At 53.0% G+C, this 561,420-nt stretch overlaps 22 protein-coding genes and 1 pseudogene across 41 annotated transcripts in view; 12 read left to right on the forward strand and 11 right to left on the reverse strand.

The window, feature by feature from the left end:
- Positions 1-5,596: 5,596 nt before the first annotated feature.
- On the reverse strand, positions 5,597-17,270 carry ICOSLG (inducible T cell costimulator ligand). Of its 2 annotated transcripts, XM_055414969.2 has the most exons (7): positions 17,053-17,270; positions 15,671-15,711; positions 14,420-14,782; positions 13,111-13,392; positions 10,627-10,797; positions 9,665-9,700; positions 5,597-8,848 (listed from the first exon to the last, which is right to left on the reverse strand). In XM_055414969.2, the coding sequence occupies exons 1-7, from the start codon at positions 17,064-17,066 to the stop codon at positions 8,838-8,840; spliced, it is 918 nt and encodes a 305-aa protein (XP_055270944.1). In that variant the 5' UTR covers positions 17,067-17,270; the 3' UTR covers positions 5,597-8,837. The 2 variants fall into 2 exon arrangements, with proteins under 2 accessions (XP_055270944.1, XP_088690886.1); XM_088834760.1 differs by lacking the exon at positions 9,665-9,700.
- An 8,766-nt stretch (positions 17,271-26,036) lies between these two features.
- Positions 26,037-38,883, reverse strand: DNMT3L (DNA methyltransferase 3 like). Of its 2 annotated transcripts, XM_055415010.2 has the most exons (9): positions 38,758-38,883; positions 38,571-38,683; positions 37,364-37,535; positions 35,411-35,498; positions 34,190-34,278; positions 32,119-32,194; positions 31,512-31,651; positions 28,290-28,375; positions 26,037-26,510 (listed from the first exon to the last, which is right to left on the reverse strand). In XM_055415010.2, the coding sequence occupies exons 1-9, from the start codon at positions 38,773-38,775 to the stop codon at positions 26,345-26,347; spliced, it is 948 nt and encodes a 315-aa protein (XP_055270985.2). In that variant the 5' UTR covers positions 38,776-38,883; the 3' UTR covers positions 26,037-26,344. The 2 variants fall into 2 exon arrangements, with proteins under 2 accessions (XP_055270985.2, XP_088700751.1); XM_088844625.1 differs by lacking the exons at positions 32,119-32,194; positions 34,190-34,278.
- Positions 38,884-52,300: 13,417 nt separating this feature from the next.
- Positions 52,301-53,418, forward strand: LOC148778644 (microtubule-associated protein 1 light chain 3 beta pseudogene; annotated as a pseudogene).
- Positions 53,419-62,367: 8,949 nt separating this feature from the next.
- Positions 62,368-72,432, forward strand: AIRE (autoimmune regulator). Of its 4 annotated transcripts, none has more exons than XM_088827564.1 (14): positions 62,368-62,730; positions 63,217-63,391; positions 63,635-63,790; positions 64,175-64,249; positions 64,779-64,892; positions 65,682-65,824; positions 65,998-66,078; positions 66,956-67,071; positions 68,065-68,167; positions 68,660-68,833; positions 69,596-69,717; positions 69,852-69,987; positions 71,085-71,153; positions 72,157-72,432. In XM_088827564.1, the coding sequence occupies exons 1-14, from the start codon at positions 62,581-62,583 to the stop codon at positions 72,235-72,237; spliced, it is 1,695 nt and encodes a 564-aa protein (XP_088683690.1). In that variant the 5' UTR covers positions 62,368-62,580; the 3' UTR covers positions 72,238-72,432. The 4 variants fall into 4 exon arrangements, with proteins under 4 accessions (XP_088683690.1, XP_088683940.1, XP_088701191.1 ...); XM_088827814.1 differs by having other exon boundaries at positions 63,256-63,391; XM_088845065.1 differs by having other exon boundaries at positions 62,593-63,391.
- An 8,776-nt stretch (positions 72,433-81,208) lies between these two features.
- Positions 81,209-107,577, forward strand: PFKL (phosphofructokinase, liver type). The gene is made up of 22 exons (XM_055414947.2): positions 81,209-81,366; positions 86,602-86,675; positions 88,749-88,826; positions 91,856-92,045; positions 92,699-92,864; positions 93,452-93,496; positions 93,755-93,863; positions 95,535-95,630; positions 96,660-96,752; positions 97,962-98,087; positions 99,115-99,179; positions 99,793-99,856; positions 101,617-101,763; positions 102,125-102,195; positions 102,659-102,746; positions 103,218-103,370; positions 104,650-104,814; positions 105,391-105,452; positions 105,659-105,770; positions 106,343-106,442; positions 106,530-106,635; positions 106,986-107,577. The coding sequence occupies exons 1-22, from the start codon at positions 81,282-81,284 to the stop codon at positions 107,131-107,133; spliced, it is 2,343 nt and encodes a 780-aa protein (XP_055270922.1). The 5' UTR covers positions 81,209-81,281; the 3' UTR covers positions 107,134-107,577.
- A 4,451-nt stretch (positions 107,578-112,028) lies between these two features.
- Positions 112,029-123,036, reverse strand: CFAP410 (cilia and flagella associated protein 410). Of its 3 annotated transcripts, XM_088834772.1 has the most exons (8): positions 122,949-123,036; positions 122,002-122,008; positions 121,008-121,026; positions 119,623-119,669; positions 116,868-117,097; positions 116,515-116,686; positions 115,306-115,399; positions 112,029-113,242 (listed from the first exon to the last, which is right to left on the reverse strand). In XM_088834772.1, exons 1-8 carry the CDS (start codon positions 123,019-123,021, stop codon positions 113,111-113,113), a joined length of 774 nt encoding a protein of 257 aa, XP_088690898.1. In that variant the 5' UTR covers positions 123,022-123,036; the 3' UTR covers positions 112,029-113,110. The 3 variants fall into 3 exon arrangements, with proteins under 3 accessions (XP_088690898.1, XP_055270973.2, XP_055270967.2); XM_055414998.2 differs by lacking the exon at positions 122,002-122,008 and having other exon boundaries at positions 115,306-115,396; positions 122,811-123,024; XM_055414992.2 differs by lacking the exon at positions 122,002-122,008 and having other exon boundaries at positions 122,811-123,021.
- A 6,358-nt stretch (positions 123,037-129,394) lies between these two features.
- TRPM2 (transient receptor potential cation channel subfamily M member 2) lies at positions 129,395-183,616 on the forward strand. Of its 4 annotated transcripts, none has more exons than XM_088834777.1 (34): positions 129,395-129,632; positions 130,132-130,275; positions 137,490-137,749; positions 138,434-138,522; positions 143,438-143,606; positions 144,833-145,013; positions 145,537-145,703; positions 147,587-147,767; positions 148,295-148,356; positions 150,214-150,414; positions 154,300-154,402; positions 156,226-156,347; positions 156,542-156,877; positions 159,988-160,125; positions 161,336-161,465; positions 161,622-161,767; positions 162,619-162,731; positions 163,096-163,309; positions 165,048-165,166; positions 165,754-165,886; positions 166,369-166,540; positions 168,857-169,040; positions 170,071-170,252; positions 170,467-170,599; positions 171,426-171,513; positions 171,676-171,763; positions 172,366-172,523; positions 173,028-173,176; positions 173,343-173,444; positions 174,904-174,990; positions 175,429-175,534; positions 176,998-177,099; positions 178,354-178,470; positions 179,116-183,616. In XM_088834777.1, exons 3-34 carry the CDS (start codon positions 137,576-137,578, stop codon positions 179,239-179,241), a joined length of 4,572 nt encoding a protein of 1,523 aa, XP_088690903.1. In that variant the 5' UTR covers positions 129,395-129,632; positions 130,132-130,275; positions 137,490-137,575; the 3' UTR covers positions 179,242-183,616. The 4 variants fall into 4 exon arrangements, with proteins under 4 accessions (XP_088690903.1, XP_088690907.1, XP_055270907.2 ...); XM_055414932.2 differs by having other exon boundaries at positions 129,396-129,632; positions 173,100-173,176; positions 179,116-183,615; XM_088834781.1 differs by lacking the exon at positions 130,132-130,275.
- A 7,096-nt stretch (positions 183,617-190,712) lies between these two features.
- On the forward strand, positions 190,713-195,894 carry LRRC3 (leucine rich repeat containing 3). Its single transcript, XM_055415019.2, has 2 exons — positions 190,713-190,856; positions 191,546-195,894. The coding sequence occupies exon 2, from the start codon at positions 191,682-191,684 to the stop codon at positions 192,462-192,464; it is 783 nt and encodes a 260-aa protein (XP_055270994.2). The 5' UTR covers positions 190,713-190,856; positions 191,546-191,681; the 3' UTR covers positions 192,465-195,894.
- A 10,706-nt stretch (positions 195,895-206,600) lies between these two features.
- TSPEAR (thrombospondin type laminin G domain and EAR repeats) lies at positions 206,601-305,039 on the reverse strand. Its single transcript, XM_088834813.1, has 13 exons — positions 304,911-305,039; positions 303,989-304,099; positions 269,906-270,126; positions 230,890-231,128; positions 229,310-229,400; positions 228,136-228,292; positions 226,773-226,904; positions 225,868-226,094; positions 223,469-223,655; positions 222,289-222,518; positions 210,495-210,713; positions 208,052-208,153; positions 206,601-207,154 (listed from the first exon to the last, which is right to left on the reverse strand). Exons 3-13 carry the CDS (start codon positions 270,056-270,058, stop codon positions 206,822-206,824), a joined length of 2,070 nt encoding a protein of 689 aa, XP_088690939.1. The 5' UTR covers positions 270,059-270,126; positions 303,989-304,099; positions 304,911-305,039; the 3' UTR covers positions 206,601-206,821.
- LOC129548574 (uncharacterized) lies at positions 236,561-242,896 on the reverse strand. Its single transcript, XM_055415085.2, has 2 exons — positions 242,137-242,896; positions 236,561-237,268 (listed from the first exon to the last, which is right to left on the reverse strand). The coding sequence occupies exons 1-2, from the start codon at positions 242,833-242,835 to the stop codon at positions 236,561-236,563; spliced, it is 1,407 nt and encodes a 468-aa protein (XP_055271060.2). The 5' UTR covers positions 242,836-242,896.
- On the reverse strand, positions 252,145-261,436 carry LOC129548532 (uncharacterized). 4 transcript variants are annotated; one of them, XM_055415050.2, is made up of 3 exons: positions 260,383-261,436; positions 260,245-260,301; positions 252,145-252,974 (listed from the first exon to the last, which is right to left on the reverse strand). In XM_055415050.2, exons 1-3 carry the CDS (start codon positions 260,897-260,899, stop codon positions 252,451-252,453), a joined length of 1,098 nt encoding a protein of 365 aa, XP_055271025.2. In that variant the 5' UTR covers positions 260,900-261,436; the 3' UTR covers positions 252,145-252,450. The 4 variants fall into 4 exon arrangements, with proteins under 4 accessions (XP_055271025.2, XP_088690923.1, XP_088690925.1 ...); XM_088834797.1 differs by lacking the exon at positions 252,145-252,974 and having other exon boundaries at positions 260,198-260,797; positions 260,846-261,436; XM_088834799.1 differs by lacking the exon at positions 252,145-252,974 and having other exon boundaries at positions 260,198-260,501; positions 260,562-261,436.
- On the forward strand, positions 283,337-284,109 carry LOC129548552 (uncharacterized). 2 transcript variants are annotated; one of them, XM_088834811.1, is made up of 2 exons: positions 283,337-283,743; positions 283,837-284,109. In XM_088834811.1, exons 1-2 carry the CDS (start codon positions 283,390-283,392, stop codon positions 284,107-284,109), a joined length of 627 nt encoding a protein of 208 aa, XP_088690937.1. In that variant the 5' UTR covers positions 283,337-283,389. The 2 variants fall into 2 exon arrangements, with proteins under 2 accessions (XP_088690937.1, XP_088690936.1); XM_088834810.1 differs by having other exon boundaries at positions 283,337-283,649; positions 283,710-284,109.
- LOC129548582 (uncharacterized) lies at positions 294,818-295,562 on the forward strand. Its single transcript, XM_088834812.1, has one exon. The coding sequence runs from the start codon at positions 294,842-294,844 to the stop codon at positions 295,490-295,492; it is 651 nt and encodes a 216-aa protein (XP_088690938.1). The 5' UTR covers positions 294,818-294,841; the 3' UTR covers positions 295,493-295,562.
- LOC129548543 (uncharacterized) lies at positions 304,005-304,790 on the forward strand. 3 transcript variants are annotated; one of them, XM_088834806.1, is made up of 2 exons: positions 304,005-304,479; positions 304,585-304,790. In XM_088834806.1, the coding sequence occupies exons 1-2, from the start codon at positions 304,005-304,007 to the stop codon at positions 304,788-304,790; spliced, it is 681 nt and encodes a 226-aa protein (XP_088690932.1). The 3 variants fall into 3 exon arrangements, with proteins under 3 accessions (XP_088690932.1, XP_088690931.1, XP_088690934.1); XM_088834805.1 differs by having other exon boundaries at positions 304,005-304,465; positions 304,556-304,790; XM_088834808.1 differs by having other exon boundaries at positions 304,005-304,346; positions 304,515-304,790.
- An 11,473-nt stretch (positions 305,040-316,512) lies between the features above and the next one.
- Positions 316,513-317,222, forward strand: LOC129548604 (keratin-associated protein 12-2). The gene has a single exon (XM_055415152.2). It carries the CDS (start codon positions 316,566-316,568, stop codon positions 316,938-316,940), a length of 375 nt encoding a protein of 124 aa, XP_055271127.1. The 5' UTR covers positions 316,513-316,565; the 3' UTR covers positions 316,941-317,222.
- Positions 317,223-330,307: 13,085 nt separating this feature from the next.
- On the reverse strand, positions 330,308-331,024 carry KRTAP12-2 (keratin associated protein 12-2). Its single transcript, XM_088837963.1, has 2 exons — positions 330,905-331,024; positions 330,308-330,589 (listed from the first exon to the last, which is right to left on the reverse strand). Exons 1-2 carry the CDS (start codon positions 331,022-331,024, stop codon positions 330,308-330,310), a joined length of 402 nt encoding a protein of 133 aa, XP_088694089.1.
- Positions 331,025-343,147: 12,123 nt separating this feature from the next.
- LOC129548595 (uncharacterized) lies at positions 343,148-344,053 on the forward strand. Its single transcript, XM_088834803.1, has one exon. It carries the CDS (start codon positions 343,148-343,150, stop codon positions 344,051-344,053), a length of 906 nt encoding a protein of 301 aa, XP_088690929.1.
- A 5,723-nt stretch (positions 344,054-349,776) lies between these two features.
- LOC129548564 (uncharacterized) lies at positions 349,777-350,496 on the forward strand. The gene is made up of 2 exons (XM_088834809.1): positions 349,777-350,127; positions 350,206-350,496. Exons 1-2 carry the CDS (start codon positions 349,777-349,779, stop codon positions 350,494-350,496), a joined length of 642 nt encoding a protein of 213 aa, XP_088690935.1.
- A 39,111-nt stretch (positions 350,497-389,607) lies between these two features.
- On the reverse strand, positions 389,608-415,884 carry UBE2G2 (ubiquitin conjugating enzyme E2 G2). 2 transcript variants are annotated; one of them, XM_055415166.2, is made up of 6 exons: positions 415,755-415,884; positions 407,784-407,819; positions 407,644-407,689; positions 398,976-399,094; positions 394,545-394,669; positions 389,608-391,356 (listed from the first exon to the last, which is right to left on the reverse strand). In XM_055415166.2, the coding sequence occupies exons 1-6, from the start codon at positions 415,795-415,797 to the stop codon at positions 391,045-391,047; spliced, it is 681 nt and encodes a 226-aa protein (XP_055271141.2). In that variant the 5' UTR covers positions 415,798-415,884; the 3' UTR covers positions 389,608-391,044. The 2 variants fall into 2 exon arrangements, with proteins under 2 accessions (XP_055271141.2, XP_055271151.1); XM_055415176.2 differs by having other exon boundaries at positions 391,110-391,356; positions 394,529-394,669; positions 415,755-415,880.
- A 3,283-nt stretch (positions 415,885-419,167) lies between these two features.
- Positions 419,168-428,922, reverse strand: SUMO3 (small ubiquitin like modifier 3). Its single transcript, XM_055415190.2, has 4 exons — positions 428,701-428,922; positions 424,020-424,148; positions 421,791-421,862; positions 419,168-420,462 (listed from the first exon to the last, which is right to left on the reverse strand). Exons 1-4 carry the CDS (start codon positions 428,719-428,721, stop codon positions 420,370-420,372), a joined length of 315 nt encoding a protein of 104 aa, XP_055271165.1. The 5' UTR covers positions 428,722-428,922; the 3' UTR covers positions 419,168-420,369.
- A 12,137-nt stretch (positions 428,923-441,059) lies between these two features.
- PTTG1IP (PTTG1 interacting protein) lies at positions 441,060-457,477 on the reverse strand. The gene is made up of 6 exons (XM_055415204.2): positions 457,269-457,477; positions 450,620-450,672; positions 448,766-448,874; positions 445,122-445,296; positions 444,400-444,446; positions 441,060-442,778 (listed from the first exon to the last, which is right to left on the reverse strand). Exons 1-6 carry the CDS (start codon positions 457,366-457,368, stop codon positions 442,732-442,734), a joined length of 531 nt encoding a protein of 176 aa, XP_055271179.1. The 5' UTR covers positions 457,369-457,477; the 3' UTR covers positions 441,060-442,731.
- A 30,984-nt stretch (positions 457,478-488,461) lies between these two features.
- On the reverse strand, positions 488,462-518,503 carry ITGB2 (integrin subunit beta 2). Its single transcript, XM_055415215.2, has 16 exons — positions 518,340-518,503; positions 505,945-506,005; positions 505,520-505,608; positions 500,770-500,950; positions 499,614-499,784; positions 499,199-499,440; positions 498,178-498,333; positions 497,091-497,186; positions 495,221-495,310; positions 494,388-494,528; positions 492,078-492,265; positions 491,742-491,986; positions 491,380-491,599; positions 490,994-491,196; positions 489,110-489,276; positions 488,462-488,935 (listed from the first exon to the last, which is right to left on the reverse strand). Exons 2-16 carry the CDS (start codon positions 506,000-506,002, stop codon positions 488,873-488,875), a joined length of 2,310 nt encoding a protein of 769 aa, XP_055271190.1. The 5' UTR covers positions 506,003-506,005; positions 518,340-518,503; the 3' UTR covers positions 488,462-488,872.
- A 23,252-nt stretch (positions 518,504-541,755) lies between these two features.
- Positions 541,756-561,420, forward strand: part of SLX9 (SLX9 ribosome biogenesis factor) — a 25,637-nt gene continuing 5,972 nt past the window's right edge. The window contains exons 1-4 of one of the 3 annotated variants that reach the window (XM_055415243.2): positions 541,756-542,033; positions 545,789-545,897; positions 553,067-553,135; positions 561,141-561,291. In XM_055415243.2, coding sequence (XP_055271218.2) covers positions 541,896-542,033; positions 545,789-545,897; positions 553,067-553,135; positions 561,141-561,291 — 467 coding nt within the window. In that variant the 5' untranslated portion in view covers positions 541,756-541,895. The remainder of the gene's footprint in view (positions 542,034-545,788; positions 545,898-553,066; positions 553,136-561,140; positions 561,292-561,420) is intronic. The other 2 variants (XM_055415228.2, XM_055415233.2) reach the window with 2 other exon arrangements.

A 561,420-nucleotide genomic window follows, 5' to 3' on the forward strand; every position in this document is an offset into this window, starting at 1 on the left:
GGAAGAGTTCCTTCTGCATGGTCCCATGGCCCAGGGCCCCTCCTGTGTGCTCTTGTCTGAGCAAAGGAGCCCGATCTCCTGCATTGGCAGGCAAATTCTTTACCACTGAGTCACCTGGGAAGCCCTCGATCTCTTCTTTACGTGGTGAGACCAGGAGGTCAGCCCAAGTCTAGTGGAAGGAGACCAGATAGCCTGGAATTGTTTCAGAAAAAAGCTGCAGGTGTTTTGGAATTTGACACAAACAATTTAAAAGTAGTTTGTATGTAGGGAATTCCCTGGCGGTCCAGGGGTTAGGACTTTCAGGGAACGGGCTTGATCCCTGGTCCAAGGACTAAGATCCTGCAGGCTCTGCAGCACAGCTCCCCCCGCTAAAAATGGATGAAACTAGTCTGTGTATGCATCTAATCACCGCCTTCTGTCCCCTGTCATTTCCCTCTACACCTTAACCTCCATGTCTCTCTCACACCTGTACATGCCTCCCTGACCTACCTGCCTAGGGACACATGTCTGAGTTGATCAGTGACCCACCCCTGCCAACATGCCCAGGGCTCCCGGGACCCTGGAGCATCCAGGCTGCATGTCCTGATGGGCAGTCCCTTGGACCAGACCCACCTCCTCTGAAGGACCTCGGTGGGGGTCTGGGAGGAACGAGCCATCGCTTCCCCCAATCTCATGGGCCACCTCCTCATCAGACGCCTTGCACCCTCTCTGGGAAGCCCCCGGGAGTGACGTCTAGGGGGGGCTGGGCAGCTTAGAGCTGGAACTGACAGGTCTGGGCACGGATTCAGGCAGCACTGAGCCACACCTGTGTGACTGAGCCTACTTGGCAGACAGGCCACCCCCAGCTCTGACCAGAGGGTCTGCCTCTGTGGCTGGGCCTGGAGGTCCCTCCCCCAGGCTGGGGGCTGTCACAGCCCAGCCCAAGGACAGCTGGGCCCTGAGATGGACAGGCTCCTTCTCCCCCACCCCAGTATCTGACAATCCTGTCCCCCATAGGCAGGCCACCCTGACAGTCACAAAAGCAGATCTAGCATCCTAACCGCATCCTGTCCCTTCCCCCGAACATCGCAAGGCCTCTCTCCTTGGTCCTCACAGAGCCGTGGGCGGGGGTGGTGGGAGTGGGGGAGGATGGGGTGGGGAGGATGTGGGGGTGAGGCAGAGCACGGCGCCATCCCCCGTGGAGGGGCCTGGCTGACCCGTCTCAGCCCCAGGCCAGCACCGCGGCCTCCTAGTGGCCCTCACACCTGGGGGGCATTTCCTGGGGGGAACCAGGCCTGCCGTCCTCCTGGCTCTGGAAGGAGTGCCAGGCTTGCTTCGGGAGCCCTGCAAGCGTAAGAGGCTTCTTTCTGACTTGGCTTCTTGATTACAAAAGTGTCACTTCCTTTTTTAGGCCCTAAAGGCAGACAGGAAGTTTGGGAGGTGATCTTACCCGCGTTCTTTGCTTTGCCTCTACCCCAGCTGAACTTTACTGCGATTCTCCCAGCCGGTGGGCCCGTGATCATCAGGGACGCCTCTGGCTCCTGCAGGTGTGCCCGATGGTTAAAGCGGGTGCAGAGTCACCCTGTGACTCCCCACCAGTCAACCCCAGAGCCCAGGCCCTGCCCGGAGCAGACACCCTCATGGCACCCACTCCCCCCATGGACAGGACCACTGTCCCCGAGAAGAACAGCGGCAAATGCACTGCCGGGCCAGGGCCCCGGTGAGCAGCTGCTCCACAGAGACCTTCCAGGAACGTCCTGCTGAAGTCACAGCCACTCATTCTGATTCTGTGTCCAGAGTCACCCCCTCCTCAGTGCCCGACGGGTCCCCTCTGACCTTGGGGTGTCCTTCTGCCCTGGGGCTTCCCTCTGGCTGTGGGGTGCCCCCAACCATGGGCCTCTCATCTACAGCCAGGAGCCCTTTCCAGACCTGGCTCTTTGTAGTTGACAGCTTTTTCCGTGCCCTTTGTCACAGTTCTACTTTTGGCTTAATTTTATTATAGAAGGTGAGGGATTCCCGGGTCTCTCCCATCATTAAATAAAGGTTTATAAATAGCCCTTGAAAGCTGGGGAGATTTTACTGTCCTCCAAAGCTAAACTTCAGGTTTTCCTGTCATCAGCCCCTGACCCTGGCCAGCCCAACCTCCTAATCCCCTTCAATGACTTTTCCCGCCTGCCTCAACCCCTGGGGATCCATCCGTGAAATCCACTTGGTGACATGAAGCCTCTTCCTTCCCAAATGGGGCAGGGTGGGGGTGGGGGGTCTGCTTAGACTCCCAGGAATGAAGTTTCATTTTCTAATGTGGAGGTTTCATTGGAAGATAGACAGGGAGCCCAATCGGTTAACTAAAGTAGAAAGTTCTAAGAGGATGCTCACAGACACGGGTGTAAACGGAAAACGGCTCTGTGGGTCAGGTGCTTCACGCCTCCATGCACACAGCCTGCGTGTCCAGCAGTTGAGGGCAGAGGTGGAAAGTCCCTGGCGACTCAGGTGCGAGGCACTCGGTCAGGCTGAGCCGTCGGGACCTGTGCCTTCCTGTGTGCTGGCCATGCAGTGCTCTGTCCTGAGTCATGCCAGGCTGTCCCAGTCCTGTGGGAGCAACCCTCGAGCCGTTGGTGAGGGTGGGGGTCCCCCATGTCATCCAGGTCTGGACACACCAGCCCCAGTGTGCTCCGTAAGGCCGGCCTCTCCTGGATGCTAGCTGTGCCTCCTTCCACCCCACCCCCAACCTGGCCATGTTTCACTCACAAATGAGTAAACATTTGGTTAGAGTCCTTCCAATAAATTCAGGACTGATTTCCTTTAGGACTGACTGGTTGGATCTCCTTGCAGTCCAAGGGACACCCAAGAGTCTTCTCCAACACCACAGTTCAAAAGCATCAATTCTTCAGCGTTCAGCTTTCTTTATAGTCCAACTCTCACATCCATACATGACCACTGGAAAAACCACAGCATTGAATAGATAGATTTTTGTTGGCAAAGTAATGTTTCTTCTTTTTTTAATATGCTGTCTAGGTTGGTCATAGCTTTTCTTCCAAGGAGCAAGCTGAAAAACCCTAGCTCGGGGAGTTGGTGATGGACAGGGAAGTCTGGCGTGCTGCAGTCCATAGGGTTGCAGAGAGTCAGACATGACTGAGCTACTGAACTTGGTTAGAGTCCAGGAGTGGCATTTCCATCCACTCCTGTTTTTTAGGAAGTGGTTTTGGTTTTTATTTTTTAAGTAATTTTTACTTTAAAAAACTGAAGTGTGGCTGTGAAGCCTCTTGGATTTGGCATCTGGAGTGAAAATTCCAATGCTGGAGTTTCCTGAGTCAGCATAGGGGCTGGCCTCCCTGGGCACCAGGCCTTGCAGGGTGGGTGGTCTGCAGTGACCCTGGGCCTGGCCAAGTGGGGACGGGTGGGAGACAGTGAGGAGGTGGTAACTGGCATTCAGGGTTAAATGGGATCTGTTGGATCTCGTTCTCCTGAGCCTGAGCCCCGTTGTTCTCACGGCCCTTCCCCTGCAGCCTTGGCCACAGCTGCGTCTGTCCTGTCCCTCCTCCAGGGTCAGCTGTTTCTCCTCCCAAGGACCCCCTTGTCGGCCTGGCTTCCAGCCTTGGCCCAGTCCGCGTGGCCTCTTGAGACCCAAAACTCTGATTCCCAGCATCCCTTGTAACAGGGCCATGTCTGAGTGCACGTACTCGGGCAGGGGTGCTGCCCACACCTCCAAAGGGCTCTGACCCAGCGGGCAGGGGGCATGGGTCCCAGGGAAGACTCAGAACAAGGTGGGGGCCTGTCCCTCCCCAGGCCGCATGGCCTCTTTAGCTGCCCTGTGGGCTCGGTGCTGACTGTAGGCTGACCTGAGGTCCAGAGCTGGACACCGGCCAGGATGGGGATCATGGCAAGGAGGACACGGGGCAGCAGGGATGTGCGGGCCCCCCTGTGACACCCCACGAGGTGCTCCTGCAGGGACAGAACTCCGATCGGCACAAGAGTGGGGGCCGGTGTTCACCCACTGGGCCCAGCTCCTGCAGGTGCTACTTGCAGGGGAGGCATGAAGAGGGCCATACTGGGTGCGGTCATCACAGGGGGAAAGGGCGGAGGCCACTGGGTCGGACCTCAGCCCTCCCTTCTGCTCAGTCTCTGCCCTCTCCCAGCCCCCCTGGTGTCCCCTCCCCATTGCTCCATCTTTCTCTCTCCTCCTCCTGAGAGCTGTAGTGAGTTGCTCGGAAATGTGCAGTTGCCTCAGTGGTGTCCGACTCTTTGACCCCTTGGACTGTAGTCCGTCAGGCTCCTCTGTCCATGGGACATTCCAGGCAAGAATACTGGAGAAGGTTGCCGTGCCCTCCCCCAGGGGATCTTCCCTGGAGTCGCACAGGGTCCCCCAGATTCATGTCAGGGAACCTCACTGGGAAACAGTCTCAGCTCATGTCACTAGTGAAGATGGGGTCACCCTGGGTAGGGTGGCCTTTAGTGCAGTGACCCGTGTCCATGTAAGGAGAGGGGAGCGCCAGAGATGGCTGTGTCAGCGATCACCTGCAGGCTCTGGAAGCTGGAGACACAGAGAGGTCAGGCAACCAGTCCTGCCCACACCCTCATCTTGGACTCTGGCCTCTAGACCCAGAGAGAGTGGACATCTGCTGTTCAAGATGCCTGGGCCCCCTCCCGGGAGCTCACTGCCTCACAGCTTGGGTGAGTCCCATCACCCTCGCCCCAGAGGAGGCAGACCCCGCACAGAGGTCCTGCCTGTCAGGGCCCCTGGGGCTGGGCCCAGCAGCCCTCTCAGGCTTCATTTTAGCCAAACCGCGGTGTCACTTTCTGGGTTTGGGTTCGGGGTCCCACCCTGGATCTGCTGTGAGCCCGTGGGGAAGTGCACGGGGTACCTGAACCACACGTGCACAGCCGCGTTCTCCAGACCTTCTCCTGTGGACCAGCTGTGCCTGACTCCTCTCCTGCCTCTCTGATCACAGCCCCCTGCCTTGGGGAGACCACTCCCTCCCCCAACCTGGGCCCTGGTGTGGCAGTGCCCCCGCTTCCTGGTCGGCCCACTCCCAGCAGCCTCGGGCACATTCGACCTGGGGATGAATCACCCGCAGGGGGCGGGGGTGGGGTGAGCTCAGGCCCCAGGACACTGTGAGGGCATGGGGGCTGGAGCACGGTGAGGAGGGAGGGTGGCAGGGGAGGGGAGGAGGATCCTGGCCAGTTCCTGCCCAGGGCACACCCTGCCCTTGGGGTCACACCCCCAAGACCCAGGTCTATGCGGGTCCTTAGGAGACTTCGAAGGTGGGGTGGCCGCGGTTCTGTTCCTGACATGGGCTGGCTGGCCAGGGCCTGTACAGCTCCTGGGCGTTGGGGCCTGTTCATGGGGGTCTCGTGGGGACCCAAGCCCCCACCCCTGACCCCCCAGGAAGTGTGCACTGTGCCCTCCCAACAGCAGCAGTGGCAGAAGCCCCCTCCCTGGAGCTCAGGCTGAGCTTGGGGGGGTCACTGAGACAAGCCCCTGAATTCCTGACATTAAAGACCCTGGACAAGGTCCAGCCTTCCCCACACCCTCACCACCCTGGAGCTGCCCTACTCTGCCCCTGTGACAAAAGCCCAGTTTCTCACTTCTCCCTGATGACGGCAGGATCAACACGGATTCGAGGAAAGTATGACGTGTTTACTAGTAAGGAAGGAGGCTCTCCCCATGGGACTAGGAGTCAGGAAGGAGCCCTGGGCAGCTGGGGATTGTCGGGGGAAGGGTTCTGAGTCAGGACTGGAGAAGATTCAGGAATGTAGCAGATGGGTGGTTAGCGGTGGCCAGTGGGCCTGATGAGGGTGGGGAACACAGGGCAGGCCTCGTTGGGGGGTAAGACTGCCCCCTCCAGCCCCTGGACCATCTTTGGGCTGGGCCAGTGTGGGGATGGAGTGTCAGTCACCAAGGACAGAATGGTCCTCGGTCAGTGCCTTCTTACTGGAAACGGTCTCTTTCTGAGAAGCTGGGGCTTGGAAGGAGATGCAGACAGGATATGCCTGCTCGGCCCAGGCACTGTCCTGAGCTGCCTGCCAGCTTCCGGCCCAACCAGTGACCAGGGTGTCCAATGCCACAGCTGCCCTCCCCAGGTGGGAGCTGCAGTCACGGGGAGCATCTGAGCTGCAGGGCCCAGGGAGGCAGAACCAGGCTCCAGCTGCCTGCCTTGTGGGAAAGGAAACTGGGGCGTGCTGGTCACCTGGCTTCCCTTCTGCCCCCTGCCCTCTCGACGAGCCTCCCCCTGCCAGCAGGCTCCACCTCCTTGACAGGTGTTCACTGCGCACCCGCTGTATGCAGGGCAGAGAGGGCAGGGGCCATGGACTCCCAGAGACCAGACTCCTGCAGCCTGTGGCCTCCACCCACGGCAACGCCAGCACCCTGGACTCGTGCCCAGCCCCTGACCTGGAGTGTTCCCTGGTGAACTGTCAGTCATCTCTCCTGTACCCCATGCAACTGGGGACCCCTACAGAAGCTCTGCTGCCCTGCCCTCCAGGGAAAGGTGACACAGGGATCCTTGGTCGTGGCTACTGACCTCTGGGCAGGACCGCATCTGTGTGGGACGTTGAGAAGTGTCCTACCCACTGTCAGTAGGAACCCCCAAGAGTGACCAAATGCTTCCCATGACCCCCGGGAGATGGGGCCACTCTGGAGGGGCAAGGGCCAGTTCCCCCACCGCAATTAGGGCTGGCCAAGCGGACTGAGTTGGTTTGCATGCTGACCAAAGTGGCTGGACCCAGGCATGCCAATAGCTTATATTCTCTGGAACCAGGCTTCCAAAAATGTCAAAACTCGGCACTCACACGCTATCCATAACACAGCATGAGACGCAAGCAGAGGCCCCAGGGTGAACTGGCCAGGGGTGACCTGTGCGAGCTGGACAGAGTGGACACTGCACTCCCAGAGGCCCGGAGGCAGCCAGGAGGGTCGGCTGGAGCCCAGCAGGAAGACGATGACTCTGGCACGGAGCCTGGAGGGCATGGCCTCAGCTTTGGGAAGGCCAGGGCCAAGGCAGAGCCCACAAGCAAGTGGGAGAGAGTCCCTAGGGGGCCTCCCGGGCCAGGGTGTCAAGGGGGCCTGAGTCAGAGAGCCAGCCCTGCCTCTTCCCTGAGAATGAAACTGCTTCTGATTGGAAAGCTGGAATCAGACTCGGTCTCCCTGCAGCTGTGCCATCCTGCCAGGCTGAGACGCCCCCCTCCCCATCCCACCCCACCAGGGGTTGCTCAGGGTCTGCAGGCCGGGCCTCTGGCAGGGTGGCAAAGCAGCCCTCCTGGGTTGCTGTCCTGGCGTCACAGCACAGTCGCTGCAGACAGGCCATTTCCACCTGCCCATATCCACTTGGCTGCTCCCACCTGCCAGGCCCCATCTGCCTGCCCCCGCCTGCCGCTCGAGCTTCTTGCCACGAGTCACCCTTCTATCATTCTCTGAGGAACCACAGGTGTCTTCTAATGCTTTCATATTAAAAGTCTGTGTGGATCCCACATCACACTCATGTACAGGCCATGTAAGGGCTTTTGGCACAAACACACACAGGAGCCAACACTGTGGGCTCAGGATCCACACCAAGCCGCCTTGTTGAGTTTCCTGCGAGTCTGGGTGTGGGAGGTGCAGGTCTCACGTGTCCGTGGGTGCTGAATGACCACAGGGCGACAGCCCTGTTTCCTGTTGGGCAGGGCGCCCACCAGATGACCTGGCAGACTCCATCACAGAACCTGTTGGGAACACTGAACTGCTGGATGCAATCCCGGAATTAACGTGGAAACCACCTGGGTAGGGGCAGGGCATCGGGCTACCTGCCCCCGGACTTGGCCATGGCTCCACTCCGGTCACCCAGCAGGCCTGGTGGGCTCCAGGGACCCCCTGGGTGAAGCAAGGTTGCTGCCATGACCCCGCAGGTCCTCAGGGGAGGCAGGTGGGGGCACAGGCAATGGTGTGGGGCTGGCAGGGGCTGCCCAGCAAGATTTGAGGGAATGCCTGCCGTGTTTGAAGAAAAGCCGCTGTGGCTGGGAGGTCACCCTCTGTCCACTCATGGCCCCACTGTGAAGGACCATGACGGTCACTTGTCCACACTGGTGTCCACTGGAAATGCTTGTCCCAGACCTGCCCACGTGTCCCCTGCAGTAGAGTCCGAGCTCTGGGCTGCCCTGTCCAGCTGCTCCGCCCAGCACAGAGCTTCTCCTAAAATTCCACGTGCTTTTGAGGAGGGAAACCTAGCTTCTGACCAAAACGAAGGAGGTCGGGTTTTCCTCCCAATGAGCATCCTGGAGAGATGAATTCAGGGGGGCTTTCCAGTGTTTCCTGTTTTGTGCTTCAGGACACGCACACAGACACGGGGCCATTGGGCTGGGGGTGGGGTGGGAGTCTCACACGCAGACCCAGAGAGTGGCCGCTGCACCTGGAGTGACCACTGCCCAGCACGGGTCATCCGGAAGAAAGGGCTCCCGCACACCTCTTCCTGAACCAGACATTCTTCCTCCAGCTTCAGGAGTTTATCCCACAGTGAGTCGGGTCTGGGGCTGGTGGCAGGAAGGAGCTGTCATGGCCCGTCTCTTTTCTGTGTTTGGTGGCAAAGGTTGGGGGCCCACCTACTTGGGGGCATGTGTAGCCCCAGGGAGCCACCATGCCAAACTTTTGAAAGGTTCATTGGGATTGGGGCAGCAGCTGGCACATGCTCCCGGGATCAGCGTGGTACTTCCAGGGGTGCCTTTCATGTCCCCCCGATGCCAGGAGGCCAGTGTCCGTGCAGCCCCGAGCTTCTGGTGTAGATGGTCCCCTCTGTCCAGCCTGTCCGAGTCAGTTGTCGAGCTGCCATCCGATGTCCCAGCTGGCGGCATCTCCTGGGAGCCCTGGCCTCATCCTGGGCGGTCCCTCATCACACGTGCTCTTGGAAGGAAAGATGGGAGAGGGCGTGAGCATGGAATCCACTCATTCTCATTTCGGTGGCAGAGACTGGTCTTCTCAGGGCCCAGCACAGAAAAAACGGGGTTGAGAATGCCTGCAGGCAGTGCACCCTGGACTCTAAGGTCTGCGGGCCTGGATTCCTTAGCAAGCTGTCTCCCGCATCCTCATGGACAGGCCTCGGGAGTGAATCTGCTGCAGCACCAGGCAGCCGCAGGCCGGGAATCACCCGGGTGAACAGGTGGGCAGGCACGTCGTGTGGGTCGTGCTCACCCTCCCCTGACCACCCTTCTCAAGGGCAGTGGGGGGAATGGGGTTCAGAGAGGTGAGGCCACTGGCTTCAGGCATGGAGCCAGCTGGCGGGACCCCAAAGGCCCTGGCAGCCCGAGGCACCTGCCAGTGGGAAACTGAAACCAAAGGCCCTGTGTGCAATACTTTCCCAAAGCAGGGTGGAAATCACGTGATGTTTGCATGGGAACTGTGAGGTGCTCGTCTGCACAAAGGGTCTGGACTCGCTGAGAGCCCCACCCCGAGGGCTGTGATGGAGGGAGACCAGGGGAATGGAGACGGGGTGTGGGGGGCGGGCGTCATGCTCCAGGCTCTCTGCTTCTGCGAACATTTGGAAAATCCCAGAGTCAGCAGAGGGCAGGGCAGCATGCCGGGAGGGAAGGCCTCCACCAGGGTTTCACCAGCTGTGCACTGGTAGCACCTATTTCCTGGTCATCAAGCCAAGCACCCAGCCACCCTGCCTGCGTGACCCGAGCTTCCTCCACGCGTCTCCCTCCCTCTCGGCAAACTCACCCGCAAGCGCCAGCTCCGGCCTTGCAAGCTGGGCACCTGCGGGAATTAATCATAAATGCTCAGGGTGGGGTAGTGAAGCAAAGCCTCTCTGAAGACCCCAAGGGCCCCATGCTTAGTACCCCCCCCAACTCAACCCTTCTCTGGCTTCCTGCTCAGGTGAGGGGCTTCTCAGGCCACCCTGAGTCCCAGGACAAGACTTTGTAGGAGGTCAGGTGGGAAGCACCTGGAGAGGCTTGAGGGCTTTCACGGCCTGGGTTCCAGGGCACCAGGTGCCGTCTCTAGGAGGTGGAAGCTGGCAGCCAGGGTGACACCCCAGGGCCACAGGTGGAAACCCCTCTCATCAGGCGGGCTTCCCACCATGAGCTGGGTCCTGAGTCCAGCCGCGCTCCCCTTCCTTGGTCTCCAGGTGGGTCTTGGCGGGTCCTGACTCTGTTAATAGGACCTTTGGGGATGCCCACTGACCCCCACCTCCAGGCTGACCTGGAGAGACTGTGCTGGGCCCAGGCCAGCCCTCAGCCCCTCTCGCTGACCCCTGGGTCCACACTCTTGGCTTTCCCACTCCCACTGTGAGCTCTGCTGCTTCGTTTTACGTAGCCAAACCCCAGACTTTCTGTATCTGTCTGAATTTGGCCAGAACTGGACAGAAGCCCTTGAAGGGACTGGAAGGCAGCTCAGCCTCCACAGGGGCACTGCGACCTGACCTCCACATTAATAGAGTCCGCCATCCTCCCCTAAACCCAGGAGACTGGCCTTCTCTTTGGGGGCGGGCAGTGTCAGGATCTCGGAGGCTGAGATCACACCCAGGAGCGTGCTGCGGCTGCCACGCTGTCGCTCGTTAGCGCAGTTAACCTGCATGTCCCGTGGAAGCGACACCTCTCGGAGCTTGTAAACATCTTGGGAAAGGTGGCCCCACACCCCAACCACACAAACGTGCGCTGTCCACAGCACAGGCGTCCCCATACCTGTGTAGCTTCTGGGTGGACACCTGCTCCTGCACAGCCAGCCTGTGGCGAGAGCCAGGGCCACGATCACGGCCAGCACGGCAAGGACGCTAAGAACCGGCTGGTGTTCCCCGCCGTGGCTGCCATCGACTGGGTCCTCCGTGATGCTTTCCTTGGCTCCCGTGAGCGTTTCTGCAGGAGAGGAAAATCACACAGGGCTTATAGACAGAGAGGAAAAGGGGGTTTTTTCATCCTGAAGGACTGGGTGCTAGGAGAAGCACTGATCCAACAAGACTTCCTAGAGGCACTTGGTGGTTTTTAAGCTATAAAGCTGATGGAGACAAAGATTTCCTCTTTCAGGTGAGCCTTCATCTCTTCTTGGGACGCCCCTTCTCCTCAGCCCACCGGTGAGACCTGTAACCCCAGTGCTTGCCAGAGGTTCACACCTGGGGATGGCATGGAGGGAAGCATAGTCTTCCTGGCTTTTTAAACTTTAATTCTTTCTAGCTTAATTGCTGGAGAAGGAAATGGCAACCCACTCCAGTGTTCTTGCCTGGAGAATCCCAGGGATAGCGGAGCCTGGTCGGCTGCCGTCTATGGGGTCGCAGAGTCGGACACGACTGAAGCGACTTAGCAGCAGCAGCAGCAGCAGCTTAATTGCTGGCTTAAAAAAAAATGGTGAAATTCACATAACATAAAATTAACCATTTTATAACCACTCAGTGGTGTTTACTAATTTACAAGTTCACGCAGCCACGACTGTTATCTGATTCCAGAACTTTTCATGCCACAAAGGGAAACCCTCTGCCCACCAGCAGTCACTCCCCACCCCCTCACCCGGGCATGCGTGCGTGTTCAGTCACTAAGTCGTGTCTGACTTTTTGCACCCGCATGGACTATAGCCTGCAGGCTCCTCTGTCCATGAAATTCTCCAGGCAAAAATACTGGAGTGGGTTGCCATTCCCTTCTCCAGGGGATCTTCCTGACCCAGGGATCGAACCCGAATCTTCTGGGTCTCCTGCATTACCACTGCACTACCTGGGAAGCCCTTCCCTCCCCCAGCCCCCGGCAAACTCTAATCTACTTCCTGTCTGTTGGGTTTACCTATTCCGGACATTTGGTATCAGTGGAGTCATATGCCGTGAGGACTGCTGTGTCTGGCTTCTCCCACTGAGCATCATTTGCATGGCTCATCCATGCTGCAGCATGCTCAGAGCTTCGCTCCTTTTCGTGGCTGAGTAACACTATACCTTGTGGATGGACACTCTGTGCTCACCCTTTGGTCCACCTATGGACTCTTGGGCATCCCCACCTTTTGGTTACTGTGAATAAGCTGCTGTGAACATTCATGTACAAGTATCTGTCTGAGTCTCGCTTCCAGAGCCCTTGGCCACACACCCAGGTGTGTGGAACTGCTGGGTCAGGTGCTGATCCCGTGTTTAGCTTTTTAAGGAATCAGCAGACTGTTTTCCACGGTGGCTGCACCACCCTGAATCTGTTGGAAGTGCACGAGGGGGCCAGCCCCCCTGTCCTCGTGTCCTACCATGGTGCCTCTTGGGGAGCGGTTCTCAGGGGCAGACAAGCAACACCCTCCCCGGGCAGCTTGTGACAAGTGCTCCGTGTTTCCCCAAACTTGGAGAAGCTACAAACCAGACAGTGGTGAGGCCCCCCCCGCCATGTGCCTTAGAACCACCTGGAAGTTTTTCAACACATCCTGAAGCTTTTCAACACATTCCAGAGGTGCTGATACAGAGGGTGTGGCCACGCAGTGAGGGGGGACAGGGGTTCCCAGTTGTTCCCCAGAGTAGCCAGGCTGAGACCACGACCCCAGGAGACCCTTCTGCTCTCCTCCCATCCCCCTCCCCTGCCTCCGACTGCTCTGCTGAGACGCAGAGTCAGAGGAGGCCTTTGGTACAGCCAGAGGACCATGGCTGCTGAGTCACAGGGCTGCACCCGTATTCCAGGAGAATGCCCGGGCCAGACACTCCCAGCAGCCAGGGTGCTCTTGGCACCAGGCAGGCCTGGACCCCCTCCCCCAGCTCCCGCCCTCCTTCCCCAGCATCTCAACCCTGCTGACAGGGACTCACAGACCCAAAGAGCCTACGGCTTCTATGAAGGAGCCACCCGCCTGCACCCTTCCACGGGGGGTCTTGGGCAGTGGCTGGGCCCAGCTGGACCCGCTGGTAGAGGAGTTGTTCTGGCTTCTTAGGGGGCACACGTCCAAGGAGTGTGGAAGGGGGCCACGCTGGATGGGGCTTCCATCCCAGGGCTGCTGCTGCCTTGTTCTGTGGCTTCTGAGACTTTCAGAGCCTCAGTCCCCCATCTGTGAAATGGGTCACCAAAACTGACCCCCGAGCACCAGCCAGCGCCTGCCCTGAGCATGCCCTCTCACCTCCCCTCCTTGCCCCACCTCTGACGCCGCTGCCCAGTCTCCTCGCAGGGGCTTTGTCTCCTGCCTTGGCCTGGGGTCAGCCTGCAGCCCCGCGGGGTCCCCTGGGGCCTCACCTGTCTGGCCGCTCGTCAGGTTCTGGTGCAGCAGCACATTCTCAATGCAGCAGCCCACGTTGACACGGGGAGTTCGCCTGATTCTCAGGACACTGACCACATCATACAGGCCCCGCGCGTTCAGGGACACTGTGCTGTTCTGCAGGGCGCCATCCAGCACGCTGTTGTCCGTCTTGTTGATCCAGTACACATTTGGCCGTGGGTAGCCGTTGGTGGACGTGCACGTGAAGGTGAGCTCCTCATCCTGGGACGGGCCACTGACCACGGGCATGCTGTAGTTTGCTGCAGGGAGAGAAATGTGCTGAGGGGTGCCAGGTCCTGAGGGTCAGAAAAGGGGAGACACATGCCAGGGGCCGGGACAGGGGAGAGGCAGCCACTGAGCCCATGATGCTGGAGCAGGGGCAGGACCAAAACTGGGGTCTCGTCAGCAGCACAGGCTCCGCTCTGCCCCAGAGCCACCCCCCAGGTCAATAAGGGGGCTACTGAGTCTGGTGAGCAGTGACCGGTGCCCACTTCCCGCCCCAGTGGGGCTGGCCTCATTGGCCTCGTTTGAGTCTAGTGACACGGACAGCTGGCGATCCCCCGTGTCCACTGAAGGATGCCCTGAGCAGCCTGCTGGAGAGGCTTTCATTTTCTGACTCGCCTGACCTCTTTTAGTGCCTTACAGCACTGGACTCTTATTTCATCAAAAAACCTAGTTTAGGGGGCTTCCTTGGTGGCTCAGTGGTAACAAATCTGCCTGCCACTTCAGGAGACGCAGGTTTGATCCCTGATCAGGGAGGATCCCACATGCTGCATAGCAACTTACCCTGTGAACCACAACTACTAAGCCTGTGCTCTTGCGCTTGGAGCCTCAACTACTGAGCCCACCACGGAGCTGTATCTACTGGGCCCACACGCCCTAGAAGCCGCGCTCCACAACCAGAGAAGCCACACGCCGCAACTAGAGAGTACCCTCTGTCTGCCGCAACCACGGAAAGCGCGCGTGCAGCAGTGAAGGCCGAGTGCAGCCAAAAATAAAACAAGCGAACAATGTAAGAGTCTAGATCGGGTTGAGCTGGAGAGCTCAAGGCAAAGATGGCAAGATGGGGAGCTCCTGTATGGAAGCAGGCAGGCTCGGATACTGGAAAACAGTCTCAATGATCTTTGCTCCCCTCAGCTTTACACACAGTTACACCAGACCACAGAGGGATCGGGGTTTTCTTTCAGGGAACACACAGGTGAAAGAGCCACAGGAAATGGGTCTCACGGACACTTCTTCCTGGACATAAGGCTGGGATGAAATCAGCTTGGCCGCTTCCTATCTTACCTGCCACGTGCAGCGTGACCGCAACTTCCAAAATCTTTTCTAATTCCAAGGATTTCCGAAACACCAGGCAGTTGAACCTCTGCTCGTCCTGGGGGGTGACGTTGCGCAGGTACAGAGAGAAGTCTCCCCGCTTCATGCTGTCCAAGGACAGCTGAGCCCGATCCTTATAGTGGTTGTCACCGTAGCCGGCAGAGCTGTTTCCAGACAGGTGGTAGGTCACCACAGAGTCAGCATTCCCTTTGCCTGCCACGCTGATTTGCCAGTAAACGTAAAGGTCATTTAAATCGAAGCTGTTTCCTTCAGGGTAAATGCAGCGGAGCCGGACATCACTGCCCACCATCGCTCGGACTTCTTCTTGACTCTCTGCAACCACCCACAGAGAACAGAAGTCATCTTCCGCACCTGACCCCCAACTTTGACGTCACCCTATGGGGGGCGGGGGGGAGCTGCTGAGTTGCAAGACTCAAACTCCAATTGTGACTCGTGTCAGTTGGAAAGGAATGTGTTAATAGGGAAGCCGAAGTAATTTAAACATTCGGACCCTGGCGGTACACTGCTCCAATGGAGGGCCGGGGCCAGTTTCCTGTGATCAAGCGGGAGGCCAGCCTTGGGAGGATCAGGCCCTGGGGCACCGGTTTCTGCTACTTCTTGGGATTTTTATAACGAATTCAAAATAAAAAGGTTGAAAAAAAATTTAGACATTTTGAAAGAAAGCATCAGCTTCTCAGCATCACTGTGATGCTGCCTGTGCTCCATCAGGGATGGCCCAGTGAGGCTTCGGCGTGTTCCAACCGCAGGAATGCCCACAGGGAAAGTGGCCGTGTGCCCTGACCCATTCCTCTGTGGGCTGGAAGGCCGGACAAGGCCTCGCTCTCCACTGTGGTGCTGCACCCCGTTTTGTGCTCTCCTGATGCCGGTGGCTTTGGGGAGCACAGGGGCCGCAAGAAACAGGAAGCCCAGCTCCTGGCTCCTCTGGGAAGTGGAGTTTCTGAAACACTTGGGGGGAACTGCACTGTGCCTGCCCCAAACATGAAACAAAACGAAACCTTGGGGGCTGGCAGAGCGCTCCCCTTAGTGGCTGTCAGTCCCACACATTACCCCAGGCTTGGGGGCCCAGCTTTCTCATAAGGACCCCTGGAAAAGCAGGCAGGCCTGTGGGGAGGGTCCCACTGACACCTGCCTCTGCCCCCGGTCCTACTGCTCAGCGCTGAAGGACTTGGAAGCCTCCCCAAGCGTGCCTCCTGCACTTACCGGCTTGCAGGCCCCAGAGCAGCAGCAGGAGCAGTCCAGGACTGGGAAGAAACAACCAGAAAGCCAGGTGAGTCCCGCTTCTTCCAGACTAGGTGAGAGCCAGTTACACACATCATCCAAATGGGAATACATTCACAACCAGCCAGCCCATCAGCCCAGAGTCCCTGGGGCAGCCAGAAACTCAGGGAGAGGAGCCAGGACCGCAGCCTCCCTGCCCAGCACGGCAACCCCCTGCCAGGGACCAGCTCTGTGTTAACAGAATGCCCCTCAGAGCAATTTTGAGAGTGTGATGAAGAGTATTGAGAGGGGTCGCCAGACCCTTGGTAGTATGGTTTTGCATGGATGGGGTCCAAGAAACTGTATAAAATCAGAAAAAAACACTTTCCCAGCATTTGAAATTTGAAAGACAGGATGTAAGATGCTTGCCTCAAGGCAAGGTCAGAGCAGCCCCAGGACAACCTTCTGAAGGAACACAGTCAATCTGGAACCAGATCTGGTGGCTCCACCCCAGCCTGTGGGCAGCTCAGCCCTGGGGGCCAGCAGATGCGTCTCAGTGCTCCCAGGCTCCTGGCACCTTCAGTCTGGGAACCTCTGCACCCTGCACACCCCAGCTGTGCCCCTTGCCTCACCTGTCACCTCCCTGCCCCTGCCCCAGCCCACAGCTCCCTGGGTCAGATAGGAGAAGGCACACACAGGGTCACCTGCTCAGGGGCATGGTGGCTGGTGGCTGTGACATCCCAGTACTTTTATTTTCCTTTCTTGAGGGAATAATCTTTACCTGCATCTCTAACTGGGGAGACTAAGTGGTGGGACCGACGGGACGGGGGTGGGGTAGGGGGGGCTTCTGGGTTGTGTGGTGGGACACCTGGGGATGGGGTACCACACCAGCTCATCAAGTGGGGCACAGGCTGCCTACCCTAAGAGTTCCCTGAAGGCAGCGTTTTGGCCAAAAGTTGGGGCGGGGGTTGGGAGTAGGGGGCGGGTAGTGGGGGGCAACCCAGGCTTCGGGGGCGGTGGGCACCAGCCCACATTGGAGGTAAATGAGCGACTCTGGCACAGCGCGGTCACGCCCTTCTTTCCTCTGGGTAACCGCCGGGACAGGGGAGGGCAAGGGGGGAAGTGAGCGTGGGTCCCTGCGCCTTCTCAGCTCCCCGCTCTCCCTCCCTCGGCGGGGACCCGGCCCGAGCACACACCCGCGCAAGGCCAGCGTCCTTCGCCGCCCTCCCGCCCGCACGTAACCGCACCTGCCGCGGCCCAGCCCGAGGCCGCCCCGCCTCCGCCGCCCCGCCAGGCGACCGGTCCCCGGCGAGAACTTCGGTCCCCGGCGGAGCGCAGCCGCTCCGTCCCGCGAACCGACAGGACGCGGCCGCGCACACACTCACCTTCTCGGCCGCATGGTGGGGGCGGAGACCCCGGCCCGCCCCGGAGATCTCGGGGCGCTAGAGACCGCGGCCAGAGGGAGGTGCCGGGTGGCGGGAGAGCTCCGAGCACGGGCGACCTCGGGCCGCGGGAGCCCTCGGAGCGGCCGGCCAGCACCAGCCGAGCTCCCGCCGCGCCTCGGAGGCTCTGCGCCCTGAGCGGGTCGCGGGCCGCGGGCCGAGCGCCGGGCGGAGACCAGCCTGGCCCCGCCCCGGCCCCGCCCACTGCCTCGTCGGAGCCGTGGGAACCCGAGCGCGGACACTGACTCACCAAAGTTAAGCCCTTCCCGGGCAAGGGTGCAAGTCGGGCCCCAAGGGGAGCAGGCCGGGGGGTCCAGGCCTGGCAGGCTGAGGACAGGGAAGGCCCCATGGAGGAGGGCGGCCAAGGCCGCTGCGGGAGCGCTTGCCTGGCTGAAGGGAGGCTAAATGCTGTCCCCAAAAGTCGCGCAGAACGTCCGCGCCCCCAAGCGCCCAGCTTCCGCCTGCGCCCGCCGGCCGCCCCACCCCTGCGCCCTGAGAGCCTAGCCGGGCCGGCTGGGTGTCAGTCTCCCGCCCTCCTTCCCCCTCTCGGGACCCAGTCAGTTCCTCCAGGGCGAGGTGAAGTGAGAGCTTCACGACGGTTCAGGAACGAATGAATGAGTGGCCCAAAGGCGGGCAGGCAGGCGGGCAGGCTCCGTCTTCCAGTCCAGTCCTAGGTCACCTCCCGCCTAGCCCCCCAGACTGGCTCCTCTGTCCTTCCTCCATCCTGGGCCACTTGCCGCAGCACTCAGTTCAGTTCAGTCGCTCAGTCTTGTCCGACCCTTTGCCATCCCATGGACTGTAGCATACCAGGCTTACCTGTCCATCACCAGCTCCTGGAGCCTGCTCAAACTCATGTCCATCGAGTCGGTGATGGCATCCAACCATCTCATCATTTGTTGTCCCCTTCTCCTCCTGCCTTTAATCTTTCCCAGCATCAGGATATTCTCTAATGAGTCAGCTCTTCCCATCAGGTGGTCAAAGTATTGGAGCTTCAGCTTCACCATCAGTCCTTCCAATGAATATTCAGGACCAATTTCCTTTAAAATTGACTGGTTTTATCCACTTGCTGTCCAAGGGATTCTCAAGAGTCTTCTTCAACTCCACAATTCAAAAGCATCAATTCTTCAGCGCTCAGCTTTCTTTATGGTCCAACTCTCATATCCATACAGGACTACTGGAAAAACCATAGCTTTGACTATACAGACCTTTGTCGATAAAGTTGTCTCTGCTTTTTAATATGCTGTCTAGGTTTGTCATAGCTTTTCTTCTAAGAAGCAAGCATCTTTAAATTTCACGGCTGCAGTCACCATCTGCAGTGATTTTGGAGCCCAAGGAAATAAAGTCGCTCACTGTTTCCACTGTTTCCCCATATTTGCCATGAAGTGATGAGACAAGATGCCATAATCTTAGTTTTTTGAATGTTGAGTTTCCAGCCAGCTTTTTCACTCTCCTCTTTCAATTTCATCAAGAGGCTCTTTAGTTCTTCTTCACTTTCTGCCATAAGGGTGGTGTCATCTGCATATCTGAGGTTATTGATATTTCCCCCAGCAATCTTGATTCCAACTTGTGCTTCATCCAGCCCAGCATTTCTCATGATGTATTCTGCATGGAAGTCAAATAAGCAGGGTGACAATATACAGCCTTGTCATACTCCTTTCTCAATTTGGAACCAGTCTGTTGTTCCATGTCCTGTTCTAACTGTTGCTTCCTGACCTGCATATAGGTTTCTCAAGAGGCAGGTCAGGTGGTCTGGTATTCCCATCTCTTGAAGAATTTTCCACAGTTTTTTGTGATACACACAGTCAAAGACTTTATTTAGCATAGTCAATGACGCAAAAGTAGATGTTTTTCTGGAATTCTCTTGCTTTTTCTATGATCCAGTGGATGTTGGCAATTTAATCTCTGGTTCCTCTGCCTTTTCTAAATCCAGCTTGAACATCTGGAAGTTCTAATTTCATGTACTGTTGAAGCCTAGCTTGGAGACTTTTTAGCATTACTTTGCTAGCGTGTGAGATGAGTGCAGTTGTGTGGTAGTTTGAACATTCTTTGGCATTGCCTTTCTTTGGGATTGGAATGAAAACTGACCTTTTCCAGTCTTGTGGCCACTGCTGAGTTTTTCCAAATTTGCTGGCATATGGAGTGCAGCACTTTTCACAGCATCGTCTTTTAGGATTTGAAATAGCTGGAATTCCATCACCTCCTCTAGCTTTGTTCATAGTGATGCTTCCTGAGGCCCACTTGACTTCACACTCCAGGATGTCTGGCTCCAGGTGACTGATGGTGGTTATCTGGGTCATTAAGATCTTTCTTGTATTGTTCTGTGTGTTCTTGCCACTTCTTCTTAATATCTTCTGCTTCTGTTAGTTCCATACCATTTCTGTCCTTTATTAAGCCCATCTTAGCATGAAATGTTTCCTTGCTATCTTTAATTTTCTTGAAGAGATCTCTAGTCTTTACCATTCTGTTGCTTTCCTCTATTTCTTTGTATTGATCATTTAGAAAGGGTTTCTTATCTCTCCTTGCTATTCTTTGGAACCCTGCATTCAGATGGATATGTCTTTCCTTTTCTCCTTTGCTTTTCACTTCTCTTCTTTTCTTAGCTATTTGTAAGGCCTCCTCAGACAGCCATTTTGCCTTTTTGCATTTTTTTTCTTGGGGATGGTTTTCATCTTGGACTCCTGTACATTGTTATGAACCTCCATCCATAGTTCTTCAGGTACTCTATATAGAAGATCTAATTCCTTGAATTATTTGTCATTTTCACTGTATAACTGTAAGGGATTTGATTTAGGCCATACCTGAATAGTTTAGTGGTTTTCCCTACTTTCTTCAATTTGAGTCTGAATTAAAGACTTATTTGCGAGGAGAACGTAGGCAAAACACTCTCCGACATAAATCACAGCAGGATCCTCCAAGACCCACCTCCCAGAATATTGGAAATAAAAGCAAAAATAAACAAATGGGACCTAATTAAAATCAAAAGCTTCTGCACAGCAAAGGAAACTCTAAGCAAGGTGAAAAGACAGCCTTCAGAATGGGAGAAAATAATAGCAAATGAAGCAACTGATAAAGGATTAATCTCCAAATTATACAAACAGCTCCTGCAGCTTAATTCCAGAAAACTAAGTGACCCAATCAAAAAATGGGCCAAAGAACTAAACAGACATTTCTCCAAAGAAGACATAAAGATGGCTAACAAACACATGAAAAAATGCTCAACATCCCTCATCATCAGAGAAATGCAAATCAAAACCACAATGAGATACCATTTCACACCAGTCAGAATGGCTGCTATCCAAAAGTCTACATGCAATAAATGCTGGAGAGGGTGTGGAGAGAAGGGAACCCTCTTACACTGTTGGTGGGAATGCAAACTAGTACAGCCACTATGGAGAACAGTGTGGAGATTCCTCAGAAAACTGGAAATAGAACTGCCATATGATCCAGCGATCGCACTCCTGGGCATACACACCGAGGAAACCAGAATTGAAAGAGACACATGTACTCCAATGTTCATCGCAGCACTGTTTATAATAGCCAGGACATGGAAGCAACCTAGATGTCCATCTGCAGATGAATGGATAAGAAAGCTTTGGTACATATACACAATGGAGTATTTCTCAGCCATCAAAAAGAATGCATTTGAATCAGTTTTAATGAGGTGGATGAAATTGGAGCCAATTATACAGAGTGAAGTAAGCCAGAAAGAAGAACATCAAAACTGTATATTAACGCATATATATGGAATTTAGAAAAATGGTAACCTGAACCCTGTATAAGAGACTGCAAAAGAGACATAGGCATTTAGAACAGTCTTTGGGACTCTGTGGGAGAGGGTGAAGGTGGAATGATTGGGGAGAATGGAATTGTAACATGTATATTATCATAAGTGACCAGTCCAGGTTCGACGCATAAATTTTCCTCTGTTCAAAAAAAAAAAATAAAGACTTATTTGCACATTTACACATTAAAGGCTCTGAGAAGCCCACATTGTGGAAAGTTGTTCAGTCTTTGCTCCTCCAAGCCTGTAGGACTTGATGCTCTTGTTTTCTGGTCCGGTAACACTGGGGGAGCCCCAGAGCCACACGCTAAGGACAAGCACTCTGTTTATTCCTTCCCTACCCCTCCCAATCAGCTTGGCCTCTCTCCAGGAGTCCCAGCTAAGTCAGTGCTCCCCCTCCCCCACCAGGCAGGTAGGTGCCAATGAGGTGAGTGGATGGAGCCATGAGGGAACAGGTGCCCTCTCTCCTAGGCGTCCCTGGAAGGACCTGAGCTCCTGGGCACCTGCCTTAGGTCCGGAGGGTCATGTCTTGGGTGGAGCAGGCAGGAGAGGTGTGTCCTGCTACCCTGGCTGATGGGGATGTTGAGGCTTGCCTTTGGAGGGGGGGTAGGAAAAGTAGCAGAGAAGGCAATGGCAACCCACTCCAGTACTCTTGCCTGGAAAATCCCATGGACGGAGGAGCCTGGTGGGCTGCAGTCCATGGGGTCGCTAAGAGTCGGACACGACTGGGTGACTTCCCTTTCACTTTTCACTTTCATGCATTGGAGAAGGTAATGGCAACCCACTCCAGTGTTCTTGCCTAGAGAATCCCAGGGACGGGGAAGCCTGGTGGGCTGCTGTCTATGGAGTCGCACAGAGTTGGACGCGACTGAGGCGACTTAGCAGCAGCAGGAGAGGTAGGATGTAAGGTGAGGGCAGAAACAAGGAGGCTCCCCTGGCCCCAGCCACCTCCTTCATGCTATCATTCTTTCAACTAAGGTTTAGTGCCCACCTACCATGGCCTGTGTGAGCTCTAATGATAAAAGCTTAAAATTAGAGAATCTCTGCCTGGTGGAAATGATCACTTCTCTGGAGACAAGAGCAAACAAGACAAAGAAGTAAAAGAGATGGGCTGGGAGGTGGGATGAGAGGGTGGGGGTTGCAGGTGGTCAGGGAGAGAGGCCTGCTTCCTAAAGCCCAGGGGCTTCACTCCTCCCAGGTCAGGATGGGAGACTGGGGTGGAGGATTTAAGGAGGCCAAGGAGGATTTACTCTCCCTTTTCTGTGGTCAGGAGTGAAGAAGGGACAGGAATCCTGGTCAGGGGTCCTGGTCAGGTGTCCAGTGAGGGCACAGAGAGTCTGAACTTGGGTGGGGGACGTCCTGAAGGGGCTGGAAATGGGAGCCAGGAGAAAAGGTAAGATTTGGCCAGGAGAGCTGGCCATGGGCATGAATCAAATCAGAAACGGGATCTCAGGACGCTTCCCATTGCCAGAGCCAGAAAACCAGCGCTCCATCTAGAACACACTTAGAGGGGACACTTGATAACGGGAGTGAGCACCGCATCAGGCCTAGCAGGGCTAGAGAGTGCATGATATCGGTGGCCTTTGATCCTCACCCCCAACAGCTGGCAGAGTAGGACCGCGTTTGAGGAGAGCCAGCCCCAGCATCACCCGCGGGTGAGGAGGAAGAGACAAGGAACCGTCTGCGGTGCTGCTTCGCACCTTCCCGGGTCCAGCCCCGCCCGCAAATCCCGGGGTTCTCTCTGATTGGACAGGCGGAGGGCTGCGCTGCACTGATTGGCTGACGGCTGGGTTCTCCTCCCCCCACCTGGCTCCCAGGAGGATGCCGCCTCTACCCGCAGGGAGCTGGAGCAGAGCAGTGGACCCCATTGCAACCTCAGATTGTTGGAGAGTACCAGGTCGAGTCCCCCTCGGTTAAGTCTCCCTCGGAGGGTGCCGGCTCACGTGGACCTGGGAAGCGAAGATGTCCAGTCGGAGCGCAGCCCTTCAGTGCCGCCCAGTTACTGCCCCAGGGCTGCGGAGGAGGGAGCGCAGTGGGCTTCAAGGGGCTGACACCCTCGAGCTGGCAGATGCTGAGCACTGGTGCCAGGCTCTGGCAGACTCTGGCAGCCCTCCGTGCCAGACCCCAGAAGACCAAGTGTTGCTGCCAGGCCCACTAGAGTGTGGGGACCCCAGGCCCAAGGAACACGCTGTTGGTTGAGCAGGCAGACAAGGGTAGGGAGTGCAGCCAGGCTGGAAGGGGGCATCCAAGCTTCTCAGGGTAGTGGGGCAGGGGCACCCCTGGAGTGGGCAGAAGAGCAGCCCCAGGAACCTCAGACTGGCAAGTGCTCCTCAGGAGCAGAGTGATGTCTAGCAAGTTACTTAACCCCGTTGTGCCTGTGACCCCCGTTTGTGAGGTGGGGATAGCCTCGATGCGAGGTCACCGTGCATGAATACACATGGAGCACACACACGAAGACCCGCACGTGGGTTGTGCACGGAGGATTTCAAGACAAACGGACACACGCAAACGGCCCTCAGGAGGCTTCCTGGGCGTGAGGGAAGGTTTTCCTCTCTTCCCCTTCACTGTGACTGTTTCTCAGGCGATCGGGGTGGGAGTCGGGGGTTGGAGAGAGAAGCCCCCAGAAGGTTGTCTATGCACAGGAACCAAGAAGGATCCGAGGAACCGAGGCTCTGGGGCAGATTCGGAAGCAGGACCCCACTTCCACCAAGTGGGGCCATAAAACAACTGAAATGCAGCCTCCTATCCAGTTCTGGGGGCTGGTTGCCCGAACTAGCCATCCTCAAGGGGCTCCAGGCCCATTAGGCTTTCAGGGCCATGGCCTTATCCTCTGAACGGGGTCAGGTCTCCTCTGCTTCCCCTGACCAGGACCTTCGGGATCACACATATTTCAGCCTGATCTCCCTGCCTCCACCTCCTCACCTCAGCCAAGTCCCCTTTTGCCATATAAGTTGATATTCACAGGTTCTGGGTTTTAGGACAGGGACATCTTTGGCGGGTCATTGTTCAGCTGACCACAGGGGGCTCACAAGGGGACCTTGCAGTTAGGATTAAATATTTGGAGAATTTCAAGGTGTTTGAGAAAAAGCCAAAGATGTAAAGCTGCTTTGAGAGGCTCTGGGCCCCTGCCTGGCAGCAGGTGAAGGAGAGCAGACACCAGCAGATCAGCTCTCTCAGCACTGGCTGCCTTGGGTGGAAGCAGCTGGAGTAGCCTGCTGGCAAACTGCTGTCACCAGACCTGTCCTGGCTTGGACCCAGAGCTTGACCTCCCCAAGGGTCTCACCTGTCCTCGATGCTCCTGTCCCCTCTGGCCCTCCATGTTTTCTGGGGCTGCATGACCTTAGTTTCATTACAAATCTTTAGCCCCTGGACAGGAGACCTGTGACATCAGACTCCAGGATTGTCCTCCTGCCAGCTTGGAGAGAAGGTCTTCATGAAGATGAGGATGTCTGTATCAGCTAAGGCTGTGTGTGTGTATGTGTGTGGAGAGACATAGCAAGAGAATTGATTTCAAGGAAGTGGCTCCTGTAATTATGAAGGCCTGATGAACCCTGAATCTGCAGGGTGAGCTGGCCAGCCATCTTGCTCAGGGGAGGTTAGGCCTTTGATGGCTCAGGAGTCCCCCCCTGGCCCAGTCTGATGGGGCCACTATGGTGAAATCCCACATACTGGGCAGCTTGCAAACAACAGAAACATCCTGCTCGCAGTGCTGGGGGCTGGAAGTGGTGGATCAGGTGCCTGCAGGGTCAGGTGAGGGCCCTTTCCCTGGTCACACCTTCTCGGGTGACCTCACACGGGGAGGGGTGGGTGAAAGACCTCCCTGGGGCCTCTTTTGTAAGGGCACTAACCCCATCTTGGGGGATTCCCTGGTACCTCAGACTGAGAAGGGTCTGCCTGCAATGCAAGAGACCTGAGTTGGATCCCCGGGTCAGAAAGATCCCCTGGAGAAGGAAATGGCAACTCACTCTAGTTTTCTTGCCTGGAAAATCCCATGGATGGAGGAGCGTGGCGAGCTGCAGTCCATAGGGTCTCAAAGTTGTACATCACTGAGCAACTTCAGTTCACCAATCCCATCTTAGCGTCACCTCTCAAAGGCCCCACCTCCTAACACCATCACATTGGAGGCCAACTTGGGTTAGGATTGACAGGTGAATTCTGGGTCACAGACATTCAGATCACAGTGCCCACCTGCCTTGTGAGGGGTTACATGCTTTACTCAAAGTCCACCGGCTTGTCAACCTAACCCAGGAATCCTCTCACAGAAACCTCCAGGTTAACGTAAATGTCTGGGTACTATAGCCAAGTCAACACTGAAATTAACCATCACAACTTCCATTCTATTTCAAAATATTTTAAAAACACCTTTCAGAAGTCCAGTTTTAACCCTCCGCCTTTCTTCCACAAGCCACTATCAGCACCAGCAGATCCCAAGCATGCAGGGTGACGCAAAGGACAAGAGGAACCTGCGTGCTTATCTGAGTCTAGGTCTCTTTGGGGGGTTTTCTGGTTAATCTGAAAAGATCCCTTGTGGGTTTATCATATGTGGTTTGGAGCCAGCTGTGTCAGGACTGCAAACGGGGCAGATGGGGACCCTGCCTCCACAAGCAAGTCCCTCTGGGTTAAGGAAGACAGAGGTCACACGCTTCATGAGTGGACCTGGCCTCGGCCTCCACTCCTTCCCTTCGGCCTGTCCTCCCTTTGCTGACCAAGCAGATATTCCATGCTTTGCAGAGGTTTGGGATGTTTCATGTGCCTCTCACCAGGATGGGTGGTTTTAACCATCAAGGCACATGGCAGTTATGGTGGCATCGGTTACATGTAAGAATAACCAGGTGCGGTGGGGGCTTATAGCCACGTGTCCTGCTCGCCTTTCTCACACACACGCCCCATGACCTACAGGATAAGGTGGCGCCAGTGGTAAAAAGCCTACCTGCCAATGCAGGAGACATAAGAGACATGGGTCTGATCCCTGGGTCGGGAAGATCTCTTGAAGAAGAACATGGCAACCTGCTCCAGTATTCTTGCCTGGAGAATCCCGTGGACAGGGGAGCCTGGCAGGCTACAGTCCATAGGGTCACAAAGAGTCAGACATGACTGAGCGACTTAGCACCTAGCACCACACACAAAAATACCAAAAAAGGACCTGTAATGATCATAATAAATATATTTGTAACTTCTCAACTGGACAGAAATGCTTCCAGCAGCGCAAGGTGCATGGCAACGTCTGGGTCTCGTCCACCATCAGACCCTGGGCTTCGCCTCCTTCCACCGAAGGTCACAGTGGGGGCAGGGCCACCAGATCCAAAGGGTGATGGTGGGTCTTTAGCAACCATGGGAAACCCAAAGTTAAGCAAATAAAATAATAATTTGAAAAGGAAAATAGAGACAATGTAAGGAAAGTTATCTTTGTTCTAGGAAAAGTCTTTTTTTTTTTTTCACGGTATAATGACTCATTTATAAAGAGGAAGTGAGTTCTGTTGAAAAATACTTGAAATACTCTCTCAAGGGGAGAAAGCAATTCTTCACCAGTGTGGCCGGGCCCTGGGCAGGGGGCTTCAGTCGCTGCCTGTCCTGAGCCAGTAGGGAGAGTTCCTCTTGGGACACCAGAGCTGAGTGCCTGCTGTGAAGGAGAAAGGGGCTTGGTGCCCACCCGAGGACCCCACAGACACCCTGGAAGCCAGGGGTACAGCCTCGCCAGGCTACCCGAGGTCTCTGAGATAAACACGCTTATAAGAGCCCCCACCCTCTGTGAGTGTTTCACCCAGTGAGGGGGGCGGTGACAGGTGCGTCCTGGGCAGAAGGGGACAACGGCCCCCACACTTCCCACCTCTCCCAGGGAGAAGCCCGTCCCTGGTGACAGGGGCACAGAGGGTTCCCAAGGACAGACTACTGGCCCAGCTCAGCAGGTCCCACTTTGCGTGTGGAGAGGCCACTAAGGAGCAGACCCACAGAGGCGGGAGCGTGGACTCGTAGGCAAGGCCGGTCCAGCAGCATTCCGAGGCCTCCCCGTGAGTTCGACTGCACCCAAGCTGACCATGGCCACCTGCAGGCCCTGGACTGCCTGGCCAGAGGCCACGCAACAGGGACCCCGTTCACCGTGTGAAGCAACCCAAGGACTCAAGGCTCCCGGACGTGGTGCTGGGCACCTCACTGGACTTGGGGAACATTTCCCAGCTCACTTTGGGGGTGAAGGCCACCCCAGCTCACCCTCCCCATCTGCAGCTCCATGGTCCAAGGGAGTCTGGGGCTATCTAGAGGCGGCTGCCCATTACCTGGGCAGAGAGGTCCCTATGTCCAGTGAGGCAGGTCTCGTTCACTACTGAGGCAATGTGGGTCTGAGGGGAAGCACCCGTGGTGTTTCTGGGGTCCAGGTGTGCCCCCAGGCCCCACCACCTTCCTCCAGGGGCCAGAATGGGGGAGATGCTGTAGATGAGGCTGGGTGACCCTCAAGTCTTCAAAAAGACAGTGCTTTAGGAACCTGCTCCACCTTGCTGCCCACCTCCCCCCACTACAGTCCTGGGTGGGGGCCTGGCAGGCACCACAGCGTGAACAGAGAGAAGGCTGGCATGGGAGGTGGCAAAGAGAAGTTTCCAGAAACTGTCAGGAGGAGGGCATATGACTTACTGCCCTGGAAGATGCAGGCAAGACAAGAGCAAAGGCCAGATACATGAGGTTTGGGGAAGAGACTGCCTTCTCCTTTAGGGCTCTGGGGGGGCAGGCGGCAGGGTCAGGAGGGGAGGGCAGTGTCCCCAGAGCAGTGGGTGGCTGGGCCAGGGCTAGGGGTGTGCAGAGGCAGCAAGGGGGTGTTCCTGGGGATCAACAGTACTGAGAATGTTCCGGGAGCGGAGAGGGGGCTGTGTGTGTCTTCATGAGCACATGTGTGTGTGTGTGTGTGTGTGCGTGCGCGCCTGTGCGTGTGTGTGAAGGCCCTGGGCAGACCTGTTTGAGGGGCTAGAAGCAGCTCAGTGTGGCCCAAAAGTACATGGCGAAACATGAGTGAGAATGCGGGCCTGTGTGGGTATGTGCTCTGTGTGTGTTTGATGAGTGTGAGCTTATGAGAGACTGGGTGTGTTCATGTGGGTGTGGAGGTGTGCAGGGTGAGGCAGGTGCCTGGAGCTTGGGGACAGGGGACTGGGGCACACACGCCAGGTGGCTCATGTCCAGGAGTTCGTCCAGAGGTGAATTGCTCAGAAAGGATCAGTGTGAAAGCGGGGAGGAGGTCCCTGAAGTGGAAAGGGGGCCCGCTGGCCTTGAGCTTGTCCAGAATTTGTGGGGTGCCCCAAGCTGGCCACAGAGGCTGCCTGGGCATGGCTCCCTCAGCCACCCTGGGTTCCCTGGTGATGTGCCCGCAGCCGGTGTGCTTCCAGGCCCCCAGGGGCCTCGCGTGCACAGGGAGTACCTCTTCACAGCAGGGATGTTGCTCCATACATGCACGGCGTTCTGGACAGTCCTGCCACGGACATCCTGGATGGTCACCGGGTCAGTCTGAGGGATGGGAACACGGGCTGTGAGCTGGGGGCACCCACAGGCCTCAGCTACCGCGGGTGCCCTGTCTGAGCCCAGAGCACAGTGCACCCCTCCTGGATGGAAGCTGTCTCCAGTCGACACTGTTCACATGGCACATCTGTTTTCTTATAAATCACCTTATAAGGATAAAACTAAGTTACTATTTTAGACCTTTTAACCGGCAGATTTTTCATTTCCAAAGGTCACATGCCCAGGGACTCCCCGTCTGCTCCACAGCAGAGGTGGATTCCGTGAAGGACAAAGAATTCCTTGATCTCTGAGCCAAGAGCTGTGTCATCTCCGGCAGATAAGAGGATTTGCAGGCAGACAGCAGACTTCCAAAAGGGCTGATGCCTTGCGATCCAAGGGAGCACCTGGATCCTGGGGCCACAGTCTCCCTCGAAAGGTCAGGGGAGGAGGGGCTGGGGGAGCCATGGCAGGAGAGACCGTCCAAGCCCCGACACACACTCCACCTCCCCAGACTCAGAGTGGGTGTGGCAGAGCCGTTCAGGACGCGTCGGCTTCCTCTTGTGTCCACACCTCTGGCGGGGAGGAGAGCTCACGGCTGGATGTACCGTCAGGTACAGGGCAGAGACAGGCAGTCCTGTGTTTGGCATGTCTAGTTGTTCCCTGCCATCAGCAGAAATGTGGATCTACAGCAAAGTGGGAGCAGTCACAGGACCCACGGTGAGTTCTCTTTCCTGCCTACTTTCGATTCGGGACTGATTCCGAGCAGCCAAATGTGCTCACAAGATGGTCAAGAGCCAGCATCTTTGCTGTCCTCCACGTCTGCTGAGAGCTGCTGCCCAGGTTTGGAGACTGGCTTTGGCTGGACTCAGGATCACATATTCATAGACTTTTCAATATCAGGGAACCTTACAAGCCTGGTCCTGACTGCTCTTATGTGGTAACATGACAGTATTTAAAAATTCCAGATTCCCTAAAAAGGAGAAATAACCACAGATGGCGGAAGAAAGAGAATCATGAGGACCCTTTGCTCAACTCTATGAAAATGATTTTAAACTTTACTTAAATGGATGGCATTCTGGGAAAACACAACTTACCAAAGTGATCTCAGAAAAGATCGAAAATCTTAACAGATTAGTTTCTACAGAAGAATTGCTCCCATTTAAAACCTGGGCAACAATGACCAATCCAGACAATTTCACCATTGTCAATCTTTAAATATTTTTACAAAGCAAGCTTCCCATTGGCGTCCAAACCAATAAAAATAGCACGAAGCCAATAAAAACCTCACACGCACCTCTCTTGCACTTGTCAAAGCAAAAAACCTACATGAAATGCTGTTCACCAGAATTCAGCAATCCATCAAAAGAGCTGCACACATGGCTAAGTGGGTGAGTTCAGGAATGCACGGACAGACGACTACTAGAAAATCTATTAGCATACTCTATTGTATAAAGGGCTTTCCCTGTGGCTCAGACAGTAAAGAATCTGCCTGCAATTCGAGAGACCCAGGTTTGATCCCTGGGTCTGGAAGATCCCCTGGAGAAGGAAATGGCAACCCACTCTAGTATGCTTGCCTGGAAAATCCCATGGGCAGAGGAGCCTGGCAGGCTACGGTCCAAAGAGTTGGACACAACTGAGTGACTAACACTTTCACAACAGATCTAAAGAATAAATTTAATTATCTCCATGAACATAAAAAAGAACATTTGACAGAATCCAACAATTATTCTTAATTAAAATGGATCAAAAAAGTAGAAATCAAAGGAAATGACTACAAATTTCCTTTTATAAATTTAACATAGTGAAATTTATCAACTGTGACCTCAAAATCAGCATCAGCCTAGGAGAGAAACACTGGGAACATTTCTGTGAAAGTCAGGAGCCAGGTAAGCATGTCCTGCCACTACTGTGATCCAATATGAAACCAGAGAAATGTGAGAACAGTGAAATTTGAGGTACAGAATCAGAAATAAAAAACTGTCACAGCTTGCAGATAATCTGCTCAAACACCTAGGAAGTCTACCTGAATCAACTGCAAACCACTGTCATCCACAAAGTAGTCCAATAAAGTGACAGGAGCTAAATTAATCTGGACGGATCGATAGTTTCTTAAACACAAGTAAAAACCAGTAAGATACAGAATGGAAAAATCCCAACTGCGTAGGAGGAAAGAAGAGCAGAAGGACAGTTGGAGCCAAGAAAGGAAGGCAGAGAGCTAGGGACACCCTGCGGGCAGGCAGAAGAAAGAGCAGCTCTGCTGTCAGAGGGACTATGCAGACATCCTGGGGGTGGGGGATAGCATCTCTGAAAACGGCACATGGATCCCGCAACCTCTTCCAGAATCCACCCCCACAGACATCCCCCCTCGCATCCCGACCTCGTAGCAATGTTTTTAAGAGCAAGAGATTAGAAACCACCCAACTGTGTGTTCACAGAAACAGGTTGAAGGCAGTTTTTTATGGCCATACAAATAGAACAAAACAAAAATACATAAATTACAACAAAGAAGGAGACAGGCACTTTTCCAACAGAAGGATTTCCAGGGTAACAGGTGAGTGAGAAAAGCCTGTGAGCAGATTTGCAAGTTTGTGGAGATGTCCTGGAGGTGATGAGGGACCTAAAGATAAATGCAGTGGGAGTGGTGGGAGCAGGCGACCAGGAGACATTTGCTGTCAATTTATAAACACCGGAACACAGCAGGGGGACGTCCTGAGATGAGGGGACACCCAGCCTGGCCTGGGCCTGCCCTGTGTTGGGGGTGAAGTGAGCTGGGAAGGATGGGCCGGGTCAGGCCTGGACAGAAGGTCACTGAGTCCAGAAGTGGCCTAAAGGCCAGGACTTGGGCCTGAGGACAGAAAGAGCAAGGCTGTTGATTCCCCAGAATGGGTGTGAGTGTGAGTGTGTACACATGTGTATGTGTGCATGTGTGCAGACAGAGCTGGGTGCAGGGAGAAGACATGACCCCCAGTGGCAGCTTCCAGAATCCAGAGCAAAGCATCTAAAAGGCACCGGTGGGGCCTCAGTGGTACGACAGCCCTTGTGGGCCCTGTGAATTCTGAAAAACCAGTCTCCAGGGCCAGGACCTAAGTGGTCCCCCCACCAAGGGGCCTTAGTGTCCCCTGGAGAGGCCCCGACCTGCACTTACCTCCAGGAAGCGAGTGGCCACATCCAGGTCCTCCTTCGTCAGCACCAGGTTGTCCACGAACATCCAGAAGAAGGGCTGGAGGCTACCAGGCAGGGGCCTAGCGTACTGCAGGATGCGGTGGAACTGGTACAGGTACCACCCTGTGGAGGGCACGTGCAGGTGTGTCTGGGCTCCACCCACTGGGAGGGACCCGGGACAGGAGGGCGGGGCTCCGGTGGGAATGGGGAAGGGAGACCTCAGCTGCGTTGTGACCGCCTGCCCCCCAGCAGCCTGGAGGGCACAGGTGTGCCTGCCGCTAAGACAGCACAGGTGCAAGGGGATGGGTAACGCCCCCGAGGGACACAGCCGAGCAGATGGAGGCCACCCTGGGGTGACAGGCCCGTTGATGTTGTGGTTGTGGTGATGGCTTCACAAGGTACACAAGACCCAGCAGGACGTGCTCACTGAACACGGACACTGATGCCTGTCTCTGATGCCCCAGGAAAGCTGTTTTGTTTTTAAGTTGCGGACAATTTGCAATTCCTGCCCTCCCTAAAGAGTCCTGGGGTGCGTGGGAGGGGGTGGGGGACAAGAGGCCCTGGAGTCCCAGCAGATGGCAGTTTCTTACCCGGGGGGTGGTCGCAGGTGTGGCCCAGGGTGGGCGTGGAGCCATAGGTGAGGTCGAAGGGGCCCCACTCATCTATCTGCAGGAGGACAGGGCAGCTCAGGAGGGCAAAGCGGTCCCCTGGGTTGGGCACCTCGTTTGTCTAATCATGTGATTCAGGCCGACCCTCATGGGAGGGTGGCGGGGCAGTGAAACCCACTGGGTCAGGCCCGCCTCTGTAAGTCAGGGGGTGTGGGGAATCTCACTTCCTCCATCTGGAGGAGGCGGCCCTGGGAATCTGAGTACCATGATTCCTTTGTGCCCTCAAAGACCCTCCCGGGAGGTTGACACATGGGCCCCCCAGATTCATGCGTATTTCCTGTGTTGCTGGAAAATACATGTTGAGCCCCTGATGGGTCAATGGACAGTGGGAGCATGAGCTGCTCCTGCCCCTGCAGCAACACCCCCACCCCAAGGCCCCCCAACCCCTCCTGAGTGGAGGTCGTGCTTTCCCCACCAGGGGCTCCAGTGCCCCTCCCACGTGACCCAGGGCCCCAGTTAGAGATACTGGCCCAAGTTATTCTTAAAAACAAAATAAATGAGACCCAAACACTGGATGCCTGGTTCTGTGACAGCAACCCGTCCAGAGCAGACTTGGCTTCCCTGGACCCTCATCAAAGCAGTGGACAGAAGCCCGTAGCAGACGCCAGCTCCCCACCTCGAGATCTCACATGCCCTGCTGCAGCCAGCTCTGCCTCTGCCCGTGCCCCTGACCAGGTGCACTCCAGGCGCTCTACAGCAGAGGCTCTATCCAGGGGCTCTACTGCAGACTGCAGACTGGGCTGAGTACAGAGAGATGTCTGGGTGGGGAGGAGGCAAGGGGGCTAGAGGAGGTGAGCTTGAGCTGGGGGGCCAGGGCCTGCAGGCTGGGGGCTGCTGTGATGACCCAGGAAACGCCGCGAAGGAAGCAAGGTCTTCCTCCTTCTCCCCAAGAATCCATCAGCAAGCACTCTGAACCCCCTGAGACCCGCAGACATGGACAGCCGGATGTCGCCGTCAGACAGGGGAGCGAGTGGCCGCCGGATGCCCCATCTCCAGGGTGGGGGCACCACAGGAAGGCCTCGGTCACGATCCTCATGAAAAGGACTGGACCTGGTGGAACCAAGCAGTGATGACACACACGGGCGCCACTGTCACCACGCAGACTCAGCTCATCGTGGGAGGGATCTAGACCCTCCACTGCACCAGCAAGAGCCCCTCCACGTCTGCTCTGTCCTGCAGCTCTGCAGCGAGGGGGGAGGCCTCCTATCACCGTCCAGCCCCACGTGGACCATCCTGCCCTTCAAGGGAGGACCCCACCTGGGGAGCCTAGGACAAGTGTGATGCTCCAGAAATGCTCCCTGGTGGGACATCTGATAGGGTCAGTGGGGCAAGAAGACCCTGTTCTGGGCTTCAAGGCAGGGCAGACCCCAGGGGGATGGACTGGTGGGGGGAGTCTCCAGGCTCGGACAGAGAGGAGGGCTGGCCCCTGGACACACCCTTGGGTCAGACCAGGATGGAGGGGGAGTGGAGCTGTAAGGCTCTGGCTGGCACCCTGAGGGCAGAGTGGACTCCCTATGCTGGCTGTTTCCTTGCTGCCGCCTGCAATGGCCAGTGCTCCGGCCCCTCAGGCCCTGTGCCTGGGGCGGCTGGGCTCTAGGGACAATGGGCTTTAATCCCGATGTGAGGGGCTGTGTGGGCCTCGGGTGAGGGCCCAGGTCCTCCTGCAGAGGCCCCCGGAGGAGGCTTCCCATCCCTTTCCCACCCCAGGACGCTCTTGACCGAGCTGGCTGAGTCACTTTTAGGCCCTCCCTCCCAGGCCACATTCAGGACAGCAGGAACAGGCAGCGTGGGGGCCACAAACATGTGCCTCTCACCTCCCCTGCTGTGGGGGTGTTCCCGGTGAGACCCCCCCAGGTCAGCCCTGCAGGGGGCTGCCTCTCCCCCACTTTCTGCCTGGTCCCCTGTCCCCTTCCCCCCAGTCTGCTCTCACCAGGGACCTGGAAGAGCTGAGTCTGCCCTCACCGGGAACCCGGGAGGAGCTGGCAGTACTTACGTCCCTCCTCACTACGTTGGTGACGTCATCCAAATGTTTCAATTTTCCCGGCTTAGAACCATCTTCCAAAAAGCCCAGACTCGTCAGCTCTGGGTGGGGAGCCGAGAAGACACAGAGGGCTGGCGTTGGGTTTTGACCCAATGTGAAATCAAAGGCCAACGGCTGATTAGAAAGTATGGCTGCCATATGGTAGGCAGACTTTATCTTTCCAGCGACATGACGGCGTGAGCAAGCACTGATTTCAGAAAGTCAAGCCACGTGTTGCAAAACCAGCGCTACAGGCTGCAGTGCCACTCTCTGGGTTAGGAAACCACTGAGCAGCGGCAATGTATGCTGATGTCACCCGGTCAGGCTGGGAGACAGGGCGGGGTTGCAGGAGAGTGTGCAGCCGAGGCACTGGGAGATGAGCCCAGAAAGCATCTTGCAAATGAAATAACACACTGTCTGGGCAGGGACTGGAAGGCTGAGTGGCCGTGGGCTGTGACTCCTGGATTTCTTCAGGGGAAGTCATGCCCGCTCTGTGTGTCTCGGTCCCCAGATCCTTAACACAGATGTGCACGGGGCCACTGTGATCACACTACCAGGCACTCTGCGAGCGCCGGGAGCAGGGCAGATAGACCCGTTCCACTTGGCCAGAGACTAACAGAGGTATTTTCACTAATTCCTCTTACATCTGCTGGACCCACAAGAATCCACAGGATTCCCAAAGGTACCGGCAGGTAGGGGTCTGCTTGGGGTCCGCAGGGGCAGGACACCCAGGCAAGGCTGGAATGCAGCATGTGACTGCCTGGGTGATGGGGGCGTCTGGGTAGAGACGGAAGGTGCAGCGAGCCCGGCCAGGGGTGGGGCAGGTAAGAGGCCAGGTGTGTGGAGGTGTGTGAGGCTCAGTGGCTCTGGGCAGGGCTGTCCTAGCAGATAGATGGCCCTACGGCCCCCACTGTGGCATTTCACACCCACCGTCAAGCAACGTGAATTTTCTTTCCAAGGCAGCCCAGCTGAAGGAAGAAGCCCCAGGTGCCCCTGCACAGCATCCCCCCTCGCCTCCTGGAAACGGCTCTCGGGCCACCCTCTTGCCCGTCCCCCAGTCCCAGACATGCAGTGAGTGTGATTCTGGGGACCTTCGCACCCCTGCCCTCACTGCACACACCCTGGGTCCCCTGTGGGTCTCGCTCCAAGCAGACCCCTCTTCTCGCATGAGTCCTAAGGTGTCACTGCACCCACCTTTCTTGATGTCCCCAAAAAGGGACAGCACCCGGATGGGCTCTCTCTTCCACACAGGCACAGTTTTGTACATCTCAAGGGGACTCTCCTATTTATTAAAAAAAAAAGAACAGAACATTCTGATGACTACCTAGTCATGGAGCCCATGAGTGTCAAGACAAGTTCTTTCTGGCCTTGCGCACCTGCTGAGGGGGTTGGCCCCGCCTTGGCCGCACTGACCCCCAGGCCTTCATGAAGATCCGGCCCATCCCCCAGGCCAAGGCTCCTGCCCTCCCGCGCCAACCGCATATCCAGCAAAGGGGAGGCAGATGCTCGGGATTTCATTACTTGTGAAAAGAGATAACTCTATCCCTAGAGAAACCACTTCCCTGTATTTCTTGGGAAGAGTCTCTGAACTGGGGCACTCTGAATGCCCATGGCCATGGGAGACACCGGATCCCTCTCCGTCCCCTCTGCAGACTCTGAACCCAGGCCCCAAGTCACTCGGCACCACCCATGAAGGCTACCAGCGCAGGGCCTCTCCCACGCCAGGCCTGAGCCAGCACCCGTGTCTCTGCGTGAAGGGCCCAGGCTGAGGACAGGAGCCAGGACAGGTCCGGTAACACACACTCTCCCGTGCAGGGCACCAGCTAGCAGACATGCGGTGGATCCATCCAGGAAACGAGCACCCCTGAGTCCCCGACCCCCGGGAGGCTTCCTGGCCTCCTATGAGCATGACATCGAGCTGTGGATGGATGACCAGGCCTGAGCAGGGGTGCTGCCTGCAAGCAGTGGAGGGTGGAGATCCCAGGAGACCCTGAGCTCAGGACTAGAGCAGGTGGACGGCGCCCAGTGCAGGCAAAAAGTGAAGCAGTGGGAGAGGCCAGGCGGTCCTGGGTTTCCTGGGGGCGTGGGGAGGGCAGGGCATATCCGGTGCAGGCGCAGCCCTGACAGACACTTGGGGACACATGTCCTGGTTCCCCATGGCAACTGCAGGAGCCATGCCTCCTTCCCCCTACTCCTCTGGGGCAGTGACAGCGGTTCAGAGTATCTACCTCTTCTCCCTTGGATGAGAAACCCCTCTTGCAGCTTGCTGGCTTGGGGTCTTTTACACAGAGATGGGTGGCTTCTGCCACAAGATGGACCTGAAGAAGGCTCTACCGGGAGGGCAGTCGCCTAGTTTAGAAAAGCACCTTGAAGGCACCTGCTCCATCCAGTGTCGGGGAACGCAGGTTGGCCCAGCAATGCCGGGTGTGCAGTGACTCCCCAGAACTGGCCAGCCTCGAACAGCAGAGAAGGAGCCTGAGGCTCCAGACCGCCCCGTCAGTGCCCACCCTGCCCCGTCACTCAGCCCCCACCCCTCCGTGGGTCTCTATCCCACTCCTTCCTGGTAGATGACACCAATCACTGCCTTTCATGTCACCCCAATCCAGGATGACCTCGCCTCAAGATCCTTCTCTAAACTGCGTCTGCAAAGACCTTATTTCCAAAATAGGTCACGTTCACAAGTACTGGAGGTTAGGACTTTGGGTGTATCTTTGAGGAACAGAGCTCAGACGACTGCGATGAGCCCGCGCTCCTGCCTAGCTCATGGCCCCGGCCTTGACCACGGAGAGGACCCACGTCTGCGCCAGTTGTCCAGGCTGGACGTGGAGATCCTGCCCGGGCGTTTGCTCCCACTTGCTGAGCTCAGAGGCCCATGTTTGCTGGGCCCTCTCCTACCTCCTACAAATGCCTGCTTCCCAGGCTTGGGAGAAACAAAGCTGCTGCACTAAAGGGATTTGTGGAAGACAGACACCTAGTGGGCACTGCTATCAAAGAGGAAGATGAGAAAAGTGCATTTGCTTGAAAGCCTTTAACTTCATCACATAAGCAGAGCAGATGGGCATTTTGCAACCAGTCGCCAGAGGAAACGAGCCAAGTTAAGGCTGGCCGTTCACCCCGTTCTGTCCTCCAACCCCAACTGCCACTCACCGCCTCCCGGTCATAGAAGGCCTTCAGCCACGTCCGCCACTTCCTCCTCCTCTGCAGCAGCCCGCTCTGGGGGAAGGGCAGGCAAAGGAAGCAGACCCAATTGCTCATGGCGTGAACCTTCCCCGAGGTCCCGGGGCCAACCAGGGTGTCGACACACTCGAAACAGTAGCATCTGGAGTCAAACAGAAAACCACAGCGGCAGAAATGATGCTGCCTCGTCGCCAGGTGAAACCCCGGTGGTCCGGCAGGCAGCAGAGAGCCTGCTCCTTGTTCTGGAGTGAGTGAAAAGACTGGTGGAAAGACAAAGCCAGCAGGGTGGGGAGGCAAGGCTGTGGCTGAGGGAGGGGGTCAGTCCCTCTCAGGGACCTGGAGCCACAGGGCCCCTCATCCGCAGAGCACAGGGGGACCTGTGGACAGTGGCAGATTTTCAAGACTCCCCTACGCCAGCTGTTCTCCTCCTCCAAACTTTAGCATCTAAGAAAGCAGGTGAGATCTCCCCATGAACTCAAGTGCAGGAGTACCCACTGAGGGGGCAGGGGGGCAGGTTTGGGGTGGGGGAGCTGTAGGTACAAGGATGGCCCAGAAGGGCTGGAGGGAGGGGCTGCAAGTAAAGCTCAGGTGGACACATAGCAGGGAAGAATGAAGGCACCTGCCTGACCCTGGCCCCGTGAGTGCCCTGTCACTATCCTACTTAACCATCGAGGGAGCAGCTATGCCTTGGCGATAAAAGCAGAAAGAAAAATCACAAGCACACAGCTTTTGACACCCCCTCCCATAGGTCAAGCGCACATGCGTGCTAAGTCACTTCAGTCATGTCCGACTCTTTGTGACCCCACAGATCATAGCCTGCCAGGCTCCTCTGTGTGTGGGATTCTGCAGGCAAGTATACTGGAGTGGGTTGCCATGCCCTTCTCCAGGGGATCTTCCCCACCCAGGGATTGAACCAGCATCTCTTACTTCCCTTTCACAGGCAGGCAGGCTCTTTACTACTGGTGCCACCTGGGAAGCCTCTCCCATAGGTCAAGGCTCTGCAGCAAATGAAATATTTGAGATGGAAACTGAAAGCTCTGGAGAAAGTCATCCTTTGGGGAGGAGGGTGGGAAAGTCCCTTGCACTCCGGAATGCAGAGCCCAGAAGGATGGGGATTCCCCAGGTTTATGGACAGCAGTCCTTCATGACTCCGGATCCCCGGCACCCCTGGCCTCACCGGGTGCAGTCAGGATTCTCGCAGATGAGTAGCGTCTCCCCGGCGCAGCAGATGGAGCAGTAGGACTGGTACCCGTCATCGTCGTACAGGAAGAGGCACTCCAGGAACTTGTCCTTGGCGAGGGCAAAGCCAGGCTGCTCACTCTGCCCTGAGGCCACCACAAAGCCACCCTCACCTCCCTGCTTACCTTGCACGAAGCACACATCCCCCCCTCAAACAGAGGGTGCTGTGTGTGCACCTGGAGACTTCCGCAGCAGATACACACATCTGAGGCAGAAACCCACAGTCAGCGTGTGGCATGATACCGCCAGACAGAGCAACAGACCCAGCGATAACAGAAACAGTGCAAGACCTGCACACTGGAAACCGCAAGCTGCTCTTGGAAGAAAGTTCAAACAGATGGGAGGGCACTCCGTGTTTGTCAGTCAGAAGACTGTGAGTGTGAAAATGCTGTGGGTCCTCAGTCACTCAGTCGTGTCTGACTCTTTGCGACCCCGCAGACTGTAGCCCACCAGGCTCCCCTGTCCATGGGATTTCCCAGGCAAGAATACTGGAGTGGGTTGCCATTTCCTTCTCCGGGGGATCTTCCTGATCCACAGATCAAACCCACATCTCCTGTATTAGCAGGCCGATTCTTTACACTGAGCTACTAGGGAAGCCCATTAAAATGGCAAGCCTCCCCAAATGGGTTTACAGATCTCTCTCAAATTTCCAGCTGGGTTTTTTTTTTTTTCTTTTTTTTTTTTTTTTGCAGAAATTGCTAGCCTGATCCGAAAATCCATATGTAAATGCAGGGGATCCAGGCTAGTTAAACCCATAGAGAAAAAAAGTAGATTCGTGTTTGCCTAGAGTGGAAAGAGGGGAGGGAAAAGGAAGGAGTTACTGTGGGCACCAGTTTCTTGTGCAGGTGATGAAAACGCCCTAAAATTAGATTGTAGTGGCGGTGGCGCATTATGTATGATTATACTAAAAGACACGAAGTGTACACCTTCAGTGATGGGTCAGGGTCTTTAGGGCAGGTGGAGGGGCTACAAGCTGGGCACCAGCGGTGTCCACTGCCCTCCTCCAGGGATGGACAGCTGAGTGAGGCTGCAAACCCCTCTCGAGTGGGCTGACATCCCTTCGCCTGGGCAGGCGTCTGATGCTCACCTTCTATGTCTCGCTGGTTGACCTTGACTTCATATGCAATAAGATCTGGAAAAGAAAAGACATAGTCCCTGCCTCTGCCTGTCTCCTACATCAAATGGGTCAAGAAAGTCGATCTTTTGAAGTCACAGGACCCAGAGGGCCAGCACCACCCTCCCCCCCTCCACCTTTCACCTTGACATTTAAACATCCAAGCTGATTGCTGGGGTGGGGGAGGCTTGGAGTGGGGCCCTCCTGCTCCTGAGTGAGGCTTGATTATTCCAGAAGCCGGGAACCCTGGACAGTGTTCAGGCCTGGAGTTGGCATCCCAAGTGATGGGCCCAGTACTCAAATGAATCCTCACCTCTGCGGGGCCCGGGTGATGGTGGGGATGACAGTTCGCTGGAACCCACTAGGATGACATCCAGACTGTGATCCACCTCCGGGTCCAGGACTAGGGTAGCAGCCAAGGGGACACCAAACCAGGAGACAGGACAGACAGTGGAGAGTGAGAAGGTGCCCCATCAGCCTCCATCTCGGAGCCTGGGAATCCTGGAATCCTCGTTCAGCCCCTACCCACCTCCCACAGTGACACCCACCCCTCCCAACCCAGGGCGGAGATGGTGTCCAGGGGCAGGAACACCGGTGGTGAGTGCCAGCCTTGAGGGATTGCCCATCAGTTGGGCCACTTGGGTCTCACAGGGCCCGAGATCCTCCATGGCACCTCCTCGGTCTGCATCCCCCCAGCTGTGGGCCCCTCAGCCACCCCATGTTCCTGCTGCTCCAGGGTCTCCCAGACCCCACCCAGCCTTGATCTTTCCCAAGAACTCTTGAAGGCAGGGGGGCTCCTGAAAAGAAGAAAGGGCCTCACGGATTTCACAGGGAGAATGCTCTCCATCCAGCGGCAGGGCTGGGTCAGGGTCCGAGCCATCCAGGGTCTCCAGGTTCAGGGTCCCTGGGGAGGAGAGGGCCATGGACTCTGGGAAGGGACCTCTTCCAGAATCAGCAGGAAACCAAGGTGCTGGACTCGTGGGGTGGGGGTTGCGCAGGATGACGTACGGATGTGGGCGGGGAAGGGCAGGGACCCCTCAGTGGCACTGGGTGTTGGGTGGAAGGGTGGAGGGCTCCTGTGGGGGCGCTCCTGCTGGGTGGGGGATTAGGGAGTCCCGGGAGTGGGAGGGGGAGGGGGAAGAGAGTCCTCACAGTGGGGAGGGATGAGAAGACCCGTGTTGGGGAGGAGGGTTTGGGGGCGGAGTGAGGAGGCTCAGTGGTGGGGCCTGAGTGCGGGGGTGGGGGACTCAGGGGCGGGGCTTAGGGCTCTCAGGATTCTCGGCTGGGGGCGGGGCAGGGGGCAGGGGGCAGGAATGGCTGGGAGGGAGTTCAGTGGGGTTTAGGGATCTAAGGGATGCGGTGTCTAATGAGGGCAAAGGTTCTGGTTCAGATAAATGGGCGGGAGTGGGGGCATTTGCTGCGGTGGGAGGGGCCATGGGGCAATTAGTGGGGAGGAAGCTCAGTTGGCCTGGGGAGAGTTCATGGCTCCCTTCTTTCAGCTTGGGTGTGGGCTGGGTGGCCTCACTTCCTTGTGTAAAGCTCAATGAGTGCTTCCCTGGTGGTCCAGGTGCTAAGATTCCAGGCTCCAATGCGGGAGCCCAGGTTCTATCCCTGGTCAGGGAACTAGATCCCACAAGCCCCAACTAAGGCCTGGTGTAGCCAAATAAATAAATAATATATATATATATATACTTTAAAAAGCTCAGCAGGATGTCAGGCAGTAGCTCTGCTGTGAGAAACCTGCCAAGGTCAAGATTGGCAGCAGAGTGGTCAGTGGAGTGGACAGTACTGCTCCTGATAGGGTGAGACGAGGGTGGTGTGTCACCTCGGTTGGCTCCCTCCCCACCTGTGACTCAGCCTCCACCCATGAGAGAAGCACTGGAAGATTCCAGCGGCAGGACGGCCTGCAACATACCTGCCTGTCACACCCAAGAGGAGCCTAAGGAGGCATGACGATTAGACTAAATGGGACAGAAAAACGACCTTAGGGAAAACCAAGGACATCTAGTAAACTGTGGCTCATTAGGTTCCAGAATATTTTATCAGTAGTGATTCACTAATTGTTACAATTGTATCACACTGAAGCAAGATGTTAATCACAGGGGTATGGGTTTGTGGGAGCTCTGTCCTAGCTTCAGAGATTTTCTACAGCTACAAAGTATCCTAAAATAGTTTCTTTTTTAACCACACTGTATTGACTATACTCCCCAGGTGGCTCAGAAGTAAAGAATCCCCTGCTAGGGCAGGAAATGAGAGTTTAATCCCTGAGTAGAGAATATCCCCTTGAGAAGGAAATGACAACCCACTCCAGTATTCCTGCCTGGAAAATCCTATGGACAGAGGAGCTTGGCGGGCTACAATCCAATTGGTTGCAAACAATCAGACACAACTTAGAAACTAAACAACAACAAATTATTGACTGTAGTCATCATACAATACTTTATATCTCTATTTGTAAGTCATTTATCTTTAACTGAAAGTTTGTACCTTTTGACCTTTGCTTTTGGCATCAAATCCAAAAAACCATTGCCAAGACCCCATGTCAAGGAGTTTACCACCTATATTCTCTTCTAGGGGTTTATGGTTTCAGGTTATCTGTTCAAGTCTTAAATCTGTTTTGAGTTAATTTTTGTGTATGCTGTAAGATAGAGGTCCAGTCTTTTGCATGTGACTGTCCAGTTTTCCCAGAACCATTAATTAAAGAAACTGTTCTTTCCCCATTGTATATTCCTGGCTTCTTTGTCATAAATTAATTGTACGTATATACATGGATTTACTGCCGGGCTTTTTATTCTGTTCTATTGATCTTTGTATCTGTTTTTGTGTCAGTACCATACTATTTAATTAGAGTAGCTTTGTAATATAGTTTGAAGTTAGGATGTGTGATACCTCTAGCTTTGCTCTTCTTTCTCAAGATTGCTTTGGCAATTTCGGGTCTTTGTGGTTCCACACAAATTCTAGGATTTTTTTTTTCCCTTTCTGTGAAACAAGCCATTGGAATTTTGATAATGTTTTTGTCAAATCTATAGATTATGTTGGATAATATTATCACTTTAATAATATTAGTTCTTTCAGCTCATGAGCATATATTTCTCAGTATTTTAGAATATTTATTCTAAAAGAGTTTATTAAGACTGTTTTTTAGTGGAGGAAAGAGAATGATGAAACTGACAATGGTGATGAAATAATTTCCCCTGTGTCTGAGTACACTATCATGATTGCTCTCTCCTCCTTTTATTTATTTTAGTTTTTAAACTGGGACACCCTGGTGGCTCAGAGGTTAAAGCGTCTGCCTCCAATGCGGGAGACCCGGGTTCGATCCCTGAGTCGGGAAGATCCCCTGGAGAAGGAAACGGTAACCCACTCCAGTATTCTTGCCTGGAGAATCCCATGGACGGAGAAGCCTGGTAGGCTACAGTCCAGGGGGTCGTAAAGAGTCGGACACGACTGAGCGACGGAACGGAACGGAACGGAACGGAAACTGGGACACCAGATTTAAAAAGATTATAAGGGCCAGGAGGGATTGGGGTGTAGACCTGTCACCTGACCACACACCCCTGCTCCCCACGCTGCCCTGTCTGTGCTGTTCCAGTGGCAGAAGGGGAATGTGGGGGTTCCGGGGGCCCATTCTAGCTCTATTGAAGGGACAAACTTCTTGTTGTTGGACCTGAACAGCAGGGAGGGCATCCCGGGGGGGCAGGAGCACCTGACCTAGCCGTGTGGAGCAGAGGCTTCTGGAAGGGTCCACCCAGTGTGTGTAGACAGGTACAGGTAGGGCCCCAGGACACCCCTGTACAGGTGCTTTTCTGTCAGGATATCAGGTCGCCATGTACCCTGAGGCAGCTTGGGAGAGACAGTGCCATCTGAAGGGGAGCATGGGGTAGTGGGGAGCCTAGTGGATTGGGAACAGGCTTCAGAGGAACTGGCCTGTGGGTGACCAGCTCAGTCTCTGAGGCCCCCACCAGCCTCAGACCCTGACACATCAGGCCCCTCTGCTGGTCAAGGGCACACTGTCCTCACCCGTGGACACCCAAGGAAGCCTGAAGATCATGCATGTGGGAGCAAAGGGCAGGACACAATGCAGGTCTCCATCTCCAAGGGGACCATCTGCCAGCTGCACTTCTCCCCATGGCCTCACACCCAGATGTGCCCTTCTGGGGTGGTTCTGAAGATTCCTGGGTGAACCCCAGCCTCTCCCAGCCCAGCCCAAGCTGCCTGACATCCTGCTTTCCCCAGTTAGGATATCTGTGAGGCTGGCATGGATGCAGTGAGGGCCTGCTGACACCCCTGCATGGAGCCCCCGCTCCTCAGAGCTGCAGTGGGCCTGTAGTTGCTAGGTCCTGCCTGGCCTGGTGGTCATTCTGTGGGTGATGGCCAGATAGGATGACCCACAGCTTGCTCCCAGTTTCGTTCAGAGGCTTTGGGGCCCAAGGGCATCCTGAATGGCATCCAGTCAGGCTCAGCCCTGCACCCAAGGCTGGTCCAAGTGCAGGGGGTGGAGCGGAGGACATACAGCCTGGGGGATCTTGTCCCAGTGACAGGGCACTGACCAGGTTTCCTGGGAAAGGGGAGGGACCCCACCCTGCTGCCCTCAAGTTGTCCTTCTGCACTCCTGTGAGGCTCCCAGAGCAGCAGGGGCTCAGGTCACACAGCAGGCATCTGGAGAAGCTTTTCAGGCACGTGAAATAGAGATGGGGCCTGGCAGAGGGGTAGCCTCACCTTTCCTGGAGTGCATGCTGACCAGGGGGTGCCGACAGGACTGCTGTCCTGCATCAGGGAAGCAACAGTTGTGCGAGCATCCATTGGGGACTGGGGTTCAGGGCTTCTCCTTTGTCTCAGGTGCCAGGTTTGGGCTCCTGGCCACTCGTAGGTCATTCAGGAGGAGATGCAGAGACCACCTCTCCCAGACTATGGGCCTGGATGAGGGGGGGGAGATAGGAGCCCAGCGCTGACCCCCCTCCACAGCGTGGGCTTGCTGCCTCCAGACCTTTGTGCTTTCACTAGATGAAACTCCTGGGGAAATGGGCTCAGGGAGACAGGTTTCTGGGGAGATGGCCTGGGAGCAGTCATGTCACTTATCGGGAGCTGATTCCCTAACTCCTGCTTCACACATAAGTGTTTTTAAATGTCCTGAGAAGAAATCAGTCTCTGTGGAAATAAGGTTGGGGGAAGAGGAGGATTAAGTGGGCAGGACTTAATCCTGCAGGAGTTCTCAGACCTTTATGCAGTGATGGAAATTGTGAAGTTCTAAGCAGGGAGTGGTACACAGCCACCCAGACCCATCCTGTCCCCCAGGCTGCCCATGACCATGCTTCTGGAAGGTGAGAGAAGGGGCCGGCTGCTGGCCTGAGGCTGGTGCTCAGGCTCTGGCCCATTTGCCCACGTACCCCTCCTCCGCCCTCCAGCCTGCAGATGCCTTAACCATTAAAGTGTTAGTCACTCAGTCGTGTCTGACTCTTCATGACCCTACGGGCTGTAGCCTGCCGGGCTCCTCTGTCCATGGAATTCTCCAGGCAAAAATACTGGAGTAGGTTGCCATTCCCTTCTTCAGGGAATCTTCCTGACTCAGGGATGAAACCTGTGTCTCCTGAATAGCAGGCAGATTGTTTACTGTCTGAGCCACCAGGGAAGCCTGTCTTGGCCATTAGTGATGCTTTCCATATGCAGAGAGAGGAGACCCATGGACAGCTTGGCTAGGGTTGGGTTCGCGGCCTAACAGCTTGGGCTCCTGGTACTCCTGGTGGATGCCTGTGGCCACACAGAGCAGAGCCTCGGGCCAGCCCATTGGTGCCCTGATGAGGGGAGTGGAAAAGACACGACCCCATTCTAGTCGCTGTGAGCACAAAAGCAAGGGCCTCCCCCAAAAGTGACCAGGCATCCCCCTCTCCTGGCCAAAACTGTGACTGCGCGTCTTCCCTGCTGCTGGATGAGATGCCCTGAGATGCCCGGTCCCTGAACCTCCACTCCCCAGTGGCACCCCATCTGGAGCCGCCACCTGCCTCGGAGAGGCTTGGGAGCAGGGCTGCATCCAGACCCACTCAGGGTGGCTTCCCTGAGGACATGGCGGTGACTGCACGCTTACTGGGTTTAACCTGCTGTTCCTCCAAGCTCACTTACACAAAGATAGTCCTCTCGTGGTACATTTATAAACACTACACGGAGAACACCAGTTATATTTTCTGTGCACGGGCTACATGTTTTTCTAGACCAATATCCAAAGGTCTCAAAGTTTTCAAGTAGTAGCTTTGAAACATTTTACCACATGAAAAATAGATAACCAGTGGGAATCCGCTGTATGATGCAGGGAGCTCAAACCTGATGCTCTGTGACAACCTAAACAGGTGGGGCAGGGTGGGAGGTAGGGGGAGGCTCAAGAGTGAGGGGATGTGTGTATACCTATGACTGATTCGCGTTGATGTATGGCAGAAACCGATGCACTATTATAAAGCAATTATTCTCCAATTGGAAAAAATTAATCTTTAAAGAAGTCCCAAAGTAGACAATGAAATGGTGCTGGAATCCGATCCCTTACTGCTACTGGGCTATGGAACAAAACTTGAAGGTCAAATCTCTTTTCTTTTTAAACTCTTGAGTATTTGTCTTTTTCTTACTGATTTGAGAACTCTGTATGAGAGATATTAACTCTGAGCTAATCCTCATATATGTGTCACCAATATTTTCTTCAGCTTGCTCTATTGATTTACATTTTTTAAAATATTTTAACACACAAATATCTTTGTCTTTTCTGTAATAGTTTTCATTTTTCCTATCATACTTAAAAAGTTCTTCTCAACTCCAAAGTGATGTTAGCATTCATCTTTATTATGTTATTAGATAATATTAGCATTCATCTTTATTTTAGCATTTTATTTCAGGATATGTTTTTGGTGTGTGGTATGAGTTCTTGCCTGGAGAATCCCAGGGACGGGGGAGCCTGGTGGGCTGCCATCTATGGGGTCACACAGAGTCGGACACGACTGAAGTGACTTAGCAGCAGCAGCAGCAGCAGGAGTTTTGCACTGATTAGCTGGTCGGACAGATTTATCGAGGGGTCCATCTACCCCTCCCTCCTATGTATTCCAGGCGATGCAGTTATCACCCATAATTCGCAGGTATGTTTGGGTCCTGCTCTGAGCTTTGCCATTCACTCCAGCCATCTGCATCTCTGCACCAGCCCTCCTGTCCTCTCTGCAGCTTCTTAATGCTTTGTCTAGGCAGCTTGATCCTCTTCAAAAGTGTCTTATCTCTGGTTCACTCATGTGCCAAAAGAATAGGAGACTCAAGTTCTAAACTCCCTTTAGTAATTTGATTGGAATTGTATTCGTTTTCGAGATTAAGGGCCGCTTTTCAAAGCAGTTTTTTTATTGAAGTATAGTTGATTTTAAATGTGTCAATTTCTGCTGTAGAGCAAAGTGATTCCGTTATACCTTACTTTCTCCATATATCTATCCTTTATACATATTCTTTCTATATATACGTTCTTTTTCATATTCTTTTTCATTACGGCTTATCCTAGGATGTTAAATACAGTTGCCTGTGCTATACAGTAGGTCCTGTTGTTTCTCCAGTCTCTATGGACCAGTTTCTATCTGCTCACCCCAGCCTCCCAACCCCTCCATCCCCCACCCACCTCCCTCCTGGCAACCACAAGACTCTCGAGGTCTGTGAGTCTGTTTCTGTTTTGTAGATATGAAGACCTGCCTTTTAAAATGCAATTAGGAAATTAAATCCAGGAACATGCATCTTCCTGTTTCTTTCTTCTTTTAAAAATATGATATATGCCAATTGCTGCTGCTAAGTCACTTCAGTCGTGTCCGACTCTGTGCGACCCCATAGACGGCAGCCCACTAGGCTCCCCCGTCCCTGGGATTCTCCAGGCAAGAACACTGACAATTACACCTTAATAAAAAAGATACAAGCAAATAAATAAATAATAAAAATAAATGAAATGTGGGTACAGCACAGTTCTTACTATCTTTATTCCCAATGATCTGATACTTTGATTGGTATTGTGGATATTTCCCATGACATTCTATTTCCTACTTTTCATGTAAAAACAAACCTGTGCAGGCAAACCATATTTAAGTGTATGGATTAAGTCCCAAATTCCCTCTCACTGTCCCCCTGCCCTCCCCCCCCACCCCAGGGCTCACAACTGCTAAGGCTCCTCCCAGATGGAGACATTTTCTTTTTCCTTCTCTCATTTTCTTCACGATAACTGAGTTGCTCTGCACATACTGCACTGCTATTTGCAGCAGATAGTAAACACGGTGGGCCTGGACTCACCCCACCTTCCCCTGGCTTAGCCATCCACAGAGGGGTGGGCTTGATACTCGCTGGTCCCCACTGAGGGACATTTTGGGGCTTTCCCTTCCTTCACCTTGCAATCCGTGGGGGACTCCCATCTGACTCTGGAGCAGGTGACCTTTCTGCTTTGTTCCCTGCACACTCAGGGGGACAGGAACTGCTGGGGACCTTCCAAAAAGGATGTCCCCAGAGAATGCTGGTGTCAGTGCGCTTTCCCTGCCCACTTGGGCCTGGGTCCCAGCCCACCGGACTCCCAGAGAGGCCAGAGAGTGGTTTGCATCTGCCTGGGGGACTTGGGACCACAGCGGGAGGCTGAAAACTCTGGTGTGGGGGTGCCCACCACAGGCCATTTGACCTGGAAGCTCACTCCATGCTTTCTGCTCCTGCCCTGTGGGAGCCAGGTCCCCCTCCTGTTACTCCAGGGTCATACTCTTCCCAGCGCCAGGCCATTGGCACTTCCCTGGCTGGCTCCCTTGTCCCCAGAAAGCGGGGTACTCAACTTCTTGTCCACTCAACATGTCCTGAACCTGCAGAGGATGGGCCTGGTGGGGGCTGGGCAGGGCTGCAGCTTGTGGCCAGGAGATTCTAAAATCTAAGATGAGGTGGCCACTCCCAGACTTAGAGAAAATAAGCAAAACACTTTTGCAACATCTGACAAAAATTTGTGTCTGCTGCTGCTGCTGCTAAGTTGCTTCAGTTGTGTCTGACTCTGTGCGACCCCATATATGGCAGCCCACCAGCTCCGCTGTCCCTGGGATTCTCCAGGCAAGAACACTGGAGTGGGTTGCCATTTCCTTCTCCAATGGATAACCACCAAGGACCTACTGTACAGCACAGAGAACTCTGTTCAGTGTCATATGGCAGCCTGGATGGGAGGGAAGTTTAGGGGAGAATGGATATGTGTATATGAATGGCTGAGTCCCCTCCCTGTTTACCTGAAACTATCACAACGTTGTTAATCCACGTACCCCAATACAAAATAAAAAATTGAAAAAATTTGTGTCTAGAGTATGTAAAGAATTACAAATAAATGATGCAAACAAACCAATTTTTTAAAACAGGCAAGAGACTTGGACAGGTAGTTGGCACAGGAAGATACACCGATGGCCAGTTCACACAAGAACATCAGTCATCAGGGAAACGTGAATCCAAGCCGCAGTGAGACACTACCACTCACGCAGCAAAATGGTTGTAACCAGACGTCACCAGGTGTTCTGAGGACGTGGAGCAACTGGAACCTTCACACGTTGCTGGTGGGAACACAAAATGGTACAGTCGCTTTGGAAAATGGTGTCCCTGAATTCACATTGACACTAAGGCCCAGGAATTCCTCTTCTGGCTAATAACTTACCCACGAGAAATGAAAACCTTGGCCCAACAAGGGCTTGGATGAGAAGGCTCACATTAGCCCAGATGCCCTCCAACAGGTGAGCAGATGAATGAGCTCGGGAGTCTAGGAATTATCAGAATGAAGTACCGGTGCTCACAGCCTTGTGGAGGAGCCCAGACGCACCTGGAGTGAAAGAAGTCAAACCCATGGAGGGTTCAGACCAGATGGCTCCCTTTATAGAAAGTTCCAGAACAGGCACAATGAACCCACAGTGACCCAAGCTAAGTCAGAGGTTACTTCCAGGAGGTGGTAGCAGGGAGCTTTGTGGGGAGATGGACATGTTCTGTCTGGTGTCAGGGTATGAGTTACACGGGGCGGGTGAGGGGGCCATCTCAGACAGGCACTCAGATCTGTGCACATCACAGCAGAAATTATATCTCATGCAAAATGCTAGGCTGGATGATGCACAAGCTGGAATCAAGATTGCCAGGAGAAATCTCAATAACCTCAGCTATGCAGATGACACCACCCTTATGGCAGAAAGCAAGAGGAACTAAAGAGCCTGTTAATGAAAGTGCAAGAGGAGAGTGAAAAAGCTGGCTTAGAGCTCAACATTCAAAAAACTAAGATCATGGCACCTGGCACATTGTTTTGTGGTAAATAGATGGGAAACAATGGAAACAGTGACAGGCTTTATTTCCTTGGACTCCAAAATCACTGCAGATGGTGACTGCAGCCATGAAATTAAGACGTTTGTTCTTTGGAAGAAAAGCTAGGATCAACCTAGACAGCATATTAAAAAGCAGAGACTTTATTCTGCTGACAAAGGTCTGTCTAGTCAAAGTTATGGTTTTTCCAGTGGTCATGTATGGATGTGAAAGCTGGACCAGAAAGAAGGCTGAGCGCTCAAGAATGGATGGTTTTGGACTGTGGAGTTGGAGAATACTCTTGAGAGTCCCTTGGACTGCAAGAAGATCAGACCAATCAATCCTAAAAGAAATCAGTCCTGAGTATTCATTGGAAGGACTGATGCTGAAACTCCAATATTTGACCACCTGATGTGAAGAACTGACTCATTGGAAAAGACCCTGATGCTGGGAAAGATTGAAGGCAGGAGGAGAAGGGGACGATGGAGGGTGAGATGGTTGGATGGCATCACTGACTCAATGGACTTGAGTTTGAGCAAGCTCTGGGAGTTGGTGATGGACAGGGAAGCCTAGCGTGCTGCGGTCCATGGGGTCACAGAGAGTTGGACGTGACTGAGTGACCGAACTGATGAAAGGCAAAACGGGACAGACCCACGAAAGGAGCCTGCAGACTTGTCTCGTCACGGCTGTGGTGCTCCAGAATTTCCACCTAAAGTCAAAGTGGGTTTTATAGAACCAGGGATCTAAGAGTGGGACAAGAGAGGGTCCCCACTGATGCCTTTCCCAGCTGTTCCCTCCCAGGCTCGGAGCCGCCTCTCCAGCTTCAGCACCCAGCCTTGTCTCCCACTCCCAAAGGCCTTGTGGAACCATAGGTTGCTGGACCCTCCTCAGGGTGTCTGACTCTGCAGACCCGGGACTCTGCATTTCTAGGTCCCAGGTAATGCGGATGCTCCAGGACCCACACTTTGAACTGGAGGCTTGAGGCAGACTGAGAGACAGGTGGTGAGCCGGCCATGTCACCGGCCAGGCCTGCCCGGGGCCACCTAAGGCCGTTACTGGCTCCAGGCCTCCCTCTCTCCTCCCCCACATGACTGCCCTCGGGGCTGGGTCCCTCCCCAGGTGCACACGTGCTGGGCTTCCCCCAATGCTGCTACGCTTTGCTGGGGTGTGTGCCACACAGCCGCCTCTCCTGGGCTGCACCTCAGTTCTGAAAGGGCTCTAGTGACCCGTGATGGGCCAATGCTCAGTCCCATATCATGTGGCTCCCCCGCCAGCCTGACGCTCTCAAGGTTCCCTCATCTCAGCTGAAGACGACCGCATCCCTCGGTTGCCAGGGTCCTCCCTATGTCTCACACCCACAGCCAACATTACTGTCTCTCCCTCTCTCTTGGTATTTAATTTTTAAATTTTTATTGGAGTGTAGTCAATTTACAGTGTTGTGTTAGCTTCAGGTGTACCGCAAAATGAATCAGTTATACATGTACATATACCCACTCTCTTTTAGATACTTTCCCCATATTGGCCATTGCAGAGTATTGAGTAGAGTTCCCTGTGCTATACAGTAGGTCCTTATAGGTATCTATTTTATGTATGATAGTGTGTTTGTGTCAATCCCAATCTCCCAATTTATCCCTCCACCCCTTATCCCCTTGGCAACCATAAGAATGTTTTCTGCTTTCAGCAAATCTATCCCCAGATACACCCAGCATCGGACCATGCGCATCTCCTCCACTTGGGCCAGGCTGCTGCAGCTCCCTGGTCATTGGGGTGAATTCCCGTTGAGCTTCCCAGTCTGGTTTCACTCTGAGGGGTGTCAGAATCCCAGGCTCAAGTCCACGGCTCTCATCACCTGCCTCTCCCCCTGTTCCCTCCTGCACACACCTCTGATCAGGATACACAGGCTGGCACCCCCACAGGGCTCTGCCCCTGCCGCCTGAGAGCACATCCACAGGGTCTCAGTTCAGGGGCCTTCTCTCAGGCTGCCTCCCCTCCTGTTGCTGCAAAGCCTGACCCCCAGCCCCAGCCCGCCTCCCCTCCTTGCTGCCCTGCTTTCTCATCTGCACTTTCCCCTCTGCACACTCAGGCCTCTTTTCTCTTCTCTGGGTTGTCAGTCTTCTCCCACTAGACGAGGATCTTTTTGGGCAGGGAGCTTGGGCTGTTTTGTTCTCCTGGGACACTGGCTAGCACACAGGAGGTGCTAAATAAATGCTTCCTGTGGGTCAAGGAGTCTCATCACTCATGGGGCTCCTCATGTTCCGGCCGCCGTGGGCATGGGCCGAGCTGGGGTGTCTGCCCGGCCCTACTCCACCTGCCACCTTCACACCTGCACCCCCCTGCACCCCTGGGATACAGGGAAGGGTGTGCCCGCTGTTCTCCCACTGATGGTTTTTATTCAAAGGAGGACGTGAAGAAACCCTAGACCCTTCTATTGTGGCAACACCACCTGAGCAGGGGGGCACAGGCTGGACAAGTGTGCGCCTAACACAAGCTTGAAAACAGCTGTGTCGCATGCCTTCTCTCCATCATCAAGAGACGTGAATTTATTCGGAGAGTCCTTCCTGGCTTCACTGACCCAATAAACTTGGCTTTGTTGGACTATATGTTTATTTTTTAAAAAAGAAGAAGAAAAGAGGGATGTAATTAAGCACCCACCTCAAGAACCTGTAAGAAGGGGAGCAGAATGAACCCGAAGCAAGCAGAAGGCATGGCATGGCAAAGATAAGAGCAGAGACCAATAAAATTGAAAATGGAAACACAACAGGGAGAACCAATGAAATGAAGAGCTCGTTCTTTGAGAATTTTTTTCTTTTAAAAACCAACAAACTTCCAGAAAAACTGACCAAAAATCTTAAAACTGACATAGAAAGTGCCGCTACACACACAGGAGAAGTCGCTGCCGCCACCGTCGGAGCTGTCACCGCCTCCGCCGCCGCCTGGACCCTCCAGCTCGCCGCCCCACCCAGCCTGCAGCGCCACGCCTTCGAGAAAACCTTCCAACAAAGAGTGGAAGATGTCCGACTTATCCAAGAGCAGCATCCTACCAAAATCCCGGTAATAATAGAACGATACAAAGGTGAGAAACAGCTTCCTGTCCTGGATAAAACAAAGTTCCTGGTGCCTGATCATGTCAACATGAGTGAGCTCATCAAGATAACAAGAAGGCGCTTACAGCTCAATGCTGATCAAGCCTTCTTCCTGTTAGTGAACGGACATAGCACGGTGAGTGTGTCCACTCCGATCTGTGAAGTGTATGACAGCGAGAAGGATGAAGATGGATTCCTGTATATGGTATATGCCTCTCAGGAGACTTTCGGAATGAAATTATCTGTGTAAGACTAAAAGAAAAATGCGTCTGTTACAGAATTTTTTAAAGCCTTACCAAGGAATAAAAAAGGGGTTACCAACTGAGGTTGATCGGTTCATCTTTCACCGATCATCAAAACAGTAATTTCCTGCCTAGGAATTTTAGGAAGTTGTTTTTTTGTACTTCAAGCAGAAAAACTGAGCTCCAAATGAGCACATTCAGCTTTGGGAAACTTTATTAACCTAGGCTATCTTGTTTTTAAATTTAATGTTTAAAAATAAAATACTTTGCATTATAAGTTGCCAATAAAAAAAAAAGAAGTGCCACTACAGACCCTAAGGACATCAAAAGGGAAATGAGGGGAGATTATGAACAACTGTGAATTCACAAATTTGACAACTTACATGAAATGAACCAATTCCTAAAAAAGCACAACCTGCCACAACTTACCTGTAGAAAATAATTGGAACAGCCTGTAATTATTAAGGAGATTAAGTTCTTAATTTACCCCTTCCCTTAAATCTCTAGACCCAGATGGTTTCATTGGGGTTTCTATCAAACAGTTAAAAAAGTATTAACACTAATTCTACATATCTCTTCCAGAAAAACAAGGATGGAATATTCTCTGGTTCATCATATGAGGTTAACATCATCCTAATGTCTGAACTGAACTGAATGTCTAAACCAAATAGTCACAAAAAGAAAACTATAGGTCAATATAGTAATACTTTGTGAATATAAATACAAAAGTCCTTAACAAAATTTTGGAAAATTAGATTCAATAAGATATACTATGGACAAGTGGAGTCTAACCCAGGGATTCAAGTGTGGTTCAAAATTCAAAAAAATCAATCCATGTAATTTGCCATATTAACAGGCTAATAATGAAAAATCATCTAGTCATACCAATCAGTGCCAAAAAGGCATTTAACAAAACTTAATACCCATTCATGATTAAAAAAAAAAAACTCTCATAAACATAGGAATGGAAGGGACTTCCTGAACATGATAAAGAACATCACAAATAACCTAAAGCTTTCCCTCTAGGCTTGGGAACGAGGCAAGGACATCTACTTTCCTGATTTTTATTCAGCATAGCGCTGGAAGTTCTGGCCTGGGCAGTAAGACAAAAAAAAAAAAAAAGGAACAAAAGGCATACAGACTGGGAGGGAAGACATCAAATGGTTCCTATTTACAGATGACACAGCTTTCTTTGTAGAAAATCTCAAAGATCTGGTAACAAGACAAAACACTCCTAGAACAAAAGAATCCAGCAAACCTGTAGGATATAAGGTGAACACGCAAAAAAAAAAAAAAAAAAAACACTGGTATTTCTAAATACTAACAATGAATACAAAGACACCAAGATTAAAATTAAAGGCACAAAACTAGGTATGCTTGCTCAAAAAATTAAATTTTAGGTGTAAATATAACAAAACAGGTATAGAACTTTTTGAAACTACAACTTTTTGAAAGATTTTGAAAACTACAAAACACTGATGAAAGAAATTAATGAAGTCCTGAATAAGTGGAGAAACAGGCATATATGAATTGGAAGACTCAATAAGTATATCATTTTCTGCGAAATTGTAATTTCTACCAACATCCCAGCAAGAATTTTGTAGATAGAGACAAGATTATTCTAAAACTTACATGGAAAATCAAAGGAACTAGAGAACAGCTAAAACTATTTTGAAAAAGAATACAATTGGAGGAGTTGGTCTGCTGGCTTCCAAGATTTATCATAATTAATAGTTAGAGTCAGTCCACTTCAGTCACTCAGTTGTGTCCAACTTTGTGACCCCATGGACTGCAGCACGCCAGGCTTCCTTGTCCATCACCAACTCCCAGAGCTTGCTCAAACTCAAGTCCATTGAGTGGGTGACCCCATCCAACTATCTCGTCCTCTGTTGTCCCCTTCTCCTCCTGCCTTCAATCTTTCCCAGCATCAGGGTCTTTTCCAATGAGTCAGTTCTTTGCATCATTGGAGCTTCAGCTTCATCATCAGTCCTTCCAATGAATATTCAGGACTGACTCCCTTTAGGATGGACTGGTTTGATCTCCTTGCAATCCAAGGGACTCTCAAGAGTCTTCTCCAACACCAGAGGTCAAAAGCATCAATTCTTTGGCGCTCAGCTTTCTTTATAGTCCAACTCTCACATGCATACATGACTACTGGAAAAACCATAGCTTTGACTAGATGGACCTTTGTTGACAAAGTAATGTCTCTGCTTTTTAATATGCTGTCTAGGTTGGTGATAGCTTTTCTTCCAAGGAACAAGCATCTTCTAATTTCATGGCTGCAGTCACAATTTGCAGTGATTTTGGAGTCCAAGGAAATAAAGTCTGTCACTGTTTCCACTGTTTCCCCAACTATTTACCATGAAGTGATGGGACTGAATGCCATGTTTTTTTGAATGTTGAGTTTTAAGCCAGATTTTTCACTCACCTCTTTCGCTTTCATCAAGAGGCTCTTTAGTTACTCTTTGCTTTCTGCCATAGGGTGGCATCATCTGCATATCTGAGGTTATTGATAGTTCTCCTGGTAATCTTGATTCCAGCTTGTGCTTCATCCAGCCCGGTATTTCACATGATATACTCTGCATATATGTTAAATAAGCAAAGTGACAATATACAGCCTTGTTGTATTCCTTTCCCAATTTGGAACCAGTCTGTTGTTCCATGTCCAGTTCTAACTGCTGCTTCTTGACCTGCATATAGATTTCTCAAGAGGCAGGTCAGGTGGTCTGGTATTCCCATCTCTTTCAGAATTTTTCATAGTTTATTGTGATCCACACAGTCAAATGTTCAAGCAGGTTTTAGAAAAGGCAGAGGCACCAGGGATCAAATTGCCAACATCCGCTGGATCATGGAGAAAGCAAGAAAGTTCCAGAAGAGCATCTATTTCTGCTTCATTGACTATGCCAAAGCCTTTGACTGTGTGGATCACAATAAACTGTGGAACATTCTGAAAGAGATGGGCATACCAGACCACCTGACCTGCCTCTTGAGAAACCTGTATGCAGGTCAAGAAGCAACAATCAGAACTGTACATGGAACAACAGACTGGTTCCAAATAGGAAAAGGAGTGCGTCAAGGCTGTATATTGTCACCTTGCTTATTTAACTTATATGCAGAGTACATCATGAGGAACGCTGGGCTGGAAGAAGCACAAGCTGGAGTCAAGATTGCTGGGAGAAATATCAATAACCCCAGATATGCAGATGACACTACCCTTATGGCAGAAAGTGAAGAAGAACTCAAAAGCCTCTTGATGAAAGTGAAAGAGGAGAGTGAAAAGCTTGGCTTGAAGCTCAACATTCAGAAAACAAAGATCATGGCATCTGGTCCCATCACTTCATGGGAAATAGATGGAAAAACTGTGGAAACAGTGTCAGACTTTATTTTTTTGGGCTCCAAAATCACTGCGGATGCTGGTTGCAGCCATGAAATTAAAAGACACTTACTCCTTGGAAGGAAAGTTATGACCAACCTTGATAATATATTAAAAAGCAGAGACATTACTTTGCCAGTCAAGGTCTGTCTAGTCAAGGCAATGGTTTTTCCCATGGTCATGTATGGATGTGAGAGTTGGACTGTGAAGAAAGCTGATCACCGAAGAATTGATGCTTTTGAACGGTGGTGTTGGAGAAGACTCTTGAGAGTCCCTTGTACCGCAAGGAGATCCAACCAGTCCATTCTAAGGGAGATCGATCCTGGGTGTTCACTGGAGGGACTGATGCTGAAGCTGAAACTGCAATACTTTGGCCACCTCATGCGACGAGTTGACTCACTGGAAAAGACTCTGATGCTGGGAAAGGTTGCGGGTGGGAGAAGAAGGGGACGACCGAGAATGAGATGGCTGGATGGCATCACCGACTCTGTGGACATGAGTTTGAGTGAGCTCCGGGAGTTGGTGATGGACAGGGAGGCCTGGAGTTCTGTGATTCATGGGGTCGCGGAGAGTCGGACACGACTGAGCGACTGAACTGAACTGAACTGAACTGAACACAGTCAAAGGCTTTGGCATAGTCAATGAAGCAGAAATAGATGTTTTTTTGGAACTCTCTTGCTTTCTCCATGATCCAGCGGATGTTGGCAATTTGATCTCTGGTTCCTCGGCCTTTTCTAAAACCTGCTTGAACATCTGGAAGTTCACGGTTCACATGTTGCTGAAGCATGGCTTGGAGAATTTTGAGCATGACTTTACTAGTGTGTGAGATGAGTGCAATTGTGCGGTAGTTTGAGCATTGTTTGGCATTGCCTTTGGCATCAGACTTTACTTCCATCAAAAGTTGCATCCACAGCTGGGCATTGTTTTTGCTTTGGGTCTGCTTCTTTATTCTTTCTGGAGTTATTTCTCCACTCTTCTCCAGTAGTATATTTGGCATCTACTAACCTGGGGAGTTCATCTTTCAGTGTCATATCTTTTTTCCCTTTTCATACTGTTCATGGGGTTCTCAAGGCAAGAATGCTGAAGTGGTTTGCCATTCCCTTCTCCAGTGGACCACATTTTGTCAGAACTCTCCACCATGACCCATCTGTCTTGGGTGGCCCTACATGGCATGGCTCATAGTTTCAGTGAGTTAGACAAGGCTGTTATCCATGTGAGTAGTTTGATTCGTTTTCTGTGACTGCGGTTTTCAATCTGTATGCCCTCTGATGGATAAGCATAAGAGGCTTGTGGAAGCTTCCTGATGGGAGGAACTGGCTGTGGGGGAATCTGGGTCTTGTTCTGATGGGCTGGGTCATGCTCAGTAAATCTTTAATCCAATTTTCTATTGATGGGTGGAGCTGTGTTCCCTCCCTGTAGTTTGGCCTCCTTCAAAAGCACTTACAGTAGTCAACTATTTGGGGTATGGATGGATATACAGACATAGAGATGAATGGAACAGAATATAGAACCCAGAAATAGGTCCACACAAATATGCCCAATTGATTTTTTAAAAATTAAATAATTTTTATTTTGCTAAAATATACATAACCACTTGAGAGTTTAAAATTCAGGAGCAATTAATACATCACAGTGTTGTATTAATCATCACCACTGTCTATTTCCAGAACTTCTTCATCACCCAAAATAGAAACTGCATATTATTAAGCTTTAGTCTTCCTCACCACCTGGAAATCTGCGTTCTGTCTCCATGAACTCGCCTCTTCCGGGTATTTCCGTGCGTGAACTCACACTAGGTGGCCTCCTCCGTCTGGCTCGTTTCACTTAGTGCAGCGTTGTCACAGCTCACGCATGTTGCAGCTGAGTAATACTTTACCGTATGAATGAACCCCACTCCATCCATTCTTCTGTAGATGGACATCTGGGTTGTTTCCGTACTTCGGCTGTTGTGAATAGTGCTGTTGTAAACATTTGTGTACAGACTTTTGTTCGAGTGTCTGTTTTTGACTCTTTTGGGTGGACACTAGGAGTTGAACTCCCGGGTCGTACAGTAGTGCTGTGCTGATCTCATTAGAAAGGAAAAGCCTTACTCAGTCATGTCCGACTCTTTGTAACTCCAAGGACTGCAGCCCACCAGCCTCCTCTGTCTGTGGAATTCTCCAGGCAAGAATACTGGAGTGGGTAGCCATTTCCTTCTCTAGGGGATCTTCCTGACCCAGGGAGCGAATCCAGGTCTCATTCTTTACCATCTGAGCCACTGGGGAAGCCCTGGACTCATTAAGGAGATGCCAAAGGTACTTCTAGAGTGGCTGCACCATTTTACACTCCCACGTTTATGTGTGAGGGCTCCAATTTCTCCACATCTTCTTTAACATTTGCTATTGTCTGTTTTTGATACTACCCATCCTTGTGGAGGTGAAATGGTATCTCACTTGGCTTTAATATGCATTTTTGTAACGAGTAACAATGTTGAACAGCTTTTCTCAGGAAGACAGGCCCAGAGAAGGTCACACAGCTAGCTGGAGGATGAGAATGTGCTAAAGTCCTGGTAGAGAGCCAGCAGAAGACCCACCACCCAGTGCCCCACCACCCAGGAAGTCCTCAGGGAGCAGGCCCAGGGCCCCTCCTGCACTGACCCTCCAGCTGAGCCTGGACTGGCATTCTGAGGCCCCTGAGATCATCCCAGCTCAGGATTCCTGACCTCTGGGGCCCCATTCCTTTTGGGGGAGCGACACAGACTTCTCTGGTGGCTCAGATAGTAAAGAATATGCCTGCAATGCAGGAGACCCAAGTTCGATCCCTGGGTTGGGAAGATCCCCTGGAGAAGGAAATGGCAATCAACTCTAGTATTCTTGCCTGAAAAACCTCATGGACCAAGGAGCCTGGTGGGCTACAGTCCATGGGGTCTCAAAGAGTCAGACAGGACTGAACGACTGACACACACACAGACTGAAGCTTCTCTCTGGGGCAAGAGGAGAAGACTGCAGTGTCCAGGCTTGCTGGAGGGGCCAAGGCCAAGCAGCCAGGGGGCAGGGGCCCCTCCTGTCCCCATCCCACCAATGGGACCTCCTTCTCTCTGACTTCTGAGCATGTCACACAGGGAGCACTTCCTCTTCCTTGGGCACTGGGAGGGCCTGGCATGACCTGGGCACCCAACAAGCATCCTGAGTGCTGGACACCATCCACCCAAGGCCATCTACTAGTTGTATGACTTTGGTCAAATTCCCTGGGGTCAATCCCTGGGTCAGGAGGATCCCCTGGAGGAGGGCATGGCAGCCCACTCCAACATTCTTGCCTGGAGAATTCCACGGACAGAAGAGCCTGGTGGGTACTGCCCACGGGGTCACAGAGTCGAACGTGATTGAGCACACAGCTGGTTAACTTCTCTGTGCCTCAGTCTTCCAGTCTATGGAATGGGGGCTGATAACAAAGCTGATTGAACAGAGCAGTTCTGAGATTAGGTGAGGGCAGGTACCAGGTACTCAGATCAGGGCCGGTGCACGGTGGGGCTGGGGTGTCTGCTATGTAGCATCACCCAGATGTAGGAAGAGCTCCTGAGCTTGGTCCCTCACAGGTGAGGACAGACGCTCAGAGATGCACTACCAGGGGGCAGGCAAGACGCTGGGCCACTGCCTGGAGGAGGAGCTGAGGCTCAGGCCTCTGGGGCAGTGACCTGGCTGAAGGCAGGACAGACCTTTACTGGGCCCTTCTGTGGTTGCGCAGGCCACCTCCATACACCCCAGGTTGCTCTGGGTTGCTGACAGGTAAGGGGCTGCTGTGGAAACTCCCGGCACAGTGGAAAGTCCAAAACTCTACAGGAGCCCATGTGCTAATCTCCAAGCCAGCGGCCAGGCAACACCCAAAGCGGCCAGGCCAGCCTGACAATTGAGAGCCACCTGCAACGGTGTCGGGGCTTTAAAAAGTGAAGTGAAGACTTTGGTCTTCTTGGCAGTTTGTAAATTTCCCTTGGACAGTTGGCTTGTGGCTAAGGCATCCCCCGATGACCACTCAGCCCCCAAGGAGAAAATCCACCAGGTGCAAAGTGATGCTAGAGGACCACGATGCTGAAAGGGGAGGCCCGCTGGGCCGATCACCCCAAGGCCACAAACATGGCTCCCTGGCATCCCAGTGCCTTTGTATGTGAACTTGGGGGCAACTTAGGACAGGGAACCCAAGCCCCACACCTCCATGTCCGCACCCACAGCAGCCACTGGGCTCAGTGCCCCGGAGGTAGGCAGCACCAGGGCCCTGCTCCCAGGTCAGTTCCCAGAACATTCTACAGGAGAGCTAGCCCAAGAGAGCCACCCTCAAGTTCTGGCCCCTGAGATGACAACAGCCTCCGCCCTCACCATGGCCTTCTGTGCCCGAACCCAGGCTGTTGGAGCTCACCTCTGACACCCCCTCCCCAGGCCTGGAGTAGCCCGAGGGCCCAGGACCTGGAGGGGGAACACCAAGGCAGGGCTTCTGCATCAGGAGGAGGGGGCCCCACAATCCCCCCACCCTGAGCCCTCACCTCAGTGTAAAACATGAAGGCTGACACACATGAGAAGTCTTGGGGACACCACCAGCCAACTGGTCATGAGTCTCCCTGCTGCCCCATGTGGCAGGTCCCAGCCCAGTGCTGGCCCTGACCCCAGGCTTCCCCCGACTCACCTGTTCCCCGGTGCTCAGCTCTTCTCCCTAACACAACTTGGCTGGATGCCTTCCTCCACAAGCCTCCTGGGCTCTGCAGGCTGACCACATGGACAAGCCTTCCCACCATATCTCATGTCCCTGCCCCCCACCCAGACCATGCTACTTGGGCCACCATGGGCTCAGGGTCCGTGGACACCCTGATCCTCTGCCCCTGCCCATGCATTGCTGGTATGCTGTTCCCATCTCATGGACCAGGGACCCCTGCTGCGATACTTCCCCCAGAAGCTTCTGTCCCCCACCCTAGGAAGACCCCTGGGCTGCCCCTCCCTGGACTGTGAACCAGCCAGACAGGGGCTCCCATGGCTAATGCTCAGACATGTCTGTCCACGGGGTCAGTCACCTTCCTAGAAGCTTTACTTCCCAACACACCGGGAGGAGATAGAGGATGGATTGACCCTGGGGACTCCCAGTGGAAAGTGTCCATTTCAAAGATGAGAGAAGGAGAGACACTTGCCCCGCATCACCCAGCCTCCAGGTGATGCCCAGCACTGAACCCACTGACACACTAAGTCATATCCCAGGGCACCCCTTATCAGATGGCACCCCTCATTGGACCTCTCCTACAGCTCCAGACTAGGGATTCTGAGCAGCAGCTGCGGAGGCAGCAGTGCCCACTCCCTGCGCCGGCTGAGCTCCCTGGAGGCTTCCTGCGCTGGCCCCTGGCAGCTGCTGGAGCTGCTGGGTGAAGGACACCCAGCACTGCTTTCCCCCATTTGAACAATGCCCCATGGGATGCTGGCCGGAACTACGTTTTGAGACTTGAGTCTAGACGCTACTTTACAAAGGAAAGAAAAGTCAACAGCCTGCCGGAGGTGTTCAAGGACGCTGGCAGGTGGCTGGGACCTTGGGGAACTCAAGTCACGGGGAAGTTTCCGGCCCCTGAGGAAGCTGCCTGGGCCCTGATTGGCGGAGCGGCCCTTGCTCTCTCCCAGGAGACGCAGGTATAACAGACTCCGGCCCCGAGGAGGCCGGAGGAAGCTCTCAGGGCTCCCTCTCCCCGAGCAGGTGAGCCCGCCCAGGTGTCCCAGGCGCAGGCGGAGCGCGAGGACCAGGAGGCAGACACGGCCCGGACACCCCACTAGGCCAGCGGCGCTCTGAGGCCCCGAGACCCTAGGCGGGGAGAGGGGGCCCCCAGCGCCGCGTCCCCGGACCCCGCGATGGCGGGCGAGGCCCGGGCCGGTGGGGACGCGGCGCTGCGCCGCCTGCTGAGGCTGCACCGCACGGAGATCGCGGTGGCCGTGGACAGCGCCTTCCCGCTGCTGCACGCGCTGGCCGACCACGACGTGGTCCCCGAGGACAAGTTCCAGGTGGGCCGCGACCCAGAGCCGCTACGCGCGGGAGACTTGCCCCAGCGCCGGTCGCTGGAGCCGGCAGGGTCTCGGAAGACACGTTCCGGGGGGACCTCCCCCGCCCCGCCCCGCCCCACTCCCCGCCCTCAACGCCCCTCCCCTCCCCGAAGCCGCAGAGCCAAAGGGTCCCAGCCCCTACCGCCGCCGCCCGACCACGCCCCACCCACTAGCGGAGGGCGTGGTCTCCAGGACAAGTTACCGCCCCCAGCGCCCTCCCTGCCCGCCCCCAGCCGCCTTTAAACTGAGCAGTCCCGTAAGATGAAACCAAGGTGGCCGCCCACGTCACCCCAGCACCCCCACGCCACCCCACACCTGCCCAAGCCTAGGGGATGGACACCGCTGCCTCCTCGGGGTCAGCATTCGCCCTCCGACCCGCGGTGGAAGTGGCAGGAAGTGGGGCCTGGACGCGGCAGGGCAGGGCCCCCACTCCCACCTTTGCTCCAGGAGACCCTGCGCCTGAAGGAGAAGGAGGGCTGTCCACAGGCCTTCCACGCGCTCCTCTCGTGGCTCCTGACTCAGGACGCGGGCGCCATCCTGGACTTCTGGAGGGTTCTCTTCAAGGACTACAACCTGGAGAGATACGCCCGGCTGCAGTCCATCCTGGACACCTTCCCCAAAGGTGGGGGGCACCGGGGGCTGGGGTCCTGGCCGGCTCAGCCTCCCTCAGAGGGGCTGGGGCAGCTGGAGTCGGCTTCTGGGCCCCAACTGGACTGTAAGAGGGGAGGGATGGGGTGTTTAGGGAGCCCCTGACGTTGCCTAGACGTCTTGGGTTCTAAGAAACCAAGGGGCAGGCCTCACTTCCCTGAACAAGGCATCAGTTCTGGGCTTGAGCTCGGCCCTCGGCCCTGCACGTGCCCCGCAGATGTGGACCTCAGCCAGCCCCGGAAGGGGAGGAGGCCCCCGGCAGGTCCCAAGGCCACTGTGCTGCTGCCCAGACCCCCCACCAAGAGGAAGGCACTTGAGGAGCCGCGGACTGCCCCACCAGCAGCCCCGTCCCCAAGGGGCACCTCCAGTCCAGGTACCCCATTTGAGGAGCTGGTGGGGTCACAGATCCCCTGGGGAGCTCCACTCACTCCCCCCCAGACTGCACCTCTCCCTGACCACCCACTCCTGACCAGCTCCGGGAGCATCTGTCCCTCCTATTTGACCAGTCTGGCAGAGGTCCCTCCAGGGACATGGACACCCTGGGTGAGCCCGGCAGTCCATGCTGCTCCCTGACCCCCTGAGTAGGCAGACAGGTGTACTTCCTTTCTCCTGATGTGGACTCCAGAGCTGGGTAAAGCAAGGGGATCCACCAGAGTCTGGGAGTCCCCTGCTGGCACTCTCCCACTACCCCCCAGCCTTGGCCTAGCAGAGGAAAGGGGGCCAGGCTGTCGGTTCTCCCCTCACCCGGCCAACACAGGCTCCCAAACCAAGGCCAAGCCCGCCAAGAAGCCTGAGAGCAACGCAGAACCACAGCGCCTCCCGGTGGGCAACGGTGAGCCAGGCCCCAGGTCCTGGGGTCAGGGGCCATCCTGGGAGCTGGGACCATACTGACCTGGGGTCACCCCACCTGTACCCATCCAAATGTCCCGATCGTCAGGGCCAGCTTGGACTCTGCTTCCTCCAGAGAATCCTCCTTGTCCCTCGGCTGGACACATCCTGGGACCCTAGAGACCTTCCGTGGCTGGCTGGTGCCAACCTGTGGGCAGGCCCTGGGGACCCTTCCCCCTCCCAGCACTGTCCAGGGTCATGTCCCAGGGTCCCTGTTCATTCCTGCCCGCTGACTTCAGCCAGTTCACACCCTACACCAGGCCATTCCACATACACATACACACACACACATCACGGCCATCTCTGCACTGACATGCAGCCTTTCTGTCTGTCTGAGTCTGGTCTGCCCTGGGTGGAAAGAAGGAAGGATTCTGTTGCCCAGACCCCTCTGGTTCCCCACTGCCTGTGCTCAGGGGTCATCACCCAACTGATGACTGTCCCCCCCACCCCTGCTTTGATGCTCGCTTTCCTAGGAATTCAGACCATGTCCACTTCGGTCCAGAGAGCCATGGCTGTGTCCTCTGGGGACGTCCCAGGAGCCCGTGGGGCCGTGGAGGGGATCCTTATCCAGCAGGTGTTTGAGTCAGGTAGACGGCACTGGGAGAGGCTGCCAGCGCATCCATGTCCCCACGCAGCTCCCTGGAGGCTCTGGAGCAGCCGGGACATGGGCAAGGCAGCTGGCATGCCCTGCTCCCCCAGTGGGTCTGCCATCTGTGGAGGGGATGGTCTGGGAAGGGGGGACTCTTGGACTCTAAGGGGGATAAGCGCAACCCCCGCCCTGCCTGACACACCACTGCATCACATCCTTCCTGCCTCCCTGTGCTGGGCACCCACAGGGCACGTGAGGACCCTGGGAGTTGATGCAGGCCCCAGTCTCACCAGGCTCCAGGGATGGTCCCTGCAGTAGATTCTTAGGGCTGTTGTGATAAATCGCCACAAACGGAGTGGCTTCAAGCAACTCCAAAACCGCTGTGCAGGCAGGACCACACTTGCCCCCTCACAAGGCTCTAGGGCAGAATCTTCCCAGTTCCCGCAGCTCCTGGAGTGGCCGCCCCAACCCTGTGCCCTGGCTTGTGGTGTCATCACTCCAGCCTCTGCCTCCTCCCTGTGTCTCTGCCTTCTCTTCTCAGAAGGACCCTGTCCTTGGACACAGGGTCCAGTGTGAGCCCATCTTAACATCTACAAAGACCCGACTTCCAAATAAGGTTGCTTCTGAGGTTCCAAGTGGATGTGAATTTGGGAGACGCGCTTCCTTCCCCCAGCGGAGAACCCCACCTGTGCCCAGGACCCTGGACCCAGAGTTGACTGGGGGTGGGGTTGTAGGAGGAACAGCATGCTGTAGAGCCTCCCTGCCAGGCCCCTCCATCTCCCCCCAGGTGGCTCCAAGAAGTGCATCCAGGTTGGGGGGGAGTTTTACACGCCCAGCAAGTTTGAAGACCCCGCTGGGGGAAAGAACAAGACGCGCAGCAGCAGCCTGAAGACCCTGGTCCGAGCCAAAGGGACCCAGGCCCTTGCCCCTGTAAGCACTGTGGGGACCACCCCTGGGGAAGCCTGGCCTTCGGTCCCCTCCCCCAGCACTCGAGGGACAGTGGCGTCACCTCGGGTCAGGAGCTCTGCTGGGGGTGGGGTCAGCCCCTCCTGCCCGGACTGCCTTCTCTGTCCTGTTGCTGACCTGCCCACATCTCCCTGCAGGGTGGAGGTGACGCGAGGGCTGGCCCACGGGACAGGGCCCCAGCCCCTCCTGCCCTCCCCAGCGAGCCCCAGCTGCACCAGGTAGCGCCCGGAGCATTCCAGGATCCGAGGAGGGGGAGGTTTCTGTCACTCGTCCAGGGACTAGGGGGTGAAGGCCAAGCTTCTGCTCACAGTGTGGAGTTCTTTAATAGTATTTTTTTTCCCCTGATAATACACAACTGTAAAAAGTCACATAAGTCAGAGCAAGTGAGTCCTCCTGGGTCCAGGTGCCCACTGTCCCGCGCTTGTAGTTGGGCCCTTAGATGGGATGGTGGCCCCTGCTGGAAGCCACAGAAGCTCTTGGGTTCCTCGCACTGGTTCTGAACAAGATGGAACCAGCTCTAGAACCTGACACCTCCACCAGGTGCCGTGCCTGCTCCCAGGAGCTCCGAGGCTGGCAGGGTCCGGGGGTGGAGTGTTACTGCGGTCAGTGTGCCCCTCGCTGTGCACATCGGCCCAGCCCTGTCGTCCCGGGGCAGGGGAGGGGGACTTCCGAAGGAGATGACATCCAAGGAGGCGCGGTGGGGACATCCAGCCAAGGGTGCCGGCAAGCATCAGGCGGAGGGGACAGCGGGTGCCCAGGGCCAAGGGGAACACTGCTGGGCCTGCCCTCCACTGCCCTGTGAGGAAGGGGCTGCATGGGGGTGGGCCTGCAGCCTCAGGGCCCTGGAGCACAGGCACCCATGGGAAGCCAGACTTTCTTAAAGACTGTTCTTTCTTCCCGAGAGAGGATGTTGGGGGCTAGAGTCTCAGAGATTGTGGGGTCGTAGGGAGCCCCAGGGAGCAGGCAGTCAGGGCAGGATTTCAGTTGGGAGTGAGACAAGGGACGTGGGTGCCCCTGGGGAACTATTGTGGGGGTGGGGGTCTCTGGGAGGGCCGCCCCATCCTGGGTCTTCCAGACACACGTGTCTCTTGTCAGAAGAATGAGGACGAGTGTGCAGCCTGCCGGGACGGCGGGGAGCTGCTCTGTTGTGACGGCTGCCCCCGTGCCTTCCACCTGGCCTGCCTGACCCCACCGCTCAGCGAGATCCCCAGGTGTGCCTCTGCCCCCACTTCCCCCTAGCCACCCCCCTACCCCCCTGCCCAGAAGTCCCATCGCTCCACAGGTGGATGGTGAGGCCAGCCTGGGAGGGGCCTTGGTTTAGGTCTCTGGGTGGTGGGTCTGGGGCCTGGGATCTTCCCACCCCACCTCCCTGCGTGGCCATGCTGTCCCTCCAGCCTGGCCTATGGGGCCCTGAGACCCAAGGCAAGGAGGTCAGCTCCCCTGAGCAGCTGACCCCCAGCCCTAAGCATAATCTGACTCCAAGTCAGGTTGGGGAGCATGGAGGCCACAGAGCTGCTCCCCAAGGGCCAGACGGTTCCCCATCCTCCGCCTGGCGCAGGGCCCCTGTCCTGGCCAATGGGGAGAGCGCTGCCCTCTACCACCAGCTCACGCAGGTCAGGGCAGCCAGGTCTGTGGGGAGGAGCATGGGGTTGGCATTCTCCACCTGGCCCTGTCCCACTCACCACACGACCTTGACCAGCTCATATATCTGGGTGGGGTCATCCCTGGCTCCGCTCAACACTGCCCTTCCATTCTCTTCCTTCCTGCCCTTGACCAGTTCCCTTTCTGCTGGGCACCGTCCCCCCCAAGGGATTGGGGGAGGGTCCCAAGGGTGTAACTAGGCCAGCCTCGGAGGTCCCGCCTGCAAGGCAGGGTCCATGGGAGCCACACACAGGCACAGGCCACTGCTGGTTCCCGAGTGTCAGGAATTCTCGGGGCTCATCCGAGAAGCACTCAGGGGACGTGCCATGCTGGTGAAGGCCATCCCACCAAGGCTAGCGATCCTGGCCCCCCAGGCTCTCCTGCTGACGAGTGGAAAGGCCCTTCCCCTGGTCTCCACACACTTTCCTGCTGGGCCTGGGCTCCCCCTCTGGGGACCGTAAGGGTGGGTGACCTGGAGGAGCTGTCAGGCCTCCCCTGCGCTGCCAGTGTGGGGGTCTACTGTCCCCTCTGCCCTGCCCTGCATGTCCCCGGCCGGTGACCAGCGGGACCTGGAGGTGCTCCAACTGCGTCCAGGGAACAACAGCCCAGCGGGACCTGCCCCGGGCAGAGCAGCCCCGGCCCCAGGAGCTGCCCGCAGAGACCCCGGTATGCCCAGACCTTTCCCGGCCCCTCTGTCTACTTGCTCCCTGCCTCCCGGCCATCTTGTGGGTTGGACCTGCCCCAGTCATAAAGCCATAAAGCAGCCCTACCCTGGCCCGGCCCCAGCAGTCTGACTTTCTCCTTCCTGTGGGGCCATGGGGGTGTAGCCCATTTGGAAGTGGCCCTTATGAGGACCGGTTTCTCAGTACGCTGATTCTGGGCCCTCAGCTGTCAGCAGACACAGGGGACACACTTCGACCACAGATAACATTCTCCAAAATGTTGTAAGCGTCCTGTTGCCACAAAGGCATGAAGGACATGACACGCGCCCCAGAGTGTTTGCTCTGACAGCCTTCAGGTGGGGAGAGGGTCAGGGGCCACAGACCCAGGAACTGTGCCCACCCAGTGTGGGCCCCAGGCTCCCCATGCTCATGAACCCCGGGGTGGGTCTAGGCAAGCCCCCTTCAGCCCCTCTGAGAGCTGACCCTCTGCTTCCAGGCCTTCCTGGGTCTGAGGTCAGGGGAAGAGGCGAGGGCACTGCCCAGGGAGCCTGGGACGGATGCTGCGGTCACCTACAAGCACCTGCTGGCCCCGCCCTCTGCAGCTCCCCTGCCGGTGCTTGACCCTTCTGCCCTGCGCCCCCTACTGTGTGTGGGCCCTGAGGGGCAGCAGGTGAGGGGGTGCTGGGGTCAGGGAGCCCAGGGTCCACTGGGGCAGCCAGGAAAACCTGAAATAGGACAGTCACGGGCAGGCAGGTGTAAGGAGGTAGGAGTCAGACAGGGGTGGGTGTGGAGCTTTCGGGAGCAGCCAGGCCGGCCACGGGGAGGGCAGGTGGGAAGAGGCTGAAGGGAGGTGCAGAGGTTGTGGGGGCTGTGAGATTACCCAGAACAAGGTGGGGGCTCTTGGGAGAGGGTGGGGGGAAGGGGGCTCCTGGAGGGATTCCAGCCGGGGTGACCATTCTCTCCTTGCTCTTGAAACCAAGTGCCATCCCCCGCTGCCCGCGCCCCCCCCCCCCCGCCACCCCACCAGGGCAGAACAATAAAGCAGGTAGTTCCCAGTCTAACTGGGACCTGGGACCTGGTAGTCCCAGGTCTCCCAGTCCCTCCTGCATCCTCTGGAGCCCGGCCTCTGGGGACCTCTTGACCAGCCCTGGAGGGGGCCTGGGCCCACCAAGGAGGATGGAGATGGGGCACTTTGTTTCTCCAAGCTGCAGCCCAAAGGTGCTGGGGTGCTCTTGACCTCTCCTGGTCTGGATCCCGAAACTTCCGACCCGCTCCCTCACCCCATGCGCCCCTCCCAGCCGTTCAGCCCCGGCAGGGTCCCGGCGGTCCTGAACGCGAGACGCTCAGGCCACCGCCACTTCTTCACGCCCCCTACCAGACCCCTGCCTCGCCCGGGTCCTCGGTCACCCCGCCGTGGTCTGTCGGTCCACAGGGCCCGGTGCCCGGCGCGCGCTGCGGGGTGTGCGGGGACGGCGCGGACGCGCTGCGGTGCGCACACTGCGCGGCCGCCTTCCACTGGCGCTGCCACTTTCCCGGCGGCGCCGCTCGGCCCGGGTGAGTGCGGGGCCCGGGAGGGGGAGGGGGAGGGCCGACGCCCCCCACCAAGACTCTTCGAGACCCGGGTCCCCAGAGGGCGCTCCCAGCCTGGCCCCAACCGGGCAGCCCGAAGCCTCTCCTCCGCTCGCCAGGGCCGCCCTGCGCTGCAGAGCCTGCTCCGGAGACCCCGCCCCGGCCCCTGGGGAGGGGGCGCCCGCCGCGAGCCCCGCCCTTCCGGCTCCCGCGACCCCCAAGCTCACCGCCGGCGCCGTCGGCCCCGGGGCGCAGGTGAGGGGAGGGACGCCGCGGGGCTGGGGGTGGTGGGCACATCGCCAGGGGAGGCCCGGGGCCAGCTTCGCAGTGAGCGCCAAACCGCCTGACGGTTATGTATGTATGATGTTTTTGTTTAAATCGACTTCTGTTTAACTTAAATCTACCTAAAAAGGAAACCCTCCTGGGACTTCCCTGGCGGTCCAGTGGCTAAGACGCTGTGCTCCCAATGCAGGAGGCCAGAGTTCCATCCCTGCTTAAGGACCCTGATGAGAAAACTACGATCTAGCACAGCCAAATAAATAATTTTTATTTTTTTTTTAAAAAGGAAGGGACTTCCTGACCCCATTCCTGTCCCGGAAGAATCCTTGGGGGGCCCAGGGTGGTGATCCCACCTCCCAGCCCCGCCTCCATCTCTTCCCTCCCTACACTCGGTGAGGGGGCTCCGGGACACTGGGCACAGAGGGCCCCCACCTGCTGGTGCCCCGTTCCTTCTGGAAGCCTCACCTCACCCCCAGCCGTCTGCTGTCCCTGCTGAGCCACACCAGGCTGGTGGCACCTGCAGGGGCCAGAACAAGTGGCTGTTTGCAGCTGCAAACTGGGCATTGTCTTATGGTTCCACTTAGTATGGCCTGCTCCCCTCCTAACCTGAGATGGGGGAGTATACCTCATCTCCTGCTCTGGCCCCTCGCCCAGGGGCAGGGCAGGGAACACATGACTGTCGGGTCACTGAAGGGCTGGCTTGGCATCAGACCCTTCCTCTCTGGGCCTCAGAATTCTCATTGGTGGCAGGAGTCTTTCCAGCTGCTCCTTCCCTCAGAGCTGTGGAGGCAGGCAGTCCCCGGGGCCTCGGGCGGCCACTTCAGAGGGGTGGCAGGGCCCTGGGCAGGCAGCCCCCAGCTCACTCATGCCCACTCTGTCTCTGCCCCGCCCCCAGGAGCTGGATGCTAGAATTCAGTTCCCAGGGTCCCACCTGGAGAAGTACACAGCACCCGCTGTCCTGGCATGGCCATTGCCCCCAGCCCTGCCCCCTCTGTAGGGAGTCCTGCTTCTGTGGTGATGACTCCAGCAAGGGTGTGGAAGTTGGGTTGACCCCCTATCTTTCTGGGATCCAGGCGGGAGAGGATTCTGCTGGTCATGAGCCGGTTCTGCACAGGGATGACCTGGAGTCCCTCCTGAGTGAGGTAACGTGTCACCCAGCCCGCTCCTCCCCTCCTCCCCTTCCTCCACGGCCTCTGAAGCAGTCAGCACCCCTATTCTGGGCCCATGGCATTCCATGGGCCCCTATTGCCAGATGGCACTGGCCCCTCCCTGCACAAACAAGTCAGAGGGGGTCCCGAGCTGCCCCCCTTCCCAGCCTCCCCGGAGGTCCCAGGCCTGGGACCCTGAAGGGCTGGTGGTGCGGAATCTGGCACCAGGGCCTCTGAAGCCTGATGTGAAGGCTGAGACTTTCCCCAGGTGCGGGGGGGGGCCGGGCACTCTGGACTCTGCAGATCCCTCGCTCACTGCTCTTAATGCAGGCTTCTCCACCCGATGATGAGCAGCTCGAATAACTGGGAAGAAAAGGTGGCTTTTAGAAAAGGTCACAGTTCTCCAGCCACCCCCAGAACCCAGGTGGCCAGCGTGTGTCCTCCTCAGGACCCTGGTGTGGCACCTTGGGGATCCCAGCTGACCATGGAGGCCCTGCCTTATGTGATGGGCTGGGGGCACGGGCAGGTCCCAGACACTACAGGTGTCCTTAGAGACCCCAGGGCCCCAGGAGGCCAGGGGTGACCTGAGGTGCCGATATAAGAAGACATACAAGCTCCTTGTGGAGCAGGTCACCTTGTTCTGTTGGAATATTGGGCATTCCCATAGTTCCCCCAGTCCTGCTGGAGCACCAGGCAGGCCCTGCAAAGAGCTGGGCAGAGGGAGGGAAGGAGCTGGCTCTGCCAGTCACCTGGGAAGAAGCCACGAGGAGCCAAGCAGCCGTGGTGGCCATGCCCAGGCTTAAGGGATGCTCGGAGGAGTGGATGTGTACGGTGGGGGCTCAGGCCTCAACTTCCTCACCTCTGAGTAGGACAGCTGGGTTGGATGTTGATGACTCAGGTGGCCCTGAAGGCCGGGGCGGACGGGTTGTGGGCCAGGCTGGCATACCTGCCCGCTGACGCTCCAGCCAGGCCCTGAGCCCACTCTCTGCTTCCGCAGCACTCCTTTGACGGCATCCTGCAGTGGGCCATCCAGAGCATGTCCCGCCCGCTGGCCGAGGCGCCCACCTTCCCCTCCTGATCTGGATGCCGGGCTGACCCAGACTGGACTGCAGGCATGGGAGGGGAAGGGGAGGCACCCGTGGACACTGCCGGAGCAGACTTCACACTTGCGACCACCAGCTCTGAAAGGGATCAAGAGGAAGGTTAGGGCCAGGATCTGAGATGTTCCACGTGCCGTCACCACAGCTGATCTGAAAGTAAAGTAACTTCTGTGTGCTCGACATGACTTCCGGTGCAGTGTGTTTGTTTTGGGGTATCTGTTTCTGGTGCCCGTCGTGCAGGCTGTATGGGAAAGAGGGTGCCAGAATGCCGCTGGGAGCGGGAGTCCCTCTGCTCCCCCTCTGTGGGAGCCCCCGGCACAGCCCCTGCCCCACTGGTCTGGCTCTGCCCTCCTCTGCCTGCCCCCCCTCAACCTGCTCCTACCACCTCTGCCCTTCAAAGGCCCCAGCCTCAGGGCCTTTGCACGGGCTGACCCCTCTGCTCGGGGTTCCCCTTGGTACTTTGCCTGTCTCTTTTCTCACCCATGGGAGGTCTCAGCTCCAAAGCCATCTCCTCATTCTTTCATTCAGAGGGTCATTTATTTGGGAAACCCTTACTGTGACTCTTCTATAGGCTGAGCACTAGGGGTCATTCTGGTGGCAGGTCATTCACAAGAGGAGGGTGACCTTAGAAGCAGGACACAAGACAGGGCCAGGAGGGGGCCAGCATGTGTGGGGGGAGGGACTGGGAGTTGGTATGTTTGGGACAGACACCAGCTCAGGGCTGGTGCTGCCGTGGGCTGTGGGGGACAGCGCTGTGCTTATCCTGCTCACCGCACCTGCCACCAGAAGAGAGCCCGTCAGAATGGAGATCTGTCCTGGTGGTCTCTGTCTCCCCCTAGAGCAGCCCCTGGGGACCCGGGACTATGTCTAGTTCTCAGCCATATCCCCAGGCCCTGGCACAGCTGCTGGGTCACTGCTGCTGCAAGGAGATGGCAGGGCTGTCATACCCCTCACCTGCAGGGACCCCTCGGTAGAAGCCCTGATGGGGGTCAGAGCCCTGGGAGGAAGGGGGTGGCCGCAGGCCTGCTGTGCTCTGTGAGTGGGGGCAACAGTGGAAGTGTATGGACTGGGGACTCGTGGGTTGTGTCCCCACCCAGGGTCGGGCAGACAGGGAGCAGTACGGGAGTGGGGGTCCCAGCACAGGACTCACAACCGTTGAACTTTGCGGGGTCTAGCAGCTCACTAAGCCCCTCTGGAGCCCCTCTGTGCTGGGCACACATTAGGCAGCCTCTGCAGGGGTGGGGCTGGGGGTAGCTGACCTGGGACAGCGTTGGGGAGGGGCTGGCAGACACCCTCCGGTGTAGGGGGTAACTGCCCCAGGTCACAGGATGAAGTTGTTTATTCAAACAGGGACCCACTGAGGAGGACGCTAGTGTCACATGAGTGCGTGGGCAGCTGCTCCAGGGCAGCCAGGCTCGGCGGGCAGCAGTGGGACAGATGGCGGTGGACAGTGATTCTAGGATGTGGCCACATGTGGAGCGGCCCAGCTGGAGCCTGGATCACATTTGTGGATGGGGAAAGACCCAGTGGAGGGAGGGACTGGAGACCAGGCTTGGGTGGCTGATGGGGGGAGGAGTGAGCAGGGCCCGTGGCGGGGGCGTGGAATGGACCAGGGGCAAGGACGGAGTGAGGGATTTCGGACTAGTAGGGGGGCCCTGCTTGTCTGAGAGCCGTCTCTTCCCCCTGGAGCCCAGCTGCTGTCCCTGCCCCTGTCCCCCACCCATAGGATGAAGCAGGGCTGGATGAAGGCTGCAAAAGCCAGTGGGGGTGACACCGTGGGTTTGACACAGTGGAGACAGTGGCAGTGGTGGAAGGACATGTCAGGGAACTGACCAGGCTGGACCCAGATGTCACAGACTCCCTGCCCATCATTGTCCACATCCTCCAAGGACCCCCACAGCTGCTGAGAACAGACGTGACCAGACCACTGCAGCCCCCCGCCACTGGGTCTCACCCTGGGCTCTGGAGACCCCCGCCTCATCAGAATCCCTCCGTGGACAGGCCCATGAAGACCCTCCCTTGGGGGCTTAGTGCTCCCATTGGTGGCCTGGTGGCCTTCACTGCACCTGTGTCACTTTCCTCAAGTTCAGGAAATGTCACTCTGAACTTGAGCATGGGGTGGGGTGCGGTGAGGGGCACACAGCAATCCCGAGTGTCTGTCTGTCCATCCATGGTGTGCGTGCAGGGAGCTTGTGGGAAGGAGGAGGTGGGGAGAGGCCACTCCTGCTGTCAGAAGCCTGGGTTGGTGGCACTGTGTTCGTACAGTGATTTAAGCTTAGAGGACAGAAGAGAACGACGGTCCAGAGTGGGCGCTGCCCTTCTGCAGCCCCTGCGCTTTGCTCCTCAGGGGCTGACTGTCCATCTGCTGCTCCTGTCCATCTTCCCGTGGGGCTGGAAGTTGGTCTTGCTCATCTGGCAGTGAGTGGCAGCCGGCTACATAACCCCCTGCAGCATGTGTCCGCCCAGCGGGTGAGAGGCGCCGGCCAGCGGCTACATTTGTACATCCTGTTCCTGGACTCCTTTCCTGGGCAACTGTGACAAAGTGCCACAGACCAGGCAGCTCAAATAACCTTGGCCTCTGACCTTGGCCTCTGTCTTTGATCCTTACAAGTCCAAGCCAGTTTGGGGGAACCCCCTTCCTTGGACTCTGAGCTCTCTGAACATCTGATCTGTTTCTCTTCTTCAGCCTCCATAGCTGATCACCTGGCCTGCACTCAGTAGGGGTCCTGTCAAGGGGCTTTGCTATATCCCCAGTCCCCAGTGTTCGCTCTTTGCAATCTCCATCCACTGGCCCCACCTTGCTCCTTGGCCATAAACCCCCACTTTCCAGGTTGTATTCGGAGTTGAGCTGGCTCTCTCTCCCCCGCTGCAAACCCTACTGCAGGGATCCCCCCCCAAGTGTAGTCCCTTCCATGCCAAGTTACTTCAGTCCTGTCCGACTCTGCAACCTCATGGGCTGTAGCCTGTCAGGCTCCCCTGTCCACAGCATTCTCCAGGCAAGAATACTGGAGTAGGTTTCCATTTTCCTCTCCAGGGGATCTTCCTGACGCAGGGATCGAACCCGCCTCTCTTGTGTCTCCTACTTTTGGCAGGTGGGTTCTTTACCACTAGCGCCACCTGGGAAGGCCCTTAGCACCTTAGCAAGTGTCATGGGCTCCTTTTTCTTTAACATGGGCAGGATTTGGCCACGACATTGCCCTTTTCATCCACATGAGGCTGGCACGGGTCTTGTTGATCCACCCTTGGTTGGAGCCTCAGCTGTCACTGTTCAGAAATTGTTAATGATTTGTGAACAAGGAGTCTGAATTTCATGTTGTGCTGGGCACTGGACAGGGTCAGGGGTCACTGCCAACAAGCATTAAAGAGCCTGGTGCAGGTGGACACATCGGGGCTTACTGGGCTTGGGAGAAGACAGTGCTGTGGACAGTCAGACTCAAGCAAGTGGGCTGAGCTCTTGGCTTGTGGGCTGAACTGGACTGGACACAACCTCTGTCACCCCCTGTGCTCCGAGCTCCATCATCTGACGTCACCCTGGAGCTCCCAGGACAGTTGTCTCACCTCCATTGACTCTCTATGGACTTGAAGGCCATCTGGGTGCTGAGTGGCAGCACTGAAGGTGGGGGTCTCACAGGGGTCCTGGGGACAGGTGCTAGTGGGGCCCAGGCCCCCGGGGGCTCTGACGGCCACTTGGTTTCCACCTGCAGCTTCTGCAGCCTGGCTCTAACCGGATAACAGATGTCCACAGCGATGAACTCCATGCAGCCCCACTGAAGCCCCCCAGGCATCCAACAGAGACCACCCACTACAGGACGCCCGTCCTGAGCACCTTGCACCCCAGTCTCAGGGAAGCCCCTGGTTCTCGCCATGGCCTCGTCTCCACACCTTCAAGACATAGGCCCTTTGTCTGGTCACTTGCTCTCTGACCGTCCCCTCCAGACTGTGTGTTCCAGGAGCAGGTCTGCACAGAGCCCAGGCTGGTCAGTGCTCAGAGTGAGTGCATCCAACTCTTAAAATGAGCTAAACACTCAGTATCCATGGAGAAACAATGTCAGAGGTTGGGATGCTGTCCAGACAATAAGAATGATAAACATAAGCCCAGTAGGTGAACTGAGGTGTATTAAATTATATTTGTATAAATATGTATACACAGAGTGTGTGTATATATACATATATATATGTGTGTGTGTATATATATATAAGTGAAAGTGAAGTTGCTCAGTTGCAGCTGACTCTTTGCAACCCCATGGACTGTAGCCCGCTAGGTTCCTCTGTCCATGGGGTTTCTCCAGGCAAGAATACTGGAGAGGGTTGCCATTTCCTTTTCCAGGGGATCTTCCCTACCCAGGGATCAAACCCAGTCTCCCACATTGCAGGCAGACTCTTCACCCTCTGAGCCACCAGGGAATACATATAGAGAGAGCTTCTCAGGTGGTGCTAGTGGTAAAGAATCTGTCTGCCAATGCAGGAGATGCAAGAGATGTGAGTTTGATCCCTGAGTCTGGAAGATCCACTGAAGTAGGAAATGGCAACCCACTCCAGTATTCTTGCCCAGAAAATTCCATGGACAGCGGAGCCTGGCGGGCTACAGTCCATGGGGTCGCAAAGAGTCAGACAACCGAGCGACTAAGCACAGCAGCACAGCATTCTTTGTCAAACTACCTCCCTATCTCCTTATATATATATACATAATGTGTGTATATGTGTATTTAGAATGTTGTCTGTTCAGCTAACTAGCTACAGATTATATACAGTTGATCCTTGAACAACTCATTGGAAAATCTGAGCATAGTTTTTGACTTCCTTAAAACTTAATTGCTACTATAGATCAGAAGTCTTAGATCTACAGTAGATCAGAAGTCTTACCGATAATATAAACAGTTGGTTAATTTGTATTTTGTATGTTATATGTATGTCTATATATAGTTTATGCATTCATACACACCCTTTCCTTATTTTTTTCTATTTCTAGGCTACATGGTTCTGCAAGTTTTTTTAAATGTCAAAAATCTCCAAAAAAGTTTTCCAATATATTTATTGAAAAAAATCTGCGTATAGGTGGATTAAATTGACGTTTTCAAGGGTCACGTGTATATACACGTACATTTAAAAAGTGCATATTCATACATAGATAGATAGGATATATATAAAAGGACACTATGTGCTGTGCTGAGTCGCTCAGTCGTGTCTGACTCTTTGTGACCCTGTGGACTGTAGTCTGCCAGCGTCCTCTGTCCATGGGATTCTCCAGGCAAGAACAGTGGAGTGGGTTGACACACCCTCCTCCAGGGGATTTTCCCCACCCAGGGATCAAACTCAGGTCTCCTGTATTGTTGGTGTATTCTTTACCATCTGAGCCACCAGGGAAGCCCCCCGCCAAAGATACTATATGTATGTATTTATTTTTTCCCAGCACTAAGTCAAATTCTTTACTTCTTTACTTCCCATTAGTGATGGCTAAATGGAGGGAGGAGAGGGCAAGAAGAGGAAGACAGAGAGAGGGAGGTGATGGGAAGGGAGGGGGCAGTAAACCACTGTTCTGTGGAGTCTCAGGAGGCGAGTGCTCAGGGTAAGACGGAGACCTGGAGAACCGCCCGCAGCTGCAGGGAGCATCGCAGTTCCCTTCCGTGCGTAAGTCCTTAGGGGAAAAGGCTGCCTCTGCACCAGGGTGCAGGAAGGCAAGGAGGGGTCCCTTCGCTAGGGGCCGATCACTTGCCCTTGTTGCCGCACTGGTGTGGACTGGTGGACTTTGTACTTTATTGCCTCTGCCATGCACTTGGCTCAGGCATCACCTCTGTGTGTTAATACCTCATCTTCCATCTTCTACTTCTTGGCTACTCCCAGATTTAAAACAAAACTTTTTTTGACATGTACACACTGCTATAGTATATTTTTGGCTGTGTGAGGTCTTTATGGCTGCACGCAGGCCTTCTCTAGTTGTGTTGAGCAGGGGCTACTCTCTGGTTGAGCGGTGCGGGCTTCTCTTGCTGAGCACAGGCTCTAGGGTGAGCAGGCTTCAGCAGTCGCAGCTCAGGGGCTCAGTAGTTGTGGCATATGGGCATAGCTGCTCCTCGGCCTGTGGGATCTTCCTGGACCAGGGATTGAACCCCTGTCCCCTGCATTGGCAGGTGGACTCTTATCCACTGCGCCACCAGGGACGTCCACCCTTCCTGTCTTGAGGGCTAGTTTGTTCCCATCTCTGTGCTTGCCCATGAAGCTGAGTGTGGGGCCCGGGCCACGCTTCCTCTTTGGATCCCCGGACCTGTTGGTGATGGTGGGCTGTTCTGGTTGCTACTGTGGGCCTGGGCAGCCCCTCCGGCCTCTGCCGCTCCTCCTCCACCTTCCGAGTGAACAACTCCGGGAAATTGATGTTGCTGGAGAGCAAGTTCACACCCCCCCAACATGGGGCTCAAACTAGCACCAGACACTTCATCATCCCTGCTCTTGGTCAGTGTCCGGGTCCCGACAGCCCCATCGCCTTCCAGCCCGGAGGCCCAGAGTATATGTATTTAGCTGTGTGTATACATATATGGCTGGTGTGCTGTGATTCATGGGGTCGCAAAGAGTCAGACACGACTGAGCGACTGAACTGAACTGATACATGTATGCATAGATACAGATATGTGTGAACAGAGGGAAATACTGGAAGATAAAATGGAAAGAATGGAGACAGTTGTGTGAAGATGGGAGTATAGATGATTTTTCCTTTGTAAACTATCCTGTCACCCTGATCAATTTTTAGATAACTTAAAAAGTACAGTTTACAAAAGGCACAGCCACTCCCCCTGTGTCCTCGTGTCCCAGCCTACATGGGCTGGCGCTACAGGTGGCCAGGCTGTGCTCTCTGTGACTGGGTAGTGCCCCCCGTCCCTGCCCCCGCCCCGAGCTCAGGCTTCTCCACAGATCCCTGCCCACTGGATGCATGAAAGCCAAGGGCTTCCTCCTCCCTTGTGTTGAGGGCAGTGCTCTCTCCTGTGCAGGCAGAGCTCCTGGGGCCTGATTCCCTGTGAACAGCTGTCATCCCAGGGCAGCGGACATTACTTTAGGGGGTGATCGAGGGCAGCCCCGGGATGCGACTGGCAGAGCAGCTGTGCTGCCAGAGCAAAAGGGGAAGCCTGGGAGGGCAGAGCGACCGGGGAAGAGGCTCTCCAGCCCTGACTGCCCCTCCATTCCTCAACCCCCACCCTCATCCCCACCGGTGCCCAGACCCTCTTGCTGAACCACCGCCCCCCACCAGACACCTCACACACCGGTCCCCTCTCTACTGGAATACCCATCACTGCCCTGGCCCCTAGACACTCCCGTCCTTCCATCCTCCACCCAGAAACATTTTCCTGAAGTGTGGACACTGTCCTGCATGGACCCTTGGAGGGGGAGGGCCTGGAGAGAAGGGCTTGGGACCATCTTACTGCTCTCTCAACCCAGGGGCACGCCTGGATCCTCCATGGCCAAATGGAAGAGCAAGCCAACGAAGCCCAGACCACAGACCTTTGAGGCTCTCCCTAGAAGCTGAGGGGTGATCGGGACACTTACTCTGCTCCAGCCAGGCCTGCCCTGCCTCCTTGCCTGGAGAAGCCAACATGAGTGTGCACAGTCAATGCCCCCGCCACCTCCCCAGGGCAGTGACTCCCTCACCTCCCAGGGCAGCGCCCCCCTCACCTCCTGAAGCAGCACCCGTCTCACCTCCCGGGGCAGCGCCTCCCCTTTTGGGGCAGACACCCCCATCTCCCCAGGGCACTGCCCCCACCAAGTCCCCAGGGCAGTGCTCCCTAGTGCCCCCTTCCACCTCCCAGAGCAGTGCCCTCTCCACCTCCCTGGGGCAGTACCCCCCTCATCTCCCAGGGCAGTGCCCCCCACCTTCTGGGCAGACCCCCTACACCTCTCCAGGGCAGTGCCCCCCCCACCTTCCCAGGCAGGGGCCCTTCCCCACCTCTCTTTCCAACTCTACACCTCATGCTCAGCACGTGTGTGACCTGGGCCCACAGACCATGAGCTTGGAGCAGGCAGACAAGTCTTGTGGTGGGAGCCCGGGTGTCCTCGTGGTTGATGGGCCAGGATCTGGGGGGTGCGGACAACCAGGCTGGGCCAGTTCAGGACCAATGACCTGACCTCCTGAGGGCAGGGGTCCAGTTTCTTCTGGGGACTGGCTGGATCCCCACCCTGGGGGGAAGGGCTGGATCAGGGGAGGGGCTTTCTGGCTCCCACTGTCCTGACCCGTGAAAGTGCTGTCTGGGGTGCAAGTTTTCCAAGGGTCCGGCTAACATTTCCTGTAACTGGATAGGTGAATGAATGAACGCTGGCCGGTTTTCCTCTTAATTCGTCGTGCCTTAGTCTTGCTCCCCTCCAAGTGGGAGAGCATTCACCCCGTGCCCTTTGGCGGGGTAGGACTCTCTTGACTCCTGCAATGAACAAACTTGAAACAGACCGGCGCTGGAAATTACAAATTCCTGTGAGAAGCAGGGCAGGCAGCGATTAGCAAAAGGACACGTGGGGCTTCCCTCAGGTAGGGTCAACGTGCTTGACCAGCTTTGCCGCAGGTGGTGACCAACAGATCTGGACGGCCACCGTCCGCCCCCTCAATAAACGCACCCCGTGTTAGACTGAACAGGTTTAAAACTTGATCAAAAAAGACGCCCGTCCCTCCGCCCAGGAGCGGGGTGGGGTGGGGTGGGATGGGGTGGGGTTGGGGGCGGGAGGGGTCCGGTGCGCGCCGGGTACCGGGGACTGCCGCGCCGGCACGTCGGCCCCGCCCCCGCCTCGACCGCCCCTCCCCTCCCCTCCCCTCCCCGCCCCTCCCCTCCCCTCCCCTCCCCGCCCCTCCCCTCCCCTCCCCGCCCCTCCCCTCCCCTCCCCGGCCGCCCCGCCCCACCCCGCCCCTCCCCGCCCGCCCCGCCCCTCCCCGGCCGCCCCCGGCGTGGACTGCGGTGACCTCACTCGGCGCGGGGCGGAGCGCAGGGAGAGGGGCGGGCTCGGCGACAGCGGCGGCGCCGGGCGGGAGAGTGAACGCGGCCGAGTCGGCGCCACCATGGCCAGCGTGGATCTGGAGAAGCTGCGGACCACCGGGGCCGGCAAGGCCATCGGCGTGCTGACCAGCGGCGGCGATGCGCAAGGTGGGCGCGGGCGCGCGGCGATTCGCTGGCGGGCGGGGGTTCTGCTGTCCCCGGGTCCCTGCGGCGCGCCCGCCACCCTCGGACCGGATCTGCGGCGCGCGGTCGGCAGGTCCTCCCAGCCCAGGTCCCCGTCCCTGTCCTGGATCCGCCCCGGCGCGCCGGGTACCCGCGTACGTGCCTCCCACCACGGCATCTGCGCCCCGCCTCGCCTGCTCCCCCGGGGGCGTGTCTGCGCGGCCGGTTGCGGCCGGCGACCCGGACGTCTCCCGTCTCTCTCCGCCCCAGGCGGTCCCGGCGCCCCTTCCCCTTCACACGTGTCAGGAGCTCCATTTCCTGGAATGCACGCAGAGCGGAGGCCGCCGAGGGCAGGGCAGTCACCGCAGGCCTGGAGAACCCGTCTCTTCCTGGTTCTGAAACACGACCCGAGGGCTCAGCGCTTCCCCCACACACCACCTTCAGGGCGGCTCTGGGGCATTTCTTTAGTGCAGGCCTGTCCTCTCGCCGCGTATCTAAGACGGTGGCCTTCCTGGGGAACCTGCCCAGCGTCCCGCAGCCAAGACTTGGCAGAGCCAGGCTAGTGCCCTTCCTGGGGGTCTGTCCTGGGAGCCCCCTCCTGGCACCCAGGTCCTGTCCTGACCACTGCTCTCCCTGGAGCATCCAATGACTTGGGATGGCTAGTGTCACACCTGTGGGGCTTGGCCACGTGGCCACACCACACACCTTGAACCCCAGGAGAGACCTTAAGTAGCCCAGGAAGCGGGTGGGATGGGGCCAGCACCCTCAGTGAGCCCGGTGTGCCTCCTTCCAGATCAGATAGTCCAGACGCTTCATCTCTGCCTCAGACCCCTGACTCCTGGTTTCCCCTCAGACGCAGGGGAGAGAACGGAGGAGGGGCCTTTCATGAGGGAGCCAGACCAGGTCGGCAGAGGGATCAGCAGCCGTCTGCACCCCCACCTGCGCAGGTCTTCTGCGGGTTTGCTGAGCCCTCCGTTTCTGAACTGGTGGCGGGCAGTGTGCTCTGCTGCACGTCTGCAGCCCTGCGTGGCCAGAGCGGTTGCCTATTGCTGGGCAGTGGCGGCTGGCGCCCTCTTGGAGCAAGGCTGGTGGGCCGGGGCCGGGCAGGAGGAGAGTGGGCTTGGAGGGTGGTCTTGGGGAAGCATGAGCCTGTGAGACTGGGCCACTGGAAGGGCCAGGTGTGGGGAGGGCAGACACATCGCCAGAGGGCTGGACCCTTCCTCTGTGAGGTCTGGTGCGGGTGCAGGGTGTCTCCACCCAGGCTCCTGTTGCACCATGGTGACAGCATCACTGCAGGGAGGGTTGGGGAAGATACATGAGGTCCACCTAGGCAGGGGAGCTGAGCTCGGCAGGTGCAGAGCCAAACAGGACAAGGGGCCGCAAGGAAAGGACCCTGGCGGCAAGGGTGCTGCTGGCCTGGACGTGCAGGCCAGCTGAGGGCAAAGCCTGTTTGACTGAAGGTCTCCCCTTGGCCAGTCCAGCCCTAGTGCCCCACATGTAACGGGGAGTGCTTCCTGAATGCCCTGGAGTGTGGCCACCCGTGGGCTGACCGTCGGCCCCCTCACCTCACTCACTGTCCGCATTCTCCTAGACCCCTGGCTGTGACGTGGTTTTATGGTTGAGGCTGTGAGAGAGGAGGTTTCCACAGACTTCCCTGATTTAGGGTTCAGGCTGATGCCTGGGGGGGATGTGGGCCAGCTGGCTCTCTGCGGGGCAGAGCCTTTCTGCTCTGTCAGTTCTGAGAGCCTGCCCATGGGTTCCCACCTGAGGCTGCTCCTTCTCGCTAGCGCTGCTCCAGAGAACTGGCTCTAGGCAGTGGCTTCTCAGTTTTCCCCCAGGGACCCCCACCACTGCCTTCCAAACAGAGGCTGACCTCTGGGGACCTGATGGTGCCACTTGGCCCTCCCCACATACCCTCCCATGTGGGGCGGGGCTGACAGCCATGTGGAGAACGGGCCTCCACCCTGACCTACACTTGACTCCCAGACACTCAAGTCTGCTCTTGTTGGGGTGAATGGAGGCCAGCTTTGCGATGGGGAGCCAGCCTTGACCAGCGCTGTGACTTTACCCGAGCCCTACCCTGGGGCCTCAGTTTCCCTCAGCTATTCAGTCCAGCTCCGTATCCTCACATCGACAGATGAATAAACATGGATCTGCTGGGCCCTGTGTCCCCCCAGGATCAGATCACCTCTTTCTTGTACATTTTGTTTCTCTGGAAGCTAAGTATGATGAAAAGTCACCTTCGGAACAGATGCTTTCACCCCTGACATCAGTTTGGTTAGTGTCCATTTCCTCCAACAGGAAGTGATCGGTAGCAGTCTCCCTGGCCCACTCTAGGGCAGTGGGAGGGGGAGGTTGGGGTGAAAGTTCGAGCAAGGGTCCAGAGCTGGCTCATCAGCAGTGGATGCAGCTGCTCTCCTCCTTGCTTCTCTGACCCTGGGGCTCGTGGCTGCCATCCTTGGTTTATTTTGAGAAAGAAAAGCAGCTTAAAGGGCAATTAAAAAGGCTCTCTTAGGAAGGCAGCTTACTGTGAGGTTTACAGGGAAGCCCACACCCTTAGGCCTCCGTCTCCATGGCAGCTGGCACAATCCCATTCGAAGATTCAAGAGTTTTCCTGTAATACGGTCATTTGTTCCCCTTTGCAAGACTGAGAACAGTACTCTTAAGAACAGGGACCTTTGCAGTCCCTGGGGCTTCAGACAAGCCCATCAGGCTGGCTAGGGAGAAGCCCATGACCTCTGAGTTGGATGGTGGCCTGGTTTCCAGCCACTGCCCTCCCCCCAGCCCTGATCCAGAACTGCTGGTCTCCCTCCTGCTGCCAGAGGTGGGGCTTGGACCTTGAGCCTGCAGTGAGGCCACAGTGGGCTCACCCCAGTGGGGGTGACCGGGGAGGCAGATACCTGGGGATGGAAAGCCTGGGCTGGCCAAGGCCCCAGAGGTGGCCAAGCGCTTCTGTAGGACCTAGGGCCTTCTGGGGGCAGGAGGGGCAGCTTTGCAGCTGTCTCATCTCCCTCCCCACCTCCACCTGCTCCACAGCTTGCAGCCCCTTGACCTCTGGCAGCAGGACTGTTGGCCTTCAGATCCGGTTTCTGGATCAGCCAGGGGGTGTGTGTTTGTTGGGGGCTACACTCCCTGGGCTCCTACTGCTAACTTCAGTCACTATAACCCCACTTCCATACATTACAGGAATGTGCGAGTTATGATTTCTTTAGAAACGGAGTTCTCTTGATAAAGGCAGGTGTGTAAGCCGTGAGTGTGGCCGGTTCAGGGCCGCCTGGCCTCTGTGTCCTGCCAGCTGTGATGTCCAGGCGCCCCTGCCTGGGGAGTCCCTCCGGTTGTCAGATAGCAGAAGACTCGGCGGCTGGGTGGGGATGGGGCAGCCTGCTGTGCCCAAGATGGGGGGGGTTCCAGGGTGTCTCTGGGCACTGCCCGCACCAGCTGGGGTCCCAGGAGCCCCCCTCCCTCCCTCTGGGACCCCAGCTTCCTGTCTGGAGAGTGACCTTTGTGCTGACCTCCTGGGAGCCCAGTGCCATGAGCCCCCACTGGGACAGGCTCTGCCCACCAGGCTCTTCCTGAGGTACTGTCTGCTGTCTAACCCTCATGGTCCTTCCACGGGATTCCCAAGCTGATGGGCACCACCCCTCCACCAGCTCATGGGCCGGGAGGGCAGGACTCCTGGGCCCTCGGTCACACTCCAGCTGGTGCCCCGCCCTTCCAGGGAAAAACTTCCACAGCCTAGGGACAGATCATGCGATGTGCATATGCTCTGAGCCAGGACTACCAGCAAGAAGGCCGGGTGAGCAGGGGTTTTCCTGGGGTCAGACCCGGTCCCCAGACCCAGCGTCACAGGCTGGAACCCAGGGCAGGTGACTGGCCAATTTTCTTCCTCTCCAAGGACGTGGGGCCACCCCGCCTGTTCCTAATGCTGATATCTTTTGTGACGGGCAAGAAGGCTTGAGGCAAACTGCCTACAGCCACTGATTCCAGGCTCCTGCTCCTGAACCCGGAGCCCCTCACTTGTCCGTGGGCCCCAGCCCTGGCTACCTGCCAGGCGGCAGGCAGTGTCTGGGCTGGGCCCTCCCCCGGTGCCTGCACAGGGCCACGGACCCGGTACCTGACCTGACCTGTCCAGGCCCGCAACAGCTGCAGCCCTGCCACCGGGCCACTTGGAGGCCTGCTTCCTGGGTGGGGCTGCGTCCCCACCTCAGACAGCAACAGGGCCATCACGTGGGGCCACTGCTGGTGCTCAAGCCTCTCAGTGGCTCCTTCAAGTCGTGCCTAGTGAACCTGACTGTATATGAGACCCCAGGAACCCAGTGAGCGGTCCTCCATGGAGGAACCTTAGGGACACGATGATTCCCCACAGGGACCTCAGGGACCCCTTTGCCTTCCGTGGTTCTCAGTCTCGGGACTGGCCATGAGGGAAGGGGTCCGGGGTTCCTCTGAGATCCTCTGAGCATTTCCAATGAGCTGTCTGCTCCTCCTCCCTATGAACATCTGTCTTTCCAGGAAGTCTGTGCTGCAGGGTAGCTGCTGTCGACGGGGGTGGGGAGATGGGAGACTGGGGGTTTGGGGCTAGGGGACTGGCAAGAGAGGGGATCCGCCGAGCCTGGTGGCTCAGGTGTGCAGTGCAGGTTGGGGGCAGGGGCGTCAGCCAAGTCAGCTACACTGCCTGAGGCCCCCAGACCTCCAACAGCCAGACCTTGACTCTTGGGGGCACTGCCCCCCTCTCTCCTCATGGCCCCAGGGCCACAGGCATGGAGCTCTGTGTGGTGGTCTGAGACTTGGGCAGAGGATGACGGAGAGTTTGAAAGGCGGTTGTCTCCTGCGTCCCGCCAGCCCCCTCTTTGTCTTGGGGTCGAAACCCCAGCCTGCTGGGATTCCCCCAGGTCAGAGCCTTGAGGGCCAGGGAGAGGGCTGTGCCAAGCAGCAGAGGCTGCAGGTGAGCCCTGGGTGAGGATGCGGCCGGAAAGGATGTGACTGGTCTGCAGGTGCCCGTGCAGAGTCAGGAGTGCAGGCTCAGGAGTTGGCCTGGTGGGGGCCTTCCTGGCGTCACTCTGGGGGTGGCATATTTCCAAATGCGAAGCCGAAACAACCTTAGGGGTTCACCCTGGGCTGGACTCAGACCCTTGGCTGGGCTCCCTGAGATGTGGGGAGGGGTGGTCCGGGGTGTCCCCACACTGTGTCTCCACTGACAGGCGTCTCCCTGACCCCTTGCAGGCATGAATGCCGCTGTCAGAGCCGTGACTCGTATGGGCATTTACGTGGGGGCCAAGGTCTTCCTCATCTATGAGGTAAGGTGCAGGGGTCCTCGCCCCAAACTCTGGTGGGTGGGCCTTGTGCTGTGGCGGGCGGGGAACACGGGGGGAGGGGGAAGGGAGGGGAGATGCGGGACCCTGTTCTGTCAGGGTCACTGGTCCTTGCTCAGCCCCTGAGGTCCAGGCCCAGAGAGAGGCTGGTCAGGACAGTGGATGGGGCGGGGCCCCCCGGCTCTGAGCTGTGGGTGGGGAGCCTGCCTTCAGGCTGGGCTCTTGGTCATGGGTGTGTCCCTTGAGAGAGAGGAGGGCGTGGAGCTGTGGTCCTCCTCTGAGGCCAGGACCTCACCCCACCGTCCTCTGACCCCCAGCCCTCCGGCACCCTCCTCGCCTAACCTGAGCTTAAGTCACCCTAGCAAACAGCCTCCCTGTGCAAAGCAACAGAGAATCATTGTTCTGCTTTGTTCTGGCAGAAGCTGGGGCTCCCCTTTGCTCCATCCTGCCCCCATTCCTATCCCCCTAAATCCTGGTTTCAGACTTGCAGCAGTTAGACACAGACACATGTGGGCAGCCCTGGAATTCCCTCACACTGTGTTACTGTGTTACTTTGTTTTCACTCTTTACTAGAATGCAGGAAGCCCAGCCTGCTCTGCTCTCCCCCGAGCTTCCTTCTCCCACCGTGGGCATGTCTGCTTCCCTGTCCCTTCGCCCTGACCCAGGTCGGGCGTGACTTCCCAGCCTTGGCTGAACGGGGCCATCTGAATGGACACAAGGGCAGGCACTTCTGCAGGCCCCTCCCTCCTGTGGGATCCAGACCCTCAGACCAGGCTCAGATGGCCAGAGTCCTCAAAGTCTTCGGTCATGTCTGGGGAGCCATCTCCTCAGGGCCTCAGGAACCCGTGGCCTCAGGAGCTGGGTGGGTGGGACCCATGCCCCGATAATGGTCTAGAACCTTCCAAAGAGCAGGGTGAGATTCTTCATGGAGTGGCCGAGTTTCATGGACAAGTGATCTCCACCCAGGGTGGGGTGGGTCCCAGGCCAGGCTCCCGGAGGTTGTACACATGGTGTTTCGTGATGCTTTGTCTTCTCACCATTTGTCAAAGTGTGTGGCCTGGTCCAGACTGGATAAAGAGCTCCTGCTAATGAGAAGGGCCGGCTGTCCAGGCGGCCAGTGGCTTATGGGAAATACCATGGTTCGTCAGCAGGTTTGTCAGCGGAGCTCAGGGGAGAACCCACCTGCAGGGGCCACATGCAGCCTCCGGGATGGAGACCAGCAGTGCCTGGCACTGGGGGAGAGGCGCCCAGAGGCCTGCCCTGTCTGTGTTGCTGACGGATCAGGTGGCCACAGCACGTGGGGCGCTGTGTAGCAGTGCCATCAGAGGCTGGCTGCACGCCTAGTGACACACTAACGTGTTCTTAGCAGCATTGTATCCAGTAGTCCCAAACCGGATCCCTTTGGAGGTCCACGAACGGTGAACAGACCATATACTGTGGGCCTGTTCGGGGGACTCCTGCACGGCAGTGAGCGCGGTCACAGCCGCACATGGTCCTGTGGGGCCACCAAGTCACCCAGCCGAGAGAAGGAGGCCAGACAGAGTGGATGCTGTGCCTGTCATTTCTGAATCTAGTTGGCACCCTTGGCAGGCGGGGCAGTGGGCACCTCTTGGGGAGAGGGTCCTGGCAGAGCAGAGGGGCCACAGGGCACTGACTGGTTCTGGTTCCGACCCAGCTGTGAGACCCAGGTGCAGCTCATGGACATGCATCAGAAGGCCTGCCTGTGACAGGAGCACTTTGCCGAGCAAGTCACACTCTGTAATACACCATCCTGCAGGCCCTGCAGAGGGTGCTCCGGGAGACCCTCTGGGTGCCAGGCCTCTCCCCCGACACCCTTGATTCCAGCCAACCCCAGCTTTGTCCTGTAACACGCCTGACCCCTGCCGACCCGGCTTCGTCCCCCGAGGCCCTGGGAGTGGAGGGGCCTCTGCAGTCAGGATCCCTGGGCTTGCTTCCTGCCGGATGGGGTTTTGGCCGAGGTTCCATGCGTCCTGCTCCTGTGGGCGGTGTTCTCTGCAGCCATGGGCACCCATCTCACGCCTGTCCCCTCACTTTCAGGGCTATGAAGGCCTCGTGGAGGGAGGCGAGAACATCAAGCAGGCCAACTGGCTCAGCGTCTCCAACATCATCCAGCTGGTGAGCCTGTGACCCTCCCTCCCTGCTGTGAGCGCGCATGCGTGCTGGGACATGCATACAGGCACATGGAGGAACAGCACGGGGATACACAGGTGCACACACACAGACACACGCAGTGACACACGCAGTGACACACACAAGGGGTTACACAGGTGCACACACACAGACACACAGAGACACTTACACACACACACAGACAGACACACACAGATACATAGCAGGACACAAAGAGGGACAGACAGACACACACAGGCACATAGACACACAGACACACACAGAGACAGACACACAGACACACACACAGAGGGACACACAGGGGGACACACAGGGGGACACACAGGGGCACATATCAGACACACAGACACATAGAGACAAACACACACAGACACACACACGGGGGACACACAGGGCACATATCAGACACACACACAGACACACAGACACACAGAGACAGACGCACACACACAGAGACACAAAGGGACACACGGGTACACACCGGGGCACATATCAGACACACAGACACATAGAGACAGACACACACAGACGCACACAGAGACAGACACACACAGACACACACACGGGGGACACACAGGGGCACATTTCAGACACACACACAGACACACAGAGACAGACACACACAGAGACAGACACACACAGACACACACACAGGGGGACACACGGGGCACATATCAGACACACACACAGACACACAGAGACAGACACACACAGACACACACACAGGGGGACACACAGGGCACATATCAGACACACACACAGACACACAGAGACAGACGCACACACACAGAGACACACAAAGGGACACACAGGGGGACACACAGGGGCACATATCAGACACACAGAAACACACAGACACACACAGAGACAGACACACACAGACACACACACAGAGGGACACACAGGGGGACACACAGGGGCACATATCAGACACACACACAGACACACAGAGACAGACACACACAGAGACAGACACACACAGACACACACACAGGGGGACACACGGGGCACATATCAGACACACACACAGACACACAGAGACAGACACACACAGACACACACACACAGAGACACAAAAGGACACACAGGGGGACACACAGGGACACATATCAGACACACACACAGAGACACAGAGACAGACACACACAGGGGGACACACGGGGCACATATCAGACACACACACAGACACACAGAGACAGACACACACAGACACACACACACAGAGACACACAAAGGGACACACAGGGGGACACACAGGGACACATATCAGACACACACACAGACACACAGAGACAGACACACACAGACACACACACACAGAGACACACAAAGGGACACACAGGGGGACACACAGGGATACATATCAGACACACAGACACACACAGAGACACATAGGCACACAGGGGGACATGCACACTTAGGGACACAGCCTACATGCCATCCGTCAGAAGATTGGCTCCAGGCTGACTATGCCATCCAGTTGTCTTGGGGTCACGGGGGTGGGAGGTCGTGGGTTTAAGAGATCACAGGGGTGGGATGGCCCCAGATGTCTAAGCTTCCAGCTGTGGGCTGAGGAAGGCGCCCTGGAGGAGGCCTACCTGGCCTCAGCCTCTCAGCACCTCCCCCGCCTTCTCCTTCATCATCCTACTTAGTGAGGGCGGGGGTTGAGCAGCTCACTGGGGTCAGGGATTCCTAGGCAAGGGGGTCTTTGAACCAGCTGTCTATGGGGAGCCTCTAGTCCTCCCGAAGAGCAGGGCCCTTTGAGGGACACCCGTCACCGCTGTATCCCGGGCAGCCAGCTGATACCTGCTAGTGGAGTGGTCTGTTGCCATCACGAGCCACACGTGGGCCAGCAGAGCAGTTGGTGATGGGCCTGGACCCACGGCTGGCCAACCCCAAGGTGCTACCCACCCCTCCTACCCAGGGTGGACGTTCCCAGGGGACTGTGCTCTATAGGCACCCGTGGGAACGAGCCGGTTTATAAAGCTGGCAGGTCCAGCGGGGCACAGATGAGCCCTGTTCTTGGGCCTTGTCAGACCCCTATCCCCTGTTCCCCTGCTTTGGAGCCGTGCTCCCTGACCCCGTCACGGGTGCGGCTGTGGTGGCCCTGGGTACCTCGTCCTCCACCCCAGGGGTCCAAGAAGGACAGCCTTCCTGCCTCAGGCCTGGGTCCAGCTGTCGCTCTGCTCCCACCCTGTGTCTGAGGATGGCTGTCCTGTCCTGAGAAACCACCCAGGGAAGGGGGGTAAGGCCAAGTGTTAGCTGGGCAGTGAAGCTGCATGAAAGGTGGGCACTACGGATGTGGGAGGAGCTGGTGTTTGGGGAGGAGTGGGGAGCAGCACGGAGCACGGGGTGGGGGGTGGGAGCAAGGGGAAGGGGGCACGAGGGGCCGGAGGGGCTCCTGGAGGGAGCGGGCTATGCCAGGGGCAGCTCTGATTTGCATTTTCCACGAAGTCTGAAACGCCTCGTGGTCTTGGGAGCAGCATGGTGTGGCCCGGGCATTATTCTCTCCACCTGGCTGAGAGCAGGGGATCCGCAGGTGTTCTTGTGGGACAGACCGGGGAGCCCCGGCCGAGGCTGAGCAGGGAGGGGCCACGTGGATGCTGGAGTGAGCTGCCCAGGCAGGTCCCTGTGTTGGCTCCCCACATATCTATCAGAGTACATGCATGTGTGTGTGCGCGTGGTATACATGCGTGCATGCGCGTGTGCATGTGTGTGATGCACATGTGTGCATGTGCTTGCATGTGCGCTCACACACATGTGTGTGTCTGTGTGCACCTTAGAGATCTCGGAGCCTGCTCACCCCTTGCGTTGTCGAGCTCTGAGCCTGGTGGTGGAGAGTCTCCTCCTTGCACACATGAGCAGACATGCCAGGGGGCGGGGGGACACCTGCCCAGGCTGCTGAGGAGCCCCTGGCCTCAGCCCTCTCAGTTCTTTGGGGTCCCCAGTTCCCCTGCCCAGTGCCCAGGCTCCCGCCATGCCCCATTGGCGCAGGCTTCCCCTCCTCCATGCAGGGTGGCACCGTCATTGGCAGCGCCCGCTGCAAGGCCTTCACCACGCGGGAGGGGCGCCGGGCGGCTGCCTACAACCTGGTCCAGCGCGGCATCACCAACCTCTGCGTCATTGGTGGGGACGGCAGCCTCACTGGTGCCAACATCTTCCGCAGCGAGTGGGGCAGCCTTCTGGAGGAGCTGGTGAGCGAAGGTGGGTTGCAGCCCAGCCTGGACACAGCAGCTCGAGGGCAGGGAGTGGGCAGGGCCAGAGGAGATGAGAGGGCACCTGGCTGCTGGCTGGGAGGAGGGGCCTGGACGCTCCAGGAGGCACGGGCCAGGGTGGGAAGTGCTCACTTGATGCTCCAAGTTTGGCCAGTAGTGAGGCCTCCTGGGGCTGGACGGCAGTTCCCAGGCTGACTTACCTGCACTGCAGGATTCGTTCCTGAATGTTGGTTATGGGCTTGTCCTAGTTTGCAGAAGCGTGATAGTTAAAATCTGGTAACATGAGATGTAAAGTCCTGGGGATCCCTGATTGGAAAGTGGCCTATTGGAGCTCCATTGGTTCTGTGCCACTCGTGGGGATGTGGAGGTGAGGGGTGTACAGTCCAGGATTTCCCTGGGGGGGTCTCTGGGTAGGGGATGAGTCTGTATTCGATTCTAGTGGTCCAGCCACTGCTCCTCTCCCTGCACCTGGGACCCCTGCTGCAGGACCTGGGGAGGGGGAAGCCAACCTGAGGGCCTGATCAGGTTGCACTGCAGTGGGCTGAGGGAGTTGACAGGGATCAGGGTCTGAGCCCCACGTTGTGGCCATGGGAGCTGGGTGGAGACACAGAGGCTGCAGCCGGACTGGCCGCTTCTTCCCAGGCAAGATCTCAGAGGGCACGGCTCAGACCTATTCGCACCTGAACATCGCGGGGCTGGTGGGCTCCATCGACAATGACTTCTGTGGCACCGACATGACCATTGGCACAGACTCGGCGCTGCACCGCATCATGGAAGTCATCGACGCCATCACCACCACCGCCCAGAGGTGAGCGAGGCCTCCTCCTGGCCCGGCCACCAGGCACGCAAGCTCGGGGTCCCGTCCCCCAGCCAGGGGCTGAGGTGGCCGCTCTGCAGAGTCAACGGCTTGTCAGTGTGATTCTGTCCCTAGGGGTCTGGCTGCCCTCAGCCCCCAGTCGGAGGGAGATTCACAGTGGGGTGAGCAAAGAGGCCTCTGGCTCTGGTCCTCACCCCCCCAGGTTCCCTTGAGTCCTGGGTGGGCTGCGGCTCATACAGGGCTCCTGTGGCCCTGGGCGATGGTGCATCCCACAGGGGTCCTCAGCTGCTCGCTAAGACAGCCAAGCCCAGGCCAGGCAAATGGCCTTCAGCCTCAGGAACAGAAGATCAGTGAAAACCTGTCTGACACCGGGCGTGAGCCCGACAGAGGTGACTCAGTGCAGAGACTTGGACGCCCTGGAAAGGACAAAGGCTGTCTGTCCTTGGGCTGCCCCCACGTCCTATGTGTCTCCCAGGCATGCTCGTGGCTGAGCTGGGGCTGTGGGTGGCGGGACACAGGAGTCCAGGCTGCTCCGTGAGCCTCGGCACTGATGCCCTCTGACCTTTCTGTGTCCACAGCCACCAGAGGACCTTCGTGCTGGAGGTGATGGGACGGCACTGCGGGTAAGGGGGCGGTCCCGGTCAATGGGCGCCCGGGGCTCCTGGGGAGCGGGAGTAAGACGCGGTTCCTCCTTGGTTCCATGCACGTGGTCAGTGCTCCCTCGACGCTCTGGGTGTGAGAGCCCGGGTGGGGCTGGGGAGCCCTGACTCTGGGGCTGGCTGCCACTCAGAACTGTACCTGCCCTGTAACCCGAGGCCCGGGGTCCGGGGTGCTGGGTGGGGCTCCACCCACTGCAGCCCCTCCCCCTCCTGCCCGTGCAGGTACCTGGCCCTGGTGTCCGCCCTGGCCTCGGGGGCCGACTGGCTGTTCATCCCTGAGGCACCCCCCGAGGACGGCTGGGAGAACTTCATGTGTGAGCGGCTTGGTGAGGTGAGTGGGTGAGGGTCTTCTCCCAGGGTCCCTGCTGTGAGCACAGCAGGAGCAGGGACACGGTCAAGCTGGCTTCCTGGGGGCCCTGACTGCTGAGCCCGAGCTGGGGGCATGGCCTTCTGAAGACGGTGCACAGGGACGTGCGGCAGGGCCTCCGATAGGGCAGGTCATTGGGGTGGGCGCAGAAGCGGGGCTGAGGCTTCATCCAGAAGGGATAAGCAGGGGCGCCTGAGCCGGGGTGCCCAGGACGCAGCTTTCTGGCCCCTCAAGATGAAGTTGGGGCCTTTGGCACAGAACAGGCAGATACTCTGGCCTAGGTAGGGATCCCCAAAGCCCCCAGCTGGGATAAGCTGGCCGCTTGGCTGGCCAGGGCTCAGTGGTGGACGGGAGGGCTAGGACAGGGGTGGGAGGCGCCCTTCCGTGAGGTGGTGCTCAAGGGTTGTGGTCTGGGTTTGAAGCCGGGGAGCCCCCGAGACTGTGCTCCCAGGTTCACGCTCAGGCCCAGTCTGGGGCCCTAATGGGCTGTGTCCACCCACGATGTCCTCTGCAAACTGGCCCAAGGGCAGGACAAGAGTGGAGGCTGCCCGGGGCTTGGCCTGCTGTTCTGGCATCCTGGGGGTGGTCAGAGCCAGGCCCTATGCTTCCCGTGTGTCCCTGTCCCCATGTGACCAAGGAGGTGGCCTCACTCCCATCCACTGGTGAATGCTCCCCTGCCGCCACCCCTACCCTCCAGGGCTTTGTGTCCCTGCCCAGGACAGTGGGCGGGGCTGAGGGTCATGACTGCGTTCTGGAACCTTCCCCAGGGAAGGCAAGGGTGGGACTGAACTGAGCCTGGCAGTGAGGCTGGCCAGAGGCCTGTATCCTCTCCTTGGGTGGAGTCTTTGTACCCCCGAGTGGCCGTGTAGCCTCGACGGGTGGAGCACGGCTCTGGGGGTGATGGTCCCTGGCTGACCTTGGCCTTGGCCTTGACCTGCTCGCTGAGAACTGGGAGCTGGTCTTCCTGGACTCAGGCTCACACACCCTACTGCTTTCCTGCTCTGTGTAAGGCCCTCAGCCCCAACCCAGCCCCACCCCCAGGGCTTCCCTGAGCCTCAGTTTCCCTACCAGTTACATGCAGGTGTCACCTTCTGCCCTGCCCACCTCCTGGGCTGCAGTGAGTGAGGCAGGGAGGTGTGGGGTCCTCTGGCGACTTCACTGCACCGCCACCACCTCCTCCGGGCAGCCCTCCATGCCTGGCTCCCTGCCCCCTCTGCACCCATGCCTCGCAGGAGCTACTCCAATCCTGTCTTTGTCACTTTCTTCTAGTGCTGTGGGGCCAACAGGGGCTGGTGGATCAGAGTGACTCTTACAAATGTTTGTTGAGGAACTAGGTGAAAAGCACTTTTAAATCCCCCAAGACCCTCTCATTTGCAACAATGAGTGATGCTAATTCATCCTCACCAGCTGAGGCAGGAAGGCTTCCCTCAGCCTGGGGAGTGGGAGGTGGGCAGGAATCCTCCAGTCCCCCAGCCCCCTGCAAACTCCTCCTCCCTGACCCCCAACCCCAGGTGGGGCAGCAGGGTCCTGGTTTGCCCACATGAACCCTGAGGCATGGACCCAAGGAGGGCTCCAGGTGTCTGGGGACAGGTGTCTGCAGGCTGGCGGCTGAGCCCTGCGGTGTCTCTGACCCAGACTCGGAGCCGAGGGTCCCGCTTGAACATTATCATCATTGCTGAGGGCGCCATTGACCGCAACGGGAAGCCCATCTCGTCCCGCTACGTGAAGGACGTGAGTGAACCCCTGGGTCATGTGGGATCGGCAGGGCCTTGATGGGGCTCCCCTTTATCTCCAGTCCCCACGTACTCTTGCTGGGGTCCCAACCCTGGCCCCTGGAGGGAGTGTCCTTGGCCCCAATGATTGTCAGATATGGGGTGAGCATGGCTGGGACCCACTGAGAAGCCCTGGGCCCCTAGGCTGAAGTGTGGTCCCACCTTCTGGGAGCCCTGCACCTTCTGGCTTCCAGTCTTCTTTCAGCACAGCCCCCATCCTAGGAGGCCCGTCCAGTCCCCCAGCAGTGTCCCAAGGGCTGAGTCCAGCCCCTGCCAGCCCCTCCGTGACAGGGATGCCCACCGCCCATCCATATCAGATTCATAACAGAACAGCTGGGGCTTTGGGGAATCCTTCCTACCTGTGACCCACACCCACCTGCCTGGTTTTACCCCAGGGCCCTGGGCCCCCGTCCCCCAGTGGAGCACGGCCCCTGGGAGCCTCCATGCCCCTCACTTGGCCACCCACCCTGTCCTCAAGTTCACAGTCAGGTGCTGCCAGGAACTGGCCCGTCTGCCACTTCACTGTGCTCTGTGCTTCCCACTAGTGTCTGGTGGGGCCTGACCCACAGGGGCTGGAGACCTTGACGAATTCCTACAACCTGGCACATGTGCAGGAACACACATACACCCATGGTGACACGGAGACACATGCTCCCATGATGACATGGACACACGCCCCCTTGGTGACACGGAGACAAATGCCCCCATGGTGACACAGACACACGCCCCCATGGTGACATACATACACACCCACACACACAAGAGCATGCATCCACACACACACATGAAAACAGCCCCCTGCATACTCAGGCTGTAGGAGTGAACCCTGGACTAGCTCTGTGGGGCCCCTGGGGTTCTGACACCCTGAAGTCCCTGAGGCATGTGGGGGACGGGGGAGGGAAGAGCACTGGGGGCCTTGAGGTGGCCCTGTCCAGTGGGAGAGGTGTGGCAAATCCAAGGGCCCCTGCTTCTCTGTCTTCACGAGCAGCTGGTGGTCCAGAGGCTGGGCTTCGACACGCGTGTGACTGTGCTGGGCCACGTGCAGAGGGGAGGGACCCCCTCGGCGTTCGACCGCATCCTGGTAGGTGGGGCATCACCCTGGCGCTGGGTGTGTGCGCAGGGGTGACGTGGCGTGTGTGCATGCACGAGTGCGTGTTTTTCCACTGCTGCCGGTATTCACAGTGAGACCGAGGCCTGGCAGCCCAGGCTCCCCAGCCTCCGGGCGATGACTTTGGTGGGACCTTGGGGAGGAGGGCTGGGGGAGCAGTGCGTCTGATGTCTGGTTGTTCTGAGCCTGGCCGGTGACCTGGGCGCCTTAGCTCCAGGGCCCAGGCACTGGGTCCTGGCCTGAGGGTCATCAGTGTCCTGATCATTGCTGGTCCTGCCTCACCCTCTGCAGGGGGGGATCCCTGCTGCAGCCACAGGGGTCAGGGACTCAGTCAGGGAGGCCCCTGGGTGGTAAAGCGCCTGCCTGAGAGACCCTGGCCACCTGGGGAGGGGTGGAGGCCACGGGGCAGGTAGGAGCTGTGCCTGGGCCTCCGGTTCTGTGGATGCTGGTGGAGACACAGGATGCCTGGGAGGGAGACAAAGGAGGAGCAGCTTCGTGCTGGTCCCTGAGCTCAGGCCCACGGGGGCTTACAGCAGGGGGGCCGGCTTGTGGTGTTCCCGAGGGACGTGGGGCCTTTCCTCCGAGGCTGTTCCCGACCCTCACCCAGCCAGTGAGGGAGGGCCGGCGTGGTGCAGGCAGGGACACACTGTCTCACCCAGCGGAGCCACGGGACTTGCTCTCCACGTACCTGTGTGTTCCCGCTGTCTGTGCTAGGACCCAGGTTTGTGGTTTGTCCCCACAGAGGGCAGTCCTTGCCTGTTTTAGCTGGTCCAGCCCACCAGAGCATGCCCCCGTTTGCACCCACACCAGAACAGCTGTGACAAAGGAGCCCAAAATGAGACACCTCATCATAGAAACCCAGGTCCGGCCTTGCCGCTGCAACCTGGAGTGCAGGGGCCAGAGCCCCTAGCAGGGCTGCTGAGACCTGAGAAATGGTGCCGGTGTAGGGAGGCAGTGGGTGTTGTGAAAGATGACCATGCAGAGTCAGCATTTCTAGAAGAAACAGTGCCACTTATTCTAGAAGCTTCTAGCACACATGTGCGTGAGTGTGTGTGTGTGTGTGTGTGGTGGGCAGGCTCTGAGGGCTGAGGGCCTGTGGGTCTGCCGAGGGACGTGTGTGGCATGGGGCTGGCTCCCTCCCAGCTGCACCTGCCTGAGCTCTACCACCCTCTCCCCGTTCAGAGCAGCAAGATGGGCATGGAGGCGGTGATGGCGCTGCTGGAGGCCACGCCCAACACGCCAGCCTGCGTGGTCAGCCTCTCAGGGAACCAGTCCGTGCGGCTGCCCCTCATGGAGTGTGTGCAGATGGTGAGCACTGGCCTGCCGAGGGTGAGGGTGTCCAGGGAGGTGCCCGGGGCCTCCATGCTCTGCTGGGCTCTGCTGTGGCCCCCTCCCCACCACAGCCCGGAGCTGCCTGCCCTCCCAGGCCTCTCAGGGCCCAGCCAGCAGGCCTGCTGTAAAGGCCCCCAGCCCGTCCCTCTCGGGGTCCTGCTGCTTCCCCACGTGTGTGACAGGGAGCAGGCGGTTCACTCAGCACCACCTCCTGGTGTGCCCACCCGGGTGCATTGCTGCCCACCTCAGCAGGCCTCAGGGTATCCAAGGCCTGCAGCCATCCAGGCGGGGAGGGAGGTGTCAGCAGGTGCCTTAGGTGAGACAAGTCCTAAGAGAGGTGTGGGGGCTGCAGGGAGCCGGGAGCCTGTGGGGTCTGCTGAGCTGGAGTTCGCGCGACCCTCGAGGGAGCCATGGTCACTTAGCCTCCCTGAGCCAGTGGCCTGGGACAGGTCTTGCACTGGGCGGGGTGGGGATGAGAGGGTGAAGGGAAGCGGGGTGCCCGAACCACTGGGACATCTTGTGTTGTCAGAGAAGGGGCCACTGCGGGAGGGGGAGCAGGAAGTGAGGGCAGAGAGGGGCTGGGAGGCTGGTGGAAATGTGGGTGCTGGCTCCCCTTCTGCAGCCGGGGGTGGGATGGGGCCTGCCCAGGGGAGGCAGGCAGGCAGCAGAGAGGGGCTGCCCTGGCGCTTCTCCTGGAACACCGTCCTGCAGTGACCTCACAGGGCCTCGCTTCGGGGCAGGCTGGTCATCGGTGGTGTGAGCCTGGGGCCCAGAACTGCCTTGCCTTTTGTTCTTAGACCCTGGCTGGCCCCCAGGGCTGAGAAGGAGCGAGGCCCAGGTTCCCCTTCCAGGGAGGGGAAGACCCAGCAGGCCAGGGGTTCCCCTTGCCCTTAGACCTCCCAATTGCCAGCAGTGACGGCTGCCCAGCAGGTCTGGGCCAGGCCCCTCTCACCTGAGCGTGCCAGACTCCTGCCTGAAGCCTGTGCTTCTTGTTTGCTTTAAGACCAAGGAGGTGCAGAAGGCCATGGATGAGAAGAGGTTTGATGAAGCCATCCAGCTCCGAGGCAGGTGAGGGCCTGGCGGGCCCCACGATGGGCAATGGCGGGGCCCCCAGCAAACTCCGAGTGGCTCCCCCATGGCCACCCCCTACCCCTGACACGCGGACGTGCCCACCTGCCGAGGTGGTGCTCTGAGGCCCCCTCCTAGGGCATGCATCATGCAAGAGATGGGGCGTGATGGTCCCTGTGACCGGGAAGCAGGCAGGCAGCCTTCAGGGCTGGGGGTGCGTGCGGAACACAGCACGGGTAGGGTCAGGAAGGGGGCCTGGGGAGGGGGCAGGGGAAGGGGAGACCACAGGAGGAAGCAGTGGGGGCAGGCCCAGGGCCAGGTCAGCTGGACCCACAGGTCTGTTTCCTCTGGTTCCCTTGGCCTTGAAGCTGCAAAGACCATGCCAGCTGAACGTGGGCACTCGCTTAGCTGAGGTGGTATTGGGAATGCGTGTTTAAAGGGGTCTCTGCCGCCCGGCAATGGCCCCCAGCCAGGCTCCATGGCAACAAGAGTGGGGAAGTGGGCCATGCCTGTGTCTGGCCCCTTGGAGGCTGCATGCTGGGCTGGGCTGTGGCTGTGCTGGGCCAGGCTGCTCGGCTGTGGCTGCGGTGTGCACGACCCGCTTCCTTTCCAGGAGCTTTGAGAACAACTGGAACATTTACAAGCTGCTTGCCCACCAGAAGATCTCCAAGGAGAAGGTGAGCGCGGGCTGCAGAGCCCATGCCTGGCTATGCCTGCAGCCTCCACCTGCCAGCTCCCCCCAGCCCGGCTCAGGGAACCGGGACCCTCCCTCCTCTCTGGGGTCTGAACTGCGGGCTGAGAGGGCAGGCTCGGCCTCTGTTTGACCAGTAGGTCCCAATAGTCTGTGTCTGGGCCCGGGGATCATGCTGGTCTGTTGTTTACCAAATGGCTGAAGGTTAAGTCCGGCCCACAGGCTTACCTTAGGAGAGGAGGGCTCCAGTATTATTTTGTTGTTCGTTGCTCAGTTGTGTCTGACTCTTTGAGGCCCCGTGGACAGCAGGACTCTAGGCTTCCCTGTCTTTCACTATCTCCTGGAGTTTGCTCAGACTCGTGTCCATTGAGTCGGTGATGCCGTCCAACCATCTCATCCTCTGCCGCCCCCTTCACTTCTGCCTTCAGTCATTCCCGGCATCAGGGTCTTTTCCAGTGAGTCAGCTGTTCGCATCATGTGGCCAAAGCATTAGAGCTTCAGCTTTAGCATCACTCCTTCCAATGAATGTTCAGGACTGATTTTCTTAAGAATTGACTGGTTTGATCTTGCTGTCCAAGGGACTCTCAAGAGTATTGACATGTTCCCAGACAGCTAAAAACTTCAGGAAATGGTCTCTCTTCCAAATAAGGACAACAGCAGGATCCATCACTGAAATCACAGGACAAAGAAAGGATCACACCAAGACAATCTTGGACGGTGGGGTCCTGGCCCCCCCCAATTTATCCTGAGAGCTTGTTGGGGGTGGGCAGCATTCCCAGGCAAGGCGGAGTGGTGTCCACATCTCCTTCCAGAACCCTCTGGGTCATGACCACTTCTGGGGCATCAGGCTGGTGTTACCAGGACCCACCAGAGCCACACAGCCCAGCAGAGCCAGTGGCCATATGTGGCCGCTGAGTGCTGGGAACGTGGCTATCCCTAGAGGGGTGCCTGCGTGCCCCACAGGTGTAGGGTCTGAGGAGCAGCAGGGGAAATGGGTGTGAAAGATCTGATTTCTTACATTGATTCCGAGTTGAGGTGATGACACATTGGTTCTATCAGGTTAAATCAACCATTGTATTACTATTAATTATTAACATTAAAGGGTTTCTGTGGTGGCTCAGTTGGTAAAGAATCCACCTGCAATGCAGGAGACTCACGTTCGTTCTTCAGTCAGGAAGATCCCCTGGAGGAGGAAGTGGCAACCCACTCCAGTATTCTTGTCTGGGAAGTCCCATGGACAGAGAAGCCTGGCGGGCTACAGTCCATGGGGTTGGAGAGTCAGACATGACTTAGCGACTACACCACCATTAATACTAAATTGGCATTGCCTGCTTTGCACTTTGTTGTGGCTGCAGAGGCCCCCTTCTCTCTGTGTCACCAAGGATGTTCTGGGGCGCTGAGCCCTGAGCACGGGGTGAGTGCCGGAGGTATCCAGGTAGGCGCTGACTGTGGCCCGAGCTGCACTTGGCCAACAGCGGCCAGAGTCCCGCTCCTGCCTTTTGGACGAGGACTTTGCGGGTTGTGGGTGGGGTCTGCACAGTAGCTTGTGTGGTCTTGAGCTGAGCGTTATGGCATCATGAGGACAGGTGTTTGTCACGTCCAGGGGAGTCCAGTCCCAGGACGGTGTCCAGGCTGGCCCGAGAACTGGAGCCCCTTCTCTGGAAGCTGCTGTCTGTTGACTTCCGTCTGGGTCAGCAGTCCCCCCAGCCCCATGCTCACGCGTTTGTCTCTCCCTCTTCTCTGAAGACCAACTTCTCCCTGGCCATCCTGAACGTGGGGGCCCCGGCAGCCGGCATGAACGCGGCCGTGCGCTCGGCGGTGCGTTCTGGCATCTCCCAGGGCCACACGGTGTATGTCGTGCATGATGGCTTTGAAGGCCTGGCCAAGAATCAGGTAGGTGCGGCCGTGCCCGAGGCCAGCAGGGGGGACCTGGCCTGTGGAGGTGGGCCTGTTGGCCTTTGGTCAGCTTAGGCTACGTCCCCGGCTGGCTTACAAACACACAAGGACCGAAGGACTCACAACATGGGCAGAAGGGAAAGGCCAGGCCTGCTCCCTGGAGTGGAGGGGGCACAGCTGGATCCACCTCAGCCTGGGCCAGCGCCCGAGACCCTGCTCCGACCTGCGGCTGGAGGGTCAGTCCCTGGCCTGGCCTCTGTCCCCCCAAGGACATGCTCTCCTGAGCACAGGCCTGTCATCTGTGGAGAAGTGGGCAAGTGCCCTGGCCTGCTCCCTGAAGCCGTGCCTCCCCCTACAGGTGCAGGAAGTGAGCTGGCATGATGTGGCCGGCTGGCTGGGGCGTGGTGGCTCCATGCTGGGGACAAAGAGGTGAGCAGCTGGCCACCGTGGGCTGTCGGGGGGGATGTCAGGGAAACCAGCCCCGTGGTCACAGGCTGGGTCCTCCCTGGCTGGTGGCCTGTCCAGAATGGGACAAAGACCCTGCTGCCTGGGGCTTCCCTGAGGGCACCTCCGTAGAGGATGGCTATTCAGGTTACCCAGACTGCAGGAGGCACCCCCTCACTTCGGGCAGGAAGTGAGGCTTACAGCCCAGGTGTGGGGACTGAGCAGGTCCCAGGCCACCTGTGAGGGCACTGAGCAGGTCCCAGGCCACCTGTCCTGCTGGTGGTCCCTTCACCCACACCCACCCACCTCTGCCTCTACCTCTAACGGGGAATAATCGCATGGCCAGGTCCCAGGCTCCCTTCTCCAGTGGTCAGACAGTGTGGACGTGTGTCCCTCCAGCCTGGCATATTGTGCAGACTCGCGTATCCTTCTGATTTATCTTCTGCAGGACGCTGCCCAAGGGCTACATGGAGAAAATTGTGGAAAACATCCGCCTTCACAACATCCACGCCCTGCTGGTCATCGGGGGCTTTGAGGTGAGGGGGCCAGGGGGAGCATGTGGGGGCCGCCTGGGCAGGAGGACCAAGTGGCCGAGGGCCTCGGTCTCCTGCTGACCAGGGGCCAGTCCAGAGGGCTCTCAGCGGAGTTCTGAGTAGTGGGGGCATGTCCACGCAATGCTGGTGCTCGGTCAGCCCCCCTGCATGACAGATGTCCACTCCTGTCCTCTCCTGGATGAACCTGAGCTCCTGCAGAATGGGTGGAGTGGGTTGGGGTCAAGGCAGCTGGCCTCCTTCCTGCCCTCCTTGGAGTCCAGTTTCCCTGGGGACGGTGGCTACAGAGCTCCTGGGTGGGGCCCACCCGGTCTCGACCCTGCGGGTAGGGGCAGGTGGGCTCAGATGCCCAGCCCCGCACACACGGTGGGGAGCAGGACCCAGGGGCCGCTTCTCTGGCCTTGGCCCCCCGACCAGCCTCTCCAGGGCCGGGCCTGAGCCCCCCTTTCCCTACAGGCCTATGAGGGGGTGCTGCAGCTGGTGGAGGCCCGTGGGCGCTACGAGGAGCTGTGCATTGTCATGTGCGTCATCCCCGCCACCATCAGCAACAACGTGCCAGGCACTGACTTCAGCCTGGGTTCCGACACGGCCGTCAACGCCGCCATGGAGGTGCGGGCTGGGTGCTGTACTGGTGTGGACATCCAGCCATGGTTCTGCTTGGTGAAGCAGCCACATGTGGCTCTGGGGGTACCCAGGGCTCTGGCTGGGACGTGGGAGGTGGGAGCCTTGTTCTGGGGTGGGGGAGGGTCCCAGCAGGCTTGCCCCACTGAGCTCCCCAGGGGCAACCCCTGACTCTCTCACTCTCCAGACCTTTCCCACCCTATCACCTCTTGTGAACCCAGCTCCCCCAAGGGTCCAGCACCTCCCTTTGGGGGATCTGAAGCTGGAAGAGAGTGCGCTGCTCTAATAAGTGCTACATGTTATTAGATAAAGAAGAAAATACAAGTGGAACAAGAGACTAAAGGAGACCCCAAACCCCCCACCCCTACATCCCCCCTCCCAGAATACCACGATCCTCAGGGGTTTTCTTAGAATCCAACCTCCATCTGCACTGGCTGTGGGTCGCTGCACCACACTGTTCTTCTGCAACTTCTGGTGCCCCTGAACCTCACCAGGTGGGGGAAGATAGGATTCTATTTCAATTCGCGATTCTGATTTCTGGTGCAGTTGAACGTTTTCCGTGCATTTATTGGTGGCCATTTGTGGGTTTTGGAAAATTAGCTTTTCCCACCATTTGCCTACTTTTCTCTGGGCACGTTTTCTTTTTTATTTGTGAGTGCTCTTTACATATGTAGGACACAGACTCTTTGCAGACACTGTGGCCGCTTCCTCCACTTTGCTCTTCATCTGTCATCTGGGGTTGATCCTCACAGTTTAGACACCAGGGACCTACTTATCTGTTTTGGTTCTCTTTCCTCAGTTCTTTATCCAATACTCTAATTTCCTTGAACCGTTCAGAGCTGGGATTGTTATCAGGTGTCACGTTATCCTTAGTGTGTGCAGAGCACTTACTTCATGTGTTGTCTGGGCCCCCGTTTATGACCCTGATGTGGCAGGCGTGTCTCCCCCTTCGGCAGATTAAGGCCCAGTATGTCCCTGGCCCGAGGTCAGGGAGAGCCTCCTAGCAGCACCCCTGGCCTCCACCCACCACACACTAGTGACCCCCTGCCTCGTCCTGGGGGCCGAATTGCCCAGACTGAGAATTCGATTCTGCGTGGCCAAGAGGAGGGTTCATGGTGAGGGCTGCCAGCACCCTGGCACACAGGGCAGGGGCTGTCCCTCCCTGCCTCAGCCTTGGTCCTCAGCTTGGGCCAGAGACCTGAGTCCCTGTAGCGTCGTGGGTCCCTGCGGCCTGCAGGGAGGTCTCTGACTGCCCCCTGGCCCCCAGAGTTGTGACCGCATCAAGCAGTCGGCCTCGGGGACCAAGCGCCGTGTGTTCATTGTGGAGACCATGGGTGGCTATTGCGGCTACCTGGCCACTGTGACTGGCATCTCTGTGGGGGCCGACGCTGCCTATGTCTTCGAGGATCCCTTCAACATCCAAGACTTAAAGGTGAGCGGAGCCCCCGCCCTTCTCTCGCTGCAGGCCACTTGGAGGGGCTGGGACTCCAGCCAAGGAGCCACGGCCCACAGGCTGGGGACTCACTGCCTTCAAGGGGACCCAGCCCATGACCCCCTGCACTCCTTCCCCAACAGTGCAGTCTCCCCACCCCTGTGCAGTCCCCCCACCCCTGTGCAGTCCCCCAGTCCGTGCACTTCCCTTCCCCCCCCCGCCACGGAAACCCTGTGCAGTTTCCCCCAACCCCCACCCTGGGCAGCCCACCCCTGCCCCCACCCTGTGCAGTTCCCCTTCTGTGCCCTCACCTCACAGTCCCTCCCCGCCCTGTGGCTTCCCCACCCGGCTTCACCGTCCAGCCACAGGCCCACACCCGCACCAGCCCTCCTAGTCCTTCAGGGCCTGCAGGACCCCCGACCAGCCTGCCCCCGCAGGCTGACCTGGGTCATGTTGGCTCTGCCTGTCGTGTATTCTGGAACATTCCTTCCTGGGCAGCCCGCAGCTGCTGGAGCGGGTGGGCAGTGCCGGCGGCTGCACCGACCTCACTCACCATGGTTGGTCCTCCCTCTGCAGGCCAACGTGGAGCACATGACCGAGAAGATGAAGACGGACATCCAGCGGGGCCTGGTACTCCGGTGAGGCTGCAGGCGAGCCCGCAGGGCCCGGGGGCGGGGGGCTTCCTGACCCCTGGGCTGCAGGTCAGGGCTGCTGAGGGGCAGCTGGGCAGACAGAGGATGGGGGTTTAGGCAGTGGTGGTGGGGCGAGCTTTCCTTTGAGACGGTGGGCCAGCCCAGAGGGGCTCAGCATCCTGCGAGGCTCAGGTCCCACATTCCTCTTCCAGGAACGAGAAGTGCCATGAGCATTACACCACAGAGTTCCTGTACAACCTCTACTCCTCCGAGGGCAAGGGCGTGTTTGACTGCAGGACCAATGTCCTGGGCCACCTGCAGCAGGTGTGGGGGGGTGGGGACGTGGATTCCAGAGGGCTGCTCCCGACACCTGCGCCCAGGGTCCCAGGGGGCTGCAGCGGAATGAGGACACTTCTCTGTGCCCCTCCTCGTGGGGCATCTGGCTGTAGGGGCGGCTTCTTCCTCACACCCCTGACCCGAGTGCTCATCACCCACTGCACAGGCAGGAGATCCTGGCTGTGTCTTGGTGAGACTCATGCTGTGGGTTCCCAGCCAGAGGTGACAGCTGTGTGCACCCACAAGGCACCGCTTCCCCAGGGGTCTTTGCTCACTAGTGGTGGGACCTGTGTGCTGGATGCAGGGGCCCACAGAAGCCCCTCAGTCGATGAGTTGGCAACCCACTACCCGGCCTCTGGAGGTGGCTTCCAGGCCAGATATGGGATGGAGAAAGGGGCTGGGTTGCTGCAGGCCGAGGGGATGGGGTGTCAGAACTCTCTGGGAGGATTCACCTAGGTCATGGTCGGGCCAGGATACTGGGCTCAGGCCAGGGCTGGGGCTGCCTGTGGCCCCACGGCTCCCCAAAGGCCAGAACCTGGCCTCACCCACTGTGTTTCCAGGGTGGGGCTCCCACCCCCTTTGACCGGAACTATGGTACCAAGCTCGGAGTGAAAGCCATACTCTGGATGTCGGAGAAGCTGCGGTCAGTCTATCGCAATGGTAAGTGGGGGGAGGCAGCAGCCGGCCCAACCTGCCCTCCACTGGCACCCCTGGTGTGGGGCTTCCATCACATGCCTGTGTCCACAGGGCGGGTGTTCGCCAACGCCCCTGACTCGGCCTGCGTGATCGGCCTGCAGAAGAAAGCGGTGGCCTTCAGCCCTGTCACCGAGCTTAAGAAAGACACCGACTTTGAGTGAGTCCTCTATAGAGAGGGTGGACGGCAGGGCCCAGACCTGCCTGGGGCGAATGTGCTGGGAGAGGGGTGTGGCCACACTCAACCCTGACCCCACAGGGTTGTCCTGTCCCCCATCAACAGGGTAGAGGGTGAGGGTGAGAGGGTAGAGGTCAGTGATGGTCAGGTCTGAGGGTGTACTCGGTCTGCTGAGCCTCCTGGCTCTGGGCCCCAGAGGGACAGGACCCCAACACAGTGTCTGGGTGTCCCAAGGGGATGTGCCTGGGAGCTGCCCCGCCCCTGCCCCGCCGCAGGCACTGCCAGCCCCGCCCCTGACCCCGCCCTCTGACACTGACCCTGTCCTGCCCCAGGCACCGCATGCCCCGGGAGCAGTGGTGGCTGAACCTGCGGCTCATGCTGAAGATGCTGGCACACTACCGCATCAGCATGGCCGACTACGTGTCCGGGGAGCTGGAGCACGTCACCCGCCGCACCCTCAGCATCGAGACGGGCTTCTGAAGCCGCATCCACTCCCTGCTCACCCAGCACCCGCCTCCCCCAGCTCCTCAGGGCCAGGCTGCTGGACCCTGCGGGCGCGTGGGCAGGGGCTGCGGGCAGGGGCTGTGGGCCGCGGGGCCGTGCAGGCTTCAAGGTTCTCACTGCCCCACTTCCTTCCTGCCGCCCTCTCGGCTCTCTCCTGGGACAGAGCACCATGAGCATACCCTCCCAGTGCAGGGGCATGTGCTGGCATCTGTGTTTGGACATGGCTGCCCCTCTGCCTCAGCACCCTGTGAGACCTGGAGCCTTTCTCCTAGGCGGCCCTGCACCCTCACCTGCCCTGGGTCCAAGGCGGTGGGAGGGCATACCCTGTGGACCTCACTGTGACCCTGCTTCTGTGTGCACTGGCCGCTGGGGCTGAGCAGAGCTTGTCACCTTTTCTAGGAATAAAATCATCTGACTGGAGTGCTGTCAATCTCTGGAAACCTGGGGAGGCTGGGCGGGCTGGTGGTTGGTCATCCCCCCACCTGTACGCATGAGCCTGGGGTCCTCCTTTGGCCCCTGGGCTGAGGCTGTCTCAGGGACATGCGTCCTCTGGGGCCACACCCCTTCCCTGGACCAACAGCCCCTCACCCCTGTCTGTGTGGTGACCTGACCCCCATGGCAGTCTTGGGAGGACTTGTGAGTCTGACCTGGAACGTTCCCCAGACTCTGCCTGGGCTGGGATCTCAGAAGCAGAGCCAAGGACCCTGGGACAGGTGGTGGTGGGAGGGACCACCCAGGAGACACAGGCAGCTAGACACTTGTCACCACTGGGGGCTACGGGTGGGCTGACCCCTGGCAGTCCCTGACTTGCGGTAGCGCCTGGCTCCACAGCAGATGCTGGCACCCAGGCGCCTAGAGGAGGACAAGCAGGATGTGGACCACACGGCTGTGCTTGGTCGGTCCCTGTCATCTCTGAGCAGGCTGCCCATCCATGTTTCCATAGTGGTCACCTGGGCACTCCGTCCAGGGCTGCTCCGCCTGCACTCTTGCCCTTGGCACCCACAGAGGTCAGATGAGGTTTCCTGGGGACGCCCCGACCTCGGAGGGTCCACAGGCCCAATTGGGGGTCCCCGGGTTGGGGGCCCTCCCGGTCAGGTCTTGACTGGCTGACCGGCTCTAAAGCCGAGGCTGGGGCCCACCTTCTCTGGTTTTTTCACGTCCCCACAGACCCTGGCTTTTTCCAGGGTTTTTGGGTTGGTTTTGCTTAAATGTGCAGTCTTCAGATGTTGGTAAAACCCTGGAATATTGGCCTCACAGGCTCTTTCTCGCTTCTCCAGGCTGGGCACTGGGTGTCCTGGGATGGCCCGGCCCCTATCACTGCAGGGGTCAAGGGGAGCTGGGCGCGGGTGAGGCCAGCACTTGGCAGTGCTTGGGCCAGCGTGGCGTCCTGGCAGGCAGCAGTTGCCTCAGCAGCAAGGGAGGACCCTGCCCCATGCTGGCCTCTGCCAGCTAGGACATATCCTCCAGGCCTGCCACCTGCCTCCTTGGAGCCGCTCAGCCTCCCTCCTTGGGGCATGCCAGTGCGGGGCACATAGGGAGCGGCCTCCCAGTCTGAAGGACGTCAGCGGTGCCACCAGCCAGCTGACCTGCAGCCGGGACGCTGAGGGTGAGGCTGCAGCACCTGCAGGAGAGCCTAGGGGTCTGGCCCAACCGCTGCCCTGCTCCTCCCATCACCCGCCTGCCTGGGCTCCCCAAGCCAAGGGGCCTCCCTGTTTGGCCAGGTATGTTCTCACCAGGACCTCAGTGAGCTGCCTGTTGACAGAATTCCAGTGCTTGCAGCTCCTGAGCTCAGGGAGGGAGGGACCACAGCCTCCTAAGCCCTGATCTGAGGATGCCTGTCAAGGGGACTGAGGTCACCTGATTAGGGCAAGCCCACCAGGACACTCCCTTTCATTAAGGAAGTCACCTGATGAGGGCCTTCACTACATCTGTGAACCTCTTCACCTTGGCCATATAAGGCAGCATATCCACACTCAGATTGCCCTCCCACTTAGGGTGGGGTCTTGTCTGGTGGACACACCAGGGGTCAGGACCTTGGGGCACCTGAGAATCCCGCCCCTCCCCCAGACAACAAGCATGGGCCTCACTTGCAGAGGAGTGTGTGTGCTGCAATTTCTCAGAACAGGGTGGGGTGGTGTGTACGGCCAAGGACACACCGCAGGGGACACAGCCCAGGAGCAGGGTGAACCAGAGGTCACACATCACCCTCTGGCTGCCTGAGGCTGAGGAGGGGCCTGGAAGGGGCTGAGTGAGGTCTGCTGCACACAGGGGTGCTGGGCAGGTGTGCACATGGTCCAGAGAGCAGGGGCAATCACTCTACCCGCCTTAGGAAGCAGCCTGAACCGCCGGTGCCCACAACTCCTGCTCAGCCCCCTTGGTCTAGGGCTACCCCGCTGGGAAGGGAGGGGAGTGTTTGAACCCAGAGCCCCTCTCAACACTGACAGCTGCCCCCAGGCCAGGGCAGCTCTCCACAAGCCACGCCCCCTCCCTGAGCCTGGTGCCCACCAGGGAAGCAGCCAGGAAAGGCTCTGGGACGCATGTGACCACAAGTGCATCGTTTTTCTGTCTCAACGTTCTCGAGCTCTTTCTTACGATGTGAAGACTATTATTCCAGGCCCTACCAAACCCTGCGATTTCCACAAGGCTTCCAAGGAAGGCAGCCCATAAGTCATTCTCGTGGGGGTGATAGAACTTTGAACAGCATCCACCGAAGCAGACGTTTGTGCAACAGGTTTAACTAGAGCCCTTCTCTGTAATTCTGCCGGCGGCAGTCTCAGCAGGTGCTGGAGAGTGTTTCTGGCTGGTCGTTCCAGAGGCTTCTGCGCAGGTGCACTCCGACTGGGCCTTGGGAGGGGCCCCCCCTGAGGGCCTAAGTGCAGGGGGCGAGGGAGGCCCTCAGACTCTGTTGCAGACCCGGGAGTCCGGCCGGGGGACATCAAGGCCACAGGCAGAGTGTCTGTCTCAGTCCGATGGTCGAGTTGGGGGGCCACCTGTCGGGGTCTGCATCTGTCAGCAGTCCCGCCCACTGGGTGTGTGGGGACGGTGAGTGACACTCTTGGCTTTCCTGCTTGTTGACGTCCTGAGGAAGTGTTGATGCAGACACTACACCCCTGGCCTGGCTAAGGTTCATCGGTTTGTCTCTTCAACCCTGCCCCTCCCACCAGTCCCCCGAGGGTGGGGAGGGGTATCTGTGGGGCTCCTCAGGCCCAGCCGTGGCCGCCCACCTCTCTCGCCTGATGCTGTGATGGGCAGCTTTGTCTTTATGCAGAAACAGTGCTTTTTCCTAATGTCAAAAGCGGCAATCCTGCAGAAGCAGAAAGACACCGACTTCGCAGGGAGCAGGCCCCTTGTTGAACAAGCATGAAGACTCTCAGGTCGGTGACGGCAGAGTGGGGACCCAGCTCGGGGTTCCACGTGCCCATGTGCCCTGGCTGAGAGGCCACAGGAGCGCAGGCCAGGCACAACTCTCATACTGGCAGTACCGTTGGCATCACTCAACCGGGCCACCGTGCACTGCCACTCCCAGCTGGGCTGGCACTCTTCTTGGCCTGAGAAGATCTGGTGAGTGCCATGGGCGCATCTTGCCTGCACGCCATATCCAGGTCCTCCCAGGCTTTGGCGGGTCCCTTTGGAACCACAGGCTTCCCAGGAAGACCCTGGAGCCCGTGTCCGTTCACAGTGCCCTGGAGAACCACGGTTTTGGGAGGATGTTGGCACCAGGACCCCTTGCTTCTCGTCTGGTTTCCCAGACGGTTTGATGGGGGAACTGTGAGTGTCCCACGGGCTCAGGGACGGAGGCATCCGTGAGTGCTGCCCCAGGGGATGACTATCAGAGGGTGGCCCAGCATCCTCCTGCAAACAGGGCAGCCCTGGGCTTGGGGGGCATGGTGGGTCAGTGGCCCCTGGAAGGCTTGTTCCCTCCTGCTTCTTCTGGAAGGTGCCCCCAGTCAACACGATCAGAGGGCACCCAGAGTGTCTCCCCAGAGCTCAGAGCTCCCCTCCTGACTCAATGTTGGGGTGGAGCAGGGCAGAGGGAGGGGCTGCAGCTCAAAATTTAGCTGTAGGGGCTCTCGGAGTCCCCACCCACCTGGAAGTCTGAGATAGGATGTCGCCTCCACATCCTGGTCGGAGGCTCTGGTCGGGGGACATCAGCCATCCCCTGGCTCTGGCTGCACTGTGGCCTGGCCCAGTCAGTGCCACAGCCAGGTCAGGCCTAGACCCCACTTGTCCTGCCAGATGTGTTGGGCCCTCCATGCAGCATGCTGGCAACTGGCTCGGTGGACCCCGAGGTGGGGTCTGAGATAGCGACCGCCCTTGTTCCTGCGCAGCAGCTCACAGGGAGCGCGTGGCGCATGGCTGGCCTCCGGCGACAGTGACGAACACTTCAGATGAACAATGTGTCCTCTTGGGTCTCAGCCCTCCCCTCCATAACTGGGACCAGCAGGACACACACACAGGGTATAATGCCAACACCTGCTTTGCTCAGAAACCCTGCTCTCAGCGTCACCTGGGGACAAGCTCAGAGTAGGGGCTGTGACATGAACATTACAGATCGGATGCCTGGGATCCTGGCCAGGGGTAGAAGCGCTGTCCTCAGTCCAGCCTGAGGGCTTCAAAAGGGCACTGAGTAGCAGGTGACTGTGAGTGGGGCCCAGCGAGTTGTCGGGAGGCCCTGACTAGGCTCTCGGAGAAGGTGGGATGTGGGGGTGATGAGGAGTCAAGGGGCTGAGGTGGGTATTCATTCCAACCAGCATGCAAGTCAAGCGTCCCAGACTGAGGTGCACCAGGTTGCGAGGCTGGGGTGGTGGGTGTGAGTGGTGCCCGGCGGGTGGGGAGAGGGAGGGTGTTAATATCACGCAAACACACCCAGCTTGTTCTCACCAGGATGGACTTTATTGGGAGCGTCCATCTCATAATTACAAGAGAAGGCACGTGCACAGCAGAGGCCATCCGCTCTGGATGCCCCCACGTGGCGAGTCCCCGCTTCCCAAGGCCAGAGCCCACCCCTGCCCTGAGAACTACAGGGGTCCCACAGATGAACCACGCCTTCCCCGGGGCTCCCAGGGGAGACGAGCCTCAGTGGGTGCAGCTCCCTCTTCCCGGAGTCAGGGGTCTTCCAGGTGCGCAGCCAGCCCGCCTTGGGTCTGTGCACCCTCAGCTCCCACTGGACGCCAGTGCCTGCCACTTCCACCCCAGCAAGAACAGGCAGGCGCTCCCTAAAGGCTCAGACGGCCCCTCCTCCCACTACACTGTGGCCCCAGGACAGCCCCTGGGACTACAGCTTCCCCGCCAGCAACGCTTCCCAACGGAAGAAAACCTAAGGCATGATTTCCAGAAGCTGTCCCCTCCCATGCAGCTGTTGCTTCTGACTGGGTCCCTGTCGTCCAGTCCCCTCATGCAGGGGTGGCACAGACCCCTGCGTCGTGTGGGACTCTCGACAAGGGACACAAAGTGCCCTGCAGACAGAATGTCCTGGAGGCGGCAGGCAGCCTGTCCCTATGGCTGCCTTCATTCTGGAAGTTCTCTGCGGTTGACAGAAATCCATCCCGTGACCGAGTCACAAGTGGCATGCAGAAAACACATGAGCAACAACCTCGCCTTAACAGGAGCGCACGTGTCGCGGAGGACACGCATGCTCCCACGCCAGACTTCGGGAAAGCCTTTATTAGGAGGACAGCTGCAAAGCCCACCCTCAAGAGGAGCCACACGAAGGTGGTCCTGGGAGACAGAAGGCACCCAGCCACGACCCTCCCAGCAGAGGGCACAGGGCGGTCTGCCCAGCAGACCCTCTGTCCCTGCCAGGTGCCATCTGCAACAAGAGTCCCGCTTCCCAGGGATGCAGCCCTGTGCCTGGGCACAGCCTGGGGTTCTCCAGTAGAGGCTGCGTCTGGGAGCCCCCTTCCCAGGTTCGGGAAGACACTGGGCTTCAGCGCGGGGTCCCGCTGACTTGGGGTCACTCCATGTCCTCCTGCAACTCCTGCTTGTGCAGGGCCTGGAGCCGGCTGACCACGGTCTGGTGGACCGCCTCCAGTCCCTCCATGTCCAACTCTCGCAGCAGCATCAGGATGGCCGTCAGGATGTTGTTCTGGGGACACAGAGAGTCACTGCCTGAGTGCCACGCCTGTGACGCTGGGCCACCCACACCACACACATCACCGGAGCACAGCCTTCAGGGGGCAGCCTTCCAGACAGACCCGGGCGGATGGAAGCCGTCGCTGTGGCTGGGGTACAGCGCTCGCCGCCTGCAGGGACTTCCTACGAACTGACTCCCCTGCTGCTCACAGCCCGGAGGCCCAGAGAAGCTGAGTAACGGGCCCTCATCACACAGCTGGTCAGGGATGGAGCAGAGACCAGAAGCAGGTGCTGAAATGCACATGGGCCTAGTGTGTGACGCACACGTGTCCACATGACCACATTTGGGCCCCATCTGCATTAGAGCAGGGAAACGCCACTTCTACTGGGAATACCTGGGAAGGATTTTACACGAAGGGGCTATTTGAGCTGATCCTTCCTGCGGGATGACTGGAGGGATGGCCATAAGCCAGAGCACGTGGCCCATGTGGACACGCTTGGGATGCTGGCCCCTGGCCTCTGCAATGCCCTAAGGCTCCTGCTCCCTCAAATCTCGCTAGCTCCCCGTGTCCCCAGGTCTGCCTGACCACCAGCACCCTCACTCAGAAGCTTGTGGGGGGGCTGGATGCCACAGGGCCACCCAGCCTGGGTGACCACAGGGAGCCCTGGAAGCAGGGCCAGACCCTTCTGTCCTCTGCTTTCAGAGAAAGTATTCTGTTTGAGCAGGTGTGACAGTCTTTTGTATGTATCTGTGGCAGGCACGGAGCTGAACCAGTACCTTCAGTCCCTGGTCCACTCTCCTCGGCAGAGGCCCTGCCATGGGGGTGGGGTGGGGAGCTCCTGGCCTTAGCCCAGCCACTGGGCAGACCTGCAACCGGCGACAGTACACACTTTGGGCTCCTCCTGAAACATGTGGAAGGTGTGTGCAGGGACCTGGAGCTGTCCCACACAGCCACCTCACAGAAGAGCAGGCTGTGGTCCCAGGGGACAGTGGCCCACTGGGGCGGGGCCAGGTGAGGGAGAGTGGCCACAGGCCCACTGACTGCTCTCTGGACCGGCCTTCGGCCCGCCGTCACACCCACCACAGCCCTGGGGGACGCCTTCTGGTGGGGACGGGGCCTCAGTGTGTCCACCTCTGTACCTCCAGTGAACTCTGCGCCCCTTTCAAGTCATCGCTGCACAAATGGGTGAGGGAGGCCCTGCTGTGGCTATGGGCAGCCCTGATTGGACGGGGCGCCAGCCTTTGTGAGCCCACAGGGAGGTCACAGCACCCTATGGCATGGGTCAGGCTGAGCAGGGGCTGGAGCAGGTGCTGGGGGTCCCAGAGACCCCCACAGACCCCAGTCCTGTTTGGACAGCCCCTCCCCCCGTGCCCGGGTAGCGAGGTCCCCTCCAAGTTCTCCCTGCCAAAGACCAGGTCAGGGGATGACTCCGAACCTGCTGGCAGGAAGGGGTACACAGGGAAGTGGCTGTGCTGGCCAGAGGACTCAGGGAGAAATGGCTCCGCCTTTTGGGGGCATGGTGGCCCGTGAGCAGGGACCAGGCCAGGAACAAGCCACAGTGACTCAAGCAGCAGATGGAGGAGACCCTGGAGGGAGCTGGTCTTCACCGATGTACCCCCGCCACCCACATGACCTACGTTCAGCCAACACCCGTGATCCTCACAGTGAAGCCTGTGGAGCCTGGGGGCTTGCCGCGTGGTCCACGCAGAGGGACACCACCCCGCCCCTGCCCCAGCTGGAGCATCCCCACTTCCGACAGCAGGCACGAGGGCTCTTCCCAAGCAGCAACCTCTCTGGGTGGAGCACTTTCACACCCCAGGACCCTTGGCATAGCCCCCTGTGCTGGGGACCACACCGCCCACACAGGCACCCCTCTCTGCTTGCCATGTCCGACCAGCTTAGATCTGGATGCAGACATTGGACCCAGATGGCAGGCTTCCCGCCCCCTGGGACCTGGCTTTGCGCTTCACTGTAGTGTCTCCAGCCCAGTCCCTCAGCTCTCAGCCCCCAGTATCCACACTCTAGAGAGGGGGAACCAGGGCCACCTCTGACCAGGTGGCCTCATCACACTCACCCTGCTCGTGCGACTGCTTGCGGCCTCCTGCTGCAAGAACGGAGGAAACCGGTCCCGGGAGGTGGGCTTCAGGCCAAGCTGCCCCTGGTCGCTGCTGGCAGGACGATGACAGCGGGGCGTGAGGCCTAGGCGACTGGAGCCCAGCCCTCACTGTCCACATGTCTGTGGGTCCGGGCCCGGTGCTCCAGGGCCCAGGAAGGAAAAGACTCCTGAAAATGGACCCTTCCCATCTGCAGGGAAACAGCCCCTCCAGACTCTGCTTCTGGGGGTTGGGAGCAGTGGACAGGGGGGTGGGGCAGCACGACTTCTCTCAGCCCTGGGGTCACCACCCTCCCCCTGGAGCTCACACAGGATGGGGCACTAACACACACGACATGTGAGCCCCGGACATGAAGGGGGGCTTGCAGCTGCCCAGGCCAGGCAACAGCCATACGCCCTCCTGCCACGCCGTGGGACAGCCAGTGCCCTCCTGCCACGCCGCGGGGCAGCCACGTGCCCTCCGGCCACGCCACAGGGCATCCACGTGCCCTCCGGCCACGCCGTGGGAGAGCCAGTGCCCTCCGGCCACGCCGCGGGAGAGCCAGTGTCCTCCTGCCACTCCGCGGGACAGCCACGCGCCCTCCTGCCACGCCATGGGACAGCCACGCGACATCCGGCCACGCTGTGGGACAGTCACGTGCCCTCCGGCCACGCTGCGGGACAGCCACGTGCCCTCCTGCCATGATGAGGGAGAGCTATGTGCCCTCCTGCCACGCTGCAGGACAGCCAGCAGGTGGCCCTCATTTGCGAGTGGATGCCTGGCCTGGGCCCCACTGAGAACAATGGTCTCCACCATGTTCCCCCACATCCAGTTTCTGCCCACAAACATCCATCAGCTGAGGTACCCTGTGGGTAGAAAGGGCCCTTCCTCAGCCTGCATGCCCTGCCATCCCCAGGACTCCTGACCAGTGGTTTGGGTGGCCAGGGTCACAGGGCTTCCCTCCTGGGCAGCCAGCCCCATACCTCTACCAGCTCACCGCCCAAGTCCACTGCCTCCCAGGAGGGCTGGTCTTGCACTTGGCACGAGCTCCCTGCCCTGGGCCTTCTCTCAGCCATGCAGCTGACACCTGGCTGGGGCCCAGAGCCAGACCAGAAACAAGCACACACACACCCCACCCCCAGTCCCAGAAGTGCAGTTGTGGGAGGGCTGGGGAGGCCCAAGGGCCACACCTGGCCTCCCCTTCGCCGAGGCTCAGAGGATCCTGTGTCGTCTTAGTGGCGGCGTCCACAGCACTCAGGGTGTAGGACAGCTCGGGTGGGCTGCTCCCCAAGCCCTCTCTGCTGGGGGCCATGACCTCCTCTCCCTCCATCAGCGCCCGGGATACCTCTTCCTCTGTCACAGCTGGGGGGCGGGGGGGAGGGCAGTGCAGAAGCATCAGTGGCCTCACTGCACATGAGCCCACCCAGCCCAGCCTGGCTGTCCCCTCGGCTCAGCACAGTCCCCTTTGGAGAGGTGGCTCAGCCCTCAGGAGGCTGGTGTCTCGGGCACCTGTGATGGGGCGGGGGGATGTAAGGGCACCCACCCTGGTTGTCCAGCTTCTGCAGCTGTGGCAGGGTGCGCAGGACGGTCATGCGGTAGAGGTGGGGGCAGGCGCCACAGCAGGGGTTCTCGGCCAGCCAGAGCACCCGCAGGCGCGGGAGGCCCTTCAGGTGGATGAGCTCCGCCAGGCTGGGGATGCGGTTCTTGCGCAGGTACAGCTCGCTCAGCTGCCGGCAGCGGCTCACGGGCTCCAGGCTGGAGATGCTGTTGACGCTGCGTGGACATGGCCATCAGCGCCGGCCCGGGGCCCCTACCCCACCATGCAGATGAGCGTTGCCGGCCGGTGCCCACCTGCCCTCGCCTTAGGGTGGAGGGCAAGGGAGCCCCCAGGCCCAAGAGAAAGCTTCACCCTCCAGCTGCAGTGGGAGCGGCAGCTTCTACTCTGTTGAGGCCTCGATGAGTCCATGTCAGGGTGGGAGTCCAAGTTGGGGTAGGAGCCCTCCCCCCGACAGGACAGGGGACTGAGGACTCCATGGGACACACCAGTGAGCCCAAAATGGGCAGTAGCCAGGAAAACCCACGGTGAACCTAAGCAAGCCCACTCAAGCCCCACACGACCAAGACCTTAGCACTGAACTTCCAAACCCCATGTTCACAGAAGAATTAACTACAGAATTAAACTGAGCGAACCAGAAAGCGGAAATCACCCAGACACCAGGCAGGGACCTGCAGGTTTGAGCTGACAGAGTAGGATCACCTCCTGCACACCCAGATGGACCAGCCATTAATACAGGCTCAGTTTGATGGGGGTGGCTGACCATAAGCCTCAGGCCATGGGGAACCTCCCCATCCTGCCAGACTGTCTGGACCACTCTCAGCTGGATGCTGGGCTGCACTGGGCAGGGACGTGCTCACTTGCCCCGAGGGTCACTCCCACCACACCCGACACTGTCACTGAAGCAGCAGGACAAGGGTGCCACCGTCTCGGCACAAGTGAACCCAAACTCTGGGATCCTCGCGGTGGGGGAGCCACACAGGCCTTCGTGGTGGAGGCTTGAGGTTGAGGGCTTGAGCCGGCAGGGGCCGAGAGACCCCTCCTTGACTACTGGGCTATGCCTGCTGTTGCGACAGACCGACTGTGTCCCCAGATCCACACATTGAGATCCTGACCCCCACTGCAGTGGTGTGAGGAGGCGGGGGCCCCATGAGTGGCACCAGTGCCCTTATGAAACAGACCCCTAGAGCTGTCTGAACCAGCCGCCAGGCGAGGACACAGGGCACCCTCACCAGACACTGGTCTTGGACTTATGGCCTCTGAACTATGAGGGACAAATGCCTGTGAAATCCCATTAGAGTAGCCAGACCCGACTAAGCCTTCCCACCCACAGGCACCTCAGTGCCAAACCAAAACGATGTCACTGCACAGGACTGCCGCCCAGTGGCCTGGGGCCGGCGGCTTAGACACGGGGCCCCCCAGCTCCAGAAAAGCTAGGAGTCCAGGCCACAGCCCCAGGCACTGTCCCCCTTCAGACCTTGGGCTCAGAGGCTGGGGACTTTCCCCAGAGCCCTCAGATAGCGCTCGGCAGAGCCGGGGTTAAGTCCACACCTGCTCCAAGTTTCCTACTATTTGGGGAATGAAAAGTAAGGCCTTTTTTGTCAGGTAAGGCCTTCTAGGCGCACATCCCCCTGACTGTCAGCTTCACTGACAATCATGACAGGTAAGTGACAGCAGACGCCAGGTGCTTGCACACACCGGCTGCTCCGTCATCCCCTCTGCATCCACTTCTCCTCACCCCCCACCTCGACAGCTCAATAGTCACCGTCTTACAGCTGGGGGAGCTGAGGCACAAGGGCTGAGTTGGGCCCAGGCAGGGAGAGGGGCTCCGGGCCCACTGCTTCATTCATCCCTTCATCCTGAAAGCAGGTGCCAGCCCCAGCCTGTCGGGTTAGGGCTGGGGCGGGTGAGCACAAGGTGGGTGGCAGAAGGCACCCAGGGCGCCCTCCGAAGGCACAAAGAACAAGCGGGGTCTCAGGAAGGACAGGGTGGCCAGTGTGACGAGGAAGGTAAGTCTCAGGACCTGCACGGGACCCAGAGCCTGCGACCCCACACGACCCCACACACAGGGCAAGTCCCGAGACCTTCCGAGCTGCCAAGCAAGGAGTTAGCCTTCATTGCAGCGCTTCAATCTCCACCAGGTTTACATGCAGGGACCTGCAGAAAGCACTCCAGCATCTGCAGGGGCAGCCTCTGCCCCAGACCCAGAGTGGGTGGGTCAGAGTTCAGGTGGGGAGAGCTTTCCTCCTTCCCTCACCTTCTCAATGCCCCCACCCCACCCAGAGACCGGAGCCCCAAGCCCCAGAGGCAGCATTTGGTTTCCTTACTCTGTTAAAAGGTGTATGACCCTGGAAAAGTAACCATTATCAAGGACAGAGCATGCGGCGCAGGGGAGCTGGCAGAGCTCCGGGCACTGACGGATCCAGGACAGAGACAAGGCTGGGACTGGGAGCGCTGGGACAGACACAGCCACACTGGGGTGGCACCCCATGACCCCGGGACGGGCGGGGCAAGCTCAGGGGGAGGCCTGGGTGCCCTCCAGGAAGGAGGAGGAGCTCAGGAGTGGCCAAGCCCTGGTGCCACCTTGGTGTGGCCTGCAGAAGCAGCCATCCCAGACCACGGTTGGGAGTTATCAAAGGATAATCAGTTATTCAGGTTATTGACCAGCCCACGGGAGGGATCTGGACACTCTCATCTTCCAGCCCCGGTGACTTAGGAGGGGTGGCCAGCCGGGGTTTGGTACCTGAGGGTGATCACTTCCAGGCTGGGCATTTCCCGGCATATGGAGATCTATGAAGGAAAAGAACGTGACTGCAAACATCACAGGATACTTGTATGTGACATCACACCTCTCCAGCAGCCAAAAGAACCCAGGGGGAGCTGCTGCCCACCCTGACAAAGGCCCAAGCAGAGGAGCCTCCCCCTCCCAACTAGGAACACGCAGGGCTTTGCAGCCCGCTCCCCTCTGCCTGATGGAGAGATGGCACCCTCTCTGCAACACGAACCAGCATTATTACCACCAAACGCTGCCAGCCATCAAGATGGGGCATTTCTAATTGTAGATATCCTCAAAGGACCTCAGTGAGGAGACCTCAATGGACAGAGAGCCTTTCTCCCTACTGTCCCTGACATCCAAGGAAAGGACAGAAACCCCTTCTTGACATTAGAACCATTCTGATACAGAGACAGGCTCAAAACTAGACCTGAGAACACGTTAACAGTGACTTAGGGGAAAGGGGCAGTGGGGCACAAGCTGGTCCATGAAGACCCGTAACCTGCAAGGCTGACGAGCAGTGAAGCCCCGAATACGTATGTGTCTGTCCGCCAGACAGCGGGCAAGGGGCCAGAGGGGGCTCCTGACACCAAGCTGTCTGCTCAGAATGCTTCACATTTGCACTGGATCTGTTGTCTATTATCGTAGTGTTTTGCTTTGTTTTTGCTGCTACAGAATCAGGCGCAACAGGCTTTTCTGGAAGGCTCCGACACTCAGCATGTCCCACTTTGCTTTTCAGGATAGGTACAGTTCAAGTTCCAAAACAGAAGTCGATAAGAACCAACTGCTGGGCACCCCACTCTGTGTGAGCTGGAGACATTCGTCCTAGGCCTTGGGGGTGGGAGGGGGTGGAGTTGGGAAGAAACCAAGTCACAGACACTCAGCTCCTCCCAGCTCCTCTCTCTGCTGCTGCCCAGCCCTCATCTCTTCCTGCCACGGAATAGGGGGTAAAGGTAGATCTGACCAGGGAAGGGGCTGAAGTGAGGAACCTCCTTAGGGACATGAAGTCCAAGAACCTATTAACAAATTTTTAAAAAGACCCCCTCCCCCAAGCCAAGTGCACTGCTCCTTAAAGTCAACCAAGCCCATGGGGCCCTTCCTCAGGTAGGAGAGGTCTGCATCCTGGATCAGCCCCCTCCTCCATGAGGCCTGCTTCTCATCTGCAGGAGGATGTGTGAAGGGACTTTGGAATTAACTTGGGGCTACAAAACTTCTTTTCACAAGTGGTTCTTCCTTACTAAAGCTGCTAAAGCAACAAATGGATGGGGGCCTGGATGGGATGGGTGTGGGTCTGTCCACTTAACCATCCTCCCAGGGATCAGGGACCATTTGGAGATGACCAGCATGGCACTTACATCAGTGAGACGGCTGCCCCTGGGGAGAGAAAAGACATATGCACTTTTAGTTTGTCAAAGCTGAATAAAAAAACTAAAATAAAATTAATGACAAATGTCTACCAACTTTAAAATTCTATGACTTTGGACTCCCCTGGTGGTACAGTGGATAAGAATTCGCCTGCCAGTGCAGGTGACATGGGTTGCATCCCTGGTCTGGGAAGATTCCACATGTAACTAAGCTTGTGCTCCACAACTACAGAGCCTGTGCTCTAGAGCCCGTGAGCTGCAGCCCATGCGCCTACGGCCCATGCTCCGCAACAAGTGAAGCCACCGCGATAAGAAAAGCCCACGTACTGCAACTAGAGTACAGCCCCTGTTTGCCACAACTAGAGAAAAAGCATGTATGTAGCAACAAAGGCCCAGCGCAGCCCAAAATTAAATACCTGAGTTTTTAAAAAACAATCTGTATGTGAGAAAAAAAAAAAAAGGTCTATGATTTCAACGACAAAGTAAAAGAAAACTTTCCCAGATAGCTGACAAAGGTGCCTAAAATCATTTCCTGGTTGATTTTGGACAAAACGACTTGATGCTGGTGGCTGCTCTTCAGAATAAGCAGTGGCAGAGGCTGCCCCGTCTGAAGGACACAAAGATTTACTCATTCTCAAGGCTCCTGTGCCCAGAGATAATTCCCTGACTAACATACATAAACAAGGGAGTCTTTGTAACAGGACAAGTTCAAAGGCTGAACTTATGACTTATGAAACACACTTCAGAAAGCCTGAAATGGGGTCGTTGTGCCTCCCTCCTGAGGGGAAGGCTGACAGCTCATGCAGAACAAAGGCATGCATTGTTGAAAACAAATGACAGGAATGCTGTGGCCAAAATACCAGATGTGCGGGGCAAAGAGAAAGGCTTTTAATGAGCAGACAAATCTCACTGCAGTCAATCTGCCTGACACCAGCAGGAGGATCGTCTGCTTCTGGCTGAGTGCCACCTGAACTGTCCAGGGCACGGAGGCGCTCGGAGCCCTGCTTGGAGTCCCCAGTGAACACGGGCAGACCTTTCAGGAGTTCCAGGAGCACTCCTGGTCCTTCCTTGGCTCAGCTAGCCCTGACCGCCCTGTCTTTGAGGCTGCACTGACCCCACCGCACCTGTATCTCTAACCATTACCTCCTAGACAGTGAGTCCCCTGGGGAAAACGTATCCCCACCCAGGGCTCAATTACAACAGTGTTTACTGAAGCATCACTTTGGAGTCTCAGTTTCCTTTCTTTGCCCTAGAAAGTGTGTTAACCACCTTGATCTCCCATCTCATCAGCAGGCTTGGCTCCCAGTTCTGCTGGCAATTTCAGAAAAGACACCTCTCCACAGATAACTGTCTGCCCCACCACAGCCATCTAGAAGCACAAGAGCCAGTCTTCAAGGGAACTGTAATTGGCCTGGGCAAGGAGGGCAGGTTTGGAGCTGTGTGTGAAACACACCGGTCAGGAGGGATGAAAATTCTGGAATGCTTTTGCCAAAAGCCCCCTGAGCTTAGGCAACACCTCCCAGGGGCTGGGTGGACCAGACATGGGCCAGGAAGGTGAGGCCCAGGTGCCCCCCGTAGATTCCGAACCCCTCTGCATCGTTCGCAGGCCCTTGCAGGCCCCGCTCCAAAGAAGAGGTGGCGGGCAGGGGTCCCCGCTCCAGGGCGAAGGTTCTGGACAGGGGTCTCCATTCCTAGAAAGCTCTTCCCAGCCCTGCCCCAGGGCGGGGGTCCGGGGAAGGGTTGCCGGGCAGCGGGGAGGAAGCGTGGGGACGGGCTTTGGCCCCTGGCCCTCACCAGCAGTTGAGCTTCCTCACGCTGTGAAGCTCCGAGGCCTTGGCCCGGGACAGGACCATCTTCCGCGTCAGCTTCATGGCGGCGAGCCGCCGGCACCCCAGACCCCCGCAGAGGTCTCAAACCTTTCGCTACCTCGGCGGTGTTGGCCAGGCCGGCGCGCGTCTCCAAGGGGCGGGGCCCGCGTCGTTAGGTGCGCGTCCTGAGAGCCCATTGGCTCCCTGTGAGGGGACGGGCCGGCGCGAGGGCAGTGGGGCCGCTTGGGCTTCCGCCTCGCGTCTTGGCTCCGCCCCCACCTGCTCCGACCAGCCCCTGGAGCCGCTGGCCCCGATCTGCGCTTGCGCAGTGGTGGTGACGCAGGGCTCTGACGTAGCTCTGCGGCGACCGGATTGGAGGCGCCAGTCGGCTACGAGAGACCTCACCCGAGGCCTAAATCCTAAGCGAGGCCCCCATCCTCACCCGGAACCCCGAACTCCAACCCCGGGCCCCAGTCCTGGCCCCGAGGCTGGTGAGTTAGAAGTGATGGTCTCTTTCGGTTCAGTTCAGTCGCTCAGTTGTGTCCGACTCTTTGCGACCCCATCAACCGCAGCATGCCAGGCCTCCCAGTCCATCACCAACTCTCTTAACTGCCTTGAATTAAGAAGATTTGAAGTGTTGAAACGAGAAGTCTAGAAGAGTTCTAGGGCTGCGCTGATTCCCCTCCCTCTCAGCGTTTAAGGAAAGAAGGCAGGTGCCAAAGGTAACAGAGACCTCACAAGTAGACATTTTAGAAATCAAAGGGTTGCTTGGGCTGCAAAGTACATTAAGACAGGTGTCCGAGATCTCAGACCTCAGAGGTGACAAGACCAAACTCAGCCTCCCCTCGGACCCTGCTCCTGTGTTTGGCCTGTCCAGCCCAGTCTCAGCAAAGATCCTGTTCTCACCCCCACCCTGATCTCTGCGCACCCGCATTGTCTGATTTTGTTCCTCTTCCCTCCCTCACAAGTGGTATCTAATATTCTTGGCCTGTCGTTTTAAGATCCTCCGCCCTTGATGTCTCCTCAGTTCAGTTCAGTTCAGTAGCTCAGTCGTATCTGACTCTTTGCGACCCCATGGACTGCAGCACGCCAGACCTCCCTGTCCATCACCAACAGGAGTTTACTCAAACTCATGTCCATTGATTCGGTGATACCATCCAACCATCTCATCCTCTGTTGTCCCCTTCTCCTCTTGCCCTCAATCTTTCCCAGCATCAGGGTCTTTTTCAATGAGTCAGCTCTTCACATCAGGTGGCCAAAGTATTGGAGGTTCAGCTTCAACATCAGTCCTTCCAATGAACATTCAGGACTGATTTCCTTTAGGATGGACTGGTTGGCTCTCCTTGCAGTCCAAGGGACTCTCAAGAGTCGTCTCCAACACCACAGTTCAAAAGCATCAGTTCTTCAGCTCTCAGATTTCTTTATAGTCCAACTGTCACGTCCATACATGACTACTGGCGGAACCATAGCCTTGACTAGACGGACCTTTGTTGGCAAAGTCTCTGCTTTTTAATATGCTCTCTAGGTTGGTCTCCTAGTAACTTTCCATCCACTGGCCCCTCACTGCTCCTTTTCTGTAAATTCCCCTAGTCCTTGTTGAATTTAGAGTTGAGCCTGGTCTGTCTGTAAGTGCAATAGTCTTGAATAAAGTCTTCCTTACCCTTTTAACAAGTGTCAGGATAATTTTTTTCTTTGACAAGGGTCAGAGATGGCTTTGCCAGGGTGTCATGGCAATATCCGAAGCCCAGGGCCCTGGAGATTGGTGGAGGACTTGCCCGTATGAGGGACTCCTGGCACAACCAGGGGCCGTGATTCAGTGGGGGAGAGTGGAGTTTTGCTGTGGCCCCGCTATTTTTATTATAGAGACAATACTGGGGATTCTAAAGGAGAAAAGCGTCCCCACAGTAGTTTAGCTGCTGCATTTCCTGTATTTCGTCCGACGTGCTGTATTTTGCAGGGACATGTGGTGTTATGAAGGGTTTATCAGTCAAGTCTTGGCCCGAGCCCCCTCATCCATGCCTGGGTTCTGCTGTACAGTGGGTGGGCCCAGCAACAGCCTTAAGTGAGTAGAACTGGTGTGAGGGGTTCGAGCAGAGAGCATGGCCAGTTGGAGCACAGGTGTCCCAGGCCCACATGCCACCTGCACTGGTTTACTAGCCCGTGTGGCCACACGGGGGCTCCTCTGATCAGCTGGTGAAGGATGGCTGGCTCAGTGCTAGCTGCAGAATGTCTCCCTCTGGTGGCCCCGAAAGACTCATGAAGGCCAGTGCCCTCAACAGGCAGCGCTTGGAGCAGGGTGCTGGCCTGGGATTTGGTTTGATCCCGCCAAAGGTGTTAGTCACTCAGTCCAGACTTTGCGACCCCATGGATTCTAACCTGCGCCAGGCTCCTCTGTCCATGGGATTCTCCAGGCAAGAATACTGGACTGGGTTGCCAGGCCCTTCTCCAGGGAATCTTCCCAACCCAGGGATTGAACCTAGTCTCCTGCATTGCAGGCAGATTCTTTACCATCTGAGCCACCGGGGAAACCCTTGATCCCTCTAGCAGGCTAGTGAGTCAGCCTGTTACTCCTTTGTGAGTGCCGGCAGGAGACTGCAACTCCTCGGTCAGAGGCAAAGGACGGTTTATTCCTCGTGGCACTGACACATATGCGTCAGCACCCCCACAGCCGAGTTTCACAGGAGCGACTCGGTGGGCTCCGTGGATGCTCACTGCCTGTGCCATGGGTGCGCACGGTACCGAGAGGAATCAGGGAGCTGTGGATCCACCGCTTTTCCAGCCAGTAGTGAGCGATGCCCATCTTGGTCCGGGGTGACGACCCTTATGTCTCAAGGTTACTAGCTTTAGGAACAACGAAAGCAAACAGCCTTGCCACCTTGGCACACCAGCAAGACCTGTAGGTGAGCAAGAGGTCCAGGGGCCTGGCCGCCACGTGGAGTGCCTGTCCCTCTGCTCTGTGTGGAGGGCAGTGTGCTGACGTCAGATTGTGCGTAGACTCACAGACAGGTAGGGATGGCCTGACCCTACCTGTCAGGCCAAAGGATGGTCATCACAGGATGACCAAAAAGATGGTCTCCTTTTGGGGGACCAAAAGGAGAGAGATGGAGAATCAGGAGCAGGGAGGTCTGGAAGGTGTGGGCTGCCAGGTGGAGATACTCATACCCTGCCGTGAGGCCACTGGGCGCCCACCATGGCTGAGGCACTGGGCAGCAGGGAGACAGCCCATTGATGGCTGTCAGTCTCTTTCCTCAGCCAGCCTGGTGCTGGCTGGTGGGCCAGACAGGGTGTGGCCACGGTGGCTGGGATGGAGGCTGAACCCGGCATCGTCCCCGGAGAGACTGGGAAGTGATGTGCTCCAGCAGGATGGACACGTTCTGGGCCTGGGCTCAGCTTCCTGCCTGTGGGACTCAGCCAGCACCACAGTCTTGGGGCTCATTGTGGTTTGATCCACCAGCACAGGATCGGTCCCACACATTGCATCAGACTAGAGGACCCACTTCAGGGGCCCCAAGGCCCTGCGTGATGTGCCCCCACCCCCTTCCCTCATCTCGTACCACACTCCGCTGGCATGCTTCCTGATGGTCCTCAAACATACGACTTGAGTTCACCTCAGGGCCTTTGCACCTGCTCTTCCCTGGATCCAGATGGCTTTCATTGATTGTTATGGCTTGATCCATCACTTCCTCAGAAAGCGGATCACTTCCTCTACTCACCCTGCTGAGAAAGGCCTTCCGAGCTACCTTCCCACCAACCCTGTTGACCTCCAGTTCCTGCCCTGCTGACCTCAATGTTTATCATGTCCCTTATGCTTTCTGCCGTTATTCCCCTGGACTGCGGGCCTGGGCTCTTCTCCCTGGAGCCCCAGCCCCTAGACGTGGTCTCCCTGTAGTGAGGCTTCAGGAGGCGCCTGTGGGCTGGCTGGCTGATGAGCCTGCAGGGTCTGCAGGTGCCTTTGATGCCAGCTCTGGTAAGTTCCCAAGTCACCGCTCCCTCATCATCCACTGGGGGTGAGAAGATTTCCTTCTACACTGGATCCCAAACCCTGCAAACAGACATGGGAACTCAGCATGGTGCTTGGCGTGTGGGGGGCCCAGGCTGAGTGATCAAGCCTTTCTGCCCTTCTCCACTGACAGTGACCCTGGCCAGTGCAGAATGCCATAGAGATGGGTGGATGGACTCTGTGGCAAAGCACAGAAAGGACTTGTGGAGAGAAGAGTGGCCTGTGTTTATTAATTTTATTCCATGTCCTGGCTGTCCGGGTCATTTCTACCTCCATTCTAATCACTGTCACTGTAGAATGTATTGGCAATCTGGTAGAACTTTTTGGAATGACGCTCAGCCACTAAGGTGTCCACAGTCTTTACCCTCCTGGGCAGCACACCACACCCACTTACTTCCATGGGCAGTCTTTTCTGATTAGACGTTTCTAGAATGGAGGCCATCTGTTGACCTCATTGATGAAGTGATGAAGGAAAACAATGTTGTTCCCCAGCATGAGGCCCACTACTCTTCATCCTTTCTCTCGACCAGGGGTCAGCAACCCACAGCCCACAGGCCAGATCCAGCCACTGCCTGTTTTTATAGATAAAGTTTTATTGGCACATAGCCAGGCCCTCTGCTTGTTCATGTGAATAAAGTTTTATTTGCACACAGTCAGACCTACCTGCTTGTGTTTTGTCAATGACTGCTCTCTGGATGCAAGGACGAAGTTTAGTAGTTCAAATGGCGGTGCAAAACCTAATGATTTACCATCTGGCCCCCTATAAAAAAGTCTGTAGCCCCTGTCTAGGTTTCTCATGAAGCTTCACCACAGGCAGACCATGTCTAGGGGCTGGGACTCCCAGCCCCCGGACTCTCCCCGCCTTCCTCTGACAACCCTCCCCAGCTCCTCCTCCAAGGAGCCAACAGCCTCACCTCACTATTTCAATGTATTATTCACAAGAGGGCGCCATGCAAGTAACTTTCTCAGTGACTATGGTTTTCTCTGGCTGGCAGAGCAAAGGGCTTTATGTTTTTGGCATGATGTCTGTGCTGGAACAAAGTCCTCTACCCTGCATTTCCTTTATCTGAACTTGAAACACCCCTCAGTCAGGATCAGTACTTGATGATCTTGTACTCTATGGTTCCTGCTTTTTATTTTTATGGAAAAGATGTTGCATAATTGCTTTTGCAGTGGTGTCTGGCCAATGGAGCATGACCTGCTTGTGAAATATGTGGTTTTCTAGAAGGGAAGGAGCCCCAGGGGGGACACTGTGGGCACAAATGTTTTGTCACAAGCCTGGTTCATGAGATATTTGGCCTTAAGTGATGTTCCCACGTAGGCCCTGGGATACATGGAAATGAAAGCCAGCCTGTCTGATGTCTCTGCAGTTACTGCTGTCTCATGAAATATTAACTTCCCTTTAGTATGCTTTTAGTCGTGAGATGACTCTTGGACCAGAGGGCATCAGGGAAGGAGCCCTGGGTGAGAGTGTGGACAGAGCTGCTGACAAGCAGCTGCGGACATGGGTAGGTCTCCGCTTTCTTTGTCTGTTGACTAGGGTCTGAGATGCCTCTTAAGGATCATGGCCATCCAAGTAGCAGGATAACTCCTGTGATGGCCACTCACTGAGCTCCTGCTGCTCTGAGGATGCAGCTGTGGCAGATGGAGCCTGTGCCCCTGCAGTGTGAAGTCCTGCAGACCAGAGCTCTAGTCCTGTGGACCAGCCATGATGCCTAGGTGCTGTGCCCCTGCAGTGGGCAGCCCTGCAGATGACAGCTGTTGGGTAACTGCCACCTTTGCTGGTGCCAACCACCTTGGAAGAGAGACTCCAGTCATCTTCAAAGTACCTTGAGAAAACTATCGAGTGCTGTACAAGGAGCTCTGATGGGTTCTGACACTTACCCCAAGCTGCTTGGAAACCTCTGGGTGGCGGGCGAGTGAGACAGGGGCCAGTCATTGGCCAGTGTACCTGGGGCACTTTGGTCAATGCACCTGGCAGCTTTGCAGAGAGGCAGAGGCAGATGGAGGCGAAAGGCCCTCCAGAGGATGCTTTAGGCAGGACTGCGTCCATGCACTCAGAGGAGAAAATGAGGGTCAGCTGGCAGGCCCTGGCCCTGCAATCAGAGAAGGCAGAGGACCCTGTTCACTTCCCTAGATCATGAGGCCACATGGGGTGGCAGCCAGGAAGGAGAGGGCAGAGGGCCATTCTGGGGTGAGAGATTTGTGGTGAGGGAATTTGGAGTTGTACAAAAAGCTTCGATTAGTTTTTCAGGAGTCAGCATTCAGTCCTCTGTGTGCTCCAGCCAGGAGGACTGGGAAGGGCCATGCAGCCAGGGTGGAGATAAGGCACCTGCCGGTCCGGGGCAGCACCTGCTAGGGTGAACCCTGTGCGGAGCTCCTCCTGGCGCCTTGGATCCTGCCTTACAGGGAACAGGCTCCTGGCTTGGGTCCCCTAGGAAGATGCGTGAGGGCAGGAGCAGACCAGTAGGGGAAGTGGTTCACGCAGTCTCCGGGCCCCCATTCTCCGACACAACCCCGTCCAGTCCTGCGCCCCACCTCCCTGCGGTTAGGACTTGATGAGACTCCTTCCTCCGTCCGGGTTCACACTTGGCGCCAGCCTCTTGGGAGGGGATCTCGGGAGGCGGACCGCGCTCCAGAGGGCTAGTCTCTCCTCCTGGACTCTGGTCTGGAGTGCGGGACGCGGAGGACTGCGCTCTCCGGAGCCGTGACGCGGAGCACGCTGCCGGGGCCCCGCGGGGCCAAGGCTGCGGTCCTGCTCAGCGGCGGCGGGGCGAGTGAGGCGGGAGCGCGGGCCTCTCTCAGCGGGTGGGTACGCACGCCGGCCGGGGTGGAGGGAACCGAGGTGCTGCGGAGGCGCGTATCAAGGGGAGGATGCCCCAGGATCCAGGGGGAGGGTCGGGCCGGCACAAGGGTCGGAGCCCAGGCTGGGCTGCGTGGGCCAAGGGATGCGGCTGGGACCTGAAGCGGGGGCGGGAGCTGGGGGTCGGGGAAGACTGCAGCAAGCTCCGAGGTGTGAGTGCGCCGGGGTGCAGAGGGCTGCGGTGCGGGGCTGCAGAGGGTGTGCGGGACTGCTGCGGCAGGCAGGCGGCTGGCTGGGTGCGGATGTCCGCTGGGCTGCGGCGCGGGGCGCAGGCGCTGCGACACAGCTGGGTGCGGTCTGTCCGGAGGCGCCGTGTTGCGACTTGGGGACATCTGGGACTTGGCCATCTCAGGCTCTTCCTCTGACCCCCGCCCCCAAGACCGCCTGGCCCAGTTCCGTGGTTGGCGGTTCCTTTGCTCCTCACCCGCGTGTGGCTATTTTTAGTCTTGGAAGTGCTGTCACAGCCAGGATTTCAAAGGATGCTGGAGGAGGAGCGCAAGGAACAGCGACAGGGTTAGCGGAGTGGAGAGGGGGCGCGCACAGGGCCGCAGCCAGTGTTCCCAGACCAGCACATGCTTCTGTTGACCGGTGAGTCTTCTGGGCTGGGGACGGCGGGGTACCAGGAGGAGCCCTGTCTGGGTGAGTCCCCATGGGAACATTCACCCCGTGCTCCTGTCAGCCGCTCCCCCCTCTCCCCGCCCTAGCTCCTCTCTAGGGCCACGGCTTCACGTTTTGTCAGTGTTCGGTGCTGGATAACATTTGCATCTGTGCATGTTGTTACTATATTCAGGCCTGGTGGTCAGATTCTCCCTCTTCTTGGAAGTCATTTACTTTTAGAGTTTTCTCAACATACCTGCGGAGAAGGCAATGGCAAGCCACTCCAGTACTCTTGCCTAGAAAATTCCATGGGTGGAGGAGCCTGGTAGGCTGCAGTCCATGGGGTTGCTACGAGTCAGACATGACCGAGTGGCTTCACTTTCACTTTTCACTTTCACACATTGGAGAAGGAAATGGCAACCCACTCCAGTGTTCTTGCCTGGAGAATCACAGGGACAGGGGAGCCTGGTGGGCTTCCGTCTATGGGGTCACACAGAGTCGGACACGACTGAAGCGACTTAGCAGCAGCAGCAGCAACATACCTGTGCTAATTGTTGTTGTTGTTCAGTCCCTATATCATGTTCAACTCTTTGTGACCCCATGGATTGCAGCACGCCAGGCTTCCCTGTCCTTCACCATCTCCCGGAGCTTGCTCAAACTCATATCCATTGAGTTGGTGACGCCATCCAACCATCTCATCCTCTGTTGCCCCCTTCTCCTCCTGCCCTCGATCTTTCCCAGCACCAGGGTCTTTTCTAATGAGTTGGCTCTTTGCATCAGATGGCCTAAGTACTGGAGCTTAAGCTTCAGCATCAGTCCTTCCAATGAATATTTTGGATTGACTTCCTTTAGGATTGACTGGTTTCATCTCCTTTCTGTCCAAGGGACTCTCAAGAGTTTTCTCCAACACCACAGCTCAAAAGCATCAATTCTTCCTCACTCAGCCTTCTTTATGGTCCAACTCTCACATCTGTTCATGACTACTAGAAAAATCATAGCTTTGACCATATGGAAATTTGTTGGCAAAGTGGTATCTCTGCTTTTTAATACACTGTCTAGGTTTGTCATAGCTTTTCTTCCAAGGAGCAAGTGTCTTTAATTGCATAGGTGCAGTCATTTTGCAGTGATTTTGGAGCCTGAGACAATAAAATCTGTCACTGTTTCCATTGCTTCCCCATCTATTTGCCATGAAGTGATGGCACTGGGTGCCATGATCTTTGCTTTTTGAATGTTGAATTTTAAGCCAGCTTTTCCACTCTCCTCTTTCACCCTCATCAAGAGGCTCTTTAGTTCTTTTTCAGTTTCTGTCATTAGAGTGGTATCATCTGCATATCTGAGGTTGCTAATTGCTCATGGAGGATTTTTGCTATAAAACAGGGTGGCCAAATTTGCTTTTAGGTGATATGTGAAGAGAGGAACTGATGGTATGATTCTGGAGAGAAGAACCCCAGAGAAGGTTTGATGTGGGGGTTGTAAGTTCATTGTCAGCCTGGTTTTCTGGACTGTGCCAGGGCCTAGACTGTTGGGCAGGGGTCTGGGTGTGGTGTGGGGGGTGTGGGTGGAAAGGAGAAAGGGGAGGGTCAGGCCAGACTCCCCCTGCACTGGGCATGGGAATGGTTGCACATGGCTTTGCTCTTCAAAGTCTGATGAGTGGTGGGTGTGAGGGATGGCATTTGACACACTTCCCAGGGACCTGGTGGCCGCTGAGATTGAGAAGATGTGTACAAGTCTCTAGTGAGCGTGCTCAGATGGGCATCTGTGAATCAGAAAACTGAATCTGGGCAAAAGCACTTGAGTTTTTTAAGACCAAGTCCTTTATTGCTCCTCTAGAACAGTGGTCCCCAACCTTTTGGCACCAGGGACCTATTTCGTGGAAGATAATTTCCCCACGGACCAGGATGGGGGAATGTTTTTGGAATGATTCAAGTGTGCCCTCTGTCTCTATTATTATTACATCAGCTCCACCTTCGATCACCAGGCAGTAGATCCTGGAGGCTGGGGACCCTGGCTGCAGGGCTGAGCCCTGGAGAGTCCCGGTTCCCTTACAGATTAGCTGCTCGGTTGTGAGATTCTCAGAGCCTTCTTTTCCTCTTCTGTCACCTGGAACATTTCCTGCTGACCTGCTCCCCTGAGAAGCTGATTGTGAGGCCTGGCAAGCTGCCAACTAGGATAGCAGGTGGCCCTGTAAAGGCCACTCGAGCGTAAGCCCCCTTTGCCACGAGTGGTATGCCAGGCGGCTCCCAAGGACCGCAGGGCCAGCGCCGCTCACTGCTTGTCTTAGAGCATCCTGACTGCTATACAAAGACCCCGTTCAGTGGCTCATAAACAGCAGACATTTATTTCTCACAGTTCTGGAGGCTGGCCATACAAGACTGTGTGGTTGGTGGTTCTGGAGACTGGATGTCCAAGACTGCGTGGTCAGTGAAGACCCACTTTGGGAGCAGACTCCTGTGTTCTCACGTGGAGGAAGGGGCCTGGGGCTCTTGGGGGTCTCTTTTACAAGGGCGTTGATCCCATTCATGTAGACTCCACCCTCCTGACCCGACCACCTCCTAAATGCCCCATAGGAATTTTAGGGGAACACAGACCATCCCATTCTGGCCCCCCAAAATTATGTCCTTCCCACATGCAAAATATACTCACTCCATCCCAACAGCCCCCAAATCTTAACTCACTCCAGCATCCATTCTAAAGTCTCCTCTAAATCAGATGTGGGGAGACCTGAGATGAATTCACCCTGGGGCATAGTCCTCTCCAGCCGTGAGCCTGGGGAGCCAGACAGTCAGTGGCACTGAGCTCCAGTTCACGTGCTCGACGGACACACAGGGAGGCCAAAGGAACCAAAACGTCAGTGTTGGAGCAGAGAAAGGTTTACCGCAGGGCTGAACAGGACAGATGGGTAGTTTGTGCCCCCCAAATCTGGAACCCATGAAGGGCTTCAGCAAAGCATTTTTAAAATCCAGGCCATTGGGGCAGGGGGACAGTGATCACAGGGTATGTGATCAGCTTATGCGCAGTCTCTGATCTCTCACTGGTTGATGGCAACAGGGCGGGGTCTCAGGGGCTAACAACATCAGTCCTCAGGCTCCAGTAGGCCTGGGGGCTACATGCTTATGATCATCAAGTAATTAGCATCTTCCATTTGGTGGAGGTGGGGCTTTCACGTGTGTAAAACCACTCAGGAAATGTACAATAGAGGATGTGGGCAACACACCTGCCCTGGGAAGGCCCCCTTATAGGGTCCTGCTTGGCTGCAACAAGCTATGCGCTTCCAGAACAGAGTAGAAGGCCAGGCAGAGGGTGGACATTCCCATTCTGAAAGGGGAAGTGGGAAAGAAGCAGGCTGATAGGTCCTAAGTGAGCCCAAAGCCTTAAGGCCCACTGGGGGGATGGTCCTACACTGAGGCTTTGCTGTGCAGAGCCCCCTGCACCCTCTTGGGCTGGCATTGCAGGCCAGGGGCTCTTTCGGTCTGGGACCGCCCCACCCCCACACATTGCTCTCGCCACAGGCTTTGGGCACCTCCATCCTTCAACTCTGACTGGAAGTAGCCATGTGCGATCTCCTGCCCCCAGCCCTGGGTGTGTGCACATCCCGGGTCAGAGACAGCACTGGTCAGAGTGCAGGCACCGTCATACAGGGTCACCCCGTGCCACACCAGGCCACTCCTGGGGCTGCTGAGGAGGCCAAGATGGGAGGGGCGCAGGGCAGCTGGGCCCCCAGGGGAGCATTCTGCCCGGTGTGCCCTTTCCCTCTGGGCCTGAGCTGGGAGGCCTGCCCCCTGAGCCGTGAGATGCCTTGGGACCCATCCTCTCTTGCCATGGAGGCAAGTCGCGGCCTCTGTTGACTCTGTTGAGATGCTCTCTAGTCTCCCTGCTGGATGAAAACGGCCAGCCCACCTCCACCCCAAGCAAGTCCAGCCATACCCTCTGTGTTCTTCCCTGAATAAGCTTTCTCAACCCTTTCCATGTCAATAGGCTGAGCATCTTCCCAACTCTAAGCTGAGTCCTTTGTGATTAGAAGTCCCTCTTTAGGTCATTTCTCTCTTCTTTCATTTTGCTGTAAGTACTCAAGGGAAGCTTTGCTGTACTTTCAACACTTTGCCTACCTGTTTCCTCAGTCAAATTTTATCACTCACAAGTTCTATCTTCCACAAAACACCAGGAAAGAAGCAGTTCACCAAGCTCTTTACCTCTTTACAACACGATTGCCTTTCCTTCAGTTTGCAATAGCATGTTTCCATCTGAGACTCATCAGAGTGGCCTTCACCATCCCTCTTTCTACTAACATCTGCTTGTGACCACTTAGGTTTCTCTAAGGAGGCTGGGGTACTCTCCTGTCCCGAGCTGTCACCACACTTGTTCTGTCTGTCCGCGGGGATGGAGGCTTTTTCTAGCACGCCTCTGAACTCTTCCCCTCTGCACGTTGCTCAGTTCCAAAGCTGCACGTGCATCCGTAGGTGTTTGTAGCATCAGCACCCACTCCTGGAAACAACGTCCTGTGTTGTCGCGGTGCCTGAATGGGAGGGAGGCTTGGCTCCCTTCCTCTCCGCAGGTATGGGCATGTCCGGGAGTGACCCTGGCCTGGGAGCGAGGGGGCAGGAGCTGCCCAGGGGAAGAGTGAGGACACAGAGGCGAGAGGCGGCCTAAGCCCTGTGTCGAGCCAGTGGCTCAACCCCGAGTGCCCAAGTGCCCAGCACTGAGCTGCATGGCCCAGGAGAGGGTGGGCCAGGGAGGCCAGGTGATGGCAGGTGCCTCACTCCCTGACAAATCCCAGCCCCTGCACCAGAGCACAGGGACCACGTGTTGAAGCTCGATGAAAAGTGTTGGGAGGGGGAACTTCCTCCGCTGCCTGCCTTGGGTTCTTATGGCTGGACTAATAATAACAGTAAAACGGACACAAGACTCATTAGCAGGAGAAAAAGAAACTAATTTCACGCACCTGGAGGTCCCATAGGAATGGGACCTAAGAAATGGGCAAAGCAGGCGGCTTTTTTATTGTTTAGAAAAAGAAACAATATGCTAGTGAAGAATTGACAGGGCAGTGAAACTTAAGTTTGGGGTACCCAGTGAGTGAAGGATCTAAAGAGTTTGGGCTTTAGTCAGTGGAAGAAGTCATGAGGTTGGTTTTCACAGGCTTCTTGGCCCCAAGTCTGCATCTCTGGTGATAGGGTCCTTCTGTCTCTGGGTGCAGGGATGCACTTTTCACAGGAGAGGTTTATGCCCTGCTCCCAAGGGAGGGTAAGAGTGGCCCTCTTTCGTTGGTTGTCTCTTAAGGAATTTTTGTTGTTGTTCAGTTGCTAAGTAGTATCCAACTTTGCGGCCCCATAGACTGCAGCACGCCAGGCTTCCCTGTCTTTCACCATCTCCTGGAGTTTGCTTTAGTTCATGTCCATTGAGTCAGTGATGCTATCGAACGTCTCATCCTTAAAATTCATTCAGTTCAGTTGCTCAGTTGTGTCTAACTCTTTACGACCCCATGGACTGCAGCACGCCAGGCTTCCCTGTCCATCACCAACTCCTGGAGCTTGCTCAAACTCATGTCCATTGAGTCAGTGATGTCATCCAACCATCTCATCCTCTGTCAGCCCCTTCTCCTCCTGCCTTCAATCTTTCCCGGCATCAGGGTCTTTTCCAATGAGTCAGTTCTTAAATTTTTAAATTCAAAATAATCAGCATGTCTCCGAGGCACCTGTTGGGGCCACTTATGCCGGGCCCTACAGTGGGCAGGGAAAGGACTCTCAGTAACCATCAGTGGCCGTCTTGTATGGGGGAGCGTGATGTGGCCAGAAAGGGCTTCGGGGTGGGAGAGTGAGGGAGACCGCGTGACCTGTCCTCTGCCCTGTTGATGGCCTTGGAGCAGCCGGTGGCAGTGGGGGCCTCCCTGGGTGACACCTTGGGGGAGATGGGTGATATCATGAGATGTCACCGTGGGCATCATGTCTCCAGGGAAGCTCGTGGGGTCTGCACGTGTTTATTTTCACATTTGTAACCTGAGGGAAGTGGTCAGACTGCCTACCAAGGCCCCAGTGATGGAGACCAGGTCAAGGCAGGGGTTTCAGAAAACAGGGTCCGTTCTACTTGGAGGGGCCGCGTCACAGAGTGCAAGGCTCTGCCACTCCCCAAACCAGCTCTGTGGGCAGTGGGGGCTTTCCTCCTTCTGGGGAAGCAGAAGAAGTGACCCATGTCTGGAAGCAGGAGGCTGGGACCCCATCGTGAGCACTGTGTGTGGAGTTCAGGCAGGTCCTCCCCTGGTCTTGGGCTCCCGGGCATCACCGGGCATACGGGAGCTGTGGGGGTGGGCATGGTGCTCTTTCTCTGGCCCTTCACGGTGACCCAAGAGGATGAATGGGCACCTGGGCCCCGTGGCTGTACACGTGCCTCCAGACTGCCCACACCTGATGAGGCCAGAGCTCGGGCAGTCAGAAAAATGTGCAAACCAGAAGGCAGTGGGGCCCCATGGAGGAAACAGCTGACTCATCCCCCGACTCACCTCAGCAGCCCGGTGGCTGGCTTCTCACCTTGTGTGGTCTTGGGGTGTGGCAGCTTCAAGTGGGATCTCATTCCCTGACAGGGAATTGAACCTGGGCTGTGACGATGAGTGCACTGAATCCTAACCACTAGACCACCAGGGACCAGTGGGTAGAGCCAGTGACTAGTGGCTCCGTTCTCGACTATTTTGAAGAAAGAAATCAGCAAAGAGATGAAAAGCGGTGAGGCAAGTAAAGTGAGTGTTAAGAACAGGACACTTGCAAATAGACACATGGTGTCACGGAATTGTGTGAGCGGGGGCAGCTTAGATCGCTTATATGGGGCTGTTTGCTGGGTCTTTGTTTTCCTCTGGCAAATTATCCTACTTTCTGCCCGTATCTGGGCTGACTCAGGGCCCTCCCCTATGTGCATGTGCCTCTTCTAGCCAAGACGGATTCCAGCACGAGGGTCTCTGAGAGGTTGACAGGACGTATTATGGGCTAGTGCTCTTTCCTTTTGGTCCACCGAACGTTTCTGTGCTTGTGCAGAGGGGTGTGTGGAGGAGTCTCCTTGACCTCAAGGATGAAAACCGTGGTTGTCTTGTTTTTATTCCATCAGAGCTTAGCTCCTCTCTGCTCCTGCCAAGGTAACTTTTCCTTGACATGTTAGAAGGAGAATTTCCTCAGAATGTCTAATTGCTCACCTTGGGGCCCACCCACCTCCTACCTCACTTCCAGGGCCCCTGGCTTCAAAAGCCAGAGAGAAGCTTGTTTTGAGGTAGCAGGACCAAGCCCGTTCTGTGGAGCCTGAGCCGGGCATCAGGATGGAGTCACTGGTGAAGAGGCGTCGGGATCAGGCCAGCTCCAGGGAGGAAGACAGCTTTGGGGTGCAGCCCAGGAGGGTGGCCGACCTGGCCATGGTCCCCAACCTCCAGCAGAGAAGCACCAGCCTCTGCAGGAGCAGGAAGTCGCAGTACCTCTTCAGCAACTGTGAAAAGGTGGGTCTGGGGTCACTGGGTCCGCCAGGGCCCTGGTGGGGCCCAGAGACCACCTAGTTTTGCTGGGGACCACAATCCAGCAGAGGGGACTTGGAGAGAGCACTGGGGGCACGGGTCCGTGCCCTGGGTTGGTTCCTGCCCTGGTCCCAGTTGGGAAAGTGCTGGGTAAGCCCCTACACCCACCCACCTCATTGTGCAATGACTGCATCCTTTACCCAACAAGGAAGTCCTGGGCACCAGCTGAGGCCAGGGTTGACTGCACAGAAAGCCCCAGGCAGGCTTGTGTTGGGGACATTTGAATGTCACACCACTGGTTGGGTGTGAAGACGGGGTCTCACGTCTCAGCTTGGTCCCACGGATGTGGGCGGCTGTCCTGATACTCATGGTCACCTTTGCACCACACTGCTGTTCCTGAGGAAGGCAGCGCTGACCTACAAACTGTAAAGGGCTGTGGAATCTCAGGGGCCCGGGAGGAGCGGCTCCCCAGGTTCCCTCCTCCCTCTGGGGTCTGCACCTGAGGGCCTCCGGCAGGTGGTGGGGGAGGGCTCGGTGTCCCGTCTCTGAAGGAAGACCCTGAAGGGTGTCAGGGCACACGGGTGGGCCTGAATGAGGTGTGGGATGTGGTCTTTGGAATGGCACTGATCTAACTGCCTGAGAATCTCTCAGTGACCTTTTTACCCTCAGAAAGGAAACCTGAGTTCATGGATTCCCGACAACATCAAGAAGAAAGAATGCATGTACTTTGTGGAAAGCTCCAAACTATCTGACGCTGGGTGAGTGGCTTGTTCTGTTCCCATTGGTGGTTCAGACAGTACAGAATCTGCCTGCAATGCAGGATACCTCGGTTTGATCCCTGGGTTGGGAAGATCCCCTGGAGAAGGGAGTGGCAACCCACTCCAGTATTCTGGCCTGGAGAATTCCATGGACAGAGGAGCCTGGTGGGCTATGGTCCATGGGGTCACAGAGTCAGACATGACTGACTGACTAACACATTTCTTTCCCTGTTCCCACATGGAGTAGCTAACCAGGGCAGGGCTGACCGGGCCTCAGCAGGGGACAGTTCCAGTGTATATACCAGCCTGGAGTGCTCGGAGCATTCCCCTCCAGATACACCCTAGTCCTTGCTCTACAGGAAACGGGCCTCACTCTTTATTACTTCTGCTCCTTTGTCACCTGGTGATGCCGCCTCCACCATGGAGCCCTCCTTGACCACACCCAGAATGTAACCCCTCCCTCCACCATACTCTGTATTTGTCTTTTCTGCTGGTTGCCGGCAGCACTGCTATTGTATGGCTTTGTGGTTTTCTTGGACGAGTTCTGAGCTCTGACCGTGGCTGAGTCACTTTATTACTTCCCCACTGGACAGATAGCCAGCGTCCAGCTCAGACTGTGAACAATACACGGGGCGGGGGGGCATGCCGTGCCTGGGTGATGGAAGAGGATGGTAATCTGGAGGGAGGTGCATGATCACCAACGACGATGCTGTTCCTCCTGGGACGTGCCCGGGATGTTGTCACAAAAAGTGCCCCATTTGGGGGTTCACGCTCCAGCTTGGCTCCTCTTCAGACGACAGCCCTCCTTCCTTCTCGGAGGCCATGGGGGACCCCTGCGTCAGAGAAGTTTGTCATCATGATCCAGCTGACGGCCTCAAGGTTTTATTCAGTAGTGATCAGAGTTCAAGTTTAGGCCGATTGCTCTGACCATGTGCAGAGGGCTTTGCACTGAGGTCTCCGGTTTTAGTTTTTAAAGTAGGCTTACAACAGTAGCCTCAGAGGAGACTTGTGGTCCCCAGGTTTCCTTGCAGGAGTCATTGGCTCCAAAACCCTTTGAAGGTTATTGCGGAGCCCAGGTCTGGTCAGTAGAGGTTCAAGAGGTGCCATCTGTCCAACCTCGGCCCCTCCTGTCCTCTGAATTCTGAACAAATAGAAACATCCACAGCGGTCAGTGAGGGTTGGGGTACAGTTTGTATCTGAGAGAGAAATGGGGCTCCTTCCTTGTTCAGTGTTTCTGTCCCTCTTTGAAGGAATGGCACTCAGGATATATTTGGCTCTGAAACTTCTGAAGCACCTTTCTTGGTACCAGGCCCCATGCGAGGAGTAGATATGGGGGCTGTGTGGGGGTGGTGGGCGGGCTGTTATTTGAGTGTGTGTAACTCCCTGTGGCAGCTTCTTCCTCATATGTCCCGAGGTGCTGGGGAGGGGAGGGGAAAGGGGGCGGAGCCCCACTTACCCACATGGGCCAAGAGTGCTGTGAAAATTCTCTGATTATTCAGCTTCTGGGTCAACAATCTGTAGTTTCCTGCTCTGTGTCAAGCTTGGGAACACTATCCATTGAAGATCTAATCTCATTGGGGGATGGTTGAAAGAGAGGAGGGAAGGGTGTGGTCTATTCTAGGTTGTTACAATTTATGAGAAAGTTTGGGGTGGCCTTGGGCAAGGACACAGGACAGCGTACTTGTCCTGGCGGCCCCCTTCCCCACCTTGGACCCAGCTTTCTCCTCCCTTAATGGAGGTGCTCACGGGTGGTGCTCAGGGGAGCCCTACTGGTCCAAAAGTGATTTGAGTCCCTTAAGGGGTCCTAAGAGCTTCCCAGGTGGCGGTAGTGGTAAAGAACCAATTTGCCAGTGCAGGAGACATAAGAGATGCAGTTTCGATCCCTGCGTTGGGAAGATTCCCTGGAGGAGGCTATGGCAACCCACTCCAGTACTCTTGCCTGGAGAATTCCATGGGCAGAGGAACCTGGCGGGCTATGCTCTGTAAGGTCGTAAGGAGTTGCACACAACTGAAGCGATTTAGCACGCCTGCACACAAGGAGTCATAGAAGAAGGTGGGCTTGGAGTTCCTAATGGCTGGGCCGGTGCTCCCTGACCTGAGGAGGCCCCGGCCTGAGCAGTGGGACAGGGGTACTGAACCCAGGAGATCGGGAGACAGAGCACAGGGAGGGCCTTGGCCTCTTGATCCAGCCTTGGTCCTCTGCACGGTTAGTTAACCTGCACAGATTTTATAAGTTATCTTCCAGCTAGAACCTTATTTGGCCCTCACAAATTCTGCAGGTTAGGGGTCAGAGAATGTATTTTTTTCCTCCATTTAATGATAGAGAATTTGAGAGTCACAGCCCCTAAGGCCACATTCCGTAAGCTACAGGGAAACCCATTTTCTCTCTCTAGGTCCAGTCGTGTTTTCCCCTGGTGTCGTTGGGCTCAGGTCTCACCTGGTGTCAGATTTTTTGATTTGGTCTCATCTGTATCTTGTCTTCTAGGTCACCTGTTACTAGCTAAAGTAGGACTCTGAAAAAAAGGTGTAAATTTCCAGTTTAACAAGCTATGAAGAACATGGTTGCTGTCTCCTCTCTCTCCTCCCAAGAACGGCATTAAAGGAGTAAAATGATTTCAACCCACCAAGACAAAGGAGGCAAGGGAGGAGGTGGCAGTTGAAAAGAGGCGATGGGGTGTTCTCTTTGGGGGGCCACGTGCATCCCTCTAGCCCCAGATCTAGACGTTTCTGCTTTGAGCCTGCACCGTGTGCTTTTTTGACCTTTTTATTTTGAAATAACTATAGATATATAAGAAATTGTAAAGACACTGCAGATGGACCCCATGGTGCCACCAGTGGTCACTTCTAGCCCTGGCAATCACTCATCTGGTCTTCATTCCTGCAATTGTTTCAGTTGCTGAAGGTCATCACCTTCAGGAGGTGATGTGTCAAGCCTAGCTTTTTTCACCCAGTGGAATGCCTTTGTGATGCATTCGAGTTGTGTGTGTTGGTCCTAGGCTCCTGTTTGCTGCAGAGGAGCCAACTAGCTTAGATCACAGTATTTGTAGTGAGGTTTCTGTAGATGACAGATAATTGGATCTTATTATTTTTTATCCACTTTGCCAATCTCTGGGGCTTCCCTGGTGGCTCAGTGGTAAAGAATCTCCCTGCAATGCAAGAGACACAAGAGACATGGGTTTGATCTCCGGGTCAGGAAGATCCCCTGGAGGAGGAAATGACAACCCACTCCAGTATTCTTGCCTGGAGAATGGACAGAGGAGCCTGGTGGGTTATAGTCCATGAGGGTGCAAAGAGTTGGACACAACTGAGTGACCAACACTTTCACTTTCATTGGTATATGAGGACTTAAGTTTGCCATTGTATTTTTTTGTTTGTTTATATTTCTCTATTTTTCTTTTCCTGCCTTTGTGTGCGTTACTTGAACTTTTCTTAGAGTTCCATTTGATTTATCTATGCTATTTTTGCCTGTATGTATTTTATAGCTTTTTAATGGTTGTTCCAGGTACTACATTATATATATTTAACTTATCACATATTGCTGATATCTGTGTGTATTGGGAACTCATCCTAGTCTCCCGGTGTTGACATTCACCAGTTTGTGGGAAATGTAGAAACATTCCCACCTTTTACAGTGCTTTGCCCTTCCCCATTTATAACTGTTTACAAAATTTCCTCCACATACATATTAGGTCATGGTGCAATTTTGCTTCAACCGTCAAACGTACTTCAGAAAATTCAAGAGGAGGAAAATGTGCTTATACACCCACCCATACTTTTACTCTTTCCCTTCTTCTTTCTTTGTTTTCAACAAGTTATTGACCGGAGACAGAGCAATACATCCTAACACGTCTTTCCTCGCCTGAACACTGTTGACTAGAGATGTTTCAATATTCACTTACAGAATAAATAGCTGGCTGTAGGTGTTAGTGTCTACAAAAATCCCCTTCTTGACAACATACTGATATTCCAGAATTCCTCCTTTTATCTTTTTCTGTTTAGAGAATTTCCTCTAGCCATCCTCTTTAGGGAAGTTTGGTTGGTAAAATCCTCTGCTTGACAACATGCTGCTGCTGCTGCTAAGTCGCTTCAGTCGTGTCCGACTCTGTGCGACCCCATAGATGGCGGCCCACCAGGCTCCCCCGTCCCTGGGATTCTCCAGACAAGAACACTGGAGTGGGTTGCCATTTCCTTTTCCAATGCATGAAAGTGAAAAGTGAAAGTGAAGTTGCTCAGTCATGTCTGACTCTTCGTGACCGCATGGACTGCAGCCTACCAGGCTCCTCCGTCCATGGGATTTTCCAGGCAAGAGGACTGGAGTGGGGTGCCATTGCCTTCTCCGTGACAACGTGCTGATATTCCAGAATTCCTCCTTTTATCATTTTCTTTCTGTTTAGAGAATTTCCTCTAGCCATCCTCTTTGGGGAAGTTTGGTTGGTGAAATCCCCTGCTTGACAACATGCTAATATTCCAGAATTCCTCCTTTTGTCATTTTCTTTCTGTTTAGAGAACTTGTTCCAGCCGTCTTCTTTGGGGAAGTTTGTTTGTTGGCCAGTTCCCTGGTGTTCTTTCATCTGAGAGTGTCTTGGCGTCCCTTTCATGTGGAATGATATTTTTGCTGGATGCAGAATGTTGGGTTGGTAGTTTTAATCTTTACAAAAATTTTGTGTGGATTCTTCCTGGCACTGATTTCTGGCTTCTGATTCAAAATCGGTTGTGCAGTTATTTTCCTCCAACAGGTAAGGTATCATTTCTGACTTGCAAGATTTTTGTTGTTAGATTTAAGAAGTTTGACGATTATGTGTCCCCACTGACTCCGTGGCTGGGGTGCCAGTCATTACCCCACTGGGCCTCCTTTATCCCTGCCGAGGAGAGGAGCAGGCACCAGTTGCCCCTGGTGACCCTGTGGCCTTTGCAGGAAGGTGGTGTGCGAGTGCGGCTACCCACGTGAGAAGCACCTGGAGGAAGCCACATGGCCCCACACCTTCCAGGGCCAGGAGTGGGACCCGAAAAAGCATGTCAGGGAGATGCCAACAGACGCCTTCGGTGACATCGTCTTCACGGGCTTGGGCCACAAAGTGGGAAAGGTTGGTCTCCACGACTCCATTTCTCTTACTGTGGACCAGAGCCCACCTTAGGTGACTGCGGTGGCCGGGCCTCCCTAGGGAGGGAGTGGGAGGCTGCAGAACCCACCTGCCCAGTGCTGGGGGTGGGGTGGAGGGCTCTGCGTGGCAAATAGAGCTACATGGTGCCCTCAGGGCATTTTTTGCCAGGGCTCCAGGAGAGGTGTAGGTGGAGCACAGGAGCAAGTTCAGGGGGTGGCCTGAATGGCTTTTGTCACTGCCAGGAGGGAGCAGGGGAGCACATGGCACACAGGCGGGGGTGATGGGCAGTGGGGAAGCCTTGGGGACGGCAGGGAGAGCCAGTAGCAGAGGTGAGAGTCCTGCAGGGGGTGGAGCAGGTGGGTCAGGGCCCCAGGCCTGCCTGGGAGCATGGAGGTGGGGGTGGGGACAGTGGGGGCCAAGACCTGGCCGGCATCTCTGTCCGGTGCTGTGAATCTCAGGGTGGTCACTGGACCAGCAGTGTTGCCAAGCAGACTCGGGCCCCACCCCCACCCTGTTGAATCAGAGTCCCAGCCCCCTGACTTTAACCCACCTTCTGGAGGGTTCTATGCCTAGAGAATCCCATGGACGGAGGAGCCTGGTAGGCGACAGTCCATGGGGTTGCAGAGTCGGACACGACTGAGCAACTTCACTTTCACTTTGGTGGGTTCTATGGCAGCTCTTGGGCAGCTCTGCCCTGAGGGGTCTGCTGGAGTCACTGGTTTCTGTGCTGCAGCTCTGGGGCCCCCAGTCTCTTACTGGCTGGGTGTGACCCTCCTCCTCGATTTCTCAGAGTCGCTGCCCACTTGGCCAAAGAGGCCAAACAAAGCTTGTTGAACGAGGTGAACCTGGCCCCAGAGCCGCCTTCCTTAGCTCCACCTCCAAACCCTGCTCCGCCATGAGCTGCTGTTGGCGCATCACCATGTTGCCTCATGGGGAGACTGGAGTCATGCCGTGGGGCTCAGGCTGGGCGCCCTCAACAGAGAGACCCTGGGGCTGGGTCCCCCGGCGGCCCCTCTCCTCAGCCCTTGCCTCCCCTTCCTCTCAAGCCGTGACCTGCTTGGAAGCAGCCACTTTTGCTTCATCTGGACCCAGTGTGAGCATCCACCTGCCTGCCTGGGGCTGTCAGGCATGGCTAGGGCAGGATGGCCAGGCCCTGGGGCCTAGGTTGGCCACCCACTGAACCCCGGGGTCTTCTGACCTCCCTGCAGTACGTCCGCCTCTCCCAGGACACTCCCTCCAGCCTGATTTACCAGCTCATGACGCAGCAGTGGGGCCTGGATGCTCCCAACCTGCTCATCTCCGTGACCGGCGGGGCCAAGGACTTCAACATGAAGCCCAGGCTGAAGAGCGTTTTCCGAAGAGGACTCGTCAAGGTGGCCCAGACCTCAGGTAGAGCAGGGACAGAGGGACCAAGGCCCAGACCACGGGTGGTGCTCAGGCCTGGGAATGCTGGGCAGGCGGGAGGACCCCTGGAAGGCAGAGTCAGGGCCTCGGACTGGCCAGCCCTTGTGGGTCACCGAGTTGGGGCCAGGCCCGGGCCAGGTGGGGAGTGTCTGATCAGACTCACCCACTTCCTGCTGCTGTACCTGGTTTGCTCACGGTGTAGACACAGCTCTGGTTGGCTCCCCACTGATGATGCTTCGAAACAGAAGCATTTAGAGGAAGTTCTGAGATGCCATGTTCCTAAGAGCAGGACAGAGGAAGGCAATGGGGAGGTGCGGGAGAGGGCAGGGCCTACAGTCAGAGACGGGGTCACCTTCCTGCCCCCACCTAACTGAACATCATGGGCCATCACGGGTCCTGACTGCCACAGGAAGACCTGATCGTGGTGGGGCTCACACCTGACAATTAGTTTGAAAGCCCTGGAGCAGAGAGTCTGCACAGCATCAGGTGTCCCTCTGCTCCTCCCCAGGGGCCTGGGTCATCACCGGGGGATCCCACACTGGCGTGATGAAGCAGGTGGGCGAGGCGGTGCGGGACTTCAGCCTGAGTGGCAGCTTCTGCGAAGGGGAAGTGGTCACCATCGGGATCGCCACGTGGGGCGCCCTGCACAACCGGGAGAGCCTGATCCACCCCATGGTGAGCTGGAGGCTGCTTCTGGGCGGGTCGGAGCACAGCAGGGAGGTGGTGGGGTAGGGTCTTAGCCAGTGCTCAGTGAACAGGCCACCCCTTGGACACCAGGGTAAGTGCAGTGTCATGGGAAGTGGCTGGATAGGGATATGGGAGACCCAGGCTCAAATCCCCCCTAACCCCCCAGAACCTGGTGGCCCCAGGAGAGTAAGCACCTTGCCTGGACTCTGGTTTCCTCCCTGGAGATCATAGGTTGGGTCCACATAAGAGTTGCCAGAGCTGCCGCTGGTCTGGGGGCCCTCCTAATACCACTCTGATGAGAAATGGACTTTGCGAAGGTGTAGCTTGGCTGGGGGGGAAAAGGCAATGGCACCCCACTCCAGTCCTCTTGCCTGGAAAATCCCATGGACAGAGGAGCCTGGTAGGCTGCAGTCTATGGGGTTGCGAAGAGTTGGACACGACTGAAGCAACTTAGCAGCAGCAGCAGCTTGGCTGGGAGCATACAGCCTACCAGCATCTGGGTTTTCAGATCCCAGAGCCTGGCCTTTTATCGCAGGGCTCAATGGTTCCCTGATTCCCCTCTCATGAGCTTCTCTTCTGAGCTTGAAGACAGAGCCTTCTTGCATCCATTTACCTGGGCGCAGGCCTGAGAAACAGTTGCTTAAATGTGGGGATGAGAGTTGGGAAAGAGAACTGATTCATCCAATAAGACTTTTTGAGGACACGGCAGATTTGGCATAATGAGCACATGGAGGTTTGGAGGGAAACACTGGCCCCAAAATAAACTTCTTGACACACCGAAGAGGTGTGGAGACAACTGTCCCATGAGGCGTGACTGGTGAGGGAGGCTCCAGCCTTCCTGGGGCGGGGGAGGCGTGCGTTCACTTCCCGGGGAGCGCGTCCTCTGCAAAGTCACTCCTTGTGTCAGTCACAGACGCTGGTCACCAGGCAGCCGGCCCCTCGGCTCCTGTCCTTCCGTGTCCACGTCACAGGTGTGCTCAGTGGACCGGACGGGCTCTGTCTTGAATGTCGTTACGCAGAGTGGAAATTTGAGGCGGAGAGATACTGGTCGACTTCCAACATCATGCTTCAGTTTTCTCCCCATCTTGAGTTCAGAGGACTTCCCGCGGCACCACCTGCCCTCCTCTGTGGCATCCAGGGGCCGTGTGCATGGGTCCATAGCAACCTCTCCTGGACCTGTGTCCCAAGTGACCACAGAACTGGTGGTTTAAAGCAACCGAAGTGTGCTCTTTCACATTCCTGAACACCGGAAGTCAGAGACCAGTACCACTTGGCCAGAATTGAGACATGGGCAGGGCCAGACTCCCTCCAGAGCTTGCCCAGGAGAAGCTGAACTCCCTGCCTCCTCCGGCTCTGGCGGATGCCCCTCTCTTGGCTTGTGCCCGCATCGCTGCAGTCCCTGCTCTTGGTCACGTGACCTCCTCCTCGTCTAGGGACACTTGTCATGGCATTTAGGACCCACCTGGATGCTCTGTGCTAAGATCCTTAGCTTCATCACATGACCAAAGACCGTGTTTCCAGATGACAGAACATTCACAGCCTCCAGTTTTAGGACCTGATATGGTAGGCTGCAGTCCGTGGGGTCGCTAAGGGTCGGACACGACTGAGCGACTTCACTTTTCACTTTCACACATTGGAGAAGGAAATGGCAACCCACTCCAGTGTTCTTGCCTGGAGAATCCCAGGGACAGGGGAGCCTGATGGGCTGCCGTCTATGGGGTCACACAGAGTCGGACACGACTGATGTGACTTAGCAGCAGCAGCAGCATCTTGGTGGGGAGTATCACTTATCCCGCCTGCTAGAGCACCCATTCCTGGCATGAAAGCTGTAGAGCTGTCTGTCTGTCCTGCCCACCTCTCTCCATCCCCAGGGCGGCTTCCCTGCCGAGTACATCATGGATGAGGAAGGCCAAGGGCACCTGACCTGCCTGGACAGCAACCACTCCCACTTCATCCTTGTGGACGACGGGACCCATGGCCACTATGGTGTTGAGATTCCCCTGAGGACGAAGCTGGAGAAGTTCATATCGCAGCAGACCAAGGAGAGGGGAGGTGAGCAGGAGCCGCTTTCCAGGGCACTTGGAGGAGAGGAGAGTGGGCTGGTCCAGGGGTCTGGGGCTCAGCTGGCTGTGGCCAGGATATTTGGTGGGTGGGGTGCTGGGGCGGCCATCAGAACATGCCTGGACATCTGTATACTTGGTCGGGGGGTCATCGTCTCATGACCCTTTAACAGCAGAAGGAAAAGCCAGGCAGGCACTCAGGATGCAGAGCACCCTGTGGTCCCTTCACTATGCACACATCTCAGCCCGGAAACCAGAGCGTGGAGTCAAAGCTCAGGCTTTGACCTCATTTCCCCTGTGGCTGGGGTGGGATGGACCCCAGGGCGCTGGGAGGTCTAACACACAGGGCTCTGCACATGTTTTGCTGGTTGGTTGGACACCTTTGAGCTGAGGTTTTCAAGTTCCGCTGCACATTGGGGTTCCCAGAGTGTGGTTAGGCTGCAGCTGACAGGGGTGGGGAGGGCCCCAGGGGATGCCCAGAGCCCATGATCCCGAACTGTGCTCCCTGCTTCGTCCTAGGTGTGGCTATCAAAATCCCGATCGTCTGTGTGGTGCTGGAAGGGGGCCCCGGCACACTGAACGTGAGTCCTGCTGGGGATGGGCCTCTTGGGTCAAGTTCTGTGGTGGGTGAGTAACTGCCCAGAGTGCTGTGGCCTGCCTCCCAGGGAGGCTGTCGGCAAGAGGGGGCAGAGAGCCTGTCCACTGATGGAGTCTCTCTGGGTGGGTGGGTCAGAGCCCCCTGAGAGGCCCTGCCACAGGAGGGTCAACCCTGGGGCTTGACCAGCACAGAGCAAAGAGGGGTTCCAGAGGGACTGCAGCCCTCGCCTGCAGGCCCCCCGGACAGCCTGTGGGGGGCTTCTATAGCTCTGCACTCAGGCTCCCAAGAAGGGTCCTCAAAGTACAGCCCTCGGCACCCCCCACCCCCAGCTCCTTTACATTCAGCAGCTGAATGTAAAGTAGGCCATGGAGCTTCATGCAGAACCGCTGTCCGGCAGGAAGTGTGCCTGCCTCATGGAACTCGGGCCAAACTGACCTCTGCCGTAGGACTGTAGGATGATTGCACTTGCAGGATTGCCATGGAGAAGCTGAACTCCCTGCCTCCTCCAGCTCTGGTGGATGCCACTTTCTTGGCTTGTGCCCGCATCGCTCCAGTCTCTGCTCTTGGTCACATGACGGCAGCCGTGGGTCCCGTCATCCACAAGGATGAAGTGGGAGTGGTTGCTGTCCAGGCAGGTCAGGTGCCCTTGGCCTTCCTCATCCATGATGTACTCGGCAGGGAAACCGCCCTGGGGATGGAGAGAGGTGGGCAAGACAGACAGACAGCTCTACAGCTTTCACGCCAGGAATGGGTGCTCTAGCAGGCGGGATAAGTGATACTCCCCGCCAAGATATCAGGTCCTAAAACCTGGAGGCTGTGAATGTTCTGTCATCTGGAAACACGGTCTTTGGTCATGTGATGAAGCTAAGGATCTTAGTACAGAGCATCCAGATGGGTCCTAAATGCCATGACAAGTGTCCCTAGACGAGGAGGAGGTCACGTGACCAAGAGCAGGGACTGCAGCGATGCGGGCACAAGCCAAGAGAGGGGCATCCACCAGAGCCGGAGGAGGCAGGGAGTTCAGCTTCTCCTGGGCAACCTCTGGAGGTAGCCTGGCCCTGCCCACATCTTGATTTGGGGCAGAGCGTGACGTTCTGTTTATGTTTAGTAACCTCAGGGGGTCAGCACAGGTCCTGGGGTGCCTCGGGGGGCAGGATGTGTCCGATCCCCCCCACTCCCTCTGAGGCTCTCCCGCAGCGGTGCCCAGAGCAGGCCATCCTTCCTGCTGTGGCGCCCACTCCTCACGGTGCTCTTACCCTGGTCTCTGGGGGTCTCCGTCCACGTCCTTGTCTCACCCTGGGTCTCAAGGAGGGTGTGGAACTCTGGCCCAGGCAGTGCCCCCTTCTTTCTGGGGACGGCTCTCGTGTTCGCACATTAAGGGGTGGAAACGTCCCAATCTTTCATGACAGTGGTGTCAAGTGAAAGGCCTGAGAGAGGCGGCGTGTCGGCTGTGTACCCCGTGTAATCAGGATCAGCCCCGTCCCCTCTGAGCAGAGGAACGCACCAAGTAAATGTCTTCAGTAAACTTCCCAGCAGGGCTTTCCTGGTGACTCAGTGGTAAAGACTCCCCCTGCCAATGCAGGAGACGCAGGTTCGATCCCTGGGTCGGAAGACCCCCTAGAGAAGGAAACGGCAACCCACTCCAGTATTCTTGCCTGGAGAATCCCACGGACAGAGGAGCCTGGCGGGCTACAGTCCGCGGGGTCACAAAGAACCGACCATGGCTGGGCGCCTAACAGCAAGAACAAGCCTTCACAGCAGCCGGACCGCAGGGCTCTCGGAGAGCCCAGTTTTAGGAGGCGTGGGTGTGGCTGGGCTCATGCTGGCCCCTGTGTTGCAGACCATCTACAACGCTATCACCAACGGCACCCCCTGCGTGGTTGTGGAGGGCTCGGGCCGCGTGGCTGACGTCATCGCGCAGGTAGCCGGCCTGCCCATCTCTGAGATCACGATCTCCCTGATTCAGCAGAAGCTGAGCATGTTCTTCCAGGGGATGTTTGAGACCTTCACCGAAAGTAGGATCGTGGAGTGGACCAAAAAGGTGAGGCTGACGGGTGCGTCAGTCACCAGGTGTGAACCTGCAGCCCATAGGTTAGATGCTGTCAGCCTGGCCAGAGGGACCAGGACACGCATAACCAAGACTCAGAGGCCCTGGCCGACCTGGGCTGGGCACGGGAGCCGTCTACAGGGTTGAGGGCTGTGAGCTGGGCAGGCAGGGAGCTGTCGGCTGAGGCAGCAGGCTGCCCTGCAAGGGAGGTTGTGCTGGGCCTCCGCCTGCAGAACTCCAGGCAGGCGGGTAACACAGGGCACGAGGCACGGCCATCCTGGAAGGGGGACTCTGTGCACTGGGTGGGCATGAGGCTGGTGCTGAGGCCCTGGGGGTGGCAGAGGGGTGGGGAGCCCAGATGCAGGCTGCTGGGGTGCTGCAAGTGACGGCAGTGGGTAGCAGGGTCCATCTTCTGGGGTTGTCAAGGTGGGGAGACATGTAGATGTATCAGATGGGGGCCCCCGAGTGGCTCTGGGAACCATGTGGTGATCTGCGGGTTGTTTCACATGCACCCCCAGATAGAGGCATCCGTGGCCCGGCCCATCCTAGGACCAGCATTCCAGAGGGAACCCCATCTCCAGTGGTTTTGGAGACTCGAGTCCTGGGAGGGAGCTAGTTCCACCCAAAGAGGGGACCACCACTCCCCTATGGGAGGAGATGCTGAGTGGAAGCACAGGGAGCTGGGGACACGACCCTGTGGCTGCACGTCCGGGACCGATCATTCAAAGAGGACTCAGCCTTGCTTTGCATGCCTGCCTGTCCTCTCTCCTTGCTCTGGGACCGTTTTAGGTTCTTGGGAAAGAGCACAGGTTGTGGAGGGTTTCTGTTTACCTTCACCCAGCTCCCTGCAGTCAGTACCCTACGCGAAGCCAGCCCAGGTGCCAGAACCGCACCGTCAGCTCTGGTTCATCACAGTCGGCCAGACTCGGGCTGTCCAGATGGCGGGGCCTGAACCATCAGCCTGTTGTCTTCACTGTCTCTTTTCTTTCCTTCTTTCTAGTGTGACAGTTTCTAGCTAGCCCACTGGGTTCCAAAGATTTTTCTGGAACGTTACCATATGAACTGGATGACAGTGGGCTGCTCTGGTCGAGGGAGTGGGCAAGGGTCTCTGGGACATGGCTTTCTGCCCATCCCCTCAACTCCTGAGCAGTGAGCCTCATGGGCGCCCCCACCCCGAATGGTCTGGCTTGGACCCTTCTCCTGACCCGTGGGGAGAGCATGGCTGTTATAGCCCAGGACCACGATTGCCCTGCATTTCAGTAACTTTGCTGTAAAACGCATCGGTACTTTGCTCTTCCATGGCTCGAGTGGGAGGTGACACCGGGTACATGCGGGTGAAGACCTTGCAAGGCTTCTTTTCCTGGAGACCTTACAGACAGGCTTCTTGCTGGGCTGGGAGGGGAGGTGGTGCAGGAGTGTACATGGGACATTTCTCCAAGTCCTGGAAAGAAGGAGCTTCTCTTTCACGTCCTTTGAGTCAGTTGGGTCATCTGGGGCATTTGGAATGGGCCTCAGAATTGGTCAAATCCATAGTGCAGATTTTGGGGGTCCTGTTGAGCTCTGTAGAGGGCCGCATGGCCTGGCCTCAGCCTCCAGAGGGGGGGCAGGTGTGAAGGAGAGTGGCTAGGTGAGTCCTCGACACCCACGAAGCCCCGGCTGGCACAGAGCCCCTACCTGCACTGCCCTCCAGCGCCTGGTCCTACTGGCCCTGCAGTCTGGCCATGCTCTGAGCCCCCGGGGGCTGGGCTCACCTGTCCTGGGGTCCCCGACCCCTGTTTCCTGGCAGGGTTCTTTGTGGGATGGAGGCAGTCAGGGCCTCTCTGACCCTCGGTTTCCCCAACAGTAAGCTGGGGTGACAAAGCAGTTGGGGTCTGTGTCTGTCGTGTGCTCCGTAGATGCTAAACCAGATTGTTAAATCTCCTGGAGGTTCACGTTTAAGTACCTGATGTGGGCCTTTCAGGGCAAGTCTGTGGAGCAGCTTGGTTCTCACCACATCTGATTTCAGGCCTTGTGGACGGTCTGTGCCCACCAGCCAAAGACCAAGAAGAGGGTTGGGGCCCCTGATGGGAGGTAGGTGGGGCAAGGGCAGCAGGAAGCCCAGGGTGAACAGGACAGGTTCCACGGGCAGCACAGCGACCCTCTCTTGTCTGTCTTCTTGTGGCCTCAGCGGACCTCTTAAGGTTCTGGGGGATGTTTTCACCGTGGACGTCAGGTCAGCTCCTCACAGAGCTGGTGGGTGTTGGCTGGCAGGCCTTTGGCCTTCCCTCAGTTAGCTTGTAAATTATTCAGGCGATTCTCAGAAGTGGGTCTAATCTGCTGAGGTTTAAAGGAGCTTGTGTTATCAATCCATTGCTGAGTCAAGGCCTGAAAATGGTGCTTCATCCATGCCAGTCTTCAGCCAGGGGGCTGCCCATGATGGTGGCTCTTGTTCAGTGGGGAGGGGCCCCCCAGAGCTGTGATCACTGACTCACTCCACAGGCCTTGGGGCTACTCTGCCCCATGGTGGGTACACGGGTGCAGCCCCGGGAGGATGCGGATATCTGCCCCGGGGGTCTTCTTGCTGACCCGCAGCCAGCACCACATCGCTGGTGTCCGGAGGAGTGCAGGCCCTCTCTCAGAAGTCCCGCTCTCTTGTCTGCAGATCAGGGGTGACTGGGGCTTAGATTCGGAGGATGGAGCAGGGTCACCTGGGAAAGTACTTAGTACCTGGTCAACACACACGCACAGTAGGTACTCCGTCCTGTGAGTCAGAAGTAGGGTTAAATCCGGGAGAGGTTTTGGCTGGAGGATGGGGGTTGGGAAGAGAGACATTTTGGGCATTTTAGAGTTGACATGAAAGCGGGATCCTGAGGGATGGGGAAAGTTGGGGTCTTAGAGGTGGAGGCAGGGTGTACAAGGGGCCCTCTAGGTGGGAGAAGTCTTTATAGAGGGTACAGGGGCAAGAGCTGTGTCCAGGTTGAGGGGAAGTGGGTGGGGGCAGGCAGGAAAGCATCTGGGGCTGGGTGGGGTGGCCTGGGAGCTGGGAGTGGAGTCTGAAGCTTTGGGGTGTGAGGATCCAACTGAGGCCCACCCCCGCCTCAGGGTGAAGGTTCAAGGGAGCGGTGACTGGTGGCAGGTCTTGTTGTTCAGTCATTCAGTCCTGTCCGACTCTTTGTGACCCCATGTGCTGCAGCACTCCAGGCTTCCCTGTCCTTCACCATCTCCTGGAGCTTGCTCAAATTTGTATCTGTTGAGTTGGCGATTCCATCCAACCATCTCATTCTCTGTCGTCCCCTTCTCTTCCTGCCTTCAATCTTTCCCAGCATCAGGGTCTTTTCCAATGAGTTGTCTCTTCCCATCAGGTGGCCAAAGTATTGGAGCTTCAGCTTCAACATCAGTCCTTCCAATGAATATTCAGGGTTGATTTCCTTTAGGATTGACTGGTTTGATCACCTTGCAGTCCAAGGGACTCTCAAGAGTCTTCTCCAACATCACAGTTCTGGCAGCTGAGAGATGATAGGTGGATAAGATCGATGACAGCTAGATAGAAAGGTGACAGGAAATAGAGGATAGATAGATTGGTGATTGATAGATAGGTAGGCAGGGCCCAGGCAGAGGATCAAGCAGAGGTCTTCAGTTAAGCGTCGCTGGGTGTTGAACAGATACCACTGATCAGTGAGGTGGAGATTCTTCCCCAAAGGCCACTTAAAAACACCGTGTGTTTGGTCCTCAGGCATCTTCATCTTTATCACCGTCTGGGCGTGGGGGTGAGGTGGTGCCCCGGCCACACAGCAGGCGGGACTCCTGCCCGGGGCTCCGGTTCTGCACCCGGGGCCTTGGTTCTGCAGGTGCCCTTTGAAGAGGCGGGGGGGAACCTCATGCGGAAAATGCCTGTTGCAGATTCAAGACATCGTCCGGAGGCGGCAGCTGCTCACTGTGTTCCGGGAAGGGAAGGATGGCCAGCAGGACGTGGACGTGGCCATCCTGCAGGCCTTGCTGAAAGGTGAGGGTCAGGCGAGACGAGGGTGTGTGGGGGAGCCAGAAATACCCCCCTGGGCAGACATGCTGGTCAGAGCAGCTGGACCTGCCAGGCCCACCGCGCGCTCCCACTGGGCAGGCGGTGCCATCACTGATGTTGGGGCGTAGGCGCCTTTCTCACCTCACCTTCTTACCTGAAATCTGAGTGCAGCCTGTACTGCTTTACCCCTTCACGATCATCACAGTCCCTCCTAAAATTCTAGGGTAGGAAGAAAGAGCCTCGGAAGCCTGCTCCTGTCTCCCCACACTCTGTCTCCTGTCTAACTCCTGTGTCTCCAGTGACAGAGTCCAAGTGCAGGGAAGACTCCAAACGTCGGCACCCGCGAGACCGTAGCGCTGTTGGCCGACTTCCATTCCTTAGTCTGACTTCTGCCCTTCGGCTTGTTCTCCCAGGACCCACACTTCACTCTCCCTTCCTCTCCCACTTCTGGGGTGAGACCCATGCTTCCCTGTCCTTCCTGCCGGCGTGGACCAGGTCACGACATTGCTGGTGCCCAGGAGCATTTGTTCTGGGCTGAATGGCCGCTGCCCCTGGAGGGAAGCGGCCCCAGGCCAGCCGTGATGGCAGACGGGAAGTGTCCGTGGTAGGGGGTCGGCTCGTCCACTCTGCTTCTGTCCCTGGCCCCCACACCGTGGCTGTGGGTCCAGGCTGCTCTGCACCCTCACCCACACTTGTCCTGTCAGTCCTTGAAGCTGCAGCCCTCCCGCTGGGTGTGAAGCCAGATCGCTGTGTGGTTTGAATTTGTGTCTCTGGGCTTGGTGGCCATTTGCATTCCATCTTGATGAAGTGTCTGTCTGATCTTTTGTCCATGTTTAGTGGATTATTTGTCTCTTTTGTGGAGGTTTAAGAGTTCTTGGTATACCCTTGCGCAAATCCTGTGTTGGACCTGTATGCTGGGATGTTTTCTCTTGGTTCATGGTCTACTTTTATATGTCCTTCCAGGTATCTTTAGGGAGCAGAAGGCATACACATGTATCTATTCATTTTTTTGCCCCACCAGATGGCCCTGTGGGATCTTAGTTCCCCAATTGGGATCAAACCCACAACCCCCTGCAGTGGGAGTTTGAAGTCTTAACTGCTGGACCACCAGGGAAGTCCTAAAGAAAGCTTATTGGTAACATTTGAGTTTACCAATTTTTTTCCCTTCATTATTTATGTTCTTCGCATCCCAAGAGATCTTTTCCTTTCCTGAAGTTGCAAATACTTTCTTCCATAGCCACAGCCTTTACATGTAGGTTTGTGATTCATCTCAGGTTACTTTCTGTGTGTGTTGTGAGGTCAGGGTCAGAGTTCTTTTTTCTTCTTCCCCAAATAGAAACCCATGTTTTAAAATTTTAGTCCAGAAAGAGCAGAAACTAGTTGGGCACATAGTTGCACTGAGAGCCTGGGTGAGGTGGGGTTCTTCAAACAAGGTAAAGAAGGACATGTGATGGCTTTCGTGGCCTAAGTTTTGAAAGTGAATGTTAAAGTGCCTGCCTTCCAGAGAACCGTGTCTGCTTTAAACTTAGGGCGGGGGGCTTGAGCAGGACCTGGGGCCAGAGCTGGGGGCTGGGGTAAGCAAGAGTGGAGACGGAAACCCAAAGATGGTCTGATGGTACCCTGAAAGGAAAAGTGATTGTATGAAGGCATGTGTGTGGTGGGGGGGTGGTGTGGTTCGTGACTGAGCACCTTATCTATTCAACTGAAATGATGGAGATGGCTTGCTGACCCCACCCTGACTTTGTTGGGCTTTGAAGTGGCTCTGAAGCCCAGATTGAAGTCCCCAATGCATGTGCTTCTGCCTACAGCTTCTCGGAGCCTCGACCACTTTGGCCATGAGAACTGGGACCACCAGCTGAAGCTGGCGGTGGCGTGGAACCGTGTGGACATTGCCCAGAGTGAGATCTTCACTGACGAGCGACAGTGGAAGGTGACACTGCCGGGGGCTGCCCTAGGGAGGGGCTTGCTGGGGCTTGTCCGGACTCCGGCCCTGTCCTTGGTGAGGGTGACCGGCATGCCTCCTCCTCCCGAAATGGGAAACGACGGCATCCCTGTTTTGGGGGTACCAAGATTGGGGCCTGAATGCTGATGACCAAGTACATGGCCCCCATGTCCCCTTCTCAGCCCTCAGAGCTGTACCCCATGATGGTGGCCGCCCTCATCACCAACAAGCCCAAGTTCGTGAAGCTCTTCCTGGAGAACGGGGTGCAGCTGAAGGAGTTTGTCTCCCGGGCCACCCTGTTCTACCTGTACCAGAACCTGGAGCCCACCTGCCTGTTCCACTACAAGCTGCGCAAGGTGCTTGCTGGGGAGCCCGAGTGCCTGGACCACGGCATGCTCCTGCACCATGTGGCCCAAGTGCTCCGGGAGCTCCTCGGGGACTCCACACAGCCGCTGTACCCCCGGCCCCGCTCCAGTGACCAGCAGCACCCTCTTCTAGTGCCCAGCGTCAAAATCAATGTGAGTGCTGGCCAGCTTTGGAGCTCTGAAGCACGAGCTTTTATTATTATTGGGAAAGTCGGCTCTCGCTGTCATAACACAGATGGGGCAGGTTACATGGCGGGCATCTTCTTTTCCCTTCTCCGGAGGCTGGAAGTCAAGGTCTTGGTGCTGACAGGTGAGCTTTTGGTGAGGCCTCTCCTCCTGGCCTGCAGAAAACCAGCCACTTTCTGGCTCCATCCTCAGGGCGTCCAGTATGGCTTCCTTTTCTCCTAGGCACCCTAGGGCTAGGGTCCTGTTGGATCAGGGGCCCACTTCTATGCCTCCCTTAACCTTAATCACGTGTATAAAGTTGTTGTTTAGTCGCTTAGTTGTGTCTGATTCTTTGCAACCCCATGGACTTCAGCACACCAGGCTTCCCTGTCCTTCACCATCTCTTGGAGCTTGCTCAAACTCCTGTCCATTGAGTCGATGATACCGTCCAACAATCTTGTCCTCTGTTGTCCCCTTCTCCTCCTGTCCTCAATCTTTCCCAGCATCAGGGTCTTTCCAATGAGTCGGCTCTTCATATCAGGTGGCCAAAGTATTGGAGTTTCAACTTCAGCATCAGTCCTTCCAGTGAGTATTCAGGACTGATTTCCCTTAGGATTGACTGGTTTGATCTCCTTGCAGTCCAATGAACTCTCAAGAGTCTTCAACACCACAATTCAAAAGCATCAATCCTTTGGCACTCAATCTGCTTTATGGTCAAACTCTCACATCCATACATGACTACTCGAATAAACCACAGCTTTGACTATATGAACCTTTGTCGGCAAAGGAACGTCTCTGCTTTTTAGTAAGCTGTCTAAGTTTGTCATAGCTTTTCTTCCAAGAAGCAGGCATCTTTTAATTTCATGGCTGCAGTCACTGTCTGCAGTGATTTCAGACCCCAAGAAAATAAAGTCTGTCACTGTTTCCATTGTTGATATATCTATTTGCCATGAAGTGATGGGACCAGATGCCATGATCCTAGTTTTTTGAATGTTGGGTTTTAAGCCAGCTTTTTTACTCTCCTCTTTCACCTTCTTCAAGAGTGTCTTTAGTTCTTCTCTTTCTGCCATAAGGGTGGTGTCATCTGCATGTCTGAGGTTGTTGGTATTTCTCCCGGCAGTCTTAATTCCAGCTTGTGTTTCATCCAGCCCATGTGTAGTCTCATCTCCAAATACAGTCACACTAGGGTTGGGGCTTCAGCATATGAAAGTGGTGGACACAATTCAGTCCAGGAGCTCCCTTTCTAAAAACTTCCAACAGTACAAAAATTTGCGTGGGAAAATGCTGTCCCCTGTGCCCCTTCCCCTGAGCCCTGCTCACACCATTGGTGTTTGTGTGGCCAGGTCAGCATAGCTCATCTGTGTCTGTGTGAGATGCACATGTGTGGCGATAAAAGGAGGAGGGGTTTTCTGGTCTGAATCTTTATTTGATGGGGATCCTGCGGTTTCCAAGCATTAAGTGTAATGCTGGTCTCTGTGGTATATTTATGTGAGTGAAACTCCACCTCAAGATTCAATAAGGTTTTACAAATGACACCTCAGGGCTGAACTTTGTCAGATGCCTTCTGAGAAGTTGAAATGCTCTTCTTCTTTGGCATATGAATTTGGTGAATTATAAGTCATTATTATTTTTTATCCCTATTTTAAATCTCAGCTTGATTTCAGAGTAACGTGTATTTAATCCGATGCTGGATTCCCAACATTTTTAGGGGTTTGCAGTGGTACTAGTGGTAAAGAACTCACCTACCAAAGCAGGAGATGTAAGAGGCATTGGTTCAACCCCTGCATCTGGAAGATCCCCTGGAGGAGGGCATGGCAACCCACTCTAGTATTGTTGCCTGGGAAAATCCCATGAACAGAGAAGCCTGGCAGGCTACAGTTCATGGGGTTGCAAAGAATCAGACAAGACTGAAAGGACTTAGCACATCAGAATATTGTCTTTAATTGTAGTTTTATTTTGGGAGAGTTGTATGTGTCAGGTTCTGGTATCAATGTTATGTTAGCTTTATAAAAACATTGGGAAGAGTTTCTTCTTTCTCTGCCCTGGGACAGTTTAAGTGGCTGGAGTTCACTGCCTCTTACATGCCTGGCAGACTCCCCTGGGAGTCCAGCAGGGCCCAGTGCCTTTTTAGGTAGTAACTCTGATAACTTTCTATTTTTCTTGTCTGATGGTCCTGATGTTTAAGTTTTCTGTCTCTTCTCTGATCACAGTGATTTTGTTTTTTTTCCTGCTGGAAACTTATGTACTTTCTTCAGGCTTGAAAATCTGTCCATTGTTCTAGGTGAGCTGTGCACAGCCCCTGAGACTGAAGTGGCTGTGGCTTGGTTCTGTACATTCGTGGTTCTAGTTTTCTTGATTCCAGTATATTTAAGATGTCTAGTTGGAAAGTGCTTATGAAAGTCCCAAGTGGAAGCGCATATTGAACCATGTCTGTAATTTAAGAAGATGAATTGATTTTTCTTTTTTTTCATAAAGATGAGCCTTCAGACAATTTCTGAAATCCCTTAAAGTGTAGTTTTGTGTGTGATGTGGGAAATGTGCTCTCTGGGAATTGCTTCCAGAGGATGGAATTGTCTGAGGTTGTGTTTATTTACGGAGGGCCAGGAAGCCTGGAATCCCTGTAGACTGTGTCACACTAGACCGAGTGTGTCTGGGGCCAGGGCCCTCCCACTCACAGGTGGCTCTGTCTGTCTGGTCTCGCTTTCTGGTCTTCTCTGCAGGAGACACTGCAGGTTCCCTTGAAGAGGTCACAGCATGAATCCATTAAGAGACTGTCTTAGAATTTTACTTCATAGAAAAAGACTTTGATGCCGTCACATAAGACTAAGGAATGTTGGGATGCCTGGCGAGTAGCAGGGGTCTACAAATGATGTGGGTGGTAACTGACCGTTGCACTTTCTGGGTGTTTCTTCATGTCTCCAGAGTGGTGCTTAAGAAACCCCAGTGTGCGTGAGTGTTCATGAGAACCATCTGAGTGTTGTTGGATAAGTGGCTTTCAGGGCTTGTCCTCCAAGGATAGTGGGGCCAAGCTCAGGTCCTGCACCCTCAACAGGTGTCCCCCACTCCATGTGGGGGCACTGACTGTCTGCTGCTCACAGGTGCAGGGAGTGAGTCTCCGGTCCTTGTACAAGCGTTCATCAGGCCAAGCTACATTCACCATAGATCCGGTCCGTGATCTCCTCATTTGGGCCATCGTGCAGAACCGCCAGGAGCTGGCAGAAATCATCTGGGCTCAGGTCAGCAGACTGCAACTATCGGTGGACCAGTGACAGGGCTCCAGCCCCATGGTTGCCCGGGTCAGTGGACTCTGTAGGCATGTTCCACCCCTGGAGGGGCCACTTCTCTTCCCATTGATGGTTGGGGGGCTCAGGCATGATCTGTTACTAAGATGGGCGCTTCCCAGATGCCTTTGCTGTTGCTGGGCTGTCTGGGAACTCCCACCAGTCAGCTGGGCAGCTCCTGGTAACTGGACCTGAGTGTGGCTTCATCGCCAATGAAGGGGACTGGCTGGGCAGCTTCTGGTCACTGGGCCCACATGGGACTTCATCGCCAGTGAAGGGGACTGGCCGGGTGACTGCTAGTCATTGGGCCTGCATGGGACTTTATCACCCATGGTGGGGACTAGCTAGGCGGCTCCCTGAGAAGTGGAGTACTGCAGGCCAGGACTCCCTGCATAGTTTTCCTTTATTTCAAGCTGGCTTTCCTCTTAACAGGAAAGTAAAGTTTCATAATTTTTCTCAGAGAGGCCTTGTTTTTCTGAGCCAGCATTTCCAGGCTGCTCTCAGAGCCGGCTCCCTCAGCGTCCTGGCAGAGGCTCTGGAGACCCGCCCCCTCACCAGGGTTCTGGGAGGTGTGCCCTCTCCCAAGGTGCTTGGGGTAGGTGGGCAACAGAGCCAGCCCGACTGTGGCCTCAGGTATGCCCAGTGGGGCTTACTGGCCAGAAAAACCAAACTCAGACACCAACCCCTCACATGGGCCAGTGCTGCCCTCAGACCCAGGGCCTCTGGGCTGAGTATTGAGAGCCTCCTGTGAGATTCTCTTGGCCCACCTCTGGTGCCTGGGACTGGGGGTGCCACCGAGGGTGAGGCCCCTGGCCTTGGACAGGGCCATGTGACAGCCCAGTCCTCATTTCTCCTCTTTGGGGGCACTCCTTGCATGGGGTTGACCAGATGCCTAGAGAGCTCTGGGCCTTGTATCAGAGGGCTGTTTGAGTGCCTGTGTCGTCTGTGTTCTTGGGGAGCAAGGGGGCTGCCTGGCCTGTGCAGGAGACTGACCGCCAGCAGGGCTTGAGCCCAGAGGTTTATGTGGAAGGAGCACACACTGAGTCCTCGCCCTGCAGCCTATGCTGTCTCAGGGCCTCTGCTCTCATCAGTCTGGGTGGTGGTGTGTTGAGGGTCCTGGGGCAGGACCATCCAGAGTCTCACGGTGTCTCCCCTGGGTACCCAGAGCCAGGATTGCATTGCGGCAGCCTTGGCCTGCAGCAAGATCCTAAAGGAGTTGTCCAAGGAGGAGGAGGACACAGACAGCTTGGAGGAGATGCTGGTGCTCGCGGACGAGTATGAACAGAGAGCCATTGGTGAGCTTCTGGGGCCGCAGCCTCAGATCCAGGCCCGGCTCCTCCTGGGTGACCCTGGGGTCCTCGCCCCATCCCTGTGCACGCTGTGCTGTCTGGAGGGGCCGTGCTCCCCCTGGTGAGGATCCGGCTGCTGTGATGAGACCTTCTCCCATCCAGGGGTCTTCACCGAGTGCTACCGGAAGGATGAGGAAAGGGCTCAGAAGCTGCTGGTCCGCGTGTCGGAGGCCTGGGGCAGGACCACCTGCCTGCAGCTGGCCCTAGAGGCCAAGGACATGAAGTTCGTGTCTCACGGGGGCATCCAGGTGACGTTCTGGGGGCCTCCTTCCAGAAATACCTGCCTTGGGGCTGCAGGAGTGGATGCAGCCTCCTATGCACATGGACAGCACAGGAGGTCACCATTTCGGGCCCTGTGGGGACCCAGGGATGGCACTGGCCATTGGTCACCTGCTGCAGACAGGCACACCCTCTCCTCACTGTCAGCCGAGGAGAGAACCAATGCTGAGTGAGAGCGGGTGGTTAGTTGTGAAGGTGGTGGCTCACCTCTGCACGGGATGGATGTCCCTACCTGGAAGCCCCCAGCAGGCCTCCAGGGCCAGGCCTCAGCTCCCTTCACCCCTGCTACCTGGGGTCTCAGGAGGGATACATGGAGGTGGCAGGGCATCCTCCCGGAGCAGCAAGTGCAGGACGCTGTGGCGTTGCCTTGGTGACATGACACGTGTAGTGCACCTTGAGGGGCCCCTCAGAGCCCTGGCGCTTCCGTGGAGCACAGCTTCATCCTGTCACCACATCCCGAGTTAGCCATGCTGGATCCCAGGGGCTTGGTGGGGAGGAGTTCTGCCCACAGCGCCCACCCCCAGAGAGAGCTCAGGGGGCCAGCTGGTGAGAATGGGGCGGGGGGACAGAGCTTGGCTCTGGGTTTGAGCCCCACTTTCTGGTATAGGAGAGCCTGGCCCTGCCCCCAGAGCCTCTTCCTGGGCTGGCAGACTCGGGGCTGGACCAGAGCTGCCCACTGTGCTGCCCATCACGTCACCTGTGGGCCTGGCAGAGCGCTGTGCTTGAGCCTGCAGAGTTGCTCCTCCTCGGGAGTCTCAGGGAGCACAGGGTCAGGGCGGGTGGGGGGCCCAGCGCCCTGAAACCCGCCCTCTGTCCGCAGGCCTTCCTGACCAAGGTGTGGTGGGGCCAGCTCGGCGTGGACAACGGGCTCTGGCGTGTGGTGCTGTGCATGTTGGTCTTCCCGCTGCTCTACACCGGCCTCGTCTCCTTCAGGTGCCAGCCTGGCTGCAGGGCTGTTGGGGCTTGGGGCCGGACCTCCCTTCCCAAATGCCCTCTCTAGGGGTCCTCACTGCTGCCACTGGTCCCAGGATGGAGGGGATTCATGCTGGGGAGCGGTGAGAACTGCCATTGCCCAGTATCCACCGGGGGCGAGTCCCACCATGGCCTGAGGATTTTGTGATAGCCCTAAAGGGCCTTTTGGGGATCTCTTTGCAGGGCCGTCTGACCGAGCCCCCACCATAGCCATGCATGCCGGGTGGGTGGCCAGCCACGAGTCCTGGGCCTCCCTTCTGTGGTGTGCCCCGTGGCTGAGCCGGCCCCTCACAGCCGCGGCCTCCCCTGCCCGTGTCTTCTGCAGGAACCGGCAGCTGCAGGCGGAGCGGGGCCTGGCCCGTGTCCGCGCCTTCTTCAGCGCACCTGTGGTCGTCTTCCACATGAACATCCTGTCCTACTTCGTCTTCCTCTGCCTGTTTGCCTACGTGCTCATGGTGGACTTCCAGCCCCAGCCCTCCGGCTGCGAGTACCTCATCTACGTCTGGCTCTTCTCCCTGGTGTGCGAGGAGCTGCGGCAGGTGGGCCAGCCCGCTCCCACTCCACCCATGGACCCTCCCACCCCCAGCAGCACCCTGGGCTCGGTCACGCTCTCACGGTGGCCCTTGGCCCTGTGCCGTGCACAGTGAGCCCCACGTGGGCGCTGAGAGCTGGGCGAGGCCCCTTGGAAAGTGTGGCCTGCAGTCCGCCAGCCACTCCCGCCCTTGCTCCTCCTCCACCCGACCCCCTCAAGGCATTGGTTTTTGCTTGAAACTATCCCTTATCACCCCAAGGGTGACATCACTGAGTGAGTCTCTGGCTCCCCTCTGAAGGACACTGCACAGTGTGGGGGTCCCAGGACCATCACTTTGGGGTTTGATCACTCTCCAGAAGGACCCTCAGAGCCCCAGCTCATGCTTACAGGCGGGTGACCACAGGCCGCCGTGGCTTAACCTTGGCCAAGGGGAGGGGTTCACGCAGCCTCTGAGGATTCTGGACACGGGGCTCCTGCTGTCTCCTCTCGCATTTCACAGGGTGTCTCACGAGGGCTGGTTGCCTATTGAGACTGGCCCACCTCAGTCCCCAGCGCCCCTGGATGTGGAACTGACCCTGCTAGCCCAGACCCCATCCTAAGTCCACCTGTTGGACAACCTGGTGAACAAAGACCCCTTCTGGGCTCAGAGGCTCCCTCAGGTCCCAGGGCAGAGGGCCAGACGGATCCTTGCAGCTTGTCCCCACCACACTGTCCCCACCTGCCAGTACCTGGAGACAGCCGGTGAACGCGGCCCTCAGGGCTGCAGTGGGGAGAGGCCTGCCTCTGAGAAACACCTGCCTAGAATCACATCTGCTCTCTGAACTTGGCAGCCGAGAGCTCCAGGACAAGGCCAGCGTAGCTCACATGTGTAGACACCACTGCCTCCCGGGGACCCTGGGGTCCCATCAGAATCTCCAGGAAGGAGGTGAGGGGTGGGTGGCCAGGCCTGGGGCCACACTGGCTCTGCCGTTCTCTCCTCATACTGCTCAGCCTCCCATAGCCAGACTCTGCACAAGGGGTCCAGAGCCCCCCTTCCCCGAGCCCCAGCCTCACCGGGGATTGCCCCAGAACAGGGTGAACCCTTCTCCCTGAGTCTGTCTGGTGGTGCCAGGGAGGGAACCGGTTTTTTCCGAGGGGCCGCTTGCCCTACACACCCAGTTGCTGGGTTGATCATACTCAGTACCCAGAGGAGGGTGTGGGGACTCCTGTGGGGCAGGTCAAGTGGGGACGCGTCCCTCCACCTCCATGGTCTCACCTTCCTCTGAGCTGGTGCAGAAGAGAGTTCGCTCCCACTCCACCAGCGGACCCTCCTACCCCCAGGAGCACCCTAGGCTTGGTCACTTTCTCATGGAGCCCTTGGCCCCATGCCGTCCACAGTGAGCCCCACGTGGGCACTGAGAGCTGGGTGAGGCCCCTTGGAAAGTGTGGCCTGTGGTTTGCCAGCCGCTCCCTCCTCCACCCGACCCCCTCAAGGCATTGGTTTTTGCTTGAAACTCTCTCTTATCACCCCAAGGGTGATACCACTGAGTGGTGTCCTGGACTTTGTGAGTCCCTGGCTCCCTTGTGAAGGACACTGCAAAGTGTGGGGGTCCCCTCTTGGGAGGGGAGCTGGGCTCAGCAGGGGCCACCTCTCCTGCCAGCAGCCCCTCCCCGACTCTCAGCTGCCCAGGAAGTGGCGCCGGTTTGCTGGTGGGGAACTGAGAAGAATGACCCACAGCCCCCCATGTCCCTGCTCCCCCCTCCAGCTCTTCTACGACCCCGATGGGAGCGGGCTGCGGAAGGCGGTGCTTGTGTACTTCAGTGACTTCTGGAACAAGCTGGATGTGTGCGCTATCCTGCTCTTCATTGCGGGGCTGACCTGCCGGTGAGTGGCCTCCCCTCCTGGTGGCCCTCCCGTCCCATCAAGGGAGCAGCCCCCACAGGGCTGGGCTGGGGTGAGGCTGGGAGCTGGGGCCCCCTCACGGTTTCAGCATCTCTCTGGATATGTCTGTGCCGAGGGTGCCCTGCCCATGTAGGGACAGGGAGGAGCCGGGGCAGAGATGTGGGCTCTGTCACCGTGGGGAGCTGTCTGGTGGGAGTGCCCGCGTCCCAGCTGGGGGCCCTGACATCTTCACAGCCCATCAAAGCCACGTGTCTGCTCTGCGTGACCCCTTCATGAGCAGAAGGGGCTGGGCCAGGCTGCTGCTTCCCAGGATGCCCACGAGGCCCAGCTTCTCTGGCTGAGGCTGGGCTTCCGGACCCTCCTGGAGGCTCTGCCCCTGAGCTTACACCTAGTTTTAGTGCTTTGGGGTCTGGGGTTGCATTGGGGCTGGGGCCAGCCCTGGAGCGGCCAGCTGAGGCCCTGCCCCCCATCAGGCTTGTGCCCTTACTGCTGTACCTGGGGCCGGGGCAGCTGGGCAGGGGTCTAGGGCCAGGCCTGGGGCAGCCAACTGAGGCCCTGCTCCCCTGCAGACTCATGCCCTCGCTGCTGTACACCGGGCGTATCATCCTCTCCCTGGACTTCACCATGTTCTGCCTGCGGCTTATGCACATCTTCACCATCAGCAAGACGCTGGGGCCCAAGATTATCATCGTGAAGCGGATGGTAAGGGGGGGCCCGAGGCGCCCCAGGGTGGATGGTAAGGGGGGCCCAAGGCAGCCCAGGGCAGATGGTAAGCGGGGCTCTGAAGCACCCTGGAGCGGATGGTAAGGGGGACCCAAGGCACCCTGGGGCACAGCACACCCCACAGAACCCCAAGTCACCACTCTGCTTCCACACCCTAGCGTGCCTATCTCGGGTCTTGCCTGTATGTTGCCTCTTCCAGGCAGCCTCCCCTGATATCCACAGCTCATCCCTGATCCCTGTTATAGCTCCTGTGGCTCCCCTTCTTGGGTCATGGTCACGACCCTTTCTACTCCTCGTGGCGTGCCCAGCGCCCTGCTAGGCTGTCCCCTGGAGCTCCTGGCTCCATGCAGCCATGCTGTGAGGGTTGATGGAGTCTCGTCCACTGCAGGGCACTCGGGGACGCTCCTGTGGGCAGGGACAGTGTGGGGTGGTGTGGCTGCAACTGGTGCCCCCTCCCACAGATGAAGGACGTCTTCTTCTTCCTCTTCCTGCTGGCCGTGTGGGTCGTGTCCTTCGGGGTGGCCAAGCAGGCCATCCTCATCCACAACGAGAGGCGGGTGGAGTGGATCTTCCGGGGGGCCATCTACCACTCGTATCTCACCATCTTCGGGCAGCTCCCAACCTACATTGACGGTAGGAGGGGCCCTGGCAGCTGTGGAAAAGGCGGTGCCACCCTTGTGGGGTTCCTCCAGGGTCACCGGAGTGGGAGGAGGGAGGACTGGGCACACCCCACCCGCTCAGCACTGCCCAGGGGCTGTAGCTCCTGAAGAAAGACATGGCTGCGCTGGGGGTCCCATCAGTCGAGTGGCTCAGGCATCAGCTGGCCGCAGCCGGGCTGTACCTCGCAGCTGCGGGGAGATGGAAGTGAGTCGGGGATGTGGCCTGGGGCACCAGCTGACACCACTCCCCACCATTAAATGCCACCTGATTCCTTCTGTTTCTCCCCCTGCAGTCAGACGTAAGTCTTCCTTTTCTGAGTGGAGAGAATATAGAGTTTGTTCTCTGTCATGGCTTTATTGAGATTAACTCACATACTGTAAAACTCGCCTGTAAAAAGTGGCCACTTCCATGGTTTTCAGTATGTTTACAGAATCTAATTTTAGAACACTTTGCATCACTCCCAGAAGTCACCCCACACCCTTTAGTAGTCACCCCCACCCCGCCAACCGCAGGTGACCTGTCGTCTACCATCTGCATTGTTGATGGTGTTGTTCAGTAGCAAAGTCGTGTCAGACTCTTCGCGACCCCGTGAACTGCAGCACCCCAGGCTTCTCTGTCCTTCACTGTCTCCCAGAGCTTGTTCAGATTCATGTCCATCGAGTCGATGGTGCCATCCAACCATCTCATCTTCTGTCACCCTGCTGCCCTCACTCTTCCCCAGCATCAGGGTGGAATGTGCCTTTTCCGGACGCTTCACATGAAGTGGATCAGATGATGTGCAGTCTTTGTGTCTTGCCTCTTACTCAGTGTAATGTTTTCGAGTCATCTGTATTGTCATCTGTGTGCATACTTGATTCCTCCAGGGGATCTTCCCGACCCAGAAATCAGTTGACTGTTAACCAAAGGGTTTATCTCTTTATTCCTATTATCTATGTGTCTATCCTGGTGCCAGCACCATGGTCCTGGCCAGTGTAGCTTTATAGGAAGTGTGAATCCTTCAGCTTTGTTCTTTTTTTTCAAGATTATTTTGACCTCTGGGTCCCTTGGGTCCACATGAATTTTCAGGTGATCTAATCAATTTCTCCAAAAAGGACATCCAGGGTTTTGATTATAAGCATGGGGTTTCTTCCACTTATTGAGATCTTTAATTTCTTTCCATAGTGTATTTTATTTTTCAGAATATAAGTTGTACTTCTTTTGTAAATTTATTCCTAAATATTTTTATTCTTTTTCATGCTGTTGTAAGTAGAATTGTTTTATTAATTGGATTGGTTACTGTATAGAAAAACACTATATTTTGTATATTGAACTTGTATGCTGAAACCTTGCTGAACTTCTTTATTAGTTCTAATAGTTTTTAGGTGCCTTTTGGGGGATTTGCTATGATCATGTCATCTGCAAATACTTGTTCCTTTCCAATCTGGATGTCTTTTTTTAAAACAACAAAAGTATTTAATTTTGGCTGCGCTGGGTCTTCAGCGCTGTGCTGGGTCTTCACTGCTGCAGGAGGCTTTCTCTAGATAGAATGAGTGGAGGCTCCTCTCAAGGTGCATTGCGTGGGCTTCTCACTGTGATGGCTGCCTCAGTTGCAGAGCACGGGCTCTGGGGTGTGGGGGCTTCAGTAGTTTTAGTGTACCGGCTTAGTTGCCCCGAGGCATGTGGAATCTTTCTGGACCAGGGATTGAACCCATGTCCCCTGCCTTGCAAGGCAGGTTACTAACCACTGGACCACCAGGGAAGCCCTATCTTAAAGATTTTTAAAGGCACCGAGTATACAGTTATGTTTTATAATATTATGCATCTTTTACTTTTCTGCAAATGTGGAGCTGTGGTTCGGTTTGTGGTCGCGTGTTCCATGTAAAAATGTTGCCTCTGCAGCACTTTTCCTCTCTGACGTCTCCCGTTTCTTTACAACAGCTGTTCATTTTCTCTTTGACGTCTTTCCTGCCACATCTGCTCCCAGGGTTAGGACCTGTGACTTAGAGGGCACAGTCCCTCCTGTGGATGACACGTCCCCAGGAAGTGCCCTGGTGGGGTGCCTGGATCCCAGGGAGGCATGTGCCAGCCTGGAGTGCAGGTCTGGCTCTTGGACTTTCCTGGCAGCGGGACTTCCTGCCCGTGAGGATGCTTGGTGTAGACGGTCGGCCCTCTCTGGGCTTCCCTTGGGCTTGAGCTGACAGCTGAGGTCACCCAGATGTGCGGGGGTCCAGACCGGCAAGGTCATTGCCCAAGGGCCCCTGTGACTCCACGTGGCTTTCTGGACTCACTTGCCCCCTCATCCCGACCCAGGCGTGAACTTCAGACCAGACCAGTGCAGCCCCAACGGCACAGACCCCTACAAGCCCAAGTGCCCCGAGATCGACCAGGCGCGGCAGGAGCCCGTGTTCCCCGAGTGGCTGACCGTCCTCCTGCTCTGCCTTTACCTGCTCTTCGCCAACATCCTGCTGCTCAACCTGCTCATCGCCATGTTCAAGTGAGTGCCACGTGCAGGGTACACACCCTGCTGCCCCCCCACCCCCCCCACCAGGGTGGTGTGGATGGCGTGGAGCCTGGGACCCAGGACCTGGCTCAGCCCGGGCTGACCTGGTGACCGTGGCATCCAACCTGGGCACTACTGCTGGGGGGCAGCCCACGGGCCCTGTGCTCAGAGGCCACAGGCTGGGGCGCTGAAGTCTCGCTCCTCCCGGCCCAGCAGAGGGAGGTGGATGAGGAGCAGTGACTTGGTTGGGGTCATCTCTGGTGGTGGAGCTGTGTGTGTCACACTTGTTAAGAATCCTGTGATGCAAGATGACCCGTCTTTGCTCTCTGTGTAAAGCAGGCGCACAGGGCCGGCCCTGACTGTGGTGCCCAGGAAGCCGACCCTGTGGCTCAGGGCATCGCCACCCCCTCAGGCCCCTCCCAGCCTCTGCAGAAGGGCCCCTGGGACCCCGTGGCCAGTTTGGGCACTGTTTCTCTTCTCTTCGTCAGCTAGGGTGATGAGGTCGCCACTTGCTGATTTACCACGCACTCTGAACAGTGAGAGACCCTGACCCAGTGCTGGGCTGTGATAGACAGAGGCCAGAGACCCAGTGGGCCTGCCCAGCCTCTGTCCCTCCCTCCGAGGACCTCTGTCAGGGATTCGGGCCAGCTGACCTCTACCTGCATGAGACACAGGGTGTGGAGAAGGAGCATGTCAGCCTGTTGAAGACACTGTCCCTGCTGTTTGTCAGATTCAGGGGAATCAGACTCTCTTAGGGTCCAGTGCAGGACACCATCTGTCTCCCAACACCACGTGGGTCTGTTTTGTTCTCTAGCGAGGTTTGTAGGCTCTAAAATCTAGGTTTTCTTTCTTCCTTCTCCTCTGGGCCCCCAAGGTGCTCAGCTGCCCTTCCTGTGTCCGGGTCACCCTCCCTGGTGTGCCTTTGTGGGCCGTCACAGCGCACACTCAGGCAGCGACACAGTTGTGCATAACCCAGCTTGCGTGGTCCGTGCTCCCTGTAACCAGTGCTTCCCGCCCCCTGCAGCTACACCTTCCAGCAGGTCCAGGAGCGCACGGACCAGATCTGGAAGTTCCAGCGCCACGACCTGATCGAGGAGTACCAGGGCAGGCCCCCCGCACCGCCCCCCTTTATCCTTCTCAGCCACCTGCACCTATTTATCAAGAGGGTTGTGCTGAAGATCCCCGCCAAGCGGCATAAGCAGTTCAGTAAGCTCCCTCGTCCCCAGAGCCGTGTCTGGGGTGCAGCCGGGATCGGGGGGCAGCTCCTCTGAGCATCCCAGAAGCTTGGGGTGGGGCAGGGAACATGCAGTCTGCTCAGGCCCCTGGACTCCCGCCAGCCCGCTGGGGTTGGGCGTGGATGGGCTCCTCCGCCCCTCCCTGCAGGGCCCCCAGTGGGTCAGAGGCTCCCCTCCCCGGACAGAGAACAAGCTGGAGAAGAACGAGGAGGCAGCCCTCCTGTCCTGGGAGATCTACCTGAAGGAGAACTACCTGCAGGAACAGCAGTTCCAGCAGAAGCAGAGGCCGGAGCAGAAGATCCAGGACGTCAGTGACAAGTACGGGGCCGGGGTTCTCGGCGGGGCTGACGCTGCAGCCCTGTGGTCCCTGAAATGCCTGTCACTTTGTTGTGGAGCAGGAGGCTCTGGAGAAGGTGGCTCAGAAATGCCAGGGGAAAAGACCAGGGTGTTTGGATGGATGCTTGGCTGTGGAAGTGTTCTTCCTGTGAACACATAGGTCCACTTGGGTGCAATTCCTACATTGTAGCAAACTCAGACCCAAACCAGCAAACATTTCCCAAACCACAGTGTTCCTTCCTCCTTCCAGAGTCCCCGCTAGTGCCAGAGGCAGCGTCCCTTCCCCTGCCCATAGGCCCCACTGGTGCCCAGAGGCAGCATCCCCTCGCCTGCCCAGAGGCCCCACTGGCGCCCGGAGGCAGCGTCCCCTCCCCCTCCCAGAGGCCCCACTGGTGCCCAGAGGCAGCGTCCCCTCCCCCTTCCAGAGTCCCCGCTGGCGCCAGGAAGCAGCGTCCCCTCCCCCGCCCAGAGGCCACTCTGTGCTTCCTGAGTTTGTGACTGACAGCCTGTAGGCATATTGAGGTGAGGAACCAGGTGTGTGTGCTCTGCACACCTGCACCTCTGGCCTGGCCACGCCCCTGGGGCTGTCGGGTGGCCCTGTGAGCCTGGGGCATCGCTGGCTGCGAGGTCTTCCCCTGGGCCACTAGGCAGTGTAAATCCTTTCAAATTAAGAGGAAGAAGCCTGAAACTAGAGCCGAAGGAACCTGTGCTGCTGGATGTGATAGGCTACCCACCTGCAAAGGGCACCAGGCTCACTCCGCGCCCAGACTCCTGGCCAGACACGGGACTCAGCTGTGTCCTCTTGCAGGGTGGATACCATGGTGAATCTGCTGGAAATGGCACATCTGAAGCAGTCGGGCGCCGTGGAGCAGAGACTGGCCTCCCTGGAGGAGCAGGTGGGCTCTGGGCTGGGACCTCTGTTTCTGGACATGGTTCCGATGGCCCTCCTGGCCAAGCCCCAGGTGTCAGGTGGCTGCCTGGGGAAGAGGGGTGTGGGGAGCTGGGCATCCTGTGTGCGGGCACCTATTGACCAATCTTGTTTTGAACGTGCGTTCCAGGTGGCCCAGACAGCCACAGCGTTGCACTGGATTGTGAAGGCCCTGAGGGACAGTGGCTTTGGCTCGGAAGAAGGTGTCCCCACTCTGGGTGAGTGGGTGGCCGTGCCAGTGGCTGGTCTCTACCCACCTGTGCTCTTTTGTGTCCGGGTGTCTATGGAGTGTAAAGGAGCAGGCCCAGCACCTTGGGATTCTTGACCCACCCCACGGCTACACGTGCTGAGCATGGCCAAGTCCCCCGGCTTGATCAGGCTGGGAAATTCCAGAGGCAGCCTGGCCCAGGCCCCCTGACCTCCCCGTGTGCCTCAGGTTCAGCAGACCCGAGACCCGGTCACTTTGACTGGGTGACAGAAAGCACGTCTTTGCTCCCAAATTTGCAGCCAGCCAAGAAATGGTCACGAGCAACCCTACTGGACTGTTGCTGCCCCAAAGGAGCTGTCTGTCCTTTCATCCGGACAGGCTTCGGGAGGGCTTGTGCATTCTGCTGATTACCAAGAGCTCTGCTGGGAGCTGCCCCAGGCAACCGGGGCCGAAGCCCAGGCCTTGGTCCTCCAGGGCTGCAGTGATGAGAACGCTGGGGAGGTTGCTCTCTTTGGGGCTGGCGTTCAAACTGAGCTCAGGGAGGTGGAGGCGGCCCAGAAGTTTGGGGGAAAGGACCTCAGAGGGTGGCCCTGTCCCTGTTCCCATTCCCAGCACCCCAGAAGGCTTCAGTGGGGCGGGACCCTGAGCTGGACAGAGGATCGAAGGCAGAGGACCCAGGCGATGCCTACCACGTGAATGCCCGGCACCTGTTCTACCCGAATTGCTCTGTCCTGCGATTGCCAGTGCCCAACGAGAAGGTGCCCTGGGAGGTGAATGCCTGTCCTGGCCTCACCCACCAGCCTGCAGTGGCCCAGTGTCCTGGGGGGAGTGGTATGGGCCCCAGGGTGGCTGAGCCCACTGCAGCCTTGAAGGGCCATGAGGTCCACGAGAACCGAGGTGTGGACCTGGGCCATGAACCTGGACACTGGGGCTGCTAGCCACACAGGGTCCACTGCCCCGCTTGTCCTCAAGCCCCCACCCCCAGAGAACAGCCCCATCCCCTTTCTGGGTGCTGGGGAGGATGGAGGTGGAGAGTGAGAGGGACCGAAGGAGGAGGCCTGGGGGTGTTCCCCCCACAGGCCTTCTCTCTGGTTTTCCTGGCACATTCCGGGCTGTCACTCCTCCCCAGTCTGCCAGGGGACTCTTCCCTCTGGAGTCCAGCCTAGCCCCCCGTCCTCCCACCTGGGGAGACTCCTCTTGACCACGGCTGGCCCAGGTGTGTGTGTCCCCAGGTCAGCCCAGCTTGGACTTCCATGTCCTTTGGGCCCTCCCAGGGCTCTGCAGTCAGCTGTCTTGGGTGCTGGCCAGCCTGGGGTGGAGACCGTCTGAGTCCCTGTGTCCCGCAGACGGAGTTCCTCATGTACAACCCGCCCTTCTACACGGCCGACAGGAAGGACAAGGATCTGGTGGACCCCGTGGGGGAGTGAGTACCCTGCTTCCTGCCTGGGTGGGTGCCCCATCCTGCTGGGGGCTGGGGTATACTGGGAGGCGTGTGGCTGGGAGGAGCCCCCGTGGTGGAGAGGGGTCCCTGTGGCCACTCTGCCTCCCGTCGTCTCTGCTGGGGCTGCGACCTCTCCTCTGCCTTCCAGTGCCCTGGAACCTCTGTCCAGGATCAGCTACAATGAAGTGGACGGACCGCTGGACCGGCGCAGCTTCCATGGAGTCTACGCTGTGCGGGACGGGCTCCCTCTGTGAGTGTACCCGCCCCCACCCCCTTCTCCAGCCCTCCTCAGCCATCTCTGCGGTTTTCCTTCTGGGGTCAGGCTTCCTCTCCAGCAGAGTTGGTGTTTTTCTGATTCGTTGTTCAGTCTCTCAGTCATGTCCAACTCTTTGTGACCCCATGGACTGCAGCACGCCAGGCTCCTGTGTCCTTCATTATCTCCTGGAGTTTGCCCAGACTCATGTCCATTGAGTTGATGATGCCATGCAACCATCTTATCCTCTGCTTCCCTTCTGCTTCCCTCGATCTTTCCCAGCATCAGGGTCTTTTCCAATGAGTTAGCTCTTCGCATCAAGTGGCCAAAGTATTAGAGCTTCGGCTTCAGCATCAGTCCTTCCAATGAACTTTCAGGGTTGATTTAAATTTTTCTGATAAAAACAAACAAACCATGGAAGAAAGAAACATCAGCATAAAGTACTTTCTTATCAACCCCGGAGGCCCACACTTGGCAGTCTCCCTCTGACACAACCTTTAGGACCTCCATTCCTGAGGTGTAGAGACAGGGTAGAACGTGGACCCATTGTGAGAATAGAGCAGGGGCAATGTTAAAGGGCTGCTGGGCTTGCGTTTCCAGGTCTGTGCTGTAGGGACGGCATGCCCACTGCACAGGTGTGGAGTCAACATAGACATGAAAGGGGACCCGTGGCGTCGGGCCCAGCAGGCACTTGGCGGATGCATACTGTGTGCTGGCCTGGGGTCTGAGGGTCGCTGGGGAGGCTGCACCTCCAGGGCGGAGGCCGGGGACGGGATCACAGTCAGCTGGGATTTGGAGACCCCATGGAGCAGGCGGTTGTTGAGGGAAACTGCCTGCGGGAGGAGGTGGGTGGTGGGCCTCTGGGAATGTTCTGGAACAGGAGGGGTGACCACTCGGAAGAAGCTGCGGAACGGGGTGGTGGAGACGAGTGGTGACCAGGAGCGTCTCCAGCCCCGGATGGGGGAGGGGATGGGCGGGGGGACACGGTGTGCAGGAAGAGAACAGGGCCGAGTGTCACAGGCAGAGGAGGGGGACCGTTGATGCCAGCTCACAGGCCGGCTGAGGCCTTCGGCCACGGCGCCATGGTCAGTCAGGCGCTCTTTGGGGGGACATCTGCGGCGGGGCTGGTTTCTGCTCCCAGAGGCCCCTTTCCTCTCCAGCCCAGCCTAAGGTAGCCGCTGCCCACCCTGGAGCCCCTGAGGGATGGGGTTTGCAGTGGACAGCCCCAGTGTGTGACACAGAGTCACCCAGACTGGTCAAGGGGCCCTTGGTCTCTGGGGTCTGGTCTGAGCCTCCTCCCTGGTCCTGTCCAGGGGAGCTGCCTGGGCTCCAAGAACCCTGGGCCAGGGCAGCTGTGGGTGGAGCTGGCACACAGCTCCTGCAGAGCCCCTGCCTGCTGCCCTGGCTGGGGTCTCCAGTCGCTGGCAGTGGGCTGAGCTGACCCCTGTCTACCCAGGAACCCCATGGGCCGCACAGGACTGCGCGGCCGCGGGGACCTCAGCCGCTTTGGCCCCAATCACACGCTGCAGCCTGTGATCACCCGGTGAGTAGCCCCGGATCAGCACAGTGTCGCCCGGCGCCGCACCCTGTGGTGGGGCAGGGGATGAATGTGGGTGCCCCCAGGAAAGCCCAAATCCTTCTTCCCCGCGGGCTGCCTCACTTCCCTGTGGATCCCCTCCTTCAGGCGCCCCTTGGGGAGGGCTCACTATTCAGACAAAGATCCGTACCCATTCACCCTTCACTTCCAGAGTGACCGAGGGGGAAAGGCTGGGGCCAGGACATGGGCTTCTTTAAGGCTTTTGGTAGAAAAATACTGTCCAACAAGGCTGACCCGTTCTGGTCGGACTGGAGGTTGTGGAAGCCGATGGTTCCTCTCCTCTGGGGCAGGTGCCAGTGACCTTGCAAGCGGCCTAGCAGGTGACCTCCCAGGCGGGGGCGGGGGCAGGGGCAGGCTGACCCTTCCCCTCGCATCCTCCTGTAGCTGGAGGCGGAGCCTGGATGGTGCCATCTGCAGGAAGAGTGTCAAGAAGGTGCTGGAGGTGCTGGTGGTGAAGCGTGGCCCCTCTGAGCACTGGATGCTGCCTGGGGTGAGCCTCCTGCTGTCCCAGGCCCTGTGCCTTCTCTGCCACCAACAGGTCACCAGCCACGAGCAGTCGCTGCCCTGGACAGCTTGGAAGCTGTCCCCGTTCTGAATGACAAAGGCTGGTCCTTGCCTTAGAAGGAGTGCTCTCTCCTAGCTTTTCGTTTGGTGGTCGTGAAGATGGGTTCAGGCGCTGTTCGGAGTGTAAGCGCTGACTGAGCATCTGCTGGGTCCAGGCACTAGGCTCAGGGCTGGGGCTGCCCCTGCAGAGCTCAGGGTTGGGGGGTGCATCTTGGTCATGCACCCAGCCTGGCCCTGAGGCCTGAGCTGAGCCCCGAGGGCAGGACGGTGTTGTTGGGGGCAAGGCAGGACATACACGTGTCCTCGGCTCGGGGCAGCAGCTATTTGCAGGACTGACAGGCTCGTGGCGACATAACGGGTGTGTTCTGCTGGGCCTGTCCAATCCAAGTGAACCACTTGGATTCTGTGGACCGCTTGGTCGGATTCTTGGACCCGACCGTCTGCCTGCCTTTTGCCTTTTGCTCTCCCAAACCCTGTCATTTGTTCTAGGGTCAGAACAGGCAGGTCCAGACAGGAGGGCCGTGCACCCGCAGGCCCCAGGCCAGTGTCCTGGTGCAGCTCTGAGGGGCCCCTCCCCTAAGCCTGTCCCTGGAGTCCATAATCTACCCCAGATCAGCAGGAAGTCACTGGGTTTTCCTGGCATCCACCCGGTGGGGCAGCAAGTTAATGGGTATGCGTGGGGCAGACCCCCTAAAGGTCTTCAGACCCCAGCCAGGATTCCAGGGCTCTGGGTGGTCTGGCTCCTGCAGCCATGACCCCCATGCCCTCCAGGTGAGGGAAGGGACTCTGAGCCCAGGCTGGGCCGTCTCACCTCCGAAGATTCTCCAGTACCCTTCAACCTCCTTCTCCAGCACTTTAGTCTCTCTTGACAAAGGGCATCTTCCTAGCAGTGTCCCCTGAGGGATAGCTGAAGATCCCACCACCCCAGGCAGAGCAGGGCAGGGCATCTCCCAGGCTGGAGCAGTAGATGTGATGCGGACTGAGAGATGCCCTAGATGGGTGGAGGGGGAGTGCAGGTGGAGGCCCGTGTCCAGGGCAGGGTGCGTCAGGAGTGGCCAGGAGCCCAGGGTACTGGAGCAGAGGCTGGAGGTGGGGTGGACACACACAGACGAGACACAGCCCTCTGGCTGGTGGTCAGGTGGCAGAGTTCAGGGTGCTGACTCCCCCACGGTGCCCGGTACCCCTCAAAGGCTGTGCACCCTGGCCTCATGGGCTGACATTGACAGTGGGCTCTGGGCAATGTCACTCCGGCCCCGAGGCGGCTGCTGCCAGAGGCTCATCCGCCTGAGGCTCCAGGGGGCTGGCCTGCTGCCCATACTGAGTGGGTGGCCTGAGGACACAGGTCCCAAGCAGCCCTGCCCACCTGCCCCCACCTCCCTCTCTGCTCAGGGCTCCCGAGAGCCAGGAGAGATGCTGCCCCGGAAGCTAAAGCAGGTCCTGCGAAGAGAGTTCTGGTCTTCCTTCGAGAGCCTGCTGACTCAGGGCATGGAGGTGAGGTGGCTCTTCCGCTTTGCTCCCACCTATGCGTCTGAGCCCTGGGGAGTGTGGTTGTGCCGGCTGCTGGGCAGGCTGCAGGAGCCGGGTGGGGAGCCTGCTCCAAGCCCACTGCCCACAGCTCCTGGAGGGAGAACTGGGACCCTGTGGCCTGGTTCTGGGCCCTTCTCCTTCCTTCCCTGTCTGGGCTTTCTCCCGAGATCAAGGAGGGCCTACAGCTTCTGCTGCCCTTGGACCAGGGCAGGCCTGGTGTCTGGCTCACATTCACTCTTGCCCTGAGCACAGCTGGGCACAAAGACATAACTTGCTTTTTCCGTGAATTTGCAAAGTGAGAGTGAAGTGAAGTGAAGTCACTCCGTCGTGTCCGACTCTTTGCGACCCCATGGACTGTAAAGGCCGTAGTTTTAGGTCTGTATTTCTGAATCCACCTTGCTCTTTTTCACATCCACGTAGCACTCTGTGCCATGATTTATTTAAGCGGTCCTCCAAGTGGGTGTCTGAGTCGTTGGTTCTGCTTCTGTTGCATCTCAGGATGAAGCAGGCAATTGCTGATATTTACAACTTGACCTCCAAACCCAGCAGTTCTGCGTGGTTCATCCACTGCAGCCCCTGAGGGAGCATTGCCATCTCTCTTTTCTCTACTTAGTAAAAAAATAATTAAACTTTATTTGTTGAGGTTAAATCTAAACAACATATAATGAGCCATTTTGAAGTGAGCAGTTCAGTGGCGTTTGGCGCATGGACAGCCTGGTGTGGTCCCCACCTCTGTCTAGTTCAAGAATGTGCTGTCACCCCCAAAAGGGAGCCTGTACCCTTGAGCAGTCACCCCCTTTACCCCCGTCCAGCCCCTGGTGCCCACGAGGCTGCCTTCTGTCTCAGTGGATTTGCCTGTTCTGGACATTTATTGTCGGTGGAATCATTTAGCGTGTGGCCTTCGGTATCTGGCTTCTTTCACTTAGCCTACTGTCTGGAGGTCCACCCGTCCTTTTTAATCTTTCCAAGGGCAGTCGAGGCAGGTCTGGATGTCAAAGACGAAGAGGGTGACGAGTGAGGCTGTGGGCCCCTGTGATGGGTCAGTTAAGTTGAAGGCCATGCTGGGAGCAGGAGGACGAGGCAAGGAAAGGTCATGTGGGGCTCGGGCATGGTGGACAGCTGTGCTCACAGTGGCCCAGACCCAGAGAAGGCTTGGGGCCCTCCCTTTGGGAGAAAGCCAGGGGATCGGGGGTCCATCACACCTTTGCTATCTCCCAGGTGTACAAAGGATACATGGATGACCCCAGGAACACGGACAATGCCTGGATCGAGACGGTGGCCGTGAGCATCCACTTCTCAGACCAGAGCGATGTGGAGCTCAAGAGGCTGAACTCTGTATGTGGCCTGGGTTTCAGGCTTGAAGGAACGAGGCCTGGGGCCATCAGTGCTCCGGAGGGGCCCTGGGGCCTGCAGGGAAGGGTCTGAGGGGTTCCCGGGCTTGGGGCCAGAGCTGGCCAGGACCAGAGAAGGGGGCTGTGGGGTTTGAGTTGTACTAGAGGGTCCATGGGGGCAGCCAGGAGAGGCCAGAGGGCAGCAGCAGGTGGGTAGGGCAAAGGGGGACCCTGGGGCCACCAGGCTCGTGCCCAGGTGAGGCTGGTTCATGCATTCTTGTGGTGATATCGTCCTGTGTACTTTGATCCCCCTACAGACCCTGAATCGGGAACTTGGCCGGGAAGTCCCAGGGAACAAAACCCAGGCCTGTCTGCAGGACAGGAAACTACAGAATAAGGCTGTACCCTCCCCCCCATCCTTTTAAGGTTTCTGGGGCTTCGCAGGCATTTTCTGATTTGTGCCTGAAGGGGGTGATCTTAGCACCATTTAGTAGAAGTACAAAGGCAGCGGTCGCTAGCCAAGTCTGCAGCAGTGCTGGGAGCCAGGTTTTGGGGTCTCCACCACCCTCCTGCCATCTATAGGTTCGGGGTGTGGGGGTGAGGGCAGGGCCACTCGGGAGGGACTCAGGACTCACCTCTGTTTCCGCAGCATCTGTACTCCTGTGACCAGGGGATGGCCATTCGCTGGCAGGTGGTGGATGAGCGCATCCCCCTGGATGACAACCACAAGGCCATCCTGCAGAAAGTGGCCACCTTGTTCGGGGCCTACTACTGACCGGAGACGCAGCCTGCGTGGCTCTGTGGGGGCCGGCGGGGCTGGTCCGTCTATGCCCACTGGGAGCGTCTGCCCCTCATGGCCAGCTCATGAACTGGGGGCATTGGGGTGCTCTGGGAGGAGAGCTGAGCAGGGCACAGGCGGGCTCTGGCCATGAGGCAGGGCCTCAGGGTCAAGGTGGCTACCGGGACTCCGCCAGCCAACACTGCCTTTCCTGAGCCTGCTGGTGGCCTGCGGACGCCCTCCTGGCCACATCCTCTGAGCAGAACGTCCACCACCAGCGGTGCATCTGTCCCAGGCCAGCACTCCCCAGAGAGTCAGCACTCCCTGTGGCCTCCTCCTCAGGGCCGCGGTCCCGAGAGGGCCTCCACTGTGCCCTAACTCAGACCCTCACCTGGCCTGGGGCAGCCTGGGACCCCAGTTCCCATGACCATCAGGACTGAGCCCCGTGGTGGGGCAGGAGGGCGAGCTCCCACCTCCTCCTGAGTTGCGGAGGTCTCTGCCTATGTGCTGTCCTGGTTCCAGGCGGGGAGGATCTCTCCTGCACGAGGTGCTCCCTCCCCCCTCCTCCAGGGAGGAGTGGGTGGTGGGCATGGACTGAGGGGCCACCCAGTTTAGCATCAGCAACTCATAGACCATCTGCAGCCTTGGGATGTTGTGCAAACCCTGCACCAAACCCGCCCTCCCCACCAGTGTCGCTGGTCTCTTGTTTGTCCCTCAGATGGAGTTGCAGACATGAGCAGTGGTGGGGGATTGTGTCTGAGTCACAAGACCTCTTCCAGCCACAGCCAAGCTTCCGGGGGCCCAAGGGGATCTCCTGTGGACACCCAGCAGCCCCCTAGTCCAAACTCATGATGCTCCTCCAATCAACAACCTTCCCAACACACACACACACACACACACACACACACACACACACACACACCTTCCCTCTGCCTCATTTTCCTAAACCCCAGCTCCAGCCTTCAACCTGGGGCTCAGCCGCTCATGCCTTCCCCTGCCCCCACCCTGCAGGTGCTCAGGCGCTGTGGGGTCTTTTTTTTTCTTTTTAATCTAGAATTACAGATCCAGCCAAACTAGTGCTTAAGTGGCAGCACCCAATAAAGACATTTAAGACTCATAAAAAAAGTTACTCGCTCAGTCGTGTCTGACTCTGTGACCCCATGGACTGTAACTCACTCTTCCTCTATCCGTGGAATTCTTCAGGCAAGAATACGAGAGTGGGTGGCCATGCCCTTCTCCAGGGGATCTTCCCCCTCCCAGGGATCAAACCTGGGTCTCTCGCATTGCAGGCAGATTCTTTACTGTCTGAAACATGCTTCTCGTGCATCCTTTCCGAAAGAACTTCTCAAAGAATTGCAGAAAAGCAAAACACACTGCCTGAGTTAGCTTGGGCTGTGTAACAAAGACCACAGCCGGACCGCTCACCTTCCCACAGTTCTAGAGGCTGGGAGTGGAGGTCAGGTGTGGGTAGGGTGGTTCCTGCTGAAGCCTCTGCCTCTGCTTGTGCCTGGCTGCCTCATTCCACGTCCTCACGTGGTCTTTCCTTGGAGTGTGCAGGGAAGGAGGGATCTCTAGTTCTCCTGTTACAGGGGCACTAATTCTGCCATGTCTGGGCCCCCCCGCCATGACCTCATTTAACCTTACTTCCTTAGAGGTCCTTGTTCCAAATACAGCCACATGGGATTAGGGCTTCAACACAGGGATTTGGGGAAGGGATACAAACAGGTGTCAAACAGGACACAAACATCTGGCTTCCCTGGTGGCTCAGTGGTAAAGAATCTGCCTGCAATGCAAGAGACGTGGGTTCGATCCCTGGGTCAGGAAGATCCCCTGGAGAAGGAAATGGCAATTCACTCCAGTGTTCTTGCCTGGGAAATCCCATGAGTGGAGGAGCCTGGTGGGCTGTGGTCCGTTGGGGTGACAAAAAAGTTGGACGTGAGTTAGCAGCTAAACAACACAGACATTTAGTCCATCACACACACACACACACACAGAGACACGTGACCAAAAGTGGGGTCCAGTTGCTCACTGCTCAAAAGACAATAAAGAGACCAGGTTGGTGGAAAGGAAAGTTTGTTTTATTTTGGATGCCAGCTACAGGGGTGCGGGGGAAGGGTGGGCACCTGTCCAAAAGCTGACTTCCCCCACTTTCCTGGCAATCAATGGGCAAGTGCGTTCACGGGGAGAGGGAGGGACTCCACACAGAAACAGCCCAGTCAGCTCTGACTTTCATCTGGTGGTTGGTCTTCAGTGGTCTGAGCAGCGTCACGCTGATTGTCTCAAGTACATTAATCATCAGTTCCAGTGTCCGCTTGTTCCCATTTCCTTGCGTCCAGTTCTTGGAATTGTGGCAGCTTATGTCATAGCTACACTCTGGTCATTATGCATCAATAGTTAACTTCTCCACCTGGTCGGGGTTTCAGGATCTTCAGGACAGCTCACAGGAGATGGCTCAGGATATTCTCTATAGCACTGGAGGAAGAACTAAAGGTCCTTGACTCAGCTTCCTGACTATTATTGTTTTGTCCCATTTGACTGTTTTCCTCTGCGTTTGTATTTTTTCACTTCTCTGATTAAACTTGCTCTTGACTAAAGTTTTTCTACAGACAAAGGGCAGGCAGGAGGGAGGGAAGGACCCGTTTCACACGTAGACTGAGCTCTGTGGAAGCAAAGAAGCTACTAAATGTAGGGCTGAGTTTTACCACTGTTGAGGCATCATGTAAAAAGAAAATTTAATGATTGTTCTTGTAGAAATCACAGCTTGTGTCCCTGGGAGCTGGCGGAGGAATGAACACAGCCAATAAGTAGAGATAAGGTCTCCTCTTGTCACAAGGAAGAGATAGATGCTGACCGTCACAGTGCTGGGGGAAGAACGTGGGCAGTGAGACCTGCAAATGTATATCACAGCCCAGGTAACCTCCAGAGGATGGAGAGAGAGGAATAACATCACACCACCAGAGGAACCAAGCAGAAGCCTAGTCAAAGAGAGAAAACAGCAGTAGAAGATGGTTTGCGTGGAATAAGATGGCAAGAAATAATCAAAACGTATTAGCAATTATGACACACACAAAGTGTGAGTCTCATATTGGGATAAAAGATAACAAATTTCTCTTCTTTTCTGTATATTTTCCTCTATCACCCCAAAGAGACATGTTTTAGCTGACAATAGTAGGGAGTCAGCCTACCAAACACTCTCCAAAGAAAAGGTGTGGGTGCAGGTCCAGCAGAAGACAGAACTTAAGGTTTGTCCTTTTAAGAACAAAGGGGAATTTGAGTGGGAAAAGGTACAAATCCATTAAGAATGTAGCAGTTTTGTGAACTGCTATCCATCTTCCCAGGTGACTCAGTGGTAAAGACCCCGCCTGCCAATGTAGGAGACGTGGGTTCAATCCCTGGGTCAGAAAGGTCCCCTGGAGAAGGAAATGGCAACCCACTCCAGGGTTCTTACCTGGGAAATCCCATGGACAGAGGAGCCTGGCAGGCTATAGTCCATGGGGTCACAAGAGTCAAGACTCAACACAAACTTCCATTTAGCATCATATCTTTCAAAATATGAAACGCAAAATTGATAGAAATTCCAGGAGAAATGGGCAAACTCACAGTAATGTTTAAGATTTTTCTTTTAGAAATCAAGGAATCAAGGAGCAAACAAAAAATAGGGCAAAATTTGAATAACGCAATCAACAGGATTGAGGTCATTCTATGCAGTGTTTGTGAACATGTTTACCTAAATATTGTGAAACTGTTAGTTGCTCAGTCATGTCTGACTCTTTGCGACCACGTGAACTGTAGGTTGCCAGGCTCCTCTGTCCATGGAATTCTCCAGGTAAGGAGACTGGAGTGGATAGCCATTCCCTTCTCCAGGGGATCTTCCTGACATAGGGATTCAACTCAGGTGTCCTGCATTGCAGGCAGATTCTTTACTGTCTGAGCCACCAGGAAAGCCCCTTACCTACGTATTACATGTGCGTGCTGCTGCTGCTGCTAAGTTGCTTCAGTCGTGACTGACTCTGTGCGACCCTATCCCTGGGATTCTCCAGGCAAGAACAGTGGAGTGGGTTGCCATTTCCTTCTCCAATGCATGAAAGTGAGAAGTGAAAGTGAAGTCGCCCAGTCTTGTCCGACTCTTAGCGACCCCATGGACTGCAGCTCACCAGGCTCCTCCATCCATGGGATTTTCCAGGCAAGAGTACTGGAATGGGGTGCCATTGCCTTCTCCCATTACATGTGCGTACTTATATATAAATGTGTGTTATATATTATACATATACATTATGTCTCATTTACACGTATATTTATGTATAAATTGTTTGCAATATATTTATTGGGTACAATATGTATAATACATATTTGTATAATAAAGGATGTCTAATAGGCACAGCTATGTACGCACACTCTATGGTGTGTGTGTGATTGTGTACCCGTCCCAACAACAAGGTCCAGAGGTGACATGTGGTTCTCAGACATGGAATATTCACAGCAGTGAGTGTACATCACACCATCAAGGGGGTCTCAGCAACTTTCCAAGGCATCTCCATCACTGCGGCCACACTCCACCCACAGCACCGGTAGAGGACAGGAAATACCTCAGTGGGTCCAGGTGTCTGCCTGGGACGTGAGTGATTGGTCTCCTGACCAGCTGGGAGGGAGCCCAAGTGGTATCCAGGGCAGGACACTGGTCCCCGCCCCTGCCCTCAGCCCTTCATGGATGGGGGGCTTCTGTCCTCACTCTGGATCCTCTAGTCTCCTGGGCAAGAGGACCAATGGGGAGGGGCCATGTCTCAAGGGACAGAGCAGTCGCTGGCCCCGGGTTTCCGGTTAGCACTAGGTCAAGGGCCACCCCGCTGCCTCGAATTCAGAGCAAGAGAGCCCTGCGGGCTGGGTGCCGCCTAGGGAATGCCCAGAGTGGGGGGCTGTGCGTGCTTCCACGCCCTCTACCTCTGACCGAGACCTGCACTGGGGCAGCCAGAACAAGACAATGAGAGGGTCCAAGTCACGGCCTCAGGGATGTGGCTGGAAGTCTCAGAAAGGAACAGTTAAGACCTTAAATGCACTTGTTTGAAAATCAAGAGTGAAAGTAAATTATCTGAGTTTATGACTCAAAAAGCTCAAAAAATAGCTACAGAATCAACAGAGGCTCAGGGGCTCAGACAGGGGCTCAGACAGGGACTAAATCAGATGTAACCAAAGAGGGAAAAATTAAGAATTGGCGTGGTAAATATACTCAAAACTCAGTTCTTGAAGAAGAGCAACAAAATCAACAAAACTTGGACAAGAGGAAGAGGGAGAGACCAGGGGAGTGGGTGTGTGTACTGGTGCGGGGCAGGAGAGACTGCTGTGGAATTCCCAGATCTACTGGATAGGCCGTAGGTGGGGGGTGCTGCTCAGGCCCAGAAATCCAGGAATTCCGGGAGATCCAGGAATCTGGGGGTCTTAGGAGGAGCTGAGAATGGCCCAAGCTGCTGAGGATAGTTTTACCATTGGCAGTCCATCCATAGAGGCTCTTTGCGAGCTCAGGCCCTGCCTGTGTGGTTCTGGGCAGTGGATTCTGCCGGGGGTCCTGGGTCTTCTCTCTTTGAGCGGTTCCAGCCCATGCCCATGAGCAGGCTGCAATCAGCAGTGCCCTGCAAGCCAAGGGTTCTGGCTGAGGGTTCCCCGAGCTGGGCGAGGGCAGGAACTGGGACCATCAGGGGTCAGTGTGGAGGCCAGGGTTGCTGAGGGTGGAGCTGGGCACAGTGGATGGGAAGGTGGGAGAGCAAGGTGGCAGCACACACTAAGCCAGCTGGCCACACCCTAGAGGGGCCCGTCCCAGGCTGCTCTGAGGCCTCTGCCTGGAGAGGCAGCGTCTGGACCTTGGGATGTTTGTTCATCCCACCACTGTGGCTGCAGCTCCTGCCGGTTCATCCCCAGGGAGGCACACTCAGCCCTCGCTCACAAAACAACCTGCCTAACGGGGAAGCAATTAACCAGTGGGAGCCTCGTGTCTTATCCCTTGGGTCAGGAGGCCTGGATTCTGGGCGGATAAATGGGTGAGATAATCGACTGGAACCCAATTACAGTTATGAGGACAGCTACAGTGAGTGGGCGGACCACGTGGTCAGGATGGCACTGGAGGGCTGCTGAGAGCAGACTTGTGGTCCAGAGTGGACAGTGAGCCAGGCTCTCACAGGGCCCTGTGGCCTGGGCCTGGCCGGCTGCCATCACCCCCTTCAGGGACTCTGATGTCATCATCCAGTGAGGCCACAGCCCATGAGGACCAGGAGGACAGCATCATGCCCTGAATGGGTCCATCCACCCATCCGTCCATTGCTGTATTCAGCACCCACACGCGTGACCACCTGTGGACACACATGTAGCCAGCACACCCCTGCTTTCTTTTACTGAGGAATTACATGCCCTCAGTTGCCTGCACACATCTGAAGCCTAGCAGCTTGGAGGAATTTTCACTGATGTTGACGACCAGCACCCGGACCATGACACAGAACACCCAGACCCAAAAGCCCCCTCGAGCCCCTTCCCCTCCCTGCCTCTGCCACCGAGACATGTTGCCTATTCTGGAACTTTCCACAAACAGAAGTCACAGAGGGAACTCTGAGTGTCTGGCCCTTCCCCTACTGCATAATAATGTCAGGGTGTATCCACATCCACGCTGTAGTTTTGGGTGGTAATCACATTGATTTAACTTAAATATTTAAAATATTCCATAATTCGGGGGCTCCCCTCTTCAATCTACTATATAATAAAAACATTACAGCAGTTTCATGGCTCATCTTACTTTAATCTCTTAAAAGACACTTGACAGTAAGATTTGAGGGGTTCCTAGACATGTAGATGTCCACTGCATGGACACTACAGGGCCAGGGGAGATCATGCCCTCAGGGCTCCCACCCTGCTCGGGAGGCAGGGTGAGCTGTCATGACCCCTGGGGACTGTGACGAGAAATGATAGTCGGTACCACACCCTAAAGCAACCAGCGACACAGCAGAGTCCCAGCTAAGAGAAAATGGGCTCAAAAACACTCAGTCTGGAAGAAGGGAGGAAAAGAGGAAAAGGGAACAGAGCCGAGGGACAAATGGGGCAGAAACGGGACAGGCAGGAGCTCATTACCCCGGAGCTGTGGGTGGCCACAGCCAAGCTGTCAGCCCCACCACCAGACTCGGTGTGGCCGCACTCCCCACTGCGCCCGGGTCTACGCCAGGACCCACAGCCCGTTCAGCCGCTGCTTCCCCTTAGTCTTCTCCAGCTTGTAACAGGGACTCCGTCTTTTCTCGTCTTTCCATTTTGGAAGTGCACTGATCAGTCACTTTGTAAAATGCCTTTCAATTTGGGTGTGTCACAGGGAGGCCTGGCGTGCTGTGATTCATGGGGTCGCAGAGAGTCGGAGACGACTGAGCGACTGAACTGAACTGAACTGAACATGTGTTCTGATGATTGGAAAGAGATTGTGCCTTTTTGGCAAGAATACCACAGAAATGATGCTGTGTCTTTCTCAGTCCACGTATCAGGAGCTACATGATGCCAGCCTGTCTTGTTACTGATGATATTAACTTTAGTCACATACATAAGGTAGTTTCTGCTGTGTCTCTTCACTGTAAATCTATTATTTCTCCCTTCTCAGTTCATAAATATATTGAGGATGACACTTTGGTTCTATGGAAATCCTTCAGGAAACTAAATATAGAGACGTAAGGGGGAGAAGGGATAAATTGGGAGATTAGGATAAAGTAGGTAACTATGCAGATATACATTATAATATATAAACTAGATAACTAATAAGAACCTGCTGCACAGCACAGGTTGTTGTTCAGTCCCTCAGTCACGTCCAACTCTGTTACCCCAAGGACTGCAGCATGCCAGGCTTCCCTGTCCTTCACCATCTCCCAGAGCTTGCTCAAACTCAGATGCACTGAGTCTGTGATGCCATCCAAACTTCTCATCCTCTGTCATCCCCTCAGCACATTTAGTTACCTATTTTATCCTAATCTCCCAATTTAATCAGCACAGGGAACTCTACTCAATTCTCTGCAAAGAATTCTTAAAAAAAAAAAGACATAAGTATATATATATAACTGATTCACTTTGCTGTATTGTTAAACCAACACAGCATTGTAAATCAACCACACTCCAAAAAATTTTTTTTAAAAGACAGAGGAAGTTAAAAGCCAAAAGAGTGGAGGAAGATAACTCATCTTTTGATGTTAATCCATCAAAAAAGAGAGTTGGAGTAGCTACTAATGTCAGAAAAGTAGAATTCAGGGCAAAGAATCTGGGGATAAGGAGGCTCTTTTCATAATTGATAAAGTGGTCAATTAATCAAGAGGACATACTAATCTGAATACAAAGCTTCAAAATGCATGAAACAAAAACCTGATGGAACTTCAAGGAGTAACAGACAGATCTCAGGAAACTCAGTACACCTCTTTCAATTATTAAGTAGCAAGTAGATGGAAAATAAGTAATCACTTTTCTCTTTCATGCATTGGAGAAGGAAACGGCAACCCACTCCAGTGTTCTTGCCTGGAGAATCCCAGGGACGGGGGAGCCTGGTGGGCTGCCGTCTATGGGGTCGCACAGAGTCAGACACGACTGAAGTGACTTAGCAGCAGCAGCAGTAATTGAAGGAAGCTTCCTTATACTGATAAGGATAGCTACAAAACCCTACAGTCAACATCATTCCTAATGGTGAAAGATTGAATGTTCCCCACTAGGGTCCAGAGGAACAAGATATCTGCTCTCACTCCTCCTTTTCATTATTGAACTAGGGCTCTAGCCAGTGCAATTAGGCATGAAAATGAAATAGAAGACATTCAGATTGGGAAGGAAAGTGTAATACTCTTTTTACTTATAGATAACACAATTGTGTTAATGTATGCAGAAAATCCTAAGGTGTCTACTAATTAGTTCTCCTGCTGCTACTGCTGCTAAGTCACTTCAGTCGTGTCCGACTCTGTGCGACCCCATAGACGGAAGCCCACCAGGCTCCCCCGTCCCTGGGATTCTCCAGGCAAGAACACTGGAGTGGGTTGCCATTTCCTTCTCCAATGTGTGAAAGTGAAAAGTGAAAGTGAAGTCGCTCATTCGTGTCCGACCCTTAGCGACCCCACGGACTGCAGCCCACCAGGTTTCTCCATCCATGTGATTTTCCAGACAAGAGTACTGGAGTGGCTTGCCATTCTAGTAACCAATAAATGAGTTTAACAAAATCCAGATCAGTATGCAAATGCCAATTTTATTTCCATAATTAGCTTTTAACAAAGATACATTGAACTTAAAATACCATTTACAGTAACATTAAAAAATTAGATAAATTTGACAAAAGATGTGTGAAACCAAAAACTACAAAACACATATGAAAGAAATAAAAGAAGCTCTAAATGAGAAGATATACCATGTTCATAGAATGGAATATTCAATATTGTCAAGATGTTAATTCTCTTAAACTGATCTGTAGATTCAATGCAATCCCAAACAAAATCCCACTAGACTCTTATGGTAGAATTTGTCAAGCTGATTCTAAATTCATGAGGCAAAGCAAAGGGTCCTGGATAGAAGATTTATATTACTTGACTTCAAGAAAGCTTCAGTAATGAAGACAGCTTGGAACATTTGCATAAAAATAGACAAATAGACCAACTGAACATAGAAAGTACAGAATAGACTCTTACAAATACAGATCTATGACTTTCAACAAAGATGCAGAGATAATTCAGTATAAAAGAGATCATTAAAAAAAAAACAGTCCTGGAAAATTAGACATCCATTTGCACAAAAAATAAACTTCAAATCATATCTCACACCAAATGCAAAATGTAAGTGCAATATGTAAGATTTGTTACTTATGACACCAGAAGGATGAGCCATAAAAATGAAAACACTGATACATTGAACTTCATCAGAATTAAAAATTTCTCTTTGAAAAACTTTTAACAAAATGAAACGACAACCCACAGAATCAGAGGAATATATACAAATCACATGTCTAGTAAAGGATCTGTATCCAGAATATATAAGGAATTCTCAAAACTCAACAAGAAAACAACTCAATTAAAAGAGGGTAAAAGATCTGAACAAAACACTTCCTTAAAGAAGACAGACAGCAAACAAATAGATAAAGACATTCAAGTTCTGAGTGAAATACAAATTAAAACCACAATGAAATGTACTCCTACACACTTATTAGAATCTCTAAAATTAAAAACAGCAACCAAGTGCTGGTGCTGCTTTGGAGCATACACAGAACAGGAATGTAAAATTGTACAATCACTTTGGCAGTTTCTTAGAAGTTAAACATAAGCCATCATAAGAGCCAGCCAATCCACTCCTAGATATTTATCTGAGAAATCAAGAGTATTTGTCCAAACAAAAATTGTACACAATGTTCGTATCAGCTCTGGTTGTAATAGTAGACAACTGGAAACAACCCAGATCTCCGCAAGCAGGCGAGTGGATATACAAACTGGAACATTCGTGCGATGCCTCGTTACTCAGCACTAAAGGGGATAACCATTGACAAACGCACAGCACCTGGTGAACCCAAATTAATCACTCTGAGTGAAAGAAGCGAGAAAAAAGTACGTATCTAAGATTCCATTTATATAAATTACAGGAAATGCAAACTGATCTAGTGACAGAGTGGATCTGTGCTTGTCTGGTGGTGGGCATCAGAGGGAATGGATTGAAAAGGTGAAACTTTGGAGTATTTTGTGGTGATGGTTTCACGAGTGTATACAACGTCAAAACGTATCAAATTTGAATATGTGGTTGATTGTATAACAATTACACCACAATCAAGTTGTCATTAAAAGAAAACGACCCTAAGAATGGCTCAAGTCGAGTTTAAAAGCCTCGATCCCCACATTCCCTACTCTCCTTGGAATGCCCATGCAAGGGCCCTAAGACGCGGGGTGGAGGGGTGGGAGTGGGGATATGGGGGGTAGGCAGGAAGAGACCCAGGGGGACGGAGACCTAACCCCATTAACGCTTTGGCTGCCGCTGGCACCAGACCTGCGAGGGCGGCTCAGCAGGGTCTTCGCACTGACCCAAGTGTCTCCAACCTCCCTGCTGGCATCTCCATGCCCCATTACCTTATCCCTTCCATCGCCTTCATGGCCCCCATCCTGGGGTCCAGGGACAGGGCTGGACTTGGGCAGGGGCGGGGCTCTCGCGCCCCCCACGGCCCCGCCCACATCCCAAGAGACACACTCCCACCTAAAATCCTGCTCCCAGGTCCGCTCCACGCCTTCCCACAGGATACGCCCCCAGGCCCCGCCCCGTGCAGCCTCTACGGCCCCTCGCCTTTACGACTCGTGTTGTACAGGCCGCGTCCTGCACACAGGCTCCGCCCATGCCCCGCCCCTAAGCCTCAGGCCCTGCGTCTTCCAGGCCCCGCCCCGTACCACAGCCCCGCCCCCAGGCCCCGCCCAGGCCCGCCCCGCCCCGCCTCTCGCCCGCAGGCACCGCCCCACGAGCTCAGGCCGAGCCGCGTGTCTCCCGAGCGGCCGCGGACGTGGGCTCAGGCCTCCGGGTAGCGGCCGCACTCGGGCGTGGCGCCGGGTCCGGCTCCGAGCGGCAGGGATCCTCAAGCACAGCTGTCTCCTGTCGCGGCAGCGCAGGTAAAGGCCCCGCCCTACCCCAGAGCGTGGACAGCCTGCCCCCGTCCATCCCCTTCCCTGGAATCCCGGAGGTCCCTAGGGTCTGGGGTCGGGGGGGGTCCCTAGGTCCGATATCCGGGGTCCCCGGGGCCCGAGCCCCGCCTGCCCAGGCCCCGCGCGGCCCCGCCACTCCACGCCCAGCGCGGGCCGCGCGCCTAGGGCTTGGCTTTTCTCTTTTCTCATTTTCTCTTTTTCAAACATAATTGAAATAAAAGGCGCCCGTGCGGGTGGTTGTTCCCAATAGGACCGACAGAGAAGAGCTTTAATATTAATAACTGTCAAAGGGATTGTCACGATTAGCAAAGTGCTGAGCTTCTTCTGACAGCAACCTAGCCCCAAGGCGGTGAGACCGCCCGCCTGGTTCTCAGGCGCGGCCAACCATCACCCCTACATTCCAGTTTCTTAAGAAAACCCTGCAGCCCCAGCCTTCCTGCTTTCCAGCCTTGAGCTGCTAGAAAGGGATGGACTCCCATTACCCGGTGCTGTCCAAGCCATTGACCCCCCAGGGTGTGCGGTGGGTGTGTCCAGGGCAGGGTGGAGGCAGTAAATCACAGAGACCCCCGCTGGTCAAGAGTGTCTGGAAGTCAGAGTGTGCCTGCAGGTCCCCAGCCAGACCACGGCCAGCAATGCTGATCGCTCCTCTCTTTTAGAACCAAAAGAGGACACCTGGCGTGTGAGGGAGGAGAGTTTACATCTGCGCGATGGTCCTTGCACAGCGACGACCAGGCCACGGGGCAGCGTGTAGCCTGCAGCGCTGAGTGACAGCAGCATCCTGCCTGTCCCCAGATGGTCAGCATGGGCCCAACAGGCAGACAAAGCCCCTCCTCCCTGCCGGTGCCTGCAGGAGGGCCCTGCCTGCTCCTGCTCTTCTGCCTGAGGCTGGGTGCCTCTTGCCCACAAAACTGCCAGTGCCCTGACCACGCGGGGGCGGTGGCTGTCCACTGCAGTGCGAGGGGCCTGCAGGAGGTCCCCAAGGACATCCCCATGGACACTGTGCTCCTGAAGCTCGATGCCAACAAGATTGCCCGCATCCCCAATGGGGCCTTCCAGCACCTGCACCAGCTGAGAGAGCTGGACTTGTCGCAGAACGCCATCGAGACCATCGGCCCCGCTGCCTTCTCAGGCCTGGCTGGGGGCCTGCGACTGCTGGACCTATCTCACAACCGCCTCCGGAGGATCCCCAAGGATGCGCTGGGCAAGCTCAGCGCCAAGATCCGTCTGGCTCACAACCCGCTGCACTGCGAGTGTGCCCTACAAGAGGCCCTGTGGGAGCTGAAGCTGGACCCCGACTCAGTGGACGAGATCGCCTGCCACACCTCGGTGCAGGAGGAGTATGTGGGGAAGCCACTGATCCAGGCCCTCGACTCTGGCGTCAGCTTCTGCAGCGTCCACCACAAGACCACCGATGTGGCCATGCTGGTCACCATGTTCGGCTGGTTCGCCATGGTGATCACCTACGTTGTGTACTACGTGCGACAGAACCAGGAGGATGCCAGGAGGCACCTGGAGTACCTCAAGTCCCTGCCCAGCACCCCCGTGTCCAAGGACCCCACCAGCCCTGCGCCCTAGTGCCCACCCGCCTCCCGCCGCTGCCATGGCAGATGGGACTGGCTCTGCCACTGGTGTCCCTCAGGGAGGTGGTGACGCGGCTGCTTCTGCCCAGTGCTCCACTCCCATAGAGCATTTTCCTTCAGGTCCAGCAGTTTATCCATCTGACCCACTGATGGATGGGGAAACAGGCTCAGAGGAATGGGAGGTCTTGGGCAGGAAGTGGCCCATTCAGGACGTAAAGCCAGGCCATCTATCTGATGTGTTCCTTCCAGTCTGGGAGCCTGTCCCACGGGGTGCCCATAGGGTGGACAAGCATTCAGGGACAAAAGAGTGCCTGCCCGTGAGTGAGGCTCCCCAAGGAGGTGGGGTTCAGCTCATCAGTTGAAGGTATGGGTCATCTACACTGTGGAGCTGGTTTGCCTCTGCTTCCCCAGTATGTCCCAAACACATCTGACCACAGGCTCCCTGCAGAGCCAAGTGGTAGAGACCAGATTTTTCTAGAGAGGTAAGTGGAACGTGTAACCTTTGAACAACTCTTGTTTATTCTCAGAGTGTTTGTTAAGAGTAACACATACCAAATTTCAGTCCAGCGAGAAGGAAAAAAAAAAAAGTCAAAAACCAAAAAAATAATTAAACCACGGAGAGACCCTGAGACAGGTCCAGCATGGCTCATGGGAAGCTGTGTCAGCAGCCAGACAAGGGTAGCCCTGCCCGACTCCCGCCCTGCGGGCTGTGTCCCGCCAGGGAGCCCGTCATCAGGGGTCGCTACGTGCCTTGCTTTTCTACTCACCGAAGCAGCTCCTTTCCAGTGGTCAAGAGCCAAAGGGAGGACTAGAGTCTGATGCTTCAAGGTGGGCTGCTTCCTCTCTCCAGGAACAGGAACTCTCTCTCCTTCTCAGCTTTGCTGCCAGGAATCTCAGAGCGACTTCACTGCTCGGTTTTCCTATCTAATTCATGTTCAGGGTAGACCTTACCTCCACCTACGAACCCCAACTCTGTCTTTCCAGTTTTATTTTTTAACAGCCTTTTTGTATGAGTGTTTATATTTTAAACTACTTCAGATATTTTGAGGGGGAGCAAACTAGTGGTGCACTGCTCATGGAGCTGAGGTATAAAGGACGGGAAGGGCAAAGGTCTATGAAGGTCTGTACTGTGAAAGCGCCGCGTGACCGGCCACAGGAAGCACATTTACGTGCGGATGCAGAGATGTGGTGCCCGCAGCCGAGGGACCAGAAACGGCAGCAGAAACCTGAAAAGCACATCTGAGCAAGGTCATGACTTTTCGGTTGTGGTGCATTAAAGAGATGCCAACCCTCATCCACGCCCCAGCGCCCCGCCCCGCCTGCCCTTGCTGGGGGCACAGCGAGCACCGTGTGTACACGGGGCTCCGTGCTGAGCGTGGGGTGGGCGCCTCTCTGCCCGCTGCCAACTAGGGTGTGGGGGTGGAGGGCAGGGCTCAGACAATGCTCCGAATGACCCCAGTCCTCAGGAAACTGATGGCCTGCCCACCCTTCCAGTGACCGCTAAAGCCAAGCAGCCAGCCTGGGCGCCAGTCCACGTGTGGGACAGACGCCACGGGAGTAGGTGAGTGTGGGCTGGCTGGCCGGGGGACGCAGGCTCCGTGGGTGAATTGGGCCCCTCCCGCATCCATCCCGGGGTGCTCACAGCGGGGAGGGGTCCTGCCACACAAGGAGCTCGTCACCCCACAGGTTTGTGGATGTGACCCTGGGTCCCTGGGTCAGGGGAAGAGAGGGAATTGAGGCCTGGATGGAGTGGGGACCGATGCCAGGGTCCTGCTGCCTCGGCTCAGGTCCTGCAGGGGCCAGTCAGCCTGGGCACCTCCAGGGCCTCTCCTCGCTGCTCTCACCCGGAATCAGCCCAGAGTCTCATGCCCCCAGCTGCTCTTCTGGGGACACGTGGGGCACACGCAGGGCTTTCCCTCACCCTTTGCTGCCGCCCGGCGCCCAGTGCCCTGCCAGCTCACCCCCAGGTATGGGCTGCTGGCTCTGGTCCACACAGCTGGGAAGAGGGAGCAGGCCCAGAACCCCAGAGCACCCCGGAAGGGCCCCCGCCCTCTTGTCCTGAGCCCAGCAGCAGGGGGCTGCCAGGCCCTCCTGGCCTTTCTGGGCTCCTCAGCCCTCGTGCAGCCTCCTGGCAGAGGGTACCTCCCTCCCAAGACCACCAGGATCCCGCCCCCAGGAGCAGAAACTCCTTCCTGCTCGCCGGAGCCCTGTCGGCCCCAGGCTCTCCTGGGAACCCAGCCCTCCCCTCTCCCCTTGCCCGCTCCTTTCTCTGTCCGTCCCTCCCCTCCTTAAGGGACTCCTGACGATGACACCCAGCGTCTCTTGCTGCCATGTGTGAGCCTGGACACCCCACCACCTCCATGGGCCCTCGGACTGACCTCCTACCCCCACCTCAGCACCCTGAGTGAGCATCTGCCTGTCTCCTAGTTCTGCAGAGGCCAGGGTCCAGCCAGCCCAGTCGGGACTGGTGTTGACAGTGGTGGGGACGTGGCAAAGCAGATGCCTTAGTCGGGTGGCAGGGAGGCAGCAGCCTTTGTGGGGTGTGGGTGGACCCCAGCTCTGGTCACAGTCAGTCACACAGAGCCATCTGCGTACAACCCTGCTCAGCCCTGTCCACCAAGCCCCTCCTTCCTTGGGAGACAGCTCTTCACAGGGTCTGGAGGTTAGGGCGGGATGATTTTGGGGGAGTTTATGGGGCCGAGGGGTTGCATGAGAAGACTGGCCTGACAGCCACCTCGGCTGGGCCTGTCTTCCTTCTCACAGGAGTTGGGATCTCTATTCTGGGAGGCTTAAGGGCAGAGGAAAGGGGAGGGGCAGCCTCCCAGGAGCCTGGTCCCCTTGCCCACCCTTCTGGGCTGGGGTAGGACTTCGTGCTGGCTTGGTCTCTGGCCTCAGCATGGACGGTCCCCTTGGAAACCAGAGCCCCACCCTTGACCTTGACCCTGACCCTAGGCAGAGATCCCCACACTCGCAGCCTCTTGACAAGCCCTGACAGTCCTCTTTAGACTTCGGGACCCCAGGCTCTCTCAGGTGGTCCAGCAGTGGGGGATGAGCAGGTGTACTGTGAGCCCCCAGCAGAGCCACTGGGACACAGGCTGTTCCTGGCATGGAGCCACCTTCCCGGGACCTCCAGTGGGCACAGCAGAACAGTGGGCACAGGCCTGGGGCACTCCCAGAGCACCGTCCTGGGGCAGCACTGTGCACCTGCCCTGTTGGCCACCTGCTTGCCCGGCACTCCCTGGGCTCCCTTGCAGCGGGTTCTCCAGGATCCTGGCCTGAGTTCTGGAGAGCAGGCCCAGTGGACCATGGAGGAGGTGGAATGATCTGGACTCTTGGCAGGAGCCTGCGGTGGTTACCTGGAAGCTTAACCCCAAACCCAATTCTACTCATTGTCAACCCCATTGTCTTTGAACCCTCAATAAACCTCTGAGCTCATGTCTGCTGGAGTGGACTCTGTTGTTGCAGCTCAGTGACCCCACCAGGTCTGACCCGCTCTCATGCCGACCTCGCCAAGTCCTGGAGCCGCCAGCCCCATGAGCCGAGGGCTGGAAGAGCCGGGTCAGGATGGGTGCGGTGGGTGCTGGGCCTGCCTGGATGGCTGGACTGGCTTGTGATGGCCAGTTGTCAGGCTTTAGGAATTTTGTGAGCAAGCTGACATAATGATGGAGGCTTGAGGTTGCCTACAGGAGAGTCTACTTCAAGGCTCTTGACAGCAGCTACAATGAGGATCCTTCCTCTTGCCCAGGGAGGCTGTTGGCACCGTTTCTGGGGTCCCTCGGGAGCACCATGGGCACCCAGCAAGGGGGTTCTACTTTCACATCATCCCTGCTTCAGGCTGGTTCTGAGGGAACAGTGGCCCCTAAAGACGTCCAGGCCCTGGTCCTGGGAGCCTGCAAGGATCGGGGATGGGCAGCAGGGAGGACCGCAGGGGATGCAGGTGCCCAGAAAGCTGGGAAAGGCCAGGACGGGGTGTTCTCTGAAGCCTCTGGGAGGAAGCAGCCCCACATACCTTGGTTTAGCCCAGGAAGACCCATGTCAACCTCTGACCTCCAGAATTTTGAGAGAACAAGTTCATGCTGTTTCGGCTGCTGAATGTGGGTCCTTTGTTATAGCAGCTTCTCAGTCTCGCCAGTTTGAGAGTGGCCAGTGTGCCCAGAGCAGATGGCCAGCCTCACCCTGTGGCCACCCTGCTCATCCTCACTGAGCCCTGGTCCTTGGGGCCAGTGCGTGCTCCCTGCCTTGGCCAAGTGGCCAGGAGTGACCTCGGGAACTCACCTCACACATCGGCCAGAAGACACTTTCCAGATGAAGGGCCTAAGTGAGAGGGCTGCAGCAGGATGGGAAGTCAGAGTCTGCCAGCCTCCATGGCCCCCCCCCCACACCAAACACGTGCACACTGCACACCTACACTGTGCAAACATGCACATACACTCAGGAACACATGCTGGGGAGGGAGGGGAGGACTTGTCAGCCCTAACCTGGGGCCCTGGGGGCAGATGTGGGGGCTTCCCGAGTGCAGGCTGTGGGTGGGGTGGGGTCAGGAGGAGGAGGCCGCATGTCAGGAGGGAAGGCTCTTCAGGGGGAAGGGCCTCTGGTGGGCGCCCAGTCCAGAGTGCGTGAAGGTAGGCCAGGCATGGGGGGCTGTACATGGGGGGGGCCACCACGGAGGACGCACTGACTGATGGAGTGAGGTCCGGTCTCAGCAGCGGCCAAGCCACACAGCCGTGTAGGAACCGTGTGCAGAAATCAGCACTCAGGCCCCAGAGGGCACCCTGGGCAGGCTGCCTACTGGGAGGGGGCAGCGGCTGCAAAGGCATGTGAGCAGCAGGTACTGCCAGGCAGGGTGCCTCAGGGGATTCCCACCAGGCCCTGGCACGGTTGGTAATATTTCTATTTTCAGACAAGAAACCCAAGACTCCAAGGTCCAGGGGGAGAAATGACAGACACAGGAGTTGGCTTGCGGGCAGAGTGGAGCTGGAATCCAGGCCTTCTGACACCCAGGCCTGGAAGTTCTCACTTGGGCCCTGGAGTGTTGTCAAAACAAAGAAGCGAGTCCTGGGTTTCACCCTGGTTTGGAGAAGGGCCAGAGTCAGCGGCCTCGCGGGTCCCCTCCCTGCCAGCAGCTGCGCTGGCCAGGAGAGGGGAAGCCCCTACTGGGACCCAGGCCTGCCGGGGTCTACATCTGTACCTATGGTGACAGCCCTGGCCACAGAGGGCGTCGCGGAGTTGGCTCTGCAGGCAGAAGCAGCCTGGCCCCCGTTTGGGGTTCTGTGCAAAGGGAGACGGGGAGACAGTTCCCCAGAGAGACAAGCCCATGGCTGACCTTCCCTGTGAGCCCAGCAGCTCTCGGAGGAGAGGGACCTCCGGAGGAAGGGCTGCAGAAGCAGGAGAGAGAGATGCAGAGAGAGGGGCCGCGGGGCTGGGATGCTGACTCGGGAGCCCATGTTAGCGCCGACCCTCACTAACGGACGGGCAGTCAAGGCCTGGAGCAACCTTCCCAAGGCTGTCGAGCTGCTGAAAGCCCAGCGGGGCTGTGACCAGGTTGCCAGGCAGCAGTGGACGGCAGAGAGACGACCAGGAGACGCCTATGAAGCCTCCACAGCCAGGCAGTGACATGGGAGCAGTTAAGATGCTGAGAAAACCCTGAAGGATGAATGCATTTATGTCAAGACTCGGTGACCACAGTCGCCAGACTTATGGTTGCAGCAGGGATGTAGCTCTCAGAACAGAGGACGCTGAGCTGTCTGTTGAAAGTCCCTTATCTCATCAAGTCACACAGGCTTCCAGCACCCCGTCAGCCTGGGGCAGGGACCCCATGAGAACGCTCACCCTGTCTTGGTTCCCTCCCCGCTTCATGCCGCCCCACCCCCCACTCACTCGGACCTTCAGCAGGTCAGCAATGAGGCCCGGAGACTTCTCCAGGGAGGGTTACCTCCGTGCTGGAATTCTCTCAGGGGCCTGTCTTCTGAGATGGTGTGCAGGGTGGGCACTCAGGCCCCTCGACACAGCTCCAAGCTGCTGCCCCTGCCAGGCCCCACCAGGGCAGCCCCTTAACCCACATGGGTGAGCTGGAGGGGGTCCCCTTGGGTGGGCACCCACCGTTCTGCTCCCCAGAGCACTTCAGTTCAGTTCAGTTCAGTTGCTCAGTCGTGTCCGACTTTGTGACCCCATGAATCACAGCACGCCAGGCCTCCCTGTCTTATCACCAACTCCCGGAGGTCACTCAAACTCATGTCCATCGAGTCGGTGATGCCATCCAGCCATCTCATTCTCTGTCGTCCCCTTCTCCTCCCGCCCCCAATCCCTCCCAGCATCAGAGTCTTTTCCAGTGAGTCAACTCGTCACATGAGGTGGCCAGAGCACTTAGGACCCTGCTGTCTCAGCTCAGCTGGCATTCCCTTGCACCCACCTCTGGCACCAGCCAGGGTGGACTTTGCTTGGCTGGAAGGCCTGTGTCCTGCTGTCCCTGAAAGATGGTCACCAGCCGTGGAGAGCAGTGCTGCCAGAGGGCAGCCCTGCATAAGGTCAGACGGGTCCAGTTCCCCGCCAGGCTCCCCAGGCGCAGTGCTCTCCCAGGGACCACTGGATCAAGCACCAACCTCCTGTCCTTGCCCCGGGCTGAGAAGTTGCCTTGGGATCAGAGCCAGTCAGTCTGGGCGTCACAGTGATCAGGACGTCAAGACTGAGGTTTTCCACGCTAGTAACTTGTAAACAGAACTGCTTCGCTCAGAGTTGAACTGCTTAGCAGCCCCAGGAGAAGGAGAAGGACCCGGGCAGGTCCTGGTCACCGCAGCCGGCCCCGGACTGCCTGTGGTTGTGACGCTGGCTAGAGGCGCTGTGGGTGTGACTCACCCATTTAAGTCTGTTTTGCACCGTTTGGTGGAAGGGAAGGTACAGACGGCAATTCAGAGAGAGGGCAGGTGAAGAAGACTCCGCTGCCCACTGTGGTCCTGGAGGACCCCAGGTGGTGGGCACTTCTAGAAGCTGGAAAAGGAGGGAGCATTCACTCCTGGAGCCCCAGAAGGTACCAGCCCTGCCCCCAGCTTGACTTTGGCCCAGCGAGACCTGGGTGGGACCCCTGACTCCAGGACTGTGAGGCAGTGCAGTCCCTGTTGTTCTAAGCCACTAAGTGTGTGATGATTCTGTTCCAGAGACACAAGTCTAAGGCGGGGGCTTCCGTGGTTTTGCAAACACACCAGCGGTGCTGGTCTGCTGCCCTCTCTCCACGGAAATGAAGACAGACATGTAGGGTGGGCTCAGATCCTTATACGCCCTTAATGGTCACATGAGCTCACGAAGTTCTCATGCTGATTCTAGTAGGTTCTTTCAACAGAGGGACTGTCCACGGGGCATCACCCTTTGTCTTTCTCACCTCCTGTCTCTCTGCCCTCTGCTCTCACCACAGAGGCCAGGACTGGCTGGACTTTGATACACAAACAGTGGTGCCACCAAGCTGCTGGGCACATCCATGATTATAATCTGAGGGCTCGAGGGTCCCGTGGTAAATACCCCGCTGGCAGATGGCCCGAGAGCTTCCTTGTTATTATGGGAATTATAGATGTGGATGCAGGTCCCCAAACTGGAGAACCTCTTGGATGTTTGTTACAAAGCGAAGCCCTTGTGGACCCAATGGCCCCCGCTCCCAGATGTTTACCAAGGGAAATAAACACCTGTCCACACAAATTATCCAGTGGTGTTTATAGCAGCCCCAAGAAACAACCCTGAGCAGATAAATAGGAAGGGTGATAGGCTATTGATATGACGGACTGAAGCCATAAGCAAATGGCAAAAAGCAGCAATGAAAGCAGAGAGCTTGCAGGTGCGACAGCTCAGGTGAGCATCAGAAACACTAAGTTGAGTGAGGGAGACAGACAGTGCCCTTCATGGTACCACGGGAGGGACGCCTGAGGTGGGCAGGACTTCCGGAGACAGAAAGCAGATCGTGTGTGTGTGTGTGTGTGTGTGTGTGTGTGTGTGTGTGTGTGTGTGTGAGGGGGTGGCCGGAAGGGGCCCAGGAGACTCCTGGGGGGTGGAAATGCTCCTGGCTTTGTTGAGGGTGGTTCCACATATGTGTACAATTAGCAAAACTCACTGAATAGAACCCTTAAGGTTGGTACATTTTTAATTAAATAAAATTAAATAAATCAAAATTAAATTAAGCAAAGATAAGGGCCTTTAACAAATTTAAAAATAACATTCGAGTCATGAAAAGAGCCACAGACTCTCTGAGATGCCCTTTGTCTTCCTCTGGGTTTGCTCTCATGTTGCTGGCAGAGCGGATGGTTTCAAGGGCTCTCCTAATATTGACTGTCTTTCTGTCTGCGGAGGAGCCATCTTTGGGTATTTCATGTTACTGACGACTTTGATTCACTAGCATGTGGTTTAAATCAGTAGATCTACCATAAAAAATGTGACAGGTTCAGCATTTTCTTTCAAATGAGATTTTACATCCAACTTAGTTCAGGAAAACTGGTGGGCAGATGACAAGGATGTGGGGCTGCTGTTGTCCACTCGGGGGTCCAGGAGCCATGCTGGGGCCACAAGGGCGCCCACGTCATGTCGCCCAGGTGTCGCCTGAGGGGGATGGGTCCTCCAGGGACCAAGGCTGAGGGGATTCAGTAACTGGCTAAGTTAAAACAGTGAATGAAAGAACTGGGGTGATAACTCCTCTCAGTCTGACAGGAAAGCCGTGCTCGTCACAATCCTGCTGGACTGGGTCTTCTCAGCAGTGTACACCTGGAGTCCTGCTCTGGGGGGGTGGGGATGGGAGCCCCTGGAGCACCTGCTCGGAAGTTCCAGAGGAGGAGTGGCCACGAATGAGTTAACAAACAAGAGCATCTGGGTTTCTGCAGATGCTGCTCAATGAGGTATGCAGGTGAGAGCGAAGGGAGTGCTCTGTGCACTGCATAGGGTGTGGTGGACTGGCTCTGGCCAGAGCCTGGGAGGTCTCTCTGAGGGGTGATGCAGCTAAGGACAGGCAGGTCAGCCTGAGGAAAGATGGGCTGGGCGGGACAGGGGAGGCAGCTGGGCGGCTGTGCAGCGCACGGAGGTCACCTGGCACTCTGGGTTCTCTAGCCACTGGAGGGTTTAAGCATGGCCGGGACTGTGTGGTCACGTGTGCGGCTCCGGCCCGGGCAGCTGGTACACAGTGGACACTTCGAGTGTGGGCAGATGCCACGGCTGCCCAGACCCTCAGGCAGCACCAAGCTTCAGCTCTGAGCCTGAATTGCCCAGACACGACTCCTGTCCAGAAGGGGTGTGCATGTGTGTGCACTTGTGTAGGTGCTTGTGAGTGCGTCAGCATGTGGGGGGGGGGATGTGCGAACGTGTGGGGATGTGTGCATGTGTGAGTGTGTGGCGGAGGCTGGGGCTATGTTGTTGGTGGTGAGATTAAGGACATTAATGCCTACAGGAAATGTCCAGCAACCCCAAGGCAGGACTGCTGACCATGGTGAGAACTAGATAGTTTTGCCAGCAATTCTGCCCTGACAGATTGAGAAGTAGGTAAAGTCCGGTCTGGTGGGGCTGATGGAAGAGGTGCGAGTCACACATGTGCTGGATCGGGCTTCGGGGAGGGGAGCCCTGAAGGTAAAGAGAAGGTGCAAAAACTGCCACAGATGGTATTTCTCCAAGAAATCATGACCCTGAGGAAGGAACCGCAAAGAAAAGCAATTTATGCAAAGATGTTCTTGAAGTGTTGTCGATCACAGTAAAGGCTGTTGAATCTCTGTGGATTAACAAAAGATGATCAGTTCAGCAAATTCCTGGATGTTCCCATGAAGAATGCAACATGGTTGTCAAAATGACAAGAATGTGGCCACATCACAGAGTGTGCTAACTCCCGGGAGCCGCACGCGCCTTGGGAACGTTTATCAACTGGACAGACGCTCGAGAGCCGACTTGAAAAGATATAAATACTGGCAAGCTCTCTGCAGTCGGTCCCCCTGTGGTTTGCACTTATAACTCAAACAGATCTTGACTGGTGCGTTCTGTTTCCACCCACCAGAGCAGAGATAGGATATTGTCGGAGCCACGGTGGCACTGCGTGGCCCGGACAAAACCCTGAGCAGGGACAGGAGGAGGCTGCTCCCTTTGTGTTGCTGGTGTGCCGGTGACATCAGTGTCCGTCGTCTGCCTCCTTCCTCCCCGGGCACCAGCTGGACATCTGAATCACCCCAGGGGGAGAGAAGCCGCATAGGCGGGTGCTTGGGGAGTGTGGACAGTGCCCAGTGGGCCCCTCTCCTATGGAGAAACCCGGAAATGGGAGCGAACACAGCTGTCCTGACTCCTGGGCACCTTGGCCCATTTGGGCATTTTGTTCTTGGGGGGCAGGTGGGGGGCTCTCCAGGGAAACTGTGTGTAGAGAGAAGATGCTGGCAGGATTGGTTCAGGGAATTGTGGAGGCTGCTGAGCCCCAGATCTGCAGCAAGGCAGGCCTGGTGGAAACCCAGGTAGCCAATGGGCAGTTCCAGGTCTAGTGTGGCCTCCTGGGGAGCCCTGTGCTCAGGGAGGCCCCCACACCACAGAGGGTGATCCCTTCACCCAGAGCTCATGGACTTAATGTTCATGTCACCAGACACACAAAAGCCAACCATTGCAGGCATGGAGATAGGGTCTCAGAGGCCTGCTGTGCTCCTGGCCCAGATGGCCTCCCTTCTCCTGTGAGGGTGCCCTGCCTCTGGGGGCCCTTCGGGGGCCCACCTGCAGACGGAGCACTGAGACGTGACACTCCGTGGACCCAGCCCCCAGCTGGCCTGCCTGATGCTGCATGCCTCCACGCCCCGGGCCCTCCTCCTGTCCCTCTCACAGCTGCTCGGGCCTGGCCTCAGAGCCAGTTAAAATCAGAACCCTCAGCAGACCCCACACGTCTCTCAGAGAGGGTGGGCAATTGAGTGTCAGAATCAAAACAGGATGCTCACTTGAATCTGAACCTCAGATAAACACCAAATACCCTTTACTATATGTTCTATGCAATATTAGGGATATGTAATTTTTAAAAAAGCATTCACTCAGTTCAGTTCAGTTCAGTCGCTCAGTTGTGTCTGACTCTTTGTGACCCCATGAATCGCAGCACACCAGGCCTCCCTGTCCATCACCAACTCCCGGAGTTCACCCAAACTCATGTGCATCCAATAGGTGAAGCCATCCAGCCATCTCATCCTCTTGTCGTCCCCTTCTCCTCCTGCCCCCAATCCCTCCCAGCATCAGGGTCTTTTCCAATGAGTCAACTCTTCGCATGAAGTGGTCAAAGTATTGGAGTTTCAGACTCAGCATCAGTCCTTCCAATGAACATCCAGGACTGATCTCCTTTAGGACGGACTGGTTGGATCTCCTTGCGGTACAAGGGACTCTCAAGAGTCTTCTCCAACACCACAGTTCAAAAGCATCAATTCTTCGGCGATCAGCTTTCTTCACAGTTCAACTCACATTCATACATGACCACTGGAAAAACCATAGCCTTGACTAGAAGGAACTTTGTTGGCAAAGTAATGTCTCTGCTTTTTAATATGCTATCTAGGTTGGTCATAACTTTCCTTCCAAGGGGTAAGCGTCTTTTAATTCCATGGCTGCAATCAGCCTCTGCAGTGATTTTGGAGCCCCCAAAAATAAAGTCTGACACTGTTCCCACTGTTTCCCCATTTATTTCCCATGAAGTGATGGGACCAGATGCCATGATCTTAGTTTTATGAATGTTGAGCTTTAAGCCAACTTTTTCACTCTCCTTTTTCACTTTCGTCAAGAGGCTTTTTAGTTCCTCTTCACTTTCTGCCATAAGGGTGGTGTCATCTGCATATCTGAGGTTATTGATATTTCTCCCGGCAATCTTGATTCCAGCTTGTGCTGCCTCCAGCCCAGTGTTTCTCATGATGTACTCTGCATGTAAGTTAAATAAGCAGGGTGACAATATACAGCCTTGACTTACTTCTTTTCCTTTTGGAACCAATCTGTTGTTCCATGTCCAGTTCTAACTGTTGCTTCCTGACCTGCATAGAGGTTTCTCAAGGCAGGTCAGGTGGTCTGGTATTCCCATCTCTTTCAGAATTTTCCACAGTTTATTGTGATCCACACAGTGAAAGGCTTTGGCATAATCAATAAAGCAGAAATAGATGTTTTTCTGGAATTCGCTTGCTTTTTTGATGATCCAATAGATGTTGGCAATTTGATCTCTGGTTCCTCTGCCTTTTCTAAAGACAGTTTGAACATATGGAAGTTCACGGTTCACGTATTGCTGAAGCCTGGCTTGGAGAATTTTGAGCATGACTTTACTAGCGTGTGAGATGAGTGCAGTTGTGCAGTAGTTTGAGCATTCTTTGGCATTGCCTTTCTTTGGGATTGGAATGAAGACTGACCTTTTCCAGTCCTGTGGCCACTGCTGAGTTTTCCAAATGTGCTGGCATATTGAGTGCAGCATTTTCACAGCATCATCTTTCAGGATTTGAAATAGCTCAACTGGAATTCCATCACCTCCACTAGCTTTGTTCGTAGTGATGCTTTCTAAGGCCCACTTGACTTCACATTCCAGGATGTCTGGCTTTAGGTCAGTGATCACACCATCATGATTATCTGTGTTGTGAAGATCTTTTTTTACAGTTCTGTGTATTCTTGCCTCCTCTTCTAATTATCTTCTGCTTCTGTTAGGTCCATACCATTTCTGTCCTTTATCAAGCCCATCTTTGCATGAAATGTTCCCTTGGTATCTCTAATTTTCTTGAAGAGATCTCCAGTATTTCCCCTTCTGTTGTTTTCCTCATTGTTTATCTGCAATTCAAGCTTAACTGGGGAGCCTACATTTCTCTCTGGTACCCTTGGCCCAACCTACCTGCACCAGCAGATCCATAGCCTTCCTGCCCAGCCCATGAGGCTCCCAGCTGCCCAGGGCAGGGACCAAGCCAGGTCTTATGGACAGTGACAGCAAGGGGATGTGGGTCCAGCAGAGACCCGGGGGCAGAGCCTGGCTTGCATGCGGGCACAACCTTTGTCCAAGCACTGAGTGTATATAAGGGGTGGGGGATCTTTGCCCGTGGAATTACCCTGGGGGCATCCTAGCCCCAGGACTTCTCTCTCACACAGGGCCCCTGGCTTGCACCCCTTCTCACCCTCCACTCTACCATTCTCCCAGGCAGGAGACATCCTTGACCAAGGTCAGCCTCAGCCTCCCCAAGGCATGTGGCTCACCTGCTGGCCTCGAGGAGTCTTTAGAAAAATCCATGCTTTGGGAAATGAAGAGCATTCCAGTTATGGTCCTGAGACTCCAAATCTGGCCTGGATGGAGAGGGAGCAGATGCACACAGATTCCTTCCTGGGTGGTTGGGCCAGCCCAGTTCTTACCTGCAGCTGACCACAGGCAGCCAGGACTCCCACTGGCTGTGTGATCCTGTGTAAGAACCAGTGAGAATTTGAGATGGAAATAGCAGAGCGTTAAACCAAGCACGGGGCCTTGCTGCCGCTGAGGTCCTGGCTCCCACAACCCATCCTAGAGCAGGTGGGCCTGGGTGACAGAACAGGCCTGGCTTGGCTACCACCCTGTGGTCTGGACCCCAAGGGCCTTCCCAGCAAATCTCCTGGCATGCAGGATCTCCCTTCCACCCAGGGGGCTTCCCTGGGGTGATGACACCTCCATCCTCCTCCCCAGGTTCCCAGGGTGTTGCCACATCACACCTGGCATCCATCTCCATGAGACTGGAAGCCCTCGCACAGTGGAGGGTCAGGAGTTGGACACAGCAGGAGCTGGGCAAGTACTGGTCCCAAGGAGGTGTTCCAAGTCCATCTGGCACCCCCGCAAGGCCGTGTGGAGACCAGGGAGGCCTGCCTGGATGCAGAGGCATGAGGGTCCATCCACCAGGTGTCTCCCATGGGTGTGGCCTCAGGGAGGAGACTGGACCCACACCACGCACGCTGGGGATTCCTGACCTGACCCTATCCCACTGCATTTGTGGGAAAACTGAGGCTGGAGGAGGAAGCTCCTGCAGAGGAGAGGCGTGCTGGTGACCACGGATGCGAGGGCACGTCAGGCCGAGGTGGCGACGTGAGTGCTGTGGCCCTGGGCTGCGCTCGCTGGGGGTCTAGTTCCCATCAGAAGCACACAGACACAGCAGTACTTTTTGTAAGAAGCATCATAAATATATTTCAGTATAGACAGAACACAATAAATAGCTGGTACAAATATGTGAGGCAGCATGAAGTCGGTCCCTGCGTCGGGGCTCCCCAGCCACAGCTGAGTGTCTGGTCATGTGGTGGACGCTGTGGGAAGGTGACCAGGCCCTGCTGTTTTTGAGGTAAAACTTTGTATGAACTTTTCCTTTAAAGCAAAATCCCTGCAGGACAGCAGACTTGCAGGAGCAGCTCTGGTCTTCAGCTTGAATGCTCACAGAGCCACCTGTCTGGCCACCACAGTTGTCCAGGTGACGATGTCGTGGCTGGACAAGGGCCAGAGAAAGCAAGCTTTCTCCCACTCCCCAGAGGTTTTTGGGGTTCCTGGTGGGGCTCTGGGGCATGGCCACGCAGGTCTAGCTCCTGGGACTCTGAGCCCATCACCCCGTCCTCAGCTTCAGGACCCGGGACAGCGGTTCCTTGGCGCTGGAGTAGACCAGGTAGGAGCCGGCCGCCGTGCGGAAGGCCTCCCAGTCCCTGCAGCCGAAGGTTGGGAGGCTGTGCACGGCCACGAAGCCTTCGTACCCCTGCCACCTGCGGGGAGAGATGCCGTCAGCTTCCAGGCGGGATGCCAGCCCCAGCGAGAGGAGTGAGTGTCTGGGCTGCTTCCTCTCCCCGGGGCTCCCACCCCACCCCTCCCTGACCCTCACCAGGGTCCCACCTGCCTCTCCCACCCCTCACAGCATGAGGGACCATACATCCCAGCCCCAAAACCTCCCCAGATTTCAATAGTGAGGAGCTGGGCCAGGAGCGGCCTCAGCCTGTAGAGAGGGAAACTGAGGCCCGGAAGAGGAGACCTGCCCTGTCCAAGATGATTCAAGATCATCCTGAAATTTCTAGATAACTGAGAAACTTAGATCAGCAGTAAAAACATTAGAAATACAGAGGCAAAGGCGCTTTTACTTGCAGACATAGTTATACTTCTAGAATTCCCATGAGATATTTTTTTAGAAAACTATTAAAACTAATAAGATACTGTGGTTATGTGACCAGACACAACAATTCATTGTGATACACAGATGAAAACGGACATGTGCTTACAATACTTGGAAAACTCCTGGAAGGGAAGGTCATGAGAACGCCATGGTGCTTCTAAGACGAAGTATAAAATTTTACTGAAGGACACGTGAAAAATAGATCTACCACAGCGTTGGATGGAAACATTTAATAGGATAACACACTAATAACTCTCACATTGTGTGTAGCCTCTCACCGCATCTCCAGCCAGAACCCAAAGTTGTGAGTGTCAGCAGGGCTAGCGGTCACCTAGCTGACCTGGGGCCCTTCCCAGACTCAGCCAGTGCTCAGGCGCACCCAGTGCCATGTGACCCACAGGGATGCATGACCTGTGACTCGCTCTCTGTGGTCATTCATGGGGAAGGTGGGCCCACCCGGGTGAACTGAGGAGTCAAGCAGGGGAATGGCCTTTACCTGTAAATAATACTGTTTACCGAGAAGGTATTTCCATCGAAGGAGTTTGCAACCACCAGGAAGTAATCTTCTCCCACCGAGAAGAACTCCCAGTCCAGAGCACTGCGGGAGCAAGTGAGCAGAATTAGGACCTGGAGATGCTGCCTGGGGACTTGGGGGTTGGTGTCCGGCTGGTTCTCCCCCTAATCTCAGGATTCAGGGGGCTAGGTCCCACCTCCAAAATCCACACAGAAGGAGGAGCAGTTTCCTCAGTTGTATGACCGGTTGGTCTATTCCAGGGAAATGCAAATTAGTTGTTCACTTTTTAAATTTAAAAATTTTAATTGTAATAAAATACACGTAACACAAAACTTTCTATTTTATTCATTTTTAAATGGACATTTAAGCTTAGTGGCATTGGGTACCTTCACTTTGACATGCAACCATCACCACATCCATTTCCACAATTTCTCCATCTTCCAAACTGAACCTCTGTCCCCAGGAAACACTCACTCCCCATCCCCTCCCCCAGCCCCTGGCCCCCACCATCTACTTCCTGTCCCTACGGACCTGACTCCTCCAGGGACCTCGGGTAAGTGGATCACAAAGTATTTGTCCTACTGTGTCTGGTTTATGTCACTGAGCATAATGTCCTCAAGGTTCATCTGTGCTCTCAGGTGTCAGGATGTCCTTTTTTGAGGGTGAACAATATTCTACCGAAGAATGGCCCACATTCATCTGTCTATGGACACCCGGGCAACAAGAGTGAACAGTGAAGCTCTGAACATGGGAGCAAAAGTCCTTCACTTGGAACAGATTGAAATAGAGGAACAGTCCTAAACTCGTGGCCACGCCCTAAAAGTCTGCAGCGCCCCCTGGAGGCGAAAACTTGAGGACACTGGCTGGGAGGTCACATGCTTCTTCCCTGACTCCAGTTCAGGTGCCTGGCAGGGTCTGCTAAAGTAGAGACATTCCCCTAAATTTGGAAGTTGTGGTTCTTACTGCAAACAGACCACTGCATCCTGTTTTCAACAAATGCCCCTGAACTTGCTAAGAGTGAGTCTGTGCTCAGAAACATCTTAGTTCTCAGGGATCTGACAGAAGGCTACTGGGAAGGACATCCTAGAGCCCTGTTTATCCCAGGAGGCCAACCTGGGCATCAGTCGTGGTCCCCAGTCACTGCTCTAATTACTGCGGGCCCACTTTACAGATGAGGAAACTGAGGCTGCAGGTTTGCAGGAGTCACTCAGATGCCCAAGGCCAGGCCAGTGCATCTGCATCCAGAGGCCTCAAGGTTATGGCTTGTTCAGACAGCACAGTCACACTCTCTTGGTTGATATTCACCCTGGGTTCCTTCTCAGTGGGACATTGAGGGCGCTGGCCTAGAGCTCCAACAGAACCCTGGGCGTGAGACAGCCACAGAGGTACCTGGGGACATGCAGGGGGGCAAGGCCAGAGGGGGCCCTGGGGCTCCTGACTCTTCCTTCTTCTGTTATCTGGAATCCTGTCTCCGCCACTTCCAGCCATGGCCAGTTGTAATTCATCATTAAGAAAAAGTGGTGACTGTGGCCATGCTCACTGAGGGGTGAGGCAGTGTGGCATGGGTGGGGGCGGTAGCGCAGCCATGTGGTCCCACATGCAATATTCTGCCAGCTGTAACCGGTTTTGGAACCAAGGCCCACGGCCTTGCTTTTGAAGCAAAACGTTGACTGCACCGTCTGCCCCCTCGGCTCGCATCAGAAGCTGCTGGGGCTTAACCCAGTAGGAAATCAAGGTCTGGCATGACTTCCAAAGCATCAGGGCAGTAAGTCTGCTGATAGTAATGTGAAGCATATTTTTAATCTTTCAGAACCACACTGTTTGGTCAACTGGTGGAAATAGACAAATATCCATCAACTGATGAAAAGTAGACAAAGTGTGATAAATAAACACAGTGGAATATTACTCAGTCATTAAAAGAGTGAGGCAGTAAGGTACAACACGGATGAACCTTATAACATGACGAGAAGCCAGACACATTTGAATGCAATATCCAGATGGGAAAACCCAGAGGGACAGAAAGCAGGCTGGTGGGTCCCAGGGGCTGTGAAGGGCAATAACAGCTGTGGGGTGGAGTTTCTTTTCAAGGTAATGAAAATGTTCTAACGTCACCGTGGAAATGGTTGTACACATATGCAAATTTCATTAAAAAAAAAAACCCCACTGATTTCTAAAAAAACAAGCACACAAGCCACAGCTTTTAAAAGCAGTTAGAGTCAAGGCTACAGCAGGAGCCGCGGCCACCCAGCTGACAGTGTGGAAGATCTGCCGGGGTGGGCAGCAAGGCCACTTCACACCTGTGGGCTGGGGGTGGGCACCGCGGCCCCACAGATGCTTAGGTGGGCGCGCTGCGGTCTGGGCGGCTTCGGAGGTCGTAGGACCGGGGCCCCCGGATCCCCGCCCCGGCCACCTGCCGCCCGCGTACCTGCAGGTGCGGATCTCCTGGAAGCGGACGAACGTCTGCGCGGTGACGTTCAGCTCGTATATGACCGAGTTGATGACGTAGGAGTCGTTCTGCACTCGCATCTCCGCGTCGTAGCGGTGACTGTTCGCCACAGCGAGGAAGACCCTCTCCCCAATGTGGAAAACCTCCCAGTCTGCGGCGCCAAACGTCTGGGACCGTGAGAGGGAAGCCGAGGGCACGCTGTGGGCAGAGACCTTCAGGATGGCCACCCACGCGGCCCCAGCCCCTGCACTCCGGGGGTCAAGCAGGCGCCCCTCCTGCGGGTGCTGCCCTTTCCCAGCCTCCTCCAAGGCCAGTCAAAGGACCATCTGCCTAGAAAGCTTCTTACCACCTGTGCTGCCCCTTCCCCAGGCCCCAGTGTGCCCTGGAGGAGGTCCAACTGCTATAACACCTCTTCCAGGGAGCCCTCTCTGCTTCCTCCAGTTATGAACTCAAAAGCAACATCTAGGTACCTCTGGAGTTACTTACTACGCACTCTCCCTGTCCTGAAGCTCTCCGCTGGCTCTCTCAGCAGCCCCATCCTGTGTAGGCTGCTCCTCCAAAATCACTCATCAGCCTGGAGGATGAGGTGTGCATGGGCCCTTGGGACTGGACTTACACAAATGTCCAGCTGCTAAGCCTTGGCTGCAGACCTCGAACTGCATGAGCTGATTTACACGTGGGTCCACCAGGAGGTTTATGACCAGCATCTCTGGGATGCTGGGCTGGGAGTGCATGGGGAAGGGGAGGACCAGAAGAGTCCAGATCCAAGGTTAGCGTTTGGGGCTTGCAGAGTGTCTAGAAACCGAAGGAGACTAGCCTAGAAAGGAGGATACCAGTAGGGGGAGGCCCCAGTATCTCCTTATTAACTTCTCTCAAGTCCATTTTAGCTCCTGAAGTGCACACATAGGGGACAGGACCCCAGGGACCCAGGGACAAACAACAGCTGAATGACTGGTGGAACTGACCAGAGAGTTAGACAGCAGGGGAACCAGCAGGTAAATGTGACCCATGATCAGGAGAAGAAAAGCAAGTAGAAATAGGTTGACACAGCACAAATACTGGAGTGAACAGACACAAACTTTATAGTAACTGTGATCAGAACCTATAGGCAAATATGTATGCAATCAACAATAAGATGGGGAGATTTGGAGAGTTATGAAAACTCTAAAAGGAGGCAAACAGAAACCCTGTACCTGAAAAGCAAAATGCCGGTATTCACAAATCTATTGCATGGGATCAGAAGCTACCTAGACGATCCAGAAGAAAGACTCTGTGAACTAGAAGATACACCAATAGAAATTATATGATTTGAAGCACAGAAAGTGGGGGGGGGGAAATGTTTACAATGAAAGTAAACAGAGCCTCAATGATAATATAATGCAGTTTAGTGCATGAAGCTAAGACAAACCTAGACAGCTTATTAAAAAACAGAGACATTACTTTGCCGACAAAGGTCTATATAATCAAAATGATGGTTTTTCCAGTAGTCATGTATGGATGTGAGAGTTGGATCATAAAGAAGGCTGAGCACTGAAGAAATGATGCTTCTGAGCTGTGGTGTTGGAGAAGAGTCTTGAGAGTCCCTTGGACTATAAGGAGATCAAACCAGTCAATCCTAAAGGAAATCAACCCTGAATATTCTTTGGAAGGACTGATGCTGAAGTTGAAGTTTCAATACTTTGGCCACCTGATGAGAAGAGCCAACTCATTGGAAAAGACCTTGATGCTGGGAAAGATTGAAGGCAGGAGGAGAAGGGGGCGACAGAGGATGAGATGGTTGGATGGCATCACCAACTCAGTGGACATGAGTCTGAGCAAGCTCTGGGAGATGGTGATGGACAGGGAAGCCTGACGTGCTGCTGTTCATGGAGTCACAAAGAGCTGGACATGACTTAGTGACTGAACAGCAACAACAATGTGCATGTAATTGGATCACAGAAGGAAAGGAAAGGAGAATGAGGCAGAGGAAAATTTAAGTAAATGTTGGCTAAAATTTCCCCAAATACGATTAAAACCACCAAACCACAGATCCAAGATCAGAGACCCCAAGCAGAATAAATAAACCCCCCCATAACCTCAACACCTCATATTAAATATCTGAGGATAGACAGAGAAGATTTCAGAAGCAGCCAGAGGAAAAAGACATTTGCTATAGGCAAACAACCTCATCAGAAACAGTTGAAGCTCCATGTCAATGGAAAACCATCTTTAAAGGAAATGAAAGAAAACCACAAACCCAGAATTCTACAACCAGTGAAAACATCACTGTAAAGTCACTTTCAGATAAAAGTGGTAGAATGAACTGCCAGCAGCCCTGCTTTACAAGCAGTCCTGAAGGAAGCTACAGAGGGTGAAACTCCACAAGAAGCACAGTGTCTGCAAGAAGCAGGCAGAGGGCGCTGGGAACGGTGAGCTGGGTGTCAAGACAGCTCACTGTTTACAGCAAACAAGAGGACAAGCTGTGGAACTCATATCCTAAGTAGACATGTGAGTTTATACATGTACCCAATAGCCCAGTGGACAGGTAAGGATGAATGAGATCATGTAGTTGTAAGGTTATCACCTTATATGTAAAGTATAATATTAATGCAAAGATAGATTGTATACCTGAAACTAACAACATTGTTAGTCAACTATACTCCAATATAAATTAAAAAAATTTTTAAATTTGAATTGAACATATTAACACAAGGCCTTCCCTAGTAGCTCAGACAGTAACGCATCAGCCTGCAATACAGGAGACCTGAGTTCAATCCCTGGGTTGGGAAGACCCCCTGGAGACAGAAATGGCAACCTGCTTCAGTATTCTTGCCTGGAGAATTCCATAGACAGAGGAGTCTGGCGGGCTACAGTCCATGGGATCACAAAGAGTCAGACACGACTGAGCGGCTGACACACACGGTTAATTAAAAATTAAAAAATAGATTGCAGTGTGGATACGGGATGGGGCAGAGGAGTGTGAGATGAACTGGGAGATTGGGATTGATATATATATATACAACACCATGCATTAGAAAAGATACCTAGCGGGAAGCTGCTGTATAGCACATGGAGCTCAGCTCGATGCTCTGTAATGACCTAGTTCAGTGGGATGTGGGTGGGAGGTCTAAGAGGGAAGGGATATATGTATGCCACAGCTGATCGACTTCCTTGTATAGCAGAAAATAACAACATTGTAAAGCAATTTTACTCCAATAAAAAATAGATTGCAGTAAGTTGAACATGTATATTGTGATTGCTGAAGCACACAATTACACAGCAAACTGAATACAAAAAAAGAGGGGCTAGAAGGCTATGTATGTGACGAAGAACCTGTTTTATACCTAAGGTATAAGGAACTCCTACATATCAATAATGAAAGGCAAAAAAAGTACGGGCAAAGACGAATATGCATTTTGCAAAAGGGACTCTGGCAAACCAGCAGGTGGGTGGGAACGTGCCATCGATAGTTACCAGGGGACTGTGACTTAAAAACCACAGGGCAGTGCCTCTTCACATCTTGTAAGTAAGGCTAAAAATACAGACAAAACCGGGTGCTGGCTAGAGTATGGGATGACTGGCACTCATGCTGTTTTTGGGAATGTATGAAATGGTAGAACTGTTTTGGAAAACTGCTTGGCAATTTCTTCGGAAGTTAAACATCCGCCTACCTCCTGGCCTAGAATTCCACTCCTAGGTTTTTACTCAAGAAAAGTAAAAACAATTTGCCCACAGAAAGCCATGTATGAGATGCTTTTAGTAGAATTATTCATAATAGTGAAAATCTGGAAACAGCTCAGGTCATATAAAGAACTGAGCCTAGAAGCCACACAGCGATCAATTTCTGGACCCGGCTGCTTCCTGGGGACACTGTGCCTACCCCGAGGTAGGTAGTCCTGGCCGGCCAGAGCTGGTCACCGCGATGCCCAGCGACGCTGGAGGGACAATTGCATTCCCGGTCCACGTGGGAAGGAGCTCTGTTTTCCTTTACTCCGACCTGCGGGGGACGGGTCTGCGGACTGAGCCTCCTCGGAGGTCCCTTTCCGGCTTGTGCAATCTGCCCAGCGGCGGCCTCTGGTCCCTGCGGGTCCGGTACAAGCCCAGCCGCTCGCCTGGTGTTTTCTCCACGTCCAGCAGAGGGCGTGGCTGCCCGTTCTACTGCCCGGTGCGCGGAGCCCGGGACACCACCGCCTCCCTGACCCCACCCCATCCCACCGCCGCCCCGCGGCCAAGGGGCGCCGGGGCCGAGAAACAGGCTTGGGCCCGTCCGAGGGTCGGAAACAAAGGAGCTCAAGCTAAAAGAGTGACTCACAGGACAGGGGCCAGGGCACCTGGCGTCGCCGACTCTGCCGGACCAGGAACTGGGTTTTGAAGCCTTCCTGGGTTGGCACCCTCTCCTCACCGCGGCTCGGAGGTGGCACTATTTCTGTCCCCCGGGGCCACGCCGCAACTTCCGAGCTGGGGGGACACTCGGGCCCGTGGGGCCTCCAGCCTCATCAGAGGACCGACATTAGAGACCCACAAGAGTGCGCAGAGTGACACACACGTGCCAGCCCAACCAGGTCGCAGAAACCACGGGATTGGCCAGACTGTGAATCGCCAGTTCTGCCCCACCCTTTGCTGATGAGACCACCGCAGTGGGAAACGCACACGCACGCACATACCTGCACGCACCTGTGTATACACGTGCACACACCTGCATGGATACGGTTTTACACAAATCCTGCACGCATGCATCTGTATACATGTGCAAATAACTGCAAGCACCCACAGGCACACACCTGCACATGTACACACCCACACAGAACAAGCGGACAGGGCTGGTCTGAGAAGGGGGTCTCTCCCAGATCAGCAGAGCTTCCTTTCAGCCTCAAGCCACTCCACCCTCAGCTCACTGGTCTTGAGCCCCAGCAAGAAGGGGTTGGCCGGCAGACGAGGGTCGGTAAAAGGGGATGTCTGGGCCTGGGAACTGGGAGAAGAGGGCCCAAGCCCAGCGGGAAGGATGGGGGCATGGCCAGCGGCTGGGGAGGGGAGGAGCATCCAGGTGGGCGTGGCTTAGAGGCGCCGTCTCCTCGCCTCTGCTCTGTGTGCCCAGCAGGGTGCGGGCGCCCGATATAGCAAATACAAGGCGCCTCATTCAGTTTGAGTTTCAGATTAAAATGATGTTTCAGTCTATGTGTATGGGCACGCTTTTACTAAAAACGGATTCGTTGTTTATCTGGTTTTCACATTGAAATGCTGCTGCTGCTGCGAAGTCGCTTCAGTCCTATCTGACTCTGTGCGACCCCATAGACAGCAGCCCACCAGGCTCCTCTGTCCCTGGGATTCTCCAGGCAAGAATACTGGAGTGGGTTGCCATTTCCTTCTCCAACGCATGATAGTGAAAAGTGAAAGTGAAGTCGCTCAGTCGTGTCTGACTCTTCCAGACCCCATGGATTGTAGCCCACCAGGCTCCTCTGTCCATGGGATTTTCCAGGCAAGAGTACTGGAGTGGGTTGCCACTGCCTTCTCCTTCACATTGAAATAGGCGTCCTGTATTTTATTCGCCAGGGTTAGCAGAGTCCGGCAGGGGGCTGCCTGACTGCCAGTCATTAGCTGGCAGTGAGCTTCTCTGGAAGCCTGGGGCCCGCACCTGCGCCCTCAGCCAGAGGCCGGGCTCCTCCCATTCGGAAGTAAACTAGGGAGAATCCCAGCCCAGGGCTGCACCAGCCTGGGCAGGGGTGAGCTGGCCTGAGGCCCCTCTGTCAGGCCACTCCCGGATTCTGAGCGCATTAGGGACACGTCAGGGAGAAAAGAAATTCCCACATCAAACAGCCCTGCCAAGCCCTGCCTGGCAGCGGAGCAAGGCAGTCCGGCACCTGCTGGGCTGGGCGACCCTTTCCGCCCTTCTTCGAGCGGAATTCCCCGGAGCCCTGCCCTGGAATCCCCTGGCACCAAGCCTGCCTGGGCCTGGAGCACCTTGAGGGAGGATGGTACTTCTGGGACTTGGCAGTCAGAGCACCTGGAGCCCTTGACAGTGCCCTAGAGGGTGGGTGGGCTCCTAGTGATCAGCAGATTGCTTGCTGGGCAGGAGGCCCTTGGGTTCTGGCTTTGATGGAGCAAAGAACCCAGGTCTCGGAGCGCCTGGGGAGGGAGGACCAGGTGCACTGCCAGGAGAAGGCAGGCAGGTCCCAAAGGACCCTGGGGGGGTTCAGCCCTTGACATTGTGGGCAGTAGGCTAAGGTGGGAGAGGGGCCTCCTCCTGGGAGACTGCAGGGGACAGCACACTCCCTGGCCAATTTCGGGGTGCCCTCCAGCTCTCCCCTGGTGCAGCGACCCCTCCACACCTTGCTTGGCCCTGGGCTGCCTGGTCCACTGGCAGCTCCAGGCTCGCAGAGTGAACCAGAAGCACAGGAGGCAGTGCCCTGGCCCTAGTGAACACATGGGCTGGTCCCTTCCAGGGCTGACCACCGGGGGTCCTCTCACAATGCCCTCCTTGCAGACTGCCACCTCCTTCATTTGTGGGCATTTACATTCTTGGGGCTTCCCTGGAGGCTTACATGGTAAAGAATCTGCCTAAATGCAGGAGACTGGATGGGGAAGATCCCTTGGAGACAGAAATGGCAACTTGCTCCAGTATTCTTGCCTGGAGAATCCCATGGAAAGAGGAGCCGGGCAGGCTACAGTCCATGGGGTTGCACAGAGTTGGACATGACTGAAGTGACTTAGCATGCATGCACATTCTTGGTGGAGACTGCCTTTCTGACAAACTCCAGCTTCATTCTCTGTCTCCTCAAACCCACTGATGATTCTGGGCAGCTCCTCTGCCTGTCCCTCCCCGGCCCTGGTAAGTGGTTTCCCAGGGGTGGCTTCACTGGACCTCTTCTTGGAGACCCTGTCAGCCCTCAGCCCACACCCTGCCAGAAATACCCCATTGCCCTTGGTCCTCATTTCTGCCAGGGGCGCCTCCCAGCAACAACCCCCAGTCTCGGTACACTGCCGCCCCCTCCCCTTCCCCACCCCCTCCACTCCAGGTCTACATGCGATGACTAACCGCAGACCCCACAGCCAGACAGCTCAGGGAGCAGAAGTCCCAGCAGCTGGAGGCTGGGTCTCTGTGGGTGAAGCCCATCCTTCCTTGACATGCCCAGCTTCCACCTCCTTTGGTCCAAGATGGTGAGGCCAAGTGGTTGGAGCCTGAAGTGGTCTGCCACCTGCAGGAAGATTCTAGAATTCTTGGTGGGAGAGGTGGGGAGGTCTGGAAGGGGTTGCCAGTGAATGCATCAGGCTGGAGAGCTAGTCTCCCATGCACCCCTGGGCTGCAGACTCAGCATGAGCACAGCCTTCCTCATGAGCTGAACTCACCCTACCAGTGAGGGACCCACCTGGTGCCCCTGTCACGCTGTCCGTGTGCACAGCGCCACAGATGCCAGCAGCCTGCGTCCCTTGTCATCCCTTCAGAAAGGGCTCCCCTCGAGGTTGGCGCCTCTCCCCAGTTCAGTTCAGTTCAGTCGCTCAGTCGTGTCCGACTCTCCGCGACTCCATGAATCGCAGCACGCCAGGCCTCCCTGTCCATCATCAACTCCCGGAGTTCACTCAAACTCATGTCCATCGAGTTAGTGATGCTATCCAGCCATCTCATTCTCGGTCGTCCCTTCCTCCTCCTGCCCCCAATCCCTCCCAACATCAGAGTCTTTTCCAGTGTCAACTCTTCGCATGAGGTGGCCAAAGTATTGCAGTTTCAGCTTTAGCATCAGTCCTTCCAATGAACACCCAGGATCGATCTCCTTTAGAATGGACTGGTTGGATCTCCCTGCAGTCCAAGGGACTCTCAAGAGTCTTCTCCAGCACCACAGTTCAAAAGCATCAGTTCTTCAGCAATCAGCTTTCTTCACAGTCCAACTCTCACATCCATACACGACCACGGGAAAAACCATAGCCTTGACTAGACGGACCTTGGTTGGCAAAGTAACGTCTCTGCTTTCTAATATATTATCAAGGTTGGTCATAACTTTCCTTCCAAGGAGTAAGCGTCTTTTAATTTCATGGCTGCAATCAGCATCTGCAGCGATTTTGGAGCCCAAAAAAATAAAGTCTGACACTGTTTCCACTGTTTTTCCATCTATTTCCCATGAAGTGATGGGACCAGATGCCATGATCTTTGTTTTCTGAATGTTGAGCTTCAAGCCAACCTTTTCACTCTCCTCTTTCACTTTCCTCAAGAGGCTTTTGAGTTCCTCTTCACTTTCTGCCATAAGGGTCGTATCATCTGCATATCTGAGATTATTGGTATTTCTCCCAGCAATCTTGATTCCAGCTTGTGCTTCTTCCAGCCCAGCGTTCCTCATGATGTACTCTGCATAAGCGTCTTTTAATTTCCTGGCTGCAGTCAGCATCTGCAGTGATTTTGAAGCCCCCAAAAATAAAGTCTGACACTGTTTCCACTGTTTCCCCATCTATTTCCCATAAACTTCAACTCCTGCTTTAAACTCATGTGAGGCCATGAGAGATGCTGCAAGCTCCAAACCAAGTGCCAACACATGAAGGCATCGTCAGGACCTCAGAGGCTTTAAACACCACACAGAAACAGAAACAGATGGCAGAACATGAAACTGGGATCTGGTGGGTTCTGAGGGACTCAATGGGTGCGAAGAGACTCGGCTCATAAGAGAAGGCAGGGTCCTTGGGTGTGTGTGGGCACAGGGAGCAGCAGTCCCCCCTTGCAGCCCCCAGAGTCAGCTCCTGGGGCAGCTCTGCCCACTGGCTGGAGATGCGCCCTCTCGCAGCCACTGTGGTTCTGCCCACCCCCGCTCCCGCCCTGCACTTCTGGCTGATTCTTCCGGGCAGCGTCACACACCTGGACTGGCTCTGGTTTGGGGCATGGAGCTCAGATGGCCCGCATCCTGGCTCAGTTGGGCCTGTTTCTGCCCCTCAGCCCAGTCTCCCTTCTGAGGATGCCCTGTGTCCGAGGCCTGCGGCGAGGCTGGACACAGATTGGAGCCAGGTCCAGATGCTGCCTGAAAATACAGAGTTTCAGGGGCTCACAGCTCTGGAGCCAGTATACTGGGGAGCATTCAAGGAGATGAGCCAGAACCTGGAAGGGATCGGAGACATCCTGCATGAGAGACAGTGGCAGGAATGAACACTACTTTGAGAGATACAAGCTGATTGTTTCCACATGGTGTCTAGAGAGCACAGAGGCCTGGCACACGGCCTTCTGGTCAACCACACAGGTCCCTAGCTGGCCTGCCACACCAGGCACGTGACATGAAGAAGGTTCCTGCAGCCAGTCGGGGAGTGCAGTTTGGAGATTATCATCCTATCTGACCTCTCCTATGTTGGCACAAAAGGCCAGTTTAGAAGGTCGTCATCAGGGCACCTCATCAAGGGCCTCAACCAGACCCTCAGCTCCCTGGGACACAAGCCACCAGTGACAATGCTGCCCCCTGCCATGCTTGACATGAAATATCAACAGAAAACAAAGGGTCCCCCAGACGTGTGAGAAAGGACCTGGAATGTGAGACTCAGGCTAAAATTATACATACACTCATACTGGAAGAAACCGAGCTGGTTCTAGAAACAAACCAGAATTTTTTAAAACTATAATGATCTTCAAAAGTATTCAAGAAGATACTGCATTTATAGAGTAAATATAGAATGGCATGAAGAGGATATTAGAAAGATATTAGCTTTATGAGAAGATGCTCATCAACACGATCAGAGAATAAAGGTAGGGAAAGAGTCTAGGTTGAAAAGATAACTCAACCCAGGAGATCTGAACGCCCTCTAACCAGTGTGCCGGGGTAGGGTGGGGCATGAAATGATCAAGAAAAACCAAGAAAATCGCCCAGGCCTGGAAAAGCACACCTTCAAGCTGAATGGGCACAGAAACGAAGCAGTCAGGAGGCACAGGGAACCACTGTGAAGGAACCTGTGGGCACCGAGGGCAGAGAAGGTCAATGGAAGGGCACCTGGGGCGGCAGAGGGGCCGCTGCACCCTTGGGTTCTGGGAGGCAGGGGGCTGCCCTCCGTGTTCTCAAGGGAATGACTTCTACCCTAAAATCCTGCACGCCATTTATCAGGCAGGGCGAGGGATGTGGCCACCACAAGTGTCCACGCTTCCTGCCACAGATGGTGGTTCTCACTGAGATGAAGCTGGCCAGGTCATGGCACCCCCCAGCCTGTGGTTGTGCCATCAGGCCACGTGGCCCATGTGGCTGTGGAGGGTGAGGGGTGGGTTATGACCCCTCAGTCCAGATCTGATGTGGGCTCGCTCTGCTCTACACCCATTGGCTGACTTTGGTCACATGACCTGGCTCAGTTGCAGGGACGCTGGGGAGCATGGGGGAGTACCTGGAAGGGGGTGTCCCTGAGGTGTCACCCAAAAACCTGAGGTCAATTGGGACAGTGGAGATCAGAATTGGACATGGTGGCTCCAGCCAAAGATGGCAGTAAAGGAAATTTCCAGAAAAGGGACCACTGTCAGCTCTAGAGACAGTCAGCCAGGATGGCACAGGCAGAGGGGCCCAGGAGGAAGGGCTGCAAGAGAAGAGGGCTCTTCGTGGACACATCCTGACCAGAGACCTCACAGCGACACATGGTGGAAACCCAGGAGGCACTGAGGACGCAGTGCTCACAGGAGCCTGGGGACAGGGATGACCAGCAAGAAGCCGGGGGACGTTACCATGTACAGAGATGGTGGTTTTCTTCCCCCACAAAGGAAAGGAGAGGGAGGGAGGGAGGGAGGGATATGGGAAGAAGAAACTAGGAACTTGTGGAAAAGTGTCCTGTGCAGCACCTGGGGTCCATGTGTGAAGTGAGCCACGTGGTGGGCTTGTGGCATGGAAAGAGTCTGACCTGCATGCAGGGCCTGTCCCTAGGGACTGGCCTGGAGGTTGTCCCAGCCTACCACTGAGAAGGGAGTGGTCAAAACACACCCGTGGTTCTGTAAGAATAAGCTTATGACATGGCCAGGACGATGCAAATGCCGACCTCAACTGTTGATTTTAGTCATCCAGGGGGGCTTGGGCTTCCCAGGTGGCTCAGTGGTAAAGAATCTGCCTGCTAATGCAGGAGACTCAGGTTTGATCCCTGGGTCAGAAAGATCCCCTGGAGTAGGAAAAGGCAACCTGCTCCTGTATTGCCTGGAAAATCCTATGGACAGCGGAGCCTGGTGGGCTACAGTCCATGAGGTTGTAAACAGTTGGACATGACTTAGCAACTGAGCATGTGGGGGCTTGGTCTGGGGTCTGACACTGAGAGGGACAAGCCAGGCAGCTTGGAGGGAGGAGGGCAAGGGAGGCAGAGGAGGGTCTGGACCCCATATCATCATCCTAGACCACGGTGGGGCCTGAGGAGGGGCTGCCAACACTGCCCACTAGCCTGGGACTGGTCAGTACACGTATGGTTCACGGGGGCATTCAGCACTGCCCCACCTAATAAAGCCTCTCACTGCCTCAGTCTGATGCTTACCAGGCAGCCCACAACAGCTGGAACCAGCTAAGGGACATAAGATCTCAGAGAAGGTGAACAGTGCTGTCCCCACAGCTGACCAGGTCAGGGGCCAGCTGCCGGCTGCCTCAGGACAAGAGCCTGACACCCACATAAAGGCAGGTTAGACTGTGGGGCCTGCCAGGGGACCAGGGGACTCATCTGAGCACATGTACTGGTGGGAACTCTGTGCCAGGGAAGCCCTTCCACCTCGTCTGCAGGCTCCCTCACCTGACCTCTGGGGAGGTGCCTGGTGTGGACAGGCCTGGGGGTGGGAAGGGTGTGTGTCTGTGTGCAGGTGCCATGGGGAGCGCAGGGTCCTCACCAGGAAAGACTGGAAGAGCTGGAAGGAGCCGCCCAGCCGCACGTACAGGTGGGACTGCAGCTGCGTGGACGTGCCGTTGAAGGCGTTGGCCACGGCCAGAAAGGCGTAGGGCCCCACCGTGAAGAACTCCCAGTCGTAGGCGCCCGAAGTGGCGATGGTCTGGTTGGCCTCGAAGAGCCGGGTCCCTGGGTTCCACTTGTAGATGACACTGTCAATGTTATGGTTGTCGCCTGGAAGCCAAGCGGCATTGAGGGAGGGAGACAGGCTTCTGCGGCCTCATACCAGCGCCCTGGGACCAGCCCCTCCGGGACGCTGCCCCAGGCCCTGCAGCCCGTCCAGTCCAGCCGGACCCTGATCTCCTGCACCCTTCCCGGGTCCCCAGCCATGTCACCCATCACGTGACCTCCCTGCTTCTGTGCCCCATGAGAACCCTCAGTGGCCCAGCCTTTGGGGGACTCCAGACCCCTGTGATTATCTACTGTGTTGGAGGCAGGTCTCCCAACCCCTCTGCAGCCTCACCCTTCACTCTGCCTGCCTTCCCCTTCATGCTCCCTCCCCCCAGAGATCAGACCTGTGCGGGCTGGAAGCCCTGTCCCCACATTGTGCTCCTTAGGGGCTCCCACTCCCCCCTACACACCCCGCTGGGCCAGCCTCTCCTGGAACACTTACTGTCCTCGGAGGTACCTGGTAGCAGGATCCTAGGGTCCCTCTGCCCATGAGTGGTGGTGGTGTCTCCTCCCTAGCCCCCCACAGACCTCCCTGGCAGGTTGTAGATTCAGGTAAACTCTGAGCCTTGGAACCTGCAGAGGCTGCAGACACTCTGCAGGGCCAGCTGCCCCCAGGGTCCTGTCCCCCTCGAGTTATAGCACCTGAAAGGGCTTGCTGTGGTCACTCAGGTCAGTCAGCTGGCCCAGAAGCCAGGTTTCCCAGGCCCATCTAGGTCTATCCCCATGTACCCATTGCATCTCACAGAGCTTGTGCCCAGAATGGATGGGGGCAGGGACCACTCCCACCTGAACAGGTGAGAGGGTGTTCAGGTGTGTCCACCTTCAGTCGCCACTGTCATACAGCAGAGCCTGAGGATGCGGGCCAGGTGAGGTTTACTATACATTTCAAATGAAATACACTGAATGCTGCAGGCGATCACGCCCCAGCCCAGAGTCAAGGCCACAGCCCCTACCTTCCCGGTGGTTGGCCACGGCCAGAAAGTGCTCGCCGGCCACCTCGAAGGCCTCCCAGTCCCGGGCACTGTGGGTGGGGACCCTCTGGTATGGCGTGAACCTCAGCCTTCTCTGGCTCCACTTGTAAATGACTGAGAACTCCTGACCCTTCTCATTCGGCTCAAAATTAGCCACAGCCAGGAAGATCTGGGGAAAGGACCAGAACAGGGGTCTCATCATCCGAGTGAGAGGCTGGCACTCTGGGTTTCTTAATGTCAGCCCTGGGGCACACGCTGAGCCCCAGGACAGAAGACAAGCCCTGGGACAGAGGCTGAGCCCCGGGACAGAGGCCGAGCCCCGGGACAGAGGCTGAACTCCGGGATAGAGGATGAGCCCCAGGACAGAAGATGAGCCTGGGACAGAGGCTGAGTTCCAGGATGCAGGCTGAACCCCAGAACAGAGGATGAACCCTGGGACAGAGGCCAAGCCCTGGGACACAGGCAGAAACCCAGGTCACAGGCTGAACCCCGGGACACAGGCTGAACCCCGAGACAGAGGCTGAGCCCTGGGACAGAGGATGAGCCCAGGACTGGCAGCCTGGGCAGGCCCCAGGACGTGGCACTGACTCCAGATCTTCATTACTCTAAGACCCGTAGCCAGGCCCATGTTTACCAGCCTGTTATCTCTGCTTCTATCTCCCAAACGCAGGGAAAGCCTAATGCACAGCAATGTTCATCACTCAGACAAGGAGGAGAGATCTTAACATCCTGCTGTCCATCAAGAAGCATGTTTGTGTCACATACTTGAGGACCATGTGGCAATGCCCTACGTGTGATACAACCCAGAGGCCCAGGTGGCGGGTCATGTGATGTGACAGAAGCTGGAAGACTAGGGTGGGGGGCTCACTTGCTGTGGCTGAAGCAGCCCCAGGGACCCTCTGTCTGCTTAGGGGACCTGACAGATTTTTCTTATTTTTCTGAATTTCCCAATTTTTTGATATAAAGTTATTTTTTATTAGGAAAAAGTAAAAATCTTTAAAATGTCATCAACCATAAGACCAGAGATCTAGTCACTCCTTCACCAGGCTGCCCTGGAGTGCAGGACCTGACAGTCAGCAGGGACCAGAAACAGAGATTTGTCTGTTTCACTCAGTTTTGTCCCCACTGTATGGGCCTTGAGGGTTGGGGTGTGCAGGGCTGGAACTGGGCACATTGGTGGCTGACTTGACAGCAGGTGTGGGAAGGGGCCCAGGGATCCTGCCATTTGGAGTGGGGGTTTAGAAGGAGCTGGGAAGGAAATGCTTATCTCAAGGGGGCAGCCCTCCCAGTCCCACCATTGGGTTACTGCCCAACACAGCCCTGCTGAAAGGAAGGGGGCTGCCTGCCAGGCTCTCCCGTCCAAGGCCTCAAGTCCAGTCCTCTACACCTCACCTGTCCCCTCCATCAGGACAGCATGTGTCCCCTGTGTTTACGGGGCCAATAGAGGGAGGCCGGGATGGAGCCCCATTTCCACTCCCGCTTAGGTCAGATAAAGAAAGCTGAGCACCAAAGAATTGATGCTTTTGAACTGTGGTGTTAGAGAAGACTCTTGAGAGTCCCTTGGACTGCAAGGAGATCCAACCAGTCCATTCTAAAGGAAATCAGTCCTGAATATTCACTGGAAGGACTGATGCTGAATCTGAAGCTCCAACACCTTGGCCATCTGAAGCGAAGAACTGACTCATTGGAAAAGACCCTGATGCTAGGAAAGATTGAAGGCAGGAGGAGAAGGGGACGACAGAGGATGAGATGGTTGGATGGCATCACTGACTGGATGGACATGAGTTTGAGCAAGGCCCGGGAGTTAGTGATGGACAGGGAAGCTTGGTGTGCTGCAGTCCATGCGGTCCCAAAGAATCAGACACAACTGAGCGACTGAACTGAACTTAGGTCAGATTATCTCAGAGCTTTAAGGAGGCAGTGGCAGGTCTGCATGGAGTGGGAAATATGTCCATTTTGTAGGAAATGGAACAGATTTTCTCAATCACATTCCAGACCAAGAGACGCAGTGTGTCTGATTCAAAAGCCATTTAGAACCTGTATGAGGCTCTGAAACCAGTAGAAATGCTTTTCCCCATAAAATCTACATAAAGTGAAAGTCAGTCATGTCTGACTCTTTGAGACCCCCATGGACTGTAGCTCACCAGGTTCCTTCGTCCACAGAATTCTCCAGGCAAGGATACTGGAGTGGGTTGCCATTCCCTTCTCCAGGAGATCTTCCCAATCCAGGGATTGAACCCAGGTCTCCCACATTGCAGGCAGATTATTTAACATTTGAGCCACCAGGAAAGCGCAAAATCTACCTAAGGAGCCCCAACCCTCAGACTCTGTGGGTTTTTCCAAGGTAAAAACGATTGACACAGTCACACACGTGGACTTGCCTTTTTCCCGATGGTGAAGTGTCTCCAGGACTGTGCCTGGTGCGTGGGGATGTCCTGGTATGAAGCAAACTTGCCGTCGGTCCACTTGTAGATGGCGGATGTGGTTTTCCGGTTGGCGGTTGCTACAAAGAGCCCGGCCTCAGGGATGACGAAGACCTCGATGCCCAGCGTCTCTGAGTTCGTGAACAGGCTCTGATGCTCCTCCACGTAATCCAGCTTTTCTTTGGCTTGTGATAGAGACATGGAGACTGGTTAAGTCTTCCCAGAACAGAAGCCCTGATGGATGACATCCGGGAGTGACCCCAGGGCCCTGGGCCATGACCCTTAGCATGAGGTCAGGCGAGTGGCCCTAAGTCCTGTGCCACCCTCACCTGGAGGCCTGGCAAAGGAGATTCTGGTCCCTGAATGGGCTTTAGGGCCTGCAGAGCCTCCAGGGACACTTGCTGGATGGAAGTGACATGTCAGGTCCTTACCAGACATTTCACAAGGCTCCAGGCTTCCACAAAAAGCTGTGCCTGAATGTCAACTAGAGAGTAGAGGCCATGGCTCCTGGACAGCCCCCGGGAGCCAGTTCCCATTTCCCAGGGACCCCCACCCTCAGACAGCTCCTCTCCTCACCTCCCTGCCAACAACCCCACTCTTGGGCTCCAGGCACCATCACATCCCATCTGACCGGAGAGGGAGGAGAAGGTGAGGACAGTGGATGGGGCACCCTGGAGGAGGCCCATGGTCTACCCTAGCTGGGACGAAGGATGAGAGCCTGCCAGTCCACGAGTCAGGACCAGAAGGGCGCTTGTTTCCAGGTGAAACACTCAAGCTCACTGCTTTGTGAGGTTTGTTCTGTATTCTTAAGTAATGCTGGCTCTGAGAAGACCCCTAGGCCCCTGGAGCCCTGCATGTCTCACCTGCTAACACGGAGACCCACTCGCTGCCCACGCACAGGTATAGCCCCTTGCGGCTGGCGTCGAACCAGAACTGGGCATCCTCCGCTTTGGTGCATGGAGGTCGGGGTCCCAGCGTCACCTTCATGTCAGTTTCTGATGGGGTCAGAAGAAGACAAATGTCCTGTGGGTAAGTGCTCCCCAGAGGGAGGCGGAGTCAAGGATGTCAGGTGACCCCTGACCCCTGCGTTCCTGCCAGGAAACACTCAGGGTCGTCAGCGAGGCCTCTGGGAGGCAGGGAGACCGGAGAGCCCAGGGCTTGCCCTTGCCATCTGTGCACAGGACCTGGACATGCCCCTGAAGTCCAGCCGCCTGCCCACCGAGTTCTTCCCCAGACCCCAGCTCCTCTGAGAACCCTCAGTAATCATGCCGCCTCGTTCTCTCCTCCATCTGAGACTCACTGGCACAGGTTCAGCTAACTTCTGTCTGCTTGGTTCTCAGGCACCTTGACCCCCTCATTCCTGGTCATTGCGGCTTCATCCAGGTCCAGCCCTATCCTGATGATGCCACATGGCCTCCCTACAGTGACTCCCGAGCTGAGACCCCCGTGGCCAGGTGGTGAAACAGAGCATCCTCAACCTTGCCAAGTGCCCGGCAGAGGCCTTGGGGGTCAGACACCTGCTCAAGGCCCAGAAAACATCCCAGAGGTCATGAGACTCTAGGAATTTGGGGATGCTGGCCCAGGACTGGGTCTAAGGGCCAACTTGCTCAAGGGGCTCTCCTGACTTGTGAAGCAAGGGCTGTGAGGCTCTAGAAGGAGTCAGGGGTCTCCCCACCTCCCCAGTAGGAGTTGGGGCTGTTGGGGGAGAGAGTTTTGGATTCTCCATGGCAGGGGGTATGGCTTAAATAAAGTCAACACTGACTTTACATTGGGGAAGTGCAAACACAAATGAAAGATGCCAGTGCCGGGGACCTTCTAGGCTGAGGGGTCCCAGAAGATAGAACTGAACCTCATGAAGATCGGGGTCCCCACTGGGGGGTTGAGGTTTGGTGTCTGTTGGAGAGGGAAGGGGAGAACGGGCCCCAGATGCTGCTCTGGGGACATAGCAGGTGGCAGGTGGGAGTCAGAGAAGGAATTCATGTTAGCTCAGCCCCAGGTCCCAGGCAGGACAAGCAGTCCATTGAGGGTACCATCTGGCGGGGCTTAAGCAGGTGGATCTGAGAGCGTCATCTGCCTCCCCAGGGAGGGGGTCATCTGCATCAGGCCCCAGCTATCGGTTTGTCCACATGATAAGCACCCTTCTGTCTTGTGTCTGGGGAACCTAGGGGTGACCAGGCTCTCAGGGTCTACTGTCAGCGTGGGGAGGGGTAGCTTTGGCCTACTAACCATAGGGGTATTTTAGCACCTCGTTGTCTTCCGGCTTCCCTGTGAGGCCATGCAGGATAGTGGGGATGGACAGCACAGCAAGCTCAGGATTCACGCAGGGACAGAGCCTCGGGGTGGCATCCGAGCCGGGCAGCAGAACCAGCTGCCTCACCAGGCCCTGCAGAGGGAGGGGCAGGGCACTCAGACCTGTGCTGTTGGAGGGCCTGACGACCCCTGGGCTCAGCCCACCCAGACCCTGAGGGAGGGGTGGCCAAGAGAGAGGAGTCTGCCTGTAGGTTTAGGGGGCACTGGGAGCAGTGGTTGAGAGCTGTGCACGGTTCTAAGGTGATTACGCCATGGAACGGGTTCTTCCTGTGGACTGACCTAGAATGAGTGGGTGCATCGGTCATTTGTCTGTATGTCTACTTGTGTGTCCATCTGTCCACTTCTCTGCCCATCCATCTATTCATCTCTCTGTTCATCCATCCATCTCTTTGTCCATTCATCCATCCATCCATCCACCCACCCAAATGCCCACTCATCCATCCATCCATCCATCTACACATCCATTCATCTATCTGTTCACCTAGCTGCCCTCCAATCTGTCCATATACCATCCATCTTTCTATTATTCTGTCCATCCATCTAGCTGTCCGTCCATCCATCCATCCAAGCATGCCATTGGTAAATATTCAGATCTCACCTCTTATGCACAAGGCATGGTTCTCAACACTGGACACAGCAAGAAACAAAAGCCCATATCCTCACTGAGCAAGGTCCCCCCACCCACACACTAAGGGGGATTCAGGCAATGACCAAACACACAGCTGGTCTGAAGGAGGTCATGGCTATAAAGACCATCCAGAGAGGGGATGAGAGGGCTGGGTGTGGGGGCATCTTCTCAGGGGTGGGCAAGGTCTTCATGGTACAAGGGTACAAGGCAAGGCCCCAAGGTCACTGGAGAGCACCACGGCAGGATTGGGGACTCACGCTCCAGGAGGAGGGCACAGCAGGTGCTAAGGGCCTATAGGGGAGCGTGCCTGGCTAGCAGGGGTCTCCTCGGAGCCCTTATGTTTCCCATTCCCATTTGGCACACACAACTGTTTAATTAGAGCATCGGGGTGCCAGCTAGCGGGGACAGACCCCAGGAGCACTGGTGTCGGGAGGGCCTGGTTGGCAGCGCCTCCATCCTTACCGTGAAACGGCCTTTAGTCCTCCTCCGACTGCCGATGAAGAACCGGGCTCCTCGCACAGATAGGGTGGCTGGGAAGGGCATGTCAGCCATTCTGAAAACATTGGAGGGTGGTTTTAGGGCCACAGGAGAGCAGACTCGAGGCCCACTTACGCAGAAAGGACAGTGGGTAGCACCATGAGGCTGTCTCAGTGTCGAGGGGCAGCTGTGACCAGCTCCACCAACTGGGTGCCTTAAACAACAGAAGTGTGTTCCCTCATGGTGCTGGAGGCCAGAAGTTGAGATCAGGGTGTCAGCTGGGTGTGTCCCCTCTGAAGACTGGAGGGGAGTCTCAGCTCGCAGAGTTCCTGGCTTATGACCAAATCGTGTGGCCTCTCCTCTGCTCCTCTTTTCACTGGGTCACCAATCACTGACTCAGGGCCGCCCTCCTCCAGCACGACCTCAGCTGAGCTCGGTTATCCCTGCAGGGATGCTGCGTCCAAACGACGCCCCATTCCCGGTTCTGGCAGATGTGAATTTGGGGGACATGCTTTGCCTCCGGACAGGGTCTTCTACTAAAGCGTGTGCTGCAGAAGTGCTCAGTGGCCCCTCTCCATCTCACAGAGGCCTCCAGTGGCTTCTGTCCACATGGGGTCCCCAGTCTGGCTCCCTCCTTTGAGCCCAGGGTGAAGGGACAGATGGTGTCAGAGTTAGAGGGGGTTCACCTTGTTGGTGACCCAGGGGGTGTAGGAAGATGTGGCCGGAGTTGGGACTGAACAATTTCTAGTCTGGAGCATGCCTGGGGTTGTGTCAAAGCTATGAAGATTGTACTGCACCTTTAATTGGGAGTTTTGCTATTTATTCCCTCATCCCAGAAGAGGAAACTGAGTCAGAGAGGTTAAATGATGGGTTGAAAGTTACAAAGCAAGACCTGTGCCTCAGGACATCCCTGGCAGTCCAGTGGTTAAGAACCTGCCTTCCAACGCAGGGGACATGGGTTTGATCCCTGGTCTGAGAACCAAGATCCCACATGCTGTGGGGCAACTAAGCCTGTGCAACAGAACTATTGAGCCCCAGAACTCTGGAGCTGGGGGACACACTAGACAGAAGGCCCTGCACCAGGAGGAAAGACCCCACCTGCTGGGGCAACTGAAACCAGACAGAGCCAAAAATAAATATATATATATATAGGGGGAAAAAGCCCTGGGCTGGATCAGTGCAGCTCCTTTTGGGCTCCTGGTGCCAGAGTTCACCCTGACCTTCCTCTGGGCCTTTAAGCGATGCTACCAACTCTTTAGCAGTGCTCTTACTCAATGATCAAGTCCAATCCACACAGCGAGGACGCGGGCAGGCTTCGGCTCCCTTCCCACCCGTGCGTCCCCACCCACCGCTTTTCTAGTGGGGCAGCTCCAGGTCCACCAGCGGAGCCTGGCGCTCCTCCTCCAGCCTGACCGCATCCGCCAGGGCTCAGGCCCTAGGCCCAGGGCCACGTGTGTACTGCGAGCTGTCCCGGGGCAGCCACATGTACGGGCTGGCTGTGTGGACCGACCTTGCCAGGTAGCACACAGCCCCACGTGACCCTCTCAAGGTGTCGCTGTACCTACATGTCCATGGCGGGGCCGCAGTCCGTAGTGAGCGAAAAGGAGCCCTCGGACACGGCCAAGACCAGCACGTGCCACTGGCCGTCCACCAGAGCCGGGCTGCGGAAGGACACGCGGGTCTGCCAGGCGCCTGCCCCGTCCTCGCTGAGGAAGAGGAAATGCAGCTGGGTGGGCGAGTAGCGCAGCCCCAGCAGCAGCGAGTCCCGCTCCTCCGCCACCACTGCCAGCAGGTACTCATTCTTCTGCAAGAGAGGGGGCGGGGGGTGGGGTGAGGTGAGGGGCGTGGAGGTGAGGGGCGGGGCACCGAGGGGCGGGGAGGGTGGGGGCGGGGCATTGAGGGGCGGGGAGGTGAGGGGCGGGGCACCGAGGGGCGGGGAGGGTGAGGGGCGGGGCACCGAGGGGCGGGGAGGGTGAGGTGAGGGGCGGGGCAGGTGAGGTGAGGGGCGGGGCAGGTGAGGTGAGGGGCGGGGCATTGAGGGGCGGGGAGGTGAGGTTAGGGGCGGGGCAGGTGAGGTTAGGGGCGGGGCATTGAGGGGCGTGGCGGTGAGGGGCGGGGCACCGAGGGGCGGGGCAGGTGAGGTGAGGCGCGGGACGTTGAGAGGCAGGGCGGGTGAGGGGCGTGACGGGTGAAGGGGCGGGGCAGGTAAGGGATCAGGACAGGTGAAGGGGCAGGGGAGGGGCGCAGGTGGGGACAGGTGAGAGCGGGGGCTCCAGACTGCAGTGCCTGAGTCTATCATAAGACCAAACAAACCGCCCGTGTCCCTGAGGACAGCTACGGTCAGTGAAACAGGAAACTGCCAGTGCTGGCGAGGACATGGGGAAATTGGCGGCCCTGTGCACTGTTGGTGAGGGAGTAGTGGTGATATTAATAAAAACAGTAAGGAACGTTGGGGTACATGTGCCTTTTTGAACTGTGGATTTCTCAGCGTGTATGCTCACCAATTAAGAAATAAAAAAGCAATAAGGAGACTCCTCAAAAATTTATGTGGAATTACCAAAGAATGCTCAAACTACCGCACAATTGCACTCATCTCACACGCTAGTAAAGTCATGCTCAAAATTCTCCAAGCCAGGCTTCAGCAATATGTGAACCGTGAACTCCCAGATGTTCAAGCAGGTTTTAGAAAAGGCAGAGGCACCAGAGATCAAATTGCCAACATCCACTGGATCATGGAGAAAGCAAGAGAGTTCCAGAAAAACATCTATTTCTGCTTCATTGTCTATGCCAAAGCCTTTGACTGTGTGGATCACAATAAACTGTGGAACATTCTGAAAGAGATGGGAATACCAGACCACCTGACCTGCCTCTTGAGAAACCTGTATGCAGGTCAGGAAGCAACAGTTAGAACTGGACACGGAACAACAGACTGGTTCCAAATAGGAAAAGGAGTGCGTCAAGGTTGTATATTGTCACCCAGCTTATTTAACTTATATGCAGAGTACATTATGAGGAACGCTGGGTTGGAGGAAGCACAAGCTGGAATTAAGATTGCCAGGAGAAATATCAATAACCTTAGATATTCAGATGACACCACCCTTACGGCAGAAAGTGAAGAGGAACTCAAAAGCTTCTTGATGAAGGTGAAAGAGGAGAGTGGAAGGTTTGGCTTGAAGCTCAACATTCAGAAAACAAAGATCATGGCATCTGGTCCCATCACTTCATGGGAAATAGATGGAAAAACAGTGGAAACAGTGTCAGACTTTATTTTTTTGGGCTCCAAAATCACTGCAGATGCTGACTGCACCCATGAAATTAAAAGACGCGTACTCCTTGGAAGGAAAGTTATCACCAACCTAGATAACATATTAAAAAGCAGAGACATTACTTTGCCAACCAAGGTCCGTCTAGTCAAAGCTATGGTTTTTCCCGTGATCATGTATGGATGTGAGAGTTGGACTGTGAAGAAAGCTGATCGCCAAAGAATTGATGCTTTTGAACTGTGGTGCTGGAGAAGGCTCTTGAGAGTCCCTTGGACTGCAAGGAGATCCAACCAGTCCATTCTGAAGGAGATCAATCCTGGGTGTTCATTGGAAGGACTGATGCTAAAGCTGAAACTCCAATACTTTGGCCACCTCATGAGACGAGTTGACTCACTGGAAAAGAGTCTGATGCTGGGAGGGATTGGAGGTGGGAGGAGATGGGGACGACAGAGAATGAGATGGCTGGATGGCATCACCGACTCGATGGACATGAGTTTGAGTGAACTCCAGGAGTTGGTGATGGACAGGGAGGCCTGGCGTGCTGTGATTCATGGGGTCGCAAGGAGTCGGACACGACTGAGCGATTGAACTGAACCGAACTGAACCATCTGACTGAGCAATTCCACTTTTGGCAGACACCCCAAAGGACCAAGAGCAGTGTCTGGAAGAGGCAATTGTACACCCCTGTTCTTACCTACATTACTCTCAATAGTTAAAGTGTCACAGCAACCAGTGTCCATCAGTGAAGAAACGGATAAGTAAGATGTGGTGCATTCATGCAATGAGATATTATTCAACCTTAAAAAGGAAGTTCTGACATCAATGTGGATAAACCTTGAGGACAATATGCTGAGTGATGTAAGCCAGTCACAGAAGGACAGCTAGTGTACAATGCACTCATATGAGACCGCTGAAGGGGTCAGGGTCAGAGACAGAAAGCAGAGTGGGTACCAGGGACTGGGGGGTGTTGGGGAGCTACTATTCAGTGTCTGCAGAGGTCCATTTTGGGGACGATGAAAAAGGTTCTGGAGGTGGGCAGTGGTGATCGCTGCACAACAGTGTGACTGTCCTTAATGCCACTGAACCATACACTTAAAAGGGCTAGAAGTAAAATTCCACTTTACATATATTTTACCACAATTTTAAAACCTCTCACAACCCGCATGATCACCATCTCCAAACACAAGCAACCCCAGCTATCGGGGACCTGCCTCGATATGGACCCAGGGTATCCTCGGGATGAACGGCGTCGGCATCAGCGAGAGAGAGAGAGAGAGGGAGAGACAGGGGCTGATGATTCCTTGGTTTACGCAGGAAACCAATAAAACCCCAGCGCGGGGCTTGCTCTGTTTACGTAGGCCGCAGGCGCCCTCTCGAATCACTTGAGGCACCCCACCAGGGCATCCCCTCGAGTGGGTCTTAGAAGCCCAGGCAGATAAGTAAACTCAGAGGGCCCAGCGCTCCAAGAATCTCAACCAGAAAAAGGAGAATAGAGAAAAGGATGGAAAAAGAGAAAGAACGACACGGGGAGACCAAGCTTCAGTGAGCAAGGCCCAAAACTTTCTTTTCCAGTGCTGCTTTTATACCCTAAGTTGTGCACATAAAAAATAGAGAAAGGGAGGTATAGAGTCACGCCAAAATCACACGGGGTCAGCAGTCTTGACCCTTATCAGGATCAGGGCTTATTTTTGTATGTCTCGTGATATACAAAAGTTTTAGGTGGTTTACATCATCTTCTGGCCAGGAGGCCTGCTAACAGTTTATGGCCCTCTCTCCTAACAAACGTTAGTTAGCTAGAAAAAGGCTTATATTCTTTCAAGGTGATTTTCCTAAAGTCAGCGCTATTCTCCAAAAACACATGACAAGGTTACATTCCTATAAGGCAAGGGTGTAGTGAGCTACAAGAAAGGAATTTATTAACTTAAGATCTGATGTGGTTAAATCAAAGGCTACTACTTATTTTCTCTATATGTGATTAACATATTTCCAAGGATACAATAGATAGAGGAAACTTTGCAGCAAGCATTGATTCAACAATGAAATCTTTTTTAGTACTATTCTAATGATTTTAACTTCTTCAACAAATTCCTGTATTTTAGAATATTAGGCTTTCTGTCCTTGCATGGTTGGGAGGCTGTAAACAGTCACATTCGTAGTTGTAAGAACCCGGACAAACTTGTCATGCAAGTTAGAAAGCTATCAGAGGGGCTTGGATTGGAACACTCCTATTAAGCCGAGGAGAACTTTTTAACTACAGCTCTGAATTAATGTTTTCAGAGAAAGGTGGTTGGGGGGAAGCCCCCGTAAGTATTAGAGGACTTGTAAGAGGCGTAAGATAGTAAGGCAGTCAGACTCCGGTTTTCTTTGGGGTAGATGCTCGGGTAAGTCCAGGGGGTTCCTCGAGTCCTGATTAGCCTTTGCCCGTCAGGCCTCTTCCCCAATTGACCTTTGCCACGGGTAGGATTTCCCTCGCTGGCTCCCGGTACCCATCTGAGCATCACTTTCCAGCTTGAACCACAGACAGACCGTACATACTTGACTGTTTGTTAATGCAACTTAGAGTTTGTTCATTTCTAGCCTAAAAATAAAGAAGGCTGAGTGCCAAAGAATTGATGCTTTGAAACTGTGGTGCTGGAGAAGACTCTTGAGAGTTCCTTGGACAGTAAGGAGATCAAACCAGTCAATCCTAAACGAAATCAACCCTGAATATTCATTGGAAGGACTGATGCTGAAGCTGAAGTGCCAACACTTTGGCCACCTGATGCGAAGAGCTGACTCACTGGAAAAAGACCCTGGTGCTGGGAAAGACTGAGGGCAAGAGGAGAAGGGGGTGACAGAGAATGAGATGGTTGGATGGCATCACCAACTCAACAGACATGAGTTTGAGCAAACTTCAGGAAATAGTGAAGGACAGGGAAGGCTGGCATGCTGCAGTCTATGGAGTCACAAAGAGTCGGACACAACTTAACGACTGAACAACAATTTCTAGCCTAATATCACACAAAAGGTAAAGAATCGAAAGTGAATAAATCTACATGCTAAGCAGATATGTAAAATACAGAATATAATCTTTTAGCAAGTCTTTGCCCATGTGAAAGTGTGAGTGAAATTTCACGCAAGTATTACACTAAAGCAGAAAGCATTCATGGTCCTCAAGTTTAATTTAACACCTAATTTAGTAACATCCATGTGGACAGTTTGGGTCACTTGGCCTCTGGCCACTCCAGCGCCAAGGGAACACTCGTGGCCCCTGCGCTTATCTTCCCCTAGGAAGGATCTCCAGGAGCCAGCTCTCAGGAGTGTGTGCCGGAGGGCACAGTGGGATGACATGCTCACGGTGTGGCTGGGGCAAGGCAGGAGCTGGGGAAGACGCTGACGTCACAGTCAGCGCATCTGGGCTGGACAGACACCTCCACTCCCGCCACGTTCACCTCCCAGGACCACAGGACCTGAGCAACCTGGTCCTTCCCAGCGAGGGCAGGAGCCCCACACAGTGTGCCTGCCCAGAGGAGTCAGGCCACTGCCCTTCTGGTGGCTGTCACTCACCCCTAGAAATACTTGTAGCTGGAGAAGACCAGTGTCTGGTCCAAACCCTGAGTTGACCCTCAGTGAAGGTGAGCTGAAGGGAGCTGATCATGTGATGAACTGAGTTTATTTATCCTGGTGCCCAAGGGGGTGCACCCAAGGTTGGAAGTTTAGGCCAAGTGACCCAGACAGAGGGCCTGGAGGGGCAGGGCGGCAGGTGACCCAGAGAGAGCTGGAGGCGATTGCTGGGAGGCAGGAGCCTTGGGAGCCGTGAGGTTGGGGTTCCTGGAGCAGTAGTGAGAGGTCAGTCGGTCAGGACAGTGGAGACATCAGGGAACCTGTCCTGAGTGAGGGCAGCCACCAAGCCCAGGTCAGGACAGAGGGAGGCTGGGAGGACTGAGTCACAGGTGGGACCTGAGGCAGGCTGGCCCTCAAGTGACGTGCCAGGTCAGCAGCAGGGCTCTGGGGCCGAGATGGGGACATAGCAGGCTGGGCGGGAGCATGCAGGCTGGCAGAGCAGGGACACAGAGGAGGCCGGGCGGCAGCAGCTGGGCTGGCAGGAGGAGGCGGGCACGCAGCAGGCGGGGCGGCACACAGGGCGACAGAGGAGGGACACGGAAGAGGAGGGTCTGCAGCAGGGGGAGGACTCACAGCACACAGGCTTGCAGCAGACAGGTGTGCAGCAGACGGGCCTGCAGCAGACAGGCACAGAGCAGGCCTGCTGGCAGGGGGAGAAGGTGCAGCAGGAGGGCTGGCAGCTAGACTGCTGGCAGCATGAGAAGGTTGAGCAGGGGGAGGCCTCACAGCAGACAGGTGTGCAGCAGACGGGCCTGCAGCAGACGGGCACACAGCAGGCCTGCTGGCAGGGGGAGGAGGTGCAGCAGGAGGGCTGGCAGCTAGACTGCTGACAGCACGATTCTGGGCAGGAGCTGCTGCAGGCTGGCTGGCAGCAGGGGCTGGACTCGCAGCTCACTGGGGCACAGAGGAGGGTCAGGTGCGGGGCTGGGGTGCAGCAGCTGGGGGCACAGCAGGGGGGCTCGCAGCAGCTCTCTGGACAGTCATAGCTCCGGTTGCTGGAGCAGACGGACAGGGTGGAGGCTGCCATGGTGGAGGCGGTGGGGTTGGAGGAGGGTTTGAATGTGTGTGAGTGTATGAGCTGTGTGTGTGAGGTGCTTGGGGATGCAGGGCTTTTATACCTGGCCCCTGGCTTGTGTTGTCCCCACAGGAGACTCCCAGGCCCTCCCTTCCTTGTTGGGTTTGAGAGCTGGCAGCAGGAGCCCCTCATTAGTGCTGGCGTAGTTTCCACAATAGTTTTCACTCATTAAACCTGTGAGCGTAAATATCCCATGTTGCAGAATGTTTTCCCATTTCATCTTTGTTTGGCTCCAAAAAAAGATATAGAAAATATCTGAGGTAAGATCCTAAAGGAAATCAACCCTGAATATTCATTGGAAGGACCTTTGCTGAAGCTGAAGCTCCAATCCTTTGGCCACCTGATTCATTAGAAAAGACCCTGATGCTGGGAAAGATTAAAGCAGGAGAAGGGGACAACAGAGGATGAGTTGGTTAGATAGCATCATTGACTTAATGGACATGAGTCTGTGCAACCTCTGGGAGATGGTGAAGGACAGGGAAGCCTGCTGTGCTGCAGTCCATGGGGTCACGAAGAGGGGGACACAACTGAGTGACAGAACAACAGGAGCAATGCTGAGGGAAGGAAGGAAGTTTCTGTAAATAGACGAGGAAGCCCAGGCACAGAGACGTTAAGCAACCATCTCCAGGTCACACAGCCCAAATATCAGCACTGGAAGCCAGCCATCTGTGTATAGGATTGAGGCTCTTACCCAGGCCTTCCCCCAGGCCAACTTCAGTGCTACATGCAGAAGGAAGCATGTGTCCAAGGTTGTTTACCACCAGGCAGCTGAGCTGAAACTTTACCTCAGAGGCGGGAAAGAGCAAAATTAACACCACAGAGAATCAACTCTGGTTTTTTGCACAAACACTGCTAGTTCCTCCAAACCACAGAAGTATGCCTGCTTGCTCAGGTGCTCAGTCGTGTCCGACTCTTTGTGACCCATGGACTGGAGCCCGCCAGGTTCCTCTGTCCCTGGGATTCTCCAGGCAAGAACGCTGGAGTGAGGTGCCGCTTCTACTCCAACACAGGCAAAGCATAAATCCCCAAATACGATGAGAAAAATTGTAGCAAACAGATCATGTGTTTCGCTGACACCAAAAGTGATTGCTCAGTTGCTAACAAGGAAGAAGGATGAGCTAGGATAAAACAGTAAAGAGAGGACTGAACACAAACCGCTCTGAGCTGAGTGTACCAAGGGGCATGTGTTTTGACTGGAAGGGTCTCATGAATTCAAGAGCATTGGATTTTTAGGGCCCACCCTAGTCATACATTGGCAATTTTTAAATGAACCGAATGAAGGGCAGCTCCATCTCCAGGCAGGAAGAAACGGTCGACAGTCTGGAAATGAACCCTGACCAGGGGGACCCCGGACCTCTCCCACCGAACAGTGAAAGACACAGAGCTTCTGGGGGAATACTGGGGACTAAGGCTGATTTTTCCTATTTTCAAATTATTACATCTTTTGCCTGCATTGGCAGGCCAATTCTTTACCACGAGTGCCACCTGGGAAGCCCCTTCTATCTTTCTCAAGAGAACAGCAGTGTATTTTCACATAAGCAAGAGCCTGGAAAACACTCTACTCCTGTTTCCCTCTTGGAGAAACATTTAAAGAAACAAGACAAATGATGGGGCTCCCCTGGAGGTCCAGTGGTTAAGGATCCACCTTCCAGTGCACGCGTTGTGGGTTCAGTCCCTGGTCAGGGAGCCAAGATCCTGCACACCCCTCAGCCAGAAAAACCCAAACACAAAAAAGAAGCAGTGTGGTAACAAATTCAATAAAGACTTTAGAAATGGTCCAGGTTAAAATAGTCTCAAAAACAAAAACGAGAAAGAAAGAAGACAAACAGCCAAGTGACGAAACATACAGGAGCACATGGGGAACTGGGCAGGTGTAGGTGAGAAGAAAAGGAAAAGAAGTCTAAACAGCCAGAGCAATGGGTTCTGTTGGTACACAAAGTCTGATCCTCCCCAGGCAGCGACCCTGGTGAGGTTCTGATACTTTATTAATATCAGGTGTATTGAAACGCTAAGCTTTTGGACTGTTGTTGTTCAGTCACTAAGTCCAATTATTTGCGACCCTATGGACTGCAGCACGCCAGGATCCTCTGTCCTCCATTGTCTCCTATGCTGCTGCTGCTGCTAAGTCACTTCAGTCGTGTCCGACTCTGTGTGACCCCATAAACGGAAGCCCACCAGGCTCCCCCGTCCTTGGGATTCTCCAGGCAAGAACACTGGAGTGGGTTGCCATTTCCTTCTCCAATGTGTGAAAGTGAAAAGTGAAAGTGAAGTCGCTCAGTCGTGTCTGTCTCCTATAGTTTGCTCAAATTCATACCCACTGAGTTGATGATGCTATCTAAGCATCTCAGCCTCTGCCGCCCTCTACTCCTTTTGCCGTCAGTCTTTCCCAACATTAGTCTTTTCTAATGAGTCAGTTCTTCACATCAGGTGGCCAAAGTACTGGAGTTTCAGCTTCAACATCAGTCCTTCCAATGAAAACCCAGGACTGATCTCCTTTAGGATGGACTGGTTGGATCTCCTTGCAGTCCAAGGGACTCTCAAGAGTCTTCTCCAACACCACAGTTCAAAAGCATCAATTCTTCTGCAATCAGCTTTCTTCATAATCCAACTCTCACATCCATACATGACCACTGGAAAAACCATAGCCTTGACTAGATGGACCATTGTTGGCAAAGTCATGTCTCTGCTTTTTAATATGCTGTCTAGGTTGGTCATAGCTTTTCTTCTAAGGAGCAAGCATCTTTTAAATTCATGGCTGCAGTCACCAACTGCAGTGATTCTGGAGCCCCAAAAAAAATAAAGTCTGTCACTGTTTCCATTGTCTCCCCATCTATTTCCCATGAAGTGATGGGACTGGATGCCATGATCTTAGTTTTTTGAATGCTGAGTTTCATGTCAGCTTTTTCACTCTCCTCTTTCACTTTCATCAAGAGACTCTTTAGTTTCCCTTCACTTTCTGCCATAAGGGTGGTATCATCTGCATAACTGAGGTTGTTGATATTTCTCCTAGCCATCTTGATTCCAGCTATCCCGTCTGGCATTTCATGTGATGTACTCTGCATATAAGCTAAATAAGCAGGGTGACAATATAGAGCCTTGATGCTCTTTTCCCAATTTGGAACCAGTCTGCTGCCATATATCCAGTTCTAATGATTGCTTCTTGACCCACATACAGGTTTCTCAGGAGACAGGTAAGGTGGTCTGGTATTCCCATCTTTAAAAATTTTGCATATATTGGGTTTAATAAAATGTAATTAAATAAACTCTACCTGTCTTTTTTCATTTTAAATGTGGCTGTTATATGAGTGGGGCTTCCCCTGTGGCTCAGCAGTAGAGAATTCGCCTGCCAGCAGGAACTGCAGCAGACACAGGTTTGATCCCTGGGTCAGTAAGATCCCCTGGAGGAGGGCACAGAAACCCACTCCTGTACTCTTGCCTGGAGACTCTCATGGACAGAAGAGTCGGGACAGTAAGGTTACAGTCCATAAGGTCACAAAGAATCAGACTTGCTTGAAGCAACTCAGCACACATGCATGCATATTATACTATGTACAATTACATTTGAGGCCCTCAGTCAAGGCCCTCACACTGCCCCGCAGGTTTTTGCCTACCCAACACTGTCCCGACAGGGCCAGGGTATGTCTCTCCTCCCCGTATTTCCCAAGAGGGATAGCTGCCTTAATACCTGAATTCCTGAGGGCATTGCCCAGTGAGCACCTGCCACTTCCAAATAGCCCATCCCCCTTGGCTGTCGGTCCCTGTGATGGATAGCTTCAAGTGTCAACTTGACCAGGCCACGGTGCCCAATTGTCTGGGGAAATATGTCTGGATGTCATGACACAGTTGCTTCTTGGGTGAGATCAATACTGAAATCAGTGGACTCTGAGTAAAACAGATTGCTCTACACAATGTGGGTGGGCCACACCCAAGCAGTTGAAGACCTTGAGAACAGACTGAGGTCCCCCAAGGAGAAGGAGATTCTACCAGCAGGTCATCTGTAGCTACAACACCAACTCTTCCCAGGAAGCTCACCCTGCAGATTTGGGCCTTGCCCGCCACCAAACTGTGTGAGCCAGCTCCTCAACATCAGTCTCTCTGCATATGTGCACATGTCTTATTGGTTCTTTCTCTGGAGAACCCTGACTCACACAGGCTCCCAACATCATTGCATGTGGCTCTCACCATCCAGACCTTTGCACACAGCAGGAAGCACTCACACTCATGTCCAGGGCACTAGGGAATGGCTGGCACCAGCCTGTCTGAAGCTGTTTCTGAAGTAAGCTTTACATATTCAAGGCAGATGTTTATTAAATGGGTCTCCTTTGTCCCTAGTGAGGCCCCATGTTCTCAGTGTGCAAGCCTGGGGCCCGAACATGTGCCCCACTGCCACCCCATGACTCGCTTCATGCAGGGGTCTACAGGTGAGCAGGATCCTCTGGACTGGAGGCTGCAGTGGACTGGTGGCCACAGGACACCCAGGCAGAGAGTAGCAGGGTGTGGTTAGCCATGCCTGGTGATGTTACTGTCCTGGACGCAGCTCAAGGCCAGTTTCTAAACCAGCCCCGCCCACTCTCCACAACAGAGGTCTTTCCCAGGGTTTGAACAGGTATGTACTCAAGGCACAGAGAGGGCATGACAGTGACTTTATTTGTTAACAGGCAGACCCCTCACCTAGGACAAAATCCATGACCAACAAGGATGGAGAGCAGGATGCTGGCTGACACTCAGGGCCTGGAGGGAACAGGAGCCAGCCCAGGCTGCTAACAGGCAAGTCTGGGGCAGAAGGAGACCCCAGACTGGGCTCAAGGCTACAGAAATTTCAGGTGAAAGTCAGCGCTGGCTCTGGAAGGAGTTGGTAATGTGCCAGGTCAGCAACAGGGCTCTGGGGCTGAGGTTGGGAGGCAGCAAGCAGGGCGGGAGCATGCGGGCCGGCAGAGCAGAGACACACAGGAGGCTGGGCGGCAGCAGCTGGGCTGGCAGGAGGAGGTGGGCACGCAGCAGGCGGGGCGGCACACGGGACGGCAGAGGAGGGACACGGAGGAGGAGGGTCTGCAACTGACCGAGGAGCAGGGGTTGGGCTGGCAGCACGAGGAGGCTGAGCAGGGCGAGGCCTCACAGCACACGGGCCTGCAGCACACAGGTGTGCAGCAGACAGGCCTGCAGCACACGGGCCTGCAGCACACAGGTGTGCAGCAGACGGGCCTGCAGCACACAGGTGTGCAGCAGACGGGTCTACAGCAGACGGGCACACAGCAGGCCTGCTGGCAGGGGGAGGAGGTGCAGCAGGAGGGCTGGCAGCTAGACTGCTGGCAGTACAAGGCCAGGCAGGAGCTGCTGCAGGCTGGCTGGCAGCAGGGGCTGGACTCGCAGCTCACTGGGGCGCAGAGGAGGGTCAGGCGGGGGGCTGGGGCGCAGCAGCTGGGGGCACAGCAGGGGGGCTCGCAGCAGCTCTCTGGACAGTCATCCACGTGCCAGGAGGAGTCAGTGCAGGAGTCACAGGACCCAGGCATGCAGACCCGGCTGCCGTAGCTCAGGTCACTGGAGCAGACAGACAAGGCAGAGGAAGCCATGTTGGAGGCGGTGGGGCTGGAGGAGGGTTTGGATGTGAGTGTGTGTGAGTGAGTGAGTGAGTGTGTGAGTGCTGCTCAGGGCTGTGGGCCTTTTATACCCCGTCCAGGTGTGTGTTGGGCCAGCTGAAGGCTCCCTGAGGCTTCCCTTTCCTTGTTTTTTGTTTGAGCCCATATTACTTCTTGTTTATTTACACAAAAGTTTGCTGCTTGTAAAATGCATGTCCTGGTTGAGGGCTGGATCACTCCTGAGTGATGTGGGGTTCTCTCAGCAAACACAGGACTAATCTAGGGTCCCGAAGCCCCACCCGTGTGTGCCTGCCAGCTGCTCCCCTCCCACCTGTCTCCATGGCTGAGTGGTTGTGAACCCCCAGTCTCAGTGACTTGGCATCGCAGAGCCCAAAGTTGGGACAGTGCTGTCACCTGCTGTAGGACGTCCCTCTCAAGCACCAGGGCTGAACAGTGGACAGACCAGCCAAAGGGAGAAGGAGTAAGTGAGAAGAACCAAGACATGTCTCGAGCACAGAGCAGGATGGAGGGAAGGCCCAGCTCCATCAGGCAGGGTCTCCAGAGATAGAATGTGTGCAGCAAAGGGAGAAACAGAATGTTTTCCAGAGAGAAGGGAAAGAAACATGATGCTTCAGATTTGGAACTTTGACCAAACACAGGACAAGATGAATGGAAAGCGGTGCATGGTGACGTGTCTGACACCAAATACGAGGAAACAGCCTAAAAGCTTCCAGAGAGCTTGGCATCCGACTTCGCTCAGCCAACCAACATACCTGAAGACAGTGCAACCAAATCTTGAGTCTGAGGGAAGTGGATTATCAGGTGGATGGAGATTACAGCATTTTGGATAGGACAGCTATTCTGAGAAGAAGCCTCTCGTACAGTATCTGTAAAAACCACCTTGAGGGTACATGGTCCAGAAAAGAAGCGACCCCAATGGCAGGCAGAATATAGAAAATAACAACAAAGAACAACAAAGTCAGCAAAAAGCAGACTAAGGGAGAGGCGGGTCATCGGGTCGACCCTGTAGAAGCAAGTGCTTGTTAGCTGCCCCACCCCTCTGGCTTCGACCCACTCTTTGCAATGTGCAGTTCTCTGAGTTTTGACAAACACAGACACACCCCCACCAGACCACACAGGCCCCCAAACTCCTGTTCCACTGGAATCAGTCCCTCCCTTGGTCCAAAGCCCCAGGCAAGTGCTGATTCACAATCCCTGCAGTTGTGACTTTTCTAGGCGGTCACATACATGGAATCGTACACCAGGTGGCCTTCAGGGTCTGGCTTCTTTTGCTCAAAATGCAGAGGCCGTGGTGCTGTGTGGATCCGAGGCTCACCCCTTTTCCTGCTGTGTAGTGTCCGTGGTGAGTGTGCTCTACCATGTGTTCATTGGACAGTTGGGAGACATTTTTCATGATTTCCTATTTTTGATGATTATGAACAAACCTGCTCTCAATGTTCTTTGTGAACAGGTTTTTGTGTGATCGTGTTTTCGTTTCTCTAGGATAACCACCCAGGCACGGCACAGCTGGATCGGATGGGAACTGTATGTTTGGCTTGAGAGGAGCCTGCTAAGCTCTTTCCCCAAGTGGCTACGCCATTCTGCATTCCCACCAGCAATGTGTGAACGTTCTTGTGGCTGTATATCCTTGGCCATCAGTAGATACTGTGAGGGCTTTAATTCTGGCCATTCTAATAGGTGTGAGGGCTTCCCAGATGGCGCGGTGGTTAAGAATCCACCCGCCAATGCAGGAGATGTGAGTTTGATTTCCTGGGTGGGAAAATCCTCTGAAGAGGGAACTAGCAACCCACTCCAGTATTCTTGCCTGGGAAATCCTATGGACAGAGGAGCCTGGCAGGCTACAGTCCATGGGGTGGCAAAGAGTTAAACACAACTTAGTGACTAAACAGGGCTTCCCTCATAGCTCAGTTGGTAAAGAATCCACCTGCAATGCAGGAGACCCCGGTTCAATCCCTAGGTCGGGAAGATCTGCTGGAGAAGGGATAGCCTACCCATTCCAGTGTTCTTGGACTTCCCATGTGGCTCAGCTGGTAAAGAATATGCCTGCAATGTGGGAGACCTGGGTTCGATCCCTGGGTTGGGAAGATCCCCTGGAGAAGGGTAGGGCTATCCACTCCAGTATTCTGGCCTAGAGAATTAAGAGTCAGACACAACTGAGCAACTTTTACTTCACTTCACTTAGTGACTACACAACAACAATAGGTATGCAGTAGTACCTTAGTATCGGAGAAGGCACTGGTGACACACTCCAGTACTCTTGCCTGGAAAATCCCTTGGATGGAGGAACCTGGTAGGCTGCAGTCCATGGGGTTGCTAAGAGTCAGACATGACCGAGCGACTTCACTTTCGCTTTTCACTTTCATGCACTGGAGAAGGAAATGGCAACCCACTCCACTGTTCTTGCCTGGAGAATCCCAGGGGTGGAGGAGCCTGGTGGGCTGCCGTCTATGGGGTCGCATAGAGTCGGACACGACTGAGGCGACTTAGCAGCAGCAGCAGTACCTTAGTATAATTCAACTTGCATTTCCCCAAAGACCAGTGATATGTTGAGCATCTCTAATGTACTTATTTGCCAAACTTCTCCACAGTGGCTGTGTCATTTATGATATCATTTTATGTATAAAAGCTCCAGTTTCTCCACATCCTTGCCAACACTGGCATGGTAATTGTTTTTAGTTCTAGCCTTTCTCATAGGTATGAAGGGGACTTTGTTGCGGTTTTAATTTGCACTTCCCTGATGAATAATGATGTGGAGGATCATTTTATATGCTTATTTGCCATCCCTGCATCTTCTCTGGTATTTCTTCAAATCTTTAGGCCCTTTTCTTTGATAGTTTTTCTTGATGTTGGATTTTGAGTGTTCTTTATATATTTTGGATACAAGTACTTTAGTCAGATGTGTGACTTGCAAATATTTTCTCCAGTCTATGGCTTGTGTTTTCATTCTTTAAAAGTGTCTTTTGATGAACAAAATGGTTTAATACTGCTAAAGTCCAGGGCACTACTTTTTTCTTTTAGCGATCATCCTTTTGGTATTGAAATCTAAGAACTTTGCCTAACCACAAGGTCACAGAGGTTTTCTCCTATGTTTTCCCCTGAAAGTTTTAAACTTCTACATTTTATATTTAGGTCTCTGATAAATTTTGATTAAAGTTTTACATTAAGTAAAAATTGAGGTATGGGTCAATGTTTACTCTTTTGTTTTGCATATAGACATCCATTGTTCCAAACTGCCTTTGCACTTTTATAAACAATCAATTGATTTCATTTGTGTGGGCCTGTTTTTCTTTTCTGTATTCACACGGGCCTGTACTTTTGCCAGTATTGGATTGTCGTGATTATTATAGCTTTATGGTAAATACAGAAGTCAGATAGGATAAGAGGATAGGATAAACCTCCCACTTTCTTCCTCATTTGCAAATTTTGTGGCTCCTTGAGCTTCTTTGCCTTTCCAAATAATTTTAGGGTCAACTTATTGATACCAACAAAGAAATCCTATTTTTTACTGGAATTAGTTTGAATCTGTAGATCAATTTGGAGGTGATGTGCTGTGTTTAGTCACTTAGTCATGTCCAACTCTTTGTGACCCTATGGACTAGCCTGCCAGGCTCCTCTGTCCATGGGGATTCTCCAGGTAGGAATACTGGAGTGGGTTGCCAAGTCCTCCTCCAGGGGATCTTTCCAAGCCAGGGGTTGAACCCATATTTCCTGCATTGTAGGCAGATTCTCTAACATCTAAGCCACCAAGGAAGCCCAAGAGTACTGGAGTGGGTAGTCTATCCCTTCTCCAGGGGATCTTCCCAACCCAGAATCAAACCAGAGTATCCTGCATTTCAGGCAGATCCTTTACCAGCTGAACTACCAGAGAGGCCCCAGTTTGGAGGCAACTGATATCATAGCCATATTTAAACATGTAGACATGGTCTAGTTCTACACTTATTTGTGTCTTGTTTTTCTTTCATCAGTGTTTTTATAGATGTCATTATGTATATATTCTGTAAAACTTATAACTGCTTTAATTTTTCATTCTAATATATTTTTAAACAAAAAACTTAATTCAATTTTTATTGCTATTATATAGAAATGTAAGTAGTTTCTAAAATCATTTGCTTATTTATTATTATTGCTATTTTTGGTTGTGCTGGGTCTTCATCCCTGTGTGAGGGCTTTTTCTAGTTGCGGTACACGGGCTTTCTCGTTGCGGTGGCTTCTCTTGTTGTGGAGTATGGGCTCATGGTGCACAGGCTTCAGTGGTTGCAGCAGGTAGGCTCAGAAGGTGTAGCTTGCAGGTCCTAGAGTGTGTACATGCTTGCACGCTTAGTTGCTAGTCGTGTCTGACTATTTGTGACCCCCATGGACTGTGGCCCACCAGGCTGCACTGTCCATGGGATTTTCCAGGCAAGAATACTGGAGTAGGTTGCCATTTCCTCCTCCAGGGGATTTTCCCAATCCAGGGATCGAACCTGCATCGCCTGTGCCTACTGCTCTGGCAGGTGGACTCTTTACCACTAAGCCACCGGGGAAGCCGCTGAGGGTGTGTGGGCTTCAGCAACTGTGGCATGCGGGCCGTAGTTGCGGTGCACTGGCTTTTGTTGCTCTGCAGCCTGTGGAATCTTCCCCAATCAGGGGTCGAATCCATGTCCCCTGCATCGGCAGATGGGTTCTTATCCACTGAGCTCCCAGGGAAGTCCAAGAAATATAATTAATTTTTAGTACTCCAAGCTTGCATCCTTCAACTTGCTAAATCCTCATGTATTTCGACGAGTCTTTTTGTAGATTATTAAGGGTTTTCGATGTGGACACCCACATCCTCTGTGAGTAGAGATGATTTTATTTCTTTGTTATGCACCTTTTATTTGTTATTTTGCTGCACAAGATGTGATCTTAAGTAAGATGCTGAAGGAACGCAGAGAGGAGACATCTGTGTCTTGCTCCTGGTCTTAGAGGAAAAGCATTCAGTCTTTTACAAAGGTCCTCATCAAAATACCAGCAACCTGAATTCAGCAGCACATTAAAGAATTGTACACCATGACCGAGGGGGACCTCCTGACAGAATGCAAGGGTGGAAGGAGTGATATGAAAATCAATGAATATCAGATGCCACATTAATGGAATGGAGGGGAGAATACATACTCATCTCAACTGATGCAGAAAAAGCTCTTGACAAAATTCAACACCTTTTATGATAAAAACACTCAACAAACTGAAAGTAGAAAGAAACTGCCTCAACATAACAACAAAAAAATACGTATATGAAAGACCCACAGCAAACATCACAATCAGCATTGAAAGACTGAAAGCTTTTCTTTTAAGATCAGGAGCAAGGCAAAGTCGCCCGCTTTTGCCACTGCTGTTTATCAGTCCTGGAAGTTTTAGGAGAGCAGCTGAACAAAAGAAAAAATAAAAGGCATTTAAGTTGAAAAAGAAGAAGTAAAATCATCTCCATTCACAGATGTTATATGTACATAATCCTTATATGTACAAAATCCTAAAAATTCCATACCTACACACAAAACCATTACAACTAATAAGTGAATTCAGTGAAACAGCAGGATACAAAGTCAATATATAAAAAATTAGTTGCATTTCTATACACTAATAATGAATAACCCTAAAAGGAAATTACAAAAATCATTCCATTTAGAATATCATCAAAAAGGCAAAATACTTAGGAATTAATCAAGGAGGTCAAAAACTTACACAGTGAAAACTACAAATCATTGTTGAAAGAAATGAAAGAAGACATAAGTAAATGGAAAGACACCCATATTTATGAATTGGAAGCTTTAATATTGTTAAGATATCATTACTAGCAAAGCAATCTATATATTTAATACAGTTGCTATCAACATCTTGATGATTTTTCACAGAAATAAAAAAACTCATTCTAAAATTCATATGGAATCTTAAGGGACTCTGAATAACCAAAAAAAAAAAAAAATCCTGAAAAAGAACAAAGCCAGAGGATTCATACTTACTGATTTCAAAACTCACTACAAAGCAACAGTAATCAAATAGAGTGGGACTGGCACAAAGGCAGATATAGAGATCAGTGGAAGGGAATACAGGATCCAAAAATAAACCCTCACACGTTCGGTCAAACCATTTTTGACAAGGGCATTAAGTCCATTCACTGGAGAAAAAATAGTCTTTTCAAGAAATGGTTCTAGAAAAATTGGATATTCACATGCATAAGAATGAAGTTAGATCCATACCTAACATCATACACAAAATTAACTCAAAGTGGATCCTAATCTAAATGTAAGACCTGTAACTATAAAACTCTTTGAAGAAAAAATAAGACAAAACTTCACAACCTTAAATTTGGCAGTCATTTCCTGGATATGACACCAATGACACAGTCAACATAAGAAAATATAAAAACTGGACTTCATGAAAATTTTAAATATTTTTCATCAAAATGCAGTATCAACAGAGAACAAAGGTAACCCAAAGAAATGTGAGGAAACATTTGAAAATCATATATCTGATAAGAGATTGATATCCAGAATGTATAGAGAACTCCTAAAACTCAATAACAACAACATCAAAAAACCTAACTCAAAAATGAGCAAAGGCCACAAATAGACATTTTTCCAAAGAAGATATACAAATGGCCAATAAGCACATGAAAATATACTCAATATAACTAACCATTAGAGAAATGCAAATCAAAACTACAGTGAGGTACCACCTTATACCTCCTAGTATAATGACCATTTATTAAAAAAAACAACATAAATATTGGTGAGACTATGAAGAACCTGGAACACTCATACACTGTTGGTGGGAACATGAACTGGTACAGCTACATGGAAATCAGTATGATGGCTCCTCAATAAATCAAAAGTAGAATTACTGTATGATCCAGTATTTCTACTGGGTCTATGCTGAAAAGAAAGCAGAATCTTGAAGAGATATTTGTAAAACCACATTCATGGAAGCATTTTTCACAATAGCTGAAAAGTGGAAGCCATTCAGGTGTTCACCGATGGATGCATGGATAAGCAAAATGTGATATACACATAGAATGGAATATCATTCACCCTTTAACAGGAAGTAAATCTGGCACTATTATGGATGAACCATGAAGACATTATGGTAAGATAAATAAGCCAGTCACAAAACAGACAAATGGTTTGTGATTTCACTTACACAAAGTACTTTAGAGATAAAAAGTAGAATGATGCTTTCCAGGGGCTGTGAGAAAGGAAGTATAGGAATTGTTGTTTAATGTGTATAGAGTTTGTTTTGCAAGATAAAGAGTTCCGAGTATGGACAGTGGTGATGGCTACACAAGGTTATGAATGTACTTAATACCATTGAACTGTATACTTTAAAGTGGTTAAGGTTATAAACGTTGTATTATGAATATTTTACCTCAATAAAAAAAATAGAAAAAAGGCTATCAAGGCATGAAGGAGCATGAAGGAAACGCAAATGCACATTACTAAGTGAAAGAAGCCAATCTGAAAAGTTTCCATTCCTGATGGTTCCAAGGATATGACATTTTGGAAAGGAGAAAACTACGGAGTCGGTAAAAAGATCAGTGGTTGCCAGGGGTTAGCAGGGAAGAAGAGATGAAGAGATGGAGCACAGAGGATCTTTAGGGCAGGGAAACTGTTCCATAATGGTCCATATGTGTTATAACACATTTATCAAAACACAAAACACATAGAACTTAGCAACAACAAGAGTGAACTCTAATGTAAACTACTGGACTTTGGGTGATACTAACATGTCAGTGTAGGTTTATCCATTATAACGAATGTAGCCCATTTGTAACAAATGCATCAAACCACAAGATACTGATGCTGAGGTAGGCTGTGCCTGTGTGAGGGTGGGGATATATAGGAACTCTGTACTTCCCACTCCGTTTTGTTGTGAACCTAAAACTGCCCTAAAAAACAAGGCATGTTAACTTGATACAGGACAATTAAGGAGATCTGGGTTTTTTTAAGTGAGTTTTGGTTATTTGTGTCTTCAAGGAATGAGTCCATATCACCTTAATCGCTTACTGCATTCCCTTTTAATATCTGTGGAATCTGGGCTAATTTCTCCTCTTCCATTCCTACTATTTTCTCTCAGAGTTGAGGCAACATCCTTCGGAAGAGCCAACCCATGTCCTGAGAATTATGAATATTTCCAACAAGCAGGTGGGGGCAGGTCCTTTTAAGGCTCTCTTTCATCTCTGTGAATCAGTGCAGCTAACTTTATGGGTTTTCCCAGGCTCAGCCTCACACCTATTTGCTTATCATTTCTCAGGGGACACTTAAGGGAGACCTTCCGTGGACAGGGGAGTTCCTCTGGCATCCTGACCCCGGACACTAGCTGCCCCACACTGCCCCCAATTCGCAGACCAGCTCTAAAACTGAGGGATCCATGGCGCTCCACTTAGGTTTCTGGCCTGGGTCCTGGAATCATTCTCGAGGTGGTGAGGTGGGCAGCTGTGAGACCCCTTCTGTTTCTCTTCCCTCCCAGGTGGGCCTGTGCTGTCCTCCTCAAGTCCAGCATCTCAACCTCCTTATGTCCTGACTTTGTTAGTTCTCTGGATCAGTCAGGTGGGAAGGTCATCCAGGCCCTCTCACCCTACACGGTTGGAGCAGCCCTCCCCCCTCCCACAACATTTCTGCTAAAAGTGCAGACCCACTGGCAGACCAAAAGGGGTGACACCAGCCACACACAGGTTGTGTTACATGGGGTCCTTAGGCCACCCACATGGAGTGGACTCAAGGGGCCAGTTGGTCCATATGTTTCAAGTGGGCAGGAACAGTTCAGGGAGCCTGAGATACCCCTCGACCATGACAGGTCTGCAGGGGGCCAGCCGTGGGCCAGGGCCTGAGCAGGCACTGACTTCCTGGAGAAGCAGGAGCCCCGCCTGGTGACCCTGCCCAGAAGAGTCAGGCCAATGCCCTTGGGGGTCTCAGTCACGTATTGCTGGGGCATCCCTGGTGACTCAGACGGTAAAGAACCTGCTTGAGTGTAGGAGATTCAGCTTCGATCCCTGAGTCAGGAAGATCCCCTGGAGAAGGGAATGGCAACCCACTCCAATATTCTTGCCTGGAGAATTCCATGGACAGAGAAGCCTGGAGGGCTACAGTCCATGGGGGTCTCAAAGAGTCGGACATGACTGAGTGACTAACACACTCGCTTATTGACAGAAATCCTCGCGGCTGGAGGAGACCAGTGTCAGGTCACAATCGTGTGTTTCCTTCCACCCCTGCACCCATCCCACCAGAGAATCACAGGAAGGGAGCAGACCAGGTGATGAAATGAGTTTATTTATCCAGGTGCCTGAGGGGGCGCTGACAGGTTGGAAGTTGAGGCCAAGTGACCCAGACAGAGGATCTGGAGGGGTAGGGGGGCAGGTGACCCAGAGAGAGCTGGAGGCAACTCCTGGGAGGCAGGAGCCCCAGGAAGCCATTAGGTCGGGGTTCCTGGGGCAGGAGTAAGAGGCCATTTGGTCAGGACAGTGGAAACATCGGGGATCCTCTCCTGAGTGAGGGCAGCCACCCAGCCCAGGTCAGGACAGATGATCGAATCACAGGTGGAACCTGAGCCCGGCTGGCCCTGGGGTGACATGCCAGGTCAGCAGCAGGGCTCCAGGGCTGAGGCAGGGATGCAGCAAGCAGGGCGGGAACATGCAGGCCGGCAGAGGAGGGACACACAGGAGGCCGGGCGGCAGTAGCTGGGCTGGCAGGAGGAGGCGGGGATGCAGCAGGCGGGGCGGCACACGGGGCGGCAGAGGAGGGACACGGAGGAGGAGGGTCTGCAGCAGGGGGAGGACTCACAGCACATGGGCCTACAGCAGACAGGTGTGCAGCAGATGGGCCTGCAGCAGACGGGCACACAGCAGGCCTGCTGGCAGGGGGAGGAAGTGCAGCAAGAGGACTGGCAGCTAGACTGCTGGCAGCATGAGGAGGTAGAACAGGGTGAGGCCTCACAGCAGACAGGTGTGCAGCAGACAGGCCTGCAGCAGACGGGCACACAGCAGGCCTGCTGGCAGGGGGAGAAGGTGCAGCAGGAGGGCTGGCAGCTAGACTGCTGACAGCACAAGGCTGGGCAGGAGCTGCTGCAGGCTGGCTGGAAGCAGGGACTGGACTTGCAGCTCACTGGGGCGCAGAGGAGGGTCAGGCGTGGGGCCGGGGTGCAGCAGCTGGGGGCACAGCAGGGGGGCTCGCAGTAGCTCTCTGGACAGTCATAGCTCAGGTCGCTGGAGCAGACGGACAGGGTGGAGGCGGCCATGGTGGAGGCGGTGGGGCTGGAGGAGGGTTTGAGTGTGTGTGAGTGTATGAGCTGTGTGTGTGAGGTGCTTGGGGATGCAGGGCTTTTATACCTGGCCCCTGGCTTGTGTTGTCCTCAAAGGAGACTCCCAGGCCCTCCCTTCCTTGTTGGGTTTGAGAGCTGGCGGCAGGAGCCCCTCATTAGTGCTGGCATAGTTTCCACAATAGTTTTCACTCATTAAACCTGTGAGCGTAAATATCCCATGTTGCAGAATGTTTTCCCATTTCATCTTTGTTTGGCTCCAAAAAAAGATATAGAAAATATCTGAGGTAAGATCCTAAAGGAAATCAACCCTGAATATTCATTGGAAGGACCTTTGCTGAAGCTGAAGCTCCAATCCTTTGGCCACCTGATTCATTAGAAAAGACCCTGATGCTGGGAAAGATTAAAGCAGGAGGAGAAGGGGACAACAGAGGATGAGTTGGTTAGAAAGCATCATCGACTCAATGGACATGAGTTTGAGCAAGCTCTGGGAGATGGTGAAGGACAGGGAAGCCTGCTGTGCTGCAGTCCACGGGGTCACGAAGAGGGGGACACAACTGAGTGACAGAATAACAGGAGCAATGCCTAGTGAGGTTCAGAGGTGATCACATCTCTAAATTGGTGAATTTAGATGTCGCAGTTCCCCTCTGTTTGAGGTACAGCACTTTTAATATTATTTTTAAACTTAGGTGTAAAGTGACACGTGCACATCTGTAAAATGCAAGTGGTCCAGGGGATGTGACCATGGAACCAGCTCAGGGTCATGCTCAGCAGGGGCTGGTGGGAGATCCTGGTACTCCCCGCCAGAGGCTGCTCTGCCAGCAGGAAGCATGGTGAGAGGGACATCCAGTCCCCTGCAGCGCAGCCAGTGTGCCTGAGAGGAGTGTTAATGGAGCGTGTCATACGTGGAGTCTGTTAGCAGATCTTCTTGGGGAGCAGCGCTCACAGGTGTCTGAGTCAGGGGCCGCGTTCATCAACCTTTCACCCAGACCCAACTGCTCACAGCACACCCTGTGCACCCCACACTTCTCAGCCAAGCAACATGCCCCTCTGGCCAGGGTTTGCCTTCCTCAAGGATGATGCCCTGAAAGACTCAGAGAGAGGGAGGGTCTCCATCTGGAGATCCCGCGTGTGAGCAGCAGAGACTCAAGGACCCGAGGCAACACCCAAAAGTAAAGCTCAGGCAAGAGTTGGTTTTCCTTGTGGATACAAGAAGATGTGGTCCCAGGGACCTGGAACAGAAAGTCAGCAAGGGCTGACTCTGGGGAAGATGGTGACATCTGAGCAGTGGTCATCACGGTGGCCCTGACCATGGCTGTGGAGTCAGATGACACTGTCTGAGCACCTGTTCTAGGCCAGGTGGTGATCTGAATACTCTACATCTGCTAAGTCACTTGATTTCACATCCACTCAGCAAGGAAGTTTCTGTAAACAGGTGAGGAAGCCCAGACACGGAGAAGTTAAGAAACCATCTCCAGGTCACACAGCCCGAAGTATCAGAACTGGGACTGGAAGCCAGCCATCTGTATGTAGGATCGAGGCTCTTACCCAGGCCTTCTCCCAGGCCGACTTCAGTGCTACACGCAGAAGGAAACATGTGTCCAGGGAAATTTACCACCTGGCAGCTGAGCTGAAAATTTACAACAGAGATGGGAAAGAGCAAAATTAACACCACAGAAAATCAACTCTGCAGTTTTCAGCACAAACACTGCTAGTTCCTCCAAACCACAGAGGTAAAGTATGCATGCTTGCTCAGGAGCTAAACTGTGTCCATCTCTTTGTCATCCCATGGACTGTAGCCCGCCAGGTTCCTCTGTCCATGGGATTCTCCGAGCAAGAATACTGGAGTGAGATGCCGCTTCTTACTCCAACAGAGTGTAGTGAAAGTTGCTCGGTCGTGTCTGACTTTTTGCGACCCCATAGATTATACAATCCATGGAATTCTCCAGGCCAGAATACTGGAGTGGGTACTCTTTCCCTTCTCCGGGGGATCTTCCCAACCCAGGGATCAAACCCAGGTCTCCCACATTGCAGGCAGTTTCTTTACCAGCTGAGCCACAAGGGAAGCCCAACAGAGGTAAAGCATAAATCCCCAAATGTGATGAGAGAAAATGTAATAGACAGACCATGTGTTTCGCTGACACCAAACATGATCGCTCAGCTGCTAACAAGTGAGAAGGATGACCTAGGATAAAACAGTAAAGGCAGGACTGAACACGAACCGCTCTGAGCCGAGTGTACCAAGGGGCATGTGTTTGCACTGGAAGGGCCTCATGAATTCAAGAGCATCGGATTTTTAGAGCTCAGCATGAACATACATTCAGTCAGTTCAGTTCAGTTCAGGAGCTCAGTCATGTCCTACTGCGACCCCATGAACCGCAGCACACCAGGCCTCCCTGTCCGTCACCAACTCCCGGAGTTCACTCAAACTCATGTCCATTGAGTCAGTGATGCCATCCACCATCTCATCCTCTGTTGTCCTCTTCCCCTGCCTTCAGTTTTTCTCAGCATCAGGGTCTTTTCAAATGAGTCAGCTCTTCACATCAGGTGACCAAAGGATTGGAGTTTCAGCTTCAGCATCAGTCCTTCCAATGAGCATTCAGGACTGATTGCCTTTAGGATCTCTTGCAGTTCAAGGGACTCTCAAGAGTCTTCTCCAACACCACAGTTCAAAAGCATCAATTCTTGGGTGCTCAGCTTTCTTCATCTTCCAACTCTCACATCCATACACAACCACTGGAAAAACAACAGCCTTGACTAGACAGACCTTTGTTGACAAAGTAATGTCTCTGCTTTTCAATATGCTGTCTAGGTTGGTCATAACTTTTCTTCTAAGGAGTAAGCGTCTTTTTATTTCATGGCTGCAGTCACCATCTGCAGTGATTTTGGAGCCCAAATAAATAAAGTCTGCCACTGTTTCCACTGTTTCTCCAACTATTTGCCATGAAGTGATGGGACCAGATGCCATGATCTTTCTTTTCTGAATGTTGAGCTTTAAGTAAATTTTTTCACTCTCCTCTTTCACTTTCATCAAGAGGCTCTTTAGTTCTTCTCCACTCTCTGCCGTAAGGGTGGTGTCATCTGAATATCTGAGGTTATTGATATTTCTCCCAGCAATCTTGATTCCAGCTTGTGCTTCAGCCAGCCCAGCATTTCTCATGATGTACTCTGCATATAAGTTAAATAAGCAGGGTGACAATATACAGCCTTGACGTACTCCTTTTCCTATTTGGAACCAGTCTGTTGTTCCACGTCCTGCATACCAGTCTCTTGCTTCCTGACCTGCATATAGGTTTCTCAAGAGGCAGGTCAGGTGGTCTGGTATTCCCATCTCTTTCAGAATTTTCCACAGTTTATTGTGATCCACACAGTCAAAGGCTTTGGCATAGTCAGTAAAGCAGAAATAGATGTTTTTCTGGAACTCTCTGGTTTTTTTGATGATCCTGTGGAAGTTGGCAATTTGATCTCTGGTTCCTCTGTCTTTTCTAAAACCATCTTGAACATCTGGTAGTTTACAGTTCATGTACTGTTGAAGCCTGGCTTGGAGAATTTTGAGCATTACTTTGCTAGCGTGTGAGACGAGCGCAATTGTGCAGTAGTTTGACTATTCTTTGGCATTGCCTTTCTTAGGGATTGGAATGAAAACTGACCTTCTCCAGTTCTGTGGCCACTGCTGAGTTTTCCAAATTGGCAGTTTTTAAATAAACCGAATGAAGGGCAGCTCCATCTCCAGGCAGGAAGAAACGGTTGACAGTCTGGTCTGGAAATGAACTATTAGCAGGTGGACCCCGGACCTCTCCCACCGAACAGTGAAAGACACAGAGCTTCTGGGGAAACACTGGGGACTAAGGCTGATTTTTTCTTTTTTTAAATTATCACATTTTTCGCCTGCATTGGCAGGCCAATTCTTTACCACGAGTGTCACCTGAGAAGCCCCTTCTATCTTTCTCAAGAGAACAGCAGTGTATTTTCACATAAGCAAGAGCTTGGAAAACACTCTACTCCTGTTTCCCTCTTGGAGAAACATTTAAAGAAACAAGACAAATGATGGGGCTCCCCTGGAGGTCCAGTGGTTAAGGATCCACCTTCCAGTGCACGGGGTGTGGGTTCAGTCCCTGGTCAGGGAGCCAAGATCCCACACGCCTCTCAGCCAGAAAAACCCAAACACAAAAAAGAAGCAGTGTGGTAACAAATTCAATAAAGACTTTAGAAATGGTCAGGTTAAAAAAGTCTTAAAAACAAGAAAGAAAGAAAGAAGACAAACGGCCAAGTGATGAAACGTACAGGAGCACGTGGGGAACTGGGCAGGTGTAAGTGAGAAGAAAAGGAGGAAAAGTCTAAACAGCCAGAGCAATGGGTTCTGTTGGTACACAAAGTCTGACCCTCCCCAGGCAGCGGCCCTGGTGAGGTTCTGATCCTTTTTAATATCAGGTGTATTGAAACGCTAAGCTTTTGGATTGTTGTTGTTGATCAGTCGCTAAGTTAAGTCCAATTGTTTGCGACCCTATGGACTGCAGCACGCCAGGCTCCTCTGTCCTCCACTGTCTCCCAGATTTTGCTCAAATTCATACCCACTGATTCGATGATGCTATCTAAGCATCTCACCCTCTGCCGCCCACTTCTCCTTTTGCTGTCAATCTTTGCCAACATTAGACTCTTTTCTAATGAGTCAGCTCTTCGCATCAGGTGAGGAAAGTATTGGAGCTTCAGGTTTAGCATCAGTCATTCCAATGAATATTTAGGCTTGATCTTGCTGTCCGAGGGACTCTCAAGAGTCTTCTCCAACACCACAGTTCAAAAGCATCAGTTCTTTGGTGCTCAGCCTTCTTTATGGTTCAACTCTCACATCCATGCATGACTACTGGAAAAACTATAGCTTTGACTAGACAGACTTTTGTTGGCAAAGTAATGTCTCTGCTTCTTAATATGCTGTCTAGGTTGGTCACAGCTTTTCTTCCAAGGAGCAAGCATCTTTTAATTTCATGACTGCACTCACCATCTGCAGTGATTTTGGAGCCCAAAAAATAAAGTCTGTCACTGTTTCCATTGTCTCCCCATCTATTTCTCATGAAATGATGGGACCAGATGCCATGATCTTAGTTTTTTGAATGTTGAGTTCCATGTCAGCTTTTCCACTCTCCTCTTTCACCCTCATCAAGAGACTCTTCTCTTCACTTTCTGCCATAAGGGTGGTATCCTTTGCATAACTGAGGCTGTTGATATTTCTCATAGCCATCTTTATTCCAGCCATCCCACCTGGCATTTCATATGATGTACTCTGCATATAAGCTAAATAAGCAGGGTGACAATATAGAGCCTTGATGCTCTTTTCCCAATTTGGAACCAGTCTGCTGCCATATATCCAGTTCTAATGATTGCTTCTTGACCCACATACAGGTTTCTCAGGAGACAGGTAAGGTGGTCTGGTATTCCCATCTCTTTAAAAATTTTGCATATATTGGGTTTAATAAAATGTAATTAAATAAACTCTACCTGTCTTTTTTCACTTTTAAATGTGGCTATTATATCCGTGGAGCTTCCCCTGTGGCTCAGCAGTAGAGAATTCGCCTGCCAACAGGAACTGCAGCAGACACAGATTTGATCCCTGGGTCAGGAAGATCCCCGGGTCAGGAAGATCCCCTGGAGGAGGGCACAGAAACCCACTCCTGTGCAAGTAACAGTCCTTAAGGTCACAAAGAATCAGACAGGTTTGAAGCAACTCAGCACACATGCATGCATATTATAATAGATACAATTATATTTGAGGCCCCCAGTCAAGGCCCTTCACACTGCCCCACAGGTGTTTGCCTACCCAGCACTGTCCCGACAAGGCCAGGGTATGTCCCTCCTCCCCATATTTCCCAAGAGGGATAGCTGCCTTAATACCTGAATTCCTGAGGGCATCGCCCAGTGAGCACCTGCCACTTCCAAATAGCCCATCCCCCTTGGCTGTCGGTCCCTGTGATGGATAGTTTCAAGTGTCAACTTGACCAGGCCACGGTGCCCAATTGTCTGGGGAAATATGTCTGGATGTCATGACACAGTTGCTTCTTGGGTGAGATCAATACTGAAATCAGCGGACTCTGAGTAAAACAGATTGCTCTACACAATGTGGGTGGGCCACACCCAAGCAGTTGAAGACCTTGAGAACAGACTGAGGTCCCCCAAGGAGAAGGAGATTCTACCAGCAGGTCATCTGTAGCTGCAACACCAACTCTTCCCAGGAAGCTCACCCTGCAGATTTGGGCCTTGCCCGCCGCCAAACTGTGAGCCAGCTCCTCAACATCAGTCTCTCTGTATATGTGCACATGTCTTATTGGTTCTTTCTCTGGAGAACCCTGACTCATACAGGCTCCCAACATCACTGCATGTGGCTTTCACCATCCGGACCTCTGCACACAGAGGGAAGCACTCACACTCACGTCCAGGGCACTAGGGAATGGCTGGCACCAGCCTGTCTGAAGCTGTTTCTGGAGTAAGCTTTACGTATTCAAGGCAGATGTTTATTAAACAGGGTCTCCTTTGTCCCTAGTGAGGCCCCGTGTTCCCAGTGTGCAAGCCTGGGGCCCGAACATGTGCCCCACTGCCACCCCATGACTCACTTCATGCAGGGGTCTACAGGTGAGCAGGATCCTCTGGACTGGAGGCTGCAGTGGACCGGTGGCCACAGGACACCCAGGCAGAGAGTAGTAGGGTGTGGTTAGCCGTGCCTGGTGATGTTACTGTCCTGGACGCAGTTCAAGGCCAGTTTCTAAACCAGCCCCACCCACTCTCCACAACAGAGGTCTTTCCCAGGGTTTGAACAGGGATGCACTCAAGGCACAGAGAGGGCATGACAGTGACTTTATTTGTTAACAGGCAGACCCCTCACCTAGGACAAAATCCATGACCAACAAGGATGGAGAGCAGTATGCTGGCTGACACTCAGGGCCTGGAGGGAACCAGGAGCCAGCCCAGGCTGCTAACAGGCAAGTCTGGGGCAGAAGGAGACCCCAGACTGGGCTCAAGGCTACAGAAATTTCAGGTGAAAGTCAGTGCTGGCTCTGGAAGGAGTTGGCAATGTGCCAGGTCAGCAACAGGGCTCTGGGGCTGAGGTTGGGATGCAGCAAGCAGGGCGGGAGCATGCGGGCCGGCAGAGCAGAGACACGCAGGAGGCCGGGCGGCAGCAGCTGGGCTGGCAGGAGGAGGTGGGCACGCAGCAGGCGGGGCGGCACACGGGACGGCAGAGGAGGGACACGGAGGAGGAGGGTCTGCAACTGACCGAGGAGCAGGGGTTGGGCTGGCAGCACAAGGAGGCTGAGCAGGGCAAGGCCTCACAGCACACGGGCCTGCAGCAGACGGGTGTGCAGCAGACAGGCCTGCAGCACACGGGCCTACAGCAGACAGGCGTGCAGCAGACAGGCCTGCAGCAGACAGGTGTGCAGCAGACAGGCCTGCAGCAGACGGGCACACAGCAGGCCTGCTGGCAGGGGGAGGAGGTGCAGCAGGAGGGCTGGCAGCTAGACTGCTGACAGCACGAGGCCGGGCAGGAGCTGCTGCAGGCTGGCTGGCAGCAAGGGCTGGACTCGCAGCTCACTGGGGCGCAGAGGAGGGTCAGGCGGGGGGCCGGGGTGCAGCAGCTGGGGGCGCAGCAGGAGGGCTCGCAGCAGCTCTCTGGACAGTCATCCACCTGCCAGGAGGAGTCGGTGCAGGAGTCATAGGACCCAGGCAGGCAGACCCGGCTGCTGTAGCTCAAGTCGCTGGAACAGTCAGACATGGTGGAGAAAGCCATTGTGGGGTTGTGGGGCTGGAGGAGGGTGAGGATGTAAGTGTGAGTGAGTGAGTGTGATGGGTGTGAGTGCCCAGAGATGCCCAGCTTTATACCCCTCCTCTGTGTTGTCTGTTGTGCTGGCAGTAGCTTGATGAAGTCTTCCTTCCTTGTTTTTGTTTAGTGTCATGCTCTGTTTTGGCAGCACTGGTCACTGTCTGTAAATACCTTTGGCTAGTGAGGCTCCTGAGTGGAGGCAGGGATATCCTGCCCATGTTTGTCTCCAGAGGAAAGATAATAGCAAAGCTTCTGATGCCTTGGCAAGGACAGTAGCAGTCAGGTGACTTTCTGAGAGCAATGGCCATCTGCTCCACTGGGGACCACAGCTGCGGTTGTAAACAAAACTAGTCCCAAGGAAGGGATGAGAGCCCATCCCAGAATCAGGGCTTTAGGGGAAGGGAGGTATGTTCAGGAGTGGACAGGTCTGGCCATGCCCCACTGGCTTGGCTGCAGGGTGTGAGCTGATAGAGCAGGCTACACTTTGTTAGCTGATACTGCTGGTTGTTGGGGGAGGTGAGGGGACCTGTGTCTACTAGGAGTGAACCCTGGGGCAGATATGAGGGGCTGTGTCCTTCTGGGGCAGAGACTGGCTCACAGAGAAGGGGTCGGATGCAGACACAGGCTAGTCCAGAGAGAATGACCACTGGAGCAATTGCCTTTTGCTGCATTGCACTTGAGCTTTTACAGAGACTGCACAAGAGTCTTAATGCTCACACCTTCCTACTCTCCTCACAGTCCAGACAGTGTCAGGGGCTCCTGCAGCCCTGGGTGCTGATTAGAACAACATCTCCTCCCTCAAGGACCCCTTCCACTGTAGGAATTCACCAGTATGAGGTCCTGGGGTCTGTCATAGTAAACGTCAGTAGGAGGACCTGATTGTCCATGAGCCTTGTACACAGACACCTGCCCAGTGTGTCTCCAGTTCTCCATCCACAGCTGTGACCTAGTGAGCACAATGGCATCCGGCCACGACCCTGTGTGTCCTCATTTTCCAGCCATTGTGTTCTTCCAAGTCTCTGAAGGGGCGGGGGCAAGGGCAGGACCATGGTGATGCCCTTGTCTGCAGGTAGCCCCCAGATTCCATGGAGGACTTGTCAGGGGCCAGTGGGCTTCTGAGTTCCAGCCTTCACTGACCTCTGATGGGTGGGGCTGGGGACTCTACTGAAGGACTGCATGGCAGTCAGACCACAATGGAGAAATATTACCTTAAAGAAATAATAGGTTAAAACTGTATAAATGTATTGAACAACTTTAACCTACACATCCACAGGACTGGAAAAGGTCAGTCTTCATTCCAATCCCAAAGAAAGGCAATGCCAAAGAATGCTCAAACTACTGCACAATTGCACTCATCTCACACGCTAGTAAAGTCATGCTCAAAATTCTCCAAGCTAGGCTTCAGCAATATGTGAACCGTGAACTCCCAGATGTTCAAGATGGTTTTAGAAAAGCCAGAGGCACCAGAGATCAAATTGCCAACATCCGTTGGATCATGGAGAAAGCAAGAGAGTTCCAGAAAAATATCTATTTCTGCTTCATTGACTATGCCAAAGCCTTTGACTGTGTGGATCACAATAAACTGTGGAAAATTCTGAAAGAGATGGGAATACCAGACCATCTGACCTGCCTCTTGAGAAACCTGTATGCAGATCAGGAAGCAACAGTCAGAACTGTACATGGAACAACAGACTGGTTCCAAATAGGAAAAGGAGTACGTCGAGGCTGTATATTGTCACCCTGCTTATTTAACTTATATGCAGAGTACATCATGAGGAATGCTGGGCTGGAAGAAGCACAAGCTGGACTCAAGAATGCTGGGAGAAATATCAATAACCTCAGATATGCAGATGACATTACCCTTATGGCAGAAAGTGAAGAGGAACTCAAAAGCCTCTTGATGAAAGTGAAAGAGGAGAGTGAAAAGGTTGGCTTGAAGCTCAACATTCAGAAAACAAAGATCATGGCATCTGGTCCCATCACTTCATGGGAAATAGATGGAAAAACAGTGGAAACAGTGTCAGACTTTATTTTTTTGGGCTCCAAAATCACTGCAGATGCTGATTGCAGCCATGAAATTAAAAGACGCTTACTCCTTGGAAGGAAAGTTATGACCAACCTTGATAGTATATTAAAAAGCAGAGACATTACTTTGCCAACCATGGTCCGTCTAGTCAAGGCTATGGTTTTTCCCGTGGTCATGTATGGATGTGAGAGTTGGACTGTGAAGAAAGCTGACTGCCGAAGAATTGATGCTTTTGAATGGTGGTGTTGGAGAAGACTCCTGAGAGTCCCTTGGACTGCAAGGAAATCCAACCAGTCCATTCTGGAGGAGATCAATCCTGGGTGTTCATTGGAAGGACTGATGCTAAAGCTGAAACTCCAATACTTTGGCCACCTCATGCGACGAGTTGACTCACTGGAAAAGACTCTGATGCTGGGAAAGGTTGAGGGTGGGAGGAGAAGGGGACGACCGAGAATGAGATGGCTGGATGGCATCACCGACTCAATGGACATGAGTTTGAGTGAACTCCGGGAGTTGGTGATGGACAGGGAGGCCTGGCGTGCTGATTCATGGGGTCGCGGAGAGTCGAACACGACTGAGTGACTGAACTGAACTGAACTGAACTGAACCTACACATCCAGGAGGTTGATAAGATACACACATAAGAGTCGCAAACAGACACATCCTAGTAAATACACTTAAAGTCAAAAACATGGAGAAAATCTCAAAAGCAGGAGAAAAATGCTGAGTCACTCACAAGGGAATCCCAGTAAGACTTACAGCTGACTTCCCATAGGAAACAATGGAGACCAGAGTCAATGGGACCATGTATTCTCAAATTGCTCAAAGTATAAACTGTCAATCAATAATCCTATATACACTCTTCTACATAAATCACAGCAAGAACCTCTATGACCTACCTCCCAGAGTAATGGAAATAAAAGCAAAAATAAACAAATGGGACCTAATTAAACTTAAAAGCTTTTGCACAACAAAGGAAACTCTAAGTAAGGTGAAAAGACAGCCTTCAGAATGGGAGAAAATAATAGAAAATGAAGCAACTGACAAATAATTAATCTCAAAAATATACAAGCAACTTCTGCAGCTCAATTCCAGAAAAATAAACGACCCAATCAAAAAATGGGTCAAAGAACTAAACAGAGATTTCTCCAAAGAAGACATACAGATGGCTAACAAACACATGAAAAGATGCCCAACAGCACTCATTATCAGAGAAATGCAAATCAAAACCACAATGAGGTACCATCTCACGCCAGTCAGAATGGCTGCCATTCAAAACTCCACAAACAATAAATTCTGGAGAGGGTGTGGATGAAAGGGAACCCTCTTAAACTGTTGGTGGGAATGCAAACTAGTATAGCCACTATGGAGAAGAGTGTGGAAATTCCTTAAAAAACTGGAAACAGAACTGCCATATGACCCAGTAATCCCACTGCCGGGCATACACACTGAGGAAACCAGAATTGAAAGAGACACGTGTATCCCAATGTTCATCACAGCACTGTTTATAATAGCCAGGACACGGAGGCAACCTAGATGTCCATCAGCAGATGAATGGATAAGAAAGCTTTGGTACATATACACAATGAAATATTACTCAGCCATTAAAAAGAGTACATTTGAATCAGTTCTAATGAGGTGGATGAAACTGGAGCCTATTATACAGAGTGAAGTAAGTCAGAAAGAAAAACATCAATACAGTATACTTATGAATATATATGGAGTTTAGAAAGATGGTAAGGATAACCCTATAAGTGGAACAGTGAAGGAGATACAGATGTATAGACAGTCTGTTGGACTCTGGGAGAGGGAGAGGGTGGGATGATCTGAGAGAATAGCATTGAAACATGTATATTATCCCATGTGAAACAGATCGCCAGTCCAGGTTCGATGCATGAGACAGGGTGCTCAGGGCTGGTGCACTGGGATGACCCTGAGGGATGGGATGGGGAGGGAGGTGGGAGAGGGGTTCAGAATGGGGGACACATGTACACCCGTGGCTGATTCATGTCAATGTGTGGCAAAAACCACCACAATATTGTAAAGCAATTAACCTCCAAGTAAAATAAATAAATTAAAAAAATAATCCTATATACAACAAGCCATTTTTAATACATGGAGGAAAAATATATTCTCAGATAAAAATAGAGAGAATTTGTTATTAGTTGATTCATCTTATAAAACATATTAAAGAAGCCAGTAACCAGGAATTTTAATCCACAGGAAAAAACAAAAAGCACCAGTAAAGATAACTACGTAATTACAAAAAAAAAATACAAATTCATTTTTCTTGTTTCTTCTCTTAATTGATTTAACACAATTTAAAATAATATATGTATAAAGCATTGTATAAAAACAATATGTATGCAATGTATTGTTGGGCATACAGTTCATAGAAATGTAATATATTTGACAACCACAGCACAAAGGAGGTACATGGGAGCACAGCTATATTGGGCAAAGGAAATGACTTTGATGATGACTCAGATCCACAGGAAAAAGTGAAGAGAGCCAGAGACAATAAAAAGGTTAGCATAAAACAAGCCTTAAATATATATTGCTTTCCTTTCTTCTCTAAGCTTCTTAAAAAATCACAAAAGTATGATAAGTAGTAATTATAACCACACATCATTTGATTTAAAAATTTTAAGGTATAATATTGTAATAGCAAGACCACAGAAAAGATAAGGAATAGAGATATATAAAATGGAGCAATGTTTTCATACATCACTGGAATTGAGTCAGTACAAATCAGAAGTTGATTCTGATACTTAAATAAATATATGGTAGGCCCTAGAGCAAACACTAAGGGGAAATTTTAAAAATAGGGTAAAAAGTCATTAAAGAAATAGAATACTATATTGGAAAATATTTACTAAAAGTAAAAGAAAAACAGTAAAGGAGGATTGTTGTTGTTGTTGTTTAGTCACAAAGTTGCATCCAACTCTTTTGCAACCCCATGGACTGTAGACCACCAGGCTCCTCTGTCCATGTGATTTTCCAGACAAGAATACTGGAGTTGGTTGCCATTTCCTTCTCCAGGGGATCTTCCTGACCCAGGGATTGCACCTGCCTCTCCTGCAGTGACAGGCAGAACTCTTTATCACTGAGCCACCTGGGAAGCCCAAAGAGGAACTCAATTATGAAAATTATGACGTGAAGTAAGGAACAAAAAAGTGAAATAGCATGTGTAAAGCCAACCACAGTTAATGCTCATTATTATGTTGTAGAAAGTCACCGCAAACACTGGAACTTTGCTTCTAGGGGAAACAAAGATTTTGGTTCCTGTGGGCCTCTGGTCTCATTTTCATCAACTAATCAATATATAATTGTGTGCCTCTGTGTCAGCAACGAAGACAGCACAACCAAAAAAATTTTTTAAGCTTTTTAAAAAAACTTTTTTAAAAAAGCTAATTCTATAAAGCTCTTAGAGAAAACTTTGGGATAAATCTTCATGTCCTCAGATTTGGCATTGGATTCTAAATATGGCTTTAAAAGTATAAGCAAGAAAAAAATAGGTAAATATGACATTATCACAATTAAAATGTCTTGTACTTCAAAGGAGACCATCAAGAAAGTGAAAATACAATCCATAGAATGGGAGAAAATATTTGAAAATCCTATATAGCACAAGGAACTTATATCTAGAATATATAAAGAACTCTCATAACACAATTTAAAAGGCAAATAATCCAATTAAAAACTAGGCAGAGGGACTTGAACAGACATTCCTCCAAAGAAGAGACATAAATGGCCCGTATGCACATGAAAAAATACACACCATCACTACTCATCAGGGGAATGAAATCAAAGCCACAGCGAGATACTGCTTCATGCCCACAAAGGTCACTAAAATAATGAAGCCAGGTAACAACAAGGGCTGGGGAGGATGTGGAGAAACTGCAACCTTCACCCAGTGCTGGGGGGGTGTCAGATGGTGCAGAGACTGTGGCAGACAGTCTGGCCGTTTCTAAAATGTTCACCCACTGATGGAAGAGCCATCAACTCCACTCCTAAGAATATACCCAAGAGAGATGAAAATCCATCCCCCTGCAAAAATGGGCACATGACTGTTTACAGTAGCATTATTCATAATATCCAGAAGATAGCAACAAGCCAAACGTCTGTCGATGATGGATGGGGTGATCAAAATGTGGCATATCCTCACAGTAATCTATGGCGTGGCCACAAAAAGGGAAGAAGCACTGACACACGCCACCACACGGGTGAACCTTGAGCACTTCCTACATAAGCCAGTTACGAGGACCGCGTGTTATACGATTCCAGGGCCAAGAAATGTCCACGCAAACCCAAAGATAATGTAAAGTCAGTGGGTTGCTGCTAGGGCTGGGGGTGTGGAGTGTGGGGTGAAGGGTGGGAGCCAACGGGCTAAGGGCTTCCTTCTGAGGTAACAGGCTGTGGTGAGGGTTGCACTTGGAGGTTGTCTGCACCCAACGCCCCTGACATGTGTACCTCAGATATCTGAATCACAGCTCAACAAACCTGTTTTTATTTTTTTTATTTTTATTTTTTTAATAATAAAGTGACAAATTTTATTATGAACTGAGAAGACACCTGGCTTTTATTTTTCTTAGAATAGATTTATCACTTGATTCTTTAGGAATAATCTTTATGATAATTAATAAGAAGCACTTAATATATAGCTCTTTAGAGAAAATTAACATTTTAACAGTGAGATTAATCAATGACAATGAAACTGTTTCTTCCTTAGGAAAACTAAACACTCACTATACAATAAGAGCAATGACTAGAAATCTTATATGATATTCTATTAGGAAGAGGGCTGATCTTTAATAATTTAATTTCTCAAGAAAATTAACAATCACTATTACTTCCATACCAAAAATGATATATAATTTTCAGGAAAGAGTACATGTATGAGGATTTTAAACTTTTTCCTAATCACTTCTCATTTTAAAAATATAATAATTTACAGATCTATTAGAGATTATAATTTTCAGGAAATATATACAAGAAATTCATGTTAAATAACAACAGTGAACCGTGAAGGCATGAGCTTTTGTCACTTTATTGTTAATCAATGAATGTTATCCAAAAGTAGAGTTGTAATGTAACTTAATTGTACAGCACAAAATTACGCTAATGGGAGAAAGCCTGTTGGAATTTACCAAATACTCATTAATACAGTTTTACATCACTATATGAACATGTGCTTCTCAATTGCTAATAATAAAAGTTATAATTGGTTTAATGAAAACCCATATTGCAAATAGTTGTTCCTGTTTTAGAAAAATTCACACAGCTTTAAAAATGGATTAATTCCATTTTAATCCTAATCTACAAATAGATGATAAACAGCAAATATAACTGGTAATTTTTCAACACTGATATCAAACTGAAGTAGGAATGGTAGTGCACACAATTCAAAATAAAGCAAATTAATAAAAATCCAACAGAAATCCAAATTCTCACCTATTATGGCAATTGTTTAATGCTTTGAAGTGAACACACGCTTTAAACCATGAATAGCAGGGCTCACCATCTAGTCCTCTCGTGTGCCACAAGGAGAAACATCCTCTTCCACAGTGTTTTGAAGGATGTGCACAACCACTGTACAACAGTCGCCTCAAGGTTAACCAGTTATCATTTGTCCTACTAAATCCAAAAAATATATTAAATGCGGCCTTTCCTTTTCATAATGTCTGCCCAGATTAATCCTTTTAAAGTCAGCAAAATCAAAAAAGCACAAGAGATACTTTCAGACACAACTTAAATCTATTGTGCATGAAAAATGTCTAACGAAATGGCAATTTTAATAGATAAATGTAAATTTGAACACATAATGCCAGATGGAAAGTAGCTGAACCACACAGAGAAAACAAGGCTTTCCTTATATCCAAATCTAGATGTTTTACAGTGAAGGAAATGTTAGACAAACCTGTTTTTAAACAGTTACTGAGAATCACAGGAAATAAAGAGATGGAGTCAATTTTCTGGGAGACCCGTGGATTGGATCTTGTTCAAGAAAGTAGCTGACATGACAAAGACTTTTACCTGAGAACTGGAATTACATAAAACAGAAGACAATGGGAATTACAGTACTGAAAACGCAATGGCTGGAGCTGAAAACTCAGCAGTTGGGTTTGCAGGTGGATTGCACGGAATGAAAGCAGAGAGGATGCACGAGCAGAAGTCCCTGGGGAGTATCAGGATGGAATCACAGGTGACAGAAAACCCACAGCGAGAGTCTCGGTTATGGAAGGATGGAGCTTTCCAGGTGGCTCAGTGGTAAAGCATCCACCTGCCAATGTAGGAGACACAGGAGACATGGGTTCAATCCCTGGGTCGGGAAGTTCTCCTGGAGGAGGAAATGGCAACCCACTCCAGTATTCTTCCCTGGAAAATTCCATGGACAGAGGAGCCTGGTGGGCTACAGTCCATGGAGTTGCAAAGAGTCGGACACAACTGAGCCCGCGTGGACTCTGCTATGAGAAAATGGAGAATCCTGACTTGGAACGTTAAGGATGGGTTGCATGCCTAGCAAGTGCCTCTCCTGGACCCTGAGGAACCTTCCAGAGCACTCCCGTCCTGGCAGGAGAGGGTGGGGGTGTTAGCTAGATCTGAGGTGGATGGGACTGCAAATCACAGGTAAGCAGACCCCAGAAGGGTATGTTTTGTTATTTTGTTCACATTTCCTGCCATAGGATGTCAAAGTAAAACCTGCAGCAGCATCCCTTGCCTTTGACAGCTCAGCACACCAGAAAGTTACAGTTGCTGTACAGACCTCTGGAGACGGTCATAGAGGCTCTGCCTGCACACTCACAGCAATGGGCACCTCAGTACCTACCAAGGCCGGCCACTCTTGACCTCTTGATGGGCCAGTCGTGGCCTCTGCACACTCCGGCATTGGGAACACACAAAGGCACAGGGGTCATTCTACAGGTAGAGCAGGAGGAGTCACTGACCTTAGGGGGGAGGCTGGGGACTTTCAAGGTCACAACAATGGAAAATTCCTCCGGGAAGAGGTCACATCTGAAGAAAATCCTCGAGGCAGGGAAGCTCAGGGCATGGGGCGCGGCGGCTGAGAGCTGGAGTCCTCGTGCGCCTTGGACCTGCATCACCCTTACCCCGACTGCAGAGCCATCGGGAGGGATCGCCTCTGCCAGCACATCCAGGGGCCGCAGGTCTGTGTCAAGGAAATCATAGGTGGGTTACAGAGTGCCTGGGTGTGACTTCAGCATCTTCACAAGAGCCCTCAAGCTGCGTGTCACAACTTCCCTCTAACCAGTGAGCAGACAGGGGCATGGAGAGCTTACAACCCAATGCGTCTGCCGTGACCTCTCCTCCCCACGCCTCCACCCTGTCCTCCGACTGCCAGGCGCTGTGCTGGGCCTGCTGGAGGTCAAGGAAGTCCCCGCCTCGCCCCAGGTGCAGGAGACAGGCTCCCATGTGGGAAGCATCCGGGTCTGGACGTGGCAGGTACCGCATCTGTGCCCCGCAGAGCCGTCTGTGAGGTTCCCTGTGCTGCTGGAGAGCGGGCACCTGACAAGACCTGGACTCACTCTGGCCTGGACACTGCTTCCTCCACACACTGTAGAGGAGCAGGCAGGCTCCTGTTCTGAAGTTCAAGGTCATCAGACAAAATACACCCAAGGCCAGATGGTACGAAAGGATGGAGGGGAGCCGGGTGAGTATCTGTGACTAGCGGTGGGGGTCGTGTCAACCCCACTACCTCCTGGCCCCACATTGGTAGGGAAGGACTGGCTCAGGGCAGTGCCCATGGCTGCCCCTTGGACCCTTCCAGATTTGGCCACCATGTGTCAGGCTGTGGCTGGGATAAGAGATAGGCAAATGAAAAGCCACTCCCCAGAGCTGTCTCCCTTGGGGCCTGGAGGTCCTGCTAGGAGGCCTGAGCCTGACATGGAGCTAGCGGTCAGGGCACTATGGGAATGGGTCAGCAAGTCAGCAGGGCTGCGGCCATGAGAGCAAAGGACACACCTAGTGCACACCCCACCCACCCCAAGGCTGCCCCTGCCCTGCACGGCCCCAAAGGGTTACCAGAGAGGGCTTTGTGGAGGCTCCCAGGGGCGGGATGTCACAAACGGGGTGGATGAGGCAGAAGACAAGGAGCGTGTTTTCTCCATTAAATTCAGGGGATTTAGGAAGGGAAGTTCAGTTCAGTTCAGTCACTCAGTCATGTCCGACTCTTTGCGACCCCATGAATCACAGCACGCCAGGCCTCCTGTCCATCACCAACTCCCGGAGTCCACCCAAACCCATGTCCATTGAGTCGGTGATGCCATCCAACCATCTCATCCTCTGTCGTCCCCTTCTTCTCTTGCCCTCAATCTTTCCCAGCATCAGGGTCTTTTCAAATGAGTGCTCTTCACATCAGGTGGCCAAAGTATTGCAGTTTCAGCTTCAACATCAGTCCTTCCAATGAACACTCATGACTGATCTCCTTTAGGATGGACTGGTTGGATCTCCTTGCAGTCCAAGGGACTCTCAAGAGTCTTCTCCAACACCACAGTTCAAAAGCATCAATTCTTCTGCACTCAGCTTTCTTTATAGTCCAACTGTCACATCCATACATGACCACTGAAAAAAGGTCTCTCCAAACCAGTTCAGAGGAAAAATATTGAGTCCAGAGAAGAGAGGAGTGAAGTGAAGTGAAAGTCACTCAGTTGTGTCTGCCTCTTTGCCACCCCATGAACTATACAGTCCATGGAATTCTCCAGGTCAGAATACTGGAGTGGGTAGCCTTTCCCTTCTCCAGGGGATCTTCCCAACCCAGGGATCAAACCCAGGTCCTCCACATTGCAGATGGATTCTTTACCAGCTAAGCCACAAGGGAAGCCCAAGAATACTGGAGTGGGTAGCCTATCCCTTCTCCAGCAGGCCTTCCCAACCCAGGAATTGAACCAGGGTCTCCTGCATTGCAGGCCACAGCCACTCAAAGTCAGAGCATGAAACATGGAAGGTCAGCGGTGAGAGGGACCAGAACAGACCGGGGTGGGCGGGGCGAGGGGCGAGGTCCAAAGAACAGGGGGATTCTACCCAGAAGGCAGGAAATTCTTACAGGGAAAGTGGGTGGCCTCAACAGGCAAGGAACTCGGGCTCTTAAAATCAGACCACACTGTCCCACCCCCAGTGCTCAACAAGTTTCAGAGTTAAGGGCCATCAAGCCTGGGGCACAGCCAGGGATGCTGACGTCCTCCTGGAGAGGGCCAAGGGGCATCCTCGTGTGCCTGGAGGCACCCACCGGGTGTGGACGTGCCCAAGGGTGCAAGGACTGAGGGCAGGCTGGACACCAATTTGAGGCTCACGCCAGCTGGGCAGCAGCGCTTGGGACCCAGGGATGTGGTGGCCTGAGCAGGGTCTGGGAGGACAGACAGGCAAGACCCTCTGGGGGATGTGGTGAGGGAGGGATGGATGCTGCTCCGTGATGGGAGGGCAGATCACAATCGTCATTTCCACCACTGAACATGAGAAGCGGCACATGGTGGGGGGCTTCGCTTTGGAAAGCACGCATGCTGCAAACTACACTACTCATGGCTTGGGCTCTGATGTACCCGAACGTCGAGGTCAGGAACATTAGCTGTGTGTGTCAGAGGCAGGGTTCCCAGACAGATGCCAGGGTCGGAGGTGGAGGGGAGTCTGTTTTGGGAGCCAGATCCTGACCCCAGCCTTGGGCTGCCCAGGTGAGGGGTGAGATTGTACCTGGGCAGGGCCCCTGGAGAGCCTGGGGCTGTAAGTGAACACTGCTCACCCTAAATTCACCCCCAAAATGAGAGACACAGGATACATGGGCCCTGCCTGGCAGTGGGCCCACTGTCAAGGTTTTAACTGTGGCCCCACAGGGGTCCAGCCCCTCCTTCAGGAAATATGGGCCCTCCACCAGGCAGGCCGCCCAGCTGCCAAGACATGACTTGACCTGGCCAAGCCCCAGGCAGGGCAACTTGGGAGACCTGGATTCCACTAATCCCACCTCAAGCCTCTCCCTCCATTGTTAACTGAGGCAGCCTCTTCCTGCCTCCCCCCACCACCACTCTACTACCCACCACGCAGCCCGAGCAGCCTCTGCCCTGGCAGGCCTCTGTCCACACAGGCTCTCTCTCTCTGCGCCTCGTCCACACCCTGCCCTGCAGAGGGTTCTGCAGGTTAAAGAGACGGTGCGTTCATCTTCCTGGGGAAGTCCCGCTGATGCAGGAACCACTGAGTGACTGATTTCATAAAGGTCAGAGTTCACAAAGGACATCTGGACACGCAGTGATGGAGTCCAGCAAGATAACTCTAATAGATGTGGCTTGGTCACCAGCACCTCCTGGGAGGCTGGACACGCAGACAGACGATGGCCAAGCCATAGACACGTGGCCAGAGAGGTCTGCCCTACAACCTTTGCAGTGACCAGCCTGGAAGCCGGCCCACAGCCTTTGCACTGTTGCCCAGAACGTGGTCAGTGACCAGCAGCTTCCCTAACATTTGTCCCCATGTTCAGTTCAGGGCCACACGGAGAAAACCAGACCTGCTCTTTGACCAGGGCACATGGGCACAGCTCTGGTCCACCCTGCTTCCCACGCCAAGAGCCTCCATCAGACCACACCCAGGCCTTTCTGTCCACTCCAGGCTGTGCCCGAGCCTCTGCCAAACCCGGGTGACGGTGGCAGACTGCCTGCTGGAGCCAGGGATAGACGGGCTTGTTCTCCTTTGGGTGGTCTTGGTCCATTCCACAAAAGCTCCTTGAAATGCCAGTTTCTAAAATAAACAGGTGTCCCCAGGTGCTCATAATTTAGCAGAGAGGATGTAGCAGCTGCAAAGAGATGAACTCAAAGCTGGCTACACATAGGTCCTAACTCCGACCTCAGCCTCATAAGAGCTGGCCCACGATTGACTCGCTGCACCTTCTGAGCCTCAGTTGCCTCATCTGTAAGATGGGAAGGTGGTGACCGGCCCTGTCAGGTACTCAGCACAGCTGAAGAAAGAGCTGAGCAACCTGGGGCTGGAGGAGCTGATCACAGCAACAGACAAGGCAGAAAGCAAAACCCTATCTCCCCCTGGAAGGAAGCCCACTGGCGCCAGGCCGGGGACCCTGGGACAAAAGCCTCCTGCAGAATGAGCCCCAGGGCTGGAGAGGGAGCAGAAGGAAGGGCTGGAGTGTGGAAGTGTCTTCACAGGAGCCCTGAGAGGAGGCCTGGGGTTGGGGACACAGAACTCCCTCCAGGACTGCAGTGCCTGGCTGTGTCCCAGGCCTGGGCAGGACAGCATCCTGGAAAGGCCTGTGGGGAGGCCTGAGGTTGGCCAAGAGAGTATGCAAAGCGTTTTTGGCCAGAAGCCAGGCTCCTCATGGCCAAGAACAGTCCCTTAGGGAAGCCTCCTGTATGGGGACCATGAAGACTGAGGTTATTCATTAGGTGGGGTCGGCGAGGAACAACTGCCTTTGTTGGATGCCCAGGTGTGAGCCACAGGCCAGCTTCAGATGGTCTCTAAGATGGCTCCTCCATTAGAGGTGGGAAGGGAGGGAGACCAGACAGCCAATAAGGTCCTCTTGACTCTGGATTTCATTGAGTTCACTGGGAGCTCAGGGACTAGGAGCAAGTTCATTTCCAAGAATCAGGGGTCCCTGCAGGGCAGCGAGACTGACCACACTGCCCTAGCAACAGAGAGTCCAGTTTGGGCCCAAGGAGAGGCAGATGGACCAGTGATGGGGTTAACCGAGAGCTCAGACACTGCCGGGCAATATGACAGCAGTTCAGGCGCCACGGAGGTACAATTAGTAAGCAGGGGTGGTTGACCTGTGGGTGGTGATGGGAAAGTTGGGGTTCAGCAGAGAGAAAAACCCAGGCCCATTCCTCCCTGAACAGGGCGCACAGAGTCAGCCCCAGGCAGGGTTGGAAGAGGGACCTCCAAGTTCGAGGGAGAGGTTGGGGGCTGCCTTTGTGACCTGAAGTTAAGGAAGGCTTCTCAACACTAGACACAAACCATCAGAAGGAAGCTGGATCATCTGCTCACATCAAAACAAGAATTTCTGCCCAAGAAAGGACACCATGGGCCAGGCCGTATTTGCACAACAGAGCCCGGGTGGGATTTAAAACTGACAAGGAGTTAACACACAGCAGGAGGAAGACACCCAGGACACCAGCAAGGAAAACACAGGAACAGTCATTGCCCAAAGGCAGGCAACCTGAGAAAGAAACAGCCCAAACAGCCTGATCAGTCAGACAAAAGCAAATTAAACAGCAACAAGGTATCATTTCCCCCTATTACACTGGTTAAAAAAGGAAACAGGACATAATACACAGATGGAGCCCAGCAACAACCTACTCACCCATCTTACAGGTGAGCAGTATATGTAAGATGTGCTGCATATACACAGTGGAATGTTACTCAGCCACAAAAAAGAACAAATTAATGCCATTTGCACAACATAGGTGAAACCAGAGAGTATTATACTAGGCGGAGAAACTCACACAAAGACAATACCTTATGATGTCATTTATATCTGGAACCTAATGTGTAACACAAATGAACTTATCTGCAAAATAGAAACAGACACACAGAACAGATCTGCGGTTGCCAAGAAGTGGGGTGGGAGAGGGGAGGATTGGGAGTTTGGGATCGGCAGATGCAAACCATTGTATGTAGGATGGAAGAACAACAAGGTATCACTGCAGAGCACAGGCAATCAGATTCAGTATCCTATCATAAACCCTAATGAAAAAGAATCTGAGAAGGCACCTATATATAGTATAACGGAATCGCTTCACTGTACAGAAGAAATTGACAATATTGTAAATCAACCAGATTTCAATTTAAATAAAAGACAGAGCACAAAAGGGGAAAATGGTTCCTATCCCTGTTCTGTGTTTAAATCGACTTTTCTTCACTTTTTTAAAAGGTGCTGAAGGGATGTGGAGGGAGGCTGGGCTGGGCGGCTGGGCTTCGAATGGGACGGGCTGTCTCGGCTTGAGCCTGGTGTGTCCCTGGGACATCCACAGCCTGGAAAGCCACAGCTGCCTGGTGACCGGGCCACGGAAGCTACAGGGGAGGTGTCAAGAGAGCAGGACACCAGCAGTGAATGACCAGCAGGCGTGAAGAGCCCCTGGGGTCAACTTGGGCTAAGCCTTTCTCCTGCATCCACACTTTTAAACTCACACACATCCCCTCCCTCGTCACCCTCCAAGGTCTGCATTAGCCCCAGAGCCAAGGGCTCTCAGAATGCGGGAAGTTGTCCAGAGGGCCCATCAGAGGGTACAGCGATGACCGTGGCCTTGGCGCCGAGCTCTCCTGCAACCTGACCTCTCAGCCTGGACCCCCTTTCCTGTGGGGTTTCGGGAGGGACTGGAACATCGTCAGTCAGGCAGGAGCTGCCCCCGAGTCAGACTGCCTCCCAGTGACGGGCAGATGGACCGTCCACCCCGCAAGGCCAGAGCAGTCCTGCGCTAGGCCACTTTGTAGGTCACACTTTAACATTCCTGTGAATTTGCGAGAGGCTCTGTGTCTGCCTATGACAGGACAGCTGCTGGGACTGCAAGCAGGTCCCCTAAGTGCCAGGTGGCTGGCAAGCAGCTGACTTTAGTTCACGTCGTGTAAACAGGTAACAGGGCTTCCAGGATCTCTCAGTCAGCTGACACAGGGAAGTCCACACATGGAGTGGAACCAGTCCATCTCCCAGCCACACACTTGCAGTCCAAACCTGAATCTTCCGTTTTCACCTTTTTCGGATGTTCTCTATAGGGTCCAGCAACTGCCTGACCTCACTGGGCGCCTGGATATTCAGGAGACAAAGACAGCAAGCGCATCATGCAGGCAGCGGGGCCGGCACACGGACAATGGGGGTTGAGACAGGATGCTCAGCTGCCCGCAGGGTCCCACCCACAGAAGTCACCGCTACTGGTCCAGAGAGCCTCCTCCCAGTCTTCTCCTGCCAGGAGCAGAGGTGGGTGAGGCCAGGATGGAGGGACAGCACCCGCCCCAGGGACCTTTGCAATAGAAACACGGCTCACTCCTGCAGGGTGCGATTATCCTCTGATCCAGCCAGCTTTCTGTGTTCCCTTATCGCACGTCCTCCTGGTGAGTGAAAACACGACAGTGATGACTGGGGCTGCAGTGGCCTCGGGCTGCAGGAGGTGGAAGTCCAAACTCTCAGCAACCAGGGGCTCGGCTGCTTCCAAATCCTGTGTGTGCGAGTGCCCTGACTCTATTATCCTGAAAACTCGTGCAATGATGGAATCAGAGTGAAAAGAGCCATGGAGACCAGACCATTCCAAGCCTCCGGTTACAAACCAGAATGGCCAGCACAGAGAGGCGTGTGGATGCGCTGGAGGCGAGGAAGGTCTGTGGTTCCAGTGCTCCCAGGAGGAAAGGAGGACCGTCTCAAGTCAACCACAGAGGCTTCAATTGGAGAAACTTAAACTAAAAGGGCAAACGGAACCCACCGTGAGCAGAAGGGAGGAGAAGGATGGAAATCAGTGTGACTGAAACAAAAGGAAAATTCACTGAAACCAAAGCTGGGTCTTCGAGAAGATCAATAAAATTGATAAACTTCTACCAGACGATGGCGGGGGCGGTGGAATGAGAAGAAACTATGGATCAATGGCAAAAAATGAAAAATGAGATATCGCTGGACATTTTTCAAAAACTAAAAGGAAACAGACTCACAGACATAGAGAAAAGACTGGTTGCCAAGGGAGAGGGGAGAGGGGAAGGGACGGATTGGGAGTTTGGGATTAACAGATGCAAACTATTATCTATAGGATGGATTAACAGCAAGGTGTCATTCAGAGCACAGGCAACTATGTTCCATATCCTGTGATTAAACCATAATGGAAAAGAATTTGAAAATGAATACATATATATATGTGTGTATAACTGAATCACTTTGCTGTACAGCAGAAGTTAATATAAGATTGTAAGTCGGTTATACTTCAATAAAATAAAATTTTAAAAGGAGGAATTAAAAGGATAAAGAAGAGACTCCACAAATAGCATTACGCCTACATATTCGAATTTTAGATGAAATGGACCAATTCCTTGATAGGCAGAGACCGTAACTGATTAGGACCCTTCTTGGGACAGACCCTCCCTCCACGTCCTCCACCTGCCTCTTGTTCGTAGAAAAACTTTTCATACTGTTTGTGGGGTTCTTGCGGTAAGAATACTGGAACGGTTTGCCATTTCCTTCTCTAGTGGACCACGTATTGTCAGAACTCTTCTGACAAACGACTCGTCTGTCTTGGGTGGCCCGACATAGCATGGCTTATAGTTTCATTGAGTTACCCAGGCCCCATTGCCACAACAAGGCTGTGATCCATGAAGGGTTAGTGAATAGTGATGTCCCAATGCTGGTTTCAAAGACTTGGTAGCTGATCTACACTACCATGTGATGTTAACACTAGAGAAAGCCGGAGAGGGGCATATGTGACTTCTTTGTGTTCCTTGTGTGGTTATTCCATAAAATAAACTAAAAAAATCACCCCACGAGCTCAGACCACGCCTGGACCAGCAGAAGGCCTTTGTGTGCTCTGAACATGTCCTGCACCCCTGCACCCCGCCCTTCACGACTGTCCCCAAGGAAGGAGAAAGGACACCAGCTCGACTCCTCCTTCCACCCAGAGCCTGGCCTTCAGTCAGCCTCAGGGCAGGGACAGCACTTACTAGGGGCTGGTTGCCTCCTGAGAAGATGCTGCTGCCCCAGCCCCAGTACCTGTGAGTTTGACCTTATTTGGAAATAGGGTCTCGGTGGGTTAATAAAGGTACAATGAGGTCTTCAGGGTGTCTCTCAATCCCACCTGACTCGTGTCCTCATAGAAAGGGGAAGTTTGGACGCAGACACGTGCCCATGTGGAAAATGCCCTGTGATGATGGAAGCAGAGATCAGGGTGATGCTTCTACAAGTGATGGAACCCCAAGAATTGCCAGAAAAGTCCCAGAATCCAGGGGAGAGCTAAGAGACCCTGGGACAGCTTGTCCCCCAGAGCCTCAGATGGTGTTAACCTCCGACGTCTGACATCCAGACTAAGAACCCATTCATATTGTGTGAGCCAGCCAGTCCGTGGGGCTGTCACTGCTGCCTTGAAAGCTGGGCCAGGGCTGCCTGCAGACCAGGACTCACAGTATCTTTATTTAGAACCAAACACACCTCCTCTCTGACCTTCCAGCCACACGACATTGTTCAGCCAGCCCGGCAACCCCAGCAGCGCTCACCCTGACCGGGCCAGGACACAGCGCCCGCAGACGCGGGTCCACCTCTGCCCCTAGTGACACTGGTGAAAACAACAGGATGGCTTACACTCCACCCAGGGTTGCCTTCTAGGCCAGAAACAAGTACTTTCCAAGCTGACTTCAAGAGATTGCTGAGCTCCTGGGACAGAAACAGCTGCCACTTGTTCTCTGAATCTGCTCTCAATAGCGACCAGGAGGGAGGGTGTAGAATCTCCCCCAGGACAATACACACACCAGGAGGGGAAACAAAAAACAGCGGCCCGGACACTTCACACATACACTCACGCACACACTCACATCCTCACCTTCCTCCAGCCCCTCCGCCACCACCATGGCTGCCTCCACCTTGCTACAGCAGCCAGCCGGGTCTGTCTGCCCGGGCCCTGTGACTCCTGCGCCGGCTCCTCCTGGTGGGCGGAGGAGGTCAACTGTCCAGAGAGCTGCTGCGAGCCCCCCTGCTGCGCCCCCAACTGCTGCACCCCGGCCCCCCGCATGACCCTCCTCTGCGCCCCAGTGAGCTGTGAGTCCAGCCCCTGCTGCCAACTAGCCTGTAGCTGTTCCTGCCCGGCCTCCTGCGGCCAGCAGTCTAGCTGCCAGCCCTCCTGCTGCACCTCCTCCCTCTGCCAGCAGGCCTGCTGTGTGCCCGTCTGCTGCACAGGGAAGATCCCCTGGAGGAGGAAATGGCACCCCACTCCAGTATTCTTGTCTGAAAATTCCCATGGACAGAGGAGCCTGGTGAGCTACAGTCCATGAAGAGCCGGACACGACTGAGTGGCTGAGCATGCACTGTTGCACACCTGTCTGCTGCAAGCCTGTTACACACCTGTTTGTTGCACACCTGTCTGTCACACCCCTGTCTATTGCACAGGGAAGATCCCCTGGTGTAGGAAATGGCACCCCACTCCAGTATTCTTGCCTGAAAAGTCCCATGGACAGAGAAGCCTGGTGGGCTACGTCCACGAGGTCAGACGGAGACACAGCTGAGTGACTGGGCATGCACTGCTGCACACCAATCTGCTGCAAGCCTGTCAGTCGCACACCTGTCTGTTACACAGTGGTCTGTTGCACACCTGTCTGCTTCAAGCCTGTTAAACACCTGTTTGTTACACATCTGTCTGTACACACCTGCCAAAACGCCTGTGTATTGCACACCTGTCTGCTGCAAGCCTGTCTGCCTTTCAGTCATTCTACCTGGAGATTTCTCTTTAATGCTAATTTTAAGTTGGTCTTCTGGTGTTGAATTTGCTCAGTTTTTGTCTGGCATCATTTTGTTTTACCATCACCTTTGATGGTGTTCTTACAGTTTGCAGTTATTTTCTTTCAGCCCCTTAAAGATGCCCTCTCATTGCCTCCTAAATTTCCTCTTTTCTGATGGGAAAACTACTATAAATCTTCTGCTGCAACTATGAAGTTAATGTTTAATTTTCCTCTGATTGTTTTCAACAGTTAGTCTTTATCTTTGACTTCCATCAGCTTCATTATGATCCACTTAGGTGTGACTTCGTTAATATTTAGTTCTTTTAAGGTTTATATTATTGCTTGAATTTGTAGCTTGAATCTTTGTTTTAGAAAAAGATTTACCAAGATCTCTTCAAATATCCCCCATTATATCTCTTGCTTTCATTTTGGGCTCCAAGGAGGAAGAAAAAAAGGGAAATTGCTTCACGTTCTCCCATATTTATTCAGTTACTTTCCCTTCTTTTTACGCTCTAACCTCATCCTAAATGCTTCATAGCTTCTATCAGTAATCCACCCTCTGGCTGTCTCTTCTACTATTAAATCCACCTATCAAGTCATAAATACTGTTGTTACATTGAGTCCAGAATTTCTACTTACTTTTTTTAATATATATTTCAGTTTTAGATAAAACCATCCATCCTTACATCTGTTTTCTTAAGCATATTCATCACAATTATTTTAAAAAGCTGTGTCTGACAACTCTAATGCTGTGTCACGCATGGGTTTGTTTCTACTGTCTGTTTTGTCTCTTGGTGCTATTCCTTGGCATGACTGTCATCCAGGATTGAATGGCTGAGGTTGTATATGCAAACTCCTAGCAGCTCTGAAGGTTTCTCTTCTTTTGAAGAGATTTGCCACACCCTGGGCAGGTGGCTTGGGTGTGGCAGAGGACTGTTATTGTTGTGAGGCTGGGAGGCAGACTCTGTAAGCACTGGTCTATGTCTGTTTTTACCACTCCTAGGACTGAGCTCTTTGGGGTCCTGGCCGAGAGCTGCCCCTTTTTGACTAGTCTTAACTCTGGGTTTTGTCTCCTTGGTAGAGACTGCAAAAACTCTGCTTGGCTTTCAGTGGCTTTCTGATGACCTTCTAAGTATCTTCCCTGCACAGTATGAAACTTGGCAGATGCCTTGAGGGCTCAATCTACATTTCTAGAGACCTAGCTCCCATTTGTCTGGGATCTTGTCCCCTCGAGTCCTTGCTGCCTCCATGTTCACAAACCCCATGTAATTTTCTCCAGCCCCCTGAGATCTCGGGAGCTCTGCTGGCTTCTCTTCATTGTCGTTGCAGCCTTTGGCCATGTTTCTCTTCTGTGCACCCAATGCCAAGACTCGTCAGCCACATTTCAGGAAAAAGCCATCAGGAAAAGCTGGCTCACCCCTCTAAAGTCCCCTAACATTCAACAAGTTTGCCTCTCAATTCTTAGTTTGATCAGCAGCCCTCCAAAGCTTTGAACAGATGTTTGAGTTTTATCCAGCTTTCCAAGTTCTCCTCAGCAGAAGTGTATCTGGCACTGGCTCCTTATCATAGATGGAAACAGACATCTCTCTCTTCTCTTCCTCTGTGTGTGTGTGTCTGTTTCTCTCTCTATCTCATGCATTCCCAGTCTATATGATGAGCTCCTGTCTCTCCAGAGAGGCCAGGAACCTGAGCACAAGAGGCCAGGTTCAAATATATTTTATTTGTATAACTCAAAATATGCAGACAGACAACTCAGCCCACAATTTAACTGAAATCCTAGACCCCTCTCTTGCCTTTCATAGACTTCCAAGGAGTCAAGAGGCTTGGACTGAGTCGCATTGTTGGAAACACAGAAGAGTCAGTAAGGGTGAGAATTTGAGCACCCAAACTTAGCAGAAGTATCAGTGCCCCCAGAGTCCTCCCACAGGGGTGAGGTGTCACTCCTCCAGGCCGATGCACACCATACTGCACTGGACCTGCTAGTCACAGCATCGCAGGGCACCAAGAACTTGACTTTCCTAGGCTGGCAGCTCAGGGCTCGGCTTGTTCATCTTTGCTTTTCTGAGCCTGCCGCACAGACAGGCAGGTCCCCAGGTGTGCACACAGCGGTCCCAGGTGTCAGTCAGGGAAGGTGGAGTTAGGCTAGATGGATCTCAAATGCAGTCAGTGCAGACCCTAAACATTACTGCAGACATACTCCCTTCCTACCTTGATGTTATGTTCTGTCATAAATATCATAAAAGTTATGACCAACCTAGACAGCATATTAAAAAGCAGAGACATTACTTTGCCAACAAAGGTCGGTCTAGTCAAAGCTATCGTTTTTCCAGTGGTCATGTATGGATGTGAGAGGTGGACTATAAAGAAAGCTGAGCACCAAAGAATTGATGCTTTTGAACTGTGGTGTTGGAGAAGACTCTAGAGAGTCCCTTGGACTGCAAGGAGATCCAACAAGTCCATCCTAAAGGAGATCAGTCATGAATATTCATTGGAAGGACTGATGTTGAAGCTGAAACTCCAATACTTTGGCCACCTGATGCGAAGAATTGACTCATTAGAAAAGACCCCGATGCTGGGAAAGATAGAAGGCGGGAGGAGACGGGGACAACAGAGGATGAGATGGTTGGATGGCATCACCGAGCTCATGGACATGAGTTTGAGAGAACTCCAGGAGTTGGTGATGGACAGGGAGGCCTGGCATGCTGCAGTCCATGGGGTCACAGAGTCAGACACGACTGAGCAACTGAAGTGAACTGAAAGGTGCTCAGGATGTGTCAACAGACTTCCAGATACACTCAAGAGTTTTAAGAGCTGAGCGGTATCTCATAAAACCAAACAAAACTGGCACTAATGAGAGATCATAGGGTTCCAAATACCAATCAGGAAGAGACGGTGTTGTGAGCCTCTGTAGGGACAACACACAACCCAGAGGAGGGGTATAAAGCCAACAGCCTGAGCACCTCACAAACATACACACACCCACACCCACACGCACACACTCAAACCCTCCTCCAGCCCCACTACCTCCACCATGGCCACCTCCACCCTGTCCGTCTGCTCCAGCAACCTGAGCTATGACTGTCCAGAAAGTTGCTGCAAGCCTCCCTGCTGCGCCCCCAGCTGCTGCGCCCCGGCCCCCCGCCTGACCCTCCTCTGTGCCCCAGTGAGCTGCGAGTCCAGCCCCTGCTGCCAGCCAGCCTGCAGCAGCTCCTGCCCGGCCTCGTGCTGCCAGCAGTCTAGCTGCCAGCCCTCCTGCTGCACCTCCTCCCCCTGCCAGCAGGCCTGCTGTGTGCCCGTCTGCTGCAGGCCCGTCTGCTGCAGGCCTGTCTGCTGCACACCTGTCTGCTGCAGGCCTGTCTGCTGCACGCCTGTCTGCTGCACGCCTGTCTGCTGTGAGGCCTCCCCCTGCTCAGCCTCCTCATGCTGCCAGCAGTCCAGCTCCCAGCCCTCCTGCTGCACCTCCTCCCCCTGCCAGCAGGCCTGCTGTGAGCCTGTCTGCTGCAGGCCCGTCTACTGCACACCTGTCTGCTGTGAAGGTTCCCCCTGTTCAGCCCCCTCATCCTGCTGCAGACCCTCCTCCTCCGTGTCCCTCCTCTGCCGCCCTGTGTGCCGCCCTGCCTGCTGCGTGTCCACCTCGTCTTGCCAGCCCAGCTGCGGCCGCCTGCCTTCCTCCGTGTCCCTGCTCTGCCAGCCCGCATGCTCTCGCCCGGCCTGCTGTGTCCCCGCCTTGGCCCCGGGGCCCTGCTGCTGAGTGTTCCTCTCAAGGTCACCCCACAGTGTGAGAGCTCACAGTCGTCTGCAACCTTGGGCTCCTTGCTGAGAGCCTAGACAGCTCTCCTGTCGCCGCCCCGGCCCTGCCGTGAACCCCGTCGAGTCAGCCTTCCTGGGAATGGCACTCCTGCTTCTTCCAGTGTTGACTCCCCTCCCCCGACCCCGTCCAGTGTCACCCTTCCCTCCACAGCCTGGGTTGGCGGCCCAGCTCTCCCAGGGGTTTGAGCCTCACGAGGCATGAAGGAAGAGAAGATAAATGCCTGTATTTGGTGTCTCGCCCTTGTCCCCTGAGCTCTGGTGCGACCCCTGCTCCTCCACTCGTTCCTAAGCTGGTTTCAATTTATCCTCGCCTGTGAGCTGTCAGTCCCTTCCAATAAATTCCTTTCCTGATCAGTTTAGCCACAGTTCATTTCTGTTGTTTCCAACTAAGGCCCTTGATGGACACTCCCCCGGGTAAGGTGGTCCTGGGTCACTCCCAAGGGCTTCCCTGTTCCTTCCCCTTCAGTGGTGTCCAGCAGCCCCCACTCGAGAAAAATGAGCCCTGTGGCCCTGTGCAGGAGAGCTCACAGCAGGCCCGGGACACTGTCCCCAGGCAGCAGGGAGCAGGGAATGTGCATGTGGGGAGGTCTCACGTGGGGGCCTCAACCGTCTGCGCAGCTGTGAGGTGTGAGCCGCACACCTGCTCTCGCTCGGGGCTCGGCTCTTGGTGCCAGGCAGAGGGTGCCCACGTGACCAGCCCCCGATAAACTCCCTGGGTGCTTGTCTCCCAGGAGCTGCCTGCTGGCGGATCAAGTGCACCCCCTGTGACCTGGCCAGGAGGGTCTCGGGAGACCTGTGTCTAACGCCCCTCGACTTCTTCCCAGGCCATGGTCCCTGTGCTAATTTACTCTGTGTTGAGTCCTGTGAGATCTAGGGGATCACCAAACATGGGTGAGGTCCTGGGGACCCCAATACCCATCAGACTGGCAAAAGTGTTCAAGTTTGATAACAACAAGCATGGTCTGAAGTATAGGAAACAAGATCTGCTCTGAGATGCAGGCAAGGTTTCCAGTTTTCAGAGGAGGTTAGTAACACCTTGGAAAGCTGCACAGGTGCACATCTTACCCCCCACCCCCCGGGGGCCTCCTGGAGATGATATCACGTGTCTGCACATGAAACCCACACAGGTCCTCTTGCAGCAATGCTGAAAATAATCTAAGTGCCCCTCAGTAGGAGAATGGACAATTAAACCACAGCATGTACATACAGGGGGATACACACTGGTTAAAACAGCAGAACCAGCAAACACTTCTAGGAGCAAATTCCAAAACATAACATCCAGTAAAAAAAGAAAATCATATTGCTGATTAGTAGATACAGAGTAATACATATAAACAGCTCAAAACACTACTGTGACTCCACAACTATAAACATCTCTATGAAACTACAAAAATATCCATGGGAATGACAGACGCCAGCCTCAGAACAGTGGCTCCCCTGGTGGGGGCATGTGGAGAATGCATGGTACCTGTGACGTGCCGTAAATTAGACAAAATGTAAAGACTTGTTACTTGTTACTGATTTGTAGATGCATGGGTGTTTATTATACTATTTTCTATACTTTCTGAAATATGTCATAATAAAAAAAAACTACCTAGAAAAGTAAAAAGCTGTTACACAGACCACATTCCTGAGCCAAATTCAGTAAGGTAAACTTGCAATAAGAAAATTTCCTCTAGAGAATTCAAAGGTGGTCTCTCCACTTCCCAGGTAGCGCTAGTGGTAAAGAACCCACCCACCAATGCGGGAGACATAAGAGACAAACGTTAGATCCCTGGATGGGGCAGATCCCTTGGAGGAGGGCATGGCAATGCACGACAGTATCCTTGCCTAGAGAATCCCCATGGACAGAAGAGCCTGTCGAGCTACAGTCCATAGGGTCACAAAGAGTTGGACATGACTGAAGCTACTTAGCACACCAGTTGAGGAAACAGAAACCTAATTACAAACTCTTTGAAAATAAATGAAGCAAGTACTACACCCCAGGACACATGTGGTTTAGGTAAAGTAGTACTCAGGGAGTAAATGAAACCCTTAAAGACATATAGCACAGAGTAGGTGGGATTGAAAATAAAATCTCAACTCAGAAAGTGAGGAAAACTTCAGAAAGGAAGGGAAAGAAATAAATTAGCAAAATTAAGGAACTAAGAACAAAATAGTAAACATAAACAACAACACTAAATATTTGCTTTTAAAAGACCTATAAAAGAATTTAAATGTTGACAAATAAACATAAATGTTGATAAATAAACACTAACTGAAGATAAAGAAAAAAGTTTATGAGAAAAAGCTACATCTGTGCGTCAAAACAATCAAAAGTTTTAGGTGAAGATGGTAATTTTCTAGGAAAATATCAACCTTGGAATCAGTGCAGGAAAAGGTACAAAACTTGAATGGCAGTGATTATAAAAGAACTTGAGAAGATAGGGGAATGCTTTTGGGGGCAGTAAGTTCCACTGGTTGTCCAGATATCCACATGGGAGGAAGTGAGCTTTGCCTATGCTCACAGCACACACACACACACATTGACTGGAGGTAGATTACAGAGCTGAATGTGGAAGGCAAAACATTGAAGAGCTGGGAGAAATGTCAATAACCTCAGATATGCAGATGACACCACCCTTATGGCAGAAAGTGAAGAAGAACTAAAGAGCCTCTTGATGAAAGTGAAAGAGGAGAGTGAAAAGGTTGGCTTAAAGCTCAACATTCAGAAAACTAAGATCAAGGCATCCAGTCCCATCACGTCATGGGAAATAGATGGAGAAACAGTGGAAACAGTGTCAGACTTATTTTTTGCAGCTCCAAAATCACTGCAGATGGTGATTACAGCCATGAAATTAAAAGACGCTTACTCCTTGGAAGGAAAGTTATGACCAGCCTAGACAGCATATTAAAAAGCAGAGACACTACTTTGCCAACAAAGGTCCGTCCAGTCAAGGTTATGGTTTTTCCAGTGGTCATGTATGGATGTGAGGGTTGGCCTATAAAGAAAGCTGAGTGCCGAAGAATTGGTGCTTTTGAACTGTGGTGTTGGAGAAGACTCTTTAGAGTCCACTGGACTACAAGGAGATCCAACCAGTCCATCCTAAAGGAGATCAGTCCTAGGTGTTCACTGGAAGGACTGATGCTAAAGCTGAAACTCCAATACTTTGGCCACCTGATGTGAAGAGCTGATTCATTTGAAAAGACCGTGATGCTGGGAAAGATTGAGGGCAGGAGGAGAAGGGGATGACAGAGGATGAGATGGTTGGATGGTATCACCGACTCAATGGACATGGGTTTGGGTGGACTCTGGGAGTTGGTGATGGACAGGGAGGCCTGGCGTGCTGTGGTTCATGGGGTCGCAAAGACTGAGCAACTGAACTGAACTGAGAATAATACACTGAACAATGTCTTCATGACACTGTGGTAGGCAAGGACTTTTGAAGCAGGGCATAAAAACATTAAGCATAAAAGAAAAGTATCAATAAATTGGACTTCATTAGAATTAAGAACTATTCACAGAGAGGTAAACCTGTCATTATGTGCAGATGACATGATACTACACAGGGAAAACCATAAAGATTCCACACAAAAGCTACTAGAACTGATAAATGAGTTCAGCACGGTAGCATAATACAAGATCAACACACAGAAATCGGTTGCATTTCTTTACACTAACAATGACATATCGGAAAGGGAAAGGAAAATAAAATTCTTTTAAAAGTGTACCCAACAAAAGACACAACTTGGAAATAAGCCTGATCACAGAGGTGAAAGACTTATATGCAGAGAACTATAAAATATCAATAAAGGAAACTGAAGATGATTCAAAGAAGTGAAAAGATATTCCACGTTCTTGGTTTGGAAGAATTAATATTGTTAAAATGACTGTGCTACCCAAAGCAATCAACAGATTAAAGTGAAGTGAAGATCACTCAGTCGTGTCCGTCTCTTTGCAACCCTGTGGACTATACATACAGTCCAGGGGACTCAAAGCAATCAACAGATTTAAAGTAACCCCCATCTAATTACCCACATTTTCCACAGAACTAGAACAAATAATTCTGAAATTGATATGGTACCATGAAAGTCCCAGAATTGTCAAAGCAAGCCTGAAGAAAAAGAACAAAACTGGAGGCATAGCCTTCAAGACTTCAGACAATACGGCAAAGTTATAGCAATCAAAACACCACAGCACTGGCACAGAAACAGACATGGGTCAGATATGGATCAACAGAACAGACTGGAGAGCCCAGAAATAAATCCACACACCTACAGTCAAGTAACCTTCAACAAAGGAGGCAAGAATATACAACAGAGAAAAAACAGTCTTTTCAGCAAGTCATGCTGGGAAAGCTGGACAGCGATATGCAAATCAATGAAGTTAGAACAGATTGTCACACCCTACACAAAAATAAACTCAAAATGGCTTAAAAACACAAATATAAGACATGACACCATAAATTCCTAGAAGGGAACATAGGCAAAACATTCTCTGACATAAGTCATACCAATGATTTCTTAGGTCAGTCTCCCAAGGCAATAGAAATAAAAGTAAAAATAAACAAATAGGACCAAATCAAACTGATAAGCTTTTGCTCAGCAAAGAAAACCATAAACAAAAAGACAACCTATAGACTGGGAGAAAATATTTTCAAATGATGCAACTGATAAAGACTTAATTTCCAAAATATACAAATAGCTCATACAACTCAATAACAACAACAACAACAACAAAACCCAAAAAGTAGGCAGAAGATCTAAATAGACATTTCTCCAAAGAAGACATACAGATGGGCCACAGGCACACGAAAAGATGCTCAGCATCACTAATTATTGGAGGAATGCAAATCAAAACTACAATGAGGTACCACCTCACATGGTCACAATGGCCATCATCTAAAAATCTACAAATAGTAAATGCTGGAGGGGGTGTGGAGAAAAGGGAACCTTCCCTACACTGTTAGTGGGAATGTAAATTGGTTCAGTCACTATGGAGAACAGTATGGAGGTTCCCTGAAAAACTAAAAATTGAGTTACCATATGATACAGCAACCCCACTCCTAGGCATATATCCAGAGAAAACTGCAATTTGGAGAGAAATATGCATCTCCATGCTCATAGCAGCACTGTTTACAAAAGCCAAGACACGGAAGCACCTACGTGTCCATTGATAGGTGAATGGATAAAGAAGGTGTGATATATATAAAAAAGAATGAAAAAATTTTAAAAATGAGATAATGCCATTTGCAGCAACATGGGCCTTATCATACATAATCAACATGGAGATTATCTGACTAAGTGAAGTACATCAGACAAAGACAAATACTGTACAACATCACTTATGCGTGAATCTAAAATATGACACAAATGAACTTGTTTATGAAACTGAAACAAACTCACAGACATAGAGAACAGACTTGTGGCTGCCAAGGGAAAGTGGAATGAGGAATAACTTAGGAGTTGGGGATTAGGAAATACACACTACTATATATAAAATAAACAATAAGGACCTCCTGTACAGCCGCCGCTAAGTCGCTTCAGTCGTGTCCAACTCTGTGCGACCCCAGAGACGGCAGCCCACCAGGCTCTGCCGGACCTGGGATTCTCCAGGCAAGAACACTGGAGTGGGTTGCCATTTCCTTCTCCAATGCGTGAAAGTGAAATCGCTCAGTCTTGTCCGACTCTTCGCGACCCCATGGACTGCAGCCTACCAGGCTCCTCCATCCATGGGATTTTCCAGGCGAGAGTACTGGAGTGGGGTGCCATTGCCTTCTCCTGTACAGCACAGGGACCTATATCCAATATCCTGTAATAAATCATAATGGAAAACAACATGAAAAAGAATATGTATATATGTATAACTGAATCACTATACTCCAATAAAAAGAACTATTCATCAAAAGACACCATGGGGCTTTCCTGGAGGCTAGTGGTAAAGAATCTGCCTGCCAATGCAGGAGACATGGGTTCAACCCTTGATCCAGAGAGATCCCACACGCCAAGGAGCAACTGAGTCTGTGTGGCACAACTACTGAAGCCTGTGTGCTCTAGAGCCCATGCTCCACAAAAAGAGAAACCACTGCAATGTGAAGCCCAGGCACACAACTAGAAAGTAGCCCCTGCTCTCCACAACAGAGGGAAAAAAAAAAAGCCCGTGCAGCAACACAGAACCATCATAGTCAAAAATAAATAAATGAAATTTTTCAAAAAAGAAAGACACCATGAACTCACACATCCATTGGAATGACTTGTATTTAAAAAAACTAATGACACCCAGTGTCACAAGGAAGTGAAGGAACCAGAATTTCCACACATTTGCCGTTTCAAAGATAGAATGTGACCATAGACACACTTACAGTCCGCAACATGCTGGGGGAAAGAGTCCATACTGCATATTCCAATTTACACACAAGTTCAGAAAAGGCAGGTGTAGTCTGGATGGAGAGGAGAGCTCTGGTTCGGGTCAGGAGCGGTGGGACTGACTCTGAAGAAGCGCGCGGGAACTCTGGGGATGACGGGGGAGCATTAGATCTTGCTGTGGTTGTGGTCTCATGGTGTCCACGCTTCCCAAAACTCAGCAAATAAAACTTTGAATAAGTCCATTTTGTAGTATGTAAATCATGCCTCTATGAAGTTGACTTCTTGAAAAGGACACCTTCAAGAAAATGAAAATCACAGCCCTGGACCTGGATGAGCTGGATGCGAGTGACTGTCTTGTGGGGGGTGGCTGCAGCCACTGGCACCAGCTCTCGAGGGCTGACCGTGCATCACTGTGCATTTCATAACATCACACTGGTAGCAAAGCTGAGGGTGTCCACACCGTGGAAACCAACAAACATAACAAACCAGGGCTTTCTAGTTTTTGTTTTACAGCCAGACGGTTATTATATATTTACCGGAACAAAACTGCATAGATACAAAGATAACTCATATTCAGAATGCATAATAAATTTCCACAAATCAGTAAGAAATGCAATTAACCCTACTAAAAAATCAAATGACTTGAACAGCCACCTCCCAAGAAAAGATATCTGAATGTTCAACTTTACTGCATCAGGGATGTAAATTAATTCAACGTTGTGTACTGAAATGAAGCAGGACCCTGTGGTCTTGACCCCCATGCCTTCAGTCTACCTTTTGTCTGTAGAAAACTTTAGCCAAAGAATAATTTTAATCAGAGAAGTAAGAAAACAGAAGCAAAGGAAAGCAGTCCAATAAGACTAAATAATAGTTTAATCATTAAGATAAAGTCAAGGACCTTCAGTTCCTTCTCAAGGGCAATATATTCTGAGTCATCTCCTGTGAACTGTCTTATAGATACTGAAACCCCCCGCTGGGTGGAAGAAGTTACCTACATTAGGACCAGACTGTAGCCATGACATAAGATGCCAAATTCTGAGAAATGGCTCCAAAGAAATGGGAACAAACTGACCCTGGAACTGAATATTAACTGTACTTAGTCAAGATGACGCTGGTCAAACAACCAATGACCAATTTCCAGACGACTGTCAGAGCTGACTGTGCTGCTTCTCCAGGTAGCTTCTCCCTCCAGCAATAAGACCTCCTACCCTCTTATTGTTGCTGGGGGCCAAGGTGGTGGGGGCCAGCCTTTGGACAAGAGTCTGCCCTCCCCCCACCTGCCAGCATCCAAAATAAAGCAAACTTTCCTTTCCTCCAACCTTCCCTCTACATTGGCTTTTGAGCAAGCAACTGGACCCTGCTTTCAGGAATAGCAACCCTATACTTTCCATAAGGGATAAAAACACCTTTTAAAAAACTATAGAGCAACTGAAATTCATAAAACTCACTTGTGGGGAAGTAACTCTGTAAGAAGTTGTTGGTCAGTACATGGTAAACTACAGATATCCCTTTCATGTGACCCAGCATTTCAACAGTTGGGTATATACCAAAGAGAAATTAGTGAATACACCCACCAAAAGCAACATATACAAGAATTTTTATAGCAGCATCTTTCATATTAGCCAAAATCTAGAAATAATCCAAATCTCCATCACTGGGAAAGAGAATATTAAGTAAAACACAGTGGGTTTTAATGCAATGGTTTTCATCACAGCAGAACAATGATCTATGGCTCAGGCAGCCACATGGGTGCTTATTACTGATGTTTGTTGAGTAAAATAATGAACAAAAAAGTAGGGAGAACAGATGAAACATCAATGGGAGGAGAAGGTGGAAATGTGACTCCTCCTAGGGGGAAGTGAGTTAACTGAGAAACAGCACAGGGGGACAGCTAGAATTCTGGAAATGTTCTCCACCTTCAAAAATATGGCAGGAAAACTTTCCCAATCCAGAAGACCGTCCCAAGCTAAACTATCAGTCAAGAATCAGGGCAGAATAAGGCATTTTTAGTTATGCTAGACTCAAAAATTAATCTCCCATTAATCTGTTTTCAGAAAGCCACTTGAGGGTGTGCTCCACCCAAATAAGGGCATAAACTCAGAATGAAAAAGACACAGCATTGGGGAAATAAGAGACCCACGATAGGAGAGATATGAAGGAAAATCCAAAGACAATAGTGAAGAGAGATCCTTGAATGATATCTGCACAGCTGGCTGAGAGAAGAGCCAATGGATCAGTTTAGTTCAGTCGCTCAGTCGTGTACGACTTTGCAACTCCATGGAGTGCAACACACCAGGCTTCCCTGTCCATCACCAATTCCTGGAGCTTGCTCAAGCTCATGTCCATTGTGTCGGTGATGTCATCCAACCATCTCATCCTCCGTCATCCCCTTATTCTCCTGCCTTCAATCCTTCCCAGCATCAGAGTCTTTTCAAATGAGTCAGTTCTTCCCGTCAGGTGGCCAAAGTATTGGAGTTTCAACTTCAGCATCAGTCCTTCCAATGAATGTTCAGGGCTGATTTTCTTTAGGATTGACTGGTTTGATCTCCTTGCAGTCCAAGGGACTCTCAAGAGTCTTCTCCAACACCAAAGTTTAAAAGCATCAATTCTTCAGTGCTCAGCTTTCTTTATGATCCAACTCTCACATCCATACATGACTACTGGAAAAACCATAGCTTTGACTAGATGGACATTTGTTGGCAAAGTAATGTAATGTCTCTGCTTTTTAACATGCTATCTAGGTTTGTCATATATTGGCCAATAGATATAGACCCACAAATACAGAGGGCTCCAGAAGATGGATTTCCAAAAATAAATGAAGCCAGTAGATTCCCTGTTATGTTGGAACCTCCTGAATGAGCTTGGGATGAATTAGTCAGAGAACCTGGGAATGGTTTATTGATAGGTACAGAGAAGAACTAACACTTTCAAATTGTGGTGTTGGAGAAGACTCTTAGGAGTCCCTTGGGCTGCAAGATCAAACTGCTGCTGCTGCCGCGGCTAAGTCGCGTCAGTCGTGTCCGACTCTGTGCGACCCCATAGACGGCAGCCCACCAGGCTCCCCCATCCCTGGGATTTTCCAGGCAAGAGTACTGGAGTGGGGTGCCATGTCCTTCTCCTGCAAGATCAAACTAGTCAATCCTAAAGGAAATCAACCCTGAATATTCATTGGAAGGACGGATGCTAAAGCTGAAACACCAATACTTAGGCCACCTGATGTGAAGAGTTGACTCCTTGGAAAAGACCTTGATGTTGGTAAAGACTGAGGGCAAAAAACGGAGAAGGGGGTGGCAGAGGACGAGATGGTTGGATAGCATCACCAATTCAATGAACATGAATTTGGGCAAACTCCAGTGGATAGTAAAGAACAGGGAAGCCTGGTATGCTGAAGTCCATGGGGTTGCAAAGAGTCAGTCATGACTTGGCAACTGAACGACAACAGAAAGATAAGCAAATAAACACAAGAAGCAATTGTTAACTCTAAGAAATGAAAAACACAAGCAAAAACAAAACATGGATAAATAAGGAAGGTAAATCTACACAGATTTCACTACACAGACTTGGCTATAGACAATGTTCAATTAAAATATCGATAATAATACAGATTTTGACCATGAGTTTAACCAAATATTGGGGTTTCACTGCCTTCTGACTATGCAGAGAGGGAGTTTTCTTGGGACTGATGGAAAACAAGAGAAAGGCTTCCTTCTACAGTAGGAAATCAGATCATATCTAAACCTGAAAACTCAGACATAACATAACATGCATACAAGTAATTGTGAGATAAATAGAAGAACTAAAAACAGTGTTTCAGATGAGCACTGGAAAAGACGCATATAGGGATGAGCCGTGGACACCCTGCCACCAGGTCTGCAGATGCAGAGGGTAAGAGCGCACCCTCCCACCAGGATACCTGTTGTTCAACACAAGAGGGTCTGTAATGTGTGCAGAGCATCTTTAGGCACAAAACATCCTGGAACCAGAATCCATATCAAAGAAACACAAGCAAAGAGGAGGAGAGAGCAGTCAAGGCTCTACAGACACAGCCAGAGAGTCTGCATCTCAGTGCTTGCTTTTAAGACACAAAAACACCTCCAGTCATCAGAAGTCTCAAGGACAATGTGATAAACATCTCACAGTAAATAAACTAATAACCTCATCTGGGAACATCCTCTGGGCAGTAATGAGGAAAAGGAAGGTGGATTGAGCCTCAGGTGAGGCAGAGCATCCCAGGGAGGGATATAAAAGCCCCAGTGCCCAGAGCACCTCACTCACCCACCCACCACTCACACTCCCAACCGGAACACCTCTTAGCACAAACCCCCAGCATGGCTGACAGTTGCTGTTCCAGGACTTGTGTTGTTGCTGCATCCACCTTGTCTGTCTGCTCCAGCGACTTGAGCTGTGGCAACCGGGTCAGCTCACCCAGTGCCTGCATTGGCTCCTCCTGGCAGGTGGACGATTGCCAGGAGACCTGCTGCGAGCCCACCTGCTGTGCCCCCAGCTGCTGTGCCCCAGCCCCGCGCCTGACCCTCATCTGTGCTCCAGTGAGCTGCGAGTCCAGCCCCTGCTGCCAGCCAGCCTGCGGCAGCTCCTGCCTGACCTTGTGCTGCCAGCAGTCTAGCTGCCAGCCCTCCTGCTGCACCTCCTCCCCCTGCCAGCAGGCCTGCTGTGTGCCCGTCTGCTGCAGGCCTGTCTGCTGCAAGCCAGTCTCTTGCACACCTGTGTGCTGCAGGCCCATCTGCTGCACACCTGTCTGCTGCACACCTGTCTGCTGCAGGCCCGTGTGCTGTGAGGCCTCCCCCTGCTCAGCCCCCTCATCCTGCTGCAGACCCTCCTCCTCTGTGTCCCTCCTCTGCCGTCCCGTGTGCCGCCCCGCCTGCTGCGTGCCCACCTCCTCCTGCCAGCCCAGCTTCTGCTGCCCGGCCTCCTCTGTGTCTCTCCTCTGCCAACCCTCATGCTCCAGCCCATCCTGCTGAGTCCCCGCCTGGGTCTCGGAGCCCTGCTGTTGACCTGACATGTCCCCTTGGAGCCAGCAGTTTCCAAGGATCCTGCCCTCCATCAGACACACTTGAGCTCCCTGACGCCCCTGGCTTGCTCGGCCTGTCCTCCCCAAGTCTAGCTCAGCACACGGAAAAGACCAGACCCCAGCGCACCGCAGCCCTGGCCAAGCTCTGGGGGCCTGACCTACTCAGGGAACTCCTCTTCTGACCTTGGCCCATGAGTGCCTTGGCTGCTCCATACCTGCTTCCTTGATCCCTGATCATCCTGGGCCCTGCTGACACTGGTCCTGGCCTGAACAGTGTTGCTCTGCATCTCTGAGCACCAATAAAATTTCTGCTCCTCTCACTGGGTCTCCATGCTGACACCTGGGGCAGGAGGGGTGGGTGTGAGGCATAGCCCTCCTTTACATCATCTGACCTCGGGAACCCGAGTGGCTCCTGCACCTGACACCTGTCCACCTTGTGCCACTGTTCTGCTGTCCAGGCATCACCCCAGCCCTGAAGCTTTGCTCTTGGGCAAGTCCTGTGGGCATCACCTGGGCTCAGATCAAAGACCCCTCCAACTCCCTGAGGGAGAGGCAGCCTCTCTGGTCCCAGGGACTGCCAGGACCCAGCAGTGCTGGGAGCGGGACACAGGGCGACTGTGGCAATTAGGTGGCCCAGCATCCAGACACCCACCCTCAAGAGGGTGGGTGTTCTGGACTCACTCACACACTCATGGACACTGGGATGCCCTGGGCTCCAGCATGTGCCAGTTGCTGGAAAGCAGAAAGCAGACAAACTGCAGCCTCTGGAGCTACCCCCCTTCCCCGCTGCCTGCCAGGTTGGGCTGGTGGAGAGCTGATGGGAAAGGCTAGACCTCGGGCGGTGAGGATGGACAAAGCCCTGAACAGTGTGAGCACCTGTCTGATTATGGGCAGGAGACACATGGGAACACATGTGTCCAATGGAGCCATATTCAGTGTCACACACGACCAAGCATCGGAGAACAGACTTCTGGAGTTGAAGTCCTGAGCAGAGGTGCAGACACTGGTGACATGACAATCACCTCGTTGCCCACAAGGGGTTCTAGGTCTTAACTCCTTAACGACAGTGTAGATTCACAGCACAGGGGCACACGCTTTTCTATCTTTGCCAACTTGATAAAGAGAAACTTATGTGGGAGGGAGGTTCAAGAGGGAGGGGACATATATATACCTATGGCTGATTCATGTTCATGTATGGCAGAAACCAACACAATATTGTAAAGCAATTACTCCTCAACTAAAAATTTAAACAAAGATTTAGGCAAGTAGTATTTTGAGAATAAAGAGCATGGGACATGTATGTAGTTAAACGTAAAAATGAAAACAAAAACCTTCTCATGGTTTCTTTTGCCTGAACACAGAGCATCCCAAAGTGTGGGGCCACCATTATGGATTTATTAGCACTAGCAGGACTCACAGTTAAAGTCTCCCCGTGTGTGCTCACTCAGTCGTGTCCGACTCTGTGACCCCATGGACTGTAGCCCACCAGACTCCTCTGACCATGGAATTTTCCAGGCAAGAACACTGGACTGGGTTGCCATTTCCTACTCCAGAGGGTCTTCCCAACCCAGGGACCAAACCTACATATCTTGCACTTCCTGCATTGGCAGGTGGATTCTTTACCTCTGTGCCACCAGGGAAGCCTCAAAGTCTCCCCACTTCTGACTATTACAAACATCACCACTAGAAGAGTCCTCAGCACGTACCCATGGCACTAGTGTACATGGTGCTTAAATTCCCAGACATGGGATTGCCCCATCAAAGTGTTTGCTGGTTTTAGATTCTGGACGATGCTGACAAACACCCTAAAAGGGACTTTTCAAAATTGTGCCCGCTAAGAGTGATGTCAGGAGAGACAGGCACTAGAGAACTCTGAGGGCTCACTGCCCACAGAAACACCGAGGAAACTGGCAAAACTCTCAGGATCAGCCACATCTGAACGCTGGAAATGGTGAAAGTTCTACAACAACCAGGAAAAGGCTCCACCAAGAAAAAGGCAACTGAGGCAGGGAGGAGAGCTTGGTGGCATTTTAGCAGAGCCTCACCCCACCACCACCACCACCACTCCACTCCCCCATCCCTGTCTCCCAGCTCAGCAGCAGTCTTGAAGACAGCAGTCTGTGTGCTGGTGAAGTTCCTGGTGCTGAAGGGAGCAAGCAGACCTAATTCTGAAAGAAGTGTGGTTGTCCATTTTAACCTTTTGGTGGCTTCTGGAAGGACTCACACTAAGGACTTGCCTTCATTTGTCATAACTCAGAACTCTCTGGAGGCAGAAAGGTGACTGCATGGACAGTGTTTGTCAAATCAACTGGCTGCTATGCCAGGGGGAAAATATCAATTGTGACAAACAAGATACCCCAAAGAGCCTAAGACAAAGATCTGTGAAGTGAGATGCTTTGCGGAACGGGACTTTCAGATCTACCACAGTCTCCTGAGGGCAAGAAAAGTCTGAGCATACTCATGAGGGCACACAAGCTCAGACAGCACCTGAGAAGGCCCTTTGCACTCACCTCCAGGGAGGCCTGGTGTGCTGTGATTCATGGGGTTGCAGAGAGTCGGACACGACTGAGCGACTGAACTGAACTGGCCCCACCTCCAGGTCTGAGCAAGCAGGAAGTGGAGGTGAAGGCAGACTTGTAAACTGCCCAGCTGAGGTCTGAAAGCATTCCCTGACTCACAAACAGAGTACAAATAGAAAGACTGGAAAAAATATTTTCGTCTCCAATGTTTAAGGAACTTTCTGTCAAACCACTACCTGACCATTAAGCTAATGGAACATGAGAAAGAGTACAGTCATTCCAAAACAAGTTCAGAAGAGTCATCAAACAAAATGACAACAATAAGTCACAACAATCAGCAATCACAAACTACAGGAGGAAAACCTGATGTTCAGAATTATTGCATTATCATATTAAAAGTCCCCCATTTCCATAAAAAACTGTGCAGTATGTAAAGAAAAAGTATGGCTCATTGACACTCAAAAAAAAAAAAAGCAATTAGTAGAAAATATCCCTGAAGAAGCCCAGGAACTGAAATTACTAAACAAAGTCTTAAATCAACTCTTAATGTACTCAAGTAGTTCAAGGAAACCATGAACAAAGGTTAAGTCTCATGAAATAGAACAGCAATATAGAGACAAATTACATTTTTTTAAAAGTACCAAAAAGAATTTCTAGAGTTGAAATGTATAAAAACTGAAATGAAGATTTCACTGAAGGGGCTCAATAGCACATTTGAGGAGGCAGAAGAATTAGTAAATGTGAAAATAAGTCAGTTTAAAGACTCCAGCTTGAGGAGCAGATGGGAAAAAAGAATGACGATAAATGAAGAGAACTCAAGAGACCTGTGGGACAGCATCAAGTGTACCAGCATACACTTAACAGGAGTTCCAGGAAGAGAGAAGAGAGGAGCAGAAAAAACTATTTGAAGAAATAATGGCCAAAAACTCCCCAAATTTGAGGCAACATGTGAATCTACATGTCCAAGAAGCTCAGTGATCTCCAAGTAGAACAAACTCAAAGAATTACACACTGAAACATGTTCCAGTTAAATTATCCAAAGACAATGACAGGATCTTACAAGCAGCAAGAAGAGAATTAACACCCAATTTATCATTAGAAACTGAGACTAGAGGCAGAGGGATGACTTTTAAAGTGCTGAAAGAAAAAACTGCCAACCAAGAAGACTACATCCAGCAAAATTACCCCTCAAAAATGAGAGAGAAATTAAGACATTTCCAGGTAGATAAAAACTGAAAGAGTCCATAGTTATTAGACATGCCCTACAAGATATGATAATTCAGACTGAGATAAAAGGGCACCAGACACTAACTTGAAACAATATAAAGAAATAAAGAACATCAGGAAAATTGTCAGTTTTGGTAGTTTGTATTTATGAGATTTTCTATTTTTCTAGGTTATCTAATTTTTTATCAATAGTTGTTCATAGTGCTCCTGTATAATCCTTTTTGTTTATGAAATGTCAGTAGTGATGTCCCCATTTTTATATCTGACTGTAGTAATTTGATACTTTTCCTTTTTTCCTCATCAGTCTAGCTAAATATTCATTTAGTCTAGCTAAATGTTCACTGCTGCTCTTTTCAAAGAACTAACTTTTAGATTTCTTGACTATCTCTATTTTTCTAGTTTCCACTTCTTTCATCTGAGTCCTAATCTTTATTTCCTTCCTTTTACCAGCTATGGGTTTAGTTTGTTCTTCTTCTTCTAGTTCCTTGAAGTGTAAAGTTAATTCTTAATTTGAGATTTTTCTTCTTTTTTAATGCAATTGTTAACAGGTATAAATTTTCCCCTCAGCACTGTTTCTGCTGTATTCTGTAGGTATTGGCTTTCTGTGTTTTCATTTATATTCACCTGAAAAGTATTTGCTAACTTACCTTTTGATTCTCTTTTAAACCACTGGTTGTTTAAGACTGTACTGTTTTTATTTCCATTTATTTGTGAATTTTCCGTTTGTTAATTGATTCCTAGTTTCTTTCCATTGTGGTCAGAGAAGATATTCTGTATGATTTAAATCTTTTAAAATTTATTGAGATTTGTCTTATGGCTTAACACACGGTCTAATCTGGAGAATGTCCCATGTGCAGCTGAAAAAACAAGGTGTACCCTACTGTTAAGTGTTTTGCATGAATGCTAGACTGGCCGGTTTACAGTGTCCTTCAAGGCCTCTATTTCATTACTGAACTCTGATCTAGCTGTTCTATTTCATTGTTTAGTAATGGAAATAACATTAATAACTTTTTTAAAAATTCAAACTCTTCATCCTGTCGATTTTCACTTTATATAGTTTAAGTCTATTGCTAGGAGCATATAGACTTATAATTATTATATCTTCTTGACATATTAACATTTTTATCAATATTTAATTTCCTTATTTGCCCCTTACTACAATTTTTGACTCAATGTTCATTTGTCTAATTTTATTATTGCTATCCATCTCTCTCTTGGTTATTATTTTCATGAAATTTTCCCCATCCTTTCACTTTCAGTCTATTTGTATCTTTGGCTCTGAAGTGAGTGAACTGACTCAAAAAGAAATAGGCAAGACATAAATCAAGTAACAAGGTTAAATCAGTAATCGAAAACCTCACCAAAAAGAAAAGCCCAGGACCAGCTCAAGGCTGAATTCTACTAAACATCTATAGAACAATCACTGCCAATCTTTCTCAACTCTTTCCAAAACAGAAGGTATGGGAACACTTTCTAACCACTTTCTAACTGATTCTATGAGGTCAGCTCCATCCTGATGTCAAAGTCACACGAAGACTAAGAAAAGGAAAAAAGAAAACTCCAGACTGAAATTCCGTATAGATACAGGTTTTTAAAATCCTCAGCAGAATACAATCAAAGAACATCCAGCAGCATATTGAAAGGATATATGCCACACTGTGGATATGCACTGCAACCAAGCAGGATCTGTCCAGAGAACGCAAGAGGGATTCACCACGTGAGAACCAGCCATGCAACGCACAACACCGACAAAATAATGGGGGGACCCCACATGACCGTCTCACTCGATACAGGAAAAGAATCTGAAAAAAGACAACACCCTTTCAAGGTGGAAACACCCAGAAAACTAAGAGTACAGAGAATTTCAACTGTATAACAGAGGTCATTTTGAAAAACCCACAGTCACCAACATGCTCAATGGTAAAATACTGAAAACTTCTCCCTACAATCAGGAAAAAGACAATGATGTCTACTTTCACCACTTCTAGTCAATGTTGTCCTGGAAGTTCTAGTCAGAGAAATTAGGCAAGGAAAAGAAATAAAAGATACCCAAATCAGAAAGAAAGAAATAAAACTTAGCACAGAGCTACAGTCTTCTAAACAGTGGTACTGACACAAGGACAGACATAACAGATCAATTGAATAAAACTGAGAGTCCAGAAATAAAACCATGTATCTATGGTCTGCTGATTTTCAACAAGAGTATCAAGACCATTCAATGGGGAAAGAATAGTCTCTTCAATAAATGGTGCTGGGACAACTAATAGTTACAAGCAAAAGAATGAAGTTGAACCCTATCATACACCATATACAAAAAATTACTCAAAATGCCTCAAAAATCTAATTATAAGAGCTAAAACTACAACTTTAAGAAGAAAACATAAAGATAAATTTGCATGACCTTAGATTTGGCAACAGTTTCTTAGATATGACACCAAAAGCACAAGCAACAAATTAAAAAAAAATTCAACTTCATCAAAATTAAAAAGTTTTGTATATTGATGGACACCACCAAGAAAGTGAAAAGGCAGCCCACAGAACGGAAGAAAATATTTCAAGTCATAATTCTGATAAGGGTCTAATATTCAGAAAACATAAAGAACTACAACTCAACAACAAAAAGACAGACAATCCAATTAAAAATGGTCCCTGGGTTAGGAAGATCCCCTGGAAAAGGAAATGGCAACCCACTCCAGTACACTTGCCTGAAAAACTCCATGGACAGAGGAGCCTGACTGGCTATTCCATGGGGTCACAAAGAGTCAGACATGACTGAGAGACTTCACTTTCTTTTTTCTTTCTTTCTTTCAAAGCACTTTGATAGACACCTCTCCAAAGAAGATATACAAACAGCCAACAGCCAACAAACACACGAAAGGAAGCCCAATATCAGTGGTCATTAGAGAAATGATGCAAATCAAAATCAAAAGGAGAGGCAACTTCCAATTCACAAAGGTGGCTATAGTTTAAAGAAAAACAACAGAAAATAACAAGTGTTGGCAAGTATGTGGAAACTACTAGCAGGAATGTAAAGTGTTGCATCTGAGTGAAAAACTGCCAGGCAGTACCTCTAAATGTTCAACACAGAGCCACCATACGGCCCAGAAATTCTACTCCTAGGTGTACACCCAAGAAATTAAAAAGCAGTGTTCAAACAAAAGCTCATACAAAATGTTCAAAGCAGCATTAGTCACATTAAGCAAATGGTGAAAGTGACAGCAATGTCCATCAACTGATGAATGGATGAATAAAATGTGGTCTAGCCGTGTAATGGGATACTTTTCCTAAAAGGGATGAAGCACTGACACGCTACAATGTGGATGAACTTTGAAAACATGCTGAGTGAAAAAAGCCATCACAAAAGGTACATGTTGTCGGATTCCATTTACATGAAGTGTGACGAATAGGCAAGTTGGAGAGGCAGAAAGCAGATTAGTGATTGGAAGGGGCTGGTGCCTAACAGTACAGGATATCCTTTTGGAGTGAGGAAAATGTTCTAGAGCTGGGTGGTGGTCATGGCTGCACGTGTGACTGTACTAAACGTCACTGAATTGTACACTTCAAAATGGAGGAAATAATAAATTTCATATTATGTGAAAAAAAGCATGCCTGGCTGAGAGTGAGTCCCCATGCGCAGCAGCACTGGAAATGATTAGCTTTGTAAATCTTGATTCATCTTACAGGTGGGACATTTATGTTTTAATTCAGGAAACTTTCATTATTGACATCAAGTAGTTTTTCATATGATTATTGAAAACAAATGTTTTTAATTTTGTTCAATTATTTTATATCTTATATTGTTTTAGTTTAATCACTTTAAAATTTTCATATTAACTTTTCATCTGTCATGCAAATTGAAAATATTTTCTGGCAGTTCAATATTCTCGGTTTGTACACAGAAAAGATTCCCTTTGGATTTTTATTGAAATTACATCAATGACAGATTGTTCTCCAGCTTCTCCACACCACCTTCATCCATGCCTGTCTCAGGATTAAATCCTGATCCAAGACCTGCCTCTCAGGACAACTGACCATGGGCTCTGGGGGACGTGGTCTAGCATTCAAAGCTCAGTCTTTGGATCTGGTCATCCTAACTGACCAGGGAGCCCCAGCATCACTGGAATAGTCCATCTCCTACTTAGGGGAGGGAAGATCCTCTCTTGTTCTCAGGCCCCATCCTCCTTGCTGACATGGGGACCACAGAAGTTCACAGAGCCCGCCAGGAAGGCACAGTCCTCTCCTGTTGCCTTTTCCCCTGAACGGATACCTCTGTCCTCTTCTCCCCAGTCACAGGCCAGGCGAGCTAAGCCAGGTGAGGCCCTATACACACAGACAGGACCCACACAGTGCATGTCTTCATGGGCCTGGAGCTGTCAAAAGGTGCCCACACATATGACCTGCCTGGGAGAGGCCAAGGGTGAGCCATGGGAAGGCTGCATGTTTCCTCCAGGGGTCCTGTAGAGCCAGTCTCAGGCCAGAATCCGGCACCCTGCCAGCAGTGACCCCAAGTTTTATGAGCTGAGCAAGGACATCTCATGACAGTGGAGCTGACCCTAATGAGAGTCCGCACAGGGCACCATACCAACCAGGAAGAGCAGGCGTGGAAGCCTCTGTTGGGACATCACACACACCCAGGAGGGGTATATAAGCCAGTAGTCTGAGCACCTCACACACACACATACTCACTCACACACACATACCTCCTCCAGCTCCACCATGGCCTTCTCCAACCTGTCTGCTTGCTCCAGCGACCTGAGCTACAGCAGCCGGATCTGCCTGCCTGGATCCTGTGACTCCTGCACCGACTCCTCCTGGCAGGTGGACGACTGTCCAGAGAGCTGCTGCGAGCCCCCCTGCTGTGCCCCCAGCTGCTGTGCCCCGGCCCCCCGCCTGACCCTCCTCTGCGCCCCAGTGAGCTGTGAGTCCAGCCCTTGCTGCCAGCCAGCCTGCAGCAGCTCCTGCCTGGGCTCGTGCTGTCAGCAGTCTAGCTGCCAGCCCTCCTGCTGCACCTCCTCCCCGTGCCAGCAAGACTGCTGTGAGCCCGTCTGCTGTAGGCCTGTCTGCTGCACGCCTGTCTGCTGCACGCCTGTCTGCTGCACGCCTGTCTGCTGCAGGCCTGTCTGCTGTAGGCCTGTCTGCTGTGAGGCCTCCCCCTGCTCAACCTCCTCATGTTGCCAGCAGTCTAGCTGCCAGCCCTCCTACTGCATCTCCTCCCCCTGCCAGCAGGCATGCTGTGTGCCCGTCTGCTGCACACCTGTCTGCTGCAGGCCTGTGTGCTGTGAGGCCTCCCTCTGCTCAGCCCCCTCATCCTGCTGCAGACCCTCCTCCTCCTCCGTGTCCCTCCTCTGCCGTCCCGTGTGCCGCCCTGCCTGCTACGTGCCCGCCTCCTCCTGCCAGTCCAGCTGCTGCCGCCCGGCTTCCTCCGTGTCCCTGCTCTGCCGGCCCGCATGCTCCCGCCCAGCCTGCTGTGTCCCTGCCTCAGCCCCGGAGCCCTGCTGCTGACTTGGCTGGCATGTTCCCCCAGGGCCAGCCAGGGGCCAGGGTCCCTCAACAGAGAGGCTCAGCTCAGAGATATCAGCCCTTAACCTACCCCAGGACTTTAACCCCAGAAAGGACACCCACAGGCTGTCTCCTCTGTGTCACCAGGAATGACAGGGACTCCTCATCCTCCAGGGTCTTCTCAGCAGTTGCTGCCAAGGTCATCCTAAAGCCTAAGCCCAGACTGAGTCATCACCGCGGGTCTGGTTCTCTGGGCCCCGCCCCGCCTCCAGGCCCCGCCCCTCCCCAGGCCCCGCCCCCTTGGCTCCCAGACTCTCTGCCACAGGACCTGCCTGCCTAGCCTGATAAACTCGGCTTCTTCACTCTACATGCTTCCTCATCACATGTCCTCTCCTGATCTGAGTGTGGTGGTGGCAGGGGCTCCGGGGAGGGGCGCACACCACCCTCAGAGCTCCAAACAGAACCTCCAATGACCGTTCCTGGGATAAGAGAACCAGGAAGGCCCCGGAGTTGGGACCTGGCAAGACAGGGCGCGGCCACCCTGTGCTTCAGGCCGAGGCTGTGCTGTCCAGGCCTCCCCCAACAAAGCCGAGGGGTGGCCGCGCACCCCGAGGTCAATCACGAGGCCTTGGAGGCCTGCCGCTCTGCAACCCAGCCACATTCAACCTCTCTTTAGTGACACTTGAAGCCCTCCCTCCCCGGTGAGGTCCCGAGGACAGTGAATAGTGTTTCCTCAGCTTTGAATGCTGCTTATCAAAGGTGCACTGTGTCCATCCTGAAGGCTCCATGCAGATCCCCTCACCAGAACCCACCATGGGGTCCCAGCTGCCACCGTTGCTTTGACCCCAGCATCCATGCCAGGCAGTTCCCAGCACATGATTGGGACAGCAGGACACAGGCCTCCTGCTCCAACAATACACCCACCTGCTGAGGCCTTCTCAGAGCTGTGGGGAAGGCCAAGGCGCTGCCCACCAGGCCCTCCTTCCTTCCTGCTCCCCACGCAGGGGAGTCTGGTCAACCTGGGCATGTCAAAGCCCTTCCTCATTCCACTCCCCCTCTTACTCTTCCCACAGGCATCCCCAAAATAAACTTCTAGCGAGTCTATCACGTGCTGGCATTGGCTTCTTGGAGAACCCAAAATGACTCCTGCAGTCTCATTTCAGTGCAGAAAGAGGGGAGGGAGACAGGAGGAGGGGGAGGGAGGGATGGAGGAATGAATGATTAAGCTGTGGCCCAGCGCCAGAGCAACATCTTACATGAAAAATTCGCACCAGCCTCTGCATGCATGTGTGCTCAGTCATTTCAGTCATGTCCAACTCTTTGCAACTCCATAGACTGTGGCCTGCCAGGCTCCTATGTCCATGAGATTCTCCAGGCAAGAATACTGGAGCAGGTTGCCATGCCCTCCCTCCAGGGGATGTTTTTGACCCAGGGATTGAACCCGTGTCTTCTCTGTCTCCTGCGTTGCAAATGAAGTCTTTACCACTGAGTCACCACTGAAGCCCCACACCAGTCTCTGTTTGCCTTTAAATTACTTCAATCTATTCTGAGGAATTTTGGCAAAATTTTCACCTCAATTTGCATGTATCTCACTCTAAACCCATAATGAATTCATCTACTCATTTCTCGTGGACATCACCTTTTCCTGGCTCCTGGAAAGATCTTAGTGAACTAAGATACAAAACACAGACTTGTGCTAATAAGCCAACAAAGGAAATAATGTGAAATCATAAACAGAATCAATTAATCCAAAAAGAAAGCATAAAATGAGGAAAAGGGGAGAAAGAGTATGGGACAAATAGCATTATCACACTAAACACAGGTTGTCTGTATGCTCCAATTAAGATGGAGACTGGTTGACTGAGGCTGACCTAACTTTATGCTGACTATGAGAAATGCACTGTAAATACAAAACGAAAATGGGTTAAAAGTAAAAAGTTGGAAAGCGATATATCATGTTAACATTAGTCAAAAGAAAGCTGGGGCACTTTTATCAATACCATAAAACATAGTTTCAAGATCAAAGACTATTGCCAGGGATGGAGAGGATCCTTTCATAAAGATAAAATAGTCACTCAATCCTAAACATTGATGCACCTTGTAGTGGACCTTCAAAATGTATGAAGCAAATACTGATTTACTTGCAATGAGAAACACAAACCTACCCTTACAGCTTGAGATTTCAATAATCCTCTCTCAGTAACTTATAAAACATGGAGACAGAAGGTCAGGAAGGATATAGACTGTTGAGTGGCTCAGTGGTGAAGAAGCTGCCTGCAATGTAGGAGACACAGGTAGACATGGGTTCAATCCCTGGGTCAGGAAGATCCCCTGGAGAAAGAAATTGCAAAACATTCCAATATTCTTGCCTGGGAAATCCCATGGACAGAGGAGACAGTCCATGGGATTGCAGAGAGTCAGACATGACTTAGTGACCGAACATGAACATATTAACTAGTGAACTATTTGACACTGATAAAACACTCCAACCCCAAACAGAAAAACTTTTCATTTTCAATCAAAGCAAAACATGTATCAAGAAAGTTCACATTTGTTAAAATAGATCATATGGGGGCTATAAAGCAAGTCTCTGTAAATCTGAAAAGATTTGAATCACAAAACAGGTATTTTCTGACCACATTGGGATTAAATTAGAAACCCAGGAACAGAAAGATCTTGTAAAATCCCCAACTACATAGAAATGAAATAAACTTCTAAATAAAACATAAATCAGGAAATATTTTGTATAAAAGTGAAAATACAACATATCAAAATTCGTGGGATGTTGCTAAAGCGATGCTGAGTGGGACATTTGTAGCACTGAATATCCTTGTTAGAGAAGAAGAAAACTCAAATAAATGACCTCGTTTTCTGCCTTAAGAAACTAGAAGGCAAATTAAATTCGAAAAAGAAAAACAAAATCAAAGATCAGAGTAGAAAATCAATGGAAAGAAAACAGAAAAATGAAAGAGAAAATCAAATAAGCCAAAAGCTGTTTCCTTGTGAAAATGGATAAAATTGAATAATCTTTATCCATACTGACTAGCAAGCACAACAGAGAAGATACTAATCACCAGTATCAAGAATGAGAGATGTGACATTAGTACGGATCCTACAGATACTGACGTATAATAAGGGAGCAGAATGAGAGGTGTGACATCACGACGGATCCTACAGACATTGAAGTATAATAAGGGAGCAGAATGAGAGGTGTGACATCACGACGGATCCTACAGACACTGACGTATAATAAGGGAACACTATGAGTCACTTTATGCCCATAAATTTGACAAACTAACTGAAACAGATTAATTCCTTAGAAGACACAAACTATCAAAAATCACTCAAGAAGAAATATATAAACTGAATAGCCCTATATCAATCAGTAGCAGATACTGGGCACCTACCGACCTGGGGAATTCCTCATTCAGTATTCTATCATTTTGCCTTTTGATACTCTTCTACTACTGTGGGCAGGAATCCCTTAGAAGAAACGGAGTAGCCATCATCGTCAACAAAAGAGTCCGAAATGCAGTACTTGGATGCAATCTTAAAAATGACAGAATGATTTCTGTTCATTTCCAAGGCAAACCATTCAATATTACAGTAATCCAAGTCTATGCCCCAACCAGTAAAGCTGAAGAAGCCGAAGTTGAACGGTTTTATGAAGACCTACAAGACCTTTTAGAACTAACACCCCCAAAAGATGTCCTTTTCATCATAGGGGACTGGAATGCAAAAGTAGGAAGTCAAGAAGCACCTGGAGTAACAGGCAAATTTGGCCTTGGAGCACAGAATGAAGCAGGGCAAAGGCTAACAGAGTTTTGCCAAGAGAACGCACTGGTCAGCAACACCCTCTTCCAACAACACAAGAGAAGACTCTACACATGGACATCACCAGATGGTCAATACCGAAATCAGATTGATTATATTCTTTGCAGGCAAAGATGGAAAAGCTCTATACAGTTAGCAAAAACAAGACCAGGAGCTAACTGTGGCTCAGATCATGAACTCCTTATTGCCAAATTCAGACTGAAATTGAAGAAAGTAGGGAAAACCACTAGACCATTCAGATATGACCTAAATCAAATCCCTTATGATTATACAGTGGAAGTAAGAAATAGATTTAAGGGACTAGATCTGATAGATAGAGTGCCTGATGAACTCTGGACGGAGGTTCGTGACATTGTACAGGAGACAGGGACCAAGACCATCCCCGTGGAAAAGAAATGCAAAAAAGCAAAATGGCTGTCTGAGGAGGCCTTACAAATAGCTGTGAAAAGAAGAGAAGCGAAAAGTAAAGGAGAAAAGGAAAGATATAAGCATCTGAATGCAGAATTCCAAAGAACAGCAAGGAGAGATAAGAAAGCCTTCCTCAGCGATCAATGCAAAGAAATAGAGGAAAACAACAGAATAGGAAAAACAAGAGATCTCTTCAAGAAAATTAGAGATATCAAGGGAACATTTCATGCAAAGATGGGCTCGATAAAGGACAGAAATGGTATGGACCTAACAGAAGCAGAAGAGATTAAGAAGAGGTGGCAAGAATACACAGAAGAACTGTACAAAAAAGATCTTCATGACGAAGATAATCACGATGGTGTGATCACTCACCTAGAGCCAGACATCTTGGAATGTGAAGTCAAGTGGGCCTTAGAGAGCATCACTATGAACAAAGCTAGTGGAGGTGATGGAATTCCAATTGAGCTATTTCAAATCCTGAAAGATGATGCTGTGAAAGTGCTACACTCAATATGCCAGCAAATTTGGAAAACTCAGCAGTGGCCACAGGACTGGAAAAGGTCAGTCTTCATTCCAATCCCAAAGAAAGGCAATGCCAAAGAATGCTCAAACTACCACACAACTGCACTCATCTCACACGCTAGTAGTCATGCTCAAAATTCTCCAAGCCAGGCTTCAGCAACATGTGAACCGTGAATTTCCAGATGTTCAAGCAGGTTTTAGAAAAGGCAGAGGCACCAGAGATCAAATTGCCAACATCCGCTGGATCATGGAGAAAGCAAGAGAGTTCCAGAAAAACATCTATTTCTGCTTCATTGACTATGCCAAAGCCTTTGACTGTGTGGATCACAATAAACTGTGGAACATTCTGAAAGAGATGGGAATACCAGACCACCTGACCTGCCTCTTGAGAAACCTGTAAGCAGGTCAGGAAGCAACAGTCAGAACTGGACATGGAACAACAGACTAGTTCCAAATAGGAAAAGGAGTACATCAAGGCTGTATATTGTCACCCCGCTTATTTAATTTATATGCAGAGTACATCATGAGAAACGCTGGGCTGGAAGAAGCACAAGCTGGAATCAAGATTGCCTGGAGAAATATCAATAACCTCAGATATGCAGATGACACCACCCTTATGGCAGAAAGTGAAGAGGAACTCAAAAGCCTCTTGATGAAAGTGAAAGAGGAGAGTGAAAATGTTGGCTTGAAGCTCAACATTCAGAAAACAAAGATCATGGCATCTGGTCCCATCACTTCATGGGAAATAGATGGGGAAACAGTGGAAACAGTGTCAGACTTTATTTTTTTGGACTCCAAAATCACTGCAGATTCTGATTGCAGCCATGAAATTAAAAGACGCTTACTCCTTGGAAGGAAAGTTATGACCAACCTAGATAGCATATTAAAAAGCAGAGACATTACTTTGTCAACAAAGTTCCATCTAGTCAAGGCTATGGTTTTTCCTGTGGTCATGTATGGATGTGAGAGTTGGACTGTGAAGAAAGCTGACCGCCGAAGAATTGATGCTTTTGAACTGTGGTGCTGGAGAAGACTCTTGAGAGTCCCTTGGACTGCAAGGAGATCCAACCAGTCCATTCTAAAGGAGATCAGTCCTGGGTGTTCATTGGAAGGACTGATGCTAAAGCTGAAACTCCAATACTTTGGGCACCTCTTGCGACGAGTTGACTCACTGGAAAAGAGTCTGATGCTAGGAAGGATTGGGGGCGGGAAGAGACAGGGACAACAAAGAATGAGATTGCTGGATGGCATAACCGATTCAATGGACATGAGTTTGAGTGAACTCCGGGAGTTGGTGATGGACAGGGAGGCCTGGCGTGCTCTGATTCATGGGGTCGCAGAGAGTTGGACGCGACTGAGTGACTGAACTGAACTGAACTGATATCAATCAGAGAAATTGGATTCATAGTTAAAAACCTTTCCATAACCCACCTGCCCGTTGATAGGTGAATATACACCTATCAATGAGAAAAATATACACCTTGGAGTCTTACTCTGCAGTAAAAAGGAGCAAATTATTGACACCACAGCCTGAGTGGATCTCAAGGGAGTTGTGTGGAGTGAGAAAAGTCAGTCTCAAAAACTGACATATTGTAGGATGCCAAAAAAAGTTCAAACTACTGTACAATTGCACTCATTTCACATGCTAGTAAGGTTATGCTCAAAATCCTTCAAGCTAGGCTTCAGCGGTACTTGAACAAGAACTTCCAGATGTACAAGGTAGATTTAGAAAAGGCAGAGGAACCAGAGACCAAATTGCTAACATTCATTGGATCATAGAGAAAGCAAGGGAATTCCAGAAAAACATCTGCTTCTGCTTCATTGACTATGCTAAAGCCTTTGATTGTGTAGTTCACAACAAACTGTGGAAAATTCTTAGAGATGACCAGACCACCTTACCTGCCTCTTGAAAAACCTGTATACAGGTTAAGAAGTAATAGTTAGAACCCAACATGGAACATCTGACTGGATCAAAATTGGGCAAGAAATACCACAAGGCTGTATATTGTCACCCTGCTTATTTAACTTATATGCAGAGTACATCATGTGAAATGCCTGGCTGGATGAATCACAAGCTGGAATCAAGATTGCCAGGAGAAATATCAACACCTCAGATATACATACAATACCAGTCTAATTGCAGAAAGTGAAGAGGAACTAAAGAACCTCTTGATGAAGGTGAAAAAGGAGAGTGAAAAAGCTGGCTTAAAACTCAACATTCAAAAAACTGAGATCATGGCATTTGGTCCTGTCACTTCCATGCAAATAAATAGGGGATAAGTAGAAGCAGTGACAGATTTTACTTTCTTGGGCTCCAAAATCAATGTGGACAGTGACTGCAGACACAAAATTAAAAGACACTTGGTTCCTGGGAGAAACGCTATGACAAACCTAGACAGCATATTAAAAAGAAGAGACATCATTTTGCCTACAAAGGTTCATATAGTCAAAGCTATGATCTTCCCAGTAGTCAAGTACGATGTGAGAACTGGACCATACAGAAGGCAGAGCAGCGAAGAATTGATGCTTTTGAACTGTGGTGTTGGAGAAGACTCTTGAGAGTCCCTCGGACTGCAAGGAAATCCAACCAGTCCATCCTAAAGGAGATCAGTCCTGAATATTCATTGGAAGGACTGATGTTGAAGCTGAAACTCCAATACTTTGGCCACCTGATTCGAAGAGCCAACTCACTGGAAAAGACCCTGATGCTGGGAAAGACTGACAGCGAGAAGAGAAGGTGGTGGCAGAGGATAAGATGGTTAGGTAGCATCACTGACTCAATGCATGTGAATTTGAGCAAACTCCGGGAGATGGTGGAAGACAGAGGAGCCTGGCATGCTGCAGTCCATGGGGTGAGGAAGAGACGGATATGACTTAGTGACTAAATAGCAACAATAAATGATACCCTTTAATAACATTCTCAATTTAACAAAAGAGTAGAGATACAGAAGAGATAAGTGGTAGCCAAGGGTTAGGAACACGAGTGTGGGTGGGTGTGGCTGCAGTGGGGTAGAGGAAGGAGCCTTGTGGTGATGGTACAGTCCTGCCTCTCACTGTGGTGGTGTTTGTGTGAACAGCAAACATGAAGATACTGCATGGAGCCACACACACATGCACACACGCACAGACACACACGCGCACACACACACAAACACATGCGCACACACAGACACACACATGCATGCACACACGCACACACACACGCACAGACACACACGCGCACACACACACAAACACATGCGCACACACAGACACACACATGCATGCACACACGCACATACACATGAACAGACAGACACGTGCGCACATGCACACACACAGACACACAGACACACACATGCATACACAAACACATGCACACAGACACACACATACACACAGACACACATGCATGCACACAGAGACACACACGCGCAGACACACACATGCACACACACACACATAATTGATGAGCTCTGAGTGAGATCTGTGGACTGTTAACTTTCCGGTTGTGCCCTATGCTTGTTACCCAAGATGTATCATTGAGGGAAACTGGGTCAAGGTATACAGGAACTCCCTGTACTTTCCTTCTAGGAACTTCATGGAAATCTGTAATTATTTCAAAATTGAATATTAATAAAACAAAAATTCCACTAACAAAAGGCCTGGACAGCTTCACTGGTGAACTCTGTCGGTGTGACACAAAACACCAGTGCATCCAAGAGGCCCAGCGTCCACCCTCTGGTGGGCCACCAAGGGAGATGCTGTGGCCTTTGACTGCCCAGCACCTTCTCCTCACCCTAAACCAGGGAGCTGCTCCAGTCATATAATCACTGAGACCTCTGGGAACCGTCCTTCCTTCTCAGCACTGTTCTGGGACATGGAGCCAAACGCCCCTCCCCATGTGGTATGCCAGCAGGGGCTCAGTCCTGGCTGCCTCCCTAATTCCACAGATGGCCCATCTGCCCTCTGGGATGGCTCCAACCCAATGTCCAGCCACCCTATGTGCCCCCCAGGTGTGGGTGTGGAAGACAAACTAATCAAGCACAATCCTGGCTGAGCCCCACCTGGATGACTTGGTAAGCATTGCACTCTGATGTTTATTAGACCTGTGATGCTGGAGGCCTCAGAGCCTGGACCAGCCAGTGCGGGCACCATGGGGATGACCCAGGCAGAGGCCAGGGGACACTGATGGGTGAGTCCCTCAGCCTAGCTGGTTGGGACCAGGTGGCCTTGCTGCCACACAATCTAATTGGGTCTGGGAGGTGTGAGGAGGATGATGTCTGGGCTGCCTTGTGGGAGGTCAGAGAGCCCGCTGCTTCTGACCCCACACACAGGGGAGGGGTCCTGCAGGCCATGGGCTCAGAAGCAGGAAGGGATGCTGCAGGGGTCGGGTCTGCAGACCAGAGCAGGATAGGAGGCCTCGCAGCACCCAGAAGGCTGGCAGGAGGGGACTGTATGTGCGATGTGCTTGCAGTGTATGGGGACATACAGGACAGGCTTGCAGCTCAAAGGCACACAGCAGGATGCCTGGCAGGGGCTGGACACACAGCAAACGTCCTGGCAGGGACTGGGTACACAGCAGGCCAGCCGGCACAGCAGAGCCACGCGGGAGGCACCACAGGGGCTCCCACAGCCCAAAGCGGGGCAGCAGATAGCAGGGCAGGCCGGCTGGTAGAAGCTGGGCACACAACAAATCTCCTGGCAGGAGCTGGGCACACAGCAGGCCAACTGGCAGCTCGCAGGGCAGCTGGTGTCACACATGGTTGTTTGGGGCTGGGAGGGGTCAGAACAGAGGACGGGCTGGTCAAGAGGCTCCCTCCCCAGGGTGCCCCCTTATATCCAGGCCGTGGCGTCCTGGCAATGAGGCACCGGGTGTCTTCCTTGTAGCCGCCTGCTGTTTTTCCTCCTCCTCCCCCCAAGGGTCTCTTCCTGGAGCTTCCAGCTGCTGTGACTCAGTTCAGGAAGCTTCCTCAGCTGGAGGCTGACAGTGACCCAGTGGCCCTGGGATTTCTGGAATCAGAGCCTGGGTTGGATGGGGAAGGGCCGTCAGGCCAGGACTGGGTCCCCTCATGATTTTCAAGGTCCTCTCCAGTTTAACCACTCTGTCATCTGTCCACACAAGCACAGTCACACTCACTGCACCAGTGCCCCCATTTGATTTGTCATCCAGAAGGTTCTCCCTCGGGGTCGGGCTCCTCACTGGGGGCTGTGGCCATGTTATTGCCATAATTATAGCAACCGGGCTCCAGTTCGTGCCAGGGCTGAGCTAAGCATTTTACATGGACTATCTTGTAATCAATCAGTTATCAACCCTGCCACTATTCAAGGGGCCAGCAACACAGATATCCAGTCAGGAAGACCTGGAAGGTCCTATAATGCATGCAGGTCCCACCCCTGCAAACAGAGAAGCACTGAAGCTGCTCGGTCTCACTCTGCAACCTGTGGTCTTTACATTGCTCCTAACGGAGTGGGATTTAGGTGTGGTGTATGATTCTTGGATCTGTAAACTGGAATTTTCCTAATCAGATTTGGGGGTTTTGTCCCTTATTTCTTCAAAATATCCTTAGGCTTCAGTGTTATTCTTTTCTCCTTCTGGGGTTGAAATTACTTGCATGTTAGCCTTTCTGATATGGTCTCAAAGACCCTCTTCATTTTTCTTAACTCTTTGTCCTTCTTCTTCAGATTGGATACTTTCTACTGACAAGTCTTCAAGTTCACTGACTCTTTTTTCTTCATAGCCCAGGTTGTGCTGACTGGTCCTCAGGCTTTATGATCTGAGTCTGTCCACCTACCCTGGCTCTCTGGCACCCCACACTATGGGATTTCCCACTACTCCTGGAATATTTCTGTTTCTGCAGCAAGGTCCTGACACCAACTCCTTGCTGCCTCTGCGTGGAGCACCCACCACCCCTGACCTTTCACTGCACCCACTGTCAGCTCAGCATCGCCTCCTCCCAGAGGCCCCCAGATCACCCACCAGCACTCACTTCTCCACTGAACCTGCTTTCTTTTCTGGGCCTCAACCCCCACCCCTCAGAATGACTCCATGCATTGATTTTTCATTCACTCATTTATCCATTGCCCTGGAGGGCTCATGAAGCTGGACGTCTCTACCCAAGCACACAGAATAATCTGCTGCCTAAGCAAATCAGTTCTTGCATGATTACAATAAGGCAGGAGCAGACAAACTTTCTGTAAAGGGCAGACAGTAAGCATCTCAGGCTTTGTAGCTATGTGGTTTCACTCACAACTCAACACTGTGGGAAAAGCAGCCTTAGATCCATTAAAAGGAGGTGCGTGGCTGTGCCCCAAAGAACTTCATTCACACACAGGCAACAAGACAGATTTTCCCTAGAGACTGAAATTTGCAGGCTCCTGCTTCAATGTTTTCCTATGCAAAGTAAAAAAGATTGAGGGCTTCCCTGGTGGCTCAGAAGGTAAAGCATCTGCCTGCAATGAGAGAGACCTGGGTTTGATCCCTGGGTTGGGAAGATCCCCTGGAGAAGGAAATGGCAACCACTCCAGTACTCTCGTCTGAAAAATTCCATGGACTGAGGAGCCTGGGAGGCTACAGTGCATGGGGTCACAAAGACTCGGACTCGACTGAGCGACTTCACTTTCACATGCAAAGTAAAAGCTCAAAATATACGACAGACTCAAAGTCTTCACTGACAGCATGAGATTAAAAGGAGTAAAAGGATACAGTACTTTTTGTCAATCTGGGGGCGCCCCGTGCACAGTGATAACCTGGAGAAACACCATGAACCCCATGGAAAGGCAAACCAGAACATCCTGTTTAGAGGGAGGAACTGGCCTCATAGCCAAACTAGTTTATGGAGGAGAACAGCCCAGAAAAGCGTGCCCCAGGATAATAAGATGTTGGCGAAACACAGTGGCAACAACCACAAGGAAGTCAACAGTTGTGCTTCTTCGTTGCTGGGACGCCCACAGCCTGGATATAAAAGCTGCCGAGGGAGGCAGCCTGCAGACATCTCCAGCTCTCCTCCCAACACCACCCAGCCCCACGCCACCATGTGCCACACCAGCTGCTCCTCAGGCTGCCAGGCTGCCTGCGTGCCCAGCTCCTGCCAGCCATCCTGCAGCACGTCCAGTCCCTGCCACACGTCCTGCTTCACATCCAGCCCCTGCCAGCCAACCTGCAACACGTCCAGCACCTGCCAGGCGACCTGCGTGCCCGTGAGTTACAGGCCAGTCATACGTCTGCCAGTGACCTACAAGCCCTCCCTGTGCGTGACTCCTTCCTGCCAGTCCTCTGTGTTCCTGCCCGTGAGCTACAGGCCGGCCGTGTATGTGGCCCCCTCCTGCCAGTCCTCCGGGTGCTACCAGCCCTCCCGCCCCACCCTGGTCTGCAGACCCGTCTCCTGTAGCACCCCCTCCTGCTTTTGATCACGAGCCTCCTCCCAGCTGCTCCCAGTGCAGACGGGGTCACACCTGTACCCCTCCCAACATGAGTCCTCGGTGGACCTCCAGGTTCTGCATGTGACAGATGAAAAGCATGATTGACCAACCTCTGAACCCAAGCAAGAACGTGGCGGGATGATCTGGACCCTTCTGTGAACTGGTGCATTCCCCCTACCCACTGCCAGGAAGCCCTGGTTCCCAGGGTCCTTCTCTGTCTCCTGAAGGAAACCACACCCCACGGGAGCCAAATAAACCATGCTATCTCAATGCAGCCTGTCCTCCTGTTTTATCTTCACATATTTTGAAGTTTTCTTCTTGAAAGTGTATACAAATCATAAGTACAGAGGACTCTCCTCAAAGAGTCCTCTTGACAACTCAGCTGAAAGTGGAGGGTCCTTGGTGGGTGGAGGGTGGGGAAGGTATGTCCCCACATCAGCCATTCAAAACTCACATTGTGGGTGGGGAAGGACTTCCCCTACCTCTGAGTGGTGGGTGGGAAACAGGCCCAGGTCCTACCTGGTGCCTAAAGGATGACCACACAGGGAGGCCAGAAGGCTCACACAAACCTACCACACACACAAAGGGGAGTCTGGCCATCTCTGGCCATCCCAGGGAGAGGAGACAGGTCTGAGAAAGCCTCACCCCTCAGGCCCAGGCACACAGGGCCTGCCAGGGTTGACCTTGGGCCAAGACCAGAGAGCCCCACTTTCCTCCTGGCTCCAGCCTGGCCAGCATAGCTGCCTGAGTGGCATCAGCCTCCAGCAGGGAAAGGCAGACAGATGTAGAGGTCACTTCTTAAAGGCATGCAGGGGCAGCTATAGAATGTAGGACGGAGCAAAAGCACTGTGTTCACAGCCCCTGTCCTAAGCACAAGATGCTGACAACCACACAAGGAATCTGAAGTCACTGGTACCTCAGAAAATGCCAAAGTCCAAACCAAGGTCAACATCTGAACAGGTTGATTCAAATGTCCCCACACACTGATGACCTGACACCTATTCCCAGGAAGAAACACAGTTTATGTCCATTTAAATGAACACATCTGAGGTTGACAAAACTTAGAAGACATTCCAAAAAGGAATGAAAAAAATCAATTCATTGTCAAGAGACAAAGCAGTCAATACAACTAGACTCAAAGTGACCCAGATGTTGCAGTAATGAAACTGAAATTTAAAAATAAATGTGACTCATAAGTTAAAGGGTTGAGTGTAAAACACGGACCACACATATGAACAGATGGGGAATTGCTGCAGAGAGATGGAAAATAGAGGAAAGGGTCAAATGGAAAGTATAGAAATAAAAATACAATATCAAAGATGAATTCCTTCAGTGGGCTCTTGAGTAGACCTGACACAGTCAAGTGCGGAACTGATGATCTTGAAGATGGGGAATAGAAACTACCATATTCAAACGCAAAGAGCAAGATGGTGGGGGTAGGGATAAGAACAGAACATCACAGATTCTGGGACAATATCAAATTATCATTGATGCATGTAACTGGAGTCCAAAGAGAGAAAAGGCATAGACTTTATCTCTTCACAGAAGAAATATTTGAAGAAATCATACCTGAGAAATTTTCTAAAAGTGATTAAAGACTAAAAACACCAGAGCACCTCAAGTGGGATAAGTATCTCCTCCCTTCCCCACCCCTGACCAAAAAAATGACCTGGACGCATCATATTAAAATAGTGGCTGTCAAAAAAATAGAGGAAATCTTGAAAGCACTCATATGAGAAATACATGCCATGTACAGAAGAGTAAAAATAAGAATCACATCAGAGTTCTAATTAGAAATTCTACAATCCAAAAGACAATGGAATGACATCTATAAAATACTAAAAGAAAAATTTGTCAGCCCACAAAACTGGGAAATATCTTTTAAAACTGAAAGTGAAATACACACTCTCTTAGGTAAACAAAAAATGAGAGAGATCAGCAGATGATATGTGCTACAGGAAATATTAAGACAATTTCTTCAGGTCAAGGAGTATGATAGCACAGAGAAACCTGGGCCTACACAAGGAAAAGAATGGCTCTAGAAATGATTTGAAAGAGAAGATAAATATAAAAATCATTATTAGATAGTTATCTAGAGCAAATATAGTAATAGTGCACTGTGGGATTCTTAATAAATGGAAAAGTAAAATATGAAAGTAACACAAAGCATATGAAAGGGACATGGACGTGCTGTGCTGTGGAATCCTGACAGTAAGGACGCAATGGTAGAATATTGTCTGGAAGCAGATTGTGTTATATTAAAGGTGTATACTATAAACTCTAGGTCAAGCAGCTTCCAAAAGATGTATAAGTGATGAGCTAAAGGTAGAGATGAAATGGAATAATTAAAAATATTAGACCTAAAAAGAAGGAAATGAGGGAAAAGAACAGACGGGATAAATCGAACACAACTAGCAAGATGGTATTCTACCTTTAAAAACAGTAACAATTACATTAAATGCAAAATGTCTAAACATCAAAGTCAAAAGACAGAGATTTTCAAATCAGATCGAAAAGCAGCACCCAACCATAAGCTATCCATCAGAAATCCCACACAGGGCTCCATTTCCTCCCTGTCAGTGGCATCCAGCTGGCCTGTCCTCCCCAGGGGCTACAGAGCCATGCAGGCAGGAGTCTGGGCACGTCACCCCAGGGTTTTCCCCTCCTTCCCAACACCATGTCCCCACACCGGCAGGCAGGACACCCAAATGTCCCCACAGCAAGAGGCCCGGTGGGGACTTGAGCAGAAGAGCTGAGCAACATGCCCCAGCCCCATACACAGCATGCACAGACACCCCAGGGCATATGAGGGCTGGTGCCCACCAGGGACACCCAGGGACTGGCAGGACGGGTACACCGGGACTCTGACTCCTCAGGCAGTTTGCCCACCTCAAACCACCAGTAGGGCCCAGTGGCCAGCATGGCACAAAGCCTGCCCAGCATGAGCCCTGCCCAGTACGAGCACAGCCACTCCCACCCCAGAGACGGCAGGCTGTCCTTGTTGGACTGGCTTCATGGGGCACCCAGCACAGGGACAGGACAATGCAAACAGAATCAACAGTACAAAGAGTGGCCGCGTTGCCGGGACACACATCCCGGGTAATAAAGGCTGCTGGGGAGGGACCCACAGACCAGACAGCAGCCCCACCACCATGTGCTGCGTCGGCTCGCCCGCCGGCTGTGGTGCCCTGGGCTGCGCCCCCATCTGCTGCCCCACCCTGGTGTGTGGGGGTGCCTGCGACCCCCCCGACCCCAGTGGGTCTCTGCTGTGCTGTCCCCGTGACTGCATGGCCACATCCTGCCAGCCGCTCTGCCACCCTCAGTGTGCGTGCAGCCCCGCCTGTTGCATTCCTGTGACCTGCCAGACCATGGCGTGCCAGGCCCACTCCTGCACCATCTGCTTCTGCGTGCCTGCCTTGCTCTGCATCCCCGCCTGCTGCTGACGCTACAGTGGGTGAAGCCGGGGCTCCTGATCCTGGAAGCTAAGCTGTCTGTCAAAGGTCTTCACCCTCTGGTTCTGCCCTTCGCGGGAATAAGCTCTCCAGGCCCCACAACTGGCTAATCACCAAAGACCCTACCCGCTTCTGCTGGGTTGCTGAACCAGGAGCCCACCCCACTGGCTGGTTAATAAACACATCCATGTAGCTCCCTCTCCTCAGAAATGGTCAGGTCTCACGCCCCGGGGCCGGGAGGGCAGTTTGTGTGCGCAAAGGGGCTGGGGGGACGGGCTAGGGACTGGCCCGTCCTCGTGAGGATGTCCTGAGGGGGAGCCCAAGCTTGGTGCCCACCTCTGCCCTCCCTGCCCTCGTGGTCCTGCCTGCAGCCTGAGGCCGGGCAAGCGCCACCCTGCCCTTGGTCACGAGCCAGGGGACGCTCGGCCACTCCCCTGAAGCGCCCTGACCAGGTGGTCTAGCAGCAGGACAGAAGGGGGAGTGGTGACAGCCCAGCCAGGCTGCTCCCCCAGCCGCCCCATCCAGCCACTGCCTGGCCCGCAGCAGGGAGAAGCACCTGTCTTCCGAGCACCTGGGGTACGCGGCCAGAAGACGCCTAGCCCAGGGAGTTCCTGGTCGCGGATGCTCGGGGATGGAGAGGAGCGGGGCTGTAGGCTCTCCCCTCATGGCCACCTCCACACCCACTGAGGGGCCCAGGGCGGACAGCCTTGCAGAGTCCTGGCCACGGTGAGTGAGGGGACCCTTGGGTGACCACGCAGGTCAGGGTGAATGTGCAGCCAGGCCTGCACCCCTGCCGGGCCCTCAGCAGTCTGCCATCCTCCCCTCCCTCACGTGACGTGTGTAGCCGGGTGTGGTGGTCTGTGCGCGGGCTGGAAAAGAATTCCCGATATGAGACAGAATGAGACGAGAATAGCGTTTATTAGAGTGGGAGATGCAGCTGAAACGGGGCGGCTCAGCAGAGAGCCGACCTCGAAAGTGAAGGCTTGCTCAGCTAAAATATAATTCTGGCATTGCATTTAACAGCACGGACAATCGTCCTCACAAACCGCATAACCCTTTTTCCACTTGCGACTTCTCTTCAGACAATTTCAAGTTAGCTTCATGTACCTTACAGTAGGCAGAGAGGAGGATCCAGCCTGCCACCCAGCACGGCACATTCTAATCCCTTCTAAACTGGCGCTAGCCACATTCAATAACTTCTAAAGGTTCAGTCCACTTTAACGTAAGGTTCCAATTCTCACGCAATCCAGTGAATATGTCCCATTCATTAGCTAATAAGCAATTCGGTGGATTGTCCCATCCAGGAATAAAAGCTTCATCCACTTTAAACTCTTTCTTCTTACAGACTGGCATTTTGGTTCATGAATGCTGCTCACAGTGCCAATTCAATGTTTCGCCTAAACTTTTAACTTTGGTTTCAGGTTCAAAGGATTCGTTAACAAAAGAAATCACTCATTATACACAATCAATATTTAGTAGAGAATTACCTATTTTTAATAGAGCATTATCTAACTTATTGTCAACACACAAACATTAAAAGAACAGAGCAATAGAAACAGTAGACGAAGGTAACCCACATGCATCACCTAATTGGGCCAGCCAACATCCAGCCTCAAACAGTGCTGGGAAGTCCCGTGTAACTGCAATCTGGAGTCCCACTGGGGAAGCGGTCCTGGGCAGCGTGTCTGCTCCACAGTTGAGACTTCAAAATTGCAGTTTTGGGGGATTCCCGCTTATAATTCCAGGCCACAAACTGATATCATCGTCAGTTTGTGAGCAAATTGCAGCTCTGGTTTTATGTTAATCTTTTTTACAATGCTGCTTGTTTTATCTTCTGAGTCTTAGGGTGTTGCTAAACCCCAAGTGTGGCCGGCCAGACCTCCTGCACAGGCTCAAGAACTCCAAAACCTGCTCCCTAAGTTATGTGTAGTGCCTCCCAGCTTGCAGCTATGAGCAGACACACAGTCAGGGCAGTGTCCAGACATGTCAGGAGCAAGGCTGGAGGCCTGTCTGCTCTGCTTTCTTGTCTCTGAAGCCTGGACAAGACCACTTCCATTTAATTCCCCTAATAACTAGGGGGCTCAGCACCGCATCACCACGTGCCTGGCAGGGGTTATACCATATCTACAAGACACTGTTGCCCGGTAGCCACATGCCTGCCTATCACATCAGTGTTAGCGCCTGTAAGGTGGGTCTTTACTGACTCGGCAGTGCTCTGTGAGACATGGTTTACAAGGAGCTGCACCTGGTCCCAGCACACACTTCCCTGAGGCCCCCAGCCCACTGGGCAGCGTTAACACAACTGAGAACCTGAGCGTGAGCTCACAACCCCCAACACAGTGCGTGTGGAGACATGTCCACACACCGAGGGCGGCAGACACAACAGGTGTCCCCAGAACTTCATGCTGGGGGTTCTCATCCACAGACTTGTAAGCAAGCGTGCTTTAACACCCAAGGAACTAAAAAATGGGATGGAAAACATGAGAAAGGAATAAGATACTATTTTAAAAAACAGATATATCTGAGAGAATCAAAGACAACTGCTAAAGCCAAAATACATAAAAATAAAAGCCCACAGCCTGGGTGGGATGGCAAGTTGGGGAGACCAGTGCACACGAACCAGACACTGACCTGAAAAAAATTACACAGAAACTAAGACAGTTATTTAAAAAATGACAAGCAGACTTAGGAGATAGAGAAGGGTCAGCACACGTCACATGGTTCTCCAGAGAGAAGTGGGGAGAGGCGACGCTCAGGGACAGAGACCAGATTACAGAAAGGAAAGCACACAATTATGAGGAAATCCACGTGGTGAAAACAGAGAACACTTAGGTCAGGGGGCAGCCACGGCACCGGAGAGGCGGGCGGGGCCTGGGACCCTTCGCGGCAGGGCCTGCACCTGGACTGATGGCGGCTCCAGCTACCGACGCCAGGAGACTAGAGGGACGAGCAGTGACTGCGAGCACACGCAGCTGGGGTGGACTGCGGAAGAGACACAGAAAGACCAAAACCCAGCTGCCACTTCCAAGGCGCCAGCAGCAAAGGCAGGGTCCTGCCCACACCCCCGGCACACAACACCACGAACGGGGTGGGCACACCACCCAGGATGCCTCTCTGGCCTGACCCCTGACCTGCCACCGCCCTCACCCGTTAAGCTCACACACCTCCTCGGGGAGCAAGCAGGGCACCTGGTACTTGATCCCCCTCCCTCCACTGCAGCAGGAGTCCCATAAAGCCCTGCCTGAACTTCTCACCTGACCTCCCATCGATTCCTACGGATACAGATGGCCTAGCACCTGGTTGGTCACAAAAGGAGCAGGCTGGCCACAGAGGACAATGAAGAGGGGACTCCTCAGCAGTGACAAAACCTGGCGGATTCCAAGGAAGAAAGACAAAGCCTCCAACACAGAAAAGACACACACTCTTCTCAGAACACGGCACAGCAAGCTGACCAACAGCATTCAAGGGTAATGTATTCAAAATCTGAAATTTTTCTATTACTTTTCTCTACCTTTAGATGAACAACATCTAAATAAATTAAATTTATATAAATTTAGATGGAACAACAGACTGGTTCCAAATAGGAAAAGGAGTACATCAAGGCTGTATATTGTCACCTTGCTTATTTAACTTATATGCAGAGTACATCATGAGGAACGCTGGGCTGGAAGAAGCACAAGCTGGAATCAAGATTGCTGGGAGAAATATCAATAACCTCAGATATGCAGATGACAACACCCTTATGGCAGAAAGTGAAGAGGAACTCAAAAGCCTCTTGATGAAAGTGAAAGAGGAGAGTGAAAAGGTTGGCTTGAAGCTCAACATTCAGAAAACGAAGATCATGGCATCTGGTCCCATCACTTCATGGGAAATAGATGGAAAAACAGTGGAGACAGTGTCAGACTTTATTTTTGGGGGCTCCAAAATCATTGCGGATGCTGATTGCAGCCATGAAATTAAAAGACGCTTACTCCTTGGAAGGAAAGTTATCACCAACCTAGATAGCATATTAAAAAGCAGAGACATTACTTTGCCAACAAAGGTCCGTCCAGTCAAGGCTATGGTTTTTCCCGTGGTCATGTATGGATGTGAGAGTTGGACTGTGAAGAAAGCTGACCGCCGAAGAATTGATGCTTTTGAACTGTGGTGCTGGAGAAGACTCTTGAGAGTCCCTTGGACTGCAAGGAGATCCAACCAGTCCATTCTGGAGGAGATCAATCCTGGGTGTTCATTGGAAGGACTGCTGCTAAAGCTGAAACTCCAATACTTTGGCCACCTCATGCGACGAGTTGACTCACTGGAAAAGACTCTGATGCTGGGAAAGGTTGGGGGCAGGAAGAGAAGGGGACGACAGAGAATGAGATGGCTGGATGGCATCACCAACTCTATGGACATGAGTTTGAGTAAACTCCGGGAGTTGGTGATGGACAGGGAGGCCTGGTGTGCTGTGATTCATGGGGTCGCGGAGAGTCGGACACGACTGAGCGACTGAACTGAACTGAACTGAACTGAGCTTTAGATGAATCTTGCTGAAATGAGACTTTGTTAACTAATAGTTCAGGTACATTTTGTCTCAAAGAATTTCCAATTTCATGAAGAAATGTCACAGTGGCCTAAAAAAAATTGTGCACAGTGTATAAATACATGTGAATCTTTTACATCTATCAAAGAAGAATTTCAGCCAGATACCCCATAAAATGGTATTTATCACAAGATGATACCCCGTTACAACAGGTCAGAAACTGACTTTACTGTCACTTTGAAACAAGGGATTGACATTCCCCTTTTGACTTTGTTTCACTGTATGACATATTGAAAATATCTGTGCTGTTTCCTGAAGCTTGTCTATGAAAAGTATCACGGAAAAGTAGTTAAAATCACTCAATATATGCATAGCAAAATCAGGGGCAGAAATTAAACAGAAACAGTTATCCACAGAGTCCGACAAGGTCAAAAGATGCTTCTCTGAAAAGACAAGTCTTCGGCTTGTGGAACTGGCTGGCAGAATAGAACAGAAGGCACAAAAAAAGCCCCTAGGAAACTGGGACTGAAAATTATGCCAGAACTACAGGAATGAGAGATTTTCAATATAATCATTGACTATTTCAACAACTTTGTCCCAATAAATTCTCTAAAGATATTAAAACTTACTATGATGAATTTATTAGAAATGTAAACAACCTTTAGGCCCTAAAGAAAACTGAATCAGGATTTAGAATCTACCTGCCAAACCATACCAGAGATGGTCTAGGAACAAATGTCTTCAAAGTGGTACAAAGTCTCCCAGAGAATACAAAGATGAGATAGCTCCCTCACTGTATGAGGTGAGACTCACCTGAGCGCCTAAAGGTAAAGACTGTCAACAAAAGGAACCATGTCTGGTGCGATTCAAACCTCTCAGAGCACATCATTCCTGCCAGAGGATGGGGCAGTGCTTACTCAGGGAGGATGGGGCTGGGGGCCACTGGAAGAAGCCTTAGATGGTGTCGGGGGTGGGTATCCCCACTTCCTGGACCTAGAGGCAGTTACAGGCAGTGCCCACTCTGTGAAAAGCCATCAAGTTTTGACCTTGTTTTGTGTCCTTTTCTACATGAGCATCACCCTGTAAAAATATATGAAATAGAAAATAAAGTTCCTAAGACATTTCACAATGACCAGGCTGTCCACACTTGGAACATCTATCTGATGATGGTGGCTGTGGTTTAACATATGGAACAGCCAGTCCCACACCTGCTGGCAGCCTAGTTTGGGAACAACCCCTTTGTGGTGAGATTTGCATCCTCTGTAGCCGGTGAAGGCACTCACAGTGACACCCGAGCAGGGCACTTCTCAACAGACATGCTCAAGAGACACTGACACAAGGAAGAAGTTAAAAGTGAAACTTTGCAGCATTTGTGGCAGGAGCTACAAAGTCAGAATAACCTAAGTGTCTGTGACGGGAGACTAAATCCATGGATCCCAGTATATTTGGATGGTGGAATATTATATAGCCATGAACAGATGCCAAGAGCTGGCGTATCTGCAAGGATGAGTTACTCCAATGTAACGTGGAGGGTGAAAAGCTTGGCTTGAAGCTCAACATTCAGAAAACAAAGATCATGGCATCTGGTCCCATCATGGGGAAACAGTGGAAACAGTGGCTGACTTTACTTTTGGGGGCTCCAAAATCACTGCAGATGCTGATTGCAGCCAGGAAATTAAAAGACGCCTACTCCTTGGAAGGAAAGTTATCACCTACCTAGATAGCATATTAAAGAGACATTACTTTGCCAACAAAGGTCCGTCTAGTCAAGGCTATGGTTTTTCCAGTGGTCATGTATGGATGTGAGAGTTGGACTGTGAAGAAAGCTGATCGCCAAAGAATTGATGCTTTTGAACTGTGGTGCTGGAGAAGACTCTTGAGAGTCCCTTGGACTGCAAGGAGATCCAACCAGTCCATTCTGGAGGAGATCAATCCTGGGTGTTCATTGGAAGGACTGCTGCTAAAGCTGAAACTCCAATACTTTGGCCACCTCATGCGACGAGTTGACTCACTGGAAAAGAATCTGATGCTAGGAGGGATTGGGGGTGGGAGGAGACGGGGACGACAGAGAATGAGATGGCTGGATGGCATCACCGACTCTATGGACATGAGTTTGAGTGAACTCCGGGAGTTGGTGATGGATAGGTAGGCCTGGCGTGCTGTGATTCATGGGGTCGCAAAGAGTCGGACACGACCGAGCGACTGAACTGAACTGAACTGAACGTGGAGGGGGAAAGCAAGTTACAAAAAGATACACAGCGTATGACAACATCTGAACTTTAAAACGTACTAAGGATCTAATGTATTGTCTCAGAACCTGGATGAAGAAATGCACTGGGGAGAGAAACCCCAAGTTCACGTGGGAGTTCCTGGGGGGAGAGCCAAGGGAAGATGCTTCAAAGGCAGTAAAACCCATTTCCCGGCTGCGGTTCTGCTGGCATCTTCATCTCGCTCACACCCCACCCAGCAACAAAGCTACGGCCCGTGCCGTACTCCCCCCACCATCCTGACCCGCGCAGTGAGCTTCACAGGAATTACCATGAAGCTTAACCACCCGCAGAGCCAGTCCAGTGCGTGTGTCTGCATACCTGTGTGTGTGTGCACGTGTGTGTGCCTGGAGTTGGTGAAGGCACGCACACACGAGCAGGGCACTTCTCGACAGACATGCTCAAGAGACACTGACACAAGGAAGAAATTAAAAGAGTGAAAATTTGCCGCATCTGTGGTAGGAGCACAAACATGTGGTCCAGATGGAGATGGGCCAGAGGAACCGCCTGCAGTAACAGCCTGGAGCCAGCAGAGGGCGGCAGACGAAGGCGCCGAGACGGGGCTTCGCGGGGAAGCTGGGGCTCACAGCTCCATCCCCGCGTGCACCCCTCCTGAGGCAGGAAACCCGGGGGCCATAGTTCTGAGTCTCCCTCTTTGTCACACAGGTTCTGAATCCCTTTTCATAATCCCTCTTATGTTCTCACAGCTCTTTACCGTGGATTTTCATTATATGAGGTTCTTTCCACGTGGCCTGTGTGCTGACATTTTCTAAGACTCTGATGTGGCAAGCATTATGCCCAAAGCTCACATATGCTATTTCTGATCTCTTCTACAACTCTGCAAGGGAGCGCCCTTCTTGAGATGAAGGAGAGGCAGTTCAGAACCGATAAAGAACTTGCCCCAGCTGAGACTGAAGCCCAGACTTGCCTCCACAGGTCGCACGAGCTCAGCCGTGCTGTGGGCTCCACCAGCGGCCTGGAAAGTAGAGCCCAGACTGACCTGAAAGCAGAGAACTGGTTCTGCTTCTGCAGGCAAGGCGGGCTGTGGAGGCCGCGACGGCCGTCGGACCCGCGGTGCGCCGCGCAGCAAGCCCACACCCTGCTGCCTGCGGGTGCGTGCGTGAATGTGCGCGTGCACGTGTGTGCGTGCCCTGTACGTGTTTACGCTGCGTGTGGGCACGTGCGCCGGTGTATATGTCGAGTGGGAGCACTTACACGTGTGTTTGTGTGTGTGCGCTGCCTAGTGTATCCTTTGGGTGTGCCCATGCATGTGAGAGTATCCGTCCAAGCTGACTGGTTCCACTTCTGGCTCAGTTTTACCCAAAGTCCTTGAAATGTAAACAATAGGAGTATGTTCCAGATCACCTGGACAGATCAGCTCTACCATCTGCCTCCAGGACATAAATTAAAAGGTTGGAAATCGAGTTGTCAGCAGTGAGAAAGTCCCAGGAGGGACTGTGTCCCCTTGCCTGTGGGCGGGGACAGCCACCACCCTTAACAGTGAGTGAAGGCAGCTCAGCACGGGGCTGGGCTGTCTCTACAACCGGAAACGAAGAAGAGAACACAGCCAGTCACCATGGTGCCGGTGTGTCTCAAACCACACCCATCTCACCATCTTAGAAAAGCTGCCAGGAAAATCCATTACAAAATAAACCCCCAGAAACAAAAGGCACAGAATTTGAGGATGCTTCAGAGCATGTGGCAGGGAGTCAATTTCCCTTCATCTCCAGCTAGGTGAAGCTGGTCCCGCTGTGCACACCAGTTCCCTGCCGGGCACTATTGTGCGGGGCTGGCCTCTACCCCGTGCTGTCATTCCCTCTGCTGAGCACCTTTCTCAGGGTGGAGCTTGGCTTGGCCTAAACAGGTCACAGATGCCAACAGGAAGAGGAGGAGCAAGGACAGTCCACAGCCACGTCCCCCCGCCCGCTGTCCACTCAGCCCCTGCACGCCAGCCCTCCACTGGAGTAGGTCTAACCTGAAATAGTCCCGCAAGCAGACAGTGGTGAGGGGTCTAGACCAATAAACCTAGCTATGGTACAAAGAGTGAAAAAAGTAAGTTCCAGAAGATCGCATTTGGGATAGCACCCTTCCAACATCTTGGGAAACCAGCAAATCAGAAATTCTACCTTTCAAGAATTCAGAGATGTGAATCCACTCTATGATGTTAAAGTAATGGAAGAGCAAACATACGTTTCTAGCTGAAATGTACCCAAGAAGTAAGGGGTAAATTACTGATGTTCTACTTTCCATGTTAGGCAGGGCATTCATGAGGTTTATTATGAACCAATAATTGATCATCAACTGATCAATTTAAAATGGGTGATATATGGGCCAGGGATGAAGTGAGACGTGAGCCACAAACTAGAGCAATCCTAATTCTGTGAACCTGACTCCAAATGGGTCAAAGCTGCCCCAATGGACTTGACTCTGTGACGCAGGAAGCAGGATGTCTTGCAACAAGATGAGAAGCCGGCCCCTCTCCCTGAGGCAGGGCGTGATAGATGCGGGAAACGAGGCAAGTCACTGCCCGAGCCTCCTGCACCCAGACCTCATTGGCCACTCCCTCCACCCAAAACTTCTCACCTTCCCATGCCGCTGGGCACAGGGATCACTGAAGAGGTGATCAGCCTTAAATTCTTGACAACAGCCTGGTGGTGGCTGTAGTCACTCAGTTGTGTCCAACTTTTTGCGACCCCATGGACTGAAGCCCACCAGACTCCTCTGTCCGTGGGATTTTCCAGGCGAGAGTACTGGAGTGGGCTGCCATTGCCTTCTCCCTGGTAATAGCCTAGCTAGCCAGAAAACAGAAACGAAAGACAACTAGGAAGAGACCGTTGCATGGGGAAAGCACAGTTTATTTGGCTCACATGGGGTGTGGCTTCCTGCTGGAGACAGAGAAGGACCCTGGGAACCAGGGCTCCCTGGGGGGAATGCACCAGTTCACAGAAGGGTCCAGCTCATCCTGCCATGTTCTTGCCCGGGTTCAGAGGTCGGTTTAGTGTGCTTTTTTTCATCTGCCATGTGCAGAACCTGGAGGCCCACTGAGGACTTGTACTGGGAAGGGTGCAGGTGTGACCCCGTCTGCACTGGGAGCAGCTGGGAGGAGGCTCGTGATCACAAGCAGGAAGGGGTGCTACAGGAGACAGGTCTGCAGACCAGGGTTGGGCAGGAGGGCTGGCAGCACCCGGAGGACTGGCGGGAGGGGGCCACCAACACGGCCGGCCTGTAGCTCACAGGCAGGCAGGACGGCTGGCAGGAGGGAGTTACACACACGGCCAGCCTGTAGCTCACGGGCAGGCAGGACGGCTGGAAGGAGGGAGTTACACACACGGCCGGCCTGTAGCTCACAGGCAGGCGCACAGAGGCCTGGCAGGGCCTGGACGTGAAGCAGGATGGCTGGCAGGAGCTGGGCACACAGGCAGCCTGACAGGGGCTGGACGTGAAGCAGGATGGCTGGCAGGGGCTGGATGTGAAGCAGGACGGCTGGCAGGGGCTGGGCACACAGGCAGCTTGGCAGGGGATGGACGTGCTGTAGGATGGCTGGCAGGAGCTGGGCACACAGGCAGCTTGGCAGGGGCTGGACGTGAAGCAGGATGGCTGGCAGGGGCTGGACGTGAAGCAGGATGGCTGGCAGAAGCTGGGCACACAGGCAGCTTGGCAGGGGCTGGACGTGAAGCAGGACGGCTGGCAGGAGCTGGGCACACAGGCAGCCTGGCAGGGGCTGGATGTGAAGCAGGATGGCTGGCAGGGGCTGGACGTGAAGCAGGATGGCTGGCAGGAGCTGGGCACGCAGGCAGCCTGGCAGCCTGAGGAGAAGCTGGTGTGGCACATGGTGGCGTGGGGCTGCTGGTGTCGGGAGGAAGGAGGGTGGAGTCCGCAGGCTGCCTCCCTGGCGGCCTTTATACCCAGGCCGTGGGTGTCGGGGCAACACAGACGCAACTGTTGTCTTCCTTGTTTTGCCTCTTCCGGGCTGTCTCCCAGGACGGAGTTTTCTGTTGTAAATTTTTTAGTTGCGTGTTTGGCTTTTACTTACCTTCATGCCTAATTGCCCCTCTTCGAGCTCTCATTCACTTGGCAACCTGCCTGAGTGCCTTACTGGCTCTGTCTGGATTCTGCTTCATTCCTTAAAATTTTACCTGACCCACTTTTGCATGAATCTTCAGATGTCCCTCCAGTGTGATACTGGTCCTCAAACAGCCACGGAAACCACCCTCCTCCCATGCCAGCTCTACCGTGGAGCAAGGAGAGCAGAGTGCATCTGTCTGACACCCGAGTGTCCGGGGTGTCAAGCTGAAGGTGGGGCATCAGCGGACACAGGAAGGATGGGGACTCCTCACCCACAGGGTCCAGAGGACAAAGGGCTGAGTCTCGGAGAACTTCTGGTGGGTGATGAGCTTGGCCCTTCATCTTGAGATAGCCTTATAGTGAGAGAAGCAAGTGACAAAGCGAGGAGAGGCCAGGGGTCGGCACTAGAAGCACCTGGCCTCTGAGCAGGGGAGCGTCAGAAAGGACCCCCAGGAATCTTCAGGAGGAGGGGCTGTCTACAGTCAGTTCAAGGCCACTGGACGCTGAGGAGAAGCTGCTGCAGGATTAGGAGTAGACCTCTGCTGGCATCCCACTGAGACCCACAGCCTGCACCTATGGAGCAGGGGTCCCTCCCTCACCCTGAAGTGGGACCTGCTCCAGATCCATCCTGACAGCCTGGCCAACCCACGACAAGATTTCCAGGGAAGACAGTTTGGAAATGAAGTCTCACCAAAATGGAAAGCTCGGGAAGCACTTTGTACTTTCCACAAATACACCCTAACAAAGCGTAAAACCAAACCCACATAAACAAGCTCGAGGTGGCCAGTTAGTCTCTGACTGTTCGCTGGACAAAAAAAGTGAATCATCAGTAAAAGATAAGAGAAGGCAGGCTCTCTGAATGTTCATAGTCTGTAATATATAATAAAAATCACTAGACATAAAAGATTTAGGAAAGGGCTTCCCTGGTGGCTCAGTGGTAAAGAATCCACCTGCCAATGCAGGAGACGTGGGTTCAATCCCTGATCCAGGAAGATCCCACATGCCGGGGAGCAACTGAGCCCACGCGTCACAACTGTTAAGCCTGTGCTCTAGAGCCCAGGAGCCACAACTACTGAACACACGTGCCACAACTACCCAAACCCTCACAGCAATGAGGACCCAGCACAGCCAAAAGTGAATACACAAATGAAAATGGTAAGAAAGATATAGGAAAACAGAATTCATGGTTAAAGGGAAAAAACCCAGTGATGCAGCCTGAGATGGTCCAGATATTGGTCTGGCAGGTCATGACTTAGAGCAGCTGTATGTTGAAAGAATCAAAAGAAAATATTATATCCATGAGTTAATAGAGAATCTCAGTTGAGGAATGGCAATTTTTAATAGATAGGACATATATGTAAGTTCAACCTCAGAAGCTGATTTGAAACAATTTACAGATCCAGGAATCTTAGAAAACCCAAAAGCAGGATAAATATAAAGAAAACCAGATCTGGGCACTTAATTGTTAGAGATGAAAACCCCAAATAAAAAGAAGTATCTTCAAAGCAATGAGAGAAAAAAACACTCTACATACAAGAAAAAGAACACGGCTGACTTTTCATCAAACACAGTGAAAGACAGTAGGAAGACATCAGTAAAACGACAAAAGATCAAAACTGCCAATCAAGAATTCTAGATCTAGCGAAGAAAAACAGAAAAAGAAATCTTCAAAACTGAGGGTGAAGTGAAACAATTTCAGAAAACCAAAAGCAAGAGGATTCCTCACCAGCAGACTTGCATTAGAAGAAATGCTGAGGTGGAATATTCCTTGAGGTGGAATAGAAATGGGCTCAGGCAGGCACTGGCTGTACAAGCAGGAATAAGGAACAGAGGTGAGGTGGAAAGCAGGTCAGTACAGAAGGTTAGCCTTTCACTCTTCTAGAGACTGACTTGTAGGACAACTGACGATTTCACATGTATTGACACTAGTTCAGTAACAAGGTCTTACATGGACATGTGGTCACATGGGGCTACCCTGAATTTTCTTTAGCTATGGTTTTGACTTGTGGTCAGAGCCCAAGGAGAAGTGTGTGAAGGGCTGAAATCACAGGCCACAAGGGGCTTGTCTAGGGGCCACGAGGTCATTTGCTGTGTGGTCTCAGGCCAGCTCAGTCCACTAGTTTTGCAAGTTCTGACCATGCTTTAGCCCCTGAGACCACAGTGGTCTTCAGCCTCAGGGTGACTTCATTGCTGGGGTGTCTGACTCTTCACAGGACTTCCGAGGGGCATCCCCTCTGTCCACACCAGCAGTCACACAGGGGCTGCACAGGTGCAGAGGGTTTCTGGGACACAGCCTCAGAGGAGGGAGCAGCACTGCCCTGAGATATGGCCACCCCAATAAACAGCACCCACCATAGAATAACGTGCTAAGGCCGATGTGTAGGCAGAACACACGGCAGGGAGCGGGGCAGGAGGAACTTGTAATCCACACTCCAGCAGCTGCCCCGTGCCCTGGAGGAGGACCCTTGTCTCCCACACTGGCTCCAACCTGCCTCACAGGGCCTGGCTGACCAGCCCCTTGGGTGGGGGCAGGAATCGGAGGTGGCTCAGCCCTCTCTCCACCCCAGTCCTCCTGGGACCTACCTGGGGCTGCCTGACCTGGTTGGGCAGTCCTGAGTTGGAAGCTCATGAAGGGTCACACCCTTAAGCCTTCCTCTTCAGGGTCAAACAAGATGAATATTTTCATCTGCCAGCCCCTCGCTCTTGTCTGTTTCAACTGATTCTGGCCTGTGGGCTATGTCACCAGTGAACCCCTAAGTCCCAGCTCCGTTAGACACCAAGTAAGGACCACAGATTCCACAGTGAGACTGAGCAGCTTCAGAGCTTCTCCGTTCGCAGGGGTGGAACCTGCGTGTATTACCGGACCTTCCAGGTCTTCCTTTGGACATCTGTGTTGTCGGCCCCCTGAATGGTGGCAGGGTTGATAATTGATCAGTTATGAGACACTCCATGTAAAATAAAGACACTCAGACTTGGCACAAAGCTGGAGCCCTGTTGCTATAATTATGGCAAAAATGTGGCCACAGCCCCCAGTGAGGAGCCTGACCCCGAGGGAGAACCTTCTGGATGACAAATCAAATGGGGGCACTGGTGCAGTGAGTGTGATTGTGCTTGTGTGGACAGATGACAGGGTGGTTAAACTGGAGAGGACCCTTGAAAATCATGAGGGGACCCAGTCCTGGCCTGACGGCCCTTCCCCATCCAACCCAGGCTCTGATTCCAGAAATCCCAGGGCCACTGGGTCACTGTCAGCCTCCAGCTGAGGGAGCTTCCTGAACTGAGTCACAGCAGCTGGAAGCTCCAGGAAGAGACCCTCGGAGGGGAGGAGGAGGAAAAACAGCAAGCGGCCACAAGGAAGACACCCGGTGCCTCATTGCAAGGACGCCACGGCCTGGGTATAAGGGGGCACCCTGGGGAGGGAGCCTCCATACCAGACCTGTCCTCCGTCCCAATCCTACCCAGCCCCAAACCACCATGTGTGACACCAGCTGCCCTGAGAGCTGCCAGCCGGCCTGTTGTGTGCCCAGCTCCTGCCAGGAGATTTGCTGTGTGCCCAGCTTCTACCAGCTGGCCTGCCCTGCTATCTGCTGCCCCGCTTTGGGCTGTGGGAGCCCCTGCAGTGCCCGCCGTGTGGCTCTGCTGTGCCAACCTGCCAGCAGGTGCCCATCCCCGTGCTGCCCAGTGGCCTCCTATTGCGAGCCCAGCCCCTGCCAGGCATCCTGCTGTGTGCCCGTGAGCTGCCAGCCGGCAGTGTGTGTCCCTGTGAGCTGCAGGCCCGTGTGTGTCCTCGTGAGCTGCCAGCCCACCGTGTGTGTGGCCCCCGCCTGCCAGCCCGCCCGCCCTGCCCTCATCTGCAGGCCCCTCCCCTGTGGAACCCCTTCCTGCTACTGACAAGTCGTCCAGAAAATCGATTCTCTGCTATTGATCTCAAAAAGCCTCTCCTTGTCTAATTAACAGGATTCCGTCCACGCATCTCAGTGCTGAATCAGTGATAGACCCACATCCCATAGAGGCAGGACGTCCACCTGACTTTTCTTAACCATGAAAGTTTAGCCATCTATAAAAAATAAATCTCTGAGCCTCAGTGCTGGCTTTTTTGTGATTTTCACCTAAGCCCTGTCTCCTTGCCATTTGCTGTCCTGGACAAGCCGAGGGGCCAGCATGAAACTCCTGTCCTGGGGTGGGGGTTCTTCTGAGAAAGCCACGCCCTGGGACATCAAGGTGGGGAGCACTCTGTGGGGAGGGGCGGCCCAGGCTGCTGAATCCAAAGGGCCGTTCTCCCAGCATCTCCATTGAGAAGCTTGATCCTGGGCTCTTTAAGGAAAGAGTAATGGGGCGGGGTAGGCAGAGCCCAACTTGCAACCACCTGCAATTTCCCAGAGGGCTTTCCAGGAATAAGGTTCACTGCAAGGTTCACTGAAGGCTGGACCCGGAGCCAGGGTGGCAGAGGAGCGGATGTAAGCTCAACAAAAGAGCTTCCTGCAAGTCAGAGCCACCCTGAACAGAAGCCACCTGCCTACTGTTCTGGCTTCAAGCACTGAAAGGCTGGAAGACAGCAGAAGCGGGCACCAGCCATGTGCCCGTCAGCAGGCAAAGTGTTAGTCGCTCAGTCGTGGCTGGTGCTTTGTGACCCCGTGGACTGTAGCCCACCAGCCTCCTCTGTCCATGGGATTCTCCAGGCAAGAATACTGGAGTGAGTTACCATGCCCTCCTCCAGGGGATCTTCCTGACCCAGACTGAACCTGAGTCTCCTGCATCACAGGCAGATTCTTTACCATCTGAGCCACCAACTCAGCAGGGGAGCCAGTCATGAAGCCCGACTCGGCAACATAAGAAAATCAGCACAACAGCAGGGATGAACATCAAAAACACCACACTGGTGGAGGGAGCCAGGCTCAAGGGTGCCTGCTGTGTGACTCTGTTTAGGTGAAGCCCTGAGATGAGCTGAACTAATATGTGACTTGAAAATACACGAAGAGTGGCTGCTTCTGGAGGCTGGGGTAAAGTTGACTGGGCAGAGCGGGAGGGAGGTTCTGGGTCATGACCATTGAACACTACTTAAAGCTCCACCTCCTAGCACGGTCGAGTGGTGTGTGCTGCTGCTGGTAACCTAGAAATCCTTCAGAAAATAAGACACATGGACGAGGGTTTCCCGGGCAGGTACCTGAGGAAGCAGACAAAGCTCAGGGACCATGGTGGACTCTCAGAGTGGACGTGTGAATACTCTCTGTGTAAGCCTTTCAAGTTCCCGTATGTTTGACATTTTTCACAAAATGAAAGTAAAGAATTGAAAATATAGTTAAAATGTAAGAATTAAACTATTCATGAAAAAAACAGGAGCCACATATGGGGTTCCTGCTCTGGATGGGGAATTAAACTGAGAGCTTCTGTGCCACAGCCAAGTGAACTGGGGTGCGGCCCAAGGAAACCAGGTCCTGACCCCCAAGTGGAGTAACAGTGGACTCCAGGTCAGCCAGATGTCCAGAGTGTGGGTGGCTGCGAGAAAGCCAGTCTTCCAGTTCAAGGTGGGGGCTCAGCCCACCCACCATCCCGTCCAAACTTCCCAAGACCCATTGTGGGGCCCAGGGGATCAGCTTACAGACAGACGAGGGACTCGGCACCTGAGAAGGAGGCAGAGGAGAGTCTGCTGACCACAGGGCGGGGCAGCAGAGGTGGGGGCCAGCCTGGCCCGGGAGCCCCGCAGCACTCTGTTCCCTGCGGGCAGGCAGGGAGGGTGGGACATGGCCACGTGGACCCAGGGAGAGTGCCCAGCGGTCCCACATCCACCCAGGGTGTGTGTATCTCCAGCAGCAGCACTGATCCCTCACGGTAGGAGTGGGGGTAAGGCTACTCGGCAGCTGCTGGCAACCTCAGCACATAGCTGTCTTGTTCCTGCATCTGGGTTCCATCTCCTACTCCAAAATGAAGTCCACCGCCTGACAGACCCCCACCCCAATCCCAGGTGTCACCTTCCCCATGCAGACAAGAGTCCTGTAATACATCACAGTGTGACACACACAGGGGAAAAGGAGCCTGGGCCACCAAGGACCACCCCCACCCTCACCTCAGCAAACCAGGAAAAGTTGTGGCATGAAAAACAAAGACCAGACCGGGAGGCAGAAAATACAAGAAGGAGGCGAGACATTTAAAAAAAAAATCCCTAAATGTAACTCAAAGACATTTGAGAAGATGCTACAACCAGAAAACAAGGATAAGAAGCTTTGAAAAGGAAAAAAATTAGAAAACATACCAAAATGGCCCAGATTTTTAAAATAGCTTCTTTAGTTAGAAGTGGGATGGGGAGTCCGGAGACCTGTTCGTTTGTCCTCCCCTCCCCTCCCCCCAGCCCTTCCCTCACTCCCCTCTTTGGCTTCTTCTTCCTCTCCTCTGAAGTGTCTCCCCAGGACTCAGTGTTAAAACCTTGTCACTTTGACTCTTTCTCTCTCTCTCTACAAGCTTTAAGAAATCATGGAGTTGGCATGCACATCATCATTGGGTATCAAGGTGAACTGACAGCAAAAAATGACCTTCACCTGTATGTCTCCAGTGTCTTAAATTGTTAACACAGTATGATGAGCTCAATTCAGTTCAGTTCAGTCGCTCAGTCATGTCTGACTCTTTGCAGCCCATGGACTGCAACACACCAGGCTTCCCTGTCTATCACCAACTCCTGGAGTTTACTCAAACCCATATCCATTGAGTCGGTGATGCCATCCACCATCTCATCCTCTGTCATCCCCTTCTCCTCCCGCCTTCAATCTTTCCCAGAATCAGGGTCTTTTCTAATGAGTCAACTCTTCGCATTAGGTGGCCAAATGACTGGAGTTTCAGCCTCAGCATCAGTCCTTCCAATGAACACCCAGGACTGATCTCCTTTAGGATGGATTGGTTGGATCTCCTTGCAGTCCAAGGGACTCTCAAGAGTCTTCTCCAATACCACAGTTCAAAAGCATCAATTCTTTGGTGCTCAGCTTTCTTTATAGTCCAATTCTCACATCCATACATGACTACTATGGAAAAACCATAGCCTTGACTAGATGGACCTTTGTTGGCAAAGTAATGTCTCTGCTTTTCAATATGCTGTCTAGGTTGGTCATAACTTTTCTTCCAAGGAGTAAGCATCTTCTAATTTCATGGCTGCAATCACCATCTGCAGTGATTTTGGAGCCCAAAAAATAAAGTCTGCCACTGTTTCCACTGTTTCTCCATCTGTTTGCCATAAAGTTATGGGACTGGATGCCATGATCTTTGTTTTCTGAATGTTGAGCTTTAAGCCAACCTTTTCACTCTCCTCTTTCACTTTCATCAAGAGGCTCTTTAGTTCTTCTTCACTTTCTCCCATAAGGGTGGTGTCATCTGCATATCTGAGGTTATTGATCTTTTTCCCACCAATCTTGATTCCAGCTTGTGCTTCAGCCAGCCCAGCATTTCTCATGATGTACTCTGCATATAAGTTAAATAAGCAGGGTGACAATATACAGCCTTGACGTACTCCTTTTCCTGTTTGGAACCAGTCTGTTGTTCCATGTCCTGCATACCAGTCTGTTGCTTCCTGACCTGCATACAGGTTTCTCAAGAGGCAGGTCAGGTGGTCTGGTATTCCCATCTCTTTCAGAATTTTCCACAGTTTATTGTGATCCACACAGTCAAATGCTTTGGCATAGTCAGTAAAGCAGAAATAGATGTTTTTCTGGAACTCTCTGGCTTTTTTGATGATCCAGCAGATGTTGGCAATTTGATCTCTGGGTCCTCTGCCTTTTCTAAAACCAGCTTGAACATTTGGAAGTTCACGGTTCACGTACTGTTGAAGCCTGGCTTGGAGAATTTTGAGCATGACTTTACTAGCGTGTGAGATGAGTGAAATTGTGCAGTAGTTTGAGCATTCTTTGGCATTGCCTTTCTTAGGGACTGGAATGAAAACTGATTTTTTCCAGTCCTGTGGCCACTGCTGAGTTTTCCAAATTTGCTGGCATATGGAGTGCAGCACTTTCACAGAATCATCTTTTAGGATTTGAAATAGCTCAGCTGGAATTCCATCACCTCCACTAGCTTCATTCGTAGTGATGCTTCCCAAGGCCCACTTGACTTCACCTTCCAGGATGTCTGGGTCTAGGTGAATGTGAGTGATCACACCATTGTGATTATCTTGGTTGTGAAGATCTTTTTTGTACAATTCTTCTGTGCATTCTTGCCACCTCTTCTTAATATTTTCTGCTTTTGTTAGGTCCATACCATTTCTTTCCTTTATCGAGCCAATCTTTGCATGAAATGTTCCCCGGGGATCTCTAATTTTCTTGAAGAGATCTCTAGTCTTTCCCATTCAATTGTTTTCCTCTATTTCTTTGCACTGATCACTGAGGAAGGCTTTCTTATCTTTCCTTGCTATTCTTTGGAACTCTGCATTCAGATGCTTATATCTTTCCTTTTCTCCTTTGGTTTTTGCTTCTCTTCTTTTCACAGCTATTTGTAAGGCCGCCTCAGACAGCCATTTTGCTTTTTTGCATTTCTTTTTCTTGGGGATGATCTTGCTTCCTGTCTCCTGTACAATGTCATGAACATGTGTCCATAGTTCATGAGGCATTCTATCAGATCTAGTCCCTTAAATGTATTTCTCACTTCCATTGTATAATCATTAGGGATTTAATTTAGGTCATACCTGAATGGTCTAGTGGTTTTCCCTACTTTCTTCAATTTAAGTCTGAATTTGGCAATAAGGAGTTCATGATCTGAGCCACAGTCAGCTCCCAATCTTGTTTTTGCTGGCTGTATAGAGCCTCTCCATGTTTGACTGCAAAGAACTAGCCATGACTTATAGCTGTCTTCCTCTATAATAAACTTATTATTTTCAAGAATTCTTAAGTCCCCATCAACACACTAAGAATTGAAAAACTGACACATAACACTTACCAAGGACCTATTCATCCATATTATACCAACCACAAAAATGCACAAAAGAAGGACACTATGTATTAATAAAAGACTTAATTCATCAAGATGATATAAGAATTAAAAATATATATGCACCACACAACAGAGACCCAAAAATATATGAAGCAAATGTTGGCAGAATTGAAGTGAGAACCAGACAGTTCTGTGATAATAGTTGAAGCCTTGGATATCCCATGTTCAATAATGGACAAAACATCTAGGCAGATCAATAAGGAAACAGAGGACTTGAACAACACTGCAAATCAACTAGTCAAAACAAACACACAGAACATACCACCTATCAACAGCACATTAAATGCTCTCCAGGACTAGTCATATTTTAGGACACAAAACAAGCCTCAGTGAATTAAAAAAAAAACAAAACTGAAACCATACAAAGGGTCTTTTCCAATCACAATGGAATGAAATTAAACATCAATAACAGAAAGAAACTAGAAAATTCACAGTATGTGGAAATTAAACAACAGATTATTTTTTTAATGGGGGTCAAAGACAAAAGTTAGGAAATTAGAAAATACTAATAATGAATTAAAATGAAAATACAATGTATCAAACCTATGGGATGCAGTGAAGGCTGTGGAGAGGGGAATTTAGGCCTCTAAATGCCTACCTTTAAAAAAAGAAGAATGGGGACTTCGCTGGTGGTCCAGTGGTTGAAAATCTGCCTTCTGGTACAGGGTATGTGGGTTCGATTCATGGTCAGGAAACTAAGTGAGCCACAGCTGCTGAGCCTGCACGCCTCCACTGCTGCAAAGAGGGCCCCACATGCCGCAGCTAAGGCCCAAAGCAGCCAACTGTTATATAAGTATTTTAAAAAGAATGATCACAAGTCAATAAACTAACTCTATACCTTGAGGAACTAGAAAAGAGCAAACTAAATCTAAGGATAGAAGGAAGGAAATACTGAAATTAGAGTGAAAATAAATGGCATACCAGACAGAAAAACAGCAGAGAACTAACAAAACCAAGTCTGACTCCTCGGAAAGATATACAGATAGACTAGCAAAGAAAAAAGAGAGAAGGTACAATAACTAAATTCAGAATTGAATATTAGGGGTATTACCATGAACCTCAGAGAAATAAAAAGCATTATAAAAGAATACCAAGGACAATTTTGTGTGCCAACAAATTATAACCTAGACGAAATAGAAAATTTCCCATAAATATGCAAATTAACGAAACTAACTAAAAAAGAAACAGAAAATCTTGACAGACCTATAACCAAATATTGAATTATTGATCAATGATCTCACAGGGAAAAAAAGCCCAGGACCAGATGGCTTCACTGGTGAATTCTACCAGCGTATAATAAACTAACACCAAACCTTCTCAGGCTTTTCCAAAAGCCAGATGAGAGAACACTTCCTAACTCATTCTGTGATGCCAGCATTTCCCAGAAGTAAGGAAAATTACTCACCAATATACTTTATGAACATAAAGGCAAAAATGCTCAACAAAACACTAGGAAATTGACTCCAATAGCGTACCAAAATGATTCCATACCATGACCAAGGGCCATTTATACCAGGAATGCAAGGTTGGCTCAACATTTTTTTAAAAAGTAACCAATGTAATATACCACATTAACAGAATGAAGGAAAAGATACAAGTTCTCAGACTATGCTGGTGGAACGGTGAATAAGAATCTACCGGCCAGTGCAGGGGACATAGGTTCAATCCCTGGTTCAGGAAGATTCCATGTGCCACACAGCAACTAAGCCCATGCGCCACAGCTACTGAGCCCTTGCTCTAGAGCCCATGCTGTAGAGCCCACGAGCCACAGCTACTGAGCCCTTGTGCTACAACTAATGAGGCCCATGTTCCTAGAGCCTGTGCTCCACAATAAGAGAAAGTCTTCCCACAGAAAAAAAGAGCCAGGGCAACCAGAAATTTAAAGATAAATAAATAATCTTTCAGTTCAGTTCAGTTCAGTCGCTCAGTCGTGTCTGACTCTCCGCGACCCCATGAATCACAGCACGCCAGGCCTCCCTGTCCATCACCAACTCCCGGAGTTCACTCAAACTCATGTCCACAGAGTCGGTGATGCCATTCAGCCATCTCATTCTCGGTCGTCCCCTTCTCCTCCCGCCCCCAACCTTTCCCAGCATCAGAGTCTTTTCCAGTGAGTCAACTTGTCGCATGAGGTGGCCAAAGTATTGCAGTTTCAGCTTTAGCATCAGTCCTTCCAATGAACACCCAGGACTGATCTCCCTTAGAATGGACTGGTTGGATCTCCTTGCGGTACAAAGGACTCTCAAGAGTCTTCTCCAACACCACAGTTCAAAAGCACCAAATAATCTCTAGAAGACATGATCTCAACTGATGCAGAAAAGGATTTTGACAAAAGCCAACACAATTTCATAATTTAAAAAAATACTCAGAAATAGGAATAGAAGAGAAATTTTTCAACATCATAAAAGGGATATATGAGAAATCCACAGCTACCATGACACTCAACATACCCTTTGCTGGTGTATGAATTCAGGAGAAAATAACATGCCAATGAAGAGAGTATTTAAAAACCACAAAACATGCTAGTGATTCAACTGAGTGTTGAGAAGTAAGGGATTAACAGCGAGAAGCCCCAGAAAGATGCTTCGTGGTGGTGGGGCTGTGAGGAGCTGCTGGCCATCTAGAGTCCACACACAGGATAGACTCCAGCATACTGGGCACCGCCCCTGGGGCTGGACCCCTGTTCCCAGGATCCCCGGGCTCCAGCTCCTCAGGAGTTTAACGAGTTGAGTGTCCTGTCATGGGATTATGACGAGCGTCCTCAGGACCTGCTCCGACAACAAGGAAGCAGACTCTGCTGGGCCCCCGTGATACGACAACACACAGCCCAGAACTGTATATAAGCTCCAACCACCTAAGAACATCACACAGCCTCACCCATCCACTCCCTCACATACTCACACCACTTCCAGCCCCACCACCTCCACCATGGCCGCCTCCACCCTGTCCGTCTGCTCCAGCGACCTGAGCTATGACTGTCCAGAAAGCTGCTGCGAGCCCCCCTGCTGTGCCCCCACCTGCTGCGCCCCGGCCCCACGCCTGACCCTCCTCTGCACCCTAGTGAGCTGCGAGTCCAGCCCCTGCTGCCAGCCAGCCTGCAGCAGCTCCTGCCCAGCCTCGTGCTGCCAGCAGTCTAGCTGCCAGCCCTCATGCTGCACCTCCTCCCCCTGCCAGCAGGCCTGCTGTGTGTCCCTCTGCTGCAGGCCTGTCTGCTGCACACCTGTCTGCTGTGAGGCCTCCCCCTGCTCAACCTCCTCATGTTGCCAGCAGTCTAGCTGCCAGCCTTCCTGCTGCACCTCCTCCCCCTGCCAGCAGGCCTGCTGTGAGCCCATCTGCTGCAGGCCTGTCTGCTGCACACCTGTCTGCTGTGAGGCTTCCCCCTGCTCAACGTCCTCGTGCTGCCAGCAGTCTAGCTGCCAGCCCTCCTGCTGCACCTCCTCCCCCTGCCAACAGGACTGCTGTGTGCCTGTGTGCTACAGGCCTCTCTGCTGCAGGCCTGTCTGCTGCACACCTCTCTGCTGCAGGCCCGTGTGCTGTGAGGCCTCCCCCTGCTCAGCCCCCTCATCTTCCTTCTCCTCCGTGTCCCTCCTCTGCCGCCCCGTCTGCCGCCCCACATGCTGCGTGCCCGCCTTCTCCTGCAAGCCCAGCTGCTGCCGCCCGGCCTCCTCTGTGTCCCTGCTCTGCCGTCCCGTGTGCCGCCCTGCCTGCTGTGTGCCCACCTCCTGCCAGCCCAGCTGCTGCCGCCCGGCCTCCTCCGTGTCCCTGCTCTGCCGGCCCGCGTGCTCTCGCCCCACCTGCTGCGTCCCCGTCTCGGCCCCGGAGCCCTGCTGCTGACCAGGCACATCCCCCCAGGGACAGCCAGGCACCATAGGGCAACCCCCCACCACCAGCCTCATGGCCACCTTCAGGGTTTCTCCAGGAGCTCTGAGCTACCTGGACACCCCCTCGTCCTCTCCGCCCAGGAGTGGGGTCCCCTCAAACTCCAGATGACCATGCCGTGCCCACTGCCCACTCTCCTGGGACCCAGTGCTCAGGCCTGGGGACCAGGTTTCACAATCCAGGCTCCAGTGGTCTCACCTCAGAAGCTGCTTGAAAACATAATAAACTTGACTGCATTTAGTGGTGCTTTATTCTCTTCCAGTCACTTCTGGTAGCATTGCCAGCCACTCTCCACAGAAGCCAGGGCACGTGCACTACCCAAGTCCTCGCTGCCCTCCTGTCCCCGGCCACACAGGCCTCCTGGGGGCCATGCCCCATGCAGGCCTAGCACCCAGGTTCTGTCCTAGAAGCCAGCTGGGCAAGCAGGTCCTCAGCAGCAGCCAGTCGCAGGCACAGGAACTTCACTGCCCTGGGCATCTCCTGGGCCCCTGCAGTGGGGTGCTGGCAGGACACAGGATTCAGGCCACTCGGTGGAGAGAACGAGGCCTCTGCCTGCCGCAGGAGGACTCGGAGCCCAGGCAAGCAGCCCCTCTCAGTCACTTGAGCTTTCCTGCCCCACCTTCCTTCTTTGGCACCTACAACCCCTCTGTCCAGAGTCCTCGCTCTGACCACACGCCCCGAGGTCTTTTCTAACATAAACAATGAGTGAGACTGAGCCCCCGTCCCTCCCAGCTCAGTGCAGCGGCACCCCATCCCCAGAGCTTCCGCACAGCTCTCCCAGTCCCTTCTCCACCCTGACACCCTCCCCTCTACACTCCCACCCCATGCCACTGACCCTACTCCTGGCCTGGTCATCAAAGGCCCCTTGGCAAAGGTCAGCGTGCCCCTCGACCTTGTCCTGTTGACCTATCCCTGCAGAATTTAGTCCTCGACTTGGGAACAGGTCCCTCTGCTCCTCCTCACCCCTCTGTCTTCTGGGGCCTTCACCCTGACTTCCATCCATCTCCTCGCTCCTGCGTCTGGACCTTCTGGTCCATCTCGGGGCCTCTCCTGGGCTCCAGGCCACTCATGGCACCTCCAGACACGACCCCACCCCAGGACCTGTGGAAGCCCTGCGTGGACCATCTGAAGCTGAATTAGCACTTTCCCCAACTAGCCTCTACTGGCACTCCATCCCCAGGGTGTGGGTCCCCTGATGGGCCAGCTGGACTCTGCCCCCACCCCTGCCCCACTGTCCTGGGTCTGAGACTGAGGCTCTCCAGCCACATGTTTGAGGTCTGTCCCTGCCTCTCATAGCCACCATTTCCCCGGCTCAGGCTGATGCTGCCCTATGTTTGCTCAACAGCTCTGGGCAGTGGACAGGGCCAGGGTTCCAGCTTCAGGGCCCCTGTGGCTGCCAACAGCCCATCTTCAGTATGAGGGCTGTGCTTGGAGGACTCCCAGTGATGCACATCCTTCTACAGAATTTATTCTGGGAAGAAACTGTCATTGTCCAGTAAAACGTGCCAATTTTGGAGAAAGAAGAAAAGTTTACAGGTCTGGGGGAAACTCTGCCTTCCAGGGCCCCTCAAGACATCAGCACAAAGCCCCAGGTGCTAAAAATAAATCAAACTTTCAAAACTTTTTTGAATTTTTAAGAATCAATAAAAATTGTTTTAATTTAAACAAGGGACTTCCCTGGCAGTCTAGTTGATAGGGACAGAATGAAGGAACAAAATAGGTGATTAAATAGTAAATCCCACTAGGGGATTCTAAGTAAAAAATATGAGAGACCCCTGTATGTTAATGATTACTCGAGAGAGCAAGTTTACTTAACCATAAAACCAAATAGGCTTGCTTAGCAAGAAAACTACGCAACAGAAGTACATGTCCCAAACCAACAAAACAATGGTGACAGGAGACCCACCCACATCCTGCCCAGTGAGCTCAATCAGTTCTTCCCTGTGCTGAGTCACTTCAGTTGTGTCCAATTCTTTGCGACCCTATAGACCATAGCCCACTAGTTTTCACTGTCCATGGGATTTCTCTAGGCAAGAATATTGGAATGGGTTGCCATTTCCTCCTTTAGGAGATCTTCCCGACCCAGGGATCAAAACCAAGAGTACCATCAGTTCAGTTCAGTTCAGTTCAGTCGCTCAGTCATATCCGACTCTTTGCGACCCCATGAATCACAGCACGCCAGGCCTCCCTGTCCATCACCAGCTCCTGGAGTTCACTCAAACTCATCTCCATCAAGTCGGTGATGCCATCCAGCCATCTCATTCTCTGTCGTCCCCTTCTCCTCCTGCCCCCAATTCTTCCCAGCATCAGAGTCTTTTCTAATAAGTCAGATCGTCGCATGAGGTGGCCAAAGTATTGGAGTTTCAGCTTTAGCAGCAGTCCTTCCAATGAACACCCAGGATTGATCTCCTTTAGAATGGACTGGTTGGATCTCCTTGCAGTCCAAGGGACTCTCAAGAGTCTTCTCCAGCACCACAGTTCAAAAGCATCAATTCTTCGGCCATCAGCTTTCTTCACAGTCCAACTCTCACATCCATACATGACCACAGGAAAAACCATAGCCTTGACTAGACGGACCTTTGTTGGCAAAGTAATGTCTCTGCTTTTTAATATACTATCTAGGTTGGTCATAACTTTCCTTCCAAGGAGTAAGCGTCTTTTAATTTCATGGCTGCAATCAGCATCCGCAGTGATTTTGGAGCCCCAAAAAATAAAGTCTGACACTGTTTCCACTGTTTTTCCATCTATTTCCCATGAAGTGATGGGACCAGATGCCATGATCTTTGTTTTCTGAATGTTGAGTTTCAAGCCAACCTTTTCACTCTCCTCTTTCACTTTCATCAAGAGGCTTTTGAGTTCCTCTTCACTTTCTGCCATAAGGGTGGTGTCATCTGCATATCTGAGGTTATTGATATTTCTCCCAGAAATCTTGGGAGATCAGTTAGTAACCCCCAAAACATGTTCTTTGCCCTTTAAGACACACTCTGCACAATATCCCCAAAACGATAAAACAATAGTAGAAAATAGGGCCTGCACCCTGCCCAATGGTGTCATCAAGTAAATGACCCCCAAACAGCTCTGCACACACAGAAAACAATCAGTTATGGGAAGGTGACTTTTCGAAATGAAAGACACTCATTGGACTGAGACCTAAAAATTTCCTGAATTGTTATGACAGCCCTGGCCTGACCGTCTAGGGAGAGACAGGTAAACTCCCCTGCCCCACCCGGGGAGCAACTGATGACAGAAACATGACGTCTACTCGAGAAAGACAGAGAAGGTCTCCTCTCCTCCCCACTTTTCCTTTGATTAGAAAACTGTGTCCACTGAGTTCTCAGGGCATGGCCTTTCCCACCCACCCGCTTGTAAGCCTCCCAGTGTCCTATTCTAACAAGTGAAAGTGAAAGTGTTAGTTGCTCAGGCATGTCTCTTTGTGATCCCATGGGCTATACCACCAGGCTGCTCTGTCCATGGGACTCTCCAGGCAAGAATACTGGAGTGGGTTGCCGTTCGCTTCTCCAGGGGATCTTCCCAACCCAGGGATCAAACCCAGGACTCCCGCATTGCAGATGGATTCTTTACCATCTGAGCCACCAGGGAAGCCTATTCTAATAAAGCACGTCTTATCTGCCACTTTGCTCTCACGGAATGATTCTCTGCCCTGACACATAAAGGACTGTGATGCTGGAGCTCTTCAGAGGCCCCCTGAAATGACACCAATCGGTTTTACAGTGACTAAAACCTCGTGTTTCCAAAGCAGGAGGCTTGGGTTCAATCCCCGGTTGGGGAACTAAGATCTTATATGCTGCAGGAGGCAGCTAAAAAGCAAAAATAAATAAGTAAAGAAATATTTTAAAGGCCAGAGCACGGGCACCAGAGTTTCAGGCAGCAGAGGAGATCTGACGCCTGGGCTGCCTGGGCAGGACTGAGCCTTTACCTGTGCCCTGGGTGCTCCCGAAGCGTGTGTGGGAAGATGGAGAGGAGGTGAACGGAGGCGGGAAGAGAGGAGAACAGACCCCTGGAGCTCCCTTTCTGACCCAGAGTCTCCCAGCAACCACAGCCCGGAAGCTTTTTCTGGATCAGCCCACACCTGTGCACATGACTTTGGGAGGAAAAAGAACTTTGCAGAGTGACTGCAACTTGCTGATTAAGGCTCTTGACCAGGAGGAGGGGACGTGAAGACAGGCAGAGGCTGAAGGGAAGTGGCCACAAGCCCAGGACGCCCGGAGGGCAGAGAAGCTGGAGGAGGCAGGAAGGGCCCTCCCCTCTGGCCATAGGATGCCCCGATCTCAGCTCATTATAATTCTTCTCAGACTTCTGGCCTCAAAACTGTGAGAGAGTACAATTCTATTGTCTGGATATTTCATATGATCCAGTGTTGACCATTTTGTTACAGCAGCCACAGGAAACTGGTGCAAACGTACGTGATAAACAGATTCATAATTTCTAAGTGTTGTGGCTTAATATGTCATTTAGACAATATAAAAACAATTAATAATGAAATAAACCTCCCTGTACACACCGTCGAGGGTTGGCCTGCTTTACTTGCCAGCCCCAGACTCCTCGGCAGGGCCTCCCTACCCCCAGCTCCACCTCTCCGTGGTAGCTGCCACATCCCAGCTGCTCTGCATGCTGGCCTCGCTAACCCCTGCCACCTGTGCCACCTGTCTCTCCCCTCCCCCACCCTTCACCCGCAGAGCCGCCCTGACCACTGCACCTGGCAGCGTCAGGCTCAAACAGCTTTTGGTGACTCTTCCCTAGACCACCGAGTATCCCACCAGGGTGTCCCAGGAGCCCACAGACAGAGGTCCAGGCTCAGCTCCCAGGAAAGATGCAGTGGGGGTGGCGTGGGGCAGAGTCTGAGTGGACGTCTGGAAGGAGGCAGGAGGAGAGGCAAAAGGAGCCCCAGAAATCTGTCCGGCAGAAGGAGGGGTGACCCATCCTTGGGAGCCTGAGCAGGTGCCCAGCTTTGGGAGGAGGGGGCAGCCACCCCCAGCCCCACCCGGCTGGGCCACCTGCTATGGCCTGAGACACAGGGATGCCTAGAGCCTAACAGGTGGAAAGGAGACACGCGGAGCATGGGGACCACTGCCCATAAACATAAGCCCACCCCTGGAGACACAAAGTCTGTTGGTCTCGGCCACGCCCTTCCTGCAAGCCCCAAACAGCGCAGTTTGCCACATCCAGCCAGAACCCACCCAGGTAACGCCCCTCCCTCCATCTGCAAGGGCTTGTGACAAACGAAAAAGAAAAGGGGCCACCTGCCCCAGTAAAGAGCCTCTTCCAGGGCCCAGAATGCAAGTCACATTCCCTAATCCCCTGGCGCCCAGAATGAGTGCCCAGCGGCCAAGAGCCCCCACTGCCCACACTGGGTCCACTCCGACCTTGTGCTCCCACACCCATTCAGCACGCGGTCAGGAGCAGCACGGCCCAACACATGGGCAGGACATTTACAAGCGGGGCCTCCATCTCCCGGGAAAATAACGCCACCTTAACGAGGGTTCCCTGGAGCCAGATCCAAACACCAACCAGGAAAGGAGCGCGTTGTGAGCCTCTGTTGGGACAACACACACACAGAAGAGGGTATAAAACCAGCAGGCTGAGCACCTTACACTCACACACACACTCACTCACACACACTCACATCCAAACGCTCCTCCAGCCCCACCGCCTCCACCATGGCCGCCTCCACCCTGTCCGTCTGCTCCAGCGACCTGAGCTATGACTGTCCAGAGAGCTGCTGCGAGCCCCCCTGCTGCGCCCCCAGCTGCTGCGCCCCCAGCTGCTGCGCCCCAGCCCCACGCCTGACCCTCCTCTGCGCCCCAGTGAGCTGCGAGTCCAGCCCCTGCTGCCAGCCAGCCTGCAGCAGCTCCTGCCCAGCCTCGTGCTGCCAGCAGTCTAGCTGCCAGCCCTCCTGCTGCACCTCCTCCCCCTGCCAGCAGGCCTGCTGTGTGCCCGTCTGCTGCAGGTCCGTCTGCTGCAGGCCTGTCTGCTGCACACTTGTCTGCTGCACACCTGTCTGCTGTGAGGCTTCCCCCTGCTCAACCTCCTCATGCTGCCAGCAGTCTAGCTGCCAGCCCTCCTGCTGCACCTCCTCCCCATGCCAGCAGGCCTGCTGTGTGCCCGTCTGCTGCAGGCCTGTCTGCTGCACACCTGTCTGTTGTACACCTGTCTGCTGTGACGCCTCCCCCTGCTCAACCTCCTCCCCCTGCTGCAGACCCTCCTCCTCCGTGTCCCTCCTCTGCCGCCCTGTGTGCCGCCCTGCCTGCTGCATCCCCGCCTCCTCCTGCCAGTCCAGCTGCTGCCACCCGGCCTCCTCTGTGTCCCTGTTCTGCCAGCCCACATGTTCCCGCCCAGCCTGCTGCATCCCTGCCTCAGCCCCGGAACCCTGCTGCTGACCTGGCACATCGCCCCAGGGTCACCCAGGTTCTATGGGCCACTCCATCCCCCTCTGTTGCCAGCCTATGGCCCACTTCAGGATTTAACCCAGACCTACATGAACACGCACTGACATGAAACCTCGACAAGCAGGGCTTAGCCCACCTGCAGTCTCTGGGTCAGGCCCAGGTGAACCCGAAACAGCCCCATGTTACCCAAGGTCCACAGGCTTCTCCTGACAGCCGTGGACACTGCTGCTTCCCCCAGCCTTTGGGGGCCTTGCTCTGCCCTGTCTCTGCCCTTCCTGTGCTGTGTACCTTCCTCCCACAAGGGTCTTGAGCTGAGTGAATAAACTCGCCATCCTTGCCTTGGCTGGTCCTCTCTCCCAGGTAGCCATATGTGTCACTGTCTCCAGCCTCTGGGCTGACATAAGTAAACCCATCCTCAGCAGCCAAGTCTTTGGAGCATTCCCAAGAGGCTCGAGCTCTAAGGCTCACTGTGGTTGTCCCCCCGGCCCTCGACTCCTGCATCTGACTCTCTGGGCAGCAGTGGAGGGATGTGCTACATGACCAAGACTGTGGTGGCAACCACTGGCCAGTGGGCCTCTTGGCAGGAGGACCCCCTTGCCTCCATCTGGCTCTCCCTGGTCAGACTGAGACTCACAGGGGTGGAGTCTCCTGGGACACAGCTGAAGTGGGGCATTCCTGCTGACCCCCAGCTCACCTGCCCCTCCACCTGCCCTCAAACTTGGTGCTTTATTCAGTCTTCAAATGCCCCAGACTTCCTTGTCTGTGCCACAGACCACTGACCCGCCCCCTCCCCAGCCCCTGGTTCAGGCTGGGCGTGGTGGGCTCAAGGGAGGAAGCCAGAGGGTAGGTGACTTCCAGGGCCCACACTCTAGGTCCTGAGGCCCAGGCTTGCTGCCTGAGGTCTACCCCTGGGGCGCTCTGGAATGCCCCTCATGTTTGCCAGAGCCGACCCTCGCTTCTAACCTGCCTTCCCCTGCCTCATCCCTTCCCCAGTGCCACCTCCTGGCTCTTGACCTGACCCTACTAGTGACATGACACTGCTCCTCTCAGGAGGCCATGAAATCCCAAAGAAGGGGGTGGTCAGAGAGATCACCTGACCTCTGATGGTCTCCCCTGGAGACCCTGGTCCAGACTCCCGGGGCTGGGATGGCTTTTCTAGTGCCACTGTCCCCTAAAAATCAGGTCCTCTGGGAACCTGTCAGTGTGAGTAGGGCCCTCTTGCAACTAGAATTGGGCAGTGGAAATGGGTGCAGACAGACTCACCCTCTGCCCTCTGCCTACACTCTGGGGCTGCAGGGTCCTCATCCTGCCTCCCCTACCCCCTGCTCCACAGGACCCTGCCCGTGTCTCCTGGGACCCTCTTATGGAGAAGGTGTGAGACATCAACTGCCCCAGCTGTTAGGGCAATAGGAAATCCCCTGGGCTCTGCCCACCTGGGCCTCCCTATGCCTTCACCAGCCTCCCTCTGACCAGCTTCACCAACTGCTCAGGGACCAGGGAACTGGGGGTTCCAGCTTCCTGTATGCCTCAACTCCTCTGGCCAGCTGCTGAAACCCACAGGCCCCTTCTCAAAAACACACATTTAAATGCACATAATGTAATCTTCCAGATTGCAAGAAGAGACCATGATCACTACCAATTATCAAAAAAAATTTTTTTTTTCTACTGACTAGTAAGAGTGGGGCCTCCCTGGTGGCTCAGTGGTAAAGACTCCACCTGCCAATGCAGGAGACGTGGGTTCCACCCCTGGATTGGGAAGATCCTCTGAAGAAGGAAATGACAAGATTTCCAGTATTGGAAATACTCCAGTATTCTTGTCTGGGAAATCCCAAGCTCAAAGGAGCCTGGCTAGGCTACAATCCACGGGGTCGCAAAAGAGTTGGACACGACTTAGGTACTAAATAACAACAAAACTAAGATGTGGGCTTTCTCACTAAGACATTAAGAGGGAGCGGCAAGCCTCATTTGGATAGGGGACAGAAACTTCGTGCATATTTGGACAGAGCACAGGGATGCTGGCACCTCTATTGGCGCCTCAGCTGGAGACAGTCCCAGGTGTTGCCAACACCGGGCACATCCCTCACTGGGAACTGTTGCTTCTGGGTTAGTTTTGAAGGGGAAGATGCAGTCAGTTTCACCCAAGTTCACGGCAGCTGAATTCCAACCCCCAACTCTGGATGGAGCCTAAGGGACAAAGCACCTGGGTACAGCAGCAGTGGTCAGTCACCACTGACCTTTCCCTGGGGCACCCCAAGGTCAGTGTGTGACACCCCAGACACACGACACACGGAGCGCGTTGTCCCAGGGAGGGTCGTTGCCCAGCGCAGGGGTTCCTGGAGCCGGGTCCCCAGGAGTCTGCACCTGAGTCTGGACACAGCTGACACTGAGCCCCAGCCCAGCACCACCGTCCAGCCCACCTGCGCCAGGTGGGGCTGCGGAGCTGCAGCGTTGGTGGCTGGGAAGGGTATCGAGTCTCCCTTGGTTACGCGTGCTGCCAGGCCACTGCAGAAACCAAGGAACTGCCTGAAGCCAAAACCACAACCGAACTTCACCTCCAGGAGGCTGTGCTCTGGGTTCTTCCCAGCAGCGCGGAGGTGCGCACACACTCACACACTAACACCCATATGTATTCACACACTTACGCACACTCACATGCAGGCGCGCACCCCGCCTTCCCCTCGACATAGGATGACCCCCTTGGTCGACTCATGCCCCGCGGTCCAGGCAGGCCTGCAGGTGCGATGCCAAGGCCGGTGTGGTGGCCCCAACCCTGCCCCGCAGGGCCCAAGGTGGGCAGCTCTGGCCTTTGGATTCGCCTCCCCTCCCCTTTCCATTACGAGAGGCTGGTGGGGAGGGGCTCACTGGGCTGCAAACCCATCGCGGGGTCACCATCGAGGGAGCTGCGGGGGCATTCTCCTTTTCCTCGCCCTCCTCCCAGCAGTGAGTACCCCTGACTTTGCCAGAGATGCTCATTAGATTGGATTTGCCAGAGACCCCCACAAATTCCCTAAAGTGCAGTGCCCCGACCTGGGGGTGGGATGAAAAGTGAGCGGCTAACACAGGGGTCCCCTACCCCGTGCCCCAGCCGCTCCGGAAGGACCGGTTTTCAGGCTTGGTGAGCAGAGCTGGGGGGTAGGAGCACTCGGGCATGGCTGAGAAGTGGGAGGAGGGTGAGGCGCTTGAAGCCCCCAGCCCCCACCCAGAGTGCTCTGCCCAGTCCCCTTCAGGCGGAAATGTGGGTTAGGAAGCAGGGGGGGGCGCCCGGCATCCCCAGGGGGTGCCCGGCATCCCCAGACTCGTAGGACAGGGAGAGAAGTGGGCGCCCTCCCACCCTCCCTGACACCCGCACAGAGGTCCCCGCCAAGCCTGGAGCTCAGAATCCACCCAAGAGCACGGGGCGGGGGGAGGGGGAATGAGGCAGGTGGGGAGGGCAGGGTTCCAGCTGGAAACAAAACCCAGGCCCCAGAACTCGGAATGGTGGTTCTCAGATTTCCTCCTGGAAAAAGGCCTCCTGGAAATCCATCGTTTACTCTTAAAAATCAAAACCGTAGAAGCAGCGTATAGGGCATGTTGTTGCCATGCTGTTACTGTCCGACTCTTTGTGACTTCATGGACTGTTGCCCACCAGGCTCTTGTCCATGGGATTTTTCAGGCAAGAATACTGGAATGGGTTGCCATGCCCTCCTCCAGGGGATCCAACCTGTGTCTCCTGTGTCTCCTGCATTGCAAGCAGATTCTTTACCCACTCAGCCATCAGAGGAGCCCCTTTATGTATGAGGTTCCATTGCAAAAATGAAAATCTTTGTTTCCTAATTTCTGTGCAGCGGCCTAGCTTCATAGTTGAGAATGTTTTAAAAGGAAAGGGGTGTCAGGCTGACAGTTTGTCCCCACCTGCAAGCCACCCCCTAGCCCTGCAAAACTGTCAAGCAGGTGAGGTGGACCTTTCAGCTTGGGTCCTCTCACAACTGTGCTAGGCAGCCTACCCTCCCTGTGGCACATGCTGAGTGGTCCCACTTGCCTGCTCCTGGGGTCACCTGGGCTGTGGGGCTCAGAAGGCTGCTCTTGAACCGGGTGCTGGCCTGGTGCTGGGGCTATTCCAAAGCAGCCTGGTGGCCACAGTACCAGAGTGTGGGGTCAGGTGGGGGCCACACCCACGTGGACAGAGATCCCCTGACCTGAAGCAACCTGCAGCTCCCAGACAGCCTTGCCGTTTCAGCCCAGCAGGGGGTGTTGTGCCCACACTGACTCCCAGGAATCTGCCTGCAGGCCTCCCCAGGCGCCAGGATTCCCCAGCTCACTTCCTGCAGCGTTTTCTTTAAAGGAGCCAAAAAGACAGGGTGGGAGAGTTCCTGGGAGCTGCCAAAGGCGGGGCAGGGAGGGCTTCCTGCTACCCCCAGATGCCCTTCACTGAGGTGCCTGCCTGCCTGCTGGCCTGCAGCTTCTACACGCCAGCTAGCTTTTATAATGCAAACCTGTGGCCCACCTCTCCTGGGCACTGCCTCTAGCCCCAGGGATGCACCCCACCTCAGATCCCAGGTCTGATCCCACCCACAGCCTGCCCTGCGGTCCCCCACGTCCGCCGACAGCCTTGTCCATGTGCCAGGCAGGGCTGTGGTGTGCCAGTGTGCCAGCTCCCAGCCTGGGGCACAGCATCGCCCTGGCAGGGGTGTCAAACAAGTGAAGAAGGGAGGTGGGTGCTGCGGGTGCCGGATCCATCGGTTATCCACACCTCAGCACGGCCCTGAGTCCTAGGCGAGGAGCCGCCTCTGACTACTCCCGGGATTACAGGGGATGCTGTTCCAACACCCCACCACCCCTGGACAGCTCCCACCCCACCCCCTTCTCTCTGCCACGCCCCTACACCTACCATGACCCAGCCTTGGGATCCAGCTGTCCCCATTACGGCTCCCACTGAACCCCGCCACCATTCCTGTCCACGTGGAGATGACACCGGGTGGGGATGGGCTGAGTTAGGAGTGGACAGCAGGCTCTTTGGCCACAGCTGCCAGTCACTCCTTGACCGAGAGCACTGGTCTAGAATTCAGGCCACCAAGCCATCCCCGCAGGACACACCCAGCCACTTCCCTGGCACTACACGCATCACACGCCCCAGAATTGTCGACTTGGTGTGGCAGCTAGTAGAGTCATGGTTCACCCTCTGTCCAAGGGCAGCTGGCCCCACTGGGGGGAGCAGGGGACGGGTCTGAGCATCAGAAAACCCAGGCTGACTCTGGGGTCAGGGCCCGAATCCTGCCTGACCCACTCATCCCAGGGGAGCTCGCCCCACATACCCCATGTGCTCCCAGAGCCCCTGCAGACCCGCCTCATCCTCCCACCCTGAGGCTGCTCCAGCAGCTGCAGCTGGTCTCCCAGCCTGCCCCTGCAGCCTGCCCCTACTCCCTGCCCTCCGCAGCCGTGGTCATACTGACCACCTGCTAAGGTCTTCTCTCCATCTTGGCTGAGGCTCTATGAGACTCCACTTGTTCTCGGACGCCCCTGTGCAGCAGGACCAGCCCCAGGCCCCTGCCCTTATCAGAGGGTCTGCCCACCAGGCTCTGGGCAGAGATGTGACCTCAATTTCCCCATCAGCAGATCTGGCCACCCCACCTCCTATAAGAGGCTGCTCTTTCCAGGTCACAGGCCCAGACGGGATGGTGGGGCAGAGGACTTCAAAACCCAGGGTCACAGGGTTGCAGTCAAGGGCTCAGTACTTCCCAGGCACAGACCCAGGAACAAAGGCCAAGGGAAAGTGAAACCCAAACCCCACACAAACCCTGCGGTGTAAACTCCTGTGCTTTTCAAAACCAAACTCGATCAAAGTGACTATTTGAGTCCTGACTGGCCATTATCAACTGTCCTGGGAGTGTTCCAAATTTAGCTCAATATTATTTACTTGACTTTTATCTTTCCTCCCTGGTTCAAGGTATTTACAACTGGGTCATCTTTTAACTATCTGCAGCGCCTTCAGGGGAGAGGGGGCGGGCTTTATAAATAACCTTTATTATTACTATGCAGGTTGATTCTGTTCCCAGCACTGAAGGGAACATGAAGACACACGTCTGTGACTCACCCACCAGGGAGACACCAAGTGCTCAGGACAACGGGCTCGGGTGCTTCACCCCTGCACCCTAGACCTGCATGCAGGTCTGTCCTCCGTGCTCCAAGCCGGGGATTCAGGGTTGCAGGTGGGCTTAGCCTGTGTGTGGTTTGCAAATCATGTGTCCCGAGGCTTCCACTGTGGCAGGTGCAGGGGCCTGGGGACTCGGAGGCCCGGGCTTCAGTCCTTCCCGACACCCCCACTCCAGGGCTGCTCCTCTTCACCTGCACAATCTGGCTGTTCCCTGGAGGAATGGGGGGCTGAGGACCTTTATGGAAGCCCCCCATACGGGTCAGCGTTCCAAACACTGGGATGCTGTGGGGGTTGGGGGGGCATCATGGGCCATGGTGCCATCAATGGGAGCCTAGTGCCATCAGAGCAAAGTGCCACAGCGTGCAGGGACCAGGGAGGGTTCCAGGAGCCCAGAACCAGATACTTGAAAGTAAACCCAGAGCCTCACACAAGCCATCCCAGTGCCATCCTGCCCTCGATGGCCAAACCACTACCCTCCATAGCTACGCGCCCCCACTATCACTCACTCCCCTTCCTGAAGCCCCGTTTCTGGCTTCCAGGTCTTGTCTCCCTGTTACTCTGTTTTTCAGTGTTAGGTCTGATCAATAAAGTCTCTCGGTAGAAACTCCAGAAAGGCATGATGAGGTCATGGTCACTGACAGGTCAAGGCGCCCTTTCTAAGGAGGAGGGGGCGGAATCTCCCCTCCAACTCCGCTCTCCACTTGGGGGGGAGGGTCAGCATGCTAGGGGCTGTCATCATGCATCTGCATCTCTAGGGACTGTGGCCACCAGGACTGCACTGAGCTAAGAGTGCAGCCTTGGGTGCTCTGTCCGGGGCAGGTGACGGGCCTGCCAGCTGCTGGGCTCATTCCTCCAGCAGGTGTAAGGCCTTCTCGGGAGGCCCAGCAGGTAGGTACCTGTGAAGGGCCTCGGGTGGGGGCGGTGAGGTCTTTGAAAGGAGTCCCCACCCTGCTGGCATTGCTATTGTGAGCGCTGGGCTTGCCGCTGCCTTTAATCTCTGCCTCCTCCCGTCCAGGGCTGCGGTTCCCACAGCCAGCTCCGCACGGTGACCTGAGCTCGGCCTGCCCGCTCCCCTCCAGACCCCCGGCCGCCCCACCCCCACCCGCACCCCCCACTCACCAGTGCAGGGCTCCCATTGCCGGGCGCCGCGGCCTGGGGTCGCCAGGGGCAGGAGCGCGACACACAGAGTCAGCAGGGCAGACATGAGGGGCCCGGGTCCCAAGCTCCATCCAGCGGCTCCGCACACGCCCGCGTCGGGAGGCAGCCGCTGGCTCCGCGCGCACCTGGCTCGGCCCTCGCGGCGACCTCGGCCCGGCAATCACTGTGGCGGCCGCATCCCGGGCCGGCGCAGGTGCTGCTGGCACGTCGGGCCGCAGACAGTTCTAGCTCCTCATTTCCGCCCCGGGCGGGGGTCCTGCCCTGCCGATAGCATCTCCGTGGGCCTGCGATTAGTCATTGGCAAAGCGCATTTTTCCCAAAGGAAAGACAGAGATAGATCATCCGGGAGGGCTGAGCGAACCAGAAAGCTCCCAGGACCGGTGGCCCCCGGTGCGGACTCCGAGCCCAGGGCTGAGGTCGGCCACCGCTGGGAGGAGGCAGCAGCCGGGCGGGCGGTCCCTGTGCCCGCAGCGGCCGTCCAGGAGGCCGGCTCCCGCGAGGGCTTTTATGTGGTGCCCAGCCTTCCGAGGGTGTGTGGGTTTGTCAACTGCTGGGTTTCAGGAATTTCCCTCCGGAGGGAAGTCAGTCACTCAAGGGAACAGCTAATGAGGAGACAGGAGCGTCCTGGGGGAGGGGCGAGGCGGTGGCTCCTCTCCTCGTGGCCTCTGGGCTCTGACCTCCCCAAACCACAGCCGACCTGCGAACCCGCTCCGGGCGGGACAGTTACTAAGTGTGATCTAAGCGTGGTTATACTTTCTGAAACCCTTCTGAGAGTGTGCAAGGACAGACTGGGGGGGAGAGAGTTCCCAGGCCCCCAAAAGCACCTCCTCCTTGTTTCGGAGGCAGCGTTCTGGTTGTGAACCCCAAGCTCTCCCTGGGAAGCCCCAGCTCCGAGGTGTGGGCGGCTGCCAGTCTGACACAGAAGGTACTTGTGGGGGCAAAGAGAGCCTGGGTTCAGGGCTTGGGGTGGGGGCGGGACAGAGAGAGACAGAGGCATAGAGAGGGAAGCAGAGTCAGAGAGGGCGGGAAAGAGACGAAGGGGGAGGCGGAGAAAGAACAGCCAAAGGCGTGCTAAGTCGCTCAGTCGAGTCCGACTCTTTGCGACCCCATGGACTGTAGCCTGCCAGGCTCAGCTGGCCATGGGATTCTCCAGGCAAGAATACTGGAGTGTGTTGCCATGTACTCCTCCAGGGGATCTTCCCAACCCAGGGATCGAACCCACGTCTCTTAGGTCTCCTGCATTGGCAGGCGGGCTCTTTTACCACTTGTGTCACCTGGGAAGCCCATGCCAAAGGCGCTTCCCACAAAATAGCCCCTGTGGCTCCAAAGATTGTCCCTCTGTCTGTTTCTCCGTCTGTCTGTCCAGGTACAGGTGCTTTACGTCCAGATCACAGGAATTTCTGTCCCCTGAGGAAATCCCACAAGCTCCCTCTTACACCTGCACTGTCACAGGACCGGGAGCCCCGAACCCAGAGAAAGCTCAGCAGGTCCTTCTCCAGATTGGGTCCTATGAGATCCTGAGCAAAGTCACATGGATGCAATGAATTGTCTCCTGTCCAAGGTGCCTAGTCGGCCCTGCACAGCAGGGACCCAAGATATGTGGTGGGCTTAGTTCACAGAAAGCAGCATTTCTGCAACGTGTGTCAAGCACATGGGCTTTGAGGGGCGTAGCGAGTGCAGAGGGACCAGGGCCCTCCCTGGGGACACGCAAGCACCCACGAGTGGAAGCCTCTGAGGCCTCGGCAACACAGAAAGCCTCGCAGTCTTCTATCCCAGGTTTCCCCAGGCTGTTGTACCACGGAAATCACTTTTTCCCACATCACAGGCACTAAAGTCACAGGGACGTGTCCCAAGAATCCACTAGACACAAGCATGTGCAAAAAACAGCAGGACCCAGCTTTGTGGTTGTTCAGAACCTGTCCGAATGGTTCATGGTTGGAATTTCCCTCCTGGGAATGCCTGCCTACTCGGGTCGCCTAACTGCCTCCTAATGAAAGCATAGAAAACCTCCCAAGAGTGTCCCCAAACACATCCCACCTAACTCTGATGCCAGCCGACCACCCTTCTCCCTTGTGTGTCCACTTCTCTTTGGGACTGTTCAGCTTGGAAGAGAGGCTTGTATCCCAACCACAGCTGATGCTTTCTCCAGGAAAAGCTAGGAGCGGTGACAGATAAAGGGGGATTTGAAATGACAACTTCGTGTTACAAGAGCATATCACCGAATCCCCTGGTTTTTCTATTAAACTCACCTGTCCCTTATGCGGACTGTTTAACCTTGACGGTTTTTAATAATTTAAAGATACACACACCTCAGGTATATGCCATGTTTTGGTATTTAATGACCACTGTTCTAAGGATGCTTGCAAAGACCTCTGAGAACGCAAGAGAACACTCAGCATGTGATGGTGAGTCTAGATGGACTTGGGAGGACCTGGCACGCTTGCACAGGCAGCAGAGCCGCCCCTACACTCTCTGCTCCTGGGCGAGGCCCCCTGCCAGGGCTGGTCTCCCACCTGACACCCAGCTGCGCACCCGTCAATCTCGGACTTAGCTGGAAAGAAGCATGTGAGGCCATTGTTTCCAGCAAATGCAAGCTAGGATTCCATTTAAAAAGTGGTTTGATAAGAGGTCTTTTTAGGTCACTGAACAAGAGTCTGCTTTTATTATTTTTTTCAGTTTTTAACATTGCATTTACTTTTGACTGCGCTGGATCTTCATTGCTGTGAGGGCTGTTCCTTAGTTGTGGTGTGTGGGCGGCTAGCTGCCTGGTTGTGGGACTCAAGCTTCTCACTGCGGTGATGGCTTCTCCTGATGTGCAGTGCGGGCTCAGTGGTTGTAGCACCCGGGTTTATTTGCTCTGCAGCATATGGGATCTTCCCAGAGCAGGGATGGAACCCGTGTCCCCTGCGTTGGCAGGTGGACTCTCAACCGCTGGACTGCCAGGGACGTCCTAGAGTTTGCCCTTGTTTTTTTACGTAATGTTATTTATGGATTTACGTTTGGCTGTGTTGGGTCTTCGTTGCTGCCCAGGTTTTTCTCTAGCCGCGGTGCACAGGCCGGTGGCTTCTCTTGTTGCGGACCATGGACTCGCACGCACAAGGGCTTCAGTAGTTGTGGCTCTCGGGCTGTAGAGCCCAACTCAGTAGCTGTGGTTCACACACGTAGTTACCCTGCCCAGCATGTGGGATCTCCCAGACTAGGAATAGAACTCACGTCCCCTCAATTGGCAGGTGGACTCTTAACCACTGAGCCACCAGGGGTGCCCATGAGTTTGCTTTTCTCATCACAAGAAGGGTTCTTTGGATAGCAGGACTGCTAAAGGGCTGTTAAAGGATTACTGTGTATATTTTCTCCCTATCACTTCTGTTTTGATGCTGTTGGGGGGAATACTTTTTGATGCTTTTGTCTTTTGCCATGTATTTAAATTTTTTATTTAGTAACATTTTCCTCAAGACGTTTGGGTCTTACAGGACTTTTCGATTTGTGTACGTGTAGCTGTCTTTTCTGTCTGGACTGTGGTCCAGAATATTTGGACTGCTATGAGTTGAACTCTGCCCTCCAAGAAGCTGTTCTGCATGCATCATTATGAAACACGTCTCCTTTCCCACCATGCTGAGACATCGCGTTTATGATGGATCGGGCTTCTCTATGGGGCTTCCCTGGTGACTCAGATGGTAAAGAATCCACCTGCAACACAGGAGACTCAGGTTCGATCCCTGGGTGCGGAAGATCCCCTGGAGGAGGGCATGGCAGCCCACTCCCGTATTTTGGCTTGGAGAATTCCATGGACAGAGGAGCCTGGTGGGCTGCAGTCCATGGGTTGCAAAGAGTCGGACACAACTGAGCAACTAACACACAGACACACACACAGAGGCTTCTCGATACACTCGGATCCATTCCACTGATCTCTGCTGCATTAATCTCTCTCTTTCCTTTACCAGAGTGTTATTTTGACAACAGCATTTACAGTAAATGTTCATACATACAGATAAAGGATATACGCACTAGTTTTCCCTTTTCAGGAATGCATTAGCAGTTCTTACGTATTTTCCCATATGAACTTAAAAATGATTGGTTTTCACCTCCGCCTTCCAAATGAAATTTGAACAAATGAGCAAAAAGCATTACAGGAATACCTTTTATGGCAACAAGTTTATAGATTAATCTTAGAATACAGGGCACTTTTATGACATGAAGTCTTCCCACCTAGGGATATGTATATCTCTCTGTTTATTCCAATCTTGAATTAAAAGTGTAGTTTTGACTGTAGAGGTCCTGCATTTATTCTGTAAAGTTATTTCTGTAAATAGTCTATAAGTTTATTCATGATTTTATCACCATTTGTCATTGGTTATTGCTAGTATTAGGAAAATTTATTCATTTTTGTACAGTTATCTAGCAACCTTAAACTTACTAAGTCTTTTTTTTTTTCTTATGAAAGTAGAAAACTTGGGGAGGTTGTTTTATTTTTAATTTTTTTATTATTTTTTTGGCTGTGCAGTGAGGCATGTGGGATTCTTGTTGCCCAGCCAGCAGTTGAACACACACCCTCTGCATTAGAAGCACAGAGTCTTTACCACTGGACTGCCAGGGAAATCCCTACTAAGTGATTCTAGCATCTCTTATTTTTCTAGACAAACATTGTCTGCAAGTGAAAGTAATGTTGGCTCTTCTGTTTCAATATGTGCACTGTCTGTCTTCTTATTTTATGGTATGAGCTAGATCCTCAAAAAATGTTGGAAACAGTGACAACAGTAGGCTTTTCTTGTCCCTGTCCCTGAGTTCAGTGGGAATCTCAGCGGGGTTTGCAAGCATCATTAGGGCTGCTGCATTTTCTCAAATGTGCTGCACCTGAGTTAATATGATTTTGCGTATTTTCTATTTTATTTGTCAGTGGAATCACAAGGTCTCTTCCCAATGCTGAGTGATCCTTGCACTCCTGGGGTAAAGCACACAGGGCTGTGGTATGTTTCCTCCTAATTCACCGGAAGTTCCACCCAGCGTCCCACTTGGAGCACTTGCTTTCTTCCTCACATCCCTCTCTTCTCAGGCAGCCCCTAGACGTGGAAGGCACAGCCTGTACCTCTGTGCTGAGCAACAGGCTGTATTTGCAGTAGCTCACCTGAAATCCTTACTCCCCCAACACCCCCAACCAGTGTCTCCAAGGCACTGTTCCAACGCTCCGCACTCAGAGCCGGCTCCATCCTGGGTGTAGGCCAGTACCCCAGAATTCCTCCTTGGCACCTCCCTCAGGAAGTCCCACTGAGCTTACCCCCAAACACTCCTGCCCCCCGCCTTCCTGGCCCAGTCACCTTTGCCCCACAATGCCACTGCCCAGCTATCTCCTGCACCCTCTGGGCCTCCCGCACCCGTCTGTAGAGGCCGCTGCAGAACCCAGCCCTGGCCTGGCTGCTCTCCCTCCGTGGCTCCTGGGATAAAGAGAACATCCAGGGTGTGGCCTTCAGGCCTGGGGTCCAGCCCTGCCCAGCACCCAGCTGCAGTTTCACCTGTCCACACACACGCCATGTCCACGGGGGTGCCTCCTCCTCGCAGGGGCTGTTCCAGGTGGGCTGCTCCCCAGCACTCCTGCCCACCCCCTGCACCTCCCTGGCCTGACCAACCCCTCTGGGGAAGCACCCCTGCAGGAGCCACTTCTTCGGGTTCGGTCCCTCGTTCAGGCGACCCTTTGAATGACGTCTGAAGTTCCAGCGCCCAGACCACGCCTTGTAGGGCTCAGCCTTGCATCTTAGCATTCGGAAATGCATAATCAGGGACTGCCCTGGTGGTCCAGTGGTCAAGAATCTGCCTTCCAATGCAGAGGACTCAGTTTGGTCCCTGGTCTGGAACTAAGATCCCACATGAAGTGGAGCAGCTAAGCTCCATGAAACAACTAGTGAGCCTGCACTCTAGAGTGTGCACTCCGCAGCCAGAGAAAGCCACGACCACAACGAAAGACCCCGTGTGCCACGACGAAGACCCGACACAGCCAAATCAATCAATCAGTCACAAACAGAAAACCCCTCCGGGTTCCCCGAAGCCCTCTGGCAGCGCTCACCGAGTTTGATGCCCCCGTGGCTGGTCTCTTCTGCCACACACCAGACGGCCCCACACAGCTTCCCGCCTAACAATAGAAGTGCCAGGAGAGCGTCTCCCTTTGGGGACTTGGGGTCAGAGTCACAAAAAGGAGATATTTGAGCCCGTCCTCCACCATCACACAACCCCCACCATCACACACATCCCCAGTCACAATCACGGGAGCCAGCTCCTTAAATCTGAATCTCTCTCTCCATCTCCTATCGGTTCAACTTCTCTGAAGGACCCTGACTACCTCAGCTAAAGGAGTGCTTCTAAACTTATCTTCAAGACACACCCGAGGCTGGAGAGCAGAGCAGAAGGGGAGGAAGGGGAAGACGAAGAGGAGCTGAGAGGTGAGGGTACTGTATGCTGACCCCTCTGCATACAGGACTGCTTTTATTATGCTTAGAACCTGGAGTTCTGGGTCATGTCACTTTAGCGGGGAAAGAGTCTCCTATATTAAAATTTAAGTCTAGAAACCACTGTTGCAGGGAATTTCAATGCGATCTATTAATGTGTATCCAGACGGTAGGGTCTTTTTTCAGTGGGCACCTCTATTCCCCAAGTGGGTTGCAACACACTTTAGGCACCTGTTTACTGTTTCCTATACCGTCCTGCCCTGTAACAGCATCCCATAAGCCTCTAAGAGACTGGTATAGACTCCACCCAGACAAACCCCATCCAAGGGCTCAGTGTCATATCTGCGATTCAAGGAGACCCTGGCAGTTTTCCTTTGAAGGTTCTGGGCCAGGTTTGCTGGAAATGTGGGCACGACCAAGGGAGGCCCCTTCCAGGAGGAGGGCAGGCAGGAAGCTGTCACCAGGAGGCTGCCCGGAGCAGCTGCTGAGTTTCTGACACCACAACCCCCTGCCCCAATCCCAAGTAATTTTTTCTAGCAGCATATTTCCTGCTGGAGCAGCCATCTTTGGGGCTTCCCAGGTGGCTCAGTGGCAAAGAACCTGCCTGCCAATGCGGGAGACGTGAGAGACCTGCATTCGATCCCTGGGTCGGGAAGATCCCCTGGAGAAGGGCACAGCAACCCACTCCAGTAGTCTTGTCTGGAGAATCTGGTGGGCAGAGGAGCCTGGTGGGTCACAGTCCATGGGGTCACAAAGAGTCAGACATGAATGAAGCGACTCGGCACACACATAGCCATCTCTGAAGGCTCCACTCAGTATGTTAGGACCAACTGTGGGGAGGGGAGTGGGGATGGGTAAGAAGGGAGTATGAGCCTACCTTTCCCCCCACCAGCATGCTCTTGGCTCATTTCAAATACCACAAGCTGCATTAGTTTAATCATTCAAGTTAGTCTTATTAACCACATATAAAAAGGAAGCAGACACAAAAGTGGCCAAACAGCCAGGGCTTCTGCTTTGTGCCACTTCTGGGGCTGCTGTGCCCCACAGACAGGACAAGGACACAGGGAACCTCAGCACGTCTGCCCATGTCGGACCCGTGGCACCAGGCTGCTTCCTCTCCTGGGCTCCCCAGGTCTGTCATTTCCAGCTGGCTGGGGGCACCAGTCCCCACCTCCAGGCTGAGCCCATCCTTGCCACACAAAGTATGTTCTTAAAATTCTTTACAGATTAACCCACATTAATCTAAACCTGATAAAAGCATAGGTTTTACCTTCTGCTTGGAGCTGCACTGTAATTTCCCCCAACAACCTGCTGAAAAGACCAAGAAAAACTTAGCAGCCAGCAGCAGGGCCTGGAGAGGGGCTGCAATTAGGGGTGTGAGGCTTGGGGGGGGCAGCGGCGCCCACTTCAAAGGCCGGGGTGGGGGCGGGAGCAGGCAGAGCTGTAATTAGTGGCCGAGGAGGAGCAAGAAAGCCCCGCGCGCGCACACGCAGAGCGGCTGGAACAAAGGCCCCACTGTTTGATGTGAATCACCCCAGTACTGGAGGGAGGCGGCACCTCCACTCCCCACCCTGCACCCGGGGACCCCGCAGGCCTCCTCCCTCCACTTGGTCCATGCAAACTCAGGGGTGCAACAGGCCAGGCTTTGGGGAGACCAGCAAGACTCATTTGCTCCCTCTCAACGCTATCTGGGGCACCCCAAAGCTGGCTGGAGATGGGCGTGGTCTGCCACCCACACGTGGAGGGGCATCTTCAGGGACAGGGCCAGTCTGGGCCCCGGCCCGGGGCCCCAGCCACCCTCAGAGGTAGAGCTCAGAGCCTCCCCGGACTGTGTGTCCCGGGCACCTGAAGAGCAGGGGTCCCACCCTTCCTGCCATGGGGCCTGGGCATCTGGGGACCTGGGCACCTGGGGAAGGAAGTCGGTGGGGGAGGCCTCCAGAAGGACCCATCCAGGGAGAAGAAAGCTTGGGGTTCTGGACAACCATCCACTGACTACTTGCCTGATGGCCAGTTGGCCCCAGACTGGCCCCAAATCAGGTTTATGGCCTCTGTGTTGGTGTCTGGTCCATGCTACCTGATGATGTCTTTTTGTTTGTTTTTCTTCCATTTTGATGAACACTTGATAAGGTACAAAAGGCACTGTCTTCTCTGGGGAACACTGGGTACCTTCCTCTCCACCACGCAGTACACGAATCTCGAGGGTTTTGTGTTTCTTTAAGAAAGAAGAAAACATGAGGGTCCTGAGGCATAGGACTGCCTGGTTCTCCCCTCACCCAGACCTCAGGAAGATGTAAGTGCTACTGCTGGTGACAAATTTAAAATCATGCTTCCAGGAAGCAGGGTGTGCGGATGCTAGCCCTGGGGCACTGTGTGCTCAAGGTTAAATGGGTTTAGGGTAGTGACAGTGAGGTTCTGTGAGCAGTGAAGGCAGTTTTCTTTGGCTTCAGTAGAAATGGAGTTAGTGGTGTTTGTGGATTCTTAACCCTGCATCGAGATTTACTTTGGCAATTTTTGGGCAAGATTTTCTCAGTCCTCTTGGCTCGATGGGCATGGATGCCCTCTGCCTGGTCAGTGAGATGGTCGGGGTCATGACCCAGCCTGCTTCAGTGGGGGCATCAGAGTGTATTACTACCACCGACGCCACCCTGTCTTCAGCCTCTTTCCTGGGTGGGGGCCCTGTGCTCAGAGATCATGTGCTCTCCCAGGGGCTCTCTGCAGCCCACTTCTCCCTCAGCTGAGCAGCCTCACTCCACCCCACCAGGTCCACACACCTACCCCTTTGCACTGCAGCTGAGGCCACATTCACGGGCACTGCAGCCCCTCCTTCTCGCCACCGCCCTCGTTCCTGACGGGCCCCTCCCTCCTAGCCCCACCACCTCCCCCTCGAAGGGCCATTCACTCTATCTGCTAAGGGAGGCTCCAGGGAAGCAGTTCTCAAAGCTGGTGCCTGGGAACCCTCGATCTGGGGTGCAGGTTCCCACGAGGCTCCTCCTCCCCGCTGGAGAGTTCACCATGGGCTTCTTCCTCCCCTCTCTCTCCCCTCACTCTCGCCATTCTACTCCCCCCTCTCAGCACAGACCTTGAGCTCTTTCTCCCCTAAGTTCTGGCTCCCTGGCTCCCACCTCCCAGTGCCCAGGAGAGGCTCAGCAAGTGGGATGTGAGCCTCTGTGATGGAGGTCACAGAGGTTGGAGGCTGGCAGAGGATTTCCTGTCACAAGACCCCTGGGTTTCCCCTGAAATGCTTCAGCATGGGGTGCTTTCCAGCAGAGCCACTGATAATCCCCTGAATCACCCATCATTCACCTGCTCAGTGCCGATGGAAGACCCACCCCACTTTAGCCACCATCCAGGCGCTGCGCTGTGGTAACGCTGAGGGACCCAGCCATCCTCCTATGGTCCTCCTGGGGTTTCCCTCTAGTGTGTCTGGGTCCTAATCTCTTATCCTAAGTCTTATCGGATCAGGGCCACCTCTATGACCTGTAACCCTGATGGCTCAGATGGTAAAAAATCGTCCCCTGCAATGCAGGAGACCTGAGTTTTATCCCTGGGTCAGGAAGATCCCCTGGAGGAGGAAATGGCAACCTACTCAAATATTCTTGCCTGGAAAATTCCATGGGCAGAGGAGCCTGGGGAGCTCCTGTCCATGGGGTCGCAAAGAGTAGGACATGACTGAAGCGACTAACACATGTAACCAGAACCACCTCCCAATACAACCACAAGCTCTGATACTCCAGGGGTTAGGGCTTTAACAGATGAATCTCAGGGACACAATTCGGCCCACAGAACCATCATTACAGAAAAGATACGTTACATCCTTATTTATTTAAGATAAAAGCAGGTGCATAAACGCATGGACGGCCTTAGTTCTTTTCTCAGTTCCAGGAACCAAATCAGCAGCACGATAACTCGTTTGTCTCCACTGAGCCATGCTTTCTGTGGGGGATGCTGGCTCTGTGTTAATCGTCCTTACACACCCAGATGTTAACTCATCACGAGAAAGATGCTGGTCAAATTGTGACTTGAGGAGCTGCTTTTTCTCAGGTGGAATTCTGAAGTTAGAGCAAGTTCAAAGCACAGGTACTTCCTGTGCCCCTGACACAGCCCCGCCTTGTTTGAAATCACGTGCTCACGTCTTACTTGTGTGATTTGTTAGAATAACAGTGAGAGGCCAATGAGCTTTTGCAAGTTTATTCCCGCTGACAGATTCAAGGGCGCCATCGGTGGCGACCTCCCGCAGTCGTCTGGACGGTTCTGGTCCATTCAGTTCAGTTCAGTTCAGTCACTCAGTCGTGTCCGACTCTTTGCGACCCCATGAACCGCAGCACGCCAGGCCTCCCTGTCCATCACCAACACCCGGAGTCCACCCAAACCCATGTCCATTGAGTTGGTGATGCCATTCAACCATCTCATCCTCTGTCATCCCCTTCTCCTCCTGCCCTCACTCTTTCCCAGCATCAGGGTACTTTTCCAATGAGTCAGCTCTTCGCAACAGGTGGCCAAAGGATTGGAGTTTCAGCTTCAACATCTGTTCTTCCAATGAACACCCAGGACTGATCTCCTTTAGAATGGACTGGTTGGATCTCCTTGCAGTCCAAGGGACATTCAAGAGTCTTATCCAACACCACAGTTCAAAAGCATCAATTCTTCTATGCTCAGCTTTCTTTATAGTCCAACTCTGACATCCATACATGACCACTGGAAAAACCATAGCCTTGACTAGATCGATCTTTGCAAAGTAATGTCTCTGCTTTTTAATATGCTGTCTAGGTTGGTCATAACTTTCCTTCCAAGGAGTAAGCCTCTGTTAAGACTTGCTGTCTAAACGGAGGGCTTCTAACCTACACATCAGGTGTAGGGCGCGACCCAGGTCTTCAGAACCCACAAGTTTCATCCTTCTGCTTCCCCACACTGGGAACTTTGCCAGAAAACATGGCCTGCGTGTGAAGGGCGGCCACGCCACCCGTGGATTCCTGCTCTGTCCTGTCCCCCCAACTTACCCCAGGGCCAGCCCCGGGCCTCCTCTCTCTGAGCACACAGAGGCCCTCCCCTGTGGACGGACTTCCTGCTCCCAGACCTGACTGGGCCAAGTGGGCACATGGTCCCGGCTCTCCAGGCCATTTCCAGCAGTAGGGGCCCAGGAACTGCCTTGAGTCCCCCTGACCCGGGGGCCAAAGGGCAAAGGAGTTCCTCTAGAGCTGAAGGGCTACACGGGCCATGGAGCATAGGTGCGCTGGGCGGGGTGGGGGAGTGGACTGCTCCTGTCCTGGGGGCCCAGGAGCTCCGTGTGAGAGGCCGGAGGCATTGGGGTGCATCCGAGGGAAGTCAGGCAGCACTGCCCATGCTCCCAGCCTGGCATTCCACATCCAGTCTATGCTGGGCAAGTGACCATTCCAGGGTTCACTGGACCGAGGCCCTGCCTCTGATCGCACTGTAACCTGGAAGGCAGTGGACTGAGCCTGGCTCTGGCTCTGCTGACCCAGGACAACCAGGATGGTGGGGCCAGCAGAGGACCCCTCCTTGAGATGCCTCCCACACCCCATCACCAGGGGGCTTACTAGTCTGGGGTGCGGGCTGGGAGGGGAGAGGACACAGTCAAGTTCAGGGTCTCCACCCCTGGGGTCCTGCGGAGTCCAAGCTCTTGGTCGCATCTCTGCCCCTCATCCCAGGGTCCTCCCTGAGTCTGTCTTCTCTTGACTCCACTCAAAGGCACCCACTGTTGGGTAGGGCCTGCCTGCTCCAGCCAGGAAGGTGGGCCAGCCGGTGCTGCCGTCCTGGCCCGGGGATCCCCTGCCTTCCGTGGGAACAGCCACTCCTCTGACCCAGCGAGTTCCATCGGGGACACTTCACAGACTTGCTCCCCATCAGCACAAGGAAAGAGAACAAGGCTCTTGGCAGTGCCCGGTGGAGGGGGAAGGTGTCCTGACCATCAGTCGGGGGGGAGCCTTGAGTGGGATGGGCAGGAACATGGCAGGGGCTCATGGCGGGAGGAGCATAGAGGCCACGTCTTCATGTCTCCCCCAGCTGCCCGCCACCCAGGAGGCAGGACAGATCGAGGATGGCGAGTGCCAGGCCACCCCAGGTGACCTCATACCGCGCTGGCAGCTGCACACCAGGCAAGGGAGCTGACCGCCACCCAGGCCCCAGAACTGCCTCTGCTCACTGCCTCCTGTCCCTCCACAGGCCCCAGCCTGTGACCCTGGAGGCCCGGTCAGTCTCCCTTCCCCCCAGCCCCTGAGAAGGACCTTCCTGTACCCGAGCTGTCCCCTCTCACAGAGCCCAGCCCAGCCCCTGCATGGTGTGGGCCCTGGGGCCAGTGGGCAGCTGTCTGTGGGGCAAAGGTGAGGAGTGTGCCAAGGCCATGCAGGGCCCCTTGGAGGAGGCAGCCAAGATCCCCAAATCAGTGCAGGTGGCCCTGGGGTGCAGGCCTGGAGGTTCAGGGGGTAGACCTATTCGCTCCCTCTCTCTCCCTACCCCCGCTCCCTCTCAGAGCCCAGCTGCCATGTAAAATAATCCAGGCCACCCTGTTGAAGAGGCCACACGGTAGGGCATCCAGCTGATGATCAGCAAGATGAGGCCAGCCCTCGTGGACGTGGACCCTCCAATGGTGGGACCTGGCAGACGCCTTGATACCAGCCCCGTGGGGGGGCCTGAGCTGGGACCACCCGGCTGAGCTGCTGCAGGATCCTGACCCTCAGAGACAGACAGGTCTTAGAGACTCTGAGTTTGGGTGACACGTCACAGAGCAGGCCCTCAGCCAGTCCTCTGCTGCTCGGACACAGCCTCACCCGCCACCTCACGTATCCATCCAGCCCCACCATGTATTGATCTGATTCCGACCAAACTGACAGCAATGAAGTGTCAACTCCAATTCTCACGAGACACTACCTGGGCTTCTGAGAGTCCTGAGGCAATGTCGTCAATTCAGTGTTAATGTCCATCAAGCCTTGTCTGATTCTGCAGCTGTGGTTAGTCGCTCAGTCGTGTCCAACTCTTTGCGACCCCATGGACTGTAGCCTGCCAGGCTCCTCTGTCCGCGGGGATTCTCCAGGCAAGAATACTGGAGTGGGTTGCTATGCCCTCCTCCAGGGGATCTTCCCGACCCAGGAATCGAACTGGGGTCTCCTGCATTGCAGGTGGATTCTTTACCAACTGAGCTACCAGGGAAGCAATAAGTGAAGCATAGAAAAACCCAGACACCCATCTGAGCAAGAAATGCATTTTCAAAAAAAAAAAAAGCCTACTGTGGTTTTACATATTTTTCAAAAATATAATTATAATATGTGCAGTTTTGTGCATTTTGTACTAAGATTAACGTAAGGGAAAATCCAGAAGAATCTAAAAGAAACTATTGAACACTGAGGGCCTGATGTTCAAAGAACTCTCTAGATGTTAGTTTCGATTGGCATTTGTTGCAGAAAAGTGTGATAGGATGGCCCACGGGAGCCTTTCCCAATAAAACTATGGGACCTTCGTTCATAAGCATGGGCAGCGGAGCCTGCCTTCGAGAAACCAGGTCCCAGCCCCGTGCTGTCCTCTGGGTGTCGGGCAGACAAGCCTGCTCTCAGCCGTGCCTCACGCAGGCCCCGCTCTGCCAGGGCCTGGCCAGACCTGAGTTAGAGGCGGACAGCACCTGCAGGAGAGGCTCCAGTGCCCAGGGTGGGAGAGCAGCCCCAGGGGCATCACCTGGGTACTCGTTAGAAAGGCAAATTCTCGGGCCTCACCCAGGCTCCAGGGCCCAGTCCTGATTCAACAAGCCCTCTGGGTGGTGCTGATGCTGGAAGCAGCTGTGGGCAGGGGGAAGGAGGGGCCTGAGGCTGGAGGAGGAAGGCCGAGGGCCCTCAGACCCTCAGTGCGGGAGGCGTGGACCCAGGGGGCTGCGCCCAGTAGGCGTCAGGGTGCCAGAACGTCGGCAGGGAGGACAGAAACGAGGGAGAGCCCCGGGTTCCCTGCGGCCTCGCCCAGAGGCCCTGCTGAGCACCAACTTCCTCCCAGGCAGCTGCACTGTGGCCAGACCTCAAAGCCCCACGCCCCGCGGAGGCAGCCAGACCCCAGAACGGCAGCAAAGAGCGGATCCCTGGGTGCTAGCAGAGGCAGGGAAGGCGGTGACGGCTGATGGGTGCGGGGTCATCTGTGGGGTCATGGGCATGTTCTGGAACTGGGCAGAGGGGGTGGCGGCATGATGATGTGAACGTGCTAAATGCCACTGGACGGTCACTTTGAAACCAGTGATTTTATGTCATGTGAATTTTATCTTAAAAAAAAATCCCACTCGGGACCACAGCCTGATTCCATCTGTCTGCCACCCGCCCACCTTTTCCTGTCACTTAGGTCATGAGCTGTTTGAGGTCCTTCTCAGTCAGCATAGCTGTCCCATGCAAGTGACCAAAGACCTCGCTGGTCAGTGGGCCGAGCACCCGGCCAGCCTCAGAGCCGAGCGCCGATACAGCAGTGTGCTGCTGCTGGGCTGTGCCTGGCCCTGTGGCCCCCGGAGTGTCCTGGACACAGAGACCCTCTTAAGGCTTTGTGTGGGGTGGGGGGCTGCCTGCTCCTGGGACAGGGTGTGCGTGGAGAGACCCCATCAGGTTGCCCTGAGGCCAGGGGCACTCGGTGTCCGCTTAGCTTGGAAGCCTGGGCATCAGGCGCCCTTACCCACCGAACGCTGTCGCCCATGTCTCGTATCAGTCACCAACTGCCGCCCTCAATGGGGAGCAGGAAAGACAAGCGCCAGCGCTCAGTTGCTAGCCAGGTTTGGGGGATCAGGGTACCTGGGTCCCCTTCAAGTTGGGTGAACCTAGCCAGGGGTCTCCAGACACAGGACACTCACCGTTGACCCAGCCGACCCCTGACTACTCCCCGGCGGGTCCCAGGAGCCCCCACAAGAAGCATGGCCGCCCACCCGTCCTCCACGTGATGGCCCCGCTGGCTCCATCCTGCAGGGTCCATGCTTAGCTGGCTCTTCCACCAATCAGAGCCCACGTGACCCTCGGGTGAAACAGTCCTGAGGTGTGGGGTCTGGGCCTTCGGAGCCTGTGTCCAGGGATAACACGGGCCGTCCAGCCCCTGTCCATGGTGTGAAACACTTGGCCACATCATTCAAAGATGTGTGCAGTGACCTTACAATTAGTTACTCCCAGCACCGCCAGACTGAGCCGCACACAGGTTCGTACCAAGTGAATGAATAAATGAACCAAGTCCCTGCCCCACTGATGGCTCACCGAGGACCTGGCGGATGCCTGGGGTAGACGGCCTACCTGCGCAGGTGTAGGCCTCCCCTAAGGCCCACATGAGCTGGCTGCAGCCTGCTGCACCCCTGCACCAGCCCCCATCCGGGACTCAGAGCCCAGACCGGGGCACTAGCCAGCTCGCACCACCTCTGAGCAGCAGAGGGGCCCATCAGAGCTCCGATACTTCCGGCTGTGGACACGGATGCTGAGCTGTGTCCTCCCCATGCTCTGCCCCCTACCCATTCAGGTGGTGAGCCTCTGCCCTTGCTCACAAATCAGCACAAGCAGCTGGTTTCCTGCTGCGAAGGAGTGGGTTTTGGCAGGGTTAACCCCTCCTCCTCGGGGCTGGTGTCCGTATGCAACAGGCAGAATTAAACACCAGGCATGTGTGTGCCAGACAGTCAAGCTGCGTCCACCAAGCAGGAGGGGTGAGGGCATGGGTGAGGGTGTACAGTTTCCCCCCAGAATTCAGCAGAACACACAGACCAATCACAGGAAAGCAGCACAGACAGGAACGTCCCCTTGGAAGCCTGGCCCTTTCCGACCTCAGCCATTTCACTCCTGGGGTTTGTGCCTCCAACCTGCTGTTGACCCCAGAGCTTGAGACAGGTCGTGTGTGTCTCAGGGTGAATGTTTCAGAGGCCCTAGTGGTGAGCTCCTTCGGGACGGTAGTGGGTGGGGGCCCCGGGGTCACAAGACTGCAGGATGTCCATCCAGAGGGGACCTGTTTGCTCAGGATGTGTCTGTCCCAGGACTCTTGGCTCAGGCTCCCACCCCCGAGGCACAGTCCCAGTAGCTGAAGAGTGGGTCACAGGCTCCCGGTCCCACCCATTGCACCCAGTGGAGGGAAGCAAATCCCAAAGGTAAGTGGGGCGTGTGTGTGCTCAGTTGTTAAGTCGTGTCTGACTCTGTGACCCCATGGACTGTAGCCCACCAGGCTCCTCTGTCCATGGGATTCTCCAGGCAAGAACACTGGACTGGGTTGCCTTCCCCTCCTCCCAGGATGAGAGCTAGAGATGGAACCTGGGTCTCCTATGTCTCCTGCATCACAGTCCAATTCTTTTCTGCTGAACCACCAGGAACTGGGGTGCGGGTATTGCCAAATTAGGGGAGAAGGGCCCAGGCCCCAAACAAACATCTCTCAGGTCACACTGCCCCAGTACCCCCATCTCTTGGCTGCCCGACTTCAGCCAGAGGCCTTAGGCCCTCGCCTCTGCTCCTCCTCAGACCCACAGCAAATCCCATTGGTTCTTCTCTGAAATCAACCTTGAGTGCATCCAGCCACCATCTTCAGGGCTGCCCCCAGCATGGCTTCCAGCTGACCGGCCTCCATATCTCCCCTGTACCCTCTTCCCACCAGCAGGAGAGGCCTGTGAAGATGCCACTCCACATGGGCGGCTCCTGGAGCCTCGATGGCCCACTGCCTGCAGAGGGACAGTCAGGCTGGACACACCGCCCACAGGGCCATATCGGGGCCCCTCCATCCGCCTCAGGAGGCGGCCTGTCCCCAGCCGTCTCTGTGCGTGTCTGCATGTGCACACGCGTGTGTGGCCGCCCAACCAGTAGGGACAACGGCCCGAGATTCCGAGGTTTGTGCGTCAGCTTCCGCTGCAGGTGATGCATGCCGGGGGCAGGCCTGCAGCCTCAACAGGATCTGGGCCAACCAGGTGAGTGACTGTATCTCCAGGTGGCTGAAGGGAGGAGACGGGACAGGTTCCGAGCGGGGCTGTCGCCTGCTGCCATCGCTAATGAGGGGCTGGCAGCTCATCTGGACAAGTGGTGCACGTGCAGACAGGGAGGGTGAGGTTCCCGTGCGGTGATGCTCTGTCTGCAGCGGGGGGCTGTTACTCCAGGCTCGGCCCTGGAGGACCCAGGAGGTCAGTGGGCGGCAGTGGTGATAAGTGACACGACAGTCAATGGTCCTGTTTACCACGAGCCCCTGAGCACCAGGCTCTATCTTCAGGGAGTAGGAGCCAGGCCCAAACTCAGGCCTGGCTGCTCCCTCAAGTAATCAGTCGGCCCCTGGACAAGGACACGGGGCCTGACCTCTGGACGAGTCCTCCTGGGCCAGTGAACCTCAGCTTCCAGCCTGACTGAGCCCTCACATCGGACGGTGGCACCTGGGCTCCTGAAATGAGGTGGGAGCACCCCCAGGGGCTACACTCTCTGCGAGACCTCAGTCCTCCTGACTGCAGGAGTCCAGGAAAGTGGGTCTCGACAGAGCTGAGCCCAGGAACCCCATCCGGGAGGGGCGGAGACATGGCAGGCATGCAGCCTCATCTCAACAGCTGTTGGGTAATCAGAACCCAAACCCAGGCGGCGCAGGCAGTTAGAGGAGAAAGGCAGACCCTCCCCCGGGCAAACGCTGGGCTATAGTGCCAGGAGCACTGTCACCTAGGGCCAGGCCGGCAGAGCAGAGACGGGGGCCGCAGACCCTCGGAGTGAACAGCGCAGGCTGGGTTAGAACTGCGCTGGCAGCTGGGAGGCCCTGTCACCTCCTGATGCCCCCAGACACAGAGGGTCGGCAGGTCCCAGCCGAGGGCTCCCGGCCCCTCCACCCCAGACCTGGACACCCTTCCAGGGAGAGTCCACCTGGCGTGCACTCCAGCTTCCTGGGCAGACGTAGTGGCTGGAGCAGTCACACTTACTCATGTGCATTTACAAAACTTAAAAGGTAAAAAGTTGTGTGTGTGTGTGTGTGTTTTTAAACATACAGATGAGGGAAATCTTGGCAGGTGGGCTCCTCCCCAGGAGACATCACAGGCCCCAGGTGAGTCCTTGGGGGCAGGGAGTGGCGCCAGGTGAGAGAGGTGAGAGGAGAGACCTGACCTGAGGCCTGTGCTGGGAAGCTGTGTGGACACAGACACCCCCCAGCATGTCCAGGCCTGGGAGGCCGTGACCTTGTCCTGAGCCCTGTGTCTGATTGATTCTGGCCAGCAGGTGGTGAGCAAGTTGACCGCATCCCAGAAGGGTGGGGGGGGCGGTCCCGGGCAGCCGCAGCCCACACGTCAGGTGCCTGCAGGTCGCACACAGAACAACGCACTCGCTGAAGACTGAAGACAGGGAGGTGACACCCACGAGGAAACTGGCCCTGCCCAGCGCAGCCTGCCCACCCAGGCCCCAGGCTCAGGACCACTACCCGGGAAGGGCTGGACCTGCCACTAGTGCGGCTGCAGAGCTGGGCCTGGACCCCCATTGGACGGGAGGAAGAGGAGACCAGGTGAGCTCACCTGTTCAGTCTTGGCTGCAGGGCAGAGCAGGCCAGCTCCCTTTCTAATGGACGGGTGGTCTCAGAGTCCTTGGAGTGCACGGGTTTGCAGCCTTTGTGGCTAGAATCCAGCAATGTGGGTCCAGCAGGACCCCTGGCGCCCCCTTCTACTCAGCACTCAGACAGCAAGCCACTCCTTCAAAGCACAGTCAGTAAGATCTAACTGCATTTCCTGAAGAATTAGAGTTTCAAAAGCTTAATTTTAATATTTTTATTTCCATGCTATACTCATTAATTATATTTTGTTTTTTGTAAATTATCAGTCATAATTTGCAATTTTACTTGTAATATATACCTTTGAGTACCTTAGAACAACACTTCGTGAAAACACAGAAAAGTGTTTTGTTTGTTTCCTATACTTTAAAAAATACTCATTTATTTATTGGCTGCATCGGGTCTTCATCGCAGTATGTAGGATTTCCGCTGTGGTGCACAGACTCTCACCGTGGTCCAGGTTCAGTCAGTTCAGTCACACAGGCACACACCCCTCTTTGAGACCCCCTGGACTGCAGCACGCCAGGCTTCCCTGTCCATCACCAACTCCCGGAGCTGCGTGTGGGCTTAGTTACTCCAAGGCATGTGGGGTCTTAATTCCCTCACCAGGGATTGGACTCGTGTCTCCGGTATTGCAAGGGGGATTCTTAATCACTGGCCCACCAGGGAAGTCCCTTGTCTTTTATTTAACTTTATTTTTTTGATGGAAATGTATTCAAGTTTTGTAGACTTTGAATACAATTACAGCTTTTAAAAATATCATAGAGCAGCAGTGTTAACAGATACCAATTTAATGAAAATTGAATATAATGTAATTAGTGATTCCTTCAAATGAGGGTAAGGAATATAAATTTTACAAGATAAATGTACAACAATGAGTGACTAACACATCTGTCCTCGTTACATGTCTGATGCCACTGGGTCATCAACAGAGGCCCAGACCCAAGTGGCCACAACTGAGTTTTCATACTTTGCTGTTGGCTGTGGACCTGCCAGAGATATCTTCGCCAAGATGGGGACAGACCTGTCATTTCAGTTTGTTGTTGTGTCTTTGTTCTTTCCAGGTACAGACCCCGCCTCCACAACATACTGGCTCTGAGCCCCCTCCCTTCCTGGAGGGGCCCAGCCAGGTGAGGAGCCCACGGCCGATGGACGGGGACAGGGACAGAACTTGAGCAGGCACACCCCTCCTGCTGTCCTGGAGCCCCACGGCCATCTCAGCACAGCATGAGCAGCCGCCAAGGCCAGACCTGCCGACCCCACTGGGTCCCCAGCAGAGGACAACCCTGGCTGGAGTGCTGGACAGGGGTGCCCACGGGCTATGGGCAGGAGCTGGTCTCGATCACTGAGGCCGCCTGGGGCATGACGACGGCAGTGCTCAGGGACCTCCTTTGCCACCTATGGTTGTCAAGGTGGCAGCAGGTGGGTGATGGGGGAGGGTCCAAGTCCTCCAACGAGGCTGGGGCCCCTCCCCCACAGCGGGCAGCTGTCTGCCCCGCGGTGACGATCACCTGGAGCCAGGCGTGTGCAGGCTGGCAAATCACAGGTGATTCATGTGGCTAATTTATTTATGACAATCAGGCTAAATTTAGGTTAATTACTTTTTAATCATTCTCTCGAGGGTACATGAAAATACTTGAAGCCAACCCACAAGCACAGAGCGCTGCCGGCTACGGGCGCTATCTGATGGAGAGGCTGCCAGCCGGCGGGACTCAGAGCAGGGCGGGCCTCTGCCGGGCCGAGAGGGGACTGGGGGCCCCTCACGGGGCGTCCAGGCATTTAGACGTGAACGTGTGCTCCAGCACTGTCTGCCTGCCCAGCGTGCGGCCCCTCCCATGATAAGCCTGGACACCGTCCCCATAGTGGGGCTCCCACCCCTGCTCCTCCGTCCTGGCCCTTCATCCCACCACCCTTTTCCACTCAGCCCCACAACTGATCTTTCCAGAAGGTCAACCTAAAAAACCCTGCGGTGCAGAGCCCTAGAGCCTCCCAGCATCCCCCACAGTGGGACTCAAAGCCCCGGTTTAGAACATTCTGACACTACACTCACCCCATCCAGCCCCTTCTCCTGGCTCCCTCCCTTGACACTTCAGCCTCCCCAGACCCCCACCCATGGCCAGAGCCCCTCTCTGGGCCACCTGCTGGCTCAGCTATCACTGGCTTAGCTATCAGCTGGAATTTCTGGCCCCTCCAGCTGACCAGAAATGGGCGAGGTGGGGGAGGCTGCCTCCCCCGCTGCAGAGGAGCTGGGGGAACACAGTCAGACAGACAGCACCAGCCTCAGCTGGCTCTTTCCACCATCAACTCAAACCCTCCAGCAGCTGAGGTGCCCCTGCTGTCCCATAGCCACCCACCTTGCTCTCCACGCTATCCTCGTTGTGGCAGGAAACCCTGTCCTGCTCCCACGGCCACAACTCCTGGGGGGGCTGCCGTCATGCCCAGAGTCTGTTGTCCAGCACGCCGACGGCCCACAGGCCTGCACACAGCACGGCGGCCTTGCCGGGTCTGGGGTTCTCATTCTTGCGGCTCTGGGTCTTCAGAAGGACCTGACACCAAGGTCCATGTGGGGCCCCCACACAGAGTGGGGGCTACACAGAGGATGCTAAAGCCACAAATAATGTGAAATATTTAAATATTAACCTCTTGGTGTCCAGAGGAGAGAGAAGTTAGCACAGAAAAGTGACAGGAGCAAGGATGGCAGACAATCGCTCCGCTCAGGAAAACACACTCACAAACTGTGACACCTAACAGGACAAATTGAAAGGGGACCCAGGCCGGACATACCCTGGTATGAGAACCAAAGACGGAGGTCGGAGCCTGGAAGCCATCAGGAGGAGGAGAGTTTGGGGGACAGCAATTCCAGCCTCGAGGGTTCCTCACTGGACACAGAGGCCAACAGGTAGTGGGACAATGCATCTAGCATGCATCCCACATGGAGCGCAATGTCTCCAGGAACACGGGCAAAACCAACAGGCTCAGATGAAAGAAAAGAGGATGTAGCGCCCACAGGAAGTTCTCAAGGCAACTGTCAGCAAGGGGACGAGGCCCCACAGGCAGGGGAAGAAAACAAACAGTGAGCAACTCAACAAGTACAACATACTGCTTGCCTTCTTCAAAAGTGGGCTTAAAACTCAACATTCAGAAAACTAAGATCATGGCATCTGGTCCCGTCACTTCATGGCAAATAGATGGAGAAACAGTGGAAACAGTGACAGACTGTATTTTGGGGGCTTCAAAATCACTGCAGATGGTGACTGCAGGTATGAAATTAAAAGATGCCTTTTTATCATTTTAATTTTTAACTTTTTAAACCTATTATATTTTCCCTACATTTATTCCTTTGTTTCCCTTTCCTACTGTTCTTTTCCCCCTGCAGTTAATCTTTAATATATATAAATCTTCTTCATCTACCTCTATTTAACTTTCCACATCTATTCTTTCTTTCTTTTTTCCCTCTGAACATATTTGTTAGTTTTGTTTTCATTGCCTTATTCCCCAATTGGCACCTTACTTCAGTTTTGCTTTTCAGTCTGTGCTTTAGTTAGTTTTGTTCTTAACTGGTAAACATAATTTTTGATTTCTTTTGTTTTCCAGTTCAATCTATTGTACTTCATTTCTGTTGGACTGTTTTGACTTTGCTCATGAGTGTATATTATATGTGTATATTCCTTTAATTATTATTTGCCTGATTTTGTAACTGCCATTTGTCTGGGGTTCATCTTTGGTTTCTCGTTTGGGGATATTTGTTTTAATCTCACTTAAAACCATAACAAACCACTTGTAGAATCTTTGTTCCTGACCAGAGATCAAGCCCTGAGCCTTTGGAGTGGGAACACTGACTCCAAGACCCTAGACTACCAGAGAACTAACCCTGCTGCTGCTGCTAAGTCACTTCAGTCGTGTCCGACTCTGTGTGACCCCATAGACGGAAGCCCACCAGGCTCCCCCTTCCCTGGGATTCTCCAGGCAAGAACACTGGAGTGGGTTGCCATTTCCTTCTCCAATGTGTGAAAGTGAAAAATGAAAGTGAAATCGCTCAGTTGTGTCTGACCCTTAGTGACCCCACGGACTGCAGCCTACCAGGCTCCTCCATCCATGGGATTTTCTAGGCAAGAGTATTGGAGTGGCTTGCCATTGCCTTCTCCAGAACTAACCCTAGGGAGTGTCAAATAGTGAGAACTCATACAAAGGAAACCAGTTGGACACAAGATCCAGCATCACCCAACCACCAGTAGTGCCCTGTGCAGGACGCCTCATCTAAACAACAAACAAAACAAAAATACAAACCAAATCATCAGCAGACAGGATTGCCACCTCACTCAGCCTTGCCCATCAGAGGAAAAACAAACTGACGAACAAACAAAAACTCAGCACAGATCTCACCCTATAAGAAGCTTACACAAACCACTGGACCAACCTTAGAGGGCAGAAACCAAAAGGAAAAAAGAATTTAACCTTGACGCCTGGGGAAAAGAGACCTCACACACATTAAGTTTAAAAAAAAAAAGAAAAGGCAGAGAAATATTACACAAATGAAGGAACAAACTAGAAACACAGAAGTCCAAATAAATGAAGAGGAAATAGGAAAACTACCTGAAAAAGAATTCAGCATAATGATAATAAAGATGATCAAAATCCTTGAAAACAAAATGGAGAAAATGCAAGAATCAATTAACAAAGACCTAGACGAATTAAAGAATAAACATACAAACAACACAATAACTGAAATTAAAAATACTCTAGAAGGAATCAATAGCAGAATATCTGAAGCAGAAGAATGAATCAGTGAGCTGGAAGATGAAATGGTGGAAATAACTTCTGAAGAGCAGTAAAGTAAAAAGTAAAAAGAATGAAAAGAACTGAGGCTAGTCCCAGAAGAAACATACTAGACACACACTAATCAAGCTAACAAAGACTAATCACAAAGAAAGAATATTAAAATCAGCAAGGGAGAAGCAACAAGTAAGATACAAGGGAAACCCCATACCCTTAATAGTTGATCTTTCAGCAGAAACTCTGCAGGCCAGAAGGGAATGGCAGGATATATTTAAAGTACTGAAAAGGAAAAATCTACAACCGAGATTACTATACTCGGCAAGGATCTCATTCAAAATTGATGGAGAAATAAAAAGCTTTTCAGACAAGCAAAAGTGAAGAGAATTCAATACCACCAAACCAGCTTTACAATAAATGTTAAAGGGACTTATATAGTCAAGAAATACAACAGAAGAAAAAAGATCTACAAAATCAACCCCAAACAATTAAGAAAATGGTAACAGGAACATATATATCAATAATTACTTTAAATGTAAATGGATTAAATGCTCCAACCAAAAGACACAGACTGGCTGAATGAAAATACACAAGCAGCTAATACAACTCAATGCCAGAAAAACAAACAACCCAATCAAAGAGTGGGGGAAAGGCCTAAACAGACATTTCCCCAAAGAAGACACAGAGATGGCTAACAAACTCATGAAAAGATGCTCAGCATCGCTCATTATTAGAGAAACGCAAATCAAAACCACAATGAGATATCACTTCACTCTGGTCAGAATGGCCATCATCAAAAAGTCTACAGACAATAAATGCTGGCGAGGGTGTGAAGAAAAGGGAACGCTCTTGCTCTGTTGGTGGGAATGTAAACTGATACAGCCACTATGGAAGACGGTATGGAGATTCCTTAAAAAACTAGGAATGAAACCACCATGTGACCCAGCAATACCTCTCCTAGGCATGTACCCTGAGGAAACCAAAACTGAAAAAGACGCATTGCACTGTTCATTGCAGCACTGTTTACAATAGCTAGAACATGGAAGCCACCTAGCTGTCCATGGACAGATGAAAGGATAAAGAAGTGGTACATATACACAATGGAATACTACTCAGCCATAAAAAGGAACACATCTGAGTCTGTTCTGATGAGGTGGATGAACCTAGAACCTATTATACAGAGTGCAGTGAGTCAGAAGGAGAAAGACAAACATCGTATTCTAACACATATACGGAATCTAGAAGAATGGCACTGAAGAATTTATTTACAGGGCAGCAGTGGAGAAGCAGACACAGAGAATAGACTTATGGAGGTGGGGAGAGGGGAGGGGAGGGTGAGATGTGTGGAGAGAATCGCATGGAAACTTACATCACCATGTGTAAAATAGATAGTCAACGGCAATTTGATATGGCTCAGGAAACTCACACAGGGGTTCTGTATCAACCTAGAGGGGTGGGATGGGGCAGGAGATGGGAGGGAGGTTCAAAAGGGAGGGGATATATGTATACCTATGGCTGATTCATGTTGAGGTTTGACAGAAAACAACAAAATTCTGTAAAGCAATTATCCTTCAATAAAAAAAGAAAAAGAAAAAAAAAAAAAGACACTAGCTCCTTGGAAGAAAAGCTATGACCAACGTAGATAGCATATTAAAAAGCAGAGACATTACTTTGCCAACAAAGTCCATCTAGTCAAAGCTATGGTTTTTCCAGTAGTCTTGTATGGATGTTAGAGTTGGACTATAAAGAAAGCTGAGCGCTGAAGAATTGATGCTTTTGAACTGTGGTATTGGAGAAGACTCTTGAAGTCTTGGGCTTCAAGGAGATCCAACCAGTCCATCCTAAAGGAACTCAGTCCTGAATATTCATTGGAAGGACTGATGCTGAAGCTGAAACTCTAATACTTTGGCCACTTGATATGAAGAACTGACTCCTTGGAAAAGATGCTGATGCTGGGAAACATTGAAGGTGGGAGGAGAAGGGGATGACAGAAGATGAGATGGTTGCATGGCATCACCGACTGGAGGGAAATGAGTAAGCTCCAGGAGTTGGTGATGATAGGGAAGCCTGGCGTACTGCAATTCATGGGGTTGCAAAGAGTCGGACACAACTGACCAACTGAACTGAACTACCTCCTTCAAAACCTTTAAATAACTGACTCCTGAAAGTAAAAGTTAGAACATCATCTGGGTGATCCCCGTGAGCACGTTCAGTTCAGTTCATTCGCTCAGTCGTGACCGACTCTTTGTGACCCCATGAATCACAGCACGCCAGGCCTCCCTGTCCATCACCAACTCCCAGAATTCACTCAAACTCATGTCCATAGAGTCGGTGATGCCATCCAGCCATCTCATTCTCTGTCGTCCCCTTCTCCTCCTGCCCCCAATCCTTCCCAGCATCAGAGTCTTTTCCAGTGAGTCAACTCTTCGCATGAGGTGGCCAAAGTATTGGAGTTTCAGCTTTAGCATCAGACCTTCCAAAGAACACCCAGGATCGATCTCTTTTAGAATGGACTGGTTGGATCTCCTTGCAGTCCAAGGGACTCTCAAGAGTCTTCTCCAGCACCACGGTTCAAAAGCATCAATTCTTCAGCGAGCAGCTTTCTTCACAGTCCAACTCTCATATCCATATATGACCACTGGAAAAACCATAGCCTTGACTAGACGGACCTTTGTTGGCGAAGTAACGTCTAGGGATTATAATAAATATACCTAGCATGTTATTCAGTGACAAATGGGGTGTCTTGAAAGGCTATGGGATCCAGGGTGTCCCTTAAATATTAACTTTTGTTGTTTTTGTTCAGTCGCCAAGTCAAGTCCAACTCTTTGCGACCCCCTGTCCTTCATATCTCCTGGAGCTTGCTCAAACTCATGTCCATTGAATCTGTGATGTCATCCAACCATCTCATCCTCTGTCATCCCCTTCTCCTCTTGTCCCCAGTCTTTCCCAGCATTAGGGTCTTTTGCATTTGGTGACCAAAGAATTGACACTTCAGCTTCAGCATCAGTCCTTCCAATGAAGATTCACAAAGTCAGGTATATCTATTATAATCCCTAGATGAATCACTAAAAGATAACATAAATCTTTACACAAATCACATAATACATATATTTCAAAAGCTAATCAACTAAATGGAATATTGAAAAAAGTTCAAATAACCCCAAACAGGGCAGGAAAACAGGAACAAATACCCCAGCCAGAGGAGCAGACAGAAAGCAGATAAAGCTGTAGACAGATCCAAGCACCTCAATGATTTTACTAAATGGAAATACACTAATTATTAGAAGAGAGATCATTAGAAATAATAGAAGAGAGGCTGTCACATTGGATAAAGATAATAAAAACATAAAAACAAGATCCCAGGATGCGCTATCTGTAAGAAATCCACTTTTCAAAAATCATTTTGAGTCAACTTTACTTTTATTTAAAAAATTTGTTGGGGAGAGCTGTGCTGGGTCTTCGCTGTGGCGCTCAGGCTTCTCCACTTGCGATGCACTGCTCCAGACTGTGTGGGCTCAGTAGTTGGAGTTGTTCTAAGGCATGTAGGATCTTGGTTCCCTAACCAGGGATCCAACCTGTGTCCCCTGCACTGGAATGCAGATTATTAACCACTGGATTGCCAGGGAAGTCCCAAAAATTCCATTTTACATACAACACTATATATAGCTTACACGTTAAAAACAAACAAAAAAATCCCCAAAGAAAACAACAGGTCCAAGTAGTTTAACAGGTGAGTTCTAACCAACTTCCAAGAAACAGATGATCCAGTAAGGAAACAGAGTGGAGATTCTTCAAACGATCCTTGAGGCCTTGACTCGTGCCAAAACCAAGACACTGGGGAGAAGCCCGCCCCATGGCCTCATGAGCGCTGCCAGGCTGGCGGAGCAGATAATTTCAGGAAGAACCGCACCACAGGCTGATGGGATTACCCACAAACACCGGATGGTGTAATTACAGAAAATTCGGAAATGCAACTCCCTTGAGGGATTAACTGGGAAAGGGTGCTGGTGGGTGCAGGCAGGTGGCAGGGCGGGGCAGGCGTCCTCAGAGTGAGTGAAGTCTAAGCAGCGCCCTGCAGATGACCCAGAGTGGGGGCTGCGTCTCAGCACGGGGTTGAGGGGGTGGCGCCAGGCTCTCCCGAGACGGCCTGTCCTCCACTGACCAGGAGCTCTTGGGCTTCACAGCACAGGAACAGCAGGACTTGGCCTGTGCTTCAAAAGGGGAGGGATCTGGGGGCAATTATTATCTCTCAGCAATGACTGGCTGGCCCCCTCCATGTGTCCCCTCGGCCCTGGGTGGCAGAGTGATGAATACCCAGCCAGCACCTCACTTGGCTCGTCCACACGGATTCCGCATCCACAGCGGGCAGAGCTGATGTAACGGGGTGGCCTGGCTGAAGGCAGGAAGAGGAGACAGATATGCAGATGTGGGTGGGAGGGCAGGCCCTCTCCCAAGTGGTTCCAAAGACCCAGGGCCCTGGCTTGAGAATGTGTGTCCACTCCCTTGACCACCTGTAGGCCCCAGCACAGAAGGCTGGCCCCAAGGGCTCCCTGCGGGCCCAGCATGCAGGGTGCTGTAAGCCTGGGACCTGGTCCACCGCCTCCTTCCTCCACTATCCTGGCTCAGGCCCTGCTTTCGGGGGCTTCTGTGCCCTCCAGTTTGGGGCCTGGTTTGGCCGAGGGAAGGCCCAGTGTTTCCCCATGGTCCGGGGAAGTGTGGACAGAAGGGGATTCACCCCACCCTCCCCCAACGCAGGGCTCTGGTTGGCTGGGGCAGGTCCCTGGCTGGCAGTGATCACAACCCAGTGATCTCAGCTCCATGCAGTAGGCCTGGGACTCCCTCCTTCCCTTGTCCCTGTGGCCCAGGTCCAATGGTGCCTGTCAGCCCTCTGGGCACCAGGCAGTGCCCAGGAGGTGCAGGGGGTGGGGGACGTGAAGGCTGAGCTCCATGCCCCCCAAGTCCCACAGGGCCGGAGCGCAGGTGGTCTCCTCCTCCCTGGATACTGGAGGGTCTGGTGGGAGGGGGCTGGCGCTCGCCCTCCTCCAGCCCCCAAGGTTTCTTGCCCCGAGGAGCCCACGTGTGTAGGGGGGCACCAGCCCTGAGCAGGCAGGGCTGGGCTGGGCGAGGTGGTGCCCGGGGTCTGCAGGTGGGACTCCCTCCCGTGCTGTCACCCGGCAAAGCTGCCCCAGGAGGAGAACCCCGCGAGAATCCCCGAGACTGCTCTGCCCCAAAGCTCCAAGTGTTTCATGTGGTTCCAACTCGTCGAGTACATCACCCAGAATTTCAAAGAGCCACCAGGAAGGCAATCCTCCGTCTCTCCTTTCCCTCCGAGCCAGTTCCAACGTCAGGTCCTCTGCCAGGAGGGTAAGGCCACACCCGCACACACACGCTCACACCAACTTGAAAGGAATGTGTCACCACCGCTCCCTGGAGCCAGCCCAAGTCACAGGGACATAAAGTTGCTCACACAGCTTGGCTGAGCCCCGTGGGGTGGGGACAGGCTGTGGGTATGCACCCCTGCAGCGTGTGGGGCTCACGATCTGGTCTGGCTGCCCCAGGGCACCCCTCCTGCCTGGCAGCTCCCAGTCTCCAGCTCCACGGGCCTGGGAGCCCCCTCTGTGCTGCCGCCAGGGCCCCACAGGAGCTGCTCCCACAGGGCCTTCCCCAGCTGCAATAGCAGCAAACTGTGCAGAGGGACGGAGGTGGTCAGGTCTCACCCCTGACCTCTGCTCCCCTCCCCAAGCTGTGGCACCCCATCCCTACCACCCTACCCACCCCGCTCCCTGCACCCCTCTGAGGGCGGAGCTGAGCTGCCCTTGTCTGGGATCCTGATAGGAGGTACAAGCCCCGAGACCCCTGGGGACTCACGGGAGAATGTTTAAGCAGGACCACCTGAAGCTGCTCAATCACTTTGGAGCCCCTGCAAGATCCCCCCAGCACGGGATCCACGATGACGGACGGGTGCAGGGTGCCAGCCAGGGAGACTGCACCCCTGCTGCTCTGAGGGTCGCTCAGACACTCCCATCCGGGAACCCCTCAGCTCCATGCATTTCACACATTGTTCCTTCACCCAACAAGTCCAGTCAACAAAGAGGTGAGGCTGAGGACGCCCCGGTGTTTTGTGTCTGGAGGACGACCACCCCAGCGGGGCTGTGTCTGTGGACACAGGTGGAACCTGCCTGGCCGTACCCACGGGGGCCACATCAGCCCCTGTTCAGTTGAGGAACCCAGGGTGCTGGGGCCTGACCGGCTCACCCGGCTGCTGAGGGCTGCCTGCATGCAGTGGTGAGCCCCAGGGCCCCACTCCTGCCAGGAAGGAGGGGAGAAGCCAGAGGGGGACACGGCACAGCTCCCCAAGGCAGGGGTGGAGTGGACTGCAGTGTGGAGTCTGTGCCCCAGGAGGGAAGGTGCTGGTGGAGAGGGAGCCTGGGAGTGACAGTGGGCCCAGGTAGATGGCCTTGACGGGACAGAGGCTGGAAGGGCGGCCTTGGAAGCTGGACTTCACTCCAGGGGAGGGTGGGGGCCCCAGGGCAAGTCCACACCCAGGGTCACGGGTGGGCAAGGCAGACTGTCCTGTACTCTACAGGGGCAGAACAGGAGTCTGAGCTCTCTACAAAGGCCTCTCCAGCATCCTGCTGTGCTCTGAAGCACTGGGAAGGCACCCAGGGCCCGGGCACAGCTCCTGGCCATGTCATCTGTGGTCAGGCCCTGGGGTGGAGGAAGCAGTAGCAGGGGAGCCTGGGGTCACCGGGGTGGGCTCCGTCCTCCCCCCAGGGCCCCTGACTGACACATACGAGGGGTGCAGGCACCAGCACGACCCCAGAGCAACTTGACTCTATAAAAACCAGACAGGAAGCAGCCACGGCCACACATGGGAGGGAGTGGGGAGCGGACCCTATGAGCTCTATTCTTCCAGTCTCCCGGGCCAGAGCCCACAGAGACGCCCTGCCCAGGACACACCCAGGACAAGGCAGTGAGTAGGCTCCCACGCCCAGAGCTTTGCTCACCAATCCCAAAACCAGACAGGCAAATGGGAGAACGAGGGTGGGCCCTCACCCCAAACATCCTAACACCTGCGGAAGATCAGTGCCGCAGGACAGGGGCAACCAAACCAACAGAAACGTTCACAGAGCAAGCAAACATCCTGAACCAAACCTACTAAAATCCCCAACAGGAAAAGCTCAGGATGTGTGCAGAGCAGGCCCAGGACGCTGTCCTCAGGCAGGAGAGAAAGTGTGGGGAGGCGTCTCACGTGGGGGCCTCAACTGTCCGCACAGCTGTGAGGTGTGTGCTGCACACCTGCTCTCGCTCAGCGGCTGGTCTCTTGGTGCCAGGCAGAGGGTGCCCACGTGACCAGCCCCCGATAAACTCCCTCAGCGCTTGTCTCCCAGGAGCTCCCTGCTGGCGGATCAAGTGCACGCCGTGTGACCTGGCCAGGAGGGTCCCAGGAAGCCTGTGTCTGGTGCCCCCCTGACCTCTCCCCAGGCCACGTTTCTGGAGGTGCAGAAGCCCCTGGGCCTTTTGCTGTAAGAGCTGGCAGCTGTGAGGCCTCCTGAGCGGCCCCTGAACCCAGGGTGGCATCAGAGACCCCACCTCACTATCCTGTCAGAGATCAAAATAGTACAAAGTGGGACGGAAGCCCCTCAGCAAAGGGTAGAATGAGTGCTGCCGGGAGAGGGGCCGAGCCCCAACTGTACACATGTAGAGCCGGGGAGGAGGGGCCAGAAGGACGTCAGGGGCCACACGGGAACAGTATGGCAGGTCAGCAACTGGCCTCTGCACCAACACAGCCCGAGACCAGACTCGCATCAGCAGCTGTGGCGAGACCCGCAGCCGTTACGGGTTTGAGATTTGAGGGCAGAACAGTAGCACCGTCTCAGTGCCCGCCTGTCTCCCTTGCCCGATGAGGTTGGTGAAAACATCCAGACCCTGACGCAGACACCAGGAATTCAGGGGAGACCAGAGGGCGGGAGGAACAGGAAGCCAGTGGAACCTGCCAAAACTCAGGCGTCTTGGGGAGATGGGGCAGTGGGGGTCCCAGTGCCCGTGCTCCCCAGGGGGCCACTCCACTGTTCCCACACAATTACACTACGCCACAAAAAAGAAAAGTACTGATCAGAATAGGGGGAAAATAGAACTTTATTTTTACCGTAGGAATTAGACTTTGTCACAGAATAAGGACACCACGGGACTCTCTCGTCTCATTTAATACAAATGAATAAAGACATTCTGCAGAGGGACTGCCTCTGCTCCGTCGCCAGACTCCCTGCCCTATGGCCACCGCGTCCCGCAGTGCCCACCCCTCACAGCCAGGCAACGGCCGCTTTCTTCTCTCCACGAAGGCGCTGAAGCCCCATGCCAGCCTGAGAGCGCCACTGGGTGCAAGAGCTCCACTCCCACCCCTTCCTAGGACCAGCCCTCGGACTGAACTGCAACTTCTAAATGACCCCTTTCTGAGGAGGAGGACTCGGGTTCCCACAGAAGCCTCTCAGCCAGAACTGCTGAACACCAAGCATCAGTGAGCTCTCAGGAAGCAGACCCCTGCCCACGGCTCATCGAGCAGGGCAAAGGACAGCACGGTATTAAGTGTCCTGTACGACTTGTAGATTGTCCCTTATTTCAAAAATAAAACTCCTATTTAAATTGAACCTGTTTGCAACAGGCCAAATGTGTGATTCTGCACGCAACAGGTCTGTTATTGCTTGAAACGTAACCCCCAGGGCTGAGCTGCCCATGCCGGGGCACGCAGACCATCTCGAAATCACAAACCACAGCTGAGCGCCTGCCCACAACAGGGACCTGGGACCCGCACCACGCTTCTCAGGCGCTGATCAGGTCCAGGTAAGGCACACTCTGTGCTCTGCGCTGAGGGGAGCCCTTCCCGTCCTTCCCCTCCCAAGCTGCAAAGAATGGTTTTGTCCCAACAGTCACAGGTGCTGCCACAGCCACTGTGTACACACGCTCAGAACCTCCTAGCCTTCAGACTGGAAAAGAAAACCTCCTGCACACCGAAAAGGTGCCTGGACTACAGTCTTGGCTTCACATGCTTGCACTCCAGGAAATGTACTAGCACCCGAGACTGGAGGGTGAGCTGCAGTGCACACCAGCAGGGAGACGCTGGTCCCCACAGCCAGCACGAGACTTTCCTATGCACCCTGTTTTCAGTAATCCACACTTTACAAAGTATTTATTTCCTGACAGTATTTCTAAATGTGACTATTTGTAACATACAACAAATGAAAAATATGACTAAACTGCAAGAAAAAAAAACCTGCCTGCAAAACAAGGTAATGAAACAAAGTTGTGTGCTCCTTGCTGGGGACAAGGGGACCAAGAGGGGCCCCGGAGACACGTGGCTGTAGCCCTCCGCCTGGGCAACAAGGCCCCGGGTCTTCAGGAGGAGCGTCACTGGCTCCAGTCATGGGGCTGGCACGTCCCCTCACCGCTCCCACTCCAGGAAGTGCTGGGTGCACAGGCGCGTCAGCTGGAGAGGTAGTGGTGACAGCGCGTCTGGTCCCCGAGCCCCTCGCAGGATGCCCCAGCTGCGCCTGGCTGCCATCATCCTACAGAAGCCCGCATTTCAGAAGAGAAGCCCGCCTGGGGTGGGGAAGGTACAAAAAACACAAATGCTGTGGTTCTGCAAGCTCGCCTTTTTTGGTACCAGCACAGAGTGTCCCTGTCACTGACTGTCCCAGAGGAAACCCCGCACACCGCCTGGTGGTGCGTCTGTGCGTAGCTGTGCACGGGCGCGGGAGGCTCAGAGCCCCAGCGACTTCTGCACAATCTGCTTGGCCACCTTGTAGAACTGCTCCCGGTCATCCCGCCACATCTTGGAGGCGTCCACGTTGGCACCGCTCTCATCGTTGGGCTCTGAAAGAGGGAGAATCTTCAGGTGAAAGGGGCTCAGCCAGGAAGGGACTGGCACGACCTCCCATGTCCCATAAGGGCATTGGGCATCTCCCCACGGAGGTGACCAGGCAGACCAGAAGCTGTGGGAGGCTGTCAGTTCTCTGGGCAGAAGAGCCCCTCCTGAGGGGCCAGGCTGAAAAGTGGTGCAAGCCGCCCTCAGGCTTCTCCACCCAGAGCGACAGCTTCACTCTGTAACACCAGCTGGCAGGCCGAGCGGCTGCAGGGCCAAGCCTCTCCATTCCATGGAAGCACTCCCCCCAAAAACCAGGCCACTGATTCAGGCCACTCCTCCCTCAGCTCCTCTGAGCCCTCTGTGTCCCGCTTACAGGATTCCCTCCAAGCTGCACCCCTCCTGCCTCCTCCAGAGACAGCCCTGCACCTCACCTCCATGGCCAGGCCTTGGAGAGTTCCTGTCAAGGATGGACACTCACACCCAAACTCTGCTCTTCCCCAAATCCTGCTCCCTCTGGACTCCCGTCCGAAAGACAACACCCCCCCACCCACCGTCAGGGCAGGAGCAGGAGCCCCTCACACCAGGCACCGAGCCTCCAGGGTCTTCCCAGCCTTGCCCTCCTCTCGGCTGGGACCTTCCCCACCTGCTTCAAGCGCCTGGCTTGCAAGGACGATTCTTCTTGGGCACTGCCTTGTGGTCTAACAGCCCCATGAGTGTCAGGCTCTGGGAGAGCGCTTGTCCACAGGGCAACCCCCCCAAGCTGGGCTCCAGCCACACCCAGCTCTGGCAATGCCACCATGAGGCTCAGCCCCTCACTCCAAGTGCCCACCCCCCTTACCTCGTTAACGCCTCTGTGTTCTAAGCTCCCCCTTAGGGAGTGGCCCCAGCGCCCCTGTGCCCTCACCTCAGATTCTACTATGGCTGCACTGCTGGTGGGTGTGCAAGTGCCCGAGATTGTGGGGCCTTAAGGCTGGGATCAGTGTCACCTGAGCGTTACACCCAGGACACAGTGTCTGTAACACAGCAGGACTCCCAGGTCAGAGCACAGCTAACCATGGCCAATGACATGGCAGACAGACACAAGACCATCTAAATCCACAGTTATGAAAAGCAAGCTTACGCCTGGAGAAGAGTATGCGATCAACACTAAATAAAAAAGCAGAGAAGAATATACATCAACTACTCAGGGAGGAGGTTCATGACACTGTACAGGAGGCAGTGATCAAAACCACCCCCCAGAAGAAGAAAGGCAAAAAGAAGGCCTTACAAATAGCTGAGAAAAGAAGAGAAGTGAAAGGCAAAGGAGAAAAGGAAAGATATACCCATCTGAATGCAGAGTTCCAAAGAGTAACAAGGAGAGATAAGAAAGCCTTCCTCAGCGATCAATGCAAAGAAATAGAGGAAAACAATAGAATGGGAAAGACTAGAGATCTCTTCAAGAAAATTAGAGATACCAAGGGAACATTTCATGCAAAGATGGGCTCAATAAAGGACAGAAATGGTAGGGAAGCAAAAGATATTCAGAAGAGGTGGCAAGAACACACAAAAGAACTATGCAAAAAAGATCTTCATGACCCAGTTCCACAACGGTGTGATCACTCACCCAGAGCCAGACATCTTGGAGTGCGAAGTCAATTGGACCTTAGGAAGCATCACTACGAACAAAGCTAGTGGAGGTGATGGAATGTTGCGCTCAATATGCCTGCAAATGTGAAAAATTCAGCAGTGGCCATGGGACTAGAAAAGATCAGTTTTCATTCCAATCCCAAAGAAGGACAAAGCCAAAGAATGTTCAAACTACTGGACAACTGTACTCACTTCACATGCTAACAGAGTAATGCTCAAAATTCTCCAAGCCAGGCTTCAACAGTACATGAACCAAGAACTTCCAGATGTTCAAGCTGGATTTAGAAACGGCAGAGGAACCAGAGATCAAACTGCCAATAGCCACTGGATCATAGAAAAAGCAAGAGAATTCTAGAAAAACTTCACTGACTCTGCTAAAGCCTTTGATTGTATGGATCACAACACACTGGAAAATTCTTAAAGAGATGGGAATACCAGACCACCTTACCTCCCTCCTGAAAAACCTGTATGCAGGTCAAGAAGCAACAGTTAGAACCGGACACGAAACAATGGACTGGTTCCAAATTGGGAAAGGAGAACATCAAGGCTGTATATTGTCACCCTGCTTACTTAAATTATATGCAGACTACATCATGTGAAATGCCAGGCTGGATGAAGCACAAGCTAGAATCAAGATTGCCACGAGAAATATCAATAACCTCAGCTATGCAGATGACACCACCAGAAAGTGAAGAAAAACTAAAGAGCCTCTTGATGAAAGTGTAAGAGGAGAATGAAAAAGCCAGCTTAAAACTCAACATTCAAAAAACTAAGATCATGGCATCTGGTCCCATCACTTCATGGCAAACAGATGAGGAAAAATTTGAAACAGTGCAGACTTTATTTTCTTGGGCTCCAAAATCACTGCAGATGGTGACTGTATCCATGAAATTAAAAGACACTTGCTCCTTGGATGAAAAGTTATGACAAACTTAGACAGTGTATTAAAAAGTAGAGATACTACATTGCCAACAAAGGTCCGTATAGTCAAAGCTATGGTTTTTCCAGTACTCATGTGTGGATATGACAGTTGGACCATAAATAAGGCTGAATGCCGAAGAATTGATGCTTTTGAGCTATGGTGCTGGAGAAGACTCTTGAGAGTCCCCTGGACTGCAAGGAGATGAAACCAGTCAATCCTAAAGGAAATCAATCCTGAATATTCATTAGAAGGATTAATGCTGAAGTTAAAGCCCCAATACTTTGGCCACCTGATGCGAAGAGTTGACACATTAGAAAAGACCCTGATGCTGGGAAAGGTTGAGGGCAGGAGAAGGGGACTACAGAGGATGAGATGGTCAGGTGGCATCACAGACTCAATGGACATGAGTTTGAGCAAGCTCGGGGAGCTGGTGATGGACAGGGCAGCCTGGCATGCTACAGTCCATGGGGTCGGAAAGAGTTGGACATGACTGAGCGACTGAACACCACTACTCAGGAAGGACCAGCGTGCTGCAAGACAAGGGTTAGTGAAGAAAGAAAAGCAGGCCCCAGTGTCAAGTCTCTTCTCTGGACCAGAACTGCTCTTGTCTTGGGGCGGCGGGGTGGCGTTACCTGCCAGCATGCTCACCACCGACAGGAGGATCTTCTCCACGCTCTGCACGGGGCTCCAGCGCTCGGCGCTGCTCTCGTAGCCCATGGGGTCGTCGCCAGGAGCGTGCAGGATGGAGATGCAGACTCTGCCATCTGGGTAGACTGTGGGGCAGGACACACATGGTTAGCTGAGGGAACACTGGTGACAGGGCACCCAGTCGGACCACGGAGAAGAGGCACGAGCAGTGGACACTGAAGGGAGCTGTCTGCACCACGACACAACCATGGCCTGGGCACCACACTAACACCCACACACTGGCCACAGGCCCAGCGGGCTCCCAGGGTACCGCTTGATCACGGACAGGGTGCTGGCCGGTCTGCACAGCCCTGGTCCCCATGGGGTGGCTCCATTTTCACATGGATTTTATAGGTGTTATATCCAAGGGAGTAAAGGAAAGGCCATCTGGCCATCAGATAGTCTACCCATGTGTGTCACGTAGTCAGGATCGTCTCAACACTCTCCTAACGAGCTTCTCAGATACTCCTCATTCTGCCATTAAGCCCCGAACTGGACTGTGTAAAATACAGGTCCCCATGACTAGGAAAAAGGCTACAGCAATTACTTAACTATCCAGAAAATCACAGCTACTGAGATTTCTCCTGGTAACTTATTCTAACAGAAAAATGACCACCTGAATTCTCTGGAAATCAGCTGTGCTTGAATTGAAATCCATCTTCCATCAACAGCACCACTAACTAGACCCTCGAGATGCACCTGTCATTTTCCTTTCACAGCTCTCAGATGAATCGGTACATGCTCAGGTACCCAGGGATCACTTGTCAACCTTAAGGCTATTAAGTGATAACAGTAACAGGCAGTTTTAAATAAACTGGCTGACTTCACCCCTACCATCTCGTGACCCTCTAGCAGAGGGAGCAGCTCTAAACAGCCTTTCCTCCACACCTCACCACTGTGCCCCAACATCCAGCTCCAGCAGCTCCTGCGCTCTCACTGAAGGGTTAGAAGACCACATGCCATCTGTCCTGGACACTGGGATGTCCGTCCGTCTGAGGTCCACACGCACAGGACCCAGGCACCCAGGACACTTTGAACAGCTCTCCCTGCCACGGACAGAGGACACGTCCAGTTTTCAACTTCAGCGTCACTTCCTCAGAGTGGGAGGACCATGCGATGGCACTGCTGCCCCCAGAAATATCAGAAAGCAGCTATGTCCCTACCCGACCCCACTGCAGCCATTAGTGCGACCTCCTAAAACCCACCCCACCCCACCCCACCCCCAGGCCCACCCCCACCCCCAGGGCTTCGTCACCAGCACCCACCCCTGGTGCCAGGCTGGCAGTCTCTCCTCCAGCCACAGCAAAGCCCCAGCCTGTGCACTCACTCCGCCCTCTGCACTGCACACCGTGGCCCTTCCAAGACCACGGTGGTCATGCCGGCCTCTCCACCCCCTCACACCCTCTCCCAGCCCCTCAGCAGACCTCCACTGCTCCTCAGACAAACATTAGAATCCTTAATGTTGACTAAGAGGCCCGCCCCGGTTTGCCCCCCTACCCCCAGCATGGGGCCTCTGCACAGACCAGATCCCCTCCCTGCCCCACACAGACCCTGGCCACCCCTGCTGCTCCTCCCATGGGAGGGGCGCTCCACACCCACCTTGCAGGTGCCCTCCTGGCCCCTGTGGGGCTTCTCATCTGTACAACCCCGTAGTCAGCGCCCATTGCTGCCCTCAGATGGGAGCTCCTGACCATCAAGCCCCCATCTCTGACTATCTGCTCACTGCTGCACCCCAGCAACCCACAGTCAATCTGCTGGGTTAGCTTCTGTTAAGTGTTTATGGACTGACCAACTTTCATGATACTGTCAAACAGTTCTCTCAAAAATAACTTTAACAAAAACGACTTACATACTCACTCAAAGTAAGGCTAAATTTTAAAACTGTACTGATTATCTGAACATCAAATATTATCAGACTATTCAGTTCAGTTCAGTCGCTCAGTCATGTCCAACTCTCCGCGACCCCATGAATCACAGCAAGCCAGGCCTCCCTGTCCATCACCAACTCCCGGAATTCACTCAAACTCATGTCCACAGAGTTGGTGATGCCATCCAGCCATCTCATTCTCAGTCGTCCCCTTCTCCTCCCACCCCCAACCTTTCCCAGCATCAGAGTCTTTTCCAGTGAGTCAACTCGTTGCATGAGGTGGCCAAAGTATTGCAGCTTCAGCTTTAGCATCAGTCCTTCCAATGAACACCCAGGACTGATCTCCCTTAGAATGGACTGGTTGGATCTCCTTGTGGTACAAGGGACTCTCAAGAGTCTTCTCCAACATCACAGTTCAAAAGCATCAATTCTTCGGCAATCAGCTTTCTTCACAGTCCAACTCTCACATCCATACATGACCACGGGAAAAACCATAGCCTTGACTAGACGGACCTTGGTTGGCAAAGTAATGTCTCTGCCTTTTAATATATTATCAAGATTGGTCATAACTTTCCTTCCAAGGAGTAAGCGTCTTTTAATTTCATGGCTGCAATCAGCATCTGCAGTGATTTTGGAGCCCAAAAAAATAAAGTCTGACACTGTTTCCACTGTTTTTCCATCTATTTCCCATGACGTGATGGGACCAGATGCCATGATCTTTGTTTTCTGAATGTTGAGCTTCAAGCAAACCTTTTCACTCTCCTCTTTCACTTTCATCAAGAGGCTTTTTAGTTCCTCTTCACTTTCTGCCATAAGGGTGGTGTCATCTGCATATCTGAGGTTATTGATATTTCTCCCGGCAATCTTGATTCCAGCTTGCGCTTCTTTCAGCCCAGCGTTCCTCATGATGTACTCTGCTATAAGTTAAATAAGCAAGGTGACAATATACAGCCTTGACGCACTCCTTTTCCTATTTGGAACCAGTCTGTTGTTCCATGTCCAGTTCTGACTGTTGCTTCCTGACCTGCATACAGGTTTCTCAAGAGGCAGGTCAGGTGGTCTGGGATTCCCATCTCTTTCAGAATGTTCCACAGTTTATTGTGATCGACACAGTCAAAGGCTTTGGCATAGTCAATGAAGCAGAAATAGATGCTCTTCTGGAACTCTCTTGCTTTCTCCATGATCCAGCGGATGTTGGCAATTTGATCTCTGGTGCCTCTGCCTTTTCTAAAACCTGCTTGAACATCTGGGAGTTAACGGTTCACATATTGCTGAAGCCTGGCTTGGAGAATTTTGAGCATGACTTTACTAGCGTGTGAGATGAGTGCAATTGTGCGGTAGTCTGAGCATTCTTTGGCATTGCCTTTCTTTGGGATTGGAATGAAGACTGACCTTTTCCAGTCTTGTGGCCACTGCTGAGTTATCCAAATTTGCTGGCATATTGAGTGCAGCACTTTCACAGCATCATCTTTCAAGATTTGAAATAGCTCAACTGGAATTCCATCACCTCCACTAGCTTTGTTCGTAGTGATGCTTTCTAAGGCCCACTTGACTTCACATTCCAAGATGTCTGACTCTAGGTCAGTGATCACGTTATTGTGACTACCTTGGTCGTGAAGATCTTTTTTGTACAGTTCTTCTGTGTATTCTTGCCACCTCTTCTTAATATCTTCTGCTTCTGTTAGGTCCATACCATTTCTGTCCTTTATCGAGCCCATCTTTGCATGAAATGTTACCTTGGAATCTCTAATTTTCTTGAAGAGATCTCTTGTTTTTCCTATTCTGCTGTTTTCCTTTATTTCTTTGCACTGATCACTGAGGAAGGCTTTCTTATCTCTCCTTGCTATTCTTTGGAACTCTGCATTCAGATGCTTATATCTTTCCTTTTCTTCTTTGCTTTTCACTTCTCTTCTTTTCACAGCTATTTGTAAGGCCTCCTCAAACAGCCATTTTGCTTTTTTGCATTTCTTTTCCATGGGGATGGTCTTGGTCCCTGTCTCCTGTACAATGTCACGAACCTCCGTCCAGAGTTCATCAGGCACTCTATCTATCAGATCTAGTCCCATAAATCTATTCCTCACTTCCACTGTATAATCATAAGGGATTAGATTTAGGTCATATCTGAATGGTCTAGTGGTTTTCCCTACTTTCTTCCATTTAAGTCTGAATGTGGCAATAAGGAGTTCATGATCTGAGCCACAGTCAGCTCCTATTAGCACCCACATAACTCAACAACTTTATTGGCCACATTTGTCTTTAAGCTACAACACAGGTGTCACTTTAAAGAATGTATTTATCTTCAATGTAATCTTATTTTTAATTACGTACAATCGTCTTCACAGTTGCATTTTACTGTTAATCACCCTGAACTTGCTGACTTCTTCAATTGCCTCTACCGATCATAGTGAATGTCTAAACGTTGTATTATGGGAAATTCCAAACACACAGCAGAACCGTGGCACAAGACACATGCCCACCTGCGCATGGGGTCCCTGGAGCCAGCACACTACTTCAGAAGCACTTACTGTTGGGGTGAAACATCTCGCAGGTAAATCTCATCTTTGGGGGACTTAATGGGTAATCAAGTGGGAAACTCAGGATGGCAGGAAACACCCCAAACTCAAAACAGGTGTCTTCTGGGCCCCTGGAAGATATAAAAAGAGAAACAGAACTTCCAGGTAGATTTTCTTCAATGTCTATCACATTTTAGACATAAGTACAGGACACTTCTACTGCTTTACAAATAAATGCAGGTGAAAAAATTGTCGAAATAACACGATGCATTGGCTCTGGATGGGAAGCACTGTGTCACCGTCCCCTTCCAATCTGGCTTAGACCATGAAGGGCGGGCCAGGCAGAGTTTCACATTAGCAAGGGTGACAGTGAGGCCGCAGCACCTGCCAGAGGCATGGGGTCATAGAAGAGAGCCGGAGACAGCAGTGCGGGCGCCTAGGACCCCGTCTGTCTGCGCAGTACAACGACATGCTGTGGTAAAGACACAAACCAAGGCACGTGTTGGAGCAAGGCTCCACTGCACTGAACGAACAAGTGGTCACCAGCTGTTGTCTCCAAGGCGAGTTGCAGCTTTTGAAAGTGCCTGAGAAGTGATTCTGTAACCTCCAACGAGCAGACCCAGAGCACACAGGGATGGCTGACTGATGAGGCTCGAGCGCACGTGTGTGAGCCATGAGCCCTGACCTGCAGGCCTGGGCTCGCTCCAAATCCTGGGCCAACAGTCACCTGAGTCCTCACTGTCACCAGGCACGTGCCTGCCTGCCTGGGTTCACGTCCTCCTTGTGTGGAAAATGGAAGAAACGGGCCAAACCACTTTCAAAGTCCTGTCAAGTTTTAAAAACACTATGCTGAACAACAGACAAGATGGAAGGCCAGCAGAGAGGGAGGCGAGCCACCCCGTTCACAAGTGTGACAGGGAGGAGCCTTCTCCCCTCACAGAAAACAGGCCTGACACTTAGACCCGCTTTGCTAAGCAAACGTTTATAAGGAGGCAGAAGTGACGAATAACAGCTACACACACTAACACAGGGCAACACTTTGGGAAGAGCAGTCAGTCCAAGGAGGAGGGATCCTGTTCTCTTCACAGGAGTGGAGAGGGCCTGAGGCCAATGTAACACCCGAGCCCTGAAGACAGCAAGGCGACAGAGAGCCTGCACGACAGCAGAGGTTCCCTGTGCAGAGACACTTGACTTCTACCTGGCAAAGACACCCAGCGCAGCAGAGCTGGCACTGCACCACTGCTGGGGGTGCAGCTGGAAAATGGTGAAAATGAGTTCAAGGCAACAAGTGTTTGGTGGAGCCATTTTTTCTCAACGGAAGACACACACATGGATTCTGAAAACTGTGTCCCTGCTACTCTGGGGGAGACCAGAGGGAAAAGCTGGTCAGTGTGGTGCACGAGTGTCCAAGACAGCGGTGCCAGAGTCTGGGACAGGACGGCCACACAGGGGGCGAGTGTGGGGGGCTCCCCGACAGCTGTCCCAAGCCTTCCCCTCTGAAGGGGTCTGCACCCCACCCCCTTCTCCAGTTGAGAGCTCACAGCAGAGGATGAACACCATGGCGGGGCTCCGCACACATCCTCCCAGGGAAAATGCCAAGAAGGGGGGCTGTGGCCTCGGCCAGGGTCCCCCCACCTAGGGCCGGGTCCCAGATAGGGTGGCTGAGGGGGCGCGGTGCAGACCGCAACCTAGGCTGCTGACCCAGGAGCCTGCAGAGCAGGCCACAGGCATGCCAGGAAGGCTCGCAGCGCCTCACTATCCCTGGCAGCTCCGAGCCAGAACAGAAAAGAATGTCTAGGTAGGCCGTGTTTTTGGACTGAGCCAACTGTTATTTGCTCAAGACTTTGATAACAGGTCTTTGTTTCTCATAACACGGCTTTTTTTAAAATAAAACAAAACCCACTGCGTCGTCCACAGCTTCAGAAGCAAGATCAAACATTTCCTAAAGTGTTCCCACATCTGAAATATCAAAGCTACTTTCAAATGCTCTAGTTTGCTACTAGCTGAAACGGGGGCTTCCTCTCTTCCAGGACACCCGGCGCCTTGGCCCAGCACATGGGTGTGCCCACGTGCGTGGTGGCACGCCTGCTGGCCTCACGGAAAATGCTATCGAGTAAATTCCTGAGCTGAGACAGAAGACATGATTAGTGTTGTTTTTGGACAGCTTTCTTGCCACACTCTAGGATGGCCTTACTCCTCCTCCACTAAAGAGGGCCTCACCTCAAAACCAAATTTATCTGAGGCAAACACAGACTCTTCAAAGCCTACGAGTTATTTTCTACTGTAATTGATTAAAATGATGGCCTCAATTACTGCAGAGCTCTGAGAGACATATTTTATTTCCTTTCTGAGACCAGCATTCAGAGCAGAGCAGAATGGCCTTGGTCTCCTCCGTAAAGGCAGCAGTCTACTCTGCTCTCCCGGCTGCAGGGGAGCGAGAGGCTGGGGCCAGCACGGTGAGCGCAGCACCTATGTCCCCGCCCGACCAGGCCCAGCAAGGCTCGGTCCTCTTGTAGGACAGTGGTTGTGGTCACTTGTAGAGCCAATAAACACTGGAGACACCTGGGGTTAATCTTCCAACATCACCCTCAAGGGAAGAACTGTGCTCTGCTTCTCATCTCTAAAAGTGTAACACAAGAGATAACACAAGAAGCCCACGGCTGCATTCCGAAGGGGACAGGGAGGCCAGGGTACTCCACCGTGGAACCTGGGTGTGTCTGGGCTCGGTGAGCCATCTGCCCGCCAGGCATGTTCCAGGACCGCAGCCTGCACGTCACTCCAGCTGCAGCAGGTGTGGAAGAAGCTGTTTTGATGCTGTTCTCTTTTTCAAGTTTGTCACAGCACACAGACAAGATGTCTCAAATGTACATACAAGGCCTGAAGTAATGGAGAGACTGTAAACCCGTTCACTAGCACGCCCTTGAACTGGATCACCTAGGGACAATTACTGCAAAGCCAGGACCATAAAAAGCATAAAAAGCATATGAAAGCAAAAAAAGAAGGGCACACGGCTTTACCTCCACTCTCAGTGGGGGGGGCGCACTGCCCTTGCCCACACACTGCAGAACCACACGGAACACCCAGCTGGCGGGCGGGCGGGCAGTTGCAAGGGATGCCAGAGCAGGGGCACCACCTCCTTCTGGTACCCTTGGCTCTGCTCTCAGTCAAAGCTTCATGCCAAAGCCCCTGCTTCCCCTGCCCACATGGACTGCATGCACAGCCCCCAGGAGCCAGGACTCCAGCTCTGGGGTGCCCTGCTCCCTGCTGTGCCACAAGACCCCCAAGTCACTGAAGGCGCGCTTGATGCATGAGGGCCACCTGGCCAGCAACAGGGCTGCAGAAGCTGCCAGCAAGATCCTGCTGACAGGACTTACATCAGTGGGACAGACAGGACAGGCCACAGGGAGCTGTTGTCCCGGGGGCCAGTGGGAGCCTGGTGGTCTTAGCTGGTCTGTCTACAACCACCTGGGACCAGCCCTCCTCAGCACTGTCTCTGGGATGGACCCAGGCAGCCTTGTGCCTCTGCTGTCCTGTTCTCAGCACCCCAGGTCCTGATGTAGAGAACCAGTGCTGGTCACTCTGAGGAAGAAGAACACCAGGCTTCCGTTTCAGGAAAGCACGGCAGTAACAAATAGTTTCCTTCCATATAATTATTTTCATAATTAAATCTCTCTAAAGGTAGCCTATAGTTATCCCCTAACTTTTGTCTGTAACAGAAATTTCTGAAAACTTTACATCAGATATATTTGAACTATATTTAAAGCTCACAAAATAAGTCCATCAATTACAAGAACGTCATAGTGAATGCTGACATGGACAATAGCACTGACAACATAAACTCTGACTCTAGAGAAAACAGGTGTGTTAGAAAACACGCAAACACAGCAGCATATAGAATAAATGCGACTGTCTGCTCCCCTTCCTGACCCAGCTCTGAGGCAGCCACCGCGGAGTCTCGTCACCCTCCACGCTTCCCTCCACGTGCATCCACTCACACCTTCACCTGCAAAATGGGTCACTTTTCGCTAACAAGTAGCATGGCGCCACCAAGAGGGGTTTTTAAGACCTGGATAAGCGGAGACGTTCCATGTGCATGGACTGGAGCACTTGAGAGGTTAAACAGTCAACATGCCTCCAACTGACCTAAAGACTGAGCACAGTCTCGATCAAACCCCAACGGCTTCTTCACGGAGGCTGACAAGCTGACCCCCAGATATCAGTGGAAACACAAGGGGCCCAGAACACCTTGGAAAAGGAGAATAGAACACTCCCCAAGTTCCAAACACACTATCAAACTGCAGTGACGGAGAATGTGTGGCACTCACGGAGGGTTAGACACAGGTCAACAGGACAGAATTCAGAACCTTCACATCGAGGGTCAACTCATTCTGATAAAGGTCCAAAGTGATTCAATACAGGAAAGATTTTCTTTTCAACAAATGGTGCAAGACAAATGGACAGCCACATGCAAAAGAATGAAGCTGCCCCCTACCCAACGCTATACCCCCAAATTATCCAAAACAGGCCCCAAATCTAAATTTAATAGCTTTAAAAATAAAACTTCTAAAGGAAAACATAAGAGAAAATCTTGGTTACCTTGGGTCACGTGACACAAAAAGCATAATCTATACACGGAAAAGTTCAGTCACTCAGTCGTGTCCAGCTCTTTGCAACCCCACGAGACTGCACTTTATCAGCAATAAAAACCTTTGTGTTTCAAAAGACTCTCTTAAGAAATTGAAAAGAAGGGACTTCCTGGTGGTCCAGTGGTTAAGACTCCCAATGCAGGGGGCACAGGTTTGACCCCTGGTTGAGGAACTAAGATCCCAAATCCCATATACCACACAGCATGGCCTAAAAAATGGAAAGAAAATATGCAGACTGGGAGAAAATATCTGAAAATTACACATCTGATAAAGGACTTGCATCCAAAATATATAAAGAATTCTTTATATATATATATATAGACTAAATAAAAGACAACCCAATTAAAACTGGGCAAAAGTTTCTAAGTTCACCAAGAAAGACATCTGAATGGCTCTTTAGCCCCTGTAAAGATGCTCAACAGCTTCGGGCACGAGGGCGATGCAGACCAAACACACACTGAGACCCACCTCACACCCATCAGGACAGCTGGCATCAGACCACACAGAGAAGGTGAGGAAGCGAAGAAGTGAACACTCAGCACTCAGGTGGGAACGTCAAACGGTGGCTCCACAAGTCTGCTCCTGGGCATCCAGCCCAGGGGACGGGACACCTGTCTGCACACTTAGACCCAAAGTTCACAGCTGCACCCTCACAGCAGCCGAAGAGGGAAGCAGCCAAACAGCTGCCGGTGGGTGAGCAGATCCCTGCACAGTGGACAAAACTCACAGGCAGGAGCCGCTGCCCCAGGCTGCACGGAGGAACCTCGAGGGCACCACGCCCAGAGAAGGAGCCAGAGGCCCTATCCTGTGACTCCACTTGTGGAAAGGACCAGAAAAGGCCAGTCAACAGTCAGAGGGCAGATCGGAGGGTGCCGGCGGCTGAGGGCGGGAGTGGGGACTGAGTGCACATGGGCATGAGCACTTTTCTGGAAATGCTCTAAAAATGACTGCAAAACTCTCCTTATTTAATGTAATAAAAAATCACTGACTTGGCACACTCGATCCAGGTAAAACTCTGAGTGTAGATCCTTTCTCAATAAAGCTGATCAATGTACCCAGCCACACCAGGGTCTCTCAACCTCAACACCACTGCCACCTCAGGCATCCTGGGCACTATGGGGCACTCAGCACTCTCCCACCCAGGACAGGGCAAGAGCTTCCCCTGCCACCCAGGGGTGTCAACCACGGTGTCTCCAGACATGGCCCAACATCCCGCAGGGGAGGCCCCACTCAGGGACAACACTGGTCTAGACCTGCCTTCCAACATCTGCCCGAACTGCGGCCATGCTGCCGGCATCCTGCTGACTGGACGTCCATAGCCTGGGCTGGACAATGACGTTTCCACTTTTTTTTATGACTACAGTGAATGTTGCAACGAACGTCCTCACACACAGGTTCATAACACTTCTTTTTTTTCCAGGTTTTCTTTTTGACTACACCGGGTCTTCGTCACTGTGTGGGCTTTCTCTAGCTGCAGAGAGGGGGGCTCCTCTCTAAATGCAGTGCACGAGCTTCTCATCGTGATGGCTTCTCTTGTTGAGAAGCATGGGCTGTAGGCCTGTGGGCTTCAGTAGTGGTGGCTCGAGGGCCCTACAGCACGCGGGCTCCGATAGGTGTGGTGCAAGGGCTTAGCTGTCCTGCAGCCTATGGGATCCTTCCGAATCAGGGATGGAACCCACGTCCCCTGCACTGGCAGGCAGCACGAGGGGATGCAGGGAACTCTGGAAACAATCAAAACATAAAAAGAGGAAAGAGAAAACCTATCACGCCAAGGAGCAAAGCTCAGTCAGCCGTCTGCCAGAACAGCGGAGTGAGACAAATCAATGGGAGGACAGTTAATTCCTTAATAGATGTTTTCAGCACATTTGTAAACGGCCTCTTGTTTGTGGAAGGATCTGGAATGGGACCAAAACCCACAATCTCAGCAGATCCCAGGGCCGGGGAATTCCACACTAACGCAAAAGCCTATTCAAACACAAAAGTGCTCTACCTGAAAGTAGTTCTAATCACTTTTTAAGATAAGTTTTCAAAATATTGGTTTAATTTTCTGCTATTTACCTATAATTAGTAATATTTACTCTAACAGATTCTTAACAGTAAATCCTTTAAAAAAATACCACACACTGGAAGGCTCGAGTGTCCAGGAAGGCTTCTTGGGTCCTGTCAAGTGCGCCTCAGCCACGGCTTGGGAAGGCTGAAGGGCCACTGGGGGCTCGCTGGGCCCTGTGCACCCACAGCCGGGCAGCCCTGGGCAGGTCAGCGCATTACTGCAGAAAGAACGCCCGTGACCTGACAGACGAAAAGGATGTATTACAGACCAAGTTCACGGGATTCAGTCTCCTGTTTCCCCAAAGATAAAAAGCTACAGCTGACCCGAGCGCATCAAACGCAGACAAGCTGATCAGGAGACGCACCCTTCAGTTTGGACCTGCTTTAGGGGGTGAAAGACAGTACCTATTAGGTACAAACACAGACTGTGAAGTCATCCTCCTGCCAAAAAGCACGTCAACACAGGAAAGAAACGGGCGTCACAGGCCCAAGCCACTGGCTATAGCAAATGGCAAGGCAATGCTGGGTGTGACAGAGTTTCTTTGGACAGTGTTTAAAACAACCTGCTTATCAAAAACCTCACTTTCACACCAATTTTCACATATTAATCTAAGCTCCACAGACAACATTCAGCAGCAGTCTGCCTCTCAGGCTACACCTGACATGAGCACGGAGCAAATACAGAGCATCTACTGACGCTCACAGGACACTTCAAACTCAAGTGCACACCTGCTCCAGCAAACCTCACACACCCCCCAGGCCTGCCCCGCCAGAGCGCACCGCAACCCAACAAACCCCACCTCAAGAAAACTGCCTAGCTAACCGAAAGGTCTCACTTCACTAACAGAAACACTGAAACTGATTATAATTTCAACTTCCTAAATTCTACCTAACCACATTTTGTTCAAAATACTACCTAAGGATGGTCAAGATTCACACACCTAAGGTCAAAAGAAAACAAGGGCCTGGGTCACAGGGCCAAAGAACACTGTGGAGTCAGAAGTCCACTGCTCTTTCCAAGAAGCAACACTTAACAGTGAAATATGACATCCATGCAGGACCTTTATAGAATGAGGTCAGGAACCACACTGCTCACCTTAGAACTAAGCCATGTCTCTAAGTGAGGGACAAGGGAAGGCCAGACAAGGTACACAGAAAAGGAGCAGCAGCAGAGGACCCGAAGGACAGGGAAGGTGGGGAGAAGGGAAACGGGAAAAAGGGAGAGACGAGAAGGAGGGAGATGAATCCAGGCTGCACCCACAGACCCGGGGCCGCACCCACACCCTGAGGAGCCCTCCCCACTGCCAGGGCCCCAGGCTCACAGGGACCCTTCAAAGCCTGAGCCCATTCTGTTTGAAGCTAACCCAGAGTCCAAACTTCATTATTCTGAAACTCTACAAATACAAATACTTAACTAAGACTTTCACTGGCTTTAAGGAAACACTCACTCCCTTTGGATGAATGTTCCTGCTGTTTGGTTTTTTTTTTTTCCTTCTCAAACGTTTTATTTTATATTTGGGTATAACTGATTAACAATGTGATATTTTCAAGTGGACAGCAAGGGGACTCGGTCATACATATACGTGTATCCATTCTCTCCCAAACTCCCCTCCCGTCCAGGTTGCCACATATCACTGAGCAGAGTTCCAGTGCTACAGAGCAGGTCCTGCTGGTTATCCATCTTAAATACAGCACTGTGTACACATCCATCCCAAACTCCCTAACTATCCCTTCCCCCATCCATCCCCCCAGGCAATCATAAATTTATTCTCTGAGTCTGTGCAACGGTTTCTGTTGAAATTAGTTCAAATGTTCATGCCGTTTTCTGCTTTCAGATCAGCAGACAGAGAAAAACTCATCAAAAGAGGTGCACTTGGCCTTTCTCTCTCCCTTGACGCCTCCAAGCAGTCACACTGCTGAACGTGATTCACGGTTCTAATTTCCAGTAAAGGCTTAAAACCAAACGACACATATGATGAACTCACATGATCAATGCCTCCCATTCAAAAAAATTCTCTTCATTCATGGGGCCTGCAGGGAAAGAAGAAATTCCACAACTTTAATTCTGCAGGAAACTTTGGCAGTTAGGAGTAAATGATAAAGACTGAACTTCACAGAACCTTACCTGCCACAATTCCTTCTGGAGGATTCAGCGTTAATTCTGTAAGATAAAAGGGAAAGTCATTATGAGAAAGAATGCATATTACCTTGCATTTTAACAAAAAACTATAAAACACATATAAAGCTATACATACATGACATGGCACACATACTAGCAAATGGAAATTCTAATTGTCCCAAGTGAATGCCAGCTGCACTGACACTTCAGATCAAGACTGTGTGAACAGTTCTTTCTGCCAGCAAATAGGAAACTTTCAGAACTGCCAACACTTTCACTTTACAATGAAGAAACAAACAAACAAACTGGCTTAACTTTCCAAAATACTCCTGCTGGTTATTCTGACTAAAGCTAATAAATCAAACATGATATATTATATCCCAGCTGAATGGGAATTTCTGTCCTGTTGACAGTGGTCATCAAAATGATAATGCTGCAGTAATGACCTGCAGTCTTCTGAGTCCTCTCTGGGAGAGGACCCCACAGGGCCCCACCGCGTTCAGTCCCTGCTGCTGTGGTGACCCAACCACTCTGCTCCTACAGAGGAGCCAGTGAGCATGAAGCCCCAAGAAACCCCGGCACCTTGCTGAACTCTGTGGGCCACTGAAGTCGGGGAGAGTCAGGGGTTTAACTGCACGGTGGACTTGAACCACAGGGAGGATGAGTGTTGCTGAGCTAGAAAATCTCGCCAGGGAAACAGGTTTCAGAAGGATGGAAACAGTCTAGTTCTGAAACATCAAGTTAAAGATGCTTACAAGTCATCTAAGTGCAGACTGTCAAAGGGGAAACTGGACCTGTGACTAGAGCCCTAAAGAGTAGTCCAGGCTGGACACATAAATCAGGGGTCCTGAACACAGGATGGTGCCTGAAAACAGGAATGGAGTAAAATTAAATAAAATGTAAAATGTATGTGCCCAGACTTGTATGGGAATGTTCCTGGCATAGGAACATCATAACAGCCCCATGTAGGAAACAACCCAAATGTATATCTATGGTCAATGAACAAGGTATGATCCATCTACACCAGGGACACTGCTCAGCCACAGACAGGCATTCTTGCCTGGGAAATCCCATGGACAGAGGAGCCTGATGGGCTACAGTCCATGGGGTTGCAAGAGTTAGACACGACTTAGCAACTGAACAGCAACAATAACCATGACCCAGAAAGTCATCTCCAGAGTGTAAATTCAGGTATGTGTGCACAGCGGCACCAAGAGACACGCTGAGGAATTTTTTTTTTTTAAGTGTTGATGTCATGACTTCAAAGACTAGCTTCAGAATCTAGGTAGCCACAAAGATGCTTCTGTGCAGAGCAACTTGCAACAAATTATAACAACACCCACTATGAATCCACTTCTAGAAAAATATGAGGAAGTGGCAGGTGAGACATCACTGGATGTGACTAAGCAGTTTTAGACAGTAACACATGGCATGCTCCCGAAAGGGACAGAGAATGGACCCTGATCAAGAATAGTAACTTAAGAGTAAGAAGACCTCTCTGGAATCATTCCTTCCAATGAATATCCTGGGTTAATTTCCTTTAGGATTGACTGGTTTGACCTCTGTGCTGTCCAAGGGACTCTCGAGAGTCTTCTCTAGCATGACAATTTGAAAGCATCAATTCTTGGGTGCCAGCCTTCTTTATGGTCCAACTCTCACATCCGTACATGACTACTGGGAAAACCATAGCTTTGATTAGACGGACCTTTGCCAGCAAAGTGATATCTCAGGTTTTTAATATGCTGTCTAAGTTTCTCAAAGCTTTCCTTCCAAGGAGCAAGTGTCTTTTACTTTCATGGCTGCGGTCACTGTCCACAGTGATTTTGGAGCTCAAGAAAATAAAATCCGTCACTGCTTCAACTGATTAGGATAGACGAATTACAAAGAGCTGAAGAGGGGTGGGAGACAATGTCGGTAGGAAAGGGAGTGAGGTGCCTGGGCCTGGAGGAGGAACTTGCACCCAAAAGAGCTGGCCTTTCTCCTCCTGCATGGAGCTCCCCTGGGAACTACCCCCTAACCCCCTCCATGACACCCTCCCTTCGGGGAGCGGCAAGGTGCAAACTCTGCAGCTGAAGAACCACTGCCCCCAGCAGCCTGCCCACCCTCAGCCTTGGTCAACAGCGGCATCTACCGTCGGCAAAGAGTGACAGCAGCTGAGTGAGGTGGACAGGCCGTCACTGGGCTGAGAGCCCGCCTGCCACGCGGAGGCGCAGATCCAGTCCCTGCTCAGGAAGGTCCCCTGGAGGGGAAACGGCCACCCGCTCCGGTATCCTTGCCTGGAAGATCCCAGGGACAGAGGAGACTGGCGGGCTACAGTCCACGGGACTGCAAAGAGTCAGACACGACTTAGCAACTAAACAACAAATAACGCTCTGTTTACTTGTTCTGTTGTTTTGTTTTTAAAACACACACACACAACCATATTGTTTCATTTTAATGATAAAAACAACTTCAAAAAGAGAAACAAAATCTTAATATCAGAGAAATTTGCAATGCCCATTCTTTGCCACTGATTCCTTGAGAATGATAATTGTTTAATAAAAACATTGTTTTAAATAGTGGCTTAAAAAATAGATACCACACAAAATAAAATATAAATTTTGACCAGCAGTCCTATTTCTTGGAATTTATCCCCTGGACACAGGTTAAAAATAAGAAAAGACATGTCGGTAAAGTTAGTTATTTCAAGGCTAACAACAAACAAACAAAAAGTTGGCAACAACCCAAATGTCTATCAACAGGGGACCAGTCATATTATGACACCCCTACTGACGGGACACCTCTGTGTCCTCATACAGGATGAACTCCAGGATGCAGTAAGTGGCACAAAATGGAGAAAAGTACATAGCTGAGATCTTTAAAAAAGAATTAAATTAAATGAGGTCATGGGGGGTGGGCCCTAATCCAATCTAACAGGTGTTCTTTTAAGGAGATTAGGGCACAGGCATGCAGAGGGATGGACACGTGAGGACAAGGGAGGCTGTTTACATGCCCAGGAGAGAGGCTTCGGGGGGACCAGTGCTGCCACAACTGGATCTCTGATGTAAGGAAGTGATTTCCGTGGCTTCAGCTCCTCATCCTGTGGCACTTTGCCACAGCAGCCCAGGCAAACTAACACAGCACTCAAAAACTCAGAGAGCCATTTGGAAATCATCTGCAAATATACCTTGATCTTTATTCCACACCACGCACAAAACCTTGACATGAATCACAGATTGAAATATAAGAGGTAACAGTATAAAGAAATCACAGGAGAAAACCTTGGTGAGCTTATGTTAGGCAGTGATTTTTTAAACACAGGAAGCAAGAAATGGTTTAAAAGTCAATCAACTGGACGTCACTGAAAATTTTAAAACCTTTGCTCTTTTAAAGGTACTGTTATGAAAATTACAAGGCAAGCCACAGGAGCTGTCATTCAAGGGACAGAGGGAAGTCAAGTGAAGGAGCAACAGAGTCCTGCCAAACAGCTAGTGCACACAGGTCACAACACCACACAGTACACTTCAGATGCTAACAGGGCAACAGCACCCGCTTCCTACCACAGAGTTAAAAAGACAAGCCACAGTCTAAGTGAAAATACTTTCAAAATACCCAACAAAAGACCTGCACCAACATTATATAAAAAACACTTAGGATGTAATAAGGAAACAATAAACTCAATTAAAAACTGAGCAAAAGACTCAAGACATATTATCAATAAAGACATAAGGATGGCATATAAAAACCGGAACTAAAACCATAATGAGATACCACTACACACCCAGCAGAATGACTAAAACTTTAACCGTGATCACACCAAGTGTCAGCAAGTCGGTGGGCCTCCTGATACCCTGCTGGTGGGGAGGTAAAATGGTACAACTGCTTGGGAAAACAGTTTGGCTATTTCTTTAAAAATCAAACACACATCTCACACGTGACCCAGGAATTTACTCAAAAGAAACGAAAGCGTATGTCCACAGAAAGACAGGGACCCACATGTTCACAGCAGGTTTACTACCTGTAACAGCCAAGAAAACTAGAAACAACCCAAAGGTCCACTGACAGGTGAATGCAGTAACAAGCCATGGTGGGTCTGCCCAAACAGAGGAACATCCCTCTGCAAGGATAGGAAGCGACAAATGGCCGAAGCAACAACCTGGAGGAATCACAACACGATTACACAGAGTGAAAGGCCTCTGACAAAGAAAGTACAAACAGCTAGGAGAGTGGTGACGGCGGGCTGAAGGTGGGTTAGTCACTGCCTGGGCGCTGGGGGTGCAGGCAAGACAGGGCCCAGAGGATTACGAAGAGGCAGGAGGAGGCTGGGGAGGTGGGGTGGCTGCACGGACACCAAAGTCATCAACGCACCCTTATATACACCAGCTTACTGCAGGTCAGTTATACCTCAATAAAACTGTTTACAAAAGGGTGGCTAGGAAAACAGACACCACAAAGGTTGAAAGACAAAGCACAAACAGGGATAAAACACTTGTAACACATAACCACTACTCAGCAGTGAGAATGTACACAGCTCTAATAAATGAATCTCAGAAACAGTGCTGAGCAAAAACTCAATTTGCAGAATACATACTGTGCAATCCCATCCCCACTAAGTATAAAACCAGGCAAAAGTCAGTAAAATGTGTAGGAGGATATTACAGGTTTCCCAGGTGGCACTAGTCTAAAAACCTGCCTGCCAATGCAGAAGACAGGAGAGACGCTGGTTCAATCCCTGGGTGGGGAAGATCCCCTGGAAGAGGAAATGGCAACCCATTCCAGTATTCCTGCCTGGAGAATCCCATGGATAGAGGAGCCTGGTGGGCTACTGTCCATTGGGTCATAAAGAGTCAGACACGACTGAAGCGACTTGGCATGCATGCACACAGGAGGATATTAAGTGACAGAACTATAAAGAAAAGAACAAGTCACACAAAATTCGGTGGTCATCACTCCTGGTGGGGGTGGGAAGGAACACACACCAGACTGCTCAGTTCCTGCTAACATTCTCCTTAAGCTGGTGTCATTTTACTATATCATCTGAATGTACACCTTCTATATTGTTTAAAATATAACACCTTTCACAATAAAAGCTTTAAAAAGCCAAAAAGAGTTAAAGATAGGGAAGGACGACAGTAACAGGAAGGCCAGGGTGTCTGGTGTTCAGAGACGGCATTTCCAGGGGAGTGGGGCAGGGAAGGGCTGCCCACAGGGCTGAAGAGTCATACTGGGCAGAGGGGTCCATGAGAACAGAGGCAGAAGGGCTAGGATATGCAGAGGCTAAGAGGTCAGAGGCTAAGAGGGCTTCTGGGCAGAGTGATCCGATCTGGGAACAGAGCCTGGGCCAGCGTGGAACCCCAGATAAAGGAGAAAGTCTGAAGGTAGGTCAACAGACTACACGTGGGTACAGAATAACATGAATCAGCGAAGACAATCGAAGGCTTGCAGCCCAAACAACTGGAAGAACAAGAACGCCACCAACTGAGATAGAGAAGGCTGTGGAGCAGCAAGGCACAGGAGCACAGGGGCGGCTCTACACACCTGAGTTTGGGGTCCTACTATACCACACTGGCTTTAACAGTGCCCCCGAGAGTCTGTGAATGCAACCTTATTCGGAAACGGGCGCTGTGCAGATGTAACTGAGTTAAAACAAGGACACGCCGGATTAGGATGAGTTAAGTCCACTCAGTTGTGATGCATTGCTACAGGAGCCCTAAGTCCATCTATGATACCCCTAGAAAATCCCAGATGCATGAAGATAAAACATCAAGGAAAGAGGTCGGTTTAAGACACTTTGGTTCTTTCCCTGCCTCTCCTTTCTTCTGGCTGTAAGAACCTGGGCAAATCATTTTGTCTGTTACTCAATTCCCCACAAAATCTATAAAATCATGAGCCTGAACAGACTCACAGCCAAGGTCCTACCACCTCAGAGTTTCTGCAGTTCTATGACTATTCAAGTACAAGACAGTGGGCCTAAACCCCATCCAAATCTATCTAATCCCTCGCGCACAGAAGCTGCTTCTGGGGGGATACCTTTCCAATGGATGCACCACCCTAAAACGCGGGAAGACAGCAAGCCGGGATGCTAAGGCACAAAAGACAAGAGTCACTAAGTGGAATTTTGTCATGTTCCTGAGATACAGCATCAACAACAAAACCCCCTATAATATACTGTAGTCATTTTTTACAGCTGATGTGACAATGACCATAAACTCAGTGGCTGCAAACAACACCCACTGATGACCTCATGATTCTCGTGTTAGAGGCTGGGCACCCACAGGCCGTTGGTTCTCTGCTGATAGTCTCACAAGGCTGCCACCCAAATTCACTAAGAGGTCTGGCAGGATCCCACTCCCGGCGGCTGCAGGACCAAGGCTCCAGGTCCTCACCGCTGCCAGCCAGGGGTCATCCTCAGGTTCCAGAGACCACTGTGTTCCTCCGGTCCTGGCCCAGCCCTGCCTGGCGGGGGGAGTCCTTCTCCTGCTCTGAGTCCCCGACCTCCCCGCCTGCCTCGTCTGTTTGGGGGCCTTTGTGATGACTGGGTTCCACCCCGATAACCCAGGACACTCTCCCCACCTTAACGTCAGCTCCTTAGTTACCAGCATCTCCAAAGTCCCTCACACCGGTGCCCAGGTCAGTGTCTGATGGGTAACTGGGGACTGGAGTCTTTGGGAGACACCTGTAGAGCTCTGTCTGCTACACACTCTCCAAAATGTTGTGCAATTACACATTAAAAAACACAAGATACATTTCAGTGATACAGCTTTGAAAATCAACTGCTATTTACATTTTATTACTACAAATAAGTATGGTAAAGGGACAACATGAGAAAATACAAGCTCAACAATGCAAAGACTGGACTGAAGCAGCCACCTAAATTCCCTGAGCAGGGGTTTTATAGTGTCTTCTACAAAAATAACACCTGCTGGCAGTCTAGAAACAGGGTCAAACACACAAACAGACACAGCAACACACACTAGGATGGCAGGAGATAGCATGTGTCCCCAGACATCTGACTCCAGCCAGGTGTCCCATGAGGAGACAAAGGCAACGGCCCCCCACCCCCAATCTTTTCAGGGAGAACCTTATCTCTCCACGCCGCCCCCAAAAGTCTTTCCTAAATATACATCCTTACCTTGGAGAACACTGGATGGTGAGCACTATTTAAACGTTTATTTTAATAAGCCTGCACTTGCAACACTGTGGTTCCCTCCAGCCAAACACCAATATTCCCTGTGCAGGGCCACCAAGACGGTTTAGGGTGCGCCGCATGTTTACCAGTTCGCTTTATGACATTCATCACTGTAGTTTATCTTCAAGTTTCTTCTGAAAGTGTCCTCAGTATAACGACAGCTGTCACAGCGCACGCTCTAGACAGCCGGCTGTCAGGCACCTGCCTAAGGTCCATCCTCACAGATGGGGATGGGGGAAGGTGCAGGGCGAGGGCCAGGCCACGGTCGGACGGCTAACTGGCAGGTCTGAACCGCAAGCAGGCTGCCACCGTGTCCCAGCAAACACAAGAGCATTCGTCCCCACCTTACCACCGACACTCCAAGGGCGCCTCCGCGGTAGAAGGCAGAGGACGGTTCTCGTTTTCCTCTTTGCCTTCAGCAAACATCAGGGCACTAAGGACGCTGTGTCAACACCACCCGGAAGAAAGGTAGGGGCCACCGCTCAAAAACCCTTCGTTAAAGCGGAGACCCGAGTCTGACCTTTCACCTTCGGCCCATCACAATGCGCTCCCCACTGCCCCAGGACGCTTCCTGGACTTCTCAGGAGGCCGGCGAGGCGCCCCTCCCCGACCCGCGGGCGTCCGCGAGGCTGGGGCAGCGGGGCCCCAGGTTACCGCAGAGCCGGCGTCTCCAGACCAGCGCCGCGCCGGCCTCTCCCGACCAGACGTCGCGGGCGGCCCCGGGCGGCAGCACGAAGCCGTCCCGACGGCGCACCGACGGAGTCCACGCACCGCGCCGGACGGCAGGCAAGGTGCAGTCTCGAACTCACGTTTGTACTCGGCCATCAGCCTCTTGAGCGCCGTCCCCGCCATCGTCCCGGCAACAGCTGCGCCGTCAGCCTCACCTCCTCAGCTCTCTTCCCTCCCGCCCGAGGCCGGGGCCACTTCCGGGTCGCCGTGAGGGCACGGGAGCCCTTCCGGGGCGCGGGGCGCGTGCGCGGTGTGCGGGCAGCTCTGGTGTCCGGACTCTCAGCCACTTTGTGCGGTCAGCTCTGCCTCCGCGGATCCAGGTTCCAATAGGAAAGTTAACAGATTTCGGAGCCCCGGGCTCCAGCAGAGTGTGTGTGAGCCGCCTGTTCCGTCCTCGAGGCCTCCGGGGTTCGGCGGCGGGGACGCGGACGGAGGGTGGAGACGCCGGGGAGGGCGGATGGGAGCGCGGGTGGGCAGGGCGGCCTCTCGCGGGCCGAGTGAGCGGGTGTCGTTCCCATTGTTTTTGGGGTGCACCTGGGACCGTGTTGGGATTCCTGCGCTGTCACCCGCGCAGTTCAGAGGCGGTGACTTCGAGGCGCAACTTCAGTTAAAGCGAGAACATCTATGCGGAGAGCGGTTGGTGCTCGGTGGCGACTCTCACACGGTTTTAGGTTTGAAAAAGTTAGATTGGCGATTGTGGCCGTTTTATGCTCTGTCAGTCTGGGTTCAGCTTGGCCTGGAGAGGAGCTTTGGAGTCCGAGGAGGGAGCAGAGCAGCAGCCAGACACCTTCCCCCACCCCCCGCCACCCCAGGGTGGGTGGGCTTCCCGCGCAACCGCAGCCCACCGCCCCACGTCCCAGGCGGCGGCCCCCTCGGTCTTGCCCTAGTCCTCTGCCTCAAGAAGCCAGCATCCACCGCCGCTGCTCTGACTTCTCCTCCACTGCCTAATGTGTATCAGGTCACTAGATGAGTCCTTTTCTCATTAATATTCACAGTGGTTCTACAGCTGATTGGCCCATTGATCTATCTACTTTTCTATCGTGCTTCTTAGAACCCCATTCCTAAAAGAAGTTTTTATCTTCACAACACTTATTCCAACATAGTCTTGTGTAGAATTTACTACATTATGCCCTGTGTAGTTTTCTAGTATATATAAAAGCTTATTATCTGTCTCCTTTAACCAGAAACATGTCCCATGAGGGCAGGGAGTTTTTGTCTTGTGTTCCTGGATGTTGTAAGCATCATCTGTTGAGTTGAATAAAAACACGCAAATAAACCTCACGATGATGCATGTTTGGCAGTATAGGCATCAACAAAAATTCAGCCTGACACTGTTTTCTCAAATGACCACGGTGATTTATATAAAAACACTGTACTTTTAAACAATTCCAAAAAATAATGGGTTTGCAAATACTCCTACAGTTTCCATCTCCCATTCAAGTAGTTACCTTCTCTGTGATCCAGCTACACCCCATCCCCCCACGCAGGTCAGGGGTCAGAGGGCAACTGAAGAACAATTCTACTTGGAACAGAAGTGCAGGTGATGAGAAGTACTATGATCAACATGAGGCTCAGACAACAGCACCCATTAGATGCTGGGTGTTTTCTGAACTGCATCCGTCACTTGCTCTTTCTGAGGTCACTTCTGTAGTATCAGTGTGTGTTCAGTTTGTACCAGGATTAGTTTCAAGTGACAAAAACTCAAAATATAATACTCCTTGGAAGGAAAGTTATGACCAACCTTGATAGTATATTAAAAAGCAGAGATATTACTTTGCCAACAAAGGTCCGTCTAGTCAAGGCTATGGTTTTTCCCGTGATCATGTATGGATGTGAGAGTTGGACTGTGAAGAAGGCTGATCGCCGAAGAATTGATGCTTTTGAACTCTGGTGTTGGAGAAGACTCTTGAGAGTCCCTTGGACTGCAAGGAGATCCAACCAGTCCATTCTAGAGGAGATCAATCCTGGGTGTTCATTGGAAGGACTGATGCTAAAGCTGAAACTGCAATACTTTGGCCACCTCATGCGACGAGTTGACTCACTGGAAAAGACTCTGATGCTGGGAAAGGTTGGGGGTGGGAGGAGAAGGGGACGACCGAGAATGAGATGGCTGAATGGCATCACCAACTCTGTGGACATGAGTTTGAGTGTACTCCGGGAGTTGGTGATGGACAGGGAGGCCTGGCATGCTGTGATTCATGGGGTCGCGGAGAGTCGGACACGACTGAGCGACTGAACTGAACTGAATATAATGGAAGTCTCACCTTGCTGTGGCTGGTGGGACAGGCTCACCTTCAGGGATACTTACGCTCCCCTCCGGGCATCCTCGCTGAGATTCAAGTGAGACTAGGCATCCTGTGTTTTATTCGCTAAATCTGGCAATGCTCAGCTCAAGTCAGCTGGTCCCAGTGTCCCAAGGGTTCCGAGCACCCAGTGTATGATACTTAAAGGCTTTCACCCACTGGACAGGCCAGCAAGTTCAGAATGAACTAGTTTCTTTGGGAACTGAAGTTCTGAGGTATAAAAAGGGTCTGCTTTTTGCAGATTCTTTCCATGAAAGCTGCGTCATAGAGCAGCTGAGATTAACAGGTGCTCTCCCACCTGTGCTGTGCAGTGCAGCTAGGCCGGCACCACCCATGTGCCTGGGGTCAAGGGGTCCTGGGGTGTGGGGTTTTAGTACTGAAACTGGGAAAGTGCCAGCTGGGACCCAGGGCACCCATAATATAAAGACGAGCCTGTCTCCTACTGAAGCATTAGTTTAACCCAGTGATTCTAGGAGCTGGTTTTACGTAACAATATTTTAATATATCAGCAGATCTGTTATTCCAAATGCACCATCTGCACACATTTCTAAGATAAAACGACAACCTCCAAGACACTGCCTGCTTGTCGGTCAGATGCTGGGGGTAGGACTCAGGCAGCACTGCACTAGGGCTCCCCAGAAACTGCAGTGCTCCTGACCTCAGGCATCCTGACATGTCACCCTCCCCACGAGTGCAGGGCCTGCCTTCCTGGGCTCCACATCCCCCTTCTCTAGGCCACGCCTCTGCCTGCTGCTGCTGTAAGCAAGTCACGTGCCCGCTGCCCCTGAGCTTTCAGCCAGTGCCCACCTCACCCAACCACCCTGATACAGGATCACAGTGCAACAGGCCAGAAGTTTCCAAAACAGTTTCAACTCACTTCCATTTCAAAACAGGTGAGAGAATAAGTTGTCAGCTGCACTGCACAAAGGAAAACAGTCTCACATTCAAACACCAAAAATATCAAGAAGCCCAGAGTCATGGTAACCCTCCCCCCAGAAGCCCAGGAGAGGGTGGAGAGCTCTGCAGGGGAGGGGGGGGCCTTGGCAGGGATGTTGCAGCCTGCAGGAGTGCAGGAGGTGAGCCAGCCTTCAGATGGAAGTCGGAGTGGTCTTGCTGAAGGGTTGCTGCAAATACTGAACGTAACAACGATGTCCATTCTCCAAACGCCGTGTAGAATATGAGCCGAGAGACAGAATACCAAACTATGTTTACTGTTGACAGTAGTAAAGAACAACAAATAATGTACAAATTGGGGAATAAACACAACAGAGCCGCAGACACCCCGCCTGTGCCCAAACAGCAAGGTACAAAGGAAGTGCAGACTTCTCCAGCAAGGTCTCAGGCGAGCAGGAGATGATGGTGGTTGTCCTGCCCAGGTGACCAAAACAGGCAGCCAGGGGCCATCAGATAGGAGTGAGTCCACACGGAAGGGCAACAGAACAACCATTGGAAGTTAACCAAAACAGACCCCAAAATGCACAGAACTGAAATCACACGTAACGTGTAAGCTCCATACCAACTTGGGGAGCAGAGCACGGTCCTCGGGGAGAACCCGGAGGCATCTCTCACTTGTAGCCACACTTTGAAGCAGCTCTTTTACACAAAAACATAACAGCAAAATCAGCAATATTCTATCTTCCTTGTTTACATACAGACCATTGTTACTCATCAGAAGCAAATACTGGAGGAAATCTGAGGCCCTGGCACTGTGACCACAGCAGACGTGTGGGACTGACTTTCTTCTCTGTTAAGAAAAGGGGAAAAGCCCATTTTTGTTGTGTCCGAGCAGCGTCACCGGCAGTTGGTGGCAATGGGTCCAGGGCCCCAGACCCCGCCCAGGGCCATGTTACTGAAGAACTTACCTTTTAAGAAACATCCCAGTATTTTCCCTTCAACTTTACTATATTCTGGCAAAGCTTACATTTCTAATATTTAGCATTAAAAAAACCTGTGCCCGCAAGAAACAGAAAGTGAAAGTGTATCTCCCATACCAACCATGACCCCAAAACTCGCCCACAGAAGCACCCCCAGAGGAGTGACGGCTCTCTCCATGATTGGAACGGGGCGGGTCAACACCTGGAGTGAGACCCCCGTCTAGGCAGAAAGCAGGCACTCAGGCCACAAGCTTGGAGAAAATGTCACAGGAGGGAGAAAAAACAAAAAAGTAAAAACAAAGCCCAAGTCCCTCAGCACGCATTTTACCCAAACACAGGTACCAGGCGATGGGCCGAGGGAGGCTGGGGGCCATCACCACGGTGGCACTCAGGTGCATCAGAGCAACGTCCTTCTGGGGAATGTCCGTGGTGTCCGAGCCTCCCTGCTGACGGGCCTGGCCACACGTCCACTGTTCAAGAGCAAACACAGCACAGTGCACCACGAGGGGATGGAGCCTCTAGAGGCCGCTCCCTGAGAGGCAGCTGGCCACCCTGGAGCCCCCCGTCTGCTGCTGGAACACGTCGATGGTGTCCTCGTCCTCCATCTCCAGCTGCAGGCACAGAAGGCATGTCAGTGTCTGCTCATCCGGGGGGGACTCACCCCACCCCACCCCACCCCACGCACCTGAGCCCGCCCCCAAGTGGGCACATGAGGACAGAGGCTCAGCTATGGCTTTCCAAGTAGCCCACTTCTTCCCCAAGTTCTCCCTAACAGAGTCCACAAAGCTAGGGCCTTGACCAACAGAGAAACTAAGTCTTGTTAAAAGCAAAGTGTCTCAAGTCCTACTGAGAAGTACACAACATCAGATTTCAGTTAGGAGTGAGTGACCAGAAGCACTGCGTCCTGGGGACCTCAGAGGTAGGGAGTGGAGTCCACACAGGTGCTGCCAAAGCCAACTCCATCCCAAAGGAAGGGGTCTCTGCTGGCCTCCCCATCCCATCAAGTAGCATCCTGCTCAGAAATCAAGAGCAGTACCCCTAAGGGGGGTGAGAGGGAAGGGGGAGGACTCCTGTTGCAGACACGACCCAGCACGAGCATCAGCGGAGAGGCTGGGGGAGCCCACAGCTGCCCCCTCCCTCTGTATAAGGGGCATGCGGTTCCCCACAGGAGCAGAGATGCAACCTCTACAGAGCAGCCCTTTCACACTGAAGGCTGGCTGATTCTCCCCACGCTCAACCCTGCAGTCGTCTGGCTGACAAGTGACAGGAGTGCAGCCTGGACCCCAGGCACTTCCTCCACGAGGAGCAATGCGCAGACCTGACAGAGCCGCACATGGTGGCTGATGCTGGAGGAAATGGAGCACGCTGCACCCCTCTCCACCCATGCCCCTTGGCATCAGCGCTCAGAGGGCAGGAGATGGAGGCAGGAATGCAGCTGCAGACTAACACTGCAGGTCCAGTGTTGCGACAGCACGCGGTGGCGATCAAATCTGCCCAGCTCACCTAGAGCAGGGGTGGGGGTGGGGTCGGGGTGAGGACGCTGGGCCTCGACCGTGACCCTGGACTACCTCAGCTGAGAACCCAGCCCTCCTGCTCCTTCTCCCAACACAGATGAGGCTGACAAAATACATTTTTCTCATTTGAAAACTGAACCTCAAAATTACAAAATCAAATAATCCAAGCCATTAAGAAAATGTAAGGGGAATTCACTGGCCATCTAGTGGTTAGGACTCTGCACTTTCACTGCAGGGGCATGAGTTCAATCCCTAGTCAGGAACTACCACAAGCCATGCAGCACCCTCCAAAAAAAAAGGGAAAGAAAATGTACAGTGTTCTGTATGAACAGTTATCAGTAACTCTCAAATGTGAGCGTTCCTGATGGCAGTTGCCACATGCAGGTTGGAAGTAGCCCTTGAGTGCAGACATTCTGGGTTCCTACCTGTGCTGGGGTGTCTGTTTCATTAATTGGTTGTCCATCAAACCTGAATCGAATCTGTCTCATTGACAAGCCCTGAAAAAAAAAGCAGTTATCACTGTGTAAAGTATTTCCCGCTAACATATTAGTTCAAAAAGAATCACACATTCATCAAAACACCAGACTTCTGAATACACAGATTTATGACCCAGTTGACTACAGTCTCACCAGTGGGCCTGAAGCTCTGAGGCAGCTGGAAAACAACAGAGAGTTCCTCCAGAAAAAGGGAGCCACAGAAAACAGTAAAGAACAAGGACTTTTGAAAATCAGAAATCATGATAGACACAAGACCACCCATAAAAAGTGGGAACAGAAAGTTGAGAAAACCTCCCAGAAAGGAGACCAACAGCAACGAACCCATGCACAGTCGGAGGAAATGATCCAGATGAACACAGCTGGCACAGGTGACTAAATTGGATGGAATCCTGCTGGAGAGGGACACAAACTGTCACTGAACTGACAGAAGGTCCGGTTCCTGAACTGAGATTCTAGACCAAAAAGGCCGAGAATGTGCCCAGAAGAGTCTAAGACAAAACTGCCTACCTCAGAGTCCAGAAATAAAGTCCTGAAAGCTATCAGAGATAAAACCACATTACAACAAAGGACCGAGAATCAGAGCGTCACTGAACTTTTCACACAAACGGGGGAAACTAGAATATGATGCAGTAACTCCAAAAAAGGAAAATGAATTTCAACTTAGAAATTTATGTGCAAATTACTCAAGTGTGAAGGTTTATAAAGCAAATCACATTCAGAGAAGCAGTCTTCTTCATATGCTTTCTGAGCAAGATACTGGAAGATATGCTTTATCAAGACAGGGGAAGAGGATTAGTCCAGAAAGATTAGTCCAGGGGTGGGGGGGGGACAGAGGATGTGGGCAGAAGGATTCCTGGGAGGCTCTGGGAGGACCACAGCCCAGGTGGGGCAGGAGGGAGGGGGCCTGGGTGGGAGATAGTACAGGACAGCAGGAAATGCAGGGCATAAACTCACGCTGGGACACCCTGAAATCGACACACACACAGCCACCACCAGACCAAGAACAACAGGACTCAGAGAGGAGTCAGCAATAAGCACAGGTTGCTATGTGGCTGGGGTGGCTGCTTGGTCACAAAAGTAGCAGATTCCAGAGCAGGCTGGGTGCAGGGAGGGGGCTGTGTGCAGGGGCAGGGGCTGGCTCTGTGGACCACGGGTCAGAGCAGAAGTCCCACCTTTCACAGGTGAAAATAGTCTCCAAAATCCAAAATTTCTCCACGAAACAGAAGCACAAGTATTTTTACCAAGAAAAAGTGAGAAAAAAAAAAAAGCTGGAATTAACAGTGACCTCCTCTGAGGAGCAAAGCCTGAAAAGAGGGGAGGAAGAGAGGAAGGTATGGAGCTTTTTTATGTGTTTTTAATAGTAACAACAAACAGGCCAAGGCAAGGGTTATCAAAGCCAAGAGTGGAAACTAAGGTCAAGGATTTCCGAATCCCCGCCAGAGGACTGGCTCCTGTGGAGAGCGCCAGGGGCCCAAGGGCACGGTTGACACACACACGCAGGGCGTCAGTGTCTCTGATCACCATGGGAGGGCGCCAGTGAGGCGGCTCTTTGTCTTGTAAAGCAGTAAATAAAGGGAAGTGATGCTTCTGAAGTGTGGTGTTGGAGAAGACTCTTGAGAGTCCCTTGGACTGCAAGGAGATCCAACCAGTCCATCCTAAAGGAAATCAGTCCTGAGTGTTCATTGGAAGGACTGATGTTGAATCTGAAGCTCCAATATTTTGGCCACCTGATGCGAAGAGCTGACTCATTTGAAAAGACCCTAATACTGGGAAAGACTGAAGGTGGGAGGAGAAGGGGACGACAAAAGATGAGATGGTTGGATGGCATCACCGACTCAATGGACATGGGTTTGGGTAGACTCCGGGAGTTCGTGATGGACAGGGAGGCCTGGCGTGCTGTGATTCATGGAGTCGCAAAGAGTCAGACACGACTGAGCGACTGAACTGAACTGAACTGATTAAGTGTGTCTGGAGCAAACTGTGCCAGGGCAGTGTCTCCATAGACACGGAGAAGGGGGGATGGAATCCGTGAGAACCCACTGCTCAGATTCCAACAGCACCAGACACCTGCCCCACCCAGGGAAACCCGGCCAGCCTGGACGCACATAAGCACACACCCAGGCCCCTGCACACACATTCCACTTCCCCTCCCCACACCTGGCGCTCGCAGTAGGCCTTCATCAGCTTGCTGAGCGGTGTATGTCTCTTGATCTTGAATTGGACCACAGAACCGTCCTGCCCGGCCACCTTCAGGTTGATGTGGTCATTCTCCGTCTTCACTCCCTCCTGCAAAGAGACGTGGATCTGGGCCTCCACCTGTCACCCCACAACCACCACTGCTTCTTAAACGTCCCCAGCAATTCAGTCACTGGTGTGTGTGTCATATTCCTATACCGAACTAACGTGTAACTTCTATTTGCTGAGTCAGGCAAATGACCTGCCAACCTAGCGTTTGTCACAAACGTCAGCTTAAGGGGAAAAAAATCTGTGTAACACCAGAAAACAACGGAGAGAAGATCTGCCTTTGTTGTAAGGTTGCTCTGGGAGTGGAGCACAGGTGACTGATACTCAAGTGTGAGGATGAATAAGACACCAGAGACGTTTCTGGCCAGAATAGCAGGCTGCACAGTGGCTCAGGGTCCAGACTGCCTGCGGCTTCCCTGCTTGCCTCCCAGGGAGGGCCACCCTCAAGTGTGTCCTGGGTCGCCACTCCCACCTGAATGGGGTCACCGCCCTATCCTATCCTGACATGACCCATGGGACGCTCCAAGCTGCTGAGTGATCAACAAGGTCTCTGGTCCTTGGAAACTACTGGAAGTTGATGCAAGAAGCTGGTGTTCCGAGCACAGCTCAGTCCGAGAGCACACTGCTGGGGAAAAGAGGAGTCTCTGCTTTTTCACAAAATGATGAAGATGACCTAAGTCAATCTGCATAGTCTGGATGTAGATCAAAGCAGGTTTCTGTGCTGTCCCGGCCAAGTTCTCCTCTTCCTGGGGCTCTCCTTCCCCACTGCTCCCCCTTCCAAGCCCTGGGACCTGCTCGCCGCCACATGGAGAGGAGAGGAAAGGAGGCCGCTGGAGTCCAGAGTAGAGGAGCTCAGACTGGCTCTGAGAAGTGGTCCCAGCAGGCAAGATTCTAGCAATGAGCCCCCCTCTGATGTAGCTGGGGATCCCAAGATCAGCACCTCACCACTCCCCAGAGACCAAGGATGCTTTTGCTTTTTCATCTTTTCAAATAAAGGTTTTATTTTGAAATAATCCTACATTTCCTACACGCCCCCCTGGGTCTCCCTGGCGTTAGCATCTCAGGCACCGCAGTGTGCTTCCTGCTCAGGAACACAACACTAGCACGCCGCTAGCAACAAAGCTACAAGCTTCTTTGTATTTCACCAGTTTTTCCACTAACACCCTTTCTCTGTTTTGTATTTCACCATTTTTCTCCACTAATACCATTTTTCTATTCCAGAATCCAATCCAGGGTACCTCCTTGCATTTTCAGATAAGATTTCCTATCCATTTATTCTTTTCTTTGCTGTTTATTCATTGTGTTAAAATAACATAAACTTTACCATCTCAGCCATTTTTAAGTGTACAGTTTGTAGTATAAAATACAACCACCGCCACCATCTATCTCTACAACTCTTTTCATCTTGTAAAACTGAAACTCTGTCCCCATGAAACCCTCACTTGTCCTCCCCCAGCCACTGGCAGTCACTATTCTTCCGCCTCCATGAATCTGACTCCTCTAGGGACCTCCTGTAAGTGGAATTATAGTTATCTGTCCTCTTGTGACTGGCTTACATCAATCAGCATAATAATGTCTTCCAGGTTCATCCCTGATGTTGCAAGGATCAGGATTTCCTTCATTTTTAAGCCTGAGTAATACCCTGCTGTATACATAGACCAGGCCTGCCTGGTGGCTCAGGTGGTAAAGAATCTGCCTGCAATGCAAGAGACCTGAGTTCGATTCCTGGGTCAGGAAGATCCCCTGGAGAAGGAAATGGCTCCCACTCCAGTTACTCTTGCCTGGAGAATTCCATGGACAAGGAGCCTGGCGGGCTATAGTCTGTGGGGTCGCAGAGTTGGACACCACTGAGCCACTAACACTTCCACCCAGCAGCAGAGCTGCTGGATCATATGGAAATTCTGCTTTTAATTCTTTGAGGAACTTCCATTCTCTCTTCTATGGCAGCTGCATCATTTTACATTCCCACGAACAATTCCAACTTCTCCACATCCTCTCCAGCACTTGCTGCTTTCTGTTTTGATTTTTTAAAGTAGCCATCCTAATGGGTGTCAGGCAGTACCTCGCTGTAGTTCTATTTGCAGTCCCCTGATGATCAGTGATGTCAAGCATCATTCCATGAGCTTCTTGGCTACTCGTATGTCTTCTCTGGAGAAATGTCTATTCAGGATTTTTTGCTCATTTTTTAATAATCAGGTCACTTATTTTCTTGTTGAGTTTTAGGAGTTCTCTATACAGTCTAGATAATGATCCTTTATCAGATATGCAATGTAGAAGGAAAATCAAAAGGGAGTCGGTGTTGCTCAGAGAGCCCCTCAGACAGAACCCGGAGACCACTGAGGATGGGACTCACGCTCATCTCAACCCAGACGGAATCTGACCTGTGACCACATCCTGTCCTGACAAAGCATCCAGGATACCTGCCCAAAACTCGAGACGCCTGTGGGACCCTGACCCTGAAACAATGCGTGACAGCCACCCGTTCGGGACACACATTTCTTTCTATGTCAGAGTTCAACCTCGTGGCTCTTGCCTTTGTAAGCCCTTGATTCTTTCTCTTACCCAGAAAGCTCTTTGTTTTAGCCAAATCTGTGTCTCCCAATCACAATTCTTAACACCCCAAGTTACTTTCTTATTTGCAGCCTTCTGTGGGGTTTTGGGTTGATAGTGATTTGAAGATGTCATCTCCCCTTTCTGCGGCTGCATTTTTACCCTGTGCTTTCATCAGTCTTTTGATGTACAAAATTTTTAAATTTTCATAAGTCTTTTTTTTTAAATGACACCTGTGTCTTTGGTGTCATAATTAAGAAATCACCACCAAGTCCAGTGTCGTGGAGTTTCTGTCCTATGCTTTCTCCTAAAAGTTGTACTGTCTTAATTCTTACATTGAGGTCTTTGATCCATCTTAACTTTCACATTTAGTGTTGAGAAGGGTCCAACTTCATTCTTTTGCACATAGATGATGCATTTACTTTCTTAATTAAAAAATATGGGAGAGATGCAGGGACCAGAACACAAACATAAAGAGGGCGGCGGCTACAGACCAGACAGAGGAAGTCCAGACCCGTGGTGAATCCCTAATAATCAAAACTTGGAAAAAAGGAAAGGGAAGGAAGAAACCCTAAAAACTAGAGCAGAGTTCACCTGGTCAGTCCCCTACCTGGACTCTTCAGGAGAGGCAAACTGTTTTCCCAACTGGACCACAAGGTTTTCTTTGCACCAAGATGGCCTGGAGGTGTGCCTCCTACCCCTTCCCTCCAGGCCCAAAGGAGAGAGCATCTCTGAGCCAGAGCAGCCCGGCAGGAACCGAGGCCTCCGAAGACAAGGGTGGGGTGTGAGGCACAACCAACTCGCCGTCATGGAAGTAGTTAAAACAAGTTAATTCTACTGAACTAGGCCTTGGACATTGAACACGTGGGAGTGTTAAGCTTAAACGCACCCAAAGGATGATTACTGAACGTATTTCACTGCATCTCATTGCATTTAAACTCAGGAAGAGATCACCTAGAGGTCACAACGAAAGGCAGTTACATCTGCTCCCACCCCCACCGGAAAAGCAAAGGCAGCTCCGATGAGGCTCCCGCGCGGAAAAGGCCACGTCCACCGGGGCCCCACCGTGGGATCCCGTCCAGGGGCTCCGTGCAGGCGCACCCAGCCCGGCTCTGCCTCCTTTACGCACTGGGGTACGACCTCCAAGCAGCAGCAGCGGGGTAAGAGAGAGGCTGCGCGCAGAGCAAGAGTGCAGACGAAAAACTCCAGAAACCCGTTTCCAACACTAGTTTTCACGACCGCGGACCTTCGCGAGGACTGCCAGCCAGGGCACCAGACTGCGGAGCGCACACCCGGCAGCGGCGACGCGGGATGGGCGCACACCCAGGGGGCCGCAGTGGATCCAGAAAAGTCAGGCCTCCCGGAGCCCCTGCCCGGCCTACGTCCTCTCGGCGCTCCGCAGCGAGGACTGAGGAGAGGACCACGCACAAGCGGGGCAGTAAAGCCCAGGCCGGCCGGTCCCCGTGAGACGCATAGTTAGGAGGGAGGGTCCTGGCGAGGGAAGAGGTCCTGGGGAGGGGCGGTCCCAGAGAGGGTTTGGGGACGCGGGCGACGTCGGCGGATGGAGAGAGTCCAGACTAGAAGCGCCAGCTCTCCCAGACTCGGCCCAACGAGGCCGGGCTTCCCGCGCGGCGGGCGGGGTTGGAGCCGGAGGGGTGGAGCTCGAACAGTGGTTGCGGGACCTGGGCGGAGTCGGAGCGCGAGGGCGGGGTCTGGGTACGGGCGGGGCCTGGAGGGGCGGGGTGAGAGGGAGGAGTCTGGGTAGAGGCGGGGCCTGGGACGGGGTCCGAGGGAGGGGTCTGTGTAGGGGCGGGGCCTGGAAGGAGGGCGGGGCGCGAGACGGGTGGGGGGAGGGGAACCGAGCGGGGCAGGGCGGCGTGGGGGAGGGGTGGAGGGAGAAGCGGGGAGGGGAGGCCCAGCGGCGCGGCTCGACACGGGTCCCAGCGGCCGGCGGCGGAGAGCGGCGGGGCCCGGGGCGCGGGGCGCGGGGGCGGCGCGGGCGTGGGGGTTGAGTCCGGCCCGGCCCGCACCCGCCGGCCCTTACCTTGGGCTTCTCCTCGGACATGGCTGCGCTCGGAGGGCAGCGGGTCGGCAGGCAGCCTCAGGCGACCGACTCACGCTCTCGGCCCGCCGCTCTCCCGCCGCAACTGCTCGCGGGGCCGCGCTTTGCCCCCAAATCCCTGCGCGCAGATTGGCCGGCGCGGGTCACGTGGCAGTCGCGCGTGCACGATGCGCGCTCCCGGCCGTCGGGCGCGTGCCCGGTCGGCCTGGGTTCCTGGCTGTTGGAAATGCGTCACCGGGCGGGGCCTGCGCGGTCAGGCGTTTGGCCTTCGGGGGTGCTCTGGGCAGCGAGGCCTGGGGCCGCTGGAGGGGTGGGGGCGCGCCGCGACTCGGGGAGCACACAGAGCAGCTAGGGTCGAGGTCAGGGGCGGTGGATAGGGCAGCTGGGGTGGCGAGGGGTAACCTGTGGGGCAGGGGGTGCTGGGACCCAGAGGTGCCCGGGGCAGCGAGGGTACGGGGGGGGCCGCTGGAAGGCGCGCGGGGACCCCCCAAGGGTGCACAGAGAGCCAAGCCATGAGGCCTGACACCTGATCTTGGAGCCTGAGAATGGCCTGTTCACCTCTTCAGTCCCCTTCTCCCGAACTGACCACTCACCTACCGCAGCTCCACCAGCCAAGCCCCATTGCACTCACTGGCTCCCATATAGTGCTTGCGTTTCTCAGAGGGAAACAAGGAAGAGAAAGCCAGCCGGGCGAACCACCTCCACAGTGGCCCCAGGAGACCTGAGTGAAAGAGCTGCTCTGGAGGGGACCCCCTCCCCCGCCCTCGCGCAGCTCCCCGTGCTACTGGGAAAGGCCAGCTAACCTCCACTGAGGAGCCGAAGGTCAGGTCATGAGGAAGTGGGAGCAAGGAGGAATGCCTGCCTGGCCAACCCACCTGGCCGCTCCGTCCACAAAGGACGTACAGTGTGTTCAATCAGCAAGGCCACGCCGGCTCCAAAGTCCTCTGCCTCCACCCTGAGCTCCCGGTGAACAGAGGCATCAAGGGGCCTTTCGAAGAGAGCCTCGGGGTGATGGAAAGTCTCTAGTTCCATCCAGTTTGAGATCTGTGCTCCCTGTGTGTGCCTCCTTCCTCTCCCCTGTCCAGCCCCCTTCAGGGTCCTTCTGAGCCTGGCCAGTGGAAGCTGAGCACCTGGGGAGACAGTGGTCTAGCCCATTGGATTCAGCGCATTTCCTGTCAATATCGAAAGGCCGTAAAGCCAAGTTTTCATGGACCTTAATTTAACCGTTTTTGATTCTTAAAAATTCACTTCTTGAGACTTCCCTGGTGGTCCAGTGGTTAAGAATCTGCCTTGCAATGCAGGCAATGCTGATTCCCTGGTTGGGGAAACTTAAGATTCTACTGGACGTGTGCCCGCATGAGCTGCCACAAAAGCTCCTGAGTGATGCAAAGATGTGCATCTACAACTAAGACCTGATGCAGTCAAAATAATTTTTTTTTAATTATTTAAGAAAAGAGAACACTGACAAAACATTATCAAAATCAACTTTAAAAAAAAAATTTCACTTTTGTGGCTAGAGGCACCATTTAGGAGAGGGGGAAAGAGCGCCCCAGAGTGGAGCTGCCACATCACAGACTGACAAAGTCTCTCAGTTGAAAGGCGTGGTCGGACCTGAACCCCATCTCAGCCAGGTCCAAAAGTTTGGTCCCTGTTGTCCTGGAATGTGACCTGTGGTGTCAGTTCCAGAGGATCTTGGCACAGTGGCCAGCTCAAGGGGTGCTTCCTGGAGAAGGGAGTCTCTGGAGCCTGCCCCTCCCAGGACAGAGGTGGACAACTGGGACCAGAATCACCCCCTGCCCCCAGACGACTGGCTGTGGTGCCGCTTCAGAGAGGCAGTGTTTGGACCCATCAGTGACTCTAAGACACTAGCAGCTATAAAATATGATACTGTTTTCTTTAACACAGACACATTAAACGGTGCAGGTTACAGGTTAGAATTGTTGAAATACAGTATTTAAATGTGTTACAAAAGGAATTAAACTATGGTTCATTCATATAATAAACAGCTATGCCACTATTAAATGTGTAAAAATAAAGTTGATAACAGGAAATATATGTTCATATGCTGACGAGCTTTTTATGAAGCAAATTACAAAACTTATTATGGTTTAGAACAACCAGAAAATTTGTATAAAATATTTTTAAAATCTGAAGACACCAGATAGCTGCCAAAACAGAAAAGACTTTTTCTGAGGGGCGAAGATCCCGGAAAGACAGGAAGTGGTTTTCATTTTCAGGTATTTGATGATTAGTATGATGGGGTTGCAAACAGACACGACTGGCAACTTACCTCGCAAGTACACACAATGTATCAACTTCCCAGGTGGCGCCAGTGGTAAAGAAACGCCCTGCCCATGCAGGAAACAAGTGATGGGTTGGGAAAGATGCCCTGGATTAGGAAATGGCAACCCACTCCAGTACTCTTACCTGAAAAATTCCACGGACAGAGGAGCCTGATGGGCTCAAGTCCATGAAGTTGCAAAGGGTCAGACATGACTGAGTGGGTGAGCACCATTTATATATTCTTACTATATTACATATTCTAGTTTCTCATTTGAGAGCTAGTATAATTTCCTTTGCTTTAATCCTTGCCCTGCTGCTTTTACTAACCAGGTAACCTTGTATGCGAAACTTGTGCCTCAGCTTCCCTGTGAAATGGCTCAATAATGGTGCCTACCTCATTCCATTAATGTGCAGGAAGGTAGGAGAGGGCAAGTCATGTAAGTGCTATGTAAATACCTGCTGTTAGTTTCTACTGTTTCCTTTTACCTGTGTTTATGACTATGTTAATTGGTTAAGTTTTGCTGATGCGTTGTTCTTGCAGTGGTTTGAAAGTTATTTCTCATTTTCTTGGGAAAATCCACTCCCTCTGCTTCTATTTTCTTCTAAACTAACTTCCAGTTCAGAATCATCTCTTCCACTGTGTCTAACCTGTTGTTAAACTCATCTAGTTTCAAAAATTGCATTTTTGTTTACAAATTTCTATTTTTGTATAGATTTCACTTATCAGCTGAAGAATTCCATCTCATAAACTATTTCCTTGAACATATTATTTAAAGTTATTTTTAAATCTATCTAATAATGCCAGTGGATTTATTATTAATATATACATATTTCTTTCTCCTTGGTTTTGATCATTTGATTTCTGGTTTTCTCTATGAACTTTCTATTCTGAATATTGTATATGAAGATATTTTAGTGAACTTGAGGCCCCAAGTGATGGTGTTTTGTCCAAGGGACAGTCCAAGGGACTCTCAAGAGTCTTCTCTAACACCACAGTTCAAAAGCATCAATTCTTCAGCAGCCAGTTTTCTTTATAGTCCAACTCTCACATGCATACATGACTACTGGGAAAACCATAGCCTTGACTAGATGGACCTTTGTTGACAAAGTAATGTCTCCGCTTTTTAATATGCTATGAGGGTTGGTCATAACTTTCCTTCCAAGGAGTAAGCGTCTTTTAATTTCATGGCTGCAATCAGCATCTGCAGTGATTTTGGAGCCCCCAAAAATAAAGTCAGCCACTGTTTCCACTGTTTCCCCATCTATTTCCCATGAAGTGATGGGACTAGATGCCATGATTTTAGTTTTCTGAATGTTGAGCTTTAAGCCAACCTTTTCACTCTCCTTTCACTTTCCTCAAGAGGCTCTTTAGTTCTTCACTTTCTGCCATAAGGGTGGTGTCATCTGCATATCAGAGGTTATTGATATTTTTCTGTATTAGTTTCTGCTGTACAACGAAGACTTACAAGACCTTCTAGAACTAACACCAAAAAAAAATGTCTTTTTCATCATAGGGGGCTGGAATGCAAAAGTAGGAAGTCAAGAGAAAACTGGAGTAACAGGCAAGTTTTGCCTTGGAGTACAAAATGAAGCAGGGCAAAGGCTAACAGAGTTTTTCCAAGAGAATGCACTGGTCATAGCAAACACCTTTTTCCAACAACACAAGAGACAACTCTACACATGGACATCACCAGATGGTCAATGCTGAAATCAGATTGATTATATTCTTTGTAGCCAAGGATGAAGAAACTCGATATAGTCAGCAAAAACAGAACTGGGAGCACTGAAGAAAGTAGGGAGAACCACTAGACCATTCAGGTATGACCTAAATCAAATCCCTTACAATTACACAGTGACAAGTAGACTCAAGGGATTAGATCTGATAGAGTGCCTGAAGAACTATGGAGAGAGGTTCATGACATTGTACAGGAGGCAGTGATCAAAACCATCCCCAAGAAGAAGAAATGCAAAGAGGCAAAATGATTGCCTAAGGAGGCCTTACAAATAGCTGTGAAAAGAAGAGAAGTGAAAGGCAAAGGAAAAAGGAAAGATATACCCATCTGAATGCAGAGTCCCAGAGAATAGCAAGGAGAGATTAAAAAAAAAAAGCCTTCCTAAATGATCAATGCAAAGAAACAGAGGAAAGCAATAGAATGGAAAGACTAGAGATCACAGCAAGAAAATTAGAGATACCAAGGGAACATTTCATACAAAGACAGGCACAATATAGAACAGAAATGGTAGGGACCTAACAGAAGCAGAAGATATTAAGAAGAGGTGGCAAGAATACACAAAATAATGGTACAAAAGAGATCTCGATGACCCAAATACTCACTATGGTGTGATCAGTCACCTAGAGCCAGACATCCTGGAGTGTGAAGTCAAGTGAGCCTTATGAAGCATCACTACAACAAAGCTAGTGGAGGTGATGGAATGCCAGCTGAGCTATTTCAAATCCTGAAAGATGATGCTGTGAAAGTGCTGCACTTGATATGCCAGCAAATTTGGAAAACTCAGCAGTGGCCACAGGACTGGAAAAGGTCAGTTTTCATTCCAATCCTCCCAAAAAAGGCAATGCCAAAGAATGTTCAAACTGCTGCACAATTGCATTCATCTCACACACTAACAAAGTAATGCTCAAAATTCTCCAAGCTAGGCTTCACTAGTATGTGAAATGAGAACTTCTAGATGTTCAAGCTGGATTTAGAAAAGGCAGAGGAACTAGAGATTAAATTGCCAACATTCATTGGATCATGGAAAAAGCAAGAGAATTCCAGAAAAAACATCTGCTTCATTGACTACACTAAAGTCTTTGAGTGTGTGAATCATAACAAATGTAAAATATTCTTAAAGATATCGGAATACCAGACCATCTTACCTGCCTCCTAAGAAATCTGTATACAGGTCAAAAAGCAACAGTTAGAACCAGACATGGAACAACAGACTGGTTCCAGACTGGGAAAGCAGTTCATGAAGGCTGTATATTGTCACCTTGCTATCTGCAGAGCACATCATGAGAAATGCCAGGCTGAATGAATCACAAGCTGGAATCAAGACTGTCAAGAGAAATATCAGTAACCTCAGATATGCAGATGATGCCACCCTTGATGCCACTCTTGATGAAGGTGAAAGAGGAGAGGGGAAAAGCTGGCTTAAAACTCAACAGTCAAGATCATGGCATCTGGTCCCATCACTTCACAACAAATAGATGGGGAAACAATGGAAACAGTGACAGACTTTATTTTCTTGGGCTCCAAAATCACTGCAGGTGGTGACTGTAGCCATGAAATGAAAAGACACTTGCTCCTTGGAAGAAAAGCTATGATCAACCTAGACAGCATTTTTAAAAACAGAGACATTACTTTGCTGACAAAGGTCTGTCTAGTCAAAGCTATAGTTTTTCCAGTAGTCATGTATGGATGTGAGAGTTGGGCCATAAAGATAGCTGACAGCTGAAGAACTGATGCTCTTGAACTGTGGTGTTGGAGAAGACTCTTGCGAGTCCCTTGGACTGCAAAGAGATCAAGCCAGTCAATCCTGAAGGAAATCAGTCCTGAGTATTCATTGGAAAGACTGATGCTGAAGCTGAAGCTCCAATCCTTTGGCTACCTGATGCAAAGAACTGACTCACTGGAAAAGACCCTGATGCTGGGAAAGACTGAAGGCAGGAGGAGAAGGGGACGACAGAGGATGAGATGGTTGGATGGCATCACCAGCTCAATGGACATGAGTTTGAGCAAGCTCCAGGAGTTGGTGATGGACAGGGAAGCCTGGCGTGCTGCAGTCCACGGGGTCGCAAAGCGTCGGGCATGACTGAGTGACTGAACTGAACGCATAGAGAGAGAACTTGGAAGCCAGAGAAAGCTGTCTGTAATATTTTTAATCACCTTGGAATATTCATGAAGTTTGAGCACATATTAGGTCTCTAAGAAAACTCAAGAAGCAAAATCCTGTGGAGGGTGAGTTCTGCCTAAGATGTGGAAAGCTGGGATGATCATTATCCCGGTCTACAAATGAGAAAAGTTGGACAACCTCAAAATTACAACTTTTCTTAAACCCATCAGAAAGCTGGGATTTTGACTTTCCAGTGTTTAAGTTTAGGGTCCTCTCCCTAATCGGTCTACTCTTAGTTTCAGACTCAAGCTTTCAGACTCCTCAGATAGATGCTCACTTGGTCTTGTCGGCACCAGACGTCTCTCGATATTAGAAGGACGGCTTTCTGGGTATAGAAATCTGAGCCTGAAGCCTTTAAAGGTGTCACCTCACTGTCGTTATTGTCAGAATACATCCAGGCCCAGCCCCTTGGTGGTCTTCTGTCTCTAAGTCCCACCCCAAAGTGCAAGGACATGAGATCTGCATCCATGTGAACCTGCATCAGGGCACCAGTGAGCCCGACCCGCCACTCCCCATTCCTGGGCAGTCAGTGCCCAGAAGCAAGCTGGAGGGTCCATCACACTGAGGGCAGTGAGCCTGGAGAGCCCCTCCCCTGCTGCACAGGGCAGGCCTGGAGTTCCAGGCCGAGTGGGGACACTGAGAAAAACCTTCCAGCAAAACATCCTCCACCCTCAGCCTGGGTGATGCTGAAGAATGTGAGGTCAGTGGGCACTAAAGGTAACCATGGCAACCACAGAACCCAGAGCCAGTCAGCCCCGTAGCCTGCCTGACCCCTGCAATAGCAGCCAGACAGAAGAAGAAAAATGTCCATTTCCAGATATAAATACTGTTATCCGCAGTCTCTATTGCCCTCCAGACAGTATCTTGCTCTCAGTAATTACAAGACACACAAAAAAGAAGGAAAAACTCCCACAATCAAGACACAAAAATCACCAGAACCAGATTCAGATGTGACTCAAATGCTGGGGTTGTCAGACCGAATTGATATCAAGGCTCTAGAGGAAAAGATAACATGAAGAAAAGAGTGGAGACTTTGAGCATAGAGATGGAGACAGAAGGCCCAGGGAAATTCTGGAAATAAAAACAGGGAACAGAGATGAAAGGTCTTCAACAGTCTCACGAGAAGACTCAGTGCAGACAAGGGGAAGAACCATGAGCTTTGAGATAAGACCATGGAAATAACCCAGGCTAAACAGAGAGGAAAGACGGGCCCCACCCCCAACAGAACAGAGCAAACAAAAGCCTGCAATGATTTCAGATGGCCTAACATGGCAAGCCACTCCAGTATTCTTGCCTGGAGAATTCCGTGAACAGAGGAGCCTGGCGAGCTACAGTCCATGGGGTCGCAAAGGATGGACACGACTGAGCCACTCACACACATACAGCATACAATTGGCAACAGTTGGAGTCACAGAAGGAGAAGCAAGAATGGGCACGAGATATATTTGAAAAAAAAAATGGTTGGGAATTTTCTATAAGTACAGACACCATGGCACAGATTCAAATTCAGAAGGACTTAAATGTATACAGAGAAGACTAGCAGGCTGTAGTCCACAGGGTCGCACAGAGTCGAAAACGACCGAAGTGACTAAGCAGCAGCAGCATAATAAACATACAAAAGTCACACCGAGACACATCGTACTCAAAGTGATGAAAGCCAAAGATACGGAAGACACCTTGAAGGCAGATAGAGGGAAAAAAGACACACGGCATGCAGAAGAACAGGGACCAGAAGACCACACACCTGATGCAGAGACCATGCAAGCCCGAGACCAGGAAGAGGAAGGACAGATGCCCTTATACACATGGAGCTCAGATCTCTACACCCGGCAACCTAGCCTTCCGAAGACTAGGAGAGACTTCCGGTGTGAGCAACTCTGTGAAGACTTTGAAAGGCTAGAATGAGGCAGGTTAGAGAGCAGACCCAAGAGACCGATGTGGTGACTTTCCAGGTGTTCTTCCTCTTTCATCTCCCAGCTCCAACCAGAGGGCGCCCCCACTGTGGGGGTGACAGGCCAGTGCAGGTGGCAAAACCCCAAGAAAAATCCTGTCTCTCTAGCCAGAGAAAAGGTGACTGTGAGAACCGAAGGCCGTGGTGAATCCAGGTTTTGTGCTGTTTTACTCCTGGACAGATCCCGATCCTGGAGCAGCACGGTGGGGGCAGTGCACCCGCCCAAACCTCATCAGAAACCGGAAAAGTCTGGAGGTCCAGAAAAATCGTCAGCGATCCTTCGTTTTATCCCTCTTCTCTCCCTGCTGGATCCCTGGGCAGCCTCCGGTCGCCTGACTCCACCTGGCCGTTTCTGCGGAGGTGGGGCCCCTCTGCCGACCACCTCCTGACCCCAAACGAGGGGTCTGAGTCCTCCCCAGCTGTCCTGGCGGGGTTTGGGGAACATCCTAGAAACAGGCCTCGCGCCTGTCAGACCTGGGAGGTGATGCACAAGCCTAGGGCTAGAGGTGCAGCCGTGAGAGCAGGCCTGGGACGTAGGGCTAACAGGACGTCGGGCTTCACCGGGGTCATCCTTTTGCATCCCTGGACGGGCAGCATCCTCGCCTTCTGGGAACAGGCTGCAAGTGCACAGGCTAGATCTGAGACTCTGGGGCGGGGCCCAGCCATCCGGGATTTAAAGGTCTTCCGGGGGATTCAGGGATTCCGACGCAGCTCCAGCTTGAGAGCCCTGGTGGGCGGTGCTCAGCTGGGACTCTCCAGACAAACTGTCAGGGCATCTCGGAGTAACACAGGCTCTGGTTTATCAGGACCTGCGTGGGCACTGACGCTCTGCAAGCCAATCGAGCTCCCAGGTGACGCCAGGCTACTTAACCCGGGCCACATCACGCGGAGCAAGCCTCTGGGGCAGTTGTTCTGAGCCTTGCTCTGCATTAGCATCACCTGGAGACCCTGGGGAAAAACCACCTCGTGCGTCCCTCCTTCCCCAAACCCAGAAGACCCGTGCGCCTGGCCGCGGGGCCTGGCATGGGAGAGGGTGGTGGGCATGCCTGGAGGCGGGGCCTGGCATAGGCGAGGGCAATAGGCTGCCAAAGTGAGTTCGCTGCTGTGGAGCAAAGGTCTGGGCTCCTGGAAACGAGGCCGTTGGTGGGCCTAGTACCTGAGCCTGCGCCCTTCCCTGCCAGCCAAATTCAGGGCACTTCCTGCCCCGAGTTATGGAGAAATGCACAGGCAAAGCGCCCTCAGCGGCTGACCTCTGCAGACTGGAGAGTCTGCTGTGGATCACCAAGGCAGATTTTATCCGTCTGGTGGGGTGGATGCCAGGGGTCAGCACCAGAAGCTAGAGATAGACCAGGAGCAAATAATATGTCACCTGGAAGGAAGGAGACAAATCGGAATTTTTTGAGCCCCAGGAATTGTCAGAGGAGGGGCCCTGAGAATGAAACTGATGCATGGCTGCTAAGCTAGCAGGCAGGAAAATTCTAGATCTTTTGGTCAAAGACTTCCCGAAGTCTGACAAAGGCATCCCCTGTGACTCAGCTGGTGAAGAACCCGCCTACCAATGCAGGAGATGCAAGAGAAGCGAGTTTGATTCCTGGGTCTAGAAGATCCCCTGGAGAAGGAAATGGCAGCCTGGGCCAGTATTCTTGCCTGGGAAATCCCATGGACAGGGAGCTTGGTGGGCTCCAGTCCATGGGGTCACAGAGTCAGACATGACTGAGTGTGCATATACATTCGGACAAAAACCCAGCTGTGACGGTAATGGGGACACCCAGCTGTTCCCCAGTGGTCTCCAGGCTGGTGAGAAAGGACCCTGTCATTTAGCCACAGGTGAGACCATGGAGTGGTTCTCAGGGCTTCCCCAGATGGATCTGTAGCCATTTTCAAGGGCCACTGTCCTGGAGTAAAGGAAATCCCTGACCCTCAGGTGTTATTACCGGCTCTGCAGGGGCTTCCCCAGTGGCTCAGATGATAAAGAAGTTCCTTTGCAGGAAACTGAGATTCAATCCCCGAGTTGGGAAGAACCCCTGAAGGAGAGAATGGCAACCCACTCCAATAATCTTGCCTGGAGAATGGCAAGGACAGAGGAGCCAGGTGGGCTACAGCCTGGGGGTCGCAGAGTCAGATATGACTGAATGGCTAACATTTTCTGTGGGACATGGCCAGCACCGAGGTCCACTGGCCAGAGTGGGGCCTGTGGAGGCCAGATGAGGATGGGTCCCACTGGAGTCTAGCTCACTGTGGGTCCGTGGGAACCAGAGGCCCAGACATGTGTCAGGGGCGAGCTCACTTGGCACCTCCCCACCGGTGCCTGGGACTGAAGGGAAGACCGCCCTGTCGATGGGCCTGAGAAACCGTGGAAGCCACCCCTGCCACTGAGGTGGTGAGCCGAGCCCTGCATCCCAGCGCGGGCGCCACTGGCTCCTGCACCCCAAGGGCCAAATGCAGGGCTCCCTGCCCATAACGAGCTGAGTCGTGTCCCCCAGATTCACAGGCCGAAGCCCTAACCCCAGCACTCAGAATGTCAAGCTCTGGAGAGGGGATGGTTAATGACGAAATGAAGTTAGAATGAAGTCGCTGGGTGAGCCCTAATCCCGTCTGTCCGGGTCCTTCCAAGGCGAGGAGGTGCGGGACAGACATACAGAGGGACAGCCACACGCTCCCACAGGAAGCGCCGCCTGAGACGCCCAGGGCCCAGACCCCCGGCCTCCAGACTCTGAGACAGGAAATGTCTGTTGTATATGCCTCAAGTCAGTGGTCTTGTCACGGTGGCTGGAGCAGAGGCACTCCAAGATCCTCTGAGCCCCCTTCTGGCTGTTATAGGGCAGATGAGTCCTGAGGAGTGGCTGAGGTCACAAGCCAGGCCCCAAGGGTCACAGCTGCCGGGGTGAATTAACTCGGCTCCCAGCACCTGGGCCCCCTCCAGCTGCTGGCCTGGCACCTGCTTCCCTCTCCTCTCCCAGCCCTGCCAGCCAAGAGAACCTGACACCTGTGCCTCCACACTGACAGGCCAGTCGGCCTTCTGGCTCTGTCATCTGCAGCGCCTGACCTGATTATGACATCACTGGAGCTGATGGGCCTGGTGAGCAGGTAGCAGGGAGCCCAGATGCTCAGCCAGACCCTGTGCACCCGCAACAGTGGGGGAAAGCGACCTGATCAGGGCAGGTGGCCTGCCAGGGGTCTGGCTGTTGGGAACATGCTAGAATGTCCCCTGGAGGCCAGTTACTGACTTGCTGATGACGATGGTGGGCAGCACGCTTGGACATTGCAGTCACGGATCATCGAGGCCACACAGCTGTGGTCAGAGGCCTGTGATGCCCAGCAGGCTCAGGGAGAGGTGCAGGAATGTGGAGTCAGGGTCCCAGGGCCCAGGGCAAGCTGACTGGGGTGGGGGGCAGGGGGGCGGTGGGCATGCCGGCCCAGTTCTGATCCCGGACCCGCCACCATGTACTCCAGAGCCCAGGCCTTTGTAGTCTTGTGGCCCATGAAGAGGCTCCTGCTCATTTTGGTGCCTGGACCCCTGGGATTCAGGCACTGAGCAGGCAGGCTCCCTGTGGGCTGGCACAACCTCTGTCCCTCAGCCAGTGCTGGTGGGCAAGTGAGTGCCTGGAACCTTCCTGGGAGGTGGGCTAGTTTCCCCAAGCAGCCACCTAGCCTGGTCCCCACCGTGGTTTCCCTTCCTGAGTTGTGTCCTGAGGGGAGGCAGCAGAACCGAGTCCCACGTGTGAATAGGTCCAACCTCCTATCACGGTGCCTTGCCTGTCCGTCCCTTCCAGTTGCCCTCAGCAACCCTGTGACTGAGACTATCCTCGGAGTTTGGAGCAGAGAACGTTTGTTGCTGATCAAAGAGACATGTGGCTTGTGCTCAAAAAAATCCCAACTAAGCAGCAACTCAGAAGATGGAAGGGCCCTCCTCACACCAGGCACTGAGACCCCTGGGAGGGGGAGGGAGCAGGGGACGAGGCGAGAGGTGTCTGTACTGGTCACAGGTCTGAAGCAGGGGAGCTGCAGGAGGAATGAACCCATGGCAGGGCAGGGCCCGGGGACCACTCACCTCATGGTGTGGAGGCTCCCTACCAGCCCAGCATTAGGAGCAGGCTGCGCACTCGTGCCAATGGGTCCTGAAGTCCATCTTATACTCCAGCAGCCCTGCTGCCCTTGCTCCCCAAGCACTCACATCCACAGCCCCCAGAAATGAAACACAAGGAACGCAAGGCATAGTCAACAAAAGCATGTATTAATCAGCTGACTGGAAACTGGTTAAAGATTAAGGCACTCCAGACTCGTGGTTTCCTTGAGGTTACAATCTCTGGCTGTTCTTTGTGCTGCTTCAGAAGAATGTAAGACTGCGGAGCCGCTCCCGGGAGGGCTCTGTGCTGTGTGGGAGGGCGGCACGTGCACCAGCAACCCTGCTCTAACAACCTGTTTTATCTGCAACCCGGCTCTGCTTTCAGCTCAGCAGCCTCAAGTCAAGAAAGGGTGATTTTACATCTATACTAACTACCATGTTAATACAAAGTTCATTAAAGTCTACTACAAAGTTTATGAACAAACAGCATAAAGTAAAAATTTGCAGGCTGTAATATTTAGGAATGTTTCATAATACTTTCACTGCTATCAAATGCCCAAGAAATCAGAGAAATAAGACAAAAGGCTTTGTTAAAGGTTGTTTCGGGTCTGTGAAACCTGAGGGTGGAACTGTGAGGTCAAACACAGATCCGTGTGGCTAACCAGGCACATGTGACCGTGTGACAGGATGTCCTCCGACCCCTGGATCCGCACAAACACCCCTACTTACTGTGCACCTTCACCTTCCTTCCCAAAGCTCAATGTTTTTCTCATTTAAAACAGTTTGGCAACTAGGACTATTCAGATTTTTTTAAGAAAGGCGGTTCACAGTGACCTCACCATCTGCTGTCCCTGCCAGGAAGCGCAAGGGCTACCGACTGCGGGCATGCATCTTGATCTTGAAGAAAGGAACCCCAAGGGTGGCACCATGCGCACCCAACACCTGTTTGAGAAGCTGCCTCTGTGGGAGATTCCCAGGACAGGCCGAGACAGACGATGGGTAGGGAGCTAGGGTCGGTGGACAAGCGGGACAGCCGCCAGTGCCTATGTGTGGAGATCCCATCGGCGGCCCCCTCCTTTTGAGGGAGGGCCTGTGGTCACCTGCAAGCCCTGAGTGACCACCAGAGACAGCAGGGAGGGTCTGACTTAGGAGACCCTGAGGCTGACGCTCAGTGGGGCTGAAGAGAAGGCAGGCAGAGCCTCAGGAGGCCCTCCCACCCCCAGGACACGATAGCACCTGACCGACGACTGCCTGTCGGAGGTTTTATAATTCAGATGAACACTAGAAAAATATCTTGATGTACCAGTAAAGACACAAACTTGAAAAATCACCCCGTAAGCAGTCTGAACTTTGACAATAAAGCTTTTTGGGAGAATCTTTTGGGTGGGAGAATAAAATCCAATAATTAAAAAAGGTTTACGGCTCAATACTACTCGATGTAGGTGGGGTCAGACTGCATCCTGGGCCCCGAGATGCAGGGGAGATGACAGGGGTTGGGGAGGTCCCAGGACGGACTGCACCGCTCTGCTTCCTGCACATGGACCTCACGGGACTGGATGCAGGGCCACCTGCACTGGCTCACAGACGAGCGGAGGTGTGAGGTGTGCCGCTTCCTCCCCAAGTGGACAACAGAACCACAGAGAAGCCCTGACAGCCTTCGTGTCTCAAGTGACTAAATACAGAAATGAGAGAAGAGGAAACAGAAGCTCCCAGGCCTCAGCCCAAGGCCGCTTCCTTCCCCAGAGTGGGAGGTGGATGGGTGGCGGGGTCCCTGCTGACTAGAGGCCTGTAGACTGCTTGCTGCGCCACCAAGTACGTCTTAGTTGTTTTCGAATCTGGCATATGGGTTTTCTTCTTTAAACAAACCTGAAAACAAAACAAGCCTGATTAGAAATACACTCGGCCACAGGCAACAAAAGCCAGAAAACGGCACATGAGACTGTGTACGAAGGTTTCCAAAGAAGCCCGTATGAAGGGTTACTGAAGCCCCAAGGAAGACAGGTGTGCAAGGAGCTCAGACACTACCCTTCTGAGAAAGTCACACCACTGGCGACTTTAAGACCAAAGTGAAATTTACTGGAAACAATACTTCTAAGAAAAATAGGTCCTAAGCAAAAAAGACTTGTTTGCTGATCCAGAAAGAAATAAGAAAGCCCCTGTGTCATCCCTCCGTGGCTGGCTAAATTATACAGAAGAAAACAAAAGCACCATACTTGAGATGCTCTATATAAATCCTGATTTAATTTTCAGAATTAAGGCCACAGGCAGAAGGTGACTTGTTAGTTCAACAGTGAAGGAGCTAAACACCCAAAGACCAGGAGCTGTCTGTGTGAGAAGTACTCTCTCCCTCTCTTTAAACAGCTGGAGCCACTGCAAAACTCTCCTCCTCACAGGGCTTGGGGCATGGGGGATGATGGGGCCAGGTGCGGGCAGAGGAAGGGTGCTGTCTGTCAGGGGAAGACTGAGCTCAGCTGGGGAGAAACGTACAGCTGGTTTGGGGTAGGAAACTATCATGTGCCAAGTACAAGCAGTATTGTTAAGGTCCTGTTGGAAAAAAATACCCAAACCAGCTCCTGGCGCTACTTCTAGTTCAGAGGGAAAAACAGACGTAAGCTGCCTTGTGAGAAGGAAGCCAAAGGAAAAGGGGTTTCGTCTGCGCTGTCTCATGTGTCAATCAGGCTCAGCCCTGACCCCGCCCAGAATTCTTCCCATGGTCAAGAGGCTTTCCTTCCAGTCCAGGCCATTCAGAGGGCTTCACACAAATGCGGACAAGTTAATTCCATCAGTGCAATTACAGGGCAACTGATCAACTTCTTGAAAGGAATACAGGGAATCTCTGACTGCCCCAGAAAAGGCCTTGTGCAGGCTGGGCACAGGTCCACGTATGTGTGTGTGTGTGTGTACACACGTAAGCGAGCACACACCCACCTGTCTCTTATTTACACTAATTTTAATGAGATGTCAAAAAGCTCCCTTCTACAATTTCCAATTTCGTAGGAAACCAAGTGCAGAGAACACCAATGATTTTGGTGGTTTGAGAATCAGCACAGAACCAACTAAACACAGGAGCAGGTTCAATGCTCCTAACACCAAAGAAAACAGTCCCCCCACGGAAAACCTCACCAAGCAAACACTGAAACAGAACACAACACAGCTCCCAGGACAAGGCCTGAGTGTGGTCATTGCCAAGAGGGCAGGAAGTCAGGCCAGGAGCAACTCCAGCATGAGGGCAGGGGACGCAGGGCCCTGCAGCTCAGAAGCTCCCCAACTGGAAGGCGAATCAAAGCAGAGGGGAAGGGAGGCAGCACTTCACGGGCACACAGGTGCCGGGAAGGCTGACGGAGACACAAACACTTGGGGGGACCAGTGGTCAACCGCGTGCTCCTGGAGAGCCACCCCCAGCACAGCAGAGACTGCCCGGCACAAAACGTGACCGGGAAGGCAGGCCAACCCCTGCCAACAGAAATGGGGAGCCCATTGTTCTTACCATATTTTTTTCTGATTTCATCATGTCTCAACTTCATCTCCGCTCTCCTAAAACAGAGAAATCTGGTTTAGCACCAAACTACAGCATAATTCTAACAGCTGTGCCTCTCACACCCTCTGGCCTGGAGCCAGACCGGGCAGGACAGCTTGGCTGTGGCCACTCCCACTGCGATGGGCAGGTGTTAAGCACATACTCAAGGCTGCTTTGATGGCACGTCATTCAACTCTTCCTTTCGATAAAACCAATTCCAGTGCCCCTTACTGTGATTTTAGAAAACATTCTTTTCACATAAAAACAAATCAGCAAATATCTTCTCCTTAGTTCCGAAGATAGTGGGGAGTACATAGGTCCTGGCCCCCAGCAGCCGCAGGCTGGCAGGTCAGCACCCCCAACCCTGGCCACACTGCACACACTTGCCAAAGGGCTCCAGAACCAGGGACACATGGTCACCAGAGCACTGGCCACACAAGAGGCCCAATTAGGCCTCAGATGGACAGGGGACCTAGTTAAATGCCTTCCTCCCCCTGAGCCTCTGCTGGCTCAGAACTGGACGACCCCCTAGAAGCAATGCCGGCCCAGCTCCCACACTCAGCTTCCCACCCTCCACACCACCCTGAGAAAACCCTGTGGACACTCCACGTGGTCCTGCTCTTCAGACGTGGAGGAAGCTCGGGCAGCAGGAGCGCCCCACCCTGCTGCCCCCCGATCAGGCTGGGCCTCACCGCTCCTCCTGCCGGACCCGGCGCTCCTCGCGCTCCCGGATGGCCTTCTCCTCGCTCTTGTCTGGCCGTCGGCTCCGGTTCCTCCTGCAACAGCAGCAGCAGCAGCAGATGGCAACCCCCAGGAGCAGGGAGCCCCCAATCACCGACATAGCAATGATTAAGGCCTCGAAGTTCACTGCAGGTGCAAAGGAGCAGAGTTAGGGCCTGAGTGCTCCCGGCAGCATCCCTCCCTGTGGGGTCTCCAGAACCAGGGACAGCCCTCCTCATGGGGTCTCCAGAACCAGGAGCGCCCCCTCCTTGTGAGGTCTCCAGAACCGGGGACGCCCTTCCTAGTGAGGTCTGCAGAACCAGGAGCACCCCTCCCCCATGGGGTCTCCAGAACCAGGAGCGCCCCTCCCTCTGAGGCCTCCAGAACCAGGAGCGTCCCTCCCCGTGAGGCCTCCAGAACCAGGAGCGCCCCTCCCCGTGAGGCCTCCAGAACCAGGAGTGCCCCTCCCCCTGAGGTCTCCAGAACCAGGAGCGCCCCTCCCCCATGGGGTCTCCAGAACCGGGGACGCCCCTCCTCGTGGGGTCTCCAGAACCAGGAGCGCCCCTCCCCGATGAGGCCTCCAGAACTAGGAGCGCCCCTCCCCATGGGGGTCTCCAGAACCAGGAGCGCCCCTCTCCCATGGGGTCTCCAGAACCAGGAGCGCCCCTCCCCCATGAGGTCTCCAGAACCAGGAGCGCCCCTCCCCCTGAGACCTCCAGAACCAGGAGCGCCCCTCCCCCATGGGGGGTCTCCAGAACCAGGAGCACCCCTCCCCCTGAGGCCTCCAGAACCAGGAGTGCCCCTCCCCCTGAGGCCTCCAGAACCAGGAGTGCCCCTCCCCCATGGGGCCTCCAGAACCAGGGACGCCCCTCCCCCATGGGGCCTCCAGAACCAGGGGTGTGGCGGCAATGCCCCACCTTCCTCCAGCCTGTTTCTGTGACTGAGTCACAAGTTTCCATCAACTTCAAGCTACAGGTAACTTTCCTCACCACCTGATGCTGGAGAGATGTTTCCCGCCTGAGAAAAGCTGACAAAACCAGGGAGACCAGCCCTGCTCTGACAACCTGAGTCAAAGGCCAGCAGAAGGCATGTCCGCCTGTGCAAGCCAAGGGCCCGCCAGAGCCATGGCCCAGGCCAAGGGACACCCAGGGAGTGGAAAACGGCACTGCTGCCATCAGCTGACTATGGTTTCCTGTCCAGACCAAACACACTTAGGACAGGTTCCAATTCTTTCCAGCTTCTCTTGAGGGTTTACAAATTAAAACCAGCCGGTCAGTACTTTTCCACTCCATTCACACCAGAGCCTCTCACAGCACAGCCTGGCACCGTCCAGTCAGCCCAGCCCCGCCCTGTACTCCTGGATGGTGGTGGGACCCTCCCATGATAGCTTGCAGCACTGGACTTGCCTCACGGAACTGATAACCTTCGACCCTGCTGGGGGTGGGGGAGGCAGATGCCCACCGCCCCGGTGCCCCCACCCCAGAGCCACCTCAGGCTGCCATCATGACAGCACTGGCCGTCAATCTTGTGGTTTTTTCTCCCCTGACCTATCCTGGAAGTGCCAAAAACACAAGAAATAGACGTAACACAAGACCCTCGCAAGCAGAGGGTGAAACTTTTAGGTTAGAGAACTACCGAATAATCAACTTTAAAAACCGGTCAGACCAAGAAGACCGTGGCTCTAAGACACACCTGCCCCCACAGGAGCCTTTTTCGTCAGCAGCTAGACCCGGTTATAAAGCAGAAACAGAAACCTCACTGTGATGGGGAAGACGTATTAGACCTGAGCAAAGACAGACCCGGTCCTGGACAAGGGGTCAAATGATAGAGACTTCACTGTTCTCCAACTGAATGTATACATTTAAGGCTGTCACAATCACAAGCCCACACGATTATGAAGAGAACTGGGTAAGACGCCCCTACAGGCACCTCTAAGAATGGAAAGCAGCTGGGGTGCAAGCCTGCATAAGAGCGAGGTGTGCCGTGACCAGATGAACCAGGAGTGTCTCCAGCAGCCCGACCAGGCTCCCCTGGACGAGATCCCAGCTCCCTGCTTGCCCAAGGATGAACCCAACACTTTCCACTGTGTCCATCACACTTTCTCTTGGGAACTGCGGGCACTCCACCCTCCTGTTACCACAAAGACTGCCCCCCAGCACCCCCTCACCCAGTGCGAGCCTGCGTGGAGTGCAGAGCCCCCCTCCCCAAACTGCCCAGTGCCAGATGTCCTGTGTCCAGCCACACTCACAGCCCCAGGGCAGGAACCTCACGTCACAGAAAAGGACCAACCAGGGCCCCACCCTGCCTGAAGCAGCGTCAACTGGGGCGGCCTGAGAAACGTGTGGCTGACAGGCTAAACTGCTGGTATGAGCCGGCAGTCTGCTCCTAAGGGCATGCCCAGGGCTGTAGGCGTCTGCATTCAGCCCACACAGGAGCACACGGCAGCCCACATACAGCCGATGTCCACCAGCGCACCACAGCAGTCACCCGTGGGGTCCCAGGGGACAGGCAAGTACTGGATGTGGTCTGTGTGTCTTGCTGAGTGGCATCACCTGCAGGCTCCTGTGAAAACCCACTGAGCACACAAGTGTGTGGTGTGTGTCCACACACGTGCATGCGTGTCCTCTAGAGTATGACTGTGTGTTTTGCACACACGTACGTGCATATGTGTGCGGGTCCTCTAGAATACGAGTGTCTGTACACATGCATGCGTGTACTCTAGAGTTCAGGCTTGGAGAGAGTGGGTGAGGGCTCAATTGTGCATTGTGTTAGAGGAGTCATGGTTCCAACTGTTAAAAGCACTTTAACAGTTCAAGCCCAAGATGCCCACGGTTCCATGAAACCAGAGCTGTCTCTGCAGAACAGGTGGGAGGGCAGGTCCCGGGGAGACAGACACCAGGACGAAGCAGACACTGGCGAGGCCCAGGGAGCCTTTCTGGAGCGAGGGTGGCCATGGGGACAGCCAGCTACGTGGACATCAACAGGCATGTTTCTAGACGTGTACACGCGCGCACACACACACACTCACATAGACACAAACTTCTGGGTCCCCGAGGTTTCAGCGGGGGAAATCAGAAGTGAGTTGTTCAGTTGAAGGCTGACAGATTCTGAGATAGAAATCATTTAGAAAAACAGGTAACAGAGAATAAATTGTAGATGAACCCAAGACGCAAACACACAAACGGACCATCACAACTCCCTGTGAGAGAACCAGCTCCCACAACCTGCAGCCAGGCGGGCCTCTAGAAGGCCCCGAACCTAAGCCACGAAGGAAAGGATTAATAAGCCCAACTCATAAAAATGAGTTCCAGGTGGCAGCATGTACCACCCACCAACTCATATGGCCACTAGAAACCAGCCTGGGTCTCACTGAGCGCGCATCTCCCCAGAAGAAGCACCACCACCGGGACAGGTGCTAACACCACCTGCGCGGCCCTGGGACGCGGGGAGATGCCTGCAGAACCGAGGCCATGGCCGTCAAACCTGGGCCACCCCTCTCTGACACCAGCACTCTCACCGGCCCTCCCCACTTCTGGTGTCTGCCCTTCACTGAGCACAACCAGAATGTTCAAAACGACACTGGTTTTGCAAGAAACCAAAGAAGGGGGCGACTTACCCCAGCACACACCCCAGCGTGCGGAGCTTAGCCGGCAGAGGGAGCTGGGCGGCAGGACTTTGGTCACTGGGTAGTCCAAGCACATCTTGTTCGCGTTGCACCAAAGGCACTGGCAGAGACCACGATAGGACGTCAGACGGGCCAGAGTCCGCCCGGCACCGCCCCGCCACTGCTGCTCCCGCCTCAGCCCCCTCCCAACAAGCAGCTCAACTCCAGCCACCCACCAAGGCCCTCCTCACTCAAAGCTCCTCCAGCAGACACCTCCATGGCTCGCGGCTTCCTGCAGCACTGGCAGGAAGGCAGGCACCGTGTGCTTCCCCACGCCCCTCACTGGAGGGTCCACATCCCTTGCGGGAGGGACCAAGCCAGGCGGCTGAGTGGTGTCCACCTAGGGTTATTACCCTGCCAAGACCCTAACTTGACCTCTACAACTCCACCGAGTGGTCCACTTTAAAGACGATGCAACTGAAGAGAAAGTGGAGCTAGGGAACCTGAAGCCATGTTGTCTGTGTCCCTGGAACACGTGGTGGGGACCTGGCTGGCACACCAGGCAGGGGCCCAGAGCCAGGCATGTGCTGGCTCAGATGGGAGGTTTGAGCCACCTACCAAGTCCACCCAGGTTAGAACATTCGGGGTATCTTTATGCTTGAAAGTAAAGTTTTCACTAAGTTGTTTTTCTTCCAGGTTTTAACAGGGTGGAAAACAATGTTATTTTTCCATCCCAGGTTAGGATAAGAGTCTGTTACCAAACAAATGTCGCCAAGAAACCTGGGGTCCCAGGGCCGCCGAGGCAGTGTACACTCCGGGGCCTCGTGCTCACAATGACCAACAGCAGCGAGGCCCGCTTCGCTCTGGCCATTTGAGGAGCCTTCCATTTCAGTGGTTCTCTCCCGAGTTACAAACTGGGGGAAATCCTCCATTTTAAAACCGTCAAGGTTTAAACATCTCATCCTCCTCCCACTCTTCCCCTGCGGTTTCACCGAGGGCCCTGGAGCGCGCTGCGGTAAGCTCTCCTGCGCGGCAGTGCGGCCACCGTCTCCCTCCTGCTTTTAGAGAATGAGGTGCAAGCACGCAGTGAGCCACACGGGGCGCTGGCAGGCTGCAGGGGCCTATGGGCCCTTCCAGCAGCTCTCGTGCTTCAGGACTCACATGCCGAAGGCCTGGCCTTCCTCTGCACTCTTTACTGCTGGTTGCACTAGTCTTCACTGCTGCTCAGGCTTTTTCTCTAGTTGTAGCTCGTGGGCTTCTCACTGCGGTGGCTTCTCTTGTCACAGAGCACGGGCTCCAGAGCACAGGGACTCAGTTGCTCCGAGGCATGTGGGATCTTCCCGGATCAGGGATCAAACCCATGTCTCCTGTGTTGAGCAGGTGGATTCTTCACCACTGAGCCACCAGGGAAGCCCTCCCCTGCCTGGGTTCAGAGTGGGAGTCAGGCTTTCAGAGGACTCCAGGCACACCTGCCATGTCTCAGGGCCCACGTGAAGAACAGTCCAGCCCCGTCCCAGCAGGCCTGCAAGGTGGAATGACGCGCAGGAAGCCCTGAACAGGTCGACAGTCACAGACCAGGGGCTAAGCATGCCCCCCCACTTCCAAGCACCTGCGCTCACCCAACGTCACACCTGCGGGCCCCGGGGCTCATATGCGTTCCTGGCCGTGAGCCTGTTACACGTGTGCTCTCAGGAGCTGAAGCAGCACGTTAGTAACACTCAGTGGTATGTGCAGCCCTCCTGACAGTTTAAATCGCCCAAAAAAAGCTGTTACTGACCACCCTGAACCCCATACCGTGCACGTGGCCCCTGCAGTCAGAGCTGGCCAGTGTGCTTCTGGCTCACGCGCTGAGCGCAAACCACTTACCGAGACGTTCTTCAGGCACTCTTCACAGGTCCTGCTTGTGTTCTGAGAACAACCTGCAGGGAGAGAACGAACATCCCTGAGAATCCTGTAGTGTCAACACCAGCAGGGCACAGCGAGTCATGCTCAGAACCTGGAGAGGGACACCCAGACTTCAAGGCGCACGGCTGAGACTCGTTAAGTGGAATCCTGTGGGGACATGCCAGCAGCGTGCGTGGTCCTGACCCCGGGGGTCTCCCGGGAGATGGCCACCTGCTTCTTGCCCGGGCACCACTGACCAGCTCCTCAGCAGACACTCTGGAGCCGAAGGAAACAGCAGTGCCAGGCTGGGCTTGAGCCAGGCCTCAGCCCCCAGCCAGACCCCCAGGCAGGAGGGAGAAACCGTTCCAACCCCATGGAGAACCCCGCACACTCCCACCTCTCGGGCATCTTCACGGGACAACCACTACAGGAAGGACTCAAAGCTGAGCAGCTAACAGCTCTGGAACTCAAGCCAGTCAGGGGAGAGCTGGTGCACAAAGACTCTCCAACCCACCATCAAGCAGCTGCTCTTCAATCCAGGCTGCCCCGACATGCGCGCACACGCAGAAGAGGCCTGAGCACAACCCCTGGCCACCAGGAAAGGCACAGGGGTCGTAGTCAGGTCCCACTTCACACCCATGAGAACTGAGGAGGTGAAACCGTGGTGAGGATCGGGGGCTCTCAGCATGTCAGTAGGTGTGCAGAATGGCTCAGCCACTTGAAAACAAACAGATGCTCCCCCGAGACTCAGCAATTCCACTCTCAGTCTTGTGTGTCCCAGACACACCAGGACCCCCATGCACAGGAGGGCTGACAGCAAACTTTACATATGGTAACAGCCGAGAGCTGAACACGGCCCAGGGGTCCAGGCACCATGCATGCCCCTAGGCCTGCCCGCAGGTCCAGAGATCCTCCTGCCTAGTGGGAGCATGCTCCCCTCCCAGCACCACCTCCTCCTCACACGCAGTGCCTGGGGGGCGGGGGACAGAGGTGACTGGAGAGTCCTGCAGTGGGACACTCTTCAGCGCCAAAGAGAAGCGCGCCTGCACACAAATGATTCTACAGACCATGAGAGCCGGGAGAGGCCCCCACCAAAGGGTTCGGGACAGGTGAGACTCAACTGCGGGGGGCAGGTCGGACTGGGTGGGCCCCGACCGCTGGAGACGCCTGTTCTGAGGCTGGAAAGAGGTCAGGGTTGCACAGGTGGAATGCACTCGACAGCACACGTAGGCTCCTGCATCTCACTGCACATAGAATGGATCTAGGAAAAGAGGAACACTGAGCTCTCAGTAATGACGGTCATGACGTGTGCAGGGAGGCGCGGGGGTGGGGGTGTCTGTAATTTAAGAATGTGACAAACCCAACGGTGGGCTGAGCAGTGCTCACCACCTGGGTCCCACAACTCCCTGGACTTCCTGAGATGCTCATGAGAAAATGCAAGGAAAGGGCGCTTTAGGTCTAAGTCAGTCTCATTCATAACGTTTGCTGACCAGGACCTGTACAGTAAACTGCTCCCTGAGAGGGCTGGGGAGCGCTTCTCTTCAATAGTGTAGTTTTTGTACATCCCATTTTTAAAAATAAAAGCCCATTTTTGTCATACCATTCTAAGGCAATCACTATTAAACAGCATCCTTCTCAGAGCCTCCAGTGGCATGCTGTTAGGTTTGTGTTGAAGCTGATTTTAGACTACTTTGACACATTCAGCCCAGGAGGGCAGAGAAAGCTAACAGCCCCCAAACGCCTCTCACAGCAGGGCCAAGAGGGCAGGGTTGCCACAGGTGTTTGGAGCCCCCTGACCCCCCCCATCTTGGATGGCAGGAGGGGGAGCCCCGCGGGACTGCTGTGAGGATGGCTTCACCTGAAGGCTGAATTCTGAGTTCTGTCCACCAAGGGGCCGAGGGTAGATGATACTGTCCCCACTACAAGGCACCAGGCTCTATGCAGGACGACAGCTGGCCCCACAACTGGGGCAGAGATGGCACCGTCACCTCCGACAGCCTGCTGCCTCCGAGAGTGGCACAAAGGCCCAGAAGCCAGTGTGGGTGGGGGGGGTCCTCCTTGCCAAACTGGCACGACTTAAACATCAGAGTGACAGACTCTCACCTCCTGAATGCTCATGATTTCACACTAGCATGGAATAAACAGAGAAGGACAACCAGCCAAGAGTCTCCATCACAATGGATGCCAAGACCACTGAGCCATTTGTGGAGGGACAAGAGATTACATACAGTCTCAAAGGACACCCCCCCCGCACCGTTCAACTGTACTTAGGAAGAGAAAAGGCACCTGAAGAGTGATAAACATATTGCCACGACGACCTGTGACCACAAGACCAGTGGCAGAAGGTGCCTCCAAGGGTGCAGGAAGGACAGTCACCCAGTGGCTGAACCCTCCCCACACACACTTGAATCAGATCAGAGGAAACTGACCACAAAGAGGCCTTTGAGCCCAAGGACATGCTGAGGGGCTGCCCCAGGGGAATGGAGGCTAAGAGACATCACAGCCAAAAGCAACACATGCGTGCCTGGGGTCAGCGGCTGGAGGATGCTACTGGGTAACTGGTGATCGTGTGCAGGGGGTGTGTGTTAACTCAAGTGTTCAGCAGCATCCTAATGGTCACCATGAAGACCTGACTGTCACGTTCTGCTGATATCTTCCGTCTTAGGAGATACACCCTAGTGAACTTAGGGAAAATGGCCACATCACAACTTGCTCTCATCGGTTTGGGTAATCCAACTTTACCGGTGGTCCAATGGATAGGATTTTGCACTTTCGCTGCAGTGGCCTGGGTTCAGTCCCTGGTCAGGGAAGTACAGTCCCACAAGTCACGTCGCACAGCCAAAATAAGCAAATAAGCCGTCCCAGGCAGACACAGACAGGAAGGCAGAACACACATGGCCAAGGCTGCAAGAACAGACAGGGATTCTGGAGTTCACTGCACCATCTTTCCTTCAACTTTCCCTGCAGCTCTGAAGCGCTGGGCGGGGAGGCACGGTGGGGATCCATCTGCATGATGCCTATCACATCCACTCTTGATTCCTTCTGAAAAACTGAAGAAAGCCTGCACCTCCTTATCGTCAATCTTAACAGAGGCCAAGAGAGCAACAGTAATAAAGCACAGGAATTCTTCATGGGGAATTTCCAATGTAGAAGCCTGTGTGACAACTGGCCCTGCAGGAACTAGCAGACCCGTCCAGCCCAGGGTCTCCAGGTCACAGGCCAACACAAGTCAACAGAGAGGCCAGGAGGGGCAGGCCAAGGGGACGGCCTCGCCCTCCTGCTCCCAGCATGGCCTGGAACCACTAGGCAGGTTCTCAGTGCAGAAATGCCAATGTTATACAGCCCTCACAAAGTCAGCACAAAGCCTTGAAAACACCAGGGTGTAGTAAGAAAGGGCAACATGTTAACTATTTACATCTGACTCAGACCAGCACTCTTGGTCATTCAGGCCATTTTATCTCATCATGGAAACAGGAAATCTGGAGCCAAAAAGCCCGCTCAAGATCCCAAGCTTGAAGGGGCAATGTCGCTGAGTCCGGGCTCTCCAGCTTGGACTCTGAGCCAGTCACTGGAAAACCTTAAGTCTTGTGCTCTCAGGAAAACTAAGCTAAAGAAAAAGGGTTCTCAGGACATACCAACCATGGTACATGTGAGTTCTTTCCTACAGTTTCAGGCAAGTCCTGCTTAACCATGGAAGGACACACACTACATGTGTGAACAGACATGTTTTCTAACAAGGCAACAAGTAAGCATATTGCCAGTGGAACATAACAGACCAGAGGGCTGCATTTGGGCATGCCGGCGGCAGTGGAAGGCCCCCAGAATCAGGCACTGTGGCCATGGTGCAGGGTGAAAGGACACGGGGGCGGGGGGTACTGCGGCTGTCACCTTCACAGGAGAAATGCAGCGGCAAGTTTAGACAGAAAGTCCTGGCTGTCTTACCACCTCGGCAGAAAAGGGGGAAGGAGAGTACACGGCAAGGCAAAGGTTCAGACCCGTGCACACACCCATTGCCCTGTGACCTGCTTGGGAGCCCCCTGCCCCGTTTTCAGCAGCAGTACTGCAGTGCTGCTGTACTGAAAGAGTGCTGAAGGAGCCCCACCTCCACCCCCACAGCTCCTCTGGATCCCTCTGTTTAGGACAACAGACTGAGGTCCTTTCAGGGGTCGCCTTCCCTCTGGATGTAAAGATGAAACTCAGCCGGAGTCTGACCCCATAAACAATTAAAGTGGGGTCCAAAGCCCACGAAACTTCTTCAATTCAATAAATTCCTCTCCGAAGCTCAACACCTCGTGGGTTCCTAATGCCTCCCCTCCACCCAAGCGCACAGCAGAGAAGACACGGCTGGTTCTGGACTGTTGTGATGGTCTTTGAGTTCACACACCTGTGGTGTTTAATATTATCTGTCAATTGTCTGGGCTAAGGGATGCAGAGAGAGCTGGTAAAACACCGTTTCTCTTTTCCTTTTTACGAAGATTTTTTTCTTCCTCTTGGCCACGCCTCATGGCTTGCAGGATCTTAGTTCCCCGAGCAGGGATGGAACCAGGGCCCCTGGCAGTGGAAGCACCGAGTCCTAACCACTTGACTGCCAGGGAATTCCCAAAACAGTTCCGGCAGTATCCTCAAAGTGTTTCCAGAAGAGATTAGCATCTGAACGGGTGGACAGATGAAAGCACTGGCCCTCTCCAGGGAGGTGGGTATCTCCCAATCCACTGAGGCCCTGACAGAACAGAATGGCAGGGCAGCACGAATCTGCCATGTGATCTGAGATGCCATCTCCCCTTGCCAGCGAGCCTTCAGGCTTAGACTGCACCGTGACTCCCTGGCTCCCTGCTGCCTGGCCTTGAGGTGTGGACTGGACCTCACGCCAGCTCTCCCTGGTTGAGCAGAGGGTGGCTCCTGGGGCTCCTCAGCCTCATGGTCCCGTGAGCCAGGCCCTCATAACTCTACATATATCCTGCTGGTTCTGTTTCTTTAGGGTAATTTCTCCTGACTAATACGCACAGCATCCTTCAAAGAATGCAAAGTATCTTAGATTGGGAAGTCACATTCCTATGGCATGACAAGCAGTGAAATTACACAGCAAGCCCAGGCTCTGTGGGAAAGGGGTACCTCAGTGCTCAGTGTGGCTAGAAAAACAGCGGCTTTTCTCCTGAAATACTAAGCCTGGTTTCATTCCCAAACTGGGGTCTCTGGCGGCTTCAGAAGTCCAGGGCCAAGCCAGCGTGAAAAGGAAGCAGCCAAACACACTGGGGGCGTTTCCTGACACACCTACTCTAACAATGCAAGAGCGCAGGCCCTTCAGCCACCCAGGAGAGGCTCTTGGGTGATAGCATATTTGGCTCTCATCCAGCCTGTTTAGTAAAAAGCACTCCCAGGTCAAACAGACCAGCTCACAGGGCTCCTTGGACCCATGGTCATGGGAGCCAGGTCTTCGTAACAACTCTTTCTCTACAGCTACATAATTTTTGTGCTGAAAATTCACATTTGTGCTGAAAAGTCAATTTCAACCAAAAGTTCCCTATTCTGTGCAACTCCACTGCTGCACTAAGAGATACTGTCACAAGTCTGCACACAAGTATGTTTAGAAGGAGACTGAAGAGACTCACGCAGCGCTGCACTCAGACACCTGCTCAGACCACACAGAGGAAAGGTGCCTTGCAGTGCTAAACAGAGTTGATGCAGCTACAGCTGACCAGAGCTGAGACGCCCCGGCCCCTTAGGCTGGCCCAGGTGGGTGAGGTCACCAGCCAGAGGCTGTGTTCTTCACACTGGTGATTACCCCCCACCCCCCGCCCGCCACACACAGCTCCCCCATCAAACCCTCCAAGATCCCCACCCACGTGTAGACCACCCTCAGGATGCTGCCCTCCAGCAGCCCCTTTTCTGGAGCTTCTAAGCTCTTAGGTCATGAACTCTCCTCACCCCTCACCCCTCTAACTGCTATTTCCAGGTCAGGCAGCCCAGGAACTCAGCGCCTCCATCAGCCAGTCATCATGTGGGCTCAGCACCTGGCACAGGTGGTTACTGAGAAGCGGTGGGATAAACAAGGAGGGCCACCCACCTACCCAAGTAGGGAAGTTCTGGAGAGCCTAGAACCTGCCCCAGCAAGGCAGGCCAAGTTCAAGCACCGGCCGCTGACCCTGGAGCTCCTCAGAGGGGGCTACTCTGCACAGTGAGCATCGGTGGAAGGGCTGCACACAGGTCTCCTCGAGGGGAGCAAAGCCCCCCAACACACCAGCAGTGCGCACACAAGGGCCAGGCCCCTGGACTCCAGCCGCTGACCTGCTGTGGGTCAGGCGAGCTCTCGAGCTCTGCTTCCGACCCCGGGTCCACAGTCGACAGCTTTTTCCCAGGGTGGCGGGGCCATTAAAGAGGGGACAGCGCGCTCGGCCGGGCCGCCCCCGCGGTCCCGGACCACCCCGAACGCTGACCCAGGACAAAGGGCCGGCCAAGGCCACGGACGGACACTCGGGTGGCCCCCGGCCGTCCCCGCAAACCGCGCGGGCCTGGAGCAGCGACCCCGGGCGGCTTCGACCCCCTGCCCTCCTTGACCGGGACCCTGCTCCCCCTGTTCTCACCTCGCCCGGTCCCCTCGACCCCTTGACCCTGTGCCCCCGACCGCCCTCACCCTGAGCGGCGGCCGCCGGGAGGAGCAGCAGGAACAGCGCAGCGCCGCCGAGTGTCGGTCCCCAGCGCGGCGTCGGCCCGCGGACTCCGCTGGACGCCATGGTGGCTGCGGCCTTGACGGTCGATCGTCGTCTCCCTCGTCGTCTGGAGGCGCCCCACCTCAGACCCAGGCCAGGCGCCTTCGCCCGGAAGAGCCGCACGCCGGAAGTGGGCGGGGCGACGGCCGAGCCACAGGGCAACAGGGGCCCCGCCCATCGCCCTCAGGCCTGCTCCCGGCTGTTCGCGATCGCGCCTCGGCGCGCGGCTCAGTGCGCCTGCGCGGCGGGAAAGCGGCAGGCAGAGGGATCCGTGTGGCTCAGTGCGCCTGCGCGACAGCGAGGGCTCAGGCTGTGGCGCCCCCGCGGCCTTGGCCCGCAAGGGGTACAGCAGCTCTCCAGGAGTCAGGAAGTGGCGCTGATTCCTGGATTGGTCTCGCAGGCGGTGCAGAACCAGCGCGCTAGGCCCCCATTCCCGCCCCGACACCCAGATCCTCGCACGCCCCTCACCTCCCCGGGGCTCGACCGCGGCTGGCCCTCTCCTGGGAGGTCTGCAGGCTGCAGTTCCGGCCCCGACGGCCTCAAGAAATGATAAAAAATATGTATTGCAAGAGTCCAGTTGCTTTCTTGTGTATGATTGTGTTTGAAAAAGTACAATGTGGCTTCGGGGGTGGTACAGGGAAGCCCGAAACCCATCTCCTACGCTTCCGGGGTCCCTGACTTCTGGATTCCTGGACCAGTCTGGTAAGACCACCTCCCCTGGTAGAAGCAGTGCTGAGATCAGGGGTGGAGCTTCTGTCACGGGGTGGGGTGGGAGGTGGGGTAGGGTCTCTGTGAAAGAAAGTGAAAAGACACTCAGTCGTGTCGGATTGTTTGCCACCCTATGGACTCTAGTCCGTGGAATTCTCCAGGCCAGAATACTGGAGTGGGTAGCTGTTCCCTTCTCCGGGGGATCTTCCCAACCCAGGGATCGAACCCAGGCCTCCCACACTGCAGGCAGATTCTTTACCAGCTTAGTCACCAGTGTAGCCCAAGAATACTGGAGTTGGGTAGTCTATCCCTTCTCCAGCAGCTCTTCCCATCCCAGGGATTGAACCGGGGGTCTCCTGCATTGCAGGAGATTCTTTACCAGCTGAGCTACCAGGGAGACCCAGGGTCTCTGTGATCTTTGATCCAATTCAGGATCCAAGGGTAACTTACTGGGTCGTATTCCACCACTGTCTCACACCTACCTCAACCCTGACTGTTGCTGTGAAATCTGGGGCAGGGGTTTTGTAGTCCAGCATGGAATCTAGCTGACACTGGGGAAATAGGTGGGATGCAGACAGATGGCCTGCTACCGTTTGAAGCAGGGTATATCTGTTCCCTGCCAAAGACTGAAATGGAGCCAGGGAAGGAGGGAGCACTGAGTCCTAGCCACTAGACCACAAGGGACAGCAACCAGTGACAAGGCCCTCGCCCAGCAGCTGTGTAAGAGGAATTTCCACATAGAAACAGAAAGTAGTGAAACAAGTCTTTATTAGAAGGAAAAAGAGTGTGTGTGGATGGACACGAAGGCAGGCTCAGAAGGAGATTTGTGGCCTTGAGGTAGCTTGAATCACTTTTATGAGTGTTTCTTCATGAATTTCCTTTGGCCAATCGTCTTGCTTTGCCTGCTGCTGAGTCCATATTCGGTTTATCTCAGGGTGCTCCCACGTGTGCACACCTCTTAACCAAGATGGATTCCAGCAAAGAGGCCTGTAGGTAGGTTGACATCACATGCTATGGGGTGGCACCTCCTCCCTTTTTGACCTCCAACGAGCCTTTCTGTGCATGTCTAGTGGGAGAATTCTTAACTTTGAGAATGAGGAATATGTGATCAAATATGTGATCATTTATCTTGTCCTCCATCATCCTGCTGTTTTGCCGAAAGCTTCAACTTCCATTTCAGGTTCAAAGGATTTTTTAACCAAAGAAACCACTCGTTATACACAAATAAACAGATTAAATATTTAATAGAGAATTATCTAACTTACTTTCAATATACTGTTGACCGAACAAGATGCCCAACGTGAGAGTTATGAATTAAGTTTTATTTGGGGTAAAATGAGGACTGTAGCCTGGAAGACAGCACCTCAGATAGCTCTGAGAGACTGCTCCAAAGAGTCGGTACATAAGATTTTGGTGAAGGAGGAGTTCAGTGCAATCAAGTGCTTACCTTACAAAAGGTTTTCTGCTAGGCACGAGGAGCCGATGTCACCACGAAGGGGTTCAGTGCTTTTCTAGATATGAAGAGAGTCAAGGACTGGGACCATGAAATCAGTTTCTGAAAATACCTCAGTATTTGAAGACCTGTTCCGCCTGTTTCCCCGGAGCCAGAGTGCCCCACTCTCCCCTGTGATGCCCTTCAGAGGGTGTTGAAGGTCGGCAGCTGCAGCAGCACAGGGCTCAATCCCTGCAGAGGCAGACGGCAGATGCCCTCATTGTTATTGCTGCTCAGTCATGGCAAATGATCTTGGCAAGTGCCAAACTGCAATTGACAGGGCTCTCTGATGGTCATGCTGCTGCTGCTGCTGTCGCATCCGTCATGTCCGACTCTGTGCGACCCCACAGATAGCAGCCCACCAGGCTCCTCTGTCCCTGGGATTCTCCAGGCAAGAACACTGGAGTGGGTTGCCATTGCCTTCTCCAATGCATGAAAGTGAAAAGTGAAAGTGAAGTCGCTCAGTCATGCCCAACTCTTCTCGACCCCATGGACTGTAGCCCACCAGGCTCCTCCATCCATGGAATTCTCCAGGCATGAGTACTGGAGTGGATTGCCATTGCCTTCTCCGTCTCATGGTCATAAATTGGACCATACTTTGGGAAGTATTTCATGATCATTTCACCCCCACGTTGCTAGGAAGGCTCATTCCTAGTTCTGGAGAAGATTCTGCCAACAGGCCACTCAATGTGCTTTTACTGGACTAGGTCTTAATAGTCAAAGATCTCTGGACACCCATGGTCCAGGAAAGTATACCTTCTCTGCATCTTCCCGTATTGAGAGTTACACTATTAAAATCACTGATCACATATGTAAACTGTGAACTTCCAGATGTTCAAGCTGGTTTTAGAAAAGGCAGAGGAACCAGAGATCAAATTGCCAACATCCGCTGGATCATTGAAAAAGCAAGAGAGTTCCAGAAAAACATCTTTTTCTGCATTATTGACTATGCCAAAGCCTTTAACTGTGTGGATCACAATTAACTGTGGACAATTCTTCAAGAGATGAGAATACCACCTGACTGCCTCTTGAGAAACCTGTATGCAGGTCAGGAAGCAACAGTTAGAATTGGACATGGAACAACAGACTGGTTCCAAATAGGAAAAGGAGTACGTCAAGGCTGTATACTGTCACCCTGCTTGTTTAACTTATATGCCGAGTACATCATGAGAAGCACTGGGCTGGAGGAAGCACAACCTGGAATCAAGATTGCCGGGAGAAATATCAATAACCTCAGATATGCAGATGACACCACCCTTATGCGAGAAAGTGAAGAAGAACTCAAGAGCCTCTCCATGAAAGTGAAAGAAGAGAATGAAAAAGTTGGCTTAAGGCTCAACATTCAGAAAACTAAGATCATGGCATCTGGTCCCATCACTTCATGGCAAATAGATGGGGAAACAGTGGAAACAGTGGCTGACTTTATTTTTCTGGACTCCAAAATCACTGTGGATGGTGATTGCAGCCATGAAATTAAAAGACGCTTACTCCTTGGAAGGAAAGTTATGACCCACCTAGACAGCATATTAAAAAGCAGAGACATTACTTTGTCAACAAAGGTCTGTCTAGTCAAGGGTATTGTTTGTCCAGTAGTCATGTATGGATGTGAGAGTTAGACTATAAAGAAAGCTGAGCTCAGAAGAATTGATGCTTTTGAACTGTGGTGTTGGAGAAGACTCTTGAGAGTCCCTTGGACTGCAAGGAGATCCAACCAGTTCATCCTAAAGGAGATCAGTCCTGGGTGTTCATTGGAGGGACTGATGTTGAAGCTGAAACTCCAATATTTTGACCACCTGATGCGGAGAGCTGACTCATTTGAAAAGACCCTGATGCTGGGAAAGGTTGAGGGCAGGAGGAGAAGAGGATGACAGAGGATCAGACGGTTGGATGGCATCACCGACACAATGGACATGGGTTTGGGTGAACTCCGGGAGTTGGTGATGGACAGGGAGGCCTGGTGTGCTGCAGTTCATGGGGTTGCAAAGAGTCGGACACGACTGAGCGACTGAACTGATCACATACTGAGTTATACATTTGATCATCTGCTTCAAGCCTAGTCCTCGTTATTTTCATTTGTGGTTCAGTCATACACTTGGTAATACAAGAAAAAATAATCTTGTAAAACAGGCAAAATACGAATAATATAGCTAATAACACTAGTGGAATTATAAGTAAATATTTCAGCCATGAGTCTCCCACACCAAACCTGTCATTTTGCTAATCTTTGTGAAGCCGTCAGGTATCCCATTAAAATATTTATCCAAAAATCCTTTCTATAAATCTTCTTGAAGAGAAAGCATTTTTGCAAAAATTGGTTACCACTGTGACAATACTTTAAGATAGTAACTAGAATTATGACTGATAACATTTTACCAGGACATATCAGAATTTTAGAAACCAGGACTTCCCAGATGGTGCTAGTGGTAAAGAACCCACTTGTCAATGCAGGTAGGTGTAAGAGATGTGGGTTTGATCCTGGGTCAGGAAGATCCCCTGGAGGAGGGCGTGGCAACCCACTCCAATATTCTTGCCTGGAGAATCCCAGGGACAGAGGAGCCCAGCAGGCTACAGTCCATGGGGTCGCACAAAGTCAGATAAGACTGAAGCGACAGCAAGCACATAATTTCTAGGATATTTGTATTAGTAATAGTTACCACACTAGGAGGGATTGGGGGTGGGAGGAGACGGGGACGACAGAGAATGAGATGGCTGGATGGCATCACCGACTCGATGGACATGAGTTTGAGTGAACTCCGGGAGTTGGTGATGGACAGGGAGGCCTGGCGTGCTGTGATTCACGGGGTTGCAAAGAGTCGGACACGACTGAGCGACTGAACTGAACTGAACTGAACCTGAAGAGATTTATTGCTCATTTGACAATATTTCCCATATAATTTGACATACCAAATGAACCTAATTAGTTTAATATCTCTCTTTGGGATGTTTCAGGGGCCCTCTGAAGTATCCCAAAGTTAGCGAGAAGTCAAAGTGTTTCATTAGTTTTTGATTTAGGAAGTTTTGTCAATAAATATCAAAAGAGTTTAGAACATTCGGTCAGATAGGATCATAGGTCATGGTGACAATAGCTATTTACTGAGCCAAAGTAACCAAAAAGGATTTCAAAGGCAAATAAAGAACAGATTATTTAAGAGGTAAATAAGCTTAAATCTGTTATCAAAGGCAGTTCAACATCTGAAGAAAGCTTATCCTCTTAACGGAGAGAAAAGTCAAATCCAAGTTTTTACACCAACTTACTTTTAAATTCATTTAAAAGTAAACTTAATTAAATTTATTTTAAACTTAGTCTGTCCTGACCCTGTCCAAAACTCTTTGTTCTACTATCCACAGACCTTCGTATCATTTTCAGTACACGTTGATTTGTTCTGACTTCCTGAAACAGCCACTTGTAAGCCAGACATATTTCCTTTTCCCTTCATAAAATGCAACCCATTCCTCATACCTTATTTATCAAAAACACATAACCTGCTTTCCTTCAGTTCAGTTGCTCAGTCGTGTCCAACTCCTTGCAACCCCACGGACTGCAGCGCGTGAGGCTTCCCTGTGCTTCACTGTCTCCAGGAGTTAGTTCAAACTCTTGTCTATTGATTCACTAATGCCATCCAACCACCTCATCCTGCGTTGCCACCTTCTCCTCCTGCCTTCAATCTTTCCCAGCATCAGGGTCTTTTATAATGATTTGGCTGTTTGCATCAGGTGATCAAATTATTGGAGCTTAAGCTTCAGCATCAGTCCTTCCAATGAATATTCAGGCTTGATTTCCTTTAGGATTGACTGATTTAACCTCCTTGCTGTCCAATGGACTCTCAAGAGTCTTCTCCAGCACCACAGTTCAAAAGCATCAATTCTTTGGTGCTCAGGCTTCTTGATGGTTTGACTCTCACATCAGCACATGACTACTAGAAAAACCATAGTTTGATTATACAGACCTTTGTCGGTAAAGTGATATCTCAGTTTTTCAATACATTGTCTAGATTTCTCATTGCTTTTCTTCCAAGGAGCAAATGGCTTTTAATTTCATGTCTGCATTCACTGTCTGCAGTGATTTTGGAGTTCAAGAAAATAAAATCTTCCACTGTTTCCACTTTTCCCCCATCTACTTGCCATGAAGTGATGGGAGCAGATGCCATGGTCTTAGTTTTTTGAATGTTGAGTTTTAAGCCAACTTTTTCACTCTTCTTTCACCCTCATCAAGAGGCTCTTTAGTTCCTCTTCACTTTCTCCCATTAGGGTGGTATCATCTATATATCTGAGGTTGTTGATATTTCTCCCTGCAATCTTGATTACAGCTTGTGCTTCATACAACCTGGCGTTTTGCATGATGTACCCTGCATACAAGTGAAATAAGCAGGGTGACAATATAAAGCCTTGGCATACTCCTTTCCCAATTTGGAACCAGTCCTTTTTCCCATGTCCAGTTCTAACTGTTGCTTTTTGTCCTTGATACAGGCTTCTTAGGAGATAGGTAAGGTGGTCTTGTATTCCCATCTCTTCAAGAATTTTCAGTAATTTGTTGTGATCCACACAGTCAAAGACTTTAGCATAGTCAATGAAATAGAAGTAGACTTTTGTTTTTTTAATTCCCTTGCTTTTTCTATGATCCAATGCACGTTGGCAATTAGATCTCTGGTTCCTCTGCCTTTTCTAAATCCAACTGGTACATCTTGAAGTTCTCAGTTCACTTACTGTTGAAGACTGTCTTGGAGAATTTTGAGAATGACCTTGCTAGCATGAAAAGAATGAAAAGAGTGCAATTGTGTGGTAGTTTGAACATTCTTTGGCATTGTCCTTCTTTGGTATTGGAATGAAAACGGAACTTTTCCAGTCCTGTGGCCACTGCTGAGTTTTCCAAATTTGCTGGTATATTGAGTGCAGCACTTTCACAGCATCATCTTTTAGGATTTGAAATAGCTCAGCTGGCATTCCATCACTCCACTAGCTTTGTTTGTAGTGATGCTTCCTAAGGCCCACTTGACTTCACACTCTAGGATGTCTGGCTCTAGGTGAGTGATCACACCATCATCATTATCTGGTTCATTAAGATCTTTTCTATACAGTTATTTTGTGTAGTCTTGCCACCTCTTCTTAATATCTTCTGCTTCTATTAGGTCCATACCGTTTCTGTCCTTGACTGTGTCCATCTTTGCATGAAATGTTCCCTTGGGATCTCTCATTTTCTTGAAGAGATCTCTAGTCTTTCCCATTCTACTGTTTTCCTCTATTTCTTTGCACTGATCACTGAGGAAGGCTTTCTTATCTCTCCTTGCTATTCTTTGAAGCTCTGCATTCAGATGGGTATATCTTTCCTTTTCTCTTTTTGCCTTTTGCTTCTCTTTTCTCAGCTATTTGCAAGGCCTCCTCAAACAACCATTTTGCCTTTTGCATTTCTTTTTCTTGGGGTTTGTTTTGATTACCACTTCCTGTACAGTGTTAAAAATCTCTGTCCATAGTTCTTTAGGCACTCTGTCTGTCAGATCTAATCCCTTGAATCTATTTGTCTCTTCCACTTTTTAATTGTAAGGGATTTGATTTAAGTCATACCTGAATGGTCTAGTGGTTGTCCCTACTTTCTTCAATTTAAGTCTGAATTTTGCAATAAGGAGTTCATGATCTGAGCCACAGTCAGCTCCCAGTCTTGTTTTTGCTGGCTGTATAAATTCTAAAAAAACCTTTGCTTTCTTATAGAAAGCATCTCAGAATGGCACCAAGCATTTTTAATCAATAGCCCAAAGTTTCTCTGTAAGAGGAAATTAGTTTTCAAGAATTAGTGTTTCAGAATCTTATTTTATTTGGAAATGATCTAGCTATTCAATAAGATTTTATCACTCAGTTTAGTATAACCCTAGAAATTCAGGTTACCAAAATCTGCAGAGACTATTTTAGACAGATATTCCTAAAGTATTGTTAACAAAGTTTGTTTAAAAGCTCCTATCTTCTTTACAGTCTTTCCTGAGAAGTTTCTTTACTTGAGTTACTTTCCTTGCTGATAAACTTGTAACAGATATAACGATATTTAACTTAAACCTAGGCACAATGAAAATATTGTGCTTAATGTTAATGACTCTTAGACATGTCTGTATTAGTTAGATCAACAAACAAACATTGACACTGGATATTAACTTAGTACTGAATATTTCCCAGTTCACACAGACCTGAAATTCATCTAGGTTGATTTATCTTGTATTTAGAATTGTTTGATTTGTAAGTGCTTACTTTTCTTTCTACCGATTAGATTATAGCTCATTTACAAACTAACCTCAGCAATCACCAATATTATCCAAAGACAAAGACACATACCGAGACACGTGTACATCCAAACAGACACAAGAGATCTCATAGCTTTGTTTTCCAAACTTAGTTATGAGTCAGATATCACAATATAAAACTCAATACTTGCAAATAGCAGTTGGAATAAGAAAATTTTTAAAAGGCTTCATTCCCTTTTTTTTCCCTTCAGTTTCAGGAATTAGAGATGGTCTGGATAACTGATCCAGAGAGCCCTGGTCTCAAGGCATAATAGGAGTTATTTCCTCAGGGCAAGGATTCTAAAGAGATAATTTTTCCTTCAAACTTTCTCTGAGGCTAAAGAATATTGTGACCACACTGTCAAAAAGCATGTTTATTTTTCTGTGGTCATAGTTTCAGAGCCAAATTTTAGGCCAGATAGTGCTCAAATTGGCCCTGATAACAAGGGCAGACTGGCTGATAAAATGTCTTTCCCAGAAGGGATAGGGGGTCTTAGATCAGCTCCAGGCTGTTGAATACAGGAGAAAAGTCTTAGACATAAGGGAACTTCAGTCTATTTTGCCATCCTATGGCAATAAAGATCTAATATTATTAGGCCATTCTTCCTTGTCATTGGATCATAATGTGTGGGGCGGTCAGTCATTTAAACTCTTTCCCAAAAGGCTCTCAGGTGAGAGGTGGAACCCGAGAGGAAGTGCTTCCAGTTCTAGCTTGAGCAGTTTGCACCAGACGTCTGTGTGCTCAACGAACCAAACCAAACCAAACCAAACCAAAAGCTCACCAACCAGAAGTCACACTTCAAATAAAGCAAAAGGCAAAGAGATGCCAAGGAGGTGGTAGCCAAATGGCATAAATGTCAAATGTGACTTCCCAGTCCCATTAGACCTGTGGCCTGGCAGAGTCAGTGCTAGGTGGCGTTTTTTAGTTCTGATATAATTTCAAGCAATTTCATTTTATTTCCTGCAAAGAAGTTACTCTGTCGTTTCCTCCTTTAGAACCTTTTAGATATTAAAGAAAGCATTCTGTTCAGTCTGTTTGATCTTATGGGCAGCATTTTCTAAGGGTGTGCAAAAATATCAATTTTGGAATATCAAAAGAACTCTATTTTGGACATTTTTGTTAAGGGGTCCTTTAGTATAATTTCTCTAATTAACTACATCTGTTAGTCACCCAGTCATGTCTGACTCTTTGTGACCCCAGAGACTAGCCTTCCAGGCTCCTCTGTCCATGGAATTCTCCAGGCAAGAATACTGGAGTGGGTTGCCATTCTCTTCTCCAGGGGATCTTCCTGACCCATGGATCAAACCTGGGTCTTCTGCACTGCAGGCAGATTCTTTACCATCTGAGTCACCAGGGAAGCCCAGTTAACTAGGTACTTGCAAGTATAAGTCTGTATATATTGTATATAAATCTAGTTGGAATGTTAATCAGAAGTTGACTTTCTGATGCCCTTCATTTCTGTTTTTGAGGTACTGTTTCCCATTTTAAGTTGTATTTGTCAGGGACAAAAATCACTAGGGAAATTGTGTGGTGAGCCTGTGTCCTGCTTGTTAGCTTAACTACTCCAGGAGTCATCCCAAAGTCGATTCAGCCCATCTTACTTTTCTCAGATTCTGCCTTCGGCAATTCAAGACGATTGTGGCTGCTCAGGTCGCTGAATGGCCGATTGTTCTCGTGACCCCTGGACGAGCAAGTGTTTTAATTAATGAATAGGTTTCCCTATGGGACTACTGCTTGGTATGAGGACTAGGCCTCCATCACTTCTGTAAATTTCTCAGTCACCTGAGAAAACTGTAACCAGCTGGGAGGAGACTTGTCCCTTTTCTTCATTCTCCTCATTTTTATCCTGACAAATTCTATAAAGGCAGCAGAACTGAGGAAAAGTGACAGATCAGCCTCTTACCTAACCACTCAGTCCTCTGCAACAGAGCGACGTTGGTATCTTTCAGCCAAGCCCCCAGTATTCCTGAATTTTTTTCAGTTGAGCTCCCCCGACCTAGTACCTTTCCACTCGGTGGGTATTCCCATGGTATCTTTCAACCAAGCCCCACACAGTGTCTGGACTATGAGTGGGTATTGTTCTTGTTCAGTTGCTAAGTCACGTCTGACTCTCTGCAATCCCATGAACCACAGCACACCAGTATTCCCTGTCCTTCACCATCTCTTAGAATTTGTTCAAACTCATGTTCATTGAGTCGGTGATTCCATCCAACCATTTCATCCTCTGTCATCCCCTTCTCTTCCTGCCTTCAATCTTTCCCAGCATCAGGGTCTTTTCCAATGAGTTGGCTCTTTGCATCAGGTGGCCAAGCATTGGAGTTTCAGCTTCAGCATCAGTCTTTCCAATGAATATTCAGGGTTGATTTTCTTCAGGATTGACTGGTTTCATCTCCTTGCAGTCCAAGGGACTCTCAAGAGTCTTCTCCAGCAACCCAATTCAAAAGCATCAGTTTTGGGGTGTTCAGCCTTCTTAATGGTCCAGTTCTCACATCCACACATGAATACTGGAAAAACCATAGCTTTGACTATACAGAACTTTGTTGGCAAAGTGAATGTCTCTGATTTTTAGTACATGTCTAAGTTCATCATAGCTTTCCTTCCAAGGAGTGAGGGTCTTTTAATTTTGTGGTGGCAGTCATTGTCTACAGTGATTTTGGGTATTATTGGATGTTAAGTAGGTATGTAGGTGATGTTGCTCAGTCGTGTCCGACTCTATGCGACCCCGTGGACTGTAGCCTACCAGGCTTCTCCGTCCATGGGATTCTCCAGGCAAGAATACTGGAGTGGGTTACCGTTTCCTTCTCCAGGGGATCTTCCCGACCCAGGGATCGAACCCGGGTCTCCCACATTGGAGGCAGACGCTTTAACCTCTGAGCCACCAGGGAAGCCCCTATTATTGGATGTGCCCCAGCATATTTCAACTCCCCTCCGTCAGTATCTTTCAGCTGGGAGGGGGAGCAGGTAACCTGCTCCACCACCAAATAAAACTCATGATCTCAACCAATACAGGATATCTGAGAACCAGGAGAGTTCCCATCTGCACTCCCCAAGGAGGCAGATGGGCACAAGGGTCCCAGCTGCTGGTGGTACCAAAGCTCCAATTCCTCATGAAGTTCAGGCGAAGGAGGGAAATCGACTTAGGTCACTTGATTGGCCACCATAACTGTTCACTAAAAAGATGCACAGTGTGAGCATTGCAAGTTGAGTTTTACTGGGGATAAATGAGGACTGTAGCCTAGGAGATGTTACCTCAGAGAGTTCTGAGAGACTGCTCCAAAGAGGTAGTTCAGTTCAGTTCAATCACTCAGTCGTGTCTGACTCTTTGCGACCCCATGAATCACAGCACGCCAGGCCTCCCTGTCAATGAACAGAGGTAGTTCAGTTCAGTTCAGTTGCTCAGTCGTGTCCGACTCTTAGCGACCCCAAGAACCACAACATGAAAGGCCTCCCTGTCCATCACCAACTCCCGGAGTTCACTCAAACTCATGTCCATCAAGTCGGTGATGCCATCCAGCCATCTCATTCTCTGTCGTCCCCGTCTCCTCCTACCCCCAATCGCTCCCAGCATCAGAGTCTTTTCCAGTGAGTCAACTCGTCGCATGAGGTGGCCAAAGTATTGGAGTTTCAGCTTTAGCATAAGTCCTTCCAATGAACACCCAGGATTGATCTCCTCTAGAATGGACTGGTTGGATCTCCTTGCAGTCCAAGGGACTCTCAAGAGTCTTCTCCAGCACCACAGTTCAAAAGCATCAATTCTTTGACGATCAGCTTTCTTCACAGTTCAACTCTCACATCCATACATGACCACGGGAAAAACCATAGCCTTGACTAGACGGACCTTTGTTGGCAAAGTAATGTCTCTCTTTTTAATATGCCATCTAGGCTGATCATAACTTTCCTTCCAAGGAGTAAGCGTCTTTTAATTTCATGGCTGCAATCAGCATCCGCAGTGATTTTGGAGCCCCCCAAAATAAGTCTGACATGGTTTCCACTGTTTCCCCATCTATTTCCCAAGAAGTGATGGGACAAGATGCCATGATCTTCGTTTTCTGAATGTTGAGCTTGAAGCCAACCTTTTCACTTTCCTCTTTTACTTTCATCAAGAGGCCTTTGAGTTCCTCTTCACTTTCTGCCATAAGGGTGGTGTCATCTGTATATCTGAGGTTATTGATATTTCTTCCGGCAATCTTGATTCCAGCTTGTGCTTCTTCCAGCCCAGCGTTCCTCATGATGTACTCTGCATATAAGTTAAATAAGCAGGGTGACAATATACAACCTTGACGTACTCGTTTTCCTATTTGGAACCAGTCTGTTGTTCCATGTCCAGTTCTAACTGTTGCTTCCTGACCTGCATACAGGTTTCTCAAGAGGCAGGTCAGGTGGTCTTGTATTCCCATCTCTTTCAGAATTTTCCACAGTTTATTGTGATCCACACAGTCAAAGGCTTTGGCATAGTCAATGAAGCAGAAATAGATGTTTTTCTGGAACTCTCTTGCTTTCTCCATAATCCAGCGGATGTTGGCAATTTGATCTCTGGTGCCTCTGCCTTTTCTAAAACCAGCTTGAACATCTGGAAGTTCACGGTTCACATATTGCTGAAGCCTGGCTTGGAGAATTTTGAGCATGACTTTACTAGCGTGTGAGATGAGTGCAACTGTGCGGTAGTTCGAGCATTCTTTGGCATTGCCTTTCTTTGGAATGAAGACTGACCTTTTCCAGTCCTGTGGCCACTGCTGAGTTTTCCAAATTTGCTGGCATATTGAGTGCAGCACTTTCACAGCATCATCTTTCAGGATTTGAAATAGCTCAACTGGAATTCCATCACCTCCACTAGCTTTGTTCATAGTGATGCTCTCTAAGGCCCACTTGACTTCACATTCCAAGATGTCTGGTTCCAGGTGAGTGATCACGCCATCGTGATTATCTTTGTCGTGAAGATCTTTTTTGTACAGTTCTGTGTATTCTTGCCACCTCTTCTTAATATCTTTTGCTTCTGTTAGGTCCATACCATTTCTGTCCTTTATCGAGCCTATCTTTGCATGAAATGTTCCCTTGATATCTCTAATTTTCTTGAAAAGATCTCGTTTTTCCCATTCTGTTGTTTTCCTCTATTTCTTTGCATTGATCACTGAGGAAGGCTTTCTTATCTCTCCTTGCTATTCTTTGGAACTCTGCATTCAGATGCTTATATCTTTTCTTTCCTCCTTTACTTTTCGCTTTTCTTCTTTTCACAGCTATTTGTAAGGCCTCCTCAGAGAGCCATTTTGCTTTTTTGCATTTCTTTTCCATGGGGATGGTCTTGGTCCCTCTCTCCTGTACAATGTCATGAACCTCCGTCCAGAGTTCATCAGGCACTCTATCTATCAGATCTAGACCCTTAAATCTATTTCTTACTTCCACTGTATAATCATAAGGGATTTGATTTAGGTCATATCTGAATGGTTTAGTGGTTTTCCCTACTTTCTTCAATTTAAGTCTGAATTTGGCAATAAGGAGTTCATGATCTGAGCCACAGTCAGCTCCTGGTCTTGTTTTTGCTAACTGTATAGAGCTTCTCCATCTTTGGCTGCAAAGAATATAATCAATCTGATTTCTGTGTTGACCATCTGGTGATGTCCATGTGTAGAGTCTTCTCTTGTGTTGTTTTAAGAGGGTGTTTGCTATGACCAGTGCATTCTCTTGGCAAAACTCTATTAGCCTTTGCCCTGCTTCATTCCGTGCTCCAAGGCCAAATTTGCCTGTTACTCCAGGGGTTTCTTGACTTCTTACTTTTGCATTCCAGTCCCCTGTAATGAAAAGGACATCTTTTTTGGGTGTTATTTCTAAAAGGTCTTGTAGGTCTTCATAGAACTGTTCAACTTCGGCTTCTTCAGCATTACTGGTTGGGGCATAGACTTGGATTACTGAGATATTGAATGGTTTGCCTTGGAAATGAACAGAAATCATTCTGTCGTTTTTAAGATTGCATCCAAGTACTGCATTTCGGACTCTTTTGTTGACCATGATGGCTACTCCATTTCTTCTAAGGGATTCCTGCCCACAGTGGTAGATATAATGGTCATCTGAGTTAAATTCACCCATTCCAGTCCATTTTAGTTCACTGATTCCTAGAATGTCGACGTTCACTCTTGCCATCTCCTGTTTGACCACTTCCAATTTGCTTTGATTCATGGACCTAACATTCCAGGTTCCTATGCAATATTGCTCTTTACAGCATCGGACCTTGCTTCTATCACCAGTCACATCCACAACTGGGTATTTGTTTCGCTTTGGCTCCATCCCTTCATCCTTTCTGGAGTTATTTCTCCACTGATCTCCAGTAGCATACTGGGCACCTCCCGACCTGGGGAGTTCCTCATTCAGTATCCTATCATTTCGCCTTTTGATACTGTTCATGGGGTTCTCAAGGCAAGTATACTGAAGTGGTTTGCCATTCCCTTCTCCAGTGGACCACATACTGTCAGACCTCTCCACCATGACCCGTCTGTCTTGGGTGGCCCCACAAGGCACGGCTTAGCTTCATTGAGTTAGACAGGGCTGTGGTCCATATGATCAGATCAACTAGTTTTTTGTGATTATGATTTCAATGTGTCTGCCCTCTAATGCCCCCTCCCAATACCTACCCTCTTATTTGGGTTTTACTTACCTTGGTCGTGGAGTAGCTCTTCACAGCTGCTCCAAGAAAGCGCAGCCGCTGTACCTTACCTTGGACGAGGGGTATCTCCTCAAGGCCGCCCCTCCTGACCTTGAATGTGGAGTAGCTCCTCTCGGCCCTCCTGCGCCCGTGCAGCCACCGCCTCTTGGATGTGGGACAGCTCCTCTCGGCCACCGCCCTAACCTTGGTCATGGGGTAGCTCCTCTGGGTCACGATTCTGCACGTGGTCGGTTGCGCGGAGCTGGCGCCTCTCGCGTCTGCGCCGCCGGGGCCGGGATGTAAATATTTAAGATTCTGGTGAAGGAGGGATTCATTGCAATGAAGTGCTTACTTTACAAAAGGTTCTCTGCTAGTCATGAGGAGCTGATGTTACTATGAATGGATTTAAGGATTCTCTAGACATGAAGTGATACAAGGATTGGGATTATGAAATCAGTTCCTGAAAATAATCTAACTATCCAAAGACCTGTTACACCAGTTTCCCTGGAGCACAGAGTGCCTCACTCTCCACCCTGATCTCCCTCAAGGGGTGTTGAAGGTTGGCAGCTGCCACAGCACAGGGTTCAGTCTTCACAGAGGTAGATGGGAAATGCCCTTGTTGCTACTGTTCAGTTGCTGGCAAAAGCTCTTGGCAAGTGCCAATTTGTGGTTGACAATACCATCATTGGAAAAGACCCTGATGCTGAGAAAGATTGAAGACAGGAGGAGAAGGGGACGACAGAGGATGAGATGGTTGGATGGCATCATTGACTGGATGGACGTGAGTTTGAGCAAGCTCCAAGAGCTAATGATGGACAGGGAAGCCTGGCGTGCTGCAGTCCACGGGGTCACAAAGAGTCGGATATGACTGAGCAACCGAGCTGATACAAACATTAAAAAGAAGAGAGAAACTGAAGAGGAGATTAACAGCACGTGCGTCACCAAACTGGGCCAAGCGACATCCAGACTCAAACAGGGTGGGAAGTCCCACGTAGTAGCAGTCTGGAGGCCCAACTGGGAACGTGCATCCACCCAATGGGTGAGACTGGAAGGTTGTAATTTAGGGGCTTCCGATCATAACCCCTGGCCACAAAGTGATCAACAGTTTGCAAACAGAAATGTAGCTCTGGTTTCATGTTAATCTTTTTACAATGCTATTTTTCTTTTATCTTGTAAGTGATAAGATTGCCAGACCCTGGGGGGTTGGCCAGATTCAGGGGCTCAAGAGAATTCCAGGACTCACTCCCAATCTTATCTACAGTGCCCCGGGCTTACAGGTAACAACTGGTGCCCTCAGGAGCAGACAGATAGTCAGGTTAATGTCCAGGCAGGCCGGTAGCAAGGTTGGAGACCTGCTCTGCTTCCTTGCTTCTGAAGCCTGAACAAGACTACTTCCATTAAATTCCCCTAACACCTGATTTTACGGAGTTTCTGCTATTAGGGTGTTTCTTTCCACAGGGAGGAATTGTTCAGCCAGGGGCCCATCTATCTCTTGCCTCAAAGGCATCTCCCCAGCCCCCCAGCATGCTAGGACTCAGCGGCCTGGCCATTAAAATCTTCCACATGCTCTCCCCAAGACAGTCCCAACTGGTTGGAATGTAACTGGCCCTCAACCCCTAGGGTCAGTGTGGAAAAACTTTTCTTGGTCAAGAGGACATTGTTGGTGGCCTTGTACCTGGGCCTCTTCACGTACAGGGACTAAAGACACCATGACCTCATTGTGCCCACTGCTGGGTGGGGGAACCTGGGCCCAGCGTGGTTCCTGCAGAAGGTCCCAAGCCAGGAGACATCCCAAACCCGCCAGTTCCTGCCTCTATGACCTCAGCTGCCATGAGCTTTAGTGCCACAGCTCAGCGCACTGCTGACACCACAAGGTCACAGGGTCACATACTGAAAGGACCTGAGGGCCACAGGTCAGAGCCCAGAGTTCGTGTCCCTGCCCTTCCCTTTCAGGGCAGCCCCAAGCGAGCCCGGGTCCTGCTGCTGCTGCACTGTGGCGCCAGGAAGGAGCCTGGCCCTCCCCCACACAGAGACCACAGGCCTCTGAGGTTACATCAGTGTGACTGTTAGATGTCTCAACAAGACTGTCTTCAACTTTGCTCTGGCTCTTTGTAGAGGGACAAGGTTCCTCCCTGCCCACGTCAGGCCCTTGACTGCAGTGAGCTGTGTCTGCCCCACCTCTTTCAGTTGTCGATTTAAAGAAAATGCACCATGTGAGAGTTGGGAGTTCAGTTTTATTTGGGGCAAATGAGGACTGCAGCCCGGGAGACTGCCGGAGATAGTGTTGCCAAAATCTTGGCTCTCTGTACACCAGTGCCAAACGGAAATATGGAGACAGAGTTATGGAGGAGAAGGAGAGATGAGCTTTATAACCTCACCAGGCAAAGGGGGAACACGGTGGGCTAGTGCCTCAAGAACTGTGCCCTCCTCCATGGTGAGCAGGGAGAGGTTATCTAGTCAGGCAGGAGTATGTGATAAGAATCAAGACAGTAACGGACTAGTCATTCTTCTGCAAGATTTCAGGGGCTTCCTTGGTGGCTCAGATGGTCAAGAATACGCTTGCAACATAGGAGATGGGGTTCAGTTCCTGGGTTGGGAAGATCCCATGGAGGAGGGAATGGCTACCCACTCCAGTATTCTTGCCTGGAGAATTCCATGGACAGAGGAGCCTGGTGGCTACAGTCCATGGGGGTCACACAGAGTTGGACACAACTGAGTGACTAAGCACAGCACAGCAGAGTTTAGAAAGGGCAGTGTTGCTGACAAGATGCGGGGTGTGCAGGGTCTCAGGTGGTCCGTCTCCTGATCTTGATGAATCTCTCTGGCCCTTCAGTCTGGCTCAGGTGGTTCATTGCTGATCCTCCTTTGATTAAGAACTGCTCTGCCTCTTGGAACTGAGAGACCATGGAGGCTCGAGTCTTACCTATAGGAAATGCGGGACAAAAAGGCCTCTGTGTCTAGGAGTCCCACAGGGCACTGCTTCGGATCAATAACTAAGAGAAACTCCAAAGAGGTAGGTGGGAAGGTCAATATATGTGATTTGGTAAAGGAACAGTTCAGGGCAATCAAGCTCTCACTTTACAAAAGGTTTTCTGCTAGTTACAAGGAAGTGATGTCACCATGAAGGGATTTAGCACTTTTCTAGATATGAGCAATGGAATTCCAGAGAAACATTTACTTCTGCTTCATTGACTACATTAAAGCCTTTGACTGTATGGACTACAACAAACTGTGGAAAATCCTTAAAGAGATGGGAATACCAGACCACCTTACCTGCTTTCTGAAACTTGTATGCAGGTCAAGAAGCAACACTTAGAACCAGACATGGAACTGGTTCCAAATTGGGAAAGGAATGTGTCAAGGCTGCATATTGTCATCCTGCTTATTTAACTTATATGCAGATTGAGTTCAGTTCAGTCACTCGGTCTTGTCCGACTCTTTGAGATCCCATGGACTGCAGCACACCAGGCTTCCCTCTCCATCACCAACTCCCGGAGCTTGCTCAAACTCTTGTCCATCGAGTCAGTGATGCCATCCATTTCATCCTCTGTCGTCCCCTTCTCCTCCTGCCTTCAATCTTTCCCAGCATCAGTATATGCAGAGTACATCATGTGAAATGTCAGGCTGAATGAAGCACAAGCTGGAATCAAGATTGCCAAGAGAAATATCAGTAATCTCAGATATGCAGATAACACCATCCTTATGGCAGAAAGTGAAGAAGAACTAAAGAGCCTCTTGATGAAGGTGAAAGAGGAGAGGGAAAAAGCTGGCTTAAAATCAACCTTCAGCAAACTAAGATCATGGCATTGAGTTTCATCACTTAATGGCAAATAGATGGCGGAAACAATGGAAATAGTGACAGACTTTATTTTCTTGGGCTCCAAAATCACCGCAGATGGTGATTACAGCCATGAAATTAAAAGATGCTTGATCCTTGGAAGAAAAGCTATAACAAACCAAGACAACATATTAAAAAACAAGAGATATCACTTTGCTGACAAAGGTCCAGCTAGTCAAAGCAATGGTTTTTCCAGTAGTCATATATGGATGTGAGAGTTGGACCATAAAGAAAGCTGAGCACCGAAGTATTGATGCCTTTGAACTGTGGTGTTGGAGAAGACTCTTGAGAGTTCCTTGGACTGCAAGGAGATCCAACCAGTCAATCCTAAAGGAAATCAATCCTGAATATTCATTGGAAGGACTAAAGCTGAAGCCAAAACTCCAATACTTTGGCCACCTGATGTGAAGAACGGATTCACTGGAAAAGACCCTGATGCTGGGAAAGATTGAAGACAGAAGGAGAAGGGGACAACAGAGGGTGAGATGGTTGAATAGCATCAACGACTCAATGGCCAAGAGTTTGAGCAGGCTCTGGGAGTTGGTGATGGACAGGGAACCCTGGCGTTCTGCAATCCACAGGGTCGCAAAGAGTCAGAAATGACTGAGGAACTGAACTGAGCTGAACTGATTCAGAGTATATCTTGTAAAATGCAGGACTGGATGAAGCTGAAGCTGGAATCAAGATTGCCAAGAGAAATACCAATAACCTCAGATATGCAGATGACACCACCCTTATGGCAGAGACTGAAGAGGAACTAAAGAGCCTATTGATGAAGTTGAAAAAGAAGAGTGAAAAAGCTGGCTTATAACTCAACATTCAAAAAACTAAAGTAATGGCATCCTGTCAACATTCAAAAAACTAAGATCACGGCACCTGGTCCCATCACTTCATGGCAAACAGATCGGGGTGGGGAATGGAAACAGTGACAGACTTTACTTTCTTGGGCTCCAAAATCATTGTGGACAGTGACTGCAGCCATGAAATTAAGATGCTTGCTCCTTGGAAGAAAAACATGATAAACCTAGATAGCATATTAAAAAGCAGAGACATCGCTTTGTTAACCAAGGTCTGTATAGTCACAGTTATGGTTTTTCCAGAAGTCATGTATGGATGTGAGAGTTGGACCATAAAGAAGACTGAGCACCAAAGAACTGATGCTTTCTAACTGTGGTGTTGGAGAAGACTCTTGAGAGTCGCTTGGACTGCAAGGAAATCAAACCAGTCAACACTAAAGGAAATCAACTCTGAATATTCATTGGAAGGACTGATGCTGAAGCTGAAGCTCCAGCACTTTGGCCACCTGATGCAAAGAGCCGACTCACTGGAAAAGACCCTGATTCTGGGTAAGATTGAAGGTAGGAAGAGAAGGGGACAACAGAGGATGAAATGATTGGATGGCATCACCGACTCAATGGACATGAGTTTGAACAAACTCTAGGAGACAGTGAAGGCTGGTGTGCTGCAGACCATGGGGTTGCAAAGAACTGGACACAACTGAGCAACTGAACAAAATATGAGCACCTCTGCATTCAGATGGGTGTATCTTTCCTTTTCTCTTTCATCTTTTGCTTCTCTTCTTTTCTCAGCACTTTGTAAGTCCTCCTCAGACAACCATTTTTACCTTATTGCATTTCTTTTGCTTGGGGATGGTTTTGGTCACTGCTTCCTGTAGAATGATAAAAACCTCCGTCCATAGTTCTTCAGGCACTCTACCAGATCTAACCCTTTGAATCTATTTGTCACTTCCACTGTATAATCATAAGGGATTTGATTTAGGTCATACCTGAATGGCCTAGTGGTTTTTCCTACTTTCTTCAATTTAAGTCTGAATTTTGCAATAACAGTCAGCTCCAAGTCTTCTTATTGCTGACTGTATAGCGCTTCTCTGTCTTTGGCTACAAAGAATATAATCAATCTGATTTCAGTATTGATTATTTGGCGATGTCCATATGTAGAATTGTCTCTTGCGTTATTGGAAGAGGGTGTTTGCTATGACCAGTGTATTCTCTTGGCAGAACTCTGTTAGCCTTTGCCTTACTTCATTTTGTACTCTAAGCTCAAACTTGCCTGTTACTCCAAGTCAAGTTACTCTTGACTTCTTACTTTTGCATTCCAGTCCCCTATGATGAAAAGGACATCTTTTTTTTTTCTGTTAGTTCTAGAAGGTCTTATAGGTCTTCATAGAATAGAAGCAGAAGATATTAAGAAGAGGTGACAAGAATACACAGAATTATACAAAAAAGATCTTCATGACCCAGATAATCACAATGGCGTGATCACTCATCTAGACGCAGACATCCTAGAGTGTGAAGTCAAGTGGGCCTTAGGAAGCATCACTACAAACAAAGCTAGTGGAGGTGATGAAATTCCAGCTGAGCTATTTCAAATCCTAAAAGATGATGCTGTGAAACTGCTGCACTCAAAATGCCAGCAAATTTGGAAAACTCAGCAGTGACCACAGGACTGGAAAAGGTCAGTTTTCATTCCAATCCCAAAGAAAGGCAATGCCAAAGAATGCTCAAACTACTGCACAATTGCACTCATCTCACATGTTAGTAAAGTCATGCTCAAAATTCTCCAAGCCAGGCTTCAGCAATATGTGAACCATGAACTTCCAGATGTTCAAGCTAGATTCAGAAAAGGCAGAGGAACCAGAGATCAAATTGCCAACATCTGTTGGATCATAGAAAAAATAAGAGAGTTCCAGAAAAACATCTACTTCTGCTTTATTGACTATGCCAAAGCCTTTGACTGTGTGGATCACTACAAACTGTGTGGATCACTACAAACTGTGTGGATCACTACAAACTGTGTGGAAACTGTGTGGAAAATTCTGCAAGAGATGGGAATACCAGACCATCACCTGACCTGCCTCCTGAGAAATCTGTATTGCTCTAACTGTTGCTCAAGAAGCAACAGTTAGAACCTGGAACAAGGAACTGTTTCCAAATTGGGAAAGGAGTAAATCAAGGCTGTATATTGTCACCCTGCTTATTTAACTTATATGCTGAGTACATCATGTGAAATGCCAGGCTAGATGAAGCACAAGCTGGAATCAAGATTCTCAGGAGAAATATCAATAATCTCAGGTTTGCAGATGATAAGACCCTTATGGCAGAAAGCGAAGAGGAATTAAAGAGTCTCTTGATGAAGGTGAAAGAGAAGAGTGAAAAAGCTGGCTTAAAACTCAACATTCAGAAAACTAAGATCATGGCATCTGGTCCTATCACTTCATGACAAATAGATGGGGAAACAGTGGAAACAGTGACAGACTTTATTTTCTTGGGCTCCAAAATCACTGCAGATGGTGACTGTGGCCATGAAATGAAAAGATGCTTGCTCCTTGGAAGAAAAACTATGACAAACCAAGACAGCATATTAAAAAGCAGGACATTACTTTACTGACAAAGGTCTATCTAGTGAAAACTATGGTTTTTCCCGTAGTCAGGTATGGATATGAGAGCTGAACCATCAAGATGGCTGAGCACCGAAGAATTGATGCTTTTGAACTGTACTGTTGGAGAAAACTCTTGAGAGTCCCTTGAACTGCAAGGAAATCCAACCAGTCAATCCTAAAGGAAATCAAGCCTGAATATTCATTGGAAGGACTGATGCTGAAGCTGAAACTCCAATATTTTGGCCACCTTATGAGAAGAACTGACTCACTGGAAAAGACTCTGGTGCTGGGAAAAATTGAAGGCAGGAGGAGAAGGGGACAACAGAGGATGAGATGGTTGAATGGCATCACCAACTCAATGGCCGTGAGTATGAACAGGCTCTGGGAGTTGGTAGTGGACAGGGAAGCCTGGTGTGCTGCAATCCATGGGATTGCAAAGAAATTGATATGACTGAGCCACTGAATGAACTAACTTCCAATAAAAAATTTTGGAAAGCCACATTTTCATTCGTAGTGGAGTAAATACCATCCTCGGCTTAGAACTATGTCCCCAGATAGCAACATTTTTTAGAACATTTATTTTATGTTTTTGGCTGCACTGGGTGTTCATTGTGTCAGCAACAGATTGCCAGCGCTTGCCAAGGGTACTTGGCATCTGCCTCTGTGGTTTACTGAACCCTGCGCTGCCGCAGCTGCTGACACACTCTGAAGGGCGTTCAGGGTGGAGCGAGGCACTCTGTGCTCAGGAAACTGGTGGAGTGCGTCTTCAGATAGTCAGATATTTTCAGGAACTGATTTCATGATTCCAGTCCTTGCACCTCTTCATATCTAGAAAAGCACTAAATCCCTTCATGGTGACATCAACTCCTCATGACTAGCAGAGAACCTTTTGTAAGATAAGTGCTTGATTGCACGTACTCCCTCTTCACCAAAATCACGTATATTGGCCTTCTGCCTCTACCTCTTTGGAGCAGTCTCTCACAGCCATCTGAGGTGCTGTCTCCTGGGCTGCGGTCCTTGATTTTTTAAGTCGACAGTTGCTGCAAGTGGGCTTTCTCTATTTGCGTCGAGCTGGGGCCTCTCTCTAGTCGTGGGGCTCAGGCTTCTTGTGGTAACTTCTTTGTTGTGGAGAGTGGGCTCTAGACTCCTGGGTTCGGTAGTTGTGGCACACGGGCTTAGTTGCTTCTTGGCATGTGGGGTCTTCCTGGACCAAGGATCGAACTGGTGTCCTCTATATTGGCAGGTGGATTCTTAACCACTGGACCACCAGGGGAATCCAGAAGGCAACATTTTCTTTCATTCTAACAACCACACGACAACCATGTGCTGGCACTTGAAGGACACTGGGCATTTGTCACATTAACCAAGACACAGTTTTCACTGCTGCATCTCTAACGCTGCCCTCAGCAAAGGCATTTAAAATCCAACTGAGGTTTTGGGATAATTAGATAAAGAGGAAGTTTAAAAAATAGTAACTAGAGCCCAAGTACCTGTTTGAAAAGGCGGAGGTGGTGGCAGCATTATTAAACTTGACACATTCAATTGTCAAAGAGCTTCAAGCTGATGAGAATTGTGAAATACAGTGAAAATGTGAAATACAGTGACTTTGTGGAGAAACTGATTATTGTTTGCAATGTGGAATTTGTTTTTGCAAGAACAACGGTTAAGGAATTATATTGACACAATTACAGTGGAGTCAACTTGGGAGAAATAATTGTAGCACCCCAGCAAGATGGAGCAGGCATCTCACAGACAGATCAGACCAGTCCCAGTGGGCTGCGGTCTAAGCCCTGGTGGCTCTGGAGCTCCAAGGCCCCCACCCCAGGAGTGTGCATGTGGGAGTCACACAATTTAGGCATTTTCACCTGAATTTGTTGCAGGAAAGGGGACCCTTCAGGGCCTGAGAGTGGGCAACACTTGGAAATGAATTGTCCAAGTAATAGCTACTGACAAAGCAAGAGACTGCGTTGAGAAGGGGCGCTTGGGCAGAGAGCAGCAGGGTAAGGGAACCCGGGAGGACCGCTCTGCCATGTGGCTCAAAGTCTCAGGTCTAATGGTGATGGGATTAGTTTCCAGTTGTCTCTGGTCAATCATTTTGACTCAGGGTTCTTCCTGCTGGTGCACACGTCACTCAGCCAAGATGGTACCAGTGAGGAGAATTCTGGGAGATGGGTAGGACATGTGGGCTTGTGTCTCCTCTCTCCTTTTGACCTTTCCCAAATCCTTCCAGCTGGTGGTAGCTTGTTGGTTCCGAGTTCCTTATCGGGACCTCCTGTTGTAATATAACTCACGCAAGTGGTTACTAACAGGCCTTGCCAGGACAGGCGATTTCCATCAGTGGTTCCCATAACATGTTGTTTTTATTAGGTGGTCGAGCGTGCCATTTGATTTTCTCCTCATTGTTAGTATATTCTATAGAAAGTTAAAGAATGACTTCCAGAAAGGCTATGTGAAAAGCTGGAAGCTTCTACCCAGACAGGTCACATTTTAACCCCTGGGATTATTTTCAGTTCAGCTGAGGCCAAGGGAACCTGTGAGCACTGGGAGGGATCTGGGAAGGTCTGTGGGGCTCTGAGACAGGCAGGGGTCATTGGGAGGGATGGACAGAGGCAGAAGACTGTGCTGTGTGTCTAGAGCCCATTTTCCATGGTTGGGTTGAGAGATGGTATGGGCCATGCATGCACCCCCAGGTATGAGGATGGCTCCAAGGAGGGCTGCAAGCAGGAAGGCTCCCCAGGCCCTGGCAGGTCGGGCCTCTCAGTGCCCCAGGATTGGTCCTGGACCGAGGCAGGGGTCCTTGCCACCTATCTCTTCCCACGTGGGCAGTCGTGATCCTTAAAGCATTTCCTCTCAGGGACAGGAAGGGGGCGCTATGGACCCCTCCCCCAGTACCTCTTTCTTTTTTAATTAAAAAAAATTAGAGGGCCATGCTATGAAGCATGCATAGGCATGCATGCGGAACTTCTCTGACCAGGGATGAAACCCGAGCCCCTGCATTGGAAGTGCAGAGTCTTAACCACTGGATTACCAGGGAAGTCTTCCACCTGCACTTTGACAAGGCAGAAAACAACTTTTTTCCAGGTCACGCCATGGGAGGCAGGTTGGGCCTGAACCTCAGGGTTCACCCCGGGGGTCCACTCTCCTTCCTGGGGTCTCCACCCTACCAGGACAAGGTGGAAACATTTCAAAAGGATTATTTGGAAACTAGCCGGAATAAGTCACAAAAACAGGAAATGGACTGAGTGCAGCTGACTTTACTGTTCATATTCCTTCAGGCTCCTGATCCTAGCCACTAGACCAGCGGTCAGTGACCAGGGCCCTGGCCCTTTAGCTTTGCTGAGAAGAATTCCCATAGAGACGGAAAGAGGTGAAGTAAGTATTTACTAAGAGGAAAGAGTGCAGTTCGGGGGGTAGACACAGGAGTTCTGTACGTGTGGGTGGACACACAGGAGTGCGGTACGTGTGGATAGACACACAACATACAGTTCAGGTGGACAGACACACAGGCCGACTCAGAGGGAGAGCCCTTGAGATGCAGACTTGCACCCTCTTGGCAGATTGGATTACTTTTATGAGGCATCTCTTCCGGGTCTCCTCTGACCAGTCATTTTCGTTTCCGTAGTTCAGTTCTTTTCTGGTATAAGGGCCCTCCCATGTGTGCACACATCTCTCAGCCAAGATGGATTCTATTACAAAGGCATATGGGTAGAACATCCCATGACATCACTCCCCTTTGACCTCCAAGGAGCCTTTCTGAGCGCGTGTGATCAGGGAGGTCTCCTGACTTCAGGAGTGAGAGATTAGTGGTCTGGGCAGAGCCCAGCCTCCTCTTTTAATTGTCCTGCTATCCTCATCCTGAAGTTTCAGTCTACAGGGAAAGAATGTGCAATGGCTTTACCCTGGTGGGGGCGGCATCTACCTCCTGCCTCAAAAGCATCCACTATTCTAGTTCCTCACCTGCCCAGGTGCCAGGTCTCAACAGTAAGAGGCCCTCAGCAGACAGAGTTTAAAATAAAAGTAGGTGACTCAATGGACCTGAGTTTGAGCAAACTCAGGGAGATAGTGAAGGACAGGGAAGCCTGGTGTGCTTCTTGGGTTCGCAAAGACTCCAACACGACTTTGCAGCTGAACAAAAGGGACTGCAAGCCAGATGCCCTCTACATGTGTCCCTTTGCAGGTCTGCTTGGGACCCTGAGGATTCTGTGATACTGTGATATAATAAGAAATATATGTTTGTTCAAGGCACAGAGCTCCTAAAACCCTTGGAATTTCCTGAGTGATGAGTGATAAAGGTGTGTCTTGGTTACTCACAACAATCCCCTTTCAACCACCTCAGAGTTTGTTCATGCTGTGACCTTCGGAAAGCAGCTGTGGATGGGGGCCGGTTGCCAGGAGAATTTCCAGTCCCTTTGGCAGTCCGACCTCCAGGGAGGGGAGAGGGGCCACAGTGATGTGATCAACCATGCCTAGGCCTGTGTAATGGAACTATTATGGGAACCACCAATCAAAACTGCCAGCCCTGGCCATCCCTGAGAGTAACCACTTGTGTGAGTTATCTTACAATGGGAGGTCCTGGTAAGGAACGCAGAACTAATAAGCTACCACCAATCAGAAGAATTGAGGAAGATCAAAAGGAGAGATCAGTCACTAGCCCACATGCCCTACCAATCTCCCAGAATTTTCCTCGCTGGTACCATCTTGGCTGAGCCATGTGTGGGCCACCAAGAAAGACCCTGAGTCAGAATGACTGGTCAGCGACAACCCGGAAACTATTCCCATCACCATAAAAACCGAGACTTCAAGCCATATGGCAGAGCAGTCCTCCTGGTTTCCCTTAACCTGCTGCTCTCCGGCAGGGTGTCCCTTCTCAATAAAGTCCCTTTCTTTGTCAGCACGTGTGTCTCCTCAGACAATTCATTTCTGAGGGTTACACATGCAGGTCCCCCTTCCTGCAACAGAACCTCCATAGAAACCCAAAAAGGATAGGGTTCGGGGGGCTTCCAGGGCGAGGAGAGTGGGCTCAGAGAGCGCGGAAACCCTGCGGCCCTTCTGGCTGTTCATTCATTACAAAAATAAACTGGTAATCTAATGAGTAAATTGTTTTCCAGTTCTGTGAGCCCCTCTGGCAAGTTAACCAGATCTCTGAGCGATAACTGGTCCATCAGAAGCACAGGTGACCTGGGACGGGCAAGGATGGGAACGGTCTGGTGGAACTGAGCCCTTATATCTGTGAGATCTCCAGGTAGATGGAATCAGAATTGAGTAAAATTTGTGGGACGCTGGTCAGTGTCCTCAGGGAACTGAGTTAATTGCTTGGTTGTGTGGGAAAACACAGATATCATAAGTATCCCACTGTCCAAACTTGCCCAGACTGCAGGATTTCCCAAGATAAGGAAATTTGAGGGTTAAACCGGGACATCCCTTGGGACTTCCCTGGCAGTTCAGTGGTTGAGACCCAGCACTTCCACTCCAGGGCACTCAGGTTCATCCCTGGCTGGGGAACTAAGATCCTGCATGCCATGTGGCTCGGCCAAAAAAAAAAAAAAACAACTCCAGGACATGCCAGACCACCCTGGGATGGTAGGTCACTGGGCCTGGTTATGAACCATGCTCCCTCATCATTCTGATACCCTCCCTCACCCCCTTTCCCTGCCCCGCCCCACCCTGTGTGTGCCACCTGCCGAGGGTCACGACCTGCCCGTATGGGAAACCAGTCCTGGACTCTTCATTTGGGCTGTGTGCTTGCTCGCCATAGTTCAGAGCTTTTCATAGCACAACCCCCTGGTGGGGGCAGGGGGGCAGAGGTTGAGGGAGGGCCTCCCTGACTTGTGGCCCTAGCAGCATCTAGCTCCTTCCCAGGTGGTATCAGTGCTGGGATGGACCGGGCTAAGGAGACAGGATGGTGCACGATGGAGGTGTCATTGTTAAAGGATAAAACCAACCCACAAAATTAGCTTGTTGAAATGCACCCACAGTCTAGAAACAAACATCTGTGGAGTTGCCTATATAAAAGAGGTAGGATTGTGACCCTAACTGAGTCTCGAAACCTGTGTTTAAAGCAGAGAGTGAAGGAAAACACTACAGGATCTGGAGGGTGAAGCTCCAGCTGATTTTTTTTCTGGTACACAGGCTTGTGCTGCCAGAAGGAGGAGGTTTAGCTGGAGGTTTGGGGACCAAGGGGTCAGGGCGTCCGGAGAGGACGGCACCTTGTTGTGACAGAGGGAATAAGATCACCACTGCCTGGCTGTGTAGATGCCAATGTGCGGCAAGGGCAGGGGGACCGCACCCAGGGGCCGCACCCAGGGGGCCCCGGAGGAAGGAGCCGCTTTTGGGAGATGCCAGATGTCCTTGGACTTGCCTGTCTGATATTGCAAGGCGGGGCGGGGGGGGGGGGGGGGCGTCTGCAGGGCCTCGGGGCTGGAGTGGGGCCCCTCAGTGTGCAGACCAGGTGTGAGGAGGGGCTCGCCTGCCAGGGTGGCAGGGAGGGTAAGGTCAAGACCAGGCACACGCAGAGTCACCCACATAAACCAGGTGGGGAGCCGGGATGACCTGCGGCCCAGCATTGTCTGGAAGACAGTCCATTTTGTTCAACTGGGTTTTAACATTTTGGAAAACCACAGCCCAGTTCTCCACCACGAAGGTGGTAGAAGGTTGACCTTCGGCTGCTCTGTGTCAAGCCCGTGCTTATGAACAGGGCAGGAAGCTGGCCTGAAGCCCGCGTGCTTATGAACAGGGCAGGAAGGAGAGACGCCCGGGCGCTGGAGCGAAGGCTTCGGGGCGGGAGCGCGCCTGGGCCCTTGGCCACGTTCTGAGATTGGCGGCCGGATGGCGAGGCGGCGGAGGCCCTAGGTGGGAGGGGAGCTCCCCCTGCAGGAGAACAGGCGGCAGTGCAGGTTCCTAGCGGCAGAAGCCTAGTGGGCGAGGTGTGCGTGTGTGCTCAGTCGTGTGCAACTCTCTGCAACCTCATGGACAGTTTACTCCATCCAAGGGATTCTCCAGGCAAGAATACTGGAGTGGGTTACCGTTTCCTCCGGCAGGGGATCTTCCGGACCTAGGGATCGAACCCGCGTCTACTGAGGTGCCTGCACAGGCAACCTCCCTCTAGTGCCACCTGGTGGGCGACATGGGCACTTTTATTTCTTTAAACCTTGCTCATTAGAAAAGACCCTGACGCCGGGAAAGACTGAAGGCAGGAGAAGGGGACGACAGAGGACGACATGGTTGGATGGCATCACCGACTCAACGGACAGTGAGTGTAAGCAAGCTCTGAGAGACGGTGAAGGGCAGGAAAGAGTGGCGTGCTGCAGACCACGGGGTTTCGAGGAGTCGGACACGAGTGTGTGACTGAACTCAGTTCTGGACTGCGTGCCCTTCGGTCTCAGCGTGCATCCTTTATCATTTCACACCAGCAGGGAGGCTGCCCTGCGTGTACCTCCGTGAGGGCAGTGAGCGCCGCCTCTCCTTTGCTCAATCTTCTCTGCTGCTGCTGCTAAGTCACTTCAGTCGTGTCCGACTCTGTGTGACCCCATAGACGGAAGCCCACCAGGCTCCCCCGTCTCTGGGATTCTCCAGGCAAGAACACTAGAGTGAGTTGCCATTTCCTTCTCCAATGCATGAAAGTGAAAAGTCAGAGTGAAGTCGCTCAGTCATGTCCGACCCTTAGCGACCCCACGGACTGCAGCCCACCAGGCTCCTCCATCCATGGGATTTTCTAGGCAGGAGTACTGGAGTGGCTTGCCATTGCCTTCTCCGAATCTTCTCTGCAGTGACTGGCAAAAGCAGAACTTCATAAGTGCTGTTTGAATGAACGGATGTTCTTTTTAACAAAGCATTATGCAGGGGTTTTAATAAAGAATTACATATTTCAGGGAAAAACAAGGGCAAATATCACCTGAAACTATGTCTATGCATTTGAATATATATTCACAAACACGCACTCCATACTCAACATCTATTTTAGGTCTGTGTAACATGAAGAGAGTCAGCACCAGTGGGGTTTCAGAGGATGTTTTTGGTTTTGTTTCATTTTTGGCTGTGCTGGGTCGTTGTTGCTGCCTAAGGGCTTTCTCTGGTTGCCCTGAGCAGGGGCTACTCTGTATCTTCGATGCACCCGCTTCTCTTATTGCAGAGCACAGGCTCTAGGGTGCACGGGCTCAGCTGCCCTTCGGCATGTGGAATCTTCCTGGAGCGGGGAAGGAACCCGTGTCCCTTGCACTGGCAGGCGGACTCCCAACTCCGTGACCAGAGAGGTCCCAGAGAATATTAGCTTACGAGAGTACGGCCCTTTCCTTGGGGATCCAAGGACTGCCCCGTCCTCATGGGCTCTCACTGGCCACACCTGGACCCTGACCAAACCAAGCCTACAGAGACTGGCAGATACACGCAGGTCTTGGTGATCACAGTGGGGCCCTCCTCCTGCTGTCATCACACGTCGGGTCAACATGACCTCCAGGGCACTCTAGAAAACAGCCCACGAGAAACACACTCAAACTCTGTCCCATCATTAGCCGAGAGCAGGTGTAGGCAGCGGAGAGGGCGACAGATGCCCACTTTCCCATCTTGCCTCGGCCCCACAGCTCCCCACTCAGGCCCCCCGGGGGGGCTGCTCCTTCTCAAAGCTGCTTGTGAGGGGGACCCAGGCAGGGACAGAGAGAGGCTTGCATGGGTAACAGGTGAGGAAGGAGAAAAAGAGAAGCCCATGCCCTGGCCCAGAGGCTGGCCTCAGAGTGCAGTGGCAGAGGAGCAGAGCCTGGCTCCCATGAAAGCTTCTGCACAGGAAGATTTTATTGATTTTTTTTTATTGATTGGGGGCAGTATAACCAAGGGAATGTAATTTCATACCCTGAGAAGTTCACACATAAATAATTCTTCATCAGACTGCTGTGCTAATTTTTACAAAGGACCTGTGTGTAACCATACAAAATATAGGCAATTCCTTCTCTGACTTGCTATCAAAAGTCATTCACATCAGAAGGGGGAGGCTGGCCCTTACCATGAGCCCATAGGATCATCTGGCCATGCCCATCATTCTGGGGCAGGAGAAGCAGTGCATTTTTGGTTAACAGTGAAGTTGTCAAGCATCATCAGCCACGTCCACTAGCCAGTGGGGTCACGGTCAGCCTCTGCAGGGGACGTGGAGAGGGCATGGTCCCATCTGGGTGGTGCAGAAGGCCTTGTCTCCATCAGGCACCCCTAACTCTCGGCAAACTTAGGGTTCATAACTGTTGTGGTGGCACTCTTGAAAAGAGGGTTATCCTGGTGAGAAAAGCAAACATGGCTTGTCAGCACAGGGAGGAAGGTGCTGGGCTCTGGGCCACTGGGGATGGACGAGGTTCAGGGGTGGGAGTGGGGCAGGTGCACACTCCCGTGGGGACGCCTTGGCTTGGAGGGTAGGAGGTGGGCCTTCGCAGGGACCCCGAGGCCACTCACATTGTTCCACTGGGACTTGAGCTTCTCCTTTTCGAAGCGATGGTACTCCCGGAGGTCGCTCAGGTGTGTCAGGGCCTTCCAGATGACCAGCAGGAGGATGCCGACGAGCACAACTCCCCCCACGGTGCCCCCCACGATGGCAGCAATGTTGGGGCCCTTCACACACTCTAAGGCACAAATGGGGTGTCAAGCCTGCCCCGGCTCCCAGGCCCCAGGTTTTAGCCCAGCCTGTGCATGGTGTCGAGGTCCCACTGCCAGATCTCTGTGGCAGGTAGAGGGCAAACCAGCCCCGGCCCCGGCCCCCAGCCCAGGAGAGCCCAGAGTTGAGCACAAGGCCAGGCCCCATCGTTCCCAATGAAGTCAAAAGGGCCCTTGTTTACAGAGAAGGAATCGGGGGCCCAGGTTGCCAGTAACCAGGGCCAGACTCTGGCCTCCCACCCAGACCACACTGTATCAGAGTTTAGGGGGGACTCTCCTCATGCAGGCATTCCCAGGGAGACTCACAGCAGCAGCCTTGGGAATGGGAGGCGGGGTCAGAGTGCCCAAGGGGGCTGCACCCAGCCTCCTGCTGAGCTCAGGTGGGGGTCTCTGGACCCCTGTCCACCCTGGCTACGGACAAAGACACAGCACTCAATGCAAGCCCCTCCCTGTCTGCCTGGCTGAGGGCACCAGAGTCTATGGTGCTCCCTCGTCCATCACCCTGGTCTTTCCAGGGAGCCTCATGCCCTTAGAGACTGAACACTTTAGCCACAGCTGCCCCAAACCAGACCTGACGGCACACCTGCTCTGAAAACCCAGGGAGAGCCATCCACCCCAGCAGGCTGGGGCTCTGCAGCCCTGGGGATACACGTGGGACTGGGCCCCACATGCCTTCCTGGGGGTCCTTTCCTGGGGAGGGGGAGCGGGAGCAGGTCCCAGTCTTGCAAGAACCCGGGTGGACAGCTGTCGCAGATCTGCTGCGGTCACCCTGGAGGCTGGCCTGGAAGCCCATGCCCCATACCCTTAGCCTCTCTAAGTGGGAAGGACGGGGTACTCAGATCTGGTGTCCAGATGGCTGTGGGTGCTGCTGCTCCAGCCTTTACACCCATCCCCTCAGGGATCTGTTGTTCTAAGTCCCTCCATCTCAAAATGTCATCATCACTCAATGTACCTCCTTGAAACTGACCTACCCTCTGCCCCTACTCATCACCTGTCCCTTCTGATCCTCCCCAGAGCTGCGTTCCAGAGCAGGCTCTGTCCACGCTGCCCCCAGGACCCCAGCGCAGCCCTGCTCAGTGCCCGGACCGGGCAGTAGCCCTTCCCAGGTGTGTGTCCGGCTTGTGAAAGCCGTGTGCTCCTCTGAAAGCTGCTGGCAGCCTCCTTTTATGTCTGGGAAGAGACCTAAGGCTCCCCTGGACTCTCAGCGCTCCAGTAAGTGCCCAGCCCAGCACCCCTGACCTTCTCCAACTATCTGCAACTCTCCTCCTTAGAGATACCTTCTGACCTCTGACCTCAGAGACAGGCCCCGCTGGAGTCTTTGCCCCCTCAGAACCTGCTCATATGTCCCCAGCCTGTGTCATGGGGGGACCTATGAAGACTGCGCTGGTCTCTGGGTCCTGGGCAGAGCTGGGTGACTGGTGGGTAGTGGGCATCTGGGGAAGAGAGCAGCAGCTCTGCGGGCCCCTCCAGGGCAGGGGCTGGACTTGGGTCTGGAGATCACCACGGTCCCCTACGTCCGGCTGTCAGGACCTGCTCTCCAGACGCGCTCAGCTTGGGGCAGCGCTACTGTGGTGGGGGCGGGGTATGGTGGGGGTGCGGCGGGGGCGGGCTGAGACACGCTGGGCCGGGACCTGGGAAGGGGCGGAGCGGCGGGGACCCTTCCTGACCCCCACCCCCCAGGCTCACCAAGCATGTCGTCCACGTGCACGTCGTATCTGTCCCGCCCGTCGCGCTGCACCAGGGTGTAGGTCATCCAGCAGCCCTCGGAGTCGCGCTCCTTGCACTTGCGGCCGGGCACCGGGCTGGACAGCAGCTTCGTCTGCCCGCACGCTGCGCTGCAGTTCTTGGCGAAGGGGCCCTTGTCGAACTTCAGGCACTCGGTGCAGGGGCTGCGGGGAGCCGGGGCGCGAGCGCGGGCGGGGTTGGGAGGAGTGGCCGCCGGGAGCGGCGGGTCTGTGCAGGGCTTTCTGGGGAGGGCGGGCCGCCCGCGCCCCCGCCCCGCGCCCGGGGCCGGGCAGCGGTTCTCCCCACCCGCAAGGAGGTGCGAGCCCGGCGGGACGGCGGACACTCACGCGAAGCCGGCGCAGGGCACGGGGCAGCCCGGGCACTCGCTGCACAGGGGCGGCTGGTAGCCGGGGTCGCACTGGCACACGTTGCAGCGGCACCGGCCGCGGCCGCTGCACTCGACGCCGTCCAGGTTGAGGCAGCCCTGAGTGGACTTGAGGCACTGGCACGCCGAGCCCTCGTACTGGTCGTTGCACCTGCAGGTGCCGCAGAAGCAGAGCCCCCTCTCTGGAAGACAGCGCGGCCGCGGACTCAGCCCCGCCCCAGCCCCGCCCCAACACCCCTTCCCCGCCCTGGAAGACGAGGCCGCCTGGACTCAGGCCCTCCCAAGCCCCACCCTGGCCGAAGCCCCCGGCCCCCCAGCACTCACTGTCGCCCCCGCAGACTTGGCCGTCGTAGCGTTCGCAGTTGACGTTGTCGCACTCGCAGAACTGGCCGTAGATCTTCTTGTTGGGCACGTCGCTCGTGTGGCACACGCACTGCCCGCAGATGCAGTCCCCCAGCCCCGAGCAGATGATGGAGCTGTTGTCCTTGCGGCAGCTGCCCTCCAGCTCCTGGCTGCTCCGGCCCTGCGTCTGGCACTCGCAGTTCTTCCCGATGTAGCCGGCGTCGCACCTGCGGGAACGCGGGGTCGGAGCTCTCGCGAGCTCACCCAGCTTCCTGGCGCCTGCGCCTGCGCCGGGGGCGGGGCGGGGCGGGGCCTCACCTGCAGACGCCGCACTCCATCGAGCCTCTGCCCCCGCAGACGCTGCGGTCCCTGCTCGCGTCCCGGCACTGGCACTCGCACTGGGGCAGGACCCGCACGGTCACCGTGTCCGTGAAGCCCAGCGCCCGGATGGTGAAGGACTGCTCCTGGATGCACTCGATGGCTGTGACCTTCACCTGGAAGGTGATCTGTCACGGGAAAGTAGAGCTCAGGTGAGCGCGGGACCCCGGGGTCATGACCCTGCTCTGATCCCCTCTGGGCAGCATGGAACAAGGGCACAGCCTAGAAAGGTGAGGGCCACCACCCTCTGCTACCAGGCTGGCAGGGTGCTGCCTCTGCTGGGCCAGGGAGGGAGTGGATCGAGGTGGGAGAGGGGAAGGACAGGGACATGCGAGGTGGCTCCAGGGCTCGGGAAGGGAGATGAGGGAGAAGAAGATAAGAGCTGGAAACTCAGAGGTGCTGGAACATGCACCCCCACCCAGCTCCCCCCACCCACCATCCTCAGTTGGCCTGGACTTGCGCGGAGGTGTCTTTCAGTTCAGTTCAGTCGCTCAGTCGTGTCCAACTCTCCGTGACCCCATGAATCACAGCACGCCAGGCCTCCCTGTCCATCACCAACTCCCGGAATTCACTCAAACTCATGTCCACAGAGTCGGTGATGCCATCCAGCCATCTCATTCTCTGTCGTCCCCTTTTCCTCCCGCCCCCAACCTTGCCCAGCATCAGAGTCTTTTCCAGTGAGTCAAAACTCGTCGCATGAGGTGGCCAAAGTATTGGAGTTTCAGCTTTAGCATCAGTCCTTCCAATGAACACCCAGGATTGATCTCCTTTAGAATGGACTGGTTGGATCTCCTTGCAGTCCAAGGGACTCTCAAGAGTCTTCTCCAACACCACAGTTCAAAAGCATCAATTCTTCGGCGATCAGCTTTCTTCACAGTCTAACTCTCACATCCATACATGACCACGGGAAAAACCATAGCCTTGACTAGACGGACCTTTGTTGGCAAAGTGATGTCTCTGCTTTTTAATATACTATCAAGGTTGGTCATAACTTTCCTTCCAAAGAGTAAGCGTCTTTTAATTTCATGGTTGCAATCAGCATCTGAAGTGATTTTGGAGCCCCCCAAAATAAAGTCTGACACTGTTTCCACTGTTTTTCCATCTATTTCCCATGAAGTGATGGGACCAGATGCCATGATCTTTGTTAGAATTCTTTTAATCACACATCTCTTAAAGGGATTTTAAAGTGACTTCGTATTAAATATTGATGTATACTTTCTCCAGGTATTTTGTCCTGAAGCCCGGAGGCTAAGATGTCAGAATACCACAGGAAGTCCTAGGTTCTGCCTCTGAGGGTGTATCTTGAGCCTGAATGCCCCCAGAAGAACTGAGCCGGGAGCACAGAGGCCCCCCCACCCACACTGCTCTGCTGCTCAGCCCGCAGGGAGCTTCAGGGAGCACCGGCTCAGCCTCACTGCCAGTCAGCAAAAGTGAGTCTCCACCCAGTACATGAAGACAGAGGGGAAACATCAGGGAGGAATCAGGCAGGCAACACTGAGTGCGTTCGGGTATGGATCCCCCAACAGGAGAGGCAGAGATTTCAGTCAAAGTTACAAGCACTTAGTAAATCACATATTTGAAATAATTTCAATGTCATTCAGAAATAAAGGCAAGTATTTTGCTGAATATTAATTCACAGCTGGTGAAAGGAAATGTTTGATCATTCCTGGTCATGACAAATTTAAACTATTAGAGAAATAACTCACTGCCTGCTTGTAATCATCTGTGTGGCCCCTGCTTTAATGTCTGTCAAAAAACAAGAATACAGGGACTTCCCTGGTGGCCCAGGGGTTGAGAATCTGCCTTCCAATGCAGGGGACTTGGGTTCCATCCCAGGTTGGGGAACTAAGATCCCACATGCCAAGGGGCAACTAAGCCCGCTCACCACAACTGGAGAGCCCACATGCCACAACGAAGACCTGACACAGTCAAATAAATAAATTCGTAACAATAATAACTATAAACAAAACCACAAAAATCAGGAAAATCAAAGCAGATGCCCGGAGGGGAAGGAATGCCCTTTTCAGGAGTGTGGTGCTATGCCCAGCATCTACCGCCAGAGGCGCTGCAGTCCTCGAAGTCAGGGATTTGTCCCCATCAGGCCACAGCGTTTGTGGATTTTAAAGGGAAGGAACTGCACCGGAGGTGGACAGGCCCAACCTCTAGCTGATCCCCGGTAGGCCGTTGACCAGGGCGCACTCTCTTGCTGTCCCAGGGGAGCCCCTTCCAGAGGCTGGGAGGGAGCCTCACCGGGACGTTGATCTGGACGCCATCGCAGTCCCCTCTGGGCTGGTCCACCTGCGACACCCCGTTACTGCAGAAGGAGTCATAGGTGACTTTCAGGGTGTCAGGGAGGGTGTTGTGATCCAGGAAGACTCTGGAGGACAGTTTCTGTGGGGAGACAGTGGCGCCATCAGACTCATCTTCCCGGCCGTGGCTGGCATGCCTCTCACCCCCACCCCCCCATGCATCCATGGAGAGCTCTGTGGGTGCCAGGTTACCCATGTCATGCCCCCCAAGATAGGCCAGTGGAGGGTACGGACGTGGAGACGGGCCCCAGCCCCATGAGAAGAGGAGCTCATCTGTCCACTCACCACTGAAACCCCAGTGCCTGGCACAGGGCAGGAGCTGGAAAAACTGTGTAAGTGGACGAGAGAGAGTGAGACAGACAGAGAGAGACCCAGAGTAGACGTGGAGGGCTGAGACAGCCCCTCCCGGACAGTGTCTGGAGTTTGGGAGGGCCTGCTGGGGCTTAGGGCTCCAACAGGGCAGGAGCAGCAGATGGGGCTCCCCCACGGGGCTCCGACTTCACCCAGCGCCACCAGCGCTTCCTGGTATTCCCAGCGAGCTGTGCCCGTGAGGCCCTCAGGCCCTGAGGCTGTAAGAGGGCTTGGCGCTCATGTTCCAGCAAAGTGCAGGAGGGCCTGGGGTGGCACCTACCACGCCATTAACCAGGGAGGACATTGCTGCCCAGGGGAGGTGCCTGAGGGTGGCCCAGACAAGGCTGGGGCCCTCCACCCCAGACCACCCTCCTGTTGACCTGCGGTGGGGACCCTGTCTTTGCTGACTGCCTGGGGACTCACATTGTAGGCACTCTTGATAAGCTGCACCACGTTCCTGGAATCTTCAGACAGCTCCCCGACTGCAGACTTGGGGATGATCTCTGTCAGCTTCTGTCAGGGCAGAACACAGGTGGTCATGGCCAGAACCGTGGGGCTGAAGACGCCTCAGTGTCCACCCGGTTCTGTTACACCCCTGAGGGTTTCCTTCTGGCTGGTGAGATGGTCCAGATAACCCCCCACTCAACTTCTCACTGTGCTCATGGTCAGGGTTGTGTGGGCAGACATTTACTTGGTATAAATACTTCCCCCTGGTTATTTCGAGCTGGTCACTGAGGGCAGAGCCAGGAAGACGTGCCACAGCTAGGGGCCCACCCCACCTTGCAGATGTGACAGGCACAAACAAACCAAGGGCACAGGTCATCGTAAAATGTGGCGTAAAGTCAGGAAGTGACATGTACCGAGCACGTGAATGAGCTGACATAATTTCAACAATGGCTGCGTTGAACAACAGCATGCTGGTTGACTCTGGCAGGCAGGGCACACCCAGTCCAGGTACACCTCTGCGTAGGCAGGCCGGAGTACCAGGTCGTGCAGGCAAGCCTGGGGCCAGCCTTCAGGACTTTTTGTGCCCTCTGCCCCTGCCTCCCCCCAGCTTAGCTTATATTTCACAGGAAATCGCACCATCACTTTGTCTTGCAGAGCAGAGGGCTGGGCCATGTCCCTGCCCCCAACCCTGCTGTGATGCCCTGGAATGGAGTCCAGTGCCCTCCGTTTGGGGCTCAGAAGGACCATCACAGCCTGGCCACCCACCTTGGGCCTCCATCACCGAGTGGGTGGTGCTCTGAGCTCAGGACCCTGCTGAGGCTTGGGAAGTCCTCCCAGCCACCTGCTTTCCACTCAGAGCAGAAACGTGTGCTGAGGAGGGTCCCACGTAAACTGTCCACACAGACCCTGGGCCTCCTAGAACCCCCCGGGAGCCCCAGGAATGGGGGTCAGGAAGCTGAGGCTCAGCGAGGCCCGACTGCCCAGGGCCTTGCCCTTGCCGTCGGAAAGCAGGGTCCGGGGTCCGTGTATTCCATCTCCAGCTCCTGCCCTCTCACCACACTGCCTTCTGGGACACGACTCCTACTCCTTAAAGCAAAGCGCTGGGACTCATACTGCCACTCGGTGAGGAGAGACTGCCGAGTCCGCTAATACGGTCGGGGACACAGCAACTGGAGGTCCTGACCTGCCGGTGCTCAGGCAACTTGTGTGGGCTGCAGTCTCTCAGCTGCACCCAGCCATCAGCCCTGCACTGTCCCTGTGGTTTGGCCAGCTCCCACCACCTGCCCCTGGCCACTTGTCCCTCCTCCCTCGGCGTCCCCTGCATCCTGTGCCTGAGGTGGGGCCCCGAATGCTGACGGTGGATGTGGCTGGTCCCACCGTCGGGCCTGCAAGTGTCCCACACAGGCACAGCAGGTCACAGGCAAGAGGAAGGAGCCTTAGGGGAGGAGAGGGGCCAGGAGGCGGGCCCAGCCCATCACAGCCAGAGATGCTGCCATGCTGAGCCCAGCAGACGAAAACACAAAACAGCAAGTAAAATAGCCCTCCAGTGACGGGCAGAGGGGGGAAGTGCTGATGCGCAAATGTACGTGGACACAAAACAAGGAACTTTTCCTGATGTGAAGAATGGGACCTGCAGACTCAAAGGGTTTGCTGTGTTATAGCAAAACCATGATCACTGAGCAACAAGGACCTGTCAGCTCCTCCGCCACAGTGCTCACTGCCTGGGGCTGCCCACATGGCCTCGGCCAGCACACCCAGCACGGAAGCAGCACTCAGCCTGCTCACCCCAGATTTTGTCACTCTTCAGCTGCAACACCTTGTCCTGCCATTGCTCAAGCCCACTTACCTCGTACGTTTTCACCATCTTCTTGGTTACTGCAAAGATGGGCTGGATGTTGCTTTCTGCCAGTTTGTGTGCCAGCTGGCCCACCGATGGGTAGTCCTAGAGAGGAGACCCCCGGTCAGATGGCCCTGAGGCTGGGGACAAGCCATCCAGGCCACCCGTCAGCTCCTGCATGCAGAAGTGACTGCCCAAAGTGCAGAGACTCCGCCCTGCTTGTGCTGTGATGGGGCTGTTTCCAGTGATCTTTGCAAACACGGTAGAGAATGGGATAAGGAGGGACAGACTAGGATTAGGAGGGAAACAGACAACACTGAAATACAGTCAAGAAAATTTTAAAAGTTGTGTTGTGCTTCTTGATCAATGCACCAAAACAGAAGTCCAGTGGCAAGTAACCGCTCACAGACCCTCAGCGTGGAGATGAGTGAGCAGCACTTTGCTGTGTCTGAGCTGTAGGGCACTGGGAAAACCCCCCGGGAAACACTGGGACCAAGATCAGAGACGCTGCCCCCAAGCATGCGCTTTGTCACTCGGTCGTGTCCAGCTCTGTGTGACCCCATAGACTGCAGCCCGCCAGGCTTCTCTGTCCATGGGATTCTCCAGGCAAGAATACCAGAGTGGGTTGCCATTTCCTCCTCAGGGGATCTTCCCAACCCAAGGATCGAACCCGTGTCTCCTGCCTTGCAGTAATTCTTCATCCACTGAGCCAGTGGGGAGCAGCACAGTGGCACCTATTTTCATAGCCGTTTCATGTACGATTCCAGACAGAAGCTCACAGGAACCTCAGATATCACGTTCATCCTGTCCCAGTCAGCAGGTCCCTGAGAGCTGCCACCACCACCTCCCGCCTCAAGTCTGCAGGCTGCAGGTGGAGGGCCCCACGGGTCCCATCTCTGAAATCCTCTGCAGCTCTAGGGATTACAATGCCAGCCAACCAGGGAATTCTGCCCTCTCGGTGCCATCAAAGCACTTCCCTGGGAGCAAGGGCCTCTTCCCACCCCTCTGGACCCCAGGCTGGGAGTGAGCCTGCATCCCTGCTCCCCTGGGACAGACCCACGCCCTCCCGCCTCCCACCCCAGGACACTGCACTCACAAATTCGTTGCTGCTTTTGTACAGGTTGTCTTCCAGGTGGCAGCGGCCGTCATTGGGGGTGAGGATGGCACCCAGCTTTCCATCGCCCGCAAAGTGGAAGCCATCGTCCGTGGCAAACACCAGCAGCCTGGTGACATTGCGCCAGCCGATTTCCTCCTGACAAGGAGATGGTGGGGGTGATCTGCCTCGGTTTCCCCAGCGGGGCCCCCACAGACTGCAGGAGCCGAGGTTGAGCTTGCTGTGGGGGGTCTCGTGTGCCCCCAATGCCTGGGTTTTCTAGGGAGCACGGGGACCAGAGAAGGTCCCAGCTGCTTGACTCAGGGTCCCATGTCTGCTGGAGATTCCAGCGCCCAGGGGAACCCGAGAAGTGTCTGCAGGGTGACAGTCTCCCTGATGCCTGGGCGGGTGTGGGATGCCGAGGGGATAGGAATGCCTGTTCACATCTGAACACCGCATCCTCTGTGCCCAGTCAGCTCAGACCTAGGAGCACCTCCTAAGGAGATGCTCCCGAAGAAGAAAAAATATTTAGAACTGTTTATCCCAGTGGAAAAGCACTGCCAACACAGAGGAAAGCGGCCATGGACACTGGGATGAGGGGGTGATGGAGGCAGAGCACGTCAGCAGCACGCGCCATGAACCATGATAATCACACAGACATGAACGTGTGGGTCTATGAGGCAGGGCGGTGTGCCCAGGGACCAGAGCACCTGGAGGGTTGGGATCCCATCTGTGAAGGCGACAGGACTGCGTGGCTAAACGGGATCGATGCGCTGTAACACTGACGTCACAGATACAGCGGCGGGACAGGACCACGTGCAGAGGGGTCAGCAGCGGCCAGGGGGTGGCCGGCACTGATACCGAAACCACTTAACCATGGGTGAGCCTGGCCAGGACACCCTTATTCTCTGAGGGGCTCTGGAATTAGGGGGACTACCAGGGTCGGGCGGCAAAGGGGTCTTGATTTCCAGGGTCGTGTCCTTATATTTGGGCTTCAGAAAGTTTGCTCAGGATGGAACCTCACCGGGCACGCGGCCACCTGCATCATGGCGTCCAGCCCACCCTCAGGTGCGTCCAGGTTCCCCGAGATCAGCTGCTTCCCGACTTCTGTCTCAAACTGTTTGGAGTTGTCGGTGAGCTTCAACACGTGCCTGAAGGCGAACGGGGGCTGGCACTCCTTCTCCTTGTTGGGGCAGGGGTTCCGCAGCTTCTCTGGGTGTGTGTTGACGAAGGGGAGCACCGTCTTGTCCACAAAGGACCCGAAACCTGGTGGACAGTGGGGGGCTGTGAGCCTTGACATCCTTACCTCTTACCAGAGTGGGGTAGGAAGGCCCGGCATGTGGGGAGGGGCCTGGAGCCCTGCCCTTGGGATACAGGGGTGCAGAGGTGCCTGGGACCGGGGCTTGGGGGTTCAGGGGAAGATGAAGTAGCTGCCTTACCGATGCGGCCCGACTCAGTGATGTCGTTGAGGGCCCGGAGCAGGTCACCCCCCAGCTTCTTGACGTTGACGAGGTCGTCCACCATGGAGTAGGAGAGGTCCATCAGGTAGTACAGGTCGATTGGGTAGCCCTTGGCCCTCTTGAAGGTCACGTTGAATGCAGCTGCCTGACCTGCCAGGATTCGGGAGAGAGTCAACCCTGACTCCTGGTCTAGGGGTTGGGGGTTTCGGGGCACTGATGCCTCTGCAGGTCTCAGAACCCTCAGGACTCCCCCATTCTCGGAGGCTGGTGGATAAGATGCAGGACGCCTATTCAGATCCCGATTTCAGGTAAAGCGCAGGTTCCGACATAAGAGGGCCATCTGGATACAAGATGTACTGGATATGAGAAGGTACAAGAAGTGCTCATTGTTTATCCAGCACTGTTGAGATTCAGTTCCACCTGGATCTCTCTGGGTCTCCCCAGCAAGGCCTTCTCTACCACCAGCTGCTAAGCAAACCTGCCCGTGCCCAAAAGGGCTCCCTGGCCATCCTGGGGACACCTCCCCCTTCCTCAGTCATAGCTGCCCTGGTTTCTGCTCCTCGTTGTCTTAATCACTGCCTGCACTTGTAATGACTTCTTTCCTTGTCAATACAAATAGCCTGTGTCCCCAGCTCTCAGGTAGGTGCCTGGCACACAGCTGGTGCTCGACAAAGACATGACAATCAAGTCCCCTCTGCCAGCCTGCCTTCCAGCATCAGCTCTCCCGTGTGGCTGCCCCAGCCCTGCCCAGGCCCATCTGCCATAACACCCTACTGCTCCACCATGGCACCTTCCTGAAGGGTGTTTCTTGGAGTGCTAACAGGGAGCTGTGTCCTAAACCTGGGTCTGTGGTCAAGTCAGGTGGGCAACACTGATTCAAAGGTTTACTTGGGTTCCTAGGTTACAGGCCTTATCAGAGCCTTCACTCAGCCAAAAATACCTCATCGTCTGAGGGAGGGATACAGGAGTGTTTTCCAGATGGTTTATTCTCCCTTTTTTTAGGATGCAGAACTCAGCGCCAAAAGCGAGACTAGGCACCAGCTGCAGACGGGGCATTAGGGATATCCTCCTGGGGTAGGGACACATGGATACACACACCATAAGGGCCAGCCCACCCCCAGCCAGCCAAGCCTACCTGGTCTCAGGTAGAGTGTCACTTCCTGTGGGGACAGCTGCTTCTGTCTGCCCGCCTGGCTTTCCCGGGTCTCAGCGAGGCTCTTGGGTTCCATGATGTCATCAGCTGCGCAGCCCTTTGACAGCAGCTGCGCCCGTGTGTCACAGCGAGTGGAGTCGGGCTCCCCTTGCCCTGTGAAGTTCTGGGGGAGGCAGAGGTCAGGGGAAACACAGAGAAAATATGGGCGCCCACACTGTGGGTGTCGTGCCAGGCTGACCCCCTCATCTGCCCTGCTATTCAGGAAGAGGTCCCTGGAGGGGGTGGGGAGGGGGTGGGGGCTGGGCAGCCTCTTCACAAGGCTCGGGGTCCCAGGAAAGTCTGGCTCCAACTTGCTTCTCCCCACAGCCTCCAGCAGTGGAAGTGGTTCAGGGCCAGCATCTCAGCTCCAGGTGGACCTGTGGGTACCCTCCATGGCCCATCGAGCATCTGGTCCAGGTTTTCAACCCCTTCCTCAGCAATGCCTTGCTGGCAGGGAGTGGCTCTCTCCTGGGGGAACGTGGGTGCCCCTCTTGGCCCATGAGTTAACACCCGGGCACCCCAGGAATAGAGGCCTGGGCTCTGGGCCAAGCAGATGAGAAGGAAAAGGCGGGGGGAGCGTGGGGGTGCTGGGTCCAGGGCACTTTCTTCATGACCGCTCTGCCCCCATGGATGTCTCTGCAGCTGGGAGAGCCAAGGGGCAGCATTGGTGGGTCCGGCTTCCTCCCACAGAGGAAGACTAGGGGATAACAACCAGATGGGAGGCCTGATAGGAGGCACTCAACATGCTGGTAAATTTGGAAAACTCATCAGTGGCCACAGAACTGGAGAAGGTCAGTTATTATTCCAATCCCAAAAGGCAATGCCAATGACTGTTCAAACTACTGCATAATTGCACTCATCTCACACGCTAGCAAAGTAATGCTACAAATCCTCCAAGCCAAGTTTCAACAGTACATGAACTGAGAACTTCCAGATATTCAAGCTGGATTTAGAAAAGGCAAAGGAATCAGAGATCAAATTGTCAACATACCTTGGATCATAGAAAAAGCAAGAGAATTTCAGAAAAACATCTACTTTTGCTTCATTGACTACGGTAAAGCCTTTGACTGTATGGATCACAACAAACTGTGGAAAATTCTTAAAGAGATGGGAATACCAGGCCACCTTACCTGCCTCCTGAGAACTCTGTATGCAGGTCAAGAAGCAACAGCTAGAACCAGTCATGGAACAACAGACTGGTTGCAAACTGGGAAAGGAGTACATTAAGGCTGTATATTGTCACCCTGCTTATTTAACTTATATGCAGAGTACATCATGCAAAATGCCGGGCTGGATGAAGCACAAGCTGGAATCAAGATTGCCAGGAGAAATATCAGTAGCCTCAGATATGCAGATGACACCACCCTTATGGCAGAAAGTGAAGAAGAACTGAAGAGCCTCTTGATGAAAGTGAAAGAGGAGAGTGAAAAAGCTGGCTTAAAACTCAACATTCAGAAAACTAAGATCATGGCATCTTGTCCCATCACTTCATGGCAAATAGATGGAGAAACAATGGAAACAGTGACAAACTTTATTTTCTTGGGCTCCAAAATCACTGCAGGTGGTGATTACAGCCATGAAATGAAAAGACGCTTGCTCCTTGGAAGAAAAGCTATGACCAACCTAGACAGCATATTAAAAAGCAGAGACATTACTTTGCTGACAAAGTTGTGTGTAGTCAAAGCTATGGTTTTCCCAGTAGTCATGTATGGATGTGAGAGTTGGACCATCAAGAAGGCTGAGAGCTGAAGAATTTTTTTTTTTAAAGGGGCCATGGCGGGAGAGCGGAGCTCGCGGCTGGTTCGGCGGCTGCCCAGTGCGCCTCTCAGAGCTGAAGAATTGATGCTTTTGAATTATGGTGCTGGAGAAGACTCTTGAGAGTCCCTTGGACTGCAGGAAGATCAAACCAGTCAATCCTAAAGGAAATCAAGCCTGAATATTCATTGGAAGGACTGATGCTTAAGCTGAAGCTCCAATACTTTGGCTACCTGATGCAAAGAGCTGACTCATTGGAAAAGACACTGGTGCAGGGAAAGATTGAAGGCGGGAGGAGAAGCGGATGACAGAGGATGAGATGGTTGAATGGCATCACAGACTCAATGGACATGAGTTTGAGCAAACTCCAGGAGATAGCGAAGGACAGGGAAGCCTGTTGTGCTGCAGTCCATGGGGTCACAGAGTCAGACATGACCGAACTCCTGAACAACCAACAAGGAGGCCAGAGAGCTCAGAGGGCAGGGCCAGACTAAAGGGGCATGACCATTAGAGGGGTGGTGCTTTTCCAGATGCTTTTCCAGAGCTGCCTCTGTACTGCCTTCACTTTTGAAACCCTATTAATGCTTTAATTGCTGGGAGCCTGCAAGTGTGCTTAGTGGATCACTCGAGTCTGACTCTTTGCAACCCTATGGGCTAGCTCGCCAGGCTTCTCTGTCCATGGCATTCTCCAGGCAAGAATACTGGAGTGGGTTGCAATTTCCTCCTCCAGGGCATCTTCTTGATCCAGGGATAGAACCTGCATCTCTTGCATCTCCTGTGTTGGCAGGCAGATTCTTTACCACTGAGTCACCTGGGAAGCCCACTTTAAGTACTACGGAAATAAAATTAACAGGAATGGGGAGGGAAGAAATCCCTAAAATGGAATCTGCTCAGAAGCAGTTTAACCTAACTGCATTTCAGATGCAAACGAGAAGCTCACGGGAGGGATTTTGCAAGCTGGACTGTGACTGCCTGCCAACAACAGAAGAGCAGGCAGACCACACCCGTCTCCTCTGGCAGCGCTGTGGGTAGCAACTCTGTAACCACTTTCCCAGAGTCAAAGGAAAAGGAAATGGGGAAATGTACTATGGATGTTGGGAGCCTGCCTTCTCATGAAGGGAACCAGGAACCCTCTGGTGGTGGCCAGGCAAGTGCCAAGGGGCCAGGAGCGCCTGCTGATCCCAGAGAGCTCAGGAAGTGATGCTGGGGTGTGCTAGTAGAGCACAGGGCTAGCCCCAGGGCTCCCATGGCCAAATGGGGAACAATTTGACCTTCAAAATGACAAAGTGAAAGTGATACCTTATAAGCTACAGAGTAACATAAACATCTATGGGTCCATACCAATGAGAAAGAGAGAGGGAGACTGCAGGAAGGAAATATTCCCCTTACATTAGGAGCCATTGGATAGAGTCATGAACAGGAATGTCACCATTCTGCCACCATCCCAGTGATAACTGATTCAGTCTCCCATCAACCGATGGACGCTAGAGTGAGTGGGTGTAGGGTTCAAGGGAAGCAGAGTGCTTCCTGGCTTCAGAGTATCTCCGCACAAATTTCTTACTAATTGCAAAGGGGAAATACTGACATCACGGTGGAGAGTCTTTCAGACGTTTCCCTCAGCTGAGTGGTCTAGGCTGTCATCGCCCGTGCTAGGACAGAATGACAGCAGGAGCCCTGCATGGGGTTCCTGCTGAAAGTCTCACCCTGGGCTGTGTCAGAGGAAATGCCAGACAAACCCACACAAGGGACATTCTGCACAACTGCTATTCTGAACTCTTGAGAAATGTCAAAGATGTGAAAGACAAAGAAATCTGAGTAAAGTTCCAAGTTTGAGGAGATAAAGAGACATTCGAATGCAATGTGTGATCCTGGATTATAATATTGACCAGTGAGGCAGGGCGGGGGGATGAGAGCAAAGACATTATTGGAACAATTGGCAAACTTTGTACAAAGTGTGTAAGTTTGTCTTTTTTATTTATTATTTTGGCTGCACTGGGTCTTTGCTGGGCGTGGGCTTCCATAACTGTGGTGCACGGGCTTAGTTGCTCCACGGCCTATGGGATTTTTCCAGACCAGGGATTGAATCTGTGTCCCCTGCATTGGCGCATGGACTCTTAACCACTGGGCCACCAGGGAAGTCCCGAGGTGTGTAAATTTGATCAGACTAAAGTACTGTGTTAAATTTCCAGGCTTTAATAAATGCATTGTGGTTTTGTAAGTGAATACCTTGTTTTTGAGAGAGTCCCTGGAAACCTTAAGGGACAAAAGGGCTCATGTCTGCAACCTACTCTCAAACAATTGAGAAAAAGTAATAATGTGTGTGCATGCATGTGTTTCCAAACAGATCTGCAGTGTCTGAACCTCAGGGATCTCCGGGAGGAGGGAATGGTCAGGATCTCGGGGGTCCAAGGGAAGAGGTCCTCCCCAGGAGGAGGTGGAGCTCCCCTAATTCTGGCTGTCCTGGGCCTTTGACTTTTTCCCCAGAGGGTCTTGCAAATAAAACGTGAAGTAAGGAGAGCAGAGAGTTCAGGACCCAGTATGGAGCTTCCCCACTCCTCCCGGTTCTGGGAGCGGATGGCTAATGGTGAACGGCGGCTGCAGCAGCTCCGCCCACACGTATCTCTCCCTTGTCTGGCCCAGGGTTCTTGCCTCCAGGGCCCAGTGGACTGCACCTGGCCCGACCCAGCAGTTTCACTTAGACCTGCCTCTGCCAGGCTGCCTGGGGACATCACTGTGTCTGCCTGTCTGTCTGCCTCTCTGACAACGCTGCGTCCCTAGCCTGCTCCTGCCCCACTAGGAAGCAGAGTGACGGTGCTCCTGGGGGCCAGTAGTTTCAGAGGCAGAGAAGGGGCTTCAGCCCAGGAGGAGAGAAGAGGGGAAGGGTAGGCTAGGCGTGAGGGCCCTCAGGGTGGCTGACACCATTCAGCGAGGCTCTTACCAGTTTCTGGCACCAGGCACAGCCGGGGCCCGACTCGATGCAGTCCCGGCACGTGCTGACCTTGTACTTGGCGCACTCCTGGGACAGGACTGGGAGAGAGACACAGGCTGGTGAGCCGGCACTGGCCGACCCCCCTCTCCCAGAGACGGCGTGCCCTCCAAGGGCAGCGATGAGGGGCTGGAGCTGTGAATGGATGACCAAGCCCGCAGGCGGGGGTGGTGGAGAAGGAGGGCCAATGGAAGGACCAGGAAGCCGGGAGGAAACCAGGGCCCAAGGGATGCTGTCTTCAGGAGGGTGGGGCCCAAGTCAGCCCCAGGTAGAGAGGCAGAGGAGGGGCAGAGCAGGGCCCTTCCTAAGGCCCTGTCCAGGAGGGTGCGAGGGTGGGTCCCACTCTTCCCAGGAAGAGCTGCCCCTGTGGGACTCACCAGACTGGAGGGCGAGCAGGCCCGCTAGGAGCAGCAGCTGGGGGCGCTGGCGCAGCATGACCTGTGGAGGCAAGGGGCAGTGACACAGCCTCAGACCCCAGACTCTGGCCCTGGAGACACAGAGCTGGGAGGCCCCGTCCCTGCTGCCGAGGGGTGCCCAGCAGTGGGGTGGGGCCCACACGGGTCAGTCTCCCCGACCCCCTCACCCAGGCTGTGTGACCAGCAGGGGAGGAGGCCTGAGCTGGTCACGTGTGCTCCACTCTGCTGAGCCATCCAGACCTCCAAGGATGAGCAGGGAGTGGGCCTCCTGCCAGCGACACACAAGCACACACACACACACACACACACACCCCCCACACAGGTGTGCCTGAGGGGTGGCATGCTCTGGGTCAGGGCCCTGTGTGACCTTTGTGGCCCTGAGTCCTCAGCAAATTGAGCTGAGCTTGGAGCAGAGACTCGGTGCGCCTAGGCCTCCTGGCAGGCGGCAGAACCAAGATTTGGACAGAAGCGATCTCAGCTTCTGCAGCACCAGGGCTGAGCTGGCCGCCTGCTGGCCGCCTGCACCCAGGGCGAGGATGGGTGTGGCTGGGCAGGCCCTGCCCGCCCCCTCCTCCGTCTGCCTCTTGTTTACAGAAGAGCTGTGGTCTCCCAGAACTCCCCTGAGTCACAGACGCCTGGCTGGAGAACTAATGATCCAAAGGATGCGAATGTGTAGTGACAGCAGCAGTTGAGCCGGGAGAACAGGTAAGAATTTAAACAGTAATTCAGCCATGGGGGCAGTCACAGAAGCTTTAGTTTCTCCCTGAAGTACCTAGATAACAGTCTCTGAGACACATTTCCTAGGTTGTTTTACAGATGCTAAAATCCCCACCAAACAGAAGGAGCTGATTGAATGATGACCATGAACACGCAGCCCCGGACCGACTGGATCCTGCGGACTGACAATGTTAACCCCTGTGATCCTGCCCTATTACCTCATCATCAACCAATCAGAGAACTGCACACATCAACCAATCAGAGAACTGATCGCATACCCTGCTAAGCCCCCTCCCTCCTTTAGCCTTTAAAAACGCTTTGTCGAAATCTTCGAGGAACAATCTCTTTGCTGGGCCTTGCAGTAAACTTTTCACTGCTCCGAGGTGTTTCAGTTTGTTTGGCTTCACTGTGCATCGGACACATGCGCTTGGGCTGGTGGCCAGCACACAGTCCTGCAGGGCCATCACCTGCCTTACCTGAGGCCACCAGCTGTAGGCCACCACTATTGTGTTTTTCTTATTCCGCACCTGCTGTCCTTAAAAACCCAGCACCTGGAGTGAGGCATGGACCGGGAGTTGGGTCATCACTGACTGGTCCTGATGCTCCTGAGGCAAGATGGTGGGGGCGGGGTGGGAGGCTGGTATGCTGGTTCTGGCGCTGGGTCTTGGAGGTGAAGACAGCACCTTCAAACCCACTGCCTGCTGCGCAGGGCCCAGCCAGCCGGCTCTGCCCTCGGGGAGATGCCGCCCACCCCCTCCCTGGAAGTGCCCCAGGGTCCCAGGTCCGGCCCAAAGTGACAGACCTCCTCCGGCTCAGCTTCCAGGAGGGATGGCAGGGCTTCCTGGGCACGTGAACCCCCAGGTCTGAGAAACCTGTAGGGCTGCAGCCTTTTAATCTGATACCAAGAGAGCGGAGACGGTGCTGAGAAGCCAGCCAACCAGAGGCAGCAGACAGGAAGGGGGTGTGTTTTATCAGAAACCAAGATCAAACCAAGATGAACAGGCTCGCCCTGAATACCTTGCCCAGTACACTGCTGATGGTGTTGGCCAGCGCAGTGGCCTTGGGGTCCCAGATCTGGGCCCACAGAGGCTGCGGCCCAAGGTGTGCTTGTGTGGCAGGCCACACGGTCCCTGCTGTGGCTCCTGCTGTGGCCTGTGGGCCCTGGGTGCCCCTGGGGGTGAGTCGTGCCCTAGCCTCTGCCCTCGCATAACCTCTGCATGTGTACCAGGGGCTCTGGGTGGAGGAGGACCGCAGGGCGCCCCTGGGAAGTCCCAGTCCTTTTGAGTTCCACCCAGCCTCACCCTGCTGTCTTTTTGGAGGTGACCTTGCTCCCTGGTCCCTGCCAAGATTACAATCAGGAGCCAGAAGTGTCAAAATGGAACCATGGATCCTTCCTGTTCAGGTCAAAAGCAGAACTCATGCCCTCTCTGGCTTCCAGGGTCACAGAGTGGAGCTGGGAAGAAGGTTTTGGCTCACTGCACACCCACCCATTTGTGAAAGCCCGGAGTTGCCCCAGAGTTCTTCCGGTCCCTTCATGTTCCGCAGCCAGGTGGCCTGGGGGCCCGTGTGTGCCCATGACCTCAGCTGACCAGGGCACGGCCAGATCTGGCAGCCTCAAGAGAGCACTCCACATCTGAGCCAGAAGTGACTCCAAGTAGAGGAGGGGAACCCCCCACCCCAAGTGCCCCAACCATGCATGTGGCCTGGTAGGGGGGCTATAACCTCAGCTCACCACGCTTGCTCCTGTGGCCACAGACAGAACCCCAAAGGGTCAACAGCTGGCAGGTAACCCCATCCTGGCCTGGGGAAGCTAAAGCCCCTCAGCACCAGCACTGTAGACACTGTGCTGCTCACAGCTGGAGCCTCTCCCCACGGGGGGATGGTGGGGGGCGGGGAGAGGGGTGGGGAGCCGATCACAGCTGGAGTGGTGCCCCTGGAGCCCCTGCCACCTGGAGGGAAGGGAGTGCACCTCGGTTAGGCAAGACAACCCACAGGCCGCAGGTCCTGACCTTGACCGCAGGAAGCTAGTGGAGGGGGGAGGGTCTGTCCCCACAAGTGTCATCTCTACTCGCTTCCTTACTCAAGCATTGGGACAGCCATTGCCAACAGCTCCACCCTGACCCCAGTGCCCACAGCCCCTCAGGGACAGGACACTTGGACACACGGCAGCTCTGGGAGCTGAAGGCGGCCAGCCGGGAGCAGGCAGAGGCAGGGCGTGCAGCCAGCCCTGCTCTCAGCTGCAGGCAGAGGTCACAGCACCCACACCCCGCAGCCAGGACTGGCTATCAGAGCCTTCATGCCTGAAACCGGCATCGCGGGGCTTTGCAGACCAAGGCCCCTCTGGGTGCCGACGGCTCAGGTTAGTGTCAGTCCGGGTCCCCCAGTGACACACTCTGCCTCAGCTCTCTGTGTGCCTGGAGGGGCTCGCGGGCCTGGACCAGCTTGAAGAGCCCTCATGTACTTGGGGCGCTGACTCGGCTAGGACAACTGGCCCAAGAGCAAGGAGGAGGGCGCTCCAGCCGGCTACCCGAGCCCAGATGTGCGGTGCCTCCCTGATGCACTCTTCTCAGATCAAAGGGCAGCCCAGCACCAGAACTCAAGGTGCAAAACCCCAAGTCCAGGCAGGTTCAGAAACCCAAGGCCACCCCCACCCCACCGCCACCCCCCAACCCACTGCCACCGGCAAGGATATTGCATCAGAGTCACCCTTGAGCTTGACCCTGCCCAGCAGGGGGTCACTGGTGCAACTGAGTGTGACCACAGGAAGTGGTTCATCCGGAGACCCCGGGTGCCCTGAGGATCACCCTTCATAGTGGGCAGAGCGCTGAGCTTCAGGGACCGAGACTCAGGAGAAAAACGGAATCAATTCCTTTCAAACCCCACACACGCCACAACACCCCACAGTTCACATTTGGTAAAATATTAGAAAAAGAGGAAACATCAACAAAGGAAGAAAAGTTTGAGCAAGAGGCAGTGGGAGGCCCACATCCGAGGCAGGGCGGGCTGATGTCAGATCAGCTTCCTGTCAAAGACAAAGGCTCTGCCAAAGTGCAGACCCCTAGACGAGGCCCCTCTGACTGCCATCAGAGCCTGCCCTTGACCAAGGTCAGGCCATAAACCCAGAGGCATGGCTAGTAAGTGACGAGGAACAGAAGGGCCCTGGGGAGAAGGTTACAAGAGGAGAAGGCAGGGTCCAGAATTCATCCTGGGAGGTGAGGATTCAAGCCTCTTTCATGTAGAAAAAGTGTCTACATCAACCTTTAAACAGGTATCAACCTTTTAAACCAAAAAGACAAAGTTAAGATGTAGTTGTGTCTGCTTTGTGTAAAGACAAGAAAGAATTGGACAGAAGCTGATTGCAACAGAGGCTGGAACCCCCACCCCCACTCCAGGATATAGAGTTTCAGACAGACCAGGAAAGAGGAGACCGAGGAGGAAACAACCCACCTATTCTCTGAACCCACACATTCTCAGGCCCATGAAAATCCACCACACACGTTCACCACTGCTCAGTTCACTGGCCGTGGCAGAAATTTTAAGGGCCATATTTTCTGGCCAGATGGAAAAAAAAATTGATGCCCCCGACACGCTTGCTAATTGGAACCTTTAAGGCACTCTGCTCAATATTGCTTAAGTCCAAGAGGAAATCAAGTTTAATGTTTACAGGCACGTCAGAAAGGAGAGAGCACAGTGTTTGCTGATCAACACGGTGAAAACCTCTGTCCCTGCAGAGACAGAAGCCCAGGGGCCTAGGTGGCTCTGTGCTGGATGAAAAGGAGTGATGACCCACACACCTGCAGGACAGAGAGCTCAAGGTGAGAGAAAGAGCCAAGGGCTCAGGAAGTAAGGTGAGGGAGGCGGGAAAGAGACGATAGAAGAAGCTGGAGAGTCTGAAAACAAACACAGAAGCTAACACTGATAAATACATCGAAACCCATTTCTTTGGAAAAAGCAATCCAGTAGGTCATCTGGAAGAGACTGTGTGTGGCAGTTGCCAGGGAGCTTACAAAGGGAAGGGGCACAGTGGCTGCCAGCTGGGCAGTGGCTTCTGAAACGCATCTAGAAGCTTTGGGACAGTCAGTGCCGCCCTGGCCCTCAGACCAGTGGCCAGGAGAGAGAAGTGAGCGGCAGGATTCTGGCCTTGGGAGGTGCAGGGCAGAGCACGTTCCTGGGGAGACGCGCCCCCTTCACATCACGGGCCAGGTCAACCCAGGGGCAGGAAATGAAGCGATTAAAGGAATGAGAGACTGTATTTCAGAGTAAGGATGCTGAGCATAAAGACTAAGGGAGAAGCTGTTAGAAAGATGGACTCCAAGGTGAAAACCCTAATTTGAAAAGACACATCCCAGTTGTTTATTGCAGTGCTGTTTACAGTAGCCAGGACATGGAAGCGACCTAAATGTCCATCAATAGAGGAATGGATAAAGAAGACTTGGGACATACAGACGATGGAATGTTACTCAGCCAGGAGAAAATATTGCCTGGAGAACCCTCAGTAATCTCAGATATGCAGATGATACCACCCTTATGGCAGAAAGCGAAAAGGAACTAAAGAGCCTCTTGATGAAGGTGAAAGAGGAGAGTAAAAAAGCTGGCTTTAAAAAACATTAAAAAAACTAAGATCATGGTATCCAGTCCCATCACTTCATGGCGTATAGATGGGGAAACAATAGAAACAGTGACAGACTTTATTTACTTGGGCTCCAAAATCACTGCAGATGGTGACTGCAGCCATGAAATTAAAAGACACTTTCTCCTTGGAAGAAAAGCTATGACCAACCTAGACAGCATATTAAAAAGCAGAGACATTACTTTGCCAACAAATGGTCAAAGCTATGGTTTTTCCAGTATTCATGTATGCATGTGAGAGTAGGACCATCAAGAAGGCTGAGAGCTGAAGAATTGATGTTTTTGAGCTGTGGTGCTGGAGAAGACTCTTGAGAGTCCCTTGGACTGCAAGAAGATCAAAACAGTCAATCAAAGGAAAATCAAGCCTGAATATTCATTGGAAGGACTGATGCTGAAGTTGAAGCTACAATACTTTGGGCATCTAACGCGAATAATTGACTCATTAGAAAAGACCCTGAAGCTGAGAAAGATAGAAGGCAGGTGGGGAAGGGAAGGGAATGACAGAGGATGAGATGGTTGGATGGCGTCACTGACTCAATAAACATGAGTTTGAGCAAGCTCCGGGAGATGGTGAAGGACAGGGAAGCCTGTTGTGCTGCAGTCCATGGGGTCGCAAAGAGTCAGACCCAACTGAGTGACTGAACAACAGCATTACTCAGCTGTAAAAAGAATAATATAATGCCATTTGCAGAAATATGGATAGACCTAGAGATTGTCATTTGATTGAAGTAAGTCAAAAAGAGAAAGACATATGATAGGAAACCATATCATATTGCTTACATGTAGAATCTGAAAATTGGTACAAATGAATTAATTCACAAAACAGAAACATACTCACAGACATAGAAAACAAACTTCTGGTTACCAAAGAGGAGAGAGTGGGAAAGGATAAATTAGGAGTTTGGGATTAACATTGACACACTGCTATATTTAAAATAGATAACTAACAAGGACCTGCTGTAGAGCACAGGGAAGGGAACCATATTCAATGTCTGTAACAACCTCTAATGGGAAGGAGAAGGAAATGGCAACCCTCTCCAGTATTGTTGCCTGGAGAATCCCATGTACAGAGAAGCCTGGCAAGCTAAGGCCCATAGGATCACACAGGATTGGACACGACTGAAGCAGCTTAGCACACCTGCCCGCATGCATAATAGAAAAGAAACGGAAAAAGAAGGTATACATATATTAATATATATATACATATATATATAAATGAATCCATTTGCTGTGCATCTGAAACAGTGTAAATCAACTACACTTCAATAAATTAAATGAAAAAGAAGATTGATTCTAAAAACAAAGCTTGTAGATAAAAAATTGAGTAGGTGAAAACATTCAGTATTTGTCTCATGCAGAAGGTGAATGGTAATTTTTGTGTCTAAGGAAATCTCAGGAATGAAAGCAAAAAGGCAAATACCCCATAGAAAAGTCTCTTGTAAATAGAAAATTCAGAAGAGAAGACATGAAACTTGTTATCAAACATTTGAAAAGGCTGCTTGGGATGATAATCAGGTATTCTAATCAAAATACCCGGATTCCTGGTCTAGTTATCAAACTGGACACTGTTTTTAACAACTGTGATGCTCACGAGTGGAACCTACACAGCGTGAAAATGTGGTGAGTCCAGCTCAATTTTTCCGAGAAAATGTCGCTGTGTGAAAAAAAAGTAAGTAAAAAATAACCAAACTAGGCCCTGTTTCTGCTAGATGGTAGCATTGTGTTTTCAATTTTCTTCATTATCTCAGTTTGCATTTTTCAAATTTCTACAATAAACATATAAACTGATTTTTTTAAAAAAATTCATACATTTAAGAAAATTTCAATTCTGTGGTGGTCGATGCATTGCTTTAAAATGTCTCTGGATTCCCAAAGTGGTCAGTTTTTTTGTCCCCAGTGAAGACAGAGGGCAATCTTCAGCCCACAGACTGAGGGCAAGTGACTCTCTGCTGGGACACCTGCTCCCAACGCATTCACTCATTCTTGGAACAAGTGCTACCTGTCTGGTCTCTGGCACTGTTCTCAATTCTAGGATTTTGTCTTCTGCCAAGCCCTTGTGGTACGCCACACCCCTGTCCCTCCCCCAAACTCCCATCACCTTGAAACCCTCACCACTGCAAAGCCAACACACGGCCACATCCATGCTGTTTATCAAATGAATTGAGGACCTCCCTGGTGGTCCAGTGGCTAAGACTCTGCTCCCAATGCAGGGGGCCCGGGTTCAATCCCTGGTCAGGGAACTAGATCCCACATGCCACAACTAAGAGTTTGCTTGCCAACTAGAACTGGCACAGCAAAATAAAAATAAATATTAAAAAAAAAACGAATCGGTGGATTTTCATCACTAGGTATTCAACAAGGGCCTCCAGAACACGGTTGAATGGTTCCAACTCGCAACTAATGATAAGGCGTTTACTTTTTTGTCTTTTGTAACCATTGGAGAAGGCAATGGCAAGCCACTCCAGTACTCTTGCCTAGAAAATCCCATGGATGGAAGAGCCTGGTAGGCTGCAGTCCGTGGGGTCGCTAAGGGTCGGACACGACTGAGCGACTTCACTTCCACTTTTCACTTTCACACATTGGAGAAGGAAATGGCAACCCACTCCAGTGTTCTTGCCTGGAGAATCCCAGGGACGGGGGACCCTGGTGGGCTTCTGTCTATGGGGTCACACAGAGTCGGACATGACTGAAGTGATGCAGCAGCAGCAGCAACCATATACAAATAAACATGTTTACAAAGTAAAAAAATAGCCTGGTGGAAGCCCTGGTCCCGCTGGGCTGCCTTTCTGTGTGTCCCCGCCCTTGGAGCACTGGAAGAGGATGTGTGTCCCATGCTTGGGGAGGCCCCTCAGGCAGGAACCCTGGCCCCACTGAGGTCTCACGCTGCCCTCAGTCCCTGATTTTACTCCTCATCCAGCCAGGAAACACTTCAGCTACTCCTAGCTATAGCCCAGGGCACAACTCCCCTGGACGACCCTCCCCTGGAAGCTTCCAGAGTGGTGAAATCAGGCCGGGCGGGTGCGAAGTTCTCTGCATTGCAGACTGGCCAGATCTGAGCACCCAGGAATCTGACCCCACACTGTGGGCTCTGTGGTGACCCCTGGGCAGACGGTGGAGGCCGTGAAGGTCTGGGCCACAGCGACCCGACCACGGCAGATATGGCCAGTCTTCAGGGGGAGCCTCAGGCAACGGGCATGGTCCCTGCCTGGACAGCCACTCAGGACCCCAGGTCCCAGAGTACCAGGGCTGGGTGATGCCCACAGCAGCCTCCCTGTGGGCCTGGCTGCCACTGACACCTACAGCCTCAGCAGCTCCCTGGTGTGAGGAGGCCAGACCTGCTCCCCATTCCCAGAGGTGGGGGAACCAGACCTGCTCTCTTTCCTAGGGGTGTGGGGCCAGACCTGCTCCAATTCTCCCAGGAGTGGGGATGGTGGCTCTGAGGGTCCCTAAGTCCCACAGCCAGGACAGATGCCAGGACTGGGGCCCCCATCAGCCTGACCCCAGGGTTGGCATGCCCAAGTCTATGCCCAGTGCCAAGTGACTGTGGACAGGTGACAGGACTTCCCCTTCTGGACCTCAGTTTCCTCCCAGTTACAGAGAGCCAGGGGTGCTGTCAGCGTGAGTCTCATGTGCCAAGTCCACGGGCCCAAGGGACCCAGATGTTTGCTCAAACTCTGCTCTGAATGTGGCTGCAAAGATGTCTCTTAGATGGAGTCAACATTGAATCAGTGGATTCTGGGTAAAGCAGATTGCCTTCAATGCTGTGGTTGGGCCTCATCCAACCAGTTGAAGGCCTTAAAGGAAAGACGGTGGCCCCCAGGAGGAGAGACCTCTGCCTCTGGACGGCCTGAAACTCCAGCTGTAGCATCAGCTCTCTGCAGGTTCTCCAGCCTGTCCTGTAGACTTGCGGTCTGCCAGCCTCCATGTTTCACAGGTCAGCTCCATCAAATCAACCTCTCTGTCTGTACATACACATGCAAACACTTGCATATGTTTACACACACACACACACACACACACACACACACGTGCACATGTCCTATTGGCTCTGTCTCTCTGGGGAGCCCACAGTTCATACCTCTCAGGAAAAGCACCCCAGGTTCAGGGAAAGCTGCTGGAGGCATTTTTTGACACCACCTCCAGGTAGGTGGGCACAGCTGTGCCTTCCTGCTCTGTGTGTTTCAGAAGTGGCAAGGGTGCCTGGCTTCCACATCTCCAGCAGAGCCCTGCGGTGGTGGCACCCCAGCCCTGAGTCCAAGTACATGGTTGCAGACCTGGCCTCATGGGGTGCCATGCTGAACAGGGGTCGTGCCAGGGCTCACGTGGAAGATTGGGTCTGCTGGCTCCCTGGCACCCCCAGCCCTGCTGCTCGACTGCTGGGATGGTGAGCAGCCTGGACACCCCTGGCTATTGGGGGGGACTCTGGAACAAGCAGAAAGGCCTGCCCAGGTCACAGACTGGCAGCTTGGGTACTTGATTGCACCTGCTGCATCACCAAGAAGCCCACTCACCAGTGGTGGGAGTGACTGGAAACCCCAGGCCCACCCTAGGGCTGCTGTCTGCACGGTCTGCCCTGCCCAAGGTCGGGGGGTGAGTGGGGGAAGGTAGGGGAGGGAAAGGTAGGGGAGGTGGGGGAGGGGAAGGCGGGGGACATGGTTCTTTCTGAACAGCCCAGGTTCCCTGCCCACTGCGGTAGCTGGATATGGACTCCATCAGCCTGACCATGATCCCATGGCCAGGGACAGGGCCCCAGAGGCCAGGCGGGTGACAGGTGGCAGCACACTGAGACAGGTGGGCTTGGTCTCCCATCCCGTTGGCCATTTGCTTAGGAGGGGCGGGGGTTTGGGTGGCGCCTCCTTCAGACCTCAGCTCCTGGCTCAGGTGGGATTGGGCGAGATGACAACAGAACCCACAGCCCACTTTAGGTCTTGTTTGGGGAAAAGGGAAATGGACAGGGGCCACATTAGCATTGCAGCCCCGCCCACCTGTGGTGTCACTGGGCCTTCACTGTTCCCAGAACTGGCATTCTCAGCTGGCCCCACCGCCCACGGGGGCTCAGTCACTAGCTCCAGTAGCGGCCCCGGTGATGTCGGCTCCAGAGGGACTGAGGGACACGCGCAGGCTACCGAGCCCGCCCCCTTCCAGAGCAGCAGGGCCAGAATCACACAGGGCTGCCTCGGGCTCCACGCTGCCCCACCCATGGGGTGCAGACCTCTCCACAGTCCAGTAACCAGCCAGGCATGGCCTGAGCTGAACTTGTGGGGCCCTGTGGATACAGACCAGCCTTGCCCACAGGCCCACATCGCCAACTCCCAGGGAAGTGATTTTTGAATCACAATTTGATTAGACAGTCAGTTTGAGTGTAAACTACTGGCTCATTTCTCAGATAGGAGGCCAAGCAGCCAACCTGTCCCCCACCCGTCTGGCCAGTGTGTGGGTGGGCCTCTCCCATCCCCTGGACAGTGGTGCCCCTCTGCTGAGCTTCTGAGAGGCCCCTGACTGTCTGGGGTATCTCCCCTCAGAAACCTCCAGGAGCTGATTGCGACCTGCCCCAGGGCTGCACTGGCTCAGTCCAGGCCGACAGCTGTGGGCAGGCAAGTCCATGTGGATTTCAGCTGAGAAACCCGAGGCCGGTGGGACTGAGTCTGGCTGCCTGGCCGGCCGAGCCCCCAGGAAATATCTTGATTTACTCCCATTGGGACGAATCCCAGGGCAGCCAAGAGTCCTCTCTCCCTGAACTCATCTGGGTCCTTGGACCCTTGACTCCCCACTCCCAGAGGGACAGGCCTCCAAGGGCCTGGTTGTGGGAGATTTAGGTCACACACTCCTAAAGCTTAACTGTCTCCCTGCATTTTCCCATCGTTAGGCCAGAACTCAGGAGTCTTCTGGACCCTGAGAGAAGAAGCAGACCTGCCTTCAACACAATGCACCATAGACACAAACACACACAGACACACAGACACAAACACACACAGACACACACACACACACACAATGTACCATGGACACCGAGACACACACACTCACACAGACCCAGACACACAAAGACACAGACACAAACACACAATGCATGGTGGACATACACACACACATAGACACACAGATACACAGACACACACACACACACACAGACACGAACACAGACAGATACAAACATACACAGACACAAACAATGCACCGTGGACACACACACATAGACACACAGACACACACACAGATGCACACAGAGACACAAACACAGAGACACAAACACAATGCACCTGGATACACACACAGACACACACACAAAGCACTGTGGACACACACATATGCAGAGAGACACACAGACACTCAGAGGTACCACCCGCACACAGACACACACACAGACATACACATGCACACACACAGACACAGAATGCACCGTGGACACACAGACGCACACAGACTCAGAGGCACCACACACACATACACACACACACAGGGGCTCTGCTGGAGGACAGACCTACCTGGCCAACCATGGAAGCATGAAGAGAGGATGGGGACAGGCCAGGGCAGGAAGAGGAAGGCACGGGGCAGGGGGAGGATGAAGAGGCCCAGGAATCCTCCCACAGAGCCCGGCCGCACGGACCCTGTACCCCTAGAGGTGCCTGGCCTGCCTCCAGCCTCCTTCTGGCTCTGCGGGGCCTCACGGCCCCCACACTGGGGCTCAGCAAGTGCCTGGGCCTTGTTGAGAGACTCCCACGGCAGGGCCAAGGCTGAGGTCTGAACGCATCCTTCCGCCATGCTGGTCCCATCCCCTTGGTTACGTGCCTCCCAGCAGCCAGTAGCTCTGCAGCAGTGGGCTCAGCACTTCCCCTTGCGGGGTCTCAGCTCGAGGGGCCTGGAGTGGATGACCAGGGCCACCAGGGCCCCCGCAGCCTGGGCTCCTTGGAGCTGCTTTCCTCGGGAAAGACAGCAGCCAGGGCCTCAAGGCTGAGCAGTTCCCCTTCAGAGAAGCTAGCCCGGACACAGAGGAGCCTCTGTCCACTCACCCCTGGATGCCCTGGAGACCTTGGCAGGGGCGTCCCAGCTGGACTGGCAGGCGCTTCGGCTCTGCTCTTCACCAGGCTGGTGCTTCGCGGGTCTGGGGAGACACTGGCCACTGGAGACCCCACTGGTGAAGGCGCGATGCTTCCTGTTCTAAGTCAGCAACTTGGAGGAAGTAGTTACATGTGGTTGATTGCACCACATGGGGCCCGTCATCCAGTCCCAGCCCCTCTGCCTACACAGCTCCAGCCTGAGAGCTGTCAGAGGAACAACATGCACGCAGACACACCATCTATTATACGTGCTCGGGGCGGGAAGGAACTAAGGACGCACCATCCATTAAACATGCTCCGTGGGGGAAGCAGAGCAGGGGGAGCGGATGGAGCGGGAGCAGGGCCCCTGGCGGCACTGCTTGCACCCTCAGGGTATGGGGAACTCTGGAGGGCAGTGCACCCTTGGAAGGGACGGCCTGCAGACTGGGCACACCCAGCAAAGAAGAAGCAGACAGGCACAGAGGATCCAAACTTGTATCACAGAAATGGAAAAGCATCACAGGGCCCGAAGGGCAGAATGAGAAGGTGGAGAGCAAATCAGTGAGCAGGCTGTGGGATCAGCTGGGAGGACAAAGGAACAGGGAGAGGGCAGAGGAGCTCCAGGAGAGAACAAAGAGGGGAGAGACTCAGTCAGCAGGGAAAACGCTCCAGATCCAAGAGAAAGAGAGAGAGAATCCAGGTGAAGGGGCTGCTGCTTGGCTTGGGAGGAAGGGAAGAGGTCCCCACACTGGGTAACACACGATGTTATCACAGAACATTAATGATAGAAAACAGTACGGATTCAGAGAGACAGAGGTGGAGAGAGACGGAGAGCACGCAGGAGGAAGGGGAGGGTTAGGACGAGGAGGAAAAGAGGAGGAGAGGGGACACAGGTTGACGACATCCACAAAGAAACAGGAAGTGGAGTCTTAGTATGAACGCAGTCTCACGCACATAAACTACCCTTAACTCTGGAAGACGCACTCTCAAAGACAGACGGATGAAAAAGTCCAAGAGGAATCCAAAGGTGGGTGTGGGGGCAACAGTAACCAAAGAAATAAGTAAAAATTGTTAAGCCTAAGTAACTGTTGATTTTAAACTGATGATAGGAAACATTTAATATTTAAATTACATTTTAATATTTTAATTTAATATTTAATTAAATATTGTGACTTGTTGCTCGGTTGCTAAGTCATGTCTGACTCTTTGCAACCCCACGGACTGTAGCACAACAGGCTTCCCTGTCCTTCACCATCTCCCGGAGTTTGCTCAAACTCACATCCATTGAGTCGGTGATACCATCCAACCATCTCATCCTCTGTCACCTACTTCTCCTGCTCTCAATCTTTCCCAGCATCAGGGTCTTTTCCAATGCATCAGCTGTTCACATCAGGTGTCCAAAGTACTGGAGCTTCAGCTTCAACATCAGTCCTTCCAATGAATATCCAGAGTTGATTTCCTTTAGGATTGATTGGTTTGATCTCCATGCTGTCCAAGGGACTTTCAAGAGTCTTATCCAGCATCACAATTTGAAAGCATTGATTTTTTGGTGCTCAGATAGGAAACATTTAATTTTACATACGGTAACTATTAAAACTCTTCTAAAGAAGAGAAATAGGCAGGTCTTCCCTGGCGGTCCAATGCTTAATAACCTGCCTGCCAATGCAGGGGACACAGGTTCAATTCCTGTTTGGGGAACTAAGATCCCATGTGCTGTGGAGCAATTAAGCCTGAGCGCCGCAACTACCGAGCCTGTGCACCCCGGAGCCTGAGTTCCACAACAAGAGAAGCCACTGCAATGAGAAGCCTGCACATCACAACTGAGAAAGCCCATGAGCAGCAACGAAGACCCAGCGTGGCCAAAAGTCAATAGAATAACTAAGTGAATATTTTCTAAAAAGAACAGAAATAGGAAGTACACAGCTGAAGAAGAAGGAAATATGAGAAAAAAATTTTTAGAGGCAGGAGCAATAGAACAAGAAAGGATTGTGATCTAAAAGCGCACAGTAAGACTTCAGGAATGGCTTCAAAAATTCCAGAGAACCCCGAGTTCCAGGGTTGCAGCACCCGTGAACAGGTCACTCTCTCCCTCCTCAAATAAAGTCTTGGGGACTTTTTTTGAAAAAAAGAACAAGTTCCAGTTAGATCTTCTATAAATGGAACTTCCTCTTTATGGAACTGTTTCAGAAAATACGACAAAAAAGGAAGGAGAGATTGAGAACATCCCTGCGTCACGCCCACCGGCTTCTCACCAGATGCAGCAGTGACTGTCCCTGGCAGTGACCCCACAGAGACACGCCAGTCACAGAGACACCCCTGCCACTCACAGATGTGTCACCCGCTGCCCTAGGCCTTGGAAAACGTCGCAACAGACTATTAAGGTAATCATAAAGTAAATAAAATAATTGCTGTTGAAGCTGAAACTCCAATACTTTGGCCACCTGATGCAAAGAACTGACTCACTGGAAAAGACCCTGATGTTGGGAAAGATTGAGGGCAGGAGGAGAAGGGGACGAGAGAGGATGAGATGGTTGGATGGCATCACCAACTCAACGGACATGAGTTTATGTAAACTCTGGGAGTCGGTGATGGACAGGGAGGCTTGGCATGCTGCAGTCCATGGGGTCACAAAGAGTCGGACATGACTGAGAGACTGAACTGAACTGAAATAAAATAAAAATAACAACGCTTACTCTTGAACCCCAATCACATCAACACTTTGTCTCTTTGCGTGGGAACAAGGAGGACAGAGGGCTGGGCTAGTGGGCACGGCAGGGGTGACTGAGCACCATCCAGGCTGGAGAGAAGCCCCCAGGACCAACAGCAGGCTGCATGAGAGCAGAGTAGGTGTGGGAACCCCAGACAAGAGACTGGAGACAGGAGCCCCTGACCACTTCTGGGCCGCAGGACGCTCACAGGCTACTGTCGGCAGCTTTAGGTGTGTTATAGGTTCCGTGATTATCTTAAAGAATCATCACCTTTTAGTCCCAGATATTTGCACAGGATGTTTTGGGTTTGCTTCCAAACAATCAGGGGTAGGGTACGTGGGAGAGAGTGGGCAGGGATGTAAATAAGACAAGATTAGCCAAGAATTGATCTTGTTCAAGCAGATGCTGAGGACACATGGGCTCATTAAACTGTCTGGTCTATTTGTATATGTGTGAGATTTTGTGTAGCAAAAACTTTTAAATCTAAAAAGAAAAACTGGGAAAACTGGTCAGCCACTTGTAAAAGAATGAAACTAGAACACTTCCTAACACCATACACCAAAATAAACTCAAAATGGATTAGAGAGCTAAATGTAAGACCAGAAACTATAAAACTCCTAGAGGAGAACGTAGGCAAAACACTCTCCGACATAAATCACAGCAGGATCCTCCATGACCCACCTCCCAGAATATTGGAAATAAAAGCAAAAATAAACAAATGGGACCTAATGAAAATCAAAAGCTTCTGCACAGCAAAGGAAACTATAAGTAAGGTGAAAAGACAGCCTTCAGAATGGGAGAAAACAATAGCAAATGAAGCAACTGATAAAGGATTAATCTCCAAATTATACAAGCAGCTCCTGCAGCTCAATTCCAGAAAAATAAATGACCCAATCAAAAAATGGGCCAAAGAACTAAACAGACATTTCTCCAAAGAAGACATAAAGATGGCTAACAAACACATGAAAAAATGCTCAACATCCCTCATAATCAGAGAGATGCAAATCAAAACCACAATCAGATACCATTTCACACCAGTCAGAATGGCTGCTATCCAAAAGTCTACATGCAATAAATGCTGGAGAGGATGTGGAGAGAAAGGAACCCTCTTACACTGTTGGTGGGAATGCAAACTAGTACAGCCACTATGGAGAACAGTGTGGAGATTCCTCAAAAAACTGGAAATAGAACTGCCATATGATCCAGCAATTTCACTCCTGGGCATACACACCAAGGAAACCAGAATTGAAAGAGACACGTGTACTCCAATGTTCATTGCAGCACTGTTTATAATAGCCAGGACATGGAAGCAACCTAGATGTCCATCTGCAGACGAATGGATAAGAAAGCTTTGGTACATATACACAATGGAGTATTATTCAGCCATTAAAAAGAATACATTTGAATCAGTTCTAATGAGGTGGATGAAACTGGAGCCTATTATACAGAGTGAAGTAAGCCAGAAAGAAAAACACCAATACAGTATACTAACACATATATATGGAATTTAGAAAGATGCAAATGATAACCCTGTATACGAGACAGCAAAAGAGACACAGATGTATAGAACAGTCTTTGGGACTCTATGGGAGAGGGTGAGGGTGGGATGATTTGGGAGAATGGCATTGAAACACGTATGTTGTCATATGTGAAACGAATCACTAGTTCAGGGTCAATGCATGTTATAGGATGCTCGGGGCTAGCATGCGGGGATGACCCAGAGGGAGGATAAAGGGAAGAGGGAGGTGGGAGGGGGGTTCAGGAGGGGGAACTTATGTAAACCCGGGGCAAATTCATGTCAATGTATGGCAAAACCAACCAATATAATATTATAAAATAATTTGCCTCCAATAAAAAATAATTACCTAAAAAAAAAAATAAATAAAAAAAATAAAAAGAAGAATAACGTTGCCTAATGGGGATAGAGGTTCAGTTTTGCAAAATGAAAAAGTTCCAGAGTTTAGTTGCATGACAATGTGAATATAGTTAATAATAGTGAACTTTACACTTAAAAATGGTAAAGATGGTTAAATTGATGTTATGTATTTTACCATAATTAGAAAGAAAAAATGTTACCTATTAGCTAAATTGTTAAAAGTGACATTGAAGGCTGAAAATAAAGGATTGGAAAACATACATATCACATAAAAAAATACTAAAGATACAATATAGAGATAATATTAAAAGATAGAATTAAATGCAAAAAACCACATTAAATGAATAAATAAAGAGCTACATAATGAAAGTTCCAATCCACAAAGAAAGTTCAGCCCTCCTAGATCTTTATATACTAAACAAAATCACCACAGTACGTAAAAAACAAAAACTGACAAATATATAAGTAAACAGATACAACCATAAACATAACAAACATCTTAATATGCCTCTCTCAGAAATGAATAGATCCCATAGAAAATTAGGTCTAGGGAGAATTTGAGGAATATAATCCCCAGAGGCAGACATGGCAACTCACTCCAGTATTGCTGCCTGGAGAATCCCGTGGACAGAGGAGCGTGGCGGGCTACTGTTGCAAAGAGTTGGACATGATTGAAGCAACTTAGCACACGCGTACAACCCTTTCTCTTTAACTTGTATGCAGTAAAGTTAAAAAGGGAGGGAAGTAACAAGCAGATCATTTATTAAGCCACAAAGGAAATTTCAATTTGTTCTAAAGCACAGAGATCATAAGGAGGCCAAATTCACTGTAATAAAAGTAGACTATAAGCAAAGAAGAGTGTGTGTATATTAGTCACTCAGTCGTGTCTGACATTTTGTGACGCTAGGCTCTTCCATCCATGGGATTCTCCAGGCAGGAATACTGGAGTGGGTAGCCATCCCAGGGGATCTTCCTGACCCAGAGATAGAGACTTGGTTTCTTGCACTGCAGGCAGATTCTCTACTGTCTGAGCCACTAGGGAAGCCCGAAACAAAGAACAGCACTAAAGAAAAACCCAGCACTCCCAAACTGGAGCCAAACCCAGCATGGAATACAAAGATACCTTGTGGCCTTTCATGCACAAGAGGAAGGAATTAAAGTATGGATCTGGAGCTGTTTGCATTCACATGAGACACCCAAAACCACAACACTGAGGTTATATTTAAAAACAAACTGCAGAAGAAGGCTTCCTACTACACCATGCACATTCGATACAATCCCAGGAAAAATATCCACACACTCAGGAACCCACATCCAGGGCAGCGGCTGCCTCTGCAGGTGAGAAAGCAGTGGTCCTGGGAGATGGATGCAGAGGGCTTCAGTTTTGTGTTTTAAAGTTTTATGAAGAAGAAAGAAGAAAACTTCTGGGCAAAGTAAAGCAAAATATTAAGATTTAATTAAGTTGGATGGGTGTTGATTATGCTGATCTCCACACTTTCTTATAGTCTTGAAATAATTTATTTTCTTTTTTAATGAACACTTTTAAAACACAAATTTTTATTTATTAGTTTTACAGTCTTGGCCATACTGGGACATTTGTTCCCCAACCAGGATTGAATCCTCATCCCCGCCCTGCATTGAAAGGTGGAATCTTAACCACTGGACCACCAGGGAAGTCTCCAAATAATTTTTTTTAAAAAAAAGCAACTAACAGGGAGTGACTGCAAATGAGCATGGACATCTTTTGCAGGAAAGGGAAATACTTTAAAAATGGACTGTGGTGGTGGCCGAATAAATTTGCAAATCCAGCTAAAATTCATCACCATTAAATTATACACTTAATATGAGTGGTATTTGGATGTGAGAGTTGGACTGTGAAGAAAGCTGATTGCCGAAGAATTGATGCTTTTGAACTGTGGTGTTGGAGAAGACGCTTGAGAGTCCCTTGTACCGCAAGGAGATCCAACCAGTCCATTCTAAGGGAGATCGATCCTGGGTGTTCATTGGAGGGACTGATGCTAAAGCTGAAACTGCAATACTTTGGCCACCTCATGTGACGAGTTGACTCACTGGAAAAGACTCTGATGCTGGGAAAGGTTGGGGGCGGGAGAAGGGGACGACCGAGAATGAGATGGCTGGATGGCATCACCGACTCTGTGGACATGAGTTTGAGTGAGCTCCGGGAGTTGGTGATGGACAGGGAGGCCTGGCGTGCTGTGATTCATGGGGTCGCGGAGAGTCGGACACGACTGAGCGACTGAACTGAAGTGAACTGGCTTGCAAACTCTGTCTTAACGCAGCTGTAAAAAAATGAATTTAGATTGAGAATAAGAAAAAAGGGCCAGTAGCTTCCAGTCCCAGCTGAAACAGAGTAAGCCCACCTGACTCCATCTCCACAGTGACCACAGCTGAAAATATCACACAGGATAAAATGGAGCAACAGACTCGGGGGAGAAATCAAAACCTGACGAAAGGCTGATTTCATTGCAGATGTCTCCCACACCCATGGGTTAGATTCAAGGTAGCCTGAACCCCAGCAGAGACAGGAGGCACGGCCAAGAGAACCCTTCCTTTCTGGTTAGTGGGCTGGGAGGAGCGATGCCCTGAAAGACAGACAGAGTGAAAGAGACGCCCTGTTTCTTTTTCCTAGTCTTGCCCTAGAGGCAAATTCCTGTCCCAGCGCTACACTCCCGGGATGGTGGTGGTGGTAGCAGCAGCTACAGCAGCAGAAGCTCTGGTCACTTTGACCCAAAGGCGACCGACCCAGTCAAAGAAAGCAGGAGGCACACCAATGCAGGAGGCTGAGGCTCCTGCTTTATAGCCAAAGAAGAGGAAAAGAAGCCTCAGGAAGCCAGAGAGCTTGGGAGAAATTAATAAGAAGATCAAGAAGGAGAACACATAAAGCTTCACATGAAGTTCTAGACTCAACTCTGGGCTGAAAATGTATGGAAATGATCCAAAAGAGCAAGTCAAAGCCTTTGAGAGTTGAATTATGCTGTAGATAGACCACTGTCAAGGTTGAAAACTAGACCAGAGGGTGCAGATGTGAAGTGGATTCAAATAGCACTGCAGAGACTCTGAAAATTAAACTCACACTGGAACCAAATCCCACAGAAGGCAGATCTGAATCTGCGGTCTAACCCAACCAGGCTGATGGGTGGGGCAGGGGCAGGGGCAGGGTTGGGGGAAGAGCAATGTTGGAGAACACTGGAGAAGATTTTGAGTGGATCATTAAACAATGTCCAAAATGTTTAAAACACAATCCAAAAGTTCCCAAACAACAATAACAACAAAGAAAATCTGACCAAATTGTAAGAGAGAGAAAAAAAAAATACCTAGGTGCCAACTCTGAGATGATCCAAATGTTGACATTATCATGTAAAGCATTTAAATCAATTACTTAAAATATGCTCTATTATGTAAAAACACATCTTGAAACAAATGCAGCAATATGAAAATTTCAGCAGCAATATAAAAGCTATAAAAAGAAACAAATGGTATTAAAAATTAAAAATATTTTAGAAATTAAAAAATTCATTGAGTGGGCTTACTAGGAGGATAGTGAAGACAGCAGAGTAAGTGAACTTGGGGACCAGTAGAAATTATCCAATATTAATGACACAGAGAAGAAAAGATTGACAACAAATGAAGAGAGCCTGGGGCCTGTGGAATAATATCAAGAGACCTAACACTTGTGTCACTGGAGCCCCAGGGTGAGAGGAGTAAAGGGCTGGCTCAGAAAAAGTATTTGAAAAAATAATGGCTGGAAAATGCCCCAGATTTGATGAAAAAATATACATTTACAGATTAAAGAAACTTAGCAAAGCCCTAACAGGATAAAACTGAAGAAAATCAAGCCTATTACACACCCTACTCAGACTGCTGAAAACCAAAGGCTCAGTAAAATGTCCCGAAAGCATCCAGAGTAAAATGACGCATCACATGTAGAGGAGCAACCTCTGGAATAACAGCAGATTTCCCGCCAGAGTCTACGGATGCCAGAAGACAATGGAACAATCTGTACAAAAGCTCTGAAAGGAAAGAAGTCTTTTCTCTCAGCTCTGAATTCTATTCCCACCAGTGAAGGGGAAAAAAACACATCCTCTGATAAAAGTAGGAAAACTAGTGCTCAGCAGAAAAGCTCTAAGAGAAACCTTAAGATTTCAGGAGGAAATCATATCAGAGGAAAACTGGGAAACCTAGAAATGAAGAAAAAACAACAGACACAGGAAAATAGCTGGTAAACATGTACGGTATTTCCCCTCTTCAGCTCAGTCACTCAGTCGTGTCCGATTCTGCGACCCCATGGACTGCAGCACGCCAGGCTTCCCTGTCCATCACCAACTCCCAGAGCTTGCTCAAACTCATGTCCATTGAGTTGGTGATGCCATCCAACCATCTCATCTTTTGTCGTCCCCTTACCCAACTGCCCTCAATCTTTTCTACCATCAGGGTCTTTTCCAATAAGTCAGTTCTTCACATCAAATGGCCAAAGTAGCAGAACTTCAGCTTCAGCATCAGTCCTTCCAATGAATATTCAGGATTGATTTCCTTTAGTATTGACTGGTTTGCTATCCAAGGGACTCTCAAGAGTCTTCTCCAACTCCACAGTTCAAAAGCAACAGTTCTTCAGTGCTCAGCTTTCTTTATGGTCCAACTCTCCTATCCGTACAGGACTACTGGAAAAACCATAGCTTTGACTAGATAGACCTTTCTCAGTAATGTAATGTCTCTGCTTTTTAACATGCTGTCTAGGTTTGTCATAGCTTTTCTTCCAAGGACCAAATGTCTTTTAATTTCATGGTTGTAGTCACCATCCACAGTGATTTTGGAGCCCAAGAAAATAAAGTCTGTCACTGTTTCCATTGTTTCTCCATCTATTTGCCATGAAGTGATGGGAGCAGATGCCATGATCTTAGTTTCCTGAATGTTGAGTTTTATGCCAGCTTTTTCATCCTCCTCTTTCACTTTCATCAAGAGGCTCTTCAGTTCCTCTTCACTTTCTGCCATAAGGGTGGTGTCATCTGCATATCTGAGGTTATTGATATTTCTCCCTCCAATCTTGATTCCAGCTTGTGCTTCATACAGTCCAGCATTTTGCATGATGTACTCTGCATATAAGTTAAATATGCAGGGTGACAATAAAGGAGCCTTGAAGTGCCCCTTCCCAATTTGGAACCAGTCCATTTTTCCATGTCCAGTTTTAACTGTTGCTTCTTGACTTGCATACAGATTTCTCAGGAGACAGGCAAGGTGGTCTGGTATTCCTATCTCTTTTCCACAGTTTGTTGTGATCCACACAGTCAAAAGTTTCAGGACAGTCAATGAAGCAGAAGTAGATGTTTTTCTTGAGGTCTCTTGCTTTTTCTATGATCCAACGGATATTGGCAATTTGATCTTTGGCTCCTCTGCCTTTTCTAAATCCAGCTTGAACATCTGGACGTTCTCGGTCCACGTACTGTTGAAGCCTAGCTTGGAGAATTTTGAGCATTACTTTGCTAGTGTGTGAGATGAATGCAGTTGTGCTGTAGTTTGAACATTCCTTGGCATTGCCTTTCTTTGGGATTGGAATGAAAACTGATCTTTTCCAGTCCTGTGGCCACTGCTGAGTTTTCCAAATTTGCTGGCATATTGAGTGCAGCACTTTCACAGCATCATCTTTCAGGATTTGAAATAGCTTAGCTGGCATTCCATCACCTCCACTAGCTTTGTATGTGGTGATGCTTCCTAAGGCCCACTTGACTTCACACTCCAGGATGTCTGGCTCCAGGTGAGTGATCACACCATTGTGGTTATCTGGGTCATGAAAATCTTTTTTGTACAGTTCTTCTGTGTATTCTTGCCACCTCTTCTCAATATCTTCTGCTTCTGTTAGGTCCATACCGTTTCTGTCCTTTATTGTGACCATCTTTGCATGAAATGTTCCCTTGGTATCTTGAATTTTCTTGACGAGATCTCTAGTCTTTCCCATTCTATTGTTTTCCTTTGTTTCTTTGTATTGATAACTGAGAATGGCTTTCTTATCTTTCCTGGCTAGTCTTTGGAACTCTGCATTCAGGTGGGTATCTCTCCTTTTCTCCTTTGCTTTTCACTTCTCTTCTTTTCTCAGCTATTTGTAAGGCCTCCTCAGACAACCATTTTGCCTTTTTGCATTTCTTTGTCTTGGGAATGGTTTTGATCACTGCCTCCTGCACAATGTTATGAACTTCCATCCACAGTTCTTCAGGCACTCTATCAGATATAATCCCTTGAATCTATTTCCCCTCTTAATGTCTTTACAATATGTTGATGGTAAAAAAGATGACACTGTCTGGTGGGGTTTTCAATGTACATAGATGTTAAAATGGACTTCCCTTGTGGTGCAGAAGTAAAGAATCTACCTGCAATGCAGGAGATACAGGTTCAATCCCTGGGTTGGGAAGATCCCCTCTGGAGAAGGAAATGGCAACTTACTCCAGTATTCTTGCCTGGAGAATTCCATGAACAGGAGCCTGGTGGGGTACTGTCCATGGGGTCATAAAGACTTGACCTCAGTTTAGTGACTGAGGGTGCATGCAGATGAAAAATAGATGCAATTACATCATAAAAGGAGACCAGTGAGGAACACACAGCTTTAATATTCCATTTCATTTCACGTGAAATGGTAACATGGCCATTTCAAGTAGACAATGAGGTGTTTAGTATATATATTGTAATCCCTGGAGCAGCTGCTGAAAAACCTATATAAAAAGATGTAGTTAAAAGCCAACTGATAAATTAGAATATAACACTCAAAACCCTGATACAATCCAAAGGAAAGCAGGAAGGTTGAACCGAAAAGTGAAAACCAAAGAGCAAACAGAAAACTAAGATTTGAACAACACCTAAATTCAATGATTTCAATAATTACATTGTGTAAATGATCTAAATATACCAACTGCAAGACAGATACTGGCACATGGAGTTTCTAAAAATGTGGCCCAACTACATGCTGCCTATAAGAAACACACTTTATTAATTTTTTAATTGAAGTATATAGTTGATTTATAATGTGCCAATCTCTGCTGTACAGCAAAGTGACTCAGTTATACACACATATCTATTTTTTAATATATTCTTTACCATTATGATTTATCATAGGATATTGAATATAGTTCCCTGTGCTATACATTCAGTTCAGTTCAGTTCAGTCGCTCAGTCGTGTCCGACTCTCCGCGACCCCATGAATCGCAGCACGCCAGGCCTCCCTGTCCATCACCAACTCCCAGAGTTCACCCAAACTCATGTGCATCGAGTTGGTGATGCTATCCAGCCATCTCATCCTCTGTCGTCCCCTTCTCCTGCCCCCAATCCCTCCCAGCATCAGGGTCTTTTCCAATGAGTCAACTCTTTGCATGAGGTGGCCAAAGTGTTGGAGTTTCAGCCTCAGCATCAGTCCTTCCAATGAACACCCAGGAATGGTCTCCTTTGGGATGCACTGGTTGGATCTCCTTGCAGTCCAAGGGACTCTCAAGAGTCTTCTCCAACACCACAGTTCAAAAGCATCAATTCTTCGGCGATCAGCTTTCTTCATAGTCCAACTCTCACAGCCATACATGACCATGGGAAAAACCATAGCCTTGACTAGACGGACCTTTGTTGGCAAAGTAATATCTCTGTTTTTATCTAGGTTGGTCATAACTTTCCTTCCAAGGAGTAAGCATCTTTTAATTTCATGGCTGCAATCACCATCTGCAGTGATCTTGGAGCCCCAAAAAATAAAGTCTGACAATCTTTCCACTGTTTCCCTATCTATTTCCCATGAAGTGATGGGACCAGATGCTACACATTAGGACCTTATTTTTTATCCATTTTAAATTTAATAGAGAAACACACTTTAAATATGATAGTATAGGTAGGTTAATAGAAGATGGATGGGAAAGATATACCATACACTCATTAAAAGAAAATTAGAATGACTGTGTGAATATCAAGCAAAGTACACTTCACATCAATGCACATTACTAGGTGCATGGTGGGTCCTGACTTGACGAAAAGGTCTATATAACAAGATAATATAACAGTTGTAAAATGTGTATACATCTAATGACAGAATGTCAAAATATTAATACATGAAGCAAAATCTGAAAGAACTAAAAGGAGAAATAGATGATTACAAGAGGAGGCTTCATTACTCCTCTCCCAGTAATCAACTTTTTAAAAAATTAGAGACAATATCAGCAAGTACACAGAAGACCCAAAAAAACACCACGGACCATCAGGACCCAAAGGACATTCCACCTAGAGCAGTAGAAGATGCCCACAACACGGTCACCAAGGAAGGCTGTGTCCAGGGCCATGGAGCAAAGCAGAACACATTTAAGAGAACTGGAATCATGTAGGGTATGTTATCTAGCTCTATGGCATTGCTAATTGGAATTGAACCAGAAGGCAAGCAACAGAAAGACACAGGGTACTCTCAGAAGAAATGATGCACTTCTAAATAATCCATGGGTCAACAGAAGCCTCAAAGGAAATTAGAAAACATTTCGGATGGAATGAAATGAAACACAACATACTGTGTTTGTAGGATGCAGCTAAAGCAACGTGTAGAGGGAAATTCACAGCAGTAAACACGTCCATTAGAGACCCAAAACACGAATGACTCACAAGCATTGTGCTTAGTGAAGAAAGCTAGGGGGAAACGCACAAGGCTGGCCAGAGACTCAGTGTGCACAGCGGAGGTTAACATCAAAACTGCAGTGAGAATCCCTTTCCAACCATCACAGGGATGAATCTAAGACAAAGACTGTGAGGAAATGGGGCACAGCATCCTGTGTTTAGGTGTACAACACACACCCCATTGGTACGCAGCACCCCAGCCTGACACCCACAGGGTGACTGGAGGGTCTGTGCCTTCATGGGGCAGCATTTGTACGAAGTGTCGTGAAATCCCATCTGGTACCAGGGATGTGGCCTCGCAAACCCCGGGCACATCCGTGCTAGGGGATTGTAGTGGTTGAACGGCTGGCAGCAAGAAGGCAGACAGGGAGCTCTGATAATGTGGAGCAGAGGACATCACTGGCTCTGGTGGAGAGTGACCAAGAGAGATAGGGCTTTGCATTGCAAGGAAAACCGAAGCCAGGGACAAGTGAGCTTCTGCAGCAGGATTCTGGGAATAATCTTCTCCCCTAGGTCAGCTAAGAAAGTCCATCTTCAGGCACTTTTGCCTTCATCTTCCAGATAGTTGGCTTTATTTCATCAGGTGCTCGTTGAGGACTCCAGGGCTGGGGCCCAACTCTAAGCACAGATGGTGCATGGCCGTGTGCTCAGAAAATCAGGGCCTGTGAGAAGGCAAGCATGTCATGGTGACATAAAGCAGGATGAGGGAGCCCCCAGTGTTCCAGGCCTGGAGGTGGGCGGGCAGGAGGCAGCCAGGTGAGTATAGAAAGAAGGGAGAGATGCCTCCCCTTGTGGTCCTGAACATCAGCCTGGGTGCCCCAGCCCCCTTCCCACCCAGTCACGTCCCCACAACACACACCCCAAGAGCACGAGAAGCGGGCTCCTTTGCGACAGTGTACAGGTTAGGAAATATTCAATGATGGAGCACCATGAGAAGGGTTCCAGGCTCACTGTGTAGAGGTTCCCGTGGCGGGGCAGCTGGCGTCAGACACTGCAGCCCATGAGGTTGTGCCCATGGGGCAGATGAGGAGGCATGAGACTTGGAGAAAGAAAGAGTCTGCACCCAGCACCCAGAAGGCAGAATGCAGTCCCTTGAGAACTCGCCCCACGTGGTGAGTGGGCATTTAGGTGAACAGCGAGGCTGCCAGCAGCTCTTCCCCAGCCCCTCCCTAGCCCCCAACTCCTGGCAGGCAGTGCTGCCATCTTGCCTCCCTCTGCCAACCCCCTCCCAGCTGGCCTGCAAGTCCCCCCACTTCCTCCCCCACTCCAAATTGTCTTCTCCAACCCTTCCCCCCATCTTTGCTTTTCTTCTTTTTAAATTTCTTCCCACCAGTAACTTCCTTCTGAGAGTTGATTCAGCGGCTGCTCTTTTGTGGGGAGGCGGGGGTGGGAGGTGCTGGCAGAGGCAGCTGTGGAGAGAGGGGGGCAGGCACACGCCACTGGGGGTGGGGGAAGCAGAGCGGGAAATAGAGCTGACCAGGCGGGTGCTCTAAACAAATCCCCACAAATCCACACCAACAGGTAGAAGTCACCCAGCCAGGGTGATGGAGATGCCCAGTCTAATCCAGGCCACGTGTGTGCGGTGGGGTAGCCAAGGGAACCTAGAAAGGAGAAGAGATCTGAGAGGCGGGGGCTGTTTCTAACTCTCCTGTCCTGAACACTGGCCATGGCACCCACTTCCCACATCAAAACAGAGGGCCCTTTCTCCGTGCCTTCCTCCTTGTAGTTTTCTTTGTTTGTGGGAGGAAGTTGAAGAGGTGACTTTCTTCCCTGGCACACCTGAAAGGAGGGTGTCTGAGCACCCCAGGGAGGCTGGGGTGGGGGCTGGCCTGGGCAGGGGTTGCTGGACCCTCATCAAAGCACAGAGATGAACTGACAGGTTCGACGGTGTGGAAGGTCACACTGAGAAGAGTCCCTGGTGGACAAAGGAAGACTTGGCTCCAAGTTCAAAGGAGACTGAGCCAGCAGAAACGTTAAGCAACTATCAACTTGAGGGAAAACCAGAAAGCTGTGCCAAGATGAAAATGTAATTATCGTGAGTGCACTTGGCTCAGCAGTGCACATTGACACAGTCAGAAGAAGGGAAGCACTGAGCCAGGTTAAAAATAAAACTGTGATAACAGCTCTAGCCAGAGGCGAGGGATGGGTGGGGGTGTGAGTTGCTATCACCTCCTCTACCAGAACAGGAAGGACACAGTGCCTTCCCACACAGCTCCCAACAGCACAAAGGCCGGGCTGATCTGTGGGGCACCCACGGATCACGGAAGGGCATCAAACCCTAACCCAGTCCCCTGGGCCGTTCCTCTCCTTCCTGGGACTTGTCGCATCGCCGTTTCCTGTTCAGTTTGTGTCTTCATTTGAGAACATCTTTGTGGATGCATGCCCATGGAAAGTCTGGGTTGCCTCCATCTAAGCAGGTTTTGCATCTTCCATCCTGGATGGAGCAGCTCAGTTCCCACGTTCGTTGTTTGGGCTCCTCCTGTTCCAGAGGCCCGGCTGTGGGCCTGAAGGCTGAGGCTAGGGAAGCCCTTGCGCATGGGGCCTAACAGCTGGGCCACTAGTGGTGGAAGCTCAGGCCCCTCGCCATGTTTTTTTCTCTGGACCTTGGTTTCCTACAATCTCCCCTTCTCCCAGATTGTGAGCGTAAGTGAGGACATGGTAAAGGGTCCTGCAGTGGGCCTGGCACACAGCAGGTGCCCAGCAAATGTACAGATTAAATCATAAAGAGAAGAATGAGATGAGGTCCCAGCCCTCACGTAGCTTTTTTTTTTTTTGAAACTTAATTAATTAAATAATTTTTGGTTGTGCTGGGTCTTTGTTGCTGTGTGGGTTTTTTCTCTAATCGCCATGAGCAGGGGCTACTCTCGAGTTACTGTACTTGGGCTTCTCGGTGCAATGCCTTCTCTTGTAGAGCACGGGCTCTAGGGCATGGGAGCTTCTTTAATTGAGGCTCCCGAGCTCTAGGCACATGGGTTTCAGTAACTGTGGTACACAAGCTTAGCTGCCCCTTGGTATGGGGGATCTTCCCGCATCAGGGACTGAACCCATGTCCCCTGCACTTGCAGGCAGATTCTTTTTTAAAAAAAATTAATTTTTTTTGAGCTAATTAATTTTTGAATTAATTTATTTATTTTTGGCTGTGCTGGGTCTTTGTTGCTATGTGTGGGCTTTCTCTAGTTGCCACAAGTGGGGGATCCTCTTTGTTGCTGCGCTACCTGGGCTTCTCATTGAGGTGGCTTCTCTTGTTGCAGAGCATGGGCTCTCGGTTGCAGGGGCTTCAGGAGTTGCAGCACACAGGCTCAGGAGTTGTGGCGTATAGACTTAGTTGCCCCGCAGCATGTGGAACCTTCGAGGACCAAGGCTTGAACTTGCGTCCGCTGCAATGGCAAGTGGATTCTTAACCACTGGGCCACCAGGGAAGTCCCACTCATGGGGCTTTTGAAAACGTTACAGATTTTTAATTTTTTGAGGGGAGGGTCTACATCTGGATTTACAGAGCAATTTCTCATTAAATTTCCTGCTTCTACTTCCTAACGTTGAGCTTGGGGAACAATCTAACTTCTTTGCATTGGTTTCTTTTCATATAATAACACAGCAGGGAAAGGGGTCCACAGGCCAGCAGGGTTTAGGTGGGACCCTTCAGGATGGAATGTGTGGGTGAGTGGAATCAGATTCTATACTCCTTCCCTCCCAGAAATGCAGTCCAAAGGTGAACCTGGCTCCTTGAGCTGAGAGAATGTATTATGGAGGAGGCAGAGGAAAGCGTGGCAACTGAGGCCTTCTGGGGTGGGTGGGGGTGGGAATGTGGCACCACTGGTTCCTGCCTACCCCTAGGAGATGGTGGCTTTGGGGTTGTGAGATTTGGGGGGAACATCTGAAGAATTCTCTCCCCGCTCCCTGCCAGGATCCCTGGGAAGGTCCATGAAATCCCACTTTCAACCCATTCTCCGCCACGGGGATCCCAGGCTTCAGCCATGTCTGATTACCTGCCACATCCTTGTAGTCATCTATATTGTTGTACCTGCATGGTTGGCTATGAGACCACCCCCCACCCACCCACACATTCCATCCTGAAGGGTCCCACCCAAACCCTGCTGGCCTGTGGACCCCTTGTCCCTGCTGTGTTCCTAACTGGTTAGGAGCTGTCCCTTCCTCTGGCCCCAGGTGGCACTTCAGAGGCAGGTGACATGCTGGCTGTGCAGAGTTGAAGGACAAAGGCTTGGGTGTGTGGCTTGGGACTCGGACTTGAAGCCAGAGCCTCGCCCACCAATGAGAACACTGACCACAGTGCTGTCATGCAGCGTGGGGTTGCGAACCACATGGTCACAGAGGAAGTGCAGAGGGTCTGCTGGGGGTGGCGAGGGGCAAACTTTCCTGGGAAGAGCATAGAGCACCTATTTTTGGCTTGGCTGGCCATGTGACCTGTGGTGTGACAGCCGCAGCCCATCATGCTGTGAAGAAGCAACTGGGTTTCAAAACGGGCAGAGGGCCAGTCTGTGGGTTGGGGTTCCCAGAACGCACGAGAGACCAGCAGTTCTCTGGGGCGAGGGGCAGGGGAAGGAGCACCTGGGTGCCTGTTGGGAATGCAGTGGCTGCATGTCCAACCCACTGGATCAGACTCAGTGTGGGGCCCTGGGTCTGTGTAACACAACCTAGTGGCAGGTCATCAGTGGGGGGACAAGCCCAAATGGGACCCTGAGCCCCATGCTACGCTGGCCTGCGTGGGAAGATGCTAGGCACTGGAGAGGAAGGAGAGGTGGGAACAGAGCCTGAGACCACCCGACACTGAAGCAGATCCTAAGGGTCATTTCTGTCTTGGAAACCTCTCTTGGCTTTCCTTGTCATTTCAAGACTCCTCCTCTTCCTCCCAGAACCTCCCAGGGTGCACTAGTGGTAAAGAATCCACCCGCCAACGCAGGAGACACAGGAAACAAGGGTTTGATCCCTGGGTCGGGAAGATACCCTGGAGGAGGAAACAGCAACCCTCTCTGTAAGGTATAGTTCAGGCAGAGGCAGAAAAGGAGAGATGACCTCAACGGAGGCAGGTTACCTTTATTCAGGCAAGGAGGGGCGACAGTCGGCCTAACGACCAGGCTGAGCGCGTGAGGGATCAAGGAGGCTTCATGTTGAAAGGGAGGTTTGTGGAAGTGACAAGGGAAACGACAGTCAGGCGGGATGTTTTGGGTAATCTTTAGTTGAGATGGCATCTGTAGTTGAACAGGGGGTGGGAGGTTTCTGGGCAGGCGGTAGGGATAAGACCCAGGTAGATGCAACCAGCCCAGAGCATCAGTTCGGTTTTGTTTTCCCTGAAGTTAGATGATTCAGCAAGGGCCTTTGAGACCGTTGTTTTATTTTCTAGGCCCAAGGATGCCTTCACTCTCCAGTATTCTTCTTGCCTGGAGAATTTCATGGACAGAGGAGCCTGGCGGGCTACTGTCCATGGGGTCACAAGGAGTCGGACATGGCTGAGCACACACACAGCTCTTCCTCCACTGCAGCACCTCACTGGCTCCCCAGTTCCCACTGAACCCCGAAGGTGGGTGTTGCTGTGCCTGGCCCACGGGCTCCCCTGGCACCCTTGCAAGCATCTTCCGTGAAGTGGCCATGTGCCCCCTCTGCACACCTGCTCCCTCCTCCTTCCCTCCCCCTCCCCCTCCCTCCCCTCTGGTTCTGGGTGCCAGCCTCTTAGCCCAGAAGGACCGCTCCAGAAAGATCTTGCACCCTCCATCACTGGGAAACCCCTGCAGTTCAGGGTGGCAGGGGGCGGCGGGGGAGAGGGTGGGGAGGGGGGGAGTCTGCTTTCTGACTTCTGCTTATGTTTTCTTGCTCAAGGAACTAGCCGCATGGGCTCCATGGGTCAGCTTTGCTGCTGGCACCCAGAGGTGCAGGGTGAGTGAGCAGTGGGGGGCTCGGGGTGGGGGGGCTGGGGTGGAGGACCAGGTGCAACCCCCCCAGGGCAAGTAGCTGCAGGGTCTTAGGCCAGTTCCTCAAAGGTGTCCTTTTCTATATGTAAAATGAGGGTTAGGATACCCCTTTCAGGAAGCTGGGATGAAGTGCAGGAAGCTCTCAGCAGAACCTAGGAACATGGAGGCTGGGCAAGGTCAGGGCCAAGGCCAGGACCCAGCCCAGCCAGGCTGCTGAGGGAGGGAGGGCGGAGGGGAGGAGGGGAGAGTGTGACACCTAGAAGCCGACCACCACTGGGGCGAGGCAGAGATAGGGGTGTGGCACTGCCAGGCAGGGAATGACCCTAGAAATCACGTGGGTGGGAGGCCGGCTTGGCTGACAGGCCAGCCAGCTGACCCTGGGCTACATGCTGCGTGGGTACCAGGGAGATGTAATCCCTTACACACTTGAGCAACTATCAAAATTCCTATTGACTAAGGCTGCACTACCCGTGTGGGTGAGGGCAGGAGAGGAAAGAGGCTGCAGGCGCCTGGACACTATGGGGCACCTTTGGGAAATGGGATTAAAGGGGTTTTCACTTTAGAAACGTATTTCTGTATTTTCCAAATTGTCTATGAGAGCCATGTATTAATTTTATAATCAGAAAAGCATGCAACTATAAATCAAGTTAATGAAGCGGAAAAACAGAAACCAAGGGACCCACCTGCTTCCCCATCAGTGGGCTCTCTTCCAAGCTAGGGGAGGGCTGGAAGCAGGAAAATGAGCCTAGCTGGAAGCAGGGACTGGGGGGAGACGGGCCATGGCCCCCGCGGAGTCAAGTGGGAAATCCCGACCTGGGAAACCTACCGCCCGCCTCATCCTCTCGCCCCTCCCTCTCCACTTCCTTCCGATCACCCCGGCGACCACATTTAGGGCGCACTGTTTTACCCCAAGAGTTTTCCAGTGCAGCTACTCCACCACCCCCATAGTTTGCATCAGACCTTCCTGTCGCGTTGCTGGGCGTGGATGGGCGGGACCCGCTAGCCCCGCGGTGGCCGCCCGCGGAGGCGCACCGGTGGGGCCCCCGACAAGAGGGATTCGTCCTTTATGAAATGGCCCCACAGAGACCCAAACGGACCGTTTTCAACTCCAATGCCGGCCTCGCTCTAGCAGTCTGTAGCCAGTGGGCGGAGCCACTCCTCCGCAGCCTGGGCGGGTCTCAGCCTCAAGCCCCGGGACCCTGGAGCCTCCTTCCGGAACCCCTTCCTTAGGGCCCCTCGGGGCGGGGCAGGAAGGTCTGCGGTCCACTCGCGACTTTTCTTTTCTCTGCCCCGCCTGGCTCAGGCGTCCCCAGGCCCGCGCGCGGAGCCTCCGCCTGCCGTGGGGCGACCTGACGGGTGCGGACAATCAGACCCTGAGTCGCACGCTCCGTCGCCTGCGCTCCGCACCTGCTCGCGGCCCCTGCAATCTGAGCACCGGCCGCCCGCAGGTGCTTCCTGGTGCTTCACCTGTCGGTCTCAAAGAACCCCTACAGCAACCCAGTGTAGTGATGGGGAGACAGGCTCCTACCTTGCTCAGGTCACCTCGAAACTAGCCACCTCCCTAGGGGCGCGTGAACCGGGCCTCCTCTTAGAGGAGAGGCCAGGCGGGGGCTGAGCGGAGAGGAGTGTGGCCGGGGAGGGGACAGAGGACGCATCCCGGGGCTGAGCAGGGCTAAGACAGGCTTATCTGGATTCACGCGGGGAGCTGGTGCAGCAGGCCCACCCAGGACGGACGTCCTGACACAGGGCACGTGGAGACGCATAGGGACAGGGCACTGGCCAGGAAGCGTCCTGGGGCATTGGACGGCTCCACGTCCCAGCAAGGTCGCTGTCCAGGGCGGGGCCCACGCCGCAGGGAGCCGGGCTCTGGGAGGGTTAGCGGGTCAGAGCCTGGCATCTGCAGCCCCGCTGTTCTCAGGTCGCCGTCCGCTCTCACGCGCAGCCGTGGGGTTTGGGAAAACCGAGGGCAGAGCTAGGGGCTGGAGGTCATCAGGAAGTCCTTGCGGCGGGCCCCGAAGGACCGGGTGGACAAGGATGGACTGCGGGGTGTTTGCCCCAAGGCTTTCCCGGAAGCCATCCTTCCACGACTGCGTGGGACCCCCGGACCCGCTCGGAGGACCACGTAATGCGGAGGCTGAAGGTGCTCGGGGGCCAAGGAAGGGCCCGCGCTGGGATCCATCCATCCCCTCACCCCCAGCATCTCCGCGTCTGCGCCCGCCGCGTCGCAACTCCTTCGGAGAAACCCACGAGGGCCGTGGGCGCCCTCGTGCGACAGAAGAATTAACTAGCGCCGCCAGCACGAGGCGTAGGGTCTGTCCCGGGACCATCAAGACCGCGAGGTCCCGCTGGGAAGCCCTGGGCAGAGGGAACAGAGAAGCTTCGGCTCAGCGCTGGGAAGAGCAGAGCTGCTGAGGGACGGGGGCGTCCCGAGAAGGGCAAAGCCGGGGGTAGGCTTTCCAGGGTGACCTTGGCCGCGACCCCTCTGGGGAGGCAGGGGTTGTTGTAAAGCTGAAGGGGCTCCATCCTGGCCAGGGTTGGTGGGAGAGGGCAAGAGGCTCCAGTGAGGCAGCCAGGGCAGAAGCCCAGTAGGGGGTGGAGCCTGGGGTTTGATAAGGGGGCTACTGGGTTGGATGTGACAGGGGGACTGCATGCAAGCAAGGTGACATGCAAGCCACGGTGGCACCCTGGTTTGGGGTTGGGTGGCTATGTGAGTGCCAGTGCCATTTCTTCTGAAAGGGGATATACTGCGGGTTGCTGGGGCAGGTTGGGATGGGAACCAAGAAGTCCACTTTAAGATTCCCTCAGTTTCAGGTGGAGACCCAGAGAGAGGTGGAGGCTGCAATGAAAGTGTCAGGGTATTGGGATGTGACCTGGTCACCCAGGAAGATGATGGCAGAGAGGGAAGGGGCCCCAGGATTAAAAACTAACATATCCATTTTGCAGCAGCTGAACAGTCTTTTCCTTTAATTCAGAAAGCACGGACTGCACAGAAAGGGCAAAAAGCAAACTTGAAATGCAGGCTGCCTTGCGGGCCTCTGGAGCTGGCCAGGGGCCCAGTCACTGGGGGTCAGGCAAGGGAGCAGGCCTCCAGTCCAGGGGCCAAGCCCGGGGCTCCCTGCCTAGATGGCTCAGGAAACAAGCCTGATTGGATGCAGAGGGTCCAAATGTTGATGATCAGATCCAGTGATGCTTGGACCCATAGAACAGAGCTGCTCCTGGAATGCGTCTCCCAGTGTCTCGGCACTGGCTTCCAGGAGGTCCTTCCTGGATGCCAGCTGGATTAGCGTGGTGTCTGTATGCACCCTGGCCTGAAGTGTAGCCAGCAGTCATTACTGTTTGTCTTCCTTAGATCAGGACTTCCCTGGTGGCTCAGATGGTAAAGAATCTGCCTGCAATGTGGGAGACTTGGGTTCGATCTCTGGCTCAGATCCCTGGGTCAGAAAGTTCACCTGGAGGAGGGAATGGCTACTCTGTCCAGTATTCTTGCCTGGAGAATTCCATGGACAGAGGAGCCTGGCGGGCTGCAGTCCAAGGAGTCATAAAGAGTTGGACATGACTGAGCGACTAACACTTTTTCACTATCACTCCTTAGGCCTGGCATAGCTGCAGAACCAGAGAATGTCTCCTGACACACCTTAAAGAAGTTACAGGTGCCACCAGATGGGTGGGGATATGACTGGGTGGTGGGTTTGGCCTTTTCCACGCTCCAGGAAGCCTCCCCAGCAGTTCCATTAGTCTTGGTAACAGCCTGGCAACAGGTTCTAGCCAAAGGAAGCTGGTCTAGCAGGCACTGGTCAGACACCCACCCTGGCCCTGCAGAGGCGGTGATAGCAGGACCACAGACAGGGTGGGAATGCCGGACCTGAGAACTGGCTTCTGGGGCTTCTTCCAGGGACATTTCTCTTCTGCCCCAGTCCAGATCTGTGTTGTGAAGTCGCCCCTATAAGTCCTGGCATGATGTCTCTGAGGTGCCTGCAGTCCTCAGTCCTCTGTTCTTTTCCTCCCCCAAGGGCATTTTTGACAGGCATAAGCAAACACACTCGTGTACTTCAACACACTTGATCCCCTCCAGCGTTATAACCCATCATTACCCAGATTATACTGAGGCTACGATTAACCAACCACACCTGCCCTGGGCAGCGGGGCGGGGCCGAAGGCGGGACCAGGCGCCCCACGACCCCGCCGTCTGCACCGCAGTCCCGCCCCTCCGTGGCCCCGCCCCTCCGTGGCCCCGCCCTATTCCTCTCAATCCTAACAGCCGGCGCGGGCAGGATCGCGACTCCTGTTTCCGCCCGGCTGTCAGAGTGCCGGACCAGCTTCCGGCAGCGTGTGCCTTTTGAGCCTAGCGGCTTCCGGCCGGCTGTGAGTCTTCGCCGGAAAGATGGGGAAAGTGAGGAGCCTGAGGGCCCGCGTGCACCAGGTTGCCGTGAGGCCCACGGGGGAGGCAGCGCCTGGCCTGGCGTCCCCCGCCCGGGAGGTAGCCCCTCTGCAGTCCTCGACTGGTGGAGTCGCGGGGAAGGTAAGCTGGGCATACTGCGGGCGGTAGGGGTGGGGAGGGGAGCGAGTGGAGGAAGCACTGTGCGGCCCCAGGGCCCCCTGCCACCCCCCGAAGCGTCCCTGCGGCCCCAGGACCGCCCTCGGTGGGTCCGCCGCACGGTCTGTGAGCCTTCCGGGTCCACGAAGTGTCGTGGCCTCCGTGGACCGCCAGGCTCGGAGCAAGAGGTTGACTTGCTCAGCGTCTGGAACTCTGCGAGGGAGAACCAGAAACCTTCCACCCCGACTTGTAGAAATCTGCGCGAAAAAGGTAAATATTCCTTTACGTCGTAGCTGCTCTCCAAGGAAAGGAAAGGGGATTCCCAGGGTTAAGGAAAAAAGGGAAGAGCAAACTGAAGAGATCATGCTGTACCCTGGAGCTGTCCCCTCCCTCTCCCCCATCCCCGGCGGTCCCCTTATCCCTCCTGGCCCTGAGCAGACGCTCATCTTTGCCTGTGTTCTGCACATTTCACATGGATGGGGTCGTGTAGGTTTCCGCCTTTGCGTTTGGTTTTTGGACTTAGCACAGTGTTTTCAGCGCTCACGCAGGTTGTGTGATATTTAACAATGCTTCATTCTTTTTTATGGTGGAATCATCTTCCACTGTGTGGTTGGACCGTGTTTTGTTTATCCAGGTGCTGACCCTGGAGCTGCCTGGAAGCATTTACTGGTGTTTGTAGTCAAGGGGCCAGCACCTGGACAGTGGACAAAATCCTCTTGGTTTGTGGGAACCGTGGCTTTGGGTCAGTAATGCTGGAGAGAACAACCATGTTTATTAAGCATTTGCTATGTGCAAGGCACCTTACATCTTTGTAACAGTCCCAAGCCCTCATTTTGCAGGGAAAAAACTGAGAGTTTAAATGAACTACCAAGGGCATTCAGCTGCTGATGGAGGAGCTGATGTGTGATCCCAGGATCTGGCATCAGTGCCCTGGCTTTCATAAAACCTTGGGATAGAATTCATGTCGTAAAATTCATCCATTTAAAGTGTACAATTCATTGGGCATTTTAAAAAGAATATTCACAGATTTGTGCAACCATCCCTACCAATTTCTGAATGTTTTTGTCACCGCAAAAGGAAATCTCATACTTATCATCAGTCATCCTGGCAACCACAAATCTGCTTTCTGTCTCTATATTATTTGCCTTTCCTGGGCATTTCATATAAATGGAATTAATACGATATGTGGCCTTTTGTGTCAGGGTTTTTTCACTGAGCATGTTTTTGAGGTTTGTTCTTATAGCATTATTTTCGTAGCACTTATTTCTCTTTTGTCCTCGTTCTTTTTATGGCTGAAAAATATTCCATTCTCTGAATAAACCAGATCACACCATGTTTTGTTAATCCATTCATAAGTTGGTGGAGTGTTTGTAATTTTTGGCTGTCATGCTACTGCTCTGTACTAATTTTCCTGTGGATTTGTGGATCAGAATTGCTAGGATGTACAGAGCTTTTTGAGCTAAGTTGAGCTTTTTGAGGAATTGCCAGTTTACTTTCCACAACGGCGGCACCATTTTACATTCCCACATTCCCACCGGCAATACGTGAGGGCTCCAGTTTCTCCACATTCTCACCAGCAATTGTTGCTGTCTGTCTTTTTATTATACCCATCCTGCTGGGTGTCAGGTGGTATTTCATTCTTTCGATTTTCCTTGGGAGGAAAGTTATGACCAACCTAGACAGCATGAACCTAAAAAGCAGAGACATTACTCTGCCAACAAAGGTCCGTTTAGTCAAGGCTATGGTTTTTCCAGTGGTCATGTATGGATGTGAGAGTTGGACTGTGAAGAAAGCTGAGCACTGAAGAATTGATGCTTTTGAACTGTGGTGCAGGAGAAGACTCTTGAGAGTCCCTTGGACTTCAAGGAGATCCAACCAGTCCATCCTAAAGGAGACCAGTCCTGGGTGTTCATTGGAAGGACTGATGCTGAAGCTGAAACTCCAATACTTTGGCCACTTCATGCGAAGAGTTGACTCATTGGAAAAGACTCTGATGCTGGGAGGGATTGAGGGCAGGAGGAGAAGGGGACAACAGAGGATGAGATGGTTGGATGGCATCACTGACTCGATGGACATGAGTTTGGGTGATCTCCGGGAGTTGGTGATGGACATGGAGGCCTGGCGTGCTATGATTCATGGGGTCGCAAAGAGACGGACACAACTGAGTGACTGAACAGAACTGAAGGGGTAATGAATAATGTTGAATTTTTTTTTTCCTGGGCTTGTTAGCTGTTTATCTTTGGAGAAATGTCTTTTCAAGTCCTTTGCTCACTTAAAAGTCATTGTTTGTCTTTCTGTTGAGTTGTCAGAGTTATATGTTCCGGATACTAAACTTTATCAGATAAACATGATTTGCAAATTTTTTTTCCACTTCAGTGGGTTTTCTTTTTATTTTCTTGAAATTGCCCTTGGAAGCACAGAGTTTTTAATTTTTGTAACATCAGTGTCTCTTGTTTTTCCTAGTTGCTTGTCCTTTGGGTGTTGTGAAATGTCAGGGTTTATTTGAAAAGCTCAGGGGAGTCTGAGCAGTTTGGTCATGGCTCTGTCTCTTTGTTGGTGTTCTCTGATGAGACATTGTCATCATACTTCCCTGGTTCTTTAGACATGCTCTCTTTCAGTCCTGTGGCTGAGATGAGGTCATTGCCAAGTCCACCACGTGGGCTGGACACAGCTTCTGTCGCCTCGGTCTTGTTTCCAGTCTCTACGTGTGTCTTGCTGTTGTTCTTGAAAGCTGGCTGTCTTCGGTAGTGCATGTCAGCACTGACTGGGCTGACGTTGTTTGCAGGTCATTTCGGTTGTTCCCTGGCCTGGCTTGGCTCCTGTGTAACTGATTCCATTCTGTACCAGTTTGCCCCCTCCTGTCTGCCTGTTACGTATTTTTGTTTTTGTCTTGTAGCCTGGCAGCCTGGGTCAGCGCAAGCCTCTTACTGTCAGATTGTGCTTCAGCCCCTGTGGCCACAGAAACCTTTGCCCGTTATCGCTGGATGCGCCTGTGTGGCTGGGAGGCTGCCTTCACAGTTCAGTCCCACCTTCAGCAGGGACTGGAGGCTTTGCGAATCCAGCTGGTCACTCCTGAGCCGGTGCAGCCTTGAGCTCACACTGCCTCCAACCTGCCATCATGCGGCTTCCTGGAAGCTGCCCCCAGGCCAGGGCAGCTTGGTCCCTGGGCAGTGTCTGCTTAGAGGTTGTGCCTAAGCTGTCGGGTTACTGATGCCCCTTCCAAAGCCCCTGTCCTGGAGCTTGAACCTGAATGAGACAGCTGGGCCTCAGAGGCAGGGTCTGAGGTAGCATGGTGTGCCGGGCTGAGTGACCTGGAGGGTTGTGAGACCTTGGTGTGGGATGAATGTGGTCAGAGACACAGATTGCTGGGAGAGTCTGGAAGTGGAGGAGCAGCCATGAATAACAGGAAGAGTAAGACGGTGGGAGGTTTGGAAGGAAACGTGGGTCCCCTCACGGGGGCTCCTGAACGTTACAGTTGTGATTTGTAATTGTTACTGATCCTGGGTCTGGTCTCAGATGGTCCTGAGGCTGGAGCCAGGCCCAGGGGCGGGGGTGGGGTGTGGGGGATGAGCTGAGGCTGCAAGGGGCATGTGACCTGAGAGTCCTGGGGCCTGGGGTTGGGGGGTGGCCTCGGGTTCCTCTACAACTCCTGCTCTGGAGAAGCCAGGGTCTGGCCCTTGCTGAGGGGTCTCTGAAGCTGCAGAGCGAGTCTTAAGTCTCGACCCCTCTTGCCTCTTTAGGAGTTGGCTTGCATGAACGCTGATGTGTTTGCTGGGACCACGATAGAACCCAGTGCCTTGGTGCAGAAGCTGGATGTGGAGACGAGGAGCGTCGCCTCTGTCAGGAGAGGTGAGAGCTGAGAGCGAACAGGGTGGACCTTGGGGTGGGGAGCTTTTGGTGCAAGCCAGCTTCCACATGTTCATAGGCACAGGCCAGAGCACAGCTCAGGTTGACCTGTGGACTTTATATGTATTTTTATTTATTTATTTGGCTGTTCTGGTGTTAGCTGTGGCATGTGGGATCTGGTTCCCTGACCAGGGATGAAACCCAAGTCCCCTGCATTGGGAGCGTGGAGTCTTAGCTACTGGACAACCAGGGAAGCCCAAGAGGTGTTTTTTTATTAGTGGAAAGTTTTAAAGATGTGCTGAATAGAAAGATGGTATTAAACATTCCATGTGCCTATCTCCTACCTTCCGATGGTATAAAACATTCTGTATTCCCGTCTCCTGCCTTCAGATGGTATAAAACATTCCATGTGCCCATTTCCTGCCTTCAGCACACACAGCGCTGGGCTGTTTTGGGGCAAACAGCATTTCTGTCAGGAATCCTTTAGTCTATATTTCTTAGGGCTCTTAGAAAAAAAAGACATACACGCCTACAAGGCTGTTAGCACGCCTGAACAGGTGAACAAAGTAGAAGGAGCTGCCACCTTCCTACTGCCTCAGTTAGAATCAAGGGTGCACTGTGGCCCCCAAACCCCTCTTCCTTCACTTTTGTATCATGGGGAGAGGTCTTCTTTCCGACTGCACACCCCCCATTTTGGGCTTTGTGACACTGTTAGCCCGGTATCCTTTCTGGGCTGGTCCTGGAGCAGGGGGCAGCTCTCCTGCCCTGGGCAGCCATACCTCATCTGCTCTCGGCAGGTGAAGCCTTCCATGCTGCCTATGCTAGCTGTGTGTTTATGGCTGAGTGATTTGAGAGCAGAAGTGTCCTCAGTCCTGTTGAAGCACTCTGGCCTCCGGGGCAGGGCTTCTGGTGTTCAGCATAATTTTTCTGAATTTCCTTGTACAGTCTGTGAACTGCTGCTGGAGTTGTAAGTTGTTTCACAGGTATGCCTATGTCAAGTGTTTCCCATGCGATCGTGTTGTTCGCAGCTTGGTTTGGATTTTTTTTTTTTTAATTTCACTGGAGCGTTTATCCGAATCTCCTTGCCATTGTTTGTACATTGAGGCTGTAGGGAGGGAAGCCTTTTCGTCTCTGCCTTCCTAGATTCTTGGCTAGGACCCTGCAGGTTAGACTGAGAGAAGACAGATTAACAAGAGAAAAACAGAGAGAAACTGCTGTGTGCAGGTCACATCCCGTGACTGTGGGCAGGCTTCTCCCAAGCCTCAGCGGCAGCTCAGAGGTGTGGTGAGAGCCTGGGCCTCTGGAGCGTCTCAGTGAGGAGCAGCAGTGCTGTGGGTGGTGAACATGTGGAGGAAGGTTCCAGTGTGCAGCTCCCTGTGGTCCTGATTCTGGCGTCCTCATGGAGTTAAACTTCCCCGGAGGAGGGGACCCAGGCAGTCCTCATCTCAGAAGCTCCTGGCTTGGGTCAGGTGAGGGGAGTCCCAACCTGCCGGCTCTGTTGGCTCCAGCCCGGAGTAATCCAGGCGCCCAGAGCGGTGTGTTTTTAGCGCCATCTTCTCGCTTTCAGACTCTCCTGCTGCTTCTTGGGCTGGATCCTGCAGAGCTCTGGCTGCGTCCTGCCCGAGTACTTTCCCACGCTCAGGGGTGGGGATCGGGGGGCACCGTGGGGACTTGCCGTCGGGAGGGCAGGAAGGGTCTGGAGTCATGGCCACTCAGGCCCCTTTGGTGACCCACACGATCCAGCAGTTTTATGTGTTATCTGGTTCTCCTGTGGTTTGCGTACTGGGTAATTCTGATTGCTTTTCTTAATCCTGGAGAATTTTTATGTGTTGTGGAGGGCAGCTCTTTATCGTTCTGGGCAAAAACTCTTCCAGGGTTTTTGAATTGCCGAGGGAGCTGGTCCTCCCGGGAGCTGTGGGTGCTGCCGTCCCTGCCCTCCTGCGTGCCTGTCTCTTTCTTACTCTATCCTTTGGTAAGTGCTGGGCACTTGCTGCTCAGCCTGGCACTCGGACATCTCACCTCCATCCGGGGCTCGGGGGAGCGGCTGCTGAGCAGGAGGCTTGCATTCCTGTGGCAGCTGACAGATGTCCCCTCGCTGTGAGCCAAATCCACAGAGGCACAGCGAGCACGGATCCCCACTTACCTGAGAGGGCGGGTCCTGCAGGGAACAGCCCGCAACCCAGCACCTGCGTGTCACCTCCCTGTAGCGGGACCTCCATGTGGGGCTCAGGGGACCCAGCAGAGAAGCCGTGCTGCCACTGGCATCCCTGAGTGGTGTGCAGGGAGTGGAGGGGACACAGGACCGTGCTTTGCTGGCTGCTGAATCTTGAGCATTTGTTAACTGCATCTGTCAGGCGAGCGTGGCACCTGCTGGGGTGGGCCTGCTCGGGACTCGTCCGGGCCCCTTCAGCCTCACGTTGGTGAGGGACTGATGCACACGCACTGTCTCCTGTGCAGACGAGGCTGCGGTACCCGGGGGCGGGGGGCGACGTGGCCGAGCTCAGAGCCATGCAGTCCGCCCTGGGAGTGACTGTGGGCCTGCCCCTGGCACAGCTGGTGTGCTGTCTCAGCTCGCGCTGTCCTTCTCCCGTGTACCTGTGGGAGTGGGGTCTGAGGCTTTTCATCCAGTTTGGGGAGGCCTGGGCCGGCACCAGAATCACTGGGGCCCCATCCCAGACCTGCTGAACCTTGTTTTCACACACCCCTCCAGGAGTCTCTGATGCTGCCAAGTTTAGGATACTGGCCCACAGCCTAGTGGGACCTGCCTCTCATCTGTGGGAGCACAGAAGTGCCCATCTCCTCCTGGACCCAGGGTCCTCTTGGTCCTGAGCTGTGACGGGCTGTCAGCAGGCCTCCTGATCAGTCCTTGTGGTTCTGGTTGCTGTCTGAGCTGGCAGCGCCTTGGCGCATGCCTGTGGGCGTGAGTGCCTGTGCTCATAGAACTGTCTCGGTGTGCGGGAGACACTGTTGCCCTGAGCCTTCACACTGAGTCTGAGGGGTCGTCGAGAAGGCCGCCACAGACAGCGTGGTCTGATCAGAAAGAGTGAGATGTCACTTCGAGGTGGAGGGGACACTGAAATCTGAGTGGCATGGCCTAAAAACCACAGGGATGCGTGGGGGTCAGGGAGAGAAGAAAGGAAGGTGTTTTCTTCTGTGGGATGGTCAGGGAGGAGAAGGAGCTACTGAGGAGAACACCTCTTACAGTCCGAGGGCTTGGCACGCAGGGCCAGGAGGCAGCAGATGGGGACTGGCTGGCTCTTGGAAAGCAGTCTCTCCTGTCAGAAGCCTTTTTTTTTTTTTTTAAATAAAAAAAAATTTATAATATACAGAAAGCTAAAGGAGAATGAAAGGAGGAGAGGGCCCAGAGCTCAGAGCACCGGGCTGTGTGCCTGTGGCCTTGCGGCTGGCAGAGCCCTGAGAGCCTCAGTGCTGAGGGTGGAGAAGGTGGTCTGGTGGCTTGAGGCCGCGTGCTCAGGAGCCTCCCACTGGGGGTCGGGGTAATAACAGGCCTTACTTGCTGTGTTGGGATTCAGATGAGTCTGTAACTGTGGAATATTGGGAATGGTACCTGGGCCTGGCCTTAGGATGGTGAAGCTGTGGGCCTGACTGGCCACATGTCCTGTTGAGGCGGCCTCCTCTCTGCTGGCTAAGGTGCCCGGTTCCCAGTGGCAGGTGGCTGTCACCATGCCCACACCTCCCTCTGCAGCCGCAGACTTGCCTCCTCATTGGTCCGTGCCCTGGCTCCCTTGGGTGCTGGGCCTGGCAGCCCTCCAGGTTTGAGCTGGACTGGTAGCCAGGGCAGACACAGGTCATGGGGAACGTGGTGTCTGGTGACTTAGCTCTGCTCGTGACCTGCTGGGCCGCTCAGTCAGGGTACTGGTCTGCCTGGATGAGAGTGTCCTCGCCCCGGGCTGGGGTGCAGGCAGGGCACCCTCTACCTGGACAAGAGCATCCTTACCCCGGGATGGGGCGCAGGCAGCTCTACTGCCCGCCTCCTTGGCCCCCGTGGTCACGTGCTGTGCCGCCCTGTGGTCATGTGGCCCCAGAGCCTGGTGGTGCCCTCCTCCCCATCCTCTGCTGTGCCCCCTCCCCCCGCAGATGTGTGTTCACCCCCTCCTGCAGCCTGGACGTAGTGAGGCTGGTGGACCCCAGGGTAGGGGGGCTGGTGGGCCTTGCCGGTGGCATCTCCCTCTGCTTCCACGGGGAGCCTTTGGGAGCCCTGCTGGCCTAGGACTGCCCCCACTTTTCCTTCTGATTCAGGCAGGGGCTCAGCCTCCTAGGGGGAAGCACTGACTTTGAGGTGATGGGCCTCCCCACCCCGCAGACCGCCCCCACCCACCACCAGCAGGACTCAGCTCTGGGTGGGGACCGGGGACTGGAGGACCAGTAGAGGTCTGGGGCCCTTCTGGGCTGCCACATCCTCTTCCCATGGGGTGCCACCTGCCAATTCTTTGTCTAGTTCTATATTCCCTTGCACTGCGACCATGCAGGAAGCAAGCTCTGTGCTCAGATAAGCGCCTGGGTGTCCCCAGTCCTCTGTTTGTACCCTGGGCTGGGCAGTCCCCACCCCTGGACTCAGGCAGAGGCGTGAGCGGGTAGGGGACAGGCCTGGTCAGGGACGCAGGAGCAGAGGGGCCAGAGAGAGGAGGTGGCCATGCAGCGTGTCTGCAGGGGCTCTGGGCGGAGGAGGTTGGGGATGTGACGGTGGCGAGTGGACCTGCTGGCCTGGAGGGCGCGGTGGAGGGGCTGGGTTTTGGGGGTGCCTGTCTTGTCTCCCGGGGGCCCCAGGCAGAGAGCTCTGCGCCTGACCTTCCCTCTGTCTGTAGCCGAGCTCCCCTGGCTGACCGGCCACCACGGTCTCCTCTGGAACTCCCAGGCAGGTGCTCAGCAGAGGGCAGCAGCGCTGCATCTGGTCCTCAGGCCTGTCCTGCCTGGGGAGGAGGAGCGGCTTGGCAGGCTGACCTCAGGCACTGGAGAATCCGAGCGCCTCCCAGAGGGGCTTGTGATGAAGCTCCCCGTCAGACCCCCCCACCTTTCCTGTAGCTGTGAGGTCAGGGCTGTGACAGAGTCCAGTTCTCCTCACTCCTTTCCCCAAGTGCAGCAGGAACAGGAGGCGTCCAGGCTGAGAGGAAGCTGCCATCCACTGCAGCCGGCCCTGGGCGGGGTCCGCTTTGGGTGGGGGGCGATGGTTGGCTCTCCCCTCAGTCCCCCTGGCCTCTAGAGGATGCGGAGGGGAGGCCTGGAGGTCTCCGGTGGGCAGCGGTGTGTGTGGGTCTGGGGACTGGAGGATACCACACCGTCCTGGTCTTGGCTGTGGCGCTGGTCGCCTGCTCTTGGAGGCGTTGTGGCCTCTGTGGCCGCAAGCTCTGCGCACCCCCCCATCTTGCCCAGGGACTTGCGTCCTTGCCATGGGGAGGCCCTGAGGGGCGGAGCCCACCGCCTCCGGGGGCACCCTGACCCTGACTGGCAGGCCTGTGTTCTGGGTGCTCGACCAGCAAGTTGGAGGGCACAGGCCACTGCGCTGGGCCTGCTGGCAGCTGGAGTCAGGGAAGGCCACCGCTGGGCTCGTCTTGCTGTCGTCTGGTCAAGCCCGTTCTGCCTGACAGAGGGAAGCTGGGAACGGCAGTCAGGGTCCAGCCCGGAGGACCCCGCCTGCATGGCATCAAGGGAAGGACAGGGCCCTCAGGCCAATGGGAGGAGGAGGAGGACAGATGTTTCCTAGTGCCTCTTCCCGGCTCTGGGTAGGCTCTTGGCTGGTGCCAGAGGCAGGAGGATTTGGCTGTGGCATGGCTGCATGAGGATGCATCTGGACAGGCCCGGGGTGCCAAGGAGCTGGGTGCACAGGGACCTCCAGGGCCCCGCAGGCAGGGCGGGTCAGAATCGCGGGCAGGAAACTGGATGGTCGCTGGCCTGTTGCACACGGCACAGGACTCGGGTGGCCAGAGAGGGAGGCGTTGGCAGGGAGCGTCCAGCGGCAGCAAGTCCCTGCCCTCCTCCTCCTAGTGGGAGGGCCGCCCTCAGGCAGCGCCTCTGGATCAGCCCTGAGGTTGGGGTCAAGTCACTGGGCTCAGGTCTCTGTAAGGAGCAGTGCTTCCCCGGGGAGGGGGCTGGACTTTATTGGCCGTTCCTTCTGCCCCAGTGAGTTTTCACCTGAAGTGACCCTCTCACCTGAAGCGTCACTAAGGCTCACAGTTCTGCAGCGCACGTTTCACAGCAGCTGATGTGGAGGTGTGTGTTGGTCACCCTGGCTTCCCCAGCGCCTGGGCCTCACAGGGTCGGCATGCTGGGGCCTGTTTCCTGAGTGTGAGTGGGGGATCCTGGCTGCCGAGAAGGGGTCCTGGGTACCAGGCGGGGGACCTGGGTAGTACAGGGTGGTCTTGACCCACCTGCCAACTTGCCCCTTGATCACAGCCTGCAGACTTAGGATTCTGTCAGTCTCTATGTGTCGTAGACTCTTTTTCTTTCAAATGGTTTCAAAATCTTAGAGAAGTTATGGGATTGGGGCAGAAACGGTGGCTTCCTGGACCTCTGGGGACGGGTGTCTGGCGTGAGTCTTGTTGTCCGAGGTCCCCATGTGAGGCCGCCCTCTGCCTCCTGCCACCGACCCCCCCTTACTCAGCTCCCGTCCCAGACAGGCCGTCCTCACCTCACTGCCACAGCCTGGCACCCAGGTGGGCCCCACTGTGCAGCCCCTCTGTCCCGCCTCCCCGCCTGTGCACCTGCAGCCCGCTGGCTGGCCCCGGGTGACCGATGGCCCTTCCTGCTGGGGTTGAGGGGCCAGGGTGAGTGGGGAGGAACGTGGGTCAGCCTGGGGCACGGGCAGAGGTTAGACATGAGGCTGTGGGTGTGGGCTCTGACTTGGAGAAGGGGTGGGAGCCCCATGGGAGTCCTGGCTTCCCTGAACTGACTGAGCAGAAGGCCACCCTGACAAGCGCATCTGTCAGCTTCTACTTAGATGCCGGAAGTCTGCGGCCATTGGATCTTGGAGAGTGCACCCCCCTGGTGTGTGCGTTGTCTCTGGGGAGACCATGAAGGCCCAGTGCGCAGGGTGGCCTGCGGCCCCTGGGTCCCGGGTGTCCTGCAGCCACGGCCAGGCGCAGTGGTGGGCGCCCTGAACATAGGCGCAGCCTGGGCTCCTGGTCTTGTCCTGCTCACACGTGTTCTCTTGGCAGGTGCTGAGGCCAAGACTATTCTGCCCAAGAAGGAGAAGCTGAAGCTGAGGCGCGAGCGGTGGCTGCAGAGTAAGCTTCCCCGTCCTGTCCTGTCCTGTCCCCAGCGGACCCTTGTCCTGGGCTGGCTCAGAACCTGGCCTCTGGGTGGTCCAGGCCCTGGAGGAGGCAGCCTGCGCTATGACAGGCAGGTGACCCCGTGGCGGCGGGGTGGCCCTGTCACCCGTGCGAGGGTCTGCACGGCCTTACCTCACTCCCCACCAGGAATGTCATCACCTCTCATGGGTAAAACGTCACAGAGGGAGTGTCTGAGGGTCAGGTGATTTGTGACATGAAATTTCTCAGATCACTTTCCCGGCCTGCATGTGGGCCTGGGTGTGTGACCCTCGGGGTCCCTGGCAGAAATTGCCATTCACCCACTGGTGGGGTCAGGGACCCTGGCCTTCGCCCTCCTATTGCGGTGCCTTCGCCTGCCTATCAGGGTGGATTTCTTCTTAATAATTTTGGAAAATATATTTATTTTTCATGATGCTGAATATTTGCTGGTGTTTTTCTGAAGGTTTTCTTAGGAGCATTGTTTTGTAGTTTTTTTCTTTGAAATGTTTTTTTATGTTCTCACACAGTTAAAATGTGACCAGCATTATTTTTTCCTTGAAAGTTTTAAAGAAATTATATGTTTAATAAATTAAAATTTTTTAGAGAAATATATCAGTTTCATGCATAGTTGTTAATTTTAAGTTTTTTTTTTTTCTGTTTTTGGATGTGTCTTAAGGAAATGTCCAATCATGCATTTTTTTTTCCATGGTCTGTAGCATGGGGTTGTGCAAAATATTCCTTGTAAAATGGATTAGGAGAGTTAATAGGCCGGGACCACTGGGCCCCTGTACGTTCTGGCTATAGTTCTCTGATGACATTTAAGTTTTCTTTTGTGATGGTTGGTCTTTTTTTAACTACTTGAGCTAATCTTGGTCACTCACTCATTTTCCCATAAAACCGTCTAATGAGACCTCAGCCTTTATTGGTAGAGTTGCTGGTTTCTCATTATCTGACCTCTTTTTCACTGTTTGTACCCGCTTCTCTCTCTTCTGATGGGTTCTGTCTTGTCTCCTCCAAGAATGCCTGTCGTTGTTGTTGTCTGCACTTTCGTTTTCTAAATTGTTAGTTTCTGCTGTTTTAATACCCTGCTCTTGGTTTCTCTAGGTTTGTGTTAGTGACTTAGTCATTTATTTTTGAATGAAAGGCTAAATGTTAGCCTCTGACTATAGCTTTAGCTTCAGCTCCCGAGTTTCTTTCACTGAGTACTTTATCATGAAAAGTTTTGTACCGAAAAGTAGGAAGAATTTTACAGTGGACGCCCACATGCCCACCATCCAGACTTTACCATGAGCGCCTCACTTCTTTATCACAGCTGTCTGTCCATCCCGTCTGTCTGGTCCAGCCACCAACGCTTGTTTTAGCTGCATGTTCCAAAGTGAATTACAGATTGAGCACACGTTCTCCCTGTAACTCTGCTAGAGTTCAGTATTAGTTTATGGTCCTTTTTAGTTGTTATTTTGAGGTGACGTTTACCTGTGGTGACCTGGACCTTCAGTGTGCTCTGTAGTGACTTGAGGCCAGTGCGTGCACCTGCACACAGCCCGAGTCCTCCCAGGACGTGGACTGTCCCCGTCGCCCTTCCCAGGCCCCACCCCCCAGAGGCAGCCACCGTCTGGTCTTTTTCAGGTCGAGTTCAGGCCTCACTGCTCTGGACCTTGGGTCAGTGCCGTCTTTGTGTGTCTGGGTTCTCCTGCTCAGCTTGGTGTTGGGCTCATCTGTGCTCGGTGGAGCTGTCGTCTGGGCCTGTGTTGCTGAGAAGTGTTCCCTTGTGTGGACACGCTGTTTGGTATCCACTTTCCTGTGGATGGACACCTGGTGTCTTTTCTCTTTTTAGCTGCTGTGAATAGGCTGTGATGAACATTCTTCACAAGTCTTTTTGTGGACATATGTTTTCATTTCTTTTGGGTAAACACTTGGAATGGAATGCTGGGTCATAGGGCAGGTGTATGTTTAGTTTTATAAGAAGCTCCCAGACATTTTTCTCCTGTGGTTGTGCGTTTACGCCCCCAACAGCATGGGGGAGTTGGGATTGCTCTGCAGCCATGCCGGCACGCTTGTCCTGGAGTCCTGGCTGTTCTGCTGAGCCTGAGGTGCCTGTCATTGTGGTGAATGGGCGTTTCATCTGCTGCTGCCCATTGTGGTGTCCTGACACCCAGGAGGGCTCTTTATTATTGAGCTCCAGGAATCCTCTGTCCTATAGGTCAGTCTCCTCAGATGTGTTTTGCAAATAATTTTCTCCCAGACTGTAACTTGCCTATTTATTTTCTCAACAGTTTTTTTTTTATTTTTTGCTGAACAGAAGTTTCATTTTGCGGACACTGATTTTTGTCTTTTTTCTTTGCATGTTTAGCGTGTATGCACGTGCATATGTGTGTGCACCCGTGCATGTGCCTTGTTTAAGGAAACCGCCCAGTCCCAAGACAGGAGGATAAATCCTACCCTTCTGAAAAGGGTATGGTTTTAGCTTTGATAGTTAGATTTCTGATCCGTCTTGATGCGGCGTTTGTCTGTGACGTGAAGCGCTGGTTCAGGGTTTTCTTTCCTTCAGTTTCATCAGTGTTTGTCGTGAAGACTCCCTCCTTGTGCAGTCATCCTGATGTCTGGAAAGCTGACGCCTCTCACCATGCTTCTGCTCACTGACCCTCCCCGGTTCCAGGCTGTTGAAGCTGCAGCTGTGAAGCAGGTCCTGGGGTTGGACAACGGAGGTCCTATGTCCTCTGTTTCAGGACCGCTTTGGGTGGTCTTAGCATTTCCATGTGACTCTGATCACAGGCTTGTCAACTTCTTAAAAGCCACCACCACCACCACCACCTGGTGTAGCAGTGGCCTGTGTCATTGCTTTGAGTCCATGCAGCAGTTCAGAAGCACCATCTTCACAGTGCTGGGCCTCCATCCGCGAGCATGGCAATGGCTCCTTTGATCTTTTGTTGTTGTTCAGTCACTGACCCCGTGGACCGCAGGCCTCCCCGTCTGTCACCAGCTCCCGGAGTCCACTCACACCCACGTCCATCGAGTCGGTGATGCCATCCAGCCATCTCATCCTCCGTCGTCCACTCACGCTCATCTCCATTGAGTCCACTCACGCTCATGTCCATCGAGTCGGTGACGCCATCCAGCCATCTTATCCTCTGTCGTCCCCTTGTCCTCTTGCCCTCAATCTTTCCCAGCATCAGGGTCTTCTCAAATGAGTCAGCTCTTCACATCAGGTGCCCAAAGTATTGGAGTTTCAGCTTCAACGTCAGTCCTTCCAATGAACACTAAAGGACTGATCTCCTTTAGGATGGACTGGTTGGATCTCCTTGCAGTACAAGGGACTCTCAAGAGTCTTCTCCAACACCACAGTTCAAAAGCATCAATTCTTTGGCGATCAGCTTTCTTCACAGTCCAACTCTTATACATGACCACGGGAAAAACCATAGCCTTGACTAGACGGACCTTGGTTGGCAAAGTAATGTCTCTGCTTTTCAATATGCTGTCTAGGTTGGTCATAACTTTCCTTCCAAGGAATAAGCGTCTTTTAATTTCATGGCTGCAGTCACCATCTGCAGTGATTTCAGAGCCCCCAAAATAAAGTCAGCCACTGTTTTCACTGTTTCCCCATCTGTTTGCCATGAAGTGATGGGACCAGATGCCATGATCTTTGTTTTCTGAATGTTGAGCTTTAAGCCAAGTTTTTCACTCTCCTCTTTCACTTTCATCAAGAGGCTTTTTGTTCCTCTTCACTTTCTGCCATAAGGGTGGTGTCATCTGCATATCTGTGGTTATTGATATTTCTCTCGACAATCTTGATTCCAGCTTGTGTTTCCTCCAGCCCAGCATTTCTCATGATGCACTCTGCATATAAGTTAAATAAGCAGGGTGACAATATACAGCCTTGACGTACTCCTTTTCCTACTTGGAACCAGTCTGTTGTTCCATGTCCAGTTCTAACTGTTGCTTCCTGACCTGCATACAGGTTTCTCAAGAGGCAGGTGAGGTGGTCTGGTATTCCCATCTCTTGAAGAATTTTCCACAGTTTATTGTGATCCACACAGTCAAAGGCTTTGGCATAGTCAATGAAGCACTGCCCTTCACTGTCTCCCAAAGTTTGCTCTGACTCATGTCCATTAAGTTGGTGATGCCATTCAAACATCTCATCCTCTGTCATTCCTTTCCTCTCTTGCCTTCAGTCTTTTCCAGCATCAGGGTCTTTTTCAATGAGTCATTTCTTTGCATCAGATTTCCAAAGTATTGGAGTTTCAGCTTCAGCATCAGTCCTAATGAATATTCAGGACTGATTTCCTTTAGGATGGACTGGTTGGATCTTGCTGTCCAAGGGACTCTCAAGAGTCTTCTCCAATACCTCAGTTCAAAAGCATCAATTCTTTGACATTTACCTTTCTTTGTCAACCAGCTCTCACATCCGTACACGACTACTGGAAAAACCATAGCTTTGACTGTATGGACCTTTGTTGGCAAAGTAATGTCTTTGCTTTTTAATACGCAGTCTAGGTTTGTCATAGCTTTCCTTCCAAGGAGCAAATGTCTTTTAATTTCATGGCTGAAGTAACCATGTGCAGTGATTTTAGAGCCCAAGAAAATAAAATCTGCCACTGATTTTTTTTTTTCCCCCATCTGTTTGTCATGAAGTGATGGGACCGGATGGGATGATCTTAGTTTTTTGAATGTTGACTTTTAAGCCAGCTTTTTCACCCTCCTCTTTCACCTTCATCAAAAGGCCTCTTGAGCCTTTTTAGTTCCTCTTCACTTTTGTCCTTAGGGTAGTATTATGTGCATATTCGAGGTTGTTATTTCTTCTGGAAATCTTGATTCCAGCATTTCGTGTGGTGTACTCTGCATATTAGTTAAACTAGCAAGGTGACAATATACAGCATTATCATACTCCTTTCCCAACTTTGAACCAGTCAGTTGTTCCATGTCTGGTTCTACTATTGATTCTTGAGCCATATACAGGTTTCCAAAGAGACAGGTAAGGTGGTCTGATATTCCAGTCTCTAAGAATTTTCCATAGTTTGCTGTGATCCACACAGTCAAAGGCTTTAGCTTAGTCAGTGAAGCAGAAGTAGACTTTTTTGAAACTCCCTTGGTTTCTCCATAATCAGATGTTGGCAATTTGATCTCTGGTTCCTCTGCCTCTTTGAAACCTAGTTTGTACATCTCCTTTCATGTAAATTTTTCTCAATTTCTGTCATCCCTGTTGTGTGATTTTCAGAGTAGAGGTCTTAGACTTTTTTTGGGGGGGGTTATAAGCTTATTGCTAACTGTTTATTAGCTTATTGCTAATAGTTTTTGAAGCTATTATAAATGGAATTCACGAGTTTCATTTTCCAGTTTTTACTATGTATTATTATGTTATCATTTATTAATTATTATGAACTCTGTACCCTCTGATCCTGTTAGAATTGTGTGCTCTGGTAATTACCCTGTAGATTTGGTAGGATGTTTCACATACATGATCATGCTACGATACTTAAGATAGAGACAGCTTTACCTCTCTTTCCAGTTTCTGTTTTGTGTCTTCTCTTCCTCCTGCAGTGGCTGGAGGGGGTGAGGATTGTTTCTAGTCTCTGGGGGCCAAGGGCCCATGGTCACTGTCCTGTGAGCGTGCTTTGCTTAGGGTTGGTAACCGCAGGACACGTTGGGGCATAAAGCCAGCGTTGCTCACTCGAGCTCTGTTTGTTATGGGTGAGCCGATGCGGGCAAGGAAGCAGGGGAGGGTGACCAGGGTGGACGGACCCTCTGGGGAGCTGTGCCTGACCTTCTGGGCACCACGTGGACTACAGGCCTGGTTGGTGCTGCGACAAGCTTGAGGCAGGGGGCGGAGCTGCTTGCTCGTGTCGCCCTCCCTGGGCTCGGAGTCGCTCTCACCTGGGCTCAGCTGGGTCAGCGTGGCTCTGCACTGTCCCTTCTGTGGCCTGCTTCACCAGAAAGTGTCTCATGTATATGAGACGCGGTTATTGGTACATAGTCTCTCAGATTGGGGATTTTCTTCATGTTCTTGGTTTCCTTGTGATCTTTATCCTGAGTGGGCAGTGAATTCTGTCAGATTCTGTGGGCACTTCTTGTGTAACCGTGGCCTTTCCCTTTGAAGCAGCCTCTGCAGTGACCCGCTGGCACATGTGCCCGTGTTGTGCCGTCCTTGGACACCTCAGATGTGTCCTGGGTGTACCCCACCTGTTACTAACCTAAAACGCTGATTTGTTGGCTCCTCTGTAGGCAAATAGGTGTCCTGTGTCCTGCTAGGAGCCAGGCCTTCCCTGCTCTCTTTGGTCCCCTGAAGCTTTGGTGCTAGGCCTGCCAGCCAGGAAGGGAGCTAACTGTCCCTTCCCCTGCCTGACCCCCCGAACCCCTACTTCTCCTGGGTGCTGGGCTCCCAGGGAAGAGGCACTGGCTTGATGAGCTAAGTAAATTGCCTTAGCAGCATGGAGAGCCCCGGATCGTTTTCTTTAAATCCTGGTGTCCTGACACTGAGGGTTGGCCTGGGTCAGGGACCCAGAGGAGGGTGGTCTTTGTCCCCAGCCCAGGTCTCTGTAGTGAGATGCAGGCCCCTGGACTCCGGCAGCCTCCTTGCGGCTGGGGCAGGTGTGTCCTGCTGGGCTTCTCTGGGCCTTTGGGGGTGACTGTGAGCTGGGAGGGGCTGCTCCCGCCTGTCTTCCCAAGTAGTCAGTTTCTGGAAATTATTCTCTTTTGGAGATGCCTCTGAGGGTCAGCACAATTTCATACACACCCCTCACATTCACACACACCTCCTGCACTCGGGGTGGGCTGTCCTGAGTTGTCCAGCCCCCATTCTCCTGGCCTGCCCTGTGTCTCGTGTCATCACCGCTCCCCTGGGCACCAGGCCCACCTCCATCACCTCTCGCACCTGCCCTGAGGGGCAGCCGGGCAGCAACAGACCCACATCCCCTTGGGAGGGAGAGGTCCCCTGTCGGGCCCACCTGGGCCACTGGCTGTCGCCTCTCTCCTGGCTTCTCCTGGCCTCTTGGCTGCACTGAGTCCACCGACCGCTTGTCAGGAAGGTGCTTCCAGTTCTCTTTTTGGAGGAGATTCAGAGTCTGCAGCTGGTTATTTATAGCCCAGTAAAACTCGCACAGTAGGGAGGCGGGGAGCGTCTCTGCTCTGGTCCAGTCGTCCCAGATCCATCGCAGCCTCATTTCCCAGCTTTTTAGAAGCAGAGCTTTTTTTTTTTTTAAGGCATCTAATATAGAACAATTAAGAAATTGCTTATCTCCTCCAGAGATACAGGTAGTCTCCTGGAGCAAGGTCTGCACACACACTAGTGAGCTGGCGGGCCCACACACCACGCTGGAGACAACGCGCTTGAGAGTGTGTTTTACTCACAGTTTCAGAATACAGAATTCAGATCTTGAGGCCCTTCTGTGTGTGGTGGCCACAGCCTGGCCGGCCAATGGCGGCCTCACCCAGAGGCTTGCCCATGCCCTGCCCTCTACCGGGCACCCTGGGCCTGGGCCCTGTCACCCTGTTTCTCTGGCCTGTGCCCCTGCCCCTCCTCACAGCCCCTACATCATGCAGGAGCCCCCTTGAGATCCCCCCTTGCTTTGTACCTGGCCAGTGTTGGGGACCCTTCACCCTGTCACCGCTTCCCATGGGGACCACGTCTCTTTTCTGGGTGCATCCCCAGGAAGCCGACTGGGGGGCAGAGGGGAGGGTACCAGCTGCTCTGACTCTGCAAGCCCCTCTGTCCGCCTACCCCCTCCTCCAGGTCTCAGGGCCTTGGCCTCCTCAAGGGCAGCTCCTTTGCCTGCAGCCTGTCTCCCTAGGCTTGTGATTCCACAGCCGTCTCCAGGATTAAGGGGAGCAAGTCACTCGAGCTGCACTCCTCTACCCCCTTCCACCCTGGGTTCCTGGCCAAGCTCTGGCTCTGCAGGCTGGGAGCTGGGACCCTCTGCTGTTGAAGTCCATGGCTGAACACTTGTCCTCCTGGGTCCTCTCTCACTGACCCTGTGTCCCCCTTCCTCAGAGATTGAAGCCATAAAGCTGGCGGAGCAGAAGCGCAGGGCGGAGCGGAAGCGGAGGGCCACGGTGGTGGTGGGGGACCTGCAGCCCCTGAGGGACGCCCTCCCCGAGCTGCTGGAGCTGGAGGCCAGCGGCCAGCGGCCCCCCACCCGACGGTGAGTGTTGTGTCTGCAGGAGAGGCTGAGCAGTGGGGTGGCCGGGCCGGGTACTGACCCTGCAGGGGCCCATCTTGACTTGGGACACCCTTGTCTCAGGCCCAGCCATGAGGCAGGGGCCCTGGGCCT

This window comes from Moschus berezovskii, chromosome 1, assembly GCF_049115385.1.
Source record: "Moschus berezovskii isolate FMDL1 chromosome 1, NW_MosBer_1.0, whole genome shotgun sequence".
NCBI lineage: Eukaryota > Metazoa > Chordata > Mammalia > Artiodactyla > Moschidae > Moschus > Moschus berezovskii.

Coding starts and splice junctions, on each gene's coding strand:
- LOC129548543 (XM_088834805.1), top strand. CDS start 304,005: ATGGCCTTCTCCAACCTGTCTGCTTGCTCCAGCGACCTGAGCTACAGC. Junction 304,466..304,555: donor TCAACCTCCTCATGTTGCCA/GCAGTCTAGCTG, acceptor TGTCTGCTGCAG/GCCTGTGTGCTGTGAGGCCT.
- TRPM2 (XM_088834777.1), top strand. CDS start 137,576: ATGGAGTCACTGGTGAAGAGGCGTCGGGATCAGGCCAGCTCCAGGGAG. Junction 143,607..144,832: donor TGGGCCACAAAGTGGGAAAG/GTTGGTCTCCAC, acceptor ACCTCCCTGCAG/TACGTCCGCCTCTCCCAGGA. Junction 174,991..175,428: donor CTGCAGCCTGTGATCACCCG/GTGAGTAGCCCC, acceptor ATCCTCCTGTAG/CTGGAGGCGGAGCCTGGATG.
- LOC129548574 (XM_055415085.2), bottom strand. CDS start 242,835: ATGGCTTCCTCTGCCTTGTCTGTCTGCTCCAGTGACCTGAGCTACGGC. Junction 237,269..242,136: donor CAGCCCCAGAGCCCTGTTGC/TGACCTGGCACA, acceptor TCACACACACAG/CTCATACACTCACACACATT.
- LOC129548564 (XM_088834809.1), top strand. CDS start 349,777: ATGGCCGCCTCCACCCTGTCCGTCTGCTCCAGCGACCTGAGCTATGAC. Junction 350,128..350,205: donor GCACACCTGTCTGCTGTGAG/GCTTCCCCCTGC, acceptor TCCCCATGCCAG/CAGGCCTGCTGTGTGCCCGT.
- KRTAP12-2 (XM_088837963.1), bottom strand. CDS start 331,024: ATGTGCCACACCAGCTTCTCCTCAGGCTGCCAGGCTGCCTGCGTGCCC. Junction 330,590..330,904: donor TCACATCCAGCCCCTGCCAG/GCTGCCTGTGTG, acceptor AGCTCCTGCCAG/CCATCCTGCTTCACGTCCAG.
- LOC129548552 (XM_088834810.1), top strand. CDS start 283,390: ATGGCCACCTCCACCCTGTCCGTCTGCTCCAGCAACCTGAGCTATGAC. Junction 283,650..283,709: donor TGCCAGCAGGCCTGCTGTGT/GCCCGTCTGCTG, acceptor TGTCTGCTGCAG/GCCTGTCTGCTGCACGCCTG.
- LOC129548532 (XM_055415050.2), bottom strand. CDS start 260,899: ATGGCTTTCTCCACCATGTCTGACTGTTCCAGCGACTTGAGCTACAGC. Junction 260,302..260,382: donor CCCCTGCTCCTCGGTCAGTT/GCAGACCCTCCT, acceptor CCTCCTGCCAGC/CCAGCTGCTGCCGCCCGGCC. Junction 252,975..260,244: donor CTGCCGGCCCGCATGCTCCC/GCCCTGCTTGCT, acceptor TCTGCGCCCCAG/TGAGCTGCAAGTCCAGTCCC.
- LOC129548582 (XM_088834812.1), top strand. CDS start 294,842: ATGGCTGACAGTTGCTGTTCCAGGACTTGTGTTGTTGCTGCATCCACC.
- UBE2G2 (XM_055415166.2), bottom strand. CDS start 415,797: ATGGCGGGGACGGCGCTCAAGAGGCTGATGGCCGAGTACAAAC. Junction 399,095..407,643: donor GAATGGGAGGCATTGATCAT/GTGAGTTCATCA, acceptor TATATCTTCCAG/GGGCCCAGAAGACACCTGTT. Junction 391,357..394,544: donor AGAAGATCCTCCTGTCGGTG/GTGAGCATGCTG, acceptor TCCCTCTTTCAG/AGCCCAACGATGAGAGCGGT.
- PTTG1IP (XM_055415204.2), bottom strand. CDS start 457,368: ATGGCGTCCAGCGGAGTCCGCGGGCCGACGCCGCGCTGGGGACCGACA. Junction 448,875..450,619: donor AGTGCCTGAAGAACGTCTCG/GTAAGTGGTTTG, acceptor GGTCTCTGCCAG/TGCCTTTGGTGCAACGCGAA. Junction 442,779..444,399: donor TGAAATCAGAAAAAAATATG/GTAAGAACAATG, acceptor TTTTGTTTTCAG/GTTTGTTTAAAGAAGAAAAC.
- CFAP410 (XM_088834772.1), bottom strand. CDS start 123,021: ATGGGCTCTCAGGACGCGCACCTAACGACGCGGGCCCCGCCCCTTGGA. Junction 115,400..116,514: donor CTCGGCGAAGGGGAGGCCAG/GTGTGGCCCTTG, acceptor TCGTCCTGCCAG/CAGCGACCAGGGGCAGCTTG. Junction 113,243..115,305: donor CAAGCAGTCGCACGAGCAGG/GTGAGTGTGATG, acceptor CTGTGTCCCCAG/AACAACATCCTGACGGCCAT.
- LOC129548604 (XM_055415152.2), top strand. CDS start 316,566: ATGTGCCACACCAGCTGCTCCTCAGGCTGCCAGGCTGCCTGCGTGCCC.
- TSPEAR (XM_088834813.1), bottom strand. CDS start 270,058: ATGCAGGTCCAAGGCGCACGAGGACTCCAGCTCTCAGCCGCCGCGCCC. Junction 231,129..269,905: donor TCCCCAGCCTCCCCCCTAAG/GTCAGTGACTCC, acceptor CCTCTCTTGCAG/AAGAATGAGTACCTGCTGGC. Junction 208,154..210,494: donor CAGGAGATCCGCACCTGCAG/GTACGCGGGCGG, acceptor TTGCTCCCGCAG/TGCTCTGGACTGGGAGTTCT.
- SUMO3 (XM_055415190.2), bottom strand. CDS start 428,721: ATGTCCGAGGAGAAGCCCAAG. Junction 421,863..424,019: donor AGGCCTACTGCGAGCGCCAG/GTGTGGGGAGGG, acceptor TTTTTTTTTCAG/GGCTTGTCAATGAGACAGAT. Junction 420,463..421,790: donor AAACAGACACCCCAGCACAG/GTAGGAACCCAG, acceptor CTGTGCCTGCAG/CTGGAGATGGAGGACGAGGA.
- DNMT3L (XM_055415010.2), bottom strand. Junction 28,376..31,511: donor TGGCCACTCGCTTCCTGGAG/GTAAGTGCAGGT, acceptor CCCATCCCTCAG/ACTGACCCGGTGACCATCCA. Junction 26,511..28,289: donor AACATCCCTGCTGTGAAGAG/GTACTCCCTGTG, acceptor TCTCCTTCACAG/CAGGCACTCAGCTCTGGTGT.
- PFKL (XM_055414947.2), top strand. CDS start 81,282: ATGGCCAGCGTGGATCTGGAGAAGCTGCGGACCACCGGGGCCGGCAAG. Junction 96,753..97,961: donor CGGCGTTCGACCGCATCCTG/GTAGGTGGGGCA, acceptor CTCCCCGTTCAG/AGCAGCAAGATGGGCATGGA. Junction 105,453..105,658: donor CAGCGGGGCCTGGTACTCCG/GTGAGGCTGCAG, acceptor TTCCTCTTCCAG/GAACGAGAAGTGCCATGAGC.
- ICOSLG (XM_055414969.2), bottom strand. Junction 14,783..15,670: donor GCTCTGGGGCCTGCAAGCCG/GTAAGTGCAGGA, acceptor GGGTGGTTGCAG/AGAGTCAAGAAGAAGTCCGA. Junction 10,798..13,110: donor CCTGACGAGCGGCCAGACAG/GTGAGGCCCCAG, acceptor CCTCTCCTGCAG/AAACGCTCACGGGAGCCAAG.
- AIRE (XM_088845065.1), top strand. CDS start 63,031: ATGAAACCAAGGTGGCCGCCCACGTCACCCCAGCACCCCCACGCCACC. Junction 64,250..64,778: donor GCGCCTCCCGGTGGGCAACG/GTGAGCCAGGCC, acceptor TCGCTTTCCTAG/GAATTCAGACCATGTCCACT. Junction 69,718..69,851: donor GGCGGCGCCGCTCGGCCCGG/GTGAGTGCGGGG, acceptor TCCGCTCGCCAG/GGCCGCCCTGCGCTGCAGAG.
- ITGB2 (XM_055415215.2), bottom strand. CDS start 506,002: ATGCTGCGCCAGCGCCCCCAGCTGCTGCTCCTAGCGGGCCTGCTCGCC. Junction 491,600..491,741: donor CCAAGTCTGCGGGGGCGACA/GTGAGTGCTGGG, acceptor GCTGTCTTCCAG/AGAGGGGGCTCTGCTTCTGC. Junction 489,277..490,993: donor GCACGTGGACGACATGCTTG/GTGAGCCTGGGG, acceptor TTTGTGCCTTAG/AGTGTGTGAAGGGCCCCAAC.
- LRRC3 (XM_055415019.2), top strand. CDS start 191,682: ATGGTCAGCATGGGCCCAACAGGCAGACAAAGCCCCTCCTCCCTGCCG.
- LOC129548595 (XM_088834803.1), top strand. CDS start 343,148: ATGGCCGCCTCCACCCTGTCCGTCTGCTCCAGCGACCTGAGCTATGAC.